The sequence below is a fragment of the Rhinoraja longicauda genome, chromosome 26 (assembly GCF_053455715.1).
Source record: "Rhinoraja longicauda isolate Sanriku21f chromosome 26, sRhiLon1.1, whole genome shotgun sequence".
NCBI lineage: Eukaryota > Metazoa > Chordata > Chondrichthyes > Rajiformes > Arhynchobatidae > Rhinoraja > Rhinoraja longicauda.
In genome coordinates, this window is record NC_135978.1 from 1 (window position 1) to 477,500 (window position 477,500).

Below are 477,500 nucleotides of genomic sequence, written 5' to 3' on the forward strand. Positions count from 1 at the left end.
AGGAAAGGCCAAACCTCACCAGAAAAGAGAGGGAGACCATGGCAGAGCTGAGGGATAAAAATGAGATTGTGATAAAACCAGCAGACAAGGGGAGCAGTAGGGATACAAATTAATGTCAATATGGGGCCTGCTCCCACTGGGTAATAGACAAAAACATAGAACAGGGTGACAGGAGAGACCGGATAGCACAGAGGATAACCTGTGAGCAAAATAATGGGGTGTATGCAGTTTAATGTAAGGAGTGTAACTTACTGTACATAGGCGAAACAGGTAACAGCCTCAGAGTCAGCCTGACAGGACACCTCAGCAACACATAAAGTCCATACCCAGTAGTTGACACTCCCAGCAGCACGGGACCCAGTCCCTTGAGATCATGGGCCTAGAAACAAACAAATTGGTCAACCGGGTGTCGGAAGAGGGCAGAGGGGATATGGATTGAAGCGTTAGACGCGAGAGGCCAAGGGCCTCAACCAAGCATAAACTCAAACTTAGGGTGGACCCTGACTGACTCCTAAAAATCTACAGAAGGGCAAGTGCAAAGGTCAACAGATTTGTACGAGGGTGATGAGACCGTGGGCCAGAGCAAAGTGGCAGTACATGGTGAAAAGGAATCTCCAGGCAGAGATCATTGAGCACCAGAGGGCATTTTGTCCCACTGTCCGATAAATCACAACCTAACCCTGACCCTAACCCCTAAAACCCTAACCCCTAAAACCCAAAACCCAAAAACCCTAAACCCCAAAAACCCTAAAACCCTGAACCAGAGGCGCAGAAACGGTCGGGCAGCCGGACAAGGCGGCCGAACCTTGTACGCACGTTCCCGTGCAAATGAGTCCTGCCCTGTAAGAGCAAATTAGTTTGGGCCCGAGATGTTTGACGCCCCCGACGATGGAGCTGGGCCTCTCGTATTGGCTCGCTCAGGTCCAAATGGGCGCGTTTTAAACGGGCCACCGATACCGTCTCTTGCCGACCCCCCAGGTCCAATACAAAAGTCGTGGGCCCATGCTTCAGCACCCGAAAGGGACCTTCATATGGGCGCTGCAAGGGCGACTTGTGTGCATCGCGCCGAAGAAAAACGTACGAGCTGTTGGCAAGAGCCGGAGGCACATACGATGGGGTGAGATCCCATGCCGGGATGTTGGGACAGGAGCCAGGGCGCCAATCCTTTCCCGCAGACGGACCAACATGGCGGATGATGACTCCTGGGGGTCACCGGTGTTCGGAATAAATTCTCCAGGCACGGTGAGCGGAAAACCGTAAACCAATTCCGCCGATGAAAACTGCAGGTCTTCTTTAGGTGCAGTGCGAATTCCTAACAGGATCCACGGCAACTCGTCCATCCAGCCGGGACCGGTGAGGCGTATTTTTAAAGCATCCTTAAGACGGCAGTGGAAACGTTCCAACAACCCATTGGACTGGGGGTGGTAAGCCGTTGAGTGGTGAAGCTGAGCTCCCAATAGGCGAGCCATTGCAGTCCACAGTTCCGACGTGAACTGGGCATCCCGGTCGGACGTGAATATCAGACGGTATCCCGAAACGAGCAATCCAATTAGCTACTAAGGCACGTGCGCAGGACAAGGCCGAGGTGTCAATGAGCGGGATGGCCTCGGGCCACCGCGTGAAGCGGTCCACTACCGTAAGCAGATGCGAGATGCCCCGGGACGGAGGCAGCGGCCCCACGATATCTACGTGGATATGGTCGAAACGCCGGCGAGGCACTGCGATGCCTTGAACCGGCGCCCGGATGTGCCGCTGAACCTTTGACGTTGGATATGCAATGCATGTCCGGGCCCAATGCCTGACCAGCTTTCGCAAACCATGCCACACGAATTTTGAAGCAACCAATTCCACCGTCGTGCGAATAGATGGATGCCGGAACAACAGGCCGCGGCTGTCCTGTGGAGATGTCACATAGGACGGTGATACCGACGGGGCCCAAAGGAATGTCTTCGAGCACCAGAGCCGTGATGGCAGTTCGGTATGCCTTCATCTCCTCGTCTGCCAGCTGTGCTGCCACTAAAACAGAATAATCAATTCCTGAAACCATGTCAAGAGCGGCTATCAACGCCGGGCGAGACAAGGCGTCCATGACCCGATTACTTTTCCCTGCGATGTGGCGGATGTCCGTGGTAAACTCCGAGATCGCCGTGAGTTGGCGCTGCTGCCGAGCGGACCAAGGATCCGCAACCTTGCCAAAAGCAAAGGTAAGGGGGCTTTTGATCGGTAAAAGCGATGAAGTTTCGGCCCTCCAGGAAATACCGAAAATGTCTAACGGCCAGATGTAAAGCAAGCAGCTCCCGGTCGAATGTGCTATATTTACATTCCGCCGAAGTAAGCTGGCGGCTGAAAAAGGCAAGAGGTTGCCAGTGTCCGTCAAAAAAATGTTCTAATACGCCACCGACCGCAGAGTCTGAGGTGTCCACGGTTAGTGCTGTAGGGGCGTCGACACGCAGATGCACTAACATCGTCGCCCGAGCCAATGCTTCTTTCGCCCCTTCAAATGCCGCCACGGTGACGTCGGACCACTGCATGTCCCGACGCTTGCCTGACAACAGATGGAATAAGGGCCGCAGTATTCTCGCTGCCGCCGGCACAAATCGGTGGTAGAATTGAACCATGCCCACAAACTCCTGCAGGCCCCGCACTGTGGATGGTCGTGGAAACCGGCGAATGGCCTCCACCTTGTCTGGTAAGTAAGTGTACGGCGCCATGCCGCGTCACCCGGTGGCCCAGGAAATTGACTGCTCGGAGGCCGAACTGGCATTTAGCTGGGTTGATCACCAGCCCAAATTCATTGAGGCGATGACACAACAGCCGGAGGTGGGCGCAATGCTCCTGCCGTGAACAACTTGCCACCAGGATGTCATCCATATAGATGAAAGCGAAATCGAGCCCCCGCCCAACGGTGTCCATCAGACGTTGGAATGCCTGCGCGGCGTTTTTAAGGCCGAAAGGCATACGCAGGAATTCAAATAACCCGAAAGGGGTGATGATGATGGCGGTTTTCGGCACATCCTCCGGTCGCACGAGGATCTGATGGTAACCCCTGACTAAATCGATTTTAGAAAAGAACTTGGCCCCGGCCAGATGGGCAGAGAAATCTTGAATGTGTGGGATGGGATACCGATCTGCAATTTTGGCATCATTTAGGCGGCGGTAGTCACTGCAACCACCCGCCGGACACCTTGGGCACCATGTGCAGTGAGTGGAGAGGCCCTAAGGGCTGTCCGAGCGTCGAACAATTCCCATGGCTTCCATCTTCTGAAACTCTGCTTTCGCCATCTGCAGTTTGTCGGGGGCCAGTCTGCGGGCGCAGGCATGAAGCGGTGGTCCCGAAGTGAGGATATGGTGTTGAACCCCGTGCTTGGGGTCGGTTTGCGCTGAATTTTGGGGTCAGAATTTCTGGGAAATCGGCCAAAATTTGGGCGTAGATGTTATCCACCGGACGCAGGAGGACGTAAGGGAATTTATTCTAGTGTGTAGATGCATGGACCAGGCGTTGACCTCGCACGTCCACCAACAGAGATTGCGCCCGGAGGAAATCCGCGCCCAACAGTGGCTGGTGTACGTCTGCCACGGTAAATGTCCAGGAAAAGTGGCAAGCATCAAATATCAGGGGAATGATACGGACGCCATATGTCCGTATGGGGCTCCCATTAGCGGCGGTCAATAAAGGACGCCGATTGCCAGCACACGTGTCCATCCCGGACGGAGGCACCACGCTGATTTCGGCTCCTGTATCCACCAGAAATCTGTGACCTGACCACCGATCCCAGTCGTATAGGCGATGGAACTTGCCGACCCCAGCGTTTCCCGGAATCGTACGACACTGGCGGGCCGCCCAGCCCCAGCGCTGATGGTAGAAACACCATGCCCCATCACGGGTTTCTCTGGCAGGCTCGGACGGCTCCGTGGAGTCCCTGGCCGATGTGGGTCGAGACCGCCGCGTTTTCCCGGGCATTGTGGACACTTGGCCTAGCACCCCCATTCTCTGCCGCGCGGATACCCACAGCTCGTCGGCACGCTCCCCAAAAGCCTGAGGGTCTTTGAAACTTATCCCTGCCAGGAGCGGGCGCATATCTTCTGGAAGCTGCTGAAAAAAGGCATATTCAAATAACATGCAGTGCTGGTGGCGTCCATGAGCGAGAGCATCTCACTCATTAGGGCCGAGTGCTTCCGGTCACCCAGCTCGTTCCATTTGACTGAACGTGCAGAGTAGCAGTGCCTTGAGGCCCTTGTATTTCTGGGATGTAAAACTGCGCTTCGGCCTGTTGAAACCATACCCGAGGCTGGGCGCTCCTGAAGGTAGGTAGTCTCAGTGAGACAGCGTCCAGTCGGGCCTGCTCCGCGGCGGACTTGTCGCTGTCTGCGTATTCGTACATGCTGAACTTCCAAAATGTCTATTTTGCACGTCAGTAAATCACCAGATGTGGCGGACACGGAGCTGTCCGTCCAAGAATGAGGCAGCACACTGAGTTATCCAACACCACTTTATTCCATGTGTCGCACCCTCCTTCCCAACTCTCTTATCTCCTGCTCTTGGACTCCTCATGACTTCTCACGTGCGCTCACGAGCCGAAGGTTATGTACTGTGTGTGGCCCACCACCAGGGGCCGCTACAATGCGAAATTTAAAACCGGGACGCGAAATTAATAACCGAGACGCGAAATTAAAACCAAGACACGAAATTTAAAACCGAGACGCGAAATTTAAAACCGAGATGCGAAATTAAAAAGCGGGATGCCAAATTAAAAAACAGACGCGAAATTTAAAACCGAGACGCTAAATTTAAAACCGAGACGCGAAATTAAAAACTGAGACGCGAAATTAAAACTGAGACGCAAATTTAAAACCGAGACGTGAAATTTTAAATTTGAGACGCGAAATTAAAAACCAATACGCGAAATTAAAAACCGAGACGCAAAATTAAAAACGGAGAAACAAAATTAAAAACGGAGACGCGAAATTTAATAAAGAGACATGAAATTTAAAAAACCGAGATGCGAAATTTAAAACCGTGACGTGAAATTTAAAACAGACACGAAATTTATAACCTAGACGCACCATTTAAAATACCAAGGCGTAACATTTAGAACTGAACCGCAAAATTAAATATCAAAACATGAAATTTAAAAGTGAGACACAAAATTTTAAACCGAGACAAAATTTAAAACTGAGACGTGGAATTAAAAACCGAGACACAAAGTTAAATACCGTGACATGAAATTTTAAACCGAGGCGCGAAATTAAAAACTGAGACGCCAAATTAATAGAAATGACATTTAAAACCAAGACGTGAAATTTAATAAAGAGACATGAAAATTAAAACAGACGCGAAATTTAAAAACGTGACGCGAAATTTAAAACCAAGACATGAAATTTATAACCAAGATGCAACATTTTAAAAACTGAGGCGCGACATTTAGAACCGACCCGCAAAAACCGAGGCGCGAAATTAAACACCGAGACGCGAAATTAAACACCGAGACGTGAAATTAAAAACCGAGACGTGAAATTTAATAAAGAGACATGAAATTTAAAACCAAGATGCGAAATTTAAAACCGTGATGTGAAATTTAAAACAAAGACACAAAATTTATAACCGAGACGCAACGTTTAAAAAACCGAGGCATGACATTTAGAACTGAACCGCAAAATTAAAAATCAACACACGAAATTTAAAAGAGACACAAAAATTAAAACCTAGACCAAATTTAAAACCGTGACGTGAAATTTAAAACCAAGACACGAAATTTATAACCGAGACGCAATATTTAAAATCAAAACACGAAATTTAAAACCGAGACACAAAATTAAAAAGCGAGCCGTGAAATGAAAAAGTGAGCCGCGAAATTGAAAAGCGAGCCACGACATTTAGAACTGAACCGCGAAAGTTAAAATCAAAACACGAAATTCAAAAGTGAGGTATAAAATTTAAAACCGAGCCACAAAATTTGAAACGGAGACACAAAATTAAAAACCGTGACGTGACATTTAAAATGGAGAAACACTATTTCAATCCGAGAAATGGCATTTCAATACAAGATGCGAAATTAAAAACCGAGACACAATATTAAAAGCCGAGACGCAAAATTTTAAAATGGGAAATGACATTTAATGATGAGCCGCGAAATTAAAAAGCGAGCCGTGAAATTAAAAAGCGAGTCGTGAAATTTTAAACCGAGACACAAAATATAAAACCGAGACACAATTTAAAACCAAGACCCCAAATTAAAAACCGAGACAAAATTTTAAACCGAGGCGCTAAATTTAAAACTGACACGAAATTTAAAACTGACACGAAATTTAAAACTGAGACGCGAAATTAAAAACCAATACAAAATTAAAAACTAAGAAATTGCATTTAAAACTGAGACGTGAAATTTAATAAAGAGACATGAAATTTAAAACCGAGCCGCGAAATTTAAAACCGAGACACGAAATTTAAAACCGAGACACAAAATTTAAAACCGAGACACAAAATTTAAAAGACACAAAATTAAAAATCGAGACAAAATTTAAAACCAAGTCATCAAATTAAAAACCGAGACAAAATTTAAAACAGAGGCGCAAAATTTTAAACAGAGATGCTAAATTTAAAACCGTCACACGAAATTTAAAACTGAGAAGCGAAATTTAAAACCGAGACCCGAAATTTTAAACTGAGATGCGAAATTTATAACCATGATGCGCAATGTAAAACCGAGATACAAATTTTTAAATCAAAACATTAAACTTAAAACAGACACAAAATTTAAAACCGAGAAACGACATTTAATGATGAGACGCGACATTTGGAGACAGGAAATTAAAAACCGAGGCGCGGAATTAAAAACCGAGGTGCAGAATTAAAAACCGAGGCGCGAAATTAAAAACAGAGGCGCGAAATTAAAAAACGAGTCGCGAAATTAAAAACCAAGACGCAAAATTTAGAGCCGAGACGCGAAATTAAAAACCAAGAAATTACATTTAAAACCGAAATGCGGCATTTAAAACCTAGATGCGAAACTTAATAAAGAGACATGACATTTAAAAACGAGACGCGAAATTTATAACCGAGACGCAACATTTCAAAAACCAATGCGACACATATATAACCGAACCGCAAAATTTAAAATCAAAACTTTAAAATTAAAACCGAGACAAAATTTAAAACTGAGACGTGAAATTAAAAACTGAGACGCAAATTTAAATACCGTGACATAATATTTAAACCCGAGATGTGAAATTAAAAACCAAGACGCGAAATTAAAAACCGAGACGCAAAATATTAAAATTAAATTCCTCGTTCTTTGGAGCATCCCGACATCGGTCTCTACCCGAGACTGCGAGCTCCTCGATGTTGAGGTCTGCAGGCCGAGGTTGGAGCATCGATCCCCAGCATGGGATCACAGGCGGCGATTCTCAATGTCAGTCTCGAGCAAGGCCGCCAGCTCCATAATGCTAGGCCGCAGAGCGAATGGAGATACGATCTGGAAAACAAGGTAGATATTGAAATAAGTTTCCCCTGACACCCTCCACCTCCCACATAAAACAAAGAGAATATTAACACATACTTTAACAAACATCGGGCGCAACACGAGACGCAACATTTGGTATGACTCCAGCAGTGAATCTTACAGGTTACCAGAATACATTGACTTGATCAACTGGCACAGCAACACCCCAGCTAAACCAAACACTTCACACAAACAGTGTTCTGTGACTGTGCCACCTGCTGATGTTTACCATGGGCTTCAAACCCTGTACACCAACAGGAGCATCCAGGGTGTTCAGAATATATGGTGAAAACACGCCCATGACACAGTCACTTCTTTCAATGAAAACATCCTTTGAAGTAAACCATCTCCAAACCATAACAACAATGATGGGGAAGAAGTTTGCCCTAGCACCTGCCGACATTGGCAAATTGGAAAGAGACTGTCTAACACTGGCAGATATTTCTAGCACCGCATGACCCAGTCTTTGGAGACACTGGGTGGAAACTAACAGGAATTGGTCAATCCTTCAGAGGACAATAGACAATAGACAATAGACAATAGACAGTAGACAATAGGTGCAGGAGTAGGCCATTCAGCCCTTCGAGCCAGCACCGCCATTCAATGCGATCATGGCTGATCACTCTCAATCAGTACCCCGTTCCTGCCTTCTCCCCATACCCCCTCACTCCGCTATCCTCAAGAGCTCTATCCAGCTCTCTTGAAAGCATCCAACGAACTGGCCTCCACTGCCTTCTGAGGCAGAGAATTCCACACCTTCACCACTCTGACTGAAAAGGTTCTTCCTCATCTCCGTTCTAAATGGCCTACCCCTTATTCTTAAACTGTGGCCCCTTGTTCTGGAAGATGGGCTAGGAAATTGTGGCAATGCAGATGTATCTAAACCTGAGATTTAAGCCAACTGCAAAAACTACAGTACTTAGAAGGGCAGGATTAATAACTTAGTGAAACTTAGCCACAATATTAAACTCTACATTCACTGTAACAGTGCCAACTACAATTACTTTAACCGAGGAACATGGCTATGTCTAAAGACAAAGTGCTGGAGGCATTCAGCAGTTCAGGCACAATCTGCCTGACCGCAAGTGGAATGGACAGATGACATGTCAGATCAGGAACTTCCCTCAGACTGATGAAAGAGAGTGAAAAGAGGGAGAGGCACGCAGGACAAAACCAGCAAGTAAATAGGTGGATAGGTGTGAGGGGTGATGAGCATACAGATGGAGCCAGTGCCAAAGGCTCAAGGTGAAAGGGACAAAATGCCAAAAAAGGAGAGCACTGAGCGTACATCGGAAAGGAAAGGACCTGGGTTAGTGAGGTTAATGTGGTAGTGAGGTGTGGAGAATGTGCACACCAGGGTGGGGAGTGAAGGGAAAGAGGCTTTCCCTCGTCAGTACGCTCATCTCTCCGATCTCCTTGTCCCATATTTCCCCTTTACCTTCCACCCCACCTGCCTCTGTCTTTACATTTCACAGCTCTTGTCCTTGTCCGACATGTTTTATAACTTTCACCTTCAGCCTTTGTCACTTACTCCACCCATCTGCCCATCACCCACTCACCTGTATCCACCCATCACCTGTCAGGCAGTGCCCCACCCCCACCTCATTTCCAGCTCTCTCCCGTATACCAGTCTGAAGGCTCCTTACTGAATAAGTCATCTGTCCATTTCTTCAGAGGTTGCCAAACCCCCAAGTTCCTCCAGCACTTATTTAACTATATATTATAATCGTGAGTTATTTAATCACGATTCAAGCATGGGGTGGCATGGTGAAGCAGCTGTACAGTTGCTGCCTTCCATCATAATCATACTTTATTAGCCAAATATGTTTCGCTACATACGAGGAATTTCAGTTGACCTACAGTCACACCAATAAAAAGCAACAGAACACACAAAATACATTTTAACATGAACATCCACCACAGTGACTCCTCCACATTCCTCACTGTGATAGAAGTTTAAAAAAACGTCACTCTTCCCTTCTTTATCCTCCCACGGTCGGGTTCCTCGAGCATTCTGTTGACGAGGCGATCTTGGCTCCCATAGCTGGCAGTCAGGCCCTCCGCATCGGGGCCATCAAGCTCCCCGCGCCGGGCGATTGGACCACGGGTCGGTGCTACTCGAACCTTCCTCGTTCTTTAGAGCTTCCCGACATCGGTCTCTACCCGAGACTGCGAGCACCTCGATGTTGAGGTCTGCAGGCCGAGGTTGGAGCGTCGATCCCCAGCAAGGGATCACAGGCGGCGATTCTCAAAGTCAGTCTCGAGTAACGCCGCCAGCTCCATGATGCTAGGCCGCAGAGCGAATGGAGATACGATCTGGAAAACAAGGTAAGATATTGAAATAAGTTTCCCCTGACACCCTCCACCCCCCACATAAAACAAAGAGAATATTAACACATACTTTAACATACATGGGGCGCAACACGAGACGCAACATTTGGTACGACTCCAGCAGTGAATCTTACAGGTTACCAGAATACATTGACTTGATCAACTGGCACAGCAACACCCCAGCTAAACCAAACACTTCACACAAACAGTGTTCTGTGACTGTGCCACCTGCTGATGTTTACCATGGGCTTCAAACCCTGTACACCAACAGGAGCATCCAGGGTGTTCAGAATATATGGCGAAAACACACCCATGACACAGTCACTTCTTTCAATGAAAACATCCTTTGAAGTAAACCATCTCCAAACCATAACAACAATGATGGGGAAGAAGTTTGCCCTAGCACCTGCCGACATTGGCAAATTGGAAAGAGACTGTCTAACACTGGCAGATATTTCTAGCACCGCATGACCCAGTCTTTGGAGACACTGGGTGGAAACTAACAGGAATTGGTCAATCCTTCAGAGGACAATAGACAATAGACAATAGACAATAGACAGTAGACAATAGGTGCAGGAGTAGGCCATTCAGCCCTTCGAGCCAGCACCGCCATTCAATGCGATCATGGCTGATCACTCTCAATCAGTACCCCGTTCCTGCCTTCTCCCCATACCCCCTCACTCCGCTATCCTCAAGAGCTCTATCCAGCTCTCTTGAAAGCATCCAACGAACTGGCCTCCACTGCCTTCTGAGGCAGAGAATTCCACACCTTCACCACTCTGACTGAAAAGGTTCTTCCTCATCTCCGTTCTAAATGGCCTACCCCTTATTCTTAAACTGTGGCCCCTTGTTCTGGAAGATGGGCTAGGAAATTGTGGCAATGCAGATGTATCTAAACCTGAGATTTAAGCCAACTGCAAAAACTACAGTACTTAGAAGGGCAGGATTAATAACTTAGTGAAACTTAGCCACAATATTAAACTCTACATTCACTGTAACAGTGCCAACTACAATTACTTTAACCGAGGAACATGGCTATGTCTAAAGACAAAGTGCTGGAGGCATTCAGCAGTTCAGGCACAATCTGCCTGACCGCAAGTGGAATGGACAGATGACATGTCAGATCAGGAACTTCCCTCAGACTGATGAAAGAGAGTGAAAAGAGGGAGAGGCACGCAGGACAAAACCAGCAAGTAAATAGGTGGATAGGTGTGAGGGGTGATGAGCATACAGATGGAGCCAGTGCCAAAGGCTCAAGGTGAAAGGGACAAAATGCCAAAAAAGGAGAGCACTGAGCGTACATCGGAAAGGAAAGGACCTGGGTTAGTGAGGTTAATGTGGTAGTGAGGTGTGGAGAATGTGCACACCAGGGTGGGGAGTGAAGGGAAAGAGGCTTTCCCTCGTCAGTACGCTCATCTCTCCGATCTCCTTGTCCCATATTTCCCCTTTACCTTCCACCCCACCTGCCTCTGTCTTTACATTTCACAGCTCTTGTCCTTGTCCGACATGTTTTATAACTTTCACCTTCAGCCTTTGTCACTTACTCCACCCATCTGCCCATCACCCACTCACCTGTATCCACCCATCACCTGTCAGGCAGTGCCCCACCCCCACCTCATTTCCAGCTCTCTCCCGTATACCAGTCTGAAGGCTCCTTACTGAATAAGTCATCTGTCCATTTCTTCAGAGGTTGCCAAACCCCCAAGTTCCTCCAGCACTTATTTAACTATATATTATAATCGTGAGTTATTTAATCACGATTCAAGCATGGGGTGGCATGGTGAAGCAGCTGTACAGTTGCTGCCTTCCATCATAATCATACTTTATTAGCCAAATATGTTTCGCTACATACGAGGAATTTCAGTTGACCTACAGTCACACCAATAAAAAGCAACAGAACACACAAAATACATTTTAACATGAACATCCACCACAGTGACTCCTCCACATTCCTCACTGTGATAGAAGTTTAAAAAAACGTCACTCTTCCCTTCTTTATCCTCCCACGGTCGGGTTCCTCGAGCATTCTGTTGACGAGGCGATCTTGGCTCCCATAGCTGGCAGTCAGGCCCTCCGCATCGGGGCCATCAAGCTCCCCGCGCCGGGCGATTGGACCACGGGTCGGTGCTACTCGAACCTTCCTCGTTCTTTAGAGCTTCCCGACATCGGTCTCTACCCGAGACTGCGAGCACCTCGATGTTGAGGTCTGCAGGCCGAGGTTGGAGCGTCGATCCCCAGCAAGGGATCACAGGCGGCGATTCTCAAAGTCAGTCTCGAGTAACGCCGCCAGCTCCATGATGCTAGGCCGCAGAGCGAATGGAGATACGATCTGGAAAACAAGGTAAGATATTGAAATAAGTTTCCCCTGACACCCTCCACCCCCCACATAAAACAAAGAGAATATTAACACATACTTTAACATACATGGGGCGCAACACGAGACGCAACATTTGGTACGACTCCAGCAGTGAATCTTACAGGTTACCAGAATACATTGACTTGATCAACTGGCACAGCAACACCCCAGCTAAACCAAACACTTCACACAAACAGTGTTCTGTGACTGTGCCACCTGCTGATGTTTACCATGGGCTTCAAACCCTGTACACCAACAGGAGCATCCAGGGTGTTCAGAATATATGGCGAAAACACACCCATGACACAGTCACTTCTTTCAATGAAAACATCCTTTGAAGTAAACCATCTCCAAACCATAACAACAATGATGGGGAAGAAGTTTGCCCTAGCACCTGCCGACATTGGCAAATTGGAAAGAGACTGTCTAACACTGGCAGATATTTCTAGCACCGCATGACCCAGTCTTTGGAGACACTGGGTGGAAACTAACAGGAATTGGTCAATCCTTCAGAGGACAATAGACAATAGACAATAGACAATAGACAGTAGACAATAGGTGCAGGAGTAGGCCATTCAGCCCTTCGAGCCAGCACCGCCATTCAATGCGATCATGGCTGATCACTCTCAATCAGTACCCCGTTCCTGCCTTCTCCCCATACCCCCTCACTCCGCTATCCTCAAGAGCTCTATCCAGCTCTCTTGAAAGCATCCAACGAACTGGCCTCCACTGCCTTCTGAGGCAGAGAATTCCACACCTTCACCACTCTGACTGAAAAGGTTCTTCCTCATCTCCGTTCTAAATGGCCTACCCCTTATTCTTAAACTGTGGCCCCTTGTTCTGGAAGATGGGCTAGGAAATTGTGGCAATGCAGATGTATCTAAACCTGAGATTTAAGCCAACTGCAAAAACTACAGTACTTAGAAGGGCAGGATTAATAACTTAGTGAAACTTAGCCACAATATTAAACTCTACATTCACTGTAACAGTGCCAACTACAATTACTTTAACCGAGGAACATGGCTATGTCTAAAGACAAAGTGCTGGAGGCATTCAGCAGTTCAGGCACAATCTGCCTGACCGCAAGTGGAATGGACAGATGACATGTCAGATCAGGAACTTCCCTCAGACTGATGAAAGAGAGTGAAAAGAGGGAGAGGCACGCAGGACAAAACCAGCAAGTAAATAGGTGGATAGGTGTGAGGGGTGATGAGCATACAGATGGAGCCAGTGCCAAAGGCTCAAGGTGAAAGGGACAAAATGCCAAAAAAGGAGAGCACTGAGCGTACATCGGAAAGGAAAGGACCTGGGTTAGTGAGGTTAATGTGGTAGTGAGGTGTGGAGAATGTGCACACCAGGGTGGGGAGTGAAGGGAAAGAGGCTTTCCCTCGTCAGTACGCTCATCTCTCCGATCTCCTTGTCCCATATTTCCCCTTTACCTTCCACCCCACCTGCCTCTGTCTTTACATTTCACAGCTCTTGTCCTTGTCCGACATGTTTTATAACTTTCACCTTCAGCCTTTGTCACTTACTCCACCCATCTGCCCATCACCCACTCACCTGTATCCACCCATCACCTGTCAGGCAGTGCCCCACCCCCACCTCATTTCCAGCTCTCTCCCGTATACCAGTCTGAAGGCTCCTTACTGAATAAGTCATCTGTCCATTTCTTCAGAGGTTGCCAAACCCCCAAGTTCCTCCAGCACTTATTTAACTATATATTATAATCGTGAGTTATTTAATCACGATTCAAGCATGGGGTGGCATGGTGAAGCAGCTGTACAGTTGCTGCCTTCCATCATAATCATACTTTATTAGCCAAATATGTTTCGCTACATACGAGGAATTTCAGTTGACCTACAGTCACACCAATAAAAAGCAACAGAACACACAAAATACATTTTAACATGAACATCCACCACAGTGACTCCTCCACATTCCTCACTGTGATAGAAGTTTAAAAAAACGTCACTCTTCCCTTCTTTATCCTCCCACGGTCGGGTTCCTCGAGCATTCTGTTGACGAGGCGATCTTGGCTCCCATAGCTGGCAGTCAGGCCCTCCGCATCGGGGCCATCAAGCTCCCCGCGCCGGGCGATTGGACCACGGGTCGGTGCTACTCGAACCTTCCTCGTTCTTTAGAGCTTCCCGACATCGGTCTCTACCCGAGACTGCGAGCACCTCGATGTTGAGGTCTGCAGGCCGAGGTTGGAGCGTCGATCCCCAGCAAGGGATCACAGGCGGCGATTCTCAAAGTCAGTCTCGAGTAACGCCGCCAGCTCCATGATGCTAGGCCGCAGAGCGAATGGAGATACGATCTGGAAAACAAGGTAAGATATTGAAATAAGTTTCCCCTGACACCCTCCACCCCCCACATAAAACAAAGAGAATATTAACACATACTTTAACATACATGGGGCGCAACACGAGACGCAACATTTGGTACGACTCCAGCAGTGAATCTTACAGGTTACCAGAATACATTGACTTGATCAACTGGCACAGCAACACCCCAGCTAAACCAAACACTTCACACAAACAGTGTTCTGTGACTGTGCCACCTGCTGATGTTTACCATGGGCTTCAAACCCTGTACACCAACAGGAGCATCCAGGGTGTTCAGAATATATGGCGAAAACACACCCATGACACAGTCACTTCTTTCAATGAAAACATCCTTTGAAGTAAACCATCTCCAAACCATAACAACAATGATGGGGAAGAAGTTTGCCCTAGCACCTGCCGACATTGGCAAATTGGAAAGAGACTGTCTAACACTGGCAGATATTTCTAGCACCGCATGACCCAGTCTTTGGAGACACTGGGTGGAAACTAACAGGAATTGGTCAATCCTTCAGAGGACAATAGACAATAGACAATAGACAATAGACAGTAGACAATAGGTGCAGGAGTAGGCCATTCAGCCCTTCGAGCCAGCACCGCCATTCAATGCGATCATGGCTGATCACTCTCAATCAGTACCCCGTTCCTGCCTTCTCCCCATACCCCCTCACTCCGCTATCCTCAAGAGCTCTATCCAGCTCTCTTGAAAGCATCCAACGAACTGGCCTCCACTGCCTTCTGAGGCAGAGAATTCCACACCTTCACCACTCTGACTGAAAAGGTTCTTCCTCATCTCCGTTCTAAATGGCCTACCCCTTATTCTTAAACTGTGGCCCCTTGTTCTGGAAGATGGGCTAGGAAATTGTGGCAATGCAGATGTATCTAAACCTGAGATTTAAGCCAACTGCAAAAACTACAGTACTTAGAAGGGCAGGATTAATAACTTAGTGAAACTTAGCCACAATATTAAACTCTACATTCACTGTAACAGTGCCAACTACAATTACTTTAACCGAGGAACATGGCTATGTCTAAAGACAAAGTGCTGGAGGCATTCAGCAGTTCAGGCACAATCTGCCTGACCGCAAGTGGAATGGACAGATGACATGTCAGATCAGGAACTTCCCTCAGACTGATGAAAGAGAGTGAAAAGAGGGAGAGGCACGCAGGACAAAACCAGCAAGTAAATAGGTGGATAGGTGTGAGGGGTGATGAGCATACAGATGGAGCCAGTGCCAAAGGCTCAAGGTGAAAGGGACAAAATGCCAAAAAAGGAGAGCACTGAGCGTACATCGGAAAGGAAAGGACCTGGGTTAGTGAGGTTAATGTGGTAGTGAGGTGTGGAGAATGTGCACACCAGGGTGGGGAGTGAAGGGAAAGAGGCTTTCCCTCGTCAGTACGCTCATCTCTCCGATCTCCTTGTCCCATATTTCCCCTTTACCTTCCACCCCACCTGCCTCTGTCTTTACATTTCACAGCTCTTGTCCTTGTCCGACATGTTTTATAACTTTCACCTTCAGCCTTTGTCACTTACTCCACCCATCTGCCCATCACCCACTCACCTGTATCCACCCATCACCTGTCAGGCAGTGCCCCACCCCCACCTCATTTCCAGCTCTCTCCCGTATACCAGTCTGAAGGCTCCTTACTGAATAAGTCATCTGTCCATTTCTTCAGAGGTTGCCAAACCCCCAAGTTCCTCCAGCACTTATTTAACTATATATTATAATCGTGAGTTATTTAATCACGATTCAAGCATGGGGTGGCATGGTGAAGCAGCTGTACAGTTGCTGCCTTCCATCATAATCATACTTTATTAGCCAAATATGTTTCGCTACATACGAGGAATTTCAGTTGACCTACAGTCACACCAATAAAAAGCAACAGAACACACAAAATACATTTTAACATGAACATCCACCACAGTGACTCCTCCACATTCCTCACTGTGATAGAAGTTTAAAAAAACGTCACTCTTCCCTTCTTTATCCTCCCACGGTCGGGTTCCTCGAGCATTCTGTTGACGAGGCGATCTTGGCTCCCATAGCTGGCAGTCAGGCCCTCCGCATCGGGGCCATCAAGCTCCCCGCGCCGGGCGATTGGACCACGGGTCGGTGCTACTCGAACCTTCCTCGTTCTTTAGAGCTTCCCGACATCGGTCTCTACCCGAGACTGCGAGCACCTCGATGTTGAGGTCTGCAGGCCGAGGTTGGAGCGTCGATCCCCAGCAAGGGATCACAGGCGGCGATTCTCAAAGTCAGTCTCGAGTAACGCCGCCAGCTCCATGATGCTAGGCCGCAGAGCGAATGGAGATACGATCTGGAAAACAAGGTAAGATATTGAAATAAGTTTCCCCTGACACCCTCCACCCCCCACATAAAACAAAGAGAATATTAACACATACTTTAACATACATGGGGCGCAACACGAGACGCAACATTTGGTACGACTCCAGCAGTGAATCTTACAGGTTACCAGAATACATTGACTTGATCAACTGGCACAGCAACACCCCAGCTAAACCAAACACTTCACACAAACAGTGTTCTGTGACTGTGCCACCTGCTGATGTTTACCATGGGCTTCAAACCCTGTACACCAACAGGAGCATCCAGGGTGTTCAGAATATATGGCGAAAACACACCCATGACACAGTCACTTCTTTCAATGAAAACATCCTTTGAAGTAAACCATCTCCAAACCATAACAACAATGATGGGGAAGAAGTTTGCCCTAGCACCTGCCGACATTGGCAAATTGGAAAGAGACTGTCTAACACTGGCAGATATTTCTAGCACCGCATGACCCAGTCTTTGGAGACACTGGGTGGAAACTAACAGGAATTGGTCAATCCTTCAGAGGACAATAGACAATAGACAATAGACAATAGACAGTAGACAATAGGTGCAGGAGTAGGCCATTCAGCCCTTCGAGCCAGCACCGCCATTCAATGCGATCATGGCTGATCACTCTCAATCAGTACCCCGTTCCTGCCTTCTCCCCATACCCCCTCACTCCGCTATCCTTAAGAGCTCTATCCAGCTCTCTTGAAAGCATCCAACGAACTGGCCTCCACTGCCTTCTGAGGCAGAGAATTCCACACCTTCACCACTCTGACTGAAAAGGTTCTTCCTCATCTCCGTTCTAAATGGCCTACCCCTTATTCTTAAACTGTGGCCCCTTGTTCTGGAAGATGGGCTAGGAAATTGTGGCAATGCAGATGTATCTAAACCTGAGATTTAAGCCAACTGCAAAAACTACAGTACTTAGAAGGGCAGGATTAATAACTTAGTGAAACTTAGCCACAATATTAAACTCTACATTCACTGTAACAGTGCCAACTACAATTACTTTAACCGAGGAACATGGCTATGTCTAAAGACAAAGTGCTGGAGGCATTCAGCAGTTCAGGCACAATCTGCCTGACCGCAAGTGGAATGGACAGATGACATGTCAGATCAGGAACTTCCCTCAGACTGATGAAAGAGAGTGAAAAGAGGGAGAGGCACGCAGGACAAAACCAGCAAGTAAATAGGTGGATAGGTGTGAGGGGTGATGAGCATACAGATGGAGCCAGTGCCAAAGGCTCAAGGTGAAAGGGACAAAATGCCAAAAAAGGAGAGCACTGAGCGTACATCGGAAAGGAAAGGACCTGGGTTAGTGAGGTTAATGTGGTAGTGAGGTGTGGAGAATGTGCACACCAGGGTGGGGAGTGAAGGGAAAGAGGCTTTCCCTCGTCAGTACGCTCATCTCTCCGATCTCCTTGTCCCATATTTCCCCTTTACCTTCCACCCCACCTGCCTCTGTCTTTACATTTCACAGCTCTTGTCCTTGTCCGACATGTTTTATAACTTTCACCTTCAGCCTTTGTCACTTACTCCACCCATCTGCCCATCACCCACTCACCTGTATCCACCCATCACCTGTCAGGCAGTGCCCCACCCCCACCTCATTTCCAGCTCTCTCCCGTATACCAGTCTGAAGGCTCCTTACTGAATAAGTCATCTGTCCATTTCTTCAGAGGTTGCCAAACCCCCAAGTTCCTCCAGCACTTATTTAACTATATATTATAATCGTGAGTTATTTAATCACGATTCAAGCATGGGGTGGCATGGTGAAGCAGCTGTACAGTTGCTGCCTTCCATCATAATCATACTTTATTAGCCAAATATGTTTCGCTACATACGAGGAATTTCAGTTGACCTACAGTCACACCAATAAAAAGCAACAGAACACACAAAATACATTTTAACATGAACATCCACCACAGTGACTCCTCCACATTCCTCACTGTGATAGAAGTTTAAAAAAACGTCACTCTTCCCTTCTTTATCCTCCCACGGTCGGGTTCCTCGAGCATTCTGTTGACGAGGCGATCTTGGCTCCCATAGCTGGCAGTCAGGCCCTCCGCATCGGGGCCATCAAGCTCCCCGCGCCGGGCGATTGGACCACGGGTCGGTGCTACTCGAACCTTCCTCGTTCTTTAGAGCTTCCCGACATCGGTCTCTACCCGAGACTGCGAGCACCTCGATGTTGAGGTCTGCAGGCCGAGGTTGGAGCGTCGATCCCCAGCAAGGGATCACAGGCGGCGATTCTCAAAGTCAGTCTCGAGTAACGCCGCCAGCTCCATGATGCTAGGCCGCAGAGCGAATGGAGATACGATCTGGAAAACAAGGTAAGATATTGAAATAAGTTTCCCCTGACACCCTCCACCCCCCACATAAAACAAAGAGAATATTAACACATACTTTAACATACATGGGGCGCAACACGAGACGCAACATTTGGTACGACTCCAGCAGTGAATCTTACAGGTTACCAGAATACATTGACTTGATCAACTGGCACAGCAACACCCCAGCTAAACCAAACACTTCACACAAACAGTGTTCTGTGACTGTGCCACCTGCTGATGTTTACCATGGGCTTCAAACCCTGTACACCAACAGGAGCATCCAGGGTGTTCAGAATATATGGCGAAAACACACCCATGACACAGTCACTTCTTTCAATGAAAACATCCTTTGAAGTAAACCATCTCCAAACCATAACAACAATGATGGGGAAGAAGTTTGCCCTAGCACCTGCCGACATTGGCAAATTGGAAAGAGACTGTCTAACACTGGCAGATATTTCTAGCACCGCATGACCCAGTCTTTGGAGACACTGGGTGGAAACTAACAGGAATTGGTCAATCCTTCAGAGGACAATAGACAATAGACAATAGACAATAGACAGTAGACAATAGGTGCAGGAGTAGGCCATTCAGCCCTTCGAGCCAGCACCGCCATTCAATGCGATCATGGCTGATCACTCTCAATCAGTACCCCGTTCCTGCCTTCTCCCCATACCCCCTCACTCCGCTATCCTTAAGAGCTCTATCCAGCTCTCTTGAAAGCATCCAACGAACTGGCCTCCACTGCCTTCTGAGGCAGAGAATTCCACACCTTCACCACTCTGACTGAAAAGGTTCTTCCTCATCTCCGTTCTAAATGGCCTACCCCTTATTCTTAAACTGTGGCCCCTTGTTCTGGAAGATGGGCTAGGAAATTGTGGCAATGCAGATGTATCTAAACCTGAGATTTAAGCCAACTGCAAAAACTACAGTACTTAGAAGGGCAGGATTAATAACTTAGTGAAACTTAGCCACAATATTAAACTCTACATTCACTGTAACAGTGCCAACTACAATTACTTTAACCGAGGAACATGGCTATGTCTAAAGACAAAGTGCTGGAGGCATTCAGCAGTTCAGGCACAATCTGCCTGACCGCAAGTGGAATGGACAGATGACATGTCAGATCAGGAACTTCCCTCAGACTGATGAAAGAGAGTGAAAAGAGGGAGAGGCACGCAGGACAAAACCAGCAAGTAAATAGGTGGATAGGTGTGAGGGGTGATGAGCATACAGATGGAGCCAGTGCCAAAGGCTCAAGGTGAAAGGGACAAAATGCCAAAAAAGGAGAGCACTGAGCGTACATCGGAAAGGAAAGGACCTGGGTTAGTGAGGTTAATGTGGTAGTGAGGTGTGGAGAATGTGCACACCAGGGTGGGGAGTGAAGGGAAAGAGGCTTTCCCTCGTCAGTACGCTCATCTCTCCGATCTCCTTGTCCCATATTTCCCCTTTACCTTCCACCCCACCTGCCTCTGTCTTTACATTTCACAGCTCTTGTCCTTGTCCGACATGTTTTATAACTTTCACCTTCAGCCTTTGTCACTTACTCCACCCATCTGCCCATCACCCACTCACCTGTATCCACCCATCACCTGTCAGGCAGTGCCCCACCCCCACCTCATTTCCAGCTCTCCCGTATACCAGTCTGAAGGCTCCTTACTGAATAAGTCATCTGTCCATTTCTTCAGAGGTTGCCAAACCCCCAAGTTCCTCCAGCACTTATTTAACTATATATTATAATCGTGAGTTATTTAATCACGATTCAAGCATGGGGTGGCATGGTGAAGCAGCTGTACAGTTGCTGCCTTCCATCATAATCATACTTTATTAGCCAAATATGTTTCGCTACATACGAGGAATTTCAGTTGACCTACAGTCACACCAATAAAAAGCAACAGAACACACAAAATACATTTTAACATGAACATCCACCACAGTGACTCCTCCACATTCCTCACTGTGATAGAAGTTTAAAAAAACGTCACTCTTCCCTTCTTTATCCTCCCACGGTCGGGTTCCTCGAGCATTCTGTTGACGAGGCGATCTTGGCTCCCATAGCTGGCAGTCAGGCCCTCCGCATCGGGGCCATCAAGCTCCCCGCGCCGGGCGATTGGACCACGGGTCGGTGCTACTCGAACCTTCCTCGTTCTTTAGAGCTTCCCGACATCGGTCTCTACCCGAGACTGCGAGCACCTCGATGTTGAGGTCTGCAGGCCGAGGTTGGAGCGTCGATCCCCAGCAAGGGATCACAGGCGGCGATTCTCAAAGTCAGTCTCGAGTAACGCCGCCAGCTCCATGATGCTAGGTCACAGAGCGACTGGAGATAAGATCTGGAAAACAAGGTAAGATATCGAAATATGTTTCCTCTGACCCCCTCCACCCCCCACATAAAACAAAGAGAATATTAACACATACTTTAAAATACATGGGGCGCAACACGAGATGCAACATTTGGTATGACTCCAGAAGTGAATCTTACAGGTTACCAGAATACATTGACTTGATCAACTGGCACAGCAACAACCCAGCTAAACCAAACACTTCACACAAACAGTGTTCTGTGACTGTGCCACCTGCTGGTGTATACCATGGGCTTCAAAGCCTGTACACCAACAGGAGCATCCAGGGTGTTCAGAATATCTGGTGAAAACACACCCATGACACATTCACTACTTTCAATGAAAACATCCTTTGAATTAAACCATCTCCAAACCATAATAACAATGATGGGGAAGAAGTTTGCCCCAGCACCTGCCGACATTGGCAAATTAGGAAGAGACTGTCTAACCCTAGCAGATATTTCTAGCAGCACCTGACCCAGTCTTTGGAGACACTGGGCGGAAACTAACAGGAATTGGTCAATCCTTCAGAGGAAGAGGGGCTAGAAAATTGTGGCAATGCAGATGTATCTAAACCTGAGACTTAAACAAACTGCAAAAACCACAGTACTTGGAAGGGCAGGATTAATAACTTAGTGAGACTTAGCCACAATATTAAACTCTACTTTCACTGTAACAGGGCCAACTACAATTACTTTAACCGAGGAACATGGCTATGTCTAAAGGCAAAGTGCTGGAGGCATTCAGCAGTTCAGGCACAATCTGCCTGACCGCAAGTGGAATGGACAGATGACATGTCAGATCAGGAATTTCCCTCAGACTGATGAAAGAGTGAAAAGAGGGAGAGGCACGCAGGACAAAGCCAGCAAGTAAATGGGTGGATAGGTGTGAGGGGTGATGAGCATACGGGTGGAGTCAGTGCCAAAGGCTCAAGGTGAAAGAGACAAAATGCCAAATAAGGAGAGCACTGAGCGTACATCAGAAAGGAATGGACCAGGGTTAGCGGGGTTAGTGAGGTGGTGGGGAATGTGCACACCAGGGTGGGGAGTGAAGGGGAAGAGGGGCTTTCCCTCGTCAGTACGCTCATCTCCAATCGCATTGTCCCATATTCCCCCTTTACCTTCCCACCACACCTCCCTCTGTCTTTACTTTTCACAGCTGTTGTCCTTGTCCGACATGTTTTATCACTTTCACCTTCAGCCTTTGTCACTTACTCCACCCATCTGCCCATCACCCACTCACCTGTATCCACCCATCACCTGTCAGGCAGTGCTCCACCCCCACCTCATTTCCAGCTCTCTCCCGTATACCAGTCTGAAGGCTCCTTACTGAATAAGTCATCTGTCCATTTCTTCAGAGTTTGCCAAACCCCCAAGTTCCTCCAGCACTTATTTAACTATATATTTTAATCGAGAGTTATTTACTCACGATTCAAGCATGGGGTGGCATGGTGGCGCAGCTGTAGAGTTGCTGCCTTCCATCATAATCATACTTTATTAGCCAAGTATGTTTTGCAACATACGAGGAATTTCAGTTGACCTACAGTCACACCAGTAAAAATAACAGAACACACAAAATACATTTTAACATGAACAGCCACCACAGTGGCTCCTCCAGACATTGCCCCACCCCATTTCCAGCTTTCTCCCGTATTCCAGTCTGAAGGCCCCTGACCCGATAAGTCATCTGTTCATTTCTTAAGAGGTTGCCAAACCCCAAGTTCCTCCAGCACTTATTTACTTATCTACTTATTTACTTTATTAGCCAAGTATGTTTTACAAAATACAAGGAATTTCATTTGTCATACAATCATGCTAATAAAAAGAAACAGACAAACAAAATACATTTTAACATGAACATCCACCACAGTGACTCCTCCACAATCCTCACTGTGATGGAAGTTTAAAAAACTTCACTCTTCCCTTCTTTATCCTCCCACGGTCGGCGGCCTCGAGACTTCCGTTGACGGGGCGATCTTGGCTCCCATATAGCCGGCGGTCGGTCCCTCTGCATCGGGGCGATCAAGCTCCCCGCGACGGGCGATCGGGCCCCGGGTCGGGGCTAGTTGAACCTTCGTCCTTCTTTGGAGCTTCCCGACATCAGTCTGTCCCCGAGACTGCAAGCTCCTCGATGTTGAAGTCTGCAGGCCGTGGTTGGAGCGTCGATCTCCGGCGAGGGATCGTAGGCTGCGATGGTCAGTCCATGTCCCGTCTGTGGGTCTCAAAGTCAGTCTCGAGCAAGGCCGCCAGCTCCATGATGTTAGGCCGTAGATCGACTGGAGATACAATCTGCAAAACAAGATAAGAGATTGAAAAACATTTCCCCTGACCCCCTCTACCACCCACATAAAACAAACCAGAGAACATTAACACATACTTTTAAAACATCAAAAAATAACAAAAAGACAAAGACAGACAGACCATTCGCGAGCCTGCCATCACGGCACCACCAGCTGGTAATATTAGCGACAGAGACCCGGGTTCGATCCTGGCTACGGGCACTGACCCATATTATGCTAAATGTTTCTGCTTAATGCACCAAAAGCTTTGAACGTCTGCAAAAAGTCACCAATTTCCTTAGGTCCATGATAAATGGGCTCCCAACAAGTTTAAGTATTGCTGTTTGCGAGGGTGTGAAGGAGGTAAGGAGATTTCATATCCTTACTGGCGTGTTTTACTTTTCTGTGTAACAATGTCTCTCTGGCTTTGGTCTTTAAGGAGACGGTAAAAAGGTAAGACCCCATTTAGAATCCTCAGGTTTCATCTGGATAAATCCTTGGGAAAGATTACCTGGAGAATACGGGATGGGAGACGGCCTCCAATGGCCAAGTCTAAAAACAAAGTGCTGGAGGGACTCAGCAAGTCAGGTGCCATCTACCTGAACATAAATGGACAGGTCATTTCAGGTCTGGACCCTTCACACACGTGGAGTACGGCGTGGGAAGCTGGAAGAGGTGGGAGCAAGGCAAAGTCTGGCAAGTGATAGGTAGATACAGAGGAGGGGTGATTGACAGATGGGTGGAGTACGTGACAACTGCTCGAGATGAAAAGAGTCAAATGTTGTCAGATAACCAGAAGGGCATTGAAATGCAAAGCCAGAGGGAGAGATATGGGAAGGGAAAGGTGGAAGTATGGTCATGGGGATGGGAGATGAGCGTACAGAGGGGAAAGGAGCTCACCAGGATGGGGGTGCAGGGAAAGAAGGGGGCTCCCCCAGTATGCTCATTTCACATCAGAATCCCATACATCCCTGCCCCATTATACTGACACATCCCCCTGGCTTTACAGTTCACACCCCTCCTTCTAACACATTCTCACCGCTCGTCACCTCTAGCCTTTGTCATTTTCTCCACCCATCTACCAATCACCCATCCTCTCACCTGTATCCACCCTTCATTTGCCAGACTTTTCGCCACCTCACCCACTTTTGCAGCTTTCTCGCCCTACTCCAGTCTGAAGGGTTCTGATCAAATACATCTGCCCATTTCCTCCACAGATGCTGCCTGACCCTCCGAGTACTTTTTTTGCTCAAAATTCCAGCACCCTGCATTACAAGAACTTTCACCAAACAATTTGGAAAAGCCATCATTTATTTAAAACATTTATCCCATTAAACTAATGGTGCCTTATCTTCCTATGGCAGTCATAAAGACCAAATCCAGACTTGAAGTTATGCAGAAAAATCAAATTAACATACCATTTTAATGTTTGAAATGTTCCAACGTCCTTCTCAACAGAGCTGGAGTAACTGAGCAGGTCAAGCAGTACCTCTGGTAAGAAGGAACAGGTGACATTTCAGGTCGAGACCCTCCTTCAGACCCCATAACCTTTGATACCCTTGCTAATCAAGAACCTATCTCAGTCTTAAAAATATCCATTGACAGTCTCCACAGCCTTCTGTAGCAATGAATTCCACAGATTCACCACCCTCTGACAAAATAAATTCCTCTCACTGTGCAGTATAGGGTGCAATGCAGGCAACGCAGTAAGCATGTGGACAAAAAGGCACTGCTGTCTACGTTCTCCAGAGATGCTGCCTGACCATCTGAGTCAAACCAGTACTTTGTCCATATATTAAATAGGCCTGCAGTGCAGCGGATCACCACACGGTGGGAGTATTGACCACAATTGCACGTGCCTGCAGTGCAGCGAATCACCACACCGTGGGAGTGTTAATCACAAATTGGAGCAACCTGTTTTTTAAATTAACTGCACATTGGGAATGTTGTCTACAAATACATGTTCTTCACAGATGCTGCCTGACCCACTGAGTTACTCCAGCACTCTGAAACGTCACCTATTCATGTTCTCCACAGATGTGCCTGACTCACTGAGTTATTCCAGCACTCTGTGAAACGTCACCTATCTATGTTCTCCACAGATGTTGCCTGACCCACTGAGTTACTCCAGCACTCTGTGAAATATCACATATTCATGTTCTCCACAGATGTTGCCTGACTCACTGAGTTATTCCAGCACTCTGTGAAACGTCACCTATCCATGTTCTTCTGCCTGACCCGCTGAGTTGCTCCAGCAATGTGTCTAACTTTTATGGCGAGTCTGGAAGCTTGTTCTTTGTTAAAGAAGTTTATTGCAGCAGCAATATTCGATTACAAAGTATAACAAACAGATTTACAGACAACCATTAAATCAAACTGTTTGCTTCGAAGTTCTCTTCCCACTGACTGGTTTTGGGCACCAAAACCACCACCCGACCTAGCTGGCCAATCCGAGGGTTCGACTCTCAGGACCAATCCCTGTGGTCACTACACTTTTGTATAAACCAACATCTGCAGTTCCTTGTTTCTACATTTCACATCACCCAGATTCAATTTCAGTTGTATTAAGGTCAGGTTATCATCACTTTAGTAAAGATACATCCATTGATTCTGACACTGTGCCCTCTGGTCTGAGACTCTCCCACTAGTGGTAACATCCTTTTAGTTTTGAGATACAACACAGAAACAGCACAATTCTAGTTGCACCAGAAAAAAAATCACCATTAAAAACCCTGGACACTTCAAATGACACAATTGAAAGGAAATATCACCACAATTAATCAAAGAAGTAAACACATTTCAGGAGAAAGCAACATCTTCTCACCTGCCTCCTGCCCTGGCGACATAGATCCACATCAGACACAAGGGGGGACACCCTGTCTCTAGCCAGAACACTGCTCCCAACAACAGCCCAGGACAACTGCACTCAGACACTCCCACAACTCCTTTTATACAGAGGTGTTGGCAATTACCCATCACATTTCAATCCTATCGTCAATCAAGTTGTTTACCACATTAACCCTTCGCCCACCAGTGGCCGGTCAATGTTTGTTGCACACATCACAATGTCCACCTGGGGGCAGTAGTTGTCTGGGTGACAATAATTGCCCTCTATTGACTCATTGCTGTTTGCACAAAGTGTTAGAGAAAACCAGAAGACATAGGAGCAGAATTAGGCCATTCGGCCCATCGAGTCTACTCCACCATTCAATCATGGCTGATTTATCTCTCCCTCCTAACACCATTCTCCTGCCTTCTCCCCATATCCCCTGACACCCGCACTAATCAAGAATTTGGACTAGGATGGAGAAAGTGGGGTGAGAGATGGGAGCAGGCCAAAGCCTGGCAAGTGATAGATTGATACAGGTGAGGGGGGGGGGGGGTGGTTGGCAGATGGATGAAGTAAGTGACAAAGGCTAGAGGTGAAAAGGAGACAAAGGTTGTCAGATAAGGAGATGAGAGCATTGAAATGTAAAGCCAGAGGAATGGATATGGGTGCAAGAGGAAGGAGGAAAATACAGGACTCAGGGATGAGAGATGTGTGTACAGAGGGGGAGGAGCAGTGACTGAGGTGTTGGGGAAGTGTGTACACCAGGGTGGGGGTGCAGGGTAAGAGGGACAGTATGCTCATCTCCCTCTCAGAGCCCCATATTTCCCTTTTTCCCCCTTCACCCCCACAAGGGGGTGAAGGGGGTAAAAGGGAAATATGGGGCTCTGAGAGGGAGATGAGCATACTGTCCCTCTTACCCTGCACCCCCACCCTGGTGTACACACTTCCCCAACACCTCAGTCACTGCTCCTGTATACCTCCCTCAAGGTACACCTGTATACCTCCCTCAAGCTTTACATTTCACGCCTCCTCTCCTTCTGACACATTCTCACATTTTCATCCCTAGCCTTTGTCACTTACTCCACAATTAGCCCCTCACCTTGCTCCACCTGTCACTTGCTAGGCTTTGCCTCACCCTACCTCACTTTCCCAGCTTTCCCCCACTCCTGTCCGAAGGATTCCAACCGGATACATCTATCCATTTGCTTCACATATGCTGCCTGACCTACCAAGTTCCTCCAGCACTGTTATTTTTGTTCAAGATTCCAGCGCCCCAAATTGAAAGAACCTTGAATAAAAAATCATTAATTTGGTTTTGAGATAGTGTGGAAACAGGCCCTCTGGCCCACTGAGTCCGCACATTCCAGCGATCACCCCATACACTAGCACTATCTACACACTAGGGACAGTTTACTAAAACCAATTAACACACAAATCTGAATGTCTTTGGCGTGTTGAAAGAAGCCAGAACACCTGGAGAAAACCCACGTGGTCATGGTGAGAACGTACAAACTGTGCAGACAACACATGTTGTCAGGATTGAACCCAGGTCTCTCGTGCTGTGAGGCAGCAACTCTACCACTGTGCTGCCTAATCTTCCCAAAGCACTGAAGCCCAAGAGTGGGTTTGAAACAGGAGCCTTACCTTAATGCCATCTCCATAAAGACCAGATCTAGATAGAGTTGACGTCAAAGACGTACAAAACAGTCAAATTAATACACCACAAATATTGAACTCTACTTTCCCTGAAACAGGAGCCAAGTACAATTACTTTAACCAGGGAACATGGCTATGTCCAAAAACAAAGCGCTGGAGGCGTTCAGCAGTTCAGGCACCAACTACCTGACTGCAAGGTGAATGGACAGACGATAGTGAGATTGGATCCTTCAGACTGATGGAGTTGGGTGAAGTAGAAGAGGTGGGAGCGAGTCAAAGTCTTGTACCTGATCGGTGGATGCAGTGGAGGGAGGTTATTGGGAGAGGGGAGCAGTCGGTGACAAAGGCTGGATGTGAAAAGTAGACAAAAAGGGTCAGATAAGGGGAGAAGAGGGTTGAAATGTAAAGCTGGAGGGGTGGGGGTGGAAGGGGAAAGGGGAAGTATGGGACTTGGGGATGGGAGATGTGAAGCTGGAGGGGTGGGGGTGGAAGGGGAAGGAGGGAAGTATGGGGCTTGGGGATGGGAGATGAGCGTACAGAGGAAGGGAAAGGAGCAGAGTGACTGGGGTGGTGGGAGAAGAGTGCACACCAGGGTGGGGGTGCAGGGAAAGAGGGAGGTTTCCCTTCCTCAGTACGCTCATCTCCCATCTGTGTGTAACATGTCTTTCATCCCTCTTTCCCCTCCCCTGGACCATTACACCCACACACCTCCCTCTGGACTACATTTCACTCCTCTACTTATCCAACACATTGTCACTTTTTCATCTCTAGTCTTCACTTACTCCACCCATCTATTACTCACCCCCTCACCTGTTCTGCCCATCACTTGCCAGGCTTTGCCCACCCCGCCTTACTTTTTTAGCTTTCTTCCCCCACTCCAGTCTGAAGGCTCCTGACCAAGTACATCTGTCCATTTCCTACAGATGCTGCCTGATCCATCGAGTTCCTCCAGCACTGCTTTTATTGCTAAAGATCCAGCATCATGAAATATAAAACCCTTGACCAAAAATAAAGAGGAAATAATCTTTCAAAGACTTATCCCCACTGAAACCAAAAGAGGGGTTGAAATAGGGGCCTTACCTTCACACCATCTCCATGAAGATCAAATCCAGATAGACTGGATAAGGTTGCAGGAACGTTACAGGGCCTGCAGCAGTTCACAATATCAGAGGAAACCCGACCACAACAGAAAAGACACTACTTTAACTGACAAAAACACTGAATTAAATGAGACTTGTGCATCAGGAGAACAGCAATGGGGAAGAATTTATTCTATGTTATGCCCACATTTGGCAGAGTGGGAAGAGACAGTCTAACCCCAGCAGACACTTCCAGCAGCACAGGTCCAGTCCTTGGAGATCCTGGATGAAAATAAACACAAATTATTCAGAAGGTGACAGCAAAAAGGACAGATTGCAGCAACGCAAATACTCGCCAAACCAAATATAGATTTAGACCAACTCTAAAGAATTAGAGTGGGGTGAATGGAAGGGGCGGGATTAGTAACTTGTAATAAGACTCAAGAGCCATGATTATTTAACTCAATTTCCCTAGGATAGTTTTAACCATGGAATAACTAGGTCAGAAACAGTGCTGGAGCTACTCAGTGGGTCAAGCACCATCTGCCCGACTGCAAAGGAATGGACAGATGAAGTTGCACATCAGGACCTTTCAGACCAATGAAGTTGGGAGAAAGCTGGAAAGAAATGGGAGCAGCACAAAGCCTGGTGAGCGATGCTAGATACAGTTGGGGGCTGATTAGCAGATAGGGGAGTAGTGACAAAAGCTAGAGGTGAAGAGGAGACAAGTGTCAGACAAGGAGAAGTCATGTGACATGCAAAGCCAGAGGGAGGGATCTGGGAAAGAGGGGAATGTGGGACAGGGATGAGTGTACAGAGGAGGGGAACGGAGTAGGGTGACCGGAGTGTTGAGGGAGGAGCACACCAGGAGTGTGGGGAAATATGGGGTTTCCCTTCATCAGTATGCTCATCGATATTTCCAAGTCTCATTTCCTTTTATACCAACCTGTCCCATTACACCTGGACACCTGTCCCATTACACTTCATAGACGTACAAGTCCGTGGTTAATTGGCTTGGTAAATGTAAACATTGTCCCTAGTGTTTGTAGGATGGTGTTAATGTGCGGGGATCACTAGTCGGCGCCGACTTGGTGGGCCGAAGGACCTGTTTCCGCGCTGTATCTCTAAACACCTGGATACCTGTCCCATTTCACCTGGATACCTTGCTCCAGCTTTACATTTCACACCTCTGAAATGGTTTATCACCTTTTCACCTCTAGCCTTTGTCACTTACTCCACCCATCTGCCCATCATCCCCCTCACCTGTATCCATCCACCACTCACCTGTCCCATTTCCCTTTTCCAACCTTCTCCCACTACTCCAGTCTGAAGGCTTCCAAGCAGATAAGTCATCTGTCCATTTCCTCCACAGATGCTGCCTGACCTGCTGAGTTGCTCCAGCAATTTGTGTCTTTTTTATTCTAAACCAGCACCTGCAGTTCCTTGATTTTCATCCCAAATCTTCCCTGGTTTCAGGGCTTTTACAAACTTTAGCATCTGGGCAATGGGTGCATTGTGGGGAAAGGAAACATGTCACGGAATAATAAAGAAGCATTTTGCAGTAAAGAGCACAATTATATCTAATTTGTAGACAGCGTTCTCAATGTGCAGTGAATTCATAAACAGGTCACTCCAATTTGTGGTCAACAGTCCCATCGTGTGGTGATCCGCTGCACTGCAGGCCCGTCCAATATGTGGTCAACACTCCCACCCTGTGGTGATATGCTGAACAGGCAGGCCCGTCTGATATGTGGACAAAGTCCTGGTTTGACTTGGCAGCAATAACAATTCCTGGCAATATCCTCATAAATCTTCGCTGCACCCTTTCCCAGGGTTGCCAAGCATTGCAGACAGAGATAGGATCAGCTCTTTGGGGAATTTTATACATCCTTACTCCAATCCACAGCAGACAAATTGTATCAAATCACTGGGTTCACAGTAAGAATGCCCCTCAGGTCCCTTCAGCCCAATATTCTACATTATCCCTGCATCTGTCCAACTCCTTGTTCCACATTGTGCTTCAATCATTAACAATTGTCACTGATGCAACATTGTACCGCAGATAGACACAAAGGGCTGGAGTAACTCAGAGGGTCAGGCAGCATCTCTGGAGGAAAAGGATGGGTGATATATTGGGTAAGAATCCTTCTTCTGTTCCATCCCAAAATCTCTTGTTTCTCCAGAGATGCTGCCTGATCCACTAAGTTACTCCAGCAATGCGTCTAACTTTGGTATAAACCAACACCTGCAGTTGCTTGTTTCTACATTTTACATCACCCAGAATCAATTTTAGTTGTGTCAAGGTCAGGGTATCATTACTTTAGTAAAGATACATCCTTTCATTGTAACACTGTGCCCTCTGGTCCAAGATGCTCCCACTAGCGGAAACATCCTTTTAGTTCGGAGATACAGCATAGAAACAGCACAATTCCAGTTGCAACAGAAAAAAAAATCATTAAAACCCTGGACACTTCAAATGACACAATTGAAAGGAAAAGACAGCATCATTAATCAAAGAAGCAAACAGATTTCAGGAGAAAGCAATAATGTTCTCACCTACCACCTGCCCTGGAGACATAGATCCACACTTCTTCTCCCTACTCCAGTCTGTAGGTTCCTGACCCAATGCATCTGTCCATTTCCTACAGATCCTGCCTGCCCATCGAGTTCCTCCAACATTGTTTCCTACAGATCCGTGCATCAGACCCTAACCCTAACCCTAACCCTAACCCTAACCCTAACCCTACTCCAAAATCGCACAAAGAACAAGTACAGGGGGACCTGTTTAGATTCTATCGAGCCATCATGTTAATACACCACTTTTGTGACGTGGAGTCGGGGGAAAGATTACCCTTCACCCCACGCACAGGATGGACCCCAGATGAGGACCAGGTCCCTAGAGAGATCACAGAATTCATGACAGAAACAGCATCTGCCATCAGGGACATGCCCGTGACAAAGGATAGGCCCAATCTCACCAGAAAAGAGAGGGGGGCCATGGCAGAACTGAGGGACAACAATGAGATAGTGATCAAACCAGCAGACAAGGTGAGCAATATCGTGATCATGGACAGCCAACAGTACCTGTTCGAGGCGCACAGACAACTGAACAAGGTAGAACACTACACCAAGTTAGATGAGCCTATATATAGAGAAACACAAGAGGAAATAGGGGAAATCTTGGAGGAGCTTAGGGCGTCAGGATACATCCGACAGAAACAAGTGGAATACCTAACAGGAGCACAACCCAGGGTGAGGAAATTCTACATGCTCCCAAAGATACACAAAAACCCAGACACGTGGACGGTGCCTGGAGAAATACCTCCAGGTAGGCCCATTGTGTCAGACTGCAGTAGCGAATCCTACGGGGTAGCAGAATACATTGACCACTATCTCAATCCACTGGCACAGCAACACCCCAGCTACATTAAAGACACCTACCACTTCACTCGAATAGTCAACTCCCTTAGCATACCACCCGATGCGATACTCTTTACCATGGATGTGGAAAGCCTGTACACAAACATAGAGACAGACAGGGGGATAGAGGCGGTTAAAAACACCCTGCAGAGAAATCCTGACCTGGAGAGATCAGACGAGGCCTTAGTCAAATTACTTTACCTGAGATTGACAAAGAACGATTTTGAATTTAACGGGGAGTTCTACTCACAAGTCAAAGGGACGGCAATGGGGAAGAAGTTTGCCCCGGCTTATGCCAACATATACATGGCAGAGTGGGAAGAGACGGCCTTCCTGAAATGCCCCAAGCGCCCCATGTGCTACTACAGGTTCTTAGATGACATCTGGGGAGTGTGGACACACTCAGAAGGGGAGTTAGAGGGGTTCATCGACATACTTAATGCCCACCACCCTTCCATCAAAATTAAAGCTTTGACAAGCAGGGAGAGGGTAGACTTCCTCGACACTACAGTCTTTAAACTACCGTCAGCTGACGACCAAGACCAAAAACTAGCCACCAAAGTCTTTTTCAAACCCACAGACACCCACACCCTTTTACACACCACGAGCCACCACCCAAAACACACCTTTAGGGGTATTGTCAAGTCACAACTGACACGCTTTCACCGGATATGCACCAGGGAGGAGGACTTTGCCCAGGCCACCACCACCCTTTTCACCGCTCTCAGGCAGAGGGGGTACTGCAGACGTAGATTAAGACACATTAAGGCAGACTTCCTAAAAGGCACGCAAGGGCCCAGACCCAGGCCAGGCTTGACACGCAACTTGCCACTAATAACAGGGTACGGTAACATGGCCGTCCAGGCCCACAAAATAGTCAAGGGCCGCTTTGAACAATTCCAAAGAGGATTTGTCACACTGCAGGGATACAAAGCAATGTCAGCGTTCAAGAGGGCTAAAAACCTGAAGGATATCTTGGTCAGTACTAGCCTCCAAACGAGCTCAGGCTGCGGTCAAAGGCAATGTAGGGCCTGCATTCACTTGACAATAGCCAAAAACATAGAGAACACTGTGACGGGAAAGAGAAAGCAGATAGCACAGAGAATAACCTGCGAGCAAAAGAATGTAGTGTATGCAATTAAATGTAAGCAGTGCCACTTACTGTACATTGGCGAAACAGGCAACAGCCTCAGAGTCAGACTGACAGGACACATCAGCAACATCACGAGGGGAGACCAGTCCGTCCCCATTAGCAGACACTTCCAACAGCACGGGGTCCAGTCCCTTGAGATCATGGGTCTGGAAACAAACGTAAATTGGTCAACCGGGCGTAGGAAGAGGGCAGAGAGGCTATGGATCAAAGCGTTACAGACGAAAGAACCCAATGGCCTGAACCTAGCATAAACTCAAACTTAGGGTGGAACCTGACTGACTCCTAAAAATCGACAGAAGGGCAAGTGAAAAGGCGAACAGATTTGGACAAGGGTGATGAGACCGTGGGCCAGACTAAAGTGGCAGTATATGGCGAAAAGGAATCTCCAGTGGGAGATCATTAAGCGCCAGAGGGCATTTTGGCCTACTGTCCGACAAATCACAACCTAACCTATGCAGTGACACGGGCCTCATCACCTGGGCAAATCAAAACCGCAGGAGTGGCAGGCCACACAAAAGATTCAAAGAGTCAGGAGGGGGAAACCCAATCCACGGGGAAATATGGTATTAAGATACCAACCAAAATAGCGTTGACAAGAATAATTACAGGCACAGACTTATACATCCCTCCAAACCGAAACAACTATAGGATAAATCCAGGCAGGATGCAAACATATGGTCGGACAGGAGAGGGCAGTCACAGCATGAAGGGACATTAATACACAACTAAAGTGACCATCTCTGCAAGCTGGGGATTCTGTTTCAGATAAGATTACAAGGAGAAAGGATTATAATATGATTACAACTCTCAACACTCACCCCAACAGGAATGGCAATAACCCCCCACCCTCATCCCAGATCACCCCAAACAACCCAAAAGACCCTTGACACCTATACCCCTTCCTCACAAGGATAGATGATACCCTCCACCCTCACCCCAGAGGGGGTCCCTATGCTCCCTTCCCCACCCATAAACCTAACCCTAACACCAGACTACACCAGACCACCTCAAACAGTCCCCAAAAAACCCTAGGCACCCACCCTCAAACCGCAGCAAGTTAGGCGGCACCCTCCATCCTCACGCCAGAGATGGCCCCTGGGCCCACCCCCCAAACCTAACCCTAACAGCGGACTGCACTGGATCACCCCAAACAGTCCCAAAAAGACCCTTGGCACCTACCCTCAACTCAACAAGGATAGGCTATAACCCCCACCCCCAGAATCTAACCGTAACATCGGGTTGCATAGGACCTCCCCAAACAACCCAAAAGACCCCCAAAAGAGGATCTTAAACCTTTGTAAATAGATGATTCAACCTGCATCAGAGGACCCCTTAGACCCAGAGACCCCCCATCACACCTGGAACACAGCTAGCTCCCCCAGAAAAGACGGACTATTGAAGGGAGCGATAGGACCCTTACACACTCACAACACGATGCCCACTCCCACCTCAGCCAGAAACCCCCCCCCCCCCCCCACCACAGAATGGCCATTAGCAGCACACAGACCAGGTATGGGTTTGCAAAGCACACTCACTCACAACAAAGATTGCAGAACATGATAATAGACAGGAGGCCAGAGGAATGCAGAAAACGTTAACAGCAGATCAAAAAGCAGGAGGCCAGGAACACAACCAAAGAACACAAAGAAGTGGACCAACGAGTTGAGACAAAGAATAGGGATGACATCAGCAGTCCCAACCAAAGTGACCGGTCCCAAGACAGCACATGGGAGGAATAAACCCAGAAAGGGAGGTACTTTCAACCCACCCTTTATAAACCACACACCGACCAGAAGTAGATCTCTTTCCCTGATGAAGCTACAGCGATAGCGAAACTGGAAAAGTCGTTGCCCAGTCGGGAAGAGTTCGGCAAGCGGTCCCCGCAAGCTGGAAAGAAAACCAAAGACTTGGTGAGCACCTTGGTGTTAACCTTACGCAGCTAGAAATAATTGATGTAAAGAATTGATGTTTATAGTTTACTGCACTAGCATTACAGTACAGTTTATTACAGTATAAGTTTTCTCTACACTCTACTAACCAAACCAGAAATGAGTAATAGTATGCAGATGGTAGGGGGGGCAGAGTTTAACAATGGGAATCTCGACCAGCACAGGAATCAATTGAGACCGAGGGATTCCTTTGCAGTCGCTGTTCGAGTGATTTATAAAATGGCCCAGACTCTACACCATCTGAGGGTTCTGCAAGAGCAGAGCCAACCTCCTAGAGGTATCAGGAGACAGGCGAGGATATTGACACACTTTATAAAACCGGCTAATCCCACCCAGGCAACATTACAAAAATTGGCCTCTAATGCTGACACCTGGGCAGAACAAACACGACAAATTTTGGTGGAACATTACCAAAACAGCTTGTATGATCTGGACAAAGTGTACCTGGAGGGCGAACCGACCAATCGGGTACAGGAGGCGGTCGCCAAAGCCTTAATTTGGAACAAGAAAAATTTGGGGGATAAATTTAAAATCCGAATTGAGGATTTGAGAGAACGAGTCTTGGGCCTAACCTCAGAGACGGGACTGAGACAGAGAGGCAGCCTGCGGGAGCCCCAGCCCCGCAGGGCCACCGCCGCAACTTCCAATGTTGCGGTACACATACCGCAGGCGTTGTTTGCTGTTTCGCAGGAGAGCCAGATCGACCGACCCCAGGCCGAATGGACGACCGCCCAGACGGCGCCCCGACCCGCTCCTGCTCCCCGCAGCCCCGACATTACTCCCACCACCACCCGGTGCGCCCACCCATCAGCCCCGAGATCGTAGTGTTGCGGCGGCTGGACCTCCTGGCGCAGGCCGGCTCCCCGCCACGCGACCCCCAGGCCCACCTCCAGTGCGACAGCACGGTCCCGTCAGAGGACTGGACACGTTGCCTGAGCACTGAATCCCCCAGCACGTCAGCCCCGATCCACCGGGGCCCCGACACTCACGCCCAGTTGCCCCAGGGACCACGGGTACAGCGGAGACCTTCCCGGGGGGAGACCGAACCGACCGCGCAGCCTGCAGGGCCTCAGCCCGGACATGACGCCACTGCCCCGTTGCAACAGGCAACCTTGTCCCGCCCGGCAGTCCCCTCTCCCCCACCGGCTCCTTCCACATCCACACACAGGGTCCCATCACCCAGGGAGAGACCAGCACGCAGGACCTGCACACAACAGCAGAGGGTCCCCACGGCCCCGACCACCGACACAGTGAGGGACTCACAGGACGACTTCCAGCAGCACACACAGGGGGGTCCGGGCAATAATAGGCAGAGACTGGCTGAAGTGACTAGGCATCCCAATTCAAAACAGAAGAATGTAACCTGGAAACTCCAGCCCAGTAAGCCCGTTTTAATAATTGGAGATTCCAACATTTCTAGGATCCCAAAATGTCCCAACGACAACACACAATTGGACAGCTATCCAGGAACCAAATTTATACATGGCACTGCCATCCTCGAGAAATTAGGGGAATGCCCAGAAACTCAGAAAGTGGTTCTTTCAATGGGCATCAATAATCGGACACAAAGACCACTGACGGCCATCAAACAACTCCAAGCACTAGTCAAGATGGCCAGTCGTAAATTCCCTAATGCTAGCATATGGGTCCCGGTCATCAACTTCAGCCAGTCTCTCCCAGCACCAGAGTAGGAAACACTCAGGCAGCTCAACGACCACATACAGACCAAGAGGCACATACCCGCTCTCCCTCCCGGCCAGTTCAGAGTAGGCCCAGATCACATTCACTGGACAGAGAACACGGCCCGAGCCATGATCCGAGAGTGGATGAAGTCTTTAAACTAATGGGGACACCATGCCAAGAGAGGCAGGGCCTACAATTAGGTAAAACCATCATCAACCTTTCCCAGACATTCACCCTCACCAAAATCCAAGAGAGAGTATTGAACAGGGGCCTCACCTTCGTCCCTACTCCAAAATCGCACAAAGAACAAGTACAGGGGGACCTGTTTAGATTCTATCGAGTCATCATGTTAATACACCACTTTTGTGACGTAGAGTCGGAGGAAAGATTACCCTTCACCCCACGCACAGGATGGACCCCAGATGAGGACCAGGTCCCTAGAGAGATCACAGAATTCATGACAGAAACAGCATCTGCCATCAGGGACATGCCCGTGACAAAGGATAGGCCCAATCTCACCAGAAAAGAGAGGGAGGCCATGGCAGAACTGAGGGACAACAATGAGATAGTGATCAAACCAGCAGACAAGGGGAGCAGTATCGTCATCATGGACAGACAACAGTACCTGTTCGAGGCGCACAGACAACTGAACAAGGTAGAACAATACACCAAGTTAGATGAGCCTATATATAGAGAAACACAAGAGGAAATAGGGGAAATCTTGGAGGAGCTTAGGGCGTCAGGATACATCCGACAGAAACAAGTAGAATACCTAACAGGAGCACAACCCAGGGCGAGGAAATTCAACATGCTCCCAAAGATACACAAAAACCCAGACACGTGGACGGTGCCTGGAGAAATACCTCCAGGTAGGCCCATTGTGTAAGACTGCAGTAGCGAATCCTACGGGGTAGCAGAATACATTGACCACTATCTCAATCCACTGGCACAGCAACACCCCAGCTACATTAAAGACACCTACCACTTCACTCGAATAGTCAACTCCCTTAGCATACCACCCGATGCGATACTCTTTACCATGGATGTGGAAAGCCTGTACACAAACATAGAGACTGACAGGGGGATAGAGGCGGTTAAAAACACCCTGCAGAGAAATCCTGACCTGGAGAGACCAGACGAGGCCTTAGTCAAATTACTTTACCTGGGATTGACAAAGAACGATTTTGAATTTAACGGGGAGTTCTACTTACAAGTTAAAGGGACGGCAATGGGGAAGAAGTTTGCCCCGGCTTATGCCAACATATACATGGCAGAGTGGGAAGAGACGGCCTTCCTGAAATGCCCCAAGCGCCCCATGTGCTACTACAGGTTCTTAGATGACATCTGGGGAGTGTGGACACACTCAGAAGGGGAGTTAGAGGGGTTCATCGACATACTTAATGCCCACCACCCTTCCATCAAAATTAAAGCTTTGAGAAGCAGGGAGAGGGTAGACTTCCTCGACACTACAGTCTTTAAACTACTGTCAGCTGACGACCAAGACCAAAAACTAGCCACCAAAGTCTTTTTCAAACCCACAGACACCCACACCCTTTTACACACCACGAGCCACCACCCAAAACACACCTTTAGGGGTATTGTCAAGTCACAACTGACACGCTTTCACCGGATATGCACCAGGGAGGAGGACTTTGCCCAGGCCACCACCACCCTTTTCACCGCTCTCAGGCAGAGGGGGTACTGCAGACGTAGATTAAGACACATTAAGGCAGACTTCCTAAAAGGCACGCAAGGGCCCAGACCCAGGCCAGGCTTGACACGCAACTTGCCACTAATAACAGGGTACGGTAACATGGCCGTCCAGGGCCACAAAATAGTCAAGGGCCGCTTTGAACAATTCCAAAGAGGATTTGTCACACTGCAGGGATACAAAGCAATGTCAGCGTTCAAGAGGGCTAAAAACCTGAAGGATATCTTGGTCAGTACTAGCCTCCAAACGAGCTCAGGCTGCAGTCAAAGGCAATGTAGGGCCTGCATTCACTTGACAATAGCCAAAAACATAGAGAACACTGTGACGGGAAAGAGAAAGCAGATAGCACAGAGAATAACCTGCGAGCAAAAGAATGTAGTGTATGCAATTAAATGTAAGCAGTGCCACTTACTGTACATTGGCGAAACAGGCAACAGCCTCAGAGTCAGACTGACAGGATACATCAGCAACATCACGAGGGGAGACCAGTCCGTCCCCATTAGCAGGCACTTCCAACAGCACGGGGTCCAGTCCCTTGAGATCATGGGTCTGGAAACAAACGTAAATTGGTCAACCGGGCGTAGGAAGAGGGCAGAGAGGCTATGGATCAAAGCGTTACAAACGAAAGAACCCAATGGCCTGAACCTAGCATAAACTCAAACTTAGGGTGGAACCTGACTGACTCCTAAAAATCGACAGAAGGGCAAGTGAAAAGGCGAACAGATTTGGACAAGGGTGATGAGACCGTGGGCCAGACTAAAGTGGCAGTATATGGCGAAAAGGAATCTCCAGGGGGAGATCATTAAGCGCCAGAGGGCATTTTGGCCTACTGTCCGACAAATCACAACCTAACCCTAACCCTAACCCTATCCCTAACCCTAACCCTGACCCTGACCCTGACCCTAACCCTAATTTATTTATTTATTTATTTATTTTAATTTTAATATTTATTTTAATTTTTTAAAGCATATGTACAAATAATAATAAACGACAAGCTGGTTATAGAATTCTTACATAGCTTCAATTTTTAAACTTTAAAAAAAAAATAAAGATGAAAAGATACTGAAAAAAAAGACTATAAACTAATAGAGGGAAAGCGAAGAAAAAAGAGAATTACAAATATAAAGATTATGGGGATAGATCCGGGAGTTAATGAGTATAGTTGTACATCCAACCCTAAACTCAAGTTTTAACTTTAGTTTTAAATTTTAGTTTTGTGACAAACCCATTTACTTTTTAAAAAATTCAATAAATGGAGACCATATTTTAAAAAAATAGATCTGGTTTGTCAATTAAGGCAAACCTTATTTTTTCCAAATGCAAGGTCTCGGTCATTTCCGTAATCCACATTTTAATTGTGGGGGTTACTGTTTTTTTCCAAAATTTAAGTATTAATTTTTTCGCAGTTATTAAACTGTAGTCAAGAAAGCATCTCTGACTTAGCATAAAATTTGTAATGTGTTCTTATAATCCTAAAATTATTAATTTTGGATCTAAATCCAGTTGGTTATCGATAACTTTGGAAATGATTTTTAAAATATCGATCCAAAATTTTTGCATATTTGCACAAGTGTGAGTTAAATTGGCTTCTTGAAATTGACATTTATCACAAATAGGGGAGATACTTGGGAAGATCCTGTTTATCATATCATATCATATCATATCATATATATACAGCCGGAAACAGGCCTTTTCGGCCCACCAAGTCCGTGCCGCCCAGCGATCCCCGTACACTAACACTATCCTACACCCACTAGGGACAATTTTTACATTTACCCAGCCAATTAACCTACATACCTGTACGTCCTTGGATTTTGTCTTCGAATAATGTAGTCTGTGTAATATTTTAAATTGTATTAATGAGTGTCTAGTGTTTAACGAGCATTGATGTATGTGTTGTAAACTTTCGCCCCATATGTCTTGCGTTATGGGTTGAGCCAATTCGTCCTCCCATGCTCGTCTATATGATTCTGATGATGGAATGTCGGTATCTAAAAGAGTATTATAAATATAAGATATTAATTTATTTGTATTGTAGTGACGGTTCAAGCATTCATCAAGAATTCCTGGGCCTCTAAATCTATATTCTTGCGTATGTGATTTTACATAATCTCTGAGTTGTAAATATCTAAAAAAATTATTAGCATGTAATCCATACTTCTGTTGTAATTCCTGAAAAGAGAGAAAAGTTCCCTTATGATAGAGGTCTCTCACCATTTTAATTCCATAACTTTTCCATTGAATGAATCCTCTCTATCTGACACAGACGGTTTGAAAGAAGGGTTATTTGCAATGGGTAGGAAGAAAGATAAATTACTTAATTTTAAAGTGAGTTTTAATTGTTTCCAAATACGGATAACACTATGTATAATCGGGTTTCCTCCATATGTTTTTTATCCAAAGTTATTGGGGCGAATAAGATCGCACCAATGTCAAATGGTAAGCAATCCTCCTTCTCCAACTTTAACCAATCTGGTTGCCGATCAATGTCGTCCAGCCAGAAGGTTATATTTTTAATATTAACCGCCCAGTAATCATATCATATCATATCATATATATACAGCCGGAAACAGGCCTTTTCGGCCCACCAAGTCCGTGCCGCCCAGCGATCCCCATACATTAACACTATCCTACACCCACTAGGGACAATTTTTACATTTACCCAGCCAATTAACCTACATACCTGTACATCTTTGGAGTTTGGTAAAATAGGAAGTTTGGTAAAGTGAATCCTCCATTAGTTTTAGACTTGCATAAATGTCTTTTATTTATTCTATGGGTCTTATAATCCCAAATAAAATTAGTAATAATTGAATCAATTTTTTTGAAATTTTTTTTTTGGAAGGTGTATCGGGATTGCTTGAAATAAGTATAATAGCTGTGGGAGGAAGATCATCTTTATAGCATTAATTCGACCAGCTAGTGAAATGGGGAGTGTTTTCCAAAATTGGATATTTCTATGTAATTTAGTAACTAAAGAAGGGAAATTTGATTTAAATAAAGAAGTATATTTCCTAGTCACGTAGATTTCAAGGTATTTGAACTTTTCATAGGCAATTTTAAAAGGGAATTGTTGAAGTATAGCCGGATTTTGTTCCGTAATTTGGCATGATTTCGCTTTTGTGCCAATTAATTCTATATCCGGAGAATGAGCCAAATTGAGTTGTGAGATTTAGTAAATTCGGAATGCTAATTTCAGGGTTTGTGATGTATAATAGCACATCATCTGCATATAAGGAAATGTTGTTAATTGTATGTTTAGTGTTATAGCCATGAATGTCTGGGTGTGATCTGATACTCTCGGCGAGTGGTTCTATAACGAGGGCAAATAAAAGTGGAGATAATGGACATCCTTGTCTACAACCTCTGGATAAGTGACATTCTGGTGACAACATTTGGTTTGTCAGTATTCTAGCTGTTGGAGTTTTATATAAAAGTTTCACCCATGAGCAAAAGTTTTCACCGAGTTGGAATTTTTCCATCACGGAGAAAAGATAGGGCCATTCCACTTGATCAAATACTTTTTCAGCGCCTAGCGAAATGATTGAATATTTATTTTTAAGGTGTTTTTGACTCGTTTCCAAACAAGTAGAATGAGAATATTATATATTTATCATGTGTTCGGATGGACTGTCCCTTTAATTACAGGTGTGTGAGTTCATCTGTCAATCACCGAGCAGGCGCTGAAGTCAGCGATCGACGCTTCGCCCTGCGGCACGTCGCCATATGCGCGTCATGACATCACGCGCGACATCACATCACATCACGTGCTCCCCGTGGCGATGGAGCCGGCCGATGTGTTCCGCGCGCTCGGCGCCGGCGCCGCTTTTGACTGGAAACGGTTTGGCGGCCGCGCGGTGAGGAGGAGCGGGGGGCGGGCGGCGGGGGCGGGCGGCGGGGGCGGGGGCGGGGGGGGGTTACGCAGCGGGAGCTGCGGTGGTGCCGGAACGGGAGGGTTCAGGGCCGGGGGGACTGGAGCTGCGGGGCCGGGGGTTAGGGGGGAGCCGGGGCCGGGGGGATGAGTGGGGGCCGCGACTGGCGCTGTGGGAGCGGGGAGCCCCGGGGTGAGGGGGTGGTGGGGGGTCAGGGCCGGGGGGACTGGAGCAGGGGGGCACGTGGTGAGGGGGTGGTGGGGGGTCAGGGCCGGGGGGACTGGAGCAGGGGGGCACGTGGTGAGGAGTGATGGGTGGGGCGGGGGGGGGGGGACTGGAGCCGGAGGTGAGGAGCGGGGTCCCGGGTGAATGAGCGGAGGGGGCGAGGGGACTGGGGAGACGAGATGTTCAATGGAAGATACTTGATTTTGAAGCTAAGGTCAATGGATCTGTAAAATTATTGTAGTGTTTGACAGGCAGGACACTGAGAACGTTTCCCTGGTGTAGTCTGGAACCCAGGATCACAACCTCAGAATAGGAGTAGTGTAAGAAGGAACTACAGAAGCAGTTAAACCGAAGATAGACACGAAAAGCTAGAGTAACTCAGCAGTATCTCTTGAGAGAAGGAATGGTTGACGTTTCAGGTCGAGACCCTTCTTCAGACTGGTTAGGGATAAGGGAAACGAAAGATATAGACGGTGATGTGGAGAGGTAAAGAAGAATGAAAGATGCAAAAAAGTGATGGTAAAGGAAACAGGCCTGTTGTTTGTTGGTTTACATCCCTTCCCACGCAAACCACCCCTTCCCCAGATACTTTCCCCTGCAACCACAGTAGATGCAACACCTTTCCCTTCCAGAGACCCCGACAGTCCTTTCAGGTGAGGCAGAGGTTCACTTGCACCTCCACCAACCTCCTCAACTGTTTAAGATGTGGACCATTGTTTAAGATGTGGACTCTTATACATTGGCGAGACCAAACGTAGACTGGGCGATCATTTCGCTGAACACCTTCGCTCAGTCCGCGTGAACCTACCTGATCTCCCGGTTGCTATACACTTTATTTCTCCTTCCCATTCCCACACACACCCTTCTGTCCTAGGTCTCCTCCATTGTCAGAGTGAGGCTAAATACAAATTGGATGAACAGCACCTCGTATTTCACCTGGGCAGCTTTAGGTGGTATGAAATTGATTTCTCTAACTTCATGTGCTATCCTTCCCCCACCCAAGTTGCCCTAGCTTCCCGTTTTCACCCAACAAACAGCGAACAATGGCCTGTTTCCTTTATCATCATTAATGTTTTGCATATCTTTCATTCATTCTTCTTTATCTCTTGCTTCCTTTATCCTTAAGCAGCCTGAAGAAGGGTCTGGACTCGAAATGTCACACATTCCTTCTCTTCAGAGATGCTGCCTGCCCCACTGAGTTACTCCAGGTTAATATGTCTGTCTCAGAATAGGATTTGGCTGTGAAGAATGAGATAAGAAATGTCTTCATGCAAAGAACATAGAACAGTACAGCACAATAGTGGGTCCTTTGGCCCACAATGTTTGTGCTGGACATGATGCCAAGTTTAAACTGACCTCATTGATTGTACATCATTCAGAGTCATGAAACAGGCCCTTTGGCTCAACTTACACACACCAACCAACATGTCCCATCTGCACTAGGCCAATATCCCTTTAAACCTGTCCTATTATGTACCTGTCTAAATCTTTCTTAAATGTTGTGATTGTCCCTTCCTCAACTATATCTTCCAGCAGCTTGTTCCATACACCCACCGTACAGCCCTCCACTCACTCTGCAATAACCCTGACTTATTCATCAAACCCGCTGACAAGGGAGGTGCTGTGGTAGTCTGGCGCGCTGACCTCTACCGGACTGAGCCCAGACGACAACTCTCGGACACCTCCTCCTACTTATCCTTGGACCATGACCCCCACCGACGAGCACCAGACCTTAATCATCGACACCATCACTGACCTCACCAATTCCGGCGCTCTACCCTATATTGCCTCCAATCTTATCGTTCCCCAGCCCCGTACGGCCCGATTTTACCTTCTTTCTAAAATCCATAAACAGAACTGTCTTGGCAGACCCATTGTTTCTGCCTGTTCATGTCCCACCCAACGTATTTCCACCTACCTCGACTCGATCCTATCCCCCCTGGTCAAATCCCTCCCCACCTATGTCCAAGACACCTCACATGCTCTCCGTCTCTTCGATAACTTCTGATTTCCAGGCCCCCACTCACTCATCTTTACCATGGATGTCCAGTCACTCTACACCTCCATCCCCCACAAGGATGGTCTTGAAGCCCTCCGTTTCTTCCTCGACCGCAGAACCAGCCAATCCCCGTCTACTAACACTCCTCCGCGTAGCAGAGCTGATTGTTACCCGTAACAGCTTCTCCTTTGACTCCTCCCACTTCCTCCAAACCAGAGGCGTAGCTATGGCCACTCGCATGGGCCCTAGCAATGCCTGCCTCTTTGTCGGGAATGTCGAACAATCCCTGTTCCAGACGTTTCCATCCTGCTCTTAAATATACTTGGACTATCTCCGACATCTCCCTTCCGTTTCTGGATCTCACCATCTCCATCACAGGAGACAGACTAGTGACTGACATCTACTACAAACCCACTGACTCCCACAGCTATCTGGACTACACCTCTTCCTACCCTGACTCCAGCAAAAAGTCTATCCCCTACTCCCAATTCCTCCGTCTACGCTGCATCTGCGCCCGGGATGAGGTGTTTCACACTAGAGCATCAGAGATGTCCTCATTCTTCAGGAAACGGGGCTTCCCCTCTTCCATTATAGATGAGGCTCTCACTAGGGCCTCCTCTATATCCCGCAGCTCCGCTCTTGCTCCCCCTCCCCCCATTCGTAACAAGGACAGAATCCCCCTGGTCCTCACCTTCCACCCCACCAGCCAGCGTATCCAACAAACCATCCTCCAACATTTCCGTCACCTCCAACGGGACCCCCACTACTGGCCACATCTTCTCATCTCCCCTTTCTGCGATCCGCAGAGACCGTTCCCTCCGTAACTCCCTGGTCCACTCGTCCCTTCCTACCCAAACCACCCCCTCCCCGAACACTTTCCCCTGCAACCGCAGGAGATGCAACACCTGTCCTTTTACCTCCCACCTCAACTCCATCCAAGGACCCAAACAGTCTTTCCAGGTGAGACAAAGGCACCTGCACCTCCTCCAACCTCAACTATTGTATCCGCTGCTCTAGATGTCAACTTCTCTACATCGGCGAGACCAAACGCAGGCTCGGCGATCGTTTCGCTCAACACCTTCACTCAGTCCGCCTTAACCAACCTGATCTCCCGGTGGCTGAGCACTTCAACTCCCCCTCCCAGTCTGACCTTTCTGTCATGGGCCTCCTCCAGTGCCATAGTGAGGCCCACCGGAAATTGGAGGAACAGCACCTCATATTTCGCTTGGGCAGCTTGCAGCCCAGCGGTATGAACATTGACTTCTTCTTTAGATAGTTCCTCTGTCCCTCTCTCCCCCCCCCCCCTTCCCAGTTCTCCCACTGTCTTCCTGTCTCCACCTATATCCTTTGTTTGTCCCGTCCCCCTGACATCAGTATGAAGAAGGGCCTCGACCTGAAAAGTCACCCATTCCCTCTCTCCTAGATGCTGCCTGACCTGCTGAGTTACTCCAGCATTTTGTGACCCCTCCGGTTCCGTGCATTAGGGTTAGGATTAAATCTTTCCATCAACAAATCCTCCACCAACGCCCGGACTCACCGCCGCTGCTGCCGCCTTTCCCCATGACCCACCTCAGGCTCGCAGTTACCTGCGCACGTCCAGGCCCAGGCTCCGGCTGCTTCCCTTGGCACCAGGCCTGTCCCGCCGCTATGGAGCAGGCAATCCTGCCCCCAAGAGACTGACGGCTGAGCCCTGCTCAACAGGCCCCAACTGCGCAGGCGCGGACGCATTTGTTCTGCGCATGTTGTGTAAATGGGGCATCTTGATTGGCATGGAAAAGTTGGGCCGAAGGGCCTGTTTCTGTGCTTGGGACTATTAACGTAAAATGGCTGGATTCTGAAAACTTGAAACTCAAGTGGAAAGTGGTGGAAATACTCAGCGGGTCAGGAGAGAGGTACAGATAATAAAGATATTTGTGCATTTGCATAAATCTTGTCTATTGTTCACATTTCCAGATAACAAAATCAATCAATACCATCTTGAATGAAAACCCTACAGAGCTTGACTTTTTCAAGAATCAGCATGCAAAAACTAACAAACCAGTGGGGGACATATTGAAGAGAGCATATTCTGCTAGAGTGCGTGAAGATATCTGCACCTCTACACCCCCAGGAAAAAGAAAACTTGTAATTAATGGATCAGAAGAAAGCAAAAGGAGCAAAAAAGAAGCCAAAGGTATGTTGTGCTTACATAAAATAGAATAATCCCAGTGCGAGTATTACTGATTTACAAATCTATGGGGTACGTTTCTTTTCATCATGAATAATTTCCACTCTTTTGCCTTAAAAGGCACATGCTGATTTTTTTTTGTGTGGCATCATCAATGAGTATATTGATCCATCTTGAAAAAGGCACCATGTGCAGTGGCTTTCTCTAATGATTGTACTCTGTCTGAACCATGACATTTGTCAAGAAGTAATTTGATTTTGGGCTCGTCGGGCCATTGCATTGCTGACCTTTTTAATACCTTAGTACATAAGCTCTACAGCAGATGACTCTGGATGGTGTTCAGAGCACAGTTGTGACTGACTTTGCTTTATCCCTCTCTAACCAGAAGGATGTATTCTAGATACAGAGCCTTTCCCTTGGTTATTGTTATGAGCATATTGCATAACAGCACAAACCTGTTCTGGTTCAGTTAGAAACATAGATATCTGGCCAGTAAACTATTGGGCCCATTGACCATGTCCTGTCTGATCTTGGCTAGTCTGTAACTCAATGCCATATTCCAGTTCTCATCAGATGTCCTTGATAATTTTTGTCTAGAAGACATTTGAATGCGCGAAGTATAAAAAATAAAGTGTATGAGCATATATTGGCAGGTATTATGTTGTGGGAATTACAGAGACATGACTGCAAGAGGACCAGGGCTGGGAGCTGAATATTCAGCTGTATCGAAAAGACAGGCAGGTGGGCAGAGGGGGTGGGGTCGCTCTGTTGGTAAAGAATTATATTTAGTCCCTTGCAAGGGGTAACATAGAGTCAGGAGATGTAGGATCAATATGGACAGAACTGAGGAATTGTAAGGGTAAAAAGACCCCAATGGGAGTTATCTACAGGCCCCCAAACAGTAGCCTGGATATAGGGTGTAAGTTGAATCAAGAGTTAAAATCGGCATGTCGCAAAGGTAATGCTACAGTGGTTATGGGAGACTTCAACATGCAGGTAGACTGGGAAAATCAGCTTGGTAATGGACCCCAAGAAAGGGAGTTTGTGGAGTGCTTCTGAGATGGATTCTTAGAGCAGGAGCCTACCAGGGAGAAAGCAATTCTGGATTTAGTGTTGTGTAATGAACCAGATTTGATAAGGGAACTCAAGATAAAAGAGCCATTAGGAGGTAGTGATCATAATATGATAAGTTTTAATCTACAAATTGAGAGGGAGAAAGGAAAATCGCTAGTGTCAGTATTGCAGTTGAGCGAGGGGGACTATGGAAGCATGAGAGAGGAGCTGGCCAGAGTTGATTGGGAAGAGACCCTAGCAGGGAAGACGGTGGAACAACAATGGCAAGTATTTCTGGGAATAATACAGAAGGTGCAGGATCTGTTCATTCCAAAGAGGAAGAAAGATTCTAAGGAGAGTAAGCGGTGACCGTGGCTGACAAGGGAAGTCAGGGACAGTATAAAAATAAAAGAGAAGAAGTATAACATAGCAAAGATGAGTGGGAAGCCAGAGGATTGGGACTCTTAAAGAGCAACAGAAGATAACTAAAAAGGCAGTACGGGGAGAAAAGATGAGGTACGAAGGTAAGCTAGCCAAGAATATAAAGGAGGATAGTAAAAGCTCCTTTAGGTATGTGAAGAGACAAAAAAGTAGTTAAGACAAATGTGAGTCCCTTGAAGACAGAAGCAGGTGAATTTATTATGGGGAACAAGGAAATGGCAGACGAGTTTAACAGGTACTTTGGATCTGTCTTCACTAAGGAAGACACAAACAATCTCCCAGATGTTCTAGTGGACGGAGGTCCTAGGGTAACGGAGGAACTGAAGGAAATTCACATTAGGCAGGAAATAGTGTTGGGTAAACTGATGGGACTGAAGGCTGATAAATCCCCAGGGCTTGATGGTCTGCATCCCAGGGTATCTAAGGAAGTCGCTCTAGAAATCACTGTATATTAGTGTGTTCCCGAAATACAGACAAAACGGTACACGATAGCGCAACAGATTTTGGCCCACCTTACTCACCATTCCCCTGCGGTCTCGATTGATCAAGTTTTGTTACATTTTAAAAGTAATTAACTTCATAAACTTTAATAAATACACTCCTCCCCCCCCCCCCCCGGAGGACCGGCGCTCGTCCCGGCGTCCCCTGCTCCTGTCCTTCCTCCCGTGGCGGCAGAGGGTCAAAGAACATGGCTGTCGCTGCAGGAGAGGTTCCACCCAACGGGTCCACGGCTCGCTCTGGCAGCCCATGGCCGGGGAGAGTGGCTCCCTCTCCCCTTTCCTACCCCCTCGCCCTCCCACGGCCCCAGTTTGCACCCAATAGGGGTTGCCGGGCCCGCAGGAGAGGTTTGACAGTAAAACACTCGAGTCTTGACTCTTGGATAGGTTGGGTGAGTGGGCAGATGCAGTATAATGCAGATAAATGTGAGGTTATCCACATGGGTAGCAAGACAAGAAGACAGATTATTATCTGTGGTAGGTAGATGCAAAATGCTGGATTCAGTCTGAAGAAGGGTCTCGACCCAAAACATCACCCATTCCTTCTTTCCAGAGATGCTGCCTGTCCCGCTGAGTTACTCCAACATTTTGTGTGTACCATCGATTTAAACCAGCGTCTGCAGTTCTTTATGTAGGAAACAACTGGAGAGGCTGGTTTAAATTTGTTCTGAATCAGTTTAAAACAGCATCTGCAGTTCTTTCCTACACATTGTCTGAATGGTGCCAGATTAGGAAAATGGGAGGTGCATCGAGACCTGGGTGTCCTTGTACACCCCAGTCCCAAAATGCAACACCTTACACTTATCTTAATTATTTTAATTGTTTTGGCGAAGGAGAGAAGAATTGAGAGTTTGAGCTTGGGTTTCTTTAATTATTTTTAATAATGATATTCTGTTACATAATGAACATTTGTTGGTGTTGGTATTAACAGTTCCCATTCTGTCTCATTTCCATTCTGCTACTGCCTGCCCTCAAGCACAAGCTGAGACTGAAATACACAACATTTTTCCCACTTTAAGAAATGCTGAAGAGGCAATGTCCTCACTGGGAAGCAAGATCCACAGAAGTCATGGCAAAGAACCCAGTGCTGAGAAGGTGCACCACCAGCGGCGAGAAAAGGTTAGCCTTTTGTCCATTTATAGGAATATGTTTATTTGTTTATTGCAGGAAGGATAATTTAATAACACAACAGTAATATTCTCCTTTGTTATAACGTCTTGTTTTCAAGATAAATAAGTTCCGTCGCAAGCATCGGATTTACGTGGATGGGACTGATATCCCCGAACCAGTTGCTACCTTTGAGCAGCTTCAACAAGACTATAAGGTTCACCCAAAAGTTATTCAACATGTACAGGAAGCTGGATTTGTAATGCCTACTCCAATACAAATGCAAGCTATACCCATCATGTTACATGTAAGTGTTTTGTTAAAATATGATTCCTGGTGCAGGAGAGGCAGATAAGAAAATTAAGATTAGAAGCGGTGGTTGATGTTTAGGCCTGCTCTGCCATTCAGTATGGGTATCAATCTCAGCACTAGATGCCCTTTCCTGCACTAGCCCCATATCCCTTGATTTTACTAACATTTAACTAGAGGGCATAGTTTTAAAGTGTATGGGGCAAAGTTTAAAGGAGATGTGCTGGGCAAGTTTTTATTAACACAGACAGTGGTGAGTGCCTGGAACGTGCTGCTGGGGGATTGTGGTCGAGGAAGATATGGTAGTGGCATTTAAGGAACCTTTGGATGGGCACATGGATATGCAGGGAATGGAAGGATATGGATTACGTGAAGGTCGGTGAGAGTTGGTCTTGATATCATGTTCGGCACAGGCATAGTGGGCCGCTGCATTCCATTTGCCACTTTTTGACCACTTTCCCAAACTGTCCAGGTCCTCCTGCAGGCTCTCAGCTTCCTCAGCCTCTCCACCTATCTTTGTATCATCCGCAAATGTCATAATCCCATCAATTCCATCTTCCAGATCATTAACATATACTTTCAGAAGTAGTTGACCCAACACCGACTCCTGCGGAACACCACTAATCAGGGGCAGGGCAACCCGAAGAGGCCCCTTTTATTCTTGCTCTTTGCCTTCTGCCAGTCAGTCAATCTTCTATCCATGGTAGTCGTACCTTGCCTCTAATACTATCTTGTTTAGCAGTCTCGCGTATGGCACCTTATGAAAGGCTTTCTGAAAATCCAAGTAAACCACACCAAGTAAAACACACTCTCCTTTGTCTATCCTGCTTATTATTTCCTCAAAGAATTCCAACAGATTTGTCAGGCAAGATCCTTTCAACAAAACCATTCTCACCTCAGATTATTTTATCCTGTGCTTCCATGTACCCTGAAACCTCATCTTTACTAATAGACTCAAAAGTGTTACCACCCACTGAAGTCAGATGAACCGGGCTATCATTTCCTTCATTTCCCACGTTCCCGTCTTCAACAGTGGAAACAGAGAAACGTAGAAAATAGGTGCAGGAGTAGGCCATTCGGCCCTTCAAGCCGGCAATGTCTTTCTATATGATCATGGCTGATCATCCAAAATCAGTACCCCATTCCTGCTGTTTTCCCCATATCCCTTGATTCCGTTAGCCCGAAGAGCTAAATCTAACTCTTGAAAACATCCAGTGAATTGGCCACCACTGCCTTCTGAGGCAGATAATTCCACAGTTTCAAGACTGGGTGAAAAAGTTTTTCCTCATCTCAGTCCTAAATGGTCGACCCCTCAATTTTTAAACTGAGAGCTGGTTCTGGACTCCCCCAGAAATGGGGAACATTTTCCCTGCATCTAGCCTGTCCAATCCCTTAAGAATTCTATGTGTTTCTATAAGATCCCCTCTCATCTTTCCAAATTCCAGTGAATACAAGCCCAATTGACCCACTCTTTCGTCATATGTCAGTCCCACCATCACCAACCTTGTGAAACTACTCTGCACTCCCTCAGTAGCAAGGATGTCCTTCCTCAAATTTGGAGACTAAAACTGTACACAATACTCCAGGTGTGGTCTCCCCAGGGCCCTGTACAACCGCAGTAGGACCTCCTTGCTCCTAAACTCAAATCCTCTTGCAATGAAGGCCAACATTAGCATTCTTCACTGCCTGCTGTACCTACATGCTTACTTTCAGTGACTGATGTACAAGGACACCCAGGTCTCTTTGATCCTCCCCTTTTCCTAATCTGACACCATTCAGATAATAATCTGCGTTCCTGTTTTTTTTCAAGTGATACAGTGCAGAAGCAGGCCCTTCGGCCCACCGAGTCCACACCGACCAGCGATCCCCACACAATAACACGTCCCTATACACACTGGGAACAATTTACACTTGTACCAAGCCAATTAACCTACAAACCTGTACGTCTTTGGAGTGTGTGGGAGGAAACCGAAGATCTCAGAGAAAACTCACGCAGGTCACGGGGAGAATGTGTAAAGTCCATACGGACAGCACCTGTAGTCGGGATCGAACCCGGGTCTCCGACGTGGCAAGCGCTGTAAGGCAGCAGCTTTACTGCTGTGCTGTTCTTATCACCAAAGTGGATAACCTCACATTTATTCACATGATACTGCATCTGCCCACTCGCCCAACCTTTCCAAGTTGCCCTGCAGCCTCATAGTATCCTCCTAGCAGCTCACACTGCCACCCAGCTTTGTGTCATCCGCAAACTTGGAGATGTTACATTTAATTCCCTCGTTAATATATGTTGTAAATAACTGGTGTCCCAGCACTGAGCCTTGTGGCACCCCACTAGTCACTGCCTGCCATTCTGAAAAGGGCCTGTTAATTCCTGCTCATTGCTTCCTGTCTGCAAACCAGTTCTCTATCCATGTCAATACCCTACCCCCAATATCATGTGCTCTAATTTTGCACACTAATTACTTGTGTGGGACCTTGTCAAAGGCCTTTTGAAAGTCCAGATACACCACATCTACTGCCTCTCCCTTATCCATTCTACTTGTTACATCCTCAAAAAATTCCAAAAGATTAGTCAAGCATGATTTCCCCTTCATAAATCCATGCTGACTTTGACCGATCCTGTCGCTGCTTTCTAGATGTGTGGAGTTACGATGGCGATTTTTCCCATTCTCTGGAAACATTCCTGACTATATTGATTATTGAAAGGCTGCAACTAATACCTCCACAATCTCTACAGCTAACTCTTTCAGAAGCCTGGGGTGTGGTCCATTTGGTCCAGGTGACTTATCCACCTTCAGACCTTTCAGCTTCTCGAGCATCTTCTCAGTATTAGCAACTGCACTAACTTCTGCCCCCTGACTCGCTTGAATTTCTGGTAGTTTGCCTTTTATCTTCTACTGTGAGGACTGACTCAAAAAGCTTATTTCGTTTGTCTGCTATTTCTTTATACCCAATTACTACTTTTCCAGCAGTGCAATGTCCACTCTTACCTCTCTTTTGTATATCTGAAGAAACCTTTGGTATCCTTTTTTATAGTATTGGCTCATTTCTTTACTTTTATTTTAGTTGTCTTCTTTTGGATTTTAAAAGCTTCCCAATCCTCCATCTTCCCACCAATCTTTGCCATATTTTATGCCTTCTCTTTTGCTTTTATGCTGTCTTCGACTTCCTTTTTCAGCCATGGTTGCTTCATTCTTCCCTTGGTATATTTCATTTTTGGGGATGCAAAGATCCTGGGTCTTCTGAATTACTCCCCAGAAACTTTTGCCATTGCTATTCTACTGTCATTCCTGCTAGGCTCCCCTTCCAATCAATTTTAGCCATCTACTTTGTGCCTCTATAATCACCCTTTCACAACAGTAATATCAGTATGCTTCACAATGTTTCACAATCAACTTAAAGGAAGCACCTCTATGTGGGTTATAGTTGTACATCGTGGAAACAGCCCTTTCGGCTCAACTTGCCCACGCTGACCAATATGCCCCAACTACACTATTCCCACTTGCCTGCATTTGGCCCATATCCCTCTAAACCTATCCTATCCATGTACTGGAGGACAACAACAGAACCGATCTCGGTGCCCTCGCCCTGAAAGGGAAAAGTGTACAACAATTCAAACAACACACCGCGATCCACCTATGCCAGAGTATCCTCGAGTCTGCAGTTTCTTCACTGGATTCATAAGTGAACACAGGGACGTGGAACTTCAATGGAAACAAGTAATGTTTGACTGAAGTACTGCGTTTAAAAGAAGAAAAAAATAGTAATAGGTCCATGTTTTTCTGAAATATTTGCCTGACACACTGAGTTTCTCCAGCCCTTTGTGTTTTATACAAAAATAGCTTGCTATTGGGGATTTGTGCCATTACAGCATGTTCCCAAAAGAAAGTTGAAAAGTAGCTGATTTTTAATTATAATGACAGACACCATGGTGCATGTGGATGCAGGGTTGAACTTGACTCATCATTATCACATTTGCAGGCTCAAAGCACAAGCAGAAATTGTGTGAGTGTTGCTGATTTTGGGGAAGGTTCAATATTTTGGCATTGAATTTGAAATTCATTAATACTATGCAAATAATTGCACACCATTTCATTTATTTTGAAGACCACAGATAAATGAAATGAATTTATGTTGTTCTTGGTCACTAACTATCAATTGATTCAAATATTTTGATATATTGGTGTTGACCAAGAGTGTTTTACATACCTGTTACAGAATCGTGAAATCCTGGCCTGTGCTCCAACTGGATCTGGAAAGACATTGGCTTTTTGCATCCCACTCTTGACGTGTCTAAAACAGCCAATGAATCAAGGTTTCAGGGCATTGATATTATCTCCCACTCGAGAGCTTGCCAGTCAGGTAAGTTTTGTTGCCAAAGAGGATTCTAACAGGATGCCTATCAGTTCGACATATTTATTGGTGATCAACACAAAAAGCTGCAGTACCTCAGCGGGACAGGCAGCATCTCTGGAGAGATGGAATGGGTGACGTTTCAGGTCAAGACCCTTCTTCAGACTGGTTTGGGATAAGGGAAATTAGATATATAGACGATGTGGAGAGATAAAGAACAATGAATGCAAGATATGCAAAAAAAGTAACGATGATCAAAGAAACAGGCCATTGTAAGCTGTATGGTGAAAATCAGCATCTCTGGAGAGAAGGAATGGGTGACGTATTGGTGATTACCTAAATACAATATTTAATTTCTTGAGATACACAAGATTTTGACACACACAGTTTATAAAATACTGGTGTTAACACCATCAAGCCCAGGCAGGCAACAGAATGCATTCAATGAATTTTTGAATGAAGCCAGCTGGACTTCATGTCAGGTCAATATGAACAATATTTGACAGGCCAAATATTGACCATAGTTTCAGAAGTTATATCAGGGCAATATAACTTCTGAAACTATGCATTTCTCAGCATTGCCACCATGTTTCTTGATAAGTGCACAAACTGGAGTTTAGGAATTGGTGCTTTGTCTTCTGCACTCCCAGCAACCAGAATCATGCAAGTACTTTATAAAAACTTTTCTTTATCTTTAAGATATCTGAAATTTAGAATTATTTTGTGTGCAAATCCCTCTATGGTTTCATCTCTTCCTCTCTCTCATTTCTCGCCAGCCCTAAAACTGTGTTCTTAAACTTGTTGGCTTCTTGTGCAGACCTATTTCAGTTCCTCATGATTGCCAATCATATATCAGTAAGTGTGGCCTTGACCTCTAATAAAGTCTAAAAACCTTACTGCTCAATTTCTTAATTGTAAAGCTGTTTCTTAAGACAATATATTTGTCTCTTCTTTTCGTTACCCTTTCTAGTATCTGTTAATGTGACATATTCTAATTTTGTCTGACTGTGTTCCTGTGAAATTACTGAGGGCATTTTATATTGTTAAAAGAAGTATTTAAAACAGTTATGTGTACATTTCAGAGTGATCTGAAATGTAATCAAGCCTTCATGAGGAAGAAACTGATTTTCATGTATTGTTGACAAGAAAAGTGCTCTACATTTACGAATATGTTGACTGGAGTTTAGAAATCTGACTTTCTTGGGATCCATGGTGAATTTGGCCATTTAGGTTCAGAACTGGCTTACTGGTAGAAGCTGGAGGATTGTTGTGGAAGGGTGTTATTCTGGCTGGATGTCTGATCAGTGGAGTTCTGTAGGGATCTGTACTGGGACCTCTTTTGTTTGATTATATATAAACGACTTGGACATAAATGTAGATGGGTTGGTTATTAAGTTGGCAGATGATTACAATGAATGGCGGTGCTGGCTCAAAGGGCCAAATGGCCTCCTCCTGCACCTATTTTTTTTTGTTTCTTTGACACAAAATTAGTAGAGTTGTTGACTGAGCAGAGGTGTCAAAGAGAATCTTGAGGTTCAAGTCCACAGCTCCTTGAAAGTGGCAGCGCAAGTAGATAAAGTGGTAAAGAACGCATACAGTATGCTTGCCATCATCAGCTGGAACACTGCGCATAACAGTCAGGAAGTCATATTGCAACAGAGTGGGGCGCAGTGGCAAAGTTGCTACCTTGCAGTAACGGAGACCTGGGTTAGATCCTATCTACATGTGCTGTCAGTAAAGAGTTTGTATGTTTTCCTTGTGACCACGTGGATTTTTTTCTCGGTGCCCCGGTTTACTCCCATATTCCAAAGACATTCAGGTTTGTAGGTTAATTGTAAATTGTCCCTCGTGTGTAGAGTAGAACGAGTATAAGCCCCCCCCCCCCCCCCACCATATTCCAAAGCCATTCAGGTTTGTCGGTTAATTGTAAATTGACCCTAGTGTAGAGTAGTACGAGGAAAAGGGTGATCGCTGGTTGGCTTGCACTTGCTGGACCTGTTTCCACACTATGTCTCTAAAATAAACTTTGGACTTTATAGGACTTTGGTTAGACCGCATTAGCAGTATTGGATGCATTTCTGGTCATTCCATAACTGGAAGGATGTGGAGACTTAGGAAAGGGTGTAGAAGAGTTTTAACAGAATGCTGTATTAGAGGATATTACCTAGAAGGAGGTGTCAGACAAACTTGGATTGTTTTCTCTGGAATGTCAGAGTTGAGGGGAGACCTGATAGAAGTATATCAAATTATGAGAGTCATAGGGTAATCAGCGAGAACATTTTTCTTAGCGTGGATATGTCACGGGTTAGAGGGCATTGTAGTGAGAGGGTTAAAGTTTAAAGGAGATACATGATGCAAGTTTTTTTTAATAAGTAGGTGCCTGGACTGCCAGGGTGGGGTGGTAGGGGCAGATGTGTTAGTGGCATTTAAGAGGCTTTTAGATGGGCACATGGGTAAGTGGGGAATGGAGGGATATGATCGTGTGCAGGTACAGGAGATTAGTTTACTTTGGCATCATGTTTGGCATGGACATTTAAGGCCAAAGTGCCCATTCCTGTGCTGTATTTTGTGTTCAATGTTCTCCATTTTCAGACTCATCGAGAGCTAGTAAAACTCTCTGAAGGCGTTGGTTTTAGAATTCACATGATCAACAAAGCAACTGAGGCTGCCAAAAGGTTTGGTCCCAAGACTTCAAACAAATTTGGTAAGTAAAGCTGCATATTTCAACTTTTAAAATGGGTGGAAAAAGATGGGCTTCAGTTTTGGATTTGGCTGTTGGTACCCTTGCCCTTGAAGGGTGATGGTATTGTAAGGTTTTTTGTTGAAATTGTCTGCATTTAAACTATCTCACACTTTTGTGATGGAGAGAATGGTAAAATCAAGAGGAAATGTCATGGGCAACGTTTTTTTTGTGAAACATTTGTTTCTAAATTACGTTGATGACTACTCTTGTTCAGTTTTCTGGCTTTTCGCAACCATGTTTGTTGAAATTATTTTCTTTGTCTCCAGATATTTTGGTGACAACTCCAAACAGGCTGATTTACCTGTTAAAGCTGGAGCCCCCAGCACTGGACCTCAGCAGGTTGGATGCTATCACTTTTTTTTCACAAATGTTGCTGAGAAGCTGTAGTTGATGCATGGTAGATTCGTAGAACTGTATAACATGGGATCAAGCTCTTCAGCCCCACTCATCCATGTGCACCAAAATGCATACTGACACTAATCCCATTTCACTGCATTTGGCCTATATCACTCTAAATCTTTCCTATCCATGTACTTTCCTGAAGATCTTTTGAACGTTGTAACTGAATCTGGCTCTCAAACTACCGGCCGTGGGTCCGGATACAATCTGGCCCGCGGGGTGATTTGGGGGGGGGGAAAGCGCTGTTAGATTATACACAGAAAGTGAGCAACATAACTGCTTAAACTTGCAGGAAATATGAATTTTGTGCAGAAGGAAAATGCAAGTCCGATCTGCAGCTGTCACCTCCCCAGTCCCCAGCTCCCGGGGGTGAGTGGAAGCTACACCCATATCCGGCCATGCGGTGACGTGGGCGGGATGGGGCTGGCGCAGGGGAAGGTGGGGAGTCTCAGCGTTGTTGTGGACACCGGGAAGTGCCTGGGCTGTCGCCGCAGAGACCGCTACCGTGTACCTGAGACCCAGTGAGTGCGTGGATAGAGGCTGGTGGGAAGTCGCCACACTGAATGAGGCTGCAGCCGGCGATCCAAATTCTGAGCTGCTCTCCAGGGTGGGGGCTTTGGGTTTGGGTTAAGGTCAGGTGGGATGTGAAGACATGCTGGTAGTTATGCGGGAATAGGGAAGAGAAGGGAGAAGGTGGTGGTAAAGGAAGGGGAGGGGAGCAGATTAGGGAAGTGAGGGTTTTTAGGGATGAGGAAGGGAAGAGAGGTTGTCGGGGGGGGGGGGGTGGGGGGAGTAGTTGGTGAAGTAGGGAGGGAGGGGTGAGGAAAGGAGGAGATGAGAGAAGGGATGGTGTTTTGGGATGAGGGAAAGAAGGGAATTTAGGGACGAGGTAAGGAAAGAGGATGAAGTAAAGGAGGGGAGTAGTTGGTAGGAAGGAAGTGGGGATGAGAGAAGGGATAGGATGAGGAAAGGGAGGGGGCATGTGAGGGAGAAGGTGAGGGTGGAGAAGGACATGAGAAGTGAGGGGAAGGATGAAAGACATAAGAAGGATGGGGAGCGGGACCTTCAGGTGAGATGATGGACAGACCATCTTTCACCATGCCAGGTAGCTGCTGTTTGGCTGTTCACCACCCAGCCAGCCCATGGTGGGCAAAACATAAACACTAGGAAGACTGGAGTTCAGGGGAACAGAATTAGGCCATTTAGCCCATCAAGTCTACTTTGCCATTCAACCATGGCTGACCTATTTTCTCTCTCAACCACATTCTATTGTCTTCTTTCTCTCTGTAACCTAATCAAGACCTATGAATGAATGAATGAATAAGTTTATTGGCCAAGTATGTATATACAAGGAATGTGCCTTGGTGCTCCACTCACAAATGACAACACAAACATACAGTTAACAATTAAGAATAAAGCATAACCACATCAAAACAATAAGGGTACAACATTACGGTCTAAACATGTGGGTGAAAATAAACCAGAGCAAAAAAGAGACTACAGACTTTGGTTATTGAGTAGAACTATCACTCGTGGAAAAAAGCTGTTTTATGTCTGGCTGTGGCTGCTTTGACAGTCCGGAGTCGCCTTCCAGAGAGAAGTGCTTCGAAGAGTTTGCGGCCAGGGTGAGAGGGGTCAGAGATCTTGCCTGCTCGCTTCCTGGCCCTTGCAGTGTACAGTTCGTCAATGGGGGGAAGGTTGCAGCCAACAACCTTCTCAGCTGTGCGAACGATCCGTTGCAGCCTCTGGATGTCGTGCTTGGTGGCTGGGCCAAACCAGATCATGATGGAGAAGGTGAGGACGGACTCAATGATAGCAGGATAGAATTGGACCATTATTGCCTGTGGCAGATTGTGTTTCTTCAGGTACCGCAGGAAGAACATCCTCTGTTGGGCCTTTTTGGCTGTGGAGCCGATGGTGGCCCCCCATTTAAGGTCCCTGGAGATGATGGTTCCAAGGAACTTAAATGACTCCACAGATGTGACTATGATGTTGTTGATGCTGAGTTTCGAAAGTCTACAATTAGTTCCACTGTCTTGAGAGCATTGAGCGCCAGGTTGTTGTGATGGCACCAGGATGCCAGCTGTGTCACTTCCCCTCCGTAGGCAGATTCCTCCCCATTCTGGATCTGTCGGATTAGTGTAGTGTCATCCGCAAACTTGAGGAGCTTGACAGAGGAGTCTGGAGGTGCAGTCATTGGTGTAGAGAGAGTAAAGGAGAGGGGAGAGTATGCAGCTTTGCAGAGTTCCTATGTTGAGGGTCTGCGGGTCCGAGATGTGCTTTCCCAGCTTCACATGCTGCTTCCTGTCTGTCAGGAAGTTGATGATCTACTGACAGATGGGTTCAGGCACAGTCAGCTGGGAGAGTTTGTAGTGTAGTAGCTCTGGCACAATGGTGTTAAAAGCAGAGCTAAAGTCCACAAACAGAATCCTGGCATAGGTCCCCTTGCGGTCTAGGTGCTGGAGGATGAGTTGAGTATAGGAGCAAAGCGGTTCTTCTGCAGTTGTACAGTGCCCCAGTGAGACCGCACGTGGAGTACTGTGTGCAGTTTTGGTCTCCAAATTTGTGCAAGGATATTCTTGCTATTGAGGGCGTGCTGCGTAGGTTTACTAGGTTAATTCCCGGAATGGCGGGACTGTCATATGTTGAAAGACTGGAGCGACTAGGCTTGTATACACTGGAATTTAGAAGGATGAGAGGGGATCTTATCGAAACGTATAAGATTATTAAGGGGTTGGACACGTTAGAGGCAGGAAACATGTTCCCAATGTTGGGGGAGTCCAGAACAAGGGGCCACAGCTTAAGAATAAGGGGTAGGCCATTTAGAACGGAGATGAGGAAAAACTTTTTCAGTCAGAGAGTTGTGAATCTGTAGAATTCTCTGCCTCAGAAGGCAGTGGAGGCTAATTCTCTGAATGCATTCGAGAGCTAGATAGAGCTCTTCAGGATAGCGGAGTCAGGGGGTATGGGGAGAAGGCAGGAACGGGGTACTGATGATCGGCCATGATCACATTGAATGGCGGTGCTGGCTCGAAGGGCCGAATGGCCTACTCCTGCACCTATTGTCTATTGTCTATTGATGAAGTGCAGGCCTAGATTGACTGTGTCGTCCACTGATCTATTGGCCCTATATGCAAACTGCAAGGGGTCCAGCAGGGGGTTTGTGATGTTTTTCAGCTGGGCCAGCACAGGTCTTTCATGACCACAGAGGTAAGTGCGACAGGCCTGTAGTCATTAAGACCAGTGATCCTTGTCTTTTAGGGTACAGGGACAATAGTGGAGACCTTGAAGCAGGCAGGGACAGTGCAGGTTTGCAGGGACTGGTTGAAAATGTCTGTGTAGATCGGTGCCAGTTGTTCGGCACAGAACTTGAGGGTTGAGGGGGAAACATTGTCCGGTCCTGGAGATTTCCGGCTTTTCTATTTTCTGAATAGCCTCTCCACCTCCGCAATTTCTATTGTTAAACTGGAGTCATTCTATCAATCTCTGCCTCAAAAATACCCAATATCTTGGCCTCCACTGCTGTCTGTAGCAATGAATTCCACAGATTCACTACCCATTCCTCCTCATCTCCATTTTGAAGGTATGACCTTTTATCCTGATGCTGTGACCTCTGGTCCTAGACCTTCCTATTACTGGAAACATTATTTCCACATCCACTCCATCTAGGGCCTAGATACTAATCGTAATTAATGCTTGCTAGGCAATCTTCTTCATAAGAAACGAAATTTGTAAAGTGAAATACTTTGTAGTTAGAGCAGAGATTGAGACACATGAAAGCAGGTTGTAAAAACGAAGGCAATGAAAGTTGTGGGAGCGTGCGTGCGTTCGCGCATGCACAACTGATCCGGCCCGCATGAAGTGGCATTTTGCCCATTCCGGCTCATGACCTAAAATGAGTTTGACACCCCTGGTATAGTGCATTAAAATGTATTATGTAGTGAAGAGCTGATTATTGTTACATAATCCATATTGCATAAGGAAAATACTAGTTAAAATATTAGCTGGTGCATGCAGTAAAGTAGCAACATATATAGCCCTGCCTGTCTTATCATTTGTAATAATAAATGACTTCTCTGGTTTTTAAAAAGCTGTCCATCGGTATTAGTTTTTCCAAAGTATTCCTGTGTTACAGATGCGTGGGAAACAGAAATTACAGAATTTGCCGATTACTAGCCCAAAATTTGAGATACATAGTAATATTTCCTCCTGCGGAATTTATGTGAATGGGGTTGGGCAGTATATAAATTAACGTAAAATTTATATTTATTCATCTTGCATTGGCGCATGCGCGGATGGAAAGAAACAATGTAGATTGTTATCTAGGAATACAACCTCACTCTTTTTGCAAGAACATGGGACATCTGTGCTGAGAATGTTACTAAATTCTTGGCTCAATTGGCTTTGAGAAGTATTTTGAATGTGTTTATATTAATGTTTTAGTAGTTTAGTAAGATGTAAATTAAAATGGTCCTGATTTCTAAAATGGTCCTATTGATGAATTTCAGAGTTGAGTGGTTGGTTGTTGATGAATCGGATAAATTATTTGAGGATGGCAAATCCGGATTCCGAGATCAGTTGGCCACCATCTTCCTGGCCTGTACATCTCACAATGTGCGGCGAGCTATGTTCAGTGCCACTTTTGCAATGGATGTGGAGCAGTGGTGTAAACTGAACTTGGACAATGTGGTTTCTGTATCAATTGGTATAAGGTGAGAATAAGAACACATTGTTTGTGCTAAGCTTAAAAAGAAAAGTCCTCAGTTTATTTTATCATCCGCCTTTGCTCAGCCTCCTCACCTAAGCTGTTTGAGCCCAGCCTCAACACTTGCCCTCAAACAGAGCACTCCACCTCAACACATGGTCACTTCCAGTAGGCTGCTCCACTTTGCCTTCCTTATCCACAATTAACCCCATTTGTCAGCTGCCCCGTAGCTTTATATGCCATGGCAATTCAAAAGCTCATCTAGATAGTTAAATGTGAGAATATCTGCTCAATTTGGGAATTGCTTTCCAGATTCCAGATCCCTTGTCAACTTCTTACTCCCATCCCCAAACCTTTGTTCTCGAATTGTAGGTACCTTTGTTAATGGGGAAAACATTTGCTACTATTTAATTATTCCGTGCTCATTTGTCAGGTCCCCTGTCCAGCACTTTCTTTTTTTTAGTTTTTAGAGATACAGCACAGAAAAAGGCCCACCGAGTCCACGCCGACCAGCGATCCCCACACACTAACACTGCCACTCACACTAGGGACAATTTACATTTTTATAGCAAGCCAATTAACCTACAAACCTGTATGTCTTTGGAGTGTGGGAGGAAACCGAAGATCCCGGAGAAAACTCATGCAGGTCACAGGGAGAACGTACAAACTCCGTACAAACAGCATCCGCAGTCAGGATCGAAGCCGGGTCTCCGGCGCTGCAAGCGGTGTAAAACAGCTACTCTACCACTGCGCCACACTGCTTCAAGAATTTAAAAATAAACTCTGTTTTCTCCACATATCTGAGGCAACGCATCCCAGGTAGTTTTCTGGTGAATAAAAGGACACTAAATGCTGGAGTTATTCAGTAGGTCAGGTGGCATCTCTGGAGAACATGGACAGATGGCATTCCAGGTCAGGACCCTTCTTCAGACTAATGTGGTGAGGGGGAGAGAAAGCTGAAAGAGAGGAGGGGCAGGACAAAGCCCAGCAAGTTATGTGGGTACAGGTGAGGGAGGGTTTTGATTGTTGGACAAAGGTCAGAGATGAAAAGAGAAGAGTTGTGAATTATCAACACAGAGGAAAGAATATGGAGTGCGGAGAGAAATTGGTGCAAATCCAAGTGGAGCACAGGAAAGAATAGCGGCAGCTGTTTTTTTTGTTTTTTTTGTAGATTAGTTGCCAAAAATCGAAGAATTAACACTCGTGCCATTAGGTTGTGAGCTAGCCAAGCGGAATGCGAGCAGCTGTACATCAAGTTAGCATGTGGCCTCACTCTGGCAAGGTGCGGCTCAGGAGAGAAAGGTCAGTATGGGAAAGGAAGTTCAGATAGTTAGCGATCCCCATACTACTGCCACTACATTAGCGGCACGGTGGTGCAGAGGTAGAGTTGCTGCCTTACAGTGAATGCAGCGCCGGAGACCCAGGTTCGATCCTGACTATGGCTGCTGTCTGTATGGAGTTTGTATGTTCTTTCCGTGACCTGCGTGGGTTTTCTCCGTGTATTTTGTTTCCTCCCACAGTCCAAAGACATACAGGCTTGGTAAATGTTAAAAAAATTGTCCCTAGTGTGTGTAGTCCAGCAAACGGACCTATACCATGCCAGGTGCCAGCTCTGATGCCTCATACCCACCCCTTGACCATGACCCCACAGAATAACACCAGGCCACCAACTCTGAGACTGGGTTTGAAGAAGGGTCCCAAAACATCACTGATCCATGTTTTCCAGAAATGGTGCCTGACCTGTTGAATTACTCCAGCACTTTGTCTGTTTTTGTGAATCAGGATTTACAGTTGCTTGTCTCTCTAATTCTCTTTCCCAGTTCCGACAATGGTCCGAGACCCAAAACATTAATTGTTTTATCATCCATAGACGTCAGCTTTAATAATATTAGTACCTATTTTTTCACATACAGATGCTCTTGAAACAGGTGAACATTTTTTTTTTTTCAGGTAACCATCTGCTGCATTTTACTTTATACTATTGTTAAACATGTTCTGAATGAGGTAGCTTTAGAGATTGAGGCATTAGTGGAGATCTTTCAAGTATCACTACAGTCGGGAGTGGTCCCAGTGAACTGGAAAATTGCAAATGTTACTCCACTGTTCAAGAAGGGAGCAAAGCAGAAGGGGTGAAACTTTCGGCCGGTTAACCTGACTATAGTGGTTGGTAAGGTTTTAGGGTCCACTACTATTACGGATGAGGTTTCCGCATACTGAGAGACACTTGGTAAAATAGGCCGAAGTCAACATGGTTTTGTTAAAGGGAGATCTTGTCCGACGAATCTGTTGGAATTCTTTGAGGAAGTAAATCGCAGGATAGACAGGGAGTCGATGGATGTTGTTTACTTGGGTTTTCAGAAGGTGCCGCACGTGAGGCTGTTAAACTAGATGAGAGCCCATGGTATTTGAGGAAAGATACTAGTATGTCTCGAAGGTTGGCTTCATGGCAGAGGACAGAGTGGCAATAAAGGGGGCTTTTTCTGGTTGGCTGCTGGTGAGTAGCGGAGTTCCGTAAGGGTCGGTGCTGGGGCTGCTACTCCTCACGTTGTATATCAATAATTTGGATGAGGGAATTGAAGACTTTGTGACCGTGTTTGCAGATGATACAAAGATAAGTGGAGGGGCGGGTAGTGTAGAGGAAGCAGGGACTCTGCAGAAGAACTTGAACATGTTGGAAGAGATAACAGACAGATTGCAGCATAGCAAAGTTTGCAGTCATGCACTTTGATAGTAGGAATAAAGTCGTCGACTACTTTCTAAATGGGGAGGATTCAGAATTTACAGGTGCAAAGGGACTTGGGAGTGCTGGTGCAGGATTCCCAAAATGTTCATTTGCAAGTTGAATTGGAGTATTGTGAGCGGTTTTGTGTTCCATATCTGAGGAGAGATGTGCTGGTGTTGGAAAGGGTCCAAAGGAGGTTTACAAGAATGATGCTAGTGATGATTGGGTAAACGTACGAAGAGCGTTTGATTGCACTCGGCCTGTACTCGCAGAGTTTAGAAGGATGGGGGAGATCTCATTGAAACTTACCGAATAGTGAACGGCCTGGATAGAGTGGATGTGGAGAGAATGTTTCCATTAGGTAGATCAGCTATGATTGTATAGTGGAGTAGACGCGATGGGCCAAATGACATAATTCTGCCCCAATAACTGATGAACAATTGGTTCTATTTTTTTCTTCTAGGAATTCGGCTGTAGAGACTGTGGAACAGGAATTACTTTTTGTAGGTACTGAAAATGGGAAATTGCTGGCCATGCGAGACCTGATTAAAAAGGTATATGTCAACAGTATAATTTCCAACTACTTAGCTGTTTGAAACAGGAAATCTTGTATTTGAGTTGAAATGTTCATGTTTTTGTACTCAGTGTGTGATCTGCTGGTGTCCTGATTGGAATTTAATTACTTGTGTGATGTTGGAGAAGCATTGCACAATAAAAGATTTTGTGCCAACTTGGCCTTAATATTTCAATGATATCAGTAAATGAACAATGCCCAAGACTAACATAATGCTGTTCTGTTAGAATGTTTCTGATAGTAATTAGTTTAGTTCAGAGCATGGAAACAGGGCCTTCGGCCCACCGAATCCATACAGACCAGCAATCCCCGCATGCCAACACTATCCTACACACTTGGGACAATTTCAAACTTCAAGCCAATTAGCCTACAAACCTGTACGTCTTGGGAGTGTGGAAACCAAACCCCCCCCCCCGGGAAAACCCACGCAGGTCACTATACAGTATATAGTATACTTGTGTAATTTCCACTCTGGGGCACCAATTATTAACTTTGACATCTTTCAATAATGCAGACTTTTTTTTTTTTTAAACACAAATTTCCCTACTTGTCACATCAAATGTTTCTACCTATTACTTCAAACATTATATCCATTTTGTCTCTTACTATCTTTATGAAATACATATAATGAACAGCTGTTTAATGCTTAATTAAAATGGTAGATAATTAGTTTAATTTGAGCCTTGTGTTAATAAATGACCTTTATTCTATTCAAATTTGGCATTGTTGAAAGCATCACTTAGAATCTTTGGTGGATGCAGAAAATAAATGTTCCACCTTATGGTCATCCGTTTACTGCTAAACTGGGGAAATTTATAAGGTCATAGCAGAATTAGGGTAAGCGGTCCCATCAAGTCTACTCCGCCATTGAATCATGGCTGACTTATCTTTCCCTCTCAACCCCATTCCCCTGCTTTCTCCTGTAACCTTTGACCTCCCTTACTAATCAAGGGCCTGTCAATCTTGGCTTTAAATATAGTCAATGACTTGGCCTCTGTGGCAATGAATTCCACCCTCTGACTAAAGAAATTCCTTCTCAGCTCCTTTCTAAAGTTACGTCCCTTTATTTTGAGGCTGTGCCCTATGGTCCTAGATTCTCCCACTAATGGAAACATCCTCTCCACATCCACTCTATCCAGGCCTTTCACTATTTGTTAAGTTTTGGAGGTTTCCCCTTGTCCTTCTAAACTTCAGCGAATATAGGCCCAGAGCCATCAAATGTTCATCATGCGTTAATGCCGTTGTCCCTGGGGTCATTCTCATAAACCAGAAAGGTCAGAGTGGGAGAGGGAGTTGAAGTGCTCAGCCACCGGGAGATCAGGTTGGTTGCTCCACACCTTCGCTCAGTCCGCCCTAACCAACCTGATCTCCCGGTGGCTGAGCACTTCAACACCCCCTCCCACTCCCAGTTTGACCTTTCTGTCATGGGCCTCCTCCAGTGTCATAGTGAGGCCAACTGCAAATTGGAGGAACAGCACCTCATATTTCGCTTGGGCAGCTTACAGCCCAGCGGTATGAACATTGATTTCTCAACTTTAGATAGTTCCTCTGTCCCTCTCTTCCCCTCCCCCTTCCCAATTCCCAATTCTCCCACTGTCTTCCTGTCTCCACCTATATCCTTTCTTTGTCCCGGCCCCGCTGACATCAGTCTGAAGAAGGATCTCGACCCGAAACATCACCCATTCCTTCTCTCCAGAGATGCTGCCTGACCCGCTGAGTTACTCCAGCATTTTTGTGATACCTATGATGAAAGAATGGATCGAATGGATCACGAGTTTAGAAGGATGAGAGGGGATCTTCCATTTAGGAGTGAAATGAAAAACTTTTTTACCCAGAGAGTTGTGAATGTGTGGAATTCTGTGCCACAGAAGGCAGTGGAGGCCAATTCATTGGATGTTTTCAAGAGTGTTAGATATAGCTCTTGGGACTAACGGAATCAAGGGATATGGGAAAAATGCAAGAACGGGGTACTGATTCTGGATGATCAGCCATGATCATATTGAATGGTGGTGCTGGCTCAAAAAAGGACCGAATGGTCAACTTCTGCACCTACTTTCTATGTTTCTGTGTGATTAATGCTTGGCATGGACTTGGTGGGCCAAAGGATTTGTTTCAATGCTGCATCTCTAAAACCACCTTGCAATTTCCTTGCATGGCAAGGCCAACTGATTCAATGCAGATTTGTGGCACGATTCCACATTAAACCACTTTAATTGTTTCATTAAATGTTTTAGATAACACCATTAATATAGATGAACATGACGCATTCTTACCATTACATAAGTATTCCCTTCCTCATAGATACAGTCTAAGATTTTAATATTGTGAATTGTTTCAATTGCATCAATATGTGATTCTTTAAATTCTTCAAAGGGTTTTTCACCTCCAGTGCTGGTCTTTGTTCAGTCTATTGAAAGAGCAAAGGAGCTGTTTCGTGAGTTGATCTACGAAGGCATTAACGTTGAAGTTATCCATGCAGAAAGAACGCAACAACAGGTATAATGTTTATTTTCTTATTTTGTTTGAAAGAGTCAAACTTACTAAATTATTGGATCAACAGTTGAAAAGGTTTAGTGGGCATTAAGTGTTGATTATATTAACTATTCCAAAATATCCATTCCCGGGAGTGGTGGCGGGAAATTACGCCTAATCTTTTATACTAATACAATACTGCTATATATACTCAACACATCAGAGAAGTACATTAATCTGCCAAACCAGTGTACTAATACAATATTGCTATACATACTCAACACACCAGAGAAATACATTAATCTGCCAAACCAGTGCAAGAAATTAACATACTTCAAATCAGAACTGAATCATAGTCACAGAGTAAGGTAACTGGACCTGAAGCCCATTTGTCCATGCCAACCAAGATGCCCCATCTTTCCTTTCCTTGTTTCTGTCTAAATGTATTTTAATGTTGTTATTGTACCTGCCTCAACTATTTCCTCTAGCAGCTCAATCCATATACCCTCGACGCTCTGTGTGGAAAAATATGCCCCTTGTGTTCCTATTAAATCTTTCCCCTCTAGAAGCCCCCCCTATGGCCTCTAGTTCTTGATTCCCCTTCTCTGGGAAAAAGACTCACCTTATCTATTCCCCTCATCATTTTATGTACCTTGGAGACCACCAGACTCCTGCATTTCAAGAAATAATGTCCTCGCCTGCATAAACTCTCCTTTTATCTCAGCTCCTTGAGTCATGGCAGCATCCTTGTAAATCTTTTCTACATCTTTTCCAGCTTAACGGGATTTTTCATAAATCAGAATGACCATAAAACTGAACACCATACTTCAAATACGACATCACCAAGGTCTTGCACAGCTGTAGCATAACATCCCGACTTCTACTCGATTCCCTGACTGAAGGCCAATGTGCAAAAGCAGCCCCGCCACTCTATCTACATGTTGTGCCTTTCTTAGGGAACTCTACTTGTATTTCTAGGTCCCTCTGCACTACAACATTCCCCATGGCCCTACCGTTCAGTGTGAAGGTCCTGTCCTGGTTTGCCTTCTCAAAACGCAACACCTCACTAATGTGAATTAAACTCGCCATTTCTTAGCCCGCATGCCCAGATAATCAAGATCCCAGCGTCATTCTTGATGATAACCTTCACTACCTATGATACCACATATTTTAGCCTCATCTGCAAACTTACTAATCATGCCTTGTACATTCTCAACCAAATCATTGATTTAGATGACAAATAGCGATGAACACAGAACCCATCCTTGAGGCTCGCACTCATCACAGGCCTCTAGTCCAAGCAACAACTTTCCACCACCATCCTTTGCTTCCTGCAATCTAACCTGCCAGAACTGCCTACCATGCGGAACCTCATCTTGGGCGTTGTTCAAGTCCTTATAAATGATGACTGTGGCCCTGCTCTTGTCAACCACCTTGGTTAGTTCTTCAAAAAAACTCAATGACATTTGTGAGATATGTTCTCCCAGGTACAAAACCATGCTGACTATCTCTAAACAGCCTCTGTCTATCCTTATGCATGTCTATCTAATACCTAAGAATCCTCTCCAGTAACTTTTCTACCACAGATGTTAGGTTTACTGTTTTATAGTTCCTAGGTTTTTCTTTGCAGCCCTTAAACAGAGGTCCATCACTTGCCACCCTCCAATGTTTTGGTGGCTTCCACATGTCAAACCCCATAATCAAAACCATACCCATTTAGGAATTGTCATGTTCTCATTTGGTCCATCTAGTCCATGCTAGTATCTGCAGAGGAATCCAGTATATTCAATCTTGTTACTTGCTTTATCCCCCTGTGTGTCACATTAAATATAAGGTTTGAGGATGTGAGCTATTTTGGAAGGAATTCTGAGATGTTCTTTCTTTCGCTTGATATTGGCAAACTGCACATTTGTCAGAGATTTTCAACAGTGGTTGCAAATAGTGGTAGAAACACTGGAATTGTTATGAGAGATGTTGAACATTTTCATCTGGTATCAGGCTTCTGAATGGTCCTTCTATAAGCTCGGGACAGGCCAATTCTCTGCTTTGTTGCGGACATTGTGGCACTAATTGGGCTTTATCTCTGGAATTGTTGCTCTTTAATGACTATATTTCTGCATCTTCCCCTTTGTTCTACCTTTTGTACTTCTGTTTGACTCTATTGTATTTATGTACAACATTATCTGATTTCTTGGACAGCATGCGAAACATAGCTTTTCTTTGCACATCGTTACACAGTCACAGTCATGCAGCATTGAAATGGACCATTCAGCCCAGCTTGCCCATGCTGACCAAGATGTTCCAACTCCACAAGATCCACCTGCTTGTGTTTGGCCCATGTTCCTCCAACCTCTAGATTCGGGCACAGTTTCTTCCCAGCTGCTAACCGGCAACTGAATCATCCTACCAACAACTCGAAAGCACTCATGAGCTTATACCTCATTGGAAACCTTCGGACTATCTTTAATCAAACTTTACTGGACTTTATCTTGCATGAAACACTATCATGAATCTATACATTCTAGATGTCTCTATTGTAATCATGTATTGTCTTTCCACTGACTGTTTAGTAAGCCTCAAAAGCTTTTCACGGTACGTTGGTACACGTGACAGTCAACTACGCTAAATATTTCTCTAAACCTTTCTTATGCACATACCTGTCTAAATGTCTTTCAAATGTTGTTGTAGTACTTGACTGAACCTCTAATCTGGCAACTCATTCCCCTCATGTGGAATCTCCTACAGGACAGGAACAGGTGAGAGGTTAGAGGTTGGTATGGAGGGTGGTGAAAGAAAGTTTAGTGGACAGAATTGCCAGATGAAGGGCGAAGAGCGAGGAACAAAGTTCGGTATAAACTGCATGTATTTTACTGCAAGGGGCCTGACGAGTAAGGCAGATGAGCGTAGGGCATGGATAGGTACGTGTGGCTAGTACATTATAGCCATTACTGAAACCTAGTTAAGAGAGGAAGGGGTAGGACTGGCAGCTCAATGTTCCGGGTTTCAGGAGAGACAGAGGTGAGAGTAAAGCATGCAGGTACAGCAGGCAGTGAAGAAAGCTAATGGCATGTTGGCCTTCATAATGAGAGGAGTTGAGTTTCGGAGTAAGCAGGTCCTTCTGATGTTGTACAGGGCCCTGGTGAGGCCCACACCTGGAATATTGTGTGCAGTTTTGGTCTCCTAATTTAAGGAAGGACATTCTTGCTATTGAGGGACTGCAGCGTAGTTTCATGAGGTTAATTCCCAGGATGGCGAGACTGTCATATGATGAAAGAATGGAGCTGAAGGGCCGGTTTTCACGCTGTATCACTCTATGACTAGTGTGGCTGGGGCATGTTGGGCGGCATGGGCAAGTTGGGCTGAAGGGCCTGTTTCCACACTATCAATCTATGACTCTCAGTCCTGGCAACTCATCATAAATCATTTCTGCATCCTTTCCAACTTAATGTAAACTTTCTTACAATAGGGTGACCAAAAACATTATTCCCTTTGTACAGTATCTGTACACTGTAGACGGCACTGTACACTGGATAGCATGCAACATGAAAAGCTTTACACTGTTCCTCTGTCCATGTGATAGCAATAAACTAAACTAAAACTGAACACAATACTCCAAATGCACCCTCAAGTCTTATATAACTGTAACATAACATCCCAACTTCTATGCTCAGTACCCTAACTGATGAAGGCAAATGTATCGAAAGCCTTTTTAATCACCCTGTCAACCTGTGACACCACATTCAAGGAACAATGTACCTGCATTTCTAGATCCCTCTGCTCTACAACGTCCCAGGGCCATGTATGTCCTGCCCTGGTTTGACTTTCCAAAATGCAACAGCTTGCTTTTGCTGTGTGGTCTGAAGCAAGATACTGAATGACTTGGGATGCCTTCTACTTTCAAATTTAAGCTAATTTCTATACGGTATTGCATCCCTCTACAGCAATGCTAATGAATTCTGGAATAATACTTAAGGTATTGAGCAATATCTGTCATTGCATGTGGTATATAACACTACAGTTGACATCTTCATTACAGGGAATTGGAGATGGGGCATGTTCCGAGAAAACAGGCTGATTTTTCCGTAATCGGAAGTTGCATCATCTGCACATCAAAAAATGAAAATTGAAAAAAACAATGTTCTGTTGACTGATTTACACTCTTCCCATAAATCTTTTCCCATAAATTCTAAGGGTGATTTTTTTTCCCCATATCTCAAATTTTAATATTGCAATTTTGTAGGGGAGAATTTACATTCTTCAAATGATTATAACATGGGTGTTCGTCAGTATTTGTGTTAAGCAATGTGCACAGTTGGTATTACAGAAAATTGTAGATAGATCTCATCTATGTTTTCTATTTTGCGGTCTGGAATACTTGCCTTTTTTCTTCAGAGAGATAACGTAGTGCGCAGCTTCAGAGCAGGAAAGATTTGGGTCCTCCTTTGCACTGCACTAATGGCTCGAGGCATTGATTTCAAAGGAGTGAATTTAGTCATCAACTACGACTTTCCAACCAGTGCTATTGAATACATCCATAGAATCGGTGCGTATGTTTAATTTTTCCTTGATGCCTTGTGAAATTGCTTTGTTTTGAAGATTAACTTAGAGGTACATTGAATTTTATTAATATGTTTTTAAATTGAATTAAGTTACAATGTTATTAGACAAGAGCTCAGGAGGGTACATTGGGTAAGTCCACATCTGACGTGAGAGTGATTTAAAGGCTAGTTGACCGAGGTTCATGTTCCACTAAGGAGAAGTAGTAAGGATGGCAATGTAAGTTAACATTGGATGACCAAAGAGGCTGTATATTTAGTCAGAAAAAAAAGTAATTGCATGCATGGTTTAAGGATGAAACCAGAGGGGCCTTTGCGGAATATAAAGCAAGCTGGCAATAAGAAGAGCCAAAAGGGGCCAAGAAGTGGCTTTGGTGAGCCTCTGGGATTGTTGTTGTGGCCCAGTGCTGTTTGTGGTTATATCAATAATTTGGATGAGAATGTTCAAGGCATTATTCAGAAGTTTGCAAATGGTTCTTAAGAAGATGTTATTGAGATAGCAAAGGTGGTTATCAAAATATACAGCATTTTCGTCAGTCTGACAAGTGGGCTGAGGAATGGTTAATGGATTGTAATTTGGGTAAGTGCAAGGTGTTGCATTTTGGGAAGTTAAACCAGGGCAGGACTTTCATGGTATGGCAGGGACGTGGAGTCTTGTCGGGCAGAGGGATGTAGGACTGCATATGCATCATTCTTTGAAAGTGGTATCACTGATAATCAAGTTCAAGAAGGCTTTTAGTACATTGGCATTCATCAGTCAGGGTACAGAGTATAGAAGTTGGGATGTTATGTTACTGTTGTACAAGATGTTGATGAGGCTGCACTTGGAGTATTGTTTTCAATTTTGGTCACCCTGCTATTGGATGGTTATCAATCTCCACCTTGAAATATCCAATAACGGCCTCCACAGCCATCTGTGGCAAAAAAATTCACAGATTCACCAGTCTCTGACTGAAGAAATTCCTCCTCATCTCCTTTCTGAAGGTACATCCTTTTTATTCTGAGGCTATACCCTCGAATTCTAGACTCCCACTAGTGGAAACATTCTCTCCACATCCACTCTATCGAAGCCTTTCACTATTTGGTAAGTTTCAATAAGGTCCCCCCCATCCTTCTCAACTCCAGTGAGTACAGGCCCAGTGCCGTCAAACACTCACCATATGTTCAACCCAATCATCGCCACGATCATTCTCGTAAACCTCCGGACCCTCTCCAACGCCAATACATCCTTCCTCAGATATGGGGCCCAAAAATACTCGCAATACTCCTAATGTGGTCTGACCAGTGCCTTATAAAGCCTCATCTTTACATCCCTTCTTTTATATTCTAGTCCTCTCGAAATAAATGCTAACACAAGAGTATAAGAAACTCTTTTTCTGCAGTTTTAATCTAGCATTGTTCCTGATTTACCTTGTTTCTGCTGGTTATCTTGTATATACTGCCTTTATCTGCCTTTATCTTATATGGCTGCCTTTGTCTGATTTGAAAATATTTTGTATTTCTTCATAATTTGGTCCTCTGGCGCAAAAATACTATTTTATGGCCCTTTTCTACATTGCTCATGACTTTTTTCTCTTGTTCTGTTTTTGGCTCATTCCGCATCTACTGAACAAGCCTCTAACTTGTTTGAAAACGCACGCCTCCAGATTCAGGGACATTCTTCCCAGCTGTTATCGGGCAACTGAACCATCCTCTCACCAGCTAGACTGCAGTCCTGACCTCCCACCTTCTGCACTGCAGACCTTTGCATTATCTTTAATCAGATTTTAACAGACTTTATCTTGCCCTAAATATTGTACCTTTTATCCTTTATCTGCACACCATCGACAGCTTGATTGTAATCATGTATAGTCTTTTGACTGGATAGCATGCAACAACAAGCTTCCAGAGTACAGTCTCTGCTTTGCCATTTTTATGCAAAGTTGCCTTTTATTATGCCTTTCTTCTATTTTCTATTTCTCCCATCTTATGGAATGTTCAGCAGTATTCTACAGTAGATGAAAGTCAATATTAAGTGTTGGTAACAAATGTTTTGTTGTATCTAGGTCGTACTGGAAGAGCTGGTCACCAAGGAAAAGCTAAAACATTTTTTACAGAAGACGATAAACCACTTTTGCGAAGGTCAGTTTGAACATGAATCTCCAGAAAATTAGATGTTCTGAATTGTCTGGGGATAGCTCCTCTGTTGCTGGTTATATCGAGCAAATGCACGCTTGTATTTTTATGTTAGTTGTTTATGGGAGAGAAGGTAATCTTCAGTATGGCAAAGCATAATCGAGTTGTGCCTCACTACCATTTAAAGTGTGCTTTTATTATGCTTGTATTGTTAATTCAGGTTGAACACCGATTTTTCCAGCCAACGATGGTACGCCCACCAATATATTTTGGACAAAATTACGAGTGTTTAGTTAAAATTCCCTTCCCACATTGCAAGTGGCGAGTGCACTTTCCGGTTGTTTCCCTTCGTGAAAGAATCAACTATGCTCTCAATCTTCTCTCCTGTTTCACAAAGACAATACAGTAAACCCTTGATTTAACGACCCGCTTATAACAGATATTGGATATAGTGGACGGACCTTCCAACCTATCCCCAGCTCCCACCATCTCCCAGACCCCATTCCCGACTCGCAAGAGTCACTCAGCGGGTCAGTATCTCTAGGGAATATGGAGAGATGACATTGGGACCATTCCTCAGACTCATTCAATCAGTTGAGACTCCAGCACTATGTGTCATTTCACTTTAAACTTGGTGCTGATGCTGCGGGTCTGCACCAGTGAGCCCTTCATCATTGGTTCACACGAATGTTGTTGGGGACAGCGGTTTCTTCAGCCCACTGCCAATGACAACGTGCTTGGTCACTGTGGTGTTCCCTCCCCTCTCACCTGCTATCGCTTCCAAGGTGGAGTAGGTTGGAAACTCCAGAAGAGGATGAGGATGCGCGAGCGGAGGGGGACAGGGCCACAATGTGAGCCACGACAACAGCTGTGTCACTGGAACGTGTGGCGAGTGAAGGGTTCGCTGGGGGACTTTGAGTCAGGTGCAGGGTCGGAACAGGGCCTCTAAATGGCCGGGAAGACGGAAGGAGCCGAGGATGGGTTGGCAGGTCATTCCATTTATGTTCAGTTTACATTTTATATTTGTTTAATTTAAGTTTCTGGCACTCTATGGTGTTTTAGAGACATAGGAGGGTGTCATTAGCGGGACAAGTGTCATTTCCAGCATCTATCAGGCTCTTGAACACTACAAAAACACTTTCTAAACTATAAACTGTCTTTGATTACACAAAGAACTTCAAGCTTTTTTGCACACTAATTGGGGCTATTAATTTATTGATTTGTTTTGTTTATTATAAGTTGAGTCGAGTGTTCCATGCCCGTTATGCTGCTGCAAGTAAGAATTTCATTGTTCTGCTGTCGGTACATATAATTAAATACTCTTGATTCTTGAGGTTTTTCTTTGCAGCCCTTGTATAGATGGACACATTAGCCATCCTCCAGTCTTCCAACATTACACCTGTGTTTGACAATGACGTATATTTCAGCCACGATTCATGCATTTCTTCTCTAGCTACCTTAAATTTCCTTGGATATTCCTGATCAGGGTTTGTTGGTCTATTCCACGATGGAATCCAGGCACTCAATGAATATTATTGAAGAAGGGCCTCGACCCGAAATGTCACCCATTCCTTCTCTCCCGAGATGCTGCCTGACCTGCTGAGTTACTTCAGCATTTTGTGAATAAATACACTCAATGAATAAAGTAGTTCTTCATACTTAGCAGTGTTGACCGTGCCATAAATGAGGTTATAATTATATCTTTTGCGAAATGTACTGTTTTTAATTAATTTTCTTTCTGTCTATTCAGCATAGCAAATATCATGAAACAAGCTGGCTGCCCTGTACCTGATTACATGATGCAAATAAATAAATTGCAAAGGTAACTGATTTTAAATATGTATTAACTAAGACAAGGAATGCTATGTCTAGCTGTTTCACTCACTGGGACCATTTGAACTGCGTAAGTGGTCAGAGTTCATTGTTACCCACCATATTGGGCATATGCGGCTTCAAGGTCAATAACAGTACATCACTTCCAAACACGTACTTCCCTAGAAATCGACCTGTATTTACTCCAATGTGGATGCCATGAATTTCTATTAAAAATAGAAAATGGTGAAAATAGCAGGTCATACCAGCAATAACTTTGGGTTTGTAGAAATGTGTAAAAAACCAAAAAAACTTGCTCTGCACATCTCCATAAAACATTCTCCCCCCCAACTTATTATGCCCTCGCGTGTTGGACATTTCCTCCTGGGGGGGGGGAAAGGTTCTGACTGTCGACCCCATCTATGACTCATAATTATATATACTTCTATCAAGTCTCTCCTTAACCTCTGACGTTACAGGGAAAACAATCCAAGTCTATACATCCTCTCCATGTAGGTGAAACCCTCTAATCCAGGCAGTATTCAGGTAAACTGCTTCTGCACTCTCTTCAAAGCTTCCACATCTGTAATTGGGGCGACCAGAGCTGCATGCAATCAATACTCATTATGCAGCCCAACCAAAGTCCTTCGACTTCCTGACTCTTGCACTCATTGCCCCCAGCATACCCTATGCTGCCTTTACCACCCTATCTACTTGTGCTGCCACCTTATGAACGTGGATCCAAGATGCCTTTGCACATCATTGCTGTTAAGGCTCTTGCCAGTAACTGCGTATTCTTTTCTTGCATTCAACCTCCCAAAGAACAACACCTCACACTTGCACGGGATAAACACCATCTGCCATTTCTGCAGCTGCTCCATATTCTGCTGTCTCATCTGACAGCTTTCTTTATTGTTTGCAACTCCTCTGATTTTGGTGTCGTCAGTAAACTTACTCACCAACCCATTTACATTGATATCTAGGTCATTTATATGTATCATAAACAGCAGAGGTCCCAGCACGGATCCCTGCAGAACACCACTGGTCACAGACCTCCATCCAGAACATCTACATTCCACCACAACCCTCTGTCTTCTGTGACTAAGCTAGTTTTGAATCCATACAACCAAGTCATCATGAATGTTGCATATCTTGCCCTTCTGGATCAGCCTTCTGTGAAGGACCTTGTCAAAAGCCTTAATAAAATCCATGGTTACATCACCGCCCTCCCTTCATCCATCTTCTTTGTCACCTCTTCAAAAAACACGATCAAATTAGTGAGAGACAATCTGCTGCACACAAAGCCATGCTGGCTATCCCTAGCCCATTCTCTCCTATTAATCCTATCTCGAAGAATTCTTTCCAATAGTTTACGAACCACTGAGTTGAGGCTCACAGGCTAAGTTTCCTGGATTTTCTCTCCTTCCTTTCTTAAACAAAGGAACAGCATTGGCCACCCTCCAGTCCTCCGGGATATTCCTGTGTCTAGAGAAGTAACAATGAAGAAGTAACAATGAACAAAGCAACAATCAAGGCCCCTGCAATCTCCTCTCTTGCTACTCTCAATTACGTGGGATTGATCCTGTCAGGCCCTGGGGACTTAACCATTAGGCTTGTATACACTGGAATTTAGAAGGATGAGGGGGGATCTTATTGAAACATATAAGATAATTAGGGGATTGGACACATTAGAGGCAGGAAACATGTTCCCAATGTTGGGGGAGTCCAGAACAAGGGGCCACAGTTTAAGAATAAGGGGTAGGCCATTTAGAACGGAGATGAGGAAGAACTTTTTCAGTCAGAGAGTGGTGAAGGTGTGGAATTCTCTGCCTCAGAAGGCAGTGGAGGCCAGTTCGTTGGATGCTTTCAAGAGAGAGCTGGATAGAGCTCTTAAGGATAGCGGAGTGAGGGGGTATGGGGAGAAGGCAGGAACGGGGTACTGATTGAGAGTGATCAGCCATGATCGCATTGAATGGCGGTGCTGGCTCGAAGGGCTGAATGGCCTACTCCTGCACCTATTGTCTATTGTCTATTAATGTTCTTCAGGAGCCTCAGCACTACCTCTATCTCAATCTCAAACTGCCTTACAATATTTGTATTCTTCACACTGATCTCGTTGTCAGCCAAGTCCTCCTCCTTGGTGAATACAGATGCAAAGTACTTGGTTAGTACATGACCTCCATCTTCCGACTCCAAGCATAGATTCCTTCATTGATATTTGAATTGACGACCTATCTTCACTGATTGTGGTCTTTGGATCAGAAAGTCAAGGGTTTGTCCCCCCCCATGCAGGACACTGTCACTGCACTGAGCAGCTCCTTCAGTGACAGACTTCTTCTCCCCAAGTGTGTGAAGGAGAGATATCGAAGGTCCTTCCTTCCTGCTGCCGTCAGACTGCACAATCAGCACTGCTCCCAGCAGACCAATAAATAAAGATAATTGCCGTTTATTTTTTAATGAATGCTTATTTATTTTTGCTATCCACTTTGCTGCTGTAACTCTGCAAATTTCCCTTTTGTGGGACAAATAAAGGATTATTATTATTATTAATTTGTAGGTCCAGGAGTTTGGAGATGAGTTCCAATGACTGTCCATATGAGCAATCTTTAATTTCTGTTTCAATGTCCAGAATGAGAAAAGGTCACAAATTCATGTATTTTGCATTCTTTTAATTTTTTTTTTTTATCCTAGCCCTAAGTCCTACTTTATTTTCTTGATTTACTTTTTCCAAGTTTAGGCATCATTTCACTTGAAGTCCAGAATGCTAAAAGTTCTGTCAAATATCATTTAACTTCCATTGAGAATTTAGATAATGCATTAAATGATTGATTGCTACCTTTACATTGTAGAAGATACATGCTTTAGGTAACTCAGTGGGACAGGCAGCATCTGTGGAGAGAAGGAATTGATGACGTTTCGGGTCGAGACCCTTCTGACTGAGTGAGGGGAAAGGGGAACAAAAGATATAGACTGTACTTTGGAGAAATGAATGGATAACGATAATCGGGGAAATGGGTACACAACAGGCCATTGTTGGCAGTGGGAGAGGTGATAACGAGTACATGGACTGAGGAACTCAACAGGATGACAGTAAAACTAGTACGAAGACTAGGGTGGGGGAGAGATGGAGAGAGAGGGGATGCAAGGGTTACTGCGTGGTTGTACTTTTATCACTGTACATCAGGTAGGATATCCAGTTTTTAAAAATTTCTTTAATCCTTTGAAATCCTCGAATTTCTAGGAATCCTATTTCGAGGATTTCTAATCCTAGGAAATGCTAAGAATTTCTTTAATCCTTGAATAGTGTGACCGTGTAATAATGATTGCCACTTTGCCCTCATTGCAGTAAACAACGGAAAAGGGTCATCAAAAATCCAATCAAACGAGCGACCATCAGGACCACTCCAAAATATTTCCTAGAAATGGCGGCCAGAAAGACGTACGGTTCTTTAAAATCTCATATTTTGAATTAAATTGTATACAATTAAATTATATTTAAGTAACCAACAAATCAAGTAATTTCAGAATCAAAGTTCCCAGTACCCTTTACACGTGACCCGCTGCTAGATTAAATATTGAGAAGGGGTGACAGCCACAGTATACGTTGATCTTGTATGTTGAAATTTATATAAATTCTGATCTGAATATTCAGATCTGTTGTCCTTTTAAATATTAAGCACTTCAGTACTCGTTGGGTCTACTCATCTTTAGTTTATATTTAAATTCTTGCCTTGAGTATGAAGATAAAATTATTGTACTTCAATATAATTTTAATTTAAATGATCAGGACTGTGCATGTTAGGTTAGATGGAAGAGTTATAATATTCATAGGACATGAAATACAATCCTCCATGACAGACTGATATAAAAGTGGTTTTAATTTACTTTTATTCGATGTCTTCGTTTAAACCTTTCAAAGAAAATTGAGTTGCAGTGGGAACGGTCTCTGCGGCCAGCAGTAAGGGGTGGAGATGGAAAGATGTGGTTAGTGGTGGGATCCTGTTGGAGTTTGTGAAAATGTTGGAGGATTATGTGCTGTATGCTATGGCTGATCGGGTACCAGTCTGGAGGTGGGCAAGCTTGTGATCTGTAGCATCCAAGGAGGTGAGGAACCATTTGGTGAGGGCGTGGATCTGGAGTCGAATGAAGTAAAGTTGAGGTTCTGGTTTAGAATACTCTACATAGTTCCCTGAATGTGGCTTTGCAGGTAGATAGGTTAGTAACAAGGCTTTTGACACATTAGTCTTTATCTGTCAGAGAACGGAGTACAGAAATTGGGATGTTATGTTACATTTATTTATTTTTATAGCATCGATACGGAGGTTGCAATCTTAATCTCATTGTACTTGTACAATGACAATAAAGATATTTCAGTGTAAGAAATCCATAAACAGAACTACATTGTCTCTGCCTGCTCATGTCCCACCGAACTTATTTCCACCTACCTCGACTCCATCCTATCCCCTCTGGTCAAATCCCTCCCCACCTACGTCCAAGACACCTCACACGCTCTCCATCTCCTCGATAACTTCCGGTTTCAAGGCCCCCACTCCCTCATCTTTACCATGGATGTCCAGTCACTCTACACTTCCATCCCCCACAAGGATGGTCTCGAAGCCCTCCGTTTCTTCCTTGACCGTAGAACCAGCCAATCCCCATCTACTAACACACTCCTCCGCCTAGCAGAGCTGGTTCTTACCCTTAACAACTCCTGTGACTCCTCCCACTTCCTCCAAACCAGAGGCATAGCTATGGGCACTCGCATGGGCCCAAGCTATGCCTGCCATTTTTGTCGGCTACGTCGAACAATCCCTGTTCCGGGCGTACACTGGCCCCATCCCTGAACTCTACCTCCGCTACATCGACGACTGCATTGGTGCTACCTCTTGTACCCATGCAGAACTCACTGACTTCATACACTTCACTTCCAATTTCCACCCTGCCCTTAAATATACCTGGACTATCTCCGACATCTCCATCCTGTTTTTGGACCTCACCATCTCCATCACAGGACACAGACTAGTGACTGACATCTACTATAAACCGTATAAGAAAATAACTGCGGATGCTGGTACAAAGGGGTCTCGACCCGAAACGTCACCCATTCCTTCTCTCCCGAGATGCTGCCTGACCTGCTGAGTTACTCCAGCATTTTGTGAATATCTACTATAAACCCACTGACTCGCACAGCTATCTGGACTACACGTCTTCCCACCCTGTCTCCTGCAAAAAGTCTATCCCCTACTCCCAATTCCTCCCTCTACACCGCATCTGCGCCCGGGTTGAGGTGTTTCACACTAGGGCATCAGAGATGTCCTCATTCTACAGGAAACGGGGCTTCCCCTCTTCCACTATAGATGAGGCTCTCACTAGGGTCTCTTCTACATTTCGCAGCTCCGCTCTTGCTCCCCCTCCCCCCATTCGTAACAAGGACAGAATCCCCCTTGTCCTCACCTTCCACCCCATCAGCCAGCGTATCCAACAAATCATCCTCCAACATTTCTGTCACCTCCAACGGGACGCCACTACTGGCCACATCTTCTCATCTCCCCTTTCTGCGTTCCGCAGAGACCGTTCCCTCTGTAACTCCCTGGTCCACTCGTCCCTTCCTACCCAAATCACCCCATCCCCGGGCACTTTCCCCTGCAACCACAGGAGATGCAACACCTGTCCCTTTACCTCCTCCCTCAACTCCATCCAAGGACCCAAACAGTCTTTCCAGGTGAGACAGAGGTTCACCTGCACCTCCTCCAACCTCGTCTATTGCTTCCGCTGCTCTAGATGTGAACTTCTTTACATCGGTGAAACCAAACACAGGCTCGGCGATCGCTTCGCTCAACACCTTCGCTCAGTCCGCCTTAAACAACCTGATCTCCCGGTGGCTGAGCACTTCAACTCCCCCTCCCACTCCCAGTCTGACCTTTCTGTCATGGGCCTCCTCCAGTGCCATAGTGAGGCCCACCGGAAATTGGAGGAACAGCACCTCATATTTCGCCTGGGCTCCTTGCAGCCCAGTGGTATGAACATTGACTTCTCCAACTTTAGATAGTTCCTCTGTCCCTCTCTTCCCCTCCCCCTTCCCAGATCTCCCACTGTCTTCCTGTCTCCACCTATATCCTTCCTTTGTCCCGCCCCCCTGACATCAGTCTGAAGAAGGGTCTCGACCCGAAACGTCACCCATTCCTTCTCTCCTGAGATGCTGCCTGACCTGCTGAGTTACTCCAGCATTTTGTGAATAAATATTTAATTTCATTTCATTTGTACAAGATTTTGGTGAGGCTGCACTTGGAGAATTGTTTTCAGGTTGAGTCACCTTGCTATAGGAAAGATGGCAATAAGCTGGAAAGAGTGCAAAGAATATTAATGAGGATGTGGGGGCTTGAGCTGCAAGGTGAGATTGGGCTGTTTGGGAGTTTATTCCTTGGAGTCCAGGAGGCTGAGGAGTATTTTTGAAGTGTATAAAACTATGAGGGGAAAGGATAAGTCGTAATCCCAGGGTAGTGGAATCAAGAACTAGGTTTAGGGTGAGAGGGGAAAGATTTACTCGTCGGCTGAGAGCAACATTTTCAGAGGGTGGTGGGTATATGGAACAAGCTGCCAGATGACAATAAATGAGGCAGGTACAATAATATTTAAGATACTGTGCTGGAGTAACTCGGCGTGTCAGGTAGCATCTCTGAAGAACGTTGGTAATGTTTCCGTTTGGGATCCTTCTTTTGACTGATTGTGGTGGGGCAGGAGAAAGATTTGGCTGGAAGAGAGATGGGGCAGGAGAAAGCCTGCCAAGTGATGCAAGTTGGAGGGGAAGGTTGATACACAGATGATTGGACATATTTCATAGAGCTGAAAAGACTAAAGGTGCGAGATAAATATGGAAGGACAAAATGTAAAGTCAGAGGAAGGCATATGGGTCAGGTGAAGAGAAAGCATTGATTGAAGGTGTGGATCTGGCAGACGATAAAGTGAAGTTGAGGTCCTTTGCAGATCTGGGTGAATGAGGCCCTGAGCTGCGGGAAAGACAGCGAGGACCTTCTGGTGCCGGTGCATGGTGGAGAGTATAGCACGCAGGGCACAGAAGAACTCTTGGAAGAAACAACAATGGTGGATGGAATTCAGGTACCTGAAATCCTAGTTGGGCCCGAACTGGGAGGCCTGGAAATGAAACTGGAAGCCATGAGGTACTAGATGGTGGTGTAGGCAAGTGCTGAGGATACACATGTGGCTGTCAAAACAATCCGGGTCAGAACATAGTCATAGAACAGGAGAGCAACAGGAATGACAGAGGGGGAGCATCGAGAGATGGTGTGGCAGAACTCCCATCTGAGAGAGCAGGATAACTTTTTCAAGACAGGCATACCTTGAGGAGATTTTGCAGTGGTGAAAAAATGAACTGCAGATACTGGTCTACCAAAGCAGCTGTGGCCCTCGCTCACCCAGATCTGCAATGGACCTCAACTTTAATTTATCCTCCGCAGAGTCCACTGCTTCAATAAATGCGTCATCACTCACCTGACATATTCCTCCTCCTGTCCTTGCCTTTTATCTTTACTCTCCAGCATTTGTCCAACCATCAAAACTCCGCCTTCACCTATATGAACCTATCGTTCACCAAGCTTTGTCCTACCCCTCCTCTCTTCCAGCTTCCTCTCCTCCCTCCCCACCACAGCAATGTCTAAAAAAGGGTCCCAACACGAAACGTGACAGCGATGCTGTCTGACCTGCTAAGTTACTCCAACACTTGGTGTTTATTTGTAAACCTGCTTCTGCAATTCCTTGTTTCAACATTTAAAAGACATTTGGACAGCAACATGGATAGGAAAGGTTTAGAAGCCTATGGGCTGGGCACGTGCAAATGGGACTAGCTTAGATTGGCTTTCTGGTCGGCATGGGCAAGTTAGGCAGATGGGCCTGTTTCTGTGATGTATGGTGCTCAAAACAGAAAATGGGTATACTTAACAGGTCAGGTAACATCTGTAGAGAGAAACCATGTTAACCTTTCAGATTGATGACCTTTCATCAGCATGCCTGCATTTAAAAAAAAGAATAATTTCCTGAGTGAAGCATATTCGATCATTCTGAACATGTGATAGCTACAACAGCCTAATTCTGGCCATTTATTGCTGAGGCGCAAATGCTAATTGCAAAATGGAATATTAATTGTATTAACTAAAATTTGCGATAATTGAAGTAATTGTAAATAAGAATACAAAAAAAATTAATGTTGCAACATATTTCTTGCTGAGCCTCAACTTACGAGCAGGGAATTTATCATTTTTATTTTGGTGCTTACAGAAAGCTGATTCAGAAAAGCAAGAAGAAAAAAGAAAAGTCCAAAGAAAGTGTGACTATCAACAGTTTTTAACAAGGTTCCAGATTCATGAGACACGACCTCCCACGCACAAAACCATGTCCCTAATCATCCCTTGTCCATCTAACTGCATGTATATCTTTTCCATCAGAATACTCCCTGGTAACGTTCTAACCACAGATGTTATGCTGAAGATTGTTTTCGCTGCCGTTTTGAAAGAAAAAAAAAGTTTCTAAATATTTTAAGATATTTTGTATGTGCTAAAGAGTGCAGTGCCATCAATGTGAAATATTGCAATATTGTAATTTCTTTATGGTATGTTTCAGCCTTTTTAGATTTAACAGATGCTGCAGTATTATATACTGATATTAACCTGAGGATGTGAATTTAACATACATTTTTTCTCTCATATGGAAAATTGCAGTCTGGATACTTTAATTTGTAGTTTAGGTTATTTCCAGTAAGAATTTGTTGCATAGAAATTACAAACTGGTGTAGTTACAGCAAAACTATCTCTGAAATCCTAAAAATTGATCAGGTGATTTCTCATAAATGCCAAAATTGTTTTTCAAATTTTAAATATCCATCATTAAAGTAATGTGTACAATTTGGCTTTAACACGGACTGTTTACATTATCTCTTCTGAAACGGAACGCTGAAATTCTTTCTTGCAGGCGCACAATAGGTCTGTAAGCACAGTACTCAATAGATAACATAATAAATAAACAAACAAAATAAAGTTCAATCAAAAAAATATGGTGCAAAACCAAAACAAAGCACTTTTTCATACAAAGAGTGGTGGGTGTATGGAACGACCTGCCAGAGGAAGTAGTTGAGGCTGGGACTTTCGGAATGTTTAAGAAACAGTTCATCAGGTACTTGGAAAGGCCAGGTTTGGAGGGATATGTGCCAAATGCAGGCAGGTGGGACGTGTTTGTCGGAGTGGGCAAGTTGGGCTGAAGGGCATGTTTTCATTCTGTATCACTCTATGACTATGACTAGTGTAGAAGGGGCATGTTGGTCAGAGTGGGCAAGTTGGGCCAAAGGGCCTGTTTTCATACCCTATGACTAAAGCTTAAGTCCCTAGTGCAACCAAGTCTTAGTGTTGACTCGGATCTGTTTCTGTTACGACTTTCGGGGAATGTTTGATTTGGAGCACGTTCCCTCTGTACATTAATACTCACAATTGTCTTGTCATTAATTACATATATTCCCCTTGCATTCAACCTCACAAAGTGCAGCATCTCTCACTTGCTTGGATTAAACTCTATCTGCTATTTCTCGGTCCATTTTTGCAGCTGGCTTGAGTTTTTCAAAGTAGTAGCCAAAAAAGGTTGAGGGCAAACCCATAGACATTGTCTATATGCATTTCAGTAAGTCATTTGATAAGGTTCTGTATGGCAGGCTGTTCTGGAAGGTGGGATTGCATGGGATCCAGGGAGAGCTAGCCGACTGCGTAGAGAATTGGCTTCATGGAGGATGGTTTCGTGGTGGAGGATTTTGTTGAGACTAGAGGCCTATGACTCGAGGATCGGTGCTGGGCCCATTGCTGCTCGTGTTTTATATCAGTGATTTGGATGAGAATGTATAAGACATGATCAGTAAGTTTGCAGATGAAAGTAAAATGGGTGGTATGGATCGTAACATGGTTATCAAAAAATACAGCATGATCTTGATCAGCAAGGCAAGTGATCAGAGGAATGGTTAATGGAGTTTGATACAGGTAAGTTAGACACAAAATGCTGGAGTAACTCAGTGGGACAGGCAGCAGCTCTGGAGAGAAGGAATGGGTGATGTTTCAGGTCGAGACCCTTCTTCAGGTAAGTACAAGGTATTGCATTTTGAACCTTCACAGTAAATGGCAGGGCCCTAGGGAATATTGTAGAGCAGAAGGAATGATTAGTGCAAGTAAATAATTCTCTGAAAGTAGTGTCACAGATAGATAGGGTGGCTAAGAAGGCTTTCAGTACATTGGCCTTCATCAGTCAGTGAGTATAGAAGTCGGGATGTTATGTTAAAGTTGCACAGCATGTTGTTGATGCCGCAATGGGAGTACTGTGTTCAGTTTTAGTCACCCTACTTTAGGAAGGATGTTGTTAAACTAGAAAGAGAGCAGTGAAGATTTACGAAGATGTTTCCAGAACTCGATAGCCTGAAATATAGGCTAGGACTTTATTCCTTGGAGTGCAGAAGGGTGAGGAATCTCCCTCTAGAGGTATGTAAAATCATGAGGGGAATAGATAAAGTGAATGTGCAGTATCTTTTACCCACAGTAAGTAAATCAAGAACCCCAACAGAAAATGGAGAGGCATGGTCAGAACCACTTTCTCAGAGTGGAAAAATCATGTATTGGAGGGCATAGGTATATGGTGAGAGGAGAAAACTTTAAAGATGTGCAGTGCAACATTTTTATATACGATGGTGAGTGCCTGGCTCTCGGTGCTGGGGTTAGTGATAGAGGCAGAGAGGATTATGGCGTTTAAGAGGCTTTTCACTCGGCATTGCAGGGAATAGAGAGGTGTGGATGATGTTCAGGTTTTTAAGAGATGGTCTTGGCATTATGTTTGGCACAGATTGTGGGCCAATGGGCCTGTTCTTGTACTGCACTGTTCTGGTTTAAAAGACACTTGGACAGGTGAATGCTTGGAAATATTAGGAATGATATGGGCCAAATTTGGGCAGGAGGGACTGGCATCGATGGGACATCTTGATATGGATGTTGGGCGAAGGGCATATTTCTGTGCTCTATATCCTGCTGTATATTTTAATGACCTTTCTCACAGTCAGAAACTATCCACTGCTCATAGACATTCAGCCTGAATAACCCTCTTCCACCACAACCCGAAATGTATCTTTGTACGGTATATTTGATGTATAGGGATGGCCTACGACTTGAAACTCGATGCCGTCCATCAGTTCACATACCTCGACTCCACCATCACCGACAACCTCTCCTTGGACACAGAGATTGACAAGAGGATCGGGAAGGCAGCTACAACTCTCGCTCGCCTCACAACTCGAGTGTGGACCAATCCAAAGCTGACGGTGAAGACCAAGAAAGCAGTCTACAACGCCTGTGTCAACAGCACGCTGCTGTACGGCAATGAGACATGGACTACATATGCCAGACTGGAGAGAAGACTCAACACCTTCCACCTTAGAAGCATCCACCGTATCCTGGGTATATCCTGGTAAGACAGTGTCCAACGCCGAGATTCTGTCTCGCGCTGGCCTTCCGAGTATGTACACTCTACTCAGGCAGCGCAGGCTGCGGTGGCTGGGCCATGTCCACCGCATGGAGGATGGCCGTATTCCAAAAGACATCCTCTATGGAGAGCTAACATCTGGGGGGGAGAACCATTGGTCGCCCCCAGCTACGTTACAAGGATGTCTGCAAGAGAGATTTGAAGGCGCTCGACATCTATGTGGAGTCCTGGGAGAGCCTTGCAACTGACCGTACGAGGTGGAGAAGTACCCTGAACCAACATCTCAATACGGGGGAAGAGAAACTGATGAACACAGCGGCAGACAAGCGAGCACACAGAAAGGAGTGCAGCAACTTCAACAAACCAGAGACCACACACAAATGTGACCTTTGCAATAGACAATAGGTGCAGGAGTAGGCCATTCGGCCCTTCAAGCCAGCACCGCCATTCAATGTGATCATGGCTGATCATTCTCAATCAGTACCCCGTTCCTGCTTTCCCCCCATACCCCCTGACTCCGCTATACTTAAGAGCTCTATCTAGCTCTCTCTTGAATGTATTCAGAGAATTGGCCTCCACTGCCCTCTGAGGCAGAGAATTCCACAGATTCACAACTCTCTGACTAAAAAAGTTCTTCCACATCTCTGTTCTAAATGGCCTACCCCTTATTCTTAAACTGTGGCCCCTGGTTCTGGACTCCCCCAACATTGGGAACATGTTTCCTGCCTCTAACATGTCCAACCCCTTAATAATCTTATACGTCTCGATAAGATCCCCTCTCATCCTTCTAAATTCCAGTGTATACAAACCTAATCGCTCCAGTCTTTCAACAGAGACTGTCACTCCTGCATTGGTCTCTTCAGCCACACGCGACGCTGCTCCAGCCAAGGTGTGGAGCAAGCCAAGGTGTGGAGCAAGCAGCCAACTAGGATGCATCACCCATGGTCAGCTATGACCGAGCGGGCCTAAGACGAAGGAGGGATAGCCTGCAAACCAAAGCTTTTAACTGTACCTCAGTACATGTGACAGTAATAATCACAAACTAAACCTGCCAGTTTTAGATGTCCCCAGCATGGCAGCTTTTCACAGCATCAACTCTGCCAAGCTCCCTCATAATCTTACGTTTCAATTAGCTAAATTGTCATTCTAAACTCAAATGAATATACTACTTATGCTCAGGAGGTTATTTTAAGTCCATGTCAGTAGAACAGACTGGTATGTACACATTTATTCAATCTTCCCTCATTAAGCATCTGCTTTATCCCAGGGATCAATCTGGTGGATTTATTTGTTTTACTTCTAAGGCAGATATATTCTTAAAAATAACAGGTTGCAGTGCTTTGAGTGTGGTCTCCGCATTGCCCTGCAGACTTTAGCATAGCATTCTTCTATTTATACTCCACTCTCCCTTGTCATAAAGACCAAAACTACATTTGCTTTCCAAATGATTTGCCGTAAGTGTCTGAGCTCCAACAATGGTCTCCACCATTGGAATGTGGTGCTTTTATTTTATTTTCCTTCGATTTTAACCAGCATCTGCGTTTTTTTTCTCCTCCACTTGCTCTATTGCAATCCTTTGCTTGTTCAGCTTGTATATGTCTTGGATACCTGAAGTGATTGGTTTCTTTTAAACAAAATTGTTTTAATTTACCTTGAGTTATGCTAAAGGAGCCTCATGGCATAAGAATACTTATTTTAACACAATCTGGTAGTTGATTACATTTTAATCTCTGATTCTTCATATCAATGCACCTTTATCTCAAAAGCTGATATAAATTACATGATCGTTTACACATTTAAACCGTCTGCTGCCTTTCATCATGAATTTAGACATTTCATTTAGACATTGAACAGGTAAAGCAGAAAGACGACATACTAATTGTCATAAGAAGACGATTTTTCCAATATTTTTCAGTCCATCAGAAAATGTGAATGAACCAAGAAAATAACATTAATAATTAGAATTACCCTAATCTATCCCCTACTCCCAATTCCTCCGTCTACGCCGCATCTCCACCCAATATGAGGTGTTCCATATTAGAACATCCGAGATGTTCTCATTCTTTAGGGAACGGGGTTCCACTCTCCCAACATCGATGAGGCCCTTGTGTCTCCTCGATACCCCGCAGCTCAGCCCTTGCTCCCCATTCCCCCTAGTCACAACAGAGTCCCCCTAGACATTACCTTCCACCCCATCAGCCATCGCATACAACACACAATCCTCTGAAATTTACGCCACCTTCAGCACGATCCCACCACTAGCCACATTATCCCATCTCTACCCCTTTCCGCCTTCCGCAGAGACTGTTCCCTCCGCAACTCCCAGGTTAACTCATCCCTTCCCACCCAAACCCTGGTTAACTCATTCCTTCCCACCCAAACCACCCCCTCCTCAGGTACCTTCCCCTGCAACCGCAAAAGATGCAACATCTGTCACTATACCTCCTCCCTTGACTCTGTCCAGGGACCCCAACAGTCCTTTCAGGTAAGGCAGAGATTCACTTGCACCTCCTTGAACCTCATCTATGGTATCCGTTGTTCAACATGTGGACTCTTACACATCGGCGAGACCAAACGCAGACTGGCCGATCGTTTCCCAGCGACTAGCGACTAGCGACCAGGATATCATCCAAATAAATAAAAACAAAAGACAATTCCCGACCGACATGGTCCATAAGCCTCTGGAACGCCTGTGCCGCGTTTTTCAAACCGAAAGGCATACGCAACCATTCGAACAACCCGAACGGAGTGATCGTGGCGGTCTTTGGTACGTCTTCCGGATGCACAGGAATTTGGTGGTACCCCCGCACCAAATCAATTTTGAAAAACACCGTAGCACCTTCCAGACTAGACGAGAAGTCCTGGATGTGCGGTATGGGGTAGCGGTCGGCAGTGGTGACGGCGTTAAGACGCCGGTAATCTCCACATGTTCTCCACCCCCCAGATGCTTTGGAGACCATATGCAACGGAGAGGCCCACGGGCTGTCGGAACGACGGACAATGCCCAGTTGTTCCATCTTCAGGAATTCTTCACGCGCAACCATCAGTTTGTCTGGCGGCATTCTCCGGGCCCGAGCGAAAACGGGGGGCCCCTCGGTGGGAATATAATGGACAACGCCATGCTTTGCAGATGGAGCGTCGAAACTCAGCCAGGACCGCAGCATACAGGCCGGAGGCCGCGACTACGGCCTGGACAGTCGGGCTGGGCGGGGTGGCAGGTGGTGGAGCAGCGGGCTCATCGCTGCTAGCGGAGGATCGAAGGCCTTTACCTTGGACATCGGCCACTAGCGAAAAGGCCCAGAGAAAATCTGCGCCCAGGATCGCCTGACCAACTTCCGCGATGATAAACGACCATTTGTAAGTACAGGTACCGAAAGACAGAGACATTGCCCGCGTACCAATGGTGCTACCGTTGACCGCGATGAGGGTAGGCCCTCTCTTACCTGATCGAGGTTCGAGATCGGTCGGCGGTGCGATGCTTACTATGGCTCCTGTATCGACTAAGAACTCTGTGCCTGTGAATCAATCCACGACGTAGAGGCAGCGGTTCTGGCCAATCGCAACTGCCTCTATGTACGATCGGCCGAGGCATTTCCCGAGAAAGTGCAAGGTGAGCGGCAGTTGCGGGCTTCTCCACCCCATTGCAGATCATAATAACACCAGCCGCGCTTGTGCGGATCCTTTTGGCGGGGTTTTGGAGAAATGGCGGGAGTCGCGGCGCCATCTTGGTGTCGCGGCGGGCTGCCCGATGGTGCCGAGACTCTGTTGATCGAACTGTACTTTCTCGATTTCGACGCCATGAGCGCATCGGCTTTCTCCGCGTATGCCACGGGATCCTCGAAAGAACAATCCGTGAGCATAAGCCTAACGTTTTCTGGGAGTTGCTCCCGGAATGCCTGCTCAAACATGAGGCAATCCTTGTGCCCGCCTGCCAGCGCCAACATTTCGGCCATGAGGACGGACGGCAGCCGATCTCCGAGATCTGGTAGATGCATAAGCCTCTCGGCTCGATCGTGCCTACTAAACCTGAAGGTTCGAAACATGATTACCTTCAGCGCTTCGTACTTGTCGTCTGTAGGAGGGGAGGTGATGAACTGCATCACACGCGCGGACGTCTCAGGCGGTAGGGCACTCACCAGGTAGTAATATTTCGTCTCGTCCACCGAGATGCCTCTCAGATGGAACTGCGCTTCAGCATGCGCAAACCAAAGGTGTGGTTGGTGCGCCCAAAACGGAGGAAGATGAACGCTGACCGCGCTCAGCTGCGGTACGCCGGCCGTTAGAACCGGAACAGGGACGTCGTGTCCCTGCATGGTAGGTGATCGGCTAGATCCACGTCGGGGTCACCAATATGGCGAGTCTGAAGGCTTGTAACTTTGTCAAAGAAGTTTATTGCGGTAGCCATATTCAGTTACAAAGATAACAACCGAGATCGCAGACGACCATTAAACTTAAACTATTCACATCGAAGTCCTCTTCCAACTGACTGGTTTTGGGCGCCAAAACCACCACGTGACCTTGCTGGCCAATCTGAGGGTTCGACTCTTTGGACCAATCCCTATGGTCGCTACAATACGCTGGCTGGTGGGGTGGAAAGTGAGAACGAGGGGGATTCTGTCCTTGTTACGAGAGGGGGATGGGGAGCAAGAACGGAGCTGCGGGATGTAGAAGAGACCCTAGTGAGAGCCTCGATAGACAATAGACAATGTCTATGATGGAAGAGGGGAAGCCCCGTTTCCTGAAGAATGAGGACATCTCTGATGCCCTAGTGTGAAACACCTCATCCCGGGCGCAGATGCGGCGTAGATGGAGGAATTGGGAGTAGGGGATAGACTTTTTGCAGGAGACCGGGTGGGAAGAGGTGTAGTCCAGATAGCTGTGCGAGTCAGTGGGTTCAACTCCCATACCTAGCCTGGGACAGACACATAAACCAAATTGCCACAAAAGCAAACAGAACTTTGGGCCTTCTCCGGAGAAATTTATCCGGTTGTGACAACCACCAAATGAGGTAGCGTACAAAACACTTGTACAATACAATATATCTTCTGAGCTCTGTGGACTACCCGCTGAAGAGCTCTCCTCTCTGCCTCCGTGCAGCTGAGGTACCATACAGGGATGCCATGTGTTAGGATGCTCTCTAGGTAGAAGGTCGTCATCAACTGTTGGGGCAGATCAGACAGTTGCCAGACAATATGGGACCCTCACCAGAAAAATAAAAATTTCAGCCTTGACAAGGTTCAGAGGTGAGCAGCACGGTTTGCTTGTGACGACTACTCAAGACAGTCAAGCATCTCCCATATGTTAAATCGTCTTGGCTGGGAGTCGCTGGAGTCGAGATGCACCAAATTTCGCTTATGTACTGTCTACAAGGAGATTCATGGCATCATCCCCAGTAACATATCATACTTCATTCAATCCAATACCCAGAAATTTACAAGACAGTCCTCGGGTCACTTCATTTGTACTAGAATTAGAGCAAAAAAAATAGCTACCTTCAGTCACTATATCCATGGACTATCCCAAAGTGGAATATCTTGCCCGACACCACCAGAGATGCATCAACCTTGTCACTCTTCAAGTCACAGCTCGACAACTTGGACATGGATCATCTCACCAAATTTGCCCACATAAAAATCTAAATAAACCTTTTGCAACCAGTACCCAGGCGAGCGAAACCTGCATGAAATAGCCCAGCTGTTGCTGGTTGTGCAGTAGAAAGCAGAAAACGTCACCCACCAGGGGGCGCCACAGGATGGCTGCCTCGCCTACAGTCTGTCCTTTTCAAACTTGTTATTTTTGGTAAGTTTTAAAAGTTTGTGTAAATGTTCTCTGGTATGTTTTATGTGGGGTGTGCGAGGGGTTCGAGGGAAACTTTTTTTTAATCTCTTACCTTGCCGGAGATGCGATTGTTTTCCGAATCGTATCTCTGGTCGCTCTGTGGCCTAACATCACGGAGCTGGAGGTCTTGCCTGGGACTGACCTTGAGTCCCCGCGGGGGCGTGGACTTATCATCTGAGCCTGCGATCCCTTGCCTGGGATCGATGCTCCAATGCAGCCTGCGGACTTTGACATCAGGAGCTCGCAGTCTCAGGTTGAGACCGGTCGGGAGCTCCAAAAGCTGCACGAGGTTCGACTGGTCTCGACCCGGGGTAGATCGCCAGCGCAGGGGAGCTGAGATCCCCCCCGATGCAGGAGCTTGATCGCCCCGACGAGGAAGGCTCGCCACCGGCTACGGGATTAAGATCATCCCGTCAACGGAAGGTCAGAGCCCCCGACCGTTGGAGGACAATGAAGGGAGAGATTGGGCTGTTTTTCACCTTCTATCACAGTGAGGAATGTGGAGGAGTCACTGTGGTGGATGTTCATGTTAAAATGTATTTTGTGTGTCTTGTTGCTTTTTATTGTTATCATCATATCATATCATATATATACAGCCGGAAACAGGCCTTTTTCGGCCCTCCAAGTCCGTGCCGCCCAGCGATCCCCGTACATTAACACTATCCTACACCCACTAGGGACAATTTTTACATTTACCCAGCCAATTAACCTACATACCTGTACGTCTTTGGAGTGTGGGAGGAAACCGAAGATCTCGGAGAAAACCCACGCAGGTCACGGGGAGAACGTACAAACTCCTTACAGTGCAGCACCCGTAGTCAGGATCGAACCTGAGTCTCCGGCGCTGCATTCGCTGTAAAGCAGCAACTCTACCGCTGCGCTACCGTGCCACATGACAGTATGGCAAAACATACTTGGCTAATAAAGTTTTATTATGATTGTGATTGATTGTGATTCCTTCTTTCCAGAAATGCTGCCTGTCCCACTGAGTTACTCTGGCACTTTGTGTCTATCTTCGGTGTAAACCAGCATCTGCAGTTCCTTCCTGCACATAATTAGAACAATATATGTTGCTGAATAATAACATTCCCTCGGTCTCGGACTAGTGCTGCATTAAACGAAAAGTAAAACCGTGCATGAGTTAAAATGATGTGTGTTACATTGAAATTGCGTGTTTTTAAACTGAAGGCTTGGTTTACACACAGTTCTGCTGCTTTGGCATTGATTGACAGGCGGCTGGGCGCTGACCTGTGGGAGGCGGGGTTGAACCCGGAAGTGGTTGGTGGTTGACAAGGAGCTGGCCCAAGATGGCGTCGCGACCAGGATCGGGTGGCGGCGGCAGAGGGAGAGGGTAGGTGGTGGTGGGAGAGGGTAGGTGGTAGGCGGTGGTGGGAGAGGGTAGGTGGTGGGAGAGGGAGAGGGTAGGTGGTGGGAGAGGGAAGGTGGTGGTGGCAGAGGGTAGGTGGTGGTGGGAGAGGGAGAGGGTAGGTGGCGGCGGCAGAGGGAGAGGGTAGGTGGTGGTGGTGGCGGCGGCGGCAGAGGGAGAGGGTGGGTGGTGGCGAGGTTGGAGGCGGCGGGTTGTTGGCGCGGCAGCGCCGCTCCATTCGCGTTTAATGCGGCGAGTGAGAGACTCAACACTCGGCGGCTCAGTCCGCCGGCGGCTGCGTAACTTTTCCGCTCCTCACCCTCAGTCCCCCCGCCAGCCCTCGCTCCCCATTCCCCCCAATCCGCTCTCAGCCTGAAATTAACCAAAGCCATCCCCTCCCTTATTCTTGTTAAAATGGGCAGAGTAGAAGAAAGGGCAGGAATGTAATCCCTCTTCCCAAACTGGAGTTGCTGTTTAATCTGAAGGGGAACGTGATGTTCTGCACATTTGAATAATTGATGTTGTGGAACGATATCGGCCCTTCATGCATCTTTCATCTGACGTTATCCCTTTTCATCCAACATTATTAATTTAGATGCAACTTGCTTGATTAGAAAGGGATTCAACAATTTGATCGTTGTTTTCCCGATTCTCAGTTCTTCAGCTCCCTCGCGTTTAAAATAATGATAGTGTAGTAAAAACATTCAATAAATCAATAATTGTATTCCAATAATCATGACAATGCGAAGTTTCTCAGGGTTGGGTTGATTGAATAAAACAGCTTTGAAATTGTCTGGTTTGTATCCCCAGTGTGTAAAAGTCTGTACAGCATGAGCTATATTTTTTGATGCTCAGCAGGCCTGGCTACACCTAATGTTTAGTTTTGGACACAACTGGCATGAATGAATGGTTGATTTTTCTGCTGGCTCGTTGATCACTGCTTACCAAAAAAATCCATGTAGCAAAACATGAAAGGAGAATTTGTTCCCTACAATTCTTTTTTACTCTGCTATTTTAGATAACCATACAGTCATCTATCAGATGTAGTAATGATCAGCCATGATCACATTGAATGGCGATGCTGACTCGAAGGGCCAAATGGCCTATTCCTGCACCTATTGTCTATGTACCTATGTAATGTAGTGGTTAAGTTACTGGAGTATCAGCCAAAGTTCAGGGCCAAAGGAATGGATTTACATTCCAGTGTGGTAACTGAGGATGTTGATGTGTCAACTGTGATGAACGTTTGTGTTGGGGTTATGTGTCTTGTGTTCTTTTTTTTGTGTGACTGCTATGTAATTTTGTTCAGTACCTTGGTACCGAATGACAAATAAAGCTCTGTTGACTGTTAAGTTCAGATAATTAAATCTTGAACTACTTTGCAACTGCTTTTTTTTTGTTAAGACTTATTAGAATCACTTTTTAAAGAAAAAATATCATTCCTGTCTGGTTTATATGTGACAATGAATCAACCAAACTGGTTGGCCCGTGACTGCCTTCTATATTCAAGGGCAATTGGAAATATTATGAATGAATAAAGTAAACGTTAGGGCCACCAGTTTTATTTTAAGGCAGACATTTTGAAAACCACCTCCATGATAAAAATAAATGTAATTCAAACATTGCTAATGTCAAACTAATCATTGTCAAAAATGAATACCATGTTCCCGCTGTATACTTTGCCATGTTTCTTCTTTTCCTCATTCCATCCCCTGCCTGGTCATATTGTTATGCTTCCACCTGTAATTGGCTGGAAATGGGATTCAAGTGGATGGCATTACTAGTTTAGCTTTACGCTAATCTAACAGTAAATGATTACTGCATTGAACAAGATTCAGGAAGATAAAGTCAGATAGGGCCTCTCAGGAATATTTTAATATGAATATTCTAACACCCTCACAGGGTGTTTTCTGGCTTAAGGTCTGTGACTAGTGGTGGTCCGCAGGGATCTGTACTGCAATCGTTTTTTGTGATATATATATATATATATATATATATATGAATGATTCAGACTTCAATGTAGATGGGTTGGTTAATGAGTTTGCAGATGACACGAAAATTGGTAGAGTTGTGGTCAGTGAAGAAGGCTGGCAAAGTATACAGCGGGAAATAGATGAGTTGCAGATATTGGCAGATAGAGTTTAATCCATGTGTAGGAAAAAATCTGCAGATGTTGGTTTAAATCAAAGATAGACACAAAATGCTCGAGTAATTCAGCGGGAAAGGCAGCATCTCCAGAGAGAAGGAATGGGTGACGTTTCGGGTCAAGAAGGGTCTGAAGAAGGGTCTTGACCCAAAACAGGCTCTTCAGTCCAACCTGCTCACACCGGCCAACATGTCCCATCTACACTAGTCCCACCTGTTTGGGTTTGTCCCATCTCCCTCTAAACCTGTCCCATCCATGTACCTCGCTAACTTTTTTTTAACGTTGGGATAGCACCTGTCTCAACTACCTCCTCTGGCAGCTTGTTCCATGCACCCACCACCCTTTGTGCGAAAAAGTTACTCTTCAGATTCCTATTAAATCTTTTCCCCTTCACCTTAAACATATGTCCTCTGGTCTTCGATTGCCCTAGTCTGGGCAAGAGACTGTGTACATCTACCCAATTTATTCCTCTCATGGTTTTATACACCTCTATAAGGTCACCCCTCATCCTCCTGCACACCAAGGAATTAAGTCCCAGCCTACTCAACCTCTCCCTATAGCTGAGATCCTCATAAATCTTCTCTGTACCCTTTCCAGTTTGACAATGTCTTTCCTATAACTTTTGCTTTTTATTCTTGGAATACCTGCAGTTTTCCTTAGGGATCAAATAATATATCTCAGTTCAAGCAAAGTTAGTATAGAATTGTGTTAATGGGTTGAAAGTGCTTTGAGAGCCTTATTAACAAGAAGCATAGATACAGTTGTGAAAAATAAAACCATTAGGTTAACCAGGTTAAAAAAAAAATGTTTATTCCTTTGATCAAACTTAATCCAGAACAGCATATCTGGTTTCTGGAATAATATAAAACAATCACATGGTGCTTAATATTTTATAGATACAACATGAAATTCTGACTTGCACACAATCAGATTTTATTTTTGTTTGTGACCTGATCTCTAGGTTTAGGATTTGGAGGTTAACTTGGCATCATGTTCAGCACAAACCCTGTGGGCCGAAAGGCCCATTCCTGTGCTGGATTGTACTATGTTCTGGATAACTATTTTCATTTATAACATTCACAAGGAATTTCAGTTCATAATTGTTTCTCACATTTTAACAAAAGGGACAGTACAATATATTAGTTGTACATTGCATAGTGATTTTAGGTTGAATAAATGATGTGGAAGCCATGAGTTTAAAATCCCACAACGGAAGGTTGTGAACAATTATTTCTGCAGCACTGAGCAGATGCCACAAATAAATGTCACATAAAAGGAAGGTATTTATTCACAAAATGCTGGAGTAACTCAGCAGGTCAGGCAGCATCTCAGGAGAGAAGGAATGGGTGACGTTTCGGGTCGAGACCCTTCTTCAGACACTACAATGTCACATAAAAGATTTGTTGATTTGATTCTAAGCATTGATGTGACCATATGACTCAGAGGTCACTTGAATAGAACTTCTAAGTATCTCTTGATATGAAAAAAATATTCAAGGCATTATGTGATAACTTATAAACTGAAGCTTTAGATCCTTAGAAAAAAAAAGACAAAATGCTGGAATAACTCACTGCATCAGACAGCATCTTTGGAGACCACGGATAGGCAATGTTTCGGGTCGGGAGCCTTACGGGAAAAAGCATGGCAAGTGATAGGTGGATATAGGAGAGGGGAAGGTAAATAGACACATGGTTGAACAAAGGCGAAAGAGGAAACGACAAAGGGCTGTGAGATTAGGAGAAGTGTGAGATGTGAAGCTAGGGTGTAGGTGGAAGAGAATGGGGAGTGAAAAGGGGCTGAGATTGTAAGGGAATGGGTGTAGTTTCTAGTTGCTTCTGTAGATCTTAACATCATTCATATTGAAGTCTTTATTATCTTTTTCTTTTCAATGTATTGTCTTTTGAAAACTAGTTAGGCGACAACTAGAATGTTGTATCCATTTCTGATCTATGTACGTTGGGAAATTTTGAAGAGGCAAGAGTTGTAGACATAGCCCAGACCATCACAAACCAACCTCCCTTCCGTTGATTCCATCTACACTTCACGCTGCCTCGGAAAGGCCACTAGCATAATCAAGGACCAGTCTCACCCCAGTCACTCCCTATTCTCCTCTCTCCCATCGGGCAAGAGGTACAGAAGTTTGAAAACGGACACCTCCAGATTCAGTGACAGTTTCTTCCCGGCTGTTGTCAGGCACCTGAGCTGTCCTCTTACCAAGTAGAGAGCGGTCGTGACTTCCCATCGATCTCATTGGAGACCTTTGAACTATCTTTAATCGGATTTACTGGACTTTATCTTGCACTAAACGTTATAGCCTTTATCCTGTATCTGTACACTGTGGATGGTTTGATTGTAATCATGTATACTCTTTCTGCTGACTGGATAGCATGCAACAAAAAGCTTTTCACTGTACCTTGGTACACATGACAATAACAAACTAATCTAAACTAAGGGTCAAAGGACATAGGTTTAAAGTGACTGCCAGAAAATCCTACAGTATGTAAAGGAGATTTTTTTACATAGAATAGTTATGATCCAGGATGCATTATTCGAGAGTAGTGGATGCAGATTCCATTTGTGACTCAAAACAAAATCAGATAAATGGTTAAAAATCAAAGATTTGCTGGATTTCTACTGGTGTAAAGGAGGCCACATTGGGAGCACCGAATGCAGTTGGTGAAGTTTGAAGAGGTGTACCTGAAATTCTGTTTCACCTGGAAAGGTTTCTATAGTCCCTGGATGGAATTGAGAGAACAAATGTAGGGGCGGGTTTAACGTCTCCTAAGGTCTCCTAACGTCTCCTAAGGAGAAAGTACCTGGGAAGGAGGTGGTTTGGGTGAGCTGGAGTGAGCAAACCAAGCATTGGTAGAGGAAGGATTAAAGGACTATGGGCCAAATGCAGGCAGTTGGGCCTTGTGGAGATGGAACATCTTGGTCAGCTTTGGCAAGTTTCTGTGCTTTATAAAAATGACTATAAGTGGTCTGCAGAAAGGGGTGGTTGAATGTCGTGGGGGAGGGGTGGGGATGGTGAGGATCTATGGAACTCTATCCTTGTTCCTTCTGGAAGAAGGGAAGTGAAAACCAAACTGCATGACACCGAGGAGACACAGGAGAGGACTTCATCCATAACATTGGTTAGAGGGTGGAGATACAGCGTAGAAATAAGCCCTTTGGCTCACTGAGTCCATTTCAATCATCTACTTCTATATTATCCCATTTTTCATCACTCTCTGCACACGAGGGGCAATTTACAGTGGCTAATTAACCTACAAACCCACATGTCTTTGGGATGTTGGAGGAAACCAGAGCACCCAGAGGAAACCCACATGGTCGCAGCGAAAACATGCAAACTGCACGCAGACAGCACCTGAGGTTAGGATTGAACCCGGGTCTCTACCAGCTGTGTCACTGTGCCATCCTAGTGTGGAAAGCCTCGCCTTGGAAGCAGATGCTATAGAGATTAAGAGTAAGGGATGGCATCCCTGCAAGAGGCAAGGCGGGAAGAGGTGTGGTCAATGAAGCTGTGAGAGTCAGTGGATTTATAGTAGACATCAGTTGATAGTCTGCACCCTGTGATGGAGACAGGGGGATCCCTAAAATTCACTTGGACTATCCCTGACCTCTCTCTCCATTTCTCTTTGTCTCCTCCAACAATTTGTGTTTTGATTACTTTAGGTCTCGAGTAGGATTTATGCTCACCGTCTTTTGATTTATGGTTCAGTTATTTACTCTGCCATGACTGATATTTATTCTCTTTAAGCAGTTATTCAGCACATTGCATAAATAATTGTTAGTATTTTTTTGTTGCTTATGTGTGATGTTGTTCAATTATGAGTCATAATGGTAATGCGCTGTGAAATAAATGTAATCTCAGGTGGAAAAGCCTGTTCAGTTGTAGTTCCCATCCAGAACCACGATTTTTAATCAATAGACTGCATTCTCCGGTCCCAAGTTAAGTAAATAAATACGAACACTAGTACCTCAGTGCTCTTATTTCAAATGTACTGACAGAATTTAGTAATTGTAAAGGTTTTCTGTCAGTAGTTTGATTTTTAAGCTAGAAATAATCAATGTGGTGATTTACGAGATGAAATTTGCAAGGTTTATATTCTAAGGTCAGAAAGAAACTTGCTTGTTTTTTTGCACGGGGTCCAATTTTGAATTCTGGTCTTCTCCTTTACGAGCATTCTTCACGTCATGATCACACAGTAATTGATTATGATCCAGCAGAGACATCAGTGGTGGGGAAGATGCTGGAGTCAATTATAAAAGACGAAATTGCGGAGCATTTGGATCGCAGTAACAGGATCGTTCCAAGTCAGCATGGATTTGCGAAGGGGAAATCGTGCTTGACTAATCTACTGGAATTTTTTGAGGATGAAACTAGGAAAATTGACAGGGGAGAGCCGGTGGATGTGGTGTACCTCGACTTTCAGAAAGCCTTCGACAAGGTCCCACATAGGAGATTGGTGGGCAAAATTAGAGCACATGGTATTGGAGGTAGGGTACTGACATGGATAGAAAGTTGGTTGACAGACAGAAAGCAAAGAGTGGGGATAAATGGGTCCCTTTCGGAATGGCAGGCAGTGACTAGTGGGGTACCGCAAGGCTCGGTGTTGGGACCGCAGCTATTTACAATATACATCAATGACTTGGATGAAGGGATTAAAAGTACCATTAGCAAATTTGCTGATGATACAAAGCTAGGTGGCAGTGTGAACTGTGAGGAAGATGCTATGAGGTTGCAGGGTGACTTGGACAGGTTGTGTGAGTGGGCGGATGCATGGCAGATGCAGTTTAATGTGGATAAGTGTGAGGTTATCCACTTTGGTGGTAAGAATAGGAAGGCAGATTATTATTTGAATGGTGTCAAGTTAGGAAAAGGGGACGTACAACGTGATCTGGGTGTCTTAGTGCATCAGTCACTGAAAGGAAGCATGCAGGTACAGCAGGCTGTGAAAAAAGCCAATGGAATGTTGGCCTTCATAACAAGAGGAGTTGAGTATAGGAGCAAAGAGGTCCTTCTGCAGTTGTACAGGGCCCTAGTGAGACCGCACCTGGAGTACTGTGTGCAGTTTTGGTCTCCAAATTTGAGGAAGGATATTCTTGCTATTGAGGGCGTGCAGCGTAGGTTTACTAGGTTAATTCCCGGAATGGCGGGACAGTCATATGTTGAAAGACTGGAGCGACTAGGTTTGTATACACTGGAATTTAGAAGGGTGTAGTGAGTCCGATAGCGAGTGGATGTTGCAGATGAAGTTTATTGCATAGTTCTAAAACTCCGTGACAATTCGCAACACTCAACTCTAGACAACTACCTAACGTCTTACCTATACAGAGTTCAATACTAGACTGCCGAATCTACCGCGCTATCACACCTCGTGACATTGCTAGCCAATCCGAGGGTTCGAACTCTTCTAGCCAATCCCTATGTCCCTACATGACCCCCCCCCAGAACCCTCGATGCCATACCTCACGGGCGCCCGGACCACCCGACCTGAACGCGTACGAGGAGGGGAGGCCGGTACCACCAGCGACGAAGGAGGCGGGGAGGGCCCCGCCGATGGAGACGATGGGGGCGCCGTTGGAGGGGAATGGAGGGGGGAGCCTGCAGGTATAGGCGATGGGGGCGTGGCTGGAAAGGGCAGAGTGAACCCAGCCGTGGGCAACGGAGGCCCGAGAGGTGAGGGACGAGACGCAGCTGGGGAAACAGGTGGGTCGGCCGGTGGTCTGCCCCGGCGAGGAGGTTGGGCCACCAGCACGGGACGGTCCTGGTCCAAGTGGGCCGGTTTGAGCCGGGAGTCAGAGACGAGCTCCTGACGGGTTCCTACCTGTAACGTGAAGGTGACCGTCCCCCTTTTCAGCACCTGGAACGGGCCCTGGTAGACCGGCTGTAGAGGGGGGCGGTGGGAATCCCGCCGGAGGAAAACGAACTCGCAGTCCTGCAAGTCCGCCGGCACGTGCACTGCTGTACTCCAGTGACAGGAGGCCGGGACTGGGGCCAGGGAACCTATCCGCGCCCGGAGAGAAGCCAAAATTGACGGGACGGACGACGGCAAGGGTAGGTTCCCTGGAAGAGTTCGAACCCTCGGATTGGCTAGCCAATCCCTATGTCCCTACAAGGGGATCTTATCGAAACGTATAAGATTATTAAGGGGTTGGACATGTTAGAGGCAGGAAACATGTTCCCAATGTTGCGGGAGTCCAGAACCAGGGGCCACAGTTTAAGAATAAGGGGTAGGCCATTTAGAACAGAGATGAGGAGAAACTTTTTTAGTCAGAGAGTTGTGAATCTGGAATTCTCTGCCTCAGAGGGCAGTGGAGGCCAATTCTCTGAATACATTCAAGAGAGAGCTAGATAGAGCTCTTAAGGATAGCGGAGTCAGGGGGTATGGGGAGAAAGCAGGAACGGGGTACTGATTGAAAATGATCAGCCATGATCACATTGAATGGCGGTGCTGGCTTGAAGGGTCGAATGGCCTACTCCTGCACCTATTGTCTATTGTCTATAGAGACAAGAGATGCAGATGCTGGAATTTTGAGCAAAATACACGTTGATGAAACTCAGCAGGTCAGGCAGCATATGCAAAATGAAAGGACAGATGACCTTTTGGGTCTGATTGGAGTCTAGGGGAGAAAGCTGGAGACGAGAGGTGGGGGCATGACACTGCCTGTCGAGCAGCAAGTGAATCCAGGTGAGGGAGTGATTGGCAATGGATGGAGTGAGTGACATGGACTAGAGGTGAAAAGAAGACAATAGCGTGCTAGAAAAGGAGGGAAGAGTGTGATATCTTGTGCTCAGACACAGAATAGCAAGTTAACTCAACATGTCTGCACAGCTGTACTGTGGTTTATTAAATCATTTACAATCCTCCAACCAAAGGTGGCGCTATTACAACTCCTTCCACCCTAATAAAAAAATATTTCCTGGTGGACATTTTGTTTTTTGAATATAACCAACGGTATGAAATTATTACAATTTTGTCTGATAGTTTACTTTTATATAACCTGAATAAAATGAGGGCATCATGCATATATGTTGCATATACAATGATATGTGCATTTTAGGAAGTAACTTCACAAATTTAACCTAACCACTGTGTTTCTCCTTTCTGGATATCTTCCCTGACCAAAAGTTTCTGACTGTTTAGAACCACTTGGACTCATTTTGAATCGAGTCAAGCCTTCCTTTTGACCTACATTCATAGATTCCAGTCCATCAGTCAATTTTGTTTGACTGTAAACCCCACTTGAACCTCCATTTTCAGGCTGATTCAAACTCTCACTAACTTGTGTACCTTCTTGTACCATTTCTGGTAACCCAATTATCTGACTCGTCTAATTGGTCTGATTTCAACCCTGTCTGTGCTTGCATAGGCATGACATGGTCAATGTGTACTTTTCTCACCTTTCCACTTCCAAACATCTTGACCAAGTATGTCCGTGGTCCGCACTTTCTCACTACTCTTCCAGGTAACCACTTCACCCATTTGTGATGATGGTTTTTCACCTTTACCTTCTGATTCAACTCAACACTCCTTTCCTTTACTCTACTTCCGTCATGATATGCTTTTTGTTTCTCCTGTTTCTCTTCTACTGTTTGAGCCAAGTTTGGTTTCAACAGTGAAAACCTTGTTCTGGGTTTTCTTTTCAAGAACAGTTCAACTGGTGTTTGACCAGTAGTGGTGTGAGGTGTGTTTCGACATGTAATCAGAACGTTAGCCAGTTTGTGAAACAAAGACAACTGTCTTTTCTTTGGATTTGGATCCAGCAGTTGTTTGACTAATGTACGCTTCACAATTTACACTGTGCGTTCTGCTGCTCCATTGGAAGCGGGATGGTATGGAGCTACTCTAGTGTGTTTTACAGCATTCCCTTTCATGAATTGTGCAAACTCTTGTGAACAGAATTGTGGTCCGTTATCAGACACAATTTCCTCTGGAAATCTATAGGATGCAAACAACCCTCGCAAAATGTCTATCGTTTTGCTGGATGTCGTTTTTTTCATCGAAAACACCTCAACCCACTTGGAGTGACTATCAATCACAAAGAACAATTGTTGTCCATCTAACTCTGCAAAGTCAATGTATAATCTTTGCCACACTCTAACCAGCCATTTCCATGGCTGTAGCGGTACTGTGGGTGGATTCTTTCCAACTGCTTGACACGTGCTACACTCTTTCACCGTTTGTTCTATGTCCTTATCCAGACTAGGCCACCATAGATAGCTTCTAGCTAGACTCTTTGTTAGACACATTCCCAAATGCTGATCATGAATATCTTCTAGCAATTTTACTCCATATTTTTCAGGTATTACAACTTTCGCTCCCCAAATGGCACAACCTTGGTCTACTGAGAGTTCGTTGCTACGTACAAAGAATTGTTTCAGTTCTGCCTCTGAGTTCGGCAATTTGTTTGGCCATCCATTTGTAATATATTCCTGCACTCTTGACAAAAATCTGTCAGTGCGAGTAGCCTTCCGAATGTCCCCTGATGTGATAGGTAACTCATCTACATGTGAGAAGTAAAACAAGTCCTCTCTGTTTGGGGTAACCTCCGATTCCAAAGGTAATCTAGACATGGCATCAGCATTGCTGTGCTCTGCTGCCTTATGATACTGAATATCATACTGGTATGCAGACAATATCAATGCCCATCTTTGCATTCTGGCTGCTACCAGAGTTGGTATGTGTGCTTTTGGATTTAGGATCACTGTCAACGGCTGGTGATCTGTCTCGATTATAAACCTTCTACCATACAAGTATCTGTGAAACCCCCTAACGGCAAAAATCAATGCAAGAGCCACTCGCTCTATTTGCGCATAATTTCTCTCACTGGCATTGAGTGTTCGAGATGCGAATGCTATTGGCCTTTCCTCTCCATTTTTTAGCACATGAGAGATCACTGCACCAACACCGTATGGTGAAGCTCACATGCTAACTTCATCGGCTTTTTGACATCGTAATGAACAAGCATTGAACTCTCTGCCAACTGAGCTTTAGATGACTTGAAAGCTTGATCACATTTACGTGTCCACCTCCATGGTACATCTTTTCTCATAAGCTCTTTCAAGGGATGTAAACAGGTGGACAGATTTGCCACAAACTTCCCATAGTAATGCACTAATCCTAAAAAGGATCGGATCTCAGATAAGTTTCTGGGAGTGGGCGCATTCTTAATCGCATCAACTTTACCCTTGGTGGGGAGTAGACAATCCTTGTCTATCGTATGACCCAAGTACTCCGCCGAGTTCTGAAAGAACTCACATTTCTGTGCCTTCACTCTTACACTGTGTGTTTCAAGTCGTTTGAGAACCACTTCCAACCTTTCATCGTGTGTCTGCCTGTCAGGGGCTGAGATGAGGATGTCATCCAAGTAACACACCACACCTTCAATTCCCTCTAGAATTTGTGTCATTACCCCTTGAAAAATCCCTGGGGCTGATGATATACCAAATGGAAGCCTATTGAACTGAAAGAATCCCAAATGCGTGTTAATAGTTAGCTTGGATTTAGATTTGTCATCTACACCTAACTACAAGTAGGCATTTGTCAAGTCCATTTTTGTGAAGACTTGGCCGCCTGTGAGGGTGCTAAACAAATCCTCTGCCATTGGTAGGGTATCTGATATGCTATCTTCAAGTATCTGGTTTACGGTCACCTTATAATCCCCACAAAGTCTAACACTACCATCAGGTTTAGGAACAACTACAATGGGTGTTGCTTTCTACTTTCTACCTTACTGATAATGTTCTCAGCTTCAAGTCTTTTCAGTTCTTTCTCAACCTTGTCCTTAAGAGCATACGGCACAACCCGTGGTTTGCAATGCACTGGTGTCGCATCCTGCTTCACCCGAACTTTCGCCTTGTACCCCTTGATTGGCTCCCCCTGGTCGCTAAACACCTTCGGATGTTGCTTGATTATGTCCTCCGGACACTTGAAATCTTCACGAACAAGGAATATCTCGTTCCAGTTGAGCTTCAAGATCTGCAGCCAATTCCGACCTAGCAACGCAGGTTTATCTCCCTTTACAACTACGAGGGCAACTCCGCCTATTGCTCCTTATACCTAACTGGTACATGTACGCATCCTAACACTGGAATCTTCTCTCCAGAGTAACCATGTAGCTCGATTCGCTTCGCTTCCAAAGGAATTTGACTCAGCTTCTCCCGATACACAAATTCTGGAATCACGCTCACAGGTGCTTCAGTGTCGACTTCCATGCTAACATGAGCTCCATTCAACTGGACTTGCATAGGCACATTCTTTGTCTTCCGGTTTACTAGCTCATTGCTGCAGATTGTGTATATCTCGAGGAGCTCTTCCTCTGCCTACAGTTGATCCACAGAATGCAGTTCACTTGTTGTTGAACCTTTTTTCTGCTTAGCCTTTCGACAAGCCTTCGCTAGGTGTCCCATCTTGTGACACGAATAACACTCTGCCTTGAAGAACGGACAAGACTGTGCTAGATGTGAGCCCAAACAGCGATAGCATGACTTTGCCGTCGTCTTGCTACCCTTCCATGGATAACGATTCTCTGACGTCTTTGTCGACCTTATCTGTCTTTAGTTTGCTGGACTGCAGCTAGTTCAACTCTTCCGCTGGTTGTCTAGAAGTTGTCCTGACTCCTCTAGAACCCCTTTCTGCGATATCCATTGACAAAGCAGTTATACAAGCTGTTTCAAAGGTCAGGTCATACACTGTCATCAGCTTACCTCGGATCCGCTCACTTCTCAGTCCACACACGAAACGGTCTCTTAACGCCGGGTCTTGGAAATGTCCAAAATTACAATGAATTGATAACCTCTTGAGTTTCACGATAAAATTACTAATATCCTCCTCTGGAAGTTGGTATCTCATTCCAAAACGATAGCTTTCAGCTATTTCTAAGAGCTTAGGGTCATAATGTTCTGTTAACTTCTTCAGAATATCCTTCAAAGGCGTGTCCTTTGGTTTGGCTGGAGCTAATAAATTCTTTACTGTATCATAAACATCGGGACCCATTTCAGTGAGAAAAATTGCTCTTTTCCTAAATTGAGTTGCTTCATTCAACCATCTTGATTCTGCATCAGAAATTTCTACTTCAGTGATGTTATTTGCAGCAAAATCATCTCTAAACATTCGATGTACACACTGAACATTTCCCGGCTTTGCTGGAACTCACCCTATCTTCCGATATATCCACTGAGCACCACCATTTTAGATTAAAAAAAATTTTTTTAACAGTCTCACAGAATTCAACTTTGTGACCCGATTTCCAACTTTCCTTGACACCAAAAGTTATACAACCTTCTCCGTGCCTCTGTAGAATTCCTTAACTACACAAACAAGTAAAGCTGGGGAATCGACGATCCCACTCTCCTCGCCAATTTGTGATATCTTAAGCTCAGACACAGAATAACAAGTTAACTCACTACTGCACAGCTGTACTGTGGTTTATTCAATCATTTTAAATCCTCCACCCAAAGGTGGCGCTATTACAAAGAGGAGGACTGAAATGTAAAGATGAAATGAGGGATGTAGGTAGAATGCAATGGGGGGTGGGTCAGAAGGGAAATGGAGGACTCGGGGATGGGAGATGAGAAGGAGGGAAAGATGTTGAGTGAAGGGTTGGGAGATGGGGGGTGACGGGTGGAATGTGTGCATGCCAGGATGAAAGGGAAAGAGTGGGGAACAGGGGGATATTACGTGAAATTAGAGAATTCAGTGTTCATATCACAGGGTTGCAAACTGTTCAACCAGAATATGAGGTGCTGTACCTCCAGTTTGCATGTGGCCTCACTGGCAATGGAGGAGGCCAAAAACAGAAAGTTTTGTATGCGAATGGGAACTGCAATAAGGAGGGGAAGATGTTAACTGCCCTCCTTCCCACTTTTTCCCCATCCCTGAATTCCCATTGCTCTTTTATCCCCTCTCATTTTTACCCCATATCCCATTCTCCCCATATCTCTCCCTCTGGCTTTATATTTCACTCCTCCTTTTCTTTCCTTAATAACACCCATTTGTCTGCACCTCTAGCCTTTGTTACTTACCCCACCCTTCAGCCAGTTACCTCACCCCCCCCCCCCAATAACTATATCCATCTATCACTTGCCAAGCATTATCCTGCCTCCACCTCTCTTCAAGCTTTCTCTTCCCCCTATTCCTACCAGTCTTAAGACACATTCCAACCCGAAATATCATCTGCCCTTTCCCTCCACAGATGCTGCCTGCCCTGCTGAGTTCTTTCAGCACTTTGTGTTTTGGTTGTGAACCAGTGCATATTTAATGACATTGAGGCAGGCTTATAGTTCTGCACCAATACTGTGTTACAGTTAATATGTGGGAGGTTCTGTCAGTGCTATGCAGTAGTCTGATACAAATTTGATGTGGAAATTGGTGGACTTTGTTGAGATGCTGACTCATTTTTTCCAAGAGGCGAAGACAAATCTTGATCATATAATTTAACGATATATAGATAACATTATTGATATTAAAACAAAACTCCCGTGGTCTCGGCGGTTGGTAACTAGCTGCAGTACTGCACATAGACATAATAGCAATGTGATGGGCGAGTTACTAAACTAATAGCCAAAAACCCAGGCCATCGATGAATTCAAATCATACCATGGCAGTTTGTAACTTAACTAATAAAAAGCCAGAACTCTTTTTCTAGTAAAATTGATCTCAATAACAGTAAATTATGAAATTTCAGGATTATCATGTTAACCAGGCCCATCTGGTTGACTAATGCTCTTCGGAGACATTTATTTTCCTTTCCTGGTCTTGCACATGTGAACCCTGATGCACCAACGTGGTTACCTCTTGGCTGCCGCCCAAGTCCAGGAGTGAATGGAGATGAATCATAAATACCACGAGTACCAGCACCATCCACATACTGTGAATAAGTAGCAAAAGCATTCATGTACATATCACTGCAAGTATTCAGAAGGTTATGCCGAGCATGTCACATTTTACGGCTAGCTATCATTTTTCTTGATACCTGGAAAAGGGAAAAAGTTGAATTTGGCCAAACTCGCAGTAGCTGCTCTCTCAGTGTGCTTTGTAATTTTTAAAAAAATCTGAATTTTCCATTTTCAGTCTGTAATTTACTCATTGTTCTTTTAAAAGAGGCATTCCATTTGTGCAGATTGTCACATCATTCTTTTTGAGAAAATGTTTGGCGTTGGACACAAAATGTTTGTGTAACTCAGCAGCATCCCTGGATAGAAGGAATGGGTGATGTTTTGGGTCGAGACCCTTCTTCAGACTGAATCAGGGGAGAAGGATATACAGAGATAAAGAAATGTAAGGTGTTAAAACGAGACAAAGGGGATGGAGATCAAGGTAGCGCAGCGGTAGAGTTGCTGCTTTACAGCGAATGCAGCGCCGGAGACTCAGGTTCGATCCTGACTATGGGTGCTGCACTGTAAAGAGTTTGTACGTTCTCCCCGTGACCTGCGTGGGTTTTCTCCGAGATCTTCGGTTTCCTCCCACACTCCAAAGACGTACAGGTATGTAGGTTAATTGGCTGGGTAAATGTAAAAATTGTCCCTAGTGGGTGTAGGATAGTGTTAATGTACGGGGATCACTGGGCGGCACGGACTTGGTGGGCCGAAAAGGCCTGTTTCCGGCTGTATATATATGATATGATATGATATGATAATGCGGAATAGGTCGTTGTTAACGAGGAAAAGGTAACAACAAATTGATTCTGTACTTTTCTTCTTCGGGTTTTTAGTCTGCCAATCCCCTGACTTCTATTTTTCGCTCACTAGTTCCCTCCTCTCTCAACATTTCATTTTTCTTTTTGAACTATTTGTAGACGCAGTAATCAATTGTTGCAGGGTATTTCGCCCTTTGTGTAAGGATTATTTTTCTGTAGTTTAACGTAGGTTTTAAGGAGAGCAGTTAAAATTCTGTTAATAACTTGTAAAGATATTTTATGCTAATGTTTTTCTTGGTCTTTGCTTGCAGCTTCATGTTCCCAGTAGCAGGGGGATTAATTCCTCCCCAAGGTATGTATGGCAATGCTGCAGTTCTACCATGCATATCTTAATGCTTTCCTCTTGTAACATTTGTCACCATTATGTATCATTCTTTAAACCATTCATTGCAATGCCCCAGTTTTGCATGTGTTTCTTTTAATGCACTAATGAGCTCTGAGTAAATTATTATTCAGTTGCTGGATTTGGCTTAAAACATTTTAAAATTGGGAATTACATATAAATGTTCTAAACAGTGTGTTGTGCACCAGATGGCCCCGCTTATTGTCTTTTGATCAATAAGAAAAATGGTGCAGTGATTATTTGCTATTGGTGATGCTTTTGGAAATATGAAATAATTCACCCACGATCCCTTCCCTTCCACTGCACCCTCACCCCCAACCCTCATCGTGTAAAAAGAACTAAGCATTTAACCTTTGTCCCTTTTCCTTTCCTCCGTTGCTGTTTTTTCTGCACACCACTTCCTTTGAAAGAAAACAGAATCTCACTGGTGCTCATTCAAAGTTTAACGTAACCAGGTTTCCAGCTTTGTTCCAGCTGCTTTCATGTAGTCACCCATGGACACATTTGCCATACATACGTTAACTTTCCACTAAAGGCACCTGTGGAATTCTCTGTTATTTGTGGGCTAGCATAACAGTCTAATAATGAAATTTGAATCTCAGCAAACTACATGCTGGAAAATGTATTTAACCCAGAATGTATTTAACAAACTCTTCCGCATTGAGTGTGACTTATACAAAATATATAACTAAAGATAAAATAAAATGCTAATATATCTTGTGCAGACTGAAATGGCAGCACTAGCACTTTACTGCTTACACAGTTACATGTGCTTTGTACATTAAATGAGAGTGAAAGGTGAAAACATCTTGAGTTCTTTTTTAAAATGACACATGAAAACACTCTTCAGCAAATGGGGTCGGCTTCCGACCCCACTCCTGATGTCTCACCTGCTGATGTTTCTTGCCGTCAGTTGTGCATTTATCCGTTTCCCACCCGACCACCCGTCCCTCTGTTCAATGGGCATCTTACTGTAGGGCTCCTTCCCCTCTAACTTGCTGTCACTTCCAAGGTGGAGTATGTGAGCGCCTCAGTGGGAGAAAGAGGAGGCAGTGGCGACGGCAGGGGGGGAAGAAGCCAACTGGACAGAGTGACAGAAGCAGGCAGGGTGGTGAAACAAGGAGCGGAGAAAGCCACTGCGGACAGCAAGATCGTTATGGCTTGGATATATCCTTCTGACATTACACTTGCTCACTTATCAGTAAACTTAAATACACTGTAATGTCCTCTGTCAGACCCTGTTGTGGCTAGCACAATGAATATACGCCTGACATCTTGCAAGAAGATTTTATTACTGATTCTTCACCAGGAAACTTCTAGAAGGTCACCTGACCTCAGTCACAAGGCACAAGCCCATTGGCCCTATAAGGTCACCTGACCTCAGTCACAAGGCACAAGCCCATTGGCCAGCTTCTGCTCTTGGCCTCAAGGGGGCACTGGCATTTACATCACATGTACATCACATACACTATACACTATCATTATTCCTGCTATCGTCAGCATAACAGCAGGATTCCTTGACATACCCTCTCCCCATTTTAGGACTAGATCCGTAGAAAGAACCAAATTGCTATCAGTTAGCTCAGCATAGAGATAAATTGCAAGACATTTTGGTCCACATACTACATTACTGCACTCTGGGGTGTTTCCATTCACTAATCTTTTGTGAAATGTGTGACATTGCATTTTAATTTTCTTTCTTACTGCACCCTTTGATTTGTAGAGAAGGCCAAAGGGAAACCACAACAACAGAACCAGATGTAATTCTGTGGGGCTTAATTTGTTTTGTAGTTTTGATCAATCTTTTAAAGAAAGTGTTTAATATTCTCACAGTACAGAAATTGAGTTCTTACAGTATTTGTCTATAATTGAAAACATTGTGTTTATTTTGGTGCTGTTTGCTTGATATTTGGGAAGCTTATTTAATATTAGTCAATTATCGGAAATAAGTGGGAGATAGTACATGCTACAATCTATTTGCAGTCTACTGTTATCATTTGTCACACTTACAAAGAGTTAATTATTGTTATGCTTTTACCTATAGTTGGGAAACTGGGTGGTCGGTGCGGGGTGATGATATGTTGGTGGATGAAATAAACGGAATAAAATGACCGTACCACTGGCCTACACTACAAAACTGCAAAACAAACATTGATTTTGTCAAAAACATGAATAGTAGCCAGATACAAACTACATATGAATGTTTGCAAATTGCAAAATACATTTCAAATTACACAATGGGTGTGAAAGAAGCTAATTTATTGCACAGGAGAATCTTATATCTCGCATTCAAAACAACAGATCTAGAATATAAAACATAGAACAGTGCAGCACAGAAACAGGCCCTTCGTGTTCTCCACAGATGCTGCCTAACCGGCTGACTTACTCCAGCATTTTATGTATTTTTTCTAAACCAGCATCTGCAGTTCCCTGTATCTAAACTTCCCACATTCTCACTTTTCACATGTTAGTCTCCTCTGCCTGCATGTGATCCATATCTACCTTTGGAATTACACACATCCAGTCCGTGATTGAGTTTTTTTCTCTGCCATGATATAAATCGGTTAAGGAACTCCCCTTTCAACAAAGGTCAGGAACTGCTCCAAGCTAGAACATAATTCACTCTGTATTACTTGCAACGATTCCTTTCCATTCCTTTAAATATGACTAGATTGTACAGGGCACCTCAAGCATGGGTAAGCAGGGCATTCAATTCCAGTTTGGAGCCGTTTTTATTATAATTAGGTCTAGAGAGGATAGAAAGCCGTTCCGGGGAGTCCAAGAGGAGGGGGACCAATGGAGACGGGAGAAGACTTCTATTATGTCTAGAGAGTGTATTTTTAAAGGGTCTCGACCCGAAACGTCACCCATTCCTTCTCTCCAGAGATGCTGCCTGTCCCACTGAGTTATTCCAGCTTTTTGTGTCCAACTCCAGTTTGGCTGGACATCAATAAATCAGCTGATATTTTACATACTGGCAATGTGATAAATTCCAGGATTGCAAAATCTTTCCACATAAAGGACCCTGGAATGGCAATGAGAGAAAATGCACTGAAATCTGGCAGAGCTCCAGAATTATGCAGGGTTGTAAGGAGCATCATAGAATATAAAACAAGTCTGGCTTTTGCTCACTTGCTTTACTGACCATTTGCAAATATGGGCACGTGCAAAATAAAATATGGCATCTGATGCAATTGTGTTAGATGTTCCAAATTTACAAGTTTCACCAAATATTGCATTAACACATGTACAGCGTATTAATTTATTGCAAGTCAAGCTGCATTGATGAACATGTCATTTTTGTACTGAGCTAACAATGAAGACATGCCCAATAGTTATGAGCCACTATCATGTTTGTTTCTCAACAGAGGAGAGAGCTTTCCCAAATAAGTAAACACATGATCATTGTCACAAAGACACTCAATAGCATGAACTGCTCAGCAGTGTCAGAGGGCCTCAGGGTACCAGCAGGCGCTCCATGTTCTTTCACCATGGAGAAATGTGTACAATCAATAAATACAAAGCAGTAATCACTGAGAATTTTGATGACCAACATACTTAAGGAACAAAATACTTAATTGAATGTGGTGCTGATATTCACTGGGTTGATTTCTGGTATTCAAAAGTTGATTAATGGAAAAAAACTGAGCCTGCGCTCATTCGAGAATAAAATGAAAGGCGATCTTATTGAAGCACATAAGATTCCAAGAAGTGTTAGATGCTGAGAGGATGATTCCCGCGGTAGATATATCTCGAACTGCGGTGCATCGTCTCGGAGACGTGGTTGCCCATTTAAAACAAAGATGAGAAATTTCTTCTCTCGGAAGGTTATAGATCTCTGTAATTATCTCGAATGTAGACACAAAATGCTGGAGTAACTCAGCGGGACAGGCAGCATCTCTGGAGAAAAGGAATGGGTGGCGTTTCGGGTCGAGGCCCTTCTGCCTGTCTTGCTGAGTTACTCCAGCATTTTGTGTCTACCTTCAATTTAAATCAGCATCTGCATTCTTTCCTACACATTCTGTAATTATCTTAATGTGCAATGGAGGCAAAGTTATTGAAGAAATTTGAGGTTAGGGTTGACAGACATAATTGCAGTTGAGTGAGGTGGTGTGGGGAGAGAGCAGGATTGTGGTGTTGAGGCCAAGACTGGATTAAACTTGATGTTATTCCATTGTGGAGCCGGCTTAAAACTTTCTTGTTTCTTATGTTCCATATTCTTATTTCTAATAGAATTGTGCAACATATATCCATCATTTTTTAAGAAAATGCATAGAGTTTAGATGAAGGTTTCCATTTCACAATGTTTCTGTGTAGGGATGACAGCAATACAGCAGCAGCAGCAACAGGGATTCCCTATGGTACCAGTGATGCAGGCTAACATGCAAGGCATGATGGGAATGAACTTTGGTTCACAGATGCCCCCTGGACCAATGCCTATGCAGGTAATTCAGTGATAAACGTTTGACCTGCATTATTCTTCATCCGTATGACATTTAAAATAGAATATTTTGGCTATATTATTCTCTTCAGCATGTTTTGCACGGTATAATTTTCATCATTGATTGGATTCCCAGTCTACTCTGCAAGACGAGGAGGGTACCAACAAACATTAGAAATTGTGCAAGAATATATTGTGCCTTTAGAAAATTAAGGATGTGTCAGTGAGTATTAAACAGTAATTGTACAACTATTTAGAAGTAATAGCTTGCACACCAAGCTGTAAATTGTGCAAGGAAACTTGAAGCTATACAATCAAATGGATTTTGCCCCAACGTATTTTTTCCAAGTACTATATTTCCCTCCCACAACCCCTTTCACAAATCAGGTCACAGTCAATTTATAGCCTTGGATTTGTTGATGTCACAATTCCATCCCATGCTGTGTGAGATAGTTTAAATCTAGTTCTAATTCAAAATAATATACTTACTGTTGCATGTTATTCAAAAGCTTTATCAAATACTGTATATGTTGATGGGTATGTACAAAGTGAATGTTTATTTAAAGGGTACACTTGGCTATCATTGGTTTCCCATACATTGTATAATGTTTGCTTAATTATTAACAACTTGCTCAAAGATGTATTGGGCTACCATGGTGATGTTTGCGTCAGAACACTTTTACTCTACTGCCTTAATAAATAAGGCTTGGTGGGCTCAAATGAGACGAGCAGGTTCTGGACATGGAACGAAGCAAAAATGCAAGCAAGTTGGATTTAATTACCATTTTCATTTCTGTTATGTTCTGTTGGAGGTCTTATTTTAAAATTATAGAGTCCTAGAGTGATACAGTGTGGAAACAGGCCCTTCAGCCCAACTTGTCCACACTGGTCAATATGCTACATTGGTCAACAGCTGGTCAACAGCTACACTCGTCCCATCTGCCTGCATTTGGTCCATATCCCTCCTATTATATTATCCTATTATGAGAGGCAATTAAAATTATGAGAGGCATAGATAAGGTAGACAGCCAGAACCTTTTCCCCAGGATGGAAAACTCAAAAGACTGGAGGGCATAGGTTTAAGATGATAGGGGCAAAGTTTAAAGGCGATGTATGGGGAAATTATTTTACGCAAAGGATGGTAAATGCCTGGTAACACCATTGGGTGTGGTGGTTGAGGCAGATACAATAGTGGCATTTAGAAGACTTTTAGACAGACATGTGTATATGCAGGAATGTAAGGATATGGATTATGTGCAGGTAGAGAAGAGATGATCTTGGCATCATATTCGGCACAGCCAATGTGGGCCGAAGGGCCTGTTCCTGTGTTATACTGTTCTATTTTTCTGGGTTCTTTGTAACTTATGAAAACCTTTACACCTCACAGGGTGGAATGCCAATGGGTCCCTTGCCACCAGCGGGAATGCCATATATGCCACAGCATCATTATATGGCAATGCGTCCATCTCCGCCACAGTACACACCGGATATGCAAATACAGTTTGCTGAAGAGCAACAGTAAGATTATTTTCTGTTTCAAGCAATTACACAGATTATTGTATTTCCTTAAAAATATAGCTATCGTTTGAGTCATTAAGTAGTGGAAATAAATTTGGAGGGCTGCAAAACTGAATAAGTGATTGCCAATTCACAAGCCAGCAAATGTTTTCTGTGTTCCTCATTTGTGCAATAGGCAAAAAATACCTTTCCTGGAATTTGTAGATAATTTGTGTCTCCTCACACACTTTTATTATTCGTACCGACAATATTTATTGACAGAATGTCACTTTTCACGCAGTAACCAGTTTGTACTCTCCAACTGCAAGCTCCATGTAGATTGGGTAAATTCTTGGCCACTCCCTGAAACATTTGCATTAAGACTAGTGATTTTATGATAAAACTTTCAATTGGAAAGCATATCAAATAATATAATTTAAGTAGTTTACTATTAATTGCTTTCTCATTCAATGAAAAATGGGTTATCAGTTACTGTCTTGGATCATTAATGGAATATAAATATAAACGTAACTATTCAATGATATTTAGTCTTTGGTTTTCTCTGCTTCTCCAGAAAACGGTTTGAACAGCAACAAAAGATGATGGAAGAGGAACGGAAGCGGCGACAGTTCGAAGAGCAAAAGCAGAAGCTTCGCCTTTTGAGCAGTGTAAAGCCTAAGGTATGCACTACCCAGCAATATAACCCCGGGAGGGGAAGAGGGGGAGGGAAGAGGGTGCTGCCCCAATGCAGGAGATGTTTGGGCCCAACGGGTCCACTTGGTCTAGTCATTCCTATAACAGGGTGAGCAAAAATTCTATAGTAATTAGCAAATAAAACTTCAGAAGTTTCAGAACAGACATGCTTTTCTTTAGTGAAACTCAAAACTGCTATTGTCAAAGCTGTTTTCATAAATTACGGAACCATACTCTGCATTTAATGGGTTGAATTATAGAGCATAGAACGGTCCTCCCTCCATGTCAAAGCTTGCTCATCAATTGTGGATGAGAGGTCCCCATAAGGGATTTAGAATTCCAAGGGAAAAAATGCAAGAAATTGAGGGGAAAATACTGAACATCATGAATACTAGTCAGGATTTTGCAATCAGAAACATACATTTTGAACAAGCAGTTCATTGCACAATTTTCTACAGACTTTCTGTATCTAAACATGGCATAATTGGAAAGTGAACTTTGAATGATGCCCTCAAAAGAGGCACTGGAACTTGTGTGAATGTAATTAGTAATAATTATTTCCTTAATAAATCAATGAGACTTGACAGCTTTAAATATTAATTGTCAGTGAATTTGTTTGCCAGATAATACTGTCTTGTGGTTAAATATACACATGTGGCTGAATGGACAAGCCATTTGTTTATGTGCAGATTTAATGGGTGCCCTTAACTTCATGCGGTTGTGTGTATTTGGATTCTGTTAACGAGATATCTACATTGTTCCTGAGGGCAGCTTGGTGTTGATGCCTCTCGACAGTAAACCGCCAGCAAAAACAATTACCATCCCCCCCTTCAACACCTTCAAATAAAATCCTGGGTAGCTATTAAATGAAGAATATCATTGAAGATTATAAGGACACATTATCCAGTCTGTGAAAATAGTGAGATTCTGTTTTTAAGAGATCACAGCTTTGGGCAGAATGTAACCTGTCATGGCTGCTGGAGATTGAGTGAGAGCTGCTCACACAGTATTTGAGTGTCCTTGGATTCCCTTTTCACTGCTGGACTACAATGGCACGGATTAAAGTAAATACCTTTATAGCCTTCAAAATGCAAAAGAATACGAGTTGTTTTGGTTCTCTACCCCATGTACCTTTTAGTTTTTGTAGCAGGTGTCGATGTTGTTCCAGTTGTGCACTTGGTTTCATTAATCCACGCTCTCCTGGGGAACCTTATTTAATCTCTTCATTTTCATTGGGGGTATAGCAGCCATTTGAAGGAGAGAAGCAATTGCTTACTCAGTGTTAAGTGTAAGTTATTTTATAAATGCTTGGTTTAATTTCCAATTTCATGTTAATTAATAATACTTAATCATTAAGAAAGTCATGATCCAGCTCTATAAGACTTTGGTTGGGCCACATTAGGAGTATTGCAAGCAGTTCTGATCACTCCATTGCAGTAAGGATGTGGAGGGTATGGAGAGGGTGCAGAGGTGGTTTACCAGAATGTTGCCTGGATTAGAGGGTTTCAGCTATCGATCTTCAGGTTAAACCAGCAACTGCAGTTCCTTCCTACACAGGTAGACAGTCACAACCTTTTTTTTCCAGGGTAGGAATGTCCAGCACTAGAGGACATAGCTATAAGGTGAGACATAGAAACATAGAAACATAGAAAATGTGAGTGGGGAAAGTTTAATGGAGATGTGCAGAGCACATTTTGTTACACAGAGAGTCGTGGGGAGTCCAGAACAAGGGGCCACAGTTTGAGAATAAGGGGTAGGCCATTTAGAACGGAGATGAGGAAGAACTTTTTCAGTCAGAGGGTGGTGAAGGTGTGGAATTCTCTGCCTCAGAAGGCAGTGGAGGCCAGTTCGTTGGATGCTTTCAAGAGAGAGCTGGATAGAGCTCTTAAGGATAGCGGAGTGAGGGGGTATGGGGAGAAGGCAGGAACGGGGTACTGATTGATAGTGATCAGCCATGATCGCATTGAATGGCGGTGCTGGCTCGAAGGGCTGAATGGCCTACTCCTGCACCTATTGTCTATTGTCTATTGTCTATTGTCTATTGTCTATTGACCTGGGATGCATTGCCAGGGTTGGTGTTGGAAACAGATGAGATGGTGGTGTTTAAGAGGCTTTTTAATATTCATATTGAAGTTCATGGAATAGAGGGATATGGATTATGTACAGGCAGATGAAATTAGTTTAACTTGGCACCATGTCTGACACAAACATTATGGGCCAAAGGGCCAGTTTCTGTGCTGTACTATTCTATGTTCTATGTAATAAATCACCTGCTTCTCTCATTCTGGTTTCAGATGGGGGAAAAGAACAGAGATGATGCCTTGGAAGCCATTAAAGGAAACCTTGCTGGGTTCACAAGGGATGCAAAGATGCACCCAGGCCCTGCTCCACATTCCAGTAATCAAGGTCAGTGTGTCTGTAAATGAATGAAGCTTATTATTGTAGTGAATGACTATCACATTTCGAGGCTTATAATTTGACAAGAAGATGCTCTAGTCAATAATTGTGAAATCATGAGAAAAACTAAAATGATTTGAAATACTGCAGCCTTCCACCCTCGCTATTTACCATCCTGGAATATTCATCTCGTACTGAGTGAAAAACATTTTGCACAACTCAACAGTCCATCTGAATATAAGAAAATAACTGCAGATGCTGGTACAAATCGATTTATTCACAAAATGCTGGAGTAACTCAGCAGGTCAGGCAGCATCTCGGGAGAGAAGGAATGGGTGACGTTTTGGGTCAAGACCCTTCTTCAGACTGATGTCAGGGGGGCGGGACAAAGGAAGGATATAGGTGGAGACAGGAAGATTGAGGGAGATCTGGGAAGGAGGAGGGGAAGGGAGGGACAGAGGAGCTATCTGAAGTTGGAGAAGTCGACGTTCATACCACCGGGCTGCAAACTGCCCAGGCGAAATATGAGGTGCTGCTCCTCCAATTTCCGGCGGGCCTCACTATGACACTGGAGGAGGCCCATGACAGAGAGGTCAGACTGGGAATGGGAGGGGGAGTTAAAGTGCTGGGCTACCGGGAGATCAGTTTTGTTAATGCGGACCGAGCGCAGGTGTTCAGCGTAGCGATCGCCGAGCCTGCGCTTGGTTTCGCCGATATAAATAAGTTGACATCTAGAGCAGCGGATGCAATAGATGAGGTTGGAGGAGGTGCAGGTGAACCTCTGTCTCACCTGGAAAGACTGTTTGGGTCCTTTGATGGAGTTGAGGGGGGAGTTAAAGGGGCAGGTGTTGCATCTCGTGCGGTTGCAGGGGAAAGTGCCCGGGATTGGGGTGGTATGGGTAGGAAGGGACGAGTGGACCAGGGAGTTACGGAGGGAACGGTCTCTGCGGAACGCAGAGAGGGGAGGGGATGGGAAGATATGGCCAGTGGTGGGGTCCCGTTGTAGGTGACGGAAATGTTGGTGGATGATATGTTGGATCCGCTGGCTGGTGGGGTGGAAGGTGAGGACGAGGGGGATCCTGTCCTTGTTGCGAGTGGGGGGAGGGGGAGCAAGAGCGGAGCTGCGGGATGTGGAAGAGACCCTAGTGAGAGCCTCATCTATAATGGAGGAGGGGAAGCCCCGTTTTCTGAAGAACGGGGACATCTCGGAAGCCCTAGTGTGAAACACCTCATCCCGGGCGCAGATGCGGCGTAGATGGAGGAATTGGGAGTAGGGGATAGACTTTTTGCAGGGGACCGGGTGGGAAGAAGTGTAGTCCAGATAGCTGTGCGAGTCGGTGGGTTTGTAGTAAATGTCCGTCACTAGTCTGTCTCCTGTGATGGAGATGGTGAGGTCCAGAAACGGGAGGGAGATGTCAGAGATAGTCCAGGTATATTTAAGGGGAGATCTGCCTGATGCTGCCTGACCTGCTGAGTTACTCCAGCATTTTGTGAATACGTCCTGAATAAATGGTGGCGGTATTTTGTTTTTGTTTTGCCCTCCACCCCTTCATAAATCTGTTTGTTGATGCGTTAGATTGAGTGGGAATCTGCTTCCACCATGCCTCTAGATGCAGAATATTGCGTTTTCAATAGAAAATAAGCAGTAGGCAAATTCTTTGAATTGATTTTAAACTCTTCTTTGTATCCCATATATGCTAACACTGTTGCCTAGATACAAATATCTTTCTAAGTGGTACCCACAGCCTATTATTGGGAGGGACTAACCCTGAATTGATCCACGCCAACAGGCTACGACTTCTGTCAAAGAGAAGCTGTCTTCATGGCAGGATAGATGAATGTGGACTTGAACCTCAGGGTTCAGAGAGGTCCAGACTCAATAGACAATAGGTGCAGGAGGAGGCCATTCGGCCCTTCGAGCCAGCACCGCCATTCGATGTGATCATGGCTGATCATTCTCAATCAGTACCCCGTTCCTGCCTTCTCCCCATACCCCCTGACTCCGCTATCCTAAAGAGCTCTATCCAGCTCTCTCTTGAATGCATTCAGAGAATTGGCCTCCACTGCCTTCTTAATCCCTGGTTAAGTCTAAGCTGATTTGAAGACATCAGCAGCATTGACACCAAACCTTCTCAGTGAGAGCGGAAAAGAAAAACTTTTAATGATTTTGCTTTTGCATTTATTGAAGAAGTGAGGTTAGATGAGAGTAAGTGATTGAGGTGATTCATGGCCACTGCCTCTGTTCACCTGCTTCGGTTTAGGCACAGACAATACCCCATGATTGAGTATTCCAGCAGGAGCAAAAAGAGAAAACCTGTTGTGGAGAGGGAAATTTGTTGGAGAGCTGAAATTCGGCTTTAAACTGTAGAATTGCAGTGAAACCATCCCTTTCTTAGAAGCAGTGCATACAAATAACAGTGTTGCTATCACCTGTCAATGTACTGGCTTTCTTAAAATAACATTTTCCATCCAGTTTTACAATACTGAAAAATATCTGGTTTTAATATAAATTTGAAATACTATAGATACAAATCTCCTCTGATTCAAGTAATGTGACTTCTTAAGCTAAAGCAATAGTCTCAAAGAGTTTATAATTGTCACATGTACCAAGGTACTGTGTAAACCTTTGTTTTGCATGCTATCCAAACAGATACACCATACATAGATGCAATCAGTTCAAACTCGTTCAATAGATAAGAGCAAAAGGGAAGATACAGAGTGCAGAATATAATTATGGCTGGTGAAGTTGCTTATCGTACCAATGTCTTGTTCATTTGAAATTATTATTTACAATATGAGTTGAATTAATATATTGCTACATTGGATTAATTCTTAAATTTAATTGAATTGTATTTTATTTGACATGTTACACGATTATTAATAAATGTGAAAACCTAACATGCTACTTTATCATGCTGTGGCTTCATGTGATCTCTTCTATCAGCAAGACTGCATCTAACAGCATCCCTCTGAATTCCTTAATAAGGCACAGTGAATATTATTTGTTCTTTTTCAATGTATTAAGTATACTAACCAGTTTACGCAGACTCCATGGCTTCCTTGCAATCTTGCTTGTTCCGTTTGACTGGGAAAGGAGGAATCTTAGTAACTGTTGCAACTTGCTCTCTGTTGGCTGTTGTAAAATGAGAAGTATGTCATTCGAGAATAGGCAGTGATATTTTCTTATATTTAACCAGCTTTGGGGAAAAGAATGAGAAAACTGAAAAAAGGTTCTCATTTTTGGGTTTGTCATTATCTTTCTTACATGATTTTTTATTCATACAGGATTTAAGTGTTACTTGTTAAGGTCATGTTAATGGCCTTCAACAAAAGACATCTTAGAGGAAGGAACATTGGTGGGGTCATATATAAGCCTGACTGGGTAAGATTGGCAGGTTAACCTCTGATATTGATGAACCACTTCGATTTTGCAATCATTGGCAGGTTCAGGATCATCATTACTGACACTAACTTTTTTTAAACTCTAGAATTTATTTAATTATCTAAATTTAAATGCTCGAATTGTTCTTGTGGGATATGAACTCACTTCTCGAGGCTAATCAAGATCTCTGGTGTGCAATGACTTAACCACCACACTGCTCTGCGGTCATATTATAATAAGAAGATTGTTAGGCTAAATGATTACTTTCATTTCAGTAATCATACTCGTGTCATTTACATATAGCAAATTACTTTTAAATGATATTCAGATAAAGCAGATCTTTTATTAGGAATCATTTTAAATAAGCTGGTGGTCATGTTGTTAATTAGCAGCATTCTGTCTTCTACAGAATTAATGTATCAAATATGCACCTAATTAATTAGTTCTAAAATGTTGACTGACAACAGAGAAATTAGTGGTTTTGTATTTGCAATAAAAAGTAGATAATTTGAAACAATGCAAATAATTGTTGCTCAACCCATCCACAGAAAATGATGTCCAGGCAACAATTTGATGTCATAATCTCAAATCTTCAGCTTTCTCTCACCATGCTCTTTGTTGCTGCTTTTAGTACAATGGAAAGAAGTAATTGTTTGTAAAATCTATTTGGTACTTGGCCAATTTACAGGGCTTACACTGCTAATTCAGTTATTACTAGCCTTTTCTTACACCATGTAATGAAACATGTTTGATAACTGTTTTAGTCAACATAAACCCAGTAAATGAAAAGCAATGCTTTAATGCATTATGAAGTGTCTAGGAATGGAACCATAGAATTACTTATTTATCAGGAATCCTTTATTAATCCCCAAAATGCTGGCTGTTGGAAGTGTGGAGCTGGAAATGGAAGATGTCTGCAAGATTACATGGCTGTCACTGCAAGCTTCATTGTTCTCTTCCTCAGCACCAGGGGCTGTATTGTCTTTAAGCATTGCATTGTCTTTAAGCATTGTCTTTAAGCATTGTCTTTAAGCATTGCATTGTCTTTAAGCACTGTCTTTACGCACTGCAAGCTTCATTGTTCTCTTCCTCAGCACCAGGGGCTGTGTTGTCTTTAAGCATTGAGCTCAGCTTTTGGTGCAACTTTGTTTTCTGCTTTGGAAATGTACTTGTAGACTATGGCATTTTCCTACTAAATAGCTGTCTACATCAGCAATGTTTCTGCTGGTTTCTACGCTTTATTTTTACTAATCTTTCTGGTGGTTCAGACACTTATCAATTTTCCTTCATGCAGAACACATAAAGGGTTCATTTCTGAGAGATAGAGAGTTGCTTGTAGACACAAAATGCTGGAGCAACTCAGGGGATCAGGCAGCATCTCTGGAGAGAAGGAATGGGTGACGTATCGGGTCGAGACCCTTCTTCAGGGAGTTGCTTGTATGTTCTGAAAAGGCTTTTGTAGTTTGAGCTTCACTGTCATGTTCTTAGAAATAGACTAACAGTGATTTATTCAGAGACATAATATTAATCAGCCTATATGTACTTGTATTTTCTTATTTTAGTTTAATTTGTGTTGCCTTATTTTGATTTATCCATTTTACAGATACTCCCCAGTCATCCCTATCAACTGCCCCTACTTCCCAATCCCCTGCTTTTTCTGATGATGAAGAATTCAGTGACTTTGTTCAAGGGCCTGATTCTGCCGCTCCTGCGGCTCCCACCAGTTTCCAGCAGTTCCAACCCTTCTGCCCCACGTTGGAGTCTGGGCTGCAGTCTGAGCTGGCTGCAGCTCCGGCCCAACATGGTAGCTCACACCATCCCAAAGCTTCTACTGCATTGTATGCCACAGCAGGGCATTCAGCAAAAAGCCAAGGTAACAAGTACTGAACTTATTTTAAATTGTTCATTTTAAAAAAAATACTCAAATCAAAAAAAATTATGAGAAGGAAATGATTATATTGAAATTGTATGATTGCAAAGTATTATACTTTTATTACATTAATTTATTTTTTCAACATAAAAACATAACCATGATGAATTATTTTAGATTTTTGATCCTTTGTTTCAAAGGAGAATGTTTGATTGCTACAACATCTTTATGAACTCAGGCTTAATATTTAAGTCTAAAAGTTCATTGTAACTAACTTAAAATTCACTAAACTAAGCTGGGAAACACGTGTTCCACCTCCTGTTTGTTTAGGCCTTTCATTAGAAGAGAAAATGTTTGCTTCCTGTGATTTCAGCATGCCCAAACAGGCACACATTAAATTTAACAAGTCTGAGCCTATGGCCCACTTTGGGTCTAAAGCCTCAGTCTCAACTCAGTTTCAGCCCAGTGCCAAGGCCCGTAACTGGGGCATCCAGTCTGAAAGTCTCAGTGGTGTCTTCACAGCAGACATGCCAAAGGAACCCGAGCCAGAGTCACCTGCCAAAGAGAGTGGTGAGCAAACTTTTTTTTCCAATCACTAATAACCAGGCTTCCGCAAAGTCAGCGCAATTATATCTCTTTTTAATTTTAGTTATAATTTGATAACCTTTTAATAATTACTTCTCATCGCATATTGTCTCTTTGATCTGTCATAATTTATTTGACTGAATGACAGGTTTTGCACCTCGCCTATTGTAACATTTATTGAACTTTATTTAAAGACTGCTGCTATGCTGGTTTAAGTGAAAACAAGTTCCCCTGCTATAACACAGTTGATCAATACAGTTGTAAGAATTCTGAGCATGTTACGCATTGTACTTCAAGTTCAATCTTTGCGTGTAATTAAGCAAGTCAGAAATATAAAACATTTCTCTTGTGGTGATGACTTTGAGGACCTTAAAGTAATCATAAGGATAATAATTAACCTTCTACTTTGACCATTTACGTGGAACCTTCTTGACTGAATTTGTTGAAATGTTGATATTGAAATGCTGGACTCTAGTGAAAAATGCCACCAACATTTTTCATTGTTAAAAATTCTTGATATTAAAATATATGATTATATCAAAGATTGTAATTTTATTTTCTGTGGTTATGTTAATATTCTTTGGCTCAAATCTTGAAATACTTGGAGAAAAAGATGAATAATTTTGCATGTTCTCTAGACATGCTGCCTGACCTGCTGAGTTTCTCCAGCAACTTGTCTTTTTTCGTAAACCAGCATTTGCAGTTCCTTGTGTCTCTCTGAATATTTTTGCAGATGTTTTAAGATAGTTCCATGCCTCATGGAGGCTTGAAAATCTTTAGTGTGGGATTTGTAATCGTAGCGGAGTCATACAGCATGAAAACAGGCCCTTCGGCTGAACTTCCCCATGCTAGTCAGTATGCTCCATCTGTCTGCGTTTGGCCATATCTCTAAACCTATCCTATCCATGTCTAAATGTTTCATAAATGTGGTGAAAATACTTGGCTCAACTACTTTCAGCTCTTTCCATATACCCATCACCCTTCGTGTAAAAAGCTGTCTCCAGGGTTCCTATTAAATGTTTCACCCCCTCATCTTAAATCTATGTCCTCTGGTTCTCGATTCCCCTATTTTGGGTAAAGGACTCTGCATTTACCTTATCTGTTCCACTCATGATTTTGTATACCTCTACAAGATCACTCCTCATCCTCTTGCACTTCAAGGAATAAAGTCCGAGCATGCTCAACCTCTCCCTGGGGCTCAGGCACTTGAGTCCTAGCAACATCCTCGTAAATCTTTTCTCTACCTTTTCTAGCTTAACAACAACTTTTCTATAACAAGGTGACCAAATCTAAACACACCAAAAACTGTAATTGACCACCCAACCTCTTTTCTCTAACTAATGTGCCGAAAGCCTTCTTGACCATCCTGTCTACTTGTCATACGGTCATAAGGAATAGAAGTAGATTTAGGCCATTCGGCCCATCAAGTCTACTCCACCAGTCAATCATGGCTGCTCTATCTCTCCGTCCTAACCCCATTCTCCTGCTTTCTCCCCATTACCATGCTACTTTCAAGGAATTATATACCTGCACTTGTAAATCCCTCTGCTCTACAATACTCCCGAGCCCTGCCATTCAGTGTATAGATCCGGCCCTGATTTGACTTCCCAAAATGCAACACTTCTCACTTCTCTGTATTAAACTCTATTAACCATTCCTCAACCCACCTGCCCAACGATCAAGAAACTGCTGTAACTTTTGACAATCATTTTGCCACCCATTTTACACTGCCACCCATTTTAGTGTCATCTGTAAACATACTAATTCTGCTTCGTACGTTCTCATCCAAATCATTGATATAGATGACAAACAGCAATGGGCCCAGCACCGAACCCTGTGGTACACCACTAGTCACGTGCCTCCATTCTGAAAAACAACCTTCCACCATCACCCTAGTTCTAGCCTGTTCAACCAATCCAGCAGCACAGGTCCTCAAGTCCTGGCAACATTCTTGTACTTCCTCTGCACTTTTTCCAGCTTGACAACATCTTTCCTATAACATGGAGGATAGCAAATGTTATCCCACTTTTTAAGAAAGGAGGGAGAGAGAAAACGGGTAATTATAGACCAGTTAGTCTGACATCAGTGGTGGGGAAGATGCTGGAGTCAATTATAAAAGACGAAATTGCTGAGCATTTGGATAGCAGTAACGGGATCATTCCGAGTCAGCATGGATTTACGAAGGGGAAATCATGCTTGACAAATCTACTGGAATTTTTTGAGGATGTAACTAGGAAAATTGACAAGGGAGAGTCAGTGGATGTGGTGTACCTCGACTTTCAGAAAGCCTTCGACAAGGTCCCACATAGGAGATTAGTGGGCAAAATTAGGGCACATGGTATTGGGGGTAGGGTACTGACATGGATAGAAAATTGGTTGACAGACAGAAAGCAAAGAGTGGGGATAAATGGGTCCCTTTCGGAATGGCAGGCAGTGACCAGTGGGGTACCGCAAGGTTCGGTGCTGGGACCCCAGCTATTTACCATATACATTAATGACTTGGACGAAGGGATTAAAAGTACCATTAGCAAATTTGCAGATGATACTAAGTTGGGGGGTAGTGTGAATTGTGAGGAAGATGCAATAAGGCTGCAGGGTGACTTGGACAGGTTGTGTGAGTGGGCGGATACATGGCAGATGCAGTTTAATGTAGATAAGTGTGAGGTTATTCACTTTGGAAGTAAGAATAGAAAGGCAGATTATTCTCTGAATGGTGTCAAGTTAGGAGGAGGGGGAGTTCAACGAGATCTGGGTGTCCTAGTGCATCAGTCAATGAAAGGAAGCATGCAGGTTCAGCAGGCAGTGAAGAAAGCCAATGGAATGTTGGCCTTCGTAACAAGAGGAGTTGAGTATAGGAGCAAAGAGGTCCTTCTACAGTTGTACCGGGCCCTGGTGAGACCGCACCTGGAGTACTGTGTGCAGTTTTGGTCTCCAAATTTGAGGAAGGATATTCTTGCTATGGAGGGCGTGCAGCGTAGGTTCACTAGGTTAATTCCCGGAATGGCGGGACTGTCGTATGTTGAAAGGCTGGAGCGATTGGGCTTGTATACACTGGAATTTAGAAGGATGAGGGGGGATCTTATTGAAACATATAAGATAATTAGGGGATTGGACACATTAGAGGCAGATAACATGTTCCCAATGTTGGGGGAGTCCAGAACAAGGGGCCACAGTTTGAGAATAAGGGGTAGGCCATTTAGAACGGAGATGAGGAAGAACTTTTTCAGTCAGAGGGTGGTGAAGGTGTGGAATTCTCTGCCTCAGAAGGCAGTGGAGGCCAGTTCGTTGGATGCTTTCAAGAGAGAGCTGGATAGAGCTCTTAAGGATAGCGGAGTGAGGGGGTATGGGGAGAAGGCAGGAACGGGGTACTGATTGAGAGTGATCAGCCATGATCGCATTGAATGGCGGTGCTGGCTCGAAGGGCTGAATGGCCTACTCCTGCACCTATTGTCTATTGTCTATTGTCTATGGTGACCAAAATGGAATACATATTGTAAATGTGGCCTCATCAATGTCTAATATAACTGTAATATGACCCTCCAACGTCTACACTCAATATGTGTAGGAAGGAACTGCAGATGTTGGTTTAAACTCAGCGGGGCAGGCAGCATCTCTGGAGAGAAGAAATGGGTGACGTGTCGGGTCGAGACCCTTCAGACTAGTTAGAGATAAGGGAAACAGATATAGACCATGTATTCAATGTATACTCAATACTCTGACTGATGATGGCCAAAGTGCCAAAAGCCTTTTTGACCTCCCTATCTATCAGCAATGGCACTTTCAAGGAACTAAGTTACAGGCACACCTGGATCTCTCTGCTCTGCAGCCCACCTGCCCAACTGACAAAGATCCTGTTACAATTTTTGACAACCATCTTCAACAGACCATAGACAATAGGTGCAGGAGTAGACCATTCGGCCCTTCGAGCCAGCACCACCATTTAATGTGTAGAAAAATAACTGCAGATGCTGGTACAAATCGATGGTATCACAAAATGCTGGAGTAACTCAGCGGGTCAGGCAGCATCTCTGGAGAAAAGGAATGGGTGACATTTCAGGTCGAGACCCTTCTTCAGACTGATGAGGGGTCTCGACCCGAAACGTCACCCATTCCTTCTCTCCAGAGATGCTTCCTGACCCGCTGTGTTACTCCAGCATTTTGTGATACCTGCCATTCAATGTGATAATGGCTGATCATCCACAATCAGTACCTCGTTCCTGCCCTCTCCCCATACCCCCTGACACCGCTATCATTTAGAGCTCTATCTAACTCTCTTGAAAGCATCCAGATAATGTCCTTCCTCAAATTTGGAGACCAAAACCGCACACAATACTCCAGGTGTGGTCTCACTAGGGCCCTGTACAACTGCAGAAGGACCTCTTTGCTTCTATACTCAACTCCGTCACTATCTGCAATACCACCCATGAAGCCAATTTTCTATCCATTCAGCTAACTCTCCTTGGATCCCATGTGCGCTAACCTTCTAGAGCAGCCTATCATACAGAACCTTGTCAAATGCCTTGCTGAAATGCATATGTGCAACATCTACATCTAGCCTCATCTACATTTTTGGTCACTTCTTCAAAAAACTCAATCAGATTCTTGAGATATGACCTCCCAGGTACAAAACCATACTGACTATCCCTAATCAGCCCATGCCCATCTAGGTGCATGTATATCTTATTCCTCAGAATACTCTCTTGCGACCTACTGACCACAGATGCTAGACTCAATGGCCTGTATTTTCCTGGCTTTTCCCTGGAGCCCTTGAATAGAGGCACAACATTTGCCACCCTCCAGTCTTCTGCAACCTACCTCACCAGTGTTTAATGACGACTCGTAAATCTCAACCAGGGCGCCTGCAATTTCCTCTCTAGCTTCCCAGTGTACTAGGATATATCTGATTATGCCTGGGAGATTTGTCTACATTCTGTCAGGACCTTCAGCACCTCTTCGACCGTAATATTGACTGCTCTCAAGACACTTCCATTGACTGACCCAAGTTCCCCAGTCCCCGTATCTTTCTCCACAGTAAAAAACAGAGAAGAAATACTTGTTAAGGACCTTGCCCATCTCCAGTGGCTCCATGCAGAGTTAACCACTTTGATTGCTGAGGGGGTCCCACTCTCTGGTACCCTTCTTTCCCTCTATATACATTAAATCTCAATGTTAATGCTATCTTCTGCCATTCCCTTTCCTATTCCCTTTTTGCCCTCCTTATTTAATTTTCTAGCTTGCTCCTTAGTTTCTGAACTCCTCCAGAGATACACTTGACCTCAGCTGCTTATACCTGCCCCTGCCTCCTTCTTACTCTTGACCAGAGCCTCTACTTCCCGAGTCATCCATGCTTCCTTACACTTATCTGCTTTGCCCATCACTCTAACTGGAATGTGCATGTTCTTGACTCTTGTCAGCACACTTTTAAAAACAACCCATTTTCCTGACGTTCCTTTTCCTTCAAACAACCTACTGCAGTCAACCTAAGTGAGTTCTTGGCTGATAGCCTCTAAGTTGGCCTTGCTGCAATTTAGAATTTTAAATTGTGGGCTTCCTGTGTCTCTCTCCATGACTATCTTAAACCTAATAGAACAATGGTCGCTGATCCCAAAAGGCTCATCCACGAACGCTTCATCCACTTGCCTCTCCCAGTTTCCCAAGACTAGATCAAGCATAGCCCACTCCCGTGTGGGGCCCTTTACATATTGCCAGAGTAAACTCTCCTGAACTCTCCTGAACACAAATTCCAGGTAACTTTGTTAAATCATGGCCTACCGATTACTAAGCCATCATGTTTTGTTGATTTGGAATTTCTTTGTGATGAAAACCAGATTATGAACTAAAATAAACCTGATATGTTATCAGCAATGTATACGAGAAAATGTGTATGCAGATTGTAATCCAGCAATACAGTACTGCTTATTATATGTTCAAGTATAAGCAGTGTCCTTTCATGGGACTCCATAGTGACTTTAACAGCTGCAATTGTGTGTTGTCATCTTGCCACATTGGGTTGCAACACCACAATGTGAATATATATGATTATTGTAGTACTTTGGAGGAGGACTGGGAGGAGGTTAGATAGTTACCCAAAAGGAGAGGGAATTGTGCAGTCTATTGTGCCGCCAGATGGCCCGTTCAGGAGGAGTCTTCAGAACAGTCTAGTTTGCACACGGTTCATGTGTATCAGAAAATCCAAATGAAAAGTGTGGAGAGGTGAACATGGGGCTGGTATCCATTGCAAAACAGATAAAAGCCAGTTGCAAAAAGTGATAGAATCTCTTGGAAAAATGGTGACTCTTGGTTCTGTATTTAACTCCTGACACTTTCAATTTATCAGGTTTATCAATTTATTGGTTTATTAACCAATGGGAGAAGTATCTGATAAATCAAACGTGTTCCTGGGATTGAATGACAATAAAGAACTCAGTTAAATACCCAATTTTTTTTCTTTGATTAACATTTTACTGATCATTTTGGATGTTTTACAGAAATCCTAAACTGGAATTCAGCATATTATGAAACAATGTCACATTGCAACTTAGATAACATATTTCTGGAATAAGTCCTGCACCAGGCTAGCCATTTTATTTCACTTAGTAATTGGTCATTTACTTTATTTCCTTAGGTGTAGGTGTGTACCCTCCACAGGATACGCTTCAACCTATGCTGCCTCCATGGCTGTTTAATGACAACCTTGTCCCAGGTACAGTGGATTTTGTTCAAACCTCCAGCTGAATGTGATTCATGGGCTTGTTTTCACATGGTGCTCCCATGTATTTTCATTCATTTTTCAGGGTATTGTCCTCACTGGCAAGGCCACCATTTAGTGCCCATCTCTAATTGCCCTTTGGATGGTGGTGATGGCATATAACCTCACAGATGTTGGGCAGGGGATTTGAGACCCTACTGATGTTTATTATGTATTTAAACAATTCAATTTTAGGAAATACAAGCAAGATAATTATAATTTAACTCTGCTAACTTTTCATTTCTGTAAATTCTACCTAAATAATATTCCAACAGAACTCTACAGGAAAGTTCTTGAAGTCACTCTCTCTCCTGTGGGTATTGATACAGCAAAACTTTATCCAATTCTTCTCTCATCGGGATTACCCAGAGAGATGCTGGGCCAGATATGGGCTTTTGCTAATCGCGCAACTCCTGGCAAATTAACGAAAGAGGAACTTTATACAGTATTGGCTATGGTAGCCATGTCACAGGTATTGTAACATTGCCAATTTTCCATAATAAAATTATTTGCCTTCAGTGATCCGGATCATTTTGTAATTTTCAAATTACTACTTTTTGTTACAGAATGTATGGATGTAAATAGGAGTAAATGATTTGTGTTGTATGTCGACAGATAATTTGGTCTACAAATCTACAATAAGATATTAAATATTTGGAAAGGATAGATCTATTAATGTGATTCAGGAGTACAAAAGAATCCTAAGTATCTCATAACTGATCATCAGCATGTTTTCAAAGTATAATTGAGATTGAATAGGCGTAGACTCTTTTTTAAATGGGAAGAGATTCAGAAATTGGAGTTGCAAAGGGACTTGATGGTGTTGGTGCGGGATTCCCAAAGGGTTAATTCGCAGGTTGAGTTGGTAGTAAGGAAACAAATGCATGTTAGCGTTCATTTTGAGAGGACTACAACATATAATCAAGGATGTAATGTTGAGGGTTTATAAGGCGAAGGTCAGACCATATTAGGAATATTGGGAGCAGTTTTGGGCCGCATATCTGAGGAAACGATTTAGACCTTAGAGATACCGCAAGTAAACAGGCCCTTCGGCCCACTGAGTCCACGCTGACCAACGATTATCCCCGTACACTAGCACTATCCTACACACTAGGGACAATTTTCAATTTTAACCAAAGCCAATTAACCTACAAACCTTTACACATTTGGAATGTGTGAAGAAACCAGAGCACAGCATACAGCACCCATAGTCCGGATCGAACCCAGGTCTCGCACTGTGAGGCAGCAACTCTACCACTACACCACTGTGTTGCCCCTGCTGTGCTGGCATTGGAGAGGGTCCAGAGGAGGTTTACGAGAATGATTCCGTGGATGATTGGGTTAACGTATGAGGACCATTTGTTGGCTCTGGGCATGCATTTGCTTAGAAGGATTAAGAGGGATCTTATTGAAACCTACTGAATAATCAAAGGCCTGCATAGGGTAGAAGTGGAGAGGATATTTCCAGTACAGGGAGTCTATGACCAGGGGAGTAGCCTCATAATAAAAGGACAAACCTTTGGAAAGGAAATGAGGAGAAATTTCTTTAGCTTGAGGATAGTGAATCTTTGGAATTTATTGCTACAGAGGGCAGTGGAGGCCACATCTAAGGGTATTTTTAAAACAGTGATTGACAGGTTCTTGATTAGTCAGGGTGTCAAGGGTTATGTGTACTAGGCAGTGGAATGGGGTTTAGAGGGAAAAATAGATTAGCCATGATCGATTTGCAGAGCAGACACAATGGGCCGAATAGCCTAATTCTGCTCCTGTGTCTTATGAAATATGAATTTCATTTAATGCATCTATAATGAAGCTAATGGGTTCTCCCCCCTATCTACTCCCAAAGCATTTGCAATCCCAACTTTTCATGGTGTTTAAACTGTATCAATAACATTTAAAATACCCTATAAAATAACTGTTTTCTTTTAAAATATCTCATTACAATGCCGACAATCACTGTCAGTAGCCTCACATTTGACTGACAAAGTAAGTACAAACAGTGGTTTGTCAAATTGGTGGGCCCTTAGGTTTGGCAAATATTGTTTTCAATAGGCAAGTGAATGTATTGGAAATTTGTTATTTCTGGGCAGCTAACATATACATTGGATGATATCTGTATAATTGGTCAATGTGATTTGGTTCTAAATTATACTAGTCAGTGTTTTTTTGTTTTAGAGGGGCATTCCTGCATTGAATCTTGAAAATCTCAACCAGTTTTCATCGGCTCCTCTTCCTACGCTAAATGCAATGGCAATGACTTCAGTTCCACAGCAACCCATGCATTCCATGGCATCCAGTCCAAGTGCAAGTCTGTCCGTTCAAGCTGGAATGGATCTTCCCACGCCACTGGGTGGTAGCACCGTCCCAGTTTCCAGTAGCTTTCTGGCATCATTTCCTGCCAGTCAGGTAACAGTATTATTGAAGCAACAAGTGCATGATATTCCACAAATTATTAACCAGATCGCACGGTGCTTCTGCGATTGAGAGCTGGATGTGGAAGTAAAATAGCGCTGAGTTTATCGACCGCCACCTTCTAGTATCACAGCGCTGTTTATCGACCGCCACCTTCTAGTATCATAGCATTAACACCAAGAAAATGTACTCTATGTCTGCATGCTGTATTCTCATTCATGAAACAATTACTTCTATCGGGCATTGCGCCAAAAATATCCAATAACAGGAATAAAGTGTTAATATCTTTTAAAGAGTATAATCAGTTGGCTGATTTGAAAATAAATTTACAGAGGTAATCTACAAAAATAGAAAAAGGATGATAAACATGCATTCCTTTAATGATCAAAGATAAAGTTGTAATGAGAGACACCATTCAGCTATTGCCTGAGTGAGTGATGATTCTCCCTCCAAAGCGCTGGGTGATTATATAATTACCTCCTGCATTATTTGTAAACTGCTTCTGTGCAAAGTAGAGCACTGATAGCGCTCAGAGAGCTGGTTGGTAATTGCAGGTGAGCATTCCCTAATCCAATTCCCACTCAGTGTTTTTTCTCATCAACATGTTGGAAGTCCTCTCTTCTTAGCTTTGACCCTCTGTTGGAATTAATTCTTCAAGCACCATCAACCATCCAGAACCTAGATCAAGTCTATTCAGCCTCTCCCTTTGGCTAATACCCCCTAATCTAGTATATCCCTAATACCCTCCTCTATCTATTCCTCTTTTCATCTTATAGATCTCTATAAGATCACCCCTCAGCCTTTTGTGCTCCAAGGAGTAAAATTCTGCTTGTCTTACCGCTCCCTAAAGCTCAGGGCCTCAAGTCCTGGTAACATTCTCATAAATTTTCTCCACTAAACTCTTACCACCACAACAACATCTTTCCTGTAGCAGGGTGACCAAAACTGAATATAATACTCCAAATGCGGTCTCACCAATATCTTATACAACAGTAACATAACATCCCAACCTCTATACTCAATACCCTCACTAATGAAGGCCACTGTCCTGGAGATTATCTAGGGAATTATAGGCCAGTGAGCCTCAAGTCAGTGGTGAGAAATTAATTGGGGAGTCCTCATTCTTTGGGATAGGATTTACTTCCATTTGGGTTATTTAGGGACAGTCAGTATGGCTTTGTACACAGCAGGACACGTCTTACTTGCACGGTGGCACAGAGGTAGAGTTGCTGCCTTACAGTTCTTACAGCTCCAGCGACCTGAGTTCGATCCTGGCCACGGGTACTTGTCTCAATGGAGCTTGTACGTTCTCCACATGTCCTGCGTGGGTTTTCCCCGAGAACTTCAGTTTCTTCCCACACACCAAAGACGTACAGGTTTGTAGGTTAATTGGCTTGGTATAAATGTAAAGAAATGGCCCTAGTGTAGGATAGTGTTAATGTGTGGGGGTCGGTGGGCCGAAGGGCCTGTTTCCACGCTGTATCTAAACTAAACCCAATCGAGTTTTTTGATGAGGCGATGAAGGGGATTGATGAAGGTAAGGTGGTGGATGTTGTTTACATGGATTTTAGTAAAACATTTGATGAGGTCCCTCATGGTAGGCTGATCCAGAAGATAAACATACATGGCATTAGCAGTGATTTAGTTTTATGGATTCAGAATTAATTTACTGATAGAAGGGAAAGGCTTGTGGTGGAAGGTCAATATTCATGCTGGAGATCTGTGACCAGTGGAGTTCCAGAGGGATCTGTGTTGGGACCTCTGCTGTTATATAATTAATGACTGATATATAAATGTCGACAAGTTAGTAAGTTTTCAGATTTTTCCAAGAACGTTAGGGTCACAGACTGCGAGGAAGGGTGTCAAGGTATACAGCGCGATACAGATCAGAAATTGGTGAAATGGCAAATGGAGTTTAATCTGAGCAAGTGTGAGGTTTGCACTTTGGAAGATTGATTGTAAGGAGAAAATATGCAATTAATGACAAAACCCTTAACAGCATTGATGTACACAGGGTTCTTAGGATCGGCAATAGGCCGATGTCAGCAAGGTTTTGTGAAAGGGAGATCTTGTCCAACGAACTTGTTGGAATTCTTTCATGAAGTAAATAGCAGGATAGATAAAGTAGAGTCAGTGGATGTTGTTTACCTAGATTTTCAGAAGGCCTTTGATAAGGTGCGAACGTGAGGCTGCTAATGAAGATGAGAGCCCATAGTATCAGAGGAAAGATACTAGCATGGATAGCAGGTTATCTGGATGGCAGAAGGCACAGTGTCGTAATAAAGGGGGCTTTTTCTCGTTGGATGCCAGTGACTAGCGGAGTTCTGCAGGGGCCGGCGCTGGGGCTGCTACTCTTCACGTGGCATATCAATACGTGCCGATGATACGAAGATAGGTGGAGGGACTCTGCAGAAGGATTGGACAGGTTGGGAGAGTGGCCAAAAAAGTGGCAGATGGAATACATTGTAGCAAATTGTCAGCTCATGCATTTTGGTAGAAGGAATAAAGGGGAAGACTATTTTATAAATGGGGGGTAATTCAGAAATCGAAGGTGCAAAGGGACTTGTGAGTGCAGGATTACCATAATGTTAATTTGCAAGTCGAATCGGTCATAAGGAAGGCAAATGCAATGACAGCATTTATTTTCAGAGGACTAGAATAGCAAAACAGGGATGTAATGCTGAAGCTTTATGGCATTTTTCCAACCGCATTTGGAGTATTGTGAGCGGTTTTGGCCCCCATATCTGAGGAAGGATGTGCTGGCGTTGGAGATGTTCCAGAGGAGGTTTACGAGAATGATGGGCCAAATAGCCTAATTCTACTCCTATTCCTTATGTCCTTATGTACCCTTCCTTTTATCTGTGTCCCCCTCTCCTCTGATGTTAATGTTTCAAGCTGAAAACCTTTTGTTAGAAGATCAAAAAAAGGAGATAGAATTTGTGGGCTTCGCCTTTCTTGAGTCATCAGTCCTGGCTGTTTGTTCTGTACCTTTTCAAACCTCTAGTCTCCCTCTGCCCTGGTTCTCAGTCTGAAGAAGGGTCTCAACCCGAAACATCACCCTTTCCTTCACTCCAGAGATGCTGCCTGTCCCGCTGAGTTATTCCAGCTTTTTGTGTCTATTTTTGGTGTAAACCAGCATCTGCAGTTCCCTCCGGCAAATAAAGATGTGTTGAATAAATATGCGATATAATATATTAGCAGTAACTAAATAATATTGTTAAGATTAAATATAATCAGAAGATCAAAACCTTTCTTTTACCTAGGCTGTTAAATCTGATGATGATGACTTCCAAGATTTTCAGGAGGCTCCTAAACCCAATGCAGCTGATGATTCAGTCAAGGGATTCAAGAGTGAAGCCTCTGGAACTTTATCGAAACCACCAAGCTCACAAACTGCAGTCAGGTTTGAATTATTGTTATGCACATCCTACACTCATTTACTTTGAACTTTTCCTTCTTTAAAAGTATGGCAGCAGTCTTGTTGGAATCCTATTTTTAGACATCTTAACCTATTGGTAAAATTGCGAGCCTTAGAGAGCAATGTTTTCTAATATAACATTCATTCTCAAATTGAATGTCGTGCCCTCTTGCATTTGGACAGCTAATAATGTGGACTGGAATTAAGACTTGCATATTACGGATTTGAGCCAACTGATTTCAGAATTAATAATAATAATAATAATGCATTACATTTATATAGCGCTTTTCATATACTCAAAGACGCTTTACAGGGATTTAGAGAACATAGGGAAGTGAATAAATAGATAAATAAGTAAACGAACAGAGAAAGGAGACAGAAGGTGAGGTGACCTTCAGTGGTTGAAGGCAGTACTGAACAGGTGAGACTTCAGTGATGTTTTGAATGTGGTGAGTGTGGAGGAGTCTCTGACGGTTTGGGGTAGTGAGTTCCATAGGGTGGGAGCAGCGATGGAGAAAGCCCTGTCCCCCCAGGATCTGAGTTTGGTCCGGATGTGGGGGGATAGGAGATTGGCAGCAGCAGAGCGGAGGGTGCAGGTGGGAGTGTGCCTGTGGAGGAGGTCGGTCAGGTAGGATGGGGCCAGGTTATGGAGGGCTTTGTAGGTCACGAGGACGATTTTGTACTGGATTCTCTGGGGGATGGGGAGCCAGTGGAGTTTGTAAAGGACGGGGGTGATATGGTCACGGATCGGGGTGTGGGTGAGTAGACGGGCAGCGGAGTTTTGAATGTATTGAAGTTTACTGATGATTTTTGAGGGTGCGCCATAGAGGAGGCTGTTGCAGTAGTCCAGACGGGAGGTGATGAAGGCGTGGATGAGGGTTTCTGCAGCTGTGGAGGAGAGGGATGGACGGAGACGGGCAATGTTTTTGAGGTGGAAGAAGGCTGTCTTTGTGATGTCGAAGGAGAGGGTTTGATCAAAGATGATTCCAAGATTCCGGATGTGAGGGGAGGTGGATACTGGGAGACCATCAATATTGAGGATGAAGTTTTGGGTGGATTTGGTGAGCGTTTTTGGACCAATGATGATGATTTCAGATTTGTTGCAGTTGAGTTTGAGGAAATTTGATTGAAGCCAAGATTTTATTTCAGTGATGCAGTTTGTCAGTGTAGAGTGTGTGGTGGTGGAGATTGACTTGGTGGAGATGAGGAGCTGGATATCATCGGCGAAGCAGTGGAAGTTGAGACCATGACGGCGGATTAATTGACCAAGGGGGAACAGGTAGAGGATGAAGAGGAGGGGGCCAAGGACTGAGCCTTGGGGGACACCTTGGGGGAGGGGAGCGGTGGGGGATTTACAGTTGTTAATGGAGATGAACTGGTGCCTGTCAGAGAGGTAAGATTTGAACCAGGATAGGGCTGTGCCGGTGATGTTAAAGGAGGTTTCAAGTCGGGTGAGGAGAATGGAGTGATTTATGGTGTCAAAGGCGGCGCTGAGGTCAAGTAGGATGAGGATGTTGAGGTTGCCAGCGTCGGAGGAGAGGAAAAGGTTGTTTGTGATTTTGAGGAGCGCAGTTTCAGTACAGTGGTTGGAGCGGAATCCGGATTGGAAAGTTTCATACAGGTTATTGGTAGAGAGGTGGTATTTGAGTTGGGAAGCTACAGCACATTCCAAAACTTTGGACAGAAAGGGTAGGTTGGAGATTGGTCTGAAGTTGTTTGGGGTGTCAGGGTTGAGACCAGGTTTTTTCAGAATGGGGGTGACAGCAGCGATTTTGAGGGATGGCGGGACGATGCCAGTGGACAGGGAGGAGTTTATTGTTGCAGTGATAAGTGGAGAGAGAGCAGGAAGGCAGGCCTTGACAAAGCTGGAGGGGATGGGGTCCAGAGAGCAGGTGGCAGTTTTTATTCCTGTGAAGAGGTCAGAGAGGTCGGTGGGGGAGACTGGGGAGAACTGAGGCAGGGGTTGACAGGATAAGGGGGGGCAGGTGGTTTGAGGGGGAGCAGGTGCGTTGGTGGTTAAGGTGCTGTAGATGCTGTCTATTTTGCTTTGGAAGAATGAAAAGGAATAGGTAACGTTTCAGGCCGAGACCCTTTTTCAGACTGGCAGTCTAACCCTCCTCCAACCTCATCTACTGTTTCCATTGTTCAAGCTGTGGACTCTTTCTACTTCGGCGAGACCAAACGTAGACTGGGCGATCGTTTCACTGAACATCTTCGCTCAGTCCGCCTGGACCTACCTGATCCCCCGGTTGCCAAACACTTTAATTCCCATTCCCACACTGACCTTTCTGTCCTCGGCCTCTTCCATTGTCAGAGTGAGGCCAAACATAAATTGGAAGAACATCAGCTTATATTTTGCTGGGGCAGCTTATAACTCAGTCTGAAGTTGGGTCTCGACCCGAAATGTCATCCATTCCTTCTCTCCAGAGATGCTGCCTGTCCCGCTGAGTTACTCCAGCATTTTGTGCCTACCTTCGATTTAAACCAGCATTTGCAGTTCTTTCCTACACATTACAACCAAGTGGTATGAATATTGATTTCTCTAACTTCAAGTAACCCTTGCATCCCCCCTCTCTCCATCCCTCCGCCACCCAATTCAGACCAGCCTCAAAGTCGTGTCGAGTCTCATTGTTTATATTCGTTTTCACCTAGGCCACATCTAACAATGGCCTGTTTCTTTTATCATTGATACTTTTTTACATATCTTTCATTCATTTCAAATGATCATAAGTGAAAGGAGTAGAATTAGGCCTTCAACCATTCCTCAGTCCGCCTGGCCAATCGATCCAGATCCTGCTGCAACTTTCACTATCTTCACTATCTGCAAACCACTAACTTTTGTATCATCAGCAAACTTGTTCATCTTGCCCTGTATATTCTCATCCAAATCATTAATGTAGATGAAAAACAGTAATGGGCCCAGCACCGAATCCCGAGGCACACCACTAGTCACAGGCCTCCAGTCCGAGAAGCAATCTTCCACCATAACCCTCTATTTCTTTTCATGAAGCGAGTTTGCTATCCATTCAGCTATCTCTCCTTGGATCCCATGCGATCTAACCTTCCAGAGCAGCTTACCGTGCGGAATCTTGTTGAATGCATTACTGAAATCCATGTACACAACATCCACAACTCTGCCCTCATCGAGGTTTTTGGTCACGTCAGATTTGTGAGACACAACCTCCCACGTACAAAACCATGCTGACTATCCCTAATCAGCTCTTACCCATCCAAATGCCTGTATAACCTATTCCTCAGAATATTCTAGTAATTTACCAACTACAGATGTTAAACTCACTTGCCGATAGTTCCTAGCATTTTCCCTGCAGCACTTCTTGAATCGAGGCACAACATTTGCCACTCTCCAGTCTTCCGGCACCTCTCCTGTATTTAAGGAGGACTCCTAAATTTCAACCAGGGTACCCGCAATTTCCTCTCTAGTTTCCCACAATGTCCTCTGATATATCTGATCAGGCCCTGGAGATTTGTCTACCTTCATACATGACAGTACCTTCAGTACTTCTTCAATGGTAACACTGACTGCTCTGAAGACACTTCCAGTGACTGCCCCAAGTTGCTCCATCCTACTGTCTTTCTCCTCGGTAAATATAGAGGAGAAATATTCTTTGAGGACCTTGCCCATCTCCTGTGACTCCACACAGTGACCGCTTTTATTCCTGAGAGGTCCCACTCTCTCTAGTTACCCTTTTCCTCCTTATGTATTTATAAAATCTTTTGGGATTGTCCTTAATGCTGCCTTCTAGAGCTATCTCCTGGTCCCTTTTTGCCCTTCTGTTTTCCTTATGGCTGATCTATCTCTCCCTCCCATCCCCATTCTCCTACCTTCTCCCCATAACCTCTGACACCTGTACTAATCAAGAATCTATCCGTCTCTGCCTTAAATATATTTGCTGACTTTGCCTTCACAGCCTTCTGTGGCAAAGAATTCCATAGATTCACCTCCCTCTGACAAAATAAATTTCTCCACTCCTTCCTAAAAGAACGCCCTTTAATTCTGAGACTATGACCTCTACTCCTCGACTCTGCCACTAGTGGAAACATCCACTCTATCCAAGTCTTTCATTATTCTGTACGTTTCAATGAGGCCCCCCCCCACCGTCATTCTTTTAAACTCCAGTGAATATAGGCCCAGTGCCGTCATACGCTCATAATATGTTAACCTACTCATTCCTGGGATCATTCTTGTAAATGCCCTCTGGACCCTCTCCAGAGCAAGTCAAGTCAAGTTTATTTGTCACGTACACATACACGATGTGCAGTGAAATGGAAGTGGCAATGCCTGCGGATTGTGGATTTTTTTTTTTACAGTTACAGCATATAAATTAAAATTAATACAGAAAAGAAAATTTAGTCCCTGGAGTTATAATAGTTAACAGTCCTGATGGCCTGTGGGAAGAAACTCCGTCTCATCCTCTCCGTTTTCACAGCATGACAGCGGAGGCGTTTGCCTGACCGTGGCAGCTGGAACAGTCCGTTGCTGGGGTGGTAGGGGTCCCTCATAATCTTGCTTGCTCTCGATCTGCACCTCCTGATGTATAGGTCCTGCAGGGGGGCGAGTGTAGTTCCCATGGTGCGTTCTGCCGATCGCACTACTCTCTGCAGGGCCATCCTGTCCTGGGCAGAGCTGTTCCCAAACCAGACTGTGATGTTGCCGGACAGGATGCTCTCTACAGCCCCAGAGTAGCAGCATTTAAGGATCCTCAGAGACACTCTGAATTTCCTCAGCTGTCTAAGGTGGTAAAGGCGCTGCTTTGCCTTACCCACCAGTGCGGCAATGTGTGTTGTCCATGTCAGATCCTCGTTGATGTGGACTCCCAGGTATTTAAAGCTGCTCACCCTATCCACAGTAGACCCATTTATTTCCAATGGCATGTACGTCCTTGGATGTTGAGCCCTTCTAAAGCCCACAATCAGTTCCTTAGTTTTTTTGACATTCAAGAGGAGGCTATTGTCCCGACACCAGAGTGCCAGATCAGCCACCTCCTCCCTGTAGGCCTTCTCATCGTTGTCAGAGATCTGGCCCACCACCACAGTGTCATCAGCAAACTTGATGATGGAGTTTGAGCTGAACCTGGCCACACAGTCATGTGGGTACAGGGAGTACAGTAGGGGGCTAAGGACGCAACCCTGGGGGGATCCTGTGTTTAGGGTGAGGGGGCTAGATGTGTGTTCCCCCATCCTGACCACTTGGGGCCTGGCAGTGACACATCCTTCCTCAGATATGGTACCCAAAACTGCTCAGAATACTCCAAATGCGGCCTGACCAGCGCCTAATAGAGCCTCAGCATTACACAGCTGTTTTTGTATCCAATCCCTTTCGAAATAAATGCTAGCATTGCGTTTGCTTTCTTTACTACCGATTCGACTTGCCGATTAACTTTTTGGGGAATCCTGCACCAGCACTCCCAAGTCCCTTTACACCTCCGATTTCTGGATTCTCTCCCCATTTAGAAAATAACCTATGCCTTTATTCCTACTACCACAACGCATGACTCCACACTGTGCCACACTATATTCCATCTGCCACTTCTCTGCCCACTCTCCCAATCTATCCGTCCGTCTGCAGAGTCCCTGCATTCTCTACACTACCTGCCCCTCCACCTATTTTCTTATCATCCACAAACTTGGCCATAAAGCCTTCAATCCCCTCATCCAAATCATTTATATACATGATGAAGAGCAGCGGCCCCAGCACTGAGCCCTGCGGAACTCTGCTAGTCACTGGCAGCCAACCAGAAAAAGCCCCCTTTATTGCTACTCTTTGCTTTCTGCCATCCATGCTGGTATCTATTTGTTCTATATCTCTCTATATCACTGTCTATATCTCTTGTTTCCCTTTTCCCTGACTCAGTCTGAAGAAGGGTCTCGACCCCATATGTCACCTATTCCTTTCCTCCAGAGATGCTGTCTGACCCGTTGAGTTACTCCAACTTTTTGTGTCTATCTTCAGTTTAAACCAGGATCTGCAGTTCCTTCCTACACTGCCAGTCTATTTAGTCAGTCAGGGTATTGAGTATAGAAAATTAGATGTTATGTTACAGTTGTACAAGATGTTGGTGAGGCCACGTTTAGAGTGTGGTGTTCAGTTTTGGTCACCCTGCTATTGAAAAGATGTTGTTAAGCTGGAAAAGTGCAGAGAAGATTTACAAGGATGTGCCAGGACTTGAGGGCCTGAGCTATAGGGAGAGGTTGGGTAGACTAGGACCATTCCTTGGAGTGCAGGAGGATGATGGGTGAGCTTATAGAGGTGCATCGGGTCATGAGGGGAATAGATAGGGTTGAATTCACTGAGTTTTTTACTGATAGAGGAATGAAAAATCCATGGTCCATGGATATAAGGTGAGAGGGAAAAATTTAATAGTAACCTGAGGGGCTACATATTCACAGAGAGGGTGGTGGGTGTATGAAATGAGCTGCCAGAGGAGGTAGTTGAAGCAGGTACTTTAACAACATTTAAAAGACATTTGGACAGATACATGGATAGGAAAGATTTACAGTGACATGGGCCAAATGCGCGCACTTAGGACAAGTGCACATGGGGCATCTTGGGCCAAAGGGCGATGACTCCAGGGCTATCAATGGTCAGTCAAGGTTGATATAAATTTTGGTTGGATTGGTGACGGTACATTGGACCTACCTGAGTTTCCTTTCTAAACAGTTTTTGTTTGAAATCTGACTATATGATTTGCTTACAAAATGTTGGGTTAACAGATACTGTTTGGGTTTCAGGGCTCTGGCAAAGTTGGGCTACAGAGATAATAATGATAACGAAAAACCAAATCTTACTAAAGTTGTCCCTATAGCATCAGAATTAAATCATGATGATCAGTGAGGTGACTGTATTTAAAAATGTATTAAAATGTAATGTAAGAAATTGGATTTTGTGTTAAGAATTGAGTGATGGCCTTCATTTTTACTGTGTGGCAAGAATTGCCCTTAACATGAAGGTTACAATTGGCCATTGAGAAAACCAAGGAATTCCGTGTAAAATTGACATGACTGGGGTCAAGGAAGAGATTTTTTTTGATTGCCTTCAAGTACTCTTGTAAGATTGTGGAGGGTCAATCATCTTGTCCCCTGACTGCAGTAGGGGTTTCACAGAGTACCCTCCTCATCTGGAGTATTGTGTGCAGTTTTGGTCTCATAATTTGAGGAAGGACGTCCTTGCTATTGAGGCAGTGCAGTGTAGGTTCACGAGGTTAATCCCTGGGATGGCGGGACTGTCATGTGAGGAAAGACTGGGCTTGTATTCACTTGAGTTTAGAAGGATGAGAGGGGATCTTATAGAGACGTATAAAATTATAAAAGGACTGGACAAGCTAGATGCAGGAAAAATGTTCCCAATGTTGGGGAAGTCCAGAACCAGGGGCCACAGTCTAAGAATAAAGGGGAGGCCATTTAAATCATGATGATCAGTGAGGTGAGAAGAAACCTTTTCACCTAGAGAGTTGTGAATTTGTGGAATTCTCTGCCACAGAAGACATTGGAGGGCAATTCACTGGATAAATTTAAAAGAGAGTTAGATAGAGCCCTGGGGGCTAGTGGAATCAAGGGATATGGGGAGAAGGCAGGCATGGGTTACTGATTGTGGATGATCAGTCATGATCACAATGAATGTCGGTGCTGGCTCGAAGGGCCAAATGGCCTCCTGCTGCACCTATTTTCTATGTTTCTTCATTTCTTCGAGTTAACGGAATCTAGAGATATGGGGAGAAAGCTAGATCGGGGTACTGATTTTGGATGATCACCCATAATCATATTGAATGGCTGTGCTGGTTTAAGGGCCGAATGGCCTACTCCACCTATTTTCTACGTTTCTGAAGAAGGGGCTGAAGAAGGGTTTGGACCCGAAACATCACCCATTCCTTCTCTCCAGAGTTGCTGCCTGAGTTACTCCAGCATTTTGTGCCAACCTTCTATGTTTCCTCGATCCCTCTGCTCTGCAACACTTCCCAGAGCCCTACGGTGCAGGTCCTGCCCATGTTACACCTCACATTTCTCTATATTAAATTCCATCAACTATTCCTCAGCCCACCTGGGCAACTGATCAAGATCCTGCTGCAATTTTTGGAATGCTGTCCATTTGCCAGATTAGTGCAGTTCTAGCAACAGTTGAGAAACTCTACACCATTCGGGACAAAGCAGCTTATGTGAGCGAATGGATGCATCTAAATGAAATGACATGCCTTAAACGGGGAGACTTACTGGCTTTGTAACGCTGCAGAAAAATAAAGCAGTTTATGGTTCTTCAGGCATGCATTTGTGAACAGTGATGTTTGAATTCTGCCTTTCAGTGCGCATACTTTACTGACACCAATTTCAGGAACTTCTGTTTCATCATCTGTGGATAAATATGCAGTCTTTAAAGACTTGACAGAAGACAAGCCTGCAGAAAGTTCACCAATTGCAGGTATAAAGGACTGCTTTAAGTGTTATCTGCATATTTTATTCCTAAACTGAGCATTGGAAAAAATGTAATAAATGGAAATCTAACAAATACGGTGGGTAATACAAACATGTGTAAAGTTTCATGGACTTGTAGACTTAAAATGCCTTTTAAATGAGAGAAGACTTTTAAATGAGAGAAGCATGCTGTTATAAATGTGAGCTGAGTACTTCTTGTCTCCTAACCTGTCAGGAAATACCAGTGAAAGACTACTTAGCTTTTGTTATTCCATATTATATAACTTAATAAACATGTTACTTAATAGGAAAACAAACTGCTGGAGGAACTCAGCAGCTTAGGCAGCATCTGTGGAGGGAAAGCAATAGTCAGCGCTTTGGGTCAAGACTCTGCATAAGTAGGTCTTCCTCTTTTGACCCAATTCCAGCATCTGCCATATCTGTGTCTCCATGTTATTTATTAGATTTCATATTTTCATTTTTTCAATGTAAATTGCCCTCCTTCCCCACTTGTTTCTCCTGCTCATTTGTCATACATTGCTCAGTGTTCCAGATCATTCTGCCACATAACCAGTTGCACTTGCAAAAGGCATCATAGATATGTCTAGTAAATGTGACATTCTATCATGACCTCATTGCCCCGTGCTACTTTCTTTTGAAGCCTGGTCATACATGCAGAGTGATGCTCTGTCAACTAGCTGCTCAGCAGCATCTCGATTCTTGGGACTCTGACGCCACTAATGGGGAATGTGCGAGCACATCTCATCCATGTTTCCACAAAACTAGGGGTATAGAGATGATTTCAAACAAAATAGAGGAATGATAAGCATATTACCAGGAAGCTATGGTGAGCACAAATCCAAGAGTAAATTAGCATGTAGAAAGCTGGAGTTCACCATAAAAAGGAAACATTTATCTGAATGCATGTAGCATTTGCAACAAAACAAACTATGAGCATAAATGGAAGTAGTATGATCAGGACTGAATGATACAAATTGGGAATTGAATATTTAGTTTTTTTTAGTTTAGTTGAGTTTTGTTTATTGTCATATGTGTAGGTATAGGTAAAAGGTTTTGTTGTGTGCTAACCAGTCAGCAGAAAGACAAGACAAGATTACAATCGAGCCATTCCCATTCAGGAAGAAGCGGAAGCTGGGAAGAGGTGGAAAATTGTCTCTGTTAATTAATATGGCCTTAGTGCAAAAGAACAGCACTTGGGCGGCACGGTGGAGCAGCGGAAGAGTTGCTGCCTTACAGCGAATGTTTAGCCAATTTATTGGAGTTCCTTAAGGAAGTAATGTGGTGTGGATATGCTATATTGGATTTCAGGAAGCATTTGAAAAAAATGCTACATCAAAATTTATTATGGAAAATAAAAACTTGTGTCAGGGACAATATATTGACATCGAAAAGGGATTGGCTGACTAATTGGAATCAGTAGGCATATCATGTGATAGGAGTAGAAATCGGCCATTCGGCCCATCTCGTCTACAGAGCCATTCAATCATGGCTGATCTATCTCTCCCTCCTAACCCTATTCTCCTGCTTTCTCCCCATAATCTCTGACACCCGTACTAATCAAGAATCTATCTATGCCTTAAATATCCACTGACTTTGCCTTCACAACCTTTAGTGGCAAATAATTCCACAGATTCACCACCCTCTCACTAAATAAATTTCTCCACATCTCCTTCCTAAAAGAACGTCCTTTAATTCGGAGGCTATGACCTCCAGTACTAGACTCTTCCACTAGTGGAAACATCCTCTCCACATCCACTCTATCCAAGTCTTTCATTATTCTGTTCGTTAAAATGAGGTCCCCCCACATTCTTTTAAAACCCATCGAGTACAGGCCCAGTGCCGTCGAACGCTCATCATATGTTAACCTACTCATTCCTGGGATTCTTGAAAACCCCCTCTGGACCCTCTCCAGGCCAATTCAGAGCCAGCACATCCTTCCTCAGATATGGTGCCCAAAATTGTTCACAATACTCCAAATGCGGCCTGACCAGCACCTTATAGAGAAGGGACTCGACCCGAAACGTCGCCCATTCCTTCTCTCCTGAGATGCTGCCTGACCTGCTGAGTTACTCCAGCATTTTGTGAAGAAGCACCTTATAGAGCCTCAGCATTACACAGCTGATTTTATATACAAGCCCTCTTGAATTAAATGCTAGCATTGCTTTTACTTTCTTGACTGCTGATTCGACTTGCAGATTAACTTTTTGGGAATCCTGCACCAGCACTCCCAAGTCCCCATGCACCTCCGGTTTCTGGATTCTCTCTCTATTTAGAAAATAATTTGCACCTTTATTCCTACTACCAAAACGCATGGCTCCACACTTTGCTGCACTATATTCCACCTGTCACTTCTCTGCCCACTTTCCCAATCTATCCAAGGTCTTCTGCAGAGTCCCTGCTTTCTCTGCACTACCTGCCCCTCCACCTATTTTAATATCATCTGCAAACTTGGGGACAAAGCCTTCAATCCCCTATGGCAAATCTTTAAGATAGAATGTGCAGAGCAGCGGCCCCAGCTCCGAGCACAGCGGAACTCCGCTGGTCACTGGCAGCCAACCAGAAAAAGCCCCCTTTAACATAGAAACAAAGAAAATAGGTGCAGGAGTAGGCCATTCAGCCCTACGAGCAAGCACCGCCATTCAATATGATCATGGCTGATCATCCAAAATCAGTAACCCATTCTGGCTTTCTCCCCATATCCCTTGATTCCGTTAGCCCTAAGAGCTAAATCTAACTATCCAGTGAATTTGCTTCCACTGCCTTCTGTGGCAGAGAATTCCACACATTCACAACTCTGAGTGAAAAAGTTTTTCCTCATCTCAGTCCTAAATGGCCTACCCCTTATTCTTAAATTCTTAAATTGTGACCTCTGGTTCTGTACTCCCCCAACATCGGGAACAATTTTCCTGCCTCGACCCTGTCCAATCCTTTGAGAATTTTATATGTTTCTATAAGATCCCCTCTCATCCTTCTGAGCTTAAATTCATGCAGACTTCTTGTTCCATAATGAATTATATTTCATGAAAAAGATGTAATTGTTGCTGGAAGAGTAGAAATAGAGCAAGTTGAGCTTTCGTTGCCATTGAGTCGGGGACATTGAAACTACAATTAATCAGTTCGGTGACAATTACAAAAATACTCTCCACGATCATGTTCTTTAATATTTCAAAGACCGCGGCATGGAACCCATGGTCATATGTGAAGGAATACATGCAAAATATTCAAAAAATAACCTTAATCATTAGAGGTTAGTCTGAGCAGTATTTATATTATACAAACCATCAGAAGGATGATTCAACATTTTTCACTCCTTCAATAGCAATAATGTCCTTCCTCAAAATAGGAGACCAAAATTGCACACAATACTCCAGGTGCGGTCTCACCAGGGCTGTGTACAACTGCAGCAGGACCTCCTTGCTCCTAAACTCAAACCCTCTCGCAATGAAGGCCAACATGCCATTAGCTATCTTCACTGCCTGCTGTACCTGCATGCTTACTTTCAGTGACTGATGTACAAGCACACCCAGGTCTCGTTGCACCTCCCCTTCTCCTCATCTGACACCATTCAGATAATAATCTGCCTTCCAGTTCTTGCCACAAGTGGATAACCTCACATTATAATGCATCTGCCCACTCACCCAACCTATCCAAGTCACCCTGCAGCCTCATAGCATCTTCATCGCAGCTCACACTGCCACCCAGCTTTGTGTCATTCGCAAACTTAGAGATGTTACATTTAATTCCCTCATCTAAATTGTTAATATATATTGTAAACAACTGGGGTCCCAGCACCGAGTTTTGCGGCACCCCACTAGTCACTGCCTACCATTCTGAAAAGGACCCGTTAATTCCTACTCTTTGCTTCCTGTCTGCCAACCAGTTCTCTATCCATGTCAGTACCCTATCCCTAATACCATGTACTCTCATTTTGCACACTAATCTCTTGTGTTTATTGCCACTCTTTGCCTTCTGCCATCCAGCCAACCTGGTATCCATGCTAGTATCTGCCCTTTGATACCATGGGCTTTCATCTTCCTTAACAGCCTTATCAAAGGTAATTTATCTGATAAATGGTTGCCCATTTGCAGGTGATGAAAAAGGTGAGAAAGCCAGTTGTGAAATGACAATGCAGGCAAATAACATATAATAGGAAAAACATTGTGAAATTAAACATTTTGGCAGGAAAAATAAGTTGAAACCTAAGATGTAAGTATTGATAGATTGCAGAGGAAGAACAAATAAAAGTACAGATTCAGGAGTTAACCGGTTAAGCAGTCAACGTTTGGGGTTAGCGCCACTTCCTCAGAATTGAGACATGGGTGAAGGATTTATAATTTTAAAGGCAGAGCTATTGTGCTTTAGCTGAGAGAAAATGACTATATTTGAACTTTTTTTTTAGATTTTGGGGATAAATACAGTGTGTTTCGGGAACTTGGTCAGAGCATGGAGAGTAAAGCCTCAGGTGAGTTGGAATTGAGCAATAGCTTGCATGCAATAGCTGAAGTTTTTACTTGTATCCCAGTAAGCTGAGTGTAAAATTTGAAATATATAAGGTTCATAGTCTTAGATAGACACAAAGTGCTGGAGTAACTCAGCGGGACAGGCAGCATCCCTGGAGTGAAGGAATGGGTGACGTTCCGGGTCGAGACCCTTCTTCAGACTGATTCCCGCTGAGTTACTCCAGCATTTTGTGCCTATCTTTAATTTAAATCAGCATCTGCAGTTCCTTCCTACAGGCTCAAAGTCTTGTTTGTCACTCCCAATTCCTTTCAGCTGCAGCTCTTCCCCAAGGTCATGCCTCATTAAGTTGCTTTCAGGTTGGTCCAGATTGTGGCCAACATTGACATTTAACTGGGATGATTCTAGAAGCATCTGTGTGTCATTGCAGTGACCAGGCCATAGAGTCGGACAGCATGGAAACAGACCCTTCGGCTCAACTTGCTCACACAGGCCAACATGTTCCATCTACACTAGTCCCACCAACTCGCGTTTGGCCCATATCCCTCCAAACCTGTCCTATCCATGTACCTGTCTAAATGTTTCTTGAAAGTTGCAATAGTTCCTGCCTCAACTACTTCCCCTGGCAACTGAAGAAGGGTCTCGACCCAAAACATCACCCATTTCTTCTCTCCAAGATGCTGCCTGACCTGCTGAGTTACTCCAGCATTTTGTGATCCCCTGGTAACTCGTTCCATACAACCATCACCCTTTGTGTAAGAAAAGTTACCCCTCAGTTTCCTATTAAATCTTTCCTCCCTCACCTTAAATCCACATCCTCTGTTTCTCGATTCCCCTACTCTGGGCAAAAGACTGTGTTTACCCGATATATTCCCCTCATGATTTTGTACACCTCTAAGATCACCCCCTCATCTTCGTGTGCTCCAAGGATAGAGTCTTAGCTTACTGAACCTCTCCCGAGAGCTCAGCTCCCCCCCCCCCGAATCCTGCCAACATCCGAGTAAACCTTCCCTGGACCCTTTCCAGCTTAACAACATATTTCCTATAACATGATGCCCAGAACTGAACACAATACTCTAATGTCTGATATAACTGCAACATAACCTCCCAACTTCTATACTCAATACTCTAACTCAAATTTCACTGTACCTTAACTGTGACAATAAACTGACCTTGAAACCTTGACCTTGATGAAGGCCAATGTGCCATTAGCCTTTCTGACTACTCAACCTACCTATGACGCTACTCTGATAGAATATGAACATGCACTTCATGATCCCTCTGTTCTACAACACTCCCCAAAGCCTATCATTCTAAGGTTAAATCCAATGAAAAGGCATATAAATTGGCCAGCGGAAGCAGCAAACCGGAGGACTGGGAGAAATTTGGACTTCAATTTAGAGGACAAAGGGGTTAATTAAGGGGAAAATAGAACATGAAAGAAAGCTTCTTTAGATAGAAAATAGGAGCGGGGAGGCCATTTGGCCCTTCTGGCCAGCACTGCCATTCACTGTGATCATAGCTGATCATCCACAATCAGTAACCCATGCCTGCCTTCTACCCATATCCCTTGATTCCACTAGCCCCTAGAGCTCTATCTAACTCTCTTTTAAATTCATCCTGTGAATTGGGCTATACTGCCTTCTGTGGCATGGAATTCCACAGATTCACAACTCGCTGGGTGAAAAAGTTTTTTCTCGTCTCAGTTTTAAATGGCCTCCCCTTTATTCTTAGACTGTGGCCCCTGGCTCTGAACTCCCCCAACATTGGGAACATTTTTCCTGCATCTAGCTTGTCCAGTCCTTTTATAATTTTATATGTTTCTGTATGTGAAGAGGAAAAGATTAGTGAAGACAAATGTAGGTCCCTTACAGTCAGAAACAGGTGAATTTATAATGGGAAATAAGGAAATGGCAGACCAGTTAAACTTTGGTTCTGTCTTCACTAAGTAAGGCATAAACAATCTCCCAGAAATACTAGGGAACCAAGGATCTAGTGTGACGGTGGAACTGAAGGAAATTCATTTTGGTAATGAAATGGTGTTTAGTAAACTGTTGGGATTGAAGGCAGATAAATCCCCAGGGCTTGACGGTCTACATCCCAGAGTATTCAAGGAGATGGCCTCTAGAAATCGTTGGTGCATCGTGATCATTTTCCAATGTTCTATAGACTAGATCAGTTCCTGTGGACTGGAGGGTAACTGATGTAACCCCACTTTTTAAGAATGGAGGGAGAGAGAAAAAAGGGAATTATAGACCAGTTAGACATTGGTGGTGGGGAAGATACTTGTGTCTATTATTAAAGATATAATAGCAGTGCATTTGGAAGGCAGTGACAGGATCGGTCAAAGTCAGATTGACAAGGTCCCACACAAGAGATAAATGTGAGGTTATCCACTTTGGTGGCAGAAACAAGAAGGCAGATTATTATCTGAATGGTGTCAGATTAGGAAAAGGGGAATTGCAACGAGACCTGGGTGTCCTTGTACATCAGTCACTGAAAGTAAGCGTGCAGGTTCAGCAGGCAGTAAAGAAAGCAAATGGCATGTTGGCCTTCTTCGCAAGAGGATTTGAGTATAGGAGCAAGGAGGTCCTACTGCAGTTGTACAGGGCCCTGCTGAGACCGCATGTGGAGTATTGTGTGCAGTTTTGATCTCCTAATTTGAGGAAGGACATTCTTGCTTTTGAGGGAGTGCAGCGTAGGTTTACCAGGTTAATTCCCGGGATGGCATGACTGACAAATGATGAAAAAAATGGATCGACAGGGCTTATATTCACTGGAATGTAGAAAGATGAGGGGAATCATATAGAAACACATATATTTCTTAAGGGATTGGACAGGCTAGATGCAGGGAAAAATATTCCCGATGTTGGGGGAGTCCAGAACCAGGGATCATAGTTTAGGAATAAGGGGTAGGCCACTTAGGAATAAGATGAGGAAAAACTTTTCCACTCAGAGAGTTGTGAATCTGTGGAATTCTCTGTCACAGAAGGCAGTGGAGGCCAATTAACTGGATGCTTTCAAGACAAAGTTAGATATAGTTCTTCGGGCTAACAAAATCAAAGTATATGGGGGGAAAAGCAGGAACAGGGTAATGATTTTGGATTTTCCCATTTCTCTATTAAATTCCATCAACCATTCCTCAGCCCACCTTGCCAACCAATCAATATCCGGCTGCAATTTTTGACAACCATCTTCACTACAATACCACTCATTTTTGTGTCATCTGCTAATCATACCATGTACATTCAAATCTAAATCATCGATGGAGATGACAAACAGTAATGGGCCCAGCACCGAACCCTGAGGCACACCACTAGTCACAGGCCTCCAGTCTGTAAAGCACCCTTCCACCATCACACTCTGCTTCCTTCCATGAAGCCAATTTTCTATCCATTCAGCAGTTTTTCATTGGATCCCATGCAATCTAATCTTCCAGGGCAGTCTACCATGCAGAACCTTGTCGAATGCCTTGCTGAAGTCCATGTACACAACATCTACAGCTCTGCCCTCATCAACCTTTTTGGTCAAAGGCATCACAAAATACTGGAATAATTCAGCGGGTCAGGCAGCATCTCTGGAGAGAAGGAATGGGTGATGTTTCGGGTTGAGACCCTTCTTCAGAATGATGTCGGGGGGAGGCAGGACAAAGAAAGGATATAGGTGAAGACAGTGGGAGAACTGGGAAGGGAGAGGGGAAGAGAGGGACAGAGGAGCTATCTAAAGTTAGAGAAGTCAATGTTCATACCGCTGGGCTGTAAGCTGCACAAGCAAAATATGAGGTGCTGTTCCTCCATTTTGCGGTGGGCCTCCGCTACATTGACGACTGCATTGGTGCTACCTCTTGTACCCATGCAGAACTCACTGACCTCATACATTTCACCACTAATTTCCATCCTGCTCTTAAATATACTTGGACCATCTCTGACATCTCCCTACCGTTTCTGGATCTCACCATCTCCATCACAGGAGACAGACTAGTGACTGACATCTACTACAAACCCACTGACTCCCACAGCTATCTTGAATACACTTCTTCCCACCCTGTCTCCTGCAAAAAATCTATCCCCTACTCCCAATTCCTCCGTCTAAGCCACACCTGCGCCCAGGATGAGGTGTTTCACACTAGGGCATCAGGGATGTTCTCATTCTTTAGGAAACGGAGCTTCCCCTCTTCCATTATATATGAGGCTCTCACTAGGGCCTCTTCTACATCCCGCAGCTCGGCTCTTGCTTCCCCCTCCCCACATTTGTAACAAGGATAGAGTCCCCCTAGTCCTCACCTTCCACCCCATCAGCCAGTGTATACAACAAATTATCCTCCAACATTTCCGTCACCTCCAACAGGATCCCACTACTGGCCACATCTTCCCATCTCCTCCCTTTCTGCTTTCCGCAGAGACCGTAACTCATTGGTCCACTTGTCCCTTCCTACCCAAACCACCACTTCCCCAGGCACTTTCTCCTGCAACCGCAGGAGATGCAACACCTGTCCCTTTACCTCCCCCCTCGACTCCATCCAAGGACCCAAACAGCCTTTCCAGGTGACGCAGAGGTTCACCTGCACCTCCTCCAACCTCATCTATTGTATCCGCTGTTCCAGATGTCCACTTCTCTACATTGGCCAGACCAAACGCAGGCTCAGCGATTGTTTCGTTCAACACCTTCACTCAGTCCGCCTTAACCAACCTGATCTCTTGGTGGCTGAGCACATCAACTCCCCCTCCCACTCCCAGTCTGACCTTTCTGTCATGGGTCTCCTCCAGTGTCATAGTGAGGCCCACCGCAAATCGGAGGAACAGCACCTCATATTTCGCTTGGGCAGCTGACAGCCCAGCGGTATGAACATTGACTTCTCCAACTTTAGATAGATCCTCTGTCCCTCTTTTCCCCTCCCCTTTCCCAGATCTCCCACTGTCTTCCTGTCTCCACCTATATCCTTTCTTTGCCCCGCCCCCCTGACATCTGTCTGAAGAAGGGTCTCGACCCGAAAAGTCACCCATTCCTTCTCCCCAGAGATGCTGCCTGACCCGCTGGAGAGAGAAAGAACAATGAAAGATATGCAAAAAAGTAACAATGATCAAGGAAACAGGCCATTGTTAGCTGTTTAAAGGGTGAAAATGAGAAGCTAGTACAACTTGGGTGGGGGAGGGATATAGAGAGAGAGTGAATGCCGGGGCTGCCTTTTTTGCATATCTTTTATACATTGTTCTTTATCTCCACACATCACTGTCTATATTTTTCATTTCCCTTATCCCTAACAGTCTGAAGAAGGGTGTTTTGACTGAAACATCACCCATTCCTTCTCTCCAGAAATGCTGCCTGTCCCGCTGAGTTATTCCAGCTTTTTAAAAACTGTCTCCGATTCAGATAATAATCTGCCTTCTTGTTCTTGTCACCAAAGTGGATAATCTCACAATTATCCACATTATACTGCATCTGCCATGCATCTGCCCACTCACCCAGCCTATCCAAGTCACCCTGCAGCCTCATCTCATCCTCCTCGCAACTCACTCTGCCACCCAGCTTTGTGTCATCCACAAACATGGAGATGTTACATTTAATTCCCTTGTCTAAATCGTTAATATGTATTATAAATAACTGGGGGTCCCAGCACTGAGCCTTGCGGCACCCCACTAGTCACTACAGTCTGGATACTTCACCAGTGTTTTAGTGAACAAGAGTTGAGAACTGTCACGGGTTTGACCGTTGGTTCATTTTGAATTAGATGTTGTTGGACAGGATGAGACTAGGGGACTGCAGAGGGCTCGTGCCTGTCCTTTATGGGGGACAAAGTCACTTTTACTCTCGAGTGGTCCATCCTGAAAATGTTTGTTAACATAACATAACACAACACTCTTCCATACAGCTCGCAAGTGAAATATGAATCCTGTTTTAATTTGAAGGGGAAGCTAATAATTAAATCCCTAAAGGAAATGTCCCTAGAGTTAGGTATTTTCATAGTTTTATAATTTCAAATGGTGCTAAACGTGTTTCTTTTAGAAAAAGAACTAATGAAAACCTGAGACAGAACTTTTGTATTTTTATTCCACTTTTAAATGGTGTCTTGTATATAAAATGCTTTTAAAGAAAAATCATCTCACAATGTGAACTCTTGAGTTTTGAACTGCAATCATAAGTGTTAATCTCCATAAACAAAGACATCCAAATTTCTACCCATATTTTACTCCATTTCCAACATCACATCTGTAATTTCAAAGCATCAATTAACAGCTCCTTCAACATCTCTACCTTCCTCGAAAAAAATTCTCCACTCCCCTGACGAACTCCAACCTCTCCCCTCCTGAACGTGCAGCCCTCCACTCACTCCGCAACAACCCGGACTTAATCATTAAACCCGCTGACAAGGGAGGGGCTGTGGTAGTCTGGCGTGCTGACCTCTACCGGACCGAGGCCAGACGACAACTATCAGACACCTCCTCCTACCTATCCCTGGACCATGACCCCACCGATAAACACCAGACCTTTATCAGCAGCACTATCACTGACCTCATCATCTCCGGCGATCTACCCCCCAGTGCCTCCAATCTCATAGTTCCCCAGCCATGCACAGCCCGATTCTACCTCCTACCCAAAATCCACAAACATAACGGTCCCGGCAGACCCATTGTCTCTGCCTGCTCATGCCCCACCGAACTTATCTCTACCTACCTCGAACTCCATCCTATCCCCCCTGGTTAAATCCCTCCCCACCTACGTCCAAGACACCTCACACGCTCTCCATCTCCTTGATAACTTCCGGTTCCCAGGCCCCCACTCCCTCATCTTCACCATGGATGTCCAGTCACTCTACACTTCCATCCCCCACAAGGATGGTCTCGAAGCCCTCCGTTTCTTCCTCGACCGTAGAACCAGCCAATCCCCATCGACCAACACTCTCCTCCGCCTAGCAGAGCTGGTTCTTACCCTCAACAACTTCTCCTTTGACTCCTCCCACTTCCTCCAAACCAGAGGCGTAGCTATGGGCACTCGCATGGGCCCTAGCTACGCCTGCCTCTTTGTCGGGTACGTCGAACAATCCCTGTTCCAGACGTACACTGGCCCCAACCCCGAACTCTACCTCCGCTACATCGACGACTGCATTGGTGCTACCTCTTGCACCCATGCAGAACTCACTGACTTCATACACTTCACCTCCAATTTCCATCCTGCCCTTAAATATACCTGGACTATCTCTGACATCTCCCTCCCGTTTCTGGACCTCACCATCTCCATCACAGGAGACAGACTAGTGACGGACATTTACTATAAACCCACCGACTCGCACAGCTATCTGGACTACACTTCTTCCCACCTGGTCCGCTGCAAAAAGTCTATCCCCTACTCCCAATTCCTCCGTCTATGCCGCATCTGCACCCGGGATGAGGTGTTTCACACTAGGGCTTCCGAGATGTTCTCGTTCTTCAGAAAACGGGGCTTCCCCTCCACCATTATAGATGAGGCTCTCACTAGGGTCTCTTCTACATCCCGCAGCTCCGCTCTTGCTCCCCCTCCCCCCACTCGCAACAAGGACAGAATCCCCCTCGTTCTCACCTTCAACCCCACCAGCCAGCGGATCCAACATATCATCCACCAACATTTCCGTCACCTACAACGGGACCCCACCACTGGCCATATCTTCCCATCCCCTCCCCTCTCTGCGTTCCGCAGAGACCGTTCTCTCCGTAACTCCCTGGTCCATTCGTCCCTTCCTACCCAAACCACCCCAACCCCGGGCACTTTCCCCTGCAACCGCACGAGATGCAACACCTGTCCCTTTACCTCCCCCCCTCAACTCCATCCAAGGACCCAAACAGTCTTTCCAGGTGAGACAAAGGTTCACCTGCACCTCCTCCAACCTCATCTATTGCATCCGCTGCTCTAGATGTCAACTTATTTACATCGGCGAAACCAAGCGCAGGCTCGGCGATCACTTCGCTGAACACCTGCGCTCGGACCACATTAACAAAACTGATCTCCCGGTGGCCGAGCACTTTAACTCCCCCTCCCATTCCCAGTCTGACCTTTCTGTCATGGGCCTCCTCCAGTGCCATAGTGAGGCCCGCCGGAAGTTGGAGGAGTAGCACCTCATATTTCGCCTGGGCAGTTTGCAGCCTGGTGGTATGAACGTCGACTTCTCCAACTTTAGATAGCTCCTCTGTCCCTCCCTTCCCCTCCTCCTTCCCAGATCTCCCTCTATCTTCCTGTCTCCACCTATATCCTTCCTTTGTCCCGCCCCCCTGACATCAGTCTGAAGAAGGGTCTCGACCCGAAACGTCACCCATTCCTTCTCTCCCGAGATGCTGCCTGACCTGCTGAGTTACTCCAGCATTTTGTGAATAAATCACTCTGAAAGTTCTCTTTTTTTGTGTAATAACCCCACGATGGCTTTGCCCCGCTTGATTTCTGCAACTTCCATCAATGTTTCTCATGTTCATAAGTGATAGAAGTGGAATTAGGCCATTCGGTCCGCTCCGCCATTCAAACATAGCTGATCTATCTCTCCCTCTCAACCCCAATCGCATGTCTTCCCCCATAACCCCTGACACCCGTACTAATCGAGAATCTATCTTTCTCAGACTTATTGATGATTCTTGCTTCTTGCACCTCCCCTATTGTACTTACTCTACCAGTGACAGCTGAGCATTTGGCTGCCAGAACCCTAAACTCTGGAATTCTCTTCCTCAATCTCTCAACTTGACCATTCTTCCTTTTACGATTCAGTGGTGGGTTTTGTTTAATGCAAAACTCTTTGGAATGTTACCACTGAAAACTTCTATAAAATCGCAAGTTATATTGTTGCCATGTTGAGAAAAACGGGGGAAAAAATGAAATTCATTTGAAAGGACCTAAAAAGTTAATTATTCCGAAATACAGTTGTGTGGATTTGTTAAGAATGTTTTTTTCCCCTCCATGAGCACGTGGAAACAATCCTTGCAACATTTCCAGGTAATAAAATGAAAACTATAAACAAATTTAAATAACAGTCTTTTTCTTGAAAAGACCAACTTTTGCCAAACACCCAGTGTGCCTTCTTTTGTGCATGGACTGAATAGAATGTAGCTAAATGCCATTTGTACCTTGGGAAATATCCAGAATCTAACCCATCGTAGCTGGGTTAAAACTCTGACTTTCTTTTTTCCAGATTTACAAAATGGCCCTAATTTGGGTCATTTGGGTATTTAAATTTGGTTCGGTGATCATCCCTCTTCCCTACAATGAGAAATTAAATGGTGGTATGTTCTATTGGCACTGCATGCTTGGTATGGGTTGGTGCTTTGGTCTTAGTTAACTTGGAAGAGCTTGTGCTTGTGTGCTGTGCAAAGTGAAACTTAGAATTACATTCTTCGCTGCCAGTATTTTGTCACTTAAACAGTTTTATGTTTGCAGGGGAGGGCTTTGCAGAATTCAAGTCACCAGGAAATGATGATGGATTCACAGACTTCAAAACAGCAGACAGCATTTCACCAGTAGACTCTTCAGAGCAAGCAAAAACATTCACAACGGCCTTTCCTTCCATGCCATTTCTTCCACAACCGCTACCTGTAACACAACCTAAAGACACTTTTAGTCTCAAGGACCTTTTTAACTCTGTCAGTTCATCTGGAGAGAACAAATCTGTGTCGTTTCCATCAGTTTCTGTGACCTCATCCATTACATCATCTGTGTGTGTCGCACCATCATTGTCATCATCACATTCATCCGGTACTATTTCCTCATCTGGTAGCAGGACTGTTGGCGGAATTGATGACTTTGGAGACTTCAGTCTTTTCGGTATTGCATCCAGTACTTCTGCAGGTGGGGAATGGGGTCAGGATGAATTTGCAGATTTTATTGCTTTTGGCACCACTGGATCCTACGAACAGAAATCAAAGGATAAGTACGGTGTTTTCAGGCAGGAGAAGAATGATGTCTTCACAACATCTTTTGATGCCTCACTTGGCATAGCTGAGCAACCTCCAGCCTCAACTGTAGACAAGTATGATGTCTTTAAACAATTACCTGAGGAAGGGTCTGTGATGGGCTTTGAGGAGCAAAAAGACAGTACTTCTCTTTCACAAGGGAAGAATGACGATGACTTTCCAATTACCAAGTTGCCCCTTGCATTTGGCACCTCCGATAAGGCATTCATGGATAAACTTTCTGCTTTTAAGCAAGCAAAAGAGGACTCTGCTTCTGTGAAATCTTTGGACCTTCCTTCTATTGGTGGGAGCAGTATTGGTAAAGAGGACTCAGAAGATGCCTTATCTGCTCAGTTTGATATGAAGTCAGCTGAGATTGGTGGTGATCTGAAACATGTATTGTCAGACAGCTCGCTGGATTTGCCACCTGTCATTGGTCAGCCACCTCCTGTTACAGGTGAGGAAATGGTTAGATTGATCTGGTAAATATATCCAAATCAATTGTTACTGCAGTTCCCTTTCTATAATACCGCACCAGTAGATGACCATGTACATGCGTAGCTGTCGCTGTCCATTCTGTATGATCATCAGTGGGAATTCTACCGTCCCACTGTTTTCAGTGGTGTTATCTATAGTGGAAAATTCCAGCCCAAGCCCTTGATTTAGAATTATCATCATGTAACTGTTTTGATGTTCCAATTTTTACTCTATTCCATCTTTTACTCTATTGTTGTGCCAATATTGTTATTAATAATAATACATTTTTTTTATTTTATTTACATTATTGCATTATATTTTCCATCTGGAGTGTAACGGTATTCAGTCAGTGGGTGACTTTAATGGAATGGCACAAACATTGCTCAACACCTATATTTTCAGGTCATCCATTCTAATCACAGAAAGAGTGTCAACCAGTCAAGTTGGATGGCAATTGTTACTCAGTTATTCTTCTACCTTTTAAACTGCCATTACAATTTTATGTTTCCATTTCATTTTTAGCATCATATTACATAGCAATTGTTTGTACAAAAAGAACACGGTGCCTTAACATGGTGCCTAGTTTTAACTGAAATTTTCTTACAGGGTTACAAATGATTGCTTTAATAATTGTGAAAAGGCATCATTATTGAAGATAAGCAATGTTTTTATTTATGCAAAACCATTTAAAGCTCGTTTCTAAAATCTGACTTGGATATAGCATGTTAGACATTATGTAAGATGTAAATGTTTGGGCATACCCTGAGTTTGCCACGCTAAGTATAGACCAGTGTTAAAACAATCAACTCCTGTTTCTTCACCCAATTGTCAGGGAAAGGGGATGAAAGCATCAGTAACGTATAAATAATCCTCTGAACAAAAAAGAATCCTCAAAAAAAAAGAACGTAACAATTGTTGATTTGGAGAGGGTTTCTGGGTCAACCGACTAATTTAACTGATGTCCAAAAGACGAGTAATTTTAAAAACAGAACATGGCATGTTTCTCATCTGTAGTCCAAATATTTTTTCTTCATTTACTCGTGGATGCACAAAAAATTAAATTAGTCTATTTTCCACTCTATCCATACAACACCCTAACAATATCCACACAGGCAAGGTCTCAGGACTGGAGAGTAGCCAAAGTTGTTCTGTTGTTTAAGAAAGGAAGTCAAGAATTTATAGGCCGGTGAGCCTCACGTCGGTGGTAGGGAAACTGTTATAGGAGATTCTTCGGAATAGGATTTACTCATATTTGGAATGGGATAATTTGGGACAGTAGGCACGGCTTTATAAGCGGCAGGCCATGTACAGGTGCTCCCCGGCTTACGATGTTTCGACTTGCGATAGTTCAACTTTGCGATGGCGCAAACGGCTGCGACCCGTGGCGAGCCGCAGCTTGCTTCCGGCCACTTAATCGCGTTTATTACAATGCATTTCGACTTACAATACTTTCGGTTTCTGATGGGTTTCTCGGAATGGAACCCCATCGGAGGCTGAGGAGCGTCTGTATTATGAATGATTGAGTTTTTAAGGAGGTAACAAAAGTGATTGCTTAGAGTAGGGCAGTGGATGGCATCTACTTGGATTTCAGTAATGCATTTGATAAAGTACCTCATTGTAGGCTCATCCAGAAGATTAAGATGAATGCAACTACGATACCCTGGTCGTTTGGATTCAGACTTTTCTTACATACCTGTATTGTAGGCAGAGGTGGAGTGTATAACCATCATGTTAATTCAGTTGTGGCAGCTTCATAATACTTATTATTTTTGTTCTAAACTCTATTTTGTTAGTGTTCATCAATTTTTAATTTAATGAATCCATATGTGTTTATTGCAAGGAGTGGTTTTTATTTTATCCTAACACAATATTTGATTTTATCATATGAATCTGAACTCAGATAAATGGTTAATCAGAAGATTAAATCATAAGTTCATTGTAGTGACCAAAGAAATTTAAAGCCAAGATCTCACTTTTAAATTGGAGACTCTCAGTAATTCTCAATGAGTAGAACTATTTTTTAATAAATTCTTAAACCAATTTAAAAATATGAAATGGAATGAATTTGTTTTGAAAGTTAATCAAATAGCATTTGAAAATTGCAATTCTGATGAGAGATTGAGAAATAGCTGTTTCTCACAGTATTTTAAACACAATGGAATAATATCAATATTATTCTATATAATACAGTTTAAATTCATGGCCTTTTGTTGAATGTAATGCATCGGCAATGCTTTTCTTAAGGTTATTGTCTGTGTTTTGTAATAGCTCCATGTGCACTTGGCCACTTGACACTAATGAGCTGATTTGTATGTTGAAGATCAGGTTTGATCATAAAGATCTTCCATTTTCATTTTAAAAAATCCAGCTAGTGCAATTCCTTGCTTGATAAATGCTAGAAATATAGTATAGGAAGGAACTGTAGATGCTGGTTTAAACCGAAGATAGACATAAAAGTCTGGAGTAACACAGCAGGTCAGACAGCATCTCTGGAGAAAATGAATTAAAAGACGTTCTTTTAGGAAGGAGATGAGGAGAAGTTTCTTTAGTCAGAGGGTGGTGAATCTGTGGAATTCTTTGCCTCAGAAGGCAGTGGTGGCCGTCAATAGATATTTTTAAGGCAGAGATAGATAGATTCTTGATTAGTACAGGTTTCAGAGGTTATGGGGAGAAGGCAGGATCATATGTAGGGGCATCCATAAATTGGTCTTTTGTAACTGGAGATCACCTGCACATTCAATTTTGAGTGTTTTCCCAGTCTGAAAGGTTAACTTGCAATTACCACCTGACCTATATCTACCAAACGATAGACAAAAGGCTTGACCCGAAACGTCACCTAGTCATAAGGAATAGGAGTGGAATTAGGCCCATCAAGTCTACTCCGCCATTCAATCATGGCTGATCTATCTGCACCGCCCACTCCCCGAACATCAATCTGAGGAAGGGTCTCGACCAGAAACCTTCTCTCCAGAGATTCTGTATGTCTCGCTGAGTTACTCCAGCATTTTGTGTCTACCTTCGGCCCAACTTGCCCACACCGGCCAACATCTCCCATCTACAATAGTCCCACTTGCCTGCATTTGGCCCATATCCCTTTAAACCTGTCCTATCCATGTACCTGTCTAAATGTTTCTTAAACGTTGCGATAGTTCCTGCCTTAACTACCTCCACCAGCAGCACGTTCCATATACCTACCACCCTTTGCGTGAAAAAGTTACTCCTCAGGTTCCTATTAAATCTTTCTCCCCACACCTTAAACCTATGTCCTCTGCTTCTCAATTCCCCTACTCTGGGCAATAGACTCTCTGCATCTACTCGATTTATTGCTCTCATGATTTTGTGCATCTCTATAAGATCCCTCATCCTCCTGCGCTCCAAGGAATAGAGTCCTAGCCTGCTCAACATCTCTCTCTCTCTCTCTATAGCTCGAGTCCTGGCAACATTCTCTGAAATCTTCTCTGCGCCCAATCCAGCTTGACAACATCTTTCCTGTAACATGGTGCCTAAAACTGAACACAACAATTTAAATGTGGACTTACCAATATATACAACTGCAATATGACATCCCAACGTCTATACTCAATGTTCTGACTGATGAATGCCAATGCCCCAAAAGCCTTTTTGACTCCACAACACTCCCCAAAGCCCTACCATTCATTGTGCAGATTCTGCCCATGTTAGTGATCCTAAAATGCAACATCTCACATTTCTGTGTTAAATTCCATGAACCATTCCTCAGCACACCTGCTCAATCGATCAAGAAAGATCCTGCTGCAATTTTTGACAACCATCTTCACTATGTGCAATGTCACCTACTTTTGTATCATCTACAAACTTGCTAATCTTGCCGTGTATATTCTCATCCAAATCATTGATATAGATGACATTTTGTTGCCAGAATTTGTTTTTGCTTCTGTATTCAGTTTTATCAATTCTTTGAGTGATTCAGTGTGGAAATAGGCCCCATGTCCGTTGTGACCATACCAAACATCGAGAACCATTTACACTAACCCAATGCTATTCCCCTTTTATTCTCCCTACATTCCCATTAACTCATCTAAGGTGGCAGGCTGGCTCACAGTACGATCCTGCTGCCTCACAATTCAATCATGACCTCTGGTATTGGTTGCGTGGAGTTTGCATGCTCTCACCGCATGGGTTACCTTTTAGATTTCTGGTTTTCTCCCACATTTCAAAAATGCAGATTTGGAGCTTAATTGTAGCCATTTACAGCTGCTCATGTGAAAGTAATTTTATACAATTTGATAGGCAGCATTATTTATATATAAAATATTCTTTAGTAATTGAGAAATATTAATGCTTCTGTAATTGGTAGAACCAGGAGAAGCTGTGGTAGGGGTGGACTTAATGGGAAAGATTGATAATGAAAGTGGTTACCAAGATCTCCAAAGAGCAAAGATTGAGTAAGTTGCCCGATTCCCACAGGGGTTAAAAAAAACTTGGCGGGTGATCTCTTGGGAATATACGATTCTGAGCGGTCAGATGCTGAGATTATTTACGTTGACTGATATTTCTATGGACTAAGAAGCAGACCCTCAGGATATTTGACGGTAAATTGGTTTCACAGCAATGTGGTTTAGGACGAAGGCCCTCACAGCCTCGCAAGACTGATTAGAAATGGGTTAAGCATGCAGATCATATACATAAATGGCAGAGTGGAAAATTATGATGAAAACTGGAAGAGTTTAGGGTATTAAAGAATAAAAAGTTGCTCTTGCTCGGATTGATAGAAGATGATAATGTGACTATTGCAGTAAAGGAGAGTTCTTTATGGAAGATGTGAAGACAAACCCGTTGACCAACTGTGCCATTAAAATCTTAATAACTGTTTCAGTATTCAGAAGTGCCAAATTTGAGGTCTCGATTTCAGCAAAGCATTGAGATACTGAACTAGAGTATTGTTACACAGTATTCATTTCACTTAAATCCACTTTGTATTAAAAAGCTGTAATTTAATCTCCTTTGTTCTCCTTGTTTGTTAATGTTTGAACATTTGGATTTAGATTCCTATCCTGTGCATCAAAAACTCATTGAATCACTAGAGTCTTTCAAGAATCACTGGTCAGGAGTGATTCCAAAGGATTGGAAAAATGGCTCCATCAAAGGTGCTGGATATTTTGAAGATGGAGATGACAGGTTCTTGAATAGTATGAGTGTCAATGGTTTGAGAAGGCAGGATATTGGGGTTGAGAAGGAAAGATAGATTTGCCATGATTGAATGGCGGAGTAGACACAATGAGCTGACTCGCTTCATTCTGCTCCTATAACTTATGAACTTATGAATCCAATCTACTACAGAGTTGAAGCAGAAACAATGGTAATGTCTTGCTGTTATGTCGCAAAATAACATGTACAAATGCCAGAATGTTAGAATAGTGGTTATGCAATTTGTTAGGCAGCAGGAATCACAGAGTCAATCAGCCCTTCAGCCCAACTTGCCCATGCCGACCAAGATACCTCATTTACACTAATCCCACCTGCCTGAGTTAGGCCCATATCTCTCTAAGCCTTTCCTATCCATGTACCTTACCCAAATGCCTTTTAAATGTTGTTATTGCATCTGCCTCAACTACCTCCTCTGGCAGCTCATTCCATACACCCACCATCCACTGTGTGAAATGGGTTGCTAACAAAATTACTCTATATTTGAGAAATATTAAATCTGTAGTTGGTAGCAAGACATGAAAATATGGTTGGGAGTGGAATGCTATTATTGAACAGAAATGCATCTTTAGGTACATTGTGATGCTGCATTATTTTAAAAAGTGTTTAATTTTGTTCTTCGTGCTCTAATTGCTTATGTTAAACAACAGATGAGAACCAAACAGATTGAGTGGGCCATGTTTTTGCTGAAAACGTTGGTCATTATTCGCTGTGCAAAATAATTAGGAGAGATTTTGTACACAAACAAATGGCTTTATTTTATATATCTCCTTTCCTTATTGAGACAAAGGAATAGTGGTCTTAACTTTACATGGCTGTTTTATACAAATGAAGTATAATTTGGGGCAATTTGAAATTATTCCCTTAGATTGGAAGGAGAGAAAACAAAGAGCAAATTCTTGTACTAGAAACACAAAATCAGCCTGTAGGTACAGAACAAATTCGAAGGCATATGAAATGTTGGATTTATTGCAAGGAGAATGGAAGCAAGGGCATCTTTCTTCAATTGCTTTGTGGCTTTGGTGAGGCCACATCCCATATACTGTCTACATCCCACATTGTCTACATCCCACATTGTCTACATCCCACATTGTCTACATCCCACATTGTCTACATCCCACATTGTCTACATCCCACATTGTCTACATCCCACATTGTCTACATCCCACATTGTCTACATCCCACATTGTCTACATCCCACATTGTCTACATCCCACATTGTCTACATCCCACATTGTCTACATCCCACATTGTCTACATCCCACATTGTCTACATCCCACATTGTCTACATCCCACATTGTCCACATCCCACATTGTCTACAGCCCACATTGTCTACATCCCATATACTGTCTACATCCCACATTGTCTACATCCCACATTGTCTACATCCCACATTGTCTACATCCCACATTGTCTATGGCGGCGCCTAACGGCAGCGGCTGACTAGCAGTCTGTCCGTCTTTATTTTTCCTTTTTTTGTTGAGTGTCGGTGTTGGGGTGGTTTTTATATATATATTTTTGGTTGTGTATGTGTGGGAGGGGGTGGTGGTGTGGGGGGGGGGGAACTTTTCTCTTCCTCACGGTGCGGGGTGCGGCTCGGCTGCGGGGCCTAACATCCCCCGGTGCGGCTTGGCCGCTGGACTTTACATCCCCCGGTGCGGCTTGGCTGCTGGACTTAACACCGCCCGGTGCAGCTCGGCTGCGGGACTTAACATCGCCCGGTGCGGCTCGGCTGCGGGACTTAACATCGCCCGGTGCGGCTCGGCTGCGGGACTTAACATCGCCCGGTGCGGCTCGGCTGCGGGACTTAACATCGCCCGGTGCGGCTCGGCTGCGGGACTTAACATCGCCCGGTGCGGCTCGGCTGCGGGACTTAACATCGCCCGGTGCGGCTCGGCTGCGGGACTTAACACCGCTGGTGCGGCTCGGCTGCGGGACTTTTCACCGCTGGTGCGGCTCGGCTGCGGGACTTAGCTGCGCAAGGCTTGGTCGCGGGCCTTTCATCGCCCGGTTCGGCCGCGAGACGTTTCAGCGCCCGGTGCGGGGACTGTGCGGGTCGGTCGGGGACGAGCTGTCTGTCCGTGGGCGTGGGGAAGAGAGTGGAAGTTTTGTTGCCTCCATCACAGTGAGGGGGTGTTTGGAGTCACTGTGATGGACGTTTGTGTTGGGGTTATGTGTCTTGTGTTGGGGTTATGTGTCTACATCCCACATACTGTCTACATCCCACATACTGTCTACATCCCACATACTGTCTACATCCCATATACTGTCTACATCCCACATACTGTCTACATCCCACATACTGTCTACATCCCATATACTGTCTACATCCCACATACTGTCTACATCCCACATTGTCTACATCCCACATTGTCTACATCCCATATACTCTCTATAGCTTTGGACTCATTTGAAACATATATTTGTCTTGGAGTCAGTGCCAAGCAGGATCACTCAGTTGTTTCCTGGGGTGAGTAGATTATCCTTTGAGGAAATATTGAGTTGATTACACCTCTCTTCTCTAGAGATTGGAAGAATGATAGGTGTTCCATTAAAATATATGATTCCTAGGGGCTTGACACAACAATGCTTTGAGTATGTTTCTCTTACCCTATGAAACAGGAACAAGAGGGTATAAAGGATTGCCCATTTAAGATTTAAACTAGGAGCAGTTTCTTTGAGATTATGAAGCTTTAATCTTTCTACCATAGAGACCTTTGGGCACTGAGCTTTGAAGGTGACATTTTTATACTTCAAGGAAATTGAAAGTGATGGGGCTAGGCAGGATAGGCGTGTTGTGGCTATCATAAAACATACAGAACATAGAACAGGTCATTTAACCCACAATGTCTGTGGCGAACATGATGTGAAGAACATCCCTTATCTACCTACACACAACCTATATCCCTACATTCCCTGCATTTTCATATGCTTATCCAAAAGTATTTTTAATGTATCTAACTCTTTGTTAACATATCTAAGTCTAACATATCTGTTTCAACCACCACCCCCGACAGCATGTGCCAGGCACTCACCACCTCTGTGTGGGGGAAATAAATGCCCAGCTCATCTCAGTTAAACTTTGCCCATCTCACCTTAAGGCGATAACCTCTCGCTTTGATGTTTCCCTCCTGGGAAAAAGATTCTGACTGTCTACCCTATCAATGCCTTTCATCATTTTATATACCTCTATCACATCTTCCCTCGATCTCCGTTCCAGAGAAAATAATCCAAGTCTGTCCAGCCTCTCCCTATGGCTAATAACCCCTAATCCAGGCATCATTCTAATCCATGTAAACCTCTTCTACCCTTTCCAAAGTCTCCATATCCCGTTCCAAACTATTAAAGCAAACATACCAAATGTGTTATTTAGCACTTCATCTACATGTATTGCCCATTTCAGGGACCCCAAGATACCTCTGTACATCAATGCTATTAGGGGTCATGCCATTAATTGTATATTTACTCCTTACATTTGACCTCCCTAAGTGCAACACCTCACACTTCCTCGCGTTAAACTCTATCTGCCATTTCTCCACCCATTTCTGTATCCAATCTATATCCTGTTGTTTTTATTGACAGCCTTTCCCACAGCCCATGGCCCCAGCAATCTTGGTATCATAGGTAAACATACTAACCAATCCATCCATGTTTACTCCAAGTCATACATATATCACAAACAGAGGTGCCAGCAAAAATCCTCGCAGAACTCCATTGATCACAGACCTCCAGCCTGCACTTTAATTCTCCTTCCCATTCCTACACAGACCTTTCTGTCCTAGGTCTCTTCCATTGTCAGAGTGAGGCTAAATGCAAATTGGAGGTACAACATCTCATATTTCGCTTGGGCATCTTACAGCCCAGTAGTATGAATATTGATTTCTGTCACTTCAAGTAGCCCCGGCATTCCCTCTCTATCCCTCCCCCACCCAAGTCGTACTAGCTTCTCATTTTCGCCCTACAAACAGCTAACAAAGGCCTGTTTACTTTATCATCGTTACTTTTTTGCACTTTTTTCATTCATTGTTCTTTATCTCTCCACATCACCGTCTATATCTCTAATTTCCCTTATCCCTAACTAGTCTGAAGAAGGGTCTCGACCCAAAATATCACCCATTCTTTCTTTCCAGAGACGCTGCCTGTCCCGCTGAGTTACTCCAGCTTTTTGTGTCTACCTTCAGCCTGAATATTGTTCCACCACAACCCTCTGACTTCCATCAGTAAACCAGTTCCAAATTGGTACGACCAAACCACTATAAATCCTGTGTATCTGAGTCCTCTGGATCAGCCTACCATGGGGTCCTTATCAAACGCCTCACTAAAGTCCATGTAGACAACATCCAGCGCTCTACCCTCATCGGTCATATTTATCACCACTTCACAAAACATCAGATAAGCTATTGATTATTGATTGTCCAAGCACATTCAAAAGGGCTTCCTGCAGCTTTTTATTACATTATGAGGCAATTCACAGTGAATGGACAATTAATCTGACATATGATTTTCCCTTTCAATTGAAGAATGTCTCTCTGTGGTTCATAGATCACATCTTTACTCGTTACCAATATCATTATATTATTTCAAGTAGTCTTTCCTGATTGACAAAGGATCAACATGTTGAACAAACTGTCCAATTGTTATTGCTGACACTTTCTACACAAGCCAAAAACTGCAGGGCTGCACAGTGGTGTAGCTGGTTGAGATGCTGCCTCAGTGCCAGAGACTGTTAGATCCTGGCTTTGAGTGCTTTCTCTGTGGAGTTTGCACATTCTTCCAGCCCAGTGGTATGAACATTGACTTCTCAGACTTTAGATAGTTCCTCTGTCCCTCTCTTCCCCTCCCCCTTCCCAGATCTCCCTCTATCTTCCTGTCTCCACCTATATCCTTCCTTTGTCCCGCCCCCCTGACATCAGTCTGAAGAAGGGTCTCGACCCGAAACGTCACCCATTCCTTCTCTCCTGAGATGCTGCCTGACCTGCTGAGTTACTCCAGCATTTTGTGAATAAATACCTTCGATTTGTACCAGCATCTGCAGTTATTTTCTTATACTTCATATTGTGTAGATACAATTGTATTATTGTCATGTGTACCAAGGTACAGTGAAAAGCTTTGTTTTGCATGTTATCCAAACAGATCAGATAATGCATAAATACAATCAAACTCAAGTACAATAGGTAGAGCAAATGAGAAGAGACCGAGTGAGAGTGCAGAATGTGGTTCTCAGTATTGTAGAGCATCAGTTCCGTTAAAAACATCCATTGGGGTAGAGGTGAATCGGGCAGTCCCCTAGCTTATGTAAGGACTGTTCAGAAGCCTGATAACAGAGGGGAAGAAGTTGTTTCTACATAAATTTGCTCTGGGTGCTCTGGTTTCCTCCCATATCCCAAAAACATGTAAGTTTATGGGTTAGACACAAAATGCTGGAGTAACTCAGCGGGACAGGCAATAGACAATAGGTGCAGGAGTAGGCCATTCGGCCCTTCGAGCCAGCACCGCCATTCAATGTGATCATGGCTGATCATTCTCAATCAGTACCCCGTTCCTGCTTTCTCCCCATACCCCCTGACTCCGCTATCCTTAAGAGCTCTATCAAGCTCTCTCTTGAATGTATTCAGAGAATTGGCCTCCACTGCCCTCTGAGGCAGAGAATTCCACAGATTCACAACTCTCTGACTAAAAAAGTTTTTCCTCATCTCTGTTCTAAATGGCCTACCCCTTATTCTTAAACTGTGGCCCCTGGTTCTGGGCTCCCCCAACATTGGGAGCATGTTTCCTGCCTCTAACATGTCCAACCCCTTAATAATCTTATACGTTTCGATAAGATCCCCTCTCATCCGTCTAAATTCCAGTGTATACAAACCTAGTCGCTCCAGTCTTTCAACATATGACAGTCCCGCCATTCCGGGAATTAACCTAGTAAACCTGCGCTGCACGCCCTCAATAGCAAGAATATCCTTCCTCAAATTTGGAGACCAAAACTGCACACAGTACTCCAGGTGCAGTCTCACTAGGGCCCTGTACAACTGCAGAAGGACCTCTTTGCTCCTATACTCAACTCCTCTTGTTATGAAGGCCAACATTCCATTGGCTTTCTTCACTGCCTGCTGTACCTGCATGCTTCCTTTCAGTGACTGATGCACTAAGACACCCAGATCACGTTGTACGTCCCCTTTTCCTAACTTGACACCATTCAAATAATAATCTGCCTTCCTATTCTTACCACCAAAGTGGATAACCTCACACTTATCTACATTAAACTGCATCTGCTATGCATCCGCCCACTCACACAACCTGTCCAAGTCACCCTGCAACCTCATAGCATCTTCCTCACAGTTCACACTGCCACCCAGCTTTGTATCATCGGCAAATTTGTTAATGGTACTTTTAATCCTTTCATCCAAGTCATTGATGTATATTGTAAATAGCTGCGGTCCCAACACCGAGCCTTGCGGTACCTCACTAGTCACTGCCTGCCATTCTGAAAGGGACCCATTTATCCCCATTCTTTGCTTTCTGTCTGTCAACCAACTTTCTATCCATGTCAGTACCCTACCTCCAATACCATGTGCTCTAATTTTGCCCACCAATCTGCTATGTGGGACCTTGTCGAAGGCTTTCTGAAAGTCGAGGTACGCCACATCCACCGGCTCTCCCCTGTCAATTTTCCTAGTTACATCCTCAAAAAATTCCAGTAGATTAGTCAAGCACGATTTGTCAAGGCGGCATCTCTGGATAGAAGGAATGCTTGATGTTTCAGCTCGAGACCCTTCTTCAGACTAAGAGTCAGGGGAGAGGGAGACACAGAGACATGGAAGGCTAATGTGTAAAAATGAGACATCAAAGAGGACGAACATCAAGGAAAATGTGGAGTAGATCATTGTTAGCTAGGGGAAGGTGACAACGAAGCTTACACAGATAAAATTAAATCAGGAGGACAGTCAGACCAGTTGGAGAACAAGGATGGGGAAGGCGCTGACAGAGGGAAAGCAAAGGTTATTTGAAGTTAAAGAAGTCAATATTCATACCGCTGGTTTATAAGCTACCCAAGTGAAATTTGAGGTGCTGATCCTCCAATTTACATTGGGCCTCACTCTGACAGTAGAGGAGGCCCAGGACAGAAAGGTCAGTATGGGAGAGGGAGTTAAAGTGCTTAGCAACCGGGATATCAGGTTGGTCTCGGTGGACTGAACGGCGGTGTTCAACAAAATGATCTCTGAGTGTGCGCTTGGTCTCACCGATACATAGGAGTCCACTCCTGGAACAGCGGGTACAGTAATTGAGGTTGGAGGAGGTGCAAGTGGACCTCTGCCTCACCTGAAGGGACTGTCGGGGTCCTTGGACAGTATCGAGGGAGGAGGTATAGGGACAGGTGTTGCATCTCTTGCGATTGCAGCAGAAAGTACCAGGGGAGGGGTTGGTTTGGCTGGGAGTGTTTGTTAACCAGGGAGTTGCGGAGGGAACGGTCTCTGCGGAAAGCGTAAAGGGGTGGAGATGGGAAGATGTGGCTAGTGGTGGGATCCCCTTAGATGTTGCGAAAATGTCAGGATTATGTGCTGTATGCAATGGCTGATGGGGTGAAAGATGAGGACTTGAGGGACTCTGTCTCTGTTGCAACTGGGGGGGGGGGAAGGGGGAGCAAGAGTGGAACTGCGGAATACCGAGGAGACCCTTGTGAGGGCCTCATCTATGTTGGAAAAGGGCACCCCCGTCCCTAAAGAATGAGGACATCTTAGATGTCCTGATGTGGAACACCTCATCTTGGGTGCAGATGCGGTGTAGACGGAGCAATTAGGAGTAGGGGATAGAGTCTTTGCAGGACACGGGGTGGGAAGAAGTGGGTAGTCTAGATAGCTGTGGGAGTCAGTAGATTTGTAATAGATGTCAGTCGATAGTCCTGTGATGGAGATGGTGAGATCAAGAAATGGTAGGGAAATGTCGGAGATGATCCAAGTGAAATTGAGTGCAGTATGGGTGCTGGAGTTAGCTCTGATGCAGTCATCAATGTAACGGAGATAGAGTTCGGGGATGGGGCCAGTGTGTGCCGGAACTGGGATTATTCGACGTATCCTACAAAGAGCCAGGCATATCGGGACTCTTATAAGTGCCCATGGTTACGCCTTAGATTTGGAGGAAGTGGGAGGAGTCGAAGGAGAAAGGTATGGGTAAGGACCAGCTCTGCTAGGCAGAGGAGGGTGTTGGTAGAGGGAAATTGGCTGGTTCTGTGGTCGAGGAAGAAACGGAGGGCTTTAAGACCTTCCTGGTGGGGGATGGAGGTGTGAAGTGACTGAACATCCATAATAAAGATGATGTAGTGAGGGTCTGGAAAACGGAAGTCATTGAAGAGACGAAGGGCGTGTGAAGTATCTTGTACTTGGGTCGGGAGAGATTGGACCAGGGGGGATAGGATGGAGTCGAGTTACATGGAAATCATTTCCATGGGACAGGAGTAGGCAGAAACAATAGGTCTGCCAGGGCAGTTCTGTTTATGGATTTTGGTGAGAAGATAAAACCTGGCTGTGCAGGGCTGGCGAACGATAAGGTTGGAGGCTTTGAAGGGTAGGCAGCCGGAACTGATAAAATCAGAAATGGACTGTGAGATTATGGCCTGGCGATCATCTGTGGGATTGTGGTCCAAGGACAAGTAGGAGGAGGTGTCCGAGGGCTGGCGCCTGGCCTCAGTGCGTTAGAGGTCAGCGCGCCAGACTACCATGGCACTTCCCTTGTCGGCGGGTTTGATGATAATGTCAGGGTTGCTGCAGAGTGAACAGAGGGCTGTACGTTCAGAGGGGGAGAGGTTAGAGTAGCTAAGGGAAGTGGAAAAGTTGAGATGGTTGATGGGTTAATTGGTCTCTAAAATTGCTCATCATGAGCAGGGAGTGGATAACAAAGTGAAATAATGAACTGTGTGAATGGTGAGCATAGACCAGGTGGGCTAAAGGGCCTATTGCCATACTGTATCTTTAACCTAATTATATTTCTACATTAATATGTGTCCTTTTGATATTGTTTCCAGTCATCGTCTCCACCGATGATAAATGACTTGCCACACAGACCACGGGGTTGCCTTCAGTGGCTTTTGATTTTATCATGGATGATACCTTCGATTTGTACCAGCATCTGCAGTTGATACCTTTGATTTGTACCAACATGTGCAGTTATTTTCCTACATTATCATGGATGAATGTTATTACACCGCATGGATGAACTCCAATAATTGTTCATCCCTGTCTGGCGAAAAAATAAAACTGGGAAGCCTCAACTGTGGCTAACGAGGGAAATCAAGGATAGTGTTAAATCCAAGGAAAAGGCATATAAATTGGCCAGTGGAAGCAGCAAACCGGAGGATTGGGAGAAATTTAGAACTCAACAGAGGATGACAAAGGGGTTAATTAAGAGGGGGGGAAAAAGAGCATGAAAGAAAGTTTGCAGGGAATATAACGACTGACTCTAAAAGCTTCTTTAGATATGTAAAAAAAGAAAAGATTAGTGAAGACAATGTAGGTCCCTTACAATCAGAGACAGGTGAATTTATAATGGGAAACAAAGACATGGTAGAACAGTTAAACGAGTACTTTAGTTCTGTCTTCACTAAGGAAGACACAAACAATCTCCCAGAAATATTAGGGGACCGAGGATCTAGTGGGAGGGAGGAACTAAAGGGAATCCACATAAGTCAGGAAATGGTGTTAGTAAACTGTTGGGACTGAAAGCAGATAAATCCCCAGGGCCTGATGGTCTGCATCCCAGAGTACTCAAGGAAGTGGAAGTAGAAATCGTGGATGCATTGGTGATCATTTTCCAATGTTCTCTCGACTCTGGATCAGTTCCTGTGGACTGGAGGGTGGCCAATGTAACCCCACTTTTTAAGAAAGAGGGGAGAGAGAAAATGGGGAATTATAAACCAGTTAGCCTTACATCGGTGGAGGGGAAGATGCTTGAGTCGATTGTTAAAGATGTTTTCGCAGCGCATTTGGAAAGCAATGTCATGATCGGTCAAAGTGAGCATGGATTTATGAAGAGGAAATCATGCTTGACTAACCTTCTGGAATTTTAGGGGGATGCAACAAGTAGAATGGATAAGGGAGAGCCAGTGGATGTGGTGTATCTGGACTTTCAAAAAGCCTTTGACCAGGTCCCACACAAGAGATTAATGTTCAAAATTAGAGCACATGGTATTGGGGGTAGTGTATTGACATGAATACAGAACTGGTTGGCAGACAGGAAGCAAAGAGTAAGAATTAACAGGTCTTTTTCAGAATAGCAGGCAGTGACTAGTGGGGTGCCACAAGGCTCGGTGCTGGGACCCCAGTTATTTACAATAGATATTAATGATTTAGACGAGGGAATTAAATGTGGCATCTCCAAGTTTGTGGATGACACAAAGCTGGATGGCAGTGTGAGCTGCGATGAGGATGCTATGAGGCTGCAGGGTAACTTGGATAGGTTGGGTGAGTGGGCAGATGCATGGCAGGTGCAGTGTAATCTGGATAAATATGAGGTTACCACTTTGGTGGCAAGAACTGGAAGACAGATTATTTTCTGAATTGTATCAGATTATGAAAAGGGGAGGTGCAACGGGACCTGGGTGTGCTTGTACATCAGTCACTGAAAGTAAGCGTGCAGGTACAGCAGGCAGTGAAGAAAGTAAATGGCATGTTGTCCTTCATTATGAAAGGATTTGAGTTTAGGAGCAAGGAAGTCCTACTGCAGTTGTACAGGGCCCTGGTGAGACCGCACATTGAGTATTGTGTGCAATTTTGGTCTCCTAAATTGAAAAAGGACATTATTGCTATTGAGGGAGGGCAGCGTAAATTCACCAGGTTAATTCCCGGGATGGCGGGACTGACATATGATGAAAGAATGGGTCGACTGGGCTTGTAAATTAATTTACACTGGTATTTAGAAGGTTGAGATGGGATTGTATAGAAACATATAAAATTCTTAAAGGATTGGACAGGGTAGATGCAGGAAAAATGTTCCCGATGTTGGGGGGAGTCCAGAACCAGGGGTCACAGTTTAAGAATAAGGGGTAGGCCACATTACAGTCTGGTTTGGGAACAGCTCTGCCCAGGACAGGATGGCCCTGCAGAGAGTAGTGCGTTCGGCAGAACGCACCATGGGAACTACACTCGTCCCCCTGCAGGACCTATACATCAGGAGGTGCAGATCCAGAGCAAGCAAGATCATGAGGGACCCCTGCCACCCCAGTAACGGACTGTTCCAGATGCTACGGTCAGGCAAACGCCTCCGCTGTCACGCTGTGAAAACGGAGAGGATGAGACGGAGCTTCTTCCCACAGGCCATCAGGACTGTCAACTTTGATAACCCCAGAGACTAAATTTTTGTCGACACTTTTTGTGCTATGTTTAGTAACTTATTAACTTTATTTATATGCTGTAACTGTAATTCTTTTTGTGCACAACCCGCAGGCATTGCCACTTTCATTTCACTGCACATCGAGTATGTGTATGTGACAAATAAATTTGACTTGACTTGACTTGACTTGATTTAGGACTGAGAGGAAACACTTCTTCACCGAGAGTTGTGAATCTGTGGAATTCTTTGCCACAGAAGGCAGTGGAAGCCAATTCACTGGATGTTTTCAAGAGAGAGTTAGATAGAGCTCTTAGGGCTAAAGAAATCAAGTGATATGGGGGAAAAGCAGGAATGGGGTACTGATTTTAGATGATCAGCCATGATCATATTGAATGGTGGTGCTGGCTCGAAGGGCTGAATGGCCTACTCCTGCACCTATTTTTCTATGTATGTTTCTATGCCACACCAGCCACTGGGTTGCCTTCGGTGACATTTGATTTTAACATGGATCATTGAGGACATAAATGTCATAGGCAAATTACTGGCTAACCAACAGGTTGCAGTATATTATTATTTTCTGTGTTTTAATGTGCAATGGATGGAGGGTCAAGTCAAGTCAAGTCAAGGGCGGCATGGTAGCGCAGCGGTAGAGTTGCTGCTTTACAGCGAATGCAGCGCCGGAGACTCAGGTTCGATCCTGACTACGGGTGCTGCACTGTAAGGAGTTTGTACGTTCTCCCCGTGACCTGCGTGGGTTTTCTCCGAGATCTTCGGTTTCCTCCCACACTCCAAAGACGTACAGGTATGTAGGTTAATTGGCTGGGTAAATGTAAAAATTGTCCCTAGTGGGTGTAGGATAGTGTTAATGTGCGGGGATCACTGGGCGGCACGGACTTGGAGGGCCGAAAAGGCCTGTTTCCGGCTGTATATATATGATATGATATGATATGATAAGTCAAGTCAAATTTATTTGTCACATACACATACACGATGTGCAGTGCAATGAAAGTGGCAATGCCTGCGGATTGTGCCCAAAAAAGAATTACAGTTACAGCATATACATAAAGTTAATAAGTTACTATAGTGTAGACAAAAATTTAGTCTCTGGAGTTATAAAAGTTGACAGTCCTGATGGCCTGTGGGAAGAAACTCCGTCTCATCCTCTCCGTTTTCACAGCGTGACAGCGGAGGCGTTTGCCTGATCGTAGCATCTGGAACAGTCCGTTACTGGGGTGGCAGGGGTCCTTCATGATCTTGCTTGCTCTGGATCTGCACCTCCTGATGTATAGGTCCTGCAGGGGGACGAGTGTAGTTCCCATGGTGCGTTCTGCCGAACGCACTACTCTCTGCAGGGCCATCCTGTCCTGGGCAGAGCTGTTCCCAAACCAGACTGTAATGTTGCCGGACAGGATGCTCTCTACAGCCCCAGAGTAGAAGCAATGAAGGATCCTCAGAGACACTCTGAATTTCCTCAGCTGTCTAAGGTGGTAAAGGCGCTGCTTAGCCTTACCCACCAGTGCGGCAATGTGCGTTGCCCACGTCAGATCCTCTGTGACGCGGACTCCCAAGTATTTAAAACTGCTCACCCTATCCACAATCGACCCATTTATCACCAGTGGTGTGTACGTCCTTGGATGTTTAGCCCTTCTGAAGTCCACAATCAGCTCCTTCGTTTTAGTGACATTCAAGAGGAGGCTATTGTCCTGACACCAGAGTGCCAGATCAGCCACCTCCTCCCGGTAGCCCTTCTCATCGTTGTTGGAGATCCGGCCCACCACCACAGTGTCATCAGCAAACTTGATGATGGAGTTTGAGCTGAACCTGGCCCCACAGTCATGTGTGTACAGGGAGTACAGTAAGGGGGCTAAGGACGCAACCCTGGGGGGATCCTATGTTCAGGGTGAGGGAGCTAGATGTGTGTTTCCCCCATCCTGACCACTTGGGGCCTGGCGGTGAGAAAGTCCAGGACCCAGGCACACAGAGGGGTGCTAAGCCCCAGTTCCAGCAGCGTCTCAACCAGTCTGCTAGGGACTATTGTGTTGAATGCTGAACTAAAGTCAATGAACAGCATCCTCACATAGCCCCCCTGGCTGTCCAGATGAGAGAGAGCGGTGTGCAGAACCTGGGAGACGGCATCATCCGTGGACCTGTTCGGACGGTATGCGAACTGCAGTGGGTCCATGTTGCGAAGAAGGAGGGCACAGATGTGCTTCTTGACTAGCCTCTCGAAGCATTTCATGACCACCGAGGTGAGGGCCACCGGTCGGTAGTCATTTAAACACGCTGGAGAGGCATTCTTTGGCACCGGTACAATGATGGATCTTTTGAAGCATGCAGGGACCACGGACTTGGCCAAGGAGAGGTTGAATATTGTGGTGAGCACTGGAGCAAGCTGAGTAGCACAAGACTTTAGCACTCGCCCAGATATACCATCTGGGCCTCCAGCTTTCCTCGTGTTCACACGCGTCAGAGCCCACCTCACCTCGTGCTCGGACACCGAGAATGTGTGCACATCCCCGGCGGTGGATCACCCTCCAGCCTCGCTAGCCAGCGCCCCTTCGGTGCTGTTTTTAGACGGCGAGCTGGTGGTGTTACCCGTCTCAAACCGTGCATAAAAAGAGTTCAGGTCATCAGCTAAGGAGGAGCCGGCACTTCCGGTTGAGGGGGTGCTGGACCTGTAGCTAGTTATTGTCCGTAGCCCCTGCCAAAGGCGCCTGGTGTCCTGCTGCTCCATCTGTGACTCCATCTTGTCCCGGTACCTCCTTTTTGCATCCTTCACTGCCCTTCGCAGTCGGTAGGACTCTCCCTTGTAGTCGTCCATGTTCCCGGATGCCAGGCCAGAGTTGTAAGCAGCGGTGCGAGCATTCAAGGCCACGTGAATAGACCTGTCTACCCAGGGTTTGTGGTTAGGGAAGATACTGACCCTTACTGTGGGGATGATGGTATCGGCTATTGTGGCAATTAAGTCCGTAACCGCTTCCGCAAACTCATTTACGTCTCTGGAACTTGCTTGGAACATGTTCCAGTCGACTTCGCTCAGTGCATCCTGCAGCATGGCCTCTAAATGGTCAGCCCACCGCTTTACATCCCTTGTCACTGTCGCTTCCCGTACTATCCGTTGTTTATACTCCGGCAGAAGGAAAATGGCAGCATGGTCAGATTTTCCAAAAGGAGGGAGAGAAACGGCTTTGTAGCCTTTCCTGAACGGCGTGTAGCAGTGGTCCAAAGTTCTTTCCCCCCTGGTGACACACGTGATGTGTTGGTGGAAGTTGGGCATGACCTTTTTGAGATTTCCCCTATTGAAATCTCCAGCCACCAGCACAGCCGCATCAGGGTTCTTGTTTTGGTGTCGACACAACACATCGTGTAGGGTCGACAGTGCCACGTCGGTGTCCGCATGTGGTAGGATATAGACGGCTGTGATGATCACCGAGCTGAACTCCCGTGGAAGGTAGAATGGTCGGCATGGGATAGTTAGATGTTCCAGGTCCGGCGAGCAGGAACGAGAAAGCGTCTTAATATTTCCAGGATTGCACCAGTTATTATTGGTCAAGAAGCAGACTACTCCGCCCTTGGATTTCCCGGATTCTTCCGTTCTGTCCGCCCGGAAAACAGTGAAGGACTCGGATGGGCGGATCACCTGGTCAGGCACCAGCGGGGTCAGCCATGTCTCAGTCAGACAAAGGATGTTGCAGTTCCTTATGTCCCTCTGGAATCTGATCCTTGCCCTGAGGTCATCCAGCTTGTTCTCCAGGGACTGGACATTGGCCAGAAGTATGCTGGGCAGAGGTGGACGTAAGGCTTGGGTTCTCAGCCTGTTTCGAATCCCCCTTCGCTTCCCTCAGTGTTTTTTTCGACTTTCCCACGGACCTGCGCTCCCACTGCTGCTGCCGCGGTACGCTCCTTTGATGATCTTTATCGGCCACGTTGATATATCGGTGAGTAGTATATTGTTTAATAGTGCTCCGGTAGCGCTCGAGTTTAATTTTACGAGCGTTTCCCGGTCGTACATTGGTTTACTGCTAAGTGCTAGCACACGCTAACACTTAGAGATAATTTTAAAATAAACATACCAGTTTAAAACGCACAGTTCCCGCAGAGCTACCACGACGGCGACTGGACTGGACCGCGCCATCTTGTCATAGCTAGGGAGCACCACTGAGTGAGGAAACAAGGGTGTAAACTTTGATCCAAACTTTGTTTTTACTGCTTGAAAAATTATCAATGGAGAAGTCAGTATTGTGTCTGATCTTAGTATCTTAGTTGAAAAAGAATAAGGTGCCAGAGGAAATTAAGAAGAAAACAGTGGATTAAAAACAGAATTTTTTGAAACCTAAGATTAAAAGTGGTATTATTTAGCCTAAACCAAATTTAACTGATGTGCCTCCATGTAACATGCATATTTTCAGGCCCTCAATGGTATCATCTGGCAGATTTAAAGCTGGTATAATACTGTGAAAGAAGGAACTGCAGATCACAATGAATGGAGGTGCTGGCTCGAAGAGCCGAATGGCCTCCTCCTGCACCTACTTTCAATGTTTCTATGTTTCTATGCTGATTTAAACCGAAGATAGAAAAGCTGGAATAACTCAGCGGGACAGGCAGCATCTCTGGAGAGAAGGTGTGGGTGACGTTTTGGGTCGAGACCCTTCTTCAGACTGCTCAGATTTAGACTTTGAATGTAGTTGCAAGTGTGGTTATTACGGGATATCTTGTAAATATAATTAATGACTATCTTAATAATGTAGAAACCTCATCATTGTTATAGATTGGCATTATGACAATACAATTTACTTAAATTATCTGGTAAGTATATTTGTTAGTTCAAAATTCTCTTATGGTTTTATTATTTATACTGCTTAATTCAAATTACTGAATAATTCAAAGATGGTGGAATTATCAGGAGTTGACTTTGTTGCATTTTTGTTGATGTAATATTTATTTATTTCTTAAAATTACTGTTCTGATCTTGATACAGAAGAATATCTGCATTGTGAATTTCTCAGTGATAAGGAAGCTGTTACTTGACATTGTAGGTCTACTATTTAAATTTCAAAATGAAGTCCGTAGCATTCAATTAATCTTACCAAATCTGAAACAAAATTTTTATTAAACAATCAGACAAGATCTTTCCAGTAATCTGAAGGTTTGGTTAGGATTAAGGTAAGAAAAGTTCAATTTACAGATATAGTCAGAAATTGAATTGAACGTTTTTTTAAGCTTGTTTCAGAATAAAGGTGCTTTAGAGTTTACAGAACCATTCCTTGATGTGGGGCACTAACCTGTCACACACTTCAAATGCAGGCAAAATGAGGTGGGGGCAATCCCACAAATAGAAAATATCATCATTCAATTGATTCGCTGTTAATTATTTATATATTTTAAACAGCTAGACTAATGATTAATTGATCTATTATTTCAACCCTTCTGGTCATTAAATTACACACAGCCTGAAAGTCAGCGGAAGAAAATTGTGCTTTGCATGCTATGACAGTTGCACCCTCTTGAACAGAACTATAAGAAATCCTACATCATATATTATAAAATAAATATGCATAGTGATTTCTTGATTCCAGTAACATTTTTAAAAACAGCTAAATGATCACCTTGTTACAAAGTAAGTGTGTCCAGCTGAATTAAAGAAGCAAAGGCACAAAGTACTGGAGTATCTCAGCGGGTCACACAGCATCTCTGGAGAACATGGATAGGTGACGTTTCACAGAGTCCTGGAGTAACTCAGCGGGTCAGGCAGCATTATTGGAGGACATGGATAGGTGACCTTTTTGGATTGGGACCCTTCTGCGGATTGATTGTGGGATGTGGGGGGCAGAAAGCTAGCAAAGAGGAAAGGCAGGACAAAGCATGGCAGGTAAAGAGGTGCTCCAGGTAATAGGTGTATATAGGCAAAACGTGATACACATGGATTGAAAATTTGTGAATTGTGAAGCTGGTGGAGGTAAAGTAGGTGGAGTGGGAGGGGAGAAATAGGTGTGATTCCAGGTGGGTCACAGGGGAGACGGTGAGGAGAAGGGATGGAAGGGGAGGACAGGGGGTTGTTACATTGGAAGAATTGGAGAAATCACTGTTCATACTATTAGGTTGTAAGCTACTCAAGAGAAATATAAGGTGCTGTTCCTCCAGTTTATGTGTGGCTTCACTCTGGCAATGGAGGAGGCTCAGGATATTAAGGTCAGTATGAGAACGGGAAGGGGAGTTAAAAGGTTAGCAACCGGGAGATCCAGTAGGCCTTGGCGTATCGAGTGCAAGTGTTCAGTGAAATGGTCGCCGAGTCTTTGCTTGATCTCTCTGATGTGTAGGAGCCCACATCAGGAACACCGGATGCAATAGATGAGGTAGAAGAGGTGCACATAAATCTCTATCTCACGTGGAAGGGGTGGTGCAGTCCCTCGATGGAGGTGAGGGTTAGGAGTCTAAATTCTGAATTAGGAAACAATGGCTGTTGGTCATTGCCAAGCTGAGGCCACATAGAAACAAATTATTTTCTCAGACTGTTATATTCCAGAAGGCAGAGAAATGGGCGACGGTGTAAACTGGATCTGAATATAATTATATTTCTATTCTTATCTTCCTCAGACACTTGAGAATTGTGAATCTGCTAGAAAGCGAGGGGGTTTGCCACTTTAGCTTGAAATTGAAGATGTGAATTATTTATAAGCATTGTCATTTGATCCATTTGAGTAGTTTTGTGAAAATGTTGCTTTTTAAAAAATAACAGTGTTCCCAATGTAAGAACGATCTAACAACAATTTCATTGATCCATCTGGGACATATGACAATAAAACTCTCTTGACTCTTGACAACTGTAGTCGAGCAACCTGGTGTTGCTTTATGCAGGCTTGAATAATTCAGTGTGTTTATTGACATGATGTAAATCAATAATGAGCCTTAAGAATCAAAACATTCCTGTAAAGAAGGGAACCGTTTAGAGTCCAATTTTTATATGCGTAAGGATAATGAAAAGGCACATGCAGTACCCTATGTTTGAAAAGCATCTTTATTTCCCGTCTTTCATGAAAATATTGTGAAACGATTGTATTCTGCCCCTCACTCATACTGTGTGTAAACTTTAGATTACATTCACATTGACATTAGCTTAAAGGTGAATTGCCCTATTGATTTTTGATAATGTCTGACCATTAGTGATCATGCGAGCTTAAAAACCAAAATGATTGATTGAATTTAAAGAGCACCATTTGACTTTTATTTGCCTTTGCCCATTTTGTTAAAAGTTATACCTCACATTGACTAAATGTAAATAGCGTGTAAACTTTAAAAAGGCCCTTCACATTTAAAGAAAGTCAAAATCATTTTCTAGCAGATCAGATGGATGCCAGATGAACAGAATTTTAAAATATTTTTTTTTTAAAGCAATGTGCAGGAGTAAAAGTGAGTGGGGAGTTAGGTATTTACAAAATAAAAAGATACCTTGTGTGCAAAATATTCTCAAAATAGGTGAGACATTGGCAAACAATTGTCACTATGTAGATGCAGGCTTAACATTGTTTTATATGTAGGAAGATCAAAACGAAAGTCTAATTCTCAACATGTGAAATAATTTCTATAGTCTTAGTAGAGCGAGATGCTTGCGTTCATTGCTGGCTTCCTTTGTTATTTTATAATTGATGCCCATTGAGGGGGTATCTCCGATTTTATGAGGAAATGAATGTTTTGGATTTGCAGCACATAGTGTTCCAATCTCACACAAAGTTTAGGGAATGTGTTAAAGGACTGAGTTTCTGTCTGAATAATAGCCTACACTTGCTGTCTTGTGCAATTGAGCAGGAACACATTTTTGATGAGATTAACGTCAATTACTTGTAGGATGTTTGAGCAATCTTGTTCTCCACAGGTATCACAAGAATGCACTATTACCAGCCTTAGGTTTTACATTGGCATTTATTTAAAGTCAATCGTGGTGCAGTGGTAGAGTTGCTGCCTCACAGCGCCAGAGGGCTCAATCCTGACTATGGGTGCTGCCTGGTCCGAGTTTGAACGTTCTCCCTGTGACCGCGTGGGTTTTCTCCAAAGACATACAGGTTTGTCGGTTAATTGGCTTCTGTAAATTGTCCCTAGTGTCCCTAGGATAGAACTAGCGTACAGGGTGATCGTTGGTCAGCACGGATTTGGTTGGCTGAAGGGCCTATTTCCATGCTGTATCACTAAAGTAGCAAAGGTTTTATGCATGTTAATATCAAAGTAATATCGGGAGACTATCATAATACAATCCTGAGACAATCTTATGTTGAATTCTGAATTGTAATTTGGTTTAATTCTTATTAAAAATCTGTTTTATCTATGGAAATACATTTCTACTACTCACTAATGTGCAAATTATCCTGAACCATTCTATCCTGAATTTCTGAATAATTATCACATCTCTGCTGAAAATAGGGTTGGATTCATTTTAATCATTTTCTTTGGATTCATGTCTAACCTTTCTGTATCTAACCAAACAAAACCATGTGACTTTCTTTGTTTCACATCAGCTCCATTGATATTTTAATCCTGTACAGTTGAGTCCAAATAAAGGCATTTCCACTGAGAGCATTGAATCCTAATACAAACTCCATACAGTCTACGGATATGTGCCAATATCACTGACCAATAGTATTGGTCATGTCTTTATCAGGATTCAACTGCATTCCAATACATTCATCGTACTGTTTTTTGTAATGAAATGCAATCTCTTGTATAAAAATGCTTAAAGCTTTAAAAGACCTTTTACCTGAATCTGCTTTCTTCAGCTTTTTTTCTGTAATCTGCTCTGTTTGCAGAAGTATTGCATGTGAAATCTTATCTGTATTTCAAATAACTGTTACACTCTGTAATGTATGACTACATATAGTATTTTCTGACTTTTTTCTGAAGTGGCATCTTGCTAATAAACACTGATCTTTGAATATTTGGTGGTGTAATGTCATGTGGACTTGCCCGAACTAAAGTACCTAGAGCAAGTGGTTGGTGTCCTATTTATCAAACTAATGCAAGTGTACAAAAAGATATAACTAACAAGACATCAATGCACTGACTGTAACATATTAAAATCCAATTTAAATCTCAATGCATTTTTGACTACTAACGGCTGTATGATTTAAATTATGTAACTTCTCACAAATAATGTGCCTTCTCCTGTGTCCGTAGTAGAAGGTGATCTCCAGTAATATTATACCTGTTTTTATTCTCCTGTGGTTGTTGGTCAGGCGGGATAATGATTATGGGACATTAAGGGACATCTTGTCCCATAATGATGCTCACTGGCAGTCTGAAGGAAGAATCTACTATCACTGCAGTTGTCTTCCATTATTGTTTTGTTGTTACTATGTTGTGTGCACTTAGTCAATATCACCATTCAATCCTTCTGTCTGCCTTTAAACATTATTTTTTGTGTTTTTGTGGTCCTCTATTAAAAAGCCTATCTAGTCTCTCATGTCTTTAGCTTTCACCTCCTGCGACGGCACATGAAACTTTACTCATTTACTCATTCGCTAACTTTCTCTTCTTGCTATTTGTCTCCTCAGTGCCATATTTTGTTTCTCTTATAACTGTACAACAGTTAATACAGACCCATGTGCAATATCAATATTGTGCAAAGTTTTGCAGAAGGCACGTGTAAGGAAGATAAGGAGAGTACTGAGTCTGGGTGTAAAGATAATAGATACATAAACAATAGGTGCAGGAGTAGGCCATTCGGCCCTTCGAGCCAGCACCGCCATTCAATGTGATCATCCTGAAGGTGCTGTGTGAGTGTGAGAGCACTTGGGGCTTGTTTAGGGGGAGAGGACTGGAGACAATAAAATAAAGGGAGCAGTTTGGAAAAGATCTGACGTTACAGTAGATCTGATCAATTCCGAGACACGAGGGCCATAATGTTTGGTGAGAACCTGTATGGATGCCACAAAGGCTCAGTTGGAAGTAAATGTAAAGTTCTTTAGAGTAGAATCTGAATTGTTAGATTTGAAAGCTAGCATTAGATAACACAAAGCCAGGACCCGACGCCACAAATTAGGTTGGAGAACCAAGGAAAGGCAGAAGATTTTGACAATTATCTGTAGAGATCAGAGCTTGTATGCAGAATATGGAGCGAGAAATTACAATGGGGACATGACCTGGGACGCGAGGAGCAGTAAAGCCATATAACTACTGCAATACCCAATGCAGAATTTGAGTATTCTGCGGGGCCACAATAGGAAGCAGGTGAGCCAGACCTGGAGCCTTTAGATATGTTTAGAAGGGACTGAACTCCAGCAGTATTTCAAGAGCCTGGGATTTCACGAAATTTCTAACCTCGTGATAACTAAAAACTTTCTAAAGATACTTGTCCAGTCATGTGGTTTCCCCACAGTGTCACAGGATAGCGTTACATGCATTAACAAGTTCATCAGAAAATTGCTTTCACTCATTTGATGTCACAAATGCATGACGTAGACTCCAGGTCAGATGGCATCCATGGAAAGAGAAACGGAATTAACAATTCAGATCGATTAAATGACATGTCATGTCAATATTAGTTCTCTTTCTGCACAAATGCTGCCTGACATGTTAAGATTTTTGTTTTTATTACTAATGCTGGGGGAGAATATAAATCAAATGTTTGTAGTCAACATATGTTCTGTGGTGATTATCAATGTTGGGAAAAAATTTACAAGGAATATACATGACATTTCCATGTGCTAGCTAAACATTAAATGGCTAAACATTACTGTTGGAAGGACTATGACTGCTGGTTAGATGTTAGTATGATGGGCTTTCAACTTCCTCCTAAAACAAATTTATGCAGAAAATTGAAATATCATGACTTATAAGCCCTTAGTGAACTGGGGCTACCTTTTCCTGTTTTTTAGGTTTATTATTACACATATATCAAGATACTGTGAAAAGCTTTGTTCTGTGCGCTATCCAGTCCAATCATACTATTGAGTTGAGAAGTAGGGATGTTACGTTGCAGTTGTACAAAACATAGGTGAGGCCACGTTTGGAGTATTGTCTTCAGTTTGGGCACCCTGTTAAGCTGCAAAGAGTACAGAGGATGTTGCCAGGACTTGAGGGCCTGTGCTATAAAGAGAGGTTGAGCAGGCTCAGACTATATTCCTTGGAGCGCAGGAGGATAAGGGGTGATCTTATAGAGGTTTTATCAGATCATGAGGGGAATAGATGCACAGAATCTTTTACCCAGTCGAAAACACCCTGAGAAAACATCAGTCAGTGTTTGAATTTATTTTTTTTACAAACGGATGATGCTTGAATAGATGTTCCTACTGACAAACAAAACTAAAAAAATGCTTCCTTTGTTTCTAAAATTAATGATGAGGTTTACATTGACTTTAAAGAAATTATAATCAACGTAGTTGGAGTATTCAGAGCTTGTAAGTTGTTCCTCATCCTGCCTGTGAGATGTTGTTTCATTGCAAAGTGACAAATTTATTCTGACCACCACTGTTGGCAATCATCTGCATTTGCTGAGATTTCATTCCAGCTCTCATCACCAAGTTGCCCTTCATATCATGGTTGTAGCTAACGCCAGCAGCTTCCAAAGTGTAGGAAATTAAACCTGGAGAATCGTTTTTTTGCACAAATATTCCAGTGACTTTGTTTGGTAAATGAGTTATATTTATCATTAATGGGGCGAGATTAGTCAATGGCAATGGCATGAATTTTAATTTTGTTCACAACTTCCTGTGCTGCAGATTCACTTTTGCAATGGAATTAGTTGAATGTGGAATTAGTTGAATGTGGTTATCCTGTTAAAACCGTAACGGACTTGTGGGGGTGCAGAAAATGACATCTTTGTCCTCAGCTTGGTCAGGATCATGGATTTGCCATGTGCGATGTCACAGGCACACACTTGGAACATGGAGCTCTGCTGTGCAATCATCTACCGTAATTATGTTGTTTAAATTCTGATTGTGTGCATTTTCAATGACTGGCCAGCCCGAGCCAGTCTAAAAATAGTCTGGGGTTTAACCAGTTATAATACTGAACTCCTTGCAAATGGATAGAATTAACGACATTGAGATATCTTTGCTTTTGGTTATCTGTTACAACATTGTCGCCATGCGTTGCCTGGATTAAATGCCTACGAATTAACAAATCTTGCTCGATCTGTCAGAGCAGCGGTTAAGGGAATATTGATAACACTTGCTGCTTATAATCACATTGTTCTTCAGTTTTACATAGATGAGTATGACTGTCAAATCTATTCACTGTGAAGTTGGAGAACCACTATCTTTAACACATAGATACATAGAAAATAGGTGCAGGAGTAGGCCATTCAACCCTTCGAGCCAGCACCGCCATTCAATGTGATCATGGCTGACCATCCACAATCAGTACCCAGTTCCTGCCTTTTCCCCATATCCCTTCATTCCGCTAGCCCTCAGAGCTCTATCTGACTCTTTTGAATGCATCCAGTGAATTGGCCTCCGCTGCCTTTTGAGACTGAGAATTCCACAAATTCACAACTCTCTGGGTGAAAACGTTTTTCCTCATCTCAGTTCTAAATGGCCTACCCCTTATTCTTAAATTGTGGCCCCTGGTTCTGGACTCTCCCAACATTGGGAACATGTTTCCTGCATCCAACGTGTCCAATCCCTTAATAATTTTATATGTTTCAATAAGATCCCCTCTCATCCTAAATTCCAGTGAATACAGGCCCTGTCGTCCCATTCTTTCATCATATGACAGTCCTGCCATCCAGGGAATTAACCTGGTGAATCTACGCTGCACTCCTTCAATAGCAAAAATGTCCTTCCTCAAATTAGGAGACCAAAACTGCACACAATACTCCAGGCATGGTCTCACCAGTACAACTGCAGAAGGAGCTCTTTGCTCCTATACTCAAATCCTCTCGTTATGAAGGCCAACATGCCTTTAGCTTTCTTCACTGCCCGCTGTACCTGCATGCTTACTTTCAGTGACCGATGTACAAGGACATCCAGGTCTCGTTGCACCTCCTCTTTTCCTAATCTGACACCATTCAGACAATAATCTGCCTTTTTGTTCTTGCCACCAAAGTGGATAACCTCACATTTATCCACATTAAACTGCATCTGCCATGCATCTGCCCACTCACCCAACCTGTCCAAGTCACCCTGCATCCTCATAGCATCCTCCTCACAGTTCACACTGCCACCCTGCTTTGTGTTATTTGCAAATTTGCTAATGTTACTTTTAATTCCTTCATCTAAATCATTAATATATATTGTAAATAGCTGCGGTCCCAGCACCAAGCCTTGCGGCACCCCACTAGTCACTACCTGCCATTCTGAAAGGGACCTGTTAATTCCTACTCTTTGTTTCCTGTCTGCCAACCAATTTCCATCCTATTTCACCTGACCTTACTCTCTTATCCCTTCTTGAACTTTCCGTTCCATTAATTTGGGTGTCTTTCATAATTTTTCCTGCACTCTCTTTCCCTTTAACTCCATCCTTATACTTCCAATTTGTCAACTCCTTTCTCCCCCCCCACCCGCCCAATATTTAGTTGAAACCCACCCATGTAGCTCTAGCAAACCTGCCTGCCAGAATGTTGGTCCCCCTCCAGCTAAGGGGCAACCTGGTGATTCCAGGTCAATGCTTGAAGCTGAAAGAAAATAGTAATTTGTCAACATAAGACAAATCACTCTTATTCTTAAAGGTTTTTCTTCATTCATCAGCTGGAAAATAAAAGCAATAGCAAAAACCCAAAAGATTTTTGACATTCTTTTATTTTCCTGAAGCAGATGTCAATTGGGCTTCTGAAAATCACAGAAGATGCTGACAATGTTTCTGAGGGCTACTTCAAATAAATCAATCTGCTGAAATACAAATAATTAGCACAGATATGCAGCCATTGATTATTTTCAGTTCTTTGTAATATTTTTGTATAGTTAAGTATTTATTATTTTTTAAATGTCTTTCTGCCACATTATAGCTATTCTTTAAAATTAAAAATTTAATGTCAGTGATCAGAATTCATTGTTTCTTACAGATCTCGATGATTTTAAGTTTGACCCATTTGGTACCTTTAGCAACGGCTCTGCAGTGAGCAGTTTAACCAGCTATGACTGGTCTGAGAAAGAAGATTCAGGCACTCACATTAAGAAGCAGCCACCATTCTTTAGTTCCGAGGGCAGGTCCTTATCCTCCACTTCTGTGCTTCAGAAGAAAGAAACTTCTTTTGGCAGCTCTGAGAACATCACTATGACGACTGTCTCCACAGTAACAACGTTCTCAGCTGAGGATGCAAGCTCCCAACACAAGTTTGATGCCTTTGGAGACTTCAAAGAGACAGCAGAACAGACCAAACAGAAAAAGGAAAGTGGTAACGATTTTGGAGACTTTGCAATTACTTCTTTGAGGGAGAGAGAGATTACAGGGCCTCATTTGGCTGAACCAACCTCTGGAGATGCAGAGCGAGGGACTGAAGTCCCGGTCACAAATGGGGTTTCCTCCAAAGAAACAAAGACTGAAGCCTTTGATGAATTTGGGGAATTTCAAAGTGAAAAGCCCAAAATTAGTAAATTTGATTTTCTCATGGCTCGTTCCCAGGGCAAGATAAAATCCAGTGAAGAGATGATCAAGAGTGAAATGGAAACATTTGACCTTTCAGTACAAGGTACGTAATGACATTCTGTATCCAGAGTTGAATTAATTGTTGTAAAATTGCTACTTAAATGAGATAACATGTATTTGATGAAAAGAAAATTTAAATCTTGAATTGCTGGAAAAATGGTTGATCAACTTTAAAAATAATAGTTAGCCATTTGTCATCTTCTGAGTTCACAAATGTATAGATTTCCTTACTAAAATGCTTCATGTTATGGTTTCCTTTGTGAGTTTTCTTAACACCAGCAGCTTGTATTTATAAAACTTTAATGTGGGATATGCCCGAAGATACGGCATGGATTTCAGGTTGAAGAAGATAGTTAGGATGGGTGATCAGTCATCAGCCTGGTCAAAGGGTAGGTTTTAAGAAGCTCTTTAAGAAAGATGAGAGAAATTATTTGAGGAAGGTTATCTGAGGTCGAGTCCAGGTAGCTGAAATCGTACACACGGGTTAGTTTTCCTCTTTGTGGGCCCAAATCGCACCCCTTCCCTATCCCCCAAACCATCATCCACCTGTCGAAACCAATCGGTTTTAAGATTGCCTGGGACAAATTTTACCTTTTGTCCCTGTGATAATGTGATTATGTCTTCTAAAAAATGTCCAGGTTAAAGCAAATGTAGCTTGCTCTGACATTTGAGAGAGTTGGTTAAAATGATAGGTCAGTACTGGCTGGATTAGAGGGTTTCAGGTACAGGGAGAGGTTGGATAGACTTGGATTGTTTTCTCTGGAACATTGGAGGTTAAGGGGAGAACTTGATAAAAGTATATAAAATTATGAGAGGCATAGATAGGATAGATGGTCAGAACGCTTTTGAGAGACAAAAAGCTGGAGTAACTCAGACCCAGTCGGAAGAAGGGTCTCAACCCGAATCGTCACCCATTCCTTTTATCCAGAGATGCTGCCTGACCTGCTGAGTTACTCCAGCTTTTAGTGTCTATCTTCAGTTTTGTGTTTATCTTCAGCATCTGCAATTCCTTCCTACACAGAACCTTTTGTTCCCAGGGTGGAAATGTCCAACTCTAGAGAGCATAGCTGTAAAATGAGAGGAGGAAAATATAATGGAGATGTGCAGAACAAGCTTTTTTACACAGAGGGTGCTGGAGGGCTGGAACACATTGCCAGGGGTGGTGGTGGAGGCAGATACAATAGTGACATTCAAAAGGCTTTTAGGTAGCCACATGTTAGTGCAGGGATTGGAGGGATACGGATCACTTGCAAGCAGAAGAGATCAGTTCAGCTAGGCATCATGTTTGGTACTAACATTGTGGGCCAATGGGCCTGTTTCTGTGCTGTGCAACTCTATGAAATCAAAGTGTGTTGCAGTATTAAAAAGAAAAGCATTCAGTAGTCCAGAAAATCTATTAGTCTGGCACTACCATCACCCCAAGCGTGCCAGATTATCAGAGTTGTATTGTATTTACAAGGCACCATTTCTGTTAAAATACTGCCTGTCATAAACTTGTTTAATGTAAAATTTCAACCAAAAAATCACAGGATCTCATAAAAGGAGTCTGAGCCTGGGGGATAAAGAAGTGACCCGTCTTACAGCACCTTCAGAACAGGCATTCAGAGACCGTTCCAATACTTTAAATGAGAAACCAGCAGCACCACTGCCAGTCATCAGGAACAAATATAAGGACCTCACTGGAGAGGTGGAGGTAAAAATCCAATGTGCAAGAAACAATGGTTACAATCTGAATTTGATGATGTTTGTAAAGTCCACTTTACACTGAGGAAGTAAATATGATTGTTCTTAATTTCCAGGTTACAGAATGTCTGATTTTCTTCTGAAGGACATCAGGGGTATTTGATATTTGACATGTGATACTCCACTGTCAACGGTGGTTCGTTTGGTAGCATTCATTTTGCAGATTCAAAAATGGCAGATTGAATCTCATTCGAGAAACTTGAACAGAGAAAGAAAGCCAGTCTGGTGTTCTTGTGCGGGGGCTGAGAGTGGTGCTTTGTTCGAGATAGTACTTTGTTAAACCAAGGTCTTGTCTGCTCTCTCAGAACAAGATACCAAGGCATTATTCTTAAGAGTCATTATCCCAGTGTTGTATATAATATGTATTCCTCATTTGGCATCACAACAAAACAGATTTCTAGCCATTGATGTTTGCGGGTGTTTGCTTTGTGCAGTTGTAGCGGCCCTCTCTCCTACATCAGAGGAATGCCATTGGCTACTGAAGGGCTTTAGGACATCCCAAGACAAAAGCTAGAAAAGGAATGCCTTTTAAAATATATATTTTGGCAAATTTCACTGATTTCCTCTTAGAAGCATTTCAAAATAAACGAAGGAGACTTGTCATTTATATTTTGCCCAAAAAAAACTGCTGTAAGAACTCAAGATAAATTCAAAATGCTGGAGTAACTCAGCGGGCCAAGCAGCATCTCTGGAGAAAAGGAATGGGTGACGTTTCGGGTCAACACCCTTCTCGACCCGAAACATCACTTATTCCTTCTCTCCATAGATGCTGCCTGAGTTACTCCAGCATTTTGTGTCTATCTTCGGTTTAAACCAGCATCTGCAGTTCCTTCCCACACACTGCTGTAAGAACTCAGCAGACCAAGTGGAAGCAAAATAATGGCTGATATTTCAGGTCGGGGCCAGGTATCAGGACTGACAACACATAGAGAAGATAACTAATGTACTGAAATGGTAAGTGATAGGTGGAACCAGATTAAGGGTTGGGTTGGGCAGATATAGGTGCAGCAGGGGGAGAGGGGGTTGGAGAGATAAAGGTGAGGCAGGGGGTTAGGGATTGGGGAGATATAGGTGAGGCAGGGGGAGAGGGGATTGGGGAGATACAGGTGAGGCAGGGGGAGAGGGGGGTTGGGGAGATACAGGTAAGGCAGGGGGAGAGGGGGGTTGGGGAGATATAGGTGAGGCAGGGGGAGAGGGGGGTTGGGGAGATATAGGTAAGGCAGGGGAGAGGGGGGTTGGGGAGATACAGGTCAGGCAGGGGGAGAGGGGGTTGGGGAGATACAGGTGAGGAAGGGGAGAGGGGGTTGGGGAGATACAGGTGAGGCAGGGGGAGAGGGGGTTTGGGCAGATATAGGTGAGGCAAGTGGAAAGGGGGTTGGGGAGATACAGGTGAGGCAGGGGGAGAGGGGATTGGGGAGATACAGGTGAGGCAGGGGGAGTGGGGGGTTGGGGAGATATAGGTAAGGCAGGGGGAGAGGGGGGTTGGGGAGATATAGGTGAGGCAAGTGGAAAGGGGGTTGGGGAGATACAGGTGAGGCAGGGGGTTAGGGATTGGGGAGATATAGGTGAGGCAGGGGGAGAGGGATTGTTGAGACAGGCTGGGTGGTGAGAGGTGGATCCAGATAAGGGAGGGGTGGAAAAGATGAACAAAGGGAGAGAGGCTTTGAATGCTTTGTTAAGAGTGGGAAATCTGGGTTATGTGAAATTACTTTGGACTTCTTGTTTACTTTGTTTTGCATTAGGATATACATATTTAGATAATTATTAATTCCACTTTGAAGTATTCCCACACTATTTAGGCTCGGTTGGTAGCAGCAATAAATTCACATCCTGGTATACTAAGGGGACCCAGTAGTTTGTGCATGCAGCAGCCTAACAATTATAGGGGCTCTGGTTTGACCTTGGCTACTGTCTATATGAACTTCACATGTTCTTTCCTTGACTGGAAGGATAAAAGGACTGGACAAGCTAGATGCATGAAAAATGTTCCCAATGTTGGGGGAAATCCAGAACTAGGGGCCACAGTCTTAGAATAAAGGGGAGGCCATTTAAAACTGAGGTGAGAAGGAACTTTTTCACCCAGAGAGTTGTGAATTTGTGGAATTCTCTGCCACAGAGGGCAGTGGAAGCCAAGTCACTGGATGAATTTAAGAGAGAGTTAGATAGAGCTCTCGGGGCTAGTGGAATCGAGGGATATGGGGAGAAGGAGGCACGAGTTATTGATTGTGGATGATCAGCCATGATCACAATGAATGGTGGTGCTGGCTCAAAGAGCCGAAAGGCCTCCTCCTGCACCTATTTTCTATGTTTCTATGACTGCATCAGTTTTCTTCAGATGCTCTGTTTTTCTCTTACATTCTACTCTTATGTTGGTAGATTAATTGGCTATTTAAATTACCCCTTAGTACAAATTAATGGTAAAAAGAAACAAAGTGGTATTTGTAAATTGCAGAGGTACAGGCATGTAGGGAGTGAGGGAACATTGCTTATGGGAGCTGACATGGACCCCATGGGCTGAGTGGCCTCCACCCATGCTATGTAGGAAAATAACTGCAGATGCTGGTACAAATCGAAGCTATCACAAAATGCTGGAGTAACTCAGCAGGTCAGGCAGCTTCTCAGGAGGGAAGGAATGGGTGACGTTTCGGGTCGAGACCCTTCTTCAGTCTGAAGAAACGTCAGCCAATCCTTCTCTCCTGAGATGCTGCCTGACCTGCTGAGTTACTCCAGCATTTTGTGATACCTCCACCCATGCCATTGTAAGTGTAAAGGCACTACATGCGGAATGTGTCTCCAAACTAGTGTCAAATTAAATTATCTGTTGTATTGTTTTCAGGAAAATGAACGCTATGCCTATGAATGGCAAAGATGCTTAGAAAGTGCATTGCAGGTAAAGCCTTCAACATTTTATTTAGTAATGTCTTGTGGTAGTATGTCAGAGCAAAGTCACACAGATACATGTTCACAGTATGGAGTACTTTACGATGATGCAAAAGCAACTTGGATTCTAAAGCAAGTGGTGGGAGATCCTAGTGGGAAGAATGTGGCAATGGATAACACGATTAGACCATTGGGTTGAACTTCATTAATTTCTATTGTATTTTCTGCGTGCTCAAGTGGAGTGTTAAATATTGTACATTCTTATTGTGTAGATGTTCCCACCCACATCCCGAGTCTTTGGAACAATTACTGATGCTATGAATAATTGATGCTACATATTGACATCCAACTGCTTGCAGTACCCAGCAGTCTCAAATAATTAGGGGAGCACAAAACATTTCAGATCAACGTAATCTTTCGCCATTGTAGTTGAGTGTTAACTGAAGTCACTGTGAAAACAAAGTAATTGAAATTAGACTGAATAAGTAATATCCCAGTTTATTTTCATCCTTCTGCTGTTGAAACACTTGTGCATATGTTCATTCAGTTGCCCACTTCCGGTAGTGTTTTCTGTTCTGCACCAACCAGAACTTTGAGAAGCAAAGCCTTCCTTACCGTCAACTTAACCTGCAAATGAACCTTTTGGGAATCCTGTAACAGCACTCTCAAGTCCCCTTGCACCTCTGATTTCTGAATCCTCTCCCCATTTACTCCTTTACACCTCCTATCAAAATATATGACTGTACATTTTGCTCCACTGTATTCCATTTGCCACTACTTTGCCCACTCTCCGAACCTGTCCAAGTCCTCTGCAGCCTCTGTTCTTCTTCAACACTATCTGCCACTCCACAAGATTGGTCCCAAAGCCTTCAATGCCATCATCCAGATCATTAACATACAATGTGAAAAGTAGTGGACCTAACACTACTAGTCACCGACCATCAACCAGAAAAGGTCCCCTTTATTCCCGCTCTTTGCCTCCTGCCAGTCATCCAATCTTCTATCTGTGCTGGTACCTTGCTAGTACATGTGAGGCTGCTAAACAAGATATGAGCCCATGGTATTAGATGCAATACCATGGGCTCATATCTTGTTTAGCAGCCTCACATGTGGCACCTTATCAAAGGCCTTCTGAACATCCAAGGAAACAACATCCACTGACTCTCCTTTGTCTATTCTGCTTATGGCTTCGTCAAAGAATTCCAACAGATCTGTCAGGCAAGATTTCCCCTTCATAAAACCATGCTGACTTTGGCCTATTTTATCATGTGCTTTTTATCATTGAGAGATACAATTTCCTATGCACAAAACCATAGTCAAAGTGAATTCTAATGACAGGTAGCAGGTACCACACTTAAGAGTCATAGAGATATACAGCATGGTAACAGGCCCATTGGCCCAACATGTTCATGCAGACCAGGATGTCCCATATACACTTGTCTCACCTGCCTGAGTTTGGCCCATATTCCTTTAAACCTTTACTATCCATATACCTGCCTACATGTCTTTTAAATGTCGTTATAGTACCTGCCTCAACTACCTCTAGCAGCTCATTCCATATACCCACCACCTTCCCTGCGAAAATGTTGCCCTTCGGGTTCCTATTAAATCTTTCCCCTTTTACCTTAAATCTATAGCCTCTGATCCTCGATTCCCCTATTCTGGATAAACGACTCCTTGCATTCACCCTATTTATTCCCTGCATGATCTTTTACACCTCTATAAGATAATCCTTCCTCCTCCTGCGCTCCAAGGAAGAAAGAGCTGGCCCACCCAACCTCAGGCCCTCGAGTCCTAGCAATACCCTCACAAATCTTCTCTGCACTCATTACAACTTAATGACGTCCTTTCTATAGCAGAACTGAACACAATAAAAGGCAGCACCGTAGCACAGGGGTAGAGCTGCTGCCTTACAGCGCCAGGGACCCGGATTCTGTCCTGACTGCAGTTGCTGCCTGTAAAGAGTTTATACGTTGCCTCTGTGACCGCCTGGGTTTTCTCTGGGTGCTCCGGTTTACTCGCACACCAAAGACGCACAGATTTGTAGGTTAATTGATCTGGGTAAAAATTATAAATTGTCCCTAGTGTGTAGGATAGTGCAAGTGTACAGAGAAATCACTGGTCAGCGTGGACTCAGTGGGCTGAAGGGGCAGTTTCCGGGCTGTAGCTCTAAAGTCAAAAGACAATACTCCAAACGAGGCCTCGCCAACATGTTGTAAAACTGTTCCCAATTTTATCCCAATCATCCCAATTTCCTCCAGCACCTAGACTGCCAGGGGACCTATGCAAGGATTTTGTTTGTGGGTTTTAGCTCTGCATTTAACGCCATTGTGCCAGAACTACTAAACTTCGAACTCTCCCAGTTGACTGTGCCTGAGCCCCTCTGTCAGTGGATCATCAACTTCCTGACAGACAGGAAGCAGCATGTGAGGCTGGGAAAGCACATCTCGGACCCGCAGACCCTCAGCATAGGAGCACCGCAAGGCTGCATACTCTCCCCTCTCCTTTAATCTCTCTACACCAACAATTGCACCTCCACAGACTCCTCTGTCAAGCTTCTCAAGTTTGCGGATGACACAACCCTGATTGGCCTAATCCAGGATGGGGAGGAATCTGCCTACATACAGGAAATGATACAGCTGGCATCCTGGTGCCTACGTAACAACCTGGAGCTCAATGCTCTTAAGACAGTGGAACTCATTGTAGACTTTAGGAGAGCTCCCCCTTCCCTTCCCTCCCCTCCCCCCACTCACCAGCAACAACACCACAGTCACATCTGTGGAGTCATTTAAGTTCCTTGGAACCATCATCTCCAACAACCTTAAATGGGGGGCCACCATCGACTCCACAGTCAAAAAGGCCCAACAGAGGATGTACTTCCTGCGGCAGCTGAGGAAACCCAATCTGCCATAGGCAATGATGGTCCAATTCTATACTGCTATCATTGAGTCTGTCCTCACCTTCTCCATCATGGTCTGGTTTGGCTCAGCCACTTAGCACGCCATCCGGAGGCTGCAATGAATTGTTCGATCAGCTGAGAAGGTTGTTGGCTGTAACCTTACCCCCATTGACGAACTGTACACTGCAAGGGCCAGGAAGCGAGTGGGCAAGATCATCTCTGACCCCTCTCACCCTGGCCACAAACTCTTTGAAGCACTTCCCTCTGGAAGGCGACTCCGGACTGTCAAAGCCGCCACAGCCAGACATAAAAACAGCTTTTTTCGGCGAATAGTAGCTCTACTCAATAACCAAAAGTCTGCAGTCTCTTTTTGCTCTGGTTTATTTCACTCACATGTTTAAACAATAATGTTATATTCTTAATGTTTTTATGTTTTATGCTTTATTCTTATTTGTTTGCTGTATGTTCGTGTTGTTACTTGCGAGCGGAGCACCAAGGCACATTCCTTGTATGTGTACATACTAGGCCAATAAACTTATTCATTCATTCATTCTATACTCAATTCAGACTGAAGAAGGGTCTCAATCCGAAACATCACCTACCTACGTTGTTACCAAAGTTGTTACCTGACCCACCGTGTTTCTCCAGCACTTTGTGGCTTTTTTTGTAAACTAGCATCTGCAGTCCCTTGTATCTTCTATTGCCAATTCCTTGACTGGTGAAGGCCAATGTATCAAAAGCCTTCTTGACCATGCTATCAGTGACACCACTTTCATGGGACTGTGTACCTGTACTCCTAAATCCCTCTGCTCTACAGCATTCCATTCTCTGTGAAGGCCCTGTCCTGGTTTGACTTCCCCAAAAGCAACATCTCATACTTATCTGCATTAAACTCCATTAGCCATTCCTCCACCCACTTGCACAGCTGATCAAGATCTTACTGTAATTTTTAAGAACCACCTTCACTATCTACGGTACTATCCATTTTAGTGTCATCTGCAAATTTTCTAATCATGCCTTCAACATTCTCATCCAAATTGTTGATATAAACTACAAATACCAGTGGACTCAGCACCAATCTCATTAGATATTCCAGGCCACATTTTAAATAGCTTTGATTAACAGAATCTGAGAGGCATTTCCCCATCGACAGCTTCCTGCAACTTCTCCGATCACATACAAACCCATGTTGATCGTCCCTGCTTTCCCTCTCTATCCCCTCCCCTTCCCAGCTCTCCCACTAGTCTTCTCCCACTATGCTGCCTGACCCGCTGAGTTACTCCAGCATTTTGTGTCTACTTCGATTTAAACCAGCATCTGCAGTTTTTTTCCCTGCATACTTACCCATGCCTTCCTTCAACTTCAAACTATCAATATTGATGTATCCAAATAGCTAATATAATCTTTTTTGAAACTATTGATAACATTTGAGGTATTGCTATTAAATGTTGTTCATTGTCCAGTAACGAGTATCTTAAGTTGTTAATAGTTTTGTTCCCATTTGCTTGCCTTCTATATTTTCTTGTCAATATGTTATTGGGCCTATGAACATTTGTGTTTGAGGTGATCAACAAGGCCAGTGAAACTCTCAATGGAATCAGCAGCTCAACAGTGTGCACCGAAGTCATTCAGTCGACGCAAGGCATGGAGTATCTCTTGGGTATGGAATATGTAGCAGCAATTACTAATAAATGTCACATTATTAATATTTAGGGGTTACTAGTTGTTTAGTGAGGAGTAGATTTTTTTACAGGAGTTATGTTCAGCCTGGCATTGATTAAAGTTGACTAGTGTTCTCCACCCACCCCCTTGTTGAGATCAGCCGAACTCCTCTTCAAACCTCTTCTAGCGGTGTGTGAACTGAACTTTTGACATTCCCCATTAGAAACTTCACATAAAATAATTTAGCCCATGTTATGTGAAACAAAATAGTTGTGTATTTTAAACCCATGAGGCCGTTATTCCACCCAGTGAATGTGGCAAATATCTTAATTATGTAATTTAAAGAATTTAATATCCAGATCAGGGTGGTAGGGAACACTTAAACCACACAGTCTGTGGAATCAATTTCCCACACAATCACATTTTTCCAGTTATTTCTTCTCTTCCCAAAGATATTGAATGTTTGTGATAAACGTCTACATAGCCAATGGAAACCTTGTCTTACCTTCTCTAAATTGTAATTCCTCATGCAGTACTCTTAGTATTGCTTATTGCCCACCAAGTCCGCGCCGATCAGCGATCCCCGCATATTGACACTTTCCCACACACACTAGGGATGATTTACATTTATAGAAAGCCAATTAACTTACAAACCTGTAAGTCTTTGCAGTGTGGGAGGAAACGGAAGATCTTGGGGGGGAAAAAACCCACGCAGTAATGCGGAGAACGCACAAACTCCGTACAGACAGCATCTGTAGTCAGGATCAAACCCGGTCTCAGGCACTGAAAGCGCTGTAAGGCAGCAACTTTACCGCTATGCCACCGTGCCGCCCACAGGTGTTGCATCTGCTGCTGTTGCAAGGGAAAGTACCTGGGGAGGATGTAATTTGGGTGGGAAGGGAAATTCTCTGCAACTCCCTGATTCACTGCTCCCTTCCCACCAAAACCACCCCCTCCCCAAGTACTTTCCCCTGAAACACTTGCTTTTTTAAATTTTAACCTAAAAGGAGCCCATTGAACCCTTTTCCATATGTTTAGCCTAAGTTGCTCTTGGGGGTTGATTTTTCACTACATTATGTATTTAATGTCATAACACAATGCCTTTGATTTCCATATCAAGGAAGATTATCAATCTTCATTTACCATGTTCGCTTTACTGTATTGAACTTTCCGTAAATCTTTTCTCCACTCTATATCATTTTATGAAAAAGCACTTGTGGGGAAAGATGGCAACTGTGTAAAGTCACAGAGACATGCAGGCCCTTCCGCCTAATTTGTCCATGCCAAATGAGGATGTAGCATCTATACTGGTCCCACCTGACCGCATTTAACATGTATCTGGAGAGTGGCCAACGTTGTTCCTTTGTTTAAGAAAGGAAGTAGAGAGAATACAGGGAATTATAGGTCAGTGAGCCACACATCAATGGTAGAGAAACTATTGGAGAAAGTCGGATTCATTTTGTGGAAAAGAATGGACTAATTAAGAATAGCCGGCATGGCTTTGTACAAGGCAGGTCATGTCTCACACATTTGATTGAGCTTTTTTTGAGGAGGTGGCAAAGGAGATTGATGAAGTTAGCGTGGTGGATGTTGTATACATGGATTTTAGTAAGGCTTTTGATATCAGTCATGGTAGGCTGATCCAGGTGAGTAAGATATATGGCATCCACGGTGATTTGGTTGTATGTATTCGGAACTAACTTATTCATAGAATAGGATTGTGGTGGAAGATAGATGTTCTGGATGGAGGTCTGTGATCAGTGGAGTTCTGCTGGGACCTCTGAGATATATATATATATATATATATATATATATATATATATATATATATATATATATATATATAAACTAGCAAAGAGGGCCCGTTGGGCCCATCCCCACACCCCCCATTCTCTCCTCCCCCAGCCCCACTCTTACTCTCCCCACACCCCCCCTTTCCCCATGACCTCCCCTTTTCCCAGTATTCCCATTTCCCCCACCACCAAGCCCCCTCCGGACGACCCCTGTTGTCCCCCTCCCCAGTCCCCATTTTCAGACCCCGCCACCATTCTCTCCCCCGTTGGGCCCATTCCCACACCCCCCATTCTCTCCTCCCCCAACCCCAATCTTACTCTCCCCACACCCCCCCTTTCCCCACGACCTCCCCTTTTCCCAGTATCCCCATTTCCCCCACCACCAAGCCCCCTCCAGAAGACCCCCGTTGTCCCCCTCCCCAGTCCCCATTCTCAGATCCCGCCACCATTCTCTCTCCCCCAGACACACTCTTACTCTCCCCCCTTTCCCCAGCACATCCCTTTCCCCTACTCTCTCTTGCCCCCAGCACCAACAGGTCCGGGGGGGGGGGGGTGGGGAGCGCATCAGTGAAAGGTCCGGGGGGGGGGGGGGATAGCGGGGAGAGGGTCTCCCGGGTGTGGGAGAGAGGAGAGAAGCAAGGGGAGAGAGGAGAGGTGAGCCCATACGCACAGACGCACAGCAGCGCCACGCTGAAAGCCTTCAATAAATCAGTAGGAGGGAGGTTGCGCGAGCTTTTTGACGTCACACGCCGGGTTTTTTAAATTTTTTACTAAAACCTCTGTAACTTAAAAAATACGCGACCGAATTAAATAAAAACATCATTTTCGGGAAGCGTCCAGCGGTGTGATTAAGGCGGTGCAAAAATCGTGGCGCTACGGTTTACCGTTTTCCCGAAATCAGCCAAAATCGCAGACATACACACGCTGAAAACTAAATCCGCACCACAGCGCCCCCTTCTGTAAAACCTTCGATAAATCAGGGGGGCAGCGCTTTAAAACCTCTGTAACTTTAAAAATATACGACCGAATTAAATAAAAACATCATTTTCCAGCAGCTGTCCGCGTGGTGATTAAGGCGGTGCAAAAATCGTGGCGCTACGGTTCACCGTTTTGCCGAAATCAGCCATTAGGAGGCAGTGATCACAACATGATAAGTTTTACTCTGCAAATGGAAAGGCAGAAGGGAAAATCGGAAGTGTCGGTATTACAGTATAGCAAAGGGGATTACAGAGGCATGAGGCAGGAGCTGGCCAAAATTGACTGGAAGGAGGCCCTAGCAGGGAAGACGGTAGAACAGCAATGGCAGGTATTCCTGGGAATAATGCAGAGGTTGCAGGATCAATTTATTCCAAAGAAGCGGAAAGGCTCTAAGGGGAGTAAGAGACACCTGTGGCTGACAAGGGAAGTCAGGGACAGCATAAAAATTAAGGAGAGGAAGTATAACATAGCAAAGAAGAGTGGGAAGACAGAGGATTGGGACTCTTTTAAAGAGCAACAAAAGTTAACTAAAAAGGCAATACGGGGAGAAAAGATGAGGTACGAGGGTAAACTAGCCAATAATATAAAGGAGGATAGCAAAAGTTTTTTTAGGTACGTGAAGAGGAAAAAAATAGTCAAGGCAAATGTGGGTCCCTTGAAGACAGAAACAGGGGAATTTATTATGGGGAACAAAGAAATGGCAGACGAGTTAAACCGTTACTTTGGATCTGTCTTCACTGAGGAAGATACACACAATCTCCCAAATGTTCTAGGGGCCGGAGAACCTAGGGTGATGGAGGAACTGAAGGAAATCCACATTAGGCAGGAAATGGTTTTGGGTAGACTGATGGGACTGAAGGCTGATAAATCCCCAGGGCCTGATGGTCTGCATCCCAGGGTACTTAAGGAGGTGGCTCTAGAAATAGTGGAAGCATTGGAGATCATTTTTCAATGTTCTATAGATTCAGGATCAGTTCCGGTGGATTGGAGGATAGCAAATGTTACCCCACTTTTTAAGAAAGGAGGGAGAGAGAAAACGGGTAATTATAGACCAGTTAGTCTGACATCAGTGGTGGGGAAGATGCTTGAGTCAATTATAAAAGACGAAATTGCTGAGCATTTGGATAGCAGTAACGGGATCATTCCGAGTCAGCATGGATTTACGAAGGGGAAATCATGCTTGACAAATCTACTGGAATTTTTTGAGGATGTAACTAGGAAAATTGACAGGGGAGAGTCGGTGGATGTGGTGTACCTCGACTTTCAGAAAGCCTTCGACAAGGTCCCACACAGGAGATTAGTGGGCAAAATTAGGGCACATGGTATTGGGGGTAGTGTAGTGGCCTGGCGGAGGCCAGAGAAAAGGCAAGACGCCAGGCAGTGTTTAGTAAGATTCTTTTATTAGGCTGTGAGCTCCTGCCCACAGCGTAGTTCTCCTAGGGATAAGATACGCCTTCCCTTGGTCTGGCTTTTAACCCCTTTCGCCTGTCCGTCACGTAACGAGGGGGCTGACCCAAGGAGTGGCCTGATCCGCCACAGGACCCCCCCCAAGAACCGGAGGTACAAAACGGACAGGAGGGCGCACGAGGCGACCAGCCCGGGTGCGCACCATGACCGGCGCAGGGACCGGCGACTGACCGACAGGTGGAGGGGTCGTAGCAGACACTGGAGGGGGTAGCTTGGACGGGGGGCGACCGCGCGGGCGGGGCTGTGCAACCGGCACCGGCCGATCAATGTCCACGTGTGCCGGCTTCAGCCGTGCGACCGAAACAGTCTCTCTGCGACCCCCCATGTCCAGAACGAATGTGGCCGAGCCGTGTTGCAGGACCCGGAAGGGGCCCTCGTACGGCCGCTGGAGAAGTGATCGGTGTGCGTCCCTGCGCAGGATCACAAACTGGCAGTCCTCCAGAGCGGCAGGGACGTGTGGCTGGAATGTCCCATGACGTGACGTGGGCACAGGTGCCATGGCCGACCACAGTTCCGAAGTGAACTGTGGCCCCCGGTCGGATGTAATGTCCAGTGGCACCCCGAACCGGGCGATCCAGTGCGCCGCCAAGGCCCGCGCGCAGGTGGCCGTCGAGGTGTCTGCCAGCGGAATGGCCTCCGGCCACCGCGTGAAGCGATCTACCACAGTGAAGAGGTGGGTCATGCCCCGGGACGGCGGCAGCGGCCCCACGATGTCCACATGAATGTGGTCGAAGCGCTGCCGAGGGACACGAAACTCTTGCAGAGGCGCACGCACGTGTCGCTGGATTTTTGAAGTTTGGCACGGGATGCAGGTGCGTGCCCAGTGTGCGACCAGCTTACGCAGCCCGTGCCACATGAAACGGGAGGATACAAGGGCCACCGTCGCCCGAATGGAGGGGTGAGACAGCCCGTGGAGCACCTCGAATACCCTGCGACGCCAGACGACAGGGACGATGGGCCGCGGCAGGCCAGTGGAGGTGTCGCACAACAGTGTTGTATCCCCGGGGCCACAGACAATGTCCTCCAGCTGCAGGCCGGACACGGCTGTACGATAGGTGGCCATCTCCTCGTCCCCCAGCTGTGCGGCTGCTAGGGCGGAATAGTCGATCCCCCCGGCCATTTGTAGGACGGCGTGGATCGCGGGTCTAGACAGGGCGTCGGCCACCCTGTTGTTTTTTCCCTCCACGAACCGAATTGAGGTGGTGTATTCCGACACATAAGCCAATTGTCTCTGTTGCCGCGCAGACCACGGATCCGAAACCTTGGCGAACGCAAAGGTGAGTGGCTTGTGGTCTGTGAATGCGGTGAAGGGCCTCCCCTCTAGGAAGTACCGAAAGTGGCGTACCGCGAGGTAGAGGGCGAGGAGCTCCCGGTCGAACGCGCTGTAATGCCGTTGGGCCCCGCTGAGGTGCCTGCTAAAGAAGGCGAGTGGCCGCCAACACCCGTCGATGTGCTGCTCTAGCACCGCACCGACCGCCACCTCAGAAGCGTCCACGGTCAGGGCAGTTGGGGCATCCTCCTTAGGATGGACGAGCATCGTGGCCCTGGCTAGGGCCTCCTTAGCCTGCTCAAAGGCCGCTCCTGCTTCGTCGTCCCACTCGACCTCCTTGCGGCGACCAGCCATGAGGTGGAAGAGTGGGCGCATAGTTCTGGCCACCGACGGCAGGAAGCGGTGATAGAACGAGACCATCCCAACGAATTCCTGCAGGCCCTTGACAGTGGTCGGTCGGGGGAAACGGCGGACAGCTTCGACCCTGTCCGGAAGAGGTACCACCCCTTGTGGGGTCACCCGATGGCCGAGGAAATCGATGGCCGTCACCCCAAAACGGCACTTGGAAGTATTGATTGACAACCCGTACTCGCTGAGGCGTTTACACAGCTGGCGGAGGTGGGTGCAGTGCTCCTGCTTCGAGCGGCTGGCCACGAGTACGTCGTCCAAGTACACAAAGACGAATTCCAGGCCACGGCACACACAGTCCATAAGCCGTTGGAAGGCCTGTGCGGCGTTCTTCAACCCGAACGGCATCCGTAGGAACTCGAATAGGCCGAACGGGGTGATGATGGCAGTCTTGGGGATGTCATCGGGGTGGACCGGGATTTGATTATATCCACGCACAAGGTCCAGCTTGGAGAACATGGATGCTCCGGCCAGGTGGGCATTAAAGTCCTGGATGTGCGGAACCGGGTACCTGTCGGGAACGGTCGCGTCATTTAAGCGCCGATAGTCCCCGCACGGTCGCCAACCCCCGTCCGCCTTGGGGACCAAGTGGAGTGGTGACGCCCACGGGCTATCGGAAGGGCGCACGATGCCCATTGACTCCATCTGACGAAACTCCTCTCGAGCTAGACGGAGCTTGTCTGGAGCGAGGCGCCGCGCTCGGGCGTGCACGGGTGGCCCGGTGGTGGGGATGTGATGTTGCACCCCGTGCTTGAGAGCGGAGGAGGAGAAGTGGGTTTCCACAATGTCCGGGAAGTCCGCCAGGATGCGCGCGTACGTCGCATCCACGGACGACAGGTGTCCGACGTTGGGGGAGACCGGCCTCAGCGTGCTGGAGTGCACCAGGCGCTGCCGCCTGACATCCACGAGCATGGAATGCGCCCGCAGGAAGTCGGCGCCCAGCAGCGGCTGGGAAACATCGGCAATGATGAACCGCCACGTGAACCAGCTGTCGCCGAAGTTAAGGGCGAGCTGGCAGACCCCGTAAGTGTTGATGGGGCTACCATTCGCCGCAGTGAGGAGGGGGCCGTGTTTGCCCGTATGGATATCGGCGGTGGAAGGAGGTAGGACGCTCACCTCTGCTCCAGTGTCGACGACGAACCGACCCCCGGTGCGGCGATCCCGGGCGAACACACGATGGATCTGGCCGGCCGCCGAAGGGATCATTGACGGCCGGCCCTTGCGTTTCCCGGAAAGGCACAGGGTAGGCGACATTGCTTGGCGTTCGGTCCCCAACGACGGTGATAATAGCACCAGCCGCCTTTGCTGGTGTCCGGTGGTGGTGCAGACTGGGATGCCCACCAGCGACCTCCGGTGGTCTCCAGCGGTATTGGAGGTGGTGCTGCTTGGGCCGACCACCAGCGACCTCTGGTGGCGTCTGGCTGAATTGTCGGCGGGCCGTGCGAGAAGGGCGTGCCGGCACCGGGGTGCCCGATGGCGGCCAGATTTCGCCGCGGGGGTCGCCCTGAAACGGGGTCGACGGCGGCCCCAGCTTGCTGTTGGCCTTCCGACGCCGCGGAAAAGACGGCTAGGGCTGCCAGGTCCTCCCGACGGGACATCCAGATTTGATCAGCGCGCTCGCCCAGCCGCTGCGTGTCGGTGAAGGGGTCCTCAGCGAGCTGAGAACGGAGGTCGACCGGGAGCTGCCGCAGGTAGGCCTGCTTGAATAAGAAACAGGGGGGGTGGTTGCCCATAGGGGCGAGCATGTCCTCCAGAAGGGCCGACGGCCGTCGGTCCCCGAGCCCCCCCTGGCTCATAACGCGAGTTGCCCTCTCGGCGTCGCTGAGGCCGAACCTCCTGATAAGGAGTTCTTTAAGGCCCTTATATTTGTCATCCGCGGGGGGGTCATTAAGGTAAGGCTTTACTCGCCTTGCTGTCGCCTGGTCCAGGGCGCCGACGACATAAAAGTACTTCGTCAAGTCGACGGTTACCCCTCGCACAGCAAACTGTGCCTCTGCCTGCTGAAACCAGACCTCAGGCTCTTCGGTCCACAGGGTCGGGAGTTTGAGGGAGACGGCCTCGAGGTCGGCAGGACCGAGGGCGGCAGGACCGGGTTGCACGAGGGCGGCAGGACCGGGTTGTACATTATCGTTTGACATCACTACGTGTGATGTCCGTCGAGGTCACCAATGTAGTGGCCTGGCGGAGGCCAGAGAATAGGCAAAACGCCAGGCAGTGTTTAGTAAGATTCTTTTATCAGGCTGTGAGCTCCTGCCCACAGCGTAGTTCTCCTAGGGATAAGATACGCCTTCCCTTGGTCTGGCTTTTAACCCCTTTCGCCTGTCCGTCACGTAACGAGGGGGCTGACCCAAGGAGTGGCCTGATCCGCCACAGGAGGGTATTGACATGGATAGAAAATTGGTTGACAGACAGAAAGCAAAGAGTGGGGATAAATGGGTCCCTTTCGGAATGGGAGGCAGTGACCAGTGGGGTACCGCAAGGTTCGGTGCTGGGACCCCAGCTATTTACGATATACATTAACGACTTAGACGAAGGGATTAAAAGTACCATTAGCAAATTTGCAGATGATACTAAGCTGGGGGGTAGTGTGAATTGTGAGGAAGATGCAATAAGGCTGCAGGGTGACTTGGACAGGTTGTGTGAGTGGGCGGATACATGGCAGATGCAGTTTAATGTAGATAAGTGTGAGGTTATTCACTTTGGAAGTAAGAATAGAAAGGCAGATTATTATCTGAATGGTGTCAAGTTAGGAGGAGGGGGAGTTCAACGAGATCTGGGTGTCCTAGTGCATCAGTCAATGAAAGGAAGCATGCAGGTACAGCAGGCAGTGAAGAAAGCCAATGGAATGTTGGCCTTCGTAACAAGTGGAGTTGAGTATAGGAGCAAAGAGGTCCTTCTACAGTTGTACCGGGCCCTGGTGAGACCGCACCTGGAGTACTGTGTGCAGTTTTGGTCTCCAAATTTGAGGAAGGATATTCTTGCTATGGAGGGCGTGCAGCGTAGGTTCACTAGGTTAATTCCCGGAATGGCGGGACTGTCGTATGTTGAAAGGCAGGAGCGATTGGGCTTGTATACACTGGAATTTAGAAGGATGAGGGGGGATCTTATTGAAACATATAAGATAATTAGGGGATTGGACACATTAGAGGCAGATAACATGTTCCCAATGTTGGGGGAGTCCAGAACAAGGGGCCACAGTTTAAGAATAAGGGGTAGGCCATTTAGAACGGAGATGAGGAAGAACTTTTTCAGTCAGAGAGTGGTGAAGGTGTGGAATTCTCTGCCTCAGAAGGCAGTGGAGGCCAGTTCGTTGGATGCTTTCAAGAGAGAGCTGGATAGAGCTCTTAAGGATAGCGGAGTGAGGGGGTATGGGGAGAAGGCAGGAACGGGGTACTGATGGAGAGTGATCAGCCATGATCGCATTGAATGGCGGTGCTGGCTCGAAGGGCTGAATGGCCAACTCCTGCACCTATTGTCTATTGTCTATACATACATATATATTAACAAGATCTGACTTTTAATAAGATAGATAGATAAATGACCTGGACATAAATGTAGTAGGAAGGAACTGCGATACTGGTTTAAACCGAAGATAGACAAAAATTACTGGAGTAACTCAGTGGGACAGGCAGCATCTCTGCAGAGAGGGAATGGGTGATATTGCAGGTAGAGACCATGAAGAAGATTATCCAACTTCACCCCTTCCCAGATTGATCCCTGGGATGGCGGGACTTACATATGAGGAAAGACTGGATAGACTGGGCTTGTACTCGCTGGAATTTAGAAGACTGAGGGGGGATCTTATAGAAACATATAAAATTCTTAAGGGGTTGGAGAGGCTAGATGCGGGAAGATTGTTCCCGATGTTGGGGGAGTCCAGAACCAGGGGTCACAGCTTAAGGATAAGGGGGAAGTCTTTTAGGACCGAGATGAGAAAACATTTCTTCACACAGAGAGTGGTGAGTCTGTGGAATTCTCTGCCGCAGAAGGTAGTTGAGGCCAGTTCATTGGCTATATTTAAGAGGGAGTTGGATGTGGCCCTTTTTGCTAAAGGGATCAGGGGGTATGGAGAGAAGGCAGGTACAGGCTACTGAGCTGAATGATCAGCCATGATCATATTGAATGGCGGTGCAGGCTCGAAGGGCCGAATGGCCTACTCCTGCACCTATTTTCTATGTTTCCCTCCAGAGATGTTGCCAGTCCCACTGAGATACTCCAGCATTTTGTGTCTATCTTAAACATAAATGTAGATGGTTGGGGAATTAGACATAAATGTAGATGGTTGTAGGAAAATAACTGCAGATGCTGGTTCAAATCGAAGGTAGACACAAAATGCTGGAGTAACTCAGCGGATCAGGCAGCATCTCATGAGAGAAGGAATGTATTCCATCTCTCCTGAGATGCTGCTTGACCTGCTGAGTTACTCCAGCATTTTGTGTCTACCTTTGGTTGGGGCGTTAGTTTGCTGTCAACACCAAAATTGGAGGAGTTGCAGACAGTGAAGAAGGTCTTCAGAACATAGTGGTTTAGAGAAAAGAGCGGAAAAATGGCAGATGGAGGCGAACCTGAGCAAGTGTGAGGTTGAATGTAAGGAGAGAGTATACAGTTAATGGGAAGACCCTTAACACCATTGGCGTGCAGAGGGATCTTGGAGTCCAAGTTCATAGCTCACTAAAAGTGGCAGCGTAAGCAGATAGGGTGGTAAAGAAGGCAAACGGTACACTTGCCTTCATTGCTAGGGGCATTGAATATATGAGTCAGGAGGTCATATTGCAGCTCTATAAGACTTTGATTAGACCGGACTTGGAGTATTGCATGCAGTTCTGGTTCCCCCTTTACAGGAAAGAAGTGGAAGCTCTGAAGAGTGTGGAGAGGTGGTGTACCAGAATGCTGCCTGGATTGGAGGGTTTCAGCTGAAAGGAGAAGTTGGATAGATGTGGATTGTTTTCTCTGAGACATTCGAGGGTGAGGAGAGAGTTGATAGATGTTTATATAATTGTGAGAGGCAGAGATACGATAGACAGAACATTTTTCTCATGGTGAAAATGTCCAACACTAGAGGGAGTAGTCACACGGTGAGAGGAGGAAAATATAATGGAGATGTGCAGGGCTAGTTTTTTTACACATTTTACAATGTCTGGAACACATTGCTGAGGGTGGTGATGAAGCCAGATACGAAAGTGGCATTTGAGATGCTTTTAGATATTTATTGATCTGTTGTGCTACTGCAAGCAAGAATTTCATTGTACCGTAAAACAGTCTTGACTCCTTACTGACCATTCCTCAGCCCATTGCCCAGCTGATCATGATCTTATTGTCATTTTTAATGTAATCTTTGATAATCATCTTCACCGTCTATGATACCAGCCACATTAATGTTATCTGCAAACTTACCAATAATAATGCCATGCATTCTCTTCCAATGATGTTGAACATGTTTCCAGATAGCTGGGAATTGCCAAATCTGCAATTTCTATTGAGCATTACAATTTCTATTATCAATCCATCTATTTATCTGATATTTTGTGCATTAAGTGGACAGTGTGCCTTCTTTTAATAGGGGTAATAGAGGTGTACAGAGTGACCAAACGCGTTGAGCTTGGAATCAAAGCCACAGCTGTGTGTAATGAGAAACTCCAGTTACTGATGAAGGAAATCGAGAATATTTGGAGCAGTCTCACAATATTCATGTCGCTCACTCCCCTCACGGTAAGACTGCCTCTGTATTTTGATCTGAATTTTCAAGTCTGTCATTGTTATTTTTGAACTTCCATTATATACCGTGATATTACAAATATCAAAGCTGTTCAAAAAAGAAAGCCTTTAATAAGGTGCCACCGTTAGGCTGCTTCGGAAGATGAGAGCCCACGGTATCAAGGGCAGATACTCGTGTGGTAGCAGGTTGGCTGGATGGCAAAAGACAAAAAGTGTCAATAAAGGGAGCTTTTTCTGGTTGGCTGCCAGTGACTAGTGGAGTTCCGCAAGGGTCGGTGCTTGGACCGCTACTCTTCACGTATATCATATCATATATATACAGCGCGGAAACAGGCCTTTTCGGTCCACCAAGTCCGCGCCGCCCAGCGATCCCCGCACATTAACACTATCCTACACCCACTAGGGACAATTTTTACATTTACCCAGTCAATTAACCTACATACCTGTACGTCTTTGGAGTGTGGGAGGAAACCGAAGATCTCGGAGAAAACCCACGCAGGTCACGGGGAGAACGTACAAACTCCTTACAGTGCAGCACCCGTAGTCAGGATCGAACCTGAGTCTCCGGCGCTGCATTCGCTGTAAAGCAGCAACTCTACCGCTGCGCTACCGTGCCGCCCTATTAGTATATAATAGTATATTAATGATTTGGACGAGGGGATTGCAGGCTTTGTGGCAAAGTTTGCGGATGATACGAAAATAGATGGAGGGGCAGGTAGTGTACAGAAAGCAGGGACTCTGTGGAAGGACTTGGACAGGTTGGGAGAATGGGCAGAAAAATGGCAGATGGAATATAGTGTAGCAAAGTGTGGAGTCATGTATTTTGGTAGTAGGAATAAAAGACGTAGACTATTTTCTAAATGGGGTGATAATCCAGAATTCGGAGGTGCAAAGGGACTTGGGAGTGCTGGTGCAGGATTCCCAAAATGTTAATCAGCAAGTCAAATCGGTAGTGAAGAAAGCAAACTCAATGCTAGCATTTATTATAAGAGGGCTTGCATACAAAAACAGGGATGTAATGCTGAGGCTCTATAAGGCGCTGGTCAGGCCGCATTTGGAGTATTGTGAGTAATTCTGCGCACCATATCTGAGGGAGCATGTGGTGGCCCTGGAGAGGGTCCAGAGGAGGTTACGAGAATGATCCCAGGAATTAGTAGGTTAACCTACGATGAGCATTTGTTGGCACTGGGCCTGTACTCGCTGGAGTTTAGAAGAATGAGGGGGGACTTCGTTGAAACATACAGAATAGTGAAAGGCTTGGATAAAGTGGATGTGGAGAGGATCTTTCCACTAATGGGAGAGTCCAGGACTAGAGGTCAGAATTAATGGACATTCTTTTAGGAAGGACTTGAGAAATTTATTTAATTAGAGTGTGGTGAATCTGTGGAATTCTTTGCCACAGAAGGCTGTAGAGGCCAAGTCAGTGGATATTTTTAAGGCAAGGCAAGTATATTTATATAACACATTTCAGCACCAAGGCAGTTCAAGGCAGTTATGCTTTACATAAAACATTAAAGAGCAGTTAAAAGCAATTAAAAACAGTCATTAAAGAGAATAGAAAATAAAAACAAGCTAAAATAAAAGAAGACAGGTATAAAACACAAGAATAAAAGTTACAGTGCAGTGTAAGAAATGAATCATTATTTGATTTAATAAAAGGCAGCGTCAAACAGAAAAGTCTTCAGCCTCGATTTAAAAGAACTGAGAGTTGCAGCGGACCTGCAGTTTAATAGGTGTTTGTTCCATAAAAACTAATCTTCGAATCAGGGCTATCGTAGGGACTTTATCAAATCCATGCCTTACTAAATCCACTGCCCTACCCTCATCAATCGCCTTCTTCACCATTTGACCTGTCATTTACAAAGCCACACTGATTGTCCCGAGTTTGCCCATTCCCTTCCAAATATGAGTAAATCCTATCTTGAAGAATCCTCCCAAATAGCTTCGAAAGCACTGATGTGAGGCTCATCAGCCTTTAATTTCCTAGATTATCTCTACTTCTCTTCTTAAACAAAGGAACAACAATAACACTCTCCAGTTCACTGAGATCTTACCTGTTACTAGAGAAGTTGCAAAGATTATCATCAAGGCCCCTGCAATCTCCTCAATAACCCGAGATAGATCCCATCAGGGCCTGGGGATTTATCCACCTTAATTCTCGTCAAAAGCCCCAACACCATCACTTTCTGCTCTGGCAAATTAGTATTCTCACCACTGATCTCACTGTCCTCCATGTCCGTCTCTTTGAATAAAGATGCAAAATACTCATTTGGTAACTCGCCTACGACCTCCAACTCTTCCTATATCCTTGAGCAGTCCTACCTTCGCCCTGCAACCCACTTTTTAATCTTTACTTTAATCCAACTCGCCCAAGATCTTTCTTGGGTCTTCCAATCACCCATTTGTGTGTTAAATCTAAGTCCTCTGGATCTAGATTCCCCTACCCCAAGTAAAAGACTGTGCATTCACCCTATCTATTCCCCTTATGATCTTGTACACCTCTATAAGATCACGGCATCGCCTCCTTCACTCCAAAGAAATCGTCCTAATCCTAGTTCAAATCCTAGTTCTAGTTCGGGGTACTGATTGAGAATGATCAGCCATGATCACATTGAATGGCGGTGCTGGCTCGAAGGGCCGAATGGCCTACTCCTGCACCTATTGTCTATTGTCAAACCTTTCTAATAGCTCAGGCTCTCAAGTCCTGGCAACATCTTCATTAAATCTTCTCTGAGTGAAAATATTATTCTTTTACAACTATCTTATACAGCTATTCTTATACAAACCTTCTACAACTGTCTCCGTAATGGCCACAACATCATCGTTCCAAGCACTGATTCAGACTAAGTTCAAGAGACCACTTGAAAAAAACACACTTTGGCCCATCAATTACACCATATTCCTTTACCTCTCCTCTCCTGTCCTTCCTTTGACACTTACTGGTCCTAACCTCAATTTTCCCATGTGTGGGAAAGAACTGCAGGTGCTGGTTTAAGTCAAAGGAGGAAGGAGGGTCTGAAGAAGGGTCTCGACCCGAAAAGTCACCCATTCCTTTGCTCCAAAGATGCTGCCTGTTCCGCTGAGTAACTCCAGCATTTTGTATCTACCCACTATTTTCCCATCACTTTTTCCAATTTCTGATTTCATCATTAGTGAACCTTCCTGCAAGGATATTGGTCCTCCTCTAGTTCAAATGCAACCTCTCCCTCTTGTACAGGTCATCTTTGCCCCAGAAGAGATCCCAATGGTCCAAAACTCTGAAACTCTGCCCTCTGCACCAACTCCTGAGCTGTCCTACCTTCCTATTCCTACCCTCGCTAACACATGGCACCAAAGATAATCTGAAGATTACTACCCTCGAAGCCCTGCTTTTAAATATTTGGCCCAACTCCCTATATTCACTCCGCAAGCCCTCATACCTTTTCCTACCGATGTCACTTGTTGCCGATGTGCACAACTTCCGTCTGATCACCCTCCTTCTTGTTCTTCAGCTGCTCTACGAGGAGTGTGCCCAACACTTGGTCTAGTCATCAAATAAATCTTGAGTGGTTTTGAAATTGTTTTTATTGAATATGCATTGAAGCAGACATTTAAAATGTATGAAATTTACAGGGTTTTCTTTCTGTAAATGCATTCCTTTGGAATGATGCAGAAGGTAAGGAAAATATTTCATTTTGTTCGCAAAATATAATTTGGTAAGTACCTTCCGTACCTGAAACCTCATCCTTAATATGTGAGGCTGTAACTGCACTGTATGTTCAATGATTCAATGGGACTTATTATCACTTGTACATTAGTGCATTAAAATTCTTTTTTGCATTCATTTCAGTGACATTCCTGAATGAATACTTTATTGCCTCATGTGACAAGGCATAGTGAAATTCTTTACTTGCCTCCCCAAGTTATGTAAATGGTTGCCACATAAAGGGCACTTACAAAGTTACAAAGTACCCGCGCCAGGTCCCCCTTTGTTCTCCTCCAGCTCCCTCATGGTGGTACCCCCACGCCGAGTCCTCCATTGTTCCTTCCCCTGGCAGCGACATCCTCACATCCTCACTTCCACGTGCCCAACCTCGTCCATCGGTCGGCGCCATCGTTGACCGCTACACCGACCTCTCCACTAATGCTGCCGGGTCCTCTCCAGAGCCTCCGTGGCACCGACCCAGGGCCCCGTCTACCCAGGGGCCCAGCTGCGGGCCCTGTCTACCCAGGGCCCAGCTGCGGGCCCCGTCTACCCAGGGCCCGGCCGCGGGCCCCGTCTACCCAGGGCCCCCCGCAGGCCCCGTCTACCCAGGGCCCGGCTGTGGGCCCCGTCGACCCAGGACCCGGCCCCGTCGACCCAGGGGCCCAGCTGCGGGCCCCGACGACCCAGGGCCCGGCCGCGGGCCCTGTCAACTCTGTTGGCCACGGGCTCCATCCCGCGAAGCTCCGGCCTCGGCTCCTTCGCAGCCTGCCGGGAGGTGTACAAACATACTAATGAAAAACGTGTAAGATAGCAGACCACACTGAATCAGTATACAAGAGTCACCATTGATAACACAATCAGTTATTTAATAAGAAATTCCCCAACACGTTAGACCAAAACTGGTTGTCACATTATTTACTGAAAGTGTCTGTTTCAATGTATCTGCTAGTAAAATACACAAGAATTGATTATCAGAATTTTGAACAACAGGAAAAGGAATTGCGATGAACCCAACAATGACTATGTGACTATGACTATGTGATGGAAAATCTTAACATTGAATCCATGTTATTTGAATCTGAATTCTATATTTAATCCATTTACATTCATTGCAGCCAGATGAAAACTCCCTGGATTTCTCTTCCTGCATCCTGCGACCTGGAAAAAAAAATGCAAAAGAGTTAGCCTGTGGAGTTTGCCTTCTTAATGTTGATTCCAGAAGCAAGGTAAGCACAGCTTCATGAAGCTCTCTCACATTGCAGCAATTCATTAACTAGCATTGTGATCAGTGATTTGCATGGAGCATATCTAGCTCAGCAAACATCTGCCTGTAGTTATTGATATGTCTCTTTTCCTTCATTAATAAATCAAAGCGTTTTATGATTTCACTCTTTTTCAAGCCGTGGTTACCCAGCATCATTGAGTTACATCATGTACTGCTTGCATCACCCTCCCGGTCCGCCCACACTAATGCATTGTTCATCTCATCCATGTGACCAGGTACATAACAGAGTTCAGGAACTAAATCAAATTCCCTAAAGCTTTAGAAGTTGCTGGACTGGCTATGAAGTGGCTCCTACAGGGAAATAAAATGCCTTGTTTAGTGCCACTCCACTGAGTCCTTTCAGCCAGGGTTAACTCAAGGTACAAAATGCCTTGTTTAGTGCCACTCCACTGAGTCCTTTCAGCCAGGGTTAGTTAACTCAAGGTACAGAATGCCTTGTTTAGTGCCACTCCACTGAGTCCTTTCAGCCAGGGTTAGTTAACTCAAGGTACAGAATAAAAGGAAGCAATGTTGCGGGAGAAAAAGATTTTGAACTGCCATTTAGAAGATGAAATCATTCCACTGATATGGTACTAACCTGTATAACCTGTATACTGACTTCACATCTCACTTATTCCAGAAGGAAGAAAACTTGGAGGATCATCCAAAACAAGTATGACCTTCTAAAAACTATATCTACAATCTGCCAAGTTGCTTTGGAATGGGACTGAATTAAAATTAACTTTAAACTAGGGACTGGGATAATGTTTACATCTCTCCTTTCTTGCATATCACTTTGGGCTCTTGAAATTGTTTTTAAATCTGTTGTCTTCTTCCAACTCCTGGTGGGGTTCTTTCCCTAATGGTGTTAGTTACAATGATGTTACAGTTACAATGGTGGTACAGTTACAATTTCTGAAATGCATGGGGAAATTGGTGATGCATGGACCAAGACCAGGTGGATTTAACATGCATGTTGATGGAAGATAATGCCTTTTACAAATAAAAATTAAATACCTTGCATTTAACAAATGCAGTATATTTTAAGAGAATATACAGTTAAGTGCAGTAAGGTGCTGCTTGAAATTCTTGATTTACATCAAAATGGATTCATAGAACCATATGTGCAGAATCTCTGGCAGAACTGTATAAATGTCTCTCTCTCTAATGATTAACCATTTACAATGTAAATGCTCATCATGCGCCCTGGAACAGTTTAAGTGATTATGCTTCAAAAAATTGTTGATGAATGTAAATCAAGGTTAGTGGTTTATCAGTATTTGATATTTTAGTTGGCCTTGATAAGGGCAGTAGTGAGTGTGTTGATAGCTTGGGGCATTCACTTTAAGCTGGGCATTAAACAGTGACTGGGTAAGAACAGAAGAAATAGGACCAGAAGTGGCCCTTGTAAATATATCACCATTCATCAATAGCAAATCTGATCTTTGATCTCAACTGTTTTCCTGCATGAACCTCACAGCTCTGCATGCTCCTCTAATGCAGACATCTCTCTCAGCCTTGAACGTAATTCATGACTGAGTATTCACTGTTCTCATACAATGCCTCAGATTCACAACATTCTGAGAGAAGATTTGGGGCTAAAATATATTATACCTTATCCAAAAGTACTACTTGCCAAGCTCATCTGCAGGAAGAGAAGCATTCTCACTTCCACTGAACTCAGTGAAATCATTGCAAGTCAACTTACCCAAGTACAAAGAGTATGAACAGCTGGAGCAAAACCAGACTTAAGCAGTGACTCCTCGAGGCTAAACAGATTGCCCAATTAATACAACCAAGGATGACCCTTTAGCTGAAATGTTCAGTGGATCCTGGCTGCAAAGGAACCACATACAAGGCCCCATCATTGGACAGGAATAGAAATAAGAAATGAGAAAAACATAGATTGTAAAATAGATTTACATTTACTTACTGATGTTTATGTTCTCAGAATATCCCAAATCTCTTTTTACCAATGAAGTGTAGTTACTGTAGTGCTCCAGAAAACACTGCTCCCATCAACAAGCATCAGATAATGACCAGATTATTAATCTTAATGATTTTGTAAAACGTTGGCCAGCATGTTGGAGATAGGCCCATTGTGCTTTGAAATAATACCACAGAGTTCTTTATAGTATCTGAGAGTATAGAGGGTCTTTAAGGTATCTTTACGTAGCATTCTCTCACATCAGAGTGTAAATTGTGGTCAAGATATCTTTTGTTCATTTATAAATATTAAATAGATCACAATCACAATATTAAATGTGTGACTATAATTACGTTATTAATCCCTTCCTAGCCAGTTCACAGTATATTCTCTTGCAACAGTTCTTCTTTTAGTCCAGAGTGTTTTATTGTCATATGTTCCAAGACAGAATCATGAAATTCTTATTTGCAGCAGCACACTAGATATGTAAACAGAGTACTCTGTAAGCATCATAATAACAACCCCAAAAAATCATTATATAAAAACAAATAACAAAAGTGCAAAGACTTTTTTTGGAAATCCAACTAGATGATCTCTTTGAGGACTCCAAGAGAAATAATTAATTGGTTTGAAGAGCGAAAACACCTAAATATCATGTGAAACTAATAGGCCTGTCACTTGAGTTGTTAATTCAAAAGACTGTCAATCACAAGCGATCCTGAATATATCGTACAATGCAAAAACAAGGAACTGTAGATGCTAGTTAATACACAAAAGGACACAGTGCTGGAGTAACTCAACGAGTCACGCAGCATCTCTAGAGAACATGGATAGGTGACGTTTCACAGAGTGCTGGAGTAACTCAGCGGGTCAGGCAGCATCTCTGGAGAACGTGGATAGGATAGCAGTAACAGGATTGTTCCGAGTCAGCATGGATTTTACGAAGGGGAAATCGTGCTTGACTAATCTACTGGAATTTTTTGAAGATGTAACTAGGAAAATTAACAGGGGAGAGCCGGTGGATGTGGTGTACCTCGACTTTCAGAAAGCCTTCGACAAGGTCCCACATAGGAGATTGGTAGGCACAATTAGAGCACATGGCATTGGAGGTGGGGTACTGACATGGATAGAAAGTTGGTTGACAGACAGAAAGCAAAGAGTGGGGATAAATGGGTCCCTTTCAGAATGGCAGGCAGTGACTAGTGGGGTACCGCAAGGCTCGGTGTTGGGACCGCAGCTATTTACAATATACATCAATGACTTGGATGAAGGGATTCAAAGTACCATTAGCAAATTTGCAGATGATACAAAGCTGGGTGGCAGTGTGAACTGTGAGGAAGATGCTATGAGGTTGCAGGGTGACTTGGACAGGTTGTGTGAGTGGGCGGATGCTTGGCAGATGCAGTTTAATGTGGATAAGTGTGAGGTTATCCACTTTGGTGGTAAGAATAGGAAGGCAGATTATTATCTGAATGGTGTCAAATTAGGAAAAGGGGACGTACAACGTGATCTGGGTGTCCTAGTGCATCAGTCACTGAAAGGAAGCATGCAGGTACAGCAGGCAGTGAAGAAAGCCAATGGAATGTTGGCCTTCATAACAAGAGGAGTTGAGCATAGGAGCAAAGAGGTCCTTCTGCAGTTGTACAGGGCCCTAGTGAGACCGCACCTGGAGTACTGTGTGCAGTTTTGGTCTCCAAATTTGAGGAAGGATATTCCTGCTATTGAGGGTGTGCAGTGTAGGTTTACTAGGTTAATTCCCGGAATGGCGGGACTGCCATATGTTGAAAGACTGGAGCGACTAAGCTTGTATACACTGGAATTTAGAAGGATGAGAGGGGATCTTATCGAAACATATAAGATTATTAAGGGGTTGGACACGTTAGAGGCAGGAAACATGTTCCCAATGTTGGGGGAGTCCAGAACCAGGGGCCACAGTTTAAGAATAAGGGGTATTTAGAACAGAGATGAGGAAAAACTTTTTCAGTCAGAGAGTTGTGAATCTGTGGAATTCTCTGCCTCAAAGGGCAGTGGAGGCCAATTCTCTGAATACATTCAAGAGAGAGCTAGATAGAGCTCTTAAGGATAGCGGAGTCAGGGGGTATGGGGGGGGAGCAGGAACGGGGTACTGATTGAGAATGATCAGCCATGATCACATTGAATGGCGGTGCTGGCTTGAAGGGCCGAATGGCCTACTCCTGCACCTATTGTCTATTGTCTATTGAGACGCTTCAGGTCGAGACTCTTTAGTGAACTTCCTCATGTGTGACTGTAACATGGGCACATAAGATCTGAGTAAAACTGATTTTTAACCGTCCATCTTGTAGCACAATTAAAAGCATCAGTAACAATTTACCTTTGTTGCAGTCGAGTCATTGGAATTGTTCTAGAAATGTGGAAGGACTTTGATGGTTTTGCTGTTGAAAGGCAAGGATCATGATCTGGTATCTGTGCAGATATAAAGTCCTCTGATGAAATCCTTTTTCAGAATTGTCTATTTTTTTTAAAATCACTCACAAACATCAACCATCATAAGTTACTCCTGTTTAGTGGTTGCTCTGGTACCTAGCCACTTAATAGAGACTAGACTTGTCCAAGAACAAGGGAACTGTATTTCTTGCTGTGCTAACAAGAAACCAACTGCAATGTTAACGATACACATTGATCAATGTTATAAAATTACTGCTTTTATCCTTAATACTTGGCACTGCGGATGGAGCGGGGAATGCATCAAGCTCAGAGCCATCCTGACCTGGAAGGGTCCAAGTCCAATATGTGCCTGGTGCAGAGGGCTGCACTTTTTATTAAGAAGCATTGCAACAAAGGAGTTTTGCTTTGAATCATTTTGTGAAATCTCAGACAGAAGACTGCATGGACAGATGAAAACATGATCAGACTTTCTTGTGACCACTTTCTCAGACATGTAAGAATTACATAGCAGGACTTTGGGGTGGCATAGTGGCGCGGCAGTAGAGTGCCTGCCTTCCACCACCAGAGACCGGGTTTGATTCTGACTATGGGTGCTCTCTGTACGGAGTTTGCACTTTCTCCCTGCGACCGCGTGGGCTTTCTCTTGGTGCTCTGGTTTCCTCCCATATTTCACAGACGTACAGGTTTGTAGATTAATTGGCTTCTGTAACTTGTCCCTAGTGTGTGTAGGATAGCACTGTTTTTTGCGGGGAGATCACTGCTTGGCATAGACCCGGTGGGCCGAAGATAGACACAAAATGCTGGAGTTACTCAGAGGGACAGGCAACATCTCTGGAGAGAAGGAATGGGTGGTGTTTCAGGTCACATCGCTAAAGTATAAAGAATTTGGAAGCACACACAAGGTAACAGCTGTTGAGTTCAAATTGCACTGTAATTGTCAAAGTAATCATTAAGATATTGCAGAAAGAATTCATAAACATAGCACAAAAAGTAAGGAAATTTGTGTTTGGTAGATTATTTCTTTGTTGTAATAATGCTTCTTGGCAATAAATCTTGGCAATAAATCTTATACCGTTGGAAAGCCTGTTTATTTCCCTTTTAAATGATGCCACATTTGTAAGGAACATGCATTTGTGGGATGAGCAGCAGAGCTGAGTATGTGGGTTGCGCCCATGAAAAATCTGCCAAATCTTCTCTGCCAATGCCAAACAGATTATTCTGCCATTGTCTCTTGTTCGGTGTTGTTTGGTGGATTGGATGATTGAAGTCTGAAGAAACAAGACATATTGGCAATTTAACAATTTATTCATTTAATAAACAGGAGCCTCAGTAGCGTGTGGAAGAACCATACACAGCCACAACAGCCTGGCACCTCCTCCTCATGCTGGTCACCAGCCTGGTCACACACTGTTGTGGGATGGCATCCCATTCTTCAACCAGCATTTGTCGCAAGTCAGCCAACGTGGTTGTGTTGGTCACTCTGGCACGAACAGCACGCCCAAGCTGATCCCACAAGTGATCAATGGGGTTGAGGTCAGGACTGCTGGCAGGCCATTCCATCCTCTCCACTCCCAAATTCTGGAGGTAGTCTGAGAAACCCTGCTCTGTGGGGGCGAGCATTGTCATCTTGGAGGATAGAGTTCGGTCCCAGACTGTGGAGATATGGGATTGCCACTGGTTGCAGAATCGCATCTCGATATCTCTCTGGATTGAGATAGCCTCCAATGATGACAAGCCTCGTTTTTCCAGTGAGGGAGATGCCGCCCCACACCATCACACTGCCTCCACCAAAAGATGTTACTCTATCGGTGCAGCAATCAGCATAGCGTTCTCCGCGTCTTCTCCACACTTTGACCCTATGATCCAACTGCTGTAGGCAGAATCTGGACTCATCGCTGAACATAACGTTCCTCCACATGTTCAGGTTCCAGTGCACGTGTTGCCGACACCAGCGCAAACGGGCCTGACGGTGAAGGGCAGTCATGGCAGGCCTCCTGGCAGCCCTATGAGACCGGAGATCGGCTGCGTGCAGTCTGTTCCGAATTGTCTGGGCAGAGAGCCGTCGGCCATATCGTCCTGCAAACCTTGACTGCAAATCTGTAGAAGACAGCCTACGGTTCCTAAGTGCTGACAGGGTGAGGAAACGGTCTTCTTCGGGTGTCGTCTTCTTGGGACGCCCACTTCGCGGCCTATCTCTGACATCCCCCGTTATATGGAACTTGGTCTTCACTTTGGAGATGGTACTAGGGCTCACTCCAAATAATGCCGCAACTTGGTTTTGCGGAACACCAGCTTGAAGTTGCCCTATCGCACGGGCCCTATCCAGATCAGTCAAACGTGGCATGCCGATTCTTGGAGCAGACACCTACTGACCACTGTAGCAGGGCCCATGCTCACAGATGCTGCCAATCAGGTGCCAATCAGGCATCTGATTGTCAGCACCTGGGGGTACCAGAAGCTCAAAACAAGAGTCAATAGCAACAGCAGAATAAGCTGTTTGGCATTGGCAGAGAAGATTTGGCAAATTTTTCATGGGCGCAACCCATATACTCAGCTCTGCTGCTCATCCCACAAATGCATGTTCCTTACAAATGTGGCACCATTTAAAAGGGAAATAAACAGGCTTTCCAACGGTATAAGATTTATTGCCAAGAAGCATTGTTACAACAAATAAATAATCTACCAAACACAAATTTCCTTACTTTTTGTGCTATGTTTAGTTACCTATTTCATGAAATGGAACAATGCATTCGTCTTAAAGGATGATTGCAGGAAACTAGTTGTAATTTCTTCTTTGTGGAATAGTGAACCCTCCAGTGGAAAGTAAGTGTTGAGGAATTGTTGTTACAGCTGCTGTAACAATGTAGAAGAAATGAACCCTGTCATGACTGGAGAATGTAACCCAAACTAACCCAAACTGTAACCTAAACTAAAACAGGGCTATCATTTTAAAACTCCCAATTCATTCAGTGTCAAATACAGTTCAGTGTGCCAGAGTGCTCTGATAATGGTTAACTGAATCTCTTGCCTTGCCACAACTATATTGTCTGCTAGTATTTGGCTCCTCATTTAAGAATATTTTGATCACAATGACATTAAATAGTAACATATTTGAATGATAAGGATGGCACTGATGGACAAGTGACTGTAGCTTTGCAACTTATTTGTTTTGAATGGAAAATTAAAGGAGATTGTGAACGTGAGTAAATTATTTTTGATAGATTCTTCTGTCAGATGAAATGTTTATATATTTTGCTATGAATAATGGCTGATAAATTTAGTTTTGTTGGGCTGTGATTCATTTTAGCGACTTTATTAAGAAAAAAGGGATAGTTCACACTATAGTCGAAACATATTTTCCTGAATGTTCACTTCGTTCAGAATTGATTTTGATTCAGAATTGAAGTTGTACATTTATCACCAAATATATTGATATTATGACACGTTGAATTGTCATATTTCGCCATTTTTGGCTTGTTGGTCAATGTTTTCCCAGAATAAATGTTGTCAAGATACAAATGATACAGAATTTGACCCTGCCAAATTGAAGATTGTCGATGTGGTGAAGATCGATTGGTAGGTAGTTCTGTATTTGCATGACAACTTGGGTTAATGAAAGCAGTCCGCAGCATTGACCAGTCTGGCACGCATCAGTAGAATCCCATCCTTTTCCATTTAGTGGTGCATTTATTTATCCCTTATATGTTGATAGCTTTCTGACCTATAGTTTGCATTTATGGCCTGCCAATATTCCAATTCAATCTGTGGGACACATTAAGTTTTCCAGTGTAATGAGAGAATTGGATTAATTTCAGTACAGAATAATTAATTCTTCCTTGTACATTCCTCATATGAACTTTGGTTAGAGTAACTGTTTTGAAAGACTGACATTACTTGAATGAATTGAATTGAATTGAATAAATGTTATTAGCCAAGTATGTATGTGTACAAGGAATTTGCCTTGGTGCTTTGCTCGCAAGTGACAACACGACATACAGTAAACAATTAAGAATAAAATATTATAATTTAAACATGTGAAGAATTAAATAAAATATCAGAACAAAAGGAGGCTACAGACTTGGTTGTTGAGTAGAGCTATTGCTCGTGGAAAAAAGCTGGTTTTATGTCTGCCTGTGGCGGCTTTGACAGTCCAGAGGGAAGTGCTTCAAAAAGTTTGTGGCCATGGTGAGAGGGGTCAGAGATCTTACCCGCTTGCTTCCTGGCCCTTGCAGTGTACAGTTCGTCAATGGGGGGAAGGTTGCAGCCAACAACCTTCTCGGCTGATCGAACGATGCGCTGCAGCCTCTGGATGTCATGCTTGGTGAGCCAAACTAGACCATGATGGAGAAGGTGAGGACAGACTAAAACTGGACCATCATTGCCTGGGGCAGATTGTGTTTTCTCATCAGCCTCAGGAAGTACATTCTCTGTTGGGCCTTTTTGACTGTGGAGTGGATGGTGGCTCCCATTTAAGGTCCCTGGGGATAATGGTTCCAAGGAATTATCTACTCATTCTTTAGCTTGGAAGCTTAACATAAGGTTAGAGATTTTTTGTCGCGTCACAACGGATGAGTTTCCAATTCTAGTTGTCCAGGGCTTCACATGACAAGTACTTTCATTCCCAGTGCCTCCTGTGGTAAATTAGACACCAGTGTTTTGAATGATGCATCTTATTTTCTGATTGATATTGGGTGCATTGTGGAATTACTGCTTAAAGAATATCGTAGAGAAAATTCTAATTAATATTGGTTCAAATGTGCTTGTTTTTAATTTGCTGACCAATCAGGTTAAGAGTAAAAATTAGAGAAAATAATTGATGATTTATTTTGTTTCCACTAGTTTTAAACCTGGCAAAGTTAGGGGGAGGGTTTGGCTGACGAGACCACTTGTGGATCACATCGCTTACCAGAGTCTAGCATATCATTTAAATAGAATTCTAAGTCTACTTTTATTTCCTGATTTGAAAGAATAATTTTTAGCTCATAAATGTATGAAATGAAACTTTGGGATTTTGTGAACAATTATTGTCATCGAGTGATACAGTGTGGAAACAGGCCCAACTCACTCACAACGGCCAATATGTTCCAGCTACACTAGTCCCACCTGCCTGCATTTGGCCCATATCCCTCCAAACCTTTTTCAGTCAGAGAGTTGTAAATCTGTGGAATTCTCTGCCTCAGAAGGCAGTGGAGGCCAATTCTCTGGATGCTTTCAAGAGAGAGCTAGATAGAGCTCTTAAAGATAGTGGAGTCAGGGGGTATGGGGAGAAGGCAGGAACGGGGTACTGATTGTGAATGATCAGCCATGATCACATTGAATGGCGGTGCTGGCTCGAAGGGCTGAATGGCCTACTCCTGCACCTATTGTCTATAAACCTGTCCTATCCATAAACCAGTCTAACTGTTTCTTAAATGTTGAGATAATCCCAGCCTCAACCTCCTCTGGCAACTTATTCCATACATCCATCACCCTTTGTGTGAAAAGGTTTCAGATTCCTATTAAATCTTTTCCCCTTCACCTTAAACCTATGTTCTCTGGTCCTCAATTCACCTACTCTGGGCAAGAGACTGTGCATCTACCCGATCTATTCCTCTTGTGATCTTGTACACCTCTACAAGCTCACCCCTCATCCTCCTGCGCTCCAAGAAATAGAGTCACAGCCTACTCAACCTCTCCCTATAGCTCAGACCCTCCAGACCTGTACCCTTGCCAGCTTGACAGCATCTTTCCTATAACCCAGTGCCCAGAACTGAGTAGAATACTCTAAATTTGGCCTCACCAACGTCTTGTACAACTGCAACTTGACCTCCCAACTTCTATACTTAATACTCTAGCTGATGAAGGCAAATGTGGCGAAAGCCTTTTTGACCATCCGATCTGCCTGCGATTCCACCTTTAAGGAACCATGCACCTGTATTCCTAGATCCCTCTGCTCTACAACACCCCCCAGAGCCCTACCATTCACTGCGTAGGTCCTGCTCATGTTTGACTTCCCAAAATGCAACACCTCTCATTTCTCTACATTAAATTCCATCAACATTGGTAATGTTACATAACATGCGTCCTTTATTGACTTCCAATCATCATCTATCCATTTTCTCCAGAGATGCTGCCTGACCCGCTGAGTTACTCCAGCACTCTGTGTCTATCTTTGGTGTAAACCAGCATTTGCAGCTCCTTTTTACCTTTCCTCATCTGAGCCAGTGATGCTGTTTGTGTGTGGTGACAGACTTGTTGATCGCAATAACATCATCCTGGTTTGGTCACCTATTGTAAATCCCCTCACCTTATTCTATTTGCTCTCGCCTACATTATTTCAAACTCACCAGAAGTTGGGAAGGAACTTTCTATTTATAACAACTGTGTAGAAGCCCAGTGAAGTAAAGCTGCGAATAGGTTCAAGGATTTGGTTTTGTTTCCCTGCCTCTCACAACATGGCGGGGGGATTTGTATACTAAATATATCTATAATCCTGTGTTTTTAATTATAGTATTTCTACCTGTATATCCAGTAACTATATCTGATGTCAACTATTTGTGTGGACATTAATATATATTAACAGATGCTTCAGTTGTACATATAGTTCTATAGTTCTAACCTTTATTCTTACCATTATTTTCTTCTTTCTAGGCCTTCAATTCGGAGAGTGACAATTTTAAGTTATCTTATGGAGGTCACCAGTATCATGCCAGCTGTGCCAATTTCTGGATTAATTGCGTGGAGCCTAAACCACCAGGCCTCATCCTACCAGACTTGCTCTGACATTGTCATCAGAACCACATGCTGTTACATCTGTCCACTTCTTGCACCTCATTGACATTTCACACAGATCAGTGGGTAATACAGGGTATCCTGTGAAGAAGATCAATTTACATCTTTTATTTTTTAAAGTATATTTAAGAGGTTATATACATGAGTTACCCACTAATAAGCAAGATTGCATATATTCTTTGAAAAGATAGAGGGCAGCTGTTCAGAATGAAACAAACCTGACCCATCCCTGGTAACGTAAAACCCAGAGATTGCAGTTGCAATTGCAACAAGGCAGTGTTGGTTTAGATGTGTTTTATTTTTTAAATGGGCAGTCTTATTAAGTGATGGACTCATTCTGTTTTTCTAATTATTGGAAAAAGTACTAAAATCCTTTATTTTAAATTATTTAAATATCTAAGTTAGGTGAGTAAATATCTGCCATCTTTTAGTTCTCTGCTAGGGTCTAAGTGAGGTGATGATACTGGTTAAGGTGATGATATTGCTAGGGTCTAAGTGAGGTGATGATATTGGTTAAGGTGCCGCAGGAAGGAAGGGGAAGATTACACCAGAGGATATAGAATCAACCTAATGTTGAAAATATTGTCTAGAACTATACATACAGCATTCTTCCCAAAGCCCAGGCAGAACGTGACAGTATGATGATTAAAACTTAAAAGAAGTTTAAGAAAATAACTGCAGATGCTGATACAAATGAAGGTATTTATTTCACAAAATGCTGGAGTAACTCAGCAGGTCAGGCAGCATCTCAGGAGAGAAGGAATGGGTGACTTTTCGGGTCAAGACCTTTCTTCAGTCTGAAGAAGGGTCTCGACCCGAAAAGTCACCCATTCCTTCTCTCCTGAGATGCTGCCTGACCTGCTGAGTTACTCCAGCATTTTGTGAATTAAAACTTAAAAGATTTGTAGAATGTATCTTGCAGTATAGTTACAGTGGATGTATGCTGCAGGATGGGTCAAATGATCTTCAAAATGTGCTATCAGAAAGACTGATCTTTTTGTTGCTGTGCGAATTTACTGGACAACCCCAGTCATATGTTGTAATTTTCCAATATATTTGTTTCTCTGTGTCAAAGGAAAGCCCTTTTGAGCCACCTCGACCAACCTCCGAGTCACATTGGACGGACTTGTGCGTCAGAATACTGATGTATTCCTTGCATTGAGAGAGCAACTTTATGGAAGTAGCAATATCTGACCAGCATCTGTTTACTGTCAGTAAAATAAAATACCCAGTAATATCCAGTCGGCAGCTGAATTAGTATTACTCTCCTGACACCATACCCCAAGTCAAAATAAGCCCCAATATACCAAGTATCTCTGATGTGACATCATTTGTCGCATTTTTTCAAAACAAGGTGTGTTTTAGAAATATATTGTGGAAGAAATTTGGAACATAAATATTCAAGAAGAAATTGAACCAACACGATTTAGTTTCAGTCGATTTGTCTTAGTTGCAGTCCAATATTTATTTAAATCAAATGTTTTAATATGCTGTATGAAATTATCCCAGTTTTCTTGGGAAAAATCAAATGTTCTATAATGATGTACAAACATAATTTAAATATTATTGGTATGGTTCTGTTTGCATTGTTTAAGAATTTATATTTCAGTGCAGTTAATATATTTCTGTAAAAGTCCATCTCCTTCCTCATTCTCTGCCCACTGCATTGGCCCCACTTTCAATCTCCTCACCCTCCTTTCATTGAGTAGTCTTGTGTGGGTTTGCAGGATTGGTGTTATCACTGCTGATAAACAGTGGGCTTCTTCAAAGCCTGGACTGCAATTTGTTTGTGCCAAGGGGTCAGGTGAAAGCATGCTTGAGTGGCAAGATCTTGGTTTCTGAAGTGGGGATTTTGTGGTCATGCCACGGGTGATGCACTGCTTCAGTACCTGGAACATTGGATGTTGGTTAAAATTCCACAGCCACAATCGACTTCAGAAAAGATTTAGGTGTTTAATTTTGATGGGTGCTCTTTTGGAATGGGTACATGCGTTTGCCTTGCACATTTAATTCTGGCTTAAATTCATGCAGACTTCTTGTTCCATAATGAATTATATTTCATGAAAAAGATGTAATTGTTGCTGGAAGAGTAGAAATAGAGCAGGTTGAGCTTTTGTTGCCATTGAGTCGGGGGCAGTGAAACTACAATTAATCAGTTCGGTGACAATTACAAAAATACTCTCCACGATCATGTTCTTTAATATTTCAAAGACCGCGGCATGGAACCCATGGTCATATGTGAAGGAATACATAACAGGTATAACAGAGCTTTATTTGTCGTTCGGTACCGAAGTACCGAACGAAACTACATAGCAGTCATAGAAAAAAAAAAGAACACAAGACACATAACCCCAACACAAACGTCCATCACAGTGACTCCAAACACCCCCTCACTGTGATGGAGGCAACAAAACTTCCACTCTCTTCCCCACGCCCACGGACAGACATGCAAAATATTCAAAAAATAACCTTAATCATTAGAGCTTCTTCTGAGCATTATACAAACTATCAGAAGGATGATTCAACGTTTTGGGTTTTCAGAAGGTTAGGCCAAATCCATATTCTTGTCACTGACAGTCATCAGCCCAACAAAGTGTGTTTCATTTGCTACGTCTGTGAATGTGCTTTTCTTAACTGTAAACTGACACTTTACATTCCTTTTCTTCATGTTCTGAGTGGTATTTTTGTGTGCATATGTGTGAGTGCTTGTGTGTGAATTAGTTTTATTTGACTGAGTTTGTTTTCCTGTTATTAACTGTGACCAGTCAAAGTGAAAACTGAAGAATGTGATGCAAATGAGAAATCCATCTGCACAAATGCTGCATTGGTATCTGGTGCATTCAACCTTCATTACCTGGTACATCTGCAGATGAAACAGATATGACAGCCATTGATGGCTTGCGTTCATCTCTATGAATAACAGTCATATTGATCTTGCATGGCTTTTAAATTATAATTTTAATTAAATAAATCATGTTCATAAGATTGTCAGTAGATGTTGATGATGGAGCCTGCTTTGTATTTCCAGCATTTTATGTTTTTAGTTTAAAAGTGTAAGATTTGAATTGAGTGAAGTCACTTATTGGCAGTTTGATATAATCTGATGCTCTTTTCCGTAATAACTCGATGTCGGAGTTAACATTAGGGTTAGGATTAGGATTCCTTCTTATTGCAACAACTCCAGTGTCCTAGGTTATTCTATCCAAGTCACTCTAGTTGCTGTGGAAACCTTGTGAATCCTAACAATGTATGCAACAGGAGTCTATTTATCAAAACATCAAAGGAGCATTAAAGATTTCAAGTGAAATTATGTTTCAAATAATTTGTTGGAAATTCTTTTATATTTTCCAAAGATCAAGCCCCACTTGCGTTCATATTTTTAAATATTCAGGTCTTCAAAAATTTTGTAATCACTTTTTACTGCAAGATTCAGGTGCACAAATCAAGTTTCTAAATAAAAATAATTAGTTTAATTCTTTCCTATTCCCTTCTCTTTTCCAGAATGTTTTCAGTTACTGTGAACTTAATGGCATTGCAGTAACACGTGACTGTAGGATGGCCACAGACTGTCCTGTCAAACTCTCAGATTTCCAAATCAACATTACTGTACTTTAAATAAAATAATTGTGGTTCACAAGGACCTTGTTTATTTTCAATGGGAAGCTACTATTCCTTTTTCCTCCATTATTTTATCTCTCTAATGGCACAACAGTGTTTATGGAACGCAGGGGGAGTTAGCCAACTGGATACAGAACTGGCTTCATGGCAGGATGCACAAGGGGATGGTGGAAGGATCTTTTTCGGACTAGAGTATTGTAACTGGTGGCGTATCTCAAGGACTAGTGCTGGCCCATTGCTGTGCAGTTTATATCAAGGATTCAGATGAGAATGTACAATGCATCATTAGTAAATGCAGATTACACCTAAGTAGGTAGTATCGTTGATGGTCATCTAGTATTACAGTAGCATCTTGATCAGATGGGCAAGTGGGCTGAGGAATGACTAATGGAGTGTAATTTGGATAAGTGGTTGGTGTTGTATTTTGGGAAGTCAAAAATGGGTCATACCGTGTGGAAACAGGTCCCTTGGCCCAACTTGCCCACACCGACTAACATGCCCCATTTATATTAGTACCACCAGCCCAGGCTTGGCCTATAAACGCTCTAAACATATCCTATCCATGTACCTGTGCAAATGTCTCTTAAACATAATGATAGTACCTGCCTCAACTACCTATTCTGGCAGCTCATTCCATACACCCACTACCTTTTGTGTAAAAAAAGTTACCCCTCAGGTTCCCCCCACATCTTAAACCTATGTCCTCTTGTTCTCAATTCCCTTACTCTGGGCAAAAGACCCTGTGCATTAACCTGATCTATTTCTCTCATGGTGTAAAATCACCCTTCATCCTCCTGCGCTCCAAGGAATAAAGTCCTCGCCTGCTCAACCTCTCCCTGTACCTCAGGCCCTTGTGTCATAGCAACATCCTTGTAGACATCTTACCAGACTGACAACATCTTTCCTATAACAGTGACCAAAACTGAACACATTACTCTAAATGTCTTATACAACTGTAACATGACCTCCCAACTTCTACATTCAATACTCTGACTGATGGCCAATGTGCCAAAAATCTTCTTGACCACCCTATCCACTTGTGATGCCACTTTCAAGAAAGTTTGTACCTGCACTCCTAATTCTCTCAATTCTAAAGCACTCCCCAGAGCCCTGCCACGCGCTGTAATTCCTACCTTTGTTAAACTGCCCAAATACAACTTCTCTATAGTAAATTCCATCAACCATTCCTCAGCTGACCTGCCCAGCTGATCAAGATCCTGCTGCAATTTTTGATAATCATCTTCACTACAATACCACCCATTTTTATATTATCTGCAAACTTCCTAATCATGTGATGTACGTTCTCATCCAAATCACTGATATAGATGACAAACAGCATCAATATAATCATGTTTTCATGTGAAATAGATTATTTTATTCAGAAACGCCACTAGTCACAGGCCTCCAGTCCAAACAGTGACCTTTCACCATTAGCCTCTGCTTCCTTCCATAAGACAATTTTCTATCCATCCTTGGATCCTTTGAAATCTAACCTTCAAGAGCAGCACACCGTGTGGAATCTTGTCAAATGCCTTTGGCGAAATCCATATATATGTCTACAGCTCTGCATTCAACAACCTTTTTGGTGACATCTTCAAAAAACTCAATCAGATTTGTGAGACACGACCTCCCACGTACAAAACTATAGGAGAATCAAGAACGAGAGGGCAAGAGTTTAGATTGAGGGGAAAGATTTAATAGGATCTTGAGGGGCAACTTTTTCACACAGAAGGTGCTGGGAATGTGGAACGGGGTACCATTGGAGGTAGTTGAGGCAGGTATAACAACATTTAAAATACATTTACATTGAAAGGGAAGGTTTAGTGGGATATGGACCAAATGTGGGCCAATTGGAGTAGATTAGATGAGACATCTTGGTCGCCATGAACAAGATGAGCTGATCTCTGTTCTTTGACTGAACTTTGTTGGTGCCCTTTACATGGTGACTGCACACTGGTGTACTGTAAGCAAAACAAATAATTTCACTGTACCAAGTACACGTGACAATAAATCAATCAATCAATAACGGACGTGCAATAAATTTTGGTGATAGGCACAACACAGTAATGTTTTTAAAGATAATTTCTTTATATTGTGCTGGGTTAATTGGTCACTAAATTTCTCCTGGTGGGTTGGTAGTAGAATCCAGGGAGAGTTGATGGGAATGTGAGAGATTAAGTTACAGTCGGGTTGGTGTTAAAATTAATGAGTCAGCAGACAGTCAGTGGGCCAAAGGTTGCTCTTTGTCTCTGTGACTCTGAATTATAAAATAGTCTGAAAAACTTTAAATATACTCAGCTATGCCTGTACAATTTGTTGTATATTAAGGCATTTGTTTGGATTAATGTTATTCTTGGACTAGTTTATTCTCTTAAGTAAATGATCTCCTGTCTGCATTCTTGTTAAAGGCTGATACAATTAATAATCTCTCAAATCCATCTCAATGATGAGCTTAGCTGTTTTTAGTAGACCCTTTAAGGTCGAGACCCTTCTTCAGACTGATCCTAACCCTAATGTTTAGGGTTAAACCTAGGTTTAGACTGACCCTAAACCTAATGTTTAGGTTTAACCCTAGGCATGGCATAGTTGAGATCTTAGTGTATTAGTTTATTATTGTCAGGTGTACTAAGATACAGTCAAACCTTTATTTTGCATGCTATCCCTACATATCATTCTTGAGTACAATCAAACCTTCCCCCAGTACAACAGAGAATCAGAATACAGAATATAGTGTCAAAACTACTGAAAAAAGTGCAAGGGCCACAGAAGTAGATTGAGAAATTGGGAATGTCGCCTTAATCTTATGTAAGGTCTGTTCAATAGTCTGATAATAGCGGGAAAGAGGTTGTTCCGGATCTGATATGTGGTTTTAATCCTTTGCACCCCTGCCCTTTGGGAGTGGGGATGACCAGAGTGTGAATGATCCTTGATTATATTGCCGGTTATTACAAAGCAGTGTGAAGTGGGGATGGCTTGAATTCCTTCCTAGTTTATACTGTGGGGAAGTAGGAACTTTGAAATCGTTCTTAAAACATTTGTTAACTCACAATTTAATAAACAGAAGTTTGTTTTCTGAGCAAAACAATCTATTTGACATGAAAACATGTTCATACTGATGCAGGTTTGTATTTTCTCCAGTATGATGAAATGGTAATGTGGTGATTCTGGTGATGTAATATTAAATAAACATGATAACAATCTACTGAGCAATTTAACTTTCAACTATTTGATACAATCTATATTCTGTTTTATTAACTGAATAAAAAACACATTTGAACCAATCCCAAGGAGTGGATAAAGGCTTCAATTGACTGTTGAACATGTGACAAAATGTTGGGCAGTTTACTTGTGAACTGAACCTATTGCAAACAGTCAATTTAGTCTGAAGAAGGGTCTCGACCCGAAACGTCACCCATTCCTTCTCTCCCGAGATGCTGCCTGACCTGCTGAGTTACTCCAGCATTTTGTGAATAAATCTATTGCAAACAGTTACTCTTTTGTAATCCACGGGATATTTTATATAAGTGTAAATACATGGTGATTTTCATTTCTCGCATTTAGATTTGATGAAAATGAATTGCAGGAAAGTCACTACAATATGAATCTTGTTCAAGTGAGCAGCTACAGCAGTCACATTATCGTATGTGTGTGTGAAACTTCGCGAGCAGAATTCATTGGAATGTCTGCTGTGTAAATTCACAACCTGCACCACAGGCCCCGATCGTGAGAAAAGACAAGAGAACTGTTGTTTATAGAATAATTTTGAGACACTTCTAAGCTACAATAACATCTGAATTTACCCATAAAATCCAGTGCAGTTGTGAAAGAGAAGTTATATTGAACCATTTGAAGTGTTCAATGGAGCTGCTAGTTGATGTTTGGTCTTTTGTCTCTGTATAAAATATTTAATTGACCTGAGTAATGCAAATTAAATGACGATCTGTAAATTCTGCTTTTGCATTAAACAATTGCTAGTTCTGCAAAACCTGACACACATTGTATTAGTGTATCCGTACTACAGGAAATTATATTTCTATTTCTAAAATCCATTTGCACGCACCAGTATGTTTTTATTATAAAACAAACAGACTCATGGTATTGTGCTTGTACTAAATCAGTTGAAATATATTATAAACCCAATATATGCTCCTGTTCACTGCAAAGTTTTACATATATGAAGAAGGAATATACAAACCCTCGTATCAAATCTTCCAAATATCCTACTGGCATTTCTTTGTTCAAACATTTCCGGCTTGTTTGTTTTCCCCCTGACTCTCAGTCTCAACCCAAAACGTCACGTATTCCTTTTCTCCAGAGATGCTTTCCGACCCGCTGAGGTACTCCAGCTTTTTGTGTCTATGATTTATGATCTGCCTAACCCTAACACAGTCCTTAAACGCCCTTAATTTGACTAAACTGTTGGTCACTAAAAATCTCCTTGTGCAAACCAGCATTGATTACCATTTATTATTACTCCAGAACCAGGAGCCACAGTCTGACTTCCAGAACCAGGGGCCACTGTCTAATAATAAAGGGGAGGCCATTTAAAACTGAGGTGAGAAAAAACGTTTTCACCTTGTTGTGAATTTGTAGAATTCTCTACCACAGAAGGCAGTGGAGGCCAATTCACTGGATGAATTTAAAAGAGAGTTAGATAGAGCTCCAGGAGCTAGTGGAATCAAGGAATATGGGGCGAAGGCAGGCACAAGTTACTGATTGTGGATGATCAGCCATGATCACAATGAATGGCGGTGCTGGCTCGAAAGGCCAAATGGCCTCCTCCTGCACCTATTTTCTATGTTTCTATTATATCTCTGAATGTTGCAGTGTATGAAACCAATGAAAATTATTGGTGTATAACAATTGTTGATGATTTTGCAGCATATGTTTTAATCTCAAGTGAGAGAGTTGTAACACGTTACATTGAAAGCCTCACACTTTGACTCCATAAAACAATAGACCCCATCTGCCTGAGTTGTAAGATTCACTGCTTTCCAAGTAATGAGGAAACAAGTGATTTATTGATACAGGTTTTCTGCTGGAAATCTGCTTGGAGTTGCACCTTCATGCCAATTAAAACAAATATAAACATTAATTGTTAAATTGTGTTTTTATTGGTTTAGCATATGTGCATGGTTGGTACCCTGGAGAGTAATATTATTTGGAATTCCACATTCTTTGATTGAAATTGCCAGCTGTGGTCCATATAGCTGATCGTGTAACAGTGGGGTATGTGACACTGATACCAGGTACCATCACATCCCTGTAATATTTCTGTGTATTTGGACAAGGAGAGTGCACATAAGCAGGTACAGCGGTGTCAAGAATGTTTTATTGTCATTTGTCTCAAACCAGAACTAGCTGGTGCATTGGACTTTTCTTCGTTACTTACCCTCACCTTCCATCCGTGGAGAATATTAGACAATCTCAGAAAAATGACAAAATAAGGTATGTGAAGAGGAAAAAATAGTCAAGGCAAATGTGGGTCCCTTGAAGCCAGAGGCAGGGGAATTTATTATGGGGAACAAGGAAATGGCAGACGAGTTGAACTTTGGATCTGTCTTCATTAAGGAAGATACAAACAATCTCCCAGATGTTCTAGTGGCCAGAGATCCTAGGGTGACGGAGGAACTGGAGGAAATCCACAGTAGGCAGGAAAAAGTGTTGGGTAGACTGATGGGACTGAAGGCTGATAAATCCCCAGGGCCTGATGGTCTGCATCCCAGGGTACTTAAGGAAGGGGCCCTAGAAATTGTGGACGCATTGGTGATCATTTTCCAATGTTCTATAGGTTCAGGGTCAGTTCCTGTGGATTGGAGGGTAGCTAATGTTATCCCACTTTTTAAGAAAGGAGGGAGAGAGAAAATGGGAAATTATAGACCAGTTAGTCTGACATCAGTGGTGGGGAAGATGCTGGAGTCAATTATAAAAGATGAAATTGCGGAGCATTTGGATAGCAGTAACAGGATTGTTCCGAGTCAGCATGGATTTACGAAGGGGAAATCATGCTTGAATAATCTTCTGGAATTTTTTGAGGATGTAACTAGGAAAATTGACAGGGAGTGTGCCTCGACTTTCAGAAAGCCTTCGACAAGGTCCCACATAGGAGATTGGTGGTCAAAATTAGAGCGCATGGTATTGGAGGTAGGGTACTGACATGGATAGAAAATTGGTTGACAGACAGAAAGCAAAGAGTGGGTATAAATGGGTCCCTTTCAGAATGGCAGGCAGTGACTAGTGGGGTACCGCAAGGCTCGGTGCTGGGACCGCTGTTATTTACAATATACATCAATGACTTGGATGAAGGGATTAAAAGTACCATTAGCAAATTTGCAGATGATACAAAGCTGGGTGGCAGTGTGAACTGAGGAAGATGCTATGAGGTTGCAGGGTGACTTGGATCGGTTGTGTGAGTGGGTGGATGCATGGCAGATGCAGTTTAATGTGGATAAGTGTGAGGTTATCCACTTTGGTGGTAAGAATAGGAAGGCAGATTATTATCTGAATGGTGTCAAGTTAGGAAAAGGGGACGTACAACGAGGTCTGGGTGTCCTAGTGCATCGGTCAAGCATGCAGGTACAGCAGGCAGTGAAGAAAGCCAATGGGATGTTGGCCTTCTTAACAAGAGGAGTTGAGTATAGGAGCAAAGAGGTCCTTCTGCAGTTGTACAGGACCCCAGTGAGACTGCACCTGGAGTACTGTGTGCAGTTTTGGTCTCCAAATTTGAGGAAGGATATTCTTGCTATTGAGGGCGTGCAGCGTAGGTTTACTAGGGTAATTCCCGGAATGGCGGGACTGTCATATGTTGAAAGACTGGAGTGACTAGGCTCGTATACACTGGAATTTAGAAGGATGAGAGGGGATCTTATCGAAACATATGATTATTAAGGGGTTGGACACGTTGGAGGCAGGAAACATGTTCCCAATTTTGGGGGAGCCCAGAACCAGGGGGCCACAGTTTAAGAATAAGGGGTAGGCCATTTAGAAATGAGATGAGGAAATTCTTTTTCAGTCAGAGAGTTGTGAATCTGTGGAATTCTCTGCCTCAGAAGGCAGTGGAGGCCAATTCTCTGAATGCATTCAAGAGAGAGTTAGAGCTCTTAAGGACAGCGGAGTGAGGGGGTATGGGGAGAAGGCAGGAACGGGGTACTAATTGAGAATGATCAGCCATGATCCCATTGAATGGCAGTGCTGGCTCGAAGGGCCGAATGGCCTACTCCTGCACCTATTGTCTATAACAACATAAGATAGACACAAAAAGCTGAAGTAACTCGGGACAGGCAGCATCTCTGGAGAGAAGGAATGGGTGATGTTTCGGTAAGACACCTGGCAGCCAATTTATTGTCTCAAGCAGCAGATTTTGGGAGACCTGAATTAAATATAAGTACACAACAGTTTATGCTAGCTGTTGGGATTAGTATTTTAGGAACTAAACACTGGGGGAACAGGTAGCTAAAGGCCACTTGCCCTGGACCAGTGACAAAAACACCATGGAAACTCACTTGTCCTTATCCCAATAACCAGTGATATTATCTTTCCATCTCAAGGAGAGAGTTGATGAGTAGCAATTTTGAGAGAGAAGGCATTTTTGATAAATTGGTCGGAGAATGGAGAGAAAGCTGTGTGTTGATTGAACAAACTATTTCAAATGAAGGTGGAATATTTGAAAAGCAGGCGATGGCCACAAAAAGCTGGTGTACCTCAGTGCGTCAGACAGCATCTCTGGAGAAAAGGAATAGGTGATGTTTCGGGTTGAGATCCTTCTTGAGACAGAATCAGGGGAAAGGGAAATGAGAGATATAGACAGTGATGTAGAGATAAAGAACAAACAAATGAAAGATATGAAAAGGATTAACGATGATAAAGGAAACATGCCATTGGTCGCTGTGGCCTAGGTGAAAAGGAGTTAGACAATGAGACTCAACAAGACGACTGAACCTAGTACAATGACTTGAGTGGGGGACAGAGAGGGGAAGCAATTGTTACTTAAAGTTGTAGAAATCAATAGCTGCGTAAGAAATATGAGGTGCTGTTCCTCCAATTTGCGTTTGTCCTCACTCTGACAATGGAGGAGGCCCAGGACAAAGGTCAGTGTGGGAATGGGCACTATTTACCCCAATTTCTCATTTCATAGAAGAATCCCGATCTGAAACATCACCTATCCATGTCCTCCAGACACACTGCCTGACCCACTGAGTTACGGAGGTGGAAAGACAGGCAGTAAGGGGTGAGCTGAGGGAAGGAAGTCAAAGGAAGGTGGTACAAGTATGTGGATGCCCGCGACTGATCGTCAGATTGTGTTGGTTCATGCTGTGTGGTGAAGGTGTCACCACCAGAGCTCGGTGTGGCTCAGTCGAGCAACTGGCTCCAAGCACCGATACTCATCAAATTGGACAAATATTTGAATTTTATATAAAAACACCTTTTATTTCATTTTGTTGTTGATAAAGCTCTTCATACATTGCAATTTCCATTGAAGAAAACCATTTACAAGCAGTGCCAGAGATAACGGACTCTGTTACAACATTCTTGTTGGGGCTGGACGACATTTGCCAACGGTGCCACCTGATGCATCATTGCCTCCTGTCCCAGGTCAGTTTGATGACTTGCATGCCCAGGAAAATTCAACAAGTTCCTTGGAGGTCAGAAAGTGCATGGATGATGAGCCATGAATCCCATCACGGAGCAGAGACCAAGCCTGAACCTGTAAACCCCAGAAGATAAACACACATCACTGAGAAATACCACATACTCACTGGGAAGCCAAATGCAAACAAGTCTTCATTGGAACAAAATGTTTAAAATCAATGTCACAAAAAAACCTGTTCATTGATTCACTCCAGCACATTTTACTCTTTAAATTTGTGCTTTAAAAAAAATAGCAGCACTGTTCAACGTTTCACCGATTCAACAGACAAGCTCATCTCTGCTCGCGTTTGACCAGAGTCCTCATTAGAAGGTAGGTAGCACACAGGACAGAACGACAATGTAGCAGTGCAAATCGAATCATTACATTTACAGTTTAGGTCTTGTTTAAAATGAACTGAGCTGCAATCTGCCCAAGTCCATACCATTGCAGCAACTATCAGGTGGAGAAACAGAGGCTGGTTCAAGCATTACTGGGCCAGCCAAACTCCACTCTAAAGCCTATTGTCTAAGTGCCACTTCAAGCCAGTATCAGAAAGATCAATATCTTCCTGCATGTCCATTAAAAGGGACACCATTAAAAACATTAAAGATAAAATAATTAGGATTAATTTTAGAAATGTTTAAAAATTATTTCCATGACCGAGCTTTCAGGTTCGCCTGGGCTGAACAGATTTACAATATCCCAGGGAAACAGAACATTGAAGCTTGATCCATTTACAACAGATTCAGCTTAAACTACAAGTTAGTATTTGCCATCAGATTTACAAATCTTATGGGAGACATTAATGTTTTATTATTGTGTTCTGGAAGATTAGTTCCTCAACATATGTTAAATGCCCCAAAAGGGGGTGAGGTTCCTGGTTTCCTTTTCGTAAATGTCTGCGATCACCCCGATAGGGGACTGCACCATTTTCACACTGTTCTTGCCAAAGAGTTTCCGCTCATACTCAATGAGCTGCCTCCAGAAGCCCATGTTGGGCCGGATGATGGGCCGACGAGATTTGACCCAGTTGTGAGCCTCCAGCAGGGAGATCTTGTGGAACTTCATCAGGTACGCAATACAGAGGGAGGCGGATCTGCTGACTCCAGCAACGCAATGCACCAAAGCTGATCCATGCTTCTTGCTGATGCTGTGGATCTTGTCGGCAATGCTGTCGAAGTAGAGGGAGAGTGGGGCATGGGGCAGGTCAGCCACAGGCACCTTGACATACTCCACCTCAGGCCAGTTGGCATTGGGGATCTCCATGGTGGCATTGATGATGCAGGTGATGCCCTTGGACAGGACCAGGTTGCGGTTGGCAGCTGCATTCCCACTGCTGAGGTAGAGGAAGGGGGTGATCTGTGCAATCCCGCCCAGCACCCCTCCAGTCACCAGCCGGGGCTTGGAGGAGGGACCAGGCGGGGTGCGGTGAAAGAAGCTTTGACCGCGGGAACTCATTGAAGTGTTGCCCCAGGAACTTAAACTGCAATCAGGCTTCCTGCCAGCAAATATTACTGGACCTGAAAAACAGTGAGAGAACATGATTACAGAGAAGCAACTGGTCACTCTGACAGCATTGAAAACATACCCAACCCAACCCAACCCAACCAACCAAGTGCACTATCTTTTTAACGCACTTGTACCATACAAAGATTGTGTATGTACTTGTAATACTTTTACTGAACTGCATGCAAAAAAGGAATTTCACTGTACCTCACAGTACAGGTGACAAAAAGTACCATTGAATTTTGGATCTGTCTGGAATTTCATCGAATAGACTTTCAACTAAGACAATTGTGGCAATACCTGGTCAAGGCACTTTTATTCACATTGTTACTTTAAACTAGGAAACCATCCACAGAACTTCACTGGAACAAAGCCAAGATACGCAAGAAACAAGTGAGCCACATCAGATGACCAAACACCTGGGAAAGTTGGTGCTGATGCAGAAACAAGAATGGAGATTTGTCAAGTCCCAAAGTACAATGCAATGGCAGGAATGAAAAGGAAGCTCCAAATGTAAAAATAAAGAAACCCTGAACCCAGCCGAGAACGTGGCTCAGGAGTTGTGGGTCAGTGAGAGCGTGGCCAGGGTGGTGTGGGTCAGTGAGAGTGTGGCCAGGGTGGTGTGGGTCAGTGAGAGTGTGGCCAGAGTGGTGTGGGTCAGTGAGAGTGTGGCTCAGGAGTTGTGGGTCAGTGAGAGCGTGGCCAGGGTGGTGTGGGTCAGTGAGAGTGTGGCCAGAGTGGTGTGGGTCAGTGAGAGTGTGGCCAGGGTGGTGTGGGTCAGTGAGAGTGTGGCCAGGGTGGTGTGGGTCAGTGAGAGTGTGGCCAGGGTGGTGTGGGTCAGTGAGAGTGTGGCCAGGGTGGTGTGGGTCAGTGAGAGTGTGGCCAGGGTGGTGTGGGTCAGTGATGATGCTGGCTGCCTTTTTGAGGCAGCGCCTCCTGTAGATCCCTTTGATGGTGGAGGTCAGCACCTGTGTTGGACTGGACAGTGTCCACCACTCTTTCTAATCTCTTTCATTCCCAGGCATTCAAATTACCAAACCAGGCCATGATGCAATCAGTCAATATGCTCCAACCGTACACTTGTAGTAGTTCAAGAGTGTATCTGCATACAAAATCTTCAAATTTGAGCAATGTTGATGGTCCAAAGCGACCCAAATTGTGCTGGTGCATAAAGCACTCCAAACCAACCAGCTGGTGCAACAAGTAATCAATAAAAAGGTGACTGGTGCCTTTATATGAGATTTGGTTAACAGGAGTTCAACTTCAATTGCATGGTGCTTTAGTTATGCTGTCGCAGGGATATTGTAGAGCTACAGTCCCCAAGAATGTGCTTGCTAAGGGAAGAGTGCAATACATTCACCAGATTAGTTCCCCAAATGACAGGGTTTTTGAAGACCAGACCTGTATTATCCAAGGTTTAAGGAATGAGAATGGTCTCACCAAAACTTAAAGGACTCAATTGGTTGGAGTCTATGGTGGGTAGTGTCAGAAAAGGGAGCAAGCTGTTTGAGGGGAGAAATATCTTCAGAGATGGTGAATCTTTTGAATTTTGTGGAGGACTATGCAAACACTGGTATTGAACATGGCAGCAGTTGTTACAAAAAGGTAAAAGAACAAAGTGTGGAAACATGAAAGGGCTTGCACAGACTTGCCACTGATTCAGACACAGGGGGTCAGGCAGCATGAGTGGAGGGCCACAGCCAAGAGCAGGGGCCACAGCCAAGAGCAGGGGCCACAGCCAAGAGCAGGGGCCACAGCCAAGAGCAGGGGCCACAGATGCTGATGTCCAATTTTGATTCAATTCAACAGTGGATTTGGTCCAAAACACCACGTTTTTTGTTTGTTCTTCCTGCAGATATTAACATACATGTAACATACATACATGCTTTATTACCCATTCAGAAGCCTCTCTGTAACATTTAACTTCTCCTGAACTAACAGTCATTGGAAGAATTCACCCGTGTAATGGGTGAACATTACTCTAGTAATGTCACCACTCTGGTAATACATACATACACAGCACAGCACCAGGCTCTTCGGCCCATGTGCTGACCATGATGATGAGACCAACACTTATCTACCTGCACATAATCCATATCCATGCGCCTATCCAAACGTCCCTTAAATGCCTTAATCTCTGCGGCAGCCATCACTTTCCAGACCCCCCACCACCCTCTATGTAAAAAACTTATCACTTTCCAGACCCCACCCGCACATTTCCTTTAAACTTTGCCCCTCTCACCTTAAAACTATAGCCTCTAGAATTTGATTTTTCAGTTGTATAATGATTTTGACTGTCTACCCGATCCATACCCCACATCATTTTATATACTTAGTCACACTGCGTGAAAACAGCCAACTTGCCCACACCGACCAACATGTCCCATCTACACTAGCCCCACCTGCCTGCGTTTGGCCCATATCCTTCTAACCTGTCCTATCCATGTACTCATCTAAATGTTTCTTAAACGTTGCGATAGTACCTGTCTCACGTACCTCCTGCGGCAGCTCATTCCATATACCAACCACCCTTTTTGTAAAAAAGTTACCCCTCAGGTTCCCATTACATTTTTCCCCTCTCATCTTAAACCTATGTCCTCTGATTCTCAATTTCCCTACTCTAGTCAAACGACTCTGTCCATTTACCCGATCTATTCCTCTCATGATTTTATACATCTCTAAGATCGCTCCTCATCCTCCTGCGCTCCACAAGGAATAAAGCTCCAGCCTACTCAACCATTCCCAGTAGTTCCTGGAGTCCTGGCAACATCCTTGTAAATCTTCTCTGAACCCTTTCAAGCTTGTCAAAATCATTCCTATAACATGGTGCCTAGAACTAACACAATACTCACTAATATCTTATTCAACTGTAACAGGACCTCCAAACTTCTATACTAAATAGGCTGATGATGGCCAACGTGCTGAAAGTCTTCATTACCACCTATCCACCTGTGACACCACTTTCAAGGGACTGTGCACCTGCACTCCTAGATCCTTCTGCTCCATCGCACTCCCCACTCTACCATTCACTGTGTAAGCCCTGCCCATGTTAGGCTTCTATCGGGTCTCCCAACAACTCCGACGTTCCAGAGAAAACAACCCATCCGTCCAACCTCTCCCTGTAGCGAATACCACCCAATCCAAGCATCATTCTGGTAAATCTCTGCGCCTTTTCCAAAGCCTCTACATACTTTATGTTATGGGGAAACCAGAACTGTTCACAATACTTCAAATGTAGCCACAGTAAAGTGCTTTAAAGGTGCATCTTGACTTCCTTACTCAAGTCAAGTCAAATTTATTTGTCACATACACACACACACGATGTGCAGTGAAATGAAAGTGGCAATGCCTGCGGGTCGTGCACAAAAAAGAATTACAGTTACAGCATATAAATAAAGTTAATAAGTTACTATTAGTGTCGACAAAAATTTAGTCTCTGGGGTTATAAAAGTTGACAGTCCTGATGGCCTGTGGGAAGAAGCTCCGTCTCATCCTCTCCGTTTTCACAGCGTGACAGCGGAGGCGTTTGCCTGATCGTAGCATCTGGAACAGTCCGTTACTGGGGTGGCAGGGGTCCCTCATGATCTTGCTTGCTCTGGATCTGCACCTCCTGATGTATAGGTCCTGCAGGGGGACGAGTGTAGTTCCCATGGTGCGTTCTGCCGAACGCACTACTCTCTGCAGGGCCATCCTGTCCTGGGCAGAGCTGTTCCCAAACCAGACTGTAATGTTGCCGGACAGGATGCTCTCTACAGCCCCAGAGTAGAAGCAATGAAGGATCTTCAGAGACACTCTGAATTTCCTCAGTTGTCTAAGGTGGTAAAGGCGCTGCTTAGCCTTACCCACCAGTGCGGCAATGTGCGTTGCCCACGTCAGATCCTCTGCGATGCGGACTCCCAAGTATTTAAAACTGCTCACCCTATCCACAATCGACCCATTTATCTCCAGTGGTGTGTACGTCCTTGGACGTTTAGCCCTTCTGAAGTCCACAATCAGCTCCTTTGTTTTAGTGACATTCAAGAGGAGACTATTGTCCTGACACCAGAGTGCCAAATCAGCCACCTCCTCCCGGTAGGCCTTCTCATCGTTGTTGGAGATCCGGCCCACCACCACAGTGTCATCAGCAAACTTGATGATGGAGTTTGAGCTGAACCTGGCCCCACAGTCATGTGTGTACAGGGAGTACAGTAGGGGGCTAAGGACGCAGCCCTGGGGGGATCCTATGTTCAGGGTGAGGGAGCTAGATGTGTGTTCCCCCATCCTGACCATTTGGGGCCTGGCAGTGAGAAAGTCCAGGACCCAGGCACACAGAGGGGTGCTAAGCCCCAGTTCCAGCAGCTTCTCAACCAGTCTGATGGGGACTATTGTGTTGAATGCTGAACTAAAGTCAATGAACAGCATCCTCACATAGCCCCCCTGGCTGTCCAGATGAGAGAGAGCGGTGTGTAGAACCTGGGAGACCGCATCATCCGTGGACCCGTTCGGACGGTATGCGAACTGTAGTGGGTCCATGTTGCGAGGAAGGAGGGCGCAGATGTGCTTCTTGACTAGCCTCTCGAAGCATTTCATGACAACTTATACTGAATGAAACCAAGGATGCCTTCTTCACCACTCTCTCTACTGGTGTTACCGCTTTTCTGGAGAAAAGGAATCGGTGATGTTCCGTCACCTTAATTAAACACTTTAATTCCCCTCCCATTCCCACACTGACCTTTCTGTCCCCGGTCTCCTCCACTGTCAGAGTGAGGCAAAACGCAAATTGGAGGAACAGCACCTCGTATTTCACGTGGGCTGCTCACAAACCCAGTGGTATGAATATTGACTTCTCTAACTACAAGTAACCCTTGCCACCCTCTCTCTTTCCATCCCTCCCCCACCCTAATCATTGTACTAGTTTCAAAGTCGGCTTGTTGAGTCTCGTTGTTTGTAACTCCTTTTCACCTAGACCTCAGCTAACAATGGGCTGTTTCCTCTATCATTGCTACTTTTCTGCATATCTTTCATTCATTTGTTCTATAATCTCTCTATGTCACCGTCTATATCTCTCATTTCCCATTCCCCTAACTCTCAGACTGAAGAAGGGTCTCAACCCAAAACGTCACCTTTTCCTTTCTCCAGAGATGTGGTGTGACCCGCTGAGTTACTCCAGCTTCTTGTGTCTATCCACCAATAATCAGCAGTTATCCACAAAGAACAGAGTCAGGAGCAGCCGGTCCCAGATCCTTCAATCGTTTCTCAGTGTACAATAGCGAAGACCCAAGTTTAAATATCTTCAATTTCTCAGCACATCTAATCTTATCTGATAAAAGGCACTGCAAAAATAAGAGAGACTATTCATCTTGTGCAGTGGTGGTTGGTGGCAATGAATACTACCCTTAGCTGCTGCATAACGTCACTGGCCACGAATGGCATCCAGCACATTCTGCACAATTTATTCACATGCAGTAGCAGAGCTTTGCCCATGTGTAACACACACCAGATGTCTGTCTCTCCACAGGCTGTGAAACCCTAGCAACATGTCACATATAGCTCCTCAATCAACTCAAACCAGAGCCCACGCTGTGATCACACACACTCTCTGCTTCAGAGGATTCAAAACCCATACACCGAGTGCTCAGAAAAAATGTAAAAGGCAAGAGTAGACACCCTCTCACCGTGTCACCCCAGTATCCACCCAGCGCTGGGCCAAGGGTCACTAACAGCACAATAAGTTCGAGAGCAAACATTGTAGCCCAGGGTACGGCTACTGTGAAAAGTCAGCCCATGGTAACGCCGCTGGACATATCAAACTCTAGTGACGTATCAAAATTCCCCCGCTCTTTAAATACTTCCTCACAAATCGAACATCTGTCCCGGCAACAAAATTTCAGAATGGATTCTGCAGAGATATTACTATCCAACAAAAATAATCATTTCATTGCTACACCACCCATCTATAAAACACAAACATTTGTGTTGGTTAATTGTGGGAACTTGTAGGGTGAAAACTCGACACCATTACAGCAGAAAGGTGAGCTTCCAGCTCCACTCACCAACACAGGTCCCTGAACCTACAGCAATGAACCCCTCCACTGAACCCCCTCTGCTGGTACCCCCAACTCTACTCACCAGCACTAATCATGAACCCCGTCTGCCGAACAGCCTCCGCTGGTCCCCCCAGCACAGGTCCCTTAACCCCCTCCACCGAACCTCCGCCAGAACCCCTTCGCCTTACATATAAAATTATTAAGGGGAGACGCAGGAAAAATGTTTCCTATGTTGGGGTCATAGTCTAAGAATAAGGGGTCGGCCATTTAGGACTGAGATGAGGAAAAACGTTTTCACCCAGAGAGTTGTGAATCTGTGGAATTCTCTGCCACAGAAGGCAGTGGAGGACAAATCACTGGATGTTTTCAAGAGAGAGTTAGATTTAGCTCTTAGTGCTAACGGAGTCAAGGGATATGGGGAGAAAGCAGGAACGGGATATAGATTTAAGATGATCAGCCATGATCGTATTGAATGGTGGTGTTGGCTCGAAGGGCCGAATGGCCTCCTCCTGCACCTATTTTTCTATGTTTCTACTCACCAACACAGACCCCTAAACCTGCAGCAATGAACCCCTCCACCGAACCGCCTCTGCTGGTCCCCCCAGCTTTACTCACCAGCACAGGTCCCTGAACCTGCAGCACAGCTGCTGAGCCATCGTTGTCAATGTGACTGGGCTGAGATATCAGGTTGTCAATGTGACTGGGCTGATATATCCACCACCACACCAACAATGCTGCTGACAAAACATACACACGTTCTCAGCAGAAGAGCTGCTCCAGTCATTGTTTCCGTGATTCCAAAATCTAGAGTGTCATAATCAAGGGCGGCACGGTGGCGCAGCGGTAGAGTTGCTGCCTTACAGCGAATGCAGCGCCGGAGACTCAGGTTCGATCCTGACTACGGGCGCCGTCTGTACGGAATTTGTATGTTCTCCCCGTGACCTGCGTGGGTTTTCTCCGAGATCTTCGGTTTCCTCCCACACCCCCAAAGACGTGCAAGTATGTAGGTTAATTGACTGGGTAAATGTAAAAATTGTCCCTAGTGTGTGTAGGATAGTGTTAATGTGCGGGGATCGCTGGGCGGCGCGGACTCGGTGGGCCGAAGGGCCTGTTTCGGCGCTGTATCTCTAAATCTAAATCTACAGTATTTGTAGAGAGGAAAAATAAATGTACTGGCTGCATGGTTGCAATATGGGTCACATCCATTTGACCAAGGAAAGTAAAAGTCACTAAACACATCCAAATGCTGCTTTACGTAGACAGCAACAATCCCCAGTGATCCATGTCCAAATGTAGAGAAAGAGGCGAATAATAATAAGGATAATATAAGAAGAAGAATAATGAAGATAATATAAGAAGAAGAATCAATGCCAGCTTCCTCACAAGTGCTGTAATGTTGCGTGTTGTTCTAGGGGACCAGGTGAGTTGCGACACTGTGCCACTAAAACACACTTCCTGCAGCAGTGCAGCCTTTACCTTTCTGAACTTGGTGTCAGAAATCACATCGGTGTCTGTATTTAGAAAACAGTCAAAGTAAGAGCTGGAGATGGCACATCCAGTCTGCTAGATCACGGCAGAAGTGTAGTGCCCAGGACACATCATTCCAGCTGCCAGCACAGGTTCGCCCCCTGCAATGATCTCCTGAAGCTAGTCTGAGATTAAACAAGTTGCAATGACAGGTGTGGCTCCACTTTGAACTGGTAACATCCAGTAAAGCCACTGACCAAGTAACACACAGGCAAATTAGAAGCATTGATGTGATTCATTGTCACTCTAATGAACAAGATGCCACTTTGGCATTGCTACTTGGGTTCAGTTGGGGGCGAGTGCAGTGGAGACAATAAGACTGTGAGCCTACAACACATCGTTTCTGGCAATGAACACAACTCCAGAATTAGCCGTGCCTCTAAATAAGCCTCTCAGTATAGATATAGAGGAAAACTGTCCAATTATGTCCTGTTCATGAAATCCAGGACTAATCTAAATCCTGACCTTCAGTCCATTCCATGGGCAGAATGTGTGGGCATGTTGCCACCAGGCAGTCACTGCCCGCCCCCCCCCCCCCCCCCCCCCCACAGTAAACATCACTCAATCTGCACCCTCTGCTCAAAAACCCCAGGGCAGCACGGAGCAAACCAGTCATGAACACACAACCGTGATTACACTGTGTACGTACCAATATGATCATGGCTGATCATTCACAATCAGTACCCCGTTCCTGCCTTCTCCCCATACCCTCTGACTCCGCTATCATTAAGAGCTCTATCTAGCTCTCCCTTGAAAACATCCAGATAATTGGCCTCCACTGCCTTCTGAGGCAGAGAATTCCACAGATTCACAACTCTCTGACTGAAAAAGATTTTCCTCATCTCCGTTCTAAATGGCCTACCCCTTATTCTTAAACTGTGGCCCCTGGTACTGGACTCCCCCAACATTGGGAACATGTTTCCTGCCTCTAATGTGTCAAACCCCTTAATAATCTTATATGTTTCAATAAGATTTCCCTCTCATCCTTCTAAATTCCAATGTATACAAGCCTAGTCGCTCCAGTCTTTCAACATACGACAGTCCCGCCATTCCGGGAATTAACCTAGTAAACCTACGCTGCACGCCCTCAATAGCAAGAATATCCTTCCTCAAATTTGGAGACCAAAACTGCACACAGTACTCCAGGTGCGGTCTCACCAGGGCCCGGTACAACTGCAGAAGGACCTCTTTGCTCCTATACTCAACTCCTCTTGTTATGAAGGCCAACATTCCATTAGCTTTCTTCACTGCCTGCTGTACCTGCATGCTTCCTTTAAATGACTGACGAACAAGGACACCCAGATCTCTTTGTACTTCCCCATTTCCTAATTTGACACCATTCAGATAATAATCTGCCTTTCTGTGGGGGGTGGGGGGCCTAGACACTGAGGCGATGTTCACCCAGAACTATTCTCATTGGAAGAAGCTGGCAAGACCAACAACCAACAGATGGATTTACAAACAGAACGCCCAAGAGGCCATTCGGCCCATCGTGTCCTTGCCCCCCCCCCCCCCCCCCACTTTCAGAGCCAGACCAACCCCGCAGCCCCCACTCGCACCCCCTCAACCGCACCCCCACTCCCCGTCACACAGCCGCTCCGCTCTCGCCAGACCAACGTCGCCCCGGCAACAACTCACAACAATCACAGCGCGGATTCACCCCTCCCCCCCCCCCCCCCCCGGCATCTCCTCAACCCCCACTCCCCGAATCCCAGCGCTGCCGCCCCACGTCTACACCCCCCCCCCCAACTACACCCCACAACCCCTCCCCCCCCCCAACTACACCCCCCAACTACACCCCACAACCCCTCCCCCCCCCCCCAACTACACCCCACAACCCCTCCCCCCCCCCCAACTACACCCCACAACCCCTCCCCCCCCCCCAACTACACCCCACAACCCCTCCCCCCCCCCCCCCCCCGGCATCTCCTCAACCCCCACTCCCCGAATCCCAGCGCTGCCGCCCCACGTCTACACCCCCCCCCCCCCCAACTACACCCCACAACCCCTCCCCCCCCCCCAACTACACCCCACAACCCCTCCCCCCCCCCAACTACACCCCACAACCCCTCCCCCCCCCCCAACTACACCCCACAACCCCTCCCCCCCCCCCAACTACACCCCACAACCCCTCCCCCCCCCCCAACTACACCCCCCAACCCCTCCCCCCCCCCCCAACTACACCCCCCAACCCCTCCCCCCCCCCCCAACTACACCCCACAACCCCTCCCCCCCCCCAACTACACCCCACAACCCCTCCCCCCCCCCCCAACTACACCCCACAACCCCTCCCCCCCCACGGGACCTTCTGTAGTCGGGTGTCTCCCAGCGCCGGGTTTACATGTTTTACATTAAAAAGCGACGCTAAATAATCGCATTAAATAACATCAAAGCGCCGCCCCCCCACACGTGCCGACCTCGTTCCCCCCCACACGTGCCGACCGCCCCCCCCCACACGTGCCGACCGCCCCCCCCCTTACCAGTGCCGGTGCCCCCCCCATCTCCATCTCTCTCTCTCTCCGGCTGAAGCCGCCGTCGTCGCCGCCGCTTTTCCCGACGCGGATCCCGGCCCCGCCTCCCGGCTGTTCCACTTAAAGGCGCCGCCCCGTCACCGACATCACAGACACAGGAGGCCACTCGGCCCTTCGAGCCTGTACGCACCGCCATCACTGTGATCACGGCTGATCATCCACCATCCCTTATCCCGCCTTCTCTCTCCAACCCTGACTCCGTTAGAAAAGCTAAATGACTCTTTTACTCAAACCCTCTCGCGTTGAAGCCCAACGTGCCATTTGTGTTCTTCACCGCCTGCTGCACCTGCACCTGCACCGCCTGCTGCACCTTCACCGCCTGCTGCACCTTCACCGCCTGCTGCGCCTGCTGCACCTTCACCGCCTGCTGCACCTGCACCGCCTGCTGCACCTTCACCGCCTGCTGCACCTTCACCGCCTGCTGCACCTTCACCGCCTGCTGCACCTGCTGCACCTTCACCGCCTGCTGCACCTGCACCGCCTGCTGCACCTTCACCGCCTGCTGCACCTTCACCGCCTGCTGCACCTGCTGCACCTTCACCGCCTGCTGTACCTGCACGCTTACTTTCAGTGTGTAGGAAAGAATTGCAGACGCTGGTTTTAAGTTGAAGGTAGACACAAAATGCTGGAGTAACTCAGTGGGACAGGAGCATCTCTGGCAGAAAGAATGGGTGACGTTTCTGGTCGAGACCCTTCAGTCTGAAGAAGGGTCTCAACCCAAAACGTCACCCATTCTTCCTCTCCAGAGATGCTGCCTGTCCCATTGAGTTACTCCAGCATTTTATGCTTACTTTCAGTCACTGATGTATGTACAAGGACACCCACATCTCGTTGCACCTCCCCATTTCCCAATCTGACACCATTCAAATATAAGAAAATAACTGCAGATGCTGGTACAAATCGAAGGTATTTATTCACAAAATGCTGGAGTAACTCAGCAGGTCAGGCAGCATCTCGGGACAGAAGGAATGGACGACGTTTCTGGTCGAGACCCTTCTTCAGACTGATGTCAGGTGGGCGGGACAAAGGAAGGATATAGGTGGAGACAGGAAGATAGAGGGAGATCTGGGAAGGGGGAGGGGAAGAGAGGGACAGAGGAACTATCTAAAGTTGGAGAAGTCAATGTTCATACCACTGGGCTGCAAGCTGCCCAGGCGAAATATGAGGTGCTGTTCCTCCAATTTCCGGTGGGCCTCACTATGGCACTGGAGGAGGCCCATGACAGAAAGGTCAGAGTGGGAGGGGGAGTTGAAGTGCTCAGCCACCGGGAGATCAGTTTGGTCAATGCGGACCGAGCGCAGGTGTCGAGCGAAGCGATCGCCGAGCCTGCGCTTGGTTTCGCCGATGTAAATAAGTTGACATCTAGAGCAGCGGATGCAATAGATGAGGTTGGAGGAGGTGCAGGTGAACCTTTGTCTCACCATTCAAATAATAATCTGCCTTCTTGTTCTTGCCACCAAAGTGGATAACCGCATTTATCCACATGATACTGCATCTGCCACTAGCCCAACCTATCCATGTCACCCTGCAGCCTCATAGCATCCTCATCGCAGCTCACACTGCCACCCAGCTTTGGTGCCACCCATCCGTAAATCTGGAGATGTTACATTTAATTCCTTCGTCTAAATCGTTAATACATATTGGAAATAACTGGGGCGCCAGCACTGAGCCTTACAACACTAGTAACTGCCTGCGATTCTGAAAATGACCTGTTAATTCCCACTCTTTGCTTCCTGTCTGCCAACCAGTTCTCTATCCATGTCAATACCTTACCCCCAATATCATGTGCTCTAATTTTGCACACTAATCTCTTGTGTGAGACCTTGTCAAAGGCTTTTTGAAAGTTCAGATACACCACATCCACTGGCTCTCTCTTATCCATTCTACTTGTTGCATCCTCAAAAAACTCCAGAAGATGAGTCTAGCATTTCCCCTTCATAAATCCATGCTGACTTTGACCGATCCCATCACTGCTTTCCAAATGGGCTGCTATTACATCTTTAACAATCGACTCAAGCTAATGGAATGTTGGCCTTCATAACAAGAGGAATTGAGAATAGGAGTAAAGAGGTCCTTCTGCAGTTGTAAAGGGGCCCCAGTGAGACCACACCTGGAATATTGTGTGCAGTTTTGGTCTCCAAATTTGAGGAAGGACATTCTTACTATTGAGGGAGTGCAGCATAGGTTCACGAGGTTAATTCCCAGAATGGCGGGACCGTCGTATGTCGAGAGACTGAAGCGACTATGCTTGTATACTTTGGAATTTAGAAGGATGAGAGGGGATCTTATTGAAACATACAAGATTATTAAGGGATCGGACACATTAGAGGCAGGAAACATGTTCCCAATGTTGGGGGAGTCCTGAACCAGGGGCCACAGTTTAAGAATAAAGGGTAGGCCATTTAGAACGGAGATGAGGAAAAACTTTTTCACTCAAGAGCATTGTGAAGCTGTGGAACTCTCTGGCTCAGAAGGCAGTGGAGGCCAATTCCCTGGATGCTTTCAAGAGTTAGATAGAGCTCTTAATGATAGCGGAGTCAAGAGATATGGGGAGAGGGCAGGAACGGGTAGATTGTGGATGATCAGCCATGATCACTGTGAATGGCGGTGCTGGCTCAAAGGGCCGAATAGCCTACTCATGCACCTACTGTCTATTGTCTTCCCCACTACCGATGTCAGGCTAACTAATCTATAATTCCGTTTTCTCTCTCACTCCTTTCTTAAAAACTGGGGTTACATTACCCTCCAGTCCACATGAACTGATCCAGAGTCTATAGAACTGAACCTCTGAACCACCGGGACCGTAAACTATCGGGACCCACAGCACCAGAGACCCGGGCTCCATTCTTTCTACGGGTGCTGTGTGTACAGAGTTTGCACATTCTCCCCTAGACCGTGTGGGTTTCCTTCTCCGGTTTCGTCCCACATTCCAAAGACGTGCAGGTTTGTAGGTTAATTCTGTAAATTGCCCCTAGTGTGTAGGGAGTGGATGGAAAAGTGGGATAACATAGAACTAGAGTGAATGGGTGATCGATGGTCGGCGTGGACTTGGTGGGCCGAAGGGCCTGTTTCCATGCTGTATCTTTAAATCAATTACCTTTCAGTTTTGGAGCAACAAGGAAAGGCAGAGCACACAATGGTCCAATGTTGGTTGTGGAAGAGTTGATAACGTATGGATACAAGGATACGAACAGTGGAACTAGCGGGACGACGAGGGTGGGGGAGGGATGGAGAGAGAGGGGATGCAAGGGTTACTTGAAGTTAGAGAAATCAATATTCATACCGCTGGGATGTAAACTGGCCAAGCGAAGAGGTGAGGTGCTGTTCCTCCAATTTGCACTGCGCCTCAGTGGAGGAGGCTCAGGACAGAAGGTACAGCACAGCAATGTTAAACTTTCCCCTGCTCACCACGGCAGCATCAAGCCTTCCCCTGCTCACCACAGTGGTGTCATGCTCACCACAGTGTCGTGGTCCTTCCTGGTTGTCCAGACTCGTCTCAGGTTCTATGGATTTCTGTTTCTTCAGCTGTGACAATTCCCACCAACGTTCTGTGGGAAACATTTGTGACTTGCTACCCAGAGTGGCGGGACATTTACACCTTATCGGCAATGGATCCTGAGGATCTGACATTAACCAAATGTTCACCGATGATGTTCTAAAACGAGATGGGAGATTCCTGTCCTTGCTTCACAGTTTGAGGGTGAGTAAAAGTCTGGGTGATAAACATAAGAACCTGGGCCAAATGGCCTAATTGATGGGTTGAATGGCCTAACTCTACTCCTATTCCCCATGACCTTATGATTTTCCTCAAACACAAATGTTTGAACTGAGGAAAATGTATCTGACTGAGAGAATGAAGCAGATAGTCATCATAAGGTAATAAGGAATAGAAGTAGAATTAGACCATTCGGCCCATCAAGTTTATTCCCTCATTCAATCATGGATGATCTATCTCTCCCTCCTAACCCCATTCTCCTGCCTTCTCCCCATAACCTCTGACACCCGTACTAATCAAGAACCTGTCTATCTACCATAGTCATACAGGCCGAGGCTGCCACAGCAATGTTGTTTCATTGTCCACATTCCCATCAGTTCCACCCAGATTCTAACACCCACCCACACACAAACTTCCATTTACAGAGGCCAGTATTTCTTTGGGAAGTGGGAGGAAACCCACGCGTTCACAGAGAGAATGTAAAGTGCACGCACACAGCAGCAGAGGTCAGGCTTGAACCTGGCTCACTCGAGCTGAGGTAACGCCGCTTCTAACCCTTCCTTTGTCCCATTCAAGCAGTCCAGAAAATAATGTAAGATTCATTTTTATGTAGATGGAAAAAGCTATGCAGGCAGCAAATACTAAGCAACATTCATCCAGAATTGCAGTGTTTATACCAAAAATCACATTGTTTGCCAGGCTAAGTTTCAGCACAGTACTAATCCTAACCCACGGTGAAAAGGAATCTCCAGGGCAAGATCATTGAGCACCAGAGGGCATTTTGTCCCACTGGCCAATAAATGATAACCTAACCCATTACATTGATAAAACAGGGAAAATGGCATTACTAGCATCTCATTACAAACAGGACTCTGCTCAAAGGAGAAGAATCCTGAACCTTTTCCCACTTCCCCAATACTGCACTTCCAACCCAAAATGACTGAACCCTCAACTCTAAATGACAAATAAGTAAGCTTGTGCAGCAGATTTATCTTATTTATAAGATTTTGAATGCAGATGATTTCAGAGCTTTCCCGAATCATCCTCCCTGAACCTTTACAACTTCTTATTTACTGCCAAACATCTTTGTTTCGCCGTCTCCTTGGCACCGCAGTTTCCCCAAGGACATGTTTATCAGCATTGCTATTTTAGCCTACTTGCACACTACACCATGGGATTTGCATTACCACAGCCTCCTCCACATTATTATAACTAATCTGTTTGCAAATAAAAATGTAGACAACCCTTTTTTCAGATAAAGTAAAACAGCAAGACTAAAGTTTGTTAAAACATTCTGCTCACAAATGATCAGGATTCACATCCCTCTTCTTAAGGGATCACTATGTCTTGGATGTTTAGCTCCAGAAAGCATTAATCATTTGTTTGCAAGAGATCTTCTAGTGAGCAGCAGATAGCTGCAGTGTCCTGTCACATTATGCCCACATCCATTTGTCCGGTGCTCTGTAAACCACTGCCAACATGTTCTTTGCGTATCATCATTCACGGCAGCAGCCTCAGCTTTACATCACACTGATTCCTGGAGAACGCTACTCCCCCTCCGATTTCTCCCCAAATCATCTTGTCCATTTCCTTTTCTATGTTTATTTAGTTTAGAGACACTAGATACTTTAGCTATAGAGATTTATTTAGTCCCTTAGTTTTACAGAACAAGTGTTATCTCACTGCAAATCTTTGTTGGTTTCTTGTCATCAGATAACTGGACTTTTATTAAGGGTTGTGATGGATAAAATTAATTCTTGAGTGAAATCCTTTACTTCCAATTCAGAGACTGACCATGAAAGCACTTCTCTGCAGATCTCTGCACTAAACTGCAATCTATGTACCTGCTACATCTCTTGTTTAAAGCATGGACATGTTTTGCCTTTCTCTCCTGTCTCACATTCACTGGGAATGGATTAATGTTGATTTTGTTTTGTTTGCCTAGCATTTTGAACTTGGAGTGGCATAGATCCCATTACCATAGCGACGGTTATAATCCTGTGCGGTGATGAGAAAGCTTTTCAAGTGGCCATTTGAAGGCTTAAACCAAAGTGGTTTCCATGGCGAGGTGGCTGTGGCTTTCTAATGTAAATTATGTTTACCCCTCACACAGCAGAGCTGGCTGGCCAACAAGTGCACTGGACTCTGCTAATCTGGAGTTGCATCCAGATTGCATCAAAACACTAACTGTAGTCAGGACTAACAATCCGTACCCTTTCTGTCTGACGAAAAACATAAAGTGTTCAGTAATAACTTGTTATTAAACGCTAATTATTACAATAAACTTCGTCGCATGGAAGTTAATTACAGTCCAGACTGAGTCTCGTCTTTCAATTAGCCGAAACCTAGTGGAAGCAAGAATAAATCCAGCGATGGTAATAACAAGGTCAGACTATTTATCAGCAAATACTACCAGTAAGCATCTAAACACAACATCCTGTGTGGTTCTATTCTGTTATATTCTGCAATGATTGTTTACAATTTGATGGTTTCCTTCTGACTACACAGCCAACACCAATCTGGATTCAATACCTGGGCATCAACGTAACACTTGTTCCCTTGGCACCACAGGTAATATTGTAATAGGCACCACAGGTGATATTGCAGTCAGCACCGCAGGTCATATTACAGGTGGCATTGCAGGTGGCGTTGCAGGTGATATTGCAGTCGGCACCACAGGTGATATTGCAGGTGGCGTTGCAGGTGGTATTGCAGGTGGCGTTGCAGGTGGTATAGCAGGTGGCGTTGCAGGTGGTATTGCAGGTGGCGTTGCAGGTGGTATTGCGGGTGGCGTTGCGAGGGATGTTGCAATGCAATGGTGACATTTCTATATCTACCACATATTGCAATACAAATGGACAATTCCCACGGCATTATTCCTAAGTAGTCTGCAGAACATTTGTGATGAATAACAACTAAAATGACCTTGCCCTTTAACATCAATGTTCTTGTACTACCTGAGGGGTTCATATGATTGGGATCAGTCTGAAGAAGGGTCCCAACCAAAGGCATCTTTAGGCAAAATGAGGACATTCATTTTTAGCCCGTTTACTGCGTCATCTCACCAAACCAGGAAATAGGAAGTGTGCTATAGATATGTGAAACAGCAAGGTAGTTGATTAACTTTGGATATAACATTAGGTGTTCACATGATCTCTGCCGGAATGAACCACATCTGGATGTTTAATCATTTACCCATGATGTTCTGGCAGCTTCATCCAGCTTTCAGTCTAATGAAGAGCCAAAAAGCCCCAAAGTTCAGTCAATATGAAAACCCATGAGATCAGGAAGACCCTGAAATCCTGATCTCGGCAAATCCACTGTACATTGATATGCTACATGAATGAATAAGTTTATTGGCCAAGTATGTGCATATACAAGGAATATGCCTTGGTGCTCTGCTCACAAATGACAACACAAACATACAGTTAACAATTAAGAATAAAGCATAACGACTTCAAAACATAAGGATACATCACTGTTGTTTTTTACAGTGGGGTGGGATAGTTATCGATCCATTTTATCCGTGGAATATGCTGCACATATTGTAACCTGGTCATATTGTTACCACATTTAGCAGTAGATTCATGTTGAGTGCATGCAGGGTCTCACATGCAGTCTGCACCGAGTCTTAACATCTCAGCAGGTAAATAGTTTGTGTAGTCTCTTGTAAATAAATCTCTCTCTTTCGGATATATTTAAGCTGTCCCTCAATGCATTCTGAACACATTACATTTGGCCTTATAAATAAGTTCAGCAATCCACCAGGAATGTCTGGACTGGAAGCGTGGAAGTGAGGACATACTTCTCTGTCTTTCAACTTGAGCCTTGAGACTAATAGTAGAAAGCCGTGTTCTTGTGGATACAATGGCATGCATCGGAGCAATGGGCTGATTTTAATTTTAGTTGCAATGGTTTTCATGGCTTTGGCTGTGACTGAATGTGAGGATAATGTGATGACACTGATGCTTTATTAAGAACATGAAAGCACAAAATTGGAGCAGCAAGTCATACAGTTCCCATTCTGCATTCAATACATCCACATTCCTGCTGAGTTCCCACTACTATCCATCTCTCAGGCCACGAGTGCCCCTTTTCATAGCTATTTATCATTTTGCAATAAGATGGATGAAGATCAGAGAAAAGTGCTTTACGGCCTGATACACTCCAGTTGTTTTTGCTCTGTGCAACCAGCCAGGAACACATCACATTGAGAGAGGTACCCACAGGCAGCTGGATCAAACATCTGTGAATTTAAACTAATATTGGAAGATATCAAGTGCCAGACACTCTGCAACCAAAGTAAAGTAGGCTGCATTCAAATTATGGAAACATATGGGGGATGTCCTTAGAACAAAAATATTAAAAATGCTTCTCAAAATATCTCAAACAAGTTATCGAATCCACCAGGAATTGATCTAAAACCAGCTTCCAGTGTATACACTGGAATTTAGAAGGATGAGAAGAGATCTTATCGAAACATATAAGATTATTAAGGGGTTGAACACGTTAGAGGCAGGAAACATGTTCCCAATGTTGGGGGAGTCCAGAACAAGGGGCCACAGTTTAAGAATAAGAGATAGACCATTTAGAAGTGAGATGAGGAAAAACTTTTTCAGTCAGAGAGTTGTGAATCTGTGGAATTCTCTGCCTCAGAAAGCAGTGGAGGCCAATTCTCTGAATGCATTCAAGAGAGAGCTAGATAGAGCTCTTAAGGATAGCGGAGTCAGGGGGTATGGGGAGAAGGCAGGAACGGGGTACTGATTGAGAATGATCAGCCATGATCACATTGAATGGCGGTGCTGGCTCGAAGGACCGAATGGCCTCCTCCTGCACCTATTGTCTATTGTCTATTCCAATGCAAGTTTTTGCTTATGTACATATACAATACATCTTTATTGTCATTGTACAGGGGTACAACGAGATTGGGAATGCGCCTCCCATACGATGCAATAATTTAATTAATTTAAACAACAACAACCCAACGAAACAAATTGTAACAGTTTTAAGACAGAATAAAGTGCAAGTATGTGCAGATACATGTGCGGATATTGCACATATAAACATGCATGCGTTGAAACTACTAAGTGCTTAGTTTATGGAGCCCGTCACAGTTATTCCACTGAATATTTTCACCAATGTGGAGTTGGAAGCCGACTGGGTAAAAGCGATCAAATGATTCAGAACGGCAGATGAATATTATCTGCCCCTTTATTTAAAAAAATGTTTAAACCTACAAAATAAATGCAGTCATTCAGCACAAAACCAGGTCCAGCATGTGACTGAGCCAGGGATAATTACAACATTAAAACAGGTACCTGGATAGGAAAGGTTTAGAGGAATATCAGCCAAATGAGAGCTAATGAGATTGCTCAGGAAGCCGCTGTGGCAGCCGGAATGAGTTGGGCCATAGGGTCTGCTTAATATATTCCTTTATTTGTCCCACACCTGGGAACTCTATCCGTCTATAATAATCCCATTCACCAGTGCTTGGCCAGTATCCTTCCATGCACTGGTGAACGGCATTACTACTGGGTAATGCTTACCTAGATACGTCCTACAACTTCTCATTCTGACCTGCAGAGTGTTCCAGATTACAACCAGCCACTGGATAAAAATCATTCTCCCTCCAATCCGCACTAAACCTCTTATTCCACCCTTAAATCAGTGCCCTCTGGTGTCAGATATCTCCCTATTGGGGAAACGTCTTTATGATCCATCCCTATCCATCCCTCAGCCAGGAATGAAACGGAGTTGATATCAGAAACAACCCATGCGGAATATGATTTGGGGGCTGATCCATCATAAACATTTGGAATAATTCACGACGCATTTTCACAATTAAAATGCTAAAGTCTAAGATTGTGAAACTGTGATTAAATTAAATAGTTGAATGCAAATACACATGATGATCTATCAGCAGTGAAAAGTAAATTAAATAGGTTACAGAAAAGGGTACCATTACTGAAGCCAGTTCCATTTTCCACCTCACACATGCACACCTTGTCGAGGTCAACAATAATCCCTTGCTTGCAAGCAATAATCCAAGTGCTTGCAGAGTTCAACCATGCTGTGTTTTTAGTTAATACTGTTGATGTGGAGATTATAGTTTTGCGCAGAAACTGGAGAAACTAGGTTTTCCCCCCGCTACTGGGAAAGGTAAGTGATTTGGAAGGAATGGTAAAACATTTGAATCTTTAGAAATTCAAATAGAAAAGAAAGAAGCTATTTCCATTGTCTGAAGTATTGTCAACCAGAGATATAGACTTCGGGGCACTGGAAAGACTCGGGCAAGTGGAGGAAACGTTCCTTGGACTTGGACAATGGAGATGTGGAAATATTTTCAGAAAAATAAGTAACCAAAGGGAACAAAATGCTAAATATTCAAATTGGGCCAGTTGCTCGTTGAAAGGTCCAGCTAGACTTGAAAGTCCGAGGATTCAGTCATCCATAATGACCGGGACTTGCTCATTAACGGACCAATCCCCCTGTAGTTGTAACAACGTGCAAAACTACGATGCTACACCACAAATCACAATCTGATCCCAGGAATTTTGTGGTTGTGGATGCAGCCCAGACCGTCACACACACCAGCCTCCCTTCCAATGACTCCATCTACACTTCATGCTGCCTTGGCAAGGCCAGCATAATCAAGGACAATTCGCACCCCGGCCATTCCCTCTTCTATCAGGCAAAAGGTACAGAAGTGTGAAACCGCACACCTCCAGATTCAGGGACAGTTCCTTCCCAGCTGTTATCAGGCAACTAAACCGTCCTCTCACCAGCTAGAGAGCGGTCCTACCTCATTGGAGACCCTCAAACTATCTTTAATCGGACTTTACTAGACTTTACCTTGCACTAAATGTTATTCGCTTTATCCTGTGTCTGTACATTGTGGACGGCTTGATTGTAATCATGTTTAGTCTTTTTGCTGACTGGGTATGAGACGTGAAATGTCCAAGATAGACTGGCAATTGATAGTTAAAGGGTTGACGGTGGACATGCTATGGAAGGCATTTAAAGATCGCATGGATGAACTACAACAATTGTTCATCCCAGTTTGGCAAAAGAACAAACCAGGAAAGGTAGTGCATCCATGGCTAACAAGGGAAATCAAGGATAGTATTAAAACAAAAGATGAAGCATATAAATTAGCCAGAAAAAGTAGCATACCAGAGGACTGGGAGAAATTCAGAGTCCAGCAGAGGAGGACAAAGGGCTTAATTAGGAAAGGGAAAATAGATTATGAGAGAAAACTGGCAGGGAATATAAAAACTGACTGCAAAAGCTTTTATAGATATGTGAAGAGAAAAAGACTAGTTAAGACAAATGTAGGTCCCTTGCAGTCGGAAACAGGTGAATTGATCATAGGGAACAAGGAGATGGCAGACCAACTGAACAACTACTTTGTCTTCACTAAGGAAGACATAAACAGTCTGCCGGAAATAGCAGGGGACCGGGGGTCTAATGAGATGGAGGAACTGAGGGAAATCCAGGTTAGTCGGGAAGTGGTGTTAGGTAAATTAAATGGATTAAAGCCAGATAAATCCCCAGGGCCAGATAGGCTGCGCCCCAGAGTGCTTAAGGAAGTAGCCCCAGAAATAGTGGATGCATTAGTGATAATTTTTCAAAACTCTTTAGATTCTGGAGTAGTTCCTGAGGATTGGAGGGTAGCTAATGTAACCCCACTTTTTAAAAAGGGAGGGAGAGAGAAAACGGGAAATGATAGACCAGTTAGCCTAACATCGGTAGTGGGGAAAATGCTAGAGTCTGTTATTAAAGATGTGATAGCATCACATTTGGAAAGTGGTGAAATCATCGGACAAAGTCTGCATGGATTTATGAAAGGCAAATCATGTCTGACGAATCTTATAGAATTTTTCGAGGATGTAACTAGTAGAGTGGATAAGGGAGAACCAGTCGATGTGTTATATCTGAACTTTCAGAAGGCCTTCGACAAGGTCCCACATAGGAGATTAGTGTAGAAACTTAAAGCACACGGTATTGGGGGTTCAGTGTTGAGGTGGATAGAGAATTGGTTGGCGGACAGGAAGCAAAGAGTAGGAATAAACGGGTCCTTTTCGGAATGGCAGGCAGTGACTAGTGGGGTACCGCAAGGCTCAGCGATGGGACCCCAGTTATTTACAATATATATTAATGATTTGGACGAGGGAATTGAATGCAACATCTCTAAGTTTGCGGATGACACGAAGCTGGGGGGCAGTGTTAGCTGTGAGGAGGATGCTAGGAGGCTGCAGAGTGACTTGGATAGATTAGGCGAGTGGGCAAATGCATGGCAGATGCAATATAATGTGGATAAATGTGAGGTTATCCACTTTGGCGGCAAGAACAGGAAAACAGAGTATTACCTGAATGGTGGCCAATTAGGAAAAGGGGAGATGCAACGTGACCTGGGTGTCATGGTGCACCAGTCATTGAAAGCAAGCGTGCAGGTGCAGCAGGCAATGAAGAAAGCGAATGGTATGTTAGCATTCATAGCAAGAGGATTTGAGTATAGGAGCAGGGAGGTTCTGCTGCAGTTGTACAGGGCCTTGGTGAGACCGCACCTGGAGTATTGTGTACAGTTTTGGTCTCCTAATCTGAGGAAAGACATTCTAGCCTTAGAGGGAGTACAGAGAAGGTTCACCAGATTGATCCCTGGGATGGCAGGACTTTCATATGAAGAAAGACTGGATAGACTAGGCTTATACTCCTGGAATTTAGAAGACTGAGGGGGGATCTTATAGAAACATATAAAATTCTTAAGGGGTTGGAGAGGCTAGATGTGGGAAGATTGTTCCCGATGATGAGGAAGTCCAGAACCAGGGGTCACAGCTTAAGGATAAGGGGGAAGTCTTTTAGGACCGAGATGAGAAAACATTTCTTCACACAGAGAGTGGTGAGTCTGTGGAATTCTCTGCCACAGAAGGTAGTTGAGGCCAGTTCATTGGCTATATTTAAGAGGGAGTTAGATGTGGCCCTTGTGGCTAAAGGGATCAGGGGTATGGAGAGAAGGCAGGTACAGGTTACTGAGGAAAATAACTGCAGATGCTGGTTCAAATCAAAGGTAGACACAAAATGCTGGAGTAACTCAGCGGGTCAGGAAGCATCTCAGGAGAGAAGGAATGGGTGACATTTCGGGTCGAGACCCTCCTTCAGTCTGAAGAAACGCCAGCCATTCCTTCTCTCCTGAGATGCTGCCTGATCCGCTGAGTTACTCCAGGATTTTGTGTCTATTAAATAACTTGCCTCCCTTGCAATGTGAGCACCACCATCTTGGAGGTTTCATAATTGTGCCGATCTGCTTGCTAATGCACATTGGAGACTCAGCGAAACGTAATCTCTCCCACAGTGAGAGCTTGCACAAAGGGAGTATTGACCAAGAGATTCTGTCCCTGTAAACTGCAGATTATGCATTCACTGTCTTGGGTAAAACATGCCCTTTCTGGTGTTACTTAATTAAATGTGCCCGTAAAGACAGTCAGATATTTATATTTATTTTGTTATAAAATGTAAGGATTATTTGAAGCTGAATTATGGACAGGATCCTACTTCAAACCCTGAAGGAATTTGGCTGCCCAATGTCATCAAACGTGTACGCAGTGAGTGTGTGGTTGTTACCAAGGAAATTAGTCAGTGATCAGAACAATCCGAATCGGAAAATGCTGCCAGTCTCCGCAGTTCCATCAACACTCGATTTCTTTAAATTTTCATTACAATTGGCAACGTTTAAAAAAATAACTAGACCAAATGGACCCATTGGGTCCAAACCTCTCCTGCATTGGTGCAGCACCCCCTCCTCCCCTTCCCCCAACGCTCCCCTCCCCATCCCCTCCACCCAACCCTCCCTGCCCTTCACCCCTCCCTCCCCCCCTCCACCCATTGCCCCCCCTCCCCCCAACCCTCCATGCCCTCCACTCCCCCCAACCCTCCCTGCCCTTCAACCCTCCCCTTCCCTTCACCCATCGCTCCCACTCCCCATCCCCTCCCCCCAACCCTCCATGCCCTTCACCCCTCCCTCCCCCCAACCCTCCCTGCCCTTCAACCCTCCCCGCCCTTCACCCCTCCCTCCCCTCCACCCCAACCCTCCCTGCCCTTCACCCCTCCCTCCCCCTCACCCATCGCTCCACCCATCCCCTCCCGCCACACGCGGCCCGACCGTGAGCCGTTGCCGGGCAGGGAGTGCCCCCGTGGCCGTGTGCCAGCAAGGGGGGCGGGGGGGAAAAAGCAGTGACGTCGGCCCGTTTCTCCTGTGGAGCAGAAGCGTCTCCTGCAGCTCGGCTGCAATCTGCGGCGGGGAACGGTGGCGGCAGCATGGACCCGTTGCCGGGCAGGGAGCGTCTCCCGGGGACGTGGGTGGGCGAGAGTGGACAGGGAGAAGGCACTGACCTCGGCCCCATTTCTCCTTCTGCGAGCGGCGGGGACGGCCATCTTGTTGGACCCTCTGCCACAGCCTCTGCGGCGCGCTGCAGCATGGGAGTAAGGTCAGGCGGGGGGCACGCTGGGACAGGCGCCGGTCCTGGGGGGGGGGGGCGCATTTATTAAAGATTAAGGTAAATTGTTTTTAAAAAGTAACAAAAGTGGGTTTATTCAAAGCACGGGGGAATGGTGTGTAATTTGCTTCGGTTGTGTAATTTGCTTGTTTTATTGATTTTATTATTGGACTGTGGGTGACTAAATTTCGTCCAAAAAACTTGTTTTTTTGGATGACAAATAAAGATATCTTGAATCTTGAGTAGGGTGGGCCTAAAATTGTGGCTCTATCATGTACCGTTTTGGCTGTGTAGAGGGCATGGTACACACATGCACAAACAAACCGAGAGTTTTAGTAGTATATAAGATAGATAGATAGATTCTGCAAACACCGAATAAAAAACAGGAGAGTATACCACTGAACCCTTTGAGCCTGCTGTGCCATTTAATAAGGTCAGCGGTGACCTTGTTCATCAACACCTGGGTCACCAGAACCCTCTGTAATTCAGAAATTCACCACAAACACCGCTAATTCACCTCTCAGAATCCACAACTGGCTGCAGCAGGAAGTTCAAAGACTCAGCTCCACGAAATTTCACCTCATCTTCATTTTAGATGGGTTATTCCTACTTCTAACTTCCCAGGCTGGAGGCAATATTCCCAGAGGCAATCCTGTCAATCCCCCTCGGACTCCAAGGATGAAGTCACCCCTCATTGTTTTCTAAATTTCTAAGTTTGGGCATTAATAATTAACCCTGGATAGTTCCTCCTGACTCACCTGCCTCACTGGCTGACAGGGAATAATGACTGGCAAAGATTACGTTGCAAGTGTTTTCTATCTTGCTGGCAACTACTTTGGTTGGAATGCCTACCTACTTGAATCAAGTCGATCTCAAAGTGGGGTTTGTTCTTGTCAATTAACCAGACACTTCTGGAATAGGTAGGGTGAATGCACAATCTTTTACCCAGAGCAGGGGAATCTAGAACCAGAGGACACAGGTTTAAGATGAGAGGGGAAAGATTTAAAGATTAGAAAGTTTTACGGGGCAACTTTTTTCCACACAGGATGGTAGGTGTATGGAACGAGCTGCCAGAGGAGATAGTTGAGGCAGGTTCTATAACACTTGGATAGGTACGTGGATAGGGTTTAGAGGGATATGGGCCAAATATGGGCAAGCATAGATGGAGCATCTTGGTTGGAGGAGTTGGGCTGAAGGACCTGTTTCATTCTGCATGATTCTGACTTCACAAATGGAAATGCAGGGATAAAGAATATAATGTTGGTTTCTCTGGATGGAGCTCTCTTCACTCACAACCAAAAACGTATACTTCGACTGACCTTGAGGATAAAGCTACAGGTGCATCATTGGTATAGGTAAAATAAACGTGCCCGATGTACCTTCATTTAAGTGTGACTTTGTATAAACTAATGGACTATTTGACAATGGCTTGAAGAAAATGGAAAATTAAATCTTTTGGCCAAGTGCATTTAATTTGCCTCAAAGAAGCTGGATTGTAAGTTCCTGTCACGTTTATTCACACATTTATTCAGAGATGACTGCAACTGAGTTTGTTGTTCAGGAAAAGGAGATCTTGCAATGCAATGAGAACTGTCCAGAGTGAAACCTCACCCCTGTGAACATAATATTGAGGGGCACATTCCACTCTGCCCGTCTATTTGATTGCACCCTCTCCTCCACATGCCTATCAAGTGTCTTTTGTTAAAATGTTCATTTTGTCCACCTGTTTGCCACCAATCATCGGCACAGATGGTATAACAATTCCATTCTTAACTTTCATGTCAACTAAATCCATTAGAATGTTCAGTAAACCCTCGTTATAATGGACCATAGCGGGGGGGAAATTGTGACTGTTATAACAGTGTAATATTATGCCATTTCATGTGTAAAGACCCAACAATAACATTTAGACCGAGTGAGGACTACACTGACAGAGGTGCCTTTTCTCAGCTGGAACATTAAAGCCAAGCCTTACCTGCCCTAAGCTAAATCTTCACGGTCTGAATGCAGCGATACAGGCAGTGGCAAGGTGGCAGGCACGGCCGGGGAAAGCTTCTGCGGTGAAGGTTGGTAGGTCCGTCTGCTATAACCAAAATCCGTTACAAAGAAGCCCGTAAAAACAAATGTTTACTGTATTAACAGCTAGAAGCTATTTATATATATACATCTATATATATAGTGATGTTAAACATACTTGTTTCTGCTTGCTGATTGTAATCTATCTAGGGAACTGTTCATAAGACACTGGACCCTCTCCAACGCCAGCACATCCTTCCTCAGATATGGGGCCCAAATCTACTCACAAAGTGAGCAGAGTCCCTGTCTCAACTATCTCCTTTGGCAGCTTGTTCTATGTACCCACTACCTTCTGTGTGAAAAGGTTGCCCCTCAGGCTCAAATTAAATCTTTTCTCCTCTCACCTTAAACACATGTTCTTGATTCCCTTACCTTGGGTAAAAGAATGTGCATTCAAATCTATCTATTCCCTCAACAACTTCTCCTTTGACTCCTCCCACTTCCTCCAAACCAGAGGCGTAGCTATGGGCACTCGCATGGGCCCTAGCTACGCCTGCCTCTTTGTTGGGTACGTCGAACAATCCCTGTTCCAGACGTACACTGGCCCCATCCCCGAACTCTACCTCCGCTACATCAACGACTGCATTGGTGCTACCTCTTGCACCCATGCAGAACTCACTGACTTTATACACTTCACCTCCAATTTCCATCCTGCCCTTAAATATACCTGGACTATCTCTGACATCTCCCTCCCGTTTCTGGACCTCACCATCTCCATCACAGGAGAAAAACTAGTGACGGACATTTATTACAAGCCCACCGACTCGCACAGCTATCTGGACTACACTTCTTCCCACCCGGTCCCCTGCAAAAAGTCTATCCCCTACTCCCAATTCCTCCGTCTACGCCGCATCTGCGCCCGGGATGAGGTGTTTCACACTAGGGCTTCCGAGATGTCCTCGTTTTTCAGAAAACGGGGCTTCCCCTCCTCCATTATAGATGAGGCTCTCACTAGGGTCTCTTCTACATCCCGCAGCTCCGCTCTTGCTCCCCATCCCCACACTCGCAACAAGGACAGGATCCCCCTCGTTCTCACCTTCCACCCCACCAGCCAGCGGATCCAACATATTATCCACCAACATTTCCGTCACCTACAATAGGACCCCACCACTGGCCATATCTTCCCATCCCCTCCCCTCTCTGCGTTCCGCAGAGACCGTTCCCTCCGCAACTCCCTGGTCCACTCGTCCCTTCCTACCCAAACCACCCTAACCCCGGGCACTTTCCCTTGCAACCGCACGAGATGCAACACCTGTCCCTTTACCTCCCCCCTCAACTCCATCAAAGGACCCAAACATTCTTTCCAGGTGAGACAGAGGTTCACCTGCACCTCCTCCAACCTCATCTATTGCATCCGCTGCTCTAGATGTCAACTTATCTATATCGGCGAAACCAAGCGCAGGCTCGGCGATCGTTTCGCTGAACACCTGCGCTCGGTCCGCATTAACGCAACTGATCTCCCAGTGGCCCAGCACTTTAACTCCCCCTCCCATTCCCAGTCTGACCTCTCTGTCATGGGCCTCCTCCAGTGCCATAGTGAGGCCCGCCGGAAATTGGAGGAGCAGCACCTCATATTTCGCCTGGGCAGTTTGCGGCCCAGTGGTATGAACGTCGACTTCTCCAACTTCAGATAGCTCCTCTGTCCCTCCCTTCCCCTCCTCCTTCCCAGATCTCCCTCTATCTTCCTGTCTCCACCTATATCCTTCCTTTGTCCCACCCCCGACATCAGTCTGAAGAAGGGTCTCGACCCGAAACGTCACCCATTCCTTCTCTCCCGAGATGCTGCCTGACCTGCTGAGTTACTCCAGCATTTTGTGAATAAATCTATCTATTCCCCTCATGATTTTATACATCCCCTATAAGATCACTTCTCAGCATCCTGCATACTTCATTTTCCGCAGGTGATTGTTCTCAGCTCCTCTGGTTTGCCGTGTATTTAGGGAGATCCTGTGCCCCGTGGACCAGCGACCTCACCTGGCTGGCGTCCATGCAGCGACGGGCCGCTGTGCCAGGAAGGTCAACATTCAAATGCTGCCCCAACCAGTTTTACATCCCATCTCAAAGATGCATTCCCTAAAGTAGTGCTTTAATACATCTCCTTTAGATTTAATACAGCACAGAAACAGCCCCTTTGGCCCACTGAGTCCGTGCTGACCAGAGATCGCCGCGTACACTGGCAGTATCCTGCACAATGGGGACAACTCACAAACCTGTGCATCTTTTGCGTGTGGACGCAAACCGGATCACCCGTCAAAAACCCAGGCGATGACGGGGAGAACATGCAAACTTTGTATAGACAGCATCCGTAGCCAGGATCCAACATTGGTCTCTGGTGCTGTGAGGCAGCAACTCTACTGCTGCGCCACCGTGCTGCCCCCACATCCATTCTGTAAATGCAGCCTGAGGTCATCACTAAGTGGATTATTTGTTGCAAATTTAAACTCCGGGATCACAACATCTTTGCACAATGCATTAACCTCGCCCCTGAAATTAGGATTTTAAGTCAAGAAATGATCTAAAACAGCAAATTCAATCTCAGATACTTAATCCGTTTGGGTTACAAAAACATTTAAGTATGATCTTTATCAAAGCATATTTTATTTATTGAACTCACACTACATTTACCAAAACACAAAAATCCAGAAACTGACAGAGAACAAATTCGGATCTTTTACAAGAAGAGAATAAATAAAAATACATGGTTCCATTCTGTACATCACTGACAAAGGAAATGAGAGGTTGCCAGGTGGCAGTCTGCCTTGTGCGGAGATTGCTTACAGGCAGCGTTCCTCAGCACCTTGCCCATTCACGCCTTAGTAATATATCCTTCTCGGATCAGGAAATCATAGATCTTTCTTGTTTTGTTCACATCTATTTTAATGAGAGTCCTTGCATGGGCTAGCTTCAACCCACCTAACCTGCAGCCTTCGTTCATTAAAGCCGACTTGTATTCCAAGTATGCTCCGGGAACGAGCCGTACCATCTGACACAGCTGTGGGACAGGTGGAGGAAGAAAACATCCATCAGCAACATTACCCAACACATTAAAAGTCTTATATAAACTTCCTCTGATTACAGGAAGAACATGACACACTGAACGATAAAATACCTCAATCATCTTTCTCGGAACAACAATATTTCTAAAAGTTCTATTTTAATACTGTTGTTGAAATTTACCTTTCAAGAGGCAAGAGGCATGTATTGCAAAAACTATAGGGTTAACGTTTAAACATTTTGGTTGGAACTACAGGCAGCCTGAACAGACTGAAAGTGTCTGGTGAAATTTGATAGTTTTCCCTGCCCGCCCATATTAGGATTTGACATTGCCAGGGTTAGCAGCAGAGACGGCTTTGCCTGTACCTCTTTCTCCTTATCATTCAGTTTCTCGGTGCCGGGCAGGCCAGTGAGGTTCAGTGGAGGTGCATTTCTCCGACCTGCTCCATCCATAACAGAAAAGGAAAACAGAATTTCAGTAAAGAAGAGTGCAACAAAAAGGCGATTCGCTTGTCATTGGTTGGAAAGTTTCAACAGCTGACAGATCGGAGTAGTAGCTGCCTGCAATTTACCATCCACCAAATGTACTTAGTTGTGAACGTGTAAATGAATACAAGTTGTGCAGAGAATTTTAAATGGTGCAGTTGGGAATGGAAGGAGCAACGAGAGCAGCGTTTGGGACAATTGTCCCTGTACAAAACACTAAACTTTTAGACTGAAACAACTTTGTAGTTCTCAAGAAGGAATGCAATTGTAAAAACATGCATCAATTCTGTATGAAACACCTTGTCAAAGGCAGTAATGTAGGGCAATACAGTGCCCTCCATAATGTTTGGGACAAAGACCCATCATTTATTTATTTGACTCCACAATTTGAGATTTGTAATAGAAAAAAAAAATCACGTAGTTAAAGTGCACATTGTCAGATTTTAATAGAGGCCATTATTATACATTTTGGTTTCACCATGTAGAAATTACACCTGTGTTTATACGTGGCTGACAAGGGAAGTCAAGGACAGCAAAAAAATAAAAGAGAAGTAGTATAATATAGCAAAGAAGAGTGGGAAGCCAGAGGATTGGGACTCTTAAAAAGCAACAGAAGATAACTAAAAAGGCAATATGGGGAGAAAAGATGAGGTACCGAGGGTAAGCTAGCCAATAATATAAAGGAGGATAGTAAAAGCTTTTTTAGGTATGTGAAGAGGAAAAAAATAGTCAAGGCAAATGTGGGTCCCTTGCAGACAGACGCAGGGGAATTTATTATGGGGAAAAAGGAAATGGCAGACGAGTGAACTTTGGATCTGTCTTCACTAAGGAAGATACAAACAATCTCCCAGATGTTCTAGTGGCCAGAGATCCTAGGGTGACGGAGGAACTGAAGGAAATTCACATTAGGCAGGAAATGGTGTTGGGTAGACTGATGGGACTGAAGGCTCCCAGGGTACTTAGGAGGTGGCTCTAGAAATCGTGGACGCATTGGTGATCATTTTCCAATGTTCTATACATTCAGGATCAGTTCCTGTGGATTGGAGGGTAGCTAATGTTATCCCACTTTTTAAGAAAGGAGGGAGAGAGAAAACGGGAAATTATAGACCAGTTAGTCTGACATCAGTGGTGGGGAAGATGCCGGAGTCAATTATAAAAGACGAAATTGCGGAGCATTTGGCTAGCAGTAACAGAATCGTTCCGAGTCAGCATGGATTTACGAAGGGGAAATCATGCTTTACTAATCTTCTGGAATTTTTTGAGGATGTAACTAGGAAAATGGACAGGGGAGAGCCAGTGGATGTAGTGTACCTTGACTTCGGCAAGGTCCCACATAGGAGGTTAGTGGGCAAAATTAGAGCACATGGTATTGGAGGTAGGGTACTGACATGGATAAAAAATTGGTTGGTAAACAGAAAGCAAAGAGTGGGGATAAATGGGTCCCTTTCAGAATGGCAGGCAGTAACTAGTGGGGTACCGCAAGGCTCAGTGCTGGGACCGCAGCTATTTACAATATACATTAATGACTTGGATGAAGGAATTAAAAGTACCATTAGCAAATTTGCAGATGATACAAAGGAAGATGCTATGAGGTTGCAGGGTGACTTGGACAGGTTGTGTGAGTGGGTGGATGCATGGCAGATGCAGTTTAATGTGGAAAAGTGTGAGGTTATCCACTTTGGTGGTAAGAATAGGAAGGCAGATTATTATCTGAATGGTGTCAAGTTAGGAAAAGGGGACATACAACGAGATCTGGGTGTCCTAGTGCATCAGGCACTGAAAGGAAGCATGCAGGTACAGCAGGCGTGAAGAAAGCCAATGGGATGTTGGCCTTCATAACAAGAGGAGTTGAGTATAGGAGCAAAGAGGTCCTTCTGCAGTTGTACAGGGCCCCAGTGAGACTGCACCTGGAGTACTGTGTGCAGTTTTGGTCTCCAAATTTGAGGAAGGATATTCTTGCTATTGAGGGCGTGCAGCATAGGTTTACTAGGTTAATTCGCGGAATGGCGGGACTGTCATATGTTGAAAGACTGGAGCGACTCGGCTTGTATACACTGGAATTTAGAAGGATGAGAGGGGATCTTATCGAAACATATAAGATTATTAAGAGGTTGGACACATTAGAGGCAGGAAACATGTTCCTAATGTTGGGGGAGCCCAGAACCAGGGGCCACGGTTTAAGAATAAGGGGTAGGCCATTTAGAACGGAGATGAGGAAAAACTTTTTCAGTCAGAGAGTTGTGAATCTGTGGAATTCTCTGCCTCAGAAGGCAGTGGAGGCCAATTCTCTGAATGCATTCAAGAGAGAGCTAGATAGAGCTCTTAAGGATAGCGGAGTCAGTGGGTATGGGGAGAAGGCAGGAACGGGGTACTGATTGAGAATGATCAGCCATCATCACATTGAATGGTGGTGCTGGCTCGAAGGGCCGAATGGCCTCCTCCTGCACCTATTGTCTATAATCCCCCCATTTCAGGGCATCATAATGTTTGGGACACATGACTTTGCAGCTGTTTGTAATTGCTCAGGTGTGTTTAATTACCGACTTAATGCAGAAATAAGCAAAGATAATAAGAGCAGAGCAAGATAGACCACTCGAACCTGAAAACCGTAGAATGCCATGGCGCCATTTTAGTAGGCAGAAACTTGCAGTAACATTTAAAAAGAAAAATAACAAAAATGCGTGAATTGATAGATGAGATATATTCTGCATTTTTATGCTATCATTGCACATACTGTTCCCCCAAAACACTGATTACACTGCGAAAGGCATAGCGAACAGCAGGTTTTGCTTACTAACGGTAGCGCAGCGGTAGAGTTGCTGCTTTACAGCGAATGCAGCGCCGGAGACTCAGGTTCGATCCTGACTACGGGTGCTGCACTGTAAGGAGTTTGTACGTTCTTCCCGTGACCTGCGTGGGTTTTCTCCGAGATCTTCGGTTTCCTCCCACACTCCAAAGACGTACAGGTTTGTAGGTTAATTGGCTGGGTAAATGTAAAAATTGTCCCTAGTGGGTGTAGGATAGTGTTAATGTACGGGGATCGCTGGGCGGCACGGACTTGGAGGGCCGAAAAGGCCTGTTTCCGGCTGTATATATATGATATGATATGATATGATATAAAATGGCCGACATTACGCCCCTTAGCGTTATAGACAATAGACAATAGGTGCAGGAGTAGGCCATTCAGCCCTTCAAGCCAGCACCGCCATTCAATGCGATCATGGCTGATCACTCTCAATCAGTACCCCGTTCCTGCCTTCTCCCCATACCCCCTCACTCCGCTATCCTTAAGAGCTCTATCCAGCTCTCTCTTGAAAGCATCCAACGAACTGGCCTCCACTGCCTTCTGAGGCAGAGAATTCCACACCTTCACCACTCTCTGACTGAAAAAGTTCTTCCTCATCTCCGTTCTAAATGGCCTACCCCTTATTCTTAAACTGTGGCCCCTTGTTCTGGACTCCCCCAACATTGGGAACATGTTTCCTGCCTCTAATGTGTCCAATCCCCTAATTATCTTATATGTTTCAATAAGACCCCCCCTCATCCTTCTAAATTCCAGTGTATACAAGCCCAATCGCTCCAGCCTTTCAACATACGACAGTCCCGCCATTCCGGGAATTAACCTAGTGAACCTACGCTGCACGCCCTCCATAGCAAGAATATCCTTCCTCAAATTTGGAGACCAAAACTGCACACAGTACTCCAGGTGCGGTCTCACCAGGGCCCGGTACAACTGTAGAAGGACCTCTTTGCTCCTATACTCAACTCCTCTTGTTACGAAGGCCAACATTCCATTGGCTTTCTTCACTGCCTGCTGTACCTGCATGCTTCCTTTCATTGACTGATGCACTAGGACACCCAGATCTCGTTGAACTCCCCCTCCTCCTAACTTGACACCATTCAGATAATAATCTGCCTTTCTAGGTATGTAGGTTAATTGGCTGGGTAAATGTAAAAATTGTCCCTAGTGGGTGTAGGATAGTGTAGGATTATTCCTGAGGATCCTCAGGAAAACCAACCTGCAGGAGAAGCTCATGTTGTCCTTCTATCGCTGCTCCATCGAGAGTGTGCTGGCATACTGTATAACCACATGGTATGCCAGCTGCTCAGAAAAGGACAGGAAGGCCCTTCAGAGGGTCATCACGACGGCCCAGAAGATCATCGGCTGCTCACTGCCCTCCCTGGAGCACCTGTTCAGCCCACACTGCCTCAGTAGAGCAGGCAAAATAATAAAAGATCCATCCCACCCCGGCCACCGTCTGTTTGTTCATCTGCCCTCTGGTCGACGTTTCAGGTCGATCAAATCCCGAACAAACAGACTTAAGAACAGTTTTTACCCCAGGGCCATACGAGAACTGAACACTACCTTTGCACTAGGCAACACCGTTAAAAAATCTTGTACTTAATATAATTGTATTCAATTGTATTTATGTATTTATTTGTTTTTGCATTTATTGCATATATGTTTGTACGCACCGTCAGGATTGGCTATTTTTTAATTTCGTTGTACTCGTTGCAATGACAATAAATGAATATTATTATTATTATTATTATTATTAATGTGCGGGGATCGCTGGGCGGCACGGACTTGGAGGGCCAAAAAGGCCTGTTTCCGGCTGTATATATATGATGATATGATATGATATTCTTACTTCCAAAGTGAATAACCTCACACTTATCTACATTAAACTGCATCTGCCATGTATCCGCCCACTCACACAACCTGTCCAAGTCACCCTGCAGCCTTATTGCATCTTCCTCACAATTCACACTACCCCCCAACTTAGTATCATCTGAAGTTATACACTTCAGTATAGACGATTTTGACGGAGTGGTTCATCTTGCTCCTCTAGTATCTTTGGGTATAAGGGAGATCTCAGCATCTAGTCTTTCCTCCAGTCTTTCCATCACCTTTGGAATTTTTTATTGCTGTTTATCAACATGAGGACCAAAGTTGTGCCAATGAAAGTCAAAGAAGCCATTATGAGACTGAGAAACAAGAACAAAACTGTTAGAGACATCAGCCAAACCATAGGCTTACCAAATTCAACTGTTTGGAACATAATTAAGAAGAAAGAGAGCACTGGTGAGCTTACTAATCGCAAAGGGACTAGCAGGCCAAGGAAGACCTCCACAGCTGATGACAGAATAATTCTCTCTATAATAAAGAAAAATCCCCAAACACCTGTCCGACAGATCATAAACACTCTTCAAGAGTCAGGTGTGGATTTATCAATGAACACTGTCCGCAGAAGACTTCATGAACAGAAATACAAAGGCTACACTGAAAGATGCAAACCACTGGTTAGCCGCAAAAATAGGATGGCCAGGCTACAGTTTGCCAAGAGGTACTTAAAAGAGCAACCACAGTTCTGGAAAAAGGACTAGCGGACAGATGAGACGAAGATTAATTTATTTCAGAGTGATGGCAAGTACAAAGTATGGAGGAGAGAAGGAACTGCCCACGATGCAAAGCTTACCACCTCATCTGTGAAACACGGTGGTGGGGGTGTTATGGTCTGGGCATGTATGGCTGCTGAAGGTACTGGCTCACTTATCTTCACTGATGATACAACTGCTGATGGAAGTAGCATAATGAATTCTGAAGTGTGTAGACACATCCTATCTGCTCAAGTTCAAACAAATGCCTCAAAACTCATTGGCCGGCAGTTCATTCTGCAGCAAGACAAAACATACTGCTAAAACATCAAAGGAGTTTTTATAAGCTAACAAATGGTAAATTCTTGAGTGGCCAAGTCAATTACCCAATCTGAACCCAATTGAGCATGCCTTTTATATACTGAAGAGAAAACTGAAGGGGACTAGCCCCCAAAACAAGCATAAGCTAAAGATGGCTGCAATACAGGCCTGGCAGTGCATCACCAGAGAAGACACCCAGCAACTGGTGATGCCCATGAATCACAGACTTCAAGCAGTCATTGCATGCAAAGTATATGCAACAAAATACTAAACATGACTACTTTCATTTACATGACATTGCTGTGTCCCAAACATTATGGTGCCTTGAAATGGGGGGGACTATGTATAAACAATGCTGTAATTTCTACATGGTGAAACCAAAATGTATAAAAATACCCGTTAATAAAATCTGACAATGTGCACTTTAGCCACGTGATTTTTTCTATTACAAATCTCAAATTGTGGAGTACAGAGGCAAATAAATAAATGATGGATCTTTGTCCCAAACATTATGGAGGGCACTGTAAATCTGACTGTGCCAGCGATGTCACTTCCCACAGGTAAATTAAACAACTATCCTAACACTTTGTACCATTGGTAACATTAATGAGGAAAAGAGGGGAAAGAAGAGAGCAAAGGATTACTGCTGTAATAGCAAAGTAATCAGATGGACAATAGATTACCATGGAACATTATTCATTGGTGGGAAGATTACATATCACTGGGAAATGCAGCACTCCCACTGAAAAGCAATGCTTTTGAGCACTAATTCTCCACACATGCTCCTTTCAGACATTGTTCTGACTGGCATAGGGATGATGTCCACATACCTGCAGATGTCCACAACATCCTGGGTGCAGTGGCTGGTCCATCACTGTCAATGGCTGTTAAATATGGCAGCTACATTTGCAACATGCAGGGATTATCTCACTGAAACACAACTTAGTTCTCCGGAGGGAATGCATTTGTAAAACCTCACCTGGGAGAATTCTGTTCAACTGGAGCTGATGTAGTAAAGAGCAATTCCCCATGTAAAGGAAATGAGATTGGTGGGAAAGATTAACAACATGCTCTGCAGCCTAGAAAGGAGGGGAAAAGAAAAGCTATACCAAAGCTCAACTGAAAATATTACTTGCAATTCTTTCAGAGCTATATTAATCGAAATGAATCCAAGATAGTTTTAAAATAGGCGTTCAAATTTCTTGGGTGACAATATTTTACGATACGATAGAACTTTTATTTATCCCAGGAGGGAAATTGGTCTGCCAACATTCATAAACACAACAAGATACATGAAATTAAAGTGTTGAGTGGAAAGTCCACGATTGGGGATGCGCAAAGATTGGGGGGGGGGAGGGGGAGTCAGTCTACCCCACGACAGAAGGCGGAGGAGTTGTACAGCTTGATAGCCAAAGGATCTCCTGTGGCTTTCTGTGCTGCAATGAAGCTTAACGAAGGTTAAATGTAAAGAATATGCTTAATACTTGCCGAGGAAAGTTAGGCTGCTATGGCAACGAGTTTTGATAAGATGAACAACTTATTCCTATTTAAAGCAAAAACCTGCGTACTGCTGCGAGTAATTAGGACAAACTAACCAAGAAAAGCAAATATTTATCTGAACAGGAAGCATCGTGATGACGCCATGCGTGTTACTGAACAGGAGGATCACTGGGAATTGAACGTGGGTGTCTAGACTATTTGGAAGTCCGTTAATCTGCACCTGTTGCATAACAGTGCGGCTCATGGACTTCCCTGATATCTACTGTTATATGAGCGGTCTGCACTACGTTACAGGGAACTGATGGCACTTATTTAGAACACGCTCACAGAGGGTGGTGGGTAAATACAACCAGCGGTCAGAGGGGGTAGCTGGGGTAGGTACTATAACATTTAAAGACAACTGGGCATATACATGGATAGAAAGGCTTGAGGGACATGGAACAAGCGGGGCCAGATAGGGCATCTTGGTCAGCATGGACGAGTTGGCTTGTTTCTTTGCCGAATGGCACTATCACCATATAATTCTATAATATGGGCACAACAAAGTGAAATCAATAAAATAATGACCCAGAATAGAATAGAATGAAAACTGACTGAATAAAATAAGTTGTATAAGAAAATAACTGCAGATGCTGGTACAAATCGAAGGTATTTATTCACAAAATGCTGGAGTAACTCAGCAGGTCAGGCAGCATCTCAGGAGAGAAGGAATGGGTGACGTTTCGGGTCGAGACCCTTCTTCAGACTGATGTCGGGGGGCGGGACAAAGGAATGATATAGGTGGAGACAGGAAGATAGAGGGAGATCTGGGAAGGGGGAGGGGAAGAGAGGGACAGAAGAACTATCTAAAGTTTGAGAAGTCGATGTTCATACTGCTGGTCTGCAAGCTGCCCAGGCGAAATATGAGGTGCTGTTCCTCCAATTTCCGGTGGGCCTCACTATGGCACTGGAGGAGGCCCATGACAGAAAGGTCAGACTGGGAATGGGAGGGGGAGTTGAAGTGCTCGGCCACCGGGAGATCAGTTTGGCCAACGCGGACCAAACGCAGGTGTTGAGCAAAGCGATCGCCGAGCCTGCATTTGGTTTCGCCGATGTAAATAAGTTGACATCTGGAGCAGCGGATGCAATAGATGAGGTTGGAGGAGGTGCAGGTGAACATCTGTCTCACCTGGAAAGACTGTTTGGGTCCTTGGATGGAGTTGAGAGGGGAGGTAAAGGGACAGATGTTGCATCTTTCACTGGAGGAGGCCCATGACAGAAAGGTTTTCACTGGAGGAGCACCTCAAATTTCGCCTGGGCAGCTTGCAGCACAGTGGTATGAACATCGACTTCTCAAACTTTAGATAGTTCCTCTGTCCCTCTCTTCCCCTCCCCCTTCCCAGATCTCCCTCTATCTTTCTGTCTCCACCTATATCCTTCCTTTGTCCCGCCCCCCCGACATCAGTCTGAAGAAGGGTCTCGACCCGAAACGTCACCCATTTCTTCTCTCCTGAGATGCTGCCTTACCTGCTGAGTTACTCCAGCATTTTGTGAATAAAATAAGTTGGTCTTTATTTACAGTATTTTCAAAGTACATTAAAAACAAGCCATTTTGTTGCTGTTCAGAATGCACCCGTGACATATTAATTTATTGGATCAATGAAACGTATCTGGTGTTATTCAGAAGGAATGACTTCAACCATTGGTGGGGCAGAAGGGAACCCAAGCACCAGCTAGTTCGACAGTCTAACCTCTAACATATTGCCAACTCAATTCTGCAGCGAGAGCGTTTACACTTTGAGACGAGGGAGAAGTCAGGGATAACCTGGTGCACTACATGTTCCCACTCATAAATAGCAGCTACTCACCTGCAGATGAAATGATTGGTGTCACTGGGGTTATTCCTGAATCACTGAAAATAACAATATAAACATAATCAACCTGGTGCGTTGCTAGAACATAAAACTTCTCTCCGGGAAATTAAGTTGCTGTTTTAATGTGAATCTAAAAAGATTAGAACAGAGCAAACTCCTGCTTTTTGCCCATTTAACTCTGCCACAACTTCACAGGACTTTTATTCATGTATATCCCAAAAGCCGTTTGTGATTTTAATTAAATATACATGTACTATACGCAAAAACCGTGCAAACATACTTCACTGAAGTGTTCCAATATCTGTTTGCTGAAATCTGTATTAGACAATGCTCATTGCAGGGGCTTTTTGCTGTCTCCAACATCTCCCCTCTGGTCCTTTCTCTGTAGCCTTGACAAAGATTTGCTCACTCTACATTTATCTAGCTCCCTTATGGAGGCTGCAATGCAGCTTTCTTCCATTAGGGGGCAGGGAGTGCATTAGGGGGCAGGCAGTGCATTAGGGGGCAGGCAGTGCATTCCACATTCAAACACAAGATGTGCAAAGTAGGTCTGCCTCATGAATTAATTTCCTTCCCCTCTGACCTCTCATCTTTGAGCCACTCGTGTGAATGGGTGATGAATGGTCGGCATGGACTCGGTGGACCAAAGGGCCTGCTCCCTGATCCCACTCTGCACCTCTAAACTAAATAGCTTTTATAATAATCAGAATTTGGTTAATTGCATCCACCCCAACAAATATACACACGTCTTGTGCATTTGGGTAATTCTGTACGGAAATCCCCAAAATAAACAATCTGAACATGTACAAGCCACTGGTGCAGTACAGAAGGTGCTCAAAGTATAAACTGAAACCACAAGAGGCTGCACTTGTGCTTCACCTAGGCAGAAGTAGAAGGAAGCTGCATAAAGACAGACAACTATAATGAATGTTATAAGGTGAAGGACAAAGTTCAATAGCGACAAAGACTTAAATGGAGAAACTTCATACATTACAATGTGGCATGAATTTTCCGTGTTTATTAATTCAGTTATGATTGAGCAGATCACAACTTGGTGTATCCCAAATGCTGTCACGGATCATCTGTGCCAGAGCAGAACACTTTTCTCCAGGTGTGCCTGCACAGGATGCAAACTGAATCACTTAGACTTCAATGAAAATGTACCTGGTGCCAGCTTCAATGACAGACAACACATCTTTTCATGGAGGATGTGATCAGAATTGGAACCTAGTGCATTTCATGATGATGTGAAAATGAAAGGCCACAGGGAAGGGATTATCTGATTCACATGGATCAGTCTTTGCCTTGGGAAAGAGAGTAATCTGAATTAGTCCAGCTTGTGAATGTGAATTGGGGCGAAAGTGATGGCAATCTAAAATGAGTGATACCTAAACGTAAGCTTGAAGATTCTATTGTTCCTAAGGCATTAAGGAGAATCCCATGCAATTATATTGTTTTATCTGAAGTACAAAAAGGTTACTTAAACCTCAGAACTCTGCAACCATTTGCATTATATCTCTCAACACCACCAATGCTAATCCGTCCTTGAAAATGAAAGAGTAAACTGTGTAATAATTATAATAAATAAAGGCATTCTCTACCCAAGAGGATCGTAGAGATGAGATCATTTGTGATGTGTGTGGGGAGTTATTTAAAGATAAGCTTTTGATTCTTGAAGGATCAGTGAATCGAGAGATAAGAGGAGCTGGCCCAGAAAAAGCAGCTCAGACACGATTGTTTTGGATGATGGGGCAGGCTGGGGTTTATTTGCACTGTGTGTGCCCAGGGGGATGGGACACGTGACTCACATTGCTGCTTGCCTGTGTAACCACTGCTGACAGGCAGTGTCCTGCAGGCACTGCAGCAGGTCAGTGAGCATGCATCGCTTGTGTCGCTCCTCCTCACGATGCACCTTCAGGCAATCGTACACTCTGGCACCTGGATAACACAAAGAGCGCAATGCAAACATTACAACAGCAACCAACAATCAGGGCTATTCCACAAATAAACATAGTCATCAACTCTGCAATTGTGCATTTTTTAACTCACATGGAAATAGAAATACTTGTGAATAAATCTATGTTTGTAGTAAAAAGATAATTTTTGAAAATAGTAATAGATTCATACAGCACGGATCAGGCCCTTCAGCCCAACTTGCCCTCACTGGCCAACATGTCCTATCTACACTAGTATCACCTGCCTGCGTTTGGTCCAGATCCCTCCAAACCTGTCCTACCCATGAACCTGCTTAACTGTTTCTTAAACTTTGGGATAGTCCCAGCCTCAACTACCCTTTCTGGCAGCTTGTTCCATACACCCATTGCCCTTTATAATAATAATAATAATAATAATAATAATAATAATAATATAATATAATAAACATTTATTTTTTATAGCGCTTTTCCAAATGCTCAAAGACGCTTTACAAAAACAGTCAAGACATAAAAACAAACAAACTGTCCTGACGGAGAAGCGGCGAACAAATAGCGCCAGCGTCCTCTCACGTCAGGGTCCGGCAGTAGACAATAAAGAACACAAGACACACAATTACAATTTTTAACACAAACAGCCATCACAGTGATTGCTCCAGGCACACCCTCACTGTGATGGAAGGCAAAGAAAAGTCTTATCTCGTCCTCATTCTTCTCCCGTGGTGCCACGAGGCGATCGAGGCTCTCAACTCTTGAAGCCCCCACCGGGCGATGGAAAGTCCCAGGGCCGAGCCGAGCAGGCCGATGAAGGTCCTGAGCCCCCACTGGGCGATGGAAAGTGCCGCGGCCAGGCCACGCAGGGCGATGAGGGGCCTGCGAGCGGTTCAATCAAACCTCGTGCTTCGGGGCGGTCGAAGTTGCTACGGCTGGAGCTCCCGAAAGCCGGTCGCCAGCCAGGGACCTGCGAGCTCCCGATGTTGCGGTCTGCAGGGCCCACGGCCAAGCCTCCGATATGGTAAGTCCAGGCCCTGCGACCGGAGTCTTCAAGGTCGATCCCAGCTGGAGGCCGCCGACTCCACGGTGTTAGGCCGTAGCGCGAACGGAGATACGACACGGTAAAGGTCGCATCTCCGTTGAGGAGGAGATTGGAAAAAAAAGGTTTCCCCACCCCCCACCACATATACAGAGTTAAAAATAAATCAAAAGACACATTTAAACGATAACAATGGACAAAAACCAAATAAAGACAGAGACTGTCGGTGAGCCGCAGCTGCAGAACGCAGCCACCCCCCTCAGATTAAATCTTTTCCCCTTCACCTTAAACCTGTGTCTTAGATTCACCTGCTCTGGACAAGAGACTGTGCATCCACTCGATCTTTTTCTCTCATAATTTTAAACACCCCTCATCCTCCTACATTCCAAGGAATAGAGTCCTAGCCCACTCAACCTCTCCCTATAGCTCACACCCTCTAGTCCTGGCAATTTCCTCGTAAATCTTCTCTGTACCCTTTCCAGCTTGACAACATCTTTCCTATAACTCGGTGCCCAGAACGGAACACAATACTCTAAATGCGGTCTCACCAACATCTTATACAACTGCAACATGACCTCCCAATTTCTATACTCAGTTCTCTGACTGATGAATGCCAATGTGGCAAAAAGCCTTTTTGACCACCCCATCTACTTGCGACTCCACCTTCAAGGAACCATGCACCTGTACTCCTCTACAACACTCCCCAGAGCCCTACCATTCACATGTTAGACTTCCCAAAATGCAACACCTCATATTTTTCTGTAATAAATTACATCAACCATTCCTCAGCCCACCTGGCCAATCGATCCAAATCCTGCTGCAATTTTTCACAACCATCGTCACTTTCAACAAAACCACCCACTTTTGTATCATCTTGCCCTGTATGTTCTCATCCAAATGATTGATGTAGTTGACTCTAACCACACGCCCCGCACTCCAGCCGCGCGGCCCGCACTCTAACCCCACGACCCGCACTCTAACCCCACGACCCATGCGGCCCGCACTCTAACCCCACGGCCCATGCGGCCCATGCGGCCCGCGCTCCAACCCCGCAGCCCGCGCTCCAACCGCGAGGCCCCCGCTCCAACCCCGAGGCCCCCGCTCCAACCCCGAGGTCCCCGCTCCAACCCCGAGGCCCGCGCTCCAACCCCACGGCCCGCGCTCCAACCCCGAGGCCCCCGCTCCAACCCCGAGGCCCCCGCTCCAACCCCACGGCCCGCACTCCAACCCCACGGCCCGCACTCCAACCCCACGGCCCGCACTCCAACCCCACGGCCCGCACTCCAACCCCACGGCCCGCACTCCAACCCCACGGCCCGCACTCCAACCCCACGGCCCGCACTCCAACCCCACGGCCCGCACTCCAACCCCACGGCCCGCACTCCAACCCCACGGCCCGCACTCCAACCCCACGGCCCGCACTCCAACCCCACGGCCCGCACTCCAACCCCACGGCCCGCACTCCAACCCCACGGCCCGCACTCTAACCCCACGGCCCGCACTCTAACCCCACGGCCCGCACTCTAACCCCACGGCCCGCACTCGAACCACACGGCCACCTCAGGAGTTAATATAATTTGAGATATTTATGTCATTTGTCAGATGTTTCTGAAAAATGAATTGAATTAACTTAAACTACATGTCAATTGTAATTCTTTTACAAAGATTTGATAATTTGTCTGAAGAAGGATCCCAACCTGAAACGTCACCTATCCACTTTCTCCAAGGATGCTGCCCGACCCGTTGAGTTACTCCAGCATTTTGTGTCTTTGCTTGGTAAACCACCATCTGCAGTTTCTTGTTTCCACTATATCACAATTTGCCCTTGTGTCTTCTGTACTATTCTAATTGCTGTAGCAAATTTCTCTTAAAAGTTAATTTACAATGGGATTTAATCTTCCTCATAGTGTAGGTTCCCCCCCCCCCCCCCCCCCCATCATTCCTCAAATTAAGCAAGCAAGATATTATAGGCCAGTCAGATGGAACTGGTGATGGGAACAAAGATATTGCTGATCAATTCTTGGTGCTAAAAGGAACGAGTACCACAGTAACAATAGGAAGGGCCTGAAACCTGTAGCAGTGAGCATGAATCAAATCTAAAGTTTTTTTTTTGCTTTTCTAATTTGCACACAAATGATTTTGGAAAATCTACTAGAACTAGAAATCAATGCACAACTTTAATTTGAATATATTATGTAATAAAATTAATGACATACACATACACTTCATTTCATGGCACATTAACTGGACAAAATTCTCTTTAACAACAGTTTTCCTCTCCCCAGATGCTTACATTTAAAAGCTCATTTAGAGTAACAATACTTTTTTGAATAGCTTTCCCAAATAATTCACCTCGAAATGTGAAGACTCCCGCCCGCCTGTACACCTGCAGCCGCTTGATTTCCTTCCGGAGTTCAAAATCCACTGTGAAAAAATGATGTTAGAAATGGAATTTTAAAATTTCGTTTGTGTAGCATCTCATCCTCCATGTTCTCACTGCAACAACCTCGTGTAGTTCACACCTGGGACATCTCATCCTCCATGTTCTCACTGCAACAACCTCGTGTAGTTCACACCTGGGACATCTCATCCTCCATGTTCTCACTGCAACAACTTTGTGTAGTTCACACCTGGGATCCAATATAATGCTACATTGGTTGTAAAATTCTCTATCTTGTGTCCTAAAGAACAAACCCATTGGTCTTTATATATTTTCCCACATTTAAAGCTACTAAAATTACTGTTAAGAGATGTTCTGACCATGATTTTTTTTTTAAATCACATTTTTTTCATCTCTTAATGAATGTAATGATCAATATTTTAGTCTGATGCGCAGGTGAACACTCTCACCTTCCATTAAAGGCATCTACCAGAGAAATAAAAACAATTGAATGCAAGAACCACGTACATGTTTGGCTTTCAATAAATTTGTCGTGTTCTGTGGGTCCTACTAGTCTTGCAAAGTGTCTCATTGCTTCATAGAGGTCTTGAACTTCTTTAGGATACCTTCTTTCAACAACTGCAATTAAAGAAATTAATCATTCTGAAAGTTAAGCTGCAACTGAAATTATTCCAGTAAAAGCTTTATTACATTGCCCAAAGCTTTAGAATGTTGCCATTTATTAAACAGCTTCAAAAGGTCCAGTACTTCCTTACCTGCGTAGAAATCCACGAAGCATTTACAAACACGCAATGAGTCAATCATCAGCCTAAATTAAAAATAAATCAACTGCTGGTGAGTCCCAAATTATTTCTGGGACTGAAAAATGCATCTGCCTTGCATTTTCTGCTTCCCAGCATTGCTCTGTACATTTTTTCATCCATTTGTTTTATGAACATTTCATTAAGGCTTACTGTTTAAGTATCTCAGGAGCAAGCTATTTTTCACTGGCTTCTCTACTACTTCTGCTCAAATGATTTATTATTTTTCAGTATCCATACAGCAGATACTTCTTTATTAAAATGCAGGGCAAGCAACAAGCTGGAAATCAGCACTTAACAGGCAAAGGCTAACATGGGGGTCAGGCACTTTAGAGACGCGGGCCAGTTCTGAATCCCCACGACCAAACCACTGACAATCCCCTACATCTCCTGGATCAGCCTACCATGCCGGACTTTATCAAATACCTTACTACAATCCACGCAGACAACATCCACAGCCCCACCCTCACCAATCACCTGAAAAAATCCAAGCACGTCAGTAAAACAAGACCTGCCCTGTACAAAGCCACACTGACTGCCCTGCACTCCTGTAAATGCGAGCAAGTCCTATCCTGAAGTATCCTCTCAAATAGCTGCCCACCACTGACGTGAGGTTCAATGACCTCGAATTCCTTGTATCTCTCTACTTCCCTTCTGTGTTCTCCACACTTATCTCACTGTCCTCCATTTCCTCTTCCTTGGTAAAAACAGGTGCAAAGTACTTGCTTAGTACCACTCCTGCAGCCCCAGACTCCAAGCACACATTCCCTTCTTGATCCTTGATCAGCCATACATTCTCCCTGGTTACCCATTTGTTTTTAATATAGGCACAAAAAGTTTGGGGATTTTCTTTATTCCGACTTGCCAAAGCAATTTCATGTTCCCTTTTGGCCTTTTCTAATTGCCTGCTTGAGTTCTTTCCTTCTTTCCTTATATTCCTCAAAGGCCCTGTCTAATTCTATCCTCATAAATCTTACAAGTGCTCCCTTTCTCTTTCTGACCAAATTTACAACCTCTTTGGTCATCCAAGGTTCCCTTATATTGCCATTCGTACCCTTCCTCCTCACTGGACCACGTCGGTTCTGAACTTCAATCAACTGCTCTTTAAACAACTCCCACATGTCAGGAGTAGACTTACTGATAAAAATTGCTCCCAGCTTCTGCCCAATAAAGTTGTAGTTTGCCATACTGCAGTTTAGTACTCTCCCATAAGGCCCAGCCTTCTCCCTCCATCTTAAAACTCATGGAGTTGTGATCACGATCTCTAAAATGCTCTTCCACTGAAACACCAGTCACCTGGCCAGGCTCATTTCCCAGCACAAGGTCCAGCACGTGGACTATCCATACTTGGAATCACCTCACATATACACCCCGTCTAAGCTTTCGGCAAAGACCAATTTCGGGTCATTATCGGCAAAGTTAAAAGTAACTCATTAAGATAGCCCTGTTGGATTTGGCATCTTTTGGAAATCTGTTTACATTTCTGTTCCTCTATCTCCCACTTGCTATTGGGGGCCCTGTAGTCCAATCCCATTAGAGTACTTGGACTGTTCCTATTTCTAAGCTGGGACCTCTGTAGGCCTCTCTCAAAGTATTAAAATATTTATAAGGTATGAACATGCCTTATTTGCTATTAAATTTCTGGAGAGATGTTTTTCTTTAAAATTACAAACATGATTCAAATGTGATATTGTAATGTAAAAGGCCCTTCGGCCCAACTTACTCACGCCAGACATCCTGCCCCATCTAAATTAGTCCCACACGCCTGGGTTTGCCCGCTATCCTTCCAAACTATCCTATCCAAGTACCAATCCAAATGCTTTTTCAACATTGTGTTAGCAGTTGCCTTAACTAAAAAAGTTGCACCACAGGCTCCTATTAAATTTCTCCACCCCCCCCCCCCCTCAGCTTAAACTTATGTCATCTGGTTCTTGATTCCCCAACTCTGGATAAAAGACTCTGTACATTTACCTTATGTATTCTTCTCATGATCTTATACACCTCCATTAGATCATCCCTCATCCTCCCACGCTCCAAGAAATAGAGTCGCAGCCTACTCAACGTCTCCCTGCAGCTCAGACCCTCGAGTCCCGGCAACATCCTTGTAAACCATCTCTGCAGCCTTTCCAGCTTGACAACGTCTTTCCTATAACAGTGTGACCAAAACTGAACACGATACTCTAAATGTGGCCTCACCAATGTCTTGTACAATAGTTACATAACCTCCCAACGTCTGCACACAATATTCTGACTGATGAAGGCCAATGTATCAAAAACCTACTTGTGTAAGAAAATAACTGCAGATGCTGGTACAAATCGAAGGTTTTTATTCACAAAATGCTGGAGTAACTCAGCAGGTCAGGCAGCATCTCAGGAGAGAAGGAATGGGCGACGTTTCTGGTCGAGACCCTTCTTCAGACTGATGTCAGAGGGGCGGGACAAAGGAAGGATATAGGTGGAGACAGGAAGACAGTGGGAGATCTGGGAAGGGGGAGGGGAAGAGAGGGACAGAGGAACTATCTAAAGTTGGAGAAGTCAATGTTCATACCACTGGGCTGCAAGCTGCCCAGGCGAAATACGAGGTGCTGTTCCTCCAATTTCCGGTGGGACTCACTATGGCACTGGAGGAGGCCCATGACAGAAAGGTCAGACTGGGAATGGGAGGGGGAGTTGAAGTGCTCAGCCACCGGGAGATCAGATTGGTTAATGCGGACTGAGCGCAGGTGTTGAGCGAAGCGATCGCCGAGCCTGCGTTTGGTTTTGCCGATGTAAATAAGTTGACATCTGGAGCAGCGGATGCAATAGATGAGGTTGGAGGAGGTGCAGATGAACCTTTGTCTCACCTGGAAAGATTGTTTGGGTCCTTGGATGGAGTTGAGGGGGGAAGTAATGGGACGGGTGTTGCATCTCGTGCGGTTGCAGGGGAAAGTGCCCGGGGATGGGGTGGTTTGGGTAGGAAGGGACGAGTGGACCAGGGAGTTACGGAGGGAACGGTCTCTGCGGAACGCAGAAAGGGGAGGGGATGGGAAGATATGGCCAATGGTGGGGTTCCGTTGTAGGTGACGGAAATGTTGGCGGATGATTTGTTGGATACGCTGGCTGGTGGGGTGGAAGGTGAGAACGAGGGGGATTCTGTCCTTGTTACGAATGGGGGGAGGGGGAGCAAGAGCGGAGCTGCGGGGTGTAGAAGATACCCTAGTGAGAGCCTCATCTATAATGGAAAAGGGGAAGCCCCGTTTCCTGTAGAATGAGGACATCTCTGATTCCCTAGTGTGAAACACCTCATCCCGGGCGCAGATGCGGCGTAGACGGAGGAATTGGGAGTAGGGGATAGACCTTTTGCAGGAGACCGGGTGGGAAGAAGTGTAGTCCAGATAGCTGTGCGAGTCAGTGGGTTTATAGTAGATGTCAGTCACTAGTCTGTCTCCTGTGATGGAGATACTTGTCCACCCTATCTACCTGTGACGCCCCTTTCAAGGGACTTTGTATCTGCACCGACTTTGATCGCTCTGCTCTGCAACAGTACCCAGAGTCCTGCCATTCATTGTGTAGGTCCTGCCCGGGTTAGAATTCCCAAAATACAACACCTCACATTTTCCTGCATTAAACTCCATCAACCATTCCTCAGCCCACCTGGCCAACCAATCAAGATCCTGCTGCAGTTTTTGACAACCATCCTCACTATCTACAAAACCACCCACTTTAGTGTCATCTGCAAGCTTACTAATTATGCCGTGTACGTTCTCATCCAAATCAATGATGTAGATGACAACAGCAATAGGTCCAGCACCGAACCCTGAGGCACACCACTGGTCACAGTGTGAGAAACAATCTTCCACCATCTCCCTCAGATTTTCTATCCAGTTGGCTCTCTACTTGGGTCCCATACATCCTAACCTTCCAGTGCAACCTACCTTGTAAACTGCCTTGCTAAAATCCATGTATATGTCTCCATCTCTGCCCTCAAACATATTGGTCAAATATTCAAAAACCGCAGATGTGTGCTACACAAAACCATGCTGACAATCCCCAATCACTCATTGTCTGTCTAAATGCATGTATCTCTTCTCCCTTAGAACACTCTCTAGTCACCTTCTGACCACAGATGTTAGATGGACTAGTCTGTAGTTCCCAGGCTTTTTCCTCCAGCCCTTCATAAATAGAGACACAACATTTGCCACCCTCCAGTCTTCCAGCACCTCACCAATATTTAATGATGAATATTTAATAAATCTCAGCCTGGGTTACTGCAATTTCCTTTCTAGCTTCTGGATATATCTGAACATGCCTGGGAGATTTGTCTATCTTCATACTCATTAGTACCATGAGCACCTCCTTGTCTATCTTCATACTCATTAGTACCATGAGCACCTCCTTGTCTATCTTCATACTCATTAGTACCATGAGCACCTCCTTGTCTATCTTCATACTCATTAGTACCATGAGCACCTCCTTGACCGTAATACTGAGTACTCCCTAGACACTTCCATTGACTGCCCCAAGTTCCCCGATCCTTAGGTCTTTCTCCACAGTAAAAACAGAGAAGAAATACTCATTGAGGAGCTTGCCCATCTCCTGTGGCTCCACAGAGTTGACTGCTTAGATTCCTTGCCCAATTTAGAATTTTAACTTGTGGGCCCACCCTAGTCTTTATCCATAACTATCTTAAGACATAACTATCTTAAACCTAATAGAACAGTGGTCACTGGTCCCAAAAGGCTCATCCGCAAACACTTCAGTCACTTGCCCCTCCCAATTTCCTAACACTAGATCAAGTGTTGCCCTCTCCCGTGAAGGGTCCACTACATATTGCCTGAGGAAACTCTCCTGAACACATTTGACAAATTCCACCCCGTCTAAATCTTTTGCACTGTTACAGTGGTAACAATTTCATAGCAGAATGTCTTGTGTGGCTGGCCTAGCCGGAGATACTCTCAACATCATTGTCTATAAACCAGTTGTAAAAAAATCAACTTCCTTTTATTGTGCACGTGTTAAGATTTAAGAAAATAGTAAAGAATTTGAAGAATGGGCAAGAGAATGTAGAATGGGCTAATGTTCAACAATTTACAACATATAAACATCTCATTGTATTAAAACATCTCTTAGCAAGATGGAGGCATAATGAGACTCAGTCTGAAGAAGGGACTCGACCTGAAGATGGCCTCCTCCTGCACCTATTGTCTATTGTCACCCATTCCTTCTCTTCAGAGATGCTGCGTGTTCAGCTTTTTTGTGTCCATCTTTGGTTTAAACCAGCGTCTAAGGTTCCTTTCTACACTAAAAGTAGCATATATTGGTAAGGAGCAGATTCCATCTCTGATCTTGGTTATTTCTGCTTGACATTAATGAGATTCAAAGAGAGAGGAGGAAAGTATCGAGAGATAGGGGAGCAGGAGGGAATTTCAAACCACGGGATCCAAATGACAGAAGCAATAGTGAACCATCGAGAGGGGAAAGTGATTGTGGCTTTATGAGCAATAGACAATAGACAATAGGTGCAGGAGTAGGCCATTCAGCCCTTCGAGCCAGCACCGCCATTCAATGCGATCATGGCTGATCACTATCAATCAGTACCCCGTTCCTGCCTTCTCCCCATACCCCCTCACTCCGCTATCCTTAAGAGCTCTATCCAGCTCTCTCTTGAAAGCATCCAACGAACTGGCCTCCACTGCCTTCTGAGGCAGAGAATTCCACACCTTCACCACCCTCTGACTGAAAAAGTTCTTCCTCATCTCCGTTCTAAATGGCCTACCCCTTATTCTCAAACTGTGGCCCCTTGTTCTGGACTCCCCCAACATTGGGAACATGTTATCTGCCTCTAATGTGTCCAATCCCCTAATTATCTTATATGTTTCAATAAGATCCCCCCTCATCCTTCTAAATTCCAGTGTATACAAGCCCAATCGCTCCAGCCTTTCAACATACGACAGTCCCGCCATTCCGGGAATTAATCTAGTGAACCTACGCTGCACGCCCTCCATAGCAAGAATATCCTTCCTCAAATTTGGAGACCAAAACTGCACACAGTACTCCAGGTGCGGTCTCACCAGGGCCCGGTACAACTGTAGAAGGACCTCTTTGCTCCTATACTGAGATATGGTGGTGCCAAGCACAAGGGAATTCAGACAACATAATATAAACATGATGGTCAGTTTGAGCAGGAACGGCAGAATGGAACAAGGTGCGGAATAGAATCTGGACAGAAGGAAAAAATAGATGAAGGCAAATCCAGATGCAGATGATGGAATATTGGTCAGGATATTACAGAAATAGTCACATTCAGAAAAGACAAACGATGAAAATGAGGAAAACAAAACTGAAGGTGACAGAATTGGTATTGCGGTTTAGAGAATTTAGAACACTTTAATGTTAAAACTAATGTTTAGCATACCCATATAAACACTATATTAGTGATCTTGGACAGCAACTGCCTAAAGCTTAAGATCTTTTTGCTTGGAGAAATGACCAAGGAAATTAGCAGATTAAGCTATTAGAAATGAGCAGATTAAGAGATCAGAGAAATGGAACACGCTACAATATATCTGACCAAATTTGCATAAACTTTCCCACAAAAATGCTTGATTTATCTGTTGAACTTAATAAAGTACCACAATCAGACCTCCCAACATTTGATTTTACAAATTCAGAATTTTGATGTGCAAATTTTTACATCAAAATTCATAATATGGCGCGCAATGCAACTTTTCAGCAAAAAAAATGTATGCATGCCAAATGCACGTACGCGTTGTGCTGCATTCACGTGTGAAAAACGACTATTATTTCCAACAGTCTGTAGTTCTTGGACTACATGTACAATGTCAGGCCCATCATGAGTATATTCTACTATTATAGAAAGGTTATTGAACAGAAATACTTTTTACAACAAAGAAAACATTGTTTTGTTTTGTTTTTTCTATTTTGCTTTTTCCTTACACATCCCTTCTCTTGGTATTGAATAAAGAACAATGGTCATAAAATATATGACTAAGTTATGAAGAAAGAGTTTAATTTAAAAAACTGCACATATCTAATTTAATTGAAGACTTACTTGCTCCAGTGGTCTACAACAGCAAATCACAACGGTCCATGTCCCCCCAACCCTACTCCCCCCCAAATCCACTCCCCCCCAAATCCACTCCCCCACCTCTCCTCCCCACTCCCCCACCTCTCCTCCCCCACTCCCCTCCCACCCCCACCCTTCCTCCACCCCCCCGACCCCCACTCCACTGCCCCCTTCCCCCGCACCCTAACCCCCTCCCCCCCTCCCCCCCATCCCCTCTCAACATCAACAGGCCCCACGCTCCGCAGTGAGGCGAAGCCGGGGGCGAGAGGCGAGGTGAGGCGAAGCTAACGGTAAGGCGGAGCCAGTGGCGAGGTGAGGCCGGGCCAGCGGCGATGCGGGCCGAGTACAGTGGCGAGGCCGGGCCGAGTACAGCAGCGAGGCGGAGCCAGCGGCGAGGCGAGACCAGCGGAGATGCGGGCCGAGTACAGTGGCGAGTCGAGTACAGCAGCGAGGCAGGGCGAGGCGAGGCATGTGTTTTGCGGAAAAATGTGAGGCGAAATTGGAATGGCGGAAATGAAATAAGAAAGCGGAAACTTTCTGCCAAATTCGGACGGGTTGGGAGGTCTGCACAATACAGAATACACTGTGTGGGCACTGCATTTAGTATTTATTTCATTCACAATTTGGGTCCCCAAACAAAATTGCTGACAACTTGCCAACAGCAATGAATCGTCGTTGGTTTATGTCCTCTTTCATTAACAGTGTGGAAATCTGTGGTAACATTTAGATATTTTCAACCGAAAGAAGAGTAAGTCTAAGAAGGTGCAGTACACTTGCTCCCCATTCAGATCTGCGAGAGAGCTTGAATTTGGCATACTGCTTACTTGTTTATACTTACTCTGAAATTTTCTGAGGTTAATCAGCCCATGGTCTCTCAAAATTCTGTAGAATGTAAAATTTTCCAGTCAGATATTTTTTTCTACATTACTGATAGAAACACATTTCACAATCCTATTAAATATTTCCCTTCTCACCGTTAACCTATGCCTTCTACTTCTTGGTTGCCCTACACTGGGTAAAAGACTGTAGAGTGTTCCCATCTATTCTCCTCATGATTTTATACAACTCTATAAGATCACCTCTGCTCCAAGGAATAAAGTCCCAGCCTGTCCATGAAGCTCAGGCCCGACAGGCCTCTCAGGTTAAGGTAAGCACAATTCAAACAGCAATATGGATAGGTAAGGCTTGGAGGGATATTGGCCAAACATAACAGGTGGGGACTAGCGTAGATGGGGTATCTTGGATGGTCGGGCAAGGTGGGAACTGTTGTCTGAAAGGGTAAAAGATCACTAATAAACTATTTTGCTGTTAATACGGAAGGTGATTTGATGCAATACTCAAAGCTTGATCTTACAAATTTCATACAATATGTGCTGGCTGCCAACACTGGAAGCTCTGAAATGGAGCTGTAAAGATGTCAGTGTCTGAGCAGACTGGAATAGCAGTGCATGCGTACTGGTGTAGTGACTTCACAATGTGCAAGTGCCAACAACAGGGATGATGTGCTTACCGATCTATCAGTGTTCCCATCTATTCTCCTCATGATTTTATACAACTCTATAAGATCACCTCTGCTCCACGGAATAAAGTCCCAGCATATCCATATCAAAACAACTTTATACAATGCCCCGGCATTCCCTAGAGTAGGACACGGCTGAATACCTCATTAGCAATGGTGTCGTCAGAGATATCCCAAGGTCAAAAAGAGCATTATATAAATACAAGTTTGTTTCTATTCCCCAAATGCCATTTGCAACGTAAACATTCCCAGAGCCCAAGAAGTATTCCGAGAAGTCAAAGACTTTGGTGGGAAGGCAGGTGGGACGCGTGTAGCTGGGGCATGTTGGCCGGTGTGGGCAGTGGGAAGAGAGTAGCTGGGGCATGTTGGCCGGTGTGGGTGGGTGGGACTAGTGTAGCTGGGGCATGTTGGCCGGTGTGGGCAGGTGGGACGAGTGTAGCTGGGGCATGTTGGCCGGTGTGACGAGTGTAGCTGGGGCATGTTGGCCGGTGCGGGCAGGTGGGAAGAGAGTAGCTGGCACATGTTGGCTGGTGTGGGCAGGTTGGGCCGAAGGGCCTGGTTCCACACTATTACTCTACGACTAGTGTAGTTGGGGCATGTTGGCCTGTGTGAGCAAATTGGCCGGTGTTGGTAATTTGGGCTGAAGGGCCTGCTTCCACACTTTAGCACAGGCCCATTATAGAGGGGGTGGGGGGGGGGGTACTGTGGAGGTGAGGGGGCAGCACTGTGCCCCATTGTGGGGGGGGGGCAGCACTGTGGCCCATTAGGGGTGGGGGGGGGAGTAATGTGGGGGGCAGCACTGTGGCCCATTGGGGGGGTGGGGAGGGAGTACTGTGGGGGGCAGCACTGAGACCCATTAGGGAGGGGGGGGGAGTACTGTGGGAGGGGGACAGCACTGAGGCCCATTAGGGAGGGGGGGGGGGGGGAGTACTGTGGGGGACAGCACTGTGGCCCATTAGGGAGGGGGGGAGTACTGTGGGGGGACAGCACTGTGGCCCATTGGGGGGGTGGGGAGGGAGTACTGTGGGGGGACAGCACTGAGGCCCATTAGGGAGGGGGGGGAGTACTGTGGGAGGGGGACAGCACTGAGGCCCATTAGGGAGGGGGGGGGTACTGTGGGGGGACAGCACTGTGGCCCATTGGGGGGGTGGGGAGGGAGTACTGTGGGGGGACAGCACTGAGACCCATTAGGGAGAGGGGGGAGTACTGTGGGGGACAGCACTGTGGCCCATTAGGGAGGGGGGGGTACTGTGGGGGGACAGCACTGAGGCCCATTAGGGAGGGGGGGTACTGTGGGGGGCAGCACTGAGGCCCATTAGGGAGGGGGGGGAGTACTGTGGGGGGACAGCACTGAGGCCCATTAGGGAGGGGGGGGTACTGTGGGAGGGGACCAGCACTGTGACCCATTAGGGAGAGGAGGGGGAGTACTGTGGGAGGGGGACAGCACTGTGACCCATTAGGGAGGGGGGGAGTACTGTGGGGGGACAGCAATGTGGCCCATTAGGGAGGGGGGGTACTGTGGGAGGGGGACAGCACTGTGACCCATTAGGGAGAGGAGGGGGAGTACTGTGGGAGGGGGACAGCACTGTGACCCATTAGGGAGGGGGGGAGTACTGTGGGGGGACAGCACTGTGGCCCATTAGGGAGGGGGGGGAGTACTGTGGGGGACAGCACTGAGGCCCATTAGGGAGGGGGGGGAGTACTGTGGGGGGACAGCACTGTGGCCCATTGGGGGGAAGGGGGAGAGGAAGTACTGTGGGGGACAGCACTGTGGCCCATTAGGGAGGGGGGAGTACTGTGGGGGGACAGCACTGTGGCCCATTGGGGGGAAGGGGGAGAGGAAGTACTGTGGGACTCTGGCTTAACACTGGCTTGAAGGATAAAACACAGGCAGTATATAAACAAACTGATAGAAAAGGAATACATTCTGATTTCATTTGGATTTGAATATTATTTTTGGAAGAATAAAAACAGAAAACCCCTGAGCACAAAAGGCCACATTTATTCAGTGTGAACTTACTTTTTTCTTCGCTGTCGCTCTTTTAATCTGGAATGATAAATGTCGACCACTGCAAGCTTCAAAGCTGCTCAAACAAAGTGGAAATATAACAATGAAATCACTTAAGCAAAACCAGCTAATCACTATATTAACAAGAGAAGGTTGAATTACAAAATAAACTGATAACACAGAAAATAATTAGATCTTGACTCCCTTGAAAAGTTTTTACTGGGAATTGCATCCTGGGGTAAAGTTGCTCCATCAACAGCAGGAGTGCATTCAGGTTGGGGTGAGGGCCACACTGCAACACAGGGGGTGAGGGCCAGTGCAACACAGGGGGTGAGGGCCACACTGCAACACAGGGGGTGAGGGCCAGTGCAACACAGGGGGTGAGGGCCAGTGCAACACAGGGGGTGAGGGCCAGACTGCAACACAGGGGGTGAGGGCCAGTGCAACACAGGGGGTGAGGGCTAGTGCAACACAGGGGGTGAGGGCCAGTGCAACACAGGGGGTGAGGGCCAGTGCAACACAGGGGGTGAGGGCCAGTGCAACACAGGGGGTGAGGGCCAGTGCAACACAGGGGGTGAGGGCCACACTGCAACACAGGGGGTGAGGGCCACACTGCAACACAGGGGGTGAGGGCCAGACTGCAACACAGGGGGTGAGGGCCAATGCAACATAGGGGGTGAGGGCCAGACTGCAACACAGGACTGAGTGATCAGCAACGACCCTCTTCGCAGTTTGTACAGCCAGAACTACTTTGCTTGTCATGCAAGGCATTTGTCAAGTTAAACCCAATCGTATTAAATTAATTTCCACTAGAATATACTGTATTTTGACATTTTATCAAAACGGACAACAATTATAAACTATTTTATACAGGGGTGAATTTGAAAGTTCTCCATGCATGAAATAAACTAGATGCAGTTACATGTTTTGGGGTTTACTGGGCTAGCAATAGGGAAATGGTTTGTCAGAAAACTCACCATGCAAAATATCAGAGTCATCCTCTACAAAATCAATGTCCCTCAGGTCCCACTCCGCATAATTATCAAATTCCTGTGCGAGAGATAAATGCAGTAGACTCAGTAACATTCATTTTTTAATATGAAAACTATGCACAAACTAGAATATAAACAATCCTATCCATGTACCTGTTCAAATGTATTTTTAAACATTGTGATAGCACTTGCCTCAACTACCTCCACTGACAGCTCGTTCCATTAACCCACCACCCTTTGTGTACAAAGGATACCCCCAAGGTTCCTATTAAATCTTACGCCCCCTCACCTTAAACCTATGTCCTCTAGGTTTAGATTCCCCTACTCTGTGGAAAGACTGTGCATTTACCCTATCTATTCCCTATAGCCGAGGGCCTCGAGTCTTGGCAACACATTCGTAAATCTTCTCTGCACTCTTTCCATCTTGATTACATCTTTCCCAAAACATGGTTGCCAAAACTGAACTCACTACTTTAAATGTAATCTCACCAATGTTTTATATAACTGTAACATGACCTCCCAACTTCTATACTCAATAGTCTGACTGATGAAGGTCAATGTGCCCAAAGCTTTTTTGACCACCTTATCTATCTGTGACGCCATTTTCTGAGAATCATGTCGCTGCACTCCTAGATCCCTCTGCTCTACAACACTCTCCAATTCCCTACCATTCACTGTGTAGGACCAGCCCTTGTTAGACTGCCCAAAATGCAACACCTCACAATTCTCTGCATTAAACTCCATCAACCATTCCTCAGCCCACCTGCTCAGCCGGTCAAGATTCACTATCTACAATACCACCTACGTTAGTGTCATCTGCAAACTTGCTAACAGTGCTGTGTATGTTCTCATCCAAAACATTGATATAGACGACAAACAGCAATGGGCCAAGCACCAAACCCTGAGGCACACTAGTCACAGGATTCCAATCTGAAAAGCAATCTTCTACCATCACCCTCTGCTTCCTTCCATGACGCCAGTTTTCTATCCATTCGGCTTTCTCTCCTTGAATCCTTGTCGAATGTTTTGCTCAAGTCCATATATACGTCGACAGATCTGTCCTCGTCAACCTTTTTGGTCACATCTTCAAAAACCTCATTCAGATTCGTGAGTCATGAACTTGCCCACGCCTGGAAAGCCCTACCAGGAACCACACATCACGGTGAAGGGGCAGAATCTACAGGCAGTCGACAGCTTTACCTATCTGGGTAGTACACTCTCGCGAGTGGTGAACATTGACGCTGAGGTCAACAACAGGATTGCCAAGGCCAGCGCTGCCTTTGGGCGACTCCGTGAGAATGTTTGGGAGCGGAGAGGACTCAGCCTTACCACCAAGCTGAAGGTCTACCGTGCAGTGGGACTCACCACTCTTCTCTATGCCAGTGAGACCTCGACTGTCTACAGCAGATATGCCAAACAGCTCAACCACTTTCACTTGAGTTGCCTACGCAGACTCCTTCACATCAGGTGGCAGGACAAAATTCCCGACACAGAGTTCTTGGAACGGGCCGGAATCCCAGCGTCCACACCCTCCTACGGAAAGCCCAAGCCAGATGGGCAGGCCATGTCGTCAGAATGCCCGTGAGTCGACTGCCCAAACAGCTTCTGTATGGAGAACTGTGTCAGGGCAAGCGCTCAGTAGGACAGAAGAAACGGTTTAAGGACTGCCTCAAAGTGTCCCTCAAAGACTTGGACATCAACCTCAGCACTTGGGAGTCTCTTGCTCTGGACCGTCCAACCTGGCGTAGCAAGCTCACCACAGGAGCCCGTGCAGCAGAGAACAGATGCACTGCAGAGGCCCAGAGGAAACGCACCGCGCGCAAGGCCCGGGCTACCTCCACTTCCACTGCAGCACCCATCCACTTGTGTCATACATGTGGGCGTGCCTTCTGGGCCCGGATTGGCCTCACCAGTCATTTCCGGACCCACAGTCACCAATCCTCCAACTGAAAGTGAAGTCATGGTCATCTTCGAACCCGAAGGACGAATAACAACAATGGCACCTGTCAAGGGGTGGGATATATTAGGCAGCAAGTGAACAGTCAGTTCTTAAAGTTGTTGTGTTGGATGCAGGAGAAATGGGCAGGAGTAAAGACCTGAGTGACTTTGACAAGGGACAAATTGTTATGGCCAGACGACTGGGTCAGAGCATCTCTGAAACGGCAAGGTTTGTGGCAGGAGGTCTTAATTTTTTGGCTGATCGGCGTGTGCTAAACATTACAACGGTTCTCTGCTACCTGATGAAATGCATCCAAATGCCCTTCACTTGGGGGGGGGGGGAAGGAGGGACACACATAGCTTCTGCCAAAAAAGTATTCTAACCGAGTGAAAGTAAAAAAATTCTCAGACCAGAGGTCAGTATTCATAGCGATTTTACAGGTAATATTACTGAATATAAGCCATCTTGTCCGACTACTGATGCTGAGGGTTGTGTCCCTCACACACTCTGCCCATCCTGCTTTCTCTAACCTTGAATCCTTTCATTTATTTCTCTCTCCTGTAATTATCCAACCTTCCATTGAATATCATTTTGACAGCGATTCTCAAATCCTGTTAAAGCAAATTACTTGCCTCAACAAAGTCTGCTCGTGCTGGCATATATCCCGCCATGTCCCTGGAGAGCGCGGAATCAAATGCTGGCCGAGGCGGCTCATCAGATGCTGCAGTCAATGAGAAACAAGCCACCATTTACTTTATTATAACAATGTGCCAGTTAATATTGTAAATATTCATCCTCAATGCTGCAAAACATCGCACAATTGCTGCAGTCCTTAGTAATGCTTTGAAGAAACATACCCAAAGGAAATTAATATTTTATTTCTTTCTTGTCGAGTCATAGAGCTTGGAAACAGACCCTTTGGTCCAACTTGCCATGCCAACCAGCATGTCCCATCTACATACGTCCCACCTGCCCTTGTTTGGCCCATATCTCTCTAAACCTTTCCTGTCCATGTACTGTCCAAATGCCGTTTAAATGCTGTTATAGTACCTGGCTCAAGTACCTCATCTGGCAGCTCATTCCATATACCCACCACCCGCGTGAAAAAGTGCGAGAAGGAACTGCAGATGCCGGTTTAAACTGAAGATGGACATAAAAAGCTGGAGTAACTCAGCAGGACAGGCCGCATCTCTGGAGAGAAGGAATGGGTGACGTTTCGGGTCGAGACCCTTCCTCAGACTCGTTCCTTCTCTCCAGAGATGCTGCCTGTCCCGCCAAACTACTCCAGCATTTTGTGTCGTTCACCCTTGTGCAAATGTTGCCCTTCTGGTTCCTCTTAAATCCTCAGCCTCTGGTTCTTATTAAAATGGTCCCCTCTCACCTTAACCCTATATCCTTTGGTTCATGATTTCCCTACTCTGGGTAAAAGACGTGCATTCACCCTTTCTATTCTCCACATGATCTTATACAGCTCTGTAAGGTCACCTCTCATCCTCACAACGGGATTTTAACCAAGATAAGACGATATTTTTGATGAAGGATACTTGATGAAAGCTACAGGTTGGCGTTGGAAACATGGCAATTCTTTGTGCGCTGCCTCAGAAGAAATCTATTTTTTTACACTTCACTCGTTGCAGTATTTTACTTACTTTTGATCGACAGAGCGTTTCATTGTATCATAATACATGTGACAGTAAAGTAACAATTGAACTTCTATTGGACTGTTAAAATGTGGATCGCAGACTGTACAAGACCAGAGGATCCTGAAAGTTCACGCATTAGGCTGCAGAAGGTATGACTTGAAGCCCAAATACTCCAACATAATGGTCTCAATAAATAGCGAGTAGCAGCTGGCCGTTAGTGGGATGTACAGCACAGGGAGGGAAGCCTGGTTAACTCACCATCTGATGTCCTACAAGCTTGGCATTTTTGTCCTTTCATGATCTAGCAACACAGGTAGGGTTTATTATTGTCACGTGTACTGAGGCAGATTTTGCAAGCTATCCAATCAAATCAGATAATACTATACATAACTACAATCTAGCCAAATTCAAGAACAACGCGTAGAGCAAAGAGGAAGATACTGAGTGTAGAATATAGTTGTCAGCATTGCTGTGCACCATCTACAGAAACTGGACTGTGGCACTGCAAACTCAAGCAGAGGCCAGGGCTTAAACCCAGACTTCTTCAGATTCATGTAGCTCAACTAATCATAGAATTCCTTGGACCCAAGCCACATACAAGCTTTTGTCCGCCAGTTTTTTTTTTTGCCCACACTTTTCTACTTTCAATTGCAGTGATACTTACGTCTGAATGTGATTGCCGTATCAAGATCTTTGGATTCTTCAGACTGCTTCAAACTCAGCAACGTCGAAGAAAACAGTGGATTGTTTACAAAATGTTTCATGTAGTGCTTCTCACAATCCTCCTTGGATTTTGTACGCATCTGGTTGGCCACATCTTGCCTTCAAGAAAGATTTTTTGAAAAACCATGGTTAACAAGCGTAATGTTTATTTTTCAAATGGTGAGCAAAGTAATTAGCTGTAGGTAGCTGGGTATGAATGCAGTAATCATGCACCAAACCATCCATAAATGTATTTGTTTTTTACATTTCTGACCAATTCTACTCAAAACGTTTAACCATTGCTGTATTTATATAGTGCTTTCATCACAGCAATGTGCTTCAAGTTCTCTCAGAAGAACATTATTAAGATTTGACACCAAATGACACTCGATTTGTGTAGCGGCGTTAATCTAGTAGAAACATACCAAAGCATTAAACAGCAAAATAAACAGAAAGATTTTAATACACACTAGACAAAGTGGACCCGTTGGGCCCATAACCACAGATAGGGTTAGAGAGACACTGGTGGTTGCAGAGATAATGAGGGACAAGTTCACTGAATGATTTGAAAAGGATGAGAATTTTAAAATCAAGGCATTGATTAACCAGGACCAACATAGAGGAGCACAAAAGATAACAAGGCTGATGAACTATACATTTGGTACAAGCCGTGGGTTAAGCAGCATCTCTGAACAACAAGGATCAGGAACATTTTTGGGTCGGGACCCTTCTTCAGAACCGAAACATTATCTTAAAAGGGACACCAATGGGAAGGAAGGTGGAGAAGTTTGGACAGGCGATTCAGGTTTATGAACAAGTGGCATAAATCATGGTGATTAAAAAACACGCTCAATGTCAGAACTGGAAAAGCAGAGATCGCAATTCCTACAGACCACGCTATAGTTTTGGGAACTGATTTGAAATCAGAAATCCTAAGGATCAGGAGTTGGTTGCAGGATTAAGGTGGCCACTGGATATTCATAGTAGATCAGTAATAAGAGGCAAGAATAAATCTTTTGAAGATTCCAAGTAGGCAACGGTGCAGGAGTGGGAAGAAAACCAAATGTCACTGTTTCCTAGAGTTAATTTGATAGCTGCTGAAGATGCTTTCCATGATTGATGAGTTTTTTTGTACTGCACAGAAAATCGGCTTGAATGGAATTAATTAGAATTGCAAATGAGAAGTTTTGAAGGTACTGGACGATGTAAATGCACAAGGAATGGGCGAAATGCTTGAATTGCCAGAATGTAAACAGGCAAGATCTGCAGAATACAGGGTCAGTACTCAGATTGATTACACAACATGGCCAAGGCAGGGCCAGGGAGGGAAGTCAGCTGATCAAGCATTTGTTGAGAATAATGTTCAGAGAACAGGATGTGGGGACAGTAATTGAAAGAAATGTAGATCTGCAAGAATTTGCAGTGTTCAGGCTGCATGAAGGTAAGGAGAAGCTTAGCCCACTGGATTAGGAGAAAGGAAGGAAGCCTCAAACACAGCTGAATAGATAGCTCCAATCTTCCCCATTAATTCTTCACACTCATCGATGGAGGCAAAGATAGACATTGAAGACAAGAAGTTGTTGTCTGGTGGAGTGAAAAGCAGGAATTATTGTACTCCAGCATGATCGTTGAATCTAGCAAAGGAAGGTAGTATCTGACACATGGTGTGAACAGCTTTGGTGATGAATGCTGAAGTCAGTTGCTCACCATAGATGTTCAGATACATGTTCATTAGATTGAAAGGGCTGGGGACAAGGGGTGCATATTCAGAATGATGCCTGTCCCGCTGAGTTACTCCAGCTTTTTGTGCCTATATTCAGATTACATTTGCCATAGATCAAACCTCACATGCATGATTAAGCACGAGCCCAGATCAACACTGCCCAATTCCATCGGTTGGAAACCTCTACAGATTTTGATTTGGGGCAACAGCATTGGAGGGTAAGTTTTGAATATTCCTTCATATCAAAAATTAATTTATTGTAAAACTGACCATGCATGTAAAAAAATCGTTCAGTGCTTTCTCTAAATGTAATTTTGATTGATTTGAACTCAGATTACTAATAAAGCAGGATAACCTTATTAAAATTATTTTCAATACCATTAAGCAGTTTTAACAACATTGCACGAAGCCACCTCTCGAAGACATTAATATATTCCTTTTGATGGAAAAGTAGCATTCTAATTAAAGATTTTATATTCATGATTAAACAAATTTATTTAGTAGGGATTTGAACTGAAAGCAATACATAACTGCCATTAGTTTTTATTTAATCGGTTGTAAGCATTTAGTACCTTGAAGTGAATTCTGTTCATTATTTCATGACATTAAGATGCATGAGATTCGCAGCCACTTGGTGGGTCGGATTCAGAACTGGTTTACCCATGGAAGACATGATCGTGTGGGAAAGGTTTCATTCTGGCTAATCTGTGACCAGTAGTGTTCTACAGGGATCTGTGCTGGAACACTCTGTTATTTGTGATATATACAAATGATTTAGACAGAAATGTAGATGGGTTAGTGAATAAGTTTGCAGATGACACAAAGAATGGTGGAGATGCAATAGGGAAGCAGGCTATAGATCAGACACAGATGCGGACAGAGAAATGGCAGATCGATTTTAATCCAAGCAAATGCGAAGTGTTGCAATTTAGCATCTTAAATGTAAGGGTAGAGAGATCTTGGGGTCAAAGTTCCTAGCTCCCTGAAAGTAGCAAAGCAAGTAAATAGAGTGGTAAATGGTATGCTTCCTGCCATTCCTTGGGGCATTAAGTACAAGTCAGCAAATTATGTGTAGGAAGGAACTGCAGATGCTGGTTTGTACTGAAGATAGACACAAAATGCTGGAGTAACTCAGCAAGTCAGGTAGCATCCCTAGAGAAAAGGAATAGGTGACGTTTCGGGTTGGAACCTTTCTTCAGACAGCTTTGTTTAGGCTGCATTTGGAGTATCGTGTGCAGTCGCGGTTGGCCCACTACAGGAAGGACATGGAGACTTGAGAGACTACAGAAGAGGTTTACCATGGTGCTACCTGGATTAGAGGGCATAATTAGAGGGCATAGAGGGCAACCTTGAATTGCTTTCTCTAGAGCATCAAAGGTTGAGAGGAGATCAAAAAGAACTATATAAGATTATGAGAGGCATAGATAGGGTGGACAGTCAGAATCTTTCTCCCCAGAGTGAAAATGTCAAATTCTAGAGGGCATAGATTTAAGGTTTAAGATTTAAGAGAGAAAAATTTACAGGAGGTGTGTGGAGCAAGATATATTTTTAAACATAGAGAACGGTGGGTATCTGGAACGCGCTGCCAGGGTTGGCGGTGGGGGCAGATACCATAGAGTCGTTTACGAGGCTTTCAGACAGGCACATGGTTATGGAGGGATATCGATCATGTGCATGCAGTTTAGTTTGGCACTGACTCTCGGCATGTTCGTGTGCTGAACTGTATTCTGACAAGAAGCCCTTAAAATATTGTTACTTTATGGCTTTTAAAGTGCACAAGTAACGTAAATAAATTAAGCGTAAACGTTTAGAATGGTATTCCCCTTGAATACAATGTGACGAAATAAATTAAATAATATGTATTCATATTATTTATTCAACTTTTTTAATAATTACTTTGTGGTCAATGGAATATATTAAGGAATGAGAAGCAAGTATTCCTTTGGGTTCTGAACGTTGGCATAAAACACAGCAAATATCTTAAATACAAGATATGGGTTAAACTCATCACCAGTGATGAATGCAACCACCTCACCTGTCACTTTACATCCCCTATGAACATAACCGATGGGTGTAACTTTGGCTCCAGGACCGAGGCTCATTTTAAAACAGGAAAGACTGGGAACATTTACTGGTATCATGGGAAAGATTTACAATTACAGCGCTGTCACTGAATGGCATCTTCTGTGACAGACCCTTCAGTATAGAGAGCATTGGTAGCTTACTGCATTCGGATTAGCAAAGACAAGTATTTGAAAGGAACACTCTTTACCCAGAAAGGGTAAAAGAAACAGAATTGGTTAAGTATGCAGGACATTACTGTCTTGCTGCAGCTTTTCACTGTACTGACAATAAACTAAACATAGTAGCAGAGAATAGTAAAGAGTTGAGTGTCTCCACTGTGGTCATGAAAACATCCACGTATAAAAATAATCCATCAACGTTTGCTCAAATTTGTTTCATTGCAAGTAAAAGATCAATTATGTTACCAGTTTCCAAAACCACAGTCCATCACAGCCTCAAGTAATGCCATCTCCTCCTGAGCTGTCCAGTTTGGATCCAAAATGGGAAAATCAGATGTCTGTGCATTGGAAATGGAAAAAAAGAATAAAGCTATTTACACCCAGCAATATTTGCCTCATTCATTCCAAAGTTTAACCACAGAAATCACAGTTGTCAGTCAATGCCTGACTGAAAGAGCAGGACGCGGCTAAATTTAAATACATCCTCTGAATAAAAATTTCCACCAGAGGTTGTTCAGAAATCATTTCCATTAGGGCACATTTTATTTTCAGAGTGCATGGAAATTCTGAAAGCATCTTGAGTGTACAGATTACTTGTCCAAGTATCTTGTGTCATGTTCTTTAATAACACAGGATAGCCTTATCTTTATCATCTTAATTATGTTTTTCATACTTTTGTATTCTTTAAGACCAAAGACGTACAGGTATGTAGGTTAATTGGCTGGGTAAATGTAAAAATTGTCCCTAGTGGGTGTAGGATAGTGTTAATGTACGGGGATCACTGGGCGGCACGGACTTGGAGGGCCGAAAAGGCCTGTTTCCGGCTGTAGATATATGATATGATAAGACCCATCTGATAATCCTGAATAAGCATTTATATAACGATCAAGAATTAACTATACCTATTTTACACAAGATATTACACTCCAAAAGTTTCAGAGTATTAAGACTGTCAAAAACATAGAACAGTAGTGCATAATACAGGCCTTTCGGCCCACAATCTCTGTGCCAAACACGATGCCAAGACCATCACATCTACCTGTGCATCGTCCAGATTCCTCCATTCATTGCATATCCATGTGCCAATCCTAAATCCTCTCAAATTTCACTATTGTATCTGCCTTCACCGCCATCCTTGGCAAAGCGTTCCAGGCACTTGCCACCTTCAGTGTAAAAACTTAGTCATAGAGTGATACAGTGTGTAAACAGGCCCTTCGGCCCAACTTGCCCACACCAGCCAACATGTCCCAGTTACCTGCGTTTGGTCCATATCCCCCCAAAACCTATCCTATCCATGTACCTGTCGAACTGCTTCTTAAACGTTGGGATAATCCTAGCCTCAAGTACCTCCTCTGGCAGCTTGTTCCATACACCCACCACCCTTTGTGAGAAAACATGCCCATGCTTCTTTAAACTTTGCCCCTCTCACCTTAAACCTAAGCCCTGTAGTATTTAGAAACAAAGAACTGCAGATGCTGGTTAGTACACAAAAAGGACACAGAGTGCTGGAGTAACTCAGTGGGACAGGCAGCATCTCTGGAGAACATGGATAGGTGATGTTTCACAGACTGCTGGAGTAACTCAGCGGGTCAGGCAGCATCTCTGGAGAACATGGATAGGTGACGTTTCACAGCGTGCTGGAGTAATTCGGCGGGTCAGGCAGCATCTCTAGAGAACGTGGATAGGTGACGTTTCAGAGTGCTGGAGTGACGCAGCAGGTCAGGCAGCATCTCTGGAGAACATGGACAGATGGCGTTTTGGGTCGAGACCTTTGGCTCTAGTATTTGATCTTTCTATCCCGGGAAAGAACCTATTGAAACTCAAATAGGATGTTTTCAATCTGCATTCTACTTTATATCTAAAACAGTATTGTATATGAATGAAATTGCTTCTTCTGAAGATAAAATTATTTCTCTATTTTAGGATTAGAACTCATTACAAAGAAAACTCCCACAACTAATTTCCAATAGCCATGTATGGGAGAATACAAGAGTCAACATACTTACCATTATTTCATAACTATGATCACTTTGATGTTTCTTGTACTCAAACCCTCTGGTAAAGCACTATAAGCAAGAAAAATAATTTTAAAACTGCATTCTACGACTTGCATTTCTTAAAAAAATGTTTGATACAGTGAACTTACTTATCAAGTACTAGGCACAGATAGGTATTATTACAATTAATTGAAATAAAAGCAGAAAATAGTCAGGCTAGGCAGCAGCTGTGTAGAGAGAAGGGTTGTGTGCTTTAGATTAACCACACACTGGAACACAGATCATCAATGTAACATGAACTCCTCTCTTTCCACACATGCCATCTCACCTCCTGAGAACTGGCAGCATTTTGTCTTTATTTCAGATTTGCAGCATCTGCAGTATTCTTGTTATTTGATTAAAGTAACTCAGTAATTATAGAGATTTTCCCCAGTACCGATTTCCAATTGCTCCCCTCTTCACAATACTTGGCTTTAAGCAGTCACCAGCATTTATGCCGTGCTAACCTACCCCACAGCTGTCAGTCATTTCTCCAGAAAACTTAAAACACAAGAGGAAAATGCCCAGTTCATAAATTCAGGTTAAGTTTCAGCCATCTCTTGAAACTGCAGGTTGCCCGTTAATATTTGTTTCTAGTTTTCATAAGAACATTGACTTCACAAGTGAGTTGCACAATCAATTCTAGATGATCAATTCTAGATTTCCAATGCAAAAGACGCCAACACTTTGAGAATCTTCCTATCTTTTCTCCATCATTTATTACTGTATCCCCAGCACCTTCTCCTCAGTAATAACAACTGCATTAATTTCTATCCTGACTCAGCCATGATCATATTGAATGGCGGTGCAGGCTCGAAGGGCCAAATAGCCCACTCCTGCACCTATTTTCTATGTTTCTATGTTTCTTGAATTTCTGGCACATTTTTGTTGCCTTCCACTGTGAAGTTTGAGGGAAAAAAGTATACCGTTCATCTGCCATTTCTTTGTTCAAATCAACTATTTTACCAAATTCTTGTAATCAAGAGAAATGTGTAGCCACAGGTATCACAAACATGCGATACCACCAAGAGACATTATTTACTGTCCAATATATCCACCAAATAAATATAAATATGCCTAATATTCTCAAAACACTAACATGCATTAGAACAGCACAAGAACAGGCCCTTCAGCCCACAATGCCAATGCTGAACGTGATGCCAAGACCATCATATCATCAGTACACATAACTCATATCCCTCCATTCCCTACAAATCTATATGTATATCGATTCGATAGAACTTTATTTATCCCAGGAGGGAAATCAAAGGGTCTGTCCCACTTAGGCGATTTTAAGGCGACTGCTGGTGACTAGGCTGTCGCGGGCATGATGTCGCCGGGATGTCGCGGGCATGATCGTGAGGAGTCTTCCAAAGATCGTAGTGGATCTCGGCGCATCGCCGAGAAATTAAACGGTTTGAAATCTCTCGGCGACAGCTGGCTTGTCACCAGACATCGTAGCTTATTGCGGGCGCTGTCGCACGCTGTCCCCAGGTTTAATAGGTTCTCTTAAGATGCATTTAGAAGCACATATTAAAATAAGTAAAGTCATTTCAAAATACCATAAAATGCTTGTGATTAACCAATTTATTTACCATCAGGACATTTGACAGGTAGATTGGAGGCGACAGTTTGACGGTCAGGTAAGCGTGGGAATTTTCACAGTGATTTCGGCTTCAGCCATTACATTTAAAGTAGGTTCCCAACCCAGATATTCAACCCAGAAACCCGATATGTATCTCCCTTACATTTTCAAAGAATGCCCACACACGTTTCACAAAAATCCACTGAACCACTTTAAAATTACTTGTTTTTAATACAGCTATTAGTAAACTGGAAGTAAATCCGGTTTATTCCTTGTTACAGTGAAGCTTGGTTTTTAAGTAACCCATACAAGGTGTTATGGTTCAAAACTCTCAAGTACATATCGACTTGTCAGTGATTTCAGCGAAAACGAGGACGCCGGAGAAGCATTGACAGCGTGGGAATTTTCGCGATGTTTCAGAAGACGCTGTAATCTCGACCTGACTCGGCATTGTCGTGGTCATTGTTGTCGGGAAAAAGAAAAGTTTGGCGATCTGCTACGACTTTGACAGTCGCCGGCAGTCGCCAAAAAGATCGCCTAAGTGGGACAAGCCCTTAACTATCTTTAAAAGATTAAAACATAGAAATACCTAAAAAGAAATATTAGCTACAATCTACTTTCAATTAAATTTACAAGCAATGATTAGTTTTGAAATCACATGTAGGCATGTAAACAAAGACTAATCTTTATTAGAACATTACACTGCATGGAGCCACTTGACACAAGTGGTCGAGAATCGGTATTTATGCTGATAGTAATTACTTCCTCAGTAGTTACATATTTTATAGATATATTTGATGGATAAAACATTTGAGATGGGATTAGTGCCAGATCTTGCAAGCATGTGGATCAGCAAATCAGCATGTTGGGAAGGGGAGAAAAAGTTACAGATTGGACATGAACAGAAAACCGAGAAACTTTTCATATAGCAGGATATATATTTCTCAACATAAATCAATGAAGATTTCTTAATACTATAACTACTTATTATACATTATCCTGGACTAAAACATCCATGGATAAACTGCAGTGAACATGTAATAAAGAACCATTTACAGCAAGGAATCACATCTTTCCAGCAGCATGAATATTGCATAGTACCTGTAAGCATATCAGCAAAGGAGGAGGTCCACAATCAGCACACTTTATGTAGGGTTCCATTAGATAGGAAGAACAACCACGACAGGGTGGCTGGTCAAAAGGGTCACCTGAAATAAAGCCAGTTCTAAATATTATATAACTGCAATACATTGGATACTCTCGCTCAGTTTTCCACACATGCAAAAGTGGAACTATTGAATCTGATTGCAGGTGCTTCAGTAACGCCACAAATTATCTCTAGTATATTATCAAATTGACATGAGCAAATATTCTGGCTAAACTTGTTTTTAAATGCTCTGACAATCTGGGGTCTATAATTGGAAGCAGCATTGTAGCTATGCAACATTGAAGTCATCGCAAGGGCATATTTCCAATCGAGAAAATGGGACATAGCGCTTTTACGATTTTTATTCATAAGATGTTGGAGGTGCACGTGAAGCTGTCTCACCTGGAAGGGCTGCTGGGGTCCCTAGATAGAGGTGTAGGAACACGTGTTGCATCTCCTACAGTTGCAGGGGAAGGTACCTGGGGAGGGTGTGGTGTAGGTGGGACGGGATGAATGAACCAAGGAGTTGCAGAGGGAGCTGTCTCTGCAGAAAGCGGTAAGATGTAGAGATGTGGGATCCCTTTGGAGGCAAGGGAAGTATCTGAGGATGATTTGATGGATGCAGAGGCTAGTGGGGTGAAAGGTGAGGACCATGGAACCTTGTCGTACAAGAAGGAACTGCAGATGCTGGTTTAAACCGAAGCTAGACGCAAAACGCTGAGTAACTCAGCGGGACAGGCAGCTTCTCTGGGAGAGAAGGAATGGGTGACGTTTTGGATCAAGACCCTTCTTCAGAATGGTTAGGGATAAGGGAAACAAGAGATATCGACGGTGATGTGGAGAGATAAAGAACAATGAATGAAAGATATACAAAAAAGTTACGATAATAAAGGAAACAGCCATTGTAAGCTGTTTGTTGGGTGAAGATGGGAAGATGGTGCAACTCGGGTGAGGGAGCGATAGAGAGGGAATGTAGGGGCTCCCTGAAGTGGGAGAAATCAAATTTCATATCATTGGGCTCTTTTCTCTCTTATTTCTCTCTTATCCTCTAACCAGTCTGAAGAAGGGTCTCGACCCAAAACGTCACCCATTCCTTCTCTTCAGAGATGCTGCCTGTCCCGCTGAGTTACTCCAGCATTTTGTATCTAACTCTGTCCTTGTTCTGTCCGGGGAAGAGGGAGAGCAGAACTCCAAGACACAGGAGACGCGGGTGAGAGACCCATCTCTAGGAGACCCACGTTTGCTATGGAGGGTCATAAGGGATAGGCGTGGAATTGGGCCATTCGGCCCATTCAATCATGGCTAATCTCTCTCTCCCTCCCTCCCTCCTCACACCACACTTCTGCCTTCTCCCCATAACCCCCGATACCCGCACTAGGGTGTCCGACAATGAAAGCCTCAGCTCGGCAGCAAATGTCCGCGGTACCGGGGAGGCTACTTACTGACAAACGGCGCCAGCCGGTCCATGCTTCAACCGCGGCCGCCGGGCCGGGGCCTCAACCCGCACCGGGGCCTCAACCCGCACCGGGGCCTCAACCCGCACCGGGGCCTCAACCCGCACCGGGGCCGGGGCCTCAACCCGCACCGGGGCCGGGGCCTCAACCCGCACCGGGGCCTCAACCCGCACCGGGGCCTCAACCCGCACCGGGGCCTCAACCCGCACCGGGCCGGGGCCTGAACCCGCACCGGGGCCTCAACCCGCACCGGGCCGGGGCCTGAACCCGCACCGGGGCCTGAACCCGCACCGGGGCCTCAACCCGCACCGGGCCGGGGCCGCTTCTGTACGGATAACCACCCCCCGCCACAGAGCCGGCCGGTATCTTTCTCCCCCACTACTGCTGCTGTCCCACCACCACTACGGGTCCCGGAGCGGCGCCGCCGCCATTTTGAGTCCAAGCCACCACAAGATGGTGATGAGTGACGGAGCAGTCCCCGCCCCCGCGGCGCTCCCTACCTCCCTCCCTCCCTCCCGCGGCGCTCCCTCCCTCTCCCTCTCCCCCCTGCTTAGTGTAGCTGTGTGTGTGTGTGTGTGTGTGCACAGGTGCCGTAGTTTTTGCTCCAGACTCCAGCATCTGTGGTTTCTTGCGTCTCCAGTGTCATGAAAAGATTTGCTAAACTAAGTAAGTTTTGGTTTGAGAAGATGACAACGAAGTTGAGCAGCGAGAACCCACAAACAGTAAGGAATGACAAAGTCACTAACTGAGGAGCTCCAGGACTGTCCTCTGCGGGTTACTCACCATCTCATGCAAAACCTTTCAGGTCGAAGAACCTTCATGAACCTCCCGACGCTGCCTGACCTCTGAATGTTTTTGTTTTTATCGCTCTTTAAACGTCGCCACCGAGTTCAGGTTTCAGCTTGAACCTTATTTATAAAAGTGATTTAAAAGTATTCCCGACAATTTGATGTGGTCTTTTTGCTTGTTATCTGATGCTGGGAGATTGCCACCCGCTGGATAGAAGAGGTTTTGAGAAACTTTCTCCTAAATACCTTTCAAATTTAGACAGTGCTGAAGTAACTTAGCGGCGTATTTGGAAAGCAGCGACGGGATCGGTCAAAGTCAGCATGGATTTATGAAGGGGAAATCATGCTTGACTAATCTTCTGGAATTTTTTGAGAATGTAACAAATAGAATGGATAAGGGAGAGCCAGTGGATGTGGTGTATCTGGACTTTCAAAAAGCCTTTGACAAGGTCCCACACAAGAGACTATGTGCAAAATTAGAGCACATGGTTTTGGGGGTAGGGTATTGACATGGATAGAGAACTGGTTGACAAGACAGGAAGCAAATAACAGGTCCGTTTCAGAATGGCAGGCAGTAACTAGTGGGGTGCCGCAAGACTCGGTGCTGGGACTCCAGTTATTTAATTTAGATGAGGGAATTAAATGTAATGTCTCCAAGTTTGCGGGATGACACAAAGCAAGGTGGCACTGTGAGCTGCGAGGAGGATGCAGGGCAACTGGATAGATTGGGTGATTCAAGATTCAAGATAGCTTTATTGTCATCCAAATTGGACGAAATTCAGTCACCCACAGTCCAACAACAAAAGCATCAAAATAGGCATTAAAATTACACAACCCCCAAAACACACAAAAGCAACATCCATCAAGAAAACATCCATCACAGTGAGTCTCCTCCAGTCCTCTCCTCACTGTGATGGAAGGCCACAATGTCTTTTCCCTTCTCCTGCTGACCTCTCCCGCGGTCAGGTTGTTGTGGTTGCAGGCCGCGCCGGACGGTCCGCAGCGGGCCGAGCCTAAGGCGAGTCGCAGCCGCTTCTGCAGCCTCCGAAAACGGCCGGCTCCGCCGGTGATAAGTCCGATCCGGGGCGGGCGAACACGCTGCTGCTGCCGCTGTTGCTGCACGTCGGGGCGCGTGAGTGGGCAGATGCAGTATAATGTAGATAAATGTGGTTATCCACTTTGGTGGCAAGAACAGGAAGACAGATTATTATCTGAATGGTGGACACACAATGCTGGAGTAACTCAATGGGTCAGGCGGTATCTCTGGAGAACATGGATAGGTGACGTTTTGTGCCAGGGCCCTTCTTCAGTGATTGTAAGGGAGGGAGGGGGCAGAGGGTGGAAACTGGAAGCAAGGAGGACCAAAGCCTGGTGAGTGATAGGTGGATACAGGTATGGGGGGAGGGAGGTTTGATGCACAGAGTCCTACCAGGTGAGACGGAGGTTCATATGCACCATTCCTAACCTCATCCAATGTGGCCTCGTGTACATCAGCAAGACCAAGCTTAGACTCGGCGACCATTTCACCAAACATGCACTTGGTCTGCCAAAGCCTACTGGATATCCCGGTTGCCAACCACTTTAACTCTTCGTCCCATCCCCACACTGTCCTTAATGTCCCGAGCCTCCTCCATTGCTCCTCCACTCATCCCTTCCCTGAGCCCCACCTGGACCTGCACTCATTTCTCCCCTCCTCTTACATTCCACCTACAGGGATGCACGGTGGCGCAGCGGTAGAGTTGCTGCTTTACAGCGAATGCAGCGCCGGAGACTCAGGTTCGATCCTGACTACGGGTGCTGCACTGTAAGGAGTTTGTACGTTCTCCCCGTGACCTGCGTGGGTTTTCTCCGAGATCTTCGGTTTCCTCCCACACTCCAAAGACGTACAGGTATGTAGGTTAATTGGCTGGGTAAATGTAAAAATTGTCCCTAGTGGGTGTAGGATAGTGTTAATGTACGGGGATCACTGGGCGGCACGGACTTGGAGGGCCGAAAAGGCGTTTCCGGCTGTATATATATGATATGATATTCTGCCCTTTGGCTTCACGATTCACAACTCTTCTATCCGTATCTTGTCCAACCATCTGCCTACAAAACCCCCTCTCACATGTATCCCTGTTATTTGTCAGGCTTTGTCCTGCTCTTTCAGCTTTCTACCCTAGCCCCACTGCAATCAGTCTGAAGACAGATCCCGACCCAAAACATCACCTATCCAAGTTCTCCAGCAATACTATCTGACCCGTTACTCCAGCACTTTGGGCCTTTATTTAAACCAATATCTGCAGTTCCTTGTTTCACCTTTCAAATTTAGTTGTGTAACTTCCACCCTCCCCACGGTGTGTTGTGCAACATGCACTCTTGGCTGTGTACAACAACAGATCAGAACTTGTGAGCTGCATGGCAGAATGTTTGAAACTATTCCCAGTGTAGATTCCCACCAGGGAAAGGAACTATCCAAGTATTCTCAAGGCTGCAGTCCCATGTTTTCAGTAATATGTAGCATACAAGATTCAATGTCATTATTGACACATTCAATAAAGGAGAAAGTTATTCAAGTTGAAAGTTATTCAAGAAAATTGGCTGAAATAAACAGCCGAGAATCTCTGAACACACGTGTACATTGGCGGGTGTTGTGGATAAGCAATGTGCAGTGTTAACTTTATCATGTCAGGCTGACCAATTACATTCTCTGGTGAATCAGCAAACACTATTTTTCAAACTTTGAACAATTCTTGATTGCTTTTGAGTAATCTAAAATAGTGGAATGGGGAAATAATATCCTTAAAGACCGAGAGCATAAAATCTGGTTTGGGGCAGTTTGGTTTGAGTCCATTTTGTTTTGTGTGTGATAGCATCTGCTATATCATGGCTGAAAAGCAGAGCAGTGTCAGAAATGTCAGTGTCAGAACAAAGAAACTTTTGGATAGACAAATTAACAGTAATTGTTATTGAATAACTACAACTTATTTTTAATGTCACTTGTAAGCTCATCTACTTACACTTATGGAGTTTATCTGGAAAAAAAAATCAATTCAAGCTGGTGAACAGGTTTGTCACACCCACAACAAATTATGCTTTGTTTCGAGAAGATCAACTTTCAGAAAATTGAAAAGCAAATATGACCCCAGTATATAGCCAGTACACATCAGGACCATTCAAACGCACATGGCAGGAATAATCATCAAAATGATCTTTACAAATGATTTAACGTTTCTGAAGTAACCTCAAAATAGAGAGATTAGAACATAGAAAAGAAGAGCTTAGGAACAGCCCCAAGGCCCATAATGCCTGTGCTGAACATGATGCAAGATAAACTCCTCTCCATATTGTACCATTTATTTATTTGTGTGTTTTGCTGTTGCAGCGTACTAATAAACTTCCACCGTATGTGTTTCTAATTTTTCTGGATAACTTTTAATTTCAATACAAAAACAAAACTTAAAGTCCGCACATTTTTTACTGCGGCAGGTAAGACAGAGAAGAAGATGACATGCCCTAGCTGGAGAATGCATTTTTAATCAAAATACATTGAGAATTTAGTTCCAATGAATGGGTTTGTTATAGTCATATAGCATGGAAACTGGTCCTTGGACCCCAACTTGCCCAGACCGGCCAACATGGCCCAGTGACACCATTCCCTTATTGTGTATCTATACACTGTAAATGGCTCGATTGTAATCATATATTTTCTTTCTGCTGAATGGATAGGACGCAACAAAAGCTTTTCACAGTGCTTCGGTACACGTGACAATAAACTAACTGAACTTGTTTGCGTTTGGCCCATATCCCTCCAAACCTGTCTTATAAATGTACCTGTCTAACTGTTTCTTAAACGTTGGGATATTCCCTGCCTCAACTACCTCCTCTGGCAGCTTGTTCCAGACACCCACCACCCTTTGTGTGAAAAGGTTCAAGTTTCTGGGCACTCACATTTCGGAGGACCTAACATGGTCCAATAACACTGCTGCGCTGGTCAAGAAGGCACAACAAAGACTGTTCTACTTAAGAACACTGAAAAAGTCTGGTCCTAACGCATGGCATCCCTGTGTGGTACCTCAGCTGCACGGAGGCAGAAAGGAAAGCTCTACAGCGGGTAGTCCATAGAGCTCAGAGGGCCATCGGAACACAGCTACCAGACTTGGAGGGCATCTACAACACACGACGCCTCAGAAAAGCCACCAGCATCCACAAAGACTCTTCACACCCCTGCAACAGTCTGTTCGAACTCCTTCCATCGGGCAGACGATACAAGGCCTTCTACGCCCGCACCTCCAGACTCAGGAACAGCTTCATCCCCAGGGCCATAGCTGCTATGAACCGGTCCTGCTGAGCCGGATGGCCACAACGCATAGATCAACTTGCACTTTACCCTGTCTAAAAACTGTTACAATTGTTTCGTTTCGTTGGGTTGCTGTTAATTACTTAAATTATTGCATCGTATGGGAGGCGCATTCCCAATCTTGTTGTACCCCTGGGTACAATGACAATAAAGATATATTGTATTGTATTGTATTGTATTGTTACCCCTCAGATTCATATTAAATCTTTCCCCCTTAACCTTAAACCTATGTCCTCTGGTCCTCGATTCACCTACTCTGTGGAAGAGACTCTGTGCATCTACCTGATCAATTCCTCTCATGATTTTATACACCTCTACAAGATCACCCCTCATCCTCCTGCGCTCCAAGGAATAGAGTCATGCTACTCAATCTCTCCCAAAAGTTACCCCTCAGATTCTTATTAAATCTTTCCCCTCTCACCTTGAACTATGGTTCTTGATTCCCCTCTTCTGGGTCAAATATATCTTAAAATCATCCTTTCAAATGGATCTTTCGGTGAGCTGGATTTATTCTCAGCGATGTGTAAAATATATTTATTTAATCACTACACACACATAAATCTGCTACATTGTAAGTTGGAATCATTCGAAATTAAAATAACCTTTTTATTCCCAATGTATGAAGCCAAGTAAACTGAATCACAAAGTTTCAGTACCAAACTCCACATTCTAAATGTAACGATACATATTGTTAATTTCCCTCTGAATTTTATTGCACCTAAATTAAAGACATTCAACTTTAAACTACCTACAACGATAAACATGCTCGGTTTTATAACAATCAAGATTGAATGACTAATGTTCTACAAGATCAAATGATGGCAAGACAGCAATATTTAAATGATGAAACTTGCAACCAACAACTTAGGATAGATTCAGAAGTACAATTAACAGATGCTGAATAATTTTTCTTTTGCTGATTTTCTTAAGTGAGAAATGACATTCTCCACGCACACAGTAATTACACTCCTGAAATTCATGCTAGTTATACTAATTTATGACACCAGATATTGACAAAGTACGTTCCCTCCCAAGGCAGGTTACAAATCAAATTGATGAGTTAATGAGACGATATTGCTGGATAATGTCCGGGATTATAAGGAAACCGATAGTGTGTCTCAATATACCCTGAAGTTACAATCTTTAACGTAATGTTGTAAATGCAGTCAGTGTCATAATTTAGATGTCTGCTAACAGAAGCTTTAATGAAGACAAGATTAAATTTGCTTGAATTTTAAACACAACAAAATGCAGTCATATTTTACAAAAGTAATTCTTACTGCTAGCTAATTGCACTGGCTCTCCACAAGTTTGTCAACGAACACTCCACAGCCAAGACTGCAGATATCGCCTTCGTGGGTTACTACAAGGAGGTGTTGAGGTGTAACCTAAACAACAAAGTGAAATGAGAAAATAAACCTTTGGTATCTTACATTGTCTGTATCAAAACAACATGATATATCTTGGCAGAATGGGTTTTAATTATTAAATAAAATAAAGTGCTGAAGGAACTCAGTGGGTCAGGCAGCGTGTGTGGAGGAAATGGACAACGTTTTGGGTCGGGACACTTCAGACTGATTGGAGTCGAGGGGGGGTGGGAACGACTGGAAAAGAGATGTGGACGGAACAAATCCTGGCAAGTGATAGTTGGATACAGTGAGGGGAGGATTGATTAGCAGATGAGAGATGTGATAAAGACGAGAGGTGAAAAGGAGACAAAAGAATTTCAGACACAGAGAAGTGAAATGTAAAGCTGGATGAGTGATGTGGGTGGAAAGATTTGGGGGAAAGACAGAAATGGGGGACCCGGGATTGGGAGATGTGTACAAAGGAAGGGAAAGGAGCAGGGTGACTGGGACAGGGGGGAGCTGTGGGAAATGGTGGAGAGATGGGAGCACAGCAGGGTGGTTTGGGGTGACATGGGAAAGAAAGCAGAGGTACAGGGTTATAACAAGAGAAACTTTACCCTCTTGTTCAGTAATTTCTGCAGTGGGCGTAGTTACATTTGATTAATAATATAACCAAAGTCCAAAACATAAAGAGTATCATTGTGGCATAGTTAAAACGTCCTACTTTACCAGCTTGCTGTGGTGCTGAGACGTAAATTACAGGAATAGTCTGTATCCTTGTCAAGAAGGCGTTATAAGCTACAATAAGAATATAAGTTGTGATTACCATTTATTTTATAGACAACGGACAATAGGTGCAGGAGGAGGCCATTCGGCCCTTCGAGTCAGCACCACCATTCAATGTAATCATGGCTGATCATTCTCAATCAGTACCCCGTTCCTGCCTTCTCCCCATACCCCCTGACTCTGCTATCCTTAAGAGCTCTATCTAGCTCTCTCTTGAATGCATTCAGAGAATTGGCCTCCACTGCCTTCTGAGGCAGAGAATTCCACAGATTCACAACTCTCTGACTGAAAATGTTTTTCCTCATCTCAGTTCTAAATGGCCTACCCCTTATTCTTAAACTGCAGATGCTGGTGTAAACCGAAGATAGACACAAAATGCTGGAGTAACTTAGCGGGACAGGCAGCAGCTCTGGAGAGAAGGAATGGGTGACGTTTTGGATCAAGACCATCTTTGTTATAACCATTGTGTAAAAAGTGTGTAAAAAGCCTGTGGTGCAGTGAATCATTGAAACACTTTGTATTCTCCTAGAGCAGTTCCCAGTGTACACTGTTTAGTTAGGCCTTGAATAAATCATGACAGATCTACAGGGTTTCTTTTTGTGTGCTGCCCATCCAGGTCAAACAAACAATTCCCTCCATCAGGCACAGATAGGGTGGTGGCTCTAGATAGTAAAGGTTTAGAGGGATATAGGGCAAACGCAGACAGGTGAGAGTAGCATAGAAGGGGCATCTTCGTCGGCATGGACAAGTTTCCATGCAAGGCTTGTTTCCATGCAAAATGCTTCTGTGACTCTAAGAGGGCATAGCTTTAAGGGAAGAGGGGGAAAGTTTAAAGAAGATGTATGGGGCAAATTTTATTTTATACTGAAGGTGGTCAGTGCCTGGAATGTGTTGCCAGGGGTGGTGGTGGAGGCAGATACCATAGCGGTGTTGAAGAGGCTTTAGATAGGCATACAGGAAATAGAGGGATATGGATCACATGGAGGCACAGGAGATTAGTTGAACTTGGCAGCATGTTCAGCACAGATATTGTGACCAAGTCTGTTCCCATGTTGTACTGTCCTATGGCCACTTGGCAGTCTAATTTCCAAATTTAGAAGAGCAATAGGAACAAGAGGAAATCTCTGATTGCACGTGATACACTGAAAGTAATAACAGATAGTATTTACCAATAAAGATGACAGCTGTTGTAGCCAGGACTGCAAACAAGGTGAACATCAGCACCTGGTAGGATTCCACTAGCTGGTCAAAGAAAGAAGGTTCCTCAAAAGACAAATCTATGTAACATTAAAAAAATGTCATCTGATGGGCCGAATTTGTCAACTGTCACATTGTGATTCTAAATAATATGCTGCACTTGGTTCAGTCACATTGTTGTAATGAAAATTGGATACATTTGAGTTTGGAATCTGTACAAAATGGGACTTCAAATGCATACCACGCACAGCTTTTTTGACTGTATGCAATTATTCAAGTTACTGCCTATGGAAAGACGATACCCTTAAAATGTCTTCCATTGGAAAAAAGCTTAATGTTTTCATTTCCATTGCAAAGATTGAGTTATGTTATTGGATATTCTTTTAAAATGAATGATGAATGAATGAATGAATGAATGAATGAATGAATGAATGAATGAATGAATGAATGAATGAATGAATAAGTTTATTGGCCAAGTATGTGCATATACAAGGAATAGAATAAAATTCAACTAATAAAGAACTAATAAAGAGTAGCATTAACTCCACTTTGATATTAATAAATTTATGTTTGCTTATTGCTAAATATGTGAAATTATTGGACAGTGGTCTTGGAGGAGTTCCCGAATACAATATGTGAATAAATTAAAGTAAATACACAATATGCTTATACTGTCAAATGCTGGGATATATATATATATATATATATATATATATAGGCTGGGATAGTATTACCAGCATCACTGTCCAATATCTTTACGAACATTTATATTTAATCAAATATATATTTTGATTATTAATGAAGTAGTTATAATGATCACAATTATCTTTAACCAACCAGGGTGAGAGAGTGTAATTGTTTTAATTTAGTATAGGATGAAAGTAAAGATCATATCAGTCACTGAAGAAATAGTGGCCAAAGGAAGGCAATTTTGAAAGTGCAATTATACTGCGAGAGTTCCCCCAGCTCACCAGAGGCCGATACAGAAATGTTGGAAGGTAGATATAACAATGAGGTAAAAAGAGATGCTCTGGGATGATGGCATTACCATGGGCATTTCAATGGCAGGGTCAATACATAACCACGTATCTTAGTTTGGGAATTTATATGAAGAGACAGTTTAGAGGAGGGTTAGAACATAATGGACATAGAGAGCATGTGTTGAATGCTGAAATGCCGAGATAAGACGTCTCTGGCCGTGATGACTGAGGAAGGAAAGCAGTGAGGATATGTCTGGGGAAATTATCCTGGTGCTTTGATTAGTTTAGCCTGCAGGAACTTTGACCATTCTCTGACCCCTGGTGATCTACCATTTCTAGTGTAAGCACCTGGAGGCAGGCTCAGATAGCCAGGAAGGTAAAGCCTCTGGAAATCTCAAGTGTGATGCAATAGAGGGGTTTTACAAGTCTGATTCTTTCACCCTATTTTACTCTTCCACGAATGGAGAAAACAACATCTCTGCAGAGCAGATGAAATGCAATATAATATAACGAACTCGCTCAAAGTTTCTGTGAAAGATGGTTTTGAACAGAGAATTACCGTTTTTAAATGTTTGAGAAATGCAGTTCTAAAACCGAAAGTATGAACTAAATACATTTGTGAAAAGAAACTTTCACTTGACACAGCTCTACAAAGACCATGGAAAGGTAATATTGCACCGGAGGTGCTGAATCTTGCCTCCTGTCCCGCTGCTGGATCCGGTCCGCAGAACTGTGACGACCACATGCATCACCTGCCGTGTCAGAGGGCTGGACACGCTGATATTGGTGCATGACATGCCCTGCTGGAGAAGGCTAACATTGGCAGTGCTCAGTGTGTAAACAATATTGGGTACCGCAAGTAGTTTAATGGGCTGACTCACTACAATGGCAGATGATTGAGATTGGACCTAAGATTTAAATTAAATAAGGTAATACAAATGCTTTTATGCAATTAAAAAAATACAATTTCAAACACAAAATTAAAGATAACTATGATTACCTAGGTAATACATTCTGGTTAGATTTCATTGATGCAATGTGCAAAATTATCTGATATCATTGCAAAAAATATATACCTGACCTTGGAGTCACAAGTTCTGAACAGAAGAGCTAGGCAAAGTGCCTGTCTCTGATCATTGTGTGATAAAAGTTGTTGATTAATTATTAATGAGGTCTCACAGTTAAAAAGGCTTTCTACTATTCATATGAGTAAGATGTCAGATATTACAGCGTGGCTGGTACTTCAATAATTACATCCTAGTATTAGGTAAATGTTTATGTAAACAAGGAGGAGAGGGTGAAAAAGGGTAAATGTAAATAAAATATATTAAATAATACTATTTTACTATATTATTATTTTTGTAAAACGTTTTAACGTTATTCAGCTAAATACCAAAATGTGGTTATTTTGACTCGACAAATACCAAGTTTTCTCAATGCATAGATTATGAAGCTCAAAAAAACTCCTTGTGAATTCCCAATTCAATCCCAAAGTAGAAGTATACTTTGATGCAATTATCTAGCTATTCATTCCTTTAAATGTGAAAAAAATATTTTCATGCAAATTAATAGGTTGGGAATTTCCATGCATCCAATTAAAATCTGATGCAGAAAATGCTAAATGTAAGTGGAGGGCCTGCCTGTCTGGTGTGGGGAAGGGGCTGCACTTGTTTTAGTGTGGCCCCCATGTTTCAGTTGAAGTTCTGGTGTGGGGAGGGGGCTGCACTTGTTTTAGTGTGGCCCTCATGTTTCAGTTGAAGTTGTGGTGTGGGGAAGGGGCTGCACTTGTTTTAGTGTGGCCCTCATGTTTCAGTTGAAGTTGTGGTGTGGGGACGGGGCTGCACTTGTTTTAGTGTGGCCCTCATGTTTCAGTTGAAGTTGTGGTGTGGGGAAGGGGCTGCACTTGTTTTAGTGTGGCCCTCATGTTTCAGTTGAAGTTGTGGTGTGGGGAAGGGGCTGCACTTGTTTTAGTGTGGCCCTCATGTTTCAGTTGAAGTTGCAACTCAGCAACTTCCCACTCCTGGCCGAGAAAGTTGATATTTGTGATGCTGTCAAATTTACATTGCAATCCCAAGACTTTCTTCAGGGATTCTATAGCAATCAGGTTGAACTCAACAGTACTTTGTGCTTACCTCCAGTTCATTCAATACTCTATCTATGCCAAAAATAGTGATGTTTATTATTGGTTCTTTATGGCTGAGAGAAACAGCTGATTGGTTCATGTAAAATCCAGGGATGAAAGGAATCTCTGTTCTTCCCACTTGGCCCGCGTAATGTCCTCCGAGAACAGAAGCCTTCACAGAGACATAGGTGTCTCCACCTGTGCTTAACTCCCTGTACATAGCATCTGGTAATTCTTTTATTATGACTGTACAGCTGTAGTGACCTACAATTAGAAAGGCTCTTTGTAAAGCTGATAACAAAAGACACGTATTATAGATGTCAATGCAGTAAACCCTCGTTTAATGGACCTCTTAATAATGGATTTCGGTCATAGTCTGTTGTCGACCAAGTTTGGTGTTTCATAGAATAACCACTAGGTGGATGGAGTTTAGTTTTAGAAATAAACTTTTTTTTATAGTCCTTATTACTGTATTAATAAAAGCATTTTGAATGCTTTGGAGAATTACACCTTTGAATAGTGTTTTGTGAACCATTTTAGTTTAGCTTAGTTCGGAGATAAAAGTGTCGAAACAGCAAGTCTGCGCTGACCAGTGATCATCCCGTACATTAGTTCTATCCTACAAACAAGGGCCAATTCAGTGTCTATAGGACAGAAGTACTGTACTGGTCTATCTTGTCTTCCACTTAACTCCTGTACTGGTCTATCTTTCTCCCACTCTGCAAAGTCAATGTAGTCCTGTTCTACACTGTGAACTGGTCCTAATGTATAAGGTAGAACTAGTATACCGGAGCACCTGGAGGAAACACATGTGTTCAAACCCATCTTTGGCACTGTGGTCAGGATTGAACCCATCTTTGGCACTGTGGTGGATTGAACCCATCTTTGGCACTGTGGTTAATTGAACCCATCTTTGGCAGTGGTCAGGATTGAACCCATCTTTGGCACTGTGGTGGATTGAACCCATCTTTGGCAGTGGTCAGGATTGAACCCATCTTTGGCACTGTGAGTCAGTGGCTCTTACCAGCAATTCACAGAATCCGCACAATTCACAGAAGCCAATTAAACTACAAATTTACAATGTGTGAGGAAACCCACGCTGTCGCAGGGAGCACCTAAGGTCAGGATCGAACTCGGATCTCTGATGGGGTGAGGTAACAACTCTACCGTGGCACTCCAAAGCATTGTGTATTTTGTGTCCTTTACTGTTTATTGTGCAGTGTATGTTTATTGGCTGTTTTTCCGATAGTACTACATATTAACTCTCTTATTCGGTTATAGTGAACAATCAGCAATAACGGATACCATCTCCCCCCGTGCGCCCGGTTATGGCAAGGGTTTACTATAATTTCAGATTGTAATTGTGGCAAATTTTAAATCCATTCTGATAATGATTTATTTTTATAAATGCACTGGATTTATATATTTTCCACAAGCCTGTTGAAACATCTTTAAGGATTTCTCACTTTTTAAAATTTTGTGCTTGTTGGACAAGGTTTCAGGAACCCATCACAGCCTACGCCAACATGTTTCACTGCTTTGATGGAGGGTCAGAAAGACCATTGTAGGAACGTGAAAAAGACACAGTGACTGACCAATAACTGGCCCAGTTTCTCATTTTTAAAATCCTCACTCTGTCCTTATGCATTAAAGTGCAAGATTCATGCTGTATCTAACAACATGATCTCTTGGTAAATAACTTACATTACTAACGACTTATAGACAATAGACAATAGGTGCAGGAGTAGGCCATTCGGCCCTTCGAGCCAGCACTGCCATTCAATGTGATCATGGCTGATCATTCTCAATCAGTACCCCGTTCCTGCCTTCTCCCCATAACCCCCTGACTCCGCTATCCTTAAGAGCTCTATCTAGCTCTCTCTTGAATGCATTCAGAGAATTGGCCTCCACTGCCTTCTGAGGCAGAGAATTCCACAGAGTCACATCTCTCTGACTGAAAAAGTTTCTCCTCATCTCAGTTTTAAATGGCCTACCCCTTATTCTTAAACTGCGGCCCCTTGTTCTGGACTCCCACAATGTGTCCAACCCCTTAATAATCTTATACGTTTCGATAAGATCCCCCCTCATCCTTCTAAATTCCAGTGTATACAAGCCCAATCGCTCCAGTCTTTCAACATATGACAGTCCCGCCATTCCGGGAATTAACCTAGTAAACCTACAGTGCACGCCCTCAATAGCAAGAATATCCTTCCTCAAATTTGGAGACCAAAACTGCACACAGTACTCCAGGTGCGGTCTCACTAGGGCCCTGTACAACTGCAGAAGGACCTCTTTGCTCCTATACTCAACTACTCTTGTTATGAAAGCCAACATTCCATTGGCTTTCTTCACTGCCTGCTCTACCTGCATGCTTCCTTTCAGTGACTGATGCACTAAGACACCCAGATCTCGTTGTACGTCCAGATCTCGTTGTACGACTTCTATCAATTCTATGAGAGCAGTCTGCCAACTGTGTAACCTGCAGTGAATGGATGAATCATTGAAAGGCTTTGATATTTCCATGTTAATCTCGGCGAGGATGGAAATCCCCAAATCAGCTGTTAGTTTCACAGTGACAAGTGTTGCAAAATTCAGACCATTTTGTACTTGTATCTGGCAACTTTCAATACTTTTTGGTGGCAATAATGGGTCATTCAGCAGTGATCCATTGTACAATACTCATTTATACAAACAATTTCAAATCCTTAACTGTGCAGGAATACAAAGAAGGCATTTAACCGGTGAGATCCAATCCTCAGCATTTTCAATTCCATTCACAGCTTCTCAGCAAAGGAACCTGTGAATATTGACCTGCAGGCATAAATCTATAAGAGGCAGCTGATGCCACACAACCAATAGATATCTCCAACAGCGAGTCAAATCCAATCCCTCAATGTTCACTGGCACTGCCAACACCAAGACTCCACAATCATTATCCTGGGGGGAGGCCGGGCTTATCATTGACCAGAATCTTAGATGGTTCTGCCACACAAATACTCTGGTTACGAGAAAAGATCAGACGTTTAGGTGTCTTACAGTCTGTGACACACCCCAGGACCTTTGTACCATCTATAAGCACAAAGATTCACACCTCGTCACTCCTCATGAGGATATAGGCATGGGAAATCAATGCTGGCCTTGCTAGTAAAGGTAACATCTGGAGAAAATGACATTATTTCTGCCAATAATTAGATTTTATTAAATATTTTAACATTAAAATTGGCATAGAACAGTGAACGATCATATAATTTTAGAAAAGCCTTTTGACTAATTTACCTGTATCTGCAATGAATTCAGGTTCCACAGAGAAAACGAAGCCTGCAAAGACTTGTAATACAATATTATTAAACCGCACAGAACAGGCAAGGTTTGATTCTGGCTTTAGTTTTGACATAGCTTTAATCTGAGCAAAACTGCAGTCCCCTGGGCAAATAAAAAGGCATTATATCATTAACGTATAATTGACCACATTTACTAATTTATAAGCATTTAGTAAATAAAACATAGATACTTTGAGATAATTTGCCAACAAAATGCTGTCAGCCAGACCTAATTCAACATGAGCTCCTGACTTCAACCAAACCAGCTGAGGTGGGGAGGGGAACAGAAAAGAGATTCAGAGATGTTTCTCCAATCAGGATAGAAAAAAAAAAAAGTTTAACGTAAGCTGTTTGTACATCTTCATGTTGGTGTTAGCATTACTGTCCATGTGGTCTGTTCTTCAAATTCCACCATTTCATATGTAATAGGAACAGAATTAGGCTATGTGGCCCATCAAGACTACTGCACCATTTAATCATGGCTTGTCTACCTTTCCCTCTCAATCCTATTCTCCTGCCTTCTCTCCATAACCCCCTTGAAGTTTTTTTCTTCAGGATTAACCATTACCATATTAATTAGAATTTTATGCTCTCTCAGTCACCAACAAATATTTTACTCAATAATGTGAGATCACATTTATTACTCAATCTCCTTCATATGGGAATTGAGATGTCAGTGTCGAGTGAAACAGGAGTTCACAGTGGAAAATAATTTCACCAGGATGTGCTGACGTAAATCACTTCCTTTCTAAATCATATATTGCCACTATTATAAATCTGAAGGTGAAAATTTAGAATGAGAACGTTGCAGATAAAAGTGTTGGGTGTGACAAACCCCTGGTCTGTTCTTCTGATTGGCAAGTATAATTACAGCTTCATTGAAAGTTAGCCCTAGTTTGTTAAGGGTTAAGTCTCTCTACACAATTGTAGTTTCCCATTTGTGGATAGAAATAGTGAGCACTCACCCCTCAGGCTGATTTCTTTGTTCATTGTAGTCACAATAAATCTGTACACATTAAACTTAGGAAGGCCGACAATATATTTGAAACCATGAAAGGAAATGGAGGCTTTTCCTACACCGGTAACTGTGAACTGAAATGGATATGGGAGAATTATTGCACAAAAAACTAACAAATCCAAGGCATAGTTCTTATCTGAAAATAGTGCATGCAATTTATGTTGAAATGCTGAAGGCTTCAGTACACTTACATTTTTAAGAGTTTCTGTTTTAGTTTGACAATTAACAATATAAGCACAACGTGAACGATGTAATGAGAATTTATGACTCATTTCTAAGATGACAGATGGGTTGAAGGAGGAAAAAGATCACTCTAGCCTCTTACTATTTTTTTATAAACTTTTAACAACCCATTTTTGTGAGCAAGTAATTTCTACTAAGAAAGCAAGCTAAAAGGTAAATAGTTTTCCCTTAACTTGTTGCAGTAGCTCTCAATGAATGACATTGTTATCCAAAAGTAAAATGATGAAAGCCTTACCTCCCTGTAGGTTCTCACAATTCCTGGAATTTCGTAATAGACGGTGGTCAACCCGGTGCCCCTGGTAACTCCCAATCCTGTGCCACTGTCCATCTGCAGAACTTCATTTGATAAGACATACCAGTTCCCAGGCTCACCTAAATGAATGGTTCAGTATATAAGTAGCTTTGAAAAGATTCAGCAAAAACTCGCTCAGCATTCTGACAGACCACTCGGAACACATCAGTCACAGAAACAATTTCAACTGTAATATTCCATGTTTGTTAAAAATTAGAAACAAGGGAAAGGTAATGGTAAATATGTATGTTGAAGTCGGTCCTTCAACATGCTATTATAAAAAAGTACCATTTTCCACTCCAATGTGTGGGGTATTTAGGGTTCCAATCTGTTGGACCCACTGATGTGAATGTTTTCTTCCTCTAGCAGCTACGAGGATTATACATACTGTAAATTATAATTATTGCACAAAGCATGCAACTTCACAAAGCAAAGTACAGCACCATGACATATGTAGATTGATCTGATTTGCCATAACTATGATACAGACATCGGGAGAAACAGTTTGTCAATAGTGAAATTCCTATGATTATCAGGTAGTTCACCAATAATTAACCAACTACAATACATAGAACAGTACAGCACAGTAACAGGTCCTTCGGCCCATGATGTCTGCACCCACAGTGAAAACACCACATCAGCCTGTCTATAACTCTCCATTTCCCGCCTGTTCATGTGTCCATCTATATACCTCATAAGCATTACTCTAAGTAAGCTCGTGACCCGCTGAGTGCTTCCAGCATTTTCTGCCATTAGCAGTAATAGTATCCTTGCTTCCGAGAATGTTGAGGATTCCAGTGCCTCACCCTACGTCCCTCTCAAGACTTGAATATTTAACATGGGATGACATTCCAGTGCCATGGAGAGGGGTAATGACTGTCCTAGTTGCAGTCTTTTGGATGAGATAGTAAATGGTTCTTCTCTACCCTCTCATGATTTTGGGTGATGGAGGGAAGCTAGCTAAGGAAAGCTGACCTTACATTGGACACAGAGTCATCCAGCGCAGAAACAGACTCTTTGGCCCAACTCGTCCACACTGCCCAAGATAGCCCTCTAACGTCGTCCCATTTATCTGTATTTGTCCATATCCTTCTAAACTGTTCCTATCCATGTACCTGCCCAAGTATCTTTTAAATGTTACCATTGTACCTGCCTCAACTACCTCCTCTGGCAGGTCATTCCATACATCCATCACTCTCTGAGTGAAAAAGTTGTCCCTCAAGTTCTTATTAAATCTTCCACCTCTTACCTTAAACCCATGTCCTCTGGTTATTGAATCTCCTACCCTGCGTAAAAGATTTCCCCTCATGATTTTATACACCTCTATCAGATCACCTTTCAGCCTCCTGCGCTCCAAGGAATAAAGTCTTAGACTGCCCAATCTCTCTCTATAGCTTCAGTCCTGGAGTCCTGGCAAAATCATCGTAAATCCTCTCTGCACTCTTTCTGGCTTCATGACATCTTTACAGGAGGATGACCAAAACTGAAGACAATACTCCAAATCTAGCCTCACCAATGTCTTGTACAACTGTAACAGAACATCTCAATTTCTATACCCAATACCCTAAAAGTTGGCCAAGTGTGTTGGAAAATCAATCACAACAGAAGAATACTTTGGTGATAGTTTGTAAATGTTCCAGAAAACCATAGGATGTGCTGTTTGAAGTCTTCAAACCAATTAGATTAAATTCTTCTTTTCAGACAGTTGACTAACCTTCCTGATTCACCAGGACGCTGGAGAAGCATATCACATCACTCAGTACCACGTGTTCTGATATGTTGGGCCATATAGCATACTGGATGGGTATGGGGATATAGTCAGCGATGCCGGGATGCCTGCTGTCCCAAACTGCCAGGATGGTCAATCCCACATTGGCAGCTTGAGCCACATAGGTGTTATTACTGCTGCCCGGCCCAATCAGCAGCAGATCGTCCCTACATTGATTTTGAACAAATACATTAACATTTCAGGCAATTAAAATAAAATTGCAAAAAATTGTTACTTTCAAATTTTATTCCTGTCACATTTCACTTTAATCAAATGTAATTAAACATGCAAATAGGAAGGGTGAACTATGGAATTAGGTTGACAGCTTTGCCAAAGGAAAAGCATTTGGAAATTATAACTTCAGGCTGTACTCGATGCTAAGCCATTATGTAGTGGAATCACAATCTGCCTGTGGGTGGGGCCACTGTACAATGAGTTAAGGCAGTGATTCACCTCACAAACCAAATCAAAATTTATCACAAATAAGCACCTTCTTTAACTTTGTTCTAGGAAAAAAATCATATCACTTTGGTACCTAGAGCAGCACAATAAAGATTCAGCAGACATCTAAGAAATACATTTTAAGTTTGAGGAATCTGAAGATAACCATCTTCAGGCACTGATGGGTGAAAACTCCATGGCCTCCAGTGTACTCCTGCTGTAACTCCAGCGGTCACCTACTGCATATGGATGAGTAAAAACTATGCTGTGTAGCAAATTCATTGGATTAGGCCAGTGATGTGGATTGTAAGGGCCCGTTTATTTTTTAGATGCTGCCATCATCTCTCGGGATCAGCGTGTGCTCGGCAGGACATTCCAGACCCTGAAGTGCTGTAGATGCTTCGATCCTTTAGTGCAAACTGAATAGTTTCTACAACTTCAGAAAACTGAACTGACAGCAACAGAGTTTCCCAGGATGCATTCTAGGTGAGAAGGATTATTGGACAAGAGGATGTTGGCCTCCTACCATTATAATTAATGATTCTTGGGTAAACCATTTACAAGTTCATGTCAATGCATTCATAGGTCAATATAACTGAGAAGATGCAGTTCTAACATAAATGGTACTATGCTCTGCCAAAGACATTGTGGACTGCAGGTGCCAAGTTCAATCGGTATTTGATGTGGTGAATGGGAAATCTCAAAGGACCTCAAGTACAACCTCACTGGAACATTAAAATGGAGCAGAGTACTTTCAATATACCAACCCCCCAACAAAAATATCCTGGTTGTCTGCCCAGTGAAATAAATTAAAGTTAATAATGAAGTAACTCAAATCAGCAATTGTGCAAGTTTAATCTCAATAAGGAAACAGCTATAGATTGAACCTAGATAAGGAGAAACTAATCATGTACAGAAAAGATAAACCAATGGTATATGGAGAAGGTTGTATAAAGAAAAATATTAATCACACACTCTTAAAATGCTTTCTACTTAGCTCTAATCAGATGAAATCAATTAGATGTTCTTAAAATATTACAGCCTTATACTTAAAGCTTTAAATCAACATAAAAGAACTGGTTCTTTTAATCTTTCATTTAAGATAACAATTTCAGTCATTTCAAAGGGAAGGTAAAATTAGTCCTGCTCACCTGTTAAGAGCTAAATATAAATCTGTATTGTGTGTGTGAAACTGGTCTCCACTGAGATCATAAAAGTTGACTGTAAAAGTCAATGTCATTCCAAGAGGAAGGGCAGTCAGTTCTTCATTTTTGGTTATGTACAACATTGGACTGGTCACAATACTGAGATATGCTACTGGAGCAACCTAATGTTAAAATGGCAATTAATATCTATGATGACTGCATGCAAAAAGCATTTAAAACTACTGTTAATCTCAATTAATATCTGTTAAATACAACAACTTATCACCACCTTTTTGGTAGGTACTCCGACACTGATGAGAATGTATTTATTCGTTATAATACCAATGAGTTTCTTTTTTTTTAAATTGAAGTAATTGAACAGTTTAAATGGTAAAGTGAGGCTGCTTGCTATAGTTGAGAGAAGGTTTATTTCTAAAACAATAGCAGTATTGAAAAGTACTGGTTTGCCAATTAACCATTCATGACCGTGACACAATATTTGTTGCTATATCTGAAAGCCGCAGAATAAGGGTAGCCTCAGAATCTGTGTGAGGGACTCTCCAAGGCATAACATTCCTGAAAGTTGTTAGATGGAAGTCCTAAACCTAATCCCCAGACCCAAATATTTGCATTTGCAATAAAGGAGCATTATCTTTGATTTAACCATTCCATAGTAGAGACTACCTGCTCCATACCGCTACCTGCTGGCTTTCATTAGAACTACTGGCAGGATCAATGAGCTGTGAGGGACTACCAGTGAAGTTAGTGCATCACAGATGCTTTTCATCTCACAATTACAATCTAAAACTAGCTTTTGGAGACCGTGTACTAACCCAGGTCTACATTTGAGAGAAATTTATATATTGAGGAGCCAAGGAGAAAATGAGTTAGTGGTGGCTAATGTGGTATCTGTACATGAACCACATTCTGATTTGGTGCATGTTAAGATATGCTTTTTGTAAATAGCTCCAGCCAAGACAATACAACATGTTAGGAACAGGTGCAGGAGTAGACCATTCGGCCCTTTGAGCCAGCACCACCATTCAATATGATCATAGCTGATCATCCACAATCAGTACCCCATTCCGGCCTTTTCCCCGTATATCTTGATTCCCTTAGCCCCAAGAGCTATATCTAACTCCCTCTTGAAAACATCCAGTGAATTGGCCTCCACTGCCTTCTGTGGCAGAGAATTCCATAGATTCACAACTCTCTGGGTAAAAAAGTTTTCCTAAACTGTGACCCCTGGTTCTGGACTCCCCCAGCATCGGGCATAAATTTCCTGCATCTTGCCTGTCTAATGCTTTAAGAATTTTATATGTTTCTATAAGATCTCCGCCATCCCGGGAATTAACCTGGTGAATGAATGAATACGTTTATTGGCCAAGTGTGTGCATATACAAGGAATGTGCTTTGGTGCTCCGCTCACAAATGGCAATACAAACATACAGTTAACAATTAAGAATAAATTCCCACTCCCCCAATATCACTCCCTCAATAGCAAGAATGTCCTTCCTCAAATTAGGAGACCACAATTGCACACAATACTCCAGGTGCGGTCTCACCAGGGCCCTGTACAACTGCACTAGGACCTCCTTGCTCCTAAATTCAAATCCTCTCGCAATGAAGGCCAACATGCCTTTAGCTTTCTTCGCTGCCTGCTGTACTTGCATGCTTACTTTCAGTGACTGATGTACAAGCATCTCCCCCTTTCCTAAACTGATTCTAAACTAAACATTCAGATAATAATCTGTCTTCCTGTTCTTGCCACCAAATTGGATAACCTCACATTTATCCACATTATACCGTATCTGTCATGCATCTGCCCACTCACCCAACCTATTCAAGTCACCCTGCAGCCCCATAGCATCCTCCTCGCAGCTCACACTGCCACCTCTCATACCTAAACTAACTTCTGGCTTCCTGGCGCCTGCTTTTTTCAGGTAAGAAATCAACCGTTGAAATAAACGCCGGTGAGTCCTGCCCAATAGCGCTGCCGGTTTGGCGCGCAAAGGTTTAAACAGAGCGCTGTCAGCTTAGCACGTGGGGATTTAAACAAAGAACTGCTGGCTGCAGTGTTATGGGTTCTAAACCTAGCACTACCAGCCACAGATCTATAGGCTTTAAACATAGCGCTATGGCCACAGCGCTATGGATCACAGACTGTTCGGGCAAAATTCTGGTATAACACTAAAAAACAATTTACCACCACCCTCTGCTTCCATCAATGAAGCCAATTCTGTATTAAGACAGCTAGCTCTCCATGGATGTGATCTAACCTTCCTCTGCAGCCTGCTATGCGAAGCCTTATCAAAGACCTTGCCGAAGTTCATATAGACATTGTCTACGTCCTTGCCCACCTTCCAGGTTACTTCTTCAACTCAATCAAACTCAATCAAATTCCTGAGACACTATCTCCCATGTACAAAACTATGCTGACTATCCCTAATCAGCCTCTGGCTATCCAAATGCATTAATATCTTATTCCTCAGAATCCTCTCCAGTAACACAGATGTTAAACTCACTCTTCTATAGTTCCCAGGCTTTTCCTTGCAATCCTTCGTAAATAGAGGCACAATATTAGCCACCCTCCAGTCATCTGGCACCTCACTCATGTCTAACGGTGACTCATATCTCCACCAAGGCTTCTGTAATTTCTTTTACTCATCTGTGTTATTAAAAACTCGATCTCCATTTTGTGTATTCACATTACCATACTGTTATGATCAGGACTGGTACACATTATCAAACTTCATTTTTGGATGCCATCAAATAGTATCACTGGGTAAATCCATTTTTAATTTCACTGCAGAAAGTAAGGATCATCGTATGTGGGTTATAATTTATTGCATAATGAAATAGTAAAAAGCTTACCCTCACTCCAGTTACAATGGTTTGGTTCAGTCCAAAGTATTCGCGCGATGTTACTGTAAGGGCAGAAGAACCCGTTCTGTGTCCGGACATCAATAGTCCATGCCCATCCTCCATAATCACAGACTTATTATTAGGACATTTGCGTACTTCGTAACTCACAAGAGCTTTACCATCCCTGTTCATTCCAGAAAGAGAGCTTTAGAAGTACCTGATTCTGTGATATACTTTAAAGCTCATCTATTAAAAGAAACGGTTTAAAGAGAGAAAGAAACAGCAATTTTCATAATTCCACACATTTAAATATTATTTCCTTGGGAGCAGGTTGGTGCAACACATCATATGTCAGCCTTCAACTCTCAAAGCTAGGCTCAATCAGCCTAGTCTACTCTGATGGAAACTTTCAATGTTTGCAGTCTGCATGGCTGAATTGGGATCTCAGGTACTTACAGAAGATAGACACAAAATGCATGACTAACTCGGCATTCATTTGGTGTGGGAAAGCTAGTGTAAAATTACCACGACTTCAGAATTAAAGACTAAAGTAGTTTTGGCTGAACTAAAGGGAAAATGATTAAAGTGAATATTATGTTCAAGTCATTATTGGATAAGACCTTACATTTATATACTTGTTTGATATTTGATTTGGAATGTTGGCATTGGTGTTTGAAGTGGATGTTTTATTTTCTATGATGAAAGCATAGGTTTAAAAAGAAACAACTTGGATTTTACACTTTGTTTCCATTGACAACTTAATGAGTAAATAAACAGCAGGAACCAATGTTAATCTGTCAGTGACACACTGAATAAGAAGCTGAGGACGGTTTGAGCAGCATTGTCACGGACACAGTTACTGCTCCGGTTGAGAAGTTGCTGCTGCTCACCCTCCAACACTTGTACTCCTTGGGCAATGTGAGTCCAAGAAAGAAAAGACTCACCGAGAGGTTTGTAACTTCAATTGGGAATTTGGTGACATGAGGACTTCCTCTGCTGGCAGAGAGAGAGGTAAGAGTTGTAGTATTCCAAACACCTGCATCAAGGAGAATATGTTGTCATTAATCTAGGTGCTGGTATTATTATGTCACATACTTGAAAAAAGCAAATATAAAATTCCTATTATTTTTCAGCTTTTGCAAAGATGCTTTCCAATTGTATTTTTCAGCAATAATTACCTGGATTCAATCAGATCAAAATTATATGAATCATATTTCATAATAACTAATTTACCATGATTACACTTCATGTTGTACTGAAGAAAGTACACAGGTTGTATTAAATTATTATTCTGATAATACTTTAGATTCTGCTAATAATTTAGATATACAGGGAATGCATTCTCAATTGTGCATATTTTACGTCAGAAATGAACAATTTTATCATATATTTAAAAACTGTTGGATAATGAACTGAATTCAGAGTCAAATGGCATGGCCCTTCAGCCCAGCTTGCCCATGCCGACCAAGATACCCCATCTACTCTAGTCCCACCTGCCCACATTTGGCCCATATCCCTCTCAACCTTTCTTATCCATGTACTAGTTCATCAGTCATAAGAGCAGACCATAAAAAAGCTTTCATTTCATTTCATTTCATTTTATTTTATTTCGAACATGTTAAAAGACATCAATTAAAAAACAAAATAAACAAAAAAACAGAAGAAATACAAGGAATTTCATCCATTACTTAACATGTGCGAAAAGGAATAGGAAGAAGTGTGAACTCATTTAATCCTACCCCCATTCCCTAATCAATATTTATCAAGTATCAGATATTAATACAAAAATACTCATACACCCTTATATGTTCATATAGATATACTTATTTAAATAATGATGTGTTATTATATGTAGACCCCTGGTGACTGTTAATCCCCCTCCTCACTGTACCTAGAAAAAATCATGTGTTTATATTTGTTTTTAAACTGGATGATGTTTGAACATTGTTTTAATTCCGCATTCATTCTGTTCCATAGCTTTACTCCACTGATTGATATAGAAAATCTTTTCATTGTTGTTCGAGTATTGCGAATCTTGAAATTTAATGTTCCCCTTAAATTATACCCCCCCTCTCTTTCATAAAACATTTCCTGTAAGTTACTTGGTAGCAAATTGTTTCTCACTTTGTACATGAATTGAGCTGTTTGATATTCCACAATGTCATAAAATTTGATTATTTTAGACTTTATAAATAATGAGTTGGAGTGTTCACAAAAACCGACATTATGAATTAATCTAATGGCTCTTTTTTGCAGTATGAATAGTGGTTGTAGTGAACTTATATATGTACTTCCCCACACCTCTATACTTAAATAAGGTGAAACTAGTGAACAGAACGCGAAGTGATTTGTTATCTAGGAAATGTTTTGCTTTGGCCAGAACTGAAATGCTTCTAGATACTTTACTGTGGATATGTTTAATGTGAGATTTCCAGCAAAATTTTTCATCTATTATCACCCCAAGGAATTTAGTTTCATTTACTCTTTCTATGTTAACACCCTCTATCTGTACCTGTGCTTGATTGTTTCTTTTACTGTTCCCAAATATCATAATTTTTGTTTTGCTCAAGTTTAGTGATAATTTGTTAATGTCAAACCATTTTTTAATTTTGCAAAATTCTGAGGTGATACTGACCAAAAGTTGCTGTAAATTTTCACCAGAACCAAGAATGTTAGTGTCATCAGCAAATGGGATGAATTTCAATATTTTTGATAATTTACATATATCATTGATGTAGATGATGAAGAGTTTAGGACCCAACACTGACCCCTGGGGGACTCCACACACAATGTCCAAACATCCAGACTGATATTCTCCCATCTTCACGAATTGTTTCCTGTTCTTTAAATAACTTCTAACCCACTCTAAAGCCAACCCCCTAATCCCATATAGTTCCAATTTATTGATTAATATTTCATGATTTATTGTATCGAATGCTTTTTTTAGATCAATGAATACCCCAACAGCGTATTTCTTTTTATCTGTAGAATTTGTGATTTGTTCAATGAGTTCAGTTAAAGCTAGTGATGTTGACCGGTTACTTCTGAATCCATATTGACTATTAGAGAGTAAATTGTGCTTATCTATGAAATTGTCTAATCTGTTGACGAAAAGTTTTTCCAGAATTTTAGAGAACTGTGGGAGAAGAGAAACAGGTCTGTAATTTGTGAAGTGGTGTTTATCTCCAGTTTTATACAGCGGAATAACTTTAGCTATTTTCATATTATTGGGAAATTGACCGGTTTGTAATGATAAGTTAAAAATGTGTGTTAGTGGTTTAGAAATCCCATCAATTACCTTTTTTACTATTTTCATATCTGTCTCATTATAATCAGTGGATGTTTCATTCTTGTATTTATTAACAATATCTACAATCTCCATTTCTTCTACCGGTTTAAGAAACATTGTACTTGGATTCGTTTCTATAAGATTATCATTAGATGTCACCGGATCTGGGATTTTTTCTGCTAAATTAGGTCCAACACTTACAAAAAAATTATTAAATTTATTAACCATGTTATTTATTGTCTTATCATTTTCTATAAAATACTGTGGGTAATTAATCTGTCTAGAGTTATTTCTAATTATGCTGTTTAATATATTCCATATACCCTTAATGTTGTGTTTATTGTTTTCTAATAGTTTATTATAATATTCTTTCTTACAATTTCTCATGATATTAGTTAACTTGTTTTTATATTTCTTATATTTATTTTCTGCTTCTATAGTTCTATGTTTAATGAATTCTCTGTATAGTGTGTTTTTCTTTTTGCAGGCATTTAGCAATCCTTTTGACATCCAATGATTATCTTTATACTTTATTTCTCTACAATATTGTTTCATTGGACAATTTTTATCATATAGTATTTTAAATATTCTTAAAAATTCGTCATAAGCTTTATCAATATCATTTTCTTTATATATTAATTCCCAGTTTTGTGCAAGTAAATCATTTTTAAGTGCAACCATGGACTCTTCTGTCCTAACCCTTCGGTATTCTTGTTTATTGTCCTGCTTATTTTTTCCGTAGTTGCTGTTATAAACTGTAAAAACTGGAAGGTGGTCACTGATGTCATTTACTAATAATCCTCCTACTGTATTGTTATCTATATCATTAGCTGATCTAACTCATTTCAGAGTTCATTCCAAACTGGCTCCATCTATTATTAAATTATACCAAAAATCTTTTTACAAGTACCATAATCTGAATCTCATCAGAAAACTTGTCCACGAATTTTTCAAACTGTCCAGCAGATGGATCCTGTGCATTTACCGTGACCTTCAAACCGGTTTTCCCTTGTGCTCGGCTATGCAGCAACATGGCAAAATTATATTCTGCGGAGAGCTCCAAGGAAATCTATAAATGAAGCATAAAACATGCAGGAGTATTATTCACATGCTGCTACAGTGTTTTAAAATCTATTCACTATTATTAAAATTAGCCCACATATTGGCCATGTTCCATCAGCCTGCCATTATTGTAGTTCAGAGGGATGGTTGGGATGCGATGGTTGGGATGGGATGGTTGGGATGGGATGGTTGGGATGGGATGGTTGAGATGGGATGGTTGGGTTGGGATGGGATGGTTGGGATGGGATGGTTGGGATGGGATGGTTGGGTTTTCCCTGGTCAGACTCGGTAAAATTGGCCAGTCTAAACGTGCCAAGTGGGAGGAGGCATTTTATAATTAAAAAGAAAATCTTAAATTCTAACCTTGCATTTCCTCCAAAACCTCAATTAATTGTGTGATGTTCTAATGCAGAAAAGCAGGAATTTCAACACAATGACAAGAGAGTCGAGAGTAGAAACAAAGAACTGCAGATGCTGGTTAATACACAAAGTGCACAGAACACAAAGTGCTGGAGTAACTCAGCAGGTCAGGCAGCATCTCTGGAGAACATGGATAGGTGACGTTTCACAGAGTGCTGGAGTAACTCAGCGGGTCAGGCAGCATCTCTGGAGAACATGGATAGGTGACGTTTCACAGAGTGCTGGAGTAACTCAGCAGGTCAGGCAGCATCTGTGGAGAACATGGATAGGTGACATTTCACAGAGTGCTGGAGTAACTCAGCGGGTCAGGCAGCATCTCTGGAGAACATGGATAGGTGATAGGCAATATGTACCACTCCCTGTAATCTCTTTTATTCCTGGGCATTTGAGTTGCCAAAAGATATGGAGTCTGCAATGGTTATGACCACAAATTGTGGGCATTCACTGATGTAACACAATGAATATGCCACAAGCTTTGGGAAGTCTAAGCTTAGATGCTTTAATACGAGCATACTGAAGTTGCTCTTAGTGATTCAGAATTTCTATGCAAAATGGGCTTTTTGTAGCCTTCCCCAACTCATTCAAAGGAAATCAATGAAGTGATGAAAGATTTCCACCGGAAATTGGAGGAACAGCACCTCATATTTCGCCTGGGCAGTTTGCAGCCCGGTGGTATGAACGTCGATTTCTCCAACTTTAGATAGCTCCTCTGTCCCTCCCTTCCCCTCCTCCTTCCCAGATCTCCCTCTATCTTCCTGTCTCCACCTATATCCTTCCTTTGTCCCGCCCCCCTGACATCAGTCTGAAGAAGGGTCTCGACCCGAAAAGTCACCTATTCCTTCTCTCCCGAGATGCTGCCCGACCTGCTGAGTTACTCCAGCATTTTGTGAATAAAGTGATGAAAGTGTCAGGTTTGTATAAACAGGTTTTGCTGTATTGCATAAAGTCTGAGTATTTCCAAGGAACAGTAATTTACTGGTTTAAATATTATAATGTACATGAATTATAATTCCTTGGATAAATACTTCAAAATATAAAGGAGTATGTTATTTAAATATTGCAATGCAGCCGTAATCTGAATGTAAACCTTATTCCGCTTGTGGTAAAATCTTAATTATTTAAAATGTTGCTTCTTTCTTCCTGGTTTGCCATATGTGAGAATTCTGGAACAGAATTGGATGCTCAACCAGCCCATTGGCATGACTGTCTCTGAAGGGCTGGGGTTTCACTGAACAAATACCGTAGTCAGAAAAGTTCAGAGGTTATGAGATTTTACTGGGCATCAATCTTCATATAAACAAAGGACATAATATCTTTGGAGAAACCTTTTTCCCAGGCGAAAATGTCCAACACTAGAGGGCACAGCTATAAGGTGAGAGGGGGAACGTTTATTGGAGATGTGTGTGGAAAGCCTTCATGCTGAGAGTAGTGGAACACACTGCCAGGTGTGGTGGTGGAAGGAGATACGGTAGTGGTGTTTAAGAGGCTTTTAGATAGGCACACGGAAGCATGGTTCATGTACAAGCACATGAGCATCATGTTCGGCAAGGTCATTGTGGGCCAACGTTGCTGTGCTGTTCTATGTTCTAAAGATTCATCCAAGCTGCTGTTGTATGTGTGCAAGTATTGAGGGAGAAATTAAGTATATTTATAAACGAGGAAGGAAAGATACGAAACACTTTTCACATAAAATAGTCTATAAAGATGACTATTACATTCTTCGTTTCTATTGTTTCTAAACTAATGTTTCTCAAACATTTAGTTAGCTTGATCACCAAAAATCATCTATAGAAATTTAAAAAACAATAGAATTGAAGAAGGTAGCTATTTGAAGTATTTGAACAGTGGATGTTATGATTTTTCTAAATGCTAAATGAACACATGTTCTTGACTGAGCATTTAAAATAAGCATGGACATCTGCTCTACATGTGAGGAAATAACATCTTACCTCGGAATGTCGGGTGACAAGCTCGATAACCTCCCGTTTTGTTGTTGTCCAGTGAAAGGTTAGGCCGGGTACTCCATTACCAAAGGAAAACGGAGTCTGGGAACTCGTAACTCCTGTCACATACACCGGCACCTGAAGAGTTAAAATGTGCCAACTTTTACAGCTCGTGTATCACGTCTGGCAAATAAATCAGACATTTAACTAGCAACTTATCCATAATGTCCTGAATACTGAACTTGTTGTGCAATAAAAGCCAAGACGAATGTTTAAAAAATTAAAAGAGAATTAAACTTAACAAAATATAATCAAAATGTAATTCAAAAGTCTTATCTATTTTTGAAAATTTTATTGATCAAAGCAAAACAGATGTGATTAATTTTTGTCCACATTTTGCAGACTATAAACAGTGAAACACAGAAAATTGGTGCAGGAGGAGGCCATTTGGCTCTTCGGGCCAACACCACTATTCATTGTGATCATGGCTGATCATCCACAATCAGTAACCCATGCCTGTCTTCTCCCCATATCCCTTGATTCTGCAAGCCCCTAGAGCTCAATCTAACTCTTTTAAATTCATCCAGTGAATTGGCCTCTACTGCTGTCTGTGGCAGAGAATTCCTCAAATTCACAACTCTCTGGGTGAAAAAGCTTTTTCGGACCTCAGTTTTAAATGGCCTCCCCTTTATTCTTAGACTGTGGCCCCTGGTTCTGGACTCCCCCAACATTGGGAACATTTTTCCTGCATCCAGCTTGTCCAGACCTTTTATAATTTTATATGTTTCTATAAGATCCCCTCTCATCCTACTAAACTCCAGTGAATACAAGCCCAGTCTTTCCAATCTTTCCTCATATGACAGTCCCGCCATCCCGGGGATTAACCTCTTGAACCTACGCTGCACTGATTAACCTCGTGAACCTACGTTACACTATAAAGATTCTACAATTCATTCCATCAGGACATATTGTGTCTATCTTCGGTTTAAACCAGCAATCTGGAGTTCCTTCCTACCCACTGTGATTTATTTTGATACAAAAAATACATTTCTCTTTAAAATCTGTCTCTTCACGTTCTTGATACAAGATACATACATTTCAACATCTACCATGTCATTCCCCATTAGGATCTCATGTATTTGTAAGATCGATATACACTATACCTGAGTTCCAGTCCTCAGTCTAGTTACTGGAGCATGGATCTTTATCCCTTTTAGCCGAATCACTTCTACGGTCACTTCATCCTTTTTATGAGAAAAACTTGATTTATTCTCAAAAGTTAATCTTACATTAGTGCAGCTTGTTGGAAGCTGCCGGTTGATCTGAGCCAATTTCCACAGGCATTTGGCCAAACCACCATAAAATGACATGCTCACCAACTTCAATACAAAATACATTGGCTGAGATTGACACCTCCCCAGCTCGAGCACAGGGGGCTGCCATAGTTGAATGCACAAAGTGATTTGTTACAGTATATGTGCATGATTTCATGAGTGATGGTGGTGTGGATTTTGGAATGACCAATGTAATAATCCGTGTGTAACCTCTGATCTTTAAAATATGGTTGTCCTTCCAGCAGCTTACTGAATGAGCAGTCTTCAGGTTAAGAGCCTTTGCTGGAGTGAGTACAATTATAAAAGTAATGCAGCGCACTGTCTGATATCTTGTGCTTATACAATATATGGGAAAGGAATAATGACTGCACCATCAGGTCTTCCATTTGCCACCATAAGTGTTGCGTGATAAAAACACAAAAGATTTAAAGAAACTTATCTTTCTGGTACTCTCTTATTTTACTGCAAATGGTTTTGTCAAATTAGATGCTGCATTTATTGTGTCAATATACTCACCTGTAATTAACAAGAATAACCTATTTATCAAACATCCATATGGCACGGAAACAGGCCCTTTGGCCCAACTTCCCATGCCGACCAATATGCACCATCTATGCTAATCACACCTGCCTGTGTTTGGCCTGTCCAAATATCTTTTAAATGTTATTAAAGTATCTGCCTCAACTACCTCCTCTGGCAACTTGTTCCATACACCCTCCACCCTCTGTGTGAAAAAGTTACCCCCCAGGTTCCTATTAAATCTTTCTCCTTTTACCTTAACCCTATGTCTTCTAGTTCTTGATTCCATTATTCTGGGTATAACTCTGGGTTAACCCTATTCCCCTCATGATCTTATACACCTATATAACATCACCTCTCAACCTCCTGAGGTTATAAAGTCCGAGCCTGCTCAACTTCTCCCTATAGCTCATGGTCTCAAGACATCCCAGTAACATTTAAAACGAAAATCAAAAGTGACATTTTTTTTAATTAGAAAAAAATTGCTCTAGCTATTAATGCATAAAACAAATAATGAATCTAAACCAAAAGTCATGAAACAAGTTGAAAGCTGGGTCTTTGGACAGAAACATGTTTGTAGAAAATTCAAAGGCAAAAAGTAGCATTACCTGAGAGAAAACAACCACTCTTCCTGTGTCGTCGTCAACAGCCTGGACAATACCAGTCATTTTTGCAGTTCCTACCACCAAGGCAGTAAGCTGCCCTACTTTATTTACCTTGGCAATAGTGTGATTATTAATAGAGAAATAAATATTGGACTGTGGTTGTGGACCACCTTCCGACATCACCTGCAATTAATCGTAACAAAATTAGTAAATGTATAATACTGTAAACGGTTGAACTACTTTCAGGAAAGCAATTAGGGAATTAGGGAATTATTTTTTCTCTGTTTTCTTCACAAAGCTAGTTTCCTATCTTCTTGCATATTCAATGGACTCTCTGGCATGCAAATGAGAGAACTATTACAATTTAGAAATAAAGGAGCCAATTTCTAATAAACGTGTCTTCTGCTCATCACGTTTATTTTCCTCTTTTTCACATCCACTTCAAGCTGAGTCTTGGTTTTTACTCAGATGCAGGGCCTCAGCCTGAAATGTCGACTACCCCTTTGCCGCCATTGATTTTGCATGACCTGCTGAGTTCCTCCAGCTGTTTGATTTGGTTTTTGCTGGTGATCCATATGGACTTTGAGAAAAGCCTTTGAACAGATTCTGCATGGTCATCCAATCCAGAAAGTTTTGGCTAGCCACCTGGAGTCAGACCCGAAACCTCACCCATTTCTTCTCTCCAGAGATGCTGCCTGTCCCGCTGAGTTACTCCACAATTTTATGTCCACCTGGAGTCAGAATTGGTTTGGTGTATGTAGTCTGCGTGCGGGGAGGAGTACAAGGTTGTTTTACTGCTATGGAGGCCTGTGCCCATCAGTGTGCAGAAGGAAACAGTGCTGACTCTGGTGATGCTTGTCAACTATATTAACAATATTAACTATATCAACAATTTGGACGACAATGTAGTTATAGAATCAATGCAGTTATAGAAACAAGGTAGTTATAGAATCAATAGCATAAAATAAGCCCTTTGGCCCAACTCGTCAGTGCCCCATCCAAGCTAGTCCCATTTGTTTTTGGCCGACCCACATTCCTCTTAACCTTCTCCTATCCATGTACCTGTCCACATGTCTTTATAAATGTTGTTATTGTACCTGGCAGTGTGTCAGGGGTTATGGGCAGGAGAATGTGGTTGAGAAGGAAAGATAGATCAGCCATGATTGAATAGTGGAGTAGACTTGATGGGCCAAATGGCCTAATTCTGCTCCTATCACTTATGAACTGCCTCAACAACTTCATCTGGCAGCTTGTTCCATATACCCACCGTCCTCTGAGTGAAAAACCTGTCTCTCAGGTTCCTATTAAATCTTCCCCCTCATCTTAAACCATGCCCTCTAATTCTTGAATCCCCTACCCTTACTCTATGAATTCACCTTTTCCATTCCCCTCATGATTACATACACCAATATGTAATTTGTTTGTTAATAAATTTGAGGTTGACACTAATATTGTGGACAGCGAGTAAGGTCATTGAAATTTACAAAAGGATATGGATCAACTACGGAAGTTGGCCAAGGATTAGAGGATGGAATTTAAATCTGACATGTGTGAAGTGATGCTTTTTGATGATAGGCCACTGGGGAATGTTGTGAAGCAGACACCTTTTGGTACAGGTATACAGTTCCTTGAAAGTGGCAAAACAGGTAGGCGTGTAAGTGAAGAGGGTGACAGGCATGCCTGCCTTTATCAGTAAGGAGATTGACTATGGATGTGGAGAGGATGTTTCCACTAGCGGGGGAGACTAGGACCAGAGGTCATAACCTCAGAATTAAAGGGCATTCCTTTAGGAAGGAGATTAGGAGGAATTCCTTTGTTCAGAGGGTGGTGAATCTGTGAAATTCATTGCGACAGAAGGCTGTGGAGGCCAAGTCAATGGATATTTTTAAGGCAGGAATAGATAGATTCTTGATTAGTGCGGGTGTCAGGGGTTATGGGGAGAAGGCAGGAGAATATGGTTAGGAAGGAGAGATACATCAGCCATAATTGAATGGCGGAGTAGACTTGATGGGCCGGACAGTAGATTCTGTGGCGGCAGGCGGGACTTGAGGATGATCTGTGGCCTCCCAGGTGCCAGGGTTCAAGACATCATGAACCGGCTTCAGAACATCCTAGCGAGGGAAGGCGATCAACTGGAAGTAGTTGTGCGCGTGGGCACGAACGACGTTGGGAAGAAGAGGAAGGAGATACTGCAACGTGAGTTTAGAGAGATAGGAAGAAGACTGAGAAGTAGAACGTCGAAGGTGGTTGTCTCTGGACTGTTACCTGTACCTCGTGCTGGTGAGGGCAGGAATAGAGAGATCGGGGATATGAATGTATGGCTGAGGGGCTGGTGCAGGGAGCAGGAATTTAGATTTCTAGACCACTGGGATCTCTTCTGGGGTAGGGGTGACCTGTACAAAAGGGACAGGTTACACCTTAACAGCAGGGGGACCAACATTCTGGAAGGCAGGTTTGCTAGTGCTACACGTGTGGCTTTAAACTAAGTAGTCGGGGGGGGGAGGGGTTGACAAATTGGGAATATGAAGATGGGCTACACGACGTATAGAAAGGACAGACAGGTGGGCAGAGGGGGTGGGGTCGCTCTGTTGGTGAGGAATGATATGCATTCCCTTGCAAGGGGTGGCATAGAATCAGGAGATGTAGAATCAGTATGGATAGAAATGAGGAATTGTAAGGGTAAAAAGACCCTAGTGGGAGTTATCTACAGGCCCCCAAACAGTAGCCTCGACATAGGGTGCAAGTTGAATCAATAGCTAAAATTGGCATGTCGCAAATGTAATGCTACGGTGGTTATGGGAGATTTCAACATGCAGGTAGACTGGGAAAATCAGGTTGGTACTGGACCCCAGGAAAGGGAGTTTGTGGAGTGTCTCCGAGATGGATTCTTAGAACAGCTTGTACTGGAGTCTACTAGGGAGAAGGCAATTCTGGATTTAGTGTTGTGTAATGAACCTGATCTGATAAGGGGACTCAAGGTAAAAGAGCCATTAGGATGCAGTGATCACAATATGATAAGTTTTACTCTACAAATTGAGAGGGAGAAGGGAAAATCAGAAGTGTCAGTATTACTGTATAGCAAAGGGGATGACAGAGGCATGAGGCAGGAGCTGGCCAGAATTGACTGGAAGGAGGCCCAGGCAGGGAAGACGGTGGATCAGCAATGGCAGGTATTCCTGGGAACAATGCAGAAGTTGCAGGATCAATTTATCCCAAAGAGGAGGAAAGATTCTAAGGGGAGTAAGAGGCACCCGTAGCTGACAAGGGCAGTCAAGGACAGCATAAAAATAAAACAGAAAAAGTATATCATAGCAAAGAAGAGTGGGAAGCCAGAGGATTGGGAATCTTTTAAAGAGTAACAGAAGATAACTAAAAAAGCAATACGGGGAGAAAAGATGAGGTATGAGGGTAAGCTAGCCAATAATATAAAGGAGGATAGTAAAAGCTTTTTTAGGTATGTGAAGAGGAAAAAAAATATTCAAGGCAAATGTGGATCCCTTGAAGACAGAAGCAGGGGAATTTATTATGGGGAACAAGGAAATGGCAGACGAGTTGAACCAGTACTTTGGATCTGTCTTCACTAAGGAAGATACAAACAATCTCCCAGATGTTCTAGTGGCCAGAGATCCTAGGGTGACGGAGGAACTGAAGGAGATTCACATTAGGCAGGAAATGGTGTTGGGTAGACTGATGGGACTGAAGGCTGATAAATCCCCCGGGCCTGATGGTCTGCATCCCAGGGTACTTAAGGAGGTGGCGCTAGAAATTGTGGATGCATTGGTGATCATTTTCCAATGTTCTATAGATTCAGGATCAGTTCCTGTGGATTGGAGGATAGCTAATGTCATCCCACTTTTTAAGAAAGGAGGGAGAAAGAAAACGGGAAATTATAGGCCAGTTAGTCTGACATCAGTGGTGGGGAAGATGCTGGAGTCAATTATAAAAGACAAAATTGCGGAGCATTTGGATAGCAGTAACAGGATCGTTCCGAGTCAGCATGGATTTACGAAGGGGAAATCATGCTTGACTAATCTTCTAAAACTTTTTGAAGATGTAACTAGAAAAATTGACAGGAGAGAACCGGTGGATGTGGTGTACCTTGACTTTCAGTTAGCCTTCGACAAGTTCCCACATAGGAGATTAGTGGGCAAAATTAGAGCACATGGTATTGGGGGTAGGGTACAGACATGGATAGAAAATTGGTTGGCAGACAGAAAGCAAAGAGTGGGGATAAATGGGTCCCTTTCAGAATGGCAGGCAGTGACTAGTGGGGTACCACAAGGCTCAGTGCTGGGACCGCAGCTATTTACAATATACATTAATGACTTGGATGAAGGGATTAAAAGTGCCATTAGCAAATTTGCAGATGATACAAGAATAAGGGGTAGGCCATTTAGAACGGAGATGAGGAAAAACTTTTTCAGTCAGAAAGTTGAAGGCAGTGGAGGCCAATTCTCTAAATGCATTCAAGAGAGAGCTAGATAGAGGTCTTAAGGATAGTCAGGGGGTATGGGGAGAAGGCAGGAACGGGGTACTGATTGAGAATGATCAGCCATGATCACATTGAATGGTGGTGCAGGCTCAAAGGGCCGAATGGCCTACTCTTGCACCTATTGTCTATTGTCTATTGAAAGGCCTAATTCAGTTCCAATCACTTATGACCTTATGACTACATGAGTGGGGACATCGGTTCAGCTGCATGACATTGGTGAGGCCACATCTGGAGTATTCTGTGCAGTTCTGGTCATTCTGCGACAAGAATGATATTAAGCTCGAAAGGGTGCAGAAAAGTTTAATCAAGACTCAAGGGCTTGAGTTGTAAGGAGAAATTGGATAGGCTGAGACTGTTTTCCCTGGAGCTAAGGAGGCCGAGGGGTGACCTTATCTATATGTCTCATGATAAGGTAATTGGTCACAGTCTCTCTCCAAGGGTAGTCCAGAACTAGAGAGCTTAGGTTTGAAATAGACCCGAGGGGCAACTTCTCCACGCAGAGGGTGTGTGTATATGGAGCGTGCTGTCAGAGGATGCATTAGAGACAGATAGAATGGTGCCTTTTAAAAGATATTTAGACTGGTATATGGGCAGGAAAGGTTTAGAGGGATAGGGGCTTAATGCAGGTAAATAGAACAAGCTCATTTATAAAACCTGATTGGCATGGAAGAGTTGTGTTTCCATGCCGTATGACACAATGAGCAGTGAAGTGTCCAGTTTATCAGCTTCACCGATGTTTGCCATAATTGGCATGGACTAAGATTTTTTTGGATTCTCCACCAAGAAGAAACATGACTGGTTTTGATGATAATGACGAGGATATCATGGAGTTAGTCGATCATGAAAGTTCCAAGCATCACTTACTCACACATTATGATTCTCGACTGTTCTACATCTACATTGGCTCTACATATTGTGCTCTTGTTTAGAAAGCATTTGTTTCCCTGTCACCACCAAGTGTGCTTAGAGTACGCATTCATGCAATAAATAAGCATTTTGATTTGACTTGATTCTGCCAACCTGTATCATACCACCAATGATTAACGTCACTCTTCGTGGGATTAGTCTGAATGGTGGGAATACCTGGTGCCAAAGAAAACCGCAGGTTACTATGACATGGGATATATATTACAAAAACAAATTTTTAATCCATGAAAATATAAAGTATACAAATCCTGGAAGTGAGGGAAAGCAAGGGCTATTTGAAGTTAGAGAAGTCAATGTTCATACTGCTGGGGTGTAAGTTACCCAAGCGAAATATGAGGTGCTGTTCCTCCAATTTACACTGGGCCTCACTCTATATAAGTAGTAGGATCCCGTTGGAGGTGGCGAAAATGTTGGAGGATTATGTGCTGTCGCCACCTCCAACAGGATCCTATCACTAGCCAGATCTTCCAATCTCCACCCCTTTCTGCTTTCCGCAAAGACCATTCCCTCTGCACCTCCCTGGTCAACTCGTCCCTTCCCACCCAAACCACCTCCTCCCCAGGTACTTTCCCCTGCAAACGCAGGAGATGCAACACCTGTCCCTTTACCTCCCCCCTCGACTCCATTCAAGGACCCCGACAGCCTTTCCAGGTGAGGCAGAGGTTCACTTGCACCTTCTCCAACCTCATCAGCTGTATCCGGTGTTCCAGGTGTCGATTCCTGTATATCGGCGAGATCATGCGCAGGCTCGGCGATCGTTTCTCTGAACACCTCCACTCAGTCTGCCTAAACCTAACTGATCTCCCGGTTGCTCAGCACTTTAACTCCCCCTCCCATTCCCAATCGGACCTTTCTGTCCTGGGCCTCCTCCACTGTCAGAATGAGGCCGAGCACAAATTGGAGGAAGAGCACCTCATATTTCGCTTGGGTAGCTTTCACCCTAGTGGCATGAACATTGACTACTCTCACTTCAAGTGGCCCTTGCTTTCCCTCTCTCCATCCCCTCCCCCTTCCCAGTTCTCTCACCAGTCTTGCTGTCTCCAACTACATTTTATCTCTGTACCGCCCACTCCCCTGACATCAGCCTGAAGAAGGGTCTCAACCTGAAACTTCACCCATTCCTTTTATCCAAAGATGCTGCCTGTCCCACTGAGTTACTCCAGCATTTTGTGTCTACCTTCAATTTAAACGAGAATCAGCAGTTCCTTCCTACACATAAGGTTAGTCCAGGACCTATCCTAGCATCCTATTGGAGTAAAAACAGATCATGACTCAACTATGTGTCCCATCATTATTTACAGGACTAAAGGCATTGATGGAGCAGCTAGCAGTTTGTAGTTCAGGAGAGGGAAAAATTATTCAAGCTTGTATATCCCCTAGATCTGTTATTTCTGCTTTTGCTCCCCCAATTTGTGATGGAATAATGGGGGTAAATCCATGCCTTTGTCTTCAGAAGTAAGCTTGCTACATTAGCACAAGCATTAACCTAAATAAAGATTTTGCTACTTTGTTATACAAAGAAAGTGACCAGAATGGGTAGATGCACGGAGTCTCTTGCCAGAGTAGTAGAATCGAGGACCAGAGGACATAAGTGAAGGGACAAAGATTTAATAGGAATCTGAGGAGTAACTTTTTCACACAAAGGGTGGTGGGTGTATAGAATGAGCTGCAAGAGGAGGTAGTTGAGGCATGGCCAATCCCAACATTTAAGAACCAGTTAGACTGGTCCAGAGGCATAAGGACCAAACGCAGACAGGTGGGACGAGTGTAGCTGGGACATGTTGGCCGGTGTGGGGAAATTAGGCCAAAGGGCCTGTTTCCACGCTATATCACTCTATGACTCTCTGAGCCTCCTGTTGAAACTCTGCACAACAATCTCAGCAGGAATCATTACTTTCTGTTCAGTGGCAAAAGCAGATGCGTGTATGAATGCCAATTCTAGGAAACGTACATGCATAAGAACCTGCCAGACAGACACACTCACCTCTATCTGACGTGGAGAGGAGCTCAGCTTGCGACCATTCTTGTCCTTGACAGTTGCAACTAGCGTTGTTTGGCCCAGGGTCACAGCTCTCATCATGTAACTTGCAGCATGTTTATCCAAGTTAGAAATTGCTCTGTAAAAATTGTTTTAAAATTATGCAAATAGTCATACAGCACAGAAATAGGCCCTTCGGCCCAACTTTCCCATGCCGACCAAGCAACCCCATCTATACTAGCCCTGCCCGCGTTTGCCACATATCCCTCTAAATCATTTTTAGAGGGGCCTTCCATCGCTCGGTGCGGCTCGGCCGCCGGACGGTTCAGCGCTCGGTGCGGCTCAGCTCGCGGGGCCTTCCATCGCCCGCGGGGCCTCCCATCGCTCGGCGCAGCTCGGCCGCTGGACTTAACATCGCCGGCGCGGCTCGGCCGCGGGACTTAGCAGCGCCTGGTGCGGCTCGGCCGCGGGGCCTTCCATCACCCGGCGCGGCTCAGCCGCTGGACTTAAAATCGCCGGCGCGGCTCGGCCGCGGGACGTTTCAGTGCCCGGTGCGGCTCGGCCGCGGGGCCTTCCATCCCCTTGCGGGGGCTGTGCGTGTCGGTCGCCTCGGTAGGGGTCGAGCTGCCTGTCCGTGGGCGTGGGGGGAAGAGAGTGGAAGTTTTGTTGCCTTCCATCACAGTGAGGGGGTGTTTGGAGTCACTGTGATGGGTGTTTGTGTTGGGGTCGTGTGTCCTGTGTTCTTTTCTTTTTTGTTGTGTTCTGTGACTGCTGGAAATGTAATTTCGTTCGGTACCTCGGTACCGAATGACAATAAAGTTCTGTATTCCTATCCATGTTCCTGTCCAAATGTTGCTGAAGTTCCTGCCTCAACTACCACTCACCACCCTCTGTATGAAAAAAGTTGCTCCTCAGATTCCTATTAGATCTTTCCCCTCTCACCCATGTCCTCTGATTCTTGATTGCCCTGCCAGGGGTAAAAGACTGGGTGAATTCACCCGATCTATTCCTCTAATGTTCTTATGCACCTCTGTGAGACCATCCCTCAGCCTCCTGCCCTCCAAGGAATGATCTTAGCTTGCCCAAACCCTCACTATAGCTCAGGCCCTCAAATCCTAGCATTTTCCTAGTAATCATGTATAGTCTATTGTAATCATGTCTTTTTGCTGATTGGATAACATGGAACAAAAAGGCTTTTCACTGTGCCTTGACTCAGAGAGTTGTAAATCTGTGGAATTCTCTGCCTCAGAAGGCAGTGGAGGCCAATTCTCTGGATGCTTTCAAGAGAGAGCTAGATAGAGCTCTTAAGAATAAGCGGAGTCAGGGGGTATGGGGAGAAGGCAGGAACGGGGTACTGATTGAGAATGATCAGCCATGATCACATTGAATGGTGGTGCTGGCTCGGAGGGCCGCATGGCCGACTCCTGCACCTATTATCTATTGTCTATAATGATAATAATAAACTAAACTAAATCTTCACTGCACTCTTTCCAACTTAACAAAATCCTTCCAATGGCAGGATATCCAAAACTGATCACTACTCAAATGTGGCCTCATGAATGCCTTGTACAACTGTAAGATAGCATCCCAACTTCTATACTCAATACCCTGATTGATGAAGGCCAATGCACTGTAAACCTTCTTGACCACCATATCTACCTGTGACACCACTTTCAAGGAACTGTGTACCTGCATTCCTACATCTCTCTGCTCTACAACACTCCCCTGTGTATCTGTGATGCCACTTTCAAGGAACATAGTTGATTTAGGAGCTGCACTTGGACGCAATCTCCACAGGTGCAGTCATCAGCAACACCAGCCATTTCCCTGACTCCTCACTTCCTGCAGGAGGAACATTGCACCATTCTACCTGCCATCTCTGTTGCACTAAAATCAAGAGGGAAAAAAAGCACACAGATGAAAAAGCAGACGTTTATCTCCTGTGCACCTCTGCTCAGCCTCCTTGAAACCCTCTCTGGCCAGAGCCTCACACTTTCCCTCTCTCCCAATAGACTGCTCTGATACACATTGCCTTCTTTTTATTAGCTGCTCAATTGGCCAATTTTGACCACTCAACCAATCCAACTGCCTTTTGAAATCTCCGGTCACTACTCTGTCACTGAAATAGACTCACTCACTCAACCAATCCACCAGCTGCCTTTTTATATTTGTAAGTTACAACATAATTGACCACATTCCAAAAATAACTACAAGGAAACACATTCCCGTACAATTATTCGATGCTATGAGGTTGCAGGGTGACTTGGACAGGTTGTGTGAGTGGGCGGATGCATGGCAGATGCAGTTTAATGTGGATAAGTGTGAGGTTATCCACTTTGGTGGTAAGAATAGGAAGGCAGATTATTATTTGAATGGTGTCAAGTTAGGAAAAGGGGACGTACAACGTGATCTGGGTGTCTTAGTGCATCAGTCACTGAAAGGAAGCATGCAGGTACAGCAGGCAGTGAAAAAAGCCAATGGAATGTTGGCCTTCATAACAAGAGGAGTTGAGTATAGGAGCAAAGAGGTCCTTCTGCAGTTGTACAGGGCCCTAGTGAGACAGCACCTGGAGTACTGTGTGCAGTTTTGGTCTCCAAATTTGAGGAAGGATATTCTTGCTATTGAGGGCGTGCAGCGTAGGTTTACTAGGTTAATTCCCGGAATGGTGGGACTGTCATATGTTGAAAGACTGGAGCGACTAGGTTTGTATACACTGGAATTTAGAAGGATGAGAGGGGATCTTATCGAAAGTATAAGATTATTAAGGGGTTGGACATGTTAGAGGCAGGAAACATGTTCCCAATGTTGGGGGAGTCCAGAACCAGGGGCCACAGTTTAAGAATAAGGGGTAGGCCATTTAGAACAGAGATGAGGAAAAACTTTTTTAGTCAGAGAGTTGTGAATCTGTGGAATTCTCTGCCTCAGAGGGCAGTGGAGGCCAATTCTCTGAATGCATTCAAGAGAAAGCTAGATAGAGCTCTTAAGGATAGCGGAGTCAGGGGGTATGGGGAGAAAGCAGGAACGGGGTACTGATTGAGAATGATCAGCCATGATCACATTGAATGGCGGTGCTGGCTCGAAGGGCCGAATGGCCTACTCCTGCACCTATTGTCTATTGTCTATTGACACGACAAAGAAGTGCATCTTCCCACATTTTTTGTATAATTAAAATTAAATTGGAAAACTATGTCCAACCTTTTAACAGGCACATACAAACCTCCTAATGCTCCATGTAAATTGTTAACGTTTATATGTTGTTGTAACTAACAAACCTTCGCAATTGCACTTTACTAAACAGTGTACCCCATGCAAGAAAAAACATTATTGATCATGCATATTGCAATTAAGTGCATTCATAATATTGCAATGTGAAATCCCCAATGATTTAATCCATTTGAAAACATACCCATATATTGAGAATTCCCGCCCATTACCCATGTTCTCTCTCTCTCCATTATCCTATATTTCTCTTCGTTTTGACCTTGTTTTGTCTCCACTACATTTTTGGCTTTCACTATTGTCCACTTCCCTTTTTTCTTTCTCTCAACTTTGAGTTAAAATTTCTCCTTTACTTCCTTCATTGTATATCTCCCCCACTTTTCATAATCCTTTTAGCCTTTGTCTTTCTCATCTGAAATGTGTGGAACAGTGGTGCAGGTGGTGGAGTACTGCCTCAGTTTGTGGAAGCCAATTAACCGATGAATTTGTATGTCCTTGTTGTGAAGCTCAAGTTTAAATGGCAGACTTAGGATCTAGTTAACAAGTAGAGGATTTGTGTCCAAAGGTTTGTAGTGAAAATGTATATCAAAATATACATCTGCTTGACCTGAAAGTGAAGATATTAGTGACACTAAAGAGTGTCTCTTTAGTGTCACTAATATCTTCACCAGACACTAAAATACAGCTTTTGAAAGAAATATGTATTGTGTTTCTGATCTATTTTGGTGGTCTACCTAAAATGGTAAACTGCAACTTTGGAACCTTGCTCTGTACTTACCCTAAGGCAACAATTGGGGAGGCTGCCTGCAGGCTTATATTCATGCAGTGAAAGTATCTGTTCAAGAAGGGTTGCTTGAAGAAATCCAGGATTCTCACATTTACTGCAACAGACTTTCCAACTTCAATCTGAGGAAAAATGAGGCAATGAAATCATTTACTTATTTACTGCCTCCTCTGCATTTTTCAAACATATTCTCGTTTAGATTCTTCAGATCATCCCTGAGCCCCTTCCATGGGACTCAAAATTCCGCTGATTTGGTATAAGAAGTTCCCATTTAGCAGTAATCACTACCATAGATTTCAGCATTAACTCAATGTGTTGAACTGCCAGGTTTCTTTGTGACTGCGCAGAAAATTAACAGTAAAAATTGTATGCACCTTTAATGTTCCTGAAACTTTAGGTATGAGAAAATGACTTTTATTTGGTCAAGAAAATAACCAACTGCTCAGAGGAAGTAGGAGTTTAGTATTAAACATTTCACCGCACTTACAAATTCTCATTATGCTTACCTTATGAATAAGGTCCAGCTCAAAATCCAATATATCTGATACATGGATCTCTGCTCTGGCAGGACCTTTGCAGGTCAGGCAAAGGTCATAAGCTTTCATTGTCACTATTCCCGGTTGCAGTGGCTTTACCTGCGGCAACAAGTGCTTTCAGTATTAACATTGTCAGTAAAGATGTAAATAACGTTTTTCATAACCAGATACTAACTTGGACATAATTTTTGGCCTCCATATATGTGCTTGTCAAAACCTCAGCGTCTGTCGTATTAACAAAAAAATATCCAGAGCCTTCAGTTAAATAGATTACTTCCTAAAGAAAAAAAAATGTAAATTACTGGGTTTGTTTCATTCATAAAATATACAGATTAAACTACAATTTGCTCACAAAGAAAGGAAAACACACAATATTTTGCTATATCATATTATAAGAGTTTTTCAAAGTGATTCTTCTGACAAGAGATGGATCCTGGTGCAATAGGACTATTATTTATATGTAGGAAGAAGCCACAGATGCTGATTTACATCGAAGATAGACACAACATTCTAGAGCAACAGCATGTCAGGCAGCATCTCTGGAGAAAAGGAATAGGTGACATTCCGGGTAGAAATACTTCTTTAGACTGAGAGTTAGTGAGATGACTAAAACGTCACCTATTCCTATTCTGCTAAGATGCTGTCTGACCCGCTGAGTTACTCCAGCATTTTGTGTCTACCTTAGGGTTATTATTTAGTTCAGTGCCTCCTCACACTTCCACACTCTTCAACTGCAGCAGCTGAGCAGAGATACAAAGAGAGCCACACACATAGAAAAAATCCACTCACATCCTACAGTCAAGTCCACTTGCACTGAATACAACACATCAATGAATGAATGCCCAAACCTTATACCCTTAATGGTGATGGTGAAACGTCTATATTTCTGATAGAACACACAGGGTTGTAGTGGAAGGACATTATTAGGCTGGAGGTCTCTGATCAGTGGAGTTCTGCAGGGATCTGTGTTGGGACCTCAATGCATTGTAAAACATATAAATGACTTGGACGTAAATTTAGACGGGTTTTTAGTAAGTTTGCAGATGATACCAAGATTGCTGGGATTGCGGACTGAGAGAATGGCTGTCAAAAGTATACAGTGGGATATAGATCAGCTATGGAAATGGGCAGAGAAATGGAAGATGGCGTTTAATGAATGGAGTGTAAGGGGAAAATATATGATCAATGGCATAAGCCTTAATGGCATTGATGTACAGAGGATCTTGAGGTCCAAGTTCATAACTCCCTGAAAGTGGCAACAGAGGTGGAAAGAGTGGAAAAGAAGGTAAGTGGTATACTTGCTTTCATAGTTTGAGGCATTGAGTACAAGAGTCAGGAAGTAACATTGAGCTGTATAGGACTTTGCATAGGCTGCATTTAGAGTATTGTGTGCTGTTCTGGCCACCCCATTACAGGAAGGATGTGGAGAGGATGGAGTGCAGAGGATGTTTACCAGAATGATGCCAGGATTAGGGAGTATTAGCGACAGAGAGTGGTTGGACAGACTTGGAATGGAACGCCGGAGGTAGCGGGAGACCTGATAGAAGTATATCAAATTATGAGAGACATAGATGGGGTAGACAGACAGAAGCTTTTTCCAAGGATGGAAAAATTAAATACTTGGGGGAATAGCTTTAAGGTGTTGGGGGCAAAGTTTAATGGAGATGTAGGGGCAAGTTTTTTTTACACAGACGATGGTGAGTGCCAGGAACGCTGCTGGGATGGTGGTCGAGGCAAATAGGATAAGTTCATAAGTCATAGGAGCAGAACTGGGCCATTCAGCCCAGAGTCTACTCCGCCCTTCATTCATGGACGATAGAGGCATTTAAGAGACGTTTTAATAGGCATTTGGATTTGCATGAAATGGAGGGATGTGAACTATGTGCAGATTGATAAGAATTGGTCTTGGTATCATGTTTCACACAGACATTGTGGGCCAAAGGGCTTGTTCTTGTACTATATTCCTTTATATTGTATCTTGCTTCTATAGGAATGACTTCTGCACACATGTTAATCCTGGAGATTCTTTACTCTACAGGTCTAAACTTTGGTCAAGATCTTAAACTGTTTGGACCACTATGGGGATAAGGAACTGAATGATCCCATCAAGCCCTTGGGACTTATACACCTCAAGGTTCTTCAAGAGTCTCAGCACCACCTCCTTCTCGATCTCAACCTACCCTGGCATATTTGTATTCTCCTCACTGATCTCGCTGCCCTCCATGTCCTTCTCTTCAATGAATACAGATGTAAGGTTCTCATTTATCACCTCGCCTACATCCCCAGACTCCAAACATAGATTCTCTCCATATCCTTGTGGGTTAACTTACTACCAGGTTTATCTGCCTAGTTTCAGGTGGAAAGGTGTAATGCAAAGCTAGTAGGACTCCAGGCCACAGCACATGGTTCAAATAGTAACCAACAACTGTACAGCGTGCCCCTTATACCTCACTATAATTGCTAGGGTTATTGCTTAGAATTAGATCACAGATTTATCATGGCCAGTTTATCAAATTCAATTTGAATGAGATTTGAGAATTACAACACTATTTTGTGGACTGTGTTCCTATACTCTTTTAATTTTATTGTAAAAGAAACCTTGAATTATTGTTTTAAATGCGTGTCCTACCAATAAATTGTTTTAAATGCGTGTCCTACCAATATATCAGGATGGTTGTACACAGTGAGGTTTCTGGGTACCAAGGAAACATCATCCACCAGCAATAAATCAATGTTGGCCGTTATTGGCACAAACAAACTATTCATCTGCAGAAAACAAGACATATATTTGGACAATGGATTAGATGGATTTAGTACATTACTAAATAAAAAGGCACAACTATAATACTTCAGTGCTTAACTCAAGATGCTGAAAATGACACATTGAGATTGCAATGATGCAGTAATGATGTATGCAGCTGGACTGCCCCTGTTACACACAGAATTTATATTTATTCCTTATTATCATGATTTCCGTTCCCAATCAGCTCTAACAATGCTGGCTATTACTTTGTGTAGGAAGGAACTGCAGATGCTGGTTTAAACCGAAGATAGACACAAAATGCTGGAGTAACTCAGCGGGACAGGCAGCATCTCTGGATAGAAGGAATGGGTGATTTTCAGTCTGAAGAAGGGTCTCGACCAGAAATATCACCCATTCCTTCTATCCAGAGATGCTGCCTGCCCCGCTGAGTTACTCCAGTGTTTTGTGTCTGTCTTCTGGCTATGACTTTACTGTGGGTCCAGGGCATCTAAAGCAGTAAGTAACGAGCACCAGCTGAAGCTGGCTAGTGCTGATTGATGCCATGCCTCCAGTTTGTAAAAGGGAAGACTTCTGTGGAAAACAGGTGAAGTCATTGCTGAAGCTTTGGCAAGTGGGTGGTTCATGAGCAGCCTGATGGTCATGAACAGTCCCAACTGTGACAGGTCTCGTCGACAATCAGTTATCAGAGCTTGGGAACACAGATATTCATCAACTCCGTGCCCTCAGTCAGGCACAAAGAACAGGAGATGACCAGCTCAAAGAATAAAGTGTGGGTACATCTTCTTGAGGAACAAATTAAAAGCGGAACACTCTTCTCGATTCAGAATAACTAGGCTACCAAAGATAGGCAGAAAATGCTGGAGTAACTCTGCTGGTCAGGCAGCATCTCTGGAGAAAAAGGACAGGTGATGTTTTGGGTCGGGACACTTCTTCAACTTCTTCAAAGTATGGGGGAGGGGGAGGGGGAAAGAGGAGAAAATTCCAGGAATCAGGGCTGGCCACAAAATACCTCAAGCAGGGTGGTGCCCTGGTAGGCCCATTGTTGGCAAGGGAAGGTGTGCTCTCAAGAGGGATACAATGGGGTGAACTACGGGACTAGTTAAATGACTGGGGTGGAGGGAGAGGGTGGGGAGTGTAGATAGAAGTTACTAAAAATTAGAGAATTCAACGTCTTAGAATACCACTGGGTTGTAAGCTGCCCAAGCGAAATATGAGATGCTGTTCCTCCAATTTGCACGTGGCCTCACACTTTCGTAATGGAGGAGGCCCAGGACAGAAAGGTCAGGATATGAAGGGGAGTTGAAATGGTTGGCAACCGGGAGGTCCCTTAGCCTTGGTGGACTGAGGTCATAAGTGATAGGAGCAGAATTAGGCTATTTGGCCCATTGTCTGCTCCGCCATTCAATCAAGGCTGATCGATCTCTCCCTCCTAATCCCATTCTTCAGCCTTCTCCCCATAACCCCTGACACCCGTACTAATCAAGAATCTATCTATCACTGCACTAAAAATATCCATTAACGGCCTCCACAGCCTTCTGTGGCAAAGAATTCCAGAGATTCACCACCCGCCGACTTAAGAAATTCCTCCTCATCTTCCTCTCGGAATGTCCTTTAATTCTGAGGCTATTTCCTCTGGTCCTAGACTCTCCCACTGGTGGAAACATAGGTTTCTGAGCATAGGTGTTGAGTGGGAAAGAGAATTAGGATGGACTGGTGGGAGTGAGATATGGGCCAAACCCAGGCAAGTGGGACTAGTGTAAATGGAACATGTTGGTTGGTGTGGGCCGAAGGACCTGTTTCCACACTGTATGACAATGTAACCTACAGACCTGCACATCTTTGGAGTGTGGGAGGAAACCGGAGCACAGAGAAAACCACGCGGTCACAGGGACAATGTACAAACTGCATACAGACAGCACCCGTAGTCAGGATCGAACCTGGGTCTCTGGTGTTGTGAGGCAGCAACTCTACAATTGCACCAGTGTGCTGACCCTTGCCTCTAACTGGCTCCCTTATCTTTCCATCTATTACCTACCGTCCTCCCTCTCACTTCTATATGCCGGCCATCCTTCCCTATACTCTCACTCCTCCTTCAACCCAAATGTTGACCTTTGCCTTCACCCACCTTTGCTGAGTTTTTCCAGAAATTTGTTATTCATTCCAGATTCCACAATGTGAATTTTCAATATCATTTAGGAAGTTGGTCAAGTTTTATAGTTGAAGAATTACACAGAAATGTTCAAAGAAAATGTAAATAAGGATATGTGATAGTATATTTTCTAAATAAAATCTAAGTACCAGATGATGTTACAAAAGGTAGAGAGAAGTTCATCTCAAATTCTACCAATTTATTTATTACAGGATTGACAAAATAATCCAGATCACTGACAACTTGACTGGAAATAGTTTTAAACAGTGTGCACAAGACAGAAATGTAAAGGCATAAATGAATTTGCATAACTCAAAGCTCTACTGTTAACTTACTTCAGGGGTTAAGTCTGTCTGAGTCTTTCGATACCCAACCAAATATACTGAAATGGACACAGTTCCTTTCTTCCTGTAAACTGTAACCATTCTATGACCTGTTTTAAAAAATGAAAATATAAGATGTACACTCAGTGGTGATAGAAAAATTACAAGAAAATATTTTAGCAAAAAAGAAATACAACACAAAACAAGCTCTTCAGTCCACTGAGTTTGTCGTCTATCCACCACCCATTTATCTTAATCCCATGTTAATCCCACTTTAATCCTCCTTATATACTCAACAACTCCCTCCAGATTTAACCACTCATCTTTACTCAATAGGTTTTGTACAGAGACCATTTAACCTATCGACCTGCACATCTCTGAGATGTGGCAGGAAACCGGAGCACCCAGAAGAAACTCCCACAGTCACAGGGAGAATGTGCAACTCTACAGGCAGCACCAAGATGAAGATTGAACCGAGTGAGGCAGTGGGTGTACGAGCTGCATTACCCTGCCACCACATGTTTAGTTTCATTAATTCTCCAAACTGAGTTTCTACAGGCCCTATATTCACTCTCCTTATACTTTTTGCTTCAGCATCTTCCGGAATTCCTACCGTCTGTTGTTACATTCTAGACTCTTTGTTTTATACTCTAATTTTTTCTTTTTTATTCTTTCAGTCATTCTTTTATGCTTTTTATATTTTGTCCTACTTTCTGACCCACCAGCTCATTGGCCACTCACACAACAACAAGGTATTCCCAACCCATTTCTGAATTAAGATCCTAGAGATGGCCAAATTTGCCTTTCATCTTTCTGCTCTACCAACTCTCTCACCCTTCCACACCACAAACCGATGTAGCTCATTTGCCCAGACGCAGATCTCCTGAAGCCACCTATCATCTTTCCAATCACCTGACAGTCATTCACCTCAAACCTGCCTCGGGTGGAAAATTAAGTCACAACAGAAGGTTTACAAGCAAAACGCTTGTTGGCAACCTACTGCCATGCTCCCTAGCACAACCATTTAGGTGCACTAACCGCTGGGGCATTTCTGTATCTTTGCTTTGATTGGGTTGGAGCAGTGTATGAGAGTGTATTTAAGAAAAGTCCACTCTGCAACAAAATCTTCCAGGTCATAAAAATAATTTATTGTCCCTGAAGATCTCAAGTAGGATTCAGAGATGAGCTTTGTATTAAAAAAATGTGCTTCACCAGAGATTACAGGTTACATTACGTTCAGGTTACATTACGTTCAGGGTACATTACATTCAGTCACTTGATTTTGTGGCAAATAAACCAATTTATATTCTTCAACTCACTCCACCTTGATGAGGACATCGTCTTGCATACACAGGAAAGAATTCCTAGAATTTAGGGCAGGAGTTCTGTTTACTAGATTTCATCCTTTGAAATAGCTACTGCAGCTTGTTTTTGTATTATACAGTTCAAACAGATCCTGGTATTTAAAATAATATTATTAGACAATCTATTCTCCTACTGTGGCTTTTTGCAATATATTAAGATGCTTGTGATCGGCACACAATACACTACCATGTAGTCTCTTCTGTCCACTTCCGTCATCTCTTAAAATCATTTCCATGAGTAATGTAGGATGAAGACTGCCCAGAGAAGAGTTGGATGATTTCCAGTTAATGAACAGAGAGGTAAAGTTATCAAACTTCCGACCATATTGATCATATGCAGTTAGTTCCAAAATGGTGTTTCTGCAGAAAGAAACTGGTACCTACTCAAACAAAAAAGACAGAAAATGATATTTAAAAATAACAAATACAAAACATGAAACTTTAATATATATATATTGAAATAGCAGTATTAAGAAAATGCTTAAGAAAAGCACACTTTTCACAAGTGTAAGAAATTATTAATTTCAGATTAATATTAAAACAACAGTTCTTTAAAATCATATAAGCAAAGAATTTTAATTTTTGAGAGTCTAATTTGACAGATTTTTGATTAAGTGACTAAGTGAACAAGCGTTTGAGAGACCAGCGAGATGGATTTGCAGGACTGCAGGCAACAAAACAAACTCAATGTTAGCATTTATTTCAAGAGGATTTGAATACAAAAGGAGTTTAGAAGAATGAGGGGGGAACCACATTGAAACATTCAGAATAGTGAAAGGCTTGGATAGAGTGGATGTGGAGAGAATGTTTCCACTAGTGGGAGAGTCCAGGACAAGAGGCCATCGCCTCAGAATTAAAGGACGTTCTTTTAGGAAGGAGATGAAGAGAAATTTCTTTAGTCAGAGGGTCATGAATTTGTGGAATTCTGCCACAGATGGCTGTAGAAGCCAAGTCCATGGATATTTTTAAGGCATAGATAGAATTTTGATTAGTACAGGTGTCAGAAGTTATGGGGAGAAGGCAGGAGAATGGGGTTAGGAGGGAGAGATAGATCAGCCATGATTGAATGGCAGAGTGGACTTGATGGGCTGAATTCTACGTCTATCGCTTATGATCATCGGCCATGCCGGGACATTGTGCGTGGCTGCATTTCTGATTTGTGAACTGCTCATGTTATGAATAGTTATCCTTCTATATCCTTCCATTCCATGTACATCCATGTACCTATTCGAATGTCCCTTAAATGCAAACTTCGCTCCCAATCCATATTGCAAAGTGGAGATTAAACCAGCACGGACTCATGACATGAGAATACTGAACCAAAACGTTTGGAATATCAGTTAAGTGATAAAGCTTAGTTATAATTTCAGTTTGTTGTAAATCTTTCTAGTCTGATGTTATTAATTTAGTCCAAAACAAAATTGTAGAACATATTTGGCTTTACAGAAATGTTTGTACAATGATCAGACAAAATTCTTAAAATATTAGGATCTCTAAAACTTTGGATTGCATGGCTGATTTGTGCTTAAATTCTACATTATTGCTGAGGATTTCTCCTTTCCATGATTTCAGTGACAGTCTCTATCAGTTTTATTATGGACTATGGCGAGTCCGGAAACTTGTCCTTTGTGGAAGAAGTTTATTGCGACAGCAATATTCGTATACAAAGGTTTAACAACAAGATAACGGACAACCATCAAAAACTCACTGTCTTCTTCGAAGACGTCTCCGAACTAACTCTTTTCGGGCGCCAAAAGCGCACATGACAACGCTGTCCAATCAGCGATGTCGCTCTCTGGACCAATCCCTACTATCGCGCTCACACGTGACCTTGCTGGCCAATCTGAGGGTTCGACGACCAGGACCATTCTCTATGGTCGCTACATGACCCCCCCCAGAACCCGAGGTACGGAACCTAGCAGGGAGCCGGATTTCGCGACCATAACGAATAAGGAGAGGGGGCGCCTGAACCACAGGAGCCGGAGATTCCGGACTTGGAGGAACAGCCGGAGCGGGGGGTCCTGGACTGAGCGGAACTGACAGAGGCCGGCCTCTCCTAGGGGGTTGGCCGACCAGGACTGGTTGATCCGGATCCAAGTGTGCAGGTTTAAGCCGGGACACCGAGACGAGCTCACTCCTGCCGCCCACGTCTAAGGTGAAGGTAGCCGTCCCCTTACGCAAAACCCGGAACGGCCCTTCATAGACCCTCTGCAACGGGGCACGATGGGAATCCTTTCGCAAAAACACAAACTCACAGTCCTTCAGGGAAGGCGGTTCATGTACCATGGGACACCCATGACGTGAAGTCGGAACTGGGGCCAGGGAACCCACCCGTGCCCGGAGCGATGCTAAGACTGATGGGACTGGAGGCAGCTGGTCTGAGGGGTCCGGAAACAAATCCCCGGGTACTCGAAGTGGCGAGCCATACACTAGCTCCGCGGACGAAGCACCGAGATCTTGCTTAGGAGCAGTCCGGATGCCCAGAAGGACCCAGGGGAGTTGGTCTACCCAGTCCGGGCCTTCAAGCCTTGCACTGAGGGACGCCTTGAGTTGACGGTGGAACCTCTCCACAAGCCCATTTGCCTGGGGGTGGTATGCTGTAGTGTGTTGTAACCGGGAACCGTACAGCTCGGCTAGCGTGGTCCAGAGGGACGAAGTGAACTGTGGCCCCCTGTCGGTGGTAATAACTGCCGGAACCCCGAAACGTGCTACCCAATGGAGGGCCAAAGTTTGGCACAAGAGGCTGCCGAGATATCGGACAATGGGAAAGCCTCTGGCCACCGGGTGAACCGATCCACCACCATGAGGAGATGGGTGTAGCCCCGGGAGGAAGGCAAGGGCCCGACTAAATCCACGTGAATGTGGAAAAAACGAACTGCTGGGACCTCAAACTCCTGTACGGGGGGCTGGACATGGCGCTGGACTTTAGCGGTCTGGCAGGGAACGCAGGAACGTGCCCAACCCGCTACCTGTTTACGTAGGCCATGCCAGACAAACCGAGCTGCTACTAAAGCAGAGGTGGAGCGGATGGACGGGTGCGCCAGCCCGTGAATGGCATCGAAAACCCGGCGCTGAAGGGAGGGCGGCACTACCGGCCTGGGACGGGGAAGGGAAACATCACACCAGACTTTTGTGCCTTCCGACCCGCAGGCTACCTGAGCCAACTTCAACCCCGAAGTGGTGGACTGGTATGCCGAGGCGGTATCCGCCAGAAGCTGTGCCTCCGCAAGCTCCTGGGGATCCACCTCGCAGTCCACCGCCGAAATGGGGGAACAAGCAGGTTTAGACAGGGCGTCAGCAACGGCATTAAGCTTACCCGCGACATGACGGACATCGGTGGTAAATTCGGAGATGGCAGTCAGGTGCTGCTGCTGGCGGGCCGACCATGGGTCAGACAATTTGAAAAATGCAAATGTTAATGGTTTATGGTCCGTAAAGGCCACAAATGGGCGGCCCTCAAGGAAATACCTGAAATGACGAACAGCTAAATAGAGGGCCAGAAGCTCTCGGTCAAATGCGCTATACTTCAGCTCAGCCGAATTTAGTTGCCGGCTGAAAAACGCCAAGGGCTGCCTACGGCCACCGACCTGCTGTTCCAAAACCCCACCCACCGCCACGTCAGACGCGTCAACCGTCAGGGCCGTGGGGGCGGAGGGGCTCGGTGGCGTCTGCCAAGGCTGCCTTAGCTGCTGTAAAAGCCGACTCTGCGGCCGGGGACCATATCAACTCTACCGGTTTTCCCGCAAGGCACTGGAAGAGCGGGCGCATGACCCGCGCAGCTGCCGGAACGAACCTATGGTAGAAGTTAACCATACCTACGAACTCCTGCAGCCCTTTCACTGTGGTGGGCCTGGGAAATGCCCGGATAGCCTCCACCTTCTCGGGCAAAGGGGTGGCGCCGGCAGGGGTGATTCTGTGCCCTAAAAAATCAAGAGAAGGGAGGCCGAATTGACACTTGGAGGGTTGGATAATTAGCCCGTGGTCTTGGAGCCGCTGGAACACAGTCCGCAAGTGGACCTGGTGTTCCTGCACTGAGGGGCTGGCGACCAGGATGTCGTCTAAATAAATAAACAAAAAGGGTAAACCCCGACCCACACGGTCCATCAGTCGTTGGAAAGCCTGTGCCGCGTTCTTTAAACCGAAAGGCATGCGCAACCATTCGAACAACCCGAACGGAGTAATCGTGGCAGTTTTCTGTATGTCCTCCGGCCGCACCGGAATCTGGTGGTATCCTCGCACCAAATCGATTTTGGAGAACACCACCGCCCCTTCCAGCCCAGACGAAAAGTCCTGCAGGTGCGGTATGGGGTAGCGATCAGCCGTGGTGACAGCATTTAGACGCCGATAATCGCCACATGGTCTCCACCCCCCAGATGCCTTGGAGACCATATGCAACGGCGAGGCCCATGGGCTGTCGGACTGACGGACAATGCCCATTTCCTCCATCTTCCTAAATTCCGCCCGTGCCAGCACCAGTTTGTCTGGCGGTAGTCTCCTGGCCCGAGCGAAAACGGGAGGGCCCTCGGTGCGAATGTGGTGGACCACGCCGTGTTTGGCCGAAGGGGTGTCAAAACGCTGGATGAGCAGCTCTGGAAACTCCGCCAGGACCTCAGCATACGAGTCAGGGGCCGCGACGACGGCCTGGACAGTAGGGCTGGGCGGGGAGGCGATTGTCGGAGCGACTGGCTCCTCGCTGGCGGAGGGTCGGAGGTCGTTACCGCAGACATCGGGGACCAGTGAAAAGGCCCAGAGAAAATCTGCGCCTAGGATCGCTTGTCTGACGTCTGCTATAATGAATGGTCATTCATACGTGCGGAGGCCTAACACAAGGGACATCTTCCGCGTACCGAACGTGCGGATGGGGCTGCCATTAACCGCGATGAGGGTAGGACCTGTCTTACCCGATCTGGTCTCAAGGTCGGTCGGCGGCACTATACTGACAATGGCTCCCGTGTCCACTAAAAATTCTGTGTCCGTGAATCGATCTCGGACGTAGAGGCGTCGGTTCTGTCCAATCGCAACTGCCCCTTATGTACGATCGGCCGAGGCATTTCCCGCGAAAGTACAAGGTGAGCGGCAGTTGCGGGATTCTCTACCCGATCGTAGATGATAATAACACCAGCCGCGCTTGTGCGGATCTTTTTGGCGGGCTTTTGGAGGACTGGCGGGAGACGCGGCGCCATCTTGATGTCGCTGTGGCGTGGTAACTGATGTCGAGACCTTGTTGATCGAACCACTCCCCTTCGATTTGGCTGCAATGAACGCATCAGCTTTTTCTGCATATGCTTCTGGGTCCTTAAAAGAACAATCCGTGAGCAGCAGTCGGACATCCTCGGGAAGCTTCTCTCGGAATGCCTGCTCGAACATGAGGCAATCCGTATGTTCACCGGCCAGCATCATCATCTCGGCCATGAGAACGGACGGCAGTCGATCTCCGAGATCCGGTAGGTGCAGAAGTTTTTTGGCGCGATCATGCCTATGGAACCCGAAGGTTCGTAGTAACAGTGCCTTCATGGCCTCGTACTTGTTTTCCGCAGGAGGATTTACAATGAACCGCATCACTCGTGTGGTCGTCTCTGGCGATAGGGCGCTGACGAGGTAGTAATACTTCGTCGCGTCTGTGGATATGTTTCTCAAATGAAACTGGGCTTCGGTGTGGACAAACCAAGATTGTGGTTGATGTGTCCAAAACGACGGAAGGTGAACGCTTACTGCGCTTAACTGCGGTGTGCCATGCGCAGCATCCAACAACGGGGCGTCGTGTTCGTCCATGGTCGGTGATCGTCCAGATCACGTCGGGGTCACCAATATGGCGAGTCTGGAAACTTGTCCTTTGTGGAAGAAGTTTATTGCGACAGCAATATTCGTATACAAAGGTTTAACAACAAGATAACGGACAACCATCAAAAACTCACTGTCTTCTTCGAAGACGTCTCTGAACTAACTCTTTTTGGGCGCCAAAAGCGCACATGACAACGCTGTCCAATCAGCGATGTCGCTCTCTGGACCAATCCCTACGGTCGCGCTCACACGTGACCTTGCTGGCCAATCTGAGGGTTCGACGACCAGGACCATTCTCTATGGTCGCTACAGGACCACCATATTTCTGCAGCAAATGATTATAAGTTATCCCATTTGGAACCAGACATCACACGCCACACTAGCCTTTTAAAAATTGATGTTATTATTTTAGAAACAAGGAACGACAGATACTGGTCCATAAAAAAGACACAAAGTGCTGGAGTAACAGCACCTCTGGAGAACATGGGTAGGTGACGTTTCGGGTCAGGACCTTTCTTCAGACTCTAATTAATTTGCTCTGCAAGAACTCTGCCATTAGGCTGGGTTTGGAGCTCATCAGCCGCCCCAACTCCTGGAGCCAGAAGCCTGGCACCCTGCTTGCTGCACCCTTCAGCTGCACAAGTAAACACTTGCATGATGGTGAAATATCTTCTTTGCAATGATAGATTTTTTTTTGTGTTTTTGTAAAATTTCTTGCCATGTAATGCATAATTCCACATAAATATGATGTCGGCTAACAAACCTTGAACCTTACCAATTGCTTGTTGTGTTGCAGCAGAGGGCATGGAAGACCACGTTCTCGTGACTTATACACAGGAGCCAACGTCACGCTGGTGGGCACAGCACAGACTAACTTCACTTTTACACTTTCAACAGCAGGGTTGAGATTCAACAAGCTTGGCTGGTTACCAACTTTAAATGTCAAAAACTACCATGGAAAGATTCAAAAGTTAATTTCAAGTTCACAAAAGCAAGATTTATTTTTAATCTCTAAAATAGTAACTTTACACTCAAAATACTCACTAACGTTTATTATAAATAGTTCAATTTCATTCACACTTTATCTTGTAATTCAAAATTGAAAAATTTGTTGAAAGAGAACTTCGATCCATTAAAACTAATGGGTTGATGTCTGAAGAAAGGTTCCAACCTGAAACGTCACCCATCCTTTTTCTCCAGAGATGCTGCCTGACCTGCTGAGTTACACCATCATTTTGTGTCTATCTTCCATTAAAACTAATTTTGAATTGGTGCAATGAATATAAGGCAGAATTAAAAAGGCGGAAATCTCACCACAACAGGGACATAATGGGCAGAGTATTATGTATCATCAGATTATTATCCACAGAAGTGCCACCACTCCCAAGCAGACAACTGCTAAAGGATTTGTGGCCCACCGGGTTGAGATGCAGACATGCAGAAACAGGGACCTGCAGATGGTGATTTACACAAAAGGACACAGAGTAAATTGTCACTAGTGTGCAGGATAGTGCTAGTGTACGGGGTGATCGCTGGTCGGCATGGACTCAGTGGGCCGATGGAACTGTTTTGCCTGTAAAGTCTAAAGGCACAAAGTGCTGGAGTAACTCAGCGGGTCTGGAGAACATGGATAGGTGACGTTTCGGGTCAGGACCCTTCTTCGGACTAACCAGTGGACCAGGAAGCCACAAAAATCATAAATGGTTTTGCAATACATAGAAAATGTTGAAAACATTATGAAGGTTGAACAGTATTTGCAACGCAAAAGACAAGCTTATTGTTTAGACCATCTCTGTTGAACATCTCAGTGGCATTTTCTTCACGTCTTAAAACTTTACCATAACCTCCTTGCTTTAAAGACCATATTATAACAAGCCTAATTTATTTAAATACTGTTCCTCTTTGATTTTACTTTTAAAACAAGTTTTCCAGAAACTAGGGATTGTCATTCCTTCTATTCCTGAAGCAACTAACAGAGTCCCTAGATCATGAAGATATCACTATAAACCACAAAATGTACCTACAAAGAAAATCTAGTTGGAAGGAACTGCAGATGCTGGTTTAAACCGAAGATAGACAGAAAAAAGCTGGAGTAACTCAGCGGGACTGGGAGCATCTCTGGAGAGAAGGAATGAGTGACGTTTCGGATCGAGACCCTTCTTCAGACTGGTCTGAAGAAGGGTCTCAGCCTGAAACATCACCCATTTATTCTCTCCAGAGATGCTGCCTGTCCCGCTGAGTTACTCCAGCATTTTCCGTCTATCTTCAAAAAAAATCTGGTTATTCTCCACTGCAACAAATTTTCAAATTCTATATATTAATACCATGTTTTTCTTTGTCAAATTTAGAAATCAGTATAATCAATCAGTTTTGTTCAGAAAATTAAAAGGTTTCATTTTCACTGATGAATCAACAACTGATTTCAGAATTGTGGAAAATTGGGATTTAAATCACATTTGCATGTAATCTCTTTCTTACCTGTTCTCCTAAGGCTACACAGGTGACTCTAAACCCATGATGATTTTTCTTTTTCATCGATGGAGCCCATTGTTGTTTGATGGTTATCTTATCCTTCTTTTCACCTATCAGATCCATGAAAAATCCTGATGGCTCCAGTACCCAAGGCCTGGGTCCTCCTTCAAACAGCATTTCTTTTGAAGAGGTTAGAGTGACTATAGCAACAGCAACTGGATCAATAGCCTGACATTAGGAACAGAATAGTAAATACCTGGGAATCATTCTCCTGAGATGAAATCTAAAGTATTAACAAAAATAGGCTCACGGTTCTTGTTACCAGAATCTTTATATTGTTAAAATATAAATTCATTTATGTGATTTGGATGAATCATATTTGGTATGTTATGGAAATACCTCCTCTGGAGGTATTTATAGTCGAACTATCTGCATTTAAATCGATGGGAAGCTATATCCTGATTGTTCGTGACTAAGACTTGTACCAAAGAGGAATTTTGAGAAAGTTTTAATTGTGAGACTAAAACCGCTACTTCCCTCATCATAGCTCGGACATAATCATAACACACAATCACAATCTTAAATCGTTTTCACTCTGACTGCTATGTTAAATTTTAACCCGAGCAATCCAGTAGAAGTTGTAGCTGGCATGCCTTTGCCACAGGAGTCAGGGGAAGTAGATCTCAGTTTTAAAGGAACTCTCTCCATGGTGACCACAGTACAATAGGTTAAAGGATACCAGACATGTGAACGTTGTGGAAGGGAGGGGAGGAAACATGTCTACATTGTGTGTAGTTTCACCACACCCCTCCACCTATAATCGACAATGCATGAAGTTCCAACCCACCAGCGGCATAGACTAATCACCGCAGATTAGAATGTACCTCTGCCATGCAAAGCAGCAAGTGTGCCAAGTTGGTGCAGCAGGTAGTGCTGCTGGATAGTCTCCGGGCTTCACCATGATGTTACACGTTGTTTGTGGGGAGTTTGCTGGTAGCACATTCTTTATGTGGCTACATGGGTTTCTCCACTTCCTAAAGACATGCTGGTTGTTTAATTGGCTGCTGTAAATGACCACTGATATGGTGGTTGGCCGAAACAGAGGAAAATTGTTGAGTACTTTAGACAATGGATTGCATAGACCTGGTGGCTGAAATGGCTCCTTCTGTGACAGAAAATATGAAATAATGCATTGACACTGGTCATGAAACATGGAATGTGCAGAGGGGATCTTTGCAAGGAGGGTATGGGCTGTGCATGTTATCAAGTGTGAATAAATAGGCTTTCACTTTAAAACTGGAAGAACTCAGCAGGTCAAGCAGTACCTGTGGAGACAAAGGAATGATCAAGGCATCAGGACCTGCTGAGGACTGCTTGGCCTGCTGAGGACTGAGGTTGGAGAGGGAAGGTCGTCAGTAAATAGAAATGAGAGGGACGGGTGAGACAGAGGCTGACAGAGGAGGTGATAGGTGGAAGCAGGTGGGAATGGAAGTGGGATAAGGATTGGGAATGAGGGGAAGTGGGAGGGGGATTGGGAATGGGAGGGGGAGTGGGAATGGGAGGGGGATTGGGAATGGGAGGGGGATTGGGAATGGGAGGGGGAGGGGTAATGGGAAGGGGAGTGGGAATGGGAGTGGTTGGGGAGGGAGAGGGGGGAATGGGAGGGGTAGTGGGAGGGAGGGGGAATGGGAGGGGAAGTGGGAGTAAGAGGGGGGGAATGGAAGGGGGAGGGGGAGTAGGAGGGGAGGGGGAGGAGGAGGGGGAATGGGAGGGGGAGGGGGGAATGGAATGGGGAGTAGGAATTGGGGGGGGGAGTAGGAGGGGAGGGGTATATTGAGTCTGAGGCTGGAAGATGATAAGTAGAACCAGCATCTGTACTCTCATGTTTCCAGTCCACTTAAAAATATTAGAAACCATTTTCATATAAGATTTGGATCTCTTGAACCTTTATTTCTGAAACTGTGCTAGGAGCATTGTAAGAAAGGTGGATGAGCTTAGAGCCTGGATTGACATCTGGAAGTATGATGTTGTGGCGATCAGTGAAACATGGTTGCAGGAGGGTTGCGATTGGCAATTAAATATTCCAGGATTTCATTGTTTCAGATGTGATAGAATCGGAGGGGCAAGAGGTGGGGGTGTTGCATTGCTTGTCAGGGAGGATATCACAGCAGTGCTTTGGCAGGACAGACTAGAAGGCTCGATTAAGGAGGCTGTTTGGGTGGAACTCAGAAATGAGAAAGGTTTAGCAACACTTATAGGGGTGTATTATAGACCGCCAAATAGGGAACGAGAATTGGAAGAGCAAATATGTAAGGAGATAGCAGATATTAGTAGTAAGCACAGAGTGGTGATTGTGGGTGATTTCAATTTTCCGTATATAGACTGGGAATCACATTCTGTTAAAGGGCTGGATGGTTTGGAGTTTGTAAAATGTGTGCAGGATAGTTTTTTGCAGCAATACGTAGAGGTGCCTACCAGAGAAGGGGCAGTGTTGGACCTCCTGTTAGGAAATGAGATGAGTCAGGTGACGGAGGTATGTGTTGAGGAGCACTTTGGGTCTAGTGATCATAATGCCATTAGTTTCAATATCATTATGGAGAAGGTCAAATCTGGACCAAGGGTTGAGATTTTGGATTGGAGAAAGGCTAATTTTGAGGAGATGAGAAAGGATTTAAAAGGAGTGAAATGGAAATTGTTGTTTTATGAAAAGGATATAATAGAGAAATGGAGGATATTTAAAGGTGAAATTTTGAGAGTACAGAGTCTTTATGTCCCTGTTCGGTGGAAAGGAAAGAATAATAATTTGAAAGAGCCGTGGTTTTCCAGGGAAATTGGACACTTGGTTCGGAAAAAGAGGGAGATATACAATAAATATAAGCGGCAGGGAGTAAATGAGGTTTTTGAGGAATATAAAGAATGTAAAAGGAATCTTAAAAAGGAAATTAGAAAAGCGAAAAAAAGATATGAGGCTGCTTTGGCAAGTAATGTAAAAGTAAACCCCAAGGGGTTCTACAGATATGTCAATAGCAAAAGGATAGTGAGGGATAAAATTGGTCCATTAGAGAGTCAGAGTGGACAGCTATGTGCTGAGCCGGAAGAAATGGGGGAGATATTAAACAATTTCTTTTCTTCGGTATTTACCGAGGAGAAGGATATTGAATTATGTGAGGTAAGCGAAACAAGTAGAGTAGTGATGGAAATTAGGAGGATTAAAGAAGAGGAGGTACGGACACTTTTGAAGAATATAAAAGTGGATAAGTCTCCAGGTCCTGATAGGATATTCCCTAGGACATTGAGGGAAGTTAGTGCAGAAATAGCCGGGGCTATGACGGAAATATTTCAAACGTCATTAGAAACAGGGATGGTGCCGGAAGATTGGCGCATTGCGCATGTTGTGCCTTTGTTTAAAAAAGGTTCTAAAAGTAAACCTAGCAATTATAGACCTATTAGTTTGACGTCTGTGGTGGGAAAATTAATGGAAAAGATACTTAGGGACAATATATATAATTATTTGGATAATCAAGGCCTGATTAGAAACAGTCAACATGGATTTGTGCCTGGAAGGTCATGTTTGACTAATCTTCTTGAATTTTTTGAAGAGGTTACCAGGGAAATTGATAAGGGCAAGGCTGTGGATGTTGTCTATATGGACTTCAGTAAGGCATTTGACAAGGTTCCACATGGAAGGTTGATTAAGAAGGTTAAATCGTTGGGTATTAATAGTGAGGTTGCAAGATGGATTCAACAATGGCTGAATGGGAGATACCAGAGGGTAATGGTTGACAATTGTATGTCAGGTTGGAGGCCAGTGTCTAGTGGAGTGCCCCAAGGATCTGTGTTGGGTCCACTGTTGTTTGTCATTTACATTAATGATCTGGATGATGGTGTGGCAAATTGGATTAGTAAATATGCAGATGATACTAAGATAGGTGGAGTAGTTGATAGTGAGGTAGATTTTCAAAGTCTACAGAGAGACTTGGGCCTTTTGGAAGGGTGGGCTGAAAGATGGCAGATGGAGTTTAATGCTGATAAGTGTGAGGTGCTGCATTTTGGTAGGACAAATCAAAATAGGACGTACAGGGTAAATGGTAGGGAATTGAGGAATGCAGTGGAACAGAGGGATCTGGGAATAACTGTGCATTGTTCCCTGAAGGTGGAATCTCATGTGGATAGGGTGGTGAAGAAGGCGTTTGGTATGCTTGCCTTTATAAATCAGAGCATCGAGTATAGAAGTTGGGATGTAATGTTGAAATTGTACAGGGCATTGGTGAGGCCGAATCTGGAGTATGGTGTGCAGTTCTGGTCGCCAAATTATAGGAAGGATGTCGACAAAATGGAGAGGGTACAGAGGAGATTTACTAGAATGTTGCCTGGGTTTCAGCACTTAGGCTACAGAGAGAGGTTGAATAGGTTGGGTCTTTATTCTTTGGAGCATAGAAGGTTGAGGGGGGACTTGATAGAGGTTTTTAAAATTTTGAGAGGGACGGACAGAGTTGACGTGGGTAGGCTTTTCCCTTTGAGAGTGGGGAAGATTCCAACAAGGGGACATAGCTTCAGAATTGAGGGACAAAGGTTTAGGGGTAACATGAGGGGGAACTTCTTTACTCAGAGGGTTGTGGCTGTATGGAATGGGCTTCCGGTGGAAGTGGTGGAGGCTGGCTCGATTTTATTATTTAAGAGTAAATTGGATAGGTATATGGATAGGAGGGGATTGGAGGGTTATGGTCTGAGTGCAGGTAGATGAGACCAGGTCAGGGAGAATGGTCGGTGTGGACTGGTAGGGCCGGACAGGCCTGTTTCCATGCTGTAGTTGTTATATGTTATATGTTACTTACTCTAAGTCGATGGTAAGAAGCAATGCTTATGCTGCTGCTAAAATGGACTTCCAGAAATGTGGCACTTGCTGTTAGTAACGTGTGACCTGGTGTCTCTGCCTGTACAAATACCCCAGTACAATGAGTAGCATCTGGCTCTAATTTCCCTGGTGGGAAAAAAGAAAAAATGTTTATTGGTCATAAAACTGTTATTTAGCAGAAGAATACAAGTCCCACAATACTCTACTTAATTAATTTGGAATGTTTTTATTTTATAGGGTGCATTGAAAATATTGTTGCCAGTTATCACTGTATCAAACTGTTCTATTATCAATATTAGAGATCAAAGTTTAATTAGCTTCATGATTTTTTTATTTTAAAATCCTTCATATTTGGCACAAACATTCCTTAACTACAAATATATTTTAATTGTCTTGTTTAAGTTCTTCACATTACCTTTGTAAATGTTGTAACTTTAAGAGCAGATTTGTACAACATGAGTTCTGAGAAGTTAGATAAGGTAGTATCTATAAATGTTATTTAAATTAACGTCAAGGCATTTGGTTAAGTACTACACAGTGATTTGGAGCAAAATGCAACATAGTGGAGCTGCAAGGAATCTTATGAAATGAATTAAGAATATGTTGGGTGGATAGAGGGAGTAATAGATTATGCACTCTGACAACATACAGTCAAGTATCAGTATAGTGTAGGGATTCTTTACTGGAGATCAGCTATTTACTATTTCAGAAATGTCTTAGATGAAGAAAATGACACCTACATTTGATAAGGACCCTGAGTTAGATTGCACATAAAGAAGGATATTGAAAAAAAGGACAGCTACAGTCTAAATGTGTGGCAACTAGAGAGCAGTGTTGGAACTTGCATTTGGATTTGGACTCCAGAAAGATTAATCTGGCTTTCAATGATGAGAAGCTAGGAGCTGTGGAGGAGCTGAGGTGAGTTAGGTGTTCATGTGCAGATGCAGGTGAAGATCATTTTTATTTTCAATATTTAAATATGCACAAATGTGACTATAAAAAAGAACTACTGTGCAACCACAATATAGAGTTGAGGCTATATATATATCCATGTAGAATGAAACCAGTCCTTTGGCCCAAAGTCCATGCTATGTTTCCTTAACAAGGTCCATGCTATGTTTCCTTAACAAGGTCCATGCTATGTTTCCTTAACAAAGGACAGGCTATGTTTCCTTAAAGCACAGGCATAGACCCTTCAGCTAGGGTCCATGCTGATTGTGATTCCTATTAATGCTAATCTCAATAGCCTGTGTTAGCCCATTGCTCATTTCATATCTCTACCTATCCAAATGCCTCTTAAACACTGTAATTGTATTTGTCCTACCATTTCTCTGGAGCTCAATCTATATAACCTGTGCCAACACTTGCCCCTCAGATCACCAAAAGTTCATATCAGTGTACTAACTCTAACCAAGAAGATGGAAAAAGTCTGAAGAAGGGTCTCGACCCGAAACGCCACCGATTTCTTCTATCCAGAGATGCTGCCTGTCCCGCTGAGTTACTCCAGCATTTTGTGTCTGTCCTCGGTTTAAACCAACATCTGCAGTTCCTTCCTAGTCAAGTCAAATCAATTTTATTTGTATAGCACATTTAAAAACAACCCACGTTGACCAAAGTGCTGTACATCTGATTAGGTACTAAGGGAAAAAATGAAACATACAGTAGCACACAAACATAACAGCACATACAAAACAGTTCACAGCGCCTCCTCAATGGGCCTCAAACGCTAGGGAGTAGAAATAGGTTTTGAGCTTGGACTTAAAGGAGTCGATGGAGGGGGCAGTTCTGATGGGGAGAGGGATGCTGTTCCACTGTCTAGGAGCTGCAACCGCAAAACCTACATCCTACAACCGCATCCTACAACCAGTGTACCAGCTCTTTAACTTCAATTTTCCTTTATCATTTTCATGTTTTGATATCACAAATATTCTCCTTTTTTTTAAGGATATATACACTGCTTTTAAAATGTTAACATTTATTCCCTTCATGGGGATATTGTACCCTTAACCAAAAGGGCCTGTTGAGTCAATCACATGTTGGATCAGGGCCGCACGTTAATTTAGATGAAGAAAAGGGTAGCAATTCTCCTTCCTTAAAGGGCGGTTAATGAATTTTCTGACAATCCCATGTTTTTTTGATCACCATTACTGATATTATATCTGATCTTATAGAGTTGTACAAAATCATGAGAGGAATAGATTGGGTAGATGCACAGTCTCTTGCCCAGAGTAGGGAAATCGTGGACCAGAGGACACAGGTTCAAGATGAAGGGGAAAAGATTTAATAGGAATCTGAGGGGTAACTTTTCACACAAAGGGTGGTAGGTGTATGGAACGAGCTGCTCGATGAGGCTGGGACAATCCCAACGTTTAAGAAACAGTTGGACAGGTACATGGATAGGACAGGTTTGGAGGGATATGGACCAAGCACAGGTAGGTAGGTGGGACTAGTGTAGTTGGGACATTTTGGCCAGTGTGGGCAAGTTGAGCCGAAGGATCTTCACCTGCATCTGTGAGTCACTGCGAGGACTGAAGTACTGAACAGGGAACAATAGATTCAGGAAAAGGATCAGCAAATCACACAAGGATCAGTTGTAAATTGTCTCTAGTGTATAGGATAGCGTTAGTGTGCGGGGATCGCTGGTCGGCGCAGACTTGGTGGGCTGAAGGGCCCGTTTCCGCATTGTATCTCTAAACTAAACTAAAAAAAACACAGATAATTGCCAACATTTTCCATGGACCTTGCAGAGTTATGTTAATCAGCCGTTACATGGTGTGAAAATCACAATCTTGATTTGGAAATTCAGTAGCATTCAAGGCCCAAAGGAAGCTCACCACCCACTTGCTTGCAGGAATTTTGAATGATCTATTTAATGTCGAGAAAATGTGCTGTTGGCAGAACCGTTGTATCTTTTTCTGAAGATATGAAATACAGCAAGGGACTGAAACAAATAAATGTTTAATAAAAACAAAATATCTTATTTTCGGCAGCTAACCTTATAATTGAATGATGCGTTCGATGTACCTTGTATGATACTGAACACCCCTTGCTTGTCCATATCCACCGCTAAGTTCATCAGTGAGCAGTCATTCACTGGAACTGTTTCCATGTCATCTGGCTCCTTGAGTCCATAAACCATAATGCGCAAGTAAAGACTCTGAGCAACCTCGGCCTCTACTCGCGATTGGGCAAACTCTATACTGACTGGCCTCAGCACATTGACCTACAATTATACAAAGTATCAATTCATTTTTAAATCCATGTTTAATAATTCCAAGATAATGTATTCACATGGTCCAGAAGTAAGTTTATTTCCACAATGAACATCAGAAATATGTTGGCCTCCCCACAGAAATTGTTGAGTAACACATGATCCACAAAGTGATGAATCTACATAATCTACACAGTAGACTATGTGTAGAATCGTGAAAGGCCTGTTTACCAGCACGATTCATGCAGGAAAAGGCTATTTTAAATTTCAACTAGACCAAGTGGACCCAAACCTCTCCTGCATTGGTGCAGCACCCTTTCCTCCCCCACTCCCTTCTCCCCTCCCTCCCTTGGAGATAGATATAAACTTTAAAATGTGAATAACTTTAAAAATATAACACCGATTTCAATTAAACTTCTTCCATTAGCACCAAAGGGATGACAGTGAGTAAGGAGGGGGCCTAAAATTGTCGCGCTATCATGTACCGTTTCGGCTGTAGTTCAAGAACAAACAAACGTGCGTTTTAGTATATAGATAAAGCACAAATCTGAAAAGGGTTTGTGTGTTACTGTACAGCTTGGGCTCACTGTTGTGCCAATGTTAAAGACAATTTGAAAGCCATTTACAAGGGCAAGAATAGAGAATAAATAAAATTTAAATACAAATTTGGAGTGAGCAAGGGCTCAGACCTTTCCACTGACATTGTTTCACACCAATAAATTTGTTTTAAATTGTTTACATATTAAAACAAAAATAACAGAGGTTGGAAAACAGGATCATTGGTGTTAGATACTTAAGGAAGTCATTATTTACAGCTTACTTGCATTTCGCCGAAATGAATAGCATTTTCCACATCCCTAGCCCGTATAATGCTGAAGCCTCGGCTGTCACCAGTTGCTATCAAACCTTTAACTGTCACCAGAGCAACAGTTTCATTACTTGATGACCATGTAAAGTTCCCACTTCCTCCTATAACCTGCAGAATAAAAATAGAGTAAGTTTAAGATATTTTATAATACTCATTTATGAGTTTACTGCCTGAAAATGCAAGGGACCGTTTTAGGACAATGTGTTCCAGATGTGGCACTGGTTCTGTTGGGTACCCCAGCTGTGACGTACTAATTCCATGTGCACTACATTCTGGCTCTACACTACATTTTGCTTGCCCATCTCAAACTATTGAGCTAATGTTTGTGACAAGTGAGCTAACCTATTTAAAGCAGGAGACTGAGAAGCATGTAAGCAATTATAGAGCAGCATTTGTATCTGGGCAGTCTAGAGTGTTATCCAATGTTAGGAACACAACTATCACATTACAGCAGAACTACCTATACTTAATCGAACAACTCATTGCTCAAAAGACTATTCTATTTTTTACTCTGGAATGTTCGGTAATTTTATTAAATCTGCATCCATTAGTTTCGGGCTCATAGCAATTTCTCATCCATCTGCAAAGTCTCTCTCATTTTGAACATATGTAATAAACTCATCCATGAAGCACGTTATCAAAGGCTTCAAACTTGGGGTGCTGAGGAGAAGCACTCATGAGTCTTTCATATTTAGCACCAGAATTATTATTGAAAACAATGTTACAAACCTTTACAAAGATCTTTTTATTTAGGATAGGGTATAAAAAGCACAGGTTTAAATTGTCATCTCTATTTTATTCACCACCAGTCCCAATTTGCATTAGTTGAAAATGACATCTACTCAATCCATCGTGTTTTCCAAATTCAGTTTTCACTTTGTGTATATTGTGTAAATCAAAAGTCTCATACTACCTTAATTATATGTCGATAACATCGAGGCTTGGGGTGCCAAGGGAAGACAAGAATACTTGGCTCCAGCATTATTAAGTTATAAATAATTACTGCTTGGCTGTTGGTAATAGGTGTAGCCAGATACTATAAAACAAAAGTTACATAAGTAAATAAATCAAAATGTAATACTTGAACTCTTTCCCAATCAAGTTGGTAAGGATATGGCAGATCAACCAAGTTGATCCTCTCCAGCTGGGTGTGCTCCTGTGAAGCAGGAATCAAGCAGCAACTAGGATTCTTTTGGAAGATCCTGAGGCCCTGTCCTTAGAGTCTGAAGAAAGGTCCTGACCCGAAACATCACCTGTCCATTCCCTCCAGAGATGCAGCCTCACCTGGAGGGCTGTGCGGAGGGATGGAAATACTGGAGGGCAGTGGCCTGTAGAGAGCGTCCGCCAAGCCCGGCCCCTGCCCGTCCACCGAGGACTGGAGAACCAGTGAGGAGGAAGCTGTCAATGGTAGACGCAAGAGCAAGGGCCAGTAAGATGGTGAACCATGGTCTTATCTTCCGCCCTCTCAAAGTCGGCTGCGGGAGGCTCCCCCAAGACACAATAGTGAGCTGGACTCAGAGAGGGATGACGGTTCACTGGACAATCCGGACTGAGGGAACGGCTGGAGGCCTGCGGCAACCTGGGGCTTGCCAGGTGACCGAGCGAGCGGACGGACCTTTCATGGACTTTGAAAATGGCGCCAAAACCTGGCGACTCTTGCATGCGGTCTCAGTGGTACTAATCAGGGATAGTGGTACTAATCAGGGATAGTGCTTATGACAATACTTACTGAACTCTAGGCAGACAAAGAATTTCACTGTATGTCTGTATATGTGGTAATAAAGAACCACTGAGACATTGACCCCATTCAGATCCTCCAGCACTCTGCATTTTACCCTGTCCCTAGAAAACCCTGAAGGCTTTTTGTCAGATTGCAGCTCTCCAATTCCTTTGAAATATTCTTTAACAATTCTGATAACCAGAGACTTTCAAAATTCTTATTGTTGTTAAATAACTAAATTAAAATACAAAGACATTTAATTAAAAGCACCTTAAAAACGTACAGTATAATTAAATAAAGAGAAAGAAACACACCTCTTAAGTGCACATACCTTTTTAATCTAGGTCAACGACTCCAAAGACATTGCAAAAGCAGCAATCAAATTTGCCCAATATCACGTTAAATCAAATTTTCATTAAAAATTCATCTGCGCAAAGTATTCTACAAGTGAAATCATGTTCAACTGGTGTTGACTGATTTTGCATTTGTTAGCAGAAATGAGAGTCATTATCATTAATAACATAAAGACTCATTGGTGAAGATGTTTGTGTTTTTGTCTGCTGTTTATACAGATGGACAATTCGTCCAAACTAAAACAATAGAAATTTTGGCCCCAAATTTCACTTCCCCATTGGGTTCCATAACCCACAATTCTCCTTAAGTTTAAGAATCCTGCTGCAAATAATCACGTTTTAACATTTTCTTACCAGCTTTCACTAAGTACTGTTCATATTTACAAAGTAATTACTGATCAAACTGTTTTCTTCATGCAAACAATGGTCAAGCAATTTTAACTAAATACAGGAAATGGTTTCATTTTTGCAAACCTGTTTTCACTACTTCAATAGACACTGTAATAATTTTATGAATGGCAATTTATACAAAAAGAGAAAAAAAGCACTATTAGATTCAAACACTACTTGCTGAGGAGCTGTAAACAGAACAATGAAAATTGTTGAGTTAAAAAGTCAATTCATTAAATTTGCTTTAGTGCATATTATAAAAATGCCATCTCTTTATTAATGTGGGTTAGAATGGCATTACTAAAAAAACCAAAAAGGGATAAAATATGCCAGATGGGGCACATTTGAAGGATTACACTCTGTGTTTCTAATGACATTGCTAAACAATTCCATGATGTGTTTTGTCGTATTTTGTGCACGACATATATTTACGTATTTTATCCTTACCTGCCCAACTACTCCAAATAGTGTTGCCTTAATTTCTGTGTGGCCATCGAACAAAACATTCACATAATGATAAGACCCATTCCTCATCGTTTTCAGAATTTGGAAATGTGATTGTGGAAGGACAGTGGCAATATTTAAATTCTAGAAGAAAACAGAAAATTCTAGTCTTACGATTATTTTCTACTTCCAACAGTTTTTCTTCACATGTCTAATTTTGTATGCAATATGATTTTTCAAATAGTGGTTCTATGAATGGAATAAATTATAGTTGCAGCAGCTAAATTCTTCCGTCCAGAAATATAATTCCTTGCAGTTGCAGTTCACTCTGTGGAGAACATGACCCCAGATTATCTGGTAAATGATGGAGGTTAACTGGTGCTATTTACCCATGCAAGTGGCGTAAAGATAAGGACATAGAGTAATGCAGCTGGCCAACCTCCCCCAGTGATAGTTCAGCTGTGCGTTGCTGCTAGGCTCCACATGGAGTCCAATCGTGCAACAGGCTGCTAACATTTCAGAACGGAACCTGTTCTCAGATTCATTGCCAGATCAAACATGGTGCAGTTCCATGAAGCTTTACATTAGATTGGGTTGCAAGGGAGAAGAATGATAATGGTTGTAGATTTTAATATGCATTTACTTCAGAGTTCTTGATTATCTTAAGTGTTTTTTCAAATGGTTTCTATTTTATTTACAATACAATACAATACAAAATATCTTTATTGTCATTGTACAGGGGTACAACGAGATTCGGAATGTGCCTCCCATACGATGCATTAAATTAATTAGCTAGTCAGTATTAATTTAAAGAACCCAATGAAACAAATTAGAAGAGTTTTAAAACAGAATAAAGTGCAAGTAGATTTGTGCCGGTTCACTGTGCGATGTGACCATCCGGCTCAGCAGGACCGGTTCATAGCAGCTATTGCCCTGGGGATGAAGCTGTTCCTGAGTCTGGAGGTGCGGGCGTAGAAGGCCTTGTATCGTCTGCCCGATGGTAGAATTTCGAACAGACTGTTGCAGGGGTGTGAAGAGTCTTTATGGATGCTGGTAGCTTTTCTGAGGCATCGTGAGTTATCAGATGCCCTCCAAGGCTGGTAGCTGTGTTCCGATGGTCCTCTGAGCTCTACGGACTACCCGCTGAAGAGCTTTCCTCTCTGCCTCCGTTCAGCTGAGATACCACACAGGGATGCCATGTGTCAGGATGCTCTCTATGGTGCAGCGGTAGAAGGTCGTCAGCAGCTGTTGGGGTAGACCAGACTTTTTCAATGTTCTTAGGTAGAACAGTCGTTGCTGTGCCTTCTTGGCCAGCGCAGCAGTGTTATTGGACCATGTTAGGTCCTCCGAAATGTGAGTGCCCAGAAACTTGAAGCTGGACACTCTCTCCACACTGTCCCCGTTGATAAAGATCGGGGCGTATTCCCCGTTGTGTGATCTACGAAAGTTGATGATCAGCTCCTTGGTCTTGGTGGTATTTAGGGACAGGTTGTTATCAGAGCACCAGTCCGCCAGGTTCTGCACCTCCGCTCTGTATTTTGTAAACATTTTAAAAGATATTTCAAATTCCTACTTAATTTTTAAATGTTTCTGAGAGAAAGACCATGCAAGGTTTTACTGGAGGCATGGGTTTGTCATCTCTGCTGCAAAAAATATATAATTTGGGAGGAGGGAAGGGTCAGAAGGGTTTCAACCTGAAACATGGATCAGCCATCACCGTGTATAATGGCAGAACAGACTTGAGGGGCCTAACATTCTCCTACTGGTCCTATTTTCTGGAGAATTCAGTGTTGGAGTTACCTGTACAATTGATTGGATGTGGCATTTGAAGCTACATTCATTGTCTTTCACTTCAGGTGAGATCCTTGCAATGCTGCACCTCTAAGCTGGAGCTTGACTTCTCTCACCTACTTTCCCAGACATCTCCTTCCATCTCCTTTGTAATGAACATGTGAGGGGTGATTAGTGACATCACAACACCTCACCTGCTTCTCACCTTCTCCAAGGTCTATGCTTGGAAAAGGTGGAGCTCTTTCTCCCTAGTATTGTCATCTTGAGCATCACCCAAGGCAAAACGAGTTCCAGGATGCCTGCTCACACCACTGCCACTCCCTTCAAAATTTGCAAACACGTTTTAAATCAAACATCCTCATTTTAAATGGTTCATCAAATTGACGAAATAATAACCCAACAAAAAAATCTATTTCCAAGTCTGTAAATGTAGAGGCAACATAACATGGATTTGCTAAAACAACATACATATCCCTTATTTAAGGATTCTCATAACAATAGTAACTATCATAATTTTCTTCCCTGTTTTCTGATTATTTTTCTACATTATATTATTGTTAAAATCCTTTAAAGGATGGAATTTGCAATTGTTTAAAACTGCTTCGTGCGTGCAAAGACATGGTAGGCAAGAGGGCCTTCTCTGCACTGTAAATAAACCAGAAATAAATCTTGGTGTTCCTTTGTGTGCTTATGTTAATTTATAAATAAGAAAGTGCAGTAAACCAAACTATCGCCTAAAATTTGAAAACAATAAGTATTTCAATTTTATTCTCAAGAACATGTGCACAGAAAGAAGTTCCAAAAGTGTCACAAATGAGTTATGAAGTAACTTACATCAGATAAATAAACTTTATTACTCCTTTTGTCATAGATTTCCACTGTAAATTCATACTTTCGTTCTACTTCCAGCACCCACCTTTCTCCAGGCAAGACGAAAAAGCCTGGATGAACCAAAGGACCAATGTTTACAAAGTTTCAAGCACCCACTGTAAAAAAAACATCTCCAGAATAATTGTCCATTAAAATAAAAGCATTTCTAGTGATATTTAAGTGGGGAATTCTTAGTCGTACACAAGGCAAAAACAGAAAAATCAAACAGCTCTATATTTGTTTTGATGTTTTCTTATTATGTGATATGTGCAGTTTGTGAAAAATAAATTCTTATGAAAAAAAGTTCAGACATCTTGATCTTCAGAGCACTTTAAATGGTTCATAGCTGGCAGAGGCTGTGTAATTAGTCTTGAGACCAAATATTTCCATATTTAACCAATTTAGGTGATATTACGTGAATACTTCATTTAAAACAAAGAAAACAAAAAGTAACTGGTGCATCTACCCAATCTATTCCTCTCATGATTTTGTACAACTCTATAAGATCAGATATAATGTGGACAGCTATATATTTTCTAGTAATGGACCAATTGGGATTCAGGTGCCAGCTCAATAACGTTTAGGTTCTGAATTTACTTTTGGAATCTTTCCACTCTAACACTTTTTGGACACTGATATAAATATGCTTGATCTGAAGCTGTTGAGCTCTTCTGTGGAGCAGCAGGTCTTGAAGGAGTACCCACATGAACTGCCACACAGATTGACTTCCATCTGTCTACATTACATGGCAAAGTCTCCTAGCAGGATTATTATGCAAGGGAAGTGGAAAGACAGGGAAGAGCATTACTGCAGAATTAGACAACAATAAAGTAGACCTAATTTAAGCAAATCTAAACACATTTAGTATGGGTAATGCTTTCATTTAATCCATTTTAATGAAGCAATTTAACACTTCAACTCTCAGTTAAATGAACATTCTGCCAACATAATAGCCAGACAAAAATAATATGATACTAACCTAGAAAACCAACTTCCACAACATATATTGTACTGTTAGGTAAATGAGAAAGCGCCTGCATATGAATGTCTACATTTTAGTTAAAGTCATCACAATATTTAAATAATTGCAGATGTATCAATAATTTGTAGTTACTCAGGAATTATTGCAGGCTCTATGTCTAATGTCATCCAACATATAATACTGCATTAAGAAATGGAACATATTTTTAATATCATACCAACTACCATTAAAAAAACAGTAATGCAATCCTAACAATGCAATGCTCCACAGTGAATGGCTGCTAGTTATTCTGGAAATAGCTGCGTGTACTCAGACAGAATTAGTGGTTAACCTCAAAACCTTGTGTTATAGAAAATCACAATATACAAACAACTGTATCAAGGAGGTGGGGGGCTGGAGAGTTTGAGACTCATAATATCAAATTATTTTTACATAGAACATCGAAGAGTGCAGCACAGGATGGGCCTTTAGCCCAATGTTTGAACCAATCAGGATGCCAAGTTGAACTGCTCTCATCTGCCAGTACATGATCCATACTCCTCCATTCCCTGAACTTCCATGTGCTTAAAAAGCCTTTTAAAAACCACTTTCGTATCTGCCTCCACCATCACCCCTGGCAATGCGTTCCAGGCCCTCATTTTTCAGTCAGAGAGTTGTGAATCTGTGGAATTCTCTGCCTCAGAAGGCAGTGGAGGCCAATTCTCTGAATGCATTCAAGAGAGCTGGATAGAGCTTTTAAGGATAGTGGAGTCAGGGGGTATGGGGAGAAGGCAGGAACGGGGTACTGATTGAGAATGATCAGCCATGATCACATTGAATGGCGGTGCTGGCTCGAAGGGCCGAATGGCCTCCTCCTGTACCTATTGTCTATTACTCTGTGTAAATAAAGGTTGCCCCACACATCTCCATTAAACATTCTCCATCTCACCTTATAGCTATGCCGTCCAATGTTGGACGTTTCCACCCTGGGAAAAAGGTTCTGACTACCTTGTCTATGCCTCTTTTAATTTTATATACTACTCTTTTGTCTCCCCTCATCCTCTGACGTTTCAGAGTCTCTGCAGCCTCTCCTTGCAGCTGAAACATTCCAATCCCAGCAGCATTCTGGTAAACCTCCTCGACACCCTCTCCAAAGACTCCACATCCTTCCTGAAATGGGACAAACGAACAGAATTGCATGCAATACTCCAAATGTGACCTAACCAAAGTCTTATAGAACAGCATCATGACTTCCTGTCAGTCTGAAGAACGGTCTCGACCCAAAACGTCACCCATTCCTTCTCTCCCGAGATGCTGCCTGACCTGCTGAGTTACTCCAGCATTTTGTGAATAAATGACTTCCTGATTCTTCTACTCAATGCCCCCAGCAATGAAGGCAAGCATACCATACACCTTCTTAACCACCCCATCTATTTGTGTTGCCACCTTCAGTGAGCCACGACTCTAAGATCCCTCTGCAAATCAAATGCCAGTAAGGGTTGTACCATTAACTGTATACTCTCTCCTTATATTCAACCTTCCAAAGTGCAACACCTCACACTTGCTGGGGTTAAACCCCATCTGCCATTGTTCCGCTCATTTCTGCAGCTGATCTATGTCCCGCCGTTTCTTCTGATAGTCCTCCTCACTGTCTGCAACTCCTCCAATTTTTATGTCGTCAACAAACATTACTTACCAACCCATCTACATTTACATCCAAGTTATCACAAACAGCAGAGGTTCTTACGGAACTCCTCTGGTCACAGGCCTCCAGCCTGAATATCTTCGTTCCACCACAAACCTCTGACTAATTTCCTTCTGGGGATGAATAAAGTTTTATCATATAGTAACGTATCATATAAGCGATTTCTGAATCCAAATAACCAAGTCACCGTAAATCCTGTGCATCTTAATCTTCTAGATCAGTGCAGTATTGCTGGAGTATTTTCAAAAATCAAGTTCTTTTCAAGAGCAATAAGTTTATTTCTGTTGCTGCAAGCTAAAAATACTAAAGGCTGTATGCTTATTATTTAATAGTTTAAATATCAATTGAAGCGATTGCCACCCATGGTGAAACTGACAGGTTGTATTCTAAGACACGATGGTGTCTGATTACTGCAGGGTGCTAACATTGAAACAGCTTCCCCCAATACCAATTTAAGACAATTTTGTTTCCGCTTGTCAATTTCCAAAGTAACATGTAAGTGATTCTCTAGTTCCCAATCAAAATCGCATTATGACCAATTCAGCAATACAATGCAAAGTTGGCATGCAGATAAAGCAACCAGACAGAAATAAAAATGAAATGTTCATCTTGCGACAACAGTACAGGATTTCCTTGTGACCACATCAGGAATAAACCAAAAAGCTTTAATTTCTTTACACCTGTCTAACTGGTGGGGCAGATATAGTTTACAGGATCCTTGTATTGTTAATGATGGAATTAGAGATTAAACATAGCTATCTATTTTCAACCTTACAATTTGCAATAATAAAATGTAATATTAGGACACTGCCTATTGAATAAGATGAAACAGAGACATTTTACAACTTTGGAAAAATATTATCTGCAGATTACTATCATGGACAGTGTGTTTATGGGAAAAGGATACTCTTGTAGGTAAGAACTAAGTTGGCGCGTCCTGTGTGTACTGCTGTGACAATGGAAGAGTCAGAATTCAGTTTAGCGACTGTTGCATTTCCCTCTCCAGCAGAGCGTAACTCCAATCTATACTGTTCAGATGGCATGCTAACCTCTGCAAGAGTAAATACATTGCACACAGGCAAGTTGGCATGTGGGGTAATTCGTGAAAACTAGGCAAAAAATGTCTCAATGCAGAAATATTAATACTTACATTTGAACTTAGTGCCCCATTAATTCTATGAAATTATCTGTAATAAATGAACATTCACCATTTTCTCCGACTTTTGGCCAGGATGTGGATCGTGCTGACATCACCACTACCTACCTTTAGTTACGCTGGGAAACTATTGAGGGCTGAACCTATATTTGGTGATCCATTTACATTATAGAATGCTCTATGAAGAGAATCAACCATGTTTAATGTTGCCCAAGCCTCATATGAGCACCGGGTTCCCTTTCTGACAGAGATTAAATGTATCTCTCGGGGTTCTAATGGCAAGCCAGCATTTCTCATGACCACTTTTTGTACCTGCTTGAGCAATTGAGACAAAAGCTTGCTAGCACATACCACCAGATTAAGGGTAGTTTCTTCCCCTCCCCTCTCATATGCTCGAGATGAATTCTCAGTTTTCCAATCTACCCCATCGTGGCCTTTGCACATTTAACTGTGCTTCTCCTTTAGCTGGTGATTCTATTCTGCCCACTATTTGTTTTCTCTTTTGCATGATCTCAGGTACTCAAAGGTGATATTACCCGCCTGGATAACAAGCAAAACAGAGGATGTTACTGTATCTCGGCACACGTGACAGTCAAAAACCAATACCTTTGCATTTAATTATAACCTTTCACTATTTCCACCACCTTCCTTCCACAAGATTCCACAACCAGACAAATCATCCCTTCCCATCCCATTCAATTTGCAATTCTGAGGTCCACTTTCAGTTCCATCAATTGCTCCCTTTATCGTGGTACTTTCCCATGCTTCATCATCCATACCTTTGCAACCTTTTCTAACTACTTGCATATTGTCATTCTTAATTGTTCCACCATTGGAGGAGAGGCCTTCAATTGTAAGTCTAAATGGTATAACTCCCTACTGGACAACATATCTACTAGATTTCTTCTTAGAATGTTCTTTAATACCTATTTCCTTTGACTACACCTTTGATCATGTAATCTAAAGATTTGTGTGTCAAGGTGTCAAAACTTTGTTGACGTAACTTGAAACACTTGGGACATTGTACCCTGTTAAAGGTACGACAGAAATACATGCTGTTGCTGATAAACAACAGAATGCGTCCAAAGCATCTGCTTTGTGCTTTTCGGAAAAGGCCCCAGCTCTCAAACTTGCCAGCACCTGAACTGTCAGGCACCTCTTGCTGCATCTGTGGAAGAGAACGTGGTTCCCACATTAGCCTTATCAGTTATCTGTGAATGCACAGAACTGGAGTTGAGGCAAGTCACTCTCAATTCCAAGGGTGGACAAAGAAGAAGATATTTAATAACTTATCAAACAACAATTGATTTATCACTCTTGCTCAGTAATGGCAGTGCAACTACATGGAGAGATTAAAAATGATGTAATACACCAAGGACACATGGTGAGCAGCTGAATTTCTTTTTCATGATAACCTAACAAGCCTAGTCTTGCCCAGTCCACTGTTTATATCACTTGAAAATGCCGTGAAATACTTCACAAATAACAACAGAAAATGTTTAAAATACTCAGCAGGTTAGGTGACATTGGTGGGAAAAAAAGAGTTGACATTTCAGGTCAATGACTCTCCATAAGAAAACTCATTAGTTTAATCTGCAGAGATAGGGGAGAGATGGATAGGAGAAAGGACAAATCTCTGCAAGTGTGGGTCCTGGATTGTTGCAGACACATTGTTGAAGCCATCTGGTTGATAGATTAATGGGGGAGCTGAAAGATGTGAAAATATAGGAGACAGAAAATGCTGTGAAATGCAGATCAGAGATGTGCAAAATACCCTGTTGATCAGTTGGTGTCAGTGCAGCGAGAATCTTTCACATGAGTTACTTTCAACAAAACTGGTCAGAGAGTTATATATGTAGCCCAGTCCATCACACAGACCGGTCCTCCCACCATGGACTCCATCGTAGACTTCAGGCTGCCTCAGAAAAGCAGCCGACATAATCAAAAACGTCCCACCCCAGTCATTCCTTCTTCTCCATGCTCCCACCTGGCGTAATGAATAGAAGATTGAAAACGTGCATTACTAAACTCAGTAACAGCTTCTTCCCCTCTGTTACCAGGCTTCTGAACATTCCTCCCATAAGCTAGGGCACTGTTCAATTCACTTCTACCCCATTGAGAACATTGGACTTTGTCTAAGATACTGATGCAATGTGCAACAATGCTGGAAACTATATTCTGCATGACCCTTTGTTCTATCTATTCTACTTGAGTTTGAACTGATTGTATCTATGTAAGGTGTATCTGATCTGTTTGGATAGCACGCAAAACAAAGCTTTTCATTATACGGCGGTACACATGCCAATAATAAATCTGAATCTGCCGAGTGGTAAAAGTGCACTGTGACATCACTCTGTTAGGACGGGCATTTTATATACATTATTATTTGGAATTTACTTGCAGGTTGTATTATGCAGAAAGATTTAAATGTGATATTCCAAAGGAAATGGACAAATATTTGAAAAGAAGTAACAGAGTAAAGTGTAAACAGGGTTAAAGAGGAATAGGATTAGGTGGATAGAGTCAGAATGGACTCAATGAGCCAGCTGCCTCCTCCTGTGCTGTAGGCATGGCTACTCACGAGCATCCTCAACAAGTGACAGAATGGTCTGAAGAAGGGTCTCGAACCGAAATGTCACCTATTCTTTTTCTCCTGACCCGTTGAGTTACTCCAGCATTTTGTGTCTATCTTCAGTGTAAACCACCATCTGCAGTTCCTTCCTACATTAGTGACAGAATGAGTCCTAGTTGTCAGAATGGAATTGAGGTAATCGGCGGGCATTATTCTGTAGATGTGAAGATGTTGAGAACTGACAAGCAAATTGTTAAGAGGAAAGAATAATAATGAAATTTTACCTGTCTAGCCAGACCCATTACTGATTTTACAACTGAGGCTACACCAAATTTAATCCACTCATCGGAAGACTATCTGTTTCTAAAGTCCTGCAAGGCATTTCTTCTCGATTAATGCATTAAATGGCATTGAAAAACATACAAGGCCATCTATATTGTTATTTTGTTCATTTACCCTCTCCATTACTTTTGTTAGTATTAACTTATAAAACAAATAACCATAGTTAAAGATGATGAGGTAAAATATGAGGCATTGTTATCATGGTGCTAAAAGTAATATGAGAGTAGTGTTTTTTGTGAAATGCACTACATGTGAAGCTGTATCCAGACCTCCCATGACTAGTGCGCTACCAAAGACCAAATGTAAGCCAGCTGGGGGTTCTTTTAAATCATTAAGCTTACATGACAGCTTATTTTCTTGCAGCATTCCCCTCATGTAGAATTAACATCGTTCTGAAGATGAAAATTTTTGAAAGCCATGTCCTGGGTTCCTGTATTTTATTTAAAGGTCAGGTGGTGGGCAATATATGAAATATTACTTGCAGGGAATCTGTATAAAGGATAGTTTTTATGATACATTATATGAATTGCTTTTTGGATGGATATTCAGGCAATTATAAATAACTTACTTCATATAGTCTTAGCAAAGGTGCTAAACATAACATTAAAGAAACTAGCACTCTGTTCATTACCTCAATTCATTGCTAGACACACTAAGATGTATTAAATTGGAATATGTTTTCTTTAATAACTCAACTGTTACAGTATCTATTGACACTCTATCTGACAACATTTTAAGTAATTCTATGTCAAACAATCCTAAAATAGTCATCAGTCTGAAGAAGGGTCTCGACCCGAAACGTCACCCATTCCTTCTCTCCCGAGATGCTGCCTGACCTGCTGAGTTACTCCAGCATTTTGTGAATAAATCGATTTGTACCAGCATCTGCAGTTATTTTCTTATAATCCTAAAATATAGTTGGTTTTCATAGCAGAACACTGAAGAAATCATTTGTTCTTCTAATCTACTTTGTTTTCATGCTAATCCAAAAGAACATTACAACATAGCAGATATTAAAATCATATTCATAGTTTTGCAGTCAATTTGTCTAATTATTGGCAGTCTAATTATTGACAGTTTTCAACTTGGTCTTTTAATAGTAATTTACCTGTCATTTTCTCATTTACTATTTTAGTAACTCTGTAGTGAATAAAAGCTCCCACCAATAGGTAAATATCATGGGCTGGGCTTAAAATAATGTTTTCCAGAATAATGAGGCGTATTGTTGCAGCAGGAACACGCTAGAGAGAAACAAAAACCACAAGTTAGAAGAACTCATCTGTACTCAATGTGCCACCACTCTTCAGGCCATCATCCAGCTACATCAGATATACATCTATTAAGGAAGTTCAATTCTCAACCTGCAGAAACATCAATCCAATGTTCTCCCAGAGCAACAAGATTATAATAGGTGAACATTTGATCAAAGTAAAGGATCAAACAAAAGTCACCAAACCCCATGGTAAGTACTCTGATGATCCAAATTAATTAACAAATTAACAAGTTAACTAAATTGAACACAAATTAACAGTGAAACAATCTGTCTGGTTTTAGTGCAAATCGTTAATTGGTGCAAACTCAGTGGGCTGAAGGGTCCATTTCTGTGTTGAATCTTGCAATAACAAATTGACTGCAAAACTATGAATCTGATTTTAATATCCGCTAAGTTGTATTAAATAGATATTGCAGCATAGAGATGGACAATATTTGGTGTTGTCAGGAAGGGTGGAAAATTTGTTTTTAAATTCTCAAAAGCAAACCGAATAGTTTGGTAATATAACACATTTTAAAAATATTTACAGAATGTTAATCAATCATAGAAATATGTTAATAAATTAACTAATAGTTTTAATATCCATATGCAGTAGTCATTCAGTTTCTAGTTACATGTCCAAATAAATGTCATGAAACTACAGAGAAGTGTGAGGTGTTGCATTTTGGGACGTCTAACAAGGGCAGGACCTACACAGTGAATGGTAGACCTTTGGAAAGTGTTGTAGGGCAGAGGGATCTAGGAGCGCAGATGCATGGTTCCTTGAAGGTCGAGTCGCAGGTAGATAAGGGGGTTAAAAAGGCTTTTGGCACATTGGCCTTCATCAGTCAGAATATTGAGTATAGAAGTTGGGAGGTCATGTTGCAGTTGTATAAGACGTTGGAGAGACCGCATTTAGAATAATGCGTTCAGTTCTGGGCGCCATATTATGGGAAAGATATTGTCAAACTTGAAAGGGTTCAGAGAAGATTTACGAGGATGTTGCCCAGACTAGAGGGTCTGGGCTATAGGGAGATGTCAAGTAGGCTGGGTCTCTATTCCTTGGAGCACAGGAGGATGAGCAGTGATCATATAAAATCATGAGAGGAATAGATTGGGTAGATGCACAGAGTCTCCTGCCCAGAGTAGAGGAATCGAAGACCAGAGGACATAGATTCAAGGTGAAGGGGGAAAGATTTAATTGGAATCTGAGGGGTAACTTTTTCACACAAAAGGTGGTGGATGTATGGAACAAGCTGCCAGAGGACATAGTTGAGGCTGGGACTATCCCACGTTTAAGAAACAGTTAGACAGGTAACATGGATAGTACAGGTTTGGAGGGATATGGACCAAGCGCAGGCAGGTGGGACTAGTGTAGCTGGGACATTGTATGCCGGTGTGGACAAGTTGGGCCGAAGGGCCTGTTTCAACACTGTATCACTCTATGACTCTAACTCCTGGGCCAATTCTGTTTGAGAATTAATCAGAAAGTAATAGCATATGTTATATGATTTATAAACACAGCATTAGTCCAATAGAAATGGCTAAATGAAAATAAGCTGAATGAACATCTCAGCTAAACATATTTAATGGCGAATATGAGTAAGATTAATTGCCTCATGAAATTAGCTTGGGCCCCTTTGAAAATACATATATTGAAAGAAGTTAACAGACAAAAAAAGGCCACCTAAAGCTGCAGAAGCCAAAATGACCAGTAATTAACAATGTTCTGTTTAATAACTGCTTCCATTTTATGTCTATAGAAGTTTTTTCAGCCAGGGCTTCTGCAATTTCCTTTCTAATTTTCCGGCAAACTCAGATATATCTGATCAGGCACGGGCGATTTGTTTACCTTAATTCTCGACAAATCTGTCATCACCTCTTCGACCATAATACTGACTGCTCTCAAGACACTTCCATTGACTGCCCCAAATTCCTCAATCCTCCTGTCTTTTTCCATGGTAAAAACAGAGGAAAATTACTCAATGAGTATTACTCATTGCCCATCTCATTTGGCTCCGCAGAGTTGACCGCTTTGATTCCTCATCGGTTCCACTCTCTCTAATTACCCTTTTTCCCTTTATGTACTTATAAAATCTCTTGGGATTATCCTTAATACTATTTTCAGAGCTATCTCCTGCCAGCTTTTTGCCCCTCTGATTTCCTTCTTTAGTTTACTACGTAGTTCCCGAAACTCCTCCTGGGAAACTTGATCCCAGTTGCATATACCTGTCCCATGCCTCCTTTTTACTCTTGACCAAAACCTCAATTTCCCTCGTCATCAAAGTTTTCTTGTGTTTGCCTGCCTTGCCCTTCACTCTAACACTCTAATATTAAAGAGAGCTAACTAACTTTTTTAAATAATTGGTTTCTTGCTAAACTAAAATTAGCAAAATAAACAGTACCTTATATACAGTCTCCTGCAGTCGTGCTTTCAGGTTAGCAGTACCAGTCATTAACCCAGATACGAGAATAATGTCTCCTTGCTTTCCTTCTCTTTCCATTATTTCTATGTGTGCAGGTGGCAAGTAAGGGGATTCCGAAAACTTCAGTATTCTGACAAAAATATTGAAAATATACAAAATTTATAAGATGAATTTGATATGTATCAAACTAAGAGACCTAAAAACTAGATACTTGGAATCTTTGTAATTTGAATTAAATATATTGCACCAAAGAAATGACAGAGTCACGAGGAAATATCTCCCAACAAAAAACAGGTAACCAGTCACCATGAATTCAAACAAAGTCTACACAAAATTATATATATGTAAGATTTCTAAATATGACAAGTCAGAATTTATTTCACATCGACTAACAACAGCAAATATACCCACAGCAGCAACCTCTTACTTGTTTTTAATCCCTTTATTGGCAATCGATATGAAAGAATTAATTAGTATTTTGTTAGATTTCCAGCTGCTGCCTACCGAATTTTACGTGGCGACTCAGCGTTATTCTCCGAGTTTTCATTGTTCACAATGCTCCAATCGAAAATAAATCCTTCCAAACTGCTAAAAGTATTTCCTATAAAAAACATTCCACATTATTTCTACATTCATGTTCAAGATTGAGGTGTGGGCAGCAAGCCAGCATTTAGTACCCATTCCCAATGACCCCAGGAAGTGATGGCAAGCCTCCTTGCCTCTGGATTGCCAGCCTGTTACCTTAAGCACTAAACCACCATTAAGTTTAGTTTAGTTTAGTTTTGAGATACAGAGCGGAAACAGGCCCTTCGGCCCACCGAGTCCACGCCGACCAGTGATCACCCTATACACTAGCACTATCCTACACACTAGGGTCAATTTACAAAAGCCAAATAATCTACAAATCCGCACATCTTTGGAGTGTGGGAGGAAACTGGAGAACTGGGAGAAAATCCAAGCGGTCACAGGGAGAAGGTACAAACTCCGTACAAACAACACCCATAGTCAGGATTGGACCCGGGTCCTGGAGCTGCAAGGCATCAACTCTACCGCTGCGCCACTGTGCCGGTCCTAAAAGGTACAATCACCACAAAATTCAATGCAGAAAGCACATAAATAAACAAGTGAGTAAAACTTAATCCCTGTAACACTATGACCACATTTGTTCATGCTTCGACCAGCTTTGGTGCCACTTTGATTAGGTAATGTATTTAAAAGAATAAGGCAAATCTAAAAATATACTTGGGGTTAGAACATAGAAAAGTACAGCATAGGGAAGGGCCCTTCGGTCCACAATGTTTGTGGCAAACATGATGCCAAGTTAAACTGATCTCATCTGAATGTAGTTGATCCATATCCCACTATTTCCTGCACTTCCATGTGCCTATCTAAACGTCACTATGGTATTTGCCTCCACCACCTCGCCTGGCAATGTGTTCCAGGACCCCACTCCCCTTTGTGTAAAAACATGCCCTGCTCAACTCCATTAAACTTCCCCCTCTCATCTTATAGCTATTCCCGCTAGTATTGGACAAAACCAACCTGGGGAAAAGGTTCTGACTGTCCACCCTATCTATGCCTCTTATAATTTTACATACTTCTATCAAGTATCCCCTCAACCTCCAACAATTCAAAGAAAATAATTATTCTATCCACCCCTCTCCCTGTAGCTGAAACCCTCTAAACAAGGCAATATTTGGTAAACCTCCTTGTGGCGTTTTCATAATATTTTGCATAATAGCTGGTGAGCCTGGGGTTACCCTTGGTTACTAGGTAACATTGCTTACCATTGGTGTAATTGATTGGTTACCAAAGCCATTCAGAGTGGAGTTGGCCAATTATGGTCTATAAGGCCCTGGCTTGTTGATCAGCTGGGTGATGGTCTCCCACAAAATATTGAGCCCCGGATGCACAACCCAAGATGAATTGCTTGTTATTGAAAAATCTAGCCGAATAAAGATAAGCTCGATAAGGAGATTGGGAATAGACAATTATCTTGACATCCTTTCGTGAGGTAGGATAGGATGGAAGATTGTACACGATATAGCAAAATCTCCATTTTAAATCCCTTCATGATCTTGCCACTTTCTATTCCTGCCACTTCCTTGCTTCTTCCTAATTCCATCCATTGCTGGCCTCTTGAGCAACTGAAGTTACTTGCTCTACCACTGGTATTGGTGGCTTCTGTTACCAAAAAACCAAGCTCTGGAATTCCCTTCCTCACATCTTTTTTCTCTCTCCTATGTTGATGATTGAGTAAAAACTCTTTCTTTGTCCAACCTTTTGGTGATCTTCCCTAATATTTCAGTAATGCTTCCAAATTTATGTTTGATAATACAACAAAGAAGTGCATTGGAACATTTGTGCTATGTTAAAAGAATACAAATGAATTTTCCTGCTGAAAGATTGTGCCTTTTTGCAATGGTCACATAAGCACAATGGACCAGGAAAGTACTTAGTTCAATCCTGAGCCTCTCTGAAATTAGCTGCTCTTAGCCAGAATGGCTGCAGCACTCCAATATTTTCACACTACGGCAATGGAGGCAAAAATCCAACAGATATCCCACTTCTGTGATACAGCAACCTCTGATATTTAGTTACATTTTCAGCAGAAAACCGTGGGTCTGATATCAGTTGCGATGTCCATTGTAGAGTGTCTCCCTCAGGAGCTCTCCAGGTATGACAGGGTTCCATTCCTGAGAACTGTGTTGTAAGCCGAACCTTTCATGAATTGGAAATTAATAAAATGTGTGAGAGAGGATAACAGAAAGTTGTACACAGAGAGTGAGTAGGTACAGGGAGAGTGATGCCAGTGGCTTCATTAACAGTAAGTGAGTAAGTGATTGTAGGAGCCATTTACGCTTAATTTAGTTACTGTCATTGTATTATGGCTATGTTTAATATTTCTAGTTTCTGTTTTTTTTGCATGCTTGTGGGTGTGATTTGATACGTAATGGGGAGTGTCCACATGGGAGGAGGCTAGCGTAGCAACCGAGATTGTGGGTCAGTTTAGTCTCGGAGGATGGAGAGAATAGTTTTTTACCACACTCACGACTGCTACACTCACGCCAGTCACACTCGCGCCAGCCACACTCACAAGGACCACATGGTAACGACTACACGATTTTTACTGTATTGTTTGAAGAACGGTTGATAAGAACAGAAAGTTATGAATTACTCTTTTGATTTGTGCTACTTTAATAAAGACCAATTAATCAAGAAACAGCATTTGGAAGATTCGTTTTTGTTATCTCGGAGTGCGGTGAGTGCGTAAGCTATACATCCATTCCATCCCCGAGCAGTAATGGACTCAGGTGGGGAGAAGACTCATAGAAATACCCAATTCCCACACAGCAGAAGGTCCTTGCAACCTAGCAGCATCCAGTCAGTCTCCCAAATGGTTGGTCGTATGTACAAGGTGTCCATAAGTCAGGCATTCATAACAAGGATAGATTTGCAGATGACGAATAACTACTGGTGAAAAATAATAATTGGTACTGAGCATCAGATAAATCAGAAGAAATCTTCTAGGGAAATGAATTTAGGAGAAAATTACATGCTGCAATCAGTAGATCAGGCATGGGAAATTATAAACAAGACTACAGTAAGTAAATAAGATAGATAAATCTCTAGAGTACGAGAAAGCAACCATACCTTCTTCATCCAAAGCTCGAACTGTTAATTTCAACAATGAGTCATCCACGTACAACTCCCGAGTTGTTGATAAAATTTCAATTTGATTTATTTTGTCCACCATTACATCACAGCGCAACACCTGTCCTGTCACTGAAATAAAAACACACAACTGCTTTACACATCATTTTCAATTGTTTATCCAAGATTCTTTCATTGCAAGGTTCATTATTTAACAAAAATTACCAATCCATATAAGAAATGAACTTTATGTCCCTAAATTCATCTAACCACAAAATAGAAATGTTATTTACTTTCCTTTGCCCCTAAGAATCACACAGCATCTGCAAGTAAGAAGGTAAGAAGACCCATTGTTCTATAAAGGCAATCACTGTGATTATCAGCAGGGAAACCAATCCTCAATAAATGTGCTTTACTTATCCCAATAATCTTCACAAAGTGGGAAGCACCAGCCCAATAATGTTGCAACTATGATCTACGTTTCATAATGCATAATTTCCTCCAGATGTTTTAACAGGCAGTTTATAGGCATGAATGGTGGTGTAATAATGGAAGAAATCAGCAATCTATTCAGGCGGAATAGGAATAGGAGTACTTTATTGTCACATGCGACTAGGCACAGATTATTTGCTTGCATACATGATGTATACAAATTGTCGTCCCCTCTCTCCCCCCCCCCCCCCCCCAACAGTTCCCCCACACCGGATCCCCATTGTCCTTTGTTTCCCCCCCCCCATTGTCCATTGTTCTCCCCCCTCCTCCCTCACGGCGGTCCCACCACGCCAGGCCCTCCATTGTTCTTCCCATCGCCCCCTCATGGCGGTCCCACCACGTCAGGCCCTCCATTGTTCTCCCCCCTCCTCCCTCATGGCGGTCCCACCACGCCAGGTCCTCCATTGTTCTTCCCATCCCCCCCCCCCTCATGGCGGTCCCACCACGCTGGGCCCTCCATTGATCTTCCCATCGCCCCCTCACGCCGGTCCCACCACGCCAGGCCCTCCATTGTTCTTCCCATCACCCCCTCACGGCAGTCCCACCACGCCGGGTCCTCCATTGTTCTTCCTATCGCCCCCTCACGGTGGTCCCACCATGCCAGGCACTCCATTGTTCTTCCCATCCCCCCCCTCACGGTGGTCCTCCACACTCTCATCGGCCGTCGACCGACGAGACATCACAGCTGCTGCAAGGCTACACACCACCAAGGCCCCATCGACGAGAGGCTTCACTGCCGCTAAGGCCTCACCGCTGTCGATGCCCCACTTCACGCCTCCATAGTGCCGGCCCGGGCCCCAGCCGCGGGCTCCTTCGGTCACTTTGCCCGACCCAGACTTCTACCCGCGAATAATTTATTCATACTATTAGAACCATAGTCATACAATGTGGAAACAAGTCCTCAGGCACAGCTGACCAAAGTGCCACATCTACACTAGTCCCACCTGCCTGCGCTTGGTCCATATCCCTCCAAACCTGTCCTATCCATGTACCTGTCTAACTGTTTCTTAAACATTGGGATAGTCCCATCCTCAACTACCTGGCAGCTTGTTCCATACACCCACCACCCTTTGTGTGAAAAGGTTACCCCTCTGATTCCTATTAAATCTTTTCCCCTTCACCCTGAACCTATGTCCTCTGGTCCTCGATTCCCCTACTCTGGGCAAGAGATTCTGTGCATCTACCCGATCTATTCCTTTCATGATTTTATTTATTTATTTAATAATTTATTTGAAAAAGGGACAATGTACATTAATTGACATTCAAACAAATGTAAATGTACTCGAGTTAGCCGAGAGGCTAGTTTTCATCGACAGTCCCTTAGCCTGATGTTGTTAGGCATCCTAGAAACGAAATACAATACAATATGTACAATAGATAAAAACATAGTACATTACCATACAAAGCAATAGTTAATTAAAATGAGCAGACAAAACCCAAATAGCAGATGTAAAAATACAGTGTGAGTACTGTCTTAATTTTAAGTTTACATTTTTAAGTTTAAGTTTTAAAAGTCACGTTCAAGTTGGATAAAATTAGCATCAGTGTTTACATTGTTGGTTCTCAATAAGCCATTTCTTGACGTTACACTTAAATGAATAATATGATGCGGAATCTCTGTAAGATCACCCCTCATCCTCCTGCGCTCCAAAGAATAGAGACCCAGCCTACTCAACCTCTCCCTATAGCTCAGGCCCTCTAGTCCTGGCAACATCCTCGTAAATCTTCTCTGAACCCTTTCAAGCTTGACAACATCTTTCCTATAACATGGTGCCCAGAACTGAACACAATACTCTAAATGTGGTCTCATCAACATCTTATATAACTGCAACATGACCTCCTAACCTCTGTACTCAATACTCTGACTGATGAATGCCAATGTACCAAAAGCCTTTTTGACCCCCTTATCTACCTGTGACTCGACCTTCAAGGAACCATGCACCTGTACTCCTAGACCCCTCTGCTCTACAACACTCCCCAGAGACCTGCTCTTGTTAGACATCCCAAAATGCAACACCTCACATTTCTCTGTATTAAATTTCATCAACCATTCTTCAGCCCACCTGGCCAATCGATCAAGTCACTGCAATCTTTCACAACCATCTTCACTATCTGCAAAACCATCCACTTTTGTATCATCAGCAAACTTGCTAATCTTGCCTTGTATGTTCTCATCCAAATCATTAATGTAGATGACAAAAGGTAACAGGCCCAGCACTGAACCCTGAGGCACACCACTAGTTACAGGCCTCCAGTCCGAGAAGTAACCTTCCACCATCACCTTCCTTCCATGAAACCAATTTGCTATCCATTCAGCCATCTTTCCTTGGATCCCATGCGATCTAACCTTCCATAGCAACCTACCATGCGGAACCTTATTGAATGCATTACTGAAATCTATGTATACAACATCTACAGCTCTTCCCTCATCGACCTTTTTGGTCACGTCTTCAAAAAAATCAAAAAATATATATAGTTAGCAGTCGCTTGTCCCCTGATTTCACCTTATAGGAAATGGAGTATTGTGTACAGTTTTGGTCTCCTAATCTGAGGAAAGACATTCTAGAGGGAGTACAGAGAAGGTTCACCAGATTGATCCCTGGGATGGCAGGACTTTCATATGAAGAAAGACTGGATAGACTAGGCTTATACTCGCTGGAATTTAGAAGACTGAGGGGGGATCTTATAGAAACATATAAAATTCTTAAGGGGTTGGAGAGGCTAGATGCGGGAAGATTGTTCCCGATGTTGGGGAAGTCCAGAACCAGGAGTCACAGCTTAAGGATAAGGGGGAAGTCTTTTAGGACCGAGATGAGAAAACATTTCTTCACACAGAGAGTGGTGTCTGTGGAATTCTCTGCCGCAGAAGGTAGTTGAGGCCATTTCATTGGCTATATTTAAGAGGGAGTTAGATGTGGCCCTCATTGGCTATATTTAAGAGGGAGTTAGATGTGGCCCTTGTGGCTAAAGGGATCAGGGGGTATGGAGAGAAGGCAGGTACAGGTTACTGAGCTGGATGATCAGCCATGATCATATTGAATGGCGGTGCAGGCTCGAAGGGCCGAATGGCCTACTCCTGCACCTATTTTCTATGTTTCTATAGTATGCAAGCCTTGCCACAGCTGACGAACATCTGCCTCATCCTCCAATTTTGAGGAAAGGTCATTTGGGCCTTTTTGATGGCCATATCAAGATCATAACTGGACCTTCTATAGCTCCACATCGCCAGACTTGAATGCCCAGGATCTGGTCCTCATAAGATTGCAGACCTCTTGGTTCATCCAATGATGGTAAGGGTGTCGGTGTAGGCCGACTGATGTTTGTTCACCATGGTGTGCAGCTCCTCCAGTGCTAGATGAATGTCTGCCTGTGGTGGGATGTAGACCACGATCATGATGATGGAGATGAATTCCTTCGGGAGGTAGAAGGGGCGGCACTTTACCGACAAGTGTTCCAGGTGCGGAGAGCAGGAGTTGGACAGAACTGCTACATCTGAGCACCACAAAGAGTTTACCATGAGGCACACGCCACCGCCTCTCCTTTTCCCCAATGCCTGCATTCTGTCCTTGTGATGGATGGAGAATCCTTTGGGCTGGATGACCTAGTCTGATCAGGTGGGAGTGAGCCATGTCTGTGTGAAACAGAACACAGAGTATTCCCTAATTTCCTTTTGGTAAAGCAGCTTTGCCCTTAGATCCTCCACTTTATTTTCCAGTGACAGTACATTGGCCAGTAGAATGATAGGGAGGGGGGGGGGGGGGTCGTAGTCCCCTATGCTTCAGTCGCACATGCAATCCTGCCCAACGACCATGTTTCCGGACACAATGGAGGCCTGCCCGGTGCTTCAGGGATTCCCTTACATTTGGCAGCTCCGTTGCCATCGGTGGATCGCAATAATGCTTAATCTATTTAAATGGACTAGTAGCTTGTTAGTTACAGCACTGACTTATCTTGTTTCTTTTATCCAAATAAGTTCAAAACAGCTATATTTGAAAAACACCGGAAAGAATTCCGCAAACCCTTTCAAATTCACTGGTAGGATAAGCAAACCAACATAGTATCACCCCACCAGAGCAACTTTCTAGAATTCTGGTCGTAATTATACTCAGTTAGCTCAGAAGGGCATGCTAATCTTTACCTGGCCAATCCTCAACTTAAAAACAAAAAGACACTGTCAATGTAAATGGTTACAAGATGGAAAACAGAAACATTTAAGAATTCTCTCAAAGCTTACTTGAAAATGGTTACCATTTTCACCTACTCATGAGGATCATTGACCCATGATTACTTAAGCCAGAGTGGTATCGGGATGACATCAAGAATCATAAATCCATTCTTCAAGAGGCCAACAAAAAAGGTAGGTGTACAGCACCTACCAAACCACCCACTCACTCTCTTATCAAACACCTCCAGCCCCATGCATGCCATAGTGTACAAATTTCACACTTCAGCTACCTCAGAATCTATCGAGTTGTAGTGAAAGCAAGACATCCTTAATCCTGAGGAATAGTCGACAACGGATTTGAAATATCTATTTTAGATGATTAATGTCAAATGTCCATTTCAACAATGACTAAATACCAGATTTGTCTTCTGAGTTATATTTTCAATTGATGTCAGCCCAATAAAATAGTTATAATAATAATAATTCAACATTTACCAGTTTCTTCTGCTATGATGATGCTGGTGAGGCGAGTACGCTGAGTAGAGCGAGCGGATATCACCGCTGAGTTGGAACAGTCAGTATTATTCTGATACACAGGTTCAATGGTTGCTATATCTGGTCGGGTTGAAAACCTGTCACGAAAAATAACTATTCAGTTCTCTGACTTGTAGTCACACATTATTGCTTAAGGCATTCATTTTACTGTGGGTTTAGCTCAAAATGTGTTAACTGAAATTAAAATTTTATGCAATGTGAGTTTCTACCAAATTTATCATTTATCATCTTAAATACTATAGCTTAAAATACGAGTTGCATGAATTTACTTTTAATAAGCATGCCAACTCTAATTAATTCTAAGACAATATATATCTGGACTTGTCCTTCTCAACAGAATTTACACGGTCTTTCAAAGTAAGAACAATTAAACTACTTAAAGTCAAGAGTGTTTTATTGTCATATGTCCCGAAATGGAACAATTGAGTTCCTACTTGCAGCAGCACAACAGATATATAAACCTCTGTAAAACCCAAACTAAATGACAAAAAAGTTCAGTATATATAGTTAAAAAAAGACAAATAAATAGAAAATAAAATCTCTAAGTCTATATAGTTTGGTGCCTATTTGGAGGTTGTAGTGTTTAATAGCCTGATGGTTGTAGGGATGAAGCTGCTCCTGAACCTGGAGGTTACTGGCTTCAGGCTCCTATACCTTCTTCCTGATGGCAGGAGTGAAATGATAGCGTGGCCAAGTTGGTGTAGGTCACTGATGATGCTGCTGTCCTTTTGAGAGATCAACTCTTGTAGATCCCTTCAATGGTGGGGAGGACACTACCCATAATGGACTGGGCAGTGTTCACCACTTCTTGTTATCTTCTTTATTCCTGGGAGTTCGAGTTGCCGAACCAGGCTGTGCTGCAACCAGGCATAAACTCTCTACTGTACACTTGTAGAAGTTCAAGAGAGTATTCATCGAAATACCAAATCTCCTCAATCTTCTAAGGAAGTAGAGGCTTTAATGGGATTTCTTTATGATAGCATTAATGTGCTGGGTCCAGGCCAGATTTTCAGAGATATGCACTCCCAGGAATATGAAGTTTTTGACTCTCCACTATCATCCCGTTGATGAAGACAGGTTTGTGGATTGTTGTTCTTCATCTTCCAAAGTTTGCAATCAGTTCCTATGTCTTACTAACATTGAGAGCAAGATTGTTGATCAGTCGATCGATCTCCCTCCTTTACTCCGACTCATCGTCATCTATCATTCGTTCAACAATGGTAGTGTCATCGGCAAACCTGAAGATGGATTTCCAACTGTGTCCACTACTCAGTCATGAGTATAGAGCGAGTATAACAGGGGGCTGAGCATACAACCTTGAGGTGCTTCCGCACTGATGGTTATCGAGAAGGAAGTGTTGCTGACAATTTGTTCAGATTGTGGTCTGTTGATGAGGAAGTCGAGGATCCAGTTGCAGAGGGATGCACAGACTACTTATTCACTACTTATACAACGACAGTCTATGACTTGGTAATCCCTTACTCAGTTGTAGCAGGCAATCGGCAATAACAGACACCGCCATTCCCAATGGTCCCTTATAACAAGGGTTTACTGTTTACTAACATTTTGTCCTTACTCAAGATGTAATCATATCATGAAACACAATTAAAAATGATGCACATCATTCAACAAGGCATAAAATCAAAAGCATATGAGCAGCACCATCCTTTACAAACACATGACACTTCCATAATTAACTCCTCCAACCATCCTTACTGTTAAGTCAGTGTTATTCAATATCTCTCCAAGTCTCCTGATCTGGACAGAACTATAGTCCACGAGAAGTGTGATGGACTCCCAAATGCGTTACAGTTCCAAATGGACTCCCAAATGCGTAAGCTATTCAGATCAGGGCAACTAAGGATGGTGATGACAGCCTTATAAAAACCACATGTTGTGTTATTACACTTCTAGCCTGTATTAGGGATAAGGCAAGGTGTAAAGGAATAAGACATAGCGTGCCAGCTTGTCTTGAGGTCCACATGGCAGAGTGCTGGAAAGGTCAGATTTACAAACAAAACCACTACCAAGGATAAACAAACCTTATTTTGCCCAACCTATTGAGCAATATACATGATAGCCAAAAGTGCTTTAAAAAATGGGTGTTTCTTTTTTTGTTTCGGAAGATATGCATTTCCCCAGTCAGAAAGCAGAGCACATTTCCTGTCCACTCTTGACAAACTAGTTTGTGCACATGGAATAGTTAGCAAACTGGCAAATGGCTAGGTAGGATAGAAGTGCCTCATATGGGACTGAGGTGGTGGGAATTATTCGCAGATTTGGCAGATGTCATCAGATCAATCAATCCTGCAAGGTGGACATGGTCCTGAGATGGTTTGTTGTGTGCTATGGTTGCAACCACAGATCAGGAAGTTGGAATGTAATTATTGCAAGTTGTAATTCTGAAAAGGTCAGAACGCTCCCTGCATATGAATAAACTAAAACAAGTTCGCTGTCTCAAGGCAAAATAGTGTTGAGCAGTTACTGAATCTATGGCAGAGTGATGTTAAGTGTCTCACAACTCAAGCAGTAATGCAGCTAGGTGGCATTGCATCTGACCTCTGGTGAAGATCTCTAAATTGGGCAGGCATACATTTGAAAACACAACATAACCAACATGAGAAATTGGTGTTGAAGTCGGCCATTGGGTTGCTTGAGCCTGCTCTGCCATTCAATAATATCACAGATGAATCTGAATCTGAATTACCTTTATTGTCATTCAAAATGAATGGAACGAAAATCATTTGCCACGCAGCCACAACAGTAGAGTAAAAGACACAAGACACACAATTTTAACACAAACATCCATCACAGTGACCCCTCCAGACACCCCCTCACTGTGATGGAAGCAAGAAAAGTTCTTCTCTCCTCCCCCATGCTTCTCCCACGGACAGATAGTTCGACTTCTGCCGAGGCGACCGAGGCTCCCGACTCGCACAGCCCCAGCAAGGAGATGGAAGGTCCTGCGGCCATGCTGTGCCGGGCGATGAAAAGTCGGCCGAGCTGCGCCGGCCGATGAAAAGTCCCGCAGCCGAGACGCGCAATGGAAGGCCCCGCGGCCGAGCCGCGCCGGGCCACGGTCCTACAAGCGGGTCGATCAAGCCCTCCGACGGGGTGGTGGAAGCCACCACGGCTGGAGCCGGTCGCCAGCCAGGGACCTGCAAGCTCCCGATGTTGCAGTCCACAGGGCCCGTGGCCGAGCCTCCGGAGGTAAGGCTGCAGCCTCCGAAAGTCGGCCAGCTCCGAGATGGCAAGTACTGGCCCTGCGACTGGAGCCCTCAGGATCTATCCCAGCTGGAGGCCGCCCACTCCACGGTGTTAGGCCGCAGCACGACGGAAATACGACTCGGAAAAGGGTCGCATCTCCGTCGAGGAAGAGATTTTTTTTAAAAGAAAGATTTCCCCCACCCCCCCCCCCACATATACACAGCTAAAAATAGACTACTACACACATCTAACACTAACACATAGACAAAAAAAGAAAAAAGACAAACAGACTGCCGGCGAGCCGCAGCCACATGGCGGCACAGCCATCTTGGAATGATCCAATCTTGGCCTCAACACTACGTTCCCACAACTTCCCAATATCTCTCATCTTTCTTGTAGATCAATTAAATGCCAATCTCCTCCTAGAATATGGCTCTCTACTGAATAGAATACATTCAGGACTATCTGAAAGAATAAATCCCTGTTCACCTCTGTATGAAATAGGTGACCCCTTGTTGTGAAACTACATTTCCAGCACTGAATACCCCAGTCAGGACCCCAGTCAGGGCAACATTTTATCAGTATCTACCCTGCCAATCCCTCTCAAAATCTTCCGTTCCAATAAGATTACCTATCATTCTTCTAGTTTCCCATGAGTGCAAACCAACCTGGTCAAGCTTCCTTCCAATTCATGCATAGATTAAGCTGTGCAATACTCCAGTTAGGTTTCACCAGTCTTGGAAAAGCTGCATCAAAATTTCTCTATTTTTATACTCCAATAACCCTTGTACCAATGGGTAACATTCTACTAACCCTAATCATTCACTTTGCACGCATGCTATCTTTATGTGTTTCATGGACTTCCAAATCCCTTGGCACTAACGGTTTGTGGTCTTGTTCATTTACATAACTATTTGAATTTTTAAACTTTTTTCCAAAGAGGATAATCTCACATTTTTTCACTTGACAATCTCTTACCCACTCCACTTAATCTATGTTTAATGACTCTTTATGTCCTTCCTAGGATTTTTTGTCACCCATATTAACGACTTGGGCAATAATGTAATTTGCATGGTTAGTAAGTTTACAGATGATGCCAAAATTGGTGTAATAGTGGACAGTGAAACGAGATCTTATTCAACTGGAAAGGTAGGCCACGGAATGGCAGATAAGTACACAGTATTGCTCTTTTGGAAGTGAAACCGTGGCAAGTCTTACACAAGTGAATGGCAGGGTCATGGGGAATGTTGTAGAACAGAGAGACAGAAGTAAATACTTCTCTAAATGTGGCAACATAGGTAGACAAGGTGGTGAAGAAGACAACTGGCACAATTGCTTTCATCAGCCAGGGCAAATAGTTGGGATGTCTACTATAGCTGTGCAAGGCATTTGGCAGGCACATGGTTTAGAGTGATATGGGCCAGCTGAGGTAGACAACTAGGTCAACATAGATAAGTTGGACCGATGAGCCTTTTTCCATACTGTATAATCCTGCAATTTGCAAGTTATCTTTGCATTATCAGCACATTTGGCTAGAACATTCAGCCCCTTAATCCAAGTCAGCAATATATATTACAAATAACTGAAGCACCGGTACTGATCTTTGGACAGGGTGCAGAAGAGGTGTCCCAGGATACTGCCTGGATTAGAGGGCATTCGAAATAAGGAGAGGGTGGACAAACCTGTTGCTTTATCTGTAGTGCCACAGGCTGAAGAAAGTTTAGAAAATTATGAGAGGCATAGATAAGGTAGACAGTCAAAATCTTTCATGGACATAGAAATGTCAAATCCTAGAGAGCATAGCTATATGGTCAAAGCAGAAAGGTTTAAAGGAGATGTGTGGAACACGTTTATTTGCAGAAAGACCGGTGATGTCTGGAACATGTTACAAAGATAATGGTGGAAGCAGATATAATAGTGGTGTTTAAGAGGTTATTAGATAGGCACATGGATATGAAGGGATGGAAGGATTATGGATTATTTTGAAGTAGTAGTTTAAACTGGTACCATGGTCGGCCTATTCCTGTGTTGTGCTGTACTGTTCAACATTACATTTCTTGATTGTCTTATAATTTGTTTGCCCACTTTTGCCTGCTGTTATCCACCCAAAATTGGACTCATTATTTCCCCAATGATAGGCGTTAGGGAACTGGACAAGAGTTTGCTACTTTCTGTCCCCCTCTTTATTTAAAAGAGTGGTTTCACATTGGGTGTAGGAAGAAACTGCAGATACTGGTTTAAACGGAATATAGGCACAAAATGCTGGAGTAACACAGCGGGTCAGGCAGCATCTCTGGAGAGAAGGAACGGGTGACGTTTCGTGTCGAGACCCCTCTTCAGACTGATGTTGGGGGCAGTTTTTCATTCCTCTGGTTGCTCCGGATTAGTGACAACTGTCAGGCAGTGATGTCCGCTCCGGAGCACTGGGCCTCCCCCTGCCCGGTGCCCGCTCAGTCCCCGGCCCGGACCGGCCCGGCCCGCGGCGGGCGTCGGGCTGGAGCGCAGCTCACCATCCATAGCACCCTTCGTCCGCCTGCAGGGTGAAGTTGACCCTCACGGTGCCGGAGTAGGGCAGTAGAACTTTGGGGAGGTTGAGTTTGGCTCCGGACAAGTGATGGGGAAACAGCGCCAGGAGCAGCAGCGGGGCCCAGCCCGTCGCCATGGCAACGCCGCCTCGCAGCGTCGAGTGGAGCCGCCAAACGGGCGGGGTAGGGATGGAGTGAACTCGAGGCCCGCCCGGGATCCCGCCCCGCCCCCGCCCCCGCCCCCGCAATCACCGCCTCAGAGCCCGGGCGGGAAAGTGAGTGAGGGAGCGGTGATGGGAGTGAGGGAGGGGAAGGAGTGAGGGAGGGAGCGGTGGAGAGGAGTGAGGGAGGGGAGTGAGTGGGGGAGAGGAGTGAGTGAGGGAGCGGTGGAGGGGAGTGAGTGAGGGAGGGGAGTGAGTGAGGGAGGGAGCGGTGGAGGGGAGTGAGTGAGGGAGCGGTGGAGGGGAGTGAGGGAGCGGTGAAGGGGAGTGAGGGAGCGGAGTGAGTGAGGGAGCGGTGGAGGGGGGTGAGTGCGGGAGAGGAGTGAGTGAGTGAGGGAGGGAGGGAGTGAGGGAGCTGTACTCGGGCCTGGCCGGGTCACCACGATGGCGCCGCCATGTGCAGCCACGTGACGCTGGAGCCGACCCCCGTCCGGCCGGCGGGTCACGTGCTCGGGCGGCCGAGCCCCCTGGCGGCAGGAGGAGAGCGGCGCTGCGCCCCGCGCCTGCGCGTTGGCGGTGGCGGGAAGGTGCCTGTCATGGCGCCCTAGGTAATGGAGCCGGGCTGACCATGTCCCCAAAATGCCGGAGTAACTCAGCGGGACAGGCGGCATCTCTGGAGAGAAGGAATGGGTGACGTTTTGGGTGGTGACCCTACTGCTTTTTGTGTCTATCTTCATTTTAAACCAGCATCTGCAGTTCCTTCCTGCACATGTCTCTAGACATAGAAACAGAACATTGTTGCAGGAGGAGGCCATTCGGCCCTTCGACCCAGCACAGCCATTCATTGTGATCATGGCAGATCATCCACAATCAGTAACCCGTGCCTGCCTTCTCCCTATACCCCTTGATTCCACTAGCCCCTTTTTCTCATCTCAGTTTTAAATGGCCTTCCCTTTATTCTTAGGCTGTGGCCCCTGGTTCTGGACTCGCCCAACATTGGGAACATTTTTCCTGCATCTAGCCTGTCCAGTCCTTTTATAATTATATACGCGTCTATCAGATCCCCTGTCATTCTTCTAAATTCCAGTGAATACAAGCCCAGTCTTTCCAATCTTTCCTCATATGACAGTCCCACCATCTTGGGGATTAACCTTGTGAACCTACGCTGCACTGCCTCAATAGCAAGGATGTCCTTCCTCAAATTAGGAGACCAAAACTGCACACAATACTCCAGATGTGGTCTCACCAGGGCCACGTACAACTACGGAATCTGCCATGCATCTGCCCACTCACTCAACCTGTCCAAGTCACCTTGCAAACTCCTAGCATTCTCTTCGCAATTCACACTGCCACCCAGCTTTGTGTCATCTGCAAATTTGCTAGTGTTACTTTTAATTTCATCATCTAAATCGGGTTCCCAACCTTTTTTGTACTGTTTACCCTTTTGCAACTTTTCAAAAGTAAATTTACCCCACCCTGTTTTGTTCAGTAATTTGAGTTTACACTTCTACCATAATAAAGCAACCGACAAAGGGGAAATTAAAAAATACTGTTTTTAACATTATTTTAAGTTCAAATAACAATAATAATAGCATATAACAATGCTATTTCACTTATTTATGAACAACTAATGATGAACAGATGGAAGCACCAGAACCAAACACAGTCAGTCAATATGTACAAATCCAGAATCAACAAATTTACCCCCTGGGTAGGCGAAATTTACTCTCTGGGGGTAAATTTACCCCACGTTGGGAACCCTTGATCTAAATCATTAATATATATAGTAAATAATTGTGTTCCCCGGCACCAAGCCTTGCGGCACTCCACTTGCCACTGCCTGCCATTCTGACAGGGACCCATTTATTCCTACTCTTTGTTTCCTGTCTGCCAACCAATTCTCTATCCATGTCAATACCCTACCCCCAATACATTGTGCTCTAATTTTGCCCACCAATCTGTGTGGGACGTTATCAAAGGCTTTCTGAAAGTCCAGATTACATTCACTGGCTCTCCTTCATCCATTGTACTTGTCACATCCTCAGAAAATTCCAGAAGATTAGTCAAGCAGGATTTCCGCTTCATAAATCCATGCTAACTTGGACCGATCTTTTTACTCCTATCCAAATGTGCCGTTATTACTTCTTTAATAATTAACTCCAGCATCTTCCCCACCGCCGATATCAGGTTAACTGGCCTATAATTCCCCATTTTCTCTCGTTCCTTTCTTGAAAAGTGGGATAACATTAGCTACCCTCCAATCCACAGGAACTGATCCTGAATCTATAGAATCTATGATGGACCAAGATTGACCATGTCCCCAGAGATGATTGGCCCAGATTGACCATGCCCCAGAGATGATGGACCCAGATTGACCATGTTCCCAGACATGATGGACCCAGGTTGACCATGTCCCTAAACATGATGGACCCAGGTTGACCATGTCCCTAAACATGATGGACTCAGATTGACCATGTCTCCAGAGATGACCAGCCCAGATTGACCTTGCCCCCAGAGATGACCAGCCCAGATTGACCATGACCAGCCCAGATTGACCATGCCCCCAGAGATGACACGCCCAGATTGACCATGCCCCCAGATGACCAGCCCAGATTGACCATGCCCCCAGAGATGACACGGTAGCGCAGCGGTAGAGTTGCTGCTTTACAGCTAATGCAGCGCCGGAGACTCAGGTTCGATCCTGACTACGGGTGCTGCACTGTAAGGAGTTTGTACGTTCCCGTGACCTGCGTGGGTTTTCTCCGAGATCTTCGGTTTCCTCCCACACTCCAAAGACGTACACGTATGTAGGTTAATTGGCTGGGTACATGTAAAAATTGTCCCTAGTGGGTGTAGGATAGTGTTAATGTACGGGGATCGCTGGGCGGCACGGTCTTGGTGAGCCGAAAAGGCGTTTCCGGCTGTATATATATGATGTGACCAGCCCAAATTGACCATGCCCCCAGAGATGACCAGCCCAGATTGAACATGCACCAGAGGTGACCAGTGCAGATTGACCATGCCTCCAGAGATGACTGGCCCAGATTGACCATGCCCCCAGAGATGACCAGCCCAGATTGACCATGCCCCACAGGGATGACTGGCCCAGATTGACCATGCCCCCAGAGATGACCGGCCCAGATTGACCATGCCCCACAGGGATGACTGGCCCAGATTGACCATGCCCCTAGAAATGACTGGCCCAGATTGACCATGCCCCCAGAGATGACCGGCCCAGATTGACCATGCTCCCAGAGATACCAGCCCAGATTGACCATGCCCCCAGAGATGACTGGCCCAGATTGACCATGTCCTCAGACATGATGGACCCAGATTGACCATGCCCCCAGAGGTGATCAAGCCGGACTAACGGCCTGTCCATATCTCCAGCGATGCTGCACAGCCCGCAGTGTCTTTCTCAGACTCCAGCATGCTCCAAGGAGGAACGTCTGACTCTGGAATGGGTGTAAGATTGAGAACCCCTGCTTAGCTGGCAAATGTTCACCTAAAGTAATTTTAAACATGTAAAATAGCCATGAGAAGACAATTTAGACAACTAAGGATTGATTTCACTATAAACATACAATAAGACTCACTAACATTTTTTTTATGATCAGCTGCAAACTGTCATGTGAACTCAGACCATCACAAGATTTTTTAAACTAGCATAAAGTCACCAAGAATCGCTGCAGCAATAACCAAGAAGGTGGTCTTTTCAATGTTCATAATTTTCTATTAATGGAAACAAAGTGAAATTATTCATTTCACTTTGGAAAACATGAAGCATACTTTTTACATCAAAGCTTGACATGGAAATCAGAGCATTATAAATGATCCCACCCAGTTGAATTCTCTGATCACTGCATTTTGCACTTGTGATAACAGATTGTATTTACTGCATCATTTCACTAGATGGTGATAGGTAGTAGGTTTAGCTCTTAAAGAAAATGAAGTTTTTACTGAATGCACAGCTCACAACGGACATTGCTTGAAAAAAAATCTTGTCCAGAGTGGTGATATTTTATCTGGAGTTTGTGTTTTATTTACATTTTTACATTTTTGTGTTTTATTTACATTATTGAGGGAAGAAAGATAATTGTACAGTAATACTGTGAGCAAGGAGAGAGTTGATGCCCCTTCAAACCCTTTTAGTCTTCCAATAGTTCCACTTCCCTGCAGTTCCCAGGCTTGAATTTATCAACCCAGGATTTATCAATCCAGTCTGTTTAAAATCCAGCAATTTCCACTCATCCCAGTATCTTCACAATTCTATCAACCTTGCACAAGTTTTTAAAACTTTCATTTGACTTTTTTTAATCCTTTGACCCAGTTCAAATGATGTGCATTTAATCAGTTGACTCTATGTAATCTCTCTGCAGTCTATTGTTAACACATTAGACAAGTGCACTCAATGCACAAAAGCATAGAATGGAACCAGGGGCACAGTCTGAAGGCCAGCTTCCATCCCTGGTCTGTGCATGGTTAACTGTTCTCTCACAAGTCGAGGCCAGGCCAATGTAGATGAGTTTGTTACATCTGAATTCGAGAGGGCAAGTGTCACATCTGCTTCTTGCGAAGGCCGTGTAGAAAAGATGTTTCTAAAGCCATTCCACAAAGGCGCTGTATGGTTCCATCCTCAAACCTTGCATTATGCATCCTTTTTATTTTTGACCAAATTTATAATCCAAGGTTCCCTTACATTGCCATCCTTATCCCTCCTCATTATTGGAACACACTGGTTCTGAACTTCGATAACTGCTCCTATGTATCCTCCCGAGCTCCTGCCTAATAATGTTGAAGTTTGCCTGGCTCCAGTTTAGTACCTACCCGCAAGTTCCAGCATCCTCCATATTCAAAACAATCTCCAAACTTGTGAACTTGTGACCCCAAAATACTCTTCCACTGTTGCACCAGTCACCTGGCCAGGCTCATTTCCCAACACAAGGTCCAGTGTGTTCCCTTCTAGGGTTGGACTATCCACATACTTTTCAAGAAACCCTCTTGGATACACTTCACAAATTCTGCCCTGTCCGCACCTTTGGCACTGAGCAAAACCTCAAATATTTACAGTTCCTGTGAACAATGCTCATTTCACGAGGTCACGTATGAAATAAATGTATTGAAGTTAATAGAATGCAATTTTATTTGTGAAAGATTGTGAAAAACATAGAAACTTTTACATTTTGTCTCTTTTTACACAACGCAACGAATCCTGTTGGTTGCACCAAATAATTTAATGAACATGTCGAGTGCTCCAGTACAGCTATATCCTTAATATCCCAGCACCTGCTCAGCACACAGATTAATAAAAAAGGTTAAATGTGTTTCTCACTTGCAAACCAGATTGAAGTGTAATAGTGATTCTCATCAGATGGACAATATCCTCTTAAGAATGGGATCATTCATTAATAATCTCATCTGGCTGATAGCTTTTGTCTATTTACCCTTTAGTTTTTTAATGTACAGTGAATGCAGTCTCTTTAAAATGAAAATGTCCATGATTTACCATAAAGTGAAGAAATCCCAAACAATTATAGATTATAATTAAATGCAATGTTTTATCGTAAATCGTGAATTTTGTCAAACTATCATGATATGCATTGATTTGCAGAAATCATTTAACATCAATCAGTTATATTTGGTCTCAGGGAGAACAGAGTCTGTCCACTTTTAACCCGTCGCATGATAACTAAAAACTATTATCTTGTTTTCAACCAAGAGGATTGGGTGCTGGGCAATCAAAGAGTTAAGTAAAAATTGGTATGTACACATACAAAGGTAGAAGCTGAAACACAAGCTTAAAAATATATTTTCATTTCAAAACCATTGAATTTACAAATAGTTATGCTGACAAATCAGAACACACATATAAAATTAGAATTTCAGGGTTAGAAGGGAGTTTGTGGCTTAGTACACCATTAAGAGTTTAGCTGCATTTCATTCAACAAGGCTTGTAGATTTCAAACAAAGATAGTTCATAAAATGTTTGATTTGCTATTGCAATGGTATCAGCAGCAGCCCCACGGAGCGGAAACGGCAGAACCCGTGGAGGAGCTGGGTGTGACTCCGCAGCGTCTCGTTACTGCTCTTCATTAATGCACGTGTGTAATGTGAGGAAGTTAGCATCAGTTTCATGGCATAAGTGGCAAACTGACAGTAGCAACATCTAACCACTAAATCCTGCAGTGTTTGATATAGTTTTAGATTTAGAGATAAAGCATTGAAACAGGTCCTTCTGCCCACTGTCAGTATCACCCATACACTCGATCTAGTCCTACACACTAGGGACACTTTACATTAAGCCAATTAACTACAAACCTGCGCGTCTTTGGAATGTGGGAGGAAACGGGAGCTCCGGGAGAAAACCCACACGGTCACGGGTGGATTGTACACATTCCGTACAAACAGCACCCGTAGTCAGGATTGAACACAAGTCTTTGTTGCTGTAAGGCAGCAACTCTGCCACTGTGCCACCAACATATAACGTAAGGATGTGACATAAAAATAGTGGTCCTCATTATTATTGAGAATTTCTCTTTGCCATTTGGAGAGTGTGGTTTGGTAACAGATGTTAGATTTAATGGGAACAAAACGTAAGACGTGTGTGTGTGGGAGCAATTCACCAGAGACCTACAACACGTTTATCAAAAACAGCCAGAGGCTACAGGCAATAATGGAGGGCTGTTCCCCCAGGACATAGCCCCCAGGGTACCACCCCAGAGTTATTCCAAGAGCAGTACAAATCATGAAGAAAACAGTTAACTCAGATTCCCCTCTGAGTTATCCTTGCTTCATCCAGCTGACTCTTATTGGCAGCCACATGTCTTCAGGAATGTTTGGCTGCTGAGGCAGAAATTTACTGCTTAGAAAATTTTGGAACAGCAAAAGAGTGCTGATGAAATCCAATCCTGCTGACACTTAGAACAGAGTTGTCTGCACAATTTGGAAACTGCAAAATATAAATTCTGTCCATCTGTTTTATTTCTCCCAAGATGTAATTGTGAAACAGTAAAATTGTGTTTCTGCTGTGATATATTGCACCTTGCTGTATCAGTAGGGCTCCCTCAATAACAAACAATAAATTACAAACCATACAGCACTTTCTCAATCAATTTGCAACATACTAGAAATGACTTTAAACCTCACACAGTCCTGTTCCATTCTCAACAGACATTGGACTGTAGCCGTTTGCCAAATTAGTACACAAACTGATTGAATATTCTGGTGCTCTCCATTGAAATGTCTCCTTATAATGTAAATAATATAAATGTTATCAATTTTAAATGGTAATGGTAATTATAATAGTACCATTAACACCAAAAGAACTTAATACAATATGATGTTATGAGATCCTCTGCAGAAGGACAGCAACGACTGAATGTAATTACAGGCATTTCATTGGTGAACAAACCTGAAGTTGACAGGAGTTCAAATTTCACTGTCGACGTGCATTTTTTTTTCTTAAGTTTTGTTGGGTATTTTATCAAAGTTTATAAAAATGAGTTGGAAGCCTCTGCTAATTTATGAGTACCACTCCTAACCACTCACTGCTGGAAGACGGACTCGGGCTTTGAACATTGGCGAATTTATTATTATTGCCGTAAATAGGTATGAATAAATTGCTGAGTGGATTTCCCATCATTTGTATTGCTCACAATCCTGGAATGTATCGATCTTTTAGTTAATCCAACCAGCACTTCAACGGCTAGGTAGGAGTGATTTTAATGCTAAAGAATAAGAACTGTCTAGCCAATGGCAAATTAGTTATGTGCACACAGACACTTCTCAAAGCACATTTTTAACCTTAACTTTTAATTTAAAAAATTCGAAGTCAGCTGCTGACTATTTGAGAACAATCTGCCATTTCCATTCTCAACATCCTTTCTGGGCAGAGTCTACCAAAGTTCTGCTGAATTCCCAACTCTGAAAGTTGACAAGTGTGATTGGACTGTGATGTGCTCCTCCCTCACTAAAGCCGTGCTATCCAGGGACCACACCTGCAGCCATACGCAGGGGTCACAGTGTGGGCATCTTCATTGCTGCAAGCTGCACCAAACCTGCCCTATATTTGACACACCACAACATTCCTGATTAGCGATCATCAATGTTACTTTGCTGCCTTAACCCAGGAATGCAACGAGTCCCCAACATCACAGTAGAGATTGTCCACAGGCTGGGTACCAGATGTGAACCTTCCTCATCAAGATCCCTTATTGATTTACCAGATAAAAGGTGTTTTAACTTTCAGAGGAACTCCATGAGACCTCTTTAAATGTATTGTTGCACTCTTTTACTTCCCATGTTACTGTGAATTATATGAAAATATTCATGTACCGTTTAACCTAACAATTATAGCACAAAGTTTTTTTCTTTAAAGTTCCTACCCCATCTAGCCATATTGGCTAACAAAGAATAATAGTCAGTAGTCACCCTGGCTGTGCTACGCTCTCCTTTTCTGTAGCAGCCATATGTTATTCCCTTTACATACATTACATTAAAATGTAACCCGTGTACAAACACCAATGTTAACATGTAAGTAATTTTGCTCCAGTACTTAGTTTAACATAGATTAATTCAACAATTATGTTTTTGTTGCAAATCTTAGGTTTCAAAAGCTGGGGTCTTTTAATCATCCACAAACCTTGTGTTATTGTTTCCATTCTGTAAGCAGTGTTTCGGCTTACTAAAGAAATCTGTACGGATCAGGCGAAAGAAGTAAACCAGGATCATGATGTTCACCGAATTCAAGGACAAACTGATGTAGCCTGCATGCGGGAGGACTCCGTGATTCTTCATCATAAACCAAGCGAGGTAAAACTGGGGCGCCAGTCGAAAAACAATGTAGGTAAAAACATTGATATACTTATTGTAGTAGTAGAGCAGAGAGCCCTGTGCATTTGCCAGCTTCAGGAGCAGTCGGGCATGGAGGAAGATACTGTTTACCTCAACAAACAAGGCAATTACAGCTCCAGCCACATAACGGTAGGTCAGGACTATGTACAGGAAGGTGGCAATCACCTGGGGAGCAAAGAAAAACCATCATTAGATGCCAGCTAGTGGTTTTTGCACATTTCAGGTCATCAGCTTCATAGAATTTCCATCAATGCAACTTGGAACATTAACCGTCTCCCTCTGCACAAAACGACTCAATGTGTTTCTTTAGTTAGGATCTATACTATTCATACTATATATACTATTTATACTACTATACACCTGTACCAATCCGGGCTATTTTTACGACAATTTTTGAGTAGAGGTAAAATAAATAGCGATATCTTCATAAATTATATACCGTGGATTATAATTTACATTTCACACACAACATCCTGTTACATTGAAGAGCCTGAAATTTAATTGTAAGCAGGAAGATAAATTACACACACATTTAGTTTGTTATTTATATTTAAAAGGTTTATTGACAGTAATAGGCATCAGAGGCAACTGAATTTAAACAAATAATATTTTTGATATTCTTCTTCAGCACCTCAGATTTGCTTCTGTAGGATTCAATATAAAATACTCAAATCTGTAAAATCAAAATTACTTAATCAATATGATCCAACCTATCATTGCTTATTCAAATTGCAATTCTGTGGCAACACTTGCATTTTCAAAAATCAACCTGAGATATTTAATTTTTTTGCCACAAAATACCAATCATCAGATATCTTTCCACAACACAAATTTGAAAAGATCGTTCGAGTATAAATATATTAATCACATTGCTGTCTGCCTTCACAGTTCAAATGCACACATACATGAATTTCACACACCCACCATAATGTAATTTATAACAATTTATGTGAAATCTTTCACTGAGCTGGAAGTCAGTTATTTTGCTAGGCAGGAATAAATATCACAATCGTGCAGTCCTTTTAACTCAATGTTCACAAACAATACCCTGGCATATCCTTCCAATGGGTCAATACCCTGGCATATCCTTCCAATGGGTCAATACCCTGGCATATCCTTCCAATGGGTCAATACCCTGGCATATCCTTCCAATGGGTCAACTCTACATTGCGAGCACTCTCCATCTTCTCACATTCTCATGTGACATAGGAAGAGGACATTTGGCCCATCTGGTGTTTGCAAGCTCTCAGACTAATCCTATCAATCCTAATTTATTTATCTGCAATCAACCCCCAACTCTCCTCACCTGTACTAGAAGCAATTTACAATAGTCACTAGCCCAGCTACGCTTTAGGATGCGGGGGGCCACAGAGTCACAGAATGTGCAAGTACCCGGAGCTCATGGTCAATGGGACCAGGTGGCTGGAGTTGTGAGGCAGCAGTACAAACTGCTGTGCCACCATGCCACCCATACACATTCAGCTATGCTCAGAGTTCTGCATAACTCTGCGTATAATTCTGCATTAAAAACTCTCTTGAAACGTTAGGATAATGGTCATAATGAGATGACAAATTCCAATGTTTCAGCTTTTCAACAGTAAAGTCTCTGGAGATTGTTAGAGAATATTTTACTGGATTGTTTATGCAGCAGCATGGGTCTGATCTGCAGCAAGTTGTGATGACATCAGCGGCAACTGGTGTTTCATATTTACTGCTGTATGACTACAGCCCGTAAATCTGAAGAAGGGTCTTGATCCGAAACGTTTCCTATTCCTTTCCTCCAGTGATGCTGTCTGACCCGCTGAGTTCCTCCAGCTTTTTGCGTCTATCCATGGTGAGAGCTGGAACTGGGTTTGAACAGGGGTGTCACCACCTGAGTGGCTGGAGGAGTGCTCAACGCCTCCCTGGAAGAAGCATTTATTATTCCCACCTGTGATACTGAGCAGTGGTCACTGCTGATCATGATCAGGTGTGTATCGAGTCAAGACCAAGCCCTGCACAAGTTGCAAGATGAACCTCAAAAATCTGTGGCAGAGTTACGGACAAGAAACACAAAATTGCGAAAGTAACACTGAATTACTACTTAATGCCTAACTTGCAAACATTAATGCGCACAGAAATCTCATGGCATGAGGGTGACTTTTTAAATGACACACTTTTCACACACTTTGAAAACATTTTGTATCAATTTTTGTCAAATAAACATCTATCCTGAAGCAATTGTTTTAGAAGGTTTTAGCTGATTGACACAGAGCACTGACATGAAAAAAACCTGGGAACAGCACAGGTGTGGGTGCACCCAGGTACACAAATATCGAGTCTTTGGTCCCTGGGGTGTGGCAAGGCAGTTCCTGCAGCAATAAGTGTTTTGCTTCCTCAGAAAATCTTGCCACCAGCGGAAGAGGGAGGAATGACACACAGGTTGGGTTTGATCTGGAGGAACCAGGAGTGCCATCGGGCAGCACCTTGGCTTTTCCTGACAGAACAACAATCCCAGTTGTCCACTAGGTGATTTCTACTTACATCAGGACATTTCACATGCCTTCATCATTTTGATAACTTAGAAATGCATGATTCCAACAGGATCATCCTTACTTTTTTTATCTTTGTCTACATACCTCCATCTCCCATTCTAGAATGAAGATCCAACCAGTTCTCAACTAACATTCCTCTCGCTGACAAAACTTGCTATTATCATCAACAACTTCTCATTCAACTCACACTTTTGCAGATCAAAGGCTTCATCACTTACTTCACCAATATCCACCCTGCCCTTAAATTCATCAGGACCACCTTTGAAATTTCTCTAGTTTCTCTGGATCTCTCTGTTATCAGCACAGGACACAGACTTGCAATTGAAATCTTCAAAAAATGTCAGGATTTGAGTTTAGGAGCAAGGAGGCCCTACTGCAGTTGTACAGGGCCCTGGTGAGACCGCACCTGAAGTATTGTGTGCAATTTTGGGGTGGTCTAATTTGAGGAAGGGCATTATTGCTATTGAGGGAGTGCAGCATAGGTTCACCAGGTTAATTCCCAGGATGGCGGGACTGACATATGATGAAAGAATGGGTCAACTGGGCTTGTATTCGCTGGAATTTAGAAGGATGAGAGGAGATCTTATAGAAACATATAAAATTCTAAGAGGATTGGACAAGATAGATGCAGGAAGAATGTTCCCGATGTTGGGGGAGTCCAGAACCAGGGGTCACAGTTTAATAATAAGGGGTAGACTGAGATAAGGAAAAACTTTTACACCCAGAGAGTTGTGAATCTGTGGAATTCTCTGCCACAGAAGGCAGCGGAGGCCAATTCACTGGATGTTTTCAAGAGTGAGTTAGATTTAGCTCTTAGGGCTAACGGAATCAAGGGATATGGGGAGAAAGCAGGAACGGGGTACTGATTTTGGATGATCAGCCATGATCATATGGAATGGCGGTGCTGGCTCGAAGGGCCGAATGACCTACTCCTGCAGCTATTTCTATGTTTCTATTCAAATGAACAAGTGGCATCTGCACAATGTGCAAGGATCAACTGAATAGTTGTCTTTTAAGCACATTTGCCAATTTAAGGCCTGCCAAGCAGCGAGAGGTTGCAGCGTGAGGTTGCAGCGTGAGGTTGCTGCGTGAGGTTGCAGCGTGAGGTTGCAGCGTGAGGTTGCAGCGAGAGGTTGCTGCGTGAGGTGGCCTAACAACAGTGTAACTCGGGTTCACTGGAGGCTGAACAATGGAGTCAGTGTGAAAGTACCAACAACAAGTTAAAGCTGTAGCACCAAGGCCGGTGCAGTTCTGTACCAGTGGCCTATTCATTTCTGCAGCCTTGGCTAAGTCACGCAGCTGGTACCACAGGAACACAATTCACTTAAATTAAATGCTGTGGGCTATGTGACATTTGAAACGCCCTGCTGTTTATTTTCTCCACTTTAACTCTGCCTCCTTCAGTACATTTTCATTAGTAAAATCAGCGGGTATTTAGATTTGCAGTATGTGTTTGGGAATCATCTTTGCCCCTACAATTATTTATCACATGCTTTGGTTTGGTTCAAATTATTCTAAATTGTATGGAGAAACATGTATTAACATTTCTAGTAATTTGCAATCCTTGATTTTGTTTGTTAGTGTGGGAGGTTTGTGTGAAGGTCTAACATCATATGAACGTGATAATTTTTTTTAAAGCAACAATTCCACAATTAAGTACTGAAAAGATATGGATTGTTTTTTAATTGGGAATATTCATTTTGTAGATGTACCTTTCTGGCCATCAGTCATGAACGCTGATTACCATGTACATTTTTCTGAGGAACTAAACACATCTTATGATTAGTGCCAGCTTGATACGTGATTCATACAAGCCTCCACAGCCTGGAACTCTCACCCCATGGCATCTGCACAATCATAGCACCCAATATATTTTACACTTCGTGACTGACATTCAGAGCTGAAACCTAAACTTGTCTAGAAATTCACTACTTGGTGGTTGCCCTGGGATAGAAGTGGAATGTGGCTGACAGTCCAAGTGGGAACACCACCATGAGAAGTGGAATGGGTTTGACACGGTTCAAGTGTCAACACCATAGAACATATTTAGCACCACTGAGTGAATTACCAGGCAATAAAGTTTCAAACCCTATAAATAGTATTTTTCATTTCCTTTAACTCAATCTCAAAATACCCAATGAATCTTAAAAACAAACATATGAATGGTGGGGGTTCTTCAAACATACGCGGCTGTGTAATAACATTCAATTAAGCAAAATGAATGGATGGATGAGGGATTGGCATTTCTATAGAGTGATAAAGTGTGTAAACATGCCCTTCGGCCCAACTTGCCCACACCGGCCAACCTGTCCCAGCTACACTAATCCCACCCAGCCTGCGTTTGGCCCATATCCCTCCAATCCTGTCCTATCCATGTACCTGTCCAAATGTTTCTTAAACATTTTGATAGACCCTGCCTCCACTACTTCCTCTGGCAGCTTGTTCCATACACACACCATCTTTTGTGTGAAAATGTTACCCCTTCAGATTCCTATTAAATCTTTTCCCCTTCACCTTAAACCTATGTCCCCTGGTCCTCGATTCACCTACTCTGGGCAAGAGACTCTGTGCATCTACCTGATCTATTCGTCTCATGATTTTATACACCTCTATAAGATCACCCCTCATCCTCCTACGTTCCACGGAATAGTGTCCCAGCCTACTCAAGCTCTCCCTATAGCTCAGACCCTCTAGTCCTGACAACATCCTCGCAAATCTTCTCTGTACCCTTTCCAGCTTGACAACATCTTTCCTATAACATGGTGCCCAGAACTGAACACAATACTCTAAATACTGGGCCTCTACTCGCTGGAGTTTAGAAGGTTGAGGAGGGACCTCATTGAAACTTACAGAATAATGAAAGGAATAGATAGAGTGGATGTTGAAAGGATGTTTCCACTGGTGGGAGTGTCTAGGACCAGAGGTCATAGCCTCAGAATTAAAGGGCGCTCATTTAGAAAGGAGGTGAGAAAGAACTTCTTTAGTCAGAGGGTGGTTGGTCTGTGGAACTCATTGCCACAGAGGGCTGTGGAGGCCAAGTCAGTGGATATTTTTAAGGCAGAGATAGACAAATTCTTGATTAGAATGGGTGTCAAGGGTTATGGGGAGAAGGGTTAGGCAGAAGAATGGGGTTAGGAGGGAGAGTTAGATCAGCCATGATTGTGGAGTGGACTCGATGGGCCGAATGGCCTAATTCTACTCCTATAACTTGTGAACCTTGTTGAATGCCTCACTGAAATCCATGTATATTACATCTACAATTCTGCCCTTATCGACCTTTTTGATCACATCTTCAAAAAACTCAATCAGATTTGTGAGACACGACTTCCCACGTACAAAACCATACTAACTATCCCTAATCAGCTCTTATCCGTCCAAATGCCTGTATAACCTATCCCTCAGAACACCCTCTAGTAACTTTCCAACTACAGCTGTTAAGCTCACTGGCCTATAGTTCCCAGCATTTTTCCTGCAGCCCTTCTTGAATAGAAGCACAACATTTGCCACCCTCCAGTTTTCTGGCACCTCTCCTGTACTTAAAGACGACGCGTAAATTTCAACCAGGACTTCCACAATTTTCTCTCTAGTTTCCCGCAATGTCCTCGGATATATCTGATCATACCCTGGAGATTTGTCTACCTTCATACACGACAGTACCTTCAGCACCTCTATGATCTCCTAATGCTTGAAACCATCACGCGCAGCTCCCTATCAATGGTGAAATCGGTCCTGCTGAAATTACCTCTGCATCCCAGAGTAAAACTCAGGGCACAGGAACAGAGTCGGCCATTTAGCCCTTCGTGCCCATTCTAACATTTAATGCAATCATGGCTGATCCATTTCCTGACTCCATCCACACACTGGCTTGAACCATTCATTATAGAACTGCAACTTTGAAAATTAGGACAAAAAGGAGAAGATAAAAAGGAGAGCAATTTTGGTAGCTCTGAAGAACAACAGCCTTTAACATCTTTATTACACACTAGACCAAGTCTAGTTGGGCCCAAACCTCTCCTGCATTGGTGCAGCACCCTCTCCTACTCCCCTCCCCACTTCCCCTGCCCCCTCTCCATCTCCGTCAACCCCCCCTTATCCACCCACCCCCCTCCCCACCTCCCTCCCCCCTCCCTAGGAGATAGATTTAAACTTTAAAATGTGAATAACTTCAAAAATATAACACCGATTTCAATAAAACTACTTGCTTTACCATTAAACCGATGACGGTGAGTAAGGTGGGCCTAAAATTGTCAAGCTATCGAGTACCGTTTTGGCTGTAGTTCGATCACAAATAAACAAACAAACGAGAGTTTTAGTATATAGATTACAAATTTTATCTTGCAAAACATCCTCCTAAATGATTGTAATTAATTACATCAAGCCCAGTGCATGAAGCAAGCAAAGACAGTCCATGATCTACATCCCTCACCCTCAGCCAGCCAGACGTGTAGGCCAAACCTGCCCTAGTGCTACAGTGTGAAAATAATGGAGAAAGCATTCAGCAAAGGCCCTGGATCATCCACGAATGGCTAATGCTTAATGCACAACGATAGATGTGTCCGGAGCTTTGATGTTGCCATTGCACATCTGGTTGAACTTGTTGGCCTCCTGTCCCCACGAGAATAAGCAACATATCCAGGATGTTGGCACAGTTTTCACATCCTTGTCTCAACAATAATCCACAGATCACTTTGTGGTGTTATCATCTTTGGAACTTTTTAAATTGTGTGTTATTTCTAATTCTCTCCAAAGAAACATTGGGAAAATAACAAGGACTCTAATATTTTATGTCATTTTTCAAAATAACTGCAATCTTAAACTAACCCAGCTTGATGTGTTCTTTTTAAATCCTTCACCTTCTGAGCTGCCAACAAGTTAATTCTAAACAGGTTCTTGCCTGTGGTCAACTATTAGACAAAAACAGTTCAATAACTTACACAGCAAAATCATTGCAGAATGTTGCAGAGTGCAGAGACAACAAAAAAGACACAACACATAATCCTCTGAAATTTCCGCCACCTCCAACGAGATCCCACCACGAGCCACATTTTCCCATCTCCACCCCTCTCCGCCTTCCGCAGAGACCGTTCCCTCCGCAACTCCCTGGTTAACTCATCCCTTCCCACTCAAACCACCCCTTCCCCAGGTACCTTCCCCTGCAACCTGTCGCTTTACTTCCTCCCTCAACTCTGTCCAGGGACCCTGACAGTCCTTTCAGGTTAGGCAGAGGTTCAGTTGCACCTCCTCCAACCTCATCTACTGTATCCGTTGTTCAAGTTGTGGAAACGCAGACTGGGCAATTGTTTCGCAGAACACCTTCGCTCAGCCCGCGTGAACCAACTTGATCTCCCGGTTGCTGGACACTTTAATTCTCCTTCCCATTCCTACACAGACCTTTCTGTCCTAAGTCTCCTCCATTGTCAAAGTGAGGCTAAACGCACATTGGAGGTACAACATCTCATATTTTGCTTGGGCAGCTTACAGCCAAGTGGTATGAATATTGTTTTCTCTTATTTCAGGTAGCCCCACCATTCCCTCTCCCTCTATCCCTCCCCCATCCAAGTCGCACTAGCTTCACATTTTCATCCTATAAACAGCTTACAGTGGTCTGTTTCCTTTATTATCGTTACTTTTTTGCATATCTTTCATTCATTATTCTTTATCTCTCCACATCACCGTCAATATCTCTTGTTTCCCTTATCGCTAACCAGTCTGAAGAAGGGTCTCGATCCAAAACTTCACCCATTCCTTCTTTCCAGAGATGCTGCCTGTCCCGTTGAGTTACTCCAGCTTTTTATGTCTATCTTCGATTTAAATCAGCGTCTGCAGTTCCTTCTTATACAAAAGAGATCGCCAATGGTAGACATTTGTTTTGGAGAGCAGGTTTGAATCGAGGGTGTGGCGTGAATACATCTCCAGCATTGTGCACCAGGGAGAATAATTCAAAATTCACACTGCAAGCCTCATCCAATTTCTGTTTAAAATACATTTTGGAGAACTCTTCCCAGGCCCTTCCCAGAACCTCTGAGCTGTGTTGGCAAAAACAAGACTAGGCACTAGCAAAAGTCTCACAGGTATTTAGATAGCAGAATTCTGAAAGCTAAACTTTGACACCAGTCTACTCATTTCACCCCCAATACCATTATAAGTTGCTGCATTTACAGTAGCCACATTCCCCTTCTGATAATAACAGAAATGGCATTGTTCATAGTTCCACTGGTATCACAAGGGTGTGTGTATTAAACAGTCTTCATATTGAGTTCAGGAAGCAAAATGGTTTCACTGTTCTCTTGTAATTTCTTTAAAGTCTTGTTGCGGGCTGATTGTCATTATGTAAATTTATCTGCTGCCTGACTGATCTGTAAGATTCCAAACTACTGTGATCTTATGATTAACCTACATACTAATGTTAAAATTTACATGACAGATTGTCAGCAACTTAATCAGACATAGGCTAAAAATAAACTTGAAGGCGCTGTTTATTCCAACAGTGAAATGCTAACATCATTATACTACTCTGCAGATCTCATGATTAAGATGCTACATTTTTCAACACTGAAAGTTTTCCTGCTGCAATATTTTATTCATTTGTAAAGAAAAAATCTTTGCCATGTAGGTGTGTACTGACTCAGTCAACAGTCTTTGTCACCTTAATAAGCAAATGTAAAAGTAAAACTACCTTTGATAAGGTCCCACAAGGGAGATTGGTGAGCAAAATTAGAGCACATGGGTAGGGTATTGACATGGATAGAGAATTTGTTGGCAGACAGGAAGCAAAGAGTAGGAGTAAACGGGTTATTTTCAGAATGGCAGGCAGTAGCGAGAGACGTGCCGCAAGGCTCGGGGGGCCGCAACTATTTACAATATATATTAATGAGTTGGATGATGGAATTAGGAGTAACACTAGCAAGTTTGCAGATGACACAAAGCTGGGTGGCAGTGTGAACTGCGTAGAGGATGTTAGGAGGTTGCAGGGTGACTTGGACAAGTTGAGTGAGTGGGCAGATGCATGGCAGATGCAGTATAATGTAGATAAATGTGAGGTTATCCACTTTGGTGGCAAAAACAAGGAGGCAGATTATTTCGATGGTGTCAGATTAGGTAAAGGGGAAGTGCAGCGAGACCTGGGTGTCCTTGTACACCAGTCACTGAAAGTAAGAGTGCAGGTACAGCAGGCAGTGAAGAAAGTGAATAGCATGTTGGCCTTCATAACGAGAGGATTTGAGTATAAGAGCAAAGAAGTCCTGCAGTTGTATAGGGCTCTGGTGAGACCACATCTGGAGTATTGTGTGCAGTTTTGGTCTCCTAATTTGAGGAAGGACGTCCTTGCTATTGAGGCAGCGCAGCGTAAATTCACGAGGTTAATCCCTGGGATGGAGGGACTCATATGAGGAAAGATTGGAAAGACTAGGCTTGTATTCACTGGAGTTTAGAAGGATGAAAGGGGATCATAAAATCATAAAAGGACTAGACAAGCTAGATGCAGGAAAGATGTTCCCAATGTTGGGGGAGTCCAGAACCAGGGGACACAGTCTAAGAATAAACGGGAGGTCATGTAAAACTGAGGTGAGAAGAAACTTTTTCACCCAGAGAGTTGCGAATTTGTGGAATCTCTGCCACAGAAGGCAGTGGAGGCCAATTCATTGGATGAATTTAAAAGAGTTCGATAGAGCTCTGGGGGCTAGTGGAATCAAGGGATATGGGGAGAAGGCAGGCACAGGTTACTGATTGTAGATGATCGGCCATGATCGCAATGAATGGCGGTGCGGGCTCGAAGGGCCAAATGGCCTCCTCCAGCACCTATTTTCTTTGTTTCTATGAGATTATAACCATGTTGTTAAATCCCAGGCTTGAGCCATCAAGCAACTTACTCCTTTTCCCGATTCATACACGTGTATATTTTGGATGGTCTTCGGTTTCTTGAGTTACTGGGACTACCTCATCCCAGCAAGGGGCAGGTGTGCGGTTAGGCTTCTGACTTGCAAGCTATCGGTGGTGGGAAGGTATTGGCTTCAGGAGGTTAGTCAACTGCAGCAGGATACCCAGCATGCTCTCAATGTTGCTGGTGCAGCTGAGTTTACAGTCAATGGTGTTGATGGTAATGCCACTCAATACCGAGGGAGGTGGCTAGACTTCCTCTTGTTGGAGTTGGCCAGTGGTGCACCATTTTTGGAGAAAAGATTATTCGCCATTTATCTGCTGATTCTGAAAGTTGCCTTCATACGGGCCGTTCCCTCTGCTAGGGAGCGGGGAATGGAATCAAACGTTACAGAAGCAGCAGCGAACATCTGACACGTAATGTTTGCAGGATTTACCAGAACCATCGGGGCATTTAGTTTTCAGATATCAGGAAGTGTGAGGAGCTCCCCTGAACCAGTCTACCTGATGGTGGTCACATCCCACCTCCATAAAGGGGGCTGCAAACTCTGCAGGTGTAGGAGGTCAGACAGATGTGTGGATGTGCTCCCTCAGCACTTCCTGGCTGATTATCTCACAAGGGGTGTCTGCCTCTCGCCTCATCCACACACCAGTGCCAGTGACATCGTCTCAGAAAGGAGACCAAAGGGGCAAGGAAGGTGGCAGAGTGGTGTGGCATGACAGCGCAGGAGTTGGTGGTGTTACCACATCATTCCCGTGGGTTCAACCCCCACACTGGATGCTGATTGTGTGGAGTTCACATGTTCATTCTGTGTCTCCGTGGCTTTCCGCCCACATCCCAACGGCACTGTGCAGGTCCCCGGCCTCATGACCACGTACGAAGCCAGTGGGTGGGAATCTTGTTTATTCTTGCTATTTTCTTCACTGTTCAATTTGTTGATGATCCAGCTCTTTGAATATCATATTGTTTTTCTAGCCATTTGTGGCTTTTAAATGATTCATTAACCTGCTGCCAGGTTAAGTGGCTACAGTAGACTACACGAGTGTAGGTGGACAACAGGAGAATGGGGAGCTGAGTGTGAGTGAAGAACAAGGAAATGGGTAAGGAGTGGGCTGACAGCCAGTCGAGACAGTGGGCCAAATGGCCTCCTCCCATACAGAAAGAAAATATGAGAGATAATCTGGTAGAAGGGAAAGGAGTGGGATGATACTGACGGGGAGAGGTACCAATCCCTGGTGAGGGCAGACATCACAGGACAGGACGAGGAACAGAAACAAGTGAATAGATTGGCTCCAGTTCACAAACGTTCACACTCGTGCCCATTTGTGTCACTGCTTTCCATCCGGGCACAGACATTCCAATGCTCACAACTTGAGTTTGACGAAGGGTCTCGACCCAAAATGTCACCCATTCCTTCTCTCCAGAGATGCTGCCTGTCCCACTGAGTTATTCCAGCTTTTTGTGTCTATCTTTGGTTTAAACCAGCATCTGCAGTTCCTTCCTACACATTACTCACAACTTAACATACGTTCTAATTTATTTTCTAGCTTTGATACATGGTTATCTTCACTTTCCATAGATCCTGCTGAGTATTCCCAGCATCTCCCATGTTATTTATGAAGATGAGTTGCTGTAGCCGGATACAACACGGACTCAACAGTGGGCTGAGTGGCGATAAGTCGATTCACCACACCGTCAGGGTATGTGGTTTCATCAAACAAAGTTCCCTGCTGACAGTGTGACTTAGAAAATTAGAGCCTGTGCTACAACAGCAGAGAACACTGATGGTTGCTATGACTACTGATGCTTTCTCAGTGTAGTACTTGACAGCGCTGGGGAGAGAAAGTTTTTACAATTCATAACCTAGCATTAGAGCATTCACAAACAAAATGTCCTTCAGCCCAATTCACTTTAACCCCTTTAATCCGACAAGTTGATTTGAAATACGGTCTGATTCCCGAGCTCGAGGGCATAAATACCAGGAGATGGTGTAACAGGAATTCCCAGGAAGCTCGAGTCTGTCCATTCAGGATGATATCAGCCACATCTTGGATAAAATAGCCTGGCGACAAAGAACAGAACAAGAAGCTATTAACGCATCATTTAAAAGCCACAGATGACTGGAAAAACAATACACTTATTCAAAGAGCTGGATCATGAACAAATTAAACAGTTGAGAAAATAGCAAGAATAAACACATTTCCCACCCACTGGCTTCTTGCGTGATCATGAGAGCAGGGACCCGCACAATCCCATCAGGGACAGGCAGGGAGTGGTGCTCTCACTGTCTTCACGCTGCTTAGGCCAGGGCTGATGCTTCTTCTTGCTACTTAGCTGTCAAATTCACAGAATTACACAGCATGAGCAGTCCCTTTGCCCATTGTCCACGCTGACCAGCAAGCACTCATTCATAATAATAATAATAATAATATTTTATTTATATAGCGCTTTTCATATACTCAAAGACGCTACACTGACCAGCAAGCACTCATTCATACTGCACACTGACCAGCAAGCACTCATTCATACTGAGTAGTGTCTCGACAAAAGCCGCACCCATTCCTTTTCTCCAGAGATGCTGCCTGTCGCTGAGTTACTCCAGCTTTTTGTGTCACTCATTCATACTGATCTGTTTATTCTATCCCTTTTCCTATTAACTTCCCCTGGATGCTTCCACTCACCGATACTAGACATCAATACTGGACATCTATAATAGACATCGATACTGGACATCTATAATAGACATCGATACTGGACATCTATAATAGACACCGAAACTAGACATCTGTAATAGACACCGATACTAGACATCTGTAATAGACATCGATACTGGACATCGATACTGGACAACGATACTGGACATCTATAATAGACACCGATACTGGACACTGATACTGGACATCGATTCTAGACGCCGATACTAGACATCGATACTGGACACCGATACTGGACACCGATACTAGACACCAATACTAAACACCAATACTAAACACCAATTCTAGACACCGATACAACTATACAATTGCCAATGATCCTAATCAGCATCTTTGGAAAGTGAAGTAACCTCAAGAGGAACCCACGCAGTCACAAGAACAACGTGCAAACTCCACACGGACAGCATGGAACGTCAGTGCTGAACCCACTGGGGCAGCATGCATTCACAAAATGCTGGAGTAACTCAGCAGGTCAGGCAGCATCTCGGGAGAGAAGGAATGGGCGACGTTTCGGGTCGAGACCCTTCTTCAGACTGAAGTCTCTACGTCCACATTTTGATTTTACTCTACGACCACATTTTGATTTTGTGCTCCACTGAAGCAGCAGCTCTACACTGCCACACTGCTGTCTCCCAAGCCCATACCCATCGTGATAGGACGGCCAATCAAGTGGACCAAGTGTCTGGTGAGGCAATAACTGGTGGACTCATCCAATTGATAATTCAAGTCCCACTCTGGAGACCGGAGCATATCATTTAGACAAATACTCCAACATGAGATTGTGGGTTTCAAACCAGTGACCTCGCCAATATCTAACTCTTAACTGTCATCATTACAACTGGTCATTAATGCACTGTTGTGCAAGGGAGCTGGTGTCAAATTAGCTGCCTTGTTTCTGACATAGTGACCTCAATGATTGGCTTGGTTCTCTGCCTTGGTAATGCAGGTTTAAGGGAAGAATATTGTCCAGTATTTTCAGAACTATTTTTAAAAATGGTAGCAAAGGATCTATGTCTACTGAATTGGCAGAAGATGCCTCAGTTAGTTGTAGAGTCACAGTTGTATAGAATATAGAACGGTACAGCACTGGAACAGGCCCTTCGGCCCACATTGTCTGTGCCCATATCCATGTGCCTCTCCGAAAGCCTCAACATGTGCAGCACGGCCCCTCGCCCCAACTAACACGTGCAACACGGCCCCACACCCCAACTAACACGTGCAGCACGGCCCCACACCCCAACTAACACGTGCAGCACGGCCCCTCGCCCCAACTAACACGTGCAGCACGGCCCCACACCCCAACTAACACGTGCAGCACGGCCCCACACCCCAACTAACACGTGCAGCACGGCCCCTCGTCCCAACTAACATGTGCAGCACGGCCCCTCGCCCCAACTAACACGTGCAGCACGGCCCCACACCCCAACTAACACGTGCAGCACGGCCCCTCGTCCCAACTAACGTGCAACACGGCCCCACACCCCAACTAACACGTGCAGCACGGCCCCACACCCCAACTAACACGTGCAGCACGGCCCCTCGCCCCAACTAACACGTGCAGCACGGCCCCACACCCCAACTAACACGTGCAGCACGGCCCCTCGCCCCAACTAACACGTGCAGCACGGCCCCACACCCCAACTAACGTGTGCAGCACGGCCCCTCGCCCCAACTAACGTGTGCAGCACGGCCCCTCGCCCCAACTAACACGTGCAGCACTGCCCCTCGCCCCAACTAACGTGTGCAGCACGGCCCCTCGCCCCAACTAACACGTGCAGCACTGCCCCTCGCCCCAACTAACACGTGCAGCACGGCCCCTCGTCCCAACTAACATGTGCAGCACGGCCCCACACCCCAACTAACATGTGCAGAGAGGTGTCCGAACTGAGCGAGTCCCACTTATATGTTACCATCATCTCAGGTAATGCAAACAGCCCCTCTGTCCTCTCAGGTGGAGGTAATAGCTCACACAGCACTCTCTTAAAGACGACCAGGCACCTTATTCCAGGCACATGCTGCTCACCAACAGCATTTCTGATCATTAATAAATTGAAATTCATGGGAATACATAATGATACCGATTATGCTTGAAATGTTCTTAATTGGCCATGGAGCACTTTTCAACTTCTTGAGATAACTCGTAGCATTACATACATGTCTTGTTCTTTAATTCTGCACTGAAATATTTCCTTTGTCTATATGTCTGGTCAAAATGTAATATGTATTTGAACAGAGTCACGACAGGACAGAGCTAGATACTCCACTCATCCAATAATAGACAATAGACAATAGGTGCAGGAGGAGGCCATTCGGCCCATCGAGCCAGCACCACCATTCAATGTGATCATGGCTGATCATTCTCAATCAGTACCCCGTTCCTGCCTTCTCCCCATACCCCCTGACTCCGCTATCCTTAAGAGCTTGCAGTAATATTTAATCTGCTTGCAGTAACTAGAGAAACAACAGCAAAGTGAGTATTGTGACACATTTGATTTGTTCAGGAATGATCAATAACTGCAATAGCAGCTCAGGGTAAAAACAATCTTGTTAGATGCATAGTTTTGTGGGAACATTTTTATACCTTGGTGCAGAGTATTATTATTTGGCTGAGCAAGTTGTACATTCACTGAAGAAGTTTGGAATTTGCCATCTTTGTTCTCGTGTGGTCTTAGTCTGCACCAGAAGGCACACACTGTCAGTCCTCAGTTGTAACTGTGACCTGCTGGTGGGTCAGGGGGCCACGGAATATTACTGTCAACACCTATCAGGGTCAGCACACATTCATTAGCTGTTGCTGTACTGTGCAGGAGTACAGATACATTTCCCCAATACTGCACTCGTTAGGGTTAGGGTTAACTGCATTCGAGCATCATGCTTCTCCATCTCCTCTGTCCACCCCATGTGATGCTTGGCTGGTACAGCAGCTTAGATCGTAAGATCATGTGATAGGAGCAGAATTAGGCCATTCAGCCCATCAAGTCTACTCCACCATTCAATCATGGCTGATCTATCTCTCCCTCCTAACCCCATTCTCCTGCCTTCTCCCCATAACCCCTGACACTCGCACTAATCAAGAATCCATCTATCTCTGCCTTAAAAAATATCCACTGACTATCGCTTCTGTCTGAGTGGAAAGGTTTTCCCAATGTTTCCCTTTAATCTCTGCCCCCAAACATCAGTATTTGTTCACGATATATGTAGATCTCTGGCAATTACAGCATCTCTGGACAACCACAGTCTGGAATCGAGTCACACCTGGCCAGCAAATCTTCCCTGTATGACACCTATGAACCACTGGGGCCCTCAAAGACCATCTGGGATAGCAAATATGTATTTTATATGTTTTATTTCAAACAAACTTTGTCATTAGGATATAAACTCCCTAGCTGTGCTGGAGGTACTCAGGCCCACATCCTGGGTTGACAATGCAGGTCAGAAACACACCACCGTCATGTCAGATATGCGGTCTTTGAACCATCACTACGGGAACCTGACTGGATCAGTCAGGATCTTCAACACACTTCAACCAATCTTCCCTCAACCTTCTTTGCAGCAAAGTGAATAAGCTTAATGTCTCCAGTTTAAACTTATTGCTGAAATCTGTCATCCGGGGAACAATTTTAATGTTATTTTTACTGCACCCACATTAGGACAATCACAACCAGCTTAAAGTGTGTTGATCAGATACTCCATTTGTAACTGAAGTTCAACAAAACTTCTTCAGAATCGCATCTATTGAACTGGTACCCAAAGAGGTCATGGTGACCTGCCTCAAGGACTACCGCCCGGTAGCACTTACATCCATCGTAACAAGGTACTTCAAGAGGTTGGTTACGGCACAAATCAACTCCTGCCTCACAAATGACCTGGATCCACTTCAATCTGCCTATCATCTCAACAGTAGATGCTGTCTCACTGGCTCTCCACTCGGTTCTGCATTCTCTACATAACAGGAATACAGACATCAGTTTGCTGTTCATTGTTAACAGAGAATGGTGAACTCAGCCCGGACCATCACAGGCACAGCCCTCCCCACCAATGAAAGCATCTACATGAGGTGCTGCGTCAAGAAGGTGACATCTATCATCAAGGATCTCCACATTGTGGACCATGCCCTCTTCCCACTGCGAGCATCAGGCAGGAGGTTCAGGGTTCAGGCAGTTACTTTCAACTATCAGTTCCTTGAATCAACCCACACAACCCACAGCGTGGAAACAGGCCCTTCGGCCCAACTTGCCCATTCCAACCAACATGTCCCATCTACACTAGTCCCACCTGCCTGCGTTTGGCCCATATCCTTCTGAACCTGTCCTAATGTCCTTTTTTGGCAGTCTTCATTTTACTATCTTGCACAATTTTGTGTAATTTGTTTTTGTGTGTTTGTCCGAGTCTATGTTATGCTGCTACAAGACTTTCATTTATCCTGTACCTCACCGCATATAACAACAAACTTTACTTGAGGGTGTGCAAAGCATTACGACCTGAGATCAATTTGCCGATGAAAATGCTCGTCAGCAACACCAAGTCTGTGTGAAAATGTATATCTGAGGCATGTTGTTAAACAGGAATGTGCAGGGTGTTGTCTCTAATTGTCCCATGTCTGCAACCTATTTCCACATAACCACTGTGGGACCTGCAGTATTCAGGTTGTTGGCTCACTACAGAAATTGAGGAGTGGTCAACTGTCAAGAAATTAGGTGGTCACCATAACTTAAGGAACAGCCCTTACATAGAGAGGGACAGCACACGTTCAGGCCTCCCTCCGACCCACTCAATCTGAGTGGGTCGAATCTCTGACATTTTCTCCACCATATATACAGAGGTACAAACTAAGTCTGTAACTTTTATCTTAAAAGTGAACGTTCGCTGAGACTGGATGTCCAATTGTGGTGGTTATGTCTTAAAACTGAAGGCTGTCCGACACCCTGACCCACCTCTGTATGGACACCCTGACCCACTGTCTGTGGACATCCTGACCCACTGTCTGTGGACACCCTGACCCACTGTCTGTGGCCATCCTGACCCACTGTCTGTGGCCATCCTGACCCACTGTCTGTGGACACCCTGACCCACTGTCTGTGGCCATCCTGACCCACTGTCTGTGGCCATCCTGACCCACTGTCTGTGGACACCCTGACCCACTGTCTGTGGCCATCCTGACCCACTGTCTGTGGCCATCCTGACCCACTGTCTGTGGCCATCCTGACCCACTGTCTGTGGCCATCCTGACCCACTGTCTGTGGACACCCTGACCCACTGTCTGTGGCCATCCTGACCCACTGTCTGTGCCATCCTGACCCACTGTCTGTGGACACCCTGACCCACTCTGTGGACTTGCAGTTGGTTATGTCCACTCCTGGAATAAATTACACATCACAGATCTCTCCAGTATCTTCTGGTACATCTCTTTGTCTAATCGCTTGGTCCAACTGGACACTTACCACATGTCCTCCAATGTGTACGAAACACCCTATGGCCCAATCTCCGTGTACCAGTGTATTAGTTCCAGCACTCCACTGCACCTTGCAACATGAAGGGCTTCTTTCTGTCAATTCCCCACTGAGTTATTGAGATGTGATTACCATACTTGCATTTGTTTGAATGGCCGGGCAAGGCAGCATTAAAGTCGTACTCTACATGGATAGGATAGGTTTGGAGGGATATGGGCCAAACACAGGTAGGTGGGACTAGTGTAGATGGCACATGTTGGCAGGTTTGGCCGATGGGCCCGTTTCCACGCTGTAAGATTCTATGACTCGAAGTCAAGCCGTTTTGAGATCCACGGCAGGTGAACAGTTCTGCTGGGACGATTCCTATACAGGAATGCGACTGTGTAATACCAACAAAGAAAGCTAGCTAGACGATGATGGTGAAGATTCATCGTTAAAGCGTGCAAAACTTGTCGCCTCCAAACCTCTGAGAATCCACCCTTGCAGCTGCACCATTATATTCTGGCCAGTCCCAACAAATAAGGGTATGTTGTTACTGATACTCCTTTAGTGTTTGGATGTGATGTGACTGAAGGACAATTGTCTAACACACCTTCAGGTATGTCACAAGTTGTAAAAAATGATCTCTACCCGTCTTCCATTTTAAAATTAGATTTGATAAACCTTTATCATAGCTGAGTGATGGGTAATCCCCCAGTTGTGCAGGCATGGTCTGAGTAAGGCCTGAGTGAGACTTAGCTTCTCACGGACAGAGGGATCAGTGTTGAAGCCACACTTCAGACATCTGCAAACAATGATAATCCGTGTCTTCCATTTATAGTAAATTAATTGTAAATCCACACTTGAATATTTATCGGAGTTGAGCCAACCTTTGCTGATAATTGTCGTAATAATTTGTCTGCCGTGAATGAAAAGTTATCTTCTATAAGCTGTATGGCAGGACTGCGTCTCCTCTGTATTAATATGGTCAAGTGGCAATTCGAGTTCCTTGTATGTTGCAAAACATACTTGGCTAATAAAGTATTATTATGATGTTTGCCTTCAGTGATCACATCTTCCCAATTGATGCCTCATTCCGTTATTGTTCCTTGCCAAGTAACGCCAGTTTTCTATGTAAGTGGCCACCATCATTGACAAACACTATGCCAACCATGTTCTCTTTGTGCCTTTGCCCCTCATCAGTGTGTCTGGAGACCAGTTTTCCTCTTGGTCAAAGTGCCTCCATCATTATGCAAAAGTCATTTTGTCCTTCTGCATTTCTACTGGCTGACAGCTTATCTACACTGTGACCATAAAACCTTCTTGGTTCCTGACGTTTAGACTCAGACTAACAAGCTAGCCTCGCTCTTTTGTGTCTGATTCCACTTCACGATTATGAGGACTCCCTCACTATTCGTGGGCCTATCAACGAAACATCAAGGAAGGAGGGTGCCCACCTGATGACCCCACTCAAGTCTTTACCCCTACCCCCACTCAAGTCTTTACCCCTACCCCCACTCAAGAGATTAAGAAGGTGCCGATCACAGTAGGGATTGTAATACCAAGTCCTATAAGCTCAACTAAAGCCGTCCTTTGTGATGAAATGGCACTAATACCTTGTTCCAGTCTGTTGCTGTGGGCTTGGATTTAAATGCCACCATCATGTTCATTCTTTAGTCTGTGATGTATGGTTGCATCAATTTATAGATACGTGCCAATTAAATCCACATGACCTGGCGTTGGTTTGGGGAGTGGAGCTTTTGCTGATTCTGCTGACTAAACAAGAGTCAGGTTTGTGTCTGGATGAAGTTCCTTCCATCAAGTTTGCAATTTGGGACCTCTGTGTGCTTAGCATCTGTCACCAAATCCTTCATAATTCAGGCCCTGCACAGAATTATTCCATCGGCATTGTTTAAGGAATCACCAAAGTTGCACTGCCTTGATTAATCCTTTAAGACAAGCAAACTTGAGAGCACATTCTACCTGTTTCAGGAACAGCTTCTTCCTCAGTTATCTGACCACTGAACGGTCTTCCCATAAGCTAGGGTAGAGTTCCGATCTTCCAACCTATCTCAATGCAGACCATGGATTTTTTCTTTGTAACTATAGAACTCCAACGCTGTAACACCATATTCTGCACTCTGGTATTTTTCTCTTTGCACTACCTGTTGTGGCTTGATTGGCCTTGACAGGTCATAGGTAACAAATTCCATAGGTTCACCATACTCTCAATTAAGATATTTCTCCTCCTCTCAACCCCAAATCTATTGCCTTGTGACCCGATACTATTTTTTGATTGAGAATCCCACACCTCTCCACTGTCCAGCCAAGGAAAACATCCTTCCACATCTAATCTTCAGCCCCGACAGAATTTTGTGAGTTTCAATTAGATCCCGTCTCATTCTTCCAAATTCCAGTGAGTGGACTTGAAAGGCAATAGAAAAAAATACCACAGATGCATTGCTTAAAAGAACACATTTTCGAATGTAAATTTGAAACCTTTGTTGACGCTACGACCATAACAGGATTGGATCAATGATAATGGGTTCTCTGGAGAGAAGGAATGGGTGACGTTTAAGGTCGAGACTTTCTTCCGACTGAGAGTCAGGGGAGAGGGAGACGAGATATGGAAGGGTTTTGGTGTGAAAACGAGACATCAAAGGGGACGTAGATCAAGGAAAATGTACAATAGATCATTGTTAGCTAGGGGAAGGTGACAAGAAGCATACCTAGTTCTGACTGTCCTCCTGATTAAATTTTATCTTTGTATGCTTCGTTGTCACCTTCACCAGCTAACAATGATCTATTCTACATTTTCCCGAATCAGCATCCCCTTTGCAATCTCATTTTCACACCTTACCCTTCCATATCTGTGTCTCTCTCTCTCAGTCTGAAGAAGGGTCTCGACCCGGAATATCACCCATTCTTTCTATCCAGAGATGCCCATCAAGTCTACTCCGCTATTCAATCATGGCTGATCTATCTCTCCCTCTGAACCCCATTCTCCTGCCTTCTCCGCAGGACCCCTGGCACCCGTACTAATCAAGAATCTATCTATCTTTGTCTTAGAAATATCCATTGACTTGGCCTCCTCAGCCATCTATGGCAATGAATTCCACAGATTCACCACCCTCTGACTAAAGAAATTCCTCCTCACCTCCTTCCTAAAGGAATGTCCTTTTATTCTGAGGCTAAGCTATGACCTCTGGTCCTAGACTCCCCCACTAGTGGAAACGTCCTCTCCACATCCACTCTATCCAGGCTTTCTGCTGGCTGGCACATTTGTCCGAGTTTAATGTCAGGAAGACCCACTGATCATGCCTTTTTTTGTTACACTGTTCATGACATTTCCATTGACAGAGATTCTCACCTGTGGAAAAACAGACAAGCGAGTACGAAAAGGAACTTTGGAAGGTAAAAATGTCAGTTAACATTTCAGGCGCGTTGTAAACACTGCAAGAGAGGAGAAAGAGACATGTTACTGTTGAACTGTTGCTATACACAAGTTGTGATACAGTACACAGTATTAGACTCCAAAGTTGAATAACGTAGATTGCTGCAGAGCATCAAGCAAAAGGAATTTTTTATCCTTATTATTTCTATTTTTAAGTGTACGATTGGGCAAGATGTTTACTATGGGGTTGGAATCTATTGCTATGTTTTGTCAGCAATCCGTCTGAGCCAAAGATTCACAGGTAGGTCAAACCAAACAGGAATGACAAAATGTCACTGAACCAGTTAGCTTTGGGTGGTAATCTGGTAGTGTATTGCATATCTAATGTAACATGTGTACTATCTAATGTGAATTCTCACTGCTAAAATCCTGGTGATGTATTGCTCAACTAAAGTAATGTGTACTGTGTACTATGTGATATGAATTCTCACTAGGTTTGCACATCTCCCAGTTTTACTAACACTGGTGCTCCTGGTCTTCCCAATTGCAATCACTGCGTATGTTGCTCCCATGGTAACCTGCTTGCTCCGACCCCTCACATGTTCACTTAAACAATGGGCTTGCAGTTACGCAATGCCTTTTATATCCCCAGCAATATTCACTCTTTCATGTCGAATAAGGTCATTTTTTAAATAAAGAGTAGTCACTCTGGCAAATCATCACAGCTGACATGCACATGGCATGAACACAGAGAATAACAAGAAGCTGAATGACCAGATAATCAGGGATAAACTTGCTCTGGTCACGAGCAGGAACCCCTGTTCTTCTGTGAATAGTGCTTTAGGAACTTCATCTCCATTCCCATTTCCTGGGTGCCTCCTTGCAGCATGTGTGAAACAACATGGCACTCGATGAGAGGTGCCAAGCTACATTCATGCCACAAAAAGCAACAACCATCTTCAATAAGAGAGTCCCAACGCCCATTGTTAACACTCAGAGCATGTCATCGAGTCCTCCATTGACCTGGACATCACCGCCCATCAGATATAGAGGACTGGCCATGGACTAGACACTAGACTGCTATGAGAGAGGGTTAGTTCTATTGATCTGTTGCACCTTCTGTGTGTATTGCCTGACCTGGTGCGTGCTTCCAGCATGATCTGGTTTTGCAGGAGACTGTTTTTATAGTCACTGAACTGAGTGATGCCTCCTACAACATCTGCACGCACTGGTCAGGAGCAAAATGCTCTTCACTTGCCTCGTGAGTGCGGTTACGACACTCAAAACGCTCCGCTTTCCAGGGCAAAGTTGTTCCCTTGGCTGGTAAGCCATCCATCTCCTTACAATTTTACATCCTCCATCATTGAAGTAGTTGCAACCTGTTCCATCTCCAAAAAGACACCACATTTGCTCACCAAGACCCGTCACCTCCTTCACCAAGGCCAGGGAGTGGTGTTTGGGAATCCTGGTCTCCAAGCTTCTCTTTGGGTGCACACACAATCCTGTCTTGGAAACATATCCACTCCTCCATAGATGCAGAGTCTCAACATTGGCCTCCCTCCCCAACCAAGTGTGAGTCTTTGCCTCAAGAGTCACGGGCGAGGCGGCTGAGGCAAGGAGGCTGCACTTGAATCGGTTCTGTGTGTGTCCAATATTTAAACTTATTACATATTGCAGTGCAGAAGGAAGCTATTGGCAGCGGAGAAGGGAATAGGTTTCACTCAACTCTGAGTGACTCTTTCGTAATTGGTGATTTTGTCCACTGGAGTAATGGCAGGCAAGTTGTTACAGTGTCTCTCCTGCAGGATGTGGGAAGTCAGGGACACTGCTGGTGCCTCTGACAACTACACCTGCGGACATTGTGGCCCGGTGCAGCTCCTGAAGAACCATGTAAGGGAACTGGAGCAGCAGCTGGATCTCAGGATATCCGGGAAACCAATAGTTTCCTGGACAAGACCTACAGTGAGGTTGTCACACCGAAGATACAGGAAGAGCGAAGGTGGGTGAGAACGAGAAGTAAACATGGAGTGCAGGAGCTCTGGTGGCTGCACCTACTGAAAACAGGTACACCCTCTTGGGAGCTGTCGGAGCGGACGATACAACAAGATTGAGCGGCAGCCAGGGCTGTGACTCCAACCCTGGTGCTTGGGCTCAACAGGGAAGAGTGACGTCGGGCAGAGCCGTGATTGTGGGGGCTCAATAGTCAGCGATGCGGACAGGAGATTCTGCGGCAGCAGGCGAGACTCCAGGATGGTGCGTTGCCTCCCTGGTGCCAGGGTCCAGGACATCTTGGAGCAGCTGCACAGTATCCTCAAGAGTGAGGGGGAGCAGCCGGAGGTTGTTGTGCATGTTGGTACAAATGATATAGGTAGAAAAAGGAAGGTTCTGCAACACGAGTTTACAGAATTGGGTAGAAGACTGAAAAGCAGGACCTGCAGGGTAGTGATCTCAGCATTGCTTCCAGTACCTCATGCTTGTGAACATGTTTCCTGCATCTAGCTTGTCCAATCCCTTAATCATTTTATATGTTTCTGTAAGATTCTCTCTCCTAAATTCCAGTGAGTATAAGCCCAATCATTTGATTCTTTCATCATATGGCAGTCCCACCATTCCAGGAATAAACCTCATGAACCTGCGCTACACTCCCTCCATAGCAAGAATGTCCTTTCTCAAATTAGGAGACCAAAACTGCACACAATACTCCAGATGTGGTCTCACCAGGGCCCTGCACAACTGCAGTAGGACCTCTTTGCTCCTATACTTCAATTCTCTCATTATGAAGGCCAACATGCCATTAGCTTTTTCACTGCCTGCTGTACCTGCATGCTTACTTTCCGTGACTGATATACATGGACACCCAGGTCTCGTTGCAATTCTCCTTTTCCTAATCTGACACCAGTCAGATAATAATCTGCCGCCTTGTTCTTGCCACCAAAGTGGATAACCTCACATTTATCCACATTATACGGCATCTGCCATGTATCCGCCCACTCACCCAACCTGTCCAAGTCACCCTGCAACCTCATAGCATCCTCTTCACAGTTCACACTGCCACCCAGCTTTGTGTCATCTGCAAATTTGGTAATGTTACTTTTAATTCCTTCATCTAAATCATTAATATGTTTTGTAAATAGGTGTGGTCCCAGAGCCTTGCGGCACCCCACTGGTCACTGCCTGTCATTCTGAGAACGACCCGTTAAATCCCACTCTTTGTTTCCTGTCTGCCAACCAATTTTCTATCCATATCAATATCCTACCCTTAATACCATGTGCTCTAATTTTGCCCACTAAACTCCTGTGTGTGGGACCTTATCAAAGGCTTTCTGAAAGTCTAGATACACTACATCCACTGGCTCTCTCTTATGCATTTTGTTACATCCTCAAAAAATTCCAGAAGATTAGGCAAGCAGGATTTCCCCTTCATAAATCCATGCTGACTTGGACCGATCCTGTTACTGCTATCCAAATACATTATTACATCTTTATTTCAGTCTGAAGAAGGGTCTCGACCCGAAACGTCACACATTCCTTCCCTCCCGAGATGCTGCCTGACCTGCTGAGTTACTCCAGCATTTTGTGAATAAATCGATTACATCTTTAATAATGCATCTTTCCATCTTTAACTATTACATCTTTTATAATTGACTCCAGCATCTTCCCCACTGATGTCAGACTAACTGGTCTATAATTCCTTGTTTTTTCTCCCCCTCCTTTCTTAAAAAGTGGGATAACATTAGCTACCCTCCAATCCACAGGAACTGATCCAAAATCTATAGAACATTGGAAAATGATCACCAATGCGTCCACGATTTCTGGAGCCACCTCCTTAAGTACCCTGGGATGCAGACCATCAGGCCCTGGGGATTTATCAGCCTTCAGTCCCATCAGTCTACCCAACACCATTTCCTAACTAATGTGAATTTCCTTCAGTTCCTCCATCACCCTAGATCCTCTGTCCCCTGGTATGTCTGGGAGATTGTTTGTGTCTTCCTTAGTGAAGACAGATCCAAAGTACCTGTTCAACTCGTCTGCCATTTCCTTGTTCCCCATAATAAATTCACCTGCTTCTGTCTTCAAGGGACCCACGTTTGTCTTAACTAATCTTTTCCTTTTCACATACCTAAAGAAGCTTTTACTATCCTCCTTTATATTCTTGACTAGCTTACTTTCGTACTTCATCTTTTCTCCCCGTATCGCCTTTTTAGCTTTGTTCTGTTGATCTTTAAAAGCTTCCCAATCCTCTGGCTTCCTGTTTATCTTTGCTATGTTATACATTTTCTCTTTTAGTTTTATACTGTCCCTGACTTCCCTTGTCAGCCACGGTCGCCTCTTACTCCCCTTAGAATCTTTCCTCCTCTTTGGAATGAAATGATCCAGCATCTTCTAGATTATTCCTAGGAAATCCACATTAGGCAGGAAATGGTTTTGGGTAGACTGATGGGACTGAAGGCTGATAAATCCCCAGGGCCGGATGGTCTGCATCCCAGGGTACTTAAGCACTTCGTGTCTTGTAGTTTCTAAACTAGCATCTGCAATTCCTTGTGTCTATCATTCTGGTAAACATCCTCTGCATCTTCTCCAAAGCCTCCACATCTTCACTGTAATGGAGTGGCCAGAACTGCACGCAATATCATTTTGGAGATCATTTTTCAATGTTATATAGATTCAGGATCAGTTCCTGTGGATTGGAGGATAACAAATGTTATCCCACTTTTTAAGAAAGGAGGGAGAGAGAAAACGGGTAATTATAGACCAGTTAGTCTGACATCAGTGGTGGGGAAGATGCTGGAGTCAATTATAAAAGACGAAATTGCTGAGCATTTGGATAGCAGTAACAGGATCATTCCGAGTCAGCATGGATTTACGAAGGGGAAATCATGCTTGACAAATCTACTGGAATTTTTTGAGGATGTAACTAGGAAAATTGACAGGGGAGAGTCAGTGGATGTGGTGTACCTCGACTTTCAGAAAGCCTTCGACAAGGTCCCACATAGGAGATTAGTGGGCAAAATTAGAGCACATGGTATTGGGGGTAGGGTACTGACATGGATAGAAAATTAGTTGACAGACAGAAAGCAAAGAGTGGGGATAAATGGGTCCCTTTCGGAATGGCAGGCAGTGACCAGTGGGGTACCGCAAGGTTCGGTGCTGGGACCCTAGCTATTTACGATATACATTAATGACTTAATAATAATAATAATAATAATAATAATAATAATAATAATATTCATTTATTGTCATTGCAACGAGTACAACGAAATTAAAAAATAGCCAATCCTGACGGTGCGTACAAACATATATGCAATAAATGCAAAAACAAATAAATACATAAATACAATTAAATACAATTATGTTAAGTACAAAGATTTTTTAGTGTTGCCTAGTGCAAAGGTAGTGTTCAGTTCTCGTATGGCCCTGGGGTAAAAACTGTTCTTAAGTCTGTTTGTTCGGGATTTTATCGACCTGAAACGTCGACCAGAGGGCAGATGAACAAACAGACGGTGGCCGGGGTGGGATGGATCTTTTATTATTTTGCCTGCTCTACTGAAGGGATTAAAAGTACCATTAGCAAATTTGCAGATGATACTAAGCTGGGGCGTAGTGTGAATTGTGAGGAAGATGCAATAAGGCTGCAGGGTGACTTGGACAGGTTGTGTCAGTGGGCGGATACATGGCAGATGCAGTTTAATGTAGATAAGTGTGAGGTTATTCACTTTGGAAGTAAGAATAGAAAGGCAGATTATTATCTGAATGGTGTCAAGTTAGGAAGAGGGGATGTTCAGCGAGATCTGGGTGTCCTAGTGCATCAGTCACTGAAAGGAAGCATGCAGGTACAGCAGGCAGTGAAGAAAGCCAATGGAATGTTGGCCTTCATAACAAGAGGAGTTGAGTATAGGAGCAAAGAGGTCCTTCTACAGTTGTACCGGGCCCTGGTGAGACCGCACCTGGAGTACTGTGCAGTTTTGGTCTCCAAATTTGAGGAAGGATATTCTTGCTATTGAGGGCGTGCAGCGTAGGTTCACTAGGTTGGCGAGACTGTCGTATGTTGAAAGGCTGGAGCAATTAGGCTTGTATACACTGGAATTTAGAAGGATGAGGGGGGATCTTATTGAAACATATAAGATAATTAGGGGATTGGACACATTAGAGGCAGGAAACATGTTCCCGATGTTGGGGGAGTCCAGAACAAGGGGCCACAGTTTAAGAATAAGGGGTAGGCCATTTAGAACGGAGATGAGGAAGAACTTTTTCAGTCAGAGAGTGGTGAAGGTGTGGAATTCTCTGCCTCAGAAGGCAGTGGAGGCCAGTTCGTTGGATGCTATCAAGAGAGAGCTGGATAGAGCTCTTAGGGATAGCGGAGTGAGGGGGTATGGGGAGAAGGCAGGAACGGGGTACTGATTGAGAGTGATCAGCCATGATCGCATTGAATGGCGGTGCTGGCTCGAAGGGCTGAATGGCCTACTCCTGCACCTATTGTCTATTGTCTATTCCCAGAAATACCTGCCATTGTTCCACTGTCATCCCTCCTAGGGTCCCTTTATAGTCCCTTTGGCCAGCTCCTCCCTCACGCCTCCATGGTCACCTTTGTTCAACTGCAATACTGACACTTTTAGCTTTTCCCTCTCAAATTACAGATTAAAACTTATCATGTTATGGTCCCTTTACTTTGAATTCAACAGGAATTAGAACAAATATGCAGGAGATTGCAGGTCAAATAAGATTGTAGCAGGGGATTTTAACTTTCCCAACATAGACTGGGAAAGTCATAGTGTGAAGGGTATATATAATTGGGGTGCAAATGGGGAGCGGGGGGGGGGTTCAATACAGGGGTGGGGGTGAGTGGGGAGCGTAGGGCCGGGGGGAGGGTAGGCAGTACACTGTGGGGGGGGGGAGAGTGGGGAGCGCGGGGGGTCACTGTAGGGGGTGAGTGGGGGCAGGGTGAGCGGTACACTGTGGGGGGGGGGGGTCACAGTAGGGGGGGTGAGTGGGGGGCAGGGGGGTGAGTGGGGGGCAGGGGGGTGAGTGGGGGGCAGGGGGGTGAGCTGTACACTGGGTGTCGGGGTGGGGGAGTGCGGGGTGGGTGGGTGTCGGGGTGCGGGGTGGGTGGGTGTCGGGGTGCGGGGTGGGTGGGTGTCGGGGTGCGGGGTGGGTGGGTGTCGGGGTGCGGGGTGGGTGGGTGTCGGGGCGGGTCTCACCAGAGCAGCGCCCATGGTCCACTGAGCGCCGAGTGTAGCAGTGAGACGTGCAGATTGACCCATCTCCAAGCCCGGGTCGGGTCTCTGAGCGGCGGGTCCCGACCCCTCGCTCTCACCACCGAGCGCAGCGCCTTGAAAGCCAGAGCCGACAGCAGGATGGCGAGTAGAGGGTGGCTCTGGGCGACCATGGCCGGGCTGGGGGCGACCGCGGCTCCGCGCTCAGTGTTGGGCGGTGGGAACGCCCCGTCCCGCCCCGGGATCAGACCCCTCCCGCCGGCTCAGGAGGCGCCAAGAGAAGAGAGGGGAGAGGAGAGGAAGCAGCGGCGCGGGGAGAGGAGGGAGCATCTGATCATTAGCCCGTGGGCTGTCTGCACCGCGCCCAACGGTGGTGGGAACTCTCTACTGCACCGCCAGCCCCCCCTGTCCCAGCCAGCCCCCCCCAACTAGCCCCCCTGTCCCAGCCAGCCCCCCTCCCCGCCAGCCCCCCCCAACTAGCCCCCCTGTCCCAGCCAGCCCCCCCTAACTAGCCCCCCTGTCCCAGCCAGCCCCCCCTCCCCCCAGCCAGCCCGCCAGCCCCCCCCAACTAGCCCCCCCTGTCCCAGCCAGCCCCCCCCCAACTAGCCCCCCTGTCCCCAGCCAGCCCCCCCTGTCCCAGCCAGCCCCCCCCAACTAGCCCCCCTGTCCCAGCCAGCCCCCCTCCCCGCCAGCCCCCCCCAACTAGCCCCCCTGTCCCAGCCAGCCCCCCCTAACTAGCCCCCCTGTCCCAGCCAGCCCCCCCTCCCCCCAGCCAGCCCCCCTCCCCGCCAGCCCCCCCCAACTAGCCCCCCCTGTCCCAGCCAGCCCCCCCCCAACTAGCCCCCCTGTCCCCAGCCAGCCCCCCCTGTCCCCAGCCAGCCCCCCCTCCCCCCAGCCAGCCCCCCCCCAACTAGCCCCCCTGTCCCCAGCCAGCCCCCCCCTGTCCCCAGCCAGCCAGCTCGCCCCCCCAGCCAGCTAGCCCCCCCCCCAACCCAATCAGGCGGCTGAACCATCCCACCACAACCAGATAGTGTAAGAAAATAACTGCAGATGCTGGTACAAATCAAAGATATTTATTCACAAAATGCTGGAGTAACTCAGCAGGTCAGGCAGCATCTCAGGAGAGAAGTCAAGTCAAGTTTATTTGTCACATACACTTTCAGGATGTGCAGTGAAATGAAAGTGGCAATGCCTGCGGATTGTGGAGAGAAAAAAAATTACAGTTACAGCATATAAATAAAGTTAATACAGAGAAGACAACATTTAGTCCCTGGAGTTATAAAAGTTAACAGTCCTGATGGCCTGTGGGAAGAAACTCCGTCTCATCCTCTCCGTTTTCACAGCGTGACAGCGGAGGCGTTTGCCTGACCGTAGCAGCTGGAACAGTCCGTTGCTGGGGTGGTAGGGGTCCCCCATAATGTTGCTGGCTCTGGATCTGCACCTCCTGATGTATAGGTCCTGCAGGGGGGCGAGTGTAGTTCCCATGGTGCGTTCTGCCGAACGCACTACTCTCTGCAGGGCCATCCTGTCCTGGGCAGAGCTGTTCCCAAACCAGACTGTGATGTTGATGTGATGTGACAGGATGCTCTCTACAGCCCCAGAGTAGCAGCATTTAAGGATCCTCAGAGACACTCTGAATTTCCTCAGCTGTCTAAGGTGGTAAAGGCGCTGCTTTGCCTTACCCACCAGTGCGGCAATGTGGGTTGCCCATGTCAGATCTTCTTTGATGTGGACTCCCAGGTATTTAAAACTGCTCACCCTATCCACAGTAGAAGGAATGGGTCTTGACAGATGCTGCCTGACCTGCTGAGTTATTCCAGCATTTTGCGAATAAATACCTTCGACGTTGCCATGGGTGCCCTTCTGGGCTGTAATCTTGTGTGCCAATCTGAATCTAAATTCTGCAGTAGTTGAGGGTGTGTCACACTAGGAAGGAATGTGCCGCAGTTTATGAGTAACTGATTGTGGCCACAATCTTTCCAGGGAGGAGGTACTGTGTGTCGTTAATGAGTCAGGAGCTGTGATGTTCAATCCAAGACCAGCACAGACCTTCCTGCAGTAACAGACAGTTGGTACTGGAGTACTGTGGTACTGGGACTGGATCGTTAGGGCAGTAAGGAGATGTTCATGGGCAGTGAGTGGGATGTCAGGATTCAGCATTGCTTCGTTCAACACAGCAGACCAGCGCACTTGCAAGGCCTTCCATGTGGCATCTGACGTTTGTAGTTTGCACCAAGAAGCTGAGGTTGTGTGCAGTGTGCTATGGGCCCGACTTACCATGGTGATCCTGGTACTGGGGTGTGCAGTGTGCCCGGCTAACCATGGTGATTCTGGTGCTGGGGTGTGCAGTGTGCAGTGGGCCCGACTTACCATGGTGATCCTGGTACTGGGGTGTGCTGTGGGCCCGACTAACCATGGTGATCCTGGTACTGGGGTGTGCAGTGTGCTATGGGCCCGACTTACCATGGTGATCCTGGTACTGGGGTGTGCAGTGTGCTATGGGCCCGACTTACCATGGTGATCCTGGTACTGGGGTGTGCAGTGTGCCCGGCTAACCATGGTGATTCTGGTGCTGGGGTGTGCTGTGGGCCCGACTTACCATGGTGATCCTGGTACTGGGGTGTGCTGTGGGCCCGACTTACCATGGTGATCCTGGTACTGGGGTGTGCTGTGGGCCCGACTAACCATGGTGATCCTGGTACTGGGGTGTGCAGTGTGCTATGGGCCCGACTTACCATGGTGATCCTGGTGCTAGGGTGTGCAGTGTGCAGTGGGCCCGACTTACCATGGTGATCCTGGTACTGGGGTGTGCAGTGTGCTGTGTGCCCGGCTAACCATGGTGATCCTGGTGCTGGGGTGTGCTGTGTGCCCGGCTAACCATGGTGATTCTGGTGCTGGGGGGACATGGGGATAGGTCTTTACACTTTAGTTTATTGTCACGTGTACTGAGGTACAGTGAAAAGCTTTTGTTACGTGCTAACTAGTCAGCAGAAAGACATTACTACAACGACGTGATTACAATCGAGCCATTTACAGTGTACAGGTGCAGTGTGGTGAAGGGGTGGGAGTTCATGGTACTTGGAGAAGGGGGTGTTGGTGGTCCCCTGACAATGTTGTGACCTATTTGCATCACAGTGCCCTGGCAAAATATGCAGTCTAGTTTAGTGATAGTGCACAGAAACAGGCCCTTCGGCCCACCGAGTTTGCGCCGACCAGCGATCCCCGCACACTAGTTCTAACCTACACACTAGGGATAGTTTACAGAAGCCAATTAACCTACAAACCTGTATGTCTTTGGAGTTGTTGTTTGCTGTCGAGAAGTCTGCCCTGTTGATTAGTCACTGAGCTGCCCACTCGCTCTGTGATAAATACGTGGTTCACCAGGAGAGGGGGGTTGGCAGTGAATGGGAACTTCGAGTGCTGTGGCCATGGGTTTCCTGATGGAGGAACAGACAGGTGAGTGGGGCAGCACCAAGCTGCAGGTTCTGTGGGAGTAACTGGGCACTGGGGCCGCAATGAGTCACAGAGCAGGTCATGTAAGAAAATAAGTGCGGATGCTGGTACAAATCGAAGGTATTTATTCACAAAATGCTGGAGTAACTCAGCGGGTCAGGCAGCATCTCAGGAGAGAAGGAATGGGCGACGTTTCGGGTCGAGACCCTTCTTCAGAGCAGGTCATGTTCATACGCGTAGGAGCAGAATTAGGCCATTCGGCCCATCAAGTCTACCCCGCCATTCAATCATGGCTGATCTATCTCTCCCTCCTAAACCCATTCTCCTGCCTTCTCCCCATAACCACTGACACCCGTACCAAATCAAGAATCTATCTCTGCCTTCATATCAAGCAGACTTGATTACTGTAATGCCTTATTTACTGCTCTGGCTTCAAGATCCACCAACGTTATTCAAGATGCCACAGCCCGGCTTTTAACAAATAGCAAGAAAAGGGAACCCAGTATTGGCTCCCTGTGAGATCAAGGATATGCTACAAAGTTCTCCTTCTCATCTACAAAGCCCTAGATGGCTCAGGAGCAGAATATCGGACAGAGTCCCCCCTTCCGTTTGCCCCAACTCGAGCGCTCAGGCCTGTGAGCCACTCAACGCCGTGGCAATTAACAAATGGGGAAGCAGCCTTTTGCAACGATGCCCCAAGCCGTGGAATACCCGACCCTGGGGGCTGTGGGATACCCAGGGCTATGGGAGCTGTGGGATACCCAGGGCTATGGGGGCTGTGGGATACCTGACCCAGGGCTATGGGGGCTGTGGGATACCCAGGGCTATGGGGGCTGTGGGATACCCAGGGCTATGGGGGCTGTGGGATACCCAGGGCTATGGGAGCTGTGGGATACCCAGGGCTATGGGAGCTGTGGGATACCTGACCCAGGGCTATGGGAGCTGTGGGATACCCAGGGCTATGGGGGCTGTGGGATACCCAGGGCTATGGGAGCTGTGGGATACCTGACCCAGGGCTATGGGGGCTGTGGGATACCCAGGGCTATGGGGGCTGTGGGATACCCAGGGCTATGGGGGCTGTGGGATACCCAGGGCTATGGGAGCTGTGGGATACCTGACCCAGGGCTATGGGAGCTGTGGGATACCTGACCCAGGGCTATGGGAGCTGTGGGATACCTGACCCAGGGCTATGGGAGCTGTGGGATACCTGACCCAGGGCTATGGGAGCTGTGGGATACCTGACCCAAGGCTATGGGAGACGCCCACTCAGTTGACATTTTTAAATGGCAGTTAAAAACATATCTTTTTAATCAAGCTTTTAACTGATTTTACTTTTTTTTTTACAATCTCAATTTTACATTTTATATTTTTACTAGACCAAGTGGATCCGTTGGGCCCAAACCTCTCCTGCATTGGTGCAGCACCCTCTCCTCCCCCGCTCCCCCTCCCCCCTCCCTCCCTTCCTCCCCCCACTCCATCCCCCCTCCTCCCTCCCTCCACCCCCTTACCTCCACCCCTCCCCCTTCCCCCCTCACTCCATCCCCCTCAACCCCCCTTATCCCTCCCTCCATTCTCCCCTCCTTCCCTAGGAGATAGATTTAAACTTTTAAATGTGAATAACTTCAAAAATATAACACCAATTTCAATTAAACTTCTTCCATTAGCACCAAAGGGACGACGGTGAGTAAGGGGGGGCCTAAAACTGTTGCGCTATCATGTACCGTTATGGCTGTAGTTCAAGAACAAACAAACCATCAAACGAAAGTTTCAGGACATAGATATAAATCTGGGCCTTGTATGTTCCTAAGGATAGCGGAGTCAGGGGGTATGGGGAGAAGGCAGGAACCGGTTACTGATTGTGGATGATCAGCCATGATCACATTGAATGGCGGTGCTGGCTCGAAGGGCCGAATGGCCTACTCCTGCACCTATTGTCTATTGTCTGTTAACAGCTTATGTCTTTACTGTTTAGAACTGTTTGTTTTTATGGAAAGCACTTTGGGCTGCATTCAATTGCATGAAAAGTGCTTTATAAATAAAATTATTATCATTATTAAAAATACCCACTGACCTGGTCTCCACAGCCTTGTGTAGCAGTGAACGCCACAGATTCACTGCCCTCTGACTGAAGAAACTCCTCCTTTGTATCTTTCCCTGAACCCCACTGGACCGGGGCATTAATATCGGCACTGGCAGTGTGGCCTCCCTCCCACACGCGTGACCGATGCTCTGTCCTACACGGCGAGCCATCAAGCCACACGCTACAGAACCACAGGGCTGAGTGACCCCAGCCTCCAGACTCCAGCCTCCAGCCTCCAGCGTGAACGAAGCCCTCAGGCCGAGGAATCCTCTCGTAAATTCACCAGACCATGTTGGAACAGGGGCAGGGAGACGCAGCGGGTAGAGCTGCTGCCTCACAGCGTCAGGGACCCGGGTACTGGTGCAGTGGGTAGAGCTGATGTACCTGTCGACCCCGTCCCCTTCTGCTGGTGTCTGGTGCAACCGTGCTGTCGGGTCTGCTGGAGGTCAGGGTGCAGGGGTCAGAGGGAGGTGAGGGTCCCTGGTGTGTGTAGGATAGTGTTAGTGTGCGGGGATCGTTGGTCGGCACGGACTCGGTGGGCCGAAGGGCCTGTTTCTGTGATGTATCTCTAAAGTCTAAAGACTAAAGAGTGTGCCAATCCCCTTCAACCACAGAGAATGCTCACTGATGTCGCCAGCACCCGAGCAGGGAGCCAGCTGGCCAATGTAATGGAAGCAAAGCTTGCAACGAAGGCACAAGTCTGCCAACAGTTGGCAATCCAATCCTCACCCACACCAGTCAATGGCCACATGTGGGAGGTTGCAGTATCCAGTGTCAGTCACAGGGTGGCGCCCCAGGTCAACATTTAACCCAGCAAAGGTTGGAGATAAAGTGGAGAGGAACTGCAGGTGCTGGTTTACCAAAGACAAAATGCTGGAGTAACTCAGCGAGTCAGGCAGCATCTGTGGAGAACATGGATAGGTGACGTTTCACAGAGTGCTGGAGTAACTCAGCGGGTCAGGCAGCATCTGGGGGGAGAAGGTATAAGTTAGTTGTGGGTCGAGACCCTTCTTCAGACTGAATTCCTGGATAGAAAGCTGGAAGAGAGGAGGGATAGGACAAAGGTTGGCAGGTGATAGGTTGATACCGGAGAGGGGGGTTTGATATGCAGATGGTTGTAAAAAGGGCAGAGTTAAAAAGACAGGTGTGAGACAAAAGGATTGAAGAGTTGCAAACTGTGAAGCCAGAGGAAGGAATTTGGTGGGGGGGGAGGGAAAAGGGGAGGAATAGGTGTGAGTCCATGTGGGGCACAGGTGGGGGGGGGGGGGGAGTGATGTGGAGAAAGTGGGGAGAGGGTTATGTAGGGCTACCCTTGCAGAATATGAGGTGCTGTTCCTCCAGTTTGTGTGTGGCCTCACTCTGACAGTGGAGGTGGTTAGCAACTGGGAGATCCAGCAGAGCTTGGTGGACCGAGCGGAGGTGTTCAGCGAAACAGTCGGCGAGTCCACGCTTGGTGTCGCCAATGTACAGGAGCCACATGGGGAACAGCGGATGCAGGCGATGAGGTGAACCTCTCACCTGGAAGGCCCGCTATGGTATCCAGAGCCCTCTGTGACGGAGCTGTTCAGAATAAATCGTGACAGGGACCCTTGCAAACCTCTGTGGGGCTGGGATATCCCAGGGGGGACGTGGGGAGAGTACATGGGGGGGTTGGAGAGTACATGGGGGGGGGTGGGGAGAGTACATGGGGGGGTTGGAGAGTACATGGGGGGGGGTGGGGAGAGTACATGGGGGGGACGTGGGGAGAGTACATGGGGGGGGTTGGAGAGTACATGGGGGGGTTGGAGAGTACATGGGGGGGTTGGAGAGTACATGGGGGGGTTGGAGAGTACATGGGGGGGACGTGGGGAGAGTACATGGGGGGGTTGGAGAGTACATGGGGGGACGTGGGGAGAGTACATGGGGGGGTTGGAGAGTACATGGGGGGGACGTGGGGAGAGTACATGGGGGGGTTGTGGGGAGAGTACATGGGGGGGACGTGGGGAGAGTACATGGGGGGGTTGGAGAGTACATGGGGGGACGTGGGGAGAGTACATGGGGGGGTTGTGGGGAGAGTACATGGGGGGGTTGGAGAGTACATGGGGGGGACGTGGGGAGAGTACATGGGGGGGTTGGAGAGTACATGGGGGGGACGTGGGGAGAGTACATGGGGGGGGGTTGGAGAGTACATGGGGGGTTGTGGGGAGAGTACATGGGGGGGTTGTGGGGAGAGTACATGGGGGGGGTTGTGGGGAGAGTACATGGGGGGGTTGGAGAGTACATGGGGGGGGGTTGTGGGGAGAGTACATGGGGGGGTTGGAGAGTACATGGGGGGGACGTGGGGAGAGTACATGGGGGGGGTTGTGGGGAGAGTACATGGGGGGGTTGGAGAGTACATGGGGGGGGTTGTGGGGAGAGTACATGGGGGGGGGTTGTGGGGAGAGTACATGGGGGGGTTGGAGAGTACATGGGGGGGACGTGGGGAGAGTACATGGGGGGGTTGTGGGGAGAGTACATGGGGAGGGACGTGGGGAGAGTACATGGGGGGGGGTTGTGGGGAGAGTACATGGGGGGGGGTTGTGGGGAGAGTACATGGGGGGGTTGGAGAGTACATGGGAGGGGTTGTGGGGAGAGTACATCAGGGTAGGGAGGTAAGAGGATTTTGAGCCGTTTTAATATTGTGTCACACATGGGAGTAGACTTGATGGGCTGAATGGCTAAATTCTGCTCCTATCACATGTTCTGTATTGAATATTTTGTCAAATGATATCAGTCATGGGTGTGAGGGAGGGTGGTGGAAACAGATTAATGAGGTGGTTGACAGGGGACTGATGGAATTTGTGTACCAGCGACATTTGTAGACTAGATGGGAGGAGTGGCCTCATTGCGTGCAGTAACAATTCCACAATCCCACATCTACATGTGGACCTGCTGCTGCCTGGTGTAAATGTCCACATTGGTCACCGCCTGCCCTGTGTGCCACCAGGGTGATGGATCGTTAGATTGCTTACACATAATGAAAGCATGATTTCAATTATTCTGCCATCCCATTTTCAAATGACATCAGGAAAAGAGTATTTGCATTTTAATCTTAGAAAACACATAAATTCATATTAAGATTTTCACAGGTTGTACATTACAAGTGTTCAGCAGATTGATGTGAATGCAATATTTAACACTTTCTTCAGATTAAGCATAAATTAATAACATTAACAATTGGACCATATAAATCATAAACGTGGAGAATTCTCTCTGTTTCATTCTCTTTGCTTTGCGGTTTGTGCAGCTTTGGCCCTAGGCAGCTGAGATTGGCCAGGCCCAAACTGGGGGAGATGTCCACAACATGGGGGGACTGTCGTATGTTGAAAGACTGGAGCGATTGGGTTACTATAAACTGGAATTTAGAAGGATGAGAGGGGATATTATTGAAACATATAAGATTATTAAGGGGTTGGACACGTTAGAGGCAGGAAACGTGTTCCCGATGTTGGGGGAGTCCAGAACCAGGGGCCACAGTTTAAGAATAAGGGGTAGGCCATTTAGAACAGAGATGAGGAAAAACTTTTTCACTCAAGAGAGTTGTAAATCTGTGGAATTTGCCACAGAGGGCAGTGGAGGCCAATTCTCTGGATGCATTCAAGAGAGAGCTAGATAGAGCTCTTAATGATAGCGGAGTCAGGGGGTATGGGGAGAAGGCAGGAACGGCAGGTACAGTGAGATACAGTTTACAATTTACACCAAGCCAATTAACTTACAAACCTGCACGTCTTTGGAGTGTGGGAGGAAACCGGAGCACCCGGAGAAAACCCACGCAGATCACAGAGGGAAAGTACAAACTCTGCACAGACAGTGTCTGCAGTCAGGATTCTCTCCGGAGATGCTGCCTGACCCCCTGAGTTGTGTCTCTCGAGAGCAGAGGGTAAAGAGGGTGGGTGAGGGGTCAGTCTTCAGGCTGGTCCCTCCGGGTCCCCTCTCTCCCACGTCCTAAAGCCTGTGGTTGGCTTTGTCACCGACGTTCACAGGTCTTGTGTAGGCAATGCATGGATGTGAACCTTGTCCTCATGTGTAGGGTGGAACTGCAGATGCTGTTTTACACTGAAGATAGACACAAAGTGCTGGAGTAACTCAGTGGGACAGGCATCAGTCCAGAGATACTGCCTGACCCGTTGAGTTACTCCAGCATTCTGTGTCTATCTCTGGTCGTGTCCAACTTGGCTTAAATTACCGTGGTGATGCACAGGTTTAACACGGTAATTGAAGCCAAGTTGTGTCTCAGCCTCTATGCCCTGACGTGACACAGCCCGGAATGTAATTTAACAGGGATGATCATTTAGCCATGGCCTTGTGTACACCAGGTACATGACACACCTGAGACCCCAGGCAGCCCGCTCCAGAGCATTCATCAACAATCTCAGTACAAAGCCTCATTTTTCACTGAAACACAAAGGTTTGGCTTGTTTATAAAGCCAGAAGAATGTAATGGTCCACATTGGGTTTCAGGAGCAGTGCCACAGACTGAGAGTCTGAAGGGTCTGAAGAAGGGTCTCGACCGGAAACGTCACCCTTTCCTTCTCTCCAGAGATGCTGCCTGTCCCGCTGAGTTACTCCAGCATTTTGTGAATAAATACCTCGGACTATCTTAGATGGAGCATCTTGGTTGGCATGGGGCCGAAGGGCCTGTTTCCGTGCTGTTAGAATCTATGATTCTATGACTAAAGACTACAAATGGATAGCAATTTTCATTGCAATTAAAGTATTTAATTTGAAGTGTCTTTCCAATGTCATTAAATTCATGGCCACTGCAGTATATTTGAATATTTTCTGTAAATTAAATTTTCCACTTTTAGCGTGCATTATGAATTGGTCTCAGCAAAACCATTTCGCAAGATTAGTGTTGGTATTAGCATTTCATCATGTACCTGGAGAACATTTCATAACCAATGAATTATCCTTTGAAACATCAAGACCATTGTGTAGATAAACATGACAATTCACTTCTCCGCAGTTTCCATAAATAACGAATAAATGGTCCAATGTCTGATGTCAGGGATTATGGGGTGAAGGCAGGAGATGGGGTTTGGAGGGGGAGATAGATCAGCCATGGTGGAGTAGACTTGATGGGCCGAATGGCCTAATTCTGCTCCTGTCACTGATGACCTGATGTTCTGGTAGATATTGTGAAGGAGATACGTTGAGCAGAACATTCTGGCCTCGCCTTGGTGCCTTAACCTAAGGTGAAGGAAGGAACTACAGATGTTGGTTTAAACCGAAGATGGACATACAAAGCTGGAGTAACTCTGTAAGTCAGGCAGCATCTGTGGAGAGAAGGAATAGGTGATGTTTCGGGTCGAGACACTTCTTTAGACTGAGTGTCGAGAGAGGGAGACGAGAGATAGAGCCGGTACATAGAACAAATGAATGAGAATTATGGTGTGGCACGGTGGTGCCTTACAGTGCTTGCAGCGCCAGAGACCCGGGTTCCATCCTGACTATGGGTGCTGTCTGTGCGGGGTTTGTACGTTCTCTCCATGACCTGTGTGGGTTTTCTCTGAGATCTTCGGTTTCTTCCCACACTCCAAAGACGTGCAGGTTTGGAGGTTAATTGGCTTGGTCTAAATGTAAGTTGTGCCTGTATCTCAGCTGCACGGAGGCAGAGAGGAAAGCTCTACAGCGGGTAGTCCATAGAGCTCAGAAGACTATCGGAACACAGCTACCAGCCTTGGAGGGCATCTACAACACACAATGCCTCAGAAAAGCCACCAGCCCATCCACAAAGACTCCTCACATCCCTGCAACAGTCTGTTCGAACTTCTACCATCGGGCAGACGATACAAGGCCTTCTACGCCCGCACCTCCAGACTCAGGAACAGCTTCATCCCCAGGGTCATAGCTGCTATGAACCGGTCCTGCTGAGCCGGATGGTCACATCGCACAGTGATCCGGCACAGATCTACTTGCACTTTATTCTGTCTTAAAACTGTTACAATTTGTTTCATTGGGTTGTTTAAATGAATACTGACTAGCTAATTAATTTATTGCATCGTATGGGAGGCGCATTCCCAATCTTGTTGTACAATATACAATGACAATAAAGATATATTGTGTTGTGTGTGTAGGAGAGTGTTAGTGTGAGGGGATCGCTGGTCGGTGCGGACTCGGTGGGCAGAAGGGCCTGTTTCCGCGCTGTATCTCTAAATATGCAAAAGGCAACGATGATCAAGGAACGGTGGAGCCCACAATGGTCCATTGTTGGCTGTGGGGTCGGTGATAACACACGGTGAAACTTGACAAGACGACAGTGAAACTAGTACGATGACTAGGGTTGGGGAGGGAGGGGATGCTGGGTTGGCTGTGGTAGCGTCTAGGTTAAAGTGTGGTCGTGGAGCGTGAGGAGTCACAGAGGGGGAGCAGCGGGAGAGGACGATGCAAAGTTCATGCCAGAGAGAGGAGGAGCATCTGACCAGAGACGGTGCCAGTGCAGTGTGGCAACGGCTCTGTATCGGCAGCCATGTTCCTTGGCCAGTCTGGTGGGGTACCTACCATCCCTGTGTTCTGACCAGTGGGCAGAGGAAAGCATGGAAGCTTTCCACACACCACCCCGACACCCCTGCTGTGCAGACCGAGGTTAGTGGATCATCAGCAGCTCTCTGGCCCGGCACACGCAGTGATGTCTTGGTCACTCCATGTCGCCAATGTGTCCCATGTAAAACACCTCTCACTGTGGAGGAAGCCCCTATCCAAGTGGGCCGTCTGATCAGCACAGCACATGGACACATGGCCGTCTGCTGATCCAAGGGCAGGGGGCACGGTTAATTGGCCGTTGCTTTTTGTTTCCCAAAAATAAACTTTATTCAGAATGTTAAAAAAATAATAATCCTTTATTCGTCCCACAATGGGGAGATTTGCAGAGTTACAGCAGCAAAGTGGATCGCAAAACTAAATAAGCATTCATTAAAAAATAAAAAATAAAATAACGGTAATTACCCTTATTTACTTTAAATACATGCATAAGAAGAACAGTTTCAAAAACCATTCCAACCTTCTCTGCATCTATACATTCATTAGTGGTTACATTAGTGGTGCTAGACATAGAGTGCTGGAGTAACTCAGCGGGTCAGGCAGCATCTGTGGAGAACATGGATAGGTGATGTTTTGGGTCGAAACCTTTCTTCAGACTCGCCTCCTTCAGGCCAGAGATTGCTTCTTCAGTTATCTTTGGCCAGTTTCTGTGCTCTAGAACACTAATGACTCTATGATTAAAGAGTATAGATTTAAGGTTTGAGGGAAAGTTTAACGGAGATTCACAAAGCAGTATTTTACAGAGGGTGGGGGTGAGTGGAACGTGCTGCCAGGGGAGGTGGTGGGTGAGTGGAACGTGCTGCCAGGGGAGGTGGGGGTGCAGACACGACCAACATTTGAGGCATTTGGATAGATGCACGAGAAAGATGCAGACAGGTAATGGAAGGGTATGGCTACATGTGGACAGGTGGCATTAGTTTACATTGGCATTGTGGTCAGCACAGATGATGTGGGCCAAAGGGCCTATTCCTGAGCTGCATGTTCTGCGTTGTACTATCCCCGATCGATGGTGACTTTGAACTGGTCTCGTGTCAGGCACTGATGATGATGACGAAGCTGCACTGTGGTGACAGGATGCGGTCTCAGTAATGACCACCTCTCCCCTGGTAACAGGATCAGTCGGGCTACAAGAACAGATGCAGGGCATTGACTGGCAATCAGTCCTGAGTCATTCACATTGGAACAGGAGTCATTGTGAACCACTGCCTTTTGTTCTGTTGCATTGTGAGATATTTCATGGCTGGAGGAAATGGAAGATTATTGATTGGACACATTGATTTGGTGATGATGTGCATTAGGAAAGATGAAAGCAGTCTTGTCTGATCAGGTCGGGCTGCACACGCACAAAGTGATCAGATTCCAGTCACGCAGCCCCACAACGCCAGAGACAACAGCAACACACTCCACCTCCCTCCTCTGTTCCGATTGATTGCATTTGAGCTGAGATATTTTGACGCGTTTAAGAGTTGGTTTTCTCTGGCACCTTCTCCTGTTTGAGAAGCCAGTGTTAGTGTATAGGCGTTCCAGTCTCCACCAACTGTTCCCACTGACCAGAGGCTGTGACCAAGCCCCTTCTACCTCTCTGTACTCAGGCTGTTCCTGGGCTCTCACCTGCAATGCCCAGTCACTGGGTCATCACCTCTCAACCCACACATCTCCCTGCTAATATTGCAGCAACCCTACCTGGGATCACCTGCACCAGCACACACCTGAAACTTCTTTATCCAGGTAAACTCCTGAGGTGCCATCCAGCTCACACCATGTACAGACCCAGCACATCCAGCACACACCTAGACCTTCCTCATCCAGGTAAACCCCTGAGGCACCCATCCAGTGCAGTCCCGGATTATGGTGTACAGACCCAGCACCTTCCTGAGGTAGACACAAAAAGCTGGAGTAACTCAGCAGGAAAGGCAGCATCTCTGGAGAGAAGGAATGGGTGACGTTTCAGGTCGAGACCCTTCCTTATCCGTGTAAACCCTGAGTCACCCATAGAGCACCCTGAGGCACCCATAGAGCACCCTGAGGCACCCATAGAGCACCCTGAGGCACCCATAGAGCACCCTGAGGCACCCATAGAGCACCCTGAGGCACCCATTGATTTCACCGCCTTCTGCCCCCGAGCACATTTAAGCTTCACCAATGTGACTTTGGGACAGGACCAGCAGCTCAATGTTCTGGGTTACAAATGGTCCCAGAGGGATAGAGGGGGTGGGGAGAGAGCAGGGGGTGGGGAGAGAACAGGGGGTCATGTGCTATTGATTAGAAAGAGCACCACAGCAGTGGTTTGAACATAGAAGCCAGCAGTACTGGAGGAGACCTTTCAACCCAACAGCCTGAAGAAGGGTTCCGACCAAAACCATTGCCTGTCCATTCCCTCCGCAGATGCTGCCTGGCCCAGTGAGTTCCTCCAGCACATTGTGTTTTGCTCTCTTTATACTGTAGCTGATACTCACTAATCCAGGCGCGGTGTTAGTAAACCTCCTCTGTCCCCTCTCTAAAGCCGCCATGTCCTTCCCACAAAGGGACATCCAGAACTGCAAACAATTCTCCAAATGCGGCCAGTTGTCAACATGTCAAGTTGAGGAAGGAACTGCAGATGTTGGTTTAAACCAAAGATAGACACAAAAAGCTGGAGTAACTCAGCGGGACAGGCAGCATCTCTGGGGAGAAGGAATGGGTGGCATTTCGGGTCGGGTCTGAAGAAGGGTCTAAACCCGTAACGTCACCTATTACTTTTCTCCAGAGATGCTGACTGACCCGCTGAGTTACTCCAACTTTTTGCGTCCATCTTTAGTTTAGTTTAGTGTCACGTGTACCGAGGTGCAGTGAGAAGCTTTTGTTGTGCACTAACCAGTCAGCAGAAAGTCAATATTGCTGTGTACAGATGCAGGATAAAGGGAATAACGTTTAGTGCAAGGTAAAGCTAGCAAAGCCTGATCAAGGATAGTCCGAGGGTCACCAATGAGGAAGATAGTAGTTCAGGACCACTCTGTGGTTGTGACAGGATCTGATAACTGCTGGGTTGGGCAAGACACAAAGAGGGCAAAGTATGTGATTGAAGGAGTTACCTTCATTGTGCTTCAGACAGACGTGTTCCCTGTACTAATCTTTCTTTATGTCTAAGCAATGCCACATTTAAGCAGAAAAATGGGGAAAAAGGAAGCATTATCGTCAGATACTGTACGATGCTGGGTTTGATGGAGATGTGATACTACTGTTGCCAGAGTGATCTGCGTTTGCCTGGCTGCCCCCTGAACCCATGTAATCGGTGATGTGGAGATGGGGCTGGGGCTGCAGGGCTTCATCCACAGCGGTTACATTCCATCCAGCTAATAACGAGACCATTTGCCTGGGGCCAGAGGGGCTGGGACATTTGTTCAGCTACAAGTTGAACAGAGCATTCTAGAAAACCATTAAAAACATTGCATGACAGGCAACATTTTATTGCCCTGGTCTCATGTGTTTGAGAAATTCCTCTGTGGAATCCCACACTAATCCAATGTGGGCCGACACAAAGTGCTGGAGTAACTCAGCGGGACAGGCAGCATCTCTGGAGAGACGGAATGGGTGACGTTTTGGGTCGAGACCTTTCTTCAGACTCTTAAGACTCTCAGTCTGAAGAAGGGTCTTGACCCTAAACGTCACCCATTTCTTCTCCCCAGAGATGCTGCCTGACCCGCTGAGTTACCTCAGCATTTTGTGTCTATCTTCGGTTTAAACCAGCATCTGTAGTTCCTTCCTACACTAATCAAATGTGGCACTGACTACATCTGTGGAAGTCTTTGCTACAAATGGCTGTGGAGGCTGTCAACGGATATTTTTAAGGTGGAGATTGACAGATTCTTGATTAGTACGGGTGTCAGGGGTTATGGGGAGAAGGCAGGAGAATGGGGTTAGGAGGGAGAGATAGATCAGCCATGATTGAATGGTGGAGTGGACTTGATGGGCCGAATGGCCTAATTCTACTCCTATCATGTATGACCTTAGCAAAACTTCATTCCTGAGAGATATCTTGAGATGTAAGAGGGACATTATATCAATTCATATCTTAGTGCTGTAAACATAGATGTGGGTTTATTCACTAAATGCTGGAGTAACTCAGCAGGTCAGGCAGCATCTCGGGAGAGAAGGAATGTGTGATGTTTCGGGTCGAGACCCTTCTTCATACATGGATGTGGAACGTGGTGCTACCAGCAGAGTGGTTGCCTCGCCAACAGTCTGTCCGTCCTTTCTACTGTTTTATTATTTTAAGTTTGTGTTAAAGTATGTTTTAGTGTTCCTCGGTTTGTTTTATGTTGAGGGGGAGTTGGGGGAAACTTTTTTTCAATCTCTGACCTCGATGGAGATGTGATTTTTCTCCGTATCGTATCTGCGGCCGAACATCGAGGAGTTGGTGGCCTTTCCTAGAGCCCGGCGCTTCACACCGCGGGCACGGCGCGGACTTTAACATTGTGGAGCTGCGATCCTTTGCCGGGGATCGACTGTGGAGAGCTCCAACCGCGGGGCCTGTGGACTTGACACCGTGAAGCCCGCGGTCTCTGGTAAGAAGAGGCCGACTCGGGAACTCCATGCCGCAGAGAGTTTCAATCCGTCCCGACGCGGGGAGTGCGAGGGTCTCGGATGGTTCAACAGCCTCGACCGCGGGTGAACAAAGAGGAAGATGATTGAACTTTATTACCTTCCATCACAGTGAGGAATGTGGAATCTGCTGTGGTGGATGTTCATGTTAAATTTTATTTTATGTGTCTGCGTGTCTTGTTGCTTTTCACTCAGTGTGGCTATATGGGAACTCAAATGTCACTGTACCTTAATTGGTACATGTGACAATAAAATGATCTTAAAATCTTCAAATCTTGAGAATCATGTTGGTTTAAAGATGGATGTGGAATGTATCTCAAATCTAACAAACTAACACCAGCTTGCATTCATCTAACACCTTTAATGTCACGATACATCTGCCGATGCTGCACTGACAGTCAGCAAACAGGTGAGATATGTTTATTTATCACCAGGGAGCAAAACAACTCCCCAATATCTGAGAACAGAAGAGACTGGAATCTGGAAGGGAACAGAACGGTGGGTCAGGCAGCATCTGTGGAGAACATGGATAGGTGACGTTTCACAGAGTGCTGGAGTAACTCAGCGGGTCAGGCAGCATCTCTGGAGAGAAGGAATGGGTGACGTTTCAGGTCGAAACCGTTCTTCAGACTCCTTGAGTTCTTCAGACTTTCCGACTCCAGAGATGCCCTTGACCCGCTGAGTTACTCCAGCAATTTGTGTCCTTTTACATATTCGCCAGCATCTGCAGTTCCTTGTTTCTAAATAAGAACTGGTCCCGACGTGACTGGGCGAGGTTAATGGAGAAGGTTGGCCAGACCCAGCAGGTCGGGGGGTGCCCCTGGTGGGAGCACTGTCTGCTCGCCTGTGTATTATCCCCAGGGTGGTGAATCTAGTGCCATTCCCAGCTGCGGGCGGTGACCTGCTCTGCAATGATTTTGTCCGCCAGGAGGTGGCAGTGTCTGCCCTGTTCTCTCGTCATCACACGCTGCTCAATGTGCAACCAGATCCCACATCCAAATGAATCAAATCTGCACCAGTGGATAAAGCCATCACCCCCAGAGACCATCTGTAACACACAGTGGGGTAACACACAGTCCCCCCCCCCACACACACACACACACTGGGGGTAACACCCCCCCACACCCCCCCACACACACACACACACACACACACACTGGGGGTAACACCCCCCCACACCCCCCCACACATACACACTGGGGGTAACCCCCCCCCCACACCCCCACACACACACACTGGGGGTAACACCCCCCCACACACACACTGGGGTAACCCCCCCCCCCCCCCACACACACTGGGGGTAACGGGCTTCACACTGGCAGCTTCTGGCAGTGAGGTTCACCTCTGGCTACAGTTCCCCATTGACCATTCCTTCCCCTTCAGTCTCACTGAACAACTGCAGGTATCTCTTCACTGAAAGCCCACTTCTAATCTGCCAAAAAATGTAGGAAGGAACTGCAGATGCCGGTTTATACCGAAGATAGACAAAGTGCTGGAGTAACTCAGCGGGAGAGGCAGCATTTCTGGAGAGAAGGAATGGGTGAAGAAGATTCCGACCCGAAACGTCACCTATCCATGTTCTCCACAGATGCTGCCTGACCCGCTGAGTTACTCCAGCACTCTGTGAAACGCCAGCAACAAAGTATAGATACATTATCCTTGATATTGACATATTGAAAATCTTTGGAAACTCAAGCGTGCAACAAAAACTGCTATTTTACAAAACTCATTTTTGCCGCATTATCGTTCCCTGAGATGAAGATTTATTTTACCAGGAATTTCCTAATGGTTTTCTGAAATTGAATACCTTGCTATTTTTCACTAGGGGAGCAGATAGATCCTTGCGGATTCCACTCTTGATGCATTGTCCGGTGACCATCAGGGATGGCTTGGGTCAGAGTGGTTGAGATATAGAGCGATAAACCAAACAGACTGGCTCACTGATATCCAATCTCTGAACTTATACTGAGTTTAGTATTCCCAACCAGTACTGCTTTATACAAGAACCTGCCGATTCCAGCAGCCTTTGCTGGATCCAGATCTTCCTGGAGGTAAGAAGGAATCAGTTTAGTTCATTGTCACCTGTAAGTTTATTGTCACGTGTACTGAGGTTCAGTGAGAAGCTTTTGTTGCGTGCTAACCAGTCAGCGGAAAGACAATACATGATTACAATCGCGCCGTCCACAGTGTTCAGATACAGGGTAAGGGAATAAACGTTCAGTGCAAGGTAAAACCAGCAAAGTCTGATCAAGGATAGTCCGAGGGTCACCAATGAGGTAGATAGTAGTTCAGCACTGTTCTCTGGTTGTGGTAGGATGGTTCAGTTGCCTGATAACAGCCGGGAAGAAACTGTCCCTGAATCTGGAGGTGTGCGTTTTCACTGTACCTTTTACCCGATGGGAGAGGGGAGAAAAGAGGAGGACAGAGTTTGATAAATGTGATGGAAATGCAGCTTGCTGTGCAGTACATGCACGACATGTGAATGTGCGGGGTGGCTGGGAACAATGGGAGATTGTGTGGGGATTAATGTCCCACTGGCTCTCAGGGAGTGGCAGACAGCTGCTTCAGGCAACTGTCTCCTGCAAAGCACCATCACTGCTTGCAGAGGCCAATCCTCTCTTAACAAACAGTGGAAACCTGCCTGTGCTCCAGATTGTGAATTCCTGCAGCATTAGACGAGCTCACGTCACTGACAGGAGAGGAGCTGAGGAAGGTTTACAGATGTCTGCATTCAAACTGCCCTCATCCTCAGCTCACTGTTCACGGAAACAAGAGGGGATTATTGTACAACAGACCAGGCTGTGTGCACAAATCAAATAGTCACACAGCACGGAAACAGGCCCTTCGGCCCAACTTGCCCATGCTGACCAGATGCCCATCTCAGCTCCCATTTACCCGCATGTGGCCCATATCTAGGGGTGCCAACCTCCTCATCACCCGCGCCCCACGTGACCTCACCCAGACAGCGGCCATGTGCCCCACGCGCCCCACGTGACCTCACCCAGCCAGCGCCCCACGTGACCTCACCCAGCCAGCGCCCACGTACCCCACGGGCCCCACGTGACCTCACCCAGACAGCGGCCACGTGCCCAATATCAGGGATGTCCCGGCTAATATGGGACGGTTGGCAACTCGACCCATATCCGCCTAAACCTGAAATATCCAAGCACCTGTCTAAACGTCTTTTAAATGTTGATAGACACAAAATGCTGGAGTAACTCAGCAGGTCGGGCAGCATCTCTGGAGAGAAGGAATGGGTGACGTTTCAGGCCGAGACCCTTCTTCGGACTGATGTTCAGACTTTTAAATGTTGGGATAGTCCCTGCCTCAACTACCTCCTCTGGCAGCTTGTTCCATACACCCACCACCCTCTGTGTGAAGATGTTGCCCCTCAGATTCCTGTTAAAACTTTCCCCTCTCACCTTTGATTCTTTATTCCCCGACCCTGGCAAAAAGACCAGGTGCATTCACCTTATCTATTCCCCGATTCACAGTGAAGGGCCGGCTCAAAATGCTAAACCTCGCTCGTATCTGCATTAGTCTCCATTAGTCATTGCTCAGCCCACCCGGCCAACTGGGCAAGATCTCTCTGTCATTCACGATAGCCATCTGCAGTCAGTGATGCCACAAATGTTAGTGTCATCTGCAAACGTGCTCAAACATCAGGCTCTGAAGGGGGTGCTGTGGGGGTGAGGGGTGCTGTGGGGGTGAGGGGTGCTGTGGGGTGAGGGGTGCTGTGGGAGTGGGGGGGTGAGGGGTGAGGGGTGCTGTGGGGGTGAGGGGGTGAGGGGTGCTGTGGGGGTGAGGGGTGCTGTGGGGTGAGGGGTGCTGTGGGAGTGGGGGGGTGAGGGGTGAGGGGTGCTGTGGGGGTGAGGGGGTGAGGGGTGCTGTGGGGTGAGGGGTGCTGTGGGAGTGAGGGGGGTGAGGGGTGCTGTGGGGGTAAGGGGTGCTGTGGGAGTGAGGGGGGTGAGGGGTGAGGGGTGCTGTGGGGTGAGGGGTGCTGTGGGGGTGAGGGGTGTGAGGGGTGCTGTGGGGTGAGGGGTGCTGTGGGGGTGAGGGGTGCTGTGGGGTGAGGGGTGCTGTGGGGGTGAGGGGTGCTGTGGGGTGAGGGGTGCTGTGGGGGTGAGGGGTGCTGTGGGGTGAGGGGGTGAGGGGTGCTGTGGGGGTGAGGGGTGCTGTGGGGTGAGGGGGTGAGGGGGTGAGGGGTGCTGTGGGGGTAAGGGGTGCTGTGGGAGTGATGGGGGTGAGGGGTGAGGGGTGAGGGGTGCTGTGGGGTGAGGGGTGCTGTGGGGTGAGGGGGGTGCTAAGTACCTCAGACTGTTTTTAGACGCTTATGCCCAATGTTTGTCACCATGTTGGTGAGGTGCAGGTGTGTGTTGGGGAGGTGCAGGTGTGTGTTGGTGAGGTGCAGGTGTGTGTTGGTGAGGTGCAGGTGTGTGTTGGGGAGGTGCAGGTGTGTGTTGGTGAGGTGCAGGTGTGTGTTGGGGAGGTGCAGGTGTGTGTTGGGGAGGTGCAGGTGTGTGTTGGGGAGGTGCAGGTGTGTGTTGGGGAGGTGCAGGTGTGTGTTGGGGAGGTGCAGGTGTGTGTTGGTTAGGTGCAGGTGTGTGTTGGTGAGGTGCAGGTGTGTGTTGGGGAGGTGCAGGTGTGTGTTGGTGAGGTGCAGGTGTGTGTTGGGGAGGTGCAGGTGTGTGTTGGGGAGGTGCAGGTGTGTGTTGGGGAGGTGCAGGTGTGTGTTGGGGAGGTGCAGGTGTGTGTTGGGGAGGTGCAGGTGTGTGTTGGGACTTGCTGCAGGGCTGGTTCTCACATCGAGTATGGATCGATCCCACACTCTCATCTGTATTTCTGTACAGGTTGTAAGGTTGGTGCAAAACTGCTGGTGGAAGAGGCATTTCGTTCAGGTGTTTAATCACCTGTGGTTCTGAGGCCGTGTGGAGCAAGGGAGGAGTCTATCTGAAGAAGGGCAGCGCGGTGGCGCAGCGGTAGAGTTGCTGCCTCACAGTGCTTGCAGCACCAGAGACCCGGGTTCAATCCTGACTACGGGTGCTGTCTGTACGGAGTTTGTACGTTTTCCCCGTGACATGCGTGGGTTTTCTCAGAAATTTTCAGTTTCCTCCTGCACTCCAAAGACACACAGGTTTGTAAGTTAATTGACTTGGTATAAATGTAAATTGGCCCCAGTCTAGGGTGGTGTTAGTGTGTGGGGACCACTGGTCGGTGCCGACTCGGTGGGCCGAAGAACCTGTTTCTGCACGGTATCTCTAAACTAAACTAAAAACTAAGGGTCTCAACCCGAAACATCACCTATTCCCTCTCTCCAGAGATGCTGCCTGACCCGCTGAGTTACTCCAGCACTCTGTGTCTATCTTCAGCATGAATGAACACTGCAGCTACTGAGTGGGAGTTTTGTTCCGGGTATTGATTGGAGGAACACATTCCCAGAGTAACGATCTCTCCAATGTATAAGAAAATAACTGCAGATGCTGGTACAAATCGATTTATTCACAAAATGCTGGAGTAACTCAGCAGGTCAGGCAGCATCTCGGGAGAGAAGGAATGGGTGACGTTTCGGGTTGAGACCCTTCTTCAGACTGATGTCGAGGGTGGGACAAAGGAAGGATATAGGTGGAGACAGGAAGATAGAGGGAGATCTGGGAAGGAGGAGGGGAAGGGAGGGACAGAGGAGCTATCTGAAGTTGTACTCTCCAATGTAGTCAGAGCCACTTACAGGCTCGAGTTACACTTGACATCTCTGCTCTAGCCAGCGAGCCCAGCAAACCCAAAACAGCAGCTTATTGATCGACAGCACAACTAATCAATTACATTCCTAATTCTGGTTACTGTGGCGATGAGGCATGGACTGCTGGGAAATCCTCAACAACAAGAACAATTATAGTTCCTGAGTGGCTGCATCGTTTAACATCATACATAGAGAGATGTCTCTGTGTATTTTTACATCTCACTGCAATATGTCATCTTTCTGTATTCCGTGTCCCAGTGTCCAGTTGTGGGAAGTGGCCAGGATGGTTCAGTTGTCTGATCACAGTCAGGAAGAAACTGTCCCTGAATCTGGAGGTGTGCTTTGTCACACTCCTGTAGCTCTTGCCCGATGGGAGAGGGGAGAAGAGGGAGCTGCCTTGATTCCACTACTCTGGGTAAAAGACTGCCCACGCCCACCTGATCGATCCCTCTCCTGTCAACAATGTTGACAACGTCACGCTGTCTGCTCCTGTCACAAGCCCACTCCTTTCATCTGTAAACCCCGCTGGCAGCAGTTATCCTAGTGGAAGTCTCCCAGTGTCCAGCTCAAGGCTGCATTGGTCTGAAGAAGTGTCCTGACCCAAATCGTCACCTATCCATGTTCTCCAGAGATGCTGCCTGAACCGCTGAGTTACTCCAGCACTCTGTGAAACGTCACCTATCCATGTTCTCCACAGATGCTGCCTGACCCGCTGAGTTACTCCAGCACTCTGTGTTCTACACGACATTCCAGCAGCTACGTTTCCCTGTGTCTCCTTTCCCTCAGCATTTGCTCTTTACCTTCAGGAAGGAGATGAGGAGGAATTTCTTTAATCAGTGGATGGTGAATTTGTGGAACTCATTGCCACAGACGGCTGTGGAGCCCAAGTCAATGGGAATTTTTAAGGCGGAGATTGATAGATTGTTGATTAGTGCGGGTGTCAGGGGTTATGGGGTGAAGGCAGGAGAATGGGGTTGAGAGGGAGAGATAGACCAGCCATGATTGAATGGTGGAGTAGACTTGATGGGCCGAATGGCCTAATTCTGCTCCTGTCAAATATGAACATGAAGATCGAAATGCACTTCCTGAATTTCCTGGGGTTCTTTTATAATTCTTAGCCTTGACTGTTTATTTAATATCTTTGTGAACGCTTTACAATTAAAGGACATTTGCAATATTTTAATGTTGAATGTTCTAACTGATTTCAACTAAATTGTGCGGGATTTAATTATTTATTTGTTGCAAATTCACAGCGGATCCACACACAGTGTGAGGAAATGTTTCATTGCAAACCTGTTCCCGTGGTCACATGTGGAGGGGGGGAGGAGGGGGGGAGGGAGGGAGGGAGGGAGGGAGGAAGGAGGGAGGGAGGGGGGTGGGAGGGGGGGGCGGGAGGGAGGGAGGGAGGGAGGGAGGGAGGGAGGGAGGGAGGGAGGGAGGGAGGGAGGAGGGAGGGAGGAGGGAGGAGGGAGGGAGGGGGGTGGGAGGGAGGGAGGGAGGGAGGGAGGGAGGGAGGGAGGGAGGGAGGGAGGGAGGGAGGGAGGGAGGGAGGGAGGGAGGGAGGGAGGGAGGGAGGGAGGGAGGGAGGGAGGGAGGGAGGGAGGGAGGGAGGGGCGAGGGAGGGAGGGAGGGGGGGGCGAGGGAGGGAGGCTCCCTCAGACACACACAACCGGATGGTGAAGGTCCAGTTCACTGGGATCGCCCAGTGTATGACTGACGGCCACAATCCTCGACTCAAGTCCCAGCGTTCACTGAAGATAGACACAGAGTGCTGGAGTAACTCAGCGGGTCAGCCAGCATCTCCAGAGGAAAGGGATGGGTGAAGTTTCTTCTTCTCGACCCAAAACGTCACCCATTCCTTCTCTCCAGAGATGCTGCCTGATCTGCTGAGTTACTCCAGCATTTTGTGTCTTTCTACAGTGTAAACAAGCATCTGCAGTTCCTTCCTGCACATTTCGATAGTCATGCTGACCCTCACAGAGTTCATTCCCAGGAGGAATAGCTGGGCGTATGGGAACGGCAATTTGCTGTAAATTACAGAGGAATGTGGTGCTCAGTTTGTGGTTTATAATGATGGCTGCAACGATCTGATTGTCTTAAAGCTGCTTTGTTGAGGCAGACAGCAGGAATGTGAGCTACACAATTAGGCACAAGAAAATGATTTATAGCTGGTGTATTCTGAGGTTTACCTGAGGTTGTATGAGGTTATTCAGCACCTTAATGGCATAGTGGGCTGAGACATTTCTGGTAAGTTAATATGAAAAAGGGATATTTGAATTACGAGTCTGAATTCTTGAAGCTCAAGCTGCCGTATTGATCTTTATCGGGTTTATGTTAACAATGGGTGTCAGCTGGGTTGATAATGTGTAGTCAAATGTTATAGAAATCTGCACACTATTTTCACAATCAGTTTAAATACATTATTGTGTCAGTTACTAATGTCAAGTTCATCAATCCATTCTGTGCTTAATATAAAATATACTGAAGGGTCTCGACCCAAAACGTCACCCATTCCTTCTCTCCACAGATGCTGCCTGACCCGCTGAGTTACTCCAGCATTTTGAGTCTGTCTTCTGTCCAGTCTGAGCCATAGACACAAAATCCTAAATAAAGAACAGCTTTTGTACACTTAAGCCAGATTACCCTTCTGATAGAGCAGTTTCCTTTTGTACGGCCGGCACAGTGGCGTAGCGGGTAGAGCTGCTGCCTCACAGCGCCAGAGACCCGGGTTCCATCCCGACTACGGGTGCTGTCTGTACGGAGTTTGCACGTTCTCCCCGTGACCTGTGTGGGATTTCTCCAGTTTCCTCCCACACTCCAAAGACGTGCAGGTTTGCAGGTTAATTGGCTTGGTATATGTGTAAATTGTTCCTCGTGTGTGACTGCACCAGAGTG

At 44.5% G+C, this 477,500-nt stretch overlaps 6 protein-coding genes and 1 long non-coding RNA gene across 33 annotated transcripts; 2 read left to right on the top strand and 5 right to left on the bottom strand.

Moving 5' to 3' along the window:
- Positions 1 to 23,361: 23,361 nt before the first annotated feature.
- LOC144606515 (uncharacterized) lies at positions 23,362 to 39,758 on the bottom strand. Its single transcript, XR_013548959.1, has 5 exons — positions 39,714 to 39,758; positions 35,727 to 35,845; positions 33,968 to 34,104; positions 29,594 to 29,667; positions 23,362 to 23,830 (listed from the first exon to the last, which is right to left on the bottom strand). It is a non-coding gene; the product is annotated as an uncharacterized LOC144606515 (long non-coding RNA).
- A 3,263-nt stretch (positions 39,759 to 43,021) lies between these two features.
- On the top strand, positions 43,022 to 87,535 carry ddx52 (DEAD (Asp-Glu-Ala-Asp) box polypeptide 52). 2 transcript variants are annotated; one of them, XM_078422732.1, is made up of 15 exons: positions 43,022 to 43,158; positions 47,351 to 47,570; positions 50,532 to 50,674; positions 50,784 to 50,969; positions 55,190 to 55,333; positions 57,917 to 58,028; positions 58,334 to 58,406; positions 62,975 to 63,178; positions 66,357 to 66,447; positions 68,841 to 68,963; positions 73,332 to 73,482; positions 75,541 to 75,616; positions 77,361 to 77,432; positions 80,769 to 80,861; positions 85,715 to 87,533. In XM_078422732.1, the coding sequence occupies exons 1-15, from the start codon at positions 43,084 to 43,086 to the stop codon at positions 85,782 to 85,784; spliced, it is 1,833 nt and encodes a 610-aa protein (XP_078278858.1). In that variant the 5' UTR covers positions 43,022 to 43,083; the 3' UTR covers positions 85,785 to 87,533. The 2 variants fall into 2 exon arrangements, with proteins under 2 accessions (XP_078278858.1, XP_078278859.1); XM_078422733.1 differs by lacking the exon at positions 43,022 to 43,158 and having other exon boundaries at positions 47,442 to 47,570; positions 50,575 to 50,674; positions 85,715 to 87,535.
- Positions 87,536 to 95,860: 8,325 nt separating this feature from the next.
- synrg (synergin, gamma) lies at positions 95,861 to 231,764 on the top strand. Of its 8 annotated transcripts, none has more exons than XM_078422723.1 (24): positions 95,861 to 96,125; positions 112,242 to 112,282; positions 116,651 to 116,778; positions 118,162 to 118,292; positions 118,846 to 118,951; positions 121,259 to 121,370; positions 126,347 to 126,616; positions 126,944 to 127,183; positions 133,824 to 133,901; positions 134,222 to 134,418; positions 136,122 to 136,352; positions 139,622 to 139,761; positions 148,092 to 148,207; positions 148,509 to 148,598; positions 152,621 to 152,683; positions 162,070 to 163,038; positions 193,548 to 194,174; positions 195,661 to 195,824; positions 198,711 to 198,764; positions 203,217 to 203,313; positions 214,792 to 214,940; positions 219,747 to 219,857; positions 220,536 to 220,568; positions 230,880 to 231,764. In XM_078422723.1, exons 1-24 carry the CDS (start codon positions 96,082 to 96,084, stop codon positions 231,009 to 231,011), a joined length of 4,323 nt encoding a protein of 1,440 aa, XP_078278849.1. In that variant the 5' UTR covers positions 95,861 to 96,081; the 3' UTR covers positions 231,012 to 231,764. The 8 variants fall into 8 exon arrangements, with proteins under 8 accessions (XP_078278849.1, XP_078278850.1, XP_078278853.1 ...); XM_078422725.1 differs by lacking the exon at positions 95,861 to 96,125 and adding an exon at positions 96,269 to 96,284; XM_078422724.1 differs by lacking the exon at positions 220,536 to 220,568.
- Positions 231,765 to 243,062: 11,298 nt separating this feature from the next.
- On the bottom strand, positions 243,063 to 269,016 carry dusp14 (dual specificity phosphatase 14). Of its 6 annotated transcripts, none has more exons than XM_078422376.1 (2): positions 268,962 to 269,016; positions 243,063 to 244,787 (listed from the first exon to the last, which is right to left on the bottom strand). In XM_078422376.1, the coding sequence occupies exon 2, from the start codon at positions 244,723 to 244,725 to the stop codon at positions 244,117 to 244,119; it is 609 nt and encodes a 202-aa protein (XP_078278502.1). In that variant the 5' UTR covers positions 244,726 to 244,787; positions 268,962 to 269,016; the 3' UTR covers positions 243,063 to 244,116. The 6 variants fall into 6 exon arrangements, with proteins under 6 accessions (XP_078278502.1, XP_078278501.1, XP_078278503.1 ...); XM_078422375.1 differs by lacking the exon at positions 268,962 to 269,016 and adding an exon at positions 255,091 to 255,161; XM_078422377.1 differs by lacking the exon at positions 268,962 to 269,016 and adding an exon at positions 255,116 to 255,138.
- A 4,712-nt stretch (positions 269,017 to 273,728) lies between these two features.
- tada2a (transcriptional adaptor 2A) lies at positions 273,729 to 316,345 on the bottom strand. 14 transcript variants are annotated; one of them, XM_078422304.1, is made up of 16 exons: positions 316,176 to 316,345; positions 315,885 to 316,093; positions 314,397 to 314,503; positions 311,681 to 311,740; positions 309,921 to 310,012; positions 305,671 to 305,828; positions 303,996 to 304,084; positions 301,410 to 301,482; positions 300,445 to 300,508; positions 297,744 to 297,787; positions 289,547 to 289,657; positions 288,991 to 289,062; positions 285,483 to 285,612; positions 283,669 to 283,712; positions 274,502 to 274,590; positions 273,730 to 274,133 (listed from the first exon to the last, which is right to left on the bottom strand). In XM_078422304.1, exons 2-16 carry the CDS (start codon positions 315,907 to 315,909, stop codon positions 273,948 to 273,950), a joined length of 1,344 nt encoding a protein of 447 aa, XP_078278430.1. In that variant the 5' UTR covers positions 315,910 to 316,093; positions 316,176 to 316,345; the 3' UTR covers positions 273,730 to 273,947. The 14 variants fall into 14 exon arrangements, with proteins under 14 accessions (XP_078278437.1, XP_078278435.1, XP_078278433.1 ...); XM_078422315.1 differs by adding an exon at positions 281,301 to 281,325 and having other exon boundaries at positions 273,997 to 274,133; positions 274,502 to 274,575; positions 315,885 to 316,345; XM_078422314.1 differs by adding an exon at positions 281,301 to 281,325 and having other exon boundaries at positions 273,997 to 274,133; positions 274,502 to 274,584; positions 315,885 to 316,345.
- Positions 316,346 to 321,805: 5,460 nt separating this feature from the next.
- Positions 321,806 to 414,228, bottom strand: LOC144606544 (nuclear pore membrane glycoprotein 210-like). Its single transcript, XM_078422798.1, has 40 exons — positions 414,010 to 414,228; positions 408,233 to 408,369; positions 403,081 to 403,212; positions 399,931 to 400,027; positions 399,406 to 399,556; positions 396,857 to 396,989; positions 392,586 to 392,729; positions 389,992 to 390,060; positions 388,977 to 389,083; positions 386,355 to 386,495; positions 384,358 to 384,480; positions 383,397 to 383,552; positions 382,390 to 382,588; positions 379,346 to 379,491; positions 374,517 to 374,738; positions 372,814 to 372,987; positions 366,445 to 366,637; positions 364,906 to 365,003; positions 362,316 to 362,423; positions 359,833 to 359,934; positions 359,628 to 359,756; positions 359,116 to 359,243; positions 355,125 to 355,257; positions 353,234 to 353,296; positions 347,725 to 347,904; positions 346,427 to 346,507; positions 345,270 to 345,401; positions 342,749 to 342,907; positions 339,494 to 339,585; positions 338,559 to 338,733; positions 335,691 to 335,866; positions 334,045 to 334,265; positions 332,274 to 332,410; positions 331,743 to 331,869; positions 330,734 to 330,880; positions 327,468 to 327,721; positions 326,033 to 326,243; positions 324,328 to 324,435; positions 323,102 to 323,170; positions 321,806 to 322,411 (listed from the first exon to the last, which is right to left on the bottom strand). Exons 1-40 carry the CDS (start codon positions 414,159 to 414,161, stop codon positions 322,338 to 322,340), a joined length of 5,580 nt encoding a protein of 1,859 aa, XP_078278924.1. The 5' UTR covers positions 414,162 to 414,228; the 3' UTR covers positions 321,806 to 322,337.
- A 5,147-nt stretch (positions 414,229 to 419,375) lies between these two features.
- On the bottom strand, positions 419,376 to 452,498 carry tlcd1 (TLC domain containing 1). The gene is made up of 4 exons (XM_078422159.1): positions 452,182 to 452,498; positions 444,962 to 445,044; positions 435,428 to 435,510; positions 419,376 to 423,203 (listed from the first exon to the last, which is right to left on the bottom strand). Exons 1-4 carry the CDS (start codon positions 452,367 to 452,369, stop codon positions 422,811 to 422,813), a joined length of 747 nt encoding a protein of 248 aa, XP_078278285.1. The 5' UTR covers positions 452,370 to 452,498; the 3' UTR covers positions 419,376 to 422,810.
- Positions 452,499 to 477,500: the final 25,002 nt, after the last annotated feature.

What these genes read in the sequence shown, in the direction of transcription:
- ddx52 (XM_078422732.1), top strand. Translation starts at nt 43,084, where the DNA reads ATGGAGCCGGCCGATGTGTTCCGCGCGCTCGGCGCCGGCGCCGCTTTT. An exon ending in CTCGAGAGCTTGCCAGTCAG is followed by an intron (nt 55,334 to 57,916) that starts GTAAGTTTTGTT and finishes CTCCATTTTCAG; the next exon opens with ACTCATCGAGAGCTAGTAAA. An exon ending in TGCGAGACCTGATTAAAAAG is followed by an intron (nt 66,448 to 68,840) that starts GTATATGTCAAC and finishes AATTCTTCAAAG; the next exon opens with GGTTTTTCACCTCCAGTGCT.
- tlcd1 (XM_078422159.1), bottom strand. Translation starts at nt 452,369, where the DNA reads ATGGTCGCCCAGAGCCACCCTCTACTCGCCATCCTGCTGTCGGCTCTG. An exon ending in GCTTGTCTGTTTTTCCACAG is followed by an intron (nt 435,511 to 444,961) that starts GTGAGAATCTCT and finishes CTTTGTCGCCAG; the next exon opens with GCTATTTTATCCAAGATGTG. An exon ending in TCCTGTTACACCATCTCCTG is followed by an intron (nt 423,204 to 435,427) that starts GTATTTATGCCC and finishes TTTGCTCCCCAG; the next exon opens with GTGATTGCCACCTTCCTGTA.
- synrg (XM_078422723.1), top strand. Translation starts at nt 96,082, where the DNA reads ATGGCGTCGCGACCAGGATCGGGTGGCGGCGGCAGAGGGAGAGG. An exon ending in GGCGGCGGCAGAGGGAGAGG is followed by an intron (nt 96,126 to 112,241) that starts GTAGGTGGTGGT and finishes CTTTGCTTGCAG; the next exon opens with CTTCATGTTCCCAGTAGCAG. An exon ending in TAATGACAACCTTGTCCCAG is followed by an intron (nt 133,902 to 134,221) that starts GTACAGTGGATT and finishes ATATTCCAACAG; the next exon opens with AACTCTACAGGAAAGTTCTT.
- tada2a (XM_078422304.1), bottom strand. Translation starts at nt 315,909, where the DNA reads ATGGACCGGCTGGCGCCGTTTGTCA. An exon ending in TACGGCAATCACATTCAGAC is followed by an intron (nt 304,085 to 305,670) that starts GTAAGTATCACT and finishes CATTGACTGCAG; the next exon opens with CATCTGATGAGCCGCCTCGG. An exon ending in ATTTATTGAAAGCCAAACAT is followed by an intron (nt 289,063 to 289,546) that starts GTACGTGGTTCT and finishes ATTTTTTCACAG; the next exon opens with TGGATTTTGAACTCCGGAAG.
- LOC144606544 (XM_078422798.1), bottom strand. Translation starts at nt 414,161, where the DNA reads ATGGCGACGGGCTGGGCCCCGCTGCTGCTCCTGGCGCTGTTTCCCCAT. An exon ending in ATAAAGTTTATTTATCTGAT is followed by an intron (nt 386,496 to 388,976) that starts GTAAGTTACTTC and finishes GTTTTCTTCTAG; the next exon opens with AATTTAAATATTGCCACTGT. An exon ending in GAGTATTGAATGAACTGGAG is followed by an intron (nt 326,244 to 327,467) that starts GTAAGCACAAAG and finishes TTTAAATCTTAG; the next exon opens with GTCCAATCTCAATCATCTGC.
- dusp14 (XM_078422374.1), bottom strand. Translation starts at nt 254,993, where the DNA reads ATGGCGGTGCGTACAGGCTCGAAGGGCCGAGTGGCCTCCTGTGTCTGT. An exon ending in TGGGGGGGGCACCGGCACTG is followed by an intron (nt 244,788 to 254,806) that starts GTAAGGGGGGGG and finishes ACTGTTTTTCAG; the next exon opens with GTCCAGTAATATTTGCTGGC.